This window comes from Pinus tabuliformis, chromosome 3_2 (assembly GCF_031772625.1).
Source record: "Pinus tabuliformis cultivar Carrire ecotype Pingquan chromosome 3_2, CPIR1, whole genome shotgun sequence".
Taxonomy (NCBI): Eukaryota; Viridiplantae; Streptophyta; class Pinopsida; order Pinales; family Pinaceae; genus Pinus; species Pinus tabuliformis.
Genome location: NC_142302.1, coordinates 184,469,509 through 185,046,224, shown reverse-complemented (window position 1 = coordinate 185,046,224; position 576,716 = coordinate 184,469,509). Strand labels below are relative to the sequence as shown.

The following is a 576,716-nucleotide window of genomic DNA, read 5'->3' as shown; positions in this document are numbered from 1 at the left end:
TGATTACCAGTCAATGATGTAAACTGTTAACAAGCGCGAGAGGAATCACCGATAATGATAATGACCCTCAAGGTACTGCAGTACAATTCACGTGGTGTGAATAAAGGACTTGGCGTCGAACACCACGCAAAATCTTTCGGTCGAAGGTCATTGATGTATACCTGTCGCCGGAAGTGAGAAACTTGCCATTGAGGCATGCAAGCTTCAAAGTATTGAAGGGGGTGTTCCTAGATCGACTTCTTGGATAATGAGCTGATCTCGACAAGAAGCGATCCGTCAAAGGAGGGCCTTAATGTATCCCACACCAGTGACACGGAACGGAGCAAATGATTTTGATGGAGGTGAAAAGGATCTGATGATATATGGTTCAGGGTGGTGGTCATGAAAGAATGAAGTATAATGTATGGTAGTGGATGGGACACGGTTGACTTCTCTGGATGACTTCTCTTGAACATATCGGCGACACTTATGTGATGGATTGGTAGCATTTACCCCAAAGGTGGATGGTATGGCAAGACCATGGTGATGTGACCGGTGAATGAAACAACCCAACCCGACTCAGGCACGGAGTGGAAGTGTCATGTTCAAGAGCGACTTGCTACCAATAAAGGTTCTTTGAGTTTCTTCCCAATTTTTCCCCAGTCATTGCTGACCAGTACCTCTTTATTTTTGTCAAGCTTGAGGAGGATAACATATGCTTGTTCTATAATTTGCCCTTTGGGCAAACCCATCGCTATGTTTTAATGAACCTAGTGATATTGAAACTCGTTCTCATCTAAAGACAAGTTTGTCGCTATTAATCCTTTTAACGAGTCTAACGACAAAGATAACTCGGTCCTTTTCATTTTTAGAGAGTCTGAAAAGGTACGTAAAGTTAACTCCGAAAGTCCTTTTTCGTCATCTAATCCCTTAAGTCCAAAAAAGTATAAAACAATACAGAAGGGATGAATTTTCGATAGTTTTAATGAGCCGAACAAAACAAGTGCTCGATCTTTTTGTGCAATAATCCCTCAGGTCCAAAAAGATTAAAATCTAGAGGAGGGATAGCTCTTCCGGTCACTTTAACAAGCTGGAAGGCCAAAACTCGGCAATCTTTTCATATTTTACGAGTCAGATGAAAAGAGCTTAAAGAAGACTCGTCTTTTGAGGAACGAGTGATAAAATGGGTAGCAGTTGATTCCAGGTAAGGGTTGGAATTTTCCAAGCACGGCAGTGTCACAAGGATGGCTAGTGAAATCACTCCTCGCAGCTGTTCCTCAAAATGGGTAAACAATCAAATGGAGGTGAATGATCGGCCAATGGAAAAGTGGAGGTGACAGTGCAAACACGACCAAGGCTTTAATGGCTGATAATGTTACATTCACGGTGGTTATTTACCGGAGGGTAGTTCATTTTTTAACGAGCTTAAACGCGGATTGAAACACTTGCTCGATCTTATGTTTATTTTTTAACGAGCATGAACTATATGCTAAAACTGCTCGATAATCCAGTCATATGATAAGAATGTCTCATGTAAGATGCCATTTTTTATGGAGCTTGCGCCTTACAAAGCTTTGCCCCGCATCCTTTCGTTATGCAAGTTAGGAAACGACTAATCCTACGAGCTTAAAGGGTTAGACCTACAGGTTTAAAGGGAGGACCCAAAAATTTAAAAAATAAATAGGCACCCCTTGCTTGCACTCCAAAAGGTTTGCATGCCCCCAGGTATAAAACAGAGTTTCAAGGTTACCTCTACTTCACTTCCGCCAAAACAATTGTTTTACCGAGAAGGCCTACCTCTTTCAAGTTACCCAAAGATTGTCCTGTTAATCTTTCAAACAAAACACTTCTTCGGCGATGTCTACCGAGATAAACAAAGGTGAGTGACGATGCCCGCCAACTCACATAACTTTGACAAAAGAATCTTATTCCAAAACAACCCCTCTTCCAATCACGGACGGGGTACGGACTAGTCATATTCTCCTGCGGAAACCTACCCTATACCCAAAGTTTTCCTGCCGAAGCAGACCAGGACGCATGCCCCCTGGGTTCCAGTCATATCCTTCCGAATTACTCGCGCTCATTGGGAGGACGGACCGTGTGTTGAGACATTTCTTGCGTGAAGAGACCATTTAGGGATGGTATATGACTATTTGCGATGCGTGATCCTGGAAATGAAAGCTGGTCCACGAGCTTGACCACTCTTCCTTCGTGCGGAAAACACATTACTCTAAAGAGTGAGGAGACGATGGCTTCCATGCAATATATATAGTCTCGTCCAAGGAGTAGGTTATAATCCAAGGGTCCTTGAACGACCATCACGTTCATTTGAACGGTCTTCCCTTTCAATGTTATGGGCACATTGGGGAGGATCCCTAAAGGTCGACTGGTTCCTTTATCAAAGCCTGTCAGATTTCTCATTTCAGGCAAAAGCGCTGGCGAACCAAGCGCTTTCCAAGCAATAGAGGAAAGGATACTCACAAATGCCCCCTCATCAATGATGGTGCCAGCCATGACCATTCTGTATATTTGGACGATAATTCTGAATGGTATGCTTGCTGGCAAACGGGGTCTGCCTAGTTGGTTCCAGTCGAAGGAGACAACTAGGTTGCTTGGTGGTGGGACCGAGTAGACGACCGGGTATCGCTCTGACGAACTTCCTTCCTGCGATAAAGGAATGGGGGAATTGCCCCCATGCTCGTCGGAGTCTGTGTTGATGAAGAGAATTTGGATGGTGTCATCTTTATCCTCTTCAGTGACTGTATCATTCGAAGATAAAACCTCTGAAGGCAAGACCGGGTCAACTGCCACCTCGACCTTTTGACTTTCGTCGGGTATGGATTCAGCTGGTTCATCTTCAATGACCGGCACTTCAGCTGACCACTTGAGCAGGCCAGCTGAATTTTCAACTAACGAAGGACTCGGCAAGAGTTTTTTATATCCAGGAGGAAGTCGTAACGGTGAAACCAGACGATCATCCAAAACTCTCTTCGCTTCGTCTAAGAAGGGACAACGGTGGATGGCGTGATTGCCTTCGCACAGTTTACAGGGAGATCTAGCTCTCCCTTTTCGTCCAAGGACTTCACTTTCGCTAGTTGACGGTGTGCTTTCAACATGGCTATCAGAGGTTGACGCCACCGGATTGTGCAAACGGGGAGACCGGTCCCTTAGTATCCGAGGGATGCAGGGACAATCTCTGTGAAAGTGGTCTCCCTTGCAAATGACACATGGCGATTTAGGCCTGGTCAGTGCAGTGTGTGGATTTTCGTTAGACGACACTCGTTTGCCCCCAGCCGCTTTTGGCTCCTTCTTCTTCTTCTCTTTCTTCTTCTTTTCCTTCTTCTCCTTAGGAACTTGGTTTTTAATTTTACCATTTCCGTCAAGCGAAGAGGAAGGGAGAGAGGAAGAATTAGAGGAAGTGGAAGGTTGGTGGGTAACTCTGGACTGGTCTAACTGCTGATTCGACTGTTCAGGAATAGTGGTGTTCTAAACGACATTGGTTGAGAAGAGCCAGACCGGCAAGCCAATTGTCAGTCCTGGAAGCGACAATGTGGCCATATGGGGCGTACCAACATCTCCCCAAGAGGAGAAAGGACTAGGATTTCCACCAAGGGGAATTCCTTGGTTGGTAGGCTCCATTTTCTCAACCTAAAGATCAACACAGGAAAAAGGGTATGAATATTCCGTTTAAAATAAATTTTAACGACGCTTGGACACAACTTGCTTTTTCAATTTTAAAGAGTCGAGAAAAAGCAAAAGATGACTCTAGTCGCCTTCGATGTTTTAACGAGCCCGAAGTGACAAATGCTCGGATGGACTTTTTCCGTTATAGAGTCTGAAAAAGGCCAAAAGGAACTGCTCTGGAGATCTAGGTAGAGGGTGTGCCAAACTTTTCGCAAAACCGCAGAATACTTTTTAAGGTACGGGCGGTCAATCTTCCCGAATGTTGTGTTCAGTGCATTGTGATCAGTAGGGCGGCCGACACGGCTTCCTATGGATAAAGGTTTTATGCCTATAGGGGTCTCCCAATATATACTCGACGGTACGTGGGAGCACAATCCGTACTGGTGCTTATCGTCTCTCAGGAGGAATCACCCAACCATCAGTGAGATCGACAGTCACCAGGTTTTACGACGCCGGAACACGTCTCTAGCCTAGACCTCTATGTTGTGCGTTAAGTTACAAAGCGTTGTTAAGTTCATTCAATTTATTTTAGGTTGATCTTTCTTAGAAGTTTGCCTTTTTGGATCACCACGAGATGTATATACAATTCCTAAATGCAGCCTAAAGATGATAAGCAAGCATTTATCTCTTTTCAACAATGAAAATCCTGGCTACAAGGGGAAAAGGAAAGACACAAACTTTTCTCAAAGAGCATAGAGCACACTGTAAATGCACTTTTCCTAAATCAAACCATACAAACTATCAATATGCAAATGCACAAATGCATGTATTTGTTTTCGCTTTCTTAATATTGATGCCTAAAAAGAAATCTGTTGTACAAAATTTGAATTCGATTTCAAGTGAAAACACAAACAAGTTTCTTTTTGAAACCAAAAAGACGATTACGACACTTTATGATTTTGAAGTAAACACTTGTTTCGACACTAGAAATTCATAAATTCAAACCAAAAGACAAAAGTAAAAGCGCAATCAACTGTCAATAGCCAACAAACTTACTCCTAAGATCAAAAGGACACTTACGCCAGGTCTAGATCTAAGGGCAACAGTATGACTAGTTTACTTTTGTAATGGGAAACTGCAAATGATGTAACAAATACACAAAAACAAATACAGTTTCTTTTATACAACTGAGGCGGAATTAAGGCAGAGAAAATGGGTTTTCAGATAGGTACACACACTGATAACAGGCTGCAAAAAACAGAGATAAAACTGAACACAAGGATGCAAAGAACCACAGCTGCACAGGGCAAAGGCTGATCAGCGCACCTGCAGAACAGAGAAACTGAATTGCAGCGCAGGTAGCCCTCTCGGGACCTGCGTTGAAATGCAGAGTCTCTTCATAGAGCCTGCACTGAAGCAGAAACGAGAATTGTCTCTAGGTTCTGGGTCACGGTTTGCAGTTTGATCTGGGGTTTTTGGCCGGATAAAAGCTATCAATAAGGTACAATTAGAAGGATGATTTAAAGGAGGACTAAGAGCTATCACAAAGGGCAGTTAGAGCATTTGTGGATCAGATTGTTCATATCATAAACAGGCCCAGTGAGTGGACTAGAGTGGCAGATCTCTACTTTGCATTTGTAAATGGAAAATGCAGTTCGATTCAGCACTCCTAAGTTTATGAGAAGAACAACAGTAGAAACACAAATAAACTAACTAAATACGATCCCCAGCGGAGTCGCCAATTTGTTGTTGGGAAAAGTATCTATTCAGAACGCCCCTATCCCACTCTAAGGTGTGATAGTGCCTTAGCAACAAACGAGAACAACTACTTGAGTATTCTTCTTTATGAAATGTAAATGAGGAGGAAGGATGTAACTAACCTGTGTCTTTCGCTAGTTTGTTGATCCAATCACTCCTCTCTTCAGTAGCTCCCAGCTCCCTGCTCCCTTACCGGCCCAGCTTCACCGAATTCCTGCAAGATCACAAGAGAGAGAAACTCCACGAAGATATGGATATACATTCATAAAAAGCTCAAGATCAGATTAAGCTAAACATGCAAATATAACAAAACATCATTGATACACAGCATGTAGGAGAAACTCAAATAGTTTATTGATAGAATAAGAAAGTCCAAGAGGAGATACAACCAAGTGAGTTCTGATCCATCATCTACCTCCCAGCAAAGGAATCCCTTCCTCTCCTCCAACAAAGCATAAATCACCCAATGTACTAATCTCAATCTCAAACCAACAGCAATTCTCTGCAAAGTACAAAATTCCAGCCACTGGATCTCTGGGATGAGGGATCTATAGATAGATGTAAGCAGAGAGGATGAGTCAGCTTATGTTTTGACTTGTGGCTTCTCTCTGTCAGTTCTTGCTTCCACTTGGAGACTGAGAGCCTCTTACTCATCACTTGGTCGAATTCAGTGAGGCAAGTGTCATTGGAGAAGATTCTGGAAGCTTCCATGGTCTTTCCACCTCGTTGAATGACTCTGCCACTTGTCCTTTCCCGCTCAACGCACCTGGGTAGTGCATTCAAGTGCGTTGCAATGCACCTAGACAGTGTACTGGGGTGATTTGCAACGCAGGCAGCTAGTGGAGCACTTGAATTGATCCTGAATTGACTGTTTCTGAGTGGTTTTTGGTGGAGAGCTTCTGGGAGATGTTGTCATTGGTTGACCTTGTTCCTTTAGGAGTTGTAACAACATCTTTAGGGACTTTGGATCCCTTGGATTATGGACATTTCATGCTTATAGCTGTAAGGCACAAAAATGTCTATAACACATAATTATTATTTAAAATCAGTTATCTTGGCAGGTATGGGTATGCCTCCCCTGCATCACTTGAGATTATGTACTTACCAATAAAAGGAGCCTTCTATCAGTGAAGTAGGTTTCACCCCCTCCATTCTCATTCCTTCCTTGACTTGCTTCTGCTCTCTCTCTCTCTCTCTCTCTCTCTCCCCTTCAATGTCTCGTGAAAGTGAAACCTACAATGTATTTTGGTCATACGATTTTCTCCTAATGCTCTTACATTGGGGGGCAATTTGGTACCACCCAAAAAATGTTCACCTAGCCATTTCTTACTAGGTGGATCGAAATACACCATGTAGGATTAATTTTACCATTGTAAAACCCATTTTCACCATAGGAAATAATTTAGTAAACCATTTTTCTAAATTATTTCTCATTAAAATCCAAAAAACCCCATGAAAATAATTAAATATATCATTATTTATTTAATATTCTCTAGAAATAATTATTTCTTATTTATTTTGACTTAATCCCCTTGGAATAATTACATAAACCATTATTTATTTATTATTCCTTATTTTCCTTATGCGATCATTACTAACCCATTATTTAGTAATTATTTCTTTCTTAATTCTCACAAAGTGATTAATAAATCATTTTTATTTGTTAATTACTTCAACCACTTTCTAAATAAAGATATCTGACCCTTTTGAATATCTTTTCCCTCTCAAAAAATATAATAAACTATTCACAATGGCTAGATTTTGATTTAGTCAATAATATTTTATTATTTTCTAATTCATAATTTAGTTCAATACTTTGTTATAAATAGAGGGTTTTCTATTCATTCTTCACCATGACCATTTTCATTATCCCCATTATCGTCTCAGAGCATTTGAGCTCCCACTTGAGTTTAATCACCTTTTTGTTTTCTTCATATCGCAAATTGAGAGAGAGAAGCACATGGTTGAAGCACAAGAACAAGAAAATACCCATCCCACGAAGGGGTAACTACAAACCCATGTTGTAATTTCTCCTCACCGGGTGTATTCATTAATAAAATTTATCATTTATTCAATTCCTTCATTGGGTTATTACACTTTTATTTTTTGTTGTTATATGTTTCTATTTGCATTATCGATTTTGTTACAGGGATTTTTCTCGTGTTTTATTGCAGATATAAAGCATAAAAGCAACCACATTTTTTTGTTAGGGTTATAAGTCACATATAACTTAAGGGATTTTCGCTCTCTTGTAGAAAAACTTTACACTAACACCCTACTAGGAAGGATCTTGATGGACAAGTAGGCTAAAAGATACAACATCTTTGCTAGTTTGGAGGATGTCAAAAGGACCCAGGGTAATCAAAATTATCACTTGGAAAGGATTGAGGAGAGGATAACACACATTGAGATCCATTTCTAGTGTGAACCTACTTCACATGTTCCTCCAGGATCAAGTGCTAGAGGCACAACTCCTATCACTTCTTCAAACACTTGAGTATGCAATATTATCCCAGGTTTTTGTTGTTATAGTACATTCATAGATAGTCTAGTCATGCTAGAAACACTAAAAAATCTTGAATCTTGGACTAATTACTATATTGGCAGGTGGTCAAAAATATCTAGTTTATCGTTGGGTAGATTGATACCACATACCGAGTGACATGTGCTAATGATGCTGGATAAATGTACATGATTTGTTTCATATTCTAAGATAATACAACTTAAACTTACAAACAAAATAAAAATAATTATAATTTATATTCATAACCATGATATTCATAAATTCATGTTTAAATTTAGTTAATTAACATATAAGAACTTAATGCTTACAATAAATTGTTTTTCAAACTCTTCACATTAACCATTATTAATTCACCCAATACATGGATTATAGACCCATTACACATCTTAAAAATTAGTCAAACTATAATTTGATCATCGCATGGGTTCCATGACTTCTCCTTTATTAATATCATGATTGCATTGTAGTTATCTAAATACCAGCACGATACTTATAGCATTGTGTAAGAAATTCCATGGCCCATTAATGTTAGGGATTACCTCGTTATTGATAAATATTCCTTGATCAATATATGTATATTCTTTTTTTCTTAACTAAGTGTTTTTCTTTTGTTACCCCTTAGTTTCATTTAATTATTTTAAATTATGGAAAAAATAGCATATCAAACTTCTCTGCATGAAATATTTCCACAATACTCCCCAACACTTCGAATTTTTTTATTGTAATATGTAGAGGATCACATTCACCAACCTCCACATGACTCTACCTTTGTGATACTATAATACTTAGTTGTTTTCATGAAATAATTATGAAATGTGAAACATAATATACCAAACTAATCCACCACATTGCATAAATTTTCACTTTTCTACATTTTCAAAACTCTCATATTGACCTTTGTATTCCTCAAATTGTACTCTCATAACTCTTCATACCAAGTCCCTTTTTTCACTTGTAAAAACAAATTTTTTAAGTTTAATTAAGATATGAATACATGTCTTGCATATCGCATGAAGCGTCATTTTCAAAATGAAATGAAGTTCCGCTGCCTACAAATCCTTCTCACATTTGAAAGATATCGTCATTAAATCAGACATAGTTTCTGTGAATTTCTCATCCATGCTTTAGATGAAGGTGGAAATTGTTATTAATAAATGATATCTCTTGAGTTTATTATATAACACACACCATTACAACAAATTGATGGATAATTTAGTGGCATTTAATACTGCTTATGTCCTAGTTAAACATGATATTATTGTACACCAATTTTTAGTTGTTGAGTCAAAACTTGTTAAAGAAACGATGGCGAGTAGAAGGAAAATTCATTTTGGGGAGACTATCAATGCTTTTAAACGGGAAAATCATGTTATTCAATGTTCTATGGTTTATAAATGGTATTCAAAAATTTTGTTGTACATTCCGGATAGTAAGAACTAGTTTCCTACTTGTATTTTCTTATTTCAAAGAGTTAGTTTTGTGATGTGCAACTAAGTTTGACGCAAAGCGAAGATTGATACAACATGAAGAAAGTGGGAACCCATGTTCTTTTAACTTTGAATGTCTTCAAAATAATGTGACAAAATCCTACTCTAGATAGGACTCACCGCTTTCTAATTAGATGGTTTCCTTAATTCCCAAAGTGGTTGAGCCAATCTCCTCGAGAATTTTCTTATTTAGCTGCCTAATAGTTCAATGAATCCTACCCAAATTGAACTTTGTCCATTGAAAAACCCATATAGGGAGTTCACATGGTTGCTTACATGAATTTATAGTGAAGACTCTAAAGCTTATATACGAAGATATATTTTTTATATCCTCCATCATTATGTACATTAACGAGACAAGTTCAACTATTCTCATGTTCTTTCGAATGAAATTTCCTACTAGTTAGGAAATTTTCACCAAAAAAAACATACGCTGTACATGACCTATTATTTGGTTTATGGCTTGAGACATTGTAACAAATTCAAGGATGTTCATGGATCAAAAAAATGTTGACTTTAATCAATACTCAGTCCAATTTTAGTATGCATCATTATGGAAGCACAAGGCCTTGTTTTATTACTCTCAAATTTAGAATGTCTTTGTCACAACATTTAGAAAGATTATTATTGGTTTCACAGAAAACAGATTCTCTCAAGCAGCTCAAAATTTCCTCCTCGAGAAGGAAATATTTGAATATGAGGAAGAAGTTTCTTACATTAGATTATTTGGATTTGAAGGAAAGCATTTCCTTCTTCCTTAATTTGTTTGTGATAAGTTTTTGGTAGTAGAACTCTAAAGACATTACAAATTTTATGTTAATACTTTGATAAAAGGAAGAAAATACAATCCATCTCAATGCCCTTCAAAATTGAAACATTATGGTAAAAATTATCTCACTTGAATGAAATTGCTTCATACTTTGATTCTTTTTAAATGGAGGAGGTTTAAGCTTACGGGTGTTTCGAGCCAGGAGGTATCTTTTTGGCCCACATGATCTCTACTAGTTGTGGTTTAGGTTTCAATAAATCATGAAAATTTTATGAAGGAAAAGGATACAATCAAAGTTTACAAGAAATTTTTGGAGTATCTCATGATGTTAAATTTCATAAACAAATCATTCAATATGATATTAACACTCATCAAAGTTCAAATGAACAACACAAGCAAAGAGATCAATATACAACTAGTAATGGTGTTGGTTCTCTAACAACCCTAGTGAAGATTCCATGTAATAAAACTTAAAAAAAAACAATAACCACGGTCGATGGGACACTTATTCCAAGCTGAATGTTGGGCAAGACATCCTAGGTAGTGTTCATTTGGTTGTTTGTGGCTAAGGAAATTGGAAAAGGTGATGGCTAAGGATTTGGAAAGGCAAAATGGAATTTTTGGCACAATTATTAATGAAAATAATGGAACTTAGGAGAAAAAGGAGGTGAAAGGTCATAGGTTGCATGAGAGGAGGAAAATGAAAGAAAATAATTGAAAATGAAGAAAACATAGGCCTCATTCATAAAAAGGCTTCTGAGGATCAGTTGGTAACCTTTTGTTAGTTGAGTTTTGGAGCTTTCTCATTATTCTCTCTCTCTCACTCTTGGACACTTAGAGTTTCTTGCAGTACTTTAGCATTGGAGAAACAAAGGAAAATAAGGCAAGAGGAAGCAAGATCAAGCAGGGAAAGGCAAGATCAAGTAGCTACAGCAGGCTTCATTGCAAGTATCGATTTGCACAGGGTTCCTCATCAAGCCCTAGATAAAAAAAACTCTCGAAGGAGTGTTTACAGGTGTGAAGCTCCATATTGGTCATCTAAGGATATTTGGTTGCGCCATATATTTTCATGTGCCAAAGGATGAAAGGAACAAGCTGGAAACCACCAGAAATAAATGTATGTTTTTTGGATATTGTGAATATTCTAAAGCCTTTGGAATATATATATTTGGTCAAAGGAAGATCGTTTTTAGTAGGTTTTAGTAGGGATGTAACCTTTGATGAAGATGTTGCCCTTGGAAAAGCAAGGGACCTTCCTCCACCTCTGCTTGTTAAGAAGAAGGATGATGATATGGACCTACTTGATGGACCTTCTCTGCCTGAGTCGAAGAAAGATGTTGATGATGATCCCATAGAGCCTACAGACTCCTTTGATCCCCCTCCATGTGATCTCCCTGCCATGAAGAGGCCCATTTGGCTTCTTGATACATTACATGATGCTAAAAGATGTGTTCCTACCAAAGGAACCTTTAGAGAAAGCATGAAGCCATGTGGTACAACGCATACATTATGGAAATGATATCCTTCATATAGTTTGAGCCTACCAATTCAGTGAATAAGAATTAAAAGAGCAGGTTTTGAAGGATGTCATGGCTGAAGAGTATGTCTATTATGAAGAATGATGTATGGGATAGTGTATTGAAGCCTAAAAGAAAGTTTGTTGTGACTTCGAAGTGGCTATCTATTATGAAGAATGATGTATGGGATAGTGTATCGAAGCCTAAAAGAAAGTTTGTTGGGACTTCGAAGTGGCTATATAGGATCAAACATGGAGCTAATGGAAGCATTCATATGTATAAAGTGAGGTTTGAAGCTAGAGGTTATCCCAAAAAGAGGGAGAAGATTATGATGATAGATTTGCACCACTTTCCGGACACACTACAATCCATTATATTGTTTCCCTTGCTACTAGTATAGGATGGACTCTTCACCAAATCAGTGTAAATACTACATTCCTTCATGGCATACTACAAGAAGAAGTGATCATTAAGTAGCCACATGATTTGAAGTGAAGGATAGGAAGACTTGTGTTTCCAGGCTAAAGAAAGTTCTATATAACCTAAAGCAAGCCCCCAGAGCCTAGCATGACCTCATTGATACTTACTTGGTGAAGCTTGGATTCACGAGAATCAATGCTAACCCAAACCTCTACTTCAAAGTGGTCCAAGGTATGCCTCTGATTTTGCTTTTATATGTTGACGATCTATTCTTACCGGGTAGTGAGCCTTTGATGCTTGAGTGTAAGAGGGACTTGGCCTATGAGTTTTAAATGGAAGATCTTGGTTTGATGCATTAATTCTTGGGATTAGAAGAGTGTGAAAGACCTTGTGAGATTTTCCTTTCTCAAGGAAAAGATGTTATGGAACTATTGGAAATATTGGGAATGGTATAACGCAAGTCTCTAGCCACTCCAATGGACATGAACTTCAAGAAGTTATGAAAATATGTTGTGGGAATTGACTTAGCGAACCCCTCTGAGTATCGATATTTGATTGGGCAGTTGATGTTCCTTGTGAACACCCATCCATACATGTGTTTTGCAGTCAACATTTTGAGTCAATTCATGACTAAGCCCCTTCATGCACATTGGGTTTCTACCAAGGACGTGTTGATATTTGCAAGGTACAATCAATATTGGTCTGAGATATACTATTGGAAATGTTATTGATAGGAAGAGCACATCAAGGTGTTGATTTATTTTGGGTTCTTCCATGATGTATTGGATGAGCAGGAAGTAGAAGTATGTAGCTTTAAGCATGGATGAGGCAAAGTAAATTGTTTCTAACATGGCTAGTTGCAAGGCAGTTTGGTTGAGGAAGCTCTTTGGAGAGTTTTTTGAGCAGGTCTTGGATACAAAAATGATATAGTGTGAAAACAAGAGTGGGATATGATTATCAAAGAATCCCATGTTCCACAACAACTCCAAGCATATTGAGATCAAGTATCACTGTATTCGATATATGGTGCAGAGAGGAGAAGTAAGAATTCATCACATTTCGACTAATGAGAAGATATCAGATATATCACCAAGGCTTTGTCGAAAGAGAAGTTATTAGTCTTCACAGAGTGTAGGTTTTAACCCCGTACAAAATTACCTGCATACGAATTCTAAAACATAGAAAAAAATAATGTGAGATCATAACACATATACACAGAGATTTCCCCTGGATCCCAAAACTGGGACTACCAGCTTGATTTTTCATTATGTTTCTTTCAATGTTATCCAATATCATGGACCGAAAAACCATCACGTCCAAAACCATGGACCAAAAATCATTGCATCCAAAACCATGTGTGAAAATCATGCACAAAACCATAGGTAGGTCCACCCAACCTAATATAGGGTCCAAATGACAAAATTGTCTAGGGCGTTGCCTCGGACCCCATAGAGGGGGACTACCTACACCCCTAAAACCCCCCTGTGACCCCCCCGCTACACAATCGGTGCAACGAAAGGGGGGCTCCGCCCCCCCACTAATCCCCCCATTAACTACGTGGGCTAGTCGTGGAAAGAATATAACACAACCCAACATTCTCCCACTTGTTTTTTTCTTTCCAAAGGGGGCCACAAGAGAACTTAGTCATTTATTCTGTGTTGAAATGCCCATTATTTCTCTATACCGAGAGAACTTCTCAGAGCTCACATATTTTATCAATGCATCTGCAGTATTCTTCAAAGTGTCCACCTTTACCAGCAACACAAGTTTGTCTTCTATTATATCCCTCACAAAGTGATACTGAATATCAAAGTGCTTTGTCTTTGAATGATATGCAGGGTTCTTTGCTAAGAAAATTACACTTTGGCTGTCACACTCTATCCTTATAGCTCCTTGTACTAACCCAATACTTGAACACAATCTCTGCAAACAAACTGCTTACTTTCTTGCATGAGTGGCTGCCATGCATTCTTCCTCTGTAGTTGATAGTGCCACTATAGATTATTTCTTACTCATTCAACTGACTGTACCTCCAAATAGGTTAAACACATACCCACTTCTAGATCTTCTCTTATCCATATCTACAGCCCAGCCTGCATCAACAAAGCCACGAATATCCAACACTTTGTCCAATCCTGGTCTTCCTTGGTAGCACAAACCATAATCACTAGTGCCACGCAAATACCTGAAACCCCGCTTCGCTACTGTCCAGTGCTCCTTCCCTGGTTTTGACATAAACCTGCTCAATACTCCCACTGCATCTGCAATGTCTGGTCTAGTATAGACCATTGCATACATCAAGCTACCACATGCACTTGCATATGGAACACGGGACATGTCCTCTTCCTCTTCTTGTGTCTTGGGACACTGTTCAGCAGTTAACTTTTCACCTACAAGAATAGGAACCTTCACCGGTTTAATATCCTGCATATTAAACCTCTGCAGTATTGTCTCGACATACTTTCTCTATTTTAACCAGAGCTTCCTCTTTTCTCGGTCTCTTTTAACTTCCATGCCCAAAATATAGTTTGCAACACCAAGATCTTTCATGTTGAATTTGGAGGAAAATTTGGTCTTCAAATCCTGGATAATTATTTGTCATTTCCAACCAGCAACATATCATCCACATACAAGACTAGATAAATAACACGGTCACCAATTAATTTAAAATACACATAGTGATCTGCTTTGCTTCTGGTGAAGCCAAGTCCCCATATAAATGTATCAAATTTCTGATACCACATCCTTGGTGATTGTTTTAACCCATACAGAGACTTGTTTAACTTGTTCACCAGTTCTTTCTTACCCTTCACTGCAAAGCCTTCAGGTTACTTCATGTAGATCTCCTCTTCCAGATCCCCGTGAAGAAACGTTGTCTTCACATCCATCTGTTCTACCTCAAAATCAAAAGTAGCAGCAACAGATAAAAGTAATCTAATAGAAGTCACCTTGGCAATAGGAGAAAAAATATCACCAAAATCAATTCCCGACACCTGGGACTAACCTTTTGCTACCAACCGAGCTTTGTATTTCTCCACCTTTCCTTCTGCATTTGTCTTCTTCTTGAACACCCATTTGTTGCCAATGGGTTTCCTTCCAACTAGAAACTCCACCAAATCCCAAGCCTCATTTTTGTGCAAAGATGTCATTTCATCAACCATAGCCTCTTTCCAGAGTTTGCTATCCTCTAAATCTATTGCTTCCTTCATAGTTCTAGGATCATCATTAGTAACAGATAAAACAAAATTTGAATAGAAAGCAAATGGACTATACCTTCCGGTTGCCTTCTTTCTCGAACTGATCTTCTCACACCCGGATTTTGTGGCTCTTCATCTTCTAATTCCTCCTCTGCTGTAGAGTCTAATTCTTCCTCCTTAAGCTCAAACTCTATCTTCTTAGGTTCCTTTGGTTGGACTTCATGTTTAATAACATCTTTCACCTCTCTGAACACCACATCTCGGTTGTACACAACCTTCCTTTTTACTGGGTTCCAAAGCTTATAACCCTTTAAACCATCCTTATACCCAATAAAGATGCACTTTTTGGATTTACTATCCAACTTGGTTCTTTTCTCCTTTGGAACATGTACATATGCATCACATCCAAATACCCTCAGATGTGAAAGAGAGGGTGTCTTACCAGTCCATACCTCTTATGGAGTCTTATCCTCCAACGTTAATGAAGGTGATCTGTTGACTAGGTAACATGTTGTCTACACCGCCTCTGCCCAAAATTCCTATCCTAACCCGGCACCATTGAGCATGCTTCTTGCCCTTTCCATCAATGTCTTGTTCATTCTTTCTGCAACTCCATTTTGCTCAGGTATGTATGGAGTAGTCTTCTGTCGTGCTATACCACACTTCTTACAAAATTATTCAAATTCCTTGCTGCAAAACTCTCCACCGTTATCTGTACTCAACACCTTTATCTTCTTCTTTGTCTGGTTTTCCACCAGAGCCTTAAATTCTTTAAACCTGTCAAAGACTTTAGATTTCTTCTTAAGGAAATATATCTATGTATTCCTTGAGAAGTCATCTATAAATGATACATAGTACACAAACTTACCCAGTGATGGAACCTTCACAGGTCCAAACACATCACTGTGCACAAGTTCTAATATATGTTTCGCCCTCTTACCACAAGAGGGGAAACTCACCTGATTCTGCTTACCATATACACAATTTTCACAGAAATCAAAATCCAGAGAGCTATTACTCATACCTTCTACCATACCTTTACCATGAAGTATTCGAAGGCCCTTCTCTCCAATATGTACAAGCCCTTGATGCCACGGCATGGTCTTCTCTCCAGAGACCACTAGATTTTCTGCTCCTCTTTCAGGAACCATATAACTATTGCACCCATCAAAAATAGTGCTACCTTGTAGCTTGTACAGAGCTCCAATCCAAACTCCCTGCATCAATACTAGTGCTCCCCGAACCATCTTGCAAGTATCATTCTCGAACACTGTTTTTACACCTACATCATCCAGCTTGCTTACGGAAATCAGATTCTAGCCAATGCAAGAATATGAAAACACCCGGAAATGTTCTAACCCTTCCACCTTGCAACTTCAACTTTACTTTTATGCGACCAACAATTCTAGCCTTCCTATCATCCCCCAAGAAGAAATCACCACCATCATATTTCTCATACTTGCAGAACCACTCTCTATGGGGAGTGAAGTGAAAGGATGCTCCTGATTCAATCAACAATGCCTCATGATCTACATGTATACTTGAAGAGTCCAAGTACACATCCCCACCTTCATCTGAGGTGGTTTTCACCTCTGCAGAAGGAGCATCATCAGATCCCTTTCCTTTGTCATGAGCTTTAGATTTACAGTCCCTTTTGTAGTGCCCTTCCTTTCCACATTTCCAGCAAACCACCTTTACAGGTTTTCCTGGAGATTTAGATCTCCCTCTAGATTTAGATATCCCACTCAATGACTTATTTTTGTTTATGTTCTGGGACCGTCCTCATATAGACAAGGCATCACCATTCTCGCTCTCCATATTTTTTTGTCTCATCTCCTCCATCAAAAAGGATGAGACTATTTCATCAAACTGCAAGGCATATGCATTTCTACCTATTGCAATAACCAGACTATCCCAACGAATCTGGTAGAGAACACAACAAACTGATGCACTTATCTTCATCTGAAATTTTAATATCAACAGATAATAATTGACTTACCATCGTGTTAAATGCATTCAAATGCTCTGTCACTGAGTCTCCATCTTTCATCCTCATGTTATACAGCTTTTTCCGTAGAAACAATTTATTCACCAGAGACTTAGATTGGTACAAAGTCCCTAACTTGTCCCACAAAGCCTTCACTATAGCATCCCATGATACATTCAGCAATAATGAATCTGAGGCACACAATCGTATTGTGCTCTTTGCCTTCCAATCCAACTTCTTCCATTCTTCATCGGACACTCCCATTGGTTTTGTTGTAACATGATTAGTTTTGATAATTTAAATTTTCTGATATAATAGGTTTTAGTAGTTTAGAAATAATAAATGGGTTTGCAAGAGTAAATGCGCCCTCAAAATGTAAACATGATTAGCTGGTTGATTTAGTTAATCATGCATTTAAACATGATTAAAATGATGTAATAAAGTAAATTCAAACATGGTTTACAAACCGCTAAGAACAAATTTTCAAAAACTGAAAGAGGTTTTTGTTGATAACATCCTCATGTACAAAAAACTATCTCAGTTTGGTAACAGCTATTATGGATTGGGAGATGCAAATGCATCTTTGAAGGAATGTTTTCCAGAAATTTCCTGTTTTAGTCACCTTTTTGAAGAGGATAGTGTGACTAAAAAAAGATGAATATTTGGAAAATGGAAGAGGTTTTGGTTCATAATATTCCAAAATACAAAAGCCTATCTCACTTTTCACACAGGTGTCAGGGGTTGGTATATACACTCTCATCATGTTTAGCCTATTTTTCCGACTGTGCAATGTCTTGTTTAAGCCACCTTTTTTTAGAAACTATTGTGGATAGAAAGAGATTATTCTTGAGAAACTAAAGGAGGTTTTTGTTCCTAAGATGCTAAGTACAATAACCTACTTCATATTTTACTCAGGGATTACATAATTAGAGATACAAGTACATCTTCACAGCCTATTTTTCGGACAGTGTAAATTCCTTTTTAGACATCTTTTTGCAGAAAGTATTGTGAACAACTAGAGCCGAATTTTGGGAAACTGAGAGAGGTTTATCTCAAGAACATATTCATATACAATAAACTCTCTCAATTGTTACATAACCATCTCGGATTGAGATATACAAAGGCATGAATGGACCCTATTTTGCAGGATTTCGAGAGGAAAATGCTCAAAGATAGTTGGGCCACCTCATCAACTAAGAGTTGCAATTCAATTCGAATTTCTCATTTTTGTAAATAGAAATGCATAATTATAGTGCCAAGTAGATACATTATTTTTTAATGTCCTATATTTCAGTTCTATTTGTGTAAAACAGTTTAAGATATTTGTAAACAAATCTTGATATTTTTTCAAGATATTTTAGTTTAGAATTTGTATAAATACTTCATCAATTGAAGTAATTGGTGTTGGCTTTTGATGCCAAGAATCTTCACTCTGTAATAAGGCTTTTGTTGTAGTTTTTCTAATGAAAGCCTTACGGCTCTAGTTTTGACAGAATTTTGTGCTTCGAGTATGTTTTTCCAGTTTTTCATATCTTATTTCTACACATGATAAAAGTGTTTATAGGAAGGTCTGCAAAATCATTATCTTTAGAAAGAGATTTGTTTATTGGACTGTTTGTTCATCATAACTCCTCTTTAACTGGTTTTGTTTTGTGCTTTCTGATAGCCATTAAAAGAGATTAGCTTATTGGACTATCTGTCCGAAATAGCTCCTCTTAGAATTGGTTTCAGTTTGGCCTTCTTGAATACTCTGAATATGTTTTGTTGGGTTGTAGAAATCTTCTACATGCATCCAAATTTCCCTAGTTGTTAAGTAATCAATCTGACTGCTCAATTATTAGGAACCCCCTTACATTCTTCTACCATAATTCTTGAAAAAGCAAAGTCATTCTGTCAGGCTGGAAGTTGAAACTTTCAGAAGGGACCTTGTGAGAGAGGCCTTTAATCATGATTAGGGATTGTCATTGATCGCCAACCACCCCCAATTAAAACCACAAATCTGGCCATTGTGCTTCAAAGGCTGTTGTTCAGTGATAGGTGAACAACGTTAAACAAAGCCTCGTAACAAATGAGGGAGCCCCCTCTGGTTCAAGGGCCAGCTTGAACCTAAAAGTTGGTTGAGTTGGTTTCATGGCGTAGTTTTTGCAGCCAAGGAATGCCTACGAGAAACATGTACAACAGGTTTATTACCCGAATCTACTGTGATCCACTAATCTTTATCCACCAATATATCCTCCATCTTGATTTTCCACAACTCAAAACTCTAACCATTAAATTTCTTGATCTCTATATTTCCACTGCTCGCCATCTTCTTTCACCACCAGAATCGATCTGAGTAGATCTCCCACTGAACAGGGTCAACCACAGGCCCGAGCGAAACCCCTCAGCAACAAAGGCGTCCCGTTGAAGCCAAAACTGCTCCGATACCAAATGTAGATTTTAACCTTGTACAGAAATTACCTGCATACGAATTCTAAAACACAGAAAATAAACAATGCGAGAGCATAACACATAAAACACAGAGATTTCCCCCAAGATCCCAAAACCGGGACTACCAGCTTGATTTTTCATTATGTTCCTTTCAATGTTATAATACATATTTATACATGCCAAAGCATCCAATACCATGGACCAAAAAACCATCGCGTCCAAACCATGGACCGAAAAACCATCACGTCCAAACCATGGACCGAAAATCATCGCGTCCAAAACCATGGACCGAAAACCATCGCGTCCAAAACCATGTGTGAAAATCATGCACAAAGCCATAGGTAGGTCCGCCTGCACCCCTCACCCAGACCCCATAGAGAGGGGCTACCTACACCCCTCAAACCCCCTGTGGCCTCCCCCCCCCAGCTACGCAATCGGTGCAATGAAGGGGGGGGGGGGGGGGGGCTCTGCCCCCTCTACGCCCCGGTTAACTATGTGGGTTAGTCATGGAAAGAATATAACACAACCCAACACAGAGTAGCTTACGCAAATGGATGTGGCCCTCCCAGGTAAGGGTCTCGGCTAATCAAGGACATTGAGCTATCATTCCTCCCCCTGTTTGAGCTCACAGAGAGAGGAATTGAGCCTAAGAGCTCCTGGGGTTGAGGGAAATATGGACAACCTGTGATCCTTACCCTCCATGGTAAGTCGTAAACTGCCTATTTTCAAACAATATGATAGTATGTGATCCTTACCTTCCACGTTAAGTCATATCTTGCCTATTGTCTCTTGTTGGTCTTAACAAAGTATACCCTAGTTGGTATCCTACCCACAAGATGGGCATGTTGTGATTGTGTCCCACCCATCTAGCCAATTGGTGTTGGATGCATGAGTCAAGTTTGATCCTTAACATTTATGTTAACTAGTATCTCGCTCAAGTTATGGGATGGAGGTGTTTTACCACTGACTCTTGAGGGTTAAGTTGGGAAGATAAGCAAACAATAGGATAGTACATGATCCTTAAATCAAGGTAAGTAATATTCTATCTATTATTTTTAGATAGATGGCAGTAGCTTGATCTCTCTATGATGTCAAACTCTTCTTCTTTTAGATTCAAGAGTGCTCAACAGATGAACAGAGATGAGCAGAGATGACATTTGAGATGGGACACATGATGCAATTGGAAATTTCTCCCTAGTTAAGAGAGTGTGTTAATTTGGAAATTTGGGGACAAATTCCCTCCTTTGGACAACCTTCCTCATCTAGATAAGACCCTCTTTTCCCTTGGAATAATTTAATTTGGTCAAGGAAAAATATATTTTTAAGGTGAAAACCCTCATTAAATTTGGAATTATACAGTGGATCTCGAATTTATAACTTCAACTAGATTGATTTTTTTTTAAATCGATAATTGGAAAATCGCTTAGTTCACCACTTTGAATGTAGACATTCACCATTTTTTGTGATAAAAATATTATGATTAAAAATAAATAAATAAATAATAATAATAATATTAAAATAGAATTTTAGTAGAGTCATTGTAATAATTTTTTTTCTAAATTTAATGAAATATGTGTTTAAAGAAAAATTGGTTCTCCAAAGTCACATATAAATACAAGTCAAGGCAACCTCATTTGGACATCACATCAACACATCTTCTTCTCTCCTATTGTGATTGGTTCGTACAAATCTGAAGTAGGGAAATCAAGCTCACATGTGCGAAGAGAGAGGAAATTCTAAAATTCTATGTTGACTTTTTGTTTGGGTGAACGTTAACCAAGTTTGACTTGGAGTTTTGACTTTCTTTGACTTGCATAATTCTGAATTTTGGAGGCCGAGTTTTTTTGTGGAGGAGCGAAATTTTTCTAAGAAATTTTAGTTGTATTGACTTTGACCTTTGAAATCTACATTTTGACTGCAAAAAAATCTCTCTTTTAAGAAAGTTTGACCAATTTGTTTTAGACTATTTTAATTGAGGTTTGACTAGCTTGGAAGGGCGAAAATTTTGAATGTTGACTGAGCTCTTTTGGAGGAGTTTGACTATTGACTGTTGAACTAGTTAGGGCATCATTGAGTGTTGTTGACTATGGCATAATTGTTGAGTTTGACTTGTTGACCATATTTGTCTTTGAGGCTCATCTTTTGGATATTGGATGGTAGATATCTTTGATAGTCAAAGAATTGAATTGAATCATTGTATCTCTCTGCTAAAAAAATTATGAAAATATAATAAGAAGAAGAATTTGAAAGTTCTTTCCCCCTTGTAGGCTTTTCCCCTGGTCTATGACCAAATTTGGTGTTTCTTGGTATTTCTCTTGATTGTCTTCTATTGTTGATTGCATTTATTGTTCTATCTGCAATTGTTATATGTTACTAGAAGATTAAATCAATTCGAAAGTGATTGTTAATTAAAGAAAATAATTGGGTTAAGGTGATTGTAACAACATACAACAGTGGAAAATTAACACTTTTTAGAAATTTGTGAGGCAAACACAATGTAACTCTTGATGTACTTGTTGCCTCTAGAGGTGGATTTTCAATATAATCTATATACCCATTCTTGTTTATACACACACACACACACAGATATATATATATATATATACATATGAAGTATAATCTATTTCTCCATGGAACCGATTTCATAATGTGGTAGTGGTGTTATTTAATAAAAGCATTAAGGCAAGATGCAATTACACCCAAGGTATTCAATCTAAATTTGTATCATTGTACAACTCTTTTGCATGTGAAAAAGTGATATAAAGTTGAATAGAGGAGAAACGATATACTTAATAGACATTAATGGGTCATGTCGCTAGATGTGAGGTGACCCACCAATGATGACAATGGGTTCATACTGCTTTCCATCAAGTACTAATATATGCGCTAAAATTGAACACATGTAGAATCCACTAAGAGGGTGTCATTAATTAATACCCATTGTCAAAGGTGATGGAAATTGCCACTAATAACTACAATCCCCAAACTACTATGGAGATCTATAATTGTTATTCCCATAGTGAAATGATTCAATGCTAATAGGAAGAGATCCACTGGAAGGTGGGCATTAAGGCATACCTCATCATCAACACAAGGCAAAGTCGGAACATTATTTGTATTGAAAAGGTCTTAGACCATTTTTTTTGGAGGAAATACCACAAATCATGACCTTTTCATGCGCCAAGTAAGAATAACATATGGAAAATTCCCTCTGTCTAGCAGCCAATAATGAAAATAACTAAAAAAGGGCAAACTAGTCATGAAATTTGACTCTAAGATACAACATGAATCCCAATATGTGAAAAGAGCTCTTGTTGTCGAATAGACGGGAAATTGCTTAATAAAAATCCAATGATGTGATCTCATCTGTTGAATGCAAGGTAACCTACCAATCATGAAAGTAACCCCACGATGTGATGCCATCTGATGAATGCAAGGGTGTTACTGACTCTAAGTCTATTTCCTAGGAGCAATGTGCCATAGTCAATAGGAGCTAAATTACTAATGAAAAATCAATAAGTAAGCATTATATATCAACATGAGATAAAGAACATTGGATATGATTATATATTAAAATAATTCAATACAAACATTTACATTGAAACTAGATGGACAAAAAGTATTTGAGAAATGGCCAACTTAGAATAAAAAATTCCTTAATTATAAACATGACATAATGAATGATTTGGGTAGCAATTAAGACAGAAATATACCAATGATTATATCTATTGATGTAGGAGGGAGTTATGGGATATCCATATTGATTGGAATAATAACCAACCAAATGAGGATAAACTTGGAATCATGAACAATTTCTAAGGCAATATTAAAGTCCAACTATTGGGAAATTGACTCAAACAAGTGCTTGTTCAAAATTGATGACATTGAATTGTTATCATAATAAAATTGGAAAATATCTTGATTGTTTTACCCATCCCCCCTACCTTCTATTTTGTAAAAACTTGAATTTTTGTTTCTTTTTCATATTATAAATTATGAAAAGAATAAAATAATTTTAGAAATGCAATGGAGGAGATGAGGGTTGCAAAGTGTGCAACTACATTCTAAGTGGGTGGAACATACCTATAAAAAAAGGTGATAAAAAGGTGATTTGTATGATGTGGACACTCATAAGTGTATCTCCTCTATGATATGGTTTTGAAGTGCAAAAAGCATAAATGCAATGTTGAGCGGCAAAGGAAAATACATTATCTATGAGCAAAGGATTACAAAACTACAATTAGGCATTGGGTTAAAAAGTGCAAGAAGTTATAAACAAATGTAAGTGCAACCTCAAAACATGAAAATGGGATCCCATAGGTAATGACTAGAAAAATATGAGATGGAATATTATGTGAATTCTTCTCATAGGCATGGAAAAACTAATGGGTTCCCAATCCTATGCACAGATGGAAAACAACATGGACATACTAACTATAAAAGAAGTAATTTATGCATTACTACAAAAAGTGTAACATACAATAGTAAAGAGGGGTTAATTATCACTATATGATGGGATCGACCCTGTAAAACGCCCAAGTTGATTTTTTGTGTAAATAAAATAAGACAAAGGTCATGGGACACACATACCAAGTAGAATGGAGGGGAAAACACTATAGTAGTCATCACTTGTGGTTAATTAATGGATATGGAAATTGGAAAATGAAAAGAGGCAAAAAATGATAATTTAATATGAGAAATAAAGGAAAATAGGAGAAAAGGAAGATGAAGAGACACAAATATGCATGCAAGAGAAATTAGAGAGAAAATAAAGGAAATGAAGAAAAAAGAGAAAAAGGAAAGGAAGAGACACGAGACATGAATGATAAAAAGGAATCTGAGAAACAATTGACAACTTTTCATCACTTTCAGAAGTAGAGCTCTAAGAGAAGAGAAAGGAAGCACTTGGGCATAAGTAAGCAAGTAAGTAAAGGAATATGTGGGCAACGAAGAAGGTTGGAAAAGTAGCTACCACAGGAAGACATTGCAGGTAATAGGTTGCATGTGTGGTTTCCTTGCTGAGATTTGAAAGCATGGTACATGCATTTGGTTATTTGGTTGCTTTGTTGTTATTGGCATGGGGATTTTCTGGAACGACAGTGGTTTTCAACCCTGCCTTGCCATTTGCTGGATATCCATGGTGTTGTGAGTTCCTTGTTTTGGTTTAAGCTTTGGATGGTCAGTAGACTTTGGATCTTGGTGAGGTGGCCTCAAGAAATTTCCCAAGGGTTAAGGGTGGAGATGGTATTTCTCCTAGAACTCTTGACGAATGGGTGGAGATAAGAAAATTCCTCTGGGTATGGTGAAGAAAGTTGGAGGCATCCAATCTTCCTTGGTTTTAGTGATTTTAGGACCAGTTTAGGTGAAATCACTGTGGTTAAGGGTTGAGGTTTTTTGGCCTCTAGAAGCCCTATTTGGTTCTATTTTGATTTATCCCATGAGATCCCACATTCTTGCTTGGAATATTGAATGGGGGTGATTGGATGAAAGAGAGAATTGGTTCAGCCCAATCTATGTCAAGTGATACATGGAAGTTCCTGAATTGGTTGGTATTTACATATGTTAATATGATTTATTTTCTTATTGTGATCAATGAGAACATGTACTGGTTATTACGTTGATTTTATGATTGGTTTTTCATCTACTCGTTCTATATATGTTGGTTATAGGCTTGGTTAAATTATGTGCTCTTGTTATGGATCCTATTCATGATTTTATAAGTTATTGAATGGTTATGTGAATGCATGGGACAACAAGTGTTGTTGCAGCTATTTTGAGAGGGAATTAAACCTTATTGATGATTTCTTGATGAAGTTAAGAAGACATTGAACATATATGCATTCATGACCTATAGTTACTATGTTTACCATGTGTTTTTCAATTTATGAGTAACATATAGCCTTATTACTTGGTATATATACTTGCCATCACCTTAGAATTGATTCTGGAAAGTTATGGGTTGTTATAGGCAGTGACCTGTAGGCTAGTCCTAAAAATGTGGTAGTGATTTCGCGACCACACGCATGAACTGGGAAATTTCAACTACAACCGCACGGAGGGAGGCATGTGCGAGCAGCTGGAGCTTTCCAACCACACCCATAACATGGTATGCATGTGGTTGGGTTGTGAGCACAGTTAAAAAAAAGTTCCAGCTCAGGACCTGATCACCAGTGGTTGCGCTCTGACACCTAGGTGATATGGTGTCCCTGAGAGGTTTCAGTAAGTTTTCGATTAGTAGACACCACTTCCACAACTAGAACTTCGATGTTGGGTCATTTCATAGTAACTCTCAGCTCATGTTTACCCATGAGAGCTTGTAAAATTGATTAAATGTGGGATGGGGTGGTTACAGGGTGGTATCAAAGTGAGGTTGTAACCTTGGACCTCAGGGTAAAGGTAGATTGTTATGCATGCATGTCAGTTATCAATATGTTTATCATGCATGCATGTTGGTTATTTATTGTTATGATTATGATATACATGTATTAGTCAGTATGCTTGTGAAGTTGTGTCGTGATAATATGGATTGGCCTATGCATATGCAATAACCTCCCTTGAGATACCTTAAGGTATGGTTTTGATTATGCTTTACAAAGCTAACAATGGCATATTGTAGGAAATAGAAGGCTAAGAGATGAGGAGAAGAATAGTTGAGTACAGTTCATATGACTCTCTGTACAAGCCTGAAGAGACATTGATAGGATGGGATAGATCAGTTGAACAGTAGGGAGAGGGACATTCTCCTGGTTTGGTAGACACATTTAGAAGTTTGAAGGCAGTAATTGTGAGTTACAAGGCAGACAATGAGTGGTTGATTGAGGCATAGGAAAGGCTCACCAGAGCTCAAGAAAAGCAAGCCAAGGTTAATGCAGTCATCCAACAAAGCCTTTCATATTTGTAGAAATAGGGATAGTTGGGGATTAGTCATGAATAGGAAGAAAAGACTAATGGTGCGAATGGAACCAACTCTTGGAAAGGGTATAATATGGATAGAGATTATACATTAAGAGGTGGAAGATCCTTTGATACACCTAAGAAGAGGGCTATCACTCATGGATTTTATTCTAGCTCTCGTTCTGAGAAACATCATTGTCATCACTGCAACCTTAGGAAAAGTGAGAGGGGGTACTTGCCAGAAGAGTTCAAGAAATCCAAGCCTCCTAATTTTGATGGAGAAATGAATAAATCAAAAGATGCAAGAGCATGGCTACTTGGGATGAAGAAATTCTTCAGATTGCATGACTACTCAAAGAACATGAAAGCCAAGATAGTTACCTTCAACCTCAAGGGAAAAGCATATATCTGGTGGGAAGATGTTTAGCATGTCAGAGGAATCAAAGAAGAGGAGTTGATTTGGGATGAGTTTGGAAGACTCTTAAGAATAAATTACCTATATGAGTGATATTATGATGGGAAGGCCAACGAGTTCTATGAGCTCAGGATGGATTCCATGATAGATGAAGTGTACATAACTAAATTTCTAGAATTGTTGAGATATGTACCTTATCTCAAGGATGAGAAAGCAAAGATCCAAAGGTTCATAAACGGCTTATAGTAGCATTCAAAGACAGGATTGAGTTTGATGAGTCTCGGTCATTGGAGGAATCCATCAGAAATTTGAAGCATTGTTATGAGTAGTCAAAGCGAAAGCCTGATTTTAAGTAGGACAAGAAAGGTAACGAGAAGACTAAAGGAAAAATGGCCTAAGAAGCGAGGAATATCTCAAGATGTGGGTGACAACGAGAATGTGGAATCTCTTAAGAAGTTCAATGCAGTTGAGAGAAGGCATGTGTCTAAGCCTTAAGAGAAACAGAATAAAGGCGATGGTGGGAAACCTTTGAGGTGTTCGACCTGTGGTATTTAACCTTGCAGGAGAGATTTCCCATCACATCATGGTGGTAAGCCTCATATTTATAGTGCTTAGGAAGCACCAAAAATTGGATATGTAGGGCAGAGTATTCCTCGGATTTATGCAGTAGTGGACAATAGGCAGGCATATCATCAAGCATCCATTATCGATATGGAAGGTAAGGTTTGCGATCATTTTGTTTCTATTTTGATAGATATTATATCGAATTATAACTATATTAGTTCTGAATTGGTGGATCAATGTCGGTTGAATAAATAAATGCATATAGAATCTTGGTTGGTGCAATTGACTATAGGGACCAAGAGAATATTTCATCATTGGGTGAGATCTTGTGCACTTGAGTCGAATGGTATTCCTACAATAACACATCTAAATGTACTTCCTTTGCGATGATGACGAAGAAAATATAATATTGCAGGGAAGGAAGAAACCTACACCAATGAGAATGGTTACAGCAATGCAAGCAAGCATTGTCGCAGGAAAGGATGTTTATTGTTTGCAGTGCATGTTTCCAGTGAAAAAGGGAAAGAGGACGAGGATGATGATGTCCTGAGGAAGTATCATGTTTTGCAATAGTTTCAAGGTGTTTTTCCTCAAGAGATTCTAGAGTTTTCGCCTCACAAGGAGGTGGATTTATCTATTGAGTTGATGCTACGAGCAACATCAACATCTAAGACACCTTACAGGATGAGCACACCTGAGTTGGTGGAGCTGAAGTTGCACCTTAACGAAATGGTCAAAAAGGGATACATAAGGCCAAGTGTATCTCCTTAGGGAGAACCAATGTTGTTTGTAAGAAAGAAGGACAATACTCTAGGATTGTGCATTGGTTACACGCAGTTGAACAAGGTAACTATCAAGAACAAGTACCCATTGTCTCATATTGATAATTTGTTTGATCAGCTGAAGGGAGATGTAGTATTTTTGAACATTGATTTGAGATCATGATATCATCTGGTGCGCATAAAAGAATAAGAAATCTACAAAACTTCTTTTTGTACAAGGTATGGTCACTATGATTTCGGGGTGGTTCGTTTTTTTATTACCAATGCTCCAACCACGTTCATGTGTTTGATGAACAGTGTGTTGTGCCCTTACCTGGATAAGTTTTTGATAGTCTTTTTTTATGATATAATGGTATATTCAAAGAATGAGGAGGAGCATTCAGAGAAACTAGCAGCAATGTTTAGATTGTTGAGAGAGCACAAGTTGTATGCCAAGGACAACAAGTACAACTTCTTTTACACTCAGATTCATTACTTGGGACATGTTGTTTCCAAGGAGGGGATAGCAGTGGATCCAGAAAATATTAAGGCTATCATGGAGTGGCCAGCTTTCATGGGACTAGTAGGATATTATAGGAATTTAATCAAGAAATTCTCTAAGATTGACTATCCTATCACATCCTTACAGAGGAAAGGGAAGAAGTTTGGATGGACTGTTGAGTGTGTAACTAGTTTTCATCAGTTCAAGCAGTTGCTTACAAATGCTCCGATTTCGAATATTATAGATCCTAATAAAGAGTTTTTGGCTTGTACAGATGCTTGCAAGGAAGGAATTAGTGGAGTTTTGATGCTGGAATGACATGTGGTTTGCTATGAATCACAGAAGCTGAATGAGAATGAGCATAATTATGCGACTCGTGATCTTGAGTTGGAAGTTATCATTCATGCATTGAATATGTGGAGACATTATCTCCTTGGTAGAAGGTTTTTTTTTATGAGTGATCATAGTGGATTGAGGTACTTGTTTGACCAACCTAATCTAAATTATAGGAAAGCTAGATGGTTGGATACTCTCAATGAGTTTTATTTTGAGATCAAGTACATCAAAGGCAAAGAGAACCAGGTTATGGATGCTCTCAGTAGGAGAGTTCAAGTGAATCATATTTCAGTTGTGAGCTCTTATGGGACATATTTACAAGTGCAAATATTACATATGTGTCAACATGATGAGAAGTACTAATAGCTGAAGTAGAGATTGCAGCAACGAGGTGAAGGTGATAGGGATGAGGAGTATCACCTCATGACAGATGGCTTGGTTAGATTTAGGAGTAGGATTTGTGTCTGATAGTGGTGAATTGAAGAATCTAATCTTGAGGGATTGTCATGTCAAGCCATATTCAAACCATCTAGGATACTATAATAATTTGACAATTATTAAGAAGTTCTATTATTTTCCGAATTTGAAGAAAGAAGTGGTTGATTTTGTTGCAACGCACTTGAAATGTCAGCAAGTAAAAGATGAATGCAAACATATAGTTGGTTTGTTGCATCCTATTATGATTCCAAAATGGAAATGGTAGGCCATATCCATGGATTTCATTACTGTTTTTCCTAAGATATCAATGAAGCATCACTACATCCTGATTGTGGTTAACAAGCTGAGCAAGGTAGCTCACTTCATTGTGGTGAAGTCTACTAATTCAACTGGTGAACTGGATCAGGTTTCATTAACAACATAGTGAGGTTTCATGGAGTTCCCAAGATAATTATATCATATAGAGATGCCAAGTTCACTTCCATGTTTTGGAAGGAGTTGTTTGAGGGCTTTGGGATAGAGTTAGCTATTGGGTGTGGTTTTTATACCTATTTCCTACACTTTCTTTCCCCAGTTTTGATCCCTTTTCCCTCCAAGCCAATAAAACTTCACATGTTAATCACCCTTTTTCTCATTAAATACAGCCTATTTCATGGTCATGTTATTTTTCAATGTTTTGTTGAATATAACAATGAAATATTCCTTTTTATGGCTAACTGGGCTAAGCATTAGAGAAGTCTTTTGGATACTCTTCTCTTTTTCAGGTGTTTCTTGTGAGAACAAGGTTATGGAGTGAACAAGCCGTGTTGATCGGTCTCGAAGCAGGGTAGAGCAGATTGTTACACTCTGTATGATGTTACAAATTTTTGTTACACACTGTATGTTGTTACAGGTGTCGGTGTTACACCACATGTTGTTAAAGGTGACCGTTGTTACACCTCAGATGATGTTACAAGGATGTTGTTACCCAGTGATTTTTGTTACCTCCCAAACCATAATTTGACTGCAGGATGTTGTTGCCCCATAGCTAGAAAAGTCATGGGTATTATTCCACGCAAAAATTGTCGAAAGTTATGAATCATTTATTTAGAAGTAACATATCCAAATAGTTGTGATCTTAACCAATGTATCTGGATAGCATTTGTATTTAGGAATAGGTTATAACGATTTCTATTTTATGATCAGCATGAGAATCGTGAGATTCTCATGACTGATCTATTCATGATTTTTGGCATGTAATAACTATAAAATAAACTCAATCTCTCATGTCCGAATGGAATAGAGAAAGCACCATTATTTTGATCTTGTAACTTTTAAGTATTTTTAATATTGAAGGCACTACGGTGATGCTGTTACTCTTTCTCATTTGGATCTTTAACTAATCTTGTGTTTATTCCTGCACCCCTACTAGGGAGGAAGGGCCCTCCTCTTTAGCAGGGGCTGCAGAGGTAGAAGTAGTTGTATATTATTGTTTCTTTTATTGTTTGTATGGTTTTATGTTGTTGCTATATAAATTGTAGAAGATATCCGCTTCATTTCCAAAATTATATTATGCTATTACACTAGTATGATTAAGCATAATGGTAGTTGACCAGCTAATGTAGTTATTAGTTCAGTGTGTGGCGTGCCCTTGCTCTGGTAATTGTGAAGTATGATTTCATTTATGTAGAGTATTTTAATTTATGCATGAATGATTTAATGTCTACGATTGATTCAGCGGCATTCTTTATTGTTTTTCTATTTTCATTCTTAGTTGTAGTGTTGTAGTGTATCGACACAAGCAGTGCAAACTCCATTGAAACATTAAGACCTACCCTGGGTTTCTAGTTAAATGGTTGTTGTCTTAGTCAATTAGGATTTATTAAAACATCACTACATTTTTGCGCCGTTTCCGGGGATGGAAGTTGATGATACATTCAGCGAAGTTGTTTGTTTGATGATGGAGTGTTCCTAGTCCACAATCGTTGGGTGGTAAGATGAGAGGTAAGAACCTGTGCATCGCTCTAAAATTCCTGGGCGGGCTCACAATTGTGATTACTAGGGAACTTAGGGTGTGGAATTTTCATGTTTCTTAAATCATTTCTTCATCTCTTCAGTTGTTGGGCAGTAAGACGAGAGGTAAGAACTTGCGCATCACTCTAACATACCTAGGTAGGCCCACCACTGTCGAAAACTGAGACACTTAGAGTGTGAATTAATACACATAGGGTCCATGTGTGCAACTATAGGAATTATAGAAATACCAAAAATATCCCCCACCATAATTAGTCATAGGAAAAACGGGTCGTAAAAAGGAAAGGAAGAGTGTAGATTTGGGAAGGAAAACATTTATCCAGAAATTGATCTCAAAGGCAGAAAAAGAACAGTCAAGTTCTTAAAGGGACGCAATGAAAACAGGGCCACAAAAAGATGTTACTCCCATAACAAGGACAAAAACCTCTGATTCTCTATCTCGGGGCCATGCCATTCTAAAGCTAGTGAAAATACTCCCAAGATTAAGCATCCAATTCAGGAACAATGGGGGGAAGATAGTAACCAGTACCTTGGGACTGAGGGATAAGGGGAAACTGAAGGGGGACATCAAACACCTGAAACGGGAGAGCACCTATTGATTTATCAATATCCAAATTCAGGCATTATAGTGAAACAACTAGCCCTGAAGTCGCCTGAGCCATTAATTTCACCTGCAAGACAAGCACAAGAACAATTTGAAGAATGTTTGTTACACCAAGGATTAGAAGAGTTAGCAATTGGGGACAACAGTAAAAACAACGCTAAAACATATGCTACTATCACCACCTTTGAGTTCCCAATTGGGGATATCAAAGGCGAGGATCCCATGAAAAATATTCCTTTATCATCCTTACCATCCTTTCAAGGAATGACTGTAGAAGAACCTGACACCTTCTTATTCAAATTTGATGTCTTATACAGGAGTTATGACTATGTTTTAGATGCTCATAAATTAAAATTATTTCTTGCTACTCTAAAAGGGGCAGCCCTTAGATGGTTCATGGGGTTAGACTCTGCTTCTATTCGAACATGGAGCGATATGAAGGAGACATTCTTATCAAATTATCAAGACCATTGCAGAACCAGGGACTTAAGAGAAGAAGTATTCGGGATGACACAGAAGGATAATGAGAGCCTGGAGGACTACATAGAGCGGTTTCACTATAATTTGCAGAGGTCTAAACACAGTGATTTAGATCACGAGATCTTGAAAACCATATTTATAAGAGGAATGAGGGACGACTGCCTTGATACCCTCAATATACTGGGAAAAGGGGACATATCTCAGGAACCATTCGTCAAAATTGTAAATATATCTTTAAGATGCTCTAGAGGATCGTCAAAGGGAAGAAGCACAATATGAGATGCTTCTGTCTGAATACAAAAATTTGCAAGTGGAGGAGTAACCAGAGCAGAAGTAATTTATTCGAAAAATTCAAAACTAACATCCTCAGTACTCTATTTGCCTAGATAACAACAGCACAGATCAAGAAGACACAATGAGAATTTGATACACCTCTGGATGTGTTCTATCAGAATTGTCGTAAGAAACATCCCTTGAGGGAGTGTGAAATGAATAGTATCAGCTTGTGCAATATTTGTGAGCTGGAACATTCGACAGGTTAATGTCCGGAGCTTCCCAGACTGAAAGCAGTACTTAGAGAATCGAGTGAAGAAATCCAGTCTTCTTATTTCATCGCACCTAGGAGACCATGGCAGCCATGACCTCCAGGTATGACCCAAGATTTTTTTTCTTTTAATTCGTGGAATAATGCATATAACACTCAACAATATCCATGGAAATACTCTGCTCCTTCCCTAGCACAGTTTCCTTTGCCCTGGAACCAGTGGTCCCCCTCTCCCTCTATTCAATAACCTTCATCTCAACCATACCCTTGGAATCAGAACTGGAGGGGGAATTCCTAGAGTACAACTCCACCTTGATTACCAATGCAGCAACAAGTACAATTTCCCCTTTCCAAATTCTTGTTCCTACACTGCCTGTGCGACCCCAACTACTTGTGTAACCTGACCCTAACCCGAATAATAAAGTAGCCTAGAGCATAGAGGCTTTGACTACCTTCCAGACTTACCTTATCACTCCCATTGGACTTAATTAAATTCAACTGGTTGGGTAAGGTAATTAAACCAAATCATTCCCCTATCATTACCGAGGAGTAATCTGAACCTTCCAGAGGAGGTATAGGAGACCGTGAGGTGGTTGTTACACCTTTAACAGCCGATGCAGAACAAATTGTTACGTCTGTAAAAACCAACCCGAGAAGAATTATTAGTCTTACAACAAGTAACTCGGATAAGGCTGATATACCTGTAGCAACTGACTCGACTGTTATGACTCAGAATCCTCCATATCCTCGAAGATTAACTGAGACTTGAATGACCTCACAACTCGAATCTGATTTCCTTAGGGAGTTGCAAAATCTGCACGTACGAATTCATCTGTTGTAAGCTCTTAAAGAAGTACATATTTATGTTAAAACAGTAAGAGATATGTGCATTAAGAAACGTAGAAGGAAGCCTACTGACCCTGCTACCATACACATGATAGGGAAATTGTCTGAATTAATGACTACTCAGCCTCTTCTAACCAAGTATAATGATCCAGGAAACCCTACGGCTATTGTTTGTATTAATGACCAGCCCATAAATAATACATTGATTGATCTTGGGGATGCCACTAATGTGATGAAAAAGGACCTCTTTACCACCCTAGGGCTACATGGGCTTCAACATACCCCTATTGTACTTGAATTAGCATATAGGTCCTGTGTTAAACCCAAGGGTGTATTAAAAGATATAGTAATCATAATAGATTCCTGGAGGTATCCGGCTGACTTTCTTATCTTACAGAACAAATCCAATCTGGGGGGACAACCTTTTATCCTAGGGAGACCTTGGTTGGCCACTGTAGATGCATTTATAGGATGAAGGTATGTATCTATGGTGATCTCAGGTGGCCAGGCTACAAAGAACCTTAATATTTACCCCCCAAAACCAAATATGGATTTGTATAATCCCTGGTGGGATGAATTTGAGCCCGAACCAGATCTTTCCCTACCGCCCTCACTTTGGGGAAAGCCCAGTATTTGAAGGATAAGACAGAAGATGATATCATTAATGGCTTTATTAGTAACTTGCTTTCTGTCGCTTCCATTGAAAATTCAAAGGAGGAAGAGGAGGTAGAAGAAATAAACTTTGAACAAATGAGAACCACTCCACATACTGACAATATTCCAATCGAAATAGAACCAGGAAAGTTTTTGAACATTAACCTCAACCTGACTACTAAGCAAAACCAACTGTTGTTACAAAAATACAAGGCATTTGCATGGTACTATATGAATATGAAAGGGATTCATCCAAACCTGTGCACTCACCACATTTATTTGAAAGATGGCTGCAAACCAATTAGACAACCGCAGCACCGCATGAACCCTGCGCTGAAGGAGGTAGTGAAGGAAGAATTACAAAAACTCTTGAGTTCTAACTTTATTTATCTTATATATGAAAATTAGTGGGTATCTCTGCTTGTCATTGTCCCTAAGAAGAATGGAAATTGGAGAGTCATAGTGGATTACAGAGAACTAAATAAGGCCACTCAAAAGGACCATTTTCATTTACCATTCATAGATCAAGTCCTTGACACCCTTTCTGGGAAAAAGTTTTTTTCATTTCTAGATGGGTTTAGTGGCTACAACCAGATACAAATTGCCCCATAGGATCAAGATAAAACAACCTTTCCTTGCACTTGGGGAACTTTCGCATACAAAGTACTCCCTTTTTGACTCTACAATGCGCCAACAACTTTTCAAAGGGCAATATTGGGAATTTTTTCTGATTCGTTGAATGACTGCCTTGAAATCTTCATGGATGATTTTACATCTTATGTTGATGCTTTTGAGATAGCATTATCTAGTTTAGAAAAAGTGTTGGAACCCTGTGTACAGACTAATGTTGCTTTGAGCACCAAAAAATGTCACATGATGATCACTGAAGGGATCGTGCTAGGACACTACATTTCTGCTGACAGGATCAAGATAGACCCTGCTAAAATAGAGGTAATTTTGAAAATTCCAACTCCCAAGATGCAAAAAGAGGTACATAGTTTCTTGGGACATGCAGGGTATTACAGAAGGTTTCAAAAATTACATCGCCATTGTTTTCTTTACTCATGAAAGATGTCAAATTCTTGTGGACAGGAAAGTGTGAGCAAGCCTTTCCGAAGCTAAAATGTTGTGTATCAACATCTCTGATTTTACATGGACCTAATTGGCAACTATCATTTCACATAGTTATAGATGCATCTAATATTGTTGTAGGTGTTTTTTTGGGCCAATTGGAGGATAGGAAACCTTATGTTATTTATTACATAAGCAAGAATTTGACTCCGACTGAGCTCAATTACACAGTGACCGAGAAGGAATTCTTAGCATTAGTGCACGCCATCAATAAATTTCGACATTATATCACTCGGTATCAAGTATTTGTACACACTGACCACTCTGCCATTGTTTTTCTAATGGATAAGCCAATTACCAATGGTAGAATTACACGCTGGTTATTGTTGTTACAGGAATTTGATATCACAATTGTCGATAAACCTAGAAAAGATAATATAGTAGTTGATTTCATTTATAGGTTAACTATTGATGACAATTTCATTCCTACTGAGGATTATTTCCCTGATGAGTATCTCTTTTCTATTAATACTTACTCACCATGGTATGTAGATATAGCCAATTATCTTGTTGCGGGGAAGTTTCCACAATATTTGTCCTCCAAGTAGAAGAGAAAGATCATACAGCAGAGTGCTACCTATTCCTGGATAGATGGGAATCTCTATCACACTAGACCATATTTCCATATTAGATGTTGTGTTAAGGAAGATGAGATCTTTGATATCCTTAAGGCTTGTCACGAGGAACCTTGTGGAGGGCACTTCGTAAACAAGTGGACATGATACAAAGTCTTTTTGACAAGATATTATTGGCCAACAATATTTCAGGATGCCAAGAAGTTCGTGAAAGGATGTGATAGTTGCCAAAGAATGGGCCAACCGTTGTAATCAGATGAGATGTTGTTACAGCCTCAAATCGTCTTAGAACCTTTTGAGAAATGGGCCTTGGATTTTGTGGGACCAATTAATCCTTCATCCAAACAGAAATCCTACATTTTGGTCTACACTGATTATGTTACAATATAGGTTGAGGCAAAAGCACTAACTAGAGTCATGGAGTAGGTTGTTTCAGACTTCATGTTTGAAGACATCTTCGTCCGTTTTGGTATACCAAGGGAGATAGTGACATATGGAGGGCCCTAGTTTACATCACATATGATCCAAAAGTTGGTTGAAAGATATAAAATCCATCATAGAATCACAATGGCTTATCATCCACAAGCGAATGGCCAAGTGGAAAGCACCAACAAAGTCATTGAGAGGATTCTTACCAAGATTATGGCTAGTCACCGAACGAATTAGGCCGATAAACTTCCAAAAGTGTTGTGGGCATACATAAATACGTGGAGGAATACCATGGTATTCTCACCACACGAACTTGTGTATGGTAAAAATCCCTTATTCCCTTTTGAATTCGAAATCAAGACATTAAAAATAACATTGCAGGATAATTTGGATCTAGCCACAACACAAAAGAAATGGTTGAACCAGCTCAATGAATTGGAGAAACGACTAGCTGTTATCCAACAAAAAAAATTATCCAGCAGTAGAGAGCTAAGTGACATGACAGGTTTATCAAGAAGAAGAAGTTTCAGAAAGGAGATTGGGCTCTCTTATGTTATTCAAGATTCAAGGACTTCAAGGGTAAGCTCTGCACCAGATTGCTAGGTTCATATGAGGTAGATGCAGTCTTTGACAATGGGACTATGAATCTGGTTACCATTGACAGTGTGAGGACACCATTGCTTGCAAATGGGCACCTTCTTTGGTTATATCATAAACCTACTTCAAAGGATTCATTTTTTAACATTACACGAATTCTGACCTTCATATTACAAGAGTAGGGGAAAACCCCCCTGTGCTACCAAAATTCTATTTTTCAATAACTGTAACAGCTGAAAACCAGCTTCTATTGCCAGTCGTTACACCTTCTCAAAAAAAAAAAAACTACTTCTGAAAACCTTTTCGAGCGCAAATAGATAATTTTTGTAGTAGTTGAAAACCACTCTGTGGCGGCTGTTACACACTCTGTAACATAATTTGTTATTTCAAGCATATCCTACAATAATGTTGTTACACAAATTTTTTTCTTTTCTTTCCGTTGCCATGTGGTGGGTTTGCGCTAGATGATTTTAGACATGCATGAAAAGAGGTAGAGATTATGAAATCTCTTAGATTAGCTACATCCCTGGAAAGGTAGTATGACCCAAATGGCATTGTTAAGGACTTCACTACTATGATGAAAGTGAAACCATTCACCCATGATGAAGACGCCTTTGATGACCTCTTCCTACAAAAAGAAACATTTTCAGATGTGACGCATATGGCATCACTACTTTTTGCCCCAGATGATGTTGAAGCTTTCCATGTGTACAGAAAGAGGAGATTATTGAAGGTCCCATTGGACCTACTACAAATTTAACCAATAAGGGATCCAAATCCCAGTGTAAGCTTGGAGGACGACTCCAAAGAAAATTCCAAATAAGATTTGAAGCAGAGACCTAGGAGAGATCTACTCATGAGTCAGAGCACTGAAAGAAGTAGTCTCAAAATAGGGGAGGCAATAAAAATAAAGAGTCTGAAAGGGACACAACCAGAACTATAGAAGAAACAGTCGAGAAAACCTCGGCAAAGAAATAGGTAGAAATTCACTCTACTTCCACTCAGTTAGCAAAACCCCCAGTTATTGATTTGGAAAAGGAATGGGAGCATTTCAACAAGAAGCTTCATACAAATGAACAAACATCTGAGATACAGACTCCACAACACAATTAAACTCAAGAAATAACAATGGAGAAAATTATAGGCACTCAGGATGTTAAGCTCATTCCTGCCACCCACACTTCAAAAATTATTTGAGAATTGAATAAATTCCTAATTAGATGTGTTTTATAGTGCTTCTCACAAAGTTGTTGTTAAGATACAAAGGAAGAAGAGGAAGCTAAATGTTGCAGCTATTATGACTCCCGGCAATGAACCAATGGAAATTGTATGGAAAGACTCGCCCATGGACCCATCTGAAAACCTCACAAGACTGTCGCAATTTGAAGGAACCTATGCTAAAGAAACTATTGACAAAGCGACAGAGGTCCAAATATTGCTTAGAGAAAAGGAAAAAAATATTTAGCTGTTGGAACAACAATTAGCTCAGGAGAAATCCAATCAACAAGCGGAATTACAAGTAGCCTAGCTCTAGCTGGAATTTCAACAGACGCAAATACAACATCAGGCCAGCCTAGAAAAAAGAGATGCGCGGATACAAGCCATGACAGATAAGTATAAAGACAATCCACAAATCGATGAGTTCAAAAAGGAAGCACTCAGGCTTAACTCCCAACTAATGCAACAAAAGGAAGTTCTATGCCAGAAAATCTCGCAAATAAGTCTTTATTGTGAGATTGGTGATAATCTAACAAGCCAAGTTGTCAACATGAGACCTGAGTATGACAAAATCCATAAAAAAGTTTCTGACTTTATCACCTGGCAAGATCAGAAGAAGGGAGAAAGGCCAATTTTCCAAAGCTGGAGGAATCGCATAAAGGCATCTTGTTCACAAATTGGGATTCACGGCTCAATCAAGCAAAAAGGGCAATGGTGGTCACAGCAGTAGAAGCAGACAACACCATACAAGCCATCAACAAAAATCCGCATGGCACCAACCTAGTTGTAGAATCTATATCAGGATTTCTTCCAAATACCAAACAGTTAGAGCAGTAGTTGAGGCGGGCGGAAAAAGAAAAGGAGGAGGTAATCAGACAAATGGGAAAACTAAATTGGGAAGCATACTGGCAGTTCTTAGTAAAACCATACAGCTAGTGGATGACCTTACGATGCTTAACTACCTCCACCCAAAATATGGTGCTAGCACTGACAGATGCTATATTTTCTGGGTAGTTGAAATCTGTGATCGACCAACCGACACAGCTCAAGCCTATGACAGATATTTGAGATCTCAAAGATCAAATGCAAAGGAGTTAGTCACTTAGTTTATTTTTATTTTAGTTTTATTTTGGCATAATCTGAGGCAAGTCTTTTAAACCTCCTCAACTATTTTTGTAATAATCTATTTTAGGGCTTGTTTAGTATTTAAACCCCTCTCATGCATTTAGAGAGGGGTCCATAAATTTTATCTGAAACATTCTATAAAACATGCACTTCTGTACCTTTGAGGAGGTTCTGATGGAATGGAACATGATCTATTTTCTCTTAAATATTTAGCATGCTCTACTGAAATGCATTTCTATACTCTTAGAATATGTTGGATTGATTGAAAGTTGGTCAATATTGCTAAAACACATGAGCATGACTAGTCATACATGGTACTTTTATCTTATGATCTTGTTTTATTTATGTATCAGGCAATAATTCTGCTTTCAATTGTTTTATGTGTGAAAGTTTGAATTACAATTAGAATTATTGCACTTTTGTATAATGTTGGCTTTGACTTTATTCTGAATACATGAACGATTTATATGTGATATATATTTCACAATCGTTTTTCATAAATATTTATCCAAAACGATTATTGTTAAACGATTTCACTTCTTATTGCAGTTGAATGATCTTTATTACCAATTACTATAGGACATTATTGTAGAGCACATACTTTATTTAATTCCCGGGTATATTCATGTTCAAATAGTGTTTAAACTAGGATATATGCATGTGTTTAATAGTTTAGATTAGATTACACTTAGCTTAATCATTCCCCTCATTACATCACATATCACCCTATCAACACTATCAAAATCTCTTTTAGGAAACTAGTTCCATTATCCCCAGTCAGAGCCACTACACCAAACGACAAAGGAGTTGCTAACCAAGGTCTGGCCCAGGTGGTTTTCCCCCATGTTGTAGCAACAATTTTCAAGGATTCAACATTTTGGCGCTAGAAGGACGGCCTAACTATGAATGACAATTAAATTCAAATCAACATGCCATTCTAAGAGTAAAACTCCCTCACCCTTACCTCCAACTTCTCGATCACAATCAAAATCTTTGAATCTTAAGAGAGAAGTTATAAAGAAACCCTTAGAATCCACTACTGTGATTTCAAATAAGTGAGATCAATCTTCTTCTATAGAGACTCCTAAATTCCAGTCATTGATCCATAAGATACAGGGAATTTCAATATCTCAAGAAGAATCTGAGTTATCCCAAGCTAGTGTTACTTCTCAGTTCCCCTCATCTCAAAGGTTGACTAGAGCACAGAGTGAAAAGTTTGGGATCCCCCCATGTTGACACCTAATCTTCATGATTGGGAATTTTATGTAAATAAATAAATTGGGAAGGTGAACAATCATCGGGAGATGAACTGAACAATCACTCCCTATTGTATATAACAATGGGTTACCTATGGAATAATACACCAATCAGTTTTTCTGCCTTTGGAGAGTTACTGCCTGGCCTGACATGGTATCAGAGCCAGTTCTAAAAATAGTTGTAACTCCCTTCATCTCTGCCACTGCCTCTGTCCTGAAATGCTCTGCCTCCATTGCATTGCATTCACCTGATTACTCTGTCCTGAGCACTGCTCTGTCCTGAGCGCTGCTCTGCCTCCAGCTATCAATTGAGAGCTACGTTGAGCGTCCACCGTGAGTGCTGGTTTTTGAAGCGTTGAAAGAACTGTGCGTAACTCCTACGTGTTGGTGCAAAATCATTTCTGATGGTCACAGTATGGTGCATCAGGTGTTGCATTCTACGTGAAGGTGTTTGACCAGTACGCATTGTGATGGGCGTATGTATGCCTTGAAGTGAAAACCGTGAATGATGTGCTTTGTTTGAGGATCAAGCAGATATCATGGAAATCCTTAGAAGTTGTTTCCTATATGAAGACAGAAGGAAGGTATTTTGTCATGCTCTGGAATCTTGAGTCTTCTGCGAAGCCGAAGCCGAAGCCGTTTTAAAGACTTTAGCCCACAGATTCTGGACCCAATACCGAGCAACTTGTTTTGAACCCGTGACCGAGTTGCGAATTCTCTCAGACATGGAGGTTCCACCGAGAATGAGTTCCAGAATGGAGATTTGGAATGGTGAATGCGCAGTGGTATCATCGTTCTGAATGCGTAGTGCATTAAAGCTGGTATCTGCTATTTTATTCAATTCTCTGAACTCCTTGAAAGATAAAAGGCTCCTTTGAAAAGTTGAAGTCATATTAACGCGTTGTTGAATTAAAGCTGAAGTCGCATTTATGTTTATGTTTTGAACGCGCTGTAACTGTGGCTTGAATGTTGTATATGCCTTGTTTATGTTTTGAACGCGCTGTAACTGTGGCTTGAATGTTGTATATGCCTTGTTTATGTTTTGAACGCGCTGTAACTGTGGCTTGAATGTTGTATATGCCTTGGACGTTGTTTGAATAATCCTGGCATTTGTCGGTTCAGCCATTGGATTTATAGTGTATACAACGGTGATTCTATCATGTGTTGGGTGTGGAGCCTGATTATCTTCTATAGTACCGGCATATTGGACCCCAGTTCAAAATGGGGCGGCAACGCCGCCCGTAAAATGATCACTGCCGTGGGTGGGGGGTTTCGGGGGCAGCGCCCCCGAAGCTAAAAACAACTGTAAAATTGCCTTGTAAAAGTATAGTAATTTCTAGTCAATCTGGGCCGTTCATTAGGCGGATGATCTGACGGTAGAACTTATGTTTAGTTTAGGGTTTTTTGCCCTAGAAGGCAACCCCTCTCTTTGTATGAGGGTATTGTATTTGAGGCTGTGAGATAGATATGTATTCTGTGAGCGAGAAACATAGAGGTGAGACTGTGAGAGAAAACAGAGGATATTACAACGGTTTTGCTGTAGGTTGTATCTCTTCATTTTGCTGAATAATAGAAAGGAAGGACTGGCTGTTCGGGTGGACGTAGCCCAAACTGGGTGAACCACGTATATATGTGTCTCTCTTGTTTTGTGCGTTTTCTATGTTTATATTTCTGCAATATTATATGTGTTCCATTGCTCCGTAATATATAATTTTCTAACATCATGGGCATTGACATTTTCCATAGGCAGTGAACAACTCTTTGGTTCTAGTTGGAAACGTCTGGCTGTTTATAATATAGCTGATAACATTGACCTTCTTGGTGGATCATGAATTTATCTGATGTAAGTAGCATTGAGGCTTTGATATGATCCCGTGGTGCCCTTTTTTTAGCTTTTGTTTATGATTGGGTTTTTACAACGTGGCACTGTTGATTCTAAAGGATTTAAACACATCATATTATATTGTAAGCAGAAAGGGAGGTTGTCTCATGAATGGATCATGACGGCATTAAAATAGCCTGTACATATGGAATATGGTGGATATATTATATGAGGATCCTTGGAGGGATTTGAAGAAACAGTACATAAAAGTATTTGAAATTTTTTTTGCCCTTTTGAGTACAATTTCACTGTATATCAGCAGAAGTATTTTTTTCTATCAGCAAAAGTTTTTTTTATAGAATGCATTCAATCATCTCTATGGTAGGAATAGTTCTCACTGGCAAGGAGAACTACCCTGAATGGTCCCGGATGATAAAACACACCCTCATCTTCAATGAGTTGTGGAAGGGAGTGTGTGTCGGAGAAGGAGACAATGACCCAGTGCAGCCTACATCAGACAAAGAGCTCGTCATTTGGGAAAACAAGAACAGGAAAGCCTATGCATTAATCACAGCATCTGTAAATGAAGAAGTAAGTCGCCATATTTCATCATATTCAACTGCCTTTGAAGCTTTACAAAAGCTGAAAGAACTCTATGACTCACATTCTGCACTTGAAGTTGTTTAGCTCATGATTAAACTCTTCACTCTTGAACTGAAAAATAATGATACTCTTACTCTTGCATCTGAAGTAAAATACATAATGCATGATATCAAATCCACTAAGGTTGAGCTGGATATCCCTCTTATTGCTTTTCTCAAGGCACTCTATCCTACTTACTCCAATTATCTTGAGTCTTTACAAGCAAATGGAAATCTTAAAGATATAACCTTTGACTCTCTTGTGAAAAAGTTTGCTGAAAGAGAGAAAGCCTTTGGAAAGAAGACAGTCCCTGAATCTTCTGAAGAGACTGTGTGCCTTGCTCATAAAGAAAAGCATCCTGCTCAAGACTCTACAAGAGGAAGAGGTGGACGAAGAGGAAGAGGAAGATATTTCAGAGGTATGGGGGGCAGACTTTCTCAAGGAGAAAAGGCAGATCTGCATTGCATTCGCTGCAAACGAAATGGATCACATGATGCTTCTACATGCAAGCTACCATGGGACAAAATTGAGCAGAAAAGAAACCAGCAGAAAGGTAAAACTGATGATACAGACAAAGGTAAAGCACCTGAATCCGCTCACTATATTGAGGCACAATGTAACATTGGAGTAAATGAAGATTTGTTTAATGCTTCACTTGCTTCTTCGAAAAATGGTTGGTTTCTTGATTCAGGAGCAACCTGTCATATGACTCATATGAAAGATTTTTTTTGAAGATTTCACTGACAATTTTGATGGAGCAGTATACTTTGCAGATCAGTCAAAAATCAAGCCATCAGGGCTTGGCACAATCAGGCTTAAACTACCTGGTCTTCCAGACTTTCTTCTGGATCATGTTCTATATCTCCCACAGCTCAAGAGAAACTTGCTATCCTTGGTTCACATCCGCCAGCAAGGTCACTCCATTCATATGTTTGATGGCAAGCTTGAGGTAAGAAAAGCATCTGACCACTCACTTGTCATGAGGGGAATAGAAGAAGAAAGACTTCTCAAACTGCAAGGAACCTCTGCTCATGCACAACGTTTCTCATATATTTCTCATCATGAAGAAGGTACACTTCCATCAAGTTTATTATGGCATGCTAGATTTGGACATTTAAACTATGACAGTCTCCGCTTATTGAAGAAAAATGGTGTTGCTGGTTTGCCTACAATTCCTAGGAAACATAAGCAATGTGATGCTTGCATTCTAGGAAAGCATAGCAAACAGTCTTTTCATGATTCACATTCAAGAGCACATAGGAAGCTTGAACTCATTCATTCAGATTTATGTGGTCCAATGCCTATTCCTTCTGCAAATGGAAATAAATATATCATAACATTTATTGATGATTACACCAGAATGTGTTGGGTTTATTTATTGAAGAACAAATCTAATGCCTTTCAAACATTCAAGAATTTTCATAAATGGATTGAAAATGATGCACAATCTCATATTAGGTCTATTCGCACTGATAATGGAAAAGAATATACATCAAATGAATTTGAAAACTATCTTCGCCAACATGGGATCAAACATCAAACAACTGTGCCTTATAATCCCCAACAAAATGGTGTAGCTGAAAGAATGAATAGAACAATCTTGAATATGGTACGATCCATGCTTTTCTTAAAAAATGTAAAGATAATGTTTTGGGCTGATGCTGTTCTATGTGCTGCATATATAAAGAATAGATGTCCATCTAATGCTATAAGAAACAAGACTCCTTATGAATTGTGGTATGGACATGTTCCTTCGGTAAAACATCTCAAGATCTTTGGTTCCACCTGTTATACTTTGATACCAAAGGTACATAGAAACAAACTTGGTGCTAGAAGTCGTAAGTGTATCTTCCTGGGGTATTCAAACACCTCCAAAGCATACCGTCTCTATGGTGAATTAAATAAAAAGTTTGTTGTATCTAGAGATGTAATTTTTCTTGAATCATCCAAATCTGACAATGTTGTTGAGCGACAACTTGATCGTTTGGATAGATTCGCAAAAACGAAATCATTTCAAGAATTTGATAATCAGATTCCACATCTTGAAGGGGGGATTCCTATACTAGATCAACATGTGGAATCTTCTTCTGAATAACAATCTCCCCTGCATGAAACTCCAACAACGGATGATGCTTTAAGTGATGTAATTGATAGAATTGGGAGACTCAATCTTGATTCAGTCCCAACTCAATCAACAGAGCAGCCTGGACCATCTCAGAAAGGTCCCCCAAAGTGGCTGACAAAGACACTTGAAAGTGTTCATCCTGATGAAATTGGAAAACATGAACCAGAAATTCAAACCGACAAAATGGAGGTGATGTAGATGACTCTAATTCACCTGTTGATATGGATGTTACTTATGATAGTGGATTGAACTTGTCTACAAATTTTGAACCAACTTCCTTCAAAGAAGGTGCTTCTCATGATGAATGGAAAGAAGCGATGCAAAAGGAGTATGATGCTCTCATAAAGAATGGCACTTGGAAGCTGGTTGATCCTCCATTTGGAACCAAACCAATTGGCTACAAGTGGGTCTACAAGAACAAGTACAAAGTTGATGGCTCACTTGACAAGCACAAAGCTAGGCTTGTGGCAAAAGGTTTTGCACAGAAGGAAGGGGTCGATTATGAGGAAAATTTTGCCCCCACAGCAAAATGGGCCACCATCCGGACACTCTTTGCACTAGCAGCTCAAAACAGTTGGAAAGTCCATCAAATGGATGTAAAAACTGCCTTCTTGAATGGAGATCTAAAAGAGAATGTTTTTATGTCCCAACCTGAAGGATTTGCTGTGAAAGGAAATGAACATAAAGTATGCAAACTTGTGAAATCCTTGTATGGCCTGAAACAAGCACCGCGAGCCTGGTATGAAAAACTAACTGAGCATCTTCTGAAACTCAACTTCAATCATTTTGATCTTGATGATGCAACTTTATTTGTCAAAAAAGTTGGCAAAACAGTTGTGTATCTTGTGGTATATGTAGATGATCTTTTAATGACAAGGAACAATGAAAGCTACCTTGCATCCATAAAGAAGGAATTGGGGAAAAGTTTTGAAATGACTGATTTGGGCTATGTTCATTACTATCTTGGCATTGAAGTAACCCAACATCCAAAATCCATATTTCTTTCTCAAAAGAAATACATTGGAGATTTGTTAAACAGATTTGGCATGGCAGAGTGCAATCCTCTTTCTACTCCAATGGAACAAAACTTAAAGCTCACATCTATTGAAGGAAAGGAATTTGAGGATGCAACAAAGTATAGACAGCTTGTAGGAAGTCTCATCTACCTCACTACTACCAGACCAGACATTTCATTTACTGTTGGAATCCTCTCCAGGTTCATGCAAAACCCTTGTGAGGGACATTGGTCTGCTGCAAAAAGAGTTCTAAGGTACTTGAAGGGAACTCAAGACCTTGGAATCAAGTATACACAAGTGGACGACTTCAGCTTGATTGGATACTCTGATTCAGACTTCGATGGAGACAAAGAAACTGGGGTATCTACCTCAGGATATGCTATGAGTCTTGGATCAGGAGCTGTCTCCTGGAGATCACGCAAACAATCAGTTCCAGCAGATTCCAGAACAGAAGCAGAATACATGGCATCAGCTGAAGCAACGAAAGAAATTGTGTGGCTCAGGAAAATTCTTGAAGATTTGCAGGTAAAACAAGTACAATCAACTCCACTCATGATTGATAACACCTCTGCAATAAAACTAGCCAAGAACCCAAAGTTCCATGATCGAACAAAGCATATCAATACTAAATATCATCTGATTCGACATCATGTTGAGGCCAAAACCGTCATTGTTCCACAAATGAGCAAATTGCAGACATCTTCACCAAAGCACTTGGAAAGGAAAAGCTTGAACGATTCAGAATGATGCTTGGACTCACCAACATCCCTTCAGATTAAGGGGGGAATGTTGACACCTAATCTTCATGATTGGGAATTTTATGTAAATAAATAAATTGGGAAGGTGAACAGTGATCGGGAGATGAACTGAACAATCACTCCCTATTGTATATAACAATGGGTTACCTATGGAATAATACACCAATCAGTTTTTCTGCCTTTGGAGAGTTACTGCCTGGCCTGACACCCCATTTGAATTCCCTCTACCAAACCGTAAGAGAGTTAAGAATACACAATCTGAATCCCATAGTGAGGTTCTCTCATCATCACCTCAAACATCTTCATTCATTCCATCCATTTCATCACAAAATCAACCATCTGCCTCACAACTCCAAATCGTGATTTACACAGGTACTGGAGCACAAGCCTTCTCTACACAATCACCTTCAACCACTGGAACATATTCCTCTATACAGATACCTACGATGGCTCAAAACCCGCAGAGGCCATGGAAAAATCTAAGAGCTGTACGGATGGTAGGACCCTTACATCAATTTCCAGCCCATCCAAAAAATGGTTACCAATGTTCAATCCTGATGATGGTTTACCAGCTGAAGAGCACATAAACATATTTATGTTGTCCATAAACCTAAAAAAAGTGGTGGAAGAAGATGCAGTTGTAAGATTATTCCTTTATACCTTACAAGGATCAGTAGGGTCATGGTATTTTCATTACCATTAGGTTCCATTAATAGTTGGGATGCCTTTCAAGAGTAGTTCCTAACCAAGTTTGGAGATGACAGATCAACGACTACTCTTATCAATGATCTTTCCAACTTGAAATCCGAACGTAGGGAATTTATTAAAGACTTCAATTTATTGTTTCAATAAGTTATTAAATAAAATCCCAACATCATCTAAGCCCAATGATGAAGTCCAAAATGAATGGTACATTTCTGCTCTCCCTTCAAACACAGCTATTTTTGTCGATCGAGCTGCCAAACCAAATTTGGTAGAAAACATGAAAGAAGCCATAGCTGTAGAAAAACGTATTCTAGCCTTAGATAAGAAAAATGCATTAGAATAACGAAAATAAAAGAAAGTGACTTTTAGGGACGAATCCAAGAAAAAGCCACCTAAAGATCCTTTTGATCTTGAAGGTTTACAAAAGGTCCTTAAAACCATGTCCAATGAAATGATTGATATCAAGAAACAAGCTGCAGAGACTTCCTCAAAGAAACCTTTCAGACCATACAAAAGAAATCCCCCCTCTGATACTAAGCCTCCAAGCACCATATCAAATGTTGAATCGGATGTGGAGGAAGATGAAGTCTCAACAGCTAAAGAGAAAACAGATGATGAAGAGGTAGTCGAGTTACAAGGAATGTGGGATTTTATCCTCCCCAATGAAGAAACATAAGAAGCATTACCTGTTGCAACCAAGAGTAGAAGCCCTGCTGATTTGCCACAAATAAATTCAAAGCAGAAGGTATCAACTCCAGCTCCCAAAGACAAAACGGTAGGTAATAAGTATTCATCTAAATCCACTCAAACCACTCCTCCTCAATCAAATGCTTCACCTCTAGCTAAAACCCAAATAGTCTATCATGAAATGGAGTATAACCTAGTGGATGATATGAAAAATACTAGGGCAAACATTACCTTTCATGAGCTTAGCAAGTTGAAACATCAACAAAAGATATTGCTCAAAGATCTAAAAGCAATCCCTACTTATCCTCTTCCTGATGCTGTAATCTAACAAGCTGCCCAAGAGATGGGAAGACCTCCTAATACCTCATTAGATAGAATCGGTCCTACTGATATTTCTCTAATTGGAGGAATATCTAAATCCCATACTCCTCCATTTCTTTTAACTTTTGAAGTGTTCAACAAGAACATACACAACTATTTAGTTGATTCTGGAGCTTTATGTAACATTCCACCACGGACGGTTTGTGCTAAATTGAATGTTGAAACCAAAAATTTTGTTGTGTGCATTGTGCAGTTAGACCGATCCCAAGTCAGAGTTATAGGAGAACTCAATCAAGTCACTATTAGACTATGATCAAACCCTAAAGTGTGTCAATTCATTGACATTCTTATGGATGATATCCCCGAGTTCTACAGTTTAATCCTTAGCAGAGACTGGTCAGAAAAGCTTCATAGTTATTTTCCAATTAACTAGTCCCACGTGTGGCTTCCCTATAATGGCAAGCCAAATCAAATAAGGGTTGACTACGAAAACATCAAAATTACATTATTACAAAACTAGAAGGAGAAAATGAGCCAGTCGCATATAGCAGCAACATCATCATAAACTACTTAGTTGAATCATTTCTATGAAATTCTAATGCCAATACTTCACCTTTCTTGGAAAATTTTGTTGTATCCCAAGTTGAAAATTTCTCTGAAACAGATACTTCTAAGTGTGTAAATTTTGTAGATAAACCTATAGTTAGCTCTTTATTTTGGAAATTATTTTTTGACGGATCCAAATCTAACGATGGAATCGAAGCAGGATGCATATTAGTTATCCCAGAAGGGGAAAAAATAATGTTAGCATGCAGACTTGAACTTGAATGCATAAACAACACTGTCGAATATGAAGCATTGGTTCAAGGCCTATATAAAGCCATCGGCCTTAATATCAAACATCTTCAAGTGTTTGGGGATTTGGAAATTGTGATAAAATAGGTAAGAAATATTATACACTATTTGTCTGCAAATTTGAAACATTATCAATCCTTAGTCCAAGACCCCACTTCTCACTTTACAACGTTTAATATTTCCCCTATCCTAGGACTCCAAAATACGAGTGTCGATCTGCAGGCTAATGTTGCATCCAATCTTATTCCACCAGAGGATTATAGTCCCGGTCGTTTTTCTATTGAATTGATTTTTAGGCCTTCCATTCCTACCAATATCACTAATTGGCGAGTCTTTAATAACGATCCGGATATCATAAGCTTCCTGACATCTAAAGGCTTGTATGATGACTAGATAATTGATGAAGATCAGCATGACAACCAACTTAAGCAAGAAGAAACTATAAATGCCATACCTAAGTCTGTGGTTAAGCTGGAAGACCTATATGATCTTAAGGACAGATTCAAGAAGCACTCCAACTCAAAACTTCAAAGTTCAACTTTGAAGTTTGAATTAGTTAATCTTGGAACTGACCTTAAACCTCAAAATATCAATCTAGGTCTAGGTCTTACACCGTATAAAAAAATCAACCTTCATTCATTTGTTGAAGAAATACAAGAATGTATTTGCTTGGAACTATGAATATATGAATACATATGACACTTCTATAATTCAACATACCATCCCCATGGTATCTGATGAAAAACCCGTGCAGTAGAAGCTAAGAAAGATTCACCCAAATCTAGAAAATCAAATCAAATCTGAATTGAATGAGCTGCTTAAAGCCAATATAATTTTCACTGTCAGGAATTCAAGGTGGGTCTCCAACCTTGTCCTAGTCAGAAAAAAGTGGCGATATTCGATTATGTATAGACTTTCACAATCTCAACAAAGCTTTTCAGAAGGACAACTTTCCATTACCTCCTGTGGAACAGATACTGCAATCAATTACAGGCTCATAACTAATGTCTCTTCTGGATGGATTTTCAAGTTATCATCAAATTCTCGTACATCTAGATGACCGGCTAAAGACTACATTCAGAACCAAATGGGGCAACTATGCCTATCAAAAGATGTCATTCGGGTCAATCAATGTTGGTGCCACATTTCAGAGAGACATGGACATAGCTTTCAAAGGCTTGGTTAATAAATCAATGGTAATCTATTTAGATGATATAACTGTGTACTCAAAAATGTGCGGTACTCATTTAAATGATTTAAAACAAATCTTTGAGCGTAGTCAAAGGTATGGAATTTCTCTCAATCCCAAGAAATATTTCTTTGCTTTATGTGAAGGAAAGCTCCTTGGATTTATTGTATCCAAAGAAGGGATTCACATTGACCCTGATAAGATAAGAGAAATTTCTGAAATTCCCTTACCTCATAAAAAAAAATCTACACAATCTTTCCTAGGTCAGATAAATTTTGTCAAAAGATTTGTCCCGGACTTTTCATGAATTGTTTTACCTCTTCAATCCATGATTAAGAAAAATTCTCTTTTTAAATGGGGACATACAGAGCATGAAGCCTTTGATCTAATTAAACAAGAAATCTTGAATGCTCCCTCACTAGCAACCCCGAATTTTTCTAATCATTTCATTTTATATACCTTTGCTTCCGATAAATCATATGCAACTATATTAACACAAGTCAATGATGATAAAGTCGAAGCACCGATTTCTTTCTTTAGCTCCAATTTGCAGGGGGCTAAGTTAAACTATTTAGATGTTGAAAAACAAGCTTTCACTGTTTTCAAATCAATAAAGCATTTCAGACCCTTTCTCCTCAAAACCCACACCAAGGTAATAGTCTCATTCTCAACAGTGAGAAATCTGTTAATACAAAGGGATGTAGGAGAGAAAAGGGAAAATTGGGTAACAACACTGCAAGAATATGACATAGAGATTAGACCAGCCAAAATTGTAAAAGGTCAAGGTTTTTGCAGAATGTTAGCAGGAGCATCCAACTTACCAGCACTATAAGATTCAAGTGATGATATACAAGTATACGAGTTAAGTCTCAATGACACTAAATCTAGATATGTTGATATCATATTTTATTTAAGAAATGGATATGCCCCTACGCAACTAAGTTACAAAAGAAAAAGGGCTTTGAGGCTAAAATCTAGACTGTATCAAATCATCAACGATGTGTTGTTTAGAATAAATTATGATTCTAATTTTCTTAGATGTCTTGAAAAATCAGAGGCAGAAAAGGTTTTGCAAGAACTCCATGATGGACCAGCTGGTGGACATTTTGAAGGGGACACAACCACACATAAAATCTTGCATGATGGCTATTATTGGCCAACCTTGTTTAAAGATGCACACGATTATGTAAGGAAAGTTTTTCAAACAACTACTTGGAGACAGAGGAAACCCACATTACCATTGCAACCATTCAACATTGAACAACCATTTGAACAATGGGGACTGGACATAATAGGTGATATTGTTCCTCACTCTTCAAAGAAGCATAAATGTATCCTTACAACAACAGATTACTTCACAAAGTGGGTGGAAACAATTCCACTTAAGGTAGCCAATTGTAAAAACATCATCGAATTTATTGATCAGTTTATTATTACTAGATTTGGTCTGCCATCTGCCCTCATGTTTGATAATGCATCTTATTTTTCAGGCAATGCTATGACAGAATTTGCTCTTAAAAGAGGTTTTAAACTTAAATACTCTACTAACTATTATCCTCAAGGAAATGGCTTGGCTGAATTTACAAACAAAAATCTCATAAGAATTATCAAACAAACCGTTGATCAAAGTGATAAAAACTAGCACAAATCTTTAATATTTTCTCTATGGGTAGATCGAATAACACAAAAGGCCTCAATAGGCACTTCTCCTTTTAATTTGGTCTATGGGAAAGAAGTTTTCCTCCCTACAAATGTAGGTATTCCCTCTCTAGCCCTAGTTCAATTTATTGAACAAACCCCTTTCTCTTCTATGCAAGTGAGACAATCACAAATCCTTAAGCTCGAAGAAGAAAGGGAAAAGGCCAAAGTCACACATGCACATCATCAACAATTAATCAAATCTTCTTTTGATGCAAATTTTATAAGTTAAAAATCCTTCCTACTCGGAGACTTGGTATTGAAATGGGATAAAGCACACGAGGAAAAGGGTAAGCATACCAAATTCCAAAGAATGTGGCTCGCACCATTTTAGATTGTGGAACAAATAGGCCCATCAACCTTTTTATTGCAAAATCTATCAGGCAAGAGAGATTCTCTACCTGTCAATGGGCAGATCCTCAAGAAATATTTTTCATAGAAGATAACCTCTTCTATTCATTGTATATTATTGTTTTTACTTTTTAGGAAAATAAAAGTTCAGTAGCATTTACTTTTGGCCTTTATAATAATAGTCTCTTTTATATTTTGACTTTTCGCTTGTATAAGTAGAGATTTTTAAGAAGATAATTTTTACATTCGAAACATAAGCTAAGTTCTATCTCTCTGAAATTGCTTTTCCTCTACCAAAATTAGTTATCCTTTGATGAAACTCAACTTTGTAAAAGAACCTTTGTTCTACCATCAGTTAAGAAAAGTATCTATAACAAAGCAAGGACTCTCTACAAAGAAGCATCTTTAACTCTATAATTGTCATCCAGAACATCTTAAGAAGTCAATGATTCTCCCCATCTAGCAAGCTTTCAGTTTTTAGAGTGTAATTTTAAAATATGCTTAAACTTAAAGGATAAGAGGTCTCATTAAGAGCTGACTTACCATGTTCATAGGGAAATAACTAGCTAACATTACCAATATTGCATATCAAAATAGGGTAATGGCTTGAGATTGTATCAGTCAAAAGACAAGGGGTCTCATCAAGAGCCAACTTGTTCAATAAATTTAAAACAAGTGAGTGGCGTTGTCAATTTTGGTCACCAAACCAAGACAATGGCCTTTAAGGAGAAAAATGAAAATTTTAAAGAAAAGAGAATTGTTTAGAAAAACAAAAAGAAAGTAAGTATATGAATCTGAACTTATCTTTAAAATTTTCACTCTTATCTAGATGGGATACTGAATCGTTGTTGGTTAAACGGTAACCCTATCGAGGCTATGGACGCCTGTTAGCAGCAGAGGCACTACATATGACAACCGAGTACATCTAAAAGCTGATTTAAGAGAGTCCCTTGTTTTTATCTTTAAAACCAAGTAATGACTGATGTAGACAAAGCAATTTTCATATTGAAGAGGATAATCAAAAGGATAATAGTTAGGTATATTTTGTTTTTATTATTTAGAGAAATGTTACTTATCTTATATTTCATGTATTTGATTTTCTGAACTACCTTTATTTTGGAAGTTTTTAGAAATTTCAAAAAACTATCAAAGATAACTGGTTCTTCCAGCAAATCCCCAACTGTTGTGCTATTCAACAACCCCCCCATTTGTTAATATATTAGTTGATATTCTATCAATAAATGGGGACCCTTAAAAATCCTTCAAAAAAAAAATAGCATTTATACACTTTTTAAAATTTTTGGAATAAACCAACTTTCTTGACACATAAAGTTGCATCATCAAGATCAAAATGTTTGAAATTGAGTTTCAGAAGATGCTCAGTTACTTTTTCATACCAGGCTTGCGGTGCTTGTTTGAGGCCATACGAGGACTTCACAAGTTTGCATACTTTATGTTCATGTCCTTTCACAACAAATCCTTTAGGATGGGACATAAAAACATTCTCTTTTACATCTCCATTCAAGAAAGCAGTTTTTAGATCCATTTTATGGACTTTCCAACCGTTCTGAGCTGCTAGTGCAAAGAGTGTCCAGATGGTAGCCCATTTTGGTGTGGGGGAAAGTCTCCTCATAATTGACCCCTTCCTTCTGTGCAAAACCTTTTGCCACAAGCCTAGCTTTGTGCTTGTCAAGTGAGCCATCAGCTTTATACTTGTTCTTGTAGTCCCACTTGCAGCTAATTGGTTTGGTTCCTAATGGAGGATCAACCAGCTTCCAAGTGTCGTTCTTTATGAGGGAATCATACTCCTTTTGCATTGCTTCTTTCCATTCATCATGAGAAGCACCTTCTTTAGAGGAAGTTTGTTCAAAATATGTAGACAAGTTCAATTCACAATCATAAGAAACATCCATATCAACAAGTGAATTAGAGTCATCTACATCACCTCCATTTTGCCAGTTTGAATTTCTGGTTCCTATATTTCCAACTTCATCAAGATGAACACTTTCAAGTGTCTTTGTCAGCCACTTTGGGGGAACTTTCTCAGATGGTCCAGGCTTCTCCGTTGATTGAGTTGGGATTGAATCAAGATTGAGTCTCCCAATTCTATCAATCACATCACTTAAAGCATCATCTGTTGTTGGAGTTTCATGTGGGGGAGAATGTTCCTCAGAAGAATATTCCACATGTTGATCTAGAATAGGAATCCCCCCTTCAAGATGTGGAATCTGATTATCAAATTCTTGAAATGAGTTTGCTTTTACGAATCTATCCAAGCGATCAAGTTGCCGCTCAACAACATTGTCAGTTTTGTGTTGGGTGTGGAGCCTGATTATCTTCTATATTCAAAGGTATCGCCACATTGGACCCCAGTTAGGCGGATGGTCTGACGGTAGAACTTATGTTTAGTTTAGGGTTTTTTGCCCTAGAAGGCAACCCCTGTCTTTGTATGAGGGCATTGTATTTGAGGCTGTCAAATAGATGTGTATTCTCTGAGCAAGAAACAGAGAGGTGAGACTGTGAGAGAAAACAGAGGATATTACAGCAGATCTGTTGTAGGTTGTGTCTCTTCATTTTGCTGGATAATAGAAAGGAAGGACTGGCTGTTCGGGGTGGACGTAGCCCAAAATGGGTGAACCACGTATATCTGTGTCTCTCTTGTTTTATGCGTTTTCTGTGTTTATATTTTTGCAATATTTTATGTGTTCCATTGCTCCGTAATATATAATTTTCTAACATTTTGGATGATTCAAGAAAAATTACATCTCTAGATACAACAAACTTCTTATTTACTTCATCATAGAGGCGATATGCTTTGGAGGTGTTTGAATTCCCCAGAAAGATACACTTACGACTTCTAGCACCAAGTTTGTTTCTATGTACCTTTGGTATCAAGGCATAACAGGTGGAACCAAAGACCCTAAGATGCTTTAATGAAGGAACATGTCCATACCACATTTCATATGGAGTCTTGTTTCTTATAACATTAGATGGACATCTATTCTTTATATATGCAACATATAGAACAACATCAGCCCAAAACATTATCTTTACATTTTTGAAGAAGAGCATGGATCGTACCATATTTAAGATTGTCCTATTCATTCTTTCAGCTACACCATTCTGTTGGGGATTATAAGGCACAATTGTTTGATGTTTGATCCCATGTTGGCGAAGATAGTTTTCAAATTCATTTGATGTGTATTCTTTTCCATTATCAGTGCGAATAGACCCAATATGAGATTGCGCATCATTTTCAATCCATTTATGAAAATTCTTGAATGTTTGAAAAGCATCAGATTTGTTCTTCAATAAATAAACTCAACACATTCTGGTGTAGTCATCAATAAATGTCATAATATATTTACTTCCATTTGCAGAAGGAATAGGCATTGGACCACATAAATCTGAATGAATGAGTTCAAGTTTTCTATGTGCTCTTGAATGTGAATCATGAAAAGATTGTTTGCTATGATTTCCTAGAATGCAAGCATCACATTGCTTATGTTTCCTAGGAATTGTAGGCAAACCAGCAACACCATTTTTCTTCAACAAGTGGAGACTATCATAGTTCAAATGTCCAAATCTAGCATGCCATAGTAAACTTGATGGAAGTGTATCTTCTTCATGATAAGAATTGTATGAGAAATGTTGTGCACGAGCAGAGGTTCCTTGCAGCTTGAGAAGCCTTTCTTCTTTTATTCCCCTCATGACAAGTGAGTGGTCAGATGCTTTTCTTACCTCAAGCTTGCCATCAAACATATGAATGGAGTGACCTTGTTGGTGGATGTGGACCAAGGACGGCAAGTTTCTCTTGAGTTGTGGGAGATATAGAACATGATGCAGAAGAAAGTCTGGAAGACCAGGCAGTTTAAGCCTGATTGTGCCAAGCCCTGATGGCTTGATTTTTGATTGGTCTGCAAAGTATACTGCTCCATCAACATTGTTAGTGAAATCTTCAAAAAAATCTTTTCTATGAGTCATGTGACAGGTTGCTCCTGAATCAAGCAACCAATAATTTTTCCAAGAAGCAAGTGAAGCATTAAACAAATCTTCATTTACTCCAATGTTACATTGTGCCACAACATAGTGAGAGGATTCAGGTGCTTTACCTTTGTCTGTATCATCAGTTTTACCTTTCTGTTGGTTTCTTTTCTGCTCAATTTTGTCCCATGGTAGCTTGCATGTAGAGGCATCGTGTGATCCATTTCTTTTGCAGCGAATGCAGTTCAAATCTGCCTTTTCTCCTTGTGAATGTCTTCCCCCCCGCCTCTGAAATATCTTCCTCTTCCTCTTGAAGAATCTTGAGCAGGACACTTTTCTTTATGAGCAAGGCACACGGCCTCTTCAGAATATTCAAGGGTTGTCTTCTTTCCAAAAGCTTTCTCTCTTTCAGCAAACTTTTTCACAAGAGAGTCAAAGGTTATATCTTTGAGATTTCCATTTGCTTGCAATGACTCAAGATAATTGGAGTAAGTAGGATAAAGTGCCTTGAGAAAATCAATAAGAGGAATATCCAATTCAACCTTAGTGGATTTGATATCATGCATTATAGACTTTACTTCAGATGCAAGAACAAGAGGATCATTATTTTGCAGTTCAAGAGTGAAGAGTTTAATCATGAGTTGAACAACTTCAAGTGCAGAATGTGAGTCATAGAGTTCTTTCAGCTTTTGTAAGGCTTCAAAGGCAGTTGAATATGACGAATTATGGCGGCTCACCTCTTCATTTATAGATGTTGCGATTAATGCATAAGCTTTGCTGTTCTTGTTTTCCCAAATGACGAGCTCTTTGTCTCAGGTAGGCTGTACTGGTTCATTGTCTCTGTCTCCGACACACACTCCTTTCCACAACTCATTGAAAATGAGGGTGTTTTTTATCATCCAGGACCATTCAGGATAGTTCTCCTTGCCAGTGAGAACTATTCCCACCATGGATATGATTGAATGCATACTATAGGAAAAAAAACTTTTGCTGCAAAACTTTTACTCTTAATGAAAAAAGATAGTTCTGATGTGACTGGACAGCAAACTCAAATTGAAAGCAAATGTCAATACCCCAGAGATATATATCGGCCGCACTATTCAAAATATAAATGTGTTTCTTCTTCCTTTTATTTTTTGGATGAACACTAGATTTCATTTTTTTTTACTTCAGGTATCAACAAGACATCCACAAGAAGAGCTACAAACATATGCAAACATTACAGTATTTCCCAGGTGTATGTCCTAGCAATATCGAAGTGTCTTGCAGGTGCAAATGTTTTAATTTAAGAGCCCTATGGCGAAATGCCACAACCCCAATTTTAATTTCAAAATGAAGAGCGAAACCCAATTATAACCCAACATTGAGATCTTCAAGAGGCCGCATGCAGGTCATTAAGAACAGATTCGATTTTAGAGAGAAATTCCATTTCTTCAAATATTGTCCGTCAAGCAAAGAGACTACAATCTCCACCAGTAATCGAGCCTCCATTGATGTGTCACTAGTTCTATAGACACCGCAGAGATAGTGAGCACCTGCAATCAGATTCGAAATGGATAATGGTATAATACGGGATGGAGATGGAGAGCTGCATAAATGCAAAGAAGTGGTGCATTGCGTTACGCTGTATGAGATCAATGTCATCAATAGCAGGACGCAAGGGTTTCTGGCCCTCTTTACAGGAGACAAGGAGAAATACGGGATGGAGATGGTGTCAGGTCACAACGGATATCGAATATAATACAAAAGCATTATTTCAACATATTAGACTGTGGACGGAGAGCTCCTCTGATACCCAACAACATTTGTTGCGCAATGTGAATACCAAGAAGGCCAACGAAACAGAGTACCTTAATGAATACATGTGACACCGTTTTGAAGCAGAATCGCAGGCCCTTCAAAAAAATTTAACGCACAGCGCTTCACCCAGCTTACTGCCACCGAGGTATTCACTAAAGGAATGTCAGGACAGCGCTTTTATTCCATGAAAGGATCATTTCAAGCACAGTCATTGTATGGACAGTCCTGCGTGGAGGCACCACAGTCATTAGATAGGGGAGGGGCAGTATGGACAGCGCCTTTTATGAAATGTTTATGGACAGTCCAGAGAGCGCAGGTAAAGCAGCGTTTAGACCTGGCAGCGACAGTGGAGGGGGCAGGTCTAAATATATGGAATATGGCAGACAGAGGGCGCAGGCAGTGTCAGGAGCAGCTAATTATATGGAGGAGCAGCGCAGCTATATGGAGAGCAGACAAGGGAGTTACAAGGGACATAAGAGCTAAAAAGGAGTTGGCTCTGATACCATGTCAGGCCAAGCAGTAACTCCATAAGGCAAAAAATGATTCGTGTGTTTCATTCCATCAGGTAGGTCTTCATTATATACATGAGGGAGATACTGTTCAGTTCATCTCCCAATGACTGTTCATATTTCTAATTATCTATTTACATAAATTCACCCAATCACAAGGATTAGGTGTCAACACATTCCAAACAGGTGACCTGGGGAAAATAGTCATAATTTTTGTTTTGAGCATCAAATTGAAATTCGTAAGAAGTTATAGAACGAGGATGGACTGTAGTTTCTTGTATACATTTTTCAGATCTAAAGGTCAAAACAGTGACACGTGGCACGTCATACAAGTTTGCTCTGCTGAACTAGTCTATAATCAGGTCACCATGGGATATTTGGCATAACTCTTCCTTGGAGAATCCAATTTGGATCAGACTGGTGGCATTGGAAAGAGGACACAGAGGGTTACTTCAGATCGCGATTTCAGAATTGGAAGATCCGAAATTACAGAGTTACAGTCATTTCAAGATTGAGCTCCTAAAATCAAGAAAAAGCGAGATGAGGAAGTTTGATGGCAAGGATCCGGTAAACTGGATACTATATATGGAGAAATATTTTGATCTACATGGTGTATCACCGTTACCAAAGGTATGTATTGCATCTTCATATTTAGAACCGGATCAATTTTTATGGTATAAAGGGTTGTGTTCTCGTAAAGAACTTGTCACTTGGTCAATTTTCACGGAATAAATGATAGCACATTATGAGTATACAAAGAGTAACACCTTCTTTAGCTAATTGATAAATCTCAAACAAAATTGTTCAATGGAATAGCACATTAAGGACTTTCAAAAATTGAATATAAGGGAAAATGATATTTGAGAGAAGCAGAGGATTGATGTCTCCATAGGGACTTTAAAGGATAACATTCAACATGAGGTTTGTCTTTGGGAACCTGATTCATTGGAGAAGGCATTCAGGTTGGCAAGAAAAGTGGAAAGCAAAATTATGGAAACAATGAATTCTACCCCTCACAACTATAAACATGCAAGTGTTGTTTCTCCTAGCCTTCCACAACCTTCAAGGGTGACACCACGACAATTGGAAGAAAAAAGAGAAAAAGGGCTTTGTTACAATTGTGATAGAAATGCACTAAAGGTCATAAGTGTGCTGAGAAGAAATTATTTTACATAGATTATGAAGAGGAGGAAGAAAAGGATCAAGAAACATCAAAAGAAGAGGATATACACCAGGAACCAACCCCATAGAAAGAATAAATGAATCCGACCATATCTTGTAAAGCATCGGCAAGAATTACCACTCCTCAAACTCTCAAGATAGAAGGACATATCAAGAAGAAAATGGTTCAAGAAGTGAAAGATCACATCGAGAAAGAAGAAATGAATCCAATCATATCTTGTAATGCATTGGCCGGAATTACCACTCCTCAAACTATCAAGATAGAAGGACATATCAAGAAGAAAAATTCTCCAGAAGTGAAAGATCACATCGAGCGTCAAGAAATGAATCTGACCATATCTTGTAAAGCATTTGAAGAAATTACCACTCTTCAAACTCTAAAGATAGAAGGACATATCAAGAAGAAAAAGATTCAAGCAGTGAAAGATCACATCGAGCATCAACAACAAGTTCTCCAACTTTTAAAGGATAACGCCACTTTGGTGCAGAATTGAATGAAACAATAGGTAGATCAACATCGCAATGAATTTTTTTTTGATGTTGGTGATTGGTTATTTTTACGGCGACATCTCAAGCAAGCTATTTATGAGAAGGAAATGTTGGCAATACTACATGCACTTAAGAAATGGCGACCTTACCCAATGGGAAGACACTTCAAGGTAAAAATGGATCATGATAGTCTTATAGACTTTTAGAACAAATATTATCTTTAAAAGAACAGAAAAAATGGGTCACAAATATGTTGGGTTATGAGTTTGACATCATCTATAGAAAAGGGAAGCAAAATTTTGTTGTAGATGCACTCTCAATAAAGGATGAGGATGTGAAAGCATTGTTTTGTGCTATTTCTATTATCCAACCAGATTGGATAAACGAAGTAAGGGATGAATGGAAGAAGGATGAAGAAGTGTGGTCACTCATTCAAAATTTGCAAAAGATCCCAATTCAAACAATATTGCCAGAACTTGAAGAGGAAGGAAAAATCATATTGGAACCTGGAGCAGTCACAGAAACAAGAACCCGATAGTTGTGAAATCGATCAATTTCAGAGTATCTCATCAAGTGGAAGAACTTACCTATTGAAGATTCCACATGGGAGGACAAGAATTTTATACAGAAGCATCAAGAACTACTCAAGCGTTGAGGACAACACTTTTTGAAGGAGAGGGGCATGTTAGGCCCCTATACTACTAGTGTAACCCCTTATTGTTATTAGTACAACCCCCTTATTATATTGTTGTACCCATGTAGTCCCCATATTGTTACTATTGTGCCCCATAGAATCCCACTATTGTTATTATTGTGCCCTTACATTATAATTGATATGTCGGCTCTGATTATATTATGACCCCTTAGACTCCTATATATAGAAAGGAGGTCTTCTCATTTGTATCATCCAAGAATTGTTCATTTTTGTAATGTAAAGAGTTTGCCCCCTCGAAGAGGATGAATTCTAAGGTGTTGATCTATCTTTTCTATCTTTTTGTGAGCTGGTTTCATAACAATCTGAATTACAGTTAGCATTATTGCACTTTTGTACGATGTTGGCTTTGACTGTATTCTGAATACATTAACGATTTATATGTGATATATCTTTCACAATTTTTTTGCCTAACTATTTATCCAAAATGATTATTGTTAAACGATTTCACTTCTTATTGCGGTTGAATGATCTTTATTATCAATTGTTATAGGACATTATTGTAGATCACATACTTTATTTAATTCTCGGGTATATTTATGTTCAAATATTTTTTAAACTATGATGTATTCATGTGTTTAATATTTTAGATTAGATTACACTTAGCTTAATCATTCCCCCCATTATATCGTATATCACCCCATCAACGCTATCAAAATCTGTTTTGGGAAACTAGTCCCATTATCCCCAGTCGGAGCCACTACACCAAACAGAAAAGGAGTTGCTAACCAAGGTCATGGACCAAGTGATTTTCCCCCATGTTGTAGCAACGATTTTCAAGGCTTCAAAAAGTTTTAATATTCCTATTAGTTGGGGCGATCCAGTGAACATGGTACTAATTGGACTAGATATGTTGCCTAATATGGAGCAGGAGATGCAGATTATTAAAAAGAATTTGAAGGCAACACAAGACAGGGAGAAGAGTTATGTAGATAAAAATAGAGCATCCAAGGAGTTTCACGTTAGGGAGCATGTGTACTTGTGCATTAATCCTAAGAGGAGCTCCTTGAGGATTGGGTCATGTGCCAAGTTGGCACCTCGGTATTGTAAGCATTTTGAGATCCTTGAGAAGATTGAACTAGTGGCGTAAAAACTTGCACTGGTGCCAACAATGAAAGTCCATGATGTTTTCCATGTTTCATTTCTTAAGAGATATGTACAGGATGTTGATCGTGTGATTGATTGGTTTGTATTATAGGTGGAACCAAAGGGAGAGTTCCAACCAGACCCACAATGCATATTGCAGCAGAAACAACTCATACTTTGGAATTGAGCAAAAGAGCAGGTTAAAGTGCAGTAGAAGCACTTTGGGCCTGATGAAGTTGTGTTATAAAGCTCCAATAAGCAGTATGTTTGCCATGTTTTTTTTTTTGGAAAACACTATAGTGGACACCACTTGTGGTTAATTAATGGTTATGGGAATTGGAAAAGGAAAAGAGGCAATAAATGACAATTTAATTAAGAAATAAAGGAAAATAGGAGAAAAGGAAGATGAAGAGACAAAAATATGCATGCAAGGAAATTAGAGAGAAAATAGGGAAAATGAAGAAAAAGAGAAAAAGGAAAGGAAGTGACACCAGACATGAATGATAAAAAGGCATCTAAGAAACAATTAACAACTTTTGATCACTTTCAGAAATAGAGCTCTGCTCGAAGAGAAGGGAGAGGAATCACTTGGATGCAAACAAGTAAGCAAGCAAAGGAATTTGTGGGCATGGAAGAAGAAATTTGGAAAAGTAGCTACAGTAAGAAGAAATTACAAGTAACATGTTGCATGTATGATTTCCTTGTTGATGCATGGTACATGAATTTGGTGATTTGGTTTCTTTTTTGTCATTGGCATCAGATTTCCTTGGATTGACAATGTTTTTTAGCCTTTCCTTATCATTTCCCGAATAACCATGGTGTTGTGGGTTCCTTGTTTTGGTTTAAGATTTGGATGTTTGATAGACTTTGGATCCCAGTGATGTGGTCCTAGGAAAATTCCCAAGGGTCAAGGGTGGAGATTGGATTTCTCATATAAATCTTAATAGATGGGTGGAGACAAGAAAATTCCTCTAGGTATGGTGAAGAATGTTGGAGGCATCCAAGCTTGTTTGGTGTTAATGATTTCTGGACCGGTTTAGATGAAATAATTTTGTTTGAGGGTTGAGGTGGTTTGGCCTATGGAAGTCGTAGTTGGTTGTGTTTTGATTTATCCCATGAGATCCCACATTCATGCTTGGAATACGACACAGGGGTGATTACTTGAAAGAGATATTTGGTTCAACCCAATCTATGGTTGGGTGGTATGTGGAATTCCCTGACTTCCTTGGCATTTTCATATGTTAATATGAATATTTTCTTATTATGATCAATGAGCACATGTACTGGTTATTATATTAATTTTATGATTGGTTTGTCATCGAATAATTCTGGTTATAGGTTGGTTATAGGCTTGGTAAGTGATGTGCTCTTGTTATGGATCATATTCTTGATTTGATAAGTTATTGAATGGTTATGTGAATGCATGGGCTAACAAGTGTTTTTGTAGTTAGTTTGAGTGGGAATTAATCCTCCTTGATGATTCCTTCATGAAGTTAAGGAGACATTGAATATATATGCATTCATGACTTACAGTTACTATGTTTACCATGTGTTTAACGAAATGTTTCTCATGTGTTTGGAAATTTTTTAGTAAGATATAACCTTAGTGCTTATCATATTTACTTGTCATCACCTTAGACTTAAATCTAGAAAGTTCTGGGTTATTCTGGGCAGTGGCCTATATTGTAGCCCTGAAAATGTGGCACTGATTTCGTAGTCGCATGCATGGAACTATGAAATTTCGACTACAATCACATGGAGGGAAGCTTGTGCGTGCACCTGGAGCATTCCAACTGCACTCACAGTGTGGTATGTGTGTGGCTAGTCCATGAGCTCAATTAAAAAGAAATTCCATCTCAAAGTTTGATCACTAGTGGTTTCTCTCTGACCCCTAGGTGATCTCGTTTCCCTGAGAGGTTTCATTAAGCTTTTGGTTAGTAGACCCCACTTCCATTACTAGAACTTCGATGTTGGGTCATGTTAGAGTGACTCCCAGCTCGTGTTTACCCGAAAAATCTTGTAAAAGTGGGTAAATATAGGATGGGGTGGTTATAGACCCTAAGGTCAAATTGTGAAAATTGGACATAAAGTTAAAAATTCAAGGTAGAGAATTTATTCCTAAATACTAGTTCATGACATTATGTCTAAGAAACTTCCAATAAGTGACATGTTAAGATCATATTCATTATATTATTGTAATGGCTTCGAGCCTTGTTGTTGCATAGCCTTGAGCCCTCTAAAATATCTTACTCTTTTTTATGGTCTAGAGGGTGCGGTGCTTTGTTACATGGAACAAAACATTAAAGAAAGCTCAAAAGGGGGTTAAAATGTGAATAAACAGGGTGAAAACCATTCTAAATTTTTGATTAGAAATTCTAGCAAATTCCACCATTCAAAAATGGCATTATCAACACCATGTAATTCAACAACCCTAGTTTGTTATTTTTATACATTTAATTTTGGTTTTTTTCAATTTTTAGGATCATCCCAATCTCTTTTTGGGACCTCACATACGTTATCACAAGTTCATGTTTGCACAAACATGGTCATAAGGCCCTAACCACCACTATATAAAAGGAAACTTACATTGGTCATGTTTAGTGGTCTAAGATAATGGTCTATATAGAGAATTATCCTTATTTTGGGGTAGAATTTACATAGGACCTTGAATTCTCACTACCATAAAATGGGCAATGGGACCAATTGAGTAAGTCCTCTTAAAATATTTTTCAATATCTTCTAATTTTTAGTATTTTCAATCATATGTAATTTTTAAGGTTTTTGAGGTATATAAGAAATTTTGGAAGGCAATACCCAAAAAAAACAATTAAAATGATGCAAATGTAAGAGAAATATGGCCAGTTAGAGTGCCCCAAAATCAACACTTCCCAATAGTGTTGAACAATGTATGTTTTCATTGATGTCAAAGCCAAGTAGAATATTGAATGTGTTTTCATTGATGTGAAGGGGAGTTTGTTGGAAGGAGATGGTTTGTGTGATCCGTAACATTACAACAACAACAAAAAACCAAATTTGTTGTCAAAGGAAAATATTGCCAAAAACCAAATTTTGCGCTCACCACCATTAGTTAACAGAGATCTGCAATTGACGAACCATCACATAGTTGAATATGGGCATGCACCAAGTTAACATTTCAATGAAGATACCATATTCCATCCAACTCTCCATCTCTCATCCTGACATCTTGGGATGCACAAAGGAAAGCACTATAAAAAAACCCAGATTTCAGACTTTTTGTCCTTGCCAATAAGTGGACCCCAAGTACAACATGGCAGTACTGGTGGCGCTCGCTGAAAAATAGCTGACATGGAAGCATGAGGAGCTGACATGTGGCACTCATTTTTGGCATTTTTGGGTTGCCAATTAGATAGGTGGAAAGTGACACATGGAAGGTGATTGAACACGCGACAGTAATAGGGAACACCATGTGGTAGTGGAATAATTTGGCAGGTGACATAAAAATGATGGGGTAGAGATGACTTGGCAAGAGGACCATGTGTCAAGTCCTAATTGGTCCACTAAGTAATAATGTGGTAGTCTCTAAAGTCTCGGGCTATGTGTCAGTGTAGTGTTTTTTTTGAAGGTTTCTAGTGTATTTCGATTTGCCCAAAAAGCGATGAACAAAGAATTTGCACCAAAAATAACAAACCAACCCCAATGGGCCCTTAAGAGGTTGTGTAGCCATCTAACTTAGCATATGGTTACCTGGATGAGAACAAAAGCATGGTCACTATTGACCTAGATCCAGATTCAAGTGAAGGGGGAGAATGGTAAAGGTTTAAGTGGGATGTGGTTTTTCTTGAAAAAACTAAAAATATAAAAGAAAAAGAAAAAGAAATAAAGAAAGTTATCTAGTCATCTGGTGGTGACCAAAGTTGTTTTTAATGTCTTACACCTAGACCCCATATACAATAGAGAAATCGCTTAAGGTCAGGATCCCAACCCTAATTCGCAAGGAGATAAGTGCTCAGAGCCAAAGTCTAAGGAAAAGTAAATCTAGGCATCCGAGATTCAATTATGTAGAAGTGCTCTCATTAGAAAATTAACCTAGATAATTGATTCATTGTGGCGATAAGATAAACCCCTAGTTATAGCGCTTGGTCATGAGGAAAGGTGTTGAAGGTGAATAAAGGCAAAACTTAGAAAAGGGGATAAATATTTGTTGTACCATGTGTAAATACAATTTCTTGGTAAGAGAAGTGCACAAAGTAGTTATTGGAGAATGATCAACAAGAGAAAATAGCAGTGATTAGAACATACATGAGACCCTAAGTTGCAGACATGTACTTTGGGAAATACAAAAGTTCATGAGTTATAGATGATTGGATAGAAGGGAGCTAAATTTTAAATACAAGTAGATTTGTGCCATGAGAAAACTAAAGCATAAGTGGGACTCATTTAAAGGACAATACCATGGGTAAATATTGAAACCAAGATCTCAAGAGACAATAAAAAGAAGAGTGAGCAGTGAGTATGAGTAAAGTGAAATCTGTCTGGACGTGTAAATGAAATAGTAAAGGTGGGAGACATAACAAATACATTTGCTGAATAAAATTATAATCTAATGTGAGTACAGAAGGGGCAGAGAAAGGGTATAATAGAGAGCAAATTAGATTGTCATAAACATGATTCAAATCAAAGATCAAAAGGAGATTGGTGTTCCCTGTAGGTGGGTGCTTGCAAAACTTTGGGGATTGGTGTCTCCAATAGGTTGGATCATGCAAATTTGAGAGGGGATACGTGTCTCTAGCAAAATGGGTGTTTGCAAGTCTTGTAATTATAGGTTGGTGCCTAGAATCATCATTTAAAGAAGAAACTATTTTGTAATTTTCTCCCATATAGGTTTCCACATTAAATTTATTGCAGTGTTATATGTGTTCATTTGATTTAGCATGGATTGTCATTTTTTGTTGATTTTACAATAGTGAAAGGGCATAAGTGTAGAAGTGAGAGTCTTAATAGAATGAATAATAATAAATATTGATTCATAACCCCTCAAAGCATTTCACAAATAAATAAGGAGAATGAGCAATATCAACCTATTGTGATCACTCCACATGGACTTACACTCTGAGATCTCTAATCGAAGATGGAGGGGGTTTACTAGAGGACTTGCCATTATGTGATTATTGGAGCTACCCCTGCACCTACAATGGCATGTTGTAGGATTTCTAAGACCATGGGATAACATTTTATGATGGTTGTCAGTAGCTACTGTGAGATGTAGGTATATTTAAAATTAGAGGATGAGCCCTCTTCACTATGATTTTTGTACTAGTAGAATATATATTGGCATTTATATCATCATAGGCTATTAAGATGATTTTTTTAGGCATTACCCATTTTTTCTCTTAATATACAAACTTTTATTTTATGACAGATATGAAAATGCTTATCTTGGTATCTGTCTCATGATCCAAGTTTGTGATACACTATTAAACACCTACATTTATATTGATGTGTTTAACTAATGTGACAAAGACTATTTGTTAATTAACAATTAAAATCATTAATTCTCCTTGGAACATGCATATAAGTAATTGATTCAAAACTGTGTTTTGAGAGACTTTCCCATTGATATTTCTGAAGAAGCAAAATATCATGCACACGATAAATGTTATTTAGTTGTGACACTGCCAGACGAGAATCCAAGTGGACTGTCATATGCCTTATAAGGACCATGATAGATTTTGAAAGAAGTTTAATCACTACCCTGTGCTGAACAACACTATTGAGGTAGGACCAAGATAAATTCCCTTTGGGTTCACTGACTGACCTGTAGGAGAATAAATCACCCAAGTAGCTAAAGCAATATTTTAGTTGTGATGACTAGTGTTGTTTATTAATCCTACATAAATGGTTGCACCCAATGAGATCATAAAATCAATCACAAAGAATGATAATCATACTAAAAGGATTCAAAACCAGGATTGTTGCCGAAACGTAATAACATTCAAGATAGAGCCTGTTGTGGGGCACATTTAGGATATTCCCCTCATAATATTCTAACTTGTAAATCCCTTTATTTATGACATGCCTTAGTGTGTAATAACCATGCCTCATGGGTTTAAGATTACCTGCCCCTAGAGCATCTTTATCCTAATGATACAAAAGCATTAGGTTTCCTTCAAAGAAAATTTTAGAGAAAACAACCTTGTCATACTAGGGTTTAACATAATTCTTTTGTGTTTCATTTGCAGTTACCACACCTCCATGATGTTTATTAAGGAATTCCATGTAAATGAGGCATTGCTCTTCATGAGTGATGTCATGTAGGAGTCCAACAACTAGGTTCATTGATGGAATTTCGCATTCAATCAATATGATTTCTCCCTCCATGCAAAAATTGAAATGGATTGAACCCTATGGAAATCATAATCAAAGTTTAGGAACCCGAAGAGCTTAAAATAGCACTAAATTCCAATTAGACATGTTTTTATTGTTCATCCTCTATATTATGGTTTTAATAACCATGTTAACAACTTCAACATTTCCATTCACCTAAGGATAATAACAAGATGAATGTTCCTTTCAAAACCCTAACTTGGCTACTAATTTCATCTTCACTTTCTTTTGAAAATGAGTATCATGATTTATGGTGATCTCTTTCAACGTACCAAACCCAGTGATGACAAGATTGAATATTAAGAAAGTTGTTGTGTTGTTGTCATTTGCAAAGGTAGGCATGACTTATGCCCACTTAGTAAATTCATCCACAACCACACCAATGTACTTTTGAGTTTTTGTTGAAGTTGGATGACATAATGTAAAATAAGCACCCAATTTGGAAAACAGGTCAATAGTGACAATTTGGTATAATGGAGCTCAATGAACATGTATATTTCTCATAAATATTTGACATGGGTGACATCTATTGGCCACCTAAATGCACAAAATTTTATAAGTTGTCGCCTACCCAATAATATGATAGTTATAGGCTCCATTTTGGCAATAACTAAGAACCTTCTTCACCTTTTTTAGATTCAAGCATCAACATAAAACGAGATCAACCCCTTGACAAAACAATGTGTCATCAGTGATGATGTAACTCTTCATGTGATGCTAAATACATTGACATTCATTGTGAAATAGGCGAGAGGATAATGGTTGAGTATGGGGATACATTAGGATGTCTCTTTACCATAAATTAGAAGAGGAAATTATGAATAAATGTTCAACAAGTAATGATTTAGCTTCAAATTTACCCTCACTAGCTTAAGGTAAGTTTGAAATTAGCTCTACAAAAGCTAGAGATGTATTCAGTTTAGTAGAGGCAAACACTAATTCAAATTCTTACAAGATCACCATGCACTTGGAGTACTTTCCTTCAATTATTTGTTAGGACAATATATGTTGCATTAGATTGGTTTCCACAATCACCAATATGTGTCAAATAAGGATATAATGTCGAAGTCATTAGATAGCATGAGTTGTTGTCAAGGCCAACTTCTCTACAACAGAATACTATAAATTATGTTTGAAAAGGAATTTACTTAGATAATACACCACAAACTCCTAGTGTAAATGATCCTCCTAAACCAAAACCATACCAGTGGGTGATTCAAGTGCTAAAATATATAATAGGAAGTATTTTCTTTAGTCAATCAGACTCGAGAAATAAGTAGGAATTAAGACTTTTTTTAGGTGTCAAATGATCCTTGTGCTTAATTGTCCCATACAAATGAGACTTCCTTTTAGAATAGGCACATAAATCCTTTTAAGATTTCAATATAATTGGTTATAACTTGTTGTAAAAAATTTGTCTTTGAATAGGGAACCAATCAAACTATTGTGTCAACTTTGAATAGGATAACCATAACCCATAATTTTACATGAAAAAAAGTGATTGGCTAAACATGACACAAAACACACATATTATGATTCAAATGGATTTTGTGGTGTTGAAAATTTTCAAATAATACGTAGACATGAGCTAGATGATCAACCCTCCTCTTTAACCAAGTGACCAAATCATCCAAACAAGCCTCAACAATATGTTTTATGTTATGGAAGGTATATGACATGGATTACTAGTATGTAGCTTAGAAATAAATAACATTTTCTTGCAGGAAAAATTCCCCAAGGATAGATCATTTATTTTGGTCTTCAAGGCAAATTTAAATTTGATTGTAGCTAGAAAATCCATCCATCCATGAATGAAAAATAATAATTGATTGGAGGCTTCCACAATTATTCATATTGTTGAAATATTTCTGGAAGTGAACTATGTAATGGTTTTGGTTTGTCCAACATTTCAGATGGTTACTCCATCCATCATTAGGGACCATTAGCTCTTTGGTCCCTAATGGTGGATTGAGTAACCATCTGAAACGTTGGACAAACCAAAACCATTACACAATTCGCTTCCATAAATCTCCAACAAAATAGTAATTTCCAACACATTCATTAATAACATAATATATGAAACATGTGGCATAATTATATCTGGGGCATACTTTAATAAAATCAGGAAGTCAATACATATGTGAATGATCCCTTGTTTCTTATCCATAGCAACTATGTTTGAGACACATTAAGTCAAGGAGAGTAGTGAGATAAAAACCTAATTTCAAGAGTTTTTCCATCTCTACCTTAATGGTGGTTGCACTTTTTTCAAACATATTTCACATAATAATATGTTTTAATGTCATTCTTGACAATTTAGGGGTCATTTCCTAGCATTTCCTCCTGTGACCAAACAAGAATGTCATGATACTCCTTACAGATAAAAATATATGTCTTAACTTTATTAGGTGAACAATTTGCTTCAATAGTGACATTTGCAATCATGTTGAGTTCACTAGAAAGTCAATTGGCATGGTTTATAAATGTTTTTCATTCCTTCTTTTCCATGAATATCACCTATTGGGATGAAACTCGCATACTAATGAAAGAATCTAGGCATGATGAGACACTTTTCTCCAACCTCCAACTTGTCCAACTCATGAAGAAAATACAATTTATGGTGTATATCTTCGTATAATCTCTTATAACATGCCATTGCTTCCAAAATAACCTCATTATAAGGCAATATCATGTCTAAGGAATCCTATGAATTGGCATACTTCAAGGCACATATGGGTGACATCAATATATCATACTCCTTTTGAGGTGGAATATTATACTCAAGGTCTTCAAAAGTTGTTTGAATAACTTGATAAGTGGTCTAAACTTTAGTCAATTGCATAGTCAAACCTACATATCCATTTCATATCGCACAAGAAGATGGATTTGGCACTATCCATGGGTCCTCTCTAAAGTAAGATAATTTGAACAAAATTGAGAGTCATTTCTTTGTGTTATAACGAAAATAATATGTTTGAGGACTAACCATGGTATAAATGGTGACTAACAAAATCATGTATATATGGTTAGAGTTAATGTAACAGATTGGCAGAGGGAGTGAAAATTTCCCATCAAAGGGAAGTCCTTGAATATACGAACACCAACACTTATGTACACACTCATGGGGTTGCCCAACATCAAAATACCTTAGTGGAAGTTGGATCAAGCATATAGTATGACAAATGATCAATCATGATGTTTTGTCCCTGATGCACAAGGTTGATGATTTAGAAAAACAAATACAAGACAACCATCATCAATTACATCCAAATATATTCCAATAAGAGAACATAGTCTAATGAAACATCTACAACTTCAACCTCAATTAAGACGATTTTACGTACCAGTTAAACTGGAAAGGATGGAAGGATCCCATGTGGCTCAAAGAAATGGCCATTAGATTCTTGCAACATCGCGATTGAAGCGTTATCTTGGGAGAACCCATGACTCTCCAACACAACAAGGACATAACACATGTGGAAGCCAATTCATGCACCATAATAATGAAAACGTTCATTCCACAAGAAGGTACCTATATTTGGAATGTGATGGGTAAGTTTGGGCTTAGAAGGATCCAAGTCAAATGTTATTAGACAAGTTTAAGAAGCGTCAACACCATTGGTAGCATTCAATGATGCCTTTGGTTACACAGGTATCTATGAAGGGCTTCCAACATGTACATGGTGTATGATGCTTAGGTTATGTCTTCAATAATGTTATAGTTTTAAGAAAATGTAACATTACGATAATGTGTTACATTCTTAAAATTCTCTTTGGGGGGTGAGGCATCATATCAACTACTATTTTTTTATCATTAGAGAACCAAGTTAGTATGATGTAGATGATTCCTTGTCTTTAGATCTGGACTTAAAAACATCATAATTATGAGCCCAAGTAAGGACATTGACATCCTTCTAACACATGGAAGTGTTAGCTCAGAGTATTACCTATTTGGGGAGGTACATCATGATTTCCCTCTTACAAAGTTGCATGGGTAGGGTTTCCAACAACCATCCATTGGCCTTGAGGTGGAAGTGATTAGTAAGGACAATGGGTTGTTGCTAGGAAGATCACCAAGTTAATACTCTTTTAAACCCCTCAAACATGGGGCATTTACGAGTTAAATTATCTTCCTTAAAGAGCTTGTAAAGAAATTTAACTTCTTTTTTTTTTAATTTCTTACCCTTGCCAACATTATTTGCATCGTTGTTTGTAGTAAGTCCTTACTTGGAATTGTTATTCTTCCATTTTTTCTTTTCTCTTTGTAGGTTTTAACCCTATATAGATAACACTTGCAAACAAATTATTAAAACTAACAAAAAATATACGATGGCAATCACATAAAATATACACAAAAATTTTTCTCCTAGAACCCAAAACTGGGAAAACCAAATTAACTTTTTCATTGTGTTCCTTTACAATATTATAATACACTGTATATACATGTCGTAGCATTCATTATCCCACAATGCACTAACCATGGATTGGAATATAATCATAGTTCCTCTGATCAGATCTAAAAAAACATGGGCAAAACCACCATGTGCTAAAAAACCACCGAAAATGGTTGCAAAAAACTGCCCAAAAAATTTGGGCATTGTCGTGAACCCTATGCAGGGGGGATATCTACCCCCCTATGCACAATGTGTGGAGATATTTTTGTAAATAATATATCACATACCTAGCATTCTTCCACTTATTGTTTTCTATGCACACAAGGGGCACAAGAGTACATAGTCACCAATCCAAGGAAATATACCCATTATTTCTCTACACCAATAGAACTTCTCAATGCTCACAGACTTTTCCATTGAATTAGTAACATTCTTCTAAGTGTCAACCTTTATTAGTAACACCCCTCTATCTTCAACCATATCTCTCACAAATTGATACTAGACATCAATATGCTTTATTTTTTAATGATAAGCAAGGTTCTTTTCCAAGAAAATTGCACACTGGATGTCGCAATCTATCTTTATGGCTTGTTGTACCAACCCCATAATTAAACCCAATATTTGTAACCAAATTACTTCCTTGCTTGCATGAGTGGCTACCATGTATTAATCTTATGTAGTGCCAATGCCACTAAAAACTCTCTCTTGCACATCCAACTGATCACTCCTCTAAATAGGTTAAACACATACCCACTTGTAGATATTTTGTGATCCATATCTCTAGCCCAGGCTCCATCAACAAAGCCATGCATACCTAACATGATGTTAAATCCTCATATTCCTTGGTAACACAAACCATAATCAATAGTGCCACACATATACCTGAAAACCCTCTTTACTATTATCCAATGCTCCTTCCTTGATTTTGACATAAACTGCTCAATAATCCCACGATGTGTCCAATGTCTAGTCTAGTACAGACCATTGCATACATCAAAATTTCAACTACACTCGCATATGGAAAACAAAACATGTCCTCTTCCTCTTTCTATGTCTTGGGACATTGTTATGTAGATAACTTTACACGTACATGAACGTGGACCTTCATTGGTTTACTTTCCTACATATTAAACCTTTGCAATATTGTCTCAGCATACTTCCTATAATTTAACTAGATTTTCCTCTTTGCCTAGTCTCTTTTAATTTCCATGGCCAAAATAAAATTTGCAACACCAAGATCCGTCATGTCAAAATTAGAGGAGAATTGGGTCTTTGCATCCTCGGCAGTTTCTTTATCATTTACGATATCATCCACATACAATACCAAATAAATAACACAATCACCAACTAATTTAAAATACACATTGTCATTTTCTTTTCTCCTTATGAAGCCATGCCCCTATATGTATGTATCAAATTTTTGATACCACATCCTTGGTGATTACTTTAATACCACATCCTTGGTGATTACTTAACCCATACAAAGAATTTTTTTAGATTGCATACCAGGTTTTTCTCACCCTTCACTACAAAACCTTTTGCTTGCTTCATGTATATCTCTAATTATAAAACCCTATGTAGGAATGGTTTTTTCACATCCATTTGTTCTACTTCAAAATCAAAAGCAACAACAAAAGATAAAAGAAATTCAGTAGAAGCTAACTTAGCAACAACAGAAAAATTATCTTCAAAATAAATTCCCTGCACCTGGGAATAACCTTTTGCTTCTAATTGAGCTTTGTATTTCTCCACTTTTCCTTCCATATTCAAATTCTTATTAAACACCCATTTATTGCCAACTAATTTTCTTCTGGTAGGGAACTCCACCAAATCTCAGGCCTCATTCTTATCCAAAGTTGATGTTTCTTTAACCATGTTCTTTGTCTAGCGTTTGTCATCCTCTGAATCCACCACCTCCTTAACAGTTCTACAATCATCATTAGCAATGAGTAAAGAAAAAATCAAATGGAAATCAGATGGAGTATACCTCTCTGGTTGCCTTCTTTCCTGAACTGATATCCTCAGAACTAGAGTGTATGGTTCTTCTTCTTTTGATTCATGTTCTTCTATGGATTTTGATTCTTCATCCTCTAGTTCAAACTCTATCTTCTCTGGTTCCTTTTCCATTGGTAGGACTTCCTACTTCTTGACATTCTCCACTTATCTAAATACCACATCTTGATTGTACACAACCTTCTTTATCTCTAGGTTCCAAAGCTTGTAACCTTTTAAACCATATTTATACCCAATAAAGATGCACCTTTCATATTTACTATCCAACTTGGTTCTTTTCTCCTTTGGAACATGTACATATGCATTGTAACCAAATACCCTGAGATGTAAGAGATAGGCTTTCTTATCAATCCATAGCTCAATAGAGTCTTATCCCGCAACACTGATGAAAGTGATCTATTAACCACGCAACACGCAATATCCATGGCTTTTGCCCAAAATTCCTGTCATAACCCAGACCACTAAGAGTTCTCCTTGATTTTTCCATTAATGTCCTATTCATCCTCACCGCAACTCCATTTTTATGAGGTGTGTATGGAGCAGTCTTCTGCCATGCTATACCACACTTCTTACAAGACTCTTCGAATTCGTTCTTGTAGAACTCTCCACCATTATCTGTCCTCAACACCTTAATCTTATTCTCCGTCTAATTTTCCGCCAGAGCATTAAATTATTTAAACTTGTCCAAGACTTCAGATTTCTTCTTGAGGAAATATATTCATGTATTCCTTGAGAAGTCATCTATAAATGAGACGTAGTACACATATTTACCCGATGATGGAACCGACATAGATCCAAACACATCACTGTGCACTTGTTGTAATATTCATTTTTCCCTATTAACAACAGAGGAGAACCTCACCTGATTTTGCGTCCCATATCCACAATGTTCATAGAAATTAAAATGCAAAGACCAATTAGACATACCTTCCACTATTACCATGTAGTATTCAAAGGCCCTTCTCCAATATGTCCCAACCTTTAATGCCACTACATAATATTTTCTCCAAAGACTACAGAAAATTTTGCTCCACTCTTAGGAACGACAGAATTGTTGCACCCATTAATAATTGTATTGCCCAACAACTTGTACAAAGTTCTTATCTTAACTTCCCTCATTAATACTAATGCTCCATGAACCATCTGTAGAAATTTTGAATAATTTAACACATATTCAACAGAGATTATCCTGATCATGTACTATTGCGGAATACATACACAATACATAAGCTCCTCTACGTTGATCATCAATATAGTAGCATCAATAACAATAAAACATCAAGAGCATTCACACATTAACACAATATGTAACCCGAGGAAAGCATCTCGCTAAAAACCCCACACTATCTGTATATTAATGATTGAGAGCATGTAACATTACAAAGTACAATTCTTATCACAAGCAATCCAGTACCATCTCCACCTGTTACACACAATACAGCTAAGATCTGATCTCCAAATCTATTCCACTACGTGCCTGCCTCCACTGCTCAATACCTACTCAAGAACTGATGAGAATGGTTTACCAAACTCGTATTTGACCTGCAAATAATCACTCACACTGTGTTGGACGTGAGCACAGGCTACAATTCTTGATATTGGCCAATTCATTGGCATACTCAATCCCTCTGATTGTGCAAATCATCATGCACAACTATAGTCACAACTGATAGCAATCTGATCCTCTAACACCTGTCCCTGTTGAACTGAACATGCACTGACATGCAACTGAGTTAACTGATGTATTCTATAGTTGCATTATGAGTTAATAACTTGTGAATTAATTAATAACTAATTCACCCAACTCATCTCTAGTCTATTTGCCAGTTAGACTAAATACAACCAGTTTAACAAAGCTAAACTGAACACAACTCCATCAACTGCACCTCCAATCCACTAAACTCAACTCACTTGAGTTCTAACTAAAGTCCTGCATTCAAATATTAGTCATCCCATAGGTAACCACGTATTTCCTTCTGGGATCTGCATGTACCACATCCGTAGCTCATCCTGAAGTGCTCCAAGAGAATAAGATCAAGTTTATAGTCCAAATATTATTATGAGACAATAATATTTGACTTTTCTATTTTTGACAGCCAGTCTAAAAATAGACTTTGATCACTCACACTATGATCACTCACACTGTGGTCACTCACACTGTGATCACTCATACTGTGGTCACCCACACTGTGATCATCCCTGTTGGGATCAAAAATAGAACTTGCGCCATAATTTGCCTGCGGGCCCACTTAGTGAAGGCGACTCTTTTCACTAAGCTCCATCATCTTGTTGCAATCTCAACACCATCTTGCAAGTATATTTCTTGAACGCTGTTTTTAAACCTACATCATCCATCTTTCTTATATAAAATATATTTTTGGCCAATCCTGGAATGTGCAGAACACCAAGGAGTGTTTTAATACTTCCACCTATCAGCTTTAACTTAACTTTTTCTCATCCATCAATTATGGTTTTCCTATTATCATCTAGGAAGACATCACCACCATCATATCTCTCATACTCACAAAACCACTCCCCTCATATGAAAGGACGCACCTGATTCAATCAGTCATGCTTCATGATCTACATGTATACTTTAAGAATCTAAGTACACATCCCCACATTAATTTGAAGTGGTTTTAGCCTCTGCAGAAGGAGCATCATCAGATCCCTTTCCTTTATTAGTAGTTTTGATGTACAATATTTTTTGTAGTTCCCTTCTTTTCTGCATTTCAAGCATACCTTTACAAATTTTCCTGGACATTGAGATCTCCCTCTATATTTGGATGTCCCACTTGAGGACTTATTTCTATTTCAATTATGGGAGAATCCTCTTACAAACAAGGCATCTTCTTTCTTGCTCTCCATGTTTTTCCATCTCGTCTCCTCTAAAAACAAGGATGAGATTACATCAAATTTCAAGGTAGTTGCATTACTACCTATGCAAACAACGAGACTATCCCATGAGTCTGGTAGAGAACATAATAAATTGATGCACTTATCTTCATATGAAATATTAATATCAATAGATAATAAATGACTTCCCATAGTATTGAAGGCATTGATATGATTTGTCATCGAGTGTTGTCTAGGCAATCCTCTCTGCGGACAGAGATGATTCCTCTAGCCCAATGAATGGGACTAGCAATCTACATGACAATCTACTAGACACTTTACTAAGTTATAACCGAAATAGGATAAGAGGAAGATGGCCTACCTTGTTCCGATGCTATAACATCATCCTTTGTTGAATACCTTGAATCACTTATGCCACGGACTCGGTCCCCTACTGCTCACAACGTTTGAATGCCTGCACAAGAGATCAAGACACAATAAATCATGCAAGTATAAATAGCATAATCGAAAGTAACCTACTTAACAGATCAAGGAGAGTTAAGATAAATGATGCATTAACATACACATTTATGGAAAATGAACAAGCAGTTGTATATATTAATAAAATAAAGGAGGAAGAATACAACCAATCCTTGATGTCAATAAGCTCTCCTTGAATGAATGTCCAAGTCCAAGCTCAAGCTCTCCAAGCACTCCTCCAAGCCAAATGAGTAGCATGTAAGCACAATCTCAGCATAAGGGTGAAAATAGCCAAATACCAACCATTTGGGAATGTGTGAGGATGAATATATAGGCAGGAAAAGGGAGTTAGGATCTCTCCAAAGATAGGAGAAGGCCCTCATCTCAAGGAATTAGCTTATAGGGATAAGACCAAAAGGCCAAGTTGAGAGAACTTGACCTCATCCACGCTGAATAACCTCCAACTCGTCATTCTGGAAGCCTCTAGATCACGAAGCTTCTTGTCCTCTTTGGGAAAATTTCGTTTTAGGGATCATCATTGGTATCCAAGCCAAAAGCGTGATGGCATCGTGGGGTCGGTATAGTGCAACTTGTGACCATTGCGGTTTCAGTGTCAGGGGGGTGATGATGCCAATATTATGGTTTTAGATCCATTTCCATCAATTTTTTTGAGGAGGATCTGAGATGCATATATGGATGAGTACACTGCATAATGGTCATGTTTCAAGCACTTCGGGGTATGTCACAGGGAAGTGCAAGAGGTGTGACAAAATATTGCGTAACATCAAGTCTCCATCCTTTATCCTCGGGTTATATAACTTCTTTCATAGGAACAATTTATTTACCAAGGACTTAGATGGATACAGAGCCCCTAACTTTTCTGACAAATCTTTTGTTATAGTTTCTCATGAAACATTCAATAATATTGAATCCGAGACACACAATCGTATTGTGCTCTTTTCCTTCCAATCCAACCTGGTCTAGTCTTATGTCAACATTGTTGTTGGTTTAGTACCTAGATCCACAACAATCCACTGATCTTTATCCACTAACAAATCATCCATCTTGAGCTTCCATAGCTCAAAACTTTCTTGGTTGAAATTCTTGATCTCTATCTTTCCATTATTTGTCATTCCTTTCACAACAAGAATTTATCCTATAGAGCTCCCACTGTAAAAGGGTCTACCATAGGCTCGAGAAAAAACCCTTAGCCATAAAGACATCTCCTTGAATCCAAAACTACTTTGATACAAAATGTATGTTTTAACCCAGTAAAGATAATCCCGACAAACAAATTCTTAAAACTAGCAAAAAATATACAATGGCAATCACATAAAATTTACATAGAGATTTTTCTCTTGGAACCTAAAACTAAGAAAACTATATTGATTTTTCATTATGTTCCTTTATAATGTTACAATACATTATATACATGTCATAGAATTCATAAACCCCTAATCCATTAACCCTGGATTAGAATATAACCATAACTTGTTTGACGTGATCTACAAAATCATGGACAAAACCACCATACGCCCAAAAACTGCTAACTGTGAAAACCACCGAATATGAACGCAAATGAAAAAAACCATTGAATACAAATGCAAAATATTCACATTGAGAGCTAGTTTCATATGCATGGTTGAGATATTTCCTTAGGTCAATTCCTTGAATGGTGCCTAAATCCTAATTTGTGGGTCTTGAGAGTTATTGTCTCCTTAATATCTTGAGGTGGTTCTCAAATGAAGAATTATTTAAAGCGTTTTACAGAGATAAGTTGTAGGCTTGGATTTGTTATCCCTTTGGATAGGAGAGGAAGAGATTTGTAGGATTTGTTATGGATGTTCATCCCTTCGGTGAAAGGAAAAGCCCTCTTTTGAAGGAGAATCAATAAAGTTGGTTTGTGGATTGAAGCAAACCTAGAGACACAGCCCATTTGGGTGAACTGTGTTATAAATTGGTTGAGTATTGTCTATGTTTCCAGTTGTTGCTTATAGTTATTTAATTCCTTCTTCATGCAATTGCTAGGAAGTGGGAACAAAATTGTATAAGTGAATATGAATTAGTAGTTTTAACATGAAATTTAAGTACTAGTTTTGGATCAAGTTGGTATTAGAGCTATAAGATAAGAGTTCAAATTTAAAAATATTGGATATAGATATTTGTCACTTAGACCACTATCTTGTAGCTATTAGTGTTGCTCATCAAGTTTGGTTGAAGAGAAATAAGCATGGCTTTCACTTACATTCATGGCTATACACTCTTTGATTTAACATATTATCTCTTAATTGAGACATTATAATGTGAAATTTGGTTGTTTGTTGATGATCCATATATGTATAACATGTAATTCACTATTTATCAATAATATTGTGACTTGTGTACTCAAAATTTCTTCTCAAACCCTTAGATTTTGACTTCTATTCTCATAACTTGACCTCTAACATCCAAAACATGGTCATATGACTTAATTTCAGTGTAGAAAATTCAATTCAACTTTCTATGAACTGTAAACTTTAGATATATGCCATGACCTCTACATGGTGTTTTAGAGGGTATATTATAGCTCATTTGAAGGGCTGAAATGGGTTTGTTTAGTAGTTTATCAGATATCCTTGATTAAAGTCTCATAGGTTTGCAAATAATGCCCTCATGCATACCTTGTGTTTGGGGAAGCATTTATTCACTCCTTGAGATACAAAAAACTATATATCTTATATGAATGGAAATATCTATTCAATACCTCAAATGGATCTTTAAGGAAATTTAGTTTCGTCCCCTATAACAAAATTTATGAAAAAATGCATCTAGAAGTAATTATGGTACATAATGATCTAATTCAATTTTACGAGTTCATTGCCAAGTATTCAACCTATTCAAAGTAATTGTTCAAAAGGTTTTTTAATTCCTTTTCTAATTTGTGCTAGTCTCTTCCATTTCTTCCATTTGTAGTTTGGAAGTACAAATTTGTTAGTTGCAAATGGAAAACCATGGGCAAATCTATAAAGAGATAAAGGATTTAGGAGTTTGGACACTATTGACAATGTTAGACCTGCCAATATTTAAGGGGTATCCCTGATATGTGGTCCCAATTAGACCTCACACCATTTTGGATAGGAGCCCCATCCGAAATATGGCATGGTTGCCAAATTCTTAAATATTTGCCTTGGTTATAACTACTAGCAAGAGAGAGGAGTGCGTTTGTGCCTTCAAAAATCAAGAAGGTGTGTCTGGTGAGTGTTCGGTTGTAGGTGTGTCAAATTTATTCTATTACGGAATGAAAGGGTAAAGTGAGCCTCTAAGAGAGAGGTAATAGTACCACCCTAGTAGAGACACAACCAAGAAGGACCCATCTAACATCCAACAAAATAATCCACAAGAGATGTGATGGTCATTACTACTAATAAATGAAAAAGATATGTCTAGTATCAATGAGAAATAGTCCATAAGGATGGGACAATGATAAAAACCATTATAGCACATTCTCAATAAGATAAGTATTAAAATAATCGAAATAGTTCAACGATTTTAACACAAATGAAAGCAAACGTGAACTAAAAACATCCACATAATAGTCTTACAAATATTCGTAATCCATACATGAAGAACGTGTTTTCCATGAAGGATTTTGTTATTAAGTAAAATTTGCAAGACACATGTATACAATGAAAACCAATAGCTCCAATAGTGGAGCATTGGAGCCACTCCTTGCTCCTCAAAAGAACTATCTTGTCTCTTTAATGCCTTGCGAGAGGAGCCAAGGTGAAAAGTCCTTTGCTCATATAATGAGGGTGTATATATAACCAATGAGGAGGTGATGATTTACCTTCCTTATGACTCTTCATCTACCCTCATGGCTGTTTGAATTCCTATGAATTTTCAACTTTACGTGACTCTTCATATTCTATACATGTCATTTGGGCTTCCAATTTACAATACATTTTTAAAACATAATTTACACCATCCACAATATGGTGTGGCATGTGACAACTCGTGACATGCCATGACATGACACTGTTGACAAGGATTTCTTAATGATGAGGCAATTCCAAGCCATTCTTGCTACTCCTTTGCTATGTGTATGCTTTAGAATGTTCTTCTATCCACCTTTGTATGGCTTGATAGTTAGGAGACTTCAATGATCTCAAGTCTTGAGTTGTGGTCGCAAACTGGTGTCCCTTTACTTTCTTTCATTTGATCAGCTTGCATACTTAGCTACAAATATGTCTTTCATCATGTTTCTTTTCTTCATCGTATTTCCATGACATGATAAGGTACCTGCATCTATAATTCACTCATGAAGAGACAACATCAATCCGACAAAACCCCTAGTCTAAGATAGTGCATGTTGATCCATTAGCTAAGCCAGAACTGGGTGACAAGTTGGGAGAGGGGCTCATTTCCTACACAATTACACAGTTCAAGAAGTCATGGGTGAACCTTGAGCCTCGAGAGTGCGAAGTGCGCAGTCCAGGCTAGGTTGAGGAAGAAAACTGCCAATTTGAAGGTTAGTGTGATAGGTTGAGAGGATGGGCACTAGATTAGCCCTGTTACATAGTAATTTGTCACTGTCTTCATCCCAGTCTTCCTACTGTGTCATGTGTCCAAGTCATACATGCTCATATTAGACAAATGCTCTCTGATGTTGCCAAATGACCCACTTTTCCAAAGGTTTCTGCATCATCGCGTCTGTTGGCTAAATAAACGCGCTGAAGGACGCTCCTAAACAGTCCAGAAGCAATGCCATCGCGGAAGTACACCTAATTCCCACGATGGTCCGATTTTATGTGCCAGCGCGAGGTCGCTTGTAATCTTTGGTGATGACCTGACTAACTACATTATCCAATAGCGATGTCAGCGCAGAAGATCAGTTATGTACCCGCGATGATCCAGATTGGGAAAATTTGTTCCAACATTCGGCCTTCTAGATGACTCCAGACCTGGTTGTTGGCATAGTTTATGTCGCCCTCCTTTATCTGGCGTGGCTGTTCCGTCATTTGTGCTACCTTCCTTGGAGATAAGCTCACCCTTCCACCTTTCATGGAGACTCCTTCTCCTATTTAAACTCTCACCATTGCTATGTGCTACTAGTTTTTGGAATGGTTGCTGATAGTTGGCTAGTGGAGCAGTGTTGTTAGTGTTTGTGAGTTTGCTAGATAGCTGGTGTGAGTGTGACAAGTGTGGGATTGTTGATAGCTTGTGGAAGGTTGTGAAGTGCCCTTAATCTTGTGTAAAACTTGTGAGTGAGAGAGACTTGTATGTTGGGAGATCCATCTTCAAAGAGTGAATGCTTGAGGAACATGCTGGCTGGACCCTTCTGAGAAGGCTTGTGACGTCAAGACTTTGGTTGTAAGCTTACTCTTATTTCATTATTAATGCAATCAATGATGTTTTCCTATGTCTTGTATGTAATGTACTTGATAGCTCATGATTTCTTGACTTTGTGAGTAAATAGATCATTGTTGTTTCGGTTACATGCTTTGTTGTATTTCCTTTGCATTATTTCAGGTTGATTACTCATTAGGAAGCGGAAGCTGGAGCAGCGCAACGGAACTCCATCGACCATCGGTTGAGGTAGGCCTCCAACTATGACTATTTAAGGAAATCTATTGTTGATCTGTCCTTGTTTGTGACTAGACCCACTCTAGGGCTAGAGGGGTTGCCTCTGTCTGCAGAGGGAACACTTTCTTGCATCACAAGCCCATTGCGCATTTCATGGAGACAGAGGAGATGGGAAATTACGCAACTTAGGAGATCATGGGTTGAGATTGAGGCTAGATATTGTGCAATGCGCAGTTGAGGCCAAGTTGGGGAGATAGATTGTGAAATTATGGAGGCCAAGGTTCGGACCTAAGCACTGGAACTGTGCAATGCAACATTTCTCGGAGGCAGGAACTGTGCATTGTGTAATGTCAAGAGGCAAGATCACAAATAGAGGATTGGGACTGCGCAATGCATAGTTCAGGAAGGTTGGATGAGGCTAAGTTGCTTGGTTGTAAAGTTTTCGGAAATTGACTAAGTATGAGATCAGTGAGGTTGATGTGAACATTGTTAAGACTTCGACTGTGATCACACACATATAATACTTGATGTCACAGCAACATAGATCATCCAGGACACGAGAAAAACAAATTTCACTTAGTGCAACAACTTTACAACAATTTACGACAAGTGCAACACTAAAGATACACTTTGCGATGACTGTGATGACACTTGTGTAACAATTCTTAAAACTTGAGAAATGAGTGCAACATATGTTTACATGGTTAGATCAACTCATTTATACAAAGGTGGCCCCTTTAAACCACAAAAACAGGTTTATACACATTGTGTGACAACTGACATGCTAAAAGATGACATTTTTCCTATCTTGCAAAAGGGACTAAAACACTTAAAGAAAACACATGGAATGAGTTTCAATGTTTACGATGGCAATGCACAAGACCAAGGAAGGCTCTGAAATTGAGCATAGGCTAAAATTTTGGAGGGTGTTGTAGAAATGACAACAAACACATAAACCAACATATTCAATAGGACAATTCTAAATTGAGAAGGAAATTACAATTATTTGAGCGTGTGAAGCAAGAACTACAAGATAAATTGTTTCTCCATGGACAATTTTCATGGGAATCATTCAAGAGTTGCAAATTGAGTTGCAAGTCAAGGAAGTGAATTTGGAATTTTTTTATAACGATGAAGGAGTCGATAAGAATGAAGAATCTACCATGCAAAGAAGATCATCCTCAGCTACAAATGCTCAAACCATGGTTGAGGTATGAACTATTATAAACCATGTTCTTCAATCGAGATGTAGATGCTTCTGTTTCTAAATTTGAGAAGCATACTCGAGGTATTAGCTCTAAGTTTCCAACCAAGATGAGATTTGATGGAAAAGGCCTTAACATCAATGGCCAAGGAATGCCTAATCCCATATAGGTTGAGGAAATACCTCGTTATGCAAGTTCATGACACAAAAAAGAAGAAGTTTGGGAATGTTCCAAGACAATTGAAGTAAGAGAAGCTTCAAGAGAAGAGCCCAAGTCATTGCAGAAACAAATTATGCAAGGAGAAGGCACATCGATCCATGATGGTGAGAGTGAATGCAATAGAGAATCAAGAAATATGCATCCTTTCAACCATGGGAAAAACATTAGGACAAATTCAAGGCATATCCAAAGAGAGGTGAACATCCTAGAGGAGAAGTTAACACATGTTCCCCTCATCATACTTGCATGAAGAACGAACTTAAAAGGTATGGAAAGTACTCCAATGTTTTCTTCGATTATGAGAATATTGGCCATGTAGCACAAAGTTTGTGGTATGCATATCCATGTACATTTTATGGATTAAATAACCATTGTGTGGATATATGTTGAAAGAGTAAGTCTTTAAAAATGAAGATTATGTTGACTAGGAAATAAGAAAGATGCAAAGACCACTCTCCAAATGAAGATGTGGAGGATGGTAAGAAAGTTTTGTTGTCCAAGAACACAAGAAAGAACTATTTCACTCATTGTAAGATGAGTAGTAATTGGGTTGAGAAGTGTTAGAAGCTTCATCCACAACTCTGTCCAAAGCATCGCAAGGGAGTTGTGCAAGCACTCGCTGAGAAAGAGGCAACGGATGAAAGATTTGGTAAATTACAAATAGTTCAAGAGGCAACCCACAAAGAAGGCCACCATTTCAAGGAAGATTCCATCAAGAGGGAACAACTCAAAGAGGATCATCCATTGGAATGGATTGGTAATAAATGAATATAATTTTTCATAGTAAATTTTTGTATGCTTGTGTAGCACCTCTAAATCATTTTTCTTGTTTCATTATATGAGGAAGTGTGAAGGTAGATCAATCATTAAGAGAGAAATATGGAGCAGCCATCTAAGATGAGATTAAAAAAAATCCAACCTTATGTCGTTGAAGTCATTAAGGTGTGGTCTACAATGTTGTAAAGTTTCCAATATTGGTAAACTGAGTATGTTGCATGTAAGACACAAAGAAAGAAAAATTGTACAAATGATGACCTATTATAACATCACTTAATATGAAACATTGTGTTTCTACCTTTGTTGGAAATGTTGAGTAGCAAAGGGAATACACAACTCAACCTCCAAGAGAGGTAGACAATATAGCCACCAATTATGATCATGAATCAAGACTTTTGGTAGACCAAAAGTTATTTTTAGGGAGGTGTGATCTAGGAGGATCATCACATTGAAAAATTCAAGTGAGCTCCAATTTGTGTTGAGGTTTTTTGCGTAAGAAACAACATAGAGATCTTTTAGACATAATTTGAACAAGGTCAAGAGGACTTTATATCCGAAATATATGGCCCATTGATGTTTAAGGAAAAAAGGAAAAATGATGAAATACAATGATTATTACTTATTTTGAGCTTAGGTGCTAATGTAGTATTGTTTATTTGTAATAGGAAACCCATACAAATGTGAGACTTATGTAGCATGGTTACAAAAGCTACATAGTATTATAATTTCCTAGTCTCAAGGGGAAGATCAAAGTTTCATGGAATGTTGGGATTTCATTATAACCTCCTCCTCACTTGATGCAACTAATAAAGTGGTATCCTTGGCAATAGAAGGCAATAAAAATTTCACAAATGAATCAATTACGAACTAGTAAAGTTCTCCTCCTCTGCCCATGAATATGACATAGGATTTGAGTGGATTTATTTTGTTTAAGTGACATTGAAAACTCTCTCATCATCTCATAAAAATTTAGAAATTATAAATTTGTATAAAGACCATTGTTGAGGATGAAAAATTGTTATGCAAGGCTTCTAGAAACTCAATATATAACTTCATGAAAGATCTTGTAAGAGTTTTCTAGAAAAATCTCAACCTAATGTTATCATCCATCAAGGAGTTTGAGGAATACCAAATAACGTGGCTTGATGGGTATTCTCTATAATTGCCTTCAATCTTCAGAGCGTTGAAAGGAAATTTAACATACATAGGAGGTCAATTAGGGTTGTGTTGCACTTTGATGTTATTCAACTTGGATAATTTTGATTAATTCAAATTTTCCAAGAACAACAATTTAGCAGTGGAAATGGACCATGTATTCCTAGATAGAGCTTGGAGTCATGTTACCACTTATGAAACTACACTGTAGTATGTTTCCACCACTAGAGGGGAAGGTTGATTCTATCAGATAACTATGGTGAGACATATAAAACCCACCATAAGGACTCTTGTGCTAGACACCATTGTACTGCCTAATGGATTTCCAAAAGAGTGGGTGATCTTGCTCCTAACTAAGGGTATTGACCTAGGGATGTCTCCACCCACAAGAGATAATGTTGAAAAGGGGCAATGGTATTCCTCATTTTTGTGCTAAAAGTTAGGAACTTCATGCTAAAAGGTGGAAAATGCATACCATAAGGGGGAAATTTTACTAGAAGGAAACACCCCAAAAGAGATATCATTGTTATTATGATGAATAGAGACAAGGGTACCACTCCCACTAGATGGAATTAATGTGGTGAAATGGATGTCCCTAATGGTCATTCTAGAGGTAGGAGCAATGTTTCTTGCACCCAATGAATAATCCATGTTATCTATAAAGGACAATTGATATAGAGGATTCTCATAAAAATGAAGGGAGCATCTTTAGGAGGGATATCATGAACCTGGGTGAGAGGATGATTCTGAGCATCAACCAAAGGTGTATTAAAAATGGTCATATATGGATCAAGAAGATATTCAACCTCATGATTATCATGGAAAGGAGTGGATTGTGCCGTTATTACTATATCAATATGTCCATATAATCCTTTGAAGAATCCTTCGATCCATAACTAATCGTAGCTAAGCTCCTCTTTTGAATGGTGTTCTCATTCTAGGCTATTTGAGGCTATGTCAGTCTCATATTTTAGCTTACTTAGTGGATGATTTCATCTAAGCAACCTCTTATTGGTTGCAAGTAGTTGTATAATTTAATGGGATATCATTGAGCCTCTAGTACTGTTGAGGTGGTTGATTAGTCATCTAGAACTCAAGGACTCAACAAAGAAACAATATTTAAGACTTGGGTTATCTATTGTCAATAATCACTAAGCACTCTACTAAATCTACTAAGGGTAATCGACAAGCAACAACACTCTCAAGAATTACACTAGGGTGGTTAGGTTGTGAATCCCATTAATGAAAATCAATTAAGTGGCCTCCCAAAAGTCAACCTAGGATGATTAGGGCCCAAGTCAAGCTAGTGGAGGAGTGGCAGATAGTTATAATAACTCTCACACAAAAATCTCCTAAGGTCCAAAGAACCTCAAAGAGATGGGAACCCTCTAAGGGAGATGAGGTAGATGTTATGTATTTTCGTCTGTTATCACAAGACTTCCCACTTGTGTTCACCTATGTGAAACCTAGGAAAAGCCACTAAAGTTACCACTTTGTAAATGACAAATGGGTAAAAAAATGTGGGTCAGGTGTTTAGATATAGGCATGAAACACAAGACTCAGTTCTAGAGCATAAAATTTTGAGAAATGATGCCATTAAGAGGACTTTCCAATTCTTCCATAGCCCTTGTACACATATATCCCATTAAAAAAGCGAGCAAGAATAATATTTATGTTTACTTAAATTGACCTTGTGCTTGACATGCAAGAATGATTGCCTTTGCTACTATTGTTTTTTGAGTACTTACTAGTGGATTTAGTTTATTTTTTAACTTCCTTGGAGGTTATACTCTCTAGCCTACACCAAAGACCTATGACTTAGACTTATATGTTTGTTATAAAGAAAATTGTCTAGTTCTTTTTAGTTATAATCATTCTTTCTAGAGGTTGTTGTTTACTCAAAAGGATACGAGAATGAAACTTGTCATATTTTGACGCATTACGAATGATTTAAATAAGCATCCAGAAGTATTTATATGTGATCTTTCAAAAGAAAATTAAGCACTATTCAAAACCTCAAAATGCAACTAATCAAGAGATCACCTATCAATTTCATGCAAAAAAAAAATGTTAATATGATAAAAGTATCATACCAATCAAAACACTTTAGAAATGCAACTATAAAAAGCTTACAAAAAATGAATAAACCAAAAGCAAGTGTTTTTAATTTATTTTTCCTTCTTTAGTGATTAATGAAAATAAACAACCTACTCACGATTATCGCTCTTAAAAATAAGAGCCTATAACCCCTAGAAGGTCACATAATTGAGAAAACAAAGAACATAAGGTTGAAATTTCTTTGTAGGCTACTAGGGGTTGGGATTGTAGGTAGGTCTATCAAGGGCAACTAGAGGTGTGACCTCAAGTTATATAAAACAACTAGTGGTCCGCCCACAACTAATATTGAATACAACCATGGTAAAAAAGCAAAAAAGATTAGTTTTTTAATGTTTAATGTTTACATTTATTTATTATTTTTCAGACCTAAACCTCAAGTCTCACTTAACTTTATTATTTTTTGGAGAGGGAGCCACACAACAAAGATGAAGTAGAGTCTTCCTTAAACTAATTGAGTCATTGCGAAACAATGTAATAAAGGAATAATTTGTAGAATTCTTCCCCAATGCAATCACTAGTTCTATTGAAAGAGTTTTTACACCTCTATGCAAGACCGAGATACCTAACAAAGGGGTTGTGACTTTACCAACATACCAAAAGGTAAATCAAAATAAAGAGACAATTTCGCTAACAATTGAATCAAACTCTCGAAATGAGAAGCAAATATGACATGAAAGAAAATCACAAAATTATATAACTTGACCTTCTTCCTTGAGTGCAAGTGTCGCCACAACAAATTCAAGTATAGTTAACTATGACATCTACATAGAAGAAAACAACTATACTTTTCTTCGAAAACTTTTGGCCATTTAATAATTCAATTCAAAGAAGTTAAGTTATATCAAGTGCATAAATATATAATTCAACTAAACAACAATTTCAATAAATGTAACAACAAGTTAGGGGAGGGAAAGAAGAGAGATGTTATTAATTTGATGAAAAGTACAACAATCAATGATATACCTTGGTGCGTGAGTGGGTGTTTCTTTTACCCGAGATGAAAGTTCTCCAATTCCAACCATGTACCAGATCACCCCTTGTCTCTTATAGCCAAAAATTCTCATGCAAAGGAGACAAGTTCAACAAGGAACTCCAATCTCTTGGAAAAAGTATCTATATACTTGGAAAATGATTTCTAATATTATAAGGATGGACAGATTGTAGCACTAGGGCACTTCCCCTCTCTCAACACTTGTGTTTCTATGTGTACCTCTTGTTGATGAATGATTCATGGCCATCAATTTAATGTTCTGGGTACAAGGTGTAATCCTTTTCCTAGTCAAATGATTCATTTTATATAGTGTAAAAGAAGTTAGAATCATTAGGGCCCTATAGGTGTTAAATATCCCTTAACCATGCTTGTGAGAGTGCATTATGCACACATTTTATATTTTTTGAGGTATTTTGTAGGTGATCACTAGTTGCTAAAAGACTACTAGAAGTTGAGAGTAAAATAATCTTAGGAAGCTTCTATGCAAATCAAGAAAGGCATAATGAAAGTTTGGAATCATCTCTGTAAACATAGGGTGATTAAATATGGTAATAGTCTTCTTCAAATTTTGGAATCAATGGTGTACTTTTCATAACTTACGTTTTTGTTGGTTCACTTTCCTTAACGTGTGGTCCCTTTGGTGGTTATTTGGTAAAATTTAATACCCATGTTGATATTTTCCTTATTCTTTTGATTGTTGCCAGAAGATCATTACCTTATAGGGGTTATGTCTCCCTATTATTGTCGCACACTCCAAATAATGGTTGTTGATGGGTTGGAATGGCCTCTATGAATTGGTGCACAACATTATGTTTATCCAAACCAGGTTGAGGATGCATATATGACCTACAATTTGTTATATGTGTATTATCCTTGGTCAAATATTCTAATTTGGGGTTCCATGTTGCAAAGTATCCCACATAAAGCACTTACCCACTATTAATATCTCATGATATTGGATCCTTATGATAGGTGGTCCTCTATTTATGTTGTTACTTTCTTAACCAACACAACATTAACATCTCAATATTATGAAAAATCACAAGTGAATTTGTGTTGGAAATAATACTGAGAGAGGGGGGGGGGGGGGGGGGGGGGGTTGAATCAGTATTAGCAAATCAAACACTTTTTTTTTCATTTTCATACTTAGATACATATACGCTACTTCATTTAAGTGAACCCGCATGTATACGCAACTGTGTCTAATGCAACTAGCGTATATCCAGAATACTTATGATTCAGTTAATCCATTAAATGTTGATCTTTAGTTAGTGCATCAGAACTTCATTAACCACATGAACAGTAAGCAGGTGCAGTAAAATAGAACAGATCATCACACACAAGAAGCACACATGAACACCATGATATAAGGTGGAAACCCAATGTGGGTGAAAACCACCTGCTGCAATTCGTCTCTATCTTCCTTTAATAAGAAACTTCTTTTTACAATGTACTGGTGCAGTCTTATACCAGTACGCAGGCTTCTACCTGCAGAAGGATGCAACCTTCTTGGCTCTTGTATTAGCCGATCCATTTACTAGTACGTAGGCACTGGCCTACTGAAGGCTCCAACCTTCACTCGTTTTCCAGCTGCTCCTGGAAGGGAGCTACAACCCCCTGGCTCTTGTACTGGCCGATATGTTTACCAGTACATAGGTGCCGACCTACTGAACTTTACGAACTTCCAGGGACCACGTTTCATACATTTTCATACTGGATCCATAAAACAATCACCATTGCAATACAACCATCAACTACACCTGCATCATCAATCTCTGAATCACCCAATACTGAAACCCTATCAACAACACAGTCACCAGAACACAGAACAGACAACAGAACTTTGCAACAACAACCAGATCCGATTGCAACTTCAAATATCATACTTCATACTGTATACACTACTCAGACGAACCCAACCTGCGTGTATACGTGCTTTTACCAATGACAACCTGCGTACAGATCTGCAAATTCTAACTTATAACTTTGCGGCTATTTCAGACATCAGAACATAACATTTACAGAATAAGCATGCGTCAATAATTCAGATCTATTCTATCCATAATCAAACCATATCATCATAAATATTCAAGCCTTAATATCCTGATCCATCATCCATCATCATCCGCATAGGTGCATCCTTGATTCAGATCAAGCTAAGCATCACAAACCCATAACCAGCATACTAGATCTCACACATCATCAGATATTCCTCACCTTCTACTTTTCCTCCTTGGCCTAATGATCTTCTCCTTATATAGGTTTAGGCTTCTCTCAATACCATGGCCCAAAACCATGTTGAACCAATACCTTGGACCCAATACGTGGGGTCAACACTTCGGACCAAATACCACGGACCAAAACTTAGTTTTCCAACATGTACGCGCCTTTACTTCTGTGAACCTGCGTGTGTACGTATACGCGCCTTTTGCTCTGCTCACCCGCGTGTATACGCACTTTCATCAAGTCTAACCTGCGTATACCTTTCTTTTGACCTACTGCACTAGATTTGTCATCTGATTAAGTTGCCATCACCTGTATCATACCTCTGAGTGAGTTGCCATCAAGGACAACACCTGTATCATAATGCCAACAATCTCCCCCTTTGGACTTGATGGCAACCACTACACCAAGTCACTCTCCCCCTTTGACATCAAGGGCAAAGGGCGGACCAAGATATTCTCTTCTTTGATATACATTCTGCTGTCCATACTCCCCCTGAGTACATGTTGAAGTTTCTGATTGAGCTCCCCCTTTGTATATGCCAAGATGTACTAATCCATCCATGCTCCCCCTGAGCAATGCAAGGTCTGCAAAAGCATAACATAACTCCATACATAATCAATCTCCCAATCAAGTGGGAATATACCATTTTTTACTCATCCACCCAACCAAGTGGGGATATACCAAATGTTTATACATGACTGATTACATCATCCATCCCATGCATAGTGGGGTAACAAAATACATCATATGACTCACAATGACCAAGGACCTAAATAAGACCATGATAATTATCAGCAGCTATCATACACTATATAATCCACATTATAAGCATCTAGCATCCAGACCTGTAACCTGCAATCCATTCTTTTGGTCAAGCAAGATATGTCAATAAGCATCAAAGACTTCTAACCATAATGCCAACAATGCATTATTTGAAGTATATGCTCCCCCTGAACCTGTGCCATGCCATCATCAAAACAGTGACTGAACCATATCAGACTTCTATACTACTGCTTTTCTTCATAACATCATATACGTGACTGTGCAGCATATAACTCGCGTATATACGCGACTTGTCTTCATGAAACTTGCATATGAGATTTCGAACACTGATGTTCCACACTTCCAGCTTCCTTTGAATCTGTCATGTCTGTGTACTCTGCTATGCCACATCTTTCTGGCTGTACTTCCTTTTTCTTCCATATCTTCAACTGTGATGATGTTTTCTTCTTTTGGTTTGGTGTCCACAATCTTCTCCTGCATTCTTTCGCTATATGTCCAGGCTTGTTGCATGCATAACATCTTACATGTTTCATATTCCGCCTAAACAGTCAATGGCTTTGTGACGAGACATATTGCAAGTAAAACAATATCCCTTAAAGTACCTGGAACGTGATGATCTTTCTGTTTGACGGTCTTGAACCATTCTACTTCTACATCTGGCTGCAGCATGTCCAAGATTATGACATACATAACATTCAACATTATTCATTGGAGGAAATAAGCGTCTAGCACTTCCAAAGTTAGGAGTAAAAGATTTTCTTTGAGGAATTCCTTTCCTTGGCTGTTGATGGGGTTGTCTTCTCATCTCCTTGTTGATCATTTTTTATTTCTCATTAGAGTTCCTTGCCTCACCTTGTGAGCTAGATTCACCTTTAGCAGATTCATAAAAACCAAGACCAATTTTGATAGCAGGCGACGTTTGACTACTAAAAATATCATCCAAAATCTTGGTGCTATCTTGAAATCGTAATAGTTTATCCTTTTCTTCTATTTTACCTTTCAAGATATTTACCTCAACTTGATGTTGTTCTTCCTTTTCAAGACATTTCTTCTTCAAAATTTCTTCAGACTTTCTTCCTTCTTCCACTTGTTGCCTTAGTTTGAGAATCTCCTTTTCTTTTTCTTCATTCAGCTCTTGTAGCATTTGACAAACTCTGAAGGAATATTCCAGCTGAGCTTTTAAGCTGATAACTTCTTCTTTGAGGGCACTTTCCCTTTTGCTAAGTAGATCTTGTTGATCTATGATTTTATCTGATACTTCATTTGCTTGTTCAGCTTCACTCTGAGGTGATTCAGAATTTGGATCCTTGCTTCCACTTACCGGCAGGATGTCATTGTTCCTTTGAGCTGTCTTCTTCTTTTGACGCGCTTTCTTTCCCATTGTTCTACGGATCTCCTTCAAGAAATCAGGCTTCTACCAAAGGACTTGCTCTGATACCAATTGTTGGAAATAATACTGAGAGGGGGGGGGGGGGGGGGGGGGGTGAATCAATATTAGCAAATCAAACACTTTTTTTTTTCATTTACATACTTAGATACATATACGCTACTTCATTTAAGTGAACCCACGTGTATACGCAACTATGTCTAATGCAACTAGCGTATATCCAGAATACTTATGATTCAGTTAATCCATTAAATGTTGATCTTTAGTTAGTGCATCAGAACTTCATTAACCACATGAACAGTAAGCAGGTGCAGTAAAACAGAATAGATCATCACACGCAAGAAGCACACATGAACACCATGATATAAGGTGGAAACCCAATGTGGGTGAAAACCACCTGCTGCAATTCATCTCTATCTTCCTTTAATATGAAACTTCTTTTTACAATGTATTGGTGCAGTCTTATACCAGTACGCAGGCTTCTACCTGCAGAAGGCTACAACCTTCTTAGCTCTTGTACTAGTCGATCCATTTACTAGTACGTAGGCGCTGGCCTACTGAAGGCTCCAACCTTCACTCGTTTTCCAGCTGCTCCTGGAAGGGAGCTACAACCCCCTGGCTCTTGTACTGGCTGATATGTTTACCAGTACGTAGGTGCCGGCCTACTAAACTTTACAAATTTCCAGGGACCACGTTTCATACATTTTCATATTGGATCCATAAAACAATCACCATTGCAATACAATCATCAACTACACCTGCATCATCAATCTCTGAATCACCCAATACTGAAACCCTATCAACAACATAGTCACCAGAACACAGAACAGACAACAAAACTCTGCAACAACAACCAAATCTGACTGCAACTTCAAATATCATACTTCATATTGTATACGCTACTCGGATGAACCCAACCTGCGTGTATACGCGCTTTTACCAATGACAACCCGCGTACATATCTGCAAATTCTAACTTATAAATTTGCGGCTATTTCAGACATCAGAACATAACATTTACAGAATAAACATGCGTCAATAATTCAGATCTAGTCTATCCATAATCAAACCATATCATCATAAACATTCAAGCCTTAATATCCTGATCCATCATTCATCATCATCCGCATAGTGCATCCTTGATTCAGATCAAGCTAAGCATCACAAACCCATAACCAGCATACTAGATCTCACACATCATCAGATATTCCTCACCTTCTACTTTTCCTCCTTGGCCTAATGATCTTCTCCTTATATAGGTTTAGGCTTCTCTCAATACCATGGCCCAAAACCATGTCGAACCAATACCTTGGACCCAATACCTGGGGTTAACACTTCGGACCAAATACCACGGACCAAAACTTAGTTTTCCAACATGTACGCGCCTTTACTTCTGTGAACCTCCGTGTGTACGTATACGCGTCTTTTGCTCTGCTCACCTGCGTGTATACGCACTTTCATCAAGTCTAACCTGCGTATACCTTTCTTTTGACCTACTGCACTAGATCTGTCATCTGATTAAGTTGCCATCACCTGTATCATACCTCTGAGTGAGTTGCCGTCAAGGACAACAACTGTATCATAATGCCAACAATTTGTATATTTTTTGTTAGCTTAATTAGTTATAAATCAAAGAACAATATCCCTATTTATTTTCATGGTAATTGCAACTTATTCTTATGAGACACTTAGTTTAGCTTGAATTGCTTTCATTTCATTGTAATAATTGCTTTATTGTTTTATTTATGCAATTTTGGTTGAAATCCTTGGCAACTTTGTCACTCTTTCAAGCTTGAGTTGGCATAATAGAGAAGTTTGCTCATAATTTCCTTGCTTTTCTTCATTGCAATAGGCATAATTCCAATCTCCCCCCCTACCCCTTTATACACATTCACATAATGTCAAACAAACTATTGCATTAAAGTATATATTCCAAATTGGTGTTCAACTTAATTTTTTTTTAGGTTCTAGGTTGCAAGGCATCCCTCATTAACCACTTGTCCACTACTACTATCTTGTGATGTTGACTCCTAATCATTGAAAGGTGCTCCTCCATCCTGTTTGTTGTTTGTTTAGTCAACGAAACGTCGATGGATCCATATTGTGAAAAAATACATGTGCATTTACATCTTCTTTGTTAGTGTAATTAGTCAGATACTAAAATGAATTGGCTGCTTGCTTATTTTCATGATGATTTCAAGCTATTGTTATGAGATGTTTAGTTTGATTGGTTTAATTTTGTTGTAATGGTTGGTTTATTTTTTTAATTATGCAATTTGGTTGAAGACCTTAGCAACTCTATTACTCTCTTAGATGCAAGGTAGCACAACAAGAAAGTTTGCTTATTATTGCATTACTTCTCTTGACTGTAATAGGCTTAAGTCCAATCTTATATGCACATACCTTGGCTTCCCTCCTCCTTCACATACAATCACACCATTAATCATATTATGTCAAACATATTATTTCCTAAAAGAAAATTTTCCAAACTGATGCTCTTCTTATCAAAGTGTTAAGAGTTCAATATCATCGAGGATACTCATGTGACCTAACATCAATTATACAAGTGTTATCCTTGGAAGAATCGTCTATTTTAGCATTCCATGTTGTAAAGTATCCCCACATAAAGCACTTATCCGTTGTTCATCTCTTATGATCTTAGCTCCTTATGATTGATAGGTCCTCCTCCAACTACGTCACTGCTTTCTTGACCAACACAACATTGAGGGCTCGATATTATGAAAAGCACACCTTCATTTACATCATTTTTATCCACTTGATTAGTGAGATATCAAAGTGAATTAAATGCTTATTTATTTTCACGATGATTGTAACACATTGTTATGGGATGTTTATTTTAGATTGGCTTGCTTCCATTTCATTGTAATAAATGAATTGATGTTTGCAAGTTTGGTTGAAGGCCTTGATGGTTATGTTGCTCCCTCGGGCCTAAGTTGACACCACAGGGAAGTCTACAATTTTTTGTTCTTGCTTGTCTTGATTAGGATACGCTTAAAAACAATTTTGTCTATACATACCTTGGCTTCCTTCCACCTTCACATGGACTTACACTCTCTTATATCACATAAAACAAACTATTAGCTTAAGATGTAGTTTAGCATCATGTTTAACTACCTCCCCCTTTTGACTACTCACCTTTTGAGTTTTCATCTTTGTGAGCCAAATATTAATGTTTATTCCCCTTTTGATGAAGCACATATTCCAAAGAAATCCTTTGAGCAATTTGCCTCGTTTTAGGATGGTACTCAAGGTAAATTGACTAGTTGCAATTTTCACAACCTAACCGTACGAGGACATTGAGTGAGGCCCAATAATATCCACATAGGCAACTTGGGAGCTTGACTCCACAACCTACTACTCATAATTCACAACACTCAATTGCTCAAGTTAAGCCACTGAACTAATCTAAATATTAGTTTTATAGTGATATAAAATTGTTTAATATTAAACATACAATTAATTTACAAATTATGGAAAATTATTTACAATCAGATGTAATTTATACACGAGAGGAGATATAAAAGTTTTAAAATTTAAAAAACTATCACTATACAAATAATTAATAATGAAATTTACATTATTCATGTAAACTTTGGTAAGGGAAGAAATAAAAAACTTAAAATTGTAAAGACTATTATAAAATATTAAGTACATTCTTACGCAGACCTAATCTAAGTGCCCCTTGTTACTCCAAGAGATACTATATAGCATGGAAAAGATGATGTTACTTTAAAAAATAATGCAAGTGGGCTCCTACATACATATATACACACTTTGAAATATGTGTGTGTTTTTTCCTAGAAAGTAATTGGTCAACTTTGTTTGAACCATGATTGTAGGACTTTGTTTAAACCATGTCACTGATTGTAGGACAAGAACAATAATAATTAGATGATATTCTATATGTGACTAAATAATTCCACTAATCTCCAATATTTATATCCAAAATAATTCTGTATATATTAAATGATATATCCAAAGTATATTGTATATATATTGAAGAGTCCATAGTTTATACGTAATTCTTCGTTAACTACATCACTAATTAGAGTTTTGAAAATAAGATAAAAACTAAAATACAAAAACAATATTATTTTATTTTTTATTTTTAAAATTTGGAAAATTTATTATAAAATAGCTTCAATTAATAAGAATTTTCAAAATTAGGAAAAAAACATTATGGAAATTTTATTATTAAACTAATTCTCTAAAAATTTTAGAGATTCATAATTATAAATAAGAAGAAAAATTCCTTCCAACACTCCCGTTAAGAAAGAAAGAAGGACAATTATTTTAATGTCCACGAGGCTAAAGATAGTATATGGGACATATTGCTTCTTCAGCTGCTTGATGTATTCGGCCCTTTTTCTGTGAAGTCTCACAATAAATGCTCCCAGCTTCTTGGAAAACCCCTCGCTAAATAGATTATCCCAAGAGCTAGCTACCATCATATCTGCGTAACTTTCTTTGTTGTCTTTGAAGGCCTCACATTCTAAAATGAAATGTTTTTCTGTTTCCACTTTTCTGGAAAAACAAAACATACATACTCTTTCCTCCCACACTTCTTTTGACCTTTTCCAGAGCCCTGTTTCACAACGGAGTTGATGAGAATTAGTCCTTAACTGAGCAATAAGAATTTTGGCTCTCCAAGAGATATTGGTCTCTATGTATGCTTTTGGTTGATGACTATGAGTGGGATTAAACACTTCATAATACTTTTTCTTTCTTCCTAGCTTCTTATCCCAAGTACACTTATGGAACTTATACATAATAAAAACTTTTATCTCTTTCTTGTTTATGGGACATGTGTTAAAGCAAATACCCCATTTACCAAACTATTTGTTATTTCGCTGCATCCAAGTCTTTTTTCTGTTGCACAAGATGTCATTAAAGACAACCTTGGGCCATCTACCATCTTCCATTTGCTCAATTTTTTTAAATACTTTATGACTTGCACCATAGCAATTGCTTCAATAGGAGCAGCCCATGTTTCACTTAACAAGATAGCATAAGGATTTGTACTTTTAATCTTGAATTTGTTTGTAATCAAACGCTTTTGAATTTTCTCAATTTGTTTCCGCTGCATGTCAGATGTACTGTTGGCCCATAGTTCACAACCATAGAGAATCATCGGAATCACTAGAAGCCCGACAAGAGTTTGAGTGGTTTTCGAGTCCCATAACTCTGCCTCTCTACACCTATTTTGAAAAGCATAAAATGCTTTCCAACCCACCAAAGTTCTTTTCTTTCTACAACCATCCCAGCTTAGATTTTTGTTGAAGTCAATTCCGCGGTATTTGTAATCCGCAACTTCTTCTAGAATGTTGCCTTCAAAGTAGAACTGATGCTAGTTATGTTTTATTTTTTAAGAGAAAACCACTACTTTCATTACGCTGATATTGACTTGCATCCCCACACTTCTACGAAAATGCTCAAAGGATAGTAAGTGCTCTTGTAAGCCAAGAGTCGATTTAGCAATCAGAATAAGGTCATCTGCATACAAAAGAAGCCTTATAACAAACTTGCCCAAATAAATACCATACCCCCTTGCAAATTTAACCACTCCTCAAGCTTGTCGATATATAAACCAAAAAAGGTAGGAGACAATGGGCAACCTTGCTTGACATCGACATCGCTTCTAAAACCTTAAGAAATCCCTATTGAAGTTCTAATTTTGACTTTCACCTCTTCATAAAGCCTATGCACAACTACTCTCAAATGTTTAGGAACCCCAAGTTCCTCCATTCTGTGCTTATCCCTAGGTACCTTGTCAAACGTTTTTGTGAAATCAACAAAGCAACAAAAGACTTCTTCCTTTTCTTCCAAACTTTTTCAATGATGTGCCTTAAAATTATACAATGATCAACTGTGGAATGTTTAGGTCTAAAACTTGCTTTCCCTTTAACACGCTTATCTTTTTCTTTTGCCCACTTGCTAATTTTATTTTCTAGCATGCTTCCAAATAACTTTGCAAACAAAGGGTTTATCATTATGGTCCAATAATTGGAGGGATTGTAGATGTCATTGCTCTTGAAGAGAGGTATTGTTAGATTAGTTGTCCAATCTGTGGGGAGCAAAGGTATTGTTAGACTAGTTGTCCAATCTGTGGGGAGCCCCTGTTGTATGATGTTGTTGAAATTTTTTGTAATGTGAGGTGCAAGAATCTTTGAACCCCACTTTAGATATTCTACTGGAGTTCAGCTAAGTCTTTTGCTTTTCCAACACTCAACTTCTTGATACCCATCTCTACCTCTTGCACCGTGAAGAGTTTAGCATTAGTGTTGACCAAGGGGGGAGGGTCAACCTTGGTATCATGTTCATAGAGTTGTCTTGCATAGTCAAACCATTTCAAAGTTGTAATACTATTTCTAGTTTGTATCTTTATTGGTTGGAGCTCCTTCCTAAATAATTTGGGATTATTTTTTCCAAGGAAGATTAGTTCTTCCCTCCTTGAAACCATGAAATCGACCTTTTTCTTGCTTAATAACTGCTTGTAAGCTTTGAGCTTTATGTTGTCCTTGTTTGACTCTTTCCACATTCTCCTTGTCTTTTTGCATTCCTCAACAAACCAAGCATTAACCGGAAAGAAATTTGTTTCAAACTTCTTAATTTTTTCTCTTTTGCACTCTGCAAATGCGCATTGAATTAAATGTGTTAATTCATGACTATGAAGGTTGTGAATTGTGATTTTCTCCTTCTTTAAGAACCTCTCTAGTGTCATTTTGAAAGTATTACAATTTTGTGGAGTCAAAAGAATTCTGCCCTTTGGGAGATTTTGTTGGACATGCCGAAATTTTGACTTTAATTGTTTATTTCCATTCCAAGATAAACTTAAATAAATTGGCTTGTGATCTGATTTTAAGTTCCAAAGCTGATCTCCAATCAAAACATCCTCCATTTTTTCACACAAACCATGCGAGCAAATTACATAATTTACTACACTTGCTCCATTGTAAGTATTGCAAGTGAAATTACTGGACTTTGCCCATCTAGTCAAGCCATTACAAATGACTAAACCAAAGGCCCCACATAGAGTAAGCAATTGTTCACTAAAGAGATTGCAACCCATGTCCTCTGGAATTCTTTCACACTGATGATTACTCTCTTCTGTAAGCCAAATAGGGTCACAGTCTTCTTTACAACAAAGAATGCTAGCTTTCTCACTTGCAGTCCTAGCATTGGAATCACCCACTACAAGGATTTCACTTAGTTGTTTATATGTTGCAATATCTACTTTTAAGGCTGCAAAGGGATCTTTGTGGTCAAGCCCTCTATATTTTTAGATTTTTGAAACTTGCGGCGCAAAATAACATGCGGCAATTCTGATGGTTTCTATTTTTTGTTATTTTAAACCAAATGAATTGTTTATTTGAGTATTTTTTTTCTCACTGAATGAGACGACCTTCTTTCTCCCTCACTAAAACCATGATACTCCTGTGCCCTTTGCAATTCCCTGCTGCCTTGTTCCACATGCCATCTTCCAGTATCCTTCAAACAAAGGTGTCTTGCACCCTTCATGCTCATGTGTTTCTAAGAGGCAAATTATGTCTCTATCTTCCGCAATAGGCCCTAACCCAGGTCCTCGTCTCCATGGGTAACCTCTGCAGTTCTAACAAACTAATCTTAAGGAAACTTGGGTATGACTTGATTGCTATTTATTTTAACATGCAAGACTCACATTTGAGTCTTTGTCCCTGCTTTCCCACACTGAGCTTGCTTTCCGATTTCCCGTTGAAGAGTTTGTTGCATCTTCTTTATTACCATCTTGCTGCTGTTCTTTAGAAGGAGGTCCAAATTGCATTATCATAGCTTTAACTTTATAAATCCATGCTCTCTGGTCTTCATCTCTTGTTGCCCTAACCTTTAACATTTCTTCCCTCCTTTCCTCATGTTGCCTTACAGTGAAATCTTCTTTTAGAAAAAAGCGAGAACCCCCAAGAGATACTTCTTGCTTAGAATGATATATTTATCATGTAAGCTAAGCATGATGACTTTTATGGGTCTGACTCTCTCACCATTAAACTTGTAGCTTCATGACCCGGATTATCCACAGTTTCTTGTTCATTCTGCCAACGTTTCAAACCCCAAAGGGGGTCCATCATCAGGACAAAACAGAAAGAATATGAATGAGAAATTATTAAACTTACCCACCCTCCATGCCTAACATATTTGTCTTTGCCATAACAACTTGTCTTTCAAAAAGTCTCTTGCAAGGTCAAGAGTATATTCATTTTTCCCATAATCTTTCACCCCTTTAATAATTATGTTTGCTGCTGTATTTTGTCCTTTCCTTAGATTCTCTATCTTACATGTTATCAACCAGAACGAGAATGTTAGTTTCTCCATCCTTATTAGCAGAAGTGTATACCATTTCCACGTCGCGTTGTTCTTTGCACTCATTAAAAGGTCTAAATGGATCTTCCCTCCCAAAAGTTGAATTCAAGTTTTGCTGGTTGGGTTTCCAGCCAAGTGTAAGGTAGTCCCCGATGGATATAAACTCATGGGCTGATTTGTCACAGGGCGTGTGCGTATGTTTCATTTGACTCGCCATTTATAACTTTGATTTGAATGGAGCTGAGTTACTCAATCACAGGGCAAATGGCAGGAACCGTGGCAGTCGAAACAGACTAGTTTCGTGAGGAGGAAGGGTAGCCATGAAAATAGTTACATATAATGTGAACGGGCTCAGGCCACGCGTATCGTCCCACGGCTCGCTCATCAAATTTCTTAATTCTCTAGAAGCCGATATCATATGCCTGCAGGTCACTTTCCCCCTCACTGTCATCATAGTCATCTGAATTTTATTATTGTTGCTTATTAACTCAAAGGCAAGGAATGTGATTCCCCTTTTCGTTTCACAAATTACTTACAGCGGAGCAGTTTAGTAAGGATGTTATTCGTAATTCTCAATTCAATTCAATGCAAATGGAATGAATGGGTTTGCTGTAGGAACTGGTTAGTAGTCTAAGGTCTTAGTGATGTCTATACCTAGAAATAATTAAAAAAAAGGGAAAATCTTGTGGATAATTCAAAAGATGCTTCTCTGGATAACATGATTCTCAACATCAGTGGAAGACATGATGATGATTTAAATCCATTAAAGTTAAAATAGTACCCCCTACACAGGATTCGAACACGAAATTAACCAAATATATGATGACAAAAAGTTAAACTGACCCATCTGGTAGAGAAGGCACATGTTATATCGTCAACCGTGGAGAATAAGCACGCACAGGTGTGAGAATGATGGACTAGAGGTGCAAAAAAATATGCTAATTACTACAAGGGAAACCCACGATTTCCTGCCAACCTCTATATCTGAGTCCAAACTGTGAATGGCTGATTCGTAGTGAAATTGGCACTGGAATCTGTGTTCCATGTTCAAACCAATTATTCCTGGCTGACAATAATCAGGATTCGTCTCCAATTATGGGAAATAGTTCCATGGAACTAAAATCGTGCAGTTGTTTTTATAGTAAGATTGCATTTCCCATCTGAGGAGAATCAACTCCTTTCATTGAGATAAAATTCGCTTAGAAGGAAAAATATTAAAAATTTAAACAGTAAGAAAAAGCCTTAATGGTAATCTAAAGACAAAAGTGCCCCTTTCATACCCTAAACACAAAATCACAGAATTTATTGGGCTTTTCTGCAGTTGGTTGAGTGTTTGCTCAAGATTTTTCTACTGAAGGGTGATTTTTGCTTGGAGGACAACTTTTTGCTGTAGGGATATAACTCTGGTGGAGATTTTTCTGTCGGGCTTTCCTTTTTTTTCTTCTTTAGGCAGTTGCAAATTTTTAGATTTTCAAGTTTCTAGATTTCAGATTTTCGGACTTCTAAATTTGTGTTCCATGTTCAAACCAATTATTCTTGGCTGACAATAATCAGGATTCGTGTCTAATTATGGGAAATGGTTCCATGAAAATAAAATTGTGCAGTTGTTTTTGATAGTTGGATTTCATTTCTCGTCTGACGAGAATCACCTCTTTCATTGAGGTAAAATTCGCTTAGAAAAGGAAAAATATTAAAATTTAAACAGTAAGAAAAAGTCTTAATGGTAAATTAAAGACAAAGTGCCCCTTTCATACCCTAACCACAAAATCACAAAATTTATTGGCCTTTTTTGCAGTTGGTTGAGTGTTTGCTTGAGATTTTTCTGCTGAAGGGTGATTTTTGGTTGGTGGGCGACTTTTTGCTGTAGGGAAAATATTCTGGTGGAGATTTTTCTGTCGGGGTTTCCTTTTTTCCTTCTTTGGGCAGTTGCAAATTTTTAGATTTTCATGTTTCTAGATTTCAGATTTTCAGACTTTTAAATTTCGAGGTTAGCCTGTTCTTCATTCGCTGTTTGCTTATATGGAGGAATAGGTTCTGGTAGCAGTAGAACTGGAGACAGTGTTAATCTAAGTTGTGGAGACAGTGTTAATCTAAGTTGTCGTTGATGTCAATAGTGATGATCGGGATGGCAAATATTCTTGAAGATGCTAGAGGATGACTACAACTCTTGTTCATCATAATGAAAGACTACCATATTCTTGAAGATGCCAGAGGATGACTACAACCCTTGTTGATCATAATGAAAGACTACCATATCACTGCACTTGATGATGACATGTCCTACCTTTATGACTTGATGGTGACACTACATTGAAGAAGGCAAGCATGACTGTGATCCTACATTGAAGAAGACAAGGACATGACAAGGACATGATTGTGAAAATACTTATCGAAGGAATTAAACCATGAAGAAGCCCTACACTCAAAGGCATTCTGCCTTGCCTCCATTTCTGCACTCATAAAGGACCAGTCACATTAAAAATTAATTTTCACCTTCTTAGAGGCAGAATCTCACCATGGGACCTTCACCATCTTAAAGAGCATAATTTTGCCTTTCCAACTAGCTATTACTTGGCCCGAAATTCCAAGTAGTTTGAGAGATCTAGATTTTTGAAGTTAATAATGATATTCTGGTTAGTAAGCCGACCTGTGTTAGGTCCTTCATGTCTCCTTAAAGGAGTTGTGTCCCATCGTTTTAAAGCCCAAAATACTATAAATACAACGTCAATTTCTAGACATCAGTTTCGGAGAAGAACTACAGAAGTTAAGTACAGGGGCACAGAAATAAGAGGTTGAATGGTTCACATCTCGTGAACAATTAAGATAATGGCATCTCGTGGAAAAAGGCTTCTACAACGGACAGAAAAGTGATGCGGACATCCCCTTAAAGCTCTCGGAGACATAAACACAGTAAACAGGCAGCTGAGGAGGGATATTTTTCTGGAGAAAACAACCAACAGCAAAAAGGACAGTCAAAACAGTCTCCTTCAGACTTGTAACTACTCGGTCAACCCAGTGTTGCAGACTTCGGTTGTAAGGACTGTTTTTGTAGGGTTTCAAAGGCTTCAAACCTGTGCTACAGACCTCAGACTTGAGGAGGGACAGTCTCTTTTTTCTTAAGCTCGGTTCAGTAAAAAGACAGCAAACAGTCACCTATATTTGACCTCGGATTGCAGCCTTGTGGAAGGTTATTTCTTAAGCTCAGATCTGTTAGTGAAGGTTCAAATTTGTGCCTCGGATCTGTAGTAAACACTCTCTGTGGTCACGTTGACTGAAGGAGCTTGAAGATGTGGTGTATCTGTTGGTTTTTGGGTCAGTGGACTTGTGAAAGGAACAATCACCAATTACAGACTTGTTGCCAGTCTCCTCGGACCTCAAGCTTGGACTAGAACCAATCAACAGTTTGGAGACCTGTGTGTGACAGTCACCAATAAGAGCAGTCATCTGTGGGAGCTCAGATTACAGTGTTCTCATTTGTAGCAGGATATCAAAATTCGGATCAGTAAATTGGTGCAGCATGGTGCCTGAATATTATTGCAGAAGTTTTGGTGCAGTAAGGACATTGGTGAAGCTCTGGTGCAGAAATCTTGGTGCAGTGTTGAAGTCTTAGTGCAGCAGTTGATTTGGTGTGTGGAGTAGGGAAAAGTTCTGGTGCAGCATGGTGCAAGAATATTGTTGCTGAATAGATGGTGCAAAATTTGTGAGTTGTGGTGAAGAAGTGTTGGTGAAGTACTGGTGACATGCGTTGCAAAAACATTGATGCAGAATTGATGAAGAAGTATGGTGCAAAATAGATGGTGCAGTATGGTGCAGAGTTGATGGTGTAGATTGGGTGATGAAGAACGAGACAGTGGTGTAGTGTGGTGTAAGGATTGCCATCGCTGAAGTCTTGGTGCAACATGGTGCATTGGGCATTGTGATATTTTTGCATTGTGGTCAGATGCAGTGAAGGATTATTGCTCATAGGAAGATTGAAGCTTGGGTCTGAAGTTTATTGACCTGAGAAAAGAACAGTCACCTGGAACCTGTGATGTGTGGATGAGTAATACTTGAAGAAGCCTTGTAAACATCCTTGGAGACATGATGCTGTACTGAAGTCCTCATGAAGTGAACTTGGAGGATTTGATTGGGTACCATGAAGAACAGTGGCGATACCTTCTAATTGACAAAGTTGTCATTGATGATGTAGCGTGGAGGCTACATTGAAGCTGAAGATTGACAGTCCTTGGTGAAGAAGACTTGGGTTGCCGTGAAGTACAACCAAACGTATCTTGACAAAACAAAGCTATAGGATTGGTGTCCTTGGAGTTGATGCTCCTAAACTCAAGGTTGGTGCCTTGGATAAGATAGGGTCGAAGCCCTAGAGGTCGGAGCCTCACTAAAGTCCAAGTAGGTGCTTGGCACATCCCAGGTTGGAGCCTGGGTGTCTTCATCAAGGGTTGGAGCCCTACCCATATTGTATATGATTCATTATAAAGATTATATTAATGAAAACAGTTAATTTTATTGTTCATTTTGTGTTCTAAATATAAATGATCTAATTGGTAAAAGTAACAATTGAAAAGAAATACTTATTCACCCCCTCTTAGTATTTCCAACAGTCTTAGTATTTCCAACAGCCAGAAGTGGAGGAGGCATGGAAATTCTGGATGTGGTGGGATTTTCCTATGGTTGTTACTATTGCTGGAAAGCATGTGGAAAGGGTTACAAAAAAAGAAAGGAAAGGAGGGTGCTACAAATTTAAACGTACATTTCCTTGGAAAGGACGAACCAATGAGGGGGAATTGGAGGAAAATTAGTGCCAGCTGAAATTACCTTGCTCGTAATTTCCTTGTTGAGTTTAAATTTAAAAACCCAATTTCCCATTTATCAAAAAATTCAGCTAGAAAGGGAATTAGTTGTTGGACACCTAATCCTCAATGGGTTAGTGTGGAAGCCGAATAGACAAAAGGAGTCCAAGAGACCTTGGGATGTTGAACCCAACGGTCTCATATTGATAAAAATTGTACTATCATGTTTTATCTTTCATATCGTTCTGGCTGCCCATGCGTGTTTAACATGGTATCAGAGCAGGCGTATTCCTGCCCTGCATAATTATTTTGAGCCACTTGTTTTATGGCCTTTATGCGCAGATCATTTCTGCCATCAATTCTGCATCTCATGAATATTTTATCAGCTAAATTTTAGCTGCGACCTGTCATTTCTCCAGCGCCATTTTTATGCACTGCTCCTGCTTTGCTCTGACATATAATAACGCTGCTAACCGTTTTTTATAATCACCTGCATGTAATGCTGCGCTGCCCCTGACGTTGTTTCATATAATCAGCTGTTCATTAATATTCCTGTATTGTCCTCTGCGCTGCTCATCTCTGCATAACCTTTGTCTGACACTGCCTGTGCCCTGTCTGCCATATTCACTTGAACGATGAAATGTTCGTCTGCCTGACACTGCCAACACTGTCCTAGATGTTTTGACATGGTTTCATAAACATTTCAGAAGCGCTGTGCATTCACCTGAACGTCAAGTCTCTGCACAGCCATGGTCTCATGGTCTATCGGAGCAAATCCTGTGAACGCTGTGTATTAGTGGATGGCCGAACCCTCACCGATTATAACATTCAGATGCATCTTAACGCGCGTCTGCATGGTGATCTTTGAGCTTATGGAACTGCATTTCACTTAGCATTAAAGCCTTCCCTGTAAAGTGTTCGCCATTTATCAGGTTTTGGCCTCGTACTCTGTTTTGTTAGAGATTCCATTACAGAGAGTCGTGTTGGAATGAGATTTGCGTGGTTTTAAAGAATATTTGAATGAAATAAAAGCTGTGTATCAACGCTGTGCGCATTTTAAACGCTGGGTTCATATTAAGACTGCGTATTAACACTGATATCATTGTTGAACTCTTGACACGCTGGTAAACAACGCTGCTCCTGCTCTTGTTTTGACGTGGCAAGCACTCCACGCTGGTAAACAACGTTGCTCCTGCTCTTGTTTTGACGCGGCAAGCACTCCGTCTGTGGGAATAACGAAGAAAAGAGGGCACCACTGATCTGGGACTGAGAGGGTGCCACGAATGCGTCCATTCATTTGACGCGGCAAGCACTCCACGCTAGTAAACAACGCTGCTCCTGCTCTTGTTTTGGAAAATACCGAGATTCTTCGAACAGTTCTCAACCCATTTCATTAATTGCAAGCACTGTTCATCGATCAAAATGCCGGGACACGCGATACGCTTGGTCAGTTAAATAAAGCACAAAATCCTGGTGAATGAACGAAGGGAAAGTGCAGCAAATAGAGGCGACATGGAGCGAGCTTCAAGTATGTTTGTAGTTAGTTGATATGATACAAATTGATGAGATTCACGGTTCATATAAAAACTGTTTTGGTAATCTAATCCTCTTCTGAAAGAGGAGGATTTCAGGATGCAGTTTTGAACTCCAAGGAAGATCCATTTTTATATATATTCTATTGGCTGCCATATATATTCTATAGCTTGATGAGTAACTGTGTATATACATTTACGCTGTGCAATAAAATGTTATTTAGCAACTCCTTCCTCGGCTGCAAGCAAGGGTGAATTGCTGTTAAAGAGCAGGGTATTCACTTGTATGACGGTGCGTTGTATGTCTTGAAACTCTGCTGGTGGCGCTGCCCAGGCGACTGATAAAGTAGATTTCTTTCCCTTTTAGTGGCTTATTGAAAGAACTAGCAATCGTTTCCCTCATTTAGGAGACAGTTTGAATACCCAGCGAAAGTTTCAAGCTAGTCTCATTGTGGGCCGAGTTACATTTTCTTCTTGGGTTGCGTATCACTCAAAGACTGGAGCATATGGTTTATAGGAGGTGAAGTATTGTTCTCAAGGGGACACATTTTGTTTCTGGGCATGCCTGCGTATTACCACAATTCAGAGTTGAAGTGGCTTGGGTGCTAAAACACGTGCTGTCATATAGTGTGGACTTGTGCTTCCATTTATGGGCAGCGTATTTCTCAAGCTAAGCATGGAGCTGTCATGAGCTATAACTGCTATATGTATCTATACTAATGGCTGTCATCAAATATTAGGTTCCATATTAAAAAAAAAATGTTATGAGTTGATTTAGTTCAACTCATATTTCTGTTTTTCATAAATCTTTCTTATAGGTGATGGCCATGGAAAAATTTGGAAGTCTTGTGTATAAAAAGAGGGACCATTAATGTTGCAGGCTTCAAATCCAAAGAAGAACAAGTTCCCTTCCTCACAGGCCAAGTTTTTCACTGTTGAGTTCGAACTGGGAGAAAGAAGTAACATGGTATGGTTTTCTGAGTTTGAACAAAATTATGCCATTCAAAGAATGAAGTCAGCATATAAAAGGATTTTCCAGTAGGAACACATACTGGTACTTTGGCAATTTTATTTGCAGCAGGTGTTGAGATATAAAAGTTTTCAATAAATTTGCATTGTCTAGTTTGTTGGTTCCTTGCAAATTTTGGGAAAGAAAGAATTATAGTGTTAAATACTTAAGCTGCTTCCTGGTATGCTTCAAGACATTGCAGAAGGCTCAAAGTTTGTATACTTGCTAGTATCCAATTAACATAATTTTGTTGCTCTTGTGTGTCATGCAAAATACAAGCAACCTGTAGATTTGGAGGTCGAAGAGATATAAACACAATCTATATATATAGTGCATTGATTACTTGATTCGATTGCTGCATAAAGAGTTTGGTGGGCTGATTATAATCTTTTATGGAGAAAAGTTTTGTCAGTTGTATTGTTAGAACATAATGCTGGTCATGAGTAAACTCTTATTTTTTATGTAATGGATTGTAATTGGTGCTTGCTGGTTGCACATTGATCATTTGCTGACATTTATAAAGGATATTGCTGAGTACTGTGAGTGGGTATTACTTTTCTGCACTGAGTAGTAGTTGTGATCAGTTTTTAAGGTGTAAATATGACATTGAAGAAAAAAAAAATGGCCAGAATCAGTGAAGTATTAGAGATCCTCAAAACTCTCATATTGTCTACTAATCATGATACATTAAAAGTCAACGAAGTTTCTCTCACAGACATTCAGGTCTGTCTACAATATGCACAAGAACAAATTGATTTTTTGCAGCTTGAATCTCAGCTACAACAAGAAGAATTAAAACAGAGGAGTCATTCAGAACATGTTTCTGTTCAGAACATTGAGACTGCGACCCATCAGAAGCAAGTCAATAATGTTACAGTTGGTTCAAATTTAGTACCCAATAAAGCAGCAGTTGTACATGCAAATGCAGAAACTCAGTGTGCACTTCCCAAGCCCATCATCAGACCTTGGGAACAACTTGTCCACAACAAGCACAAAACTGGTCTTGGATACGACAAGGACTTGTCCTTTCATATTCCAGACTACGCCAAGCCCATTCAGTTTCAGAGTGCTGGATTCATTCATGACAGTTCACCTGCTCGTCATGACAGTTCACCTCCAGCAACAACAACAACAACAACAGATTGTGAAATGCCAACACTGTGACCGAGTTGGCCATTTGAAAGATCACTGTTTTGATCTTCATCCATGTAAGCACTGTCATAAAACCAGCCATTCTTCACACAGATGCTTCATAAACAAACATCCTGCAAGAACAAAGATTCATCTTGGATGGATCGCTTCTTGGCAATGAGCATCAACAGCCAAGAAGATATTCCAAACACATGTCAGAACTTGTTCCAGAGTATTGAACAGTCTTGCAGTTGAGTTTTCTCCATCATCTCACCTTGTATCTGATAGGGGGAGAAATGATGGTCATCTACAAGCTTCAAAGTCACATCAAGCGAGCCTGAGCCACAACTTTCCACACCAGTTTCAAAGTTGTAGCCAGAAACAAAGATGCCCCTGAGCATGCCTTCAGTTGGCAATCTGGGACACTTCCTCTAGTAGAAGACTTCAGCTTCTTGCCAGTTTCGGAAGAATTCTAGGAACAAAATTGAGAACACTTCCTCTAGCAGAAGACTCCAGCTTCTTGCCAGTTTTGGAAGAGTTCTAGGAATTGCATTAAGCATTCTAGAGTTGTTGGTGATCCTTAAACCATCACAGGTTGAGACTTCCCTTTTCAGGTTGAAGTTCTCCCTTTTATGCGGGGTGAGACCTCCCTTTATTGGTTGAAGGTTTCCCTCTTCAAATCAATAGGAGCACTTCCTCTAGCAGAAGACTTCAACTTCTTGCCAGTTTTGGAAGAGTTCTGAGAACTGCACTAAGCGTTCCAGTGTTGGTGGTCATCCTTAAACCACCGCCCTTTATACCAACATTTCAAAGAGCACATTCAGCCTTGTGCTGCCATGCATTTTTTGCACATTTTGTATTACAGCGCTCTTCTTGGACTCATACATAATCCTTTAGATTAAAGGGGGGAATGTTGGACACCTAATCCTCAATGGGTTAGTGTGGAAGCCGAATGGACAAAAGGAGTCCAAGAGACCTTGGGATGTGGAACCCAACGGTCACATATTGTACTATAAATGTAAATCATTTGCTAATAAAAATTGTACTGTCATGTTTTATCTTTCATATTGTTTTGGCTACCCATGTGTGTTTAACATTAGTAATTAAACTACCAATTTCCCACAATTATTAGAATGGTTGGGATTTGTACAAAACTGTCCAAAAAGTATGGGCAACATACCCATCTATAGATTTCTTAATTGTCCCACGACTTTTTTATTTGGACACTCAAAGTCAAATGCAAGGTTTCTTAATTGTCCAATGACTTTTTTATTTGGACACTCAAAGTCTCATGCAAGAGAGCAGAGAAACGAGGAAATTTGCATGTAGAGAAGAGGGCATGTGTAGGAATGGGTGTGGAAAAGGTAACCGAGGGTTTAATACCCAGATCGATTTCTTCTGTTTGTTCCAGATTTACTTGGAGGAATTTTACTAGTGTTATTTTCTTTAGGAGAGACCGATATTTTTAGTCATGTAGCAAAGATTTCAAGAGGGTCGTGTTGCCTAGATCTAGTTGCACGGGTGGGGTGTTGAGGCCATGTTGAGGGTTGAAATTCTCTAGGAGGGTCGAGAGGGCAAGGCCGATTGTTTTTGAGGAGGTCGAGGCTTCCAGAGGCAAGGTCGTGAGACCAAATTGCTAGCCAAATGCCACATGTGGGGGTCGTAATATTTTCCAGGAGAGACGAAAATTCTCAAAGAAGATGAGATCACTTGTAGAGGGAGACCTTGAGGTTTTCCAGGTATTTTGTTAGCTAATTGAATAGATATTTATTTTTTATTTTCTCTCAAGGGCTTCAATAATAACTTCAGCAAGATTGAGGGACCAAGATAGGTTGGATGGCACATCTAACTTTGGTGTTTAGAAAGTCCGATGCCTTCTTATTTTGAAGAGCATGGGATGAAGGAGTTTGCTACGATACATATTGTTGTACCAATAGATCCTATCATTTTGCATGAGTACCAAAAAGATGATTCCAAGGCCAGGTATATTATTCTAGATGGGGTTAAGGACCACATTGTTCCACATTTGACAAAAGAAAATACGACCAAGAAGATGTGGGATGCCATCAACAAACTTTTCTAGGATAAAAATATGAATTGGAAAATGATCCTAAGAGAGAAGCTTAGAAGCACCAAACAAAATAAGGGAGAGAATGTTGTCAATTATCTCACCCACATCATAATAGTTAGAGATGAGCCAGCATCCATTGGAGAGAAGCAATGGGATGTTTTCGTGCAAGTGGTTAGTGGAAGATCTGATTTTCCTACTTGAAAATGCTTGTGGAACGACTTCACACAGGAGGAGCTTTGATTGAGCCCTGTGAAAGGCAATAGTGGTAATTGCAGTAGTTTCGAGCAGAAGAGAGTTGACAACAAGAATGTTGCTCTTGTGAGCAAGGGCCAAACGAAGAAGGGATCTAGTAAATGGTCCAACTCCAAGGAGGAAAAGGAGAAGGACATGTCGGGGATCAAGTGTTATGTCTGTCATGAGTTTGGCCATTACCACAACAATTGCCCGCATAAGAAGAAAGGTGACATGAAGGGCGAGAAGCAGACATTGATATCACATATGAGTTTTCGAGATGGATAGAGGATGAGTTTGCACTCATCTCTTGCAGTAGCAGTCCAGAAGAGCTGTGGCATAATGGAATGGGCCATGAGGTGACAACGGTTCTAGATGTGAGCATGAAGAACGATGGTGTACAACATAGAATGCCTTCCTCGCTAAGAGGGAGTGTTGGTTGATGTAGCTCGGACAGGTTTTCTAGCCTAAGTGGTGCTAGTGAGGCTAGGGACTGTTGACCACTACTGGTCAACTACCCATGCAGTATACCCCCCCTTTTCTTTGATAGAACGGGGCAGCACCTGATCGATGTGTCCGTGCCATCCAGCAGTCATCAACAGCTTGATCATTTCAATTGCAAACTCAGTCTGCATGTATGAATTGTAAATAATCTAAGCAGATCAGAGTCATGTATGTAAAATTGCCTAGGTGGACCTAACTTTCTATGATAATCTATGTCCCGGAAGGTTTTTCGTCTCACCGATCCATGGATCGGCAGAGTTTTCCTTCAAACCTGACCCCAAAGCCGGGATGGATTTTGTCATTAGAACTTTAGGAGAATCCTAGTGTGTTAATCTGCTAGATTATAGTTGTGTCGCAGAACTGGGTAATTGATGAGGGTCTGTGTTAAGCGGGCTTGTCCCCTTGAGATGTAAGTTGTAAAAGTCATGATGTAATGTGTCTTGAGGGTCGAAAAATGTTTTAAATCCCCTCGTGAGTCCTAAGTCCTAGGTCCTAGGTGATGTTTCCAAAGGTTTAGTTCGATGATCCATTTTAAAATGAATTAAAAAATTAAAAAATGAATAAAAATAATAAAATAATAAAATAATAAAAAAATTTAAAAATTTTAAAAATTTAAATAAAATAAAATAATAAATAATAAAAAATTAAAAAATTTTTTTTTTTTTTAAAAATAATAATAAAAAATTAAGTGAATAAATCGACGGATGAGATCAAGAGATGTCTTGATCCTCATCAACGGTCGCGATCATTTCTACATGGATCATTCGAACTAGCCGTTGGGATCATTTCCTTTATATAGGGTTTTAGGTGGTTATTTCAGATCATTGGATCTGTGAGTCAGATACTGAAGAAGCTCTCTTGTAAATCTGTTTCTGGTTAATAAAAGAAGACTTTGGGGTCCATATCTTGCTGGTGTTACTCTCTTGGAATGCTGTGAGATCATTTCATTTTCTGCATATGTTATTTTCAACCATTAATAATAGCTTTTCGTAGAGTATTGTGAGCACAGGTATCTTGTTCACTTGCTGGGGTTTGGGTGCTGTTAGGGTTTCTGAAGTAATGGCAGATATCTCCATTACTGTTTGAGATCTAGCAGCATTTTTGCCCTCTTTGTTGACGGTTGTTTTGAGCTGTGCAGAAAACATTTTCTGAAGGAAATTTGTGGGCGTTCGGGGAAGTTCTCGGCTGAACCAGCCAACTCCCGCAAGCATTTTTTTTTGCTGAGCCCAGTTGGACTTGATCCTGGGTCTATCATTCGGTTTATTTTTCTAAGTTTGCATGAGAGATTTTCTGAAGTTCTTCACAGTGACGATCTGAAATTTCTGTTCTTTAAAATGTTTTCCGTGCTTATTGTTGAATCTGGCTGTTAAGGGGCCAAATCTGTGAATTAATTAGCTGATCTAGGGTTTTCAGAATTCTGCTTTTCATAATTTTTTCATTAGGGTTTTCAAATTTTTGTTTTATTTAGTCTTCTTTAGGGTTTTCAGTGTTGGGTTGAAGCATATATCATTCCTTGGGTAATCTTGTCCATCTCGGATTGCAGGATTGTTAAAAATTTCTAAGCCCCTCACCCTATTTTTGCCAGCAAATATAGTTTTCTCACGCTTCAGGTTGCTGGAAAGATTCATGTAAAAAAAAATGGTTGCTGCAGCAAATGCCTGAAGCCATAAATCGAGCTAACATCCTTGCCAGTCCGTTCACCGTCGAAGTGCATCTGTGAATAAGAAAAGCGAGTTTTTCTGTTGCGTCCAGCGTGAAGGAGTTTTCAGTAAAGCGTGTGTGGGCATTTTGGCATGGGAGTAACAGCAAGAAACCAGCTTTAAACCGATTCTTTCCAGCCAGAAATCCATCTGTCGTCTTCACCATTGGACCAGCAACGCTTTAGTAAATTAAATAAATCGATTTTTTTTGGGGTTCGTGGTCTTGAAATGTATACAGAGGTTTATCACCGTGGATCCATCTGTAATCGATCCAAAATTGCTCAGATTTGATCTCCGATCCAAACACGCATCTTCTGTTCCAGGTTTTGTGTTGAACCCATCGTTGCACATGACTGCAAATCAAATCGATCCAAAGGCACAGCTGTCACCTACCCTCGCGACAAAATCCTGTTTGTTTACGCGTTCAGCATCTGCATATCATCGATTCAGCCTGTTGGATTGGAATTTCGCCGGCCTGTCAGCAAAAGACAAGAAAAAAATCAAAAAATCTGAGTGCATGAGTAAAAGAACAGTAACGTTTTTCCACACACGTTTCAAAACTGATTGAACCGGTGAAATGTCTGCGTGCGTGGTGAGAAAATCGAAGCTGTAAGGAGGAGATATCAGCTGGTAAATAAAGCCGTGACCCCTTTCTTGCCGTGGTAAGGCCCTGGAAATTTCCATTTGTTCGCCATCATTTGCAGAGAATCGAATCAATTTCTGGCCGCCGACAGGTAATGTTTGCAAAATCGTTCACTGCTCAGGGTTACGCATTTCCTTTGATTTTCTTCGATTGAATCATCTGTGGCTGGCTTCTTAAATCGATTAGAATTAGATGCGTTTTACGTATTTGCATTTAGCGTAGGTCCCTTTGGGGCTTTATAAAAATTAAAATCAAATTTTCATTTTTTTTTTTTAGGGTGTTATCGTTTTCCTTTATTAGTTTTGGGGTTTCTCATGTGTATAAATGGAAAGGGATAGCGTAGAGTTTGTTTATATTTGAATTAATTTAGGTTTAGTTTATTTTTTTTAGATTTTTGTTTAGTTAGATTTTATTTTGTTTATTTAGATTTGTTTTAATTAACTTTTAATGTGTTAGTTTTATAGTTAGAATTTAGAATGTTTTAAATTAGATTTGTACATATTTTAATATTAATTTTTTTAGGGTTAGATTTTTTTTTATTTTTCATTTTCATAAAATATATAAAAAATAAAAAAGGGTTTTAGTTTAGATTTAGAATTTTTGTTTTAGTATAAAATATATATATATTGTGGAAATTTTTTAGATTCAGTGGTTTTCGGGAATTGTCATATTTTCAATGCTGAGATCTAAATTTTCAAGCCGAGATGCGAAATTGATATTTGGTTAATGGTTGATGATTTTCGTGGTGATTTAACGCATTCATCTTTTCAAATTTTCAGCTGCTGGATATCGTTTTGGTCATTTTAAGAGCATTGTGTTTTCGCTGATGATAGATGATTGTTGTTCATGGTCCTTTCATTTAACAAGTAATCGTTTTTACCACAATCTCTTAAGGCACTGGTCTGCTAAATTAATCAAATCCTTCTAGTGCTTTTCTTATCGTGTCTCGTGTCTCCCAACCAACTGGTCGACAGTTGGTCTCATCACCTCACAGGGACTACCCCCCTTAGCCGCGGGAGACAGGCTTAAACGGAGGGATCGGGGATCAGAGTGACAGCCCCCGGTCTGAGCGTTGTCGTGTCAATCCGCGCGACAACAGGGACACAAGAACAAAATCTATCTCCAAGCCCAAGTTATTCTTTTGAATGTCTTAATTAAATTAATTAATCAATTTTAATTATTTTCCTAAGTTTTAATTTAGGGAAATAGATTAATTAATTATTAATAATTGAACATGGTTGATTTTCCTCTAGAGACTTCTATAAAAGTTCCTATGAGATCTTAGCCATTGATTAGATCATTTAAGATCTAGATCGTTGGGCACCCTTGGAGATCAATGATCATTGTGATTGGGATTTGACACTAGTGAGGGTCTCAACAACAATTGAAGCAATGAATATTTTTCAGGGTTTTCTTTCATCAATATTCTTCTAGTTTTCGAGATTTGGAGGAGGAATTCTCCTAGTGTTCTTTTGCAGATAGGGAGGTTGAGTTATTGAGGCTGTGAGGATTCCTGCAGGGCCATGTTTTCTCTGAGAGAGGTCGAGATTCCTTGTGGAGGCTGTATTTTCCAGGGGGGCTACATGAGTTGCCAGAAGGGCCGAGAGGCTGATTCCGTCCAAGCCGTGAGCATCAGCATGTCCATGTAGGGGTTAAATTTGACAGCTCCCCCTACCCATCAGGGAGTTTTTTATAACGATTTTATTTTTAAAATGCCCTTCACATGACTTTTAATATTTACTTTTACTGGTTTCATCTAACTTTTGCAAATTATATGCATGTAAAGTTTTGTAGATGTTCTATGCTAAGAGCAATTTCACTTTTCTCACAGCAATCATACAAGTAGTTAAGCAAAATGCAGATAGAACATATAAGCAGATCTTACAGAAGACAAATCAGAAACAAGAAAAATGTGTGTGTTCGTTTCGGCGGTCAACAGGATGCTTCAACCAGCAAAGTCTCCTTTGGTCAGCGAGCCCAGATGTGTCACAAGATCCCTCCAACTAGTAGATGAGTCAACCCAAGTCAATTCTACAAAAAGTCAACGCTGTCCTGAAAAGTCAACGCAGGGGCAGCAAGCTAAAAGTCAACGCAGCAGCAAAACGGTCAACCCTTTGACCTCGATTTTTGTGCCAGATAGTACGGCCTTCAAAAATCGAACTTTCCACCAATTTTTAGCTTGATTGGACCAAGCGTTGACCAAAGTCAACGCTGGTCAAACTTTCTGCGAAACCCTAGCAGCAGAAACCCTAGCAGCAGAAAATCCGTACGGTCTGTCCTCTTCGTCCTTCCCACGTGTGGCTGAAATTCGTCCTCCAGGTAGCCTCTCTAAGATGAGAGAGGAAGATGTGAGTTGAGTTGTGATAAAATTCTCTCCAACTTTTCCTGTATATATATCCATCAATGAGGGTGTGTGACACATCTGTTGGGCATGTGAGCCTACATTACAAAACTGGCTGACCTTGCACATATAATTTATTAAGAATAATAAATTCACAATATAAGTTCTGCTCATCGGATTAAGACTATTTTTATATGGATTTTACACCTCTCAGAAAGAGGAATCCAACAAAAATATTAGCCTCTTAATCTGAGCATCAGAACATGGAGTTTGGACCTAGTTGTCCAAATTTAACAATGCACAATTACTCTCACATGAAAATAGTGAATGTAGATATTGTTGCAACTAAATTAGACAATAAAATTTAACTTAACAGAAATTGAAATACACATACCATGTTTTCCATTTAAGTCACTTCAATGCCAATCCCATTAAAAGAACAATATTTGTGAAATAAGTTTCAAACAAAAAACATAATGTGCATGAACTATGTAAAAGTTCAAAAAGTATATTTAATATGTTCATGTAAACATACTAAATTTTGGATAGTTTCACCAAAAGAGGTAATTGTCAAAACACAACACCATTACAAACATAAACATAAATTATAAATAGAAAGTATTATGTACATGTGGCACCCTATACCATCACTTTCATTCATTGAGATTTATAAAAATAACTATTTTCATGGACTCGTCCTGGAACCTCTATACCACTCTCAGTACACATCTTCCTCCTTTATTGTTGGAATAATATGCCAGTCTCATTTCTATAGATATTCACTGATATTTGAATATTGGTAATCTACTCTTGCTAAGAGCACAACCTACTCAACTATGATATTACATGCCTACCATATACACGATGATCGAAATTGTTTTAAAAAACCATATAACGATCAAAATTGTTTTAACAAACCATATAAGCATTAATGTAGTAAATTAGGATTTGATAATGGTGAGTATTTACATGCATTGAATAGAGCCAACTAAGTATCTATTTTCAACATTCTTAGTAGCTTGATTCTCCATCTTAACAAGGTCCTAGTATAATCTAATTCAAGTAAGTTCTGCCTTGCATCTAAGTACAAGCAAATGCCCTTGTGTTCAACCCTTCTTGTATGCAATGACACAACAAAATCTTACACCTTTTTCATTCTACCCAATAAAACATCACATTTAACTCATAACACAAAAAAACCAAAAACAACTCAAAGTAATAGCAAAAATCTAAATCAATTACAACCCAACAAAACCAATTAAAAAAATAAAAAATAAACCTAAAAACAACCCAACTAAACATCTTACTGGAGTGCATTGCATTTATGTGCGTATATGCATTAATATAACCTATGAATGCACAAATAACATATCATTAGAAGGTAAAGCCAATGATGACTTGTAGGACTTCAGGAGCAGGAGACCTGAATGATCCTCTCGTTCACATTGTACTGCTTTCAAAAAATTCCTAGACTACTAACACCAGGATGGAATCAACGAGCTTGCGGGATTGGGTGTTAGTACCACAGTGAATAAATGGAAGGGCATTTTTATTTCAATCTTAAATTTAAGGAATGTTTTGAAATCTGTGAAATAAAAGAAGGTTAAATGAATTGATCTTGCTCCACTTTGAAGAAAAGGTGACCTAAGACATTCCTGGCATAATCAAAGTAGCTTGAATATAAAGATGGAGAAGCTTGACTTCGATAGCATACTAGGATCATGCATCAACGATTCTCTGGTTAAATTAATGAGATGGATATGCTACCTGTTGCTACTTGGATACTGTGCCACAAGTATAGAAGCATCTTGCTAATGAGAATAGGGGACATTGTCATTCTCATCGACACCTTAGCGATGATTAGGAGTATCAATGGATTTTTATTCCTGCTCATGAAGTCTCCCTCGTGGGACATCTCGGCTGCTGAGGAGTTCCTCTACTCTCCATAGGATCGAACCTCACCTGGTCATTGGCATTGCCCATGCAAGTGCAAAACCTTCCAAAAAGTGCAGGCTCATGCCAAGAAAACAACGAAGCAAAAGAAGAAATGCCACCAGTGGAAGCTCCTTTACCAATACGCAATAAATTACTGTAAGGTTCCCTAATTTACTCACACATGAAAAGCTCTAATTTATTCAACAAGAATGTATGGTTCTGATTTACTGATACATTTTTCTTTAACAAAATATGGCAAACTATTTTATGAACTTAAACAGAATTCGTAACATCAAATTTCGTTGATTCGCTATTGAGTACTTAGCTAGTTTACTGTGGTTGAAGATGTCTCATAATTTGCTCCTCTTCCCGTTTCTGCTTCCGTTACCAAAAGACCAAAACCACCCAGCCAAACTGGGTACAACCTAGGTACTCAGTCCCAAAGTGCGGCTAAATTGATGCAATCTGGTCCCTTGTGCCCAAAAAAATTAAGAACAGTTGAACTCTTCCTCTCAGTAAGTAAGATTCTTAGAAATTTCCCTTTCTCAGCCTCCTCCCCTTCCTCAAGATTTTCTTCTCCTTTTATTTCTCTGCCCACCTTCTTCCCATCTCCGTGTCATTATTTTTGTTACGTGTAACTTTTTATAAAAATCAAATCTCATTTGATTTTGTGGATTTTATTTTGAATACGTAGGATTGATTTAATTAAAGTTTATTATTATTTTAATAAATTAATTTGATTTATTTAGTTTATAATTTTAATTAATTTATATTATTATTTTATTCATTTTAAATATAATTTGTAAATTAAATTAACATTTTCTTTTAGTTTAAGGATTTATCCCACACCCACACACACACAGATATATATATATATAGGTATTTAAGGTGGTATACGTATTACCTACCTAATTTGATATATATGATATCCCGGTGAGGCAGGGATTTATTTCGATAATTAATTCATTACCTTAATTTATATCTCTCCCTGTAGTAACCAGCTTATATAGTGTGATACATGCGGGTTCATGCATACATAGCTATCGTATGGAGGTCTCATATGTATGCAAATATTCATATTTTATTTATAGTTGTAGGTAGGTCATTACAATTACAATGTCAAATCGAACATATGAATCATAGTAAAGGAGCAAGAATGTTTGATATTTGATCATGTTCATCTAATGGATTGGAAAACCTTGAGCAAACTAAAACCCAACATAGAAACATGGGATTTAGATAGAGGAATGACTTACAGACTCAACAAAATGCACAAAATGTCTGACAAAACACGATATACGTTATCACAGATAATCTGGTTTTGAAAAACTATCAAAGAAACCCATGGACCGGGATCAGTCATGGTATGGTTGAAATTCAGACTGGCAAAACTCAGTCTGCCTGGATGGCCCTCACGGTTTCAGTCAACCTAATAATGCCTTTAGCAACCATTAATTTCTCAATAGGCTTGTTTGATCAGGATAAAATTGGATGCTGTAATTGGTCTTACTTAGTGTTTCTTCTGATGGTATGGTATGGTGGTAAGTTTATTACTCATAACAGAGATTTTAATGTGTATGGGACTGTTGTGCTGATTTTCATGGACTTGTGACCGTTAAAGAACATCGTTCTCCATCATGGAAATTGATCCAAAAATATATATACTAGGAGGCTGTTGAAAAATTATTACTATTGAACTTAATGGCTCAGTGATTTCAAAAAGAACCTCTGCTAACGTTTCTTGGTTCACTATTTCAGAAAGAATTGAAACCACCAAAAAAACAATCATAAGGGATTGTCTTTATTGATTACGAGAACGAACCTCGCAAGTTTATGGTGATTGCATTCCTTGGAGAATAATTGCAGGTACCTCTCTCCGCGCCTGTGATGTTCTTGGCCACATTCTGGGCATATTATCTCCAAGTTCTGTGACTCCCAGGTTCTGTATGCCTGCTGCCTATACCCCTGCTCCCCCACTTGAATTCATAGGGAGTCCAATAGCTTGCAAGTTGCAGCCAAGCAAGAAGATAATTGGGTAGCTGGGAGGTTTATTTCTTCGCCGTCCTGTTGTCCTACAAAGGTTCATATTCATGCGATCGAGGTGGGGTGATGTGGAACTTGTGATGGATGGTGGGCCTCAAGCTGCCTAAGAATCTGTGATTCTGTGTGGAGATGGTGAGGAATCAAAATGGGGATTCATATATAAAATATATATAATTTTTTTTTTTGAAAATTGTCATTTTTTAATATCCCCGTCAATATGACATTTTGTAAAATTATTGGCATGTTAAGGATGTATGTCATGTCCCTTTCCAAACACATTTCTAACAGGGTGTTGCTACACAATTTTGCACAATTTTGGCTAAGGAAGAGAACCCATCATTTTCGACTTAGGGACTTAGGAGGAAATTCGACTTAATTTGGTTGCTAGTGGAATGTGGGGGCCACCCACATGGGAATTCAAATTGGCCCATTCGAATAGCTTGGAGGGAAAGTCGAATAGGTGGATGGAGGGGCCCACATGAGGCAAGGGAGGCCCAAGGAGTTATAAGGAGGGAGAAACTCTCATTTTTGGATTCATTCTTATACCTTTTTGCAATCAAAATTACTTGATTGTTCGCTCTGCTGTTTAATTGAGTCAACCGATTGTTTAGCCATGAATTTATCAAGTGGGAGATTCAACCTCTACTTCAGGGGACCATCCGTGCCCGCCCTAGAGAGGCAGTTCCATAAGTATTTCAAGAGTTCTAGGAGTGTGTTATAGCAATACCATTTAGCCACAACAGGAAGTGCGTATTTCTGGATAGCTAGAGAATACGCAGGGGGACTTTGGAGCTATCAATGATCAAGCATTTGCCGAGAGAGTTAGAGGATTGGGAGAGCAGCAAAGGGCCAACCTTCTTGTGAGTTTTAGAGCCAAGAGAGCCAACATCCCAGTGGTTCGAATTACTGGGCTTGGGGATAGCATAGAGGGCCAGTGCAGCAATTTCGTGGAGCTAAGGAGCAGGAGTCAGGGGATTGATACCAGAGGTCAGCCCAACACTTTGGGTCCATTTTTGGGAGGATTTACAGGTAGATTCCAGCAGGCCGAGTTTTGTAGTTGCAGCTGAAGTTGGGCTCCAAGGGGGTCGAATTTCCAAAGTCTAAACCAGCCAAATTCCTTTCTGGGTTTTTCTAGGTTTTGGGCAAGGATCATATTCCTAATTTTATAATTTTTTTTGGGTAGATCTATGTGGTCAATCAAGGGTCCCAACTGAGACAACAACTAGAGGAGCCAAGGGGAATTTAGGCCAAAATTCTGAGGTCAACATTTGGCCAATTCCTTCATGGGTATTTTTGGCATGTCCAGGAGTACTGGGATGATCGGTGGTATGTAGAGGTGTATGGTGCTGTCTTGGAGTGTTGCCTCCAGGGACACCCATGGACGGAGATACCGGGCATACCTTTGGGTGTAGTTCACCTAGGATCGATGGGGACATAGATGAGCAATACTTGATGGTATCCGCGGGGACTCACACTCCTGACCCTCTTCTACGTCACTTACAGGAACGAGCGATCTGGTTGTTGTCCTTTGACACTCTGGGCACGAGCAGCAGGGGATGGGGAGCTCACCCAAGATATTTGGATGACACTTGGTGTGATAGAGGGGAGACTTCTCAGCGGGGGCATTAAGTCGGTGCGCGAGTTGACAAACACAGGTCAAGGGATGAGCTGATCACCGACAGGGATGACATATCATTCATCACTGATCCTATGCCTGGGGAGCTGGTCACAGGGGAGACATATTTCACTCTTTCCACAGGGAATGTCTAGACCATGCATGAGTAGAGGATACCATGTACGACTGAGATAGTTGTCTAGTATGTATCCTGGTTCTCGACATTATATAACACATTCTCCAGGGGGCGGGCAGCCGAACCAGTGGCGATGGTTGGCAGGAGCAGGATGGATCCACATACACTGAGTTGATTGTGCGTATCAGATACCCATCAATTGGTTGCATTTAGGGGGTATCTCTTTGGCACACGTGGTTTCCAGTGGTCATCAGTACTACACAGTGGCAAACACTAGACAATTTAGCATGCCTCAGATTAGTTCATGATGTATGGAGCCTATATATGGGTGGCATGCAGGGACTAGAGATGAGGGCCAAAGGGATTCCATCGATTGTCAGGGCTATGCCGCAGTAGGTCTGCCTATGGGATGCAGGGATTCAATTGATCGATAGATCACTTGTGATGAGTGGAGTCGTGGCAGAGAGTGATATAGTTCGCTCTTGGGATGACACATGGGGGTTTACAGAGGGTTTCATCATATGGGGAGGCATACATTCTCTATTGTTGCTAAGGTTCAGAGTTAGATTTGGATGTGTAGGCCTTGGTGCCATGGAGATGCCCAGGCAGGATGTGTCTCGCCTCTTTGAGTATTCCACCATCAAGTTCCAGGAGAGGAGAATACTGCTTGCGCACGATGGGGAGTATGACATAGTCAGAGTAGCACAACATCAACATGGTGGCACCACTCTGGGACTAGTAGAGAACTGGGGCGTCACAGCTTTTCATAAGTCAATAACCTTTAGGGATGCGCCAACTACTGCAGGGGGAGATCATACAGATCTTCCATGGGGCTTTAGTGAGTCACTGATGGAGCAAGGGACTTTTGGTACTTGCACTGGGCAGGATAGTGAGTGGAGCGAGGGGAGCTTCATGTTGGACAAGATGGCTTGGGATCCTGGTATTGAAGGATTCTTTCATATCAGGAAAGCGCTGAGGTCAGGGACAATTTAGTGGCACATTTGGGACCCTGGCATATGTTACAGTGACAGTGGGGAACAACAGTTAGAGAGGATGCTCGTTCAGGCATTGCTTGAGGGAAAACGATTTTTGGAGTGTTGGAAGAACTTGCTGGAAGAGGATGCCACCTGGGAGGGTGAGCACATATTGGAGCACCCAACTTTGAGGTTGCTTGAGGGCAAACAACATTTGGGAGGGGAGGACTGTCATGTCCCTTCTAAAACATATTTGTAACAAGGTGCTGCTACACAATTTTGCACAATTTTGGCTAAGGAAGAGAACCCATAATTTTCGACTTAGTGACTTAGGAGGCAATTCGACTTAATTTGGTTGCTAGTGGAATGTGGGGGCTACCCACATAGGAATTCGAATTGGCCCATTCAAATAGCTTGGAGGGAAAGTTGAATAGGTGGATGGAGGGGCCCACATGAGGCAAAGGAGGCCCAAGAAGTTATAAGGAGGGAGCAACTCTCATTTTTGGATTCATTCTTACACCTTGCAATCAAAATTACTTGACTGTTTGCTCTGTTGTTTAGCCGAGTCTACCGGCTGTTTAGCCACGAATCTCTCAAGCGGGAGATTCAACCTCTACTTCGGGGGACCATCTGTGCCCGCCCTAGAGAGGCAGTTCCATAAGTAATTTAGGAGTTCCGGGAGTGTGTTACAACACTACCATTTAGCCACAACAGGGCTGGAGAATACGCAAGGGGAGTTTGGAGCTATCAGTGATCAAGCATTCGCCGGGAGAGTTAGAGGATTGGGAGAGCAGCAAAGGGCCAGCCTTTCTTGTGGGTTTCGGAGCTAACAAAGCCAACATCCCAACAGTTCGAATTACTGTGCTTGGGGACAACGCAAAGGGCCAGTCCAACAATTTCTTGGAGCTAAGGAGTAGGTGCCATAGGCCGAAATCCCATCCGGGAAGTCAGGGGATTGATAACAGAGGTCAACCCAACACTTTGGGTCCATTTTTGGGAGGATTTATAGGCAAATTCCAGTGGGCTGAGTTTTGTAGTTGCAGTTGAAGCTGGGCTCCAAGGTGGTTGAATTTCCGAAATTTAAACCGGCCAAATTCCTTTCTGGGTTTGGCTAAGGATCACTCTCCTAATTTTATATAATTTTTTGGGCAGATCTAAGGGGTCAAACATGGGTCCCAATTGAGCCAGCAGCTAGAGGAGCCAAGGGGAATTTGGGCCAAAATTCCGAGTTCAACATTTGGCCAATTCCCTCATGGGTTTTTCTGGGTTTAGGCCAAGGAGAAAGGAGCTGAAATCTCATAATTTTCTGAGCACGAGAAGCAGTGATTCCAACTCTTCGAAATCAATAGACAAAACAGTTTTCTGGGGCAGCGCAGTTCAATTTGGTGCAACAGTTGTAGCAGCCTCCAGTTCAACATTTTCTCACTTGGGTTTTGTCATGCTTGTCCATTGAGACAAGCCCAAGTGCACCATTCTATTTTACTATTGTATTTTCTCTTGAAGAAGTAATAAAATGGCTCAACAGTTCTCTATTTCCAGTGTTTCCATGGGTTCTTAATATATATTTCGTTTTTTCTGATTGATGGATTGTTTGCATGCTTTGTACATCACTTATATTCCTGTTTAGGAACATTACAATGTATATTTTGAAATAAGCAGTATTTGACATCTAAAAAAGCCGAAAGCATGTGAACGGGTGTCAATTTGAAAGCCTGCTTCCAATGGTCAGATCGATTTGTGAAGGTGAAGAAATATTTTGCTGGAGTTTAGTACGCAATATTGTAATATTTATCAATTGCAGAATTCGCTAAAGATAATAAGAAAACTCTCAGATTTGAAGAACTGTTTTTTGTAATATCCTGTTTCCGGGATATCCCTTGAACCCAAGCAAACTCCAACCAAACACATCCAAATGATATAGTGACCGGGAAACTCAAGTGATAAAAATAACAGTGGTACAACATATAATAATGTGAACATGAAATATAAGCAGATACTCAAGAAATGCAGAGAGAAATGCTAAGCCATTTTATTATACTGAGTCATGGAAAGAGTACAAGAGGTGATCAAACAGGTAGCACCTCGACATACACAAGGCAAGTGAAGAAATACACTCAGAATAGCAAAGGAATGGCCTCTCTCTGAACTGCGTCCAAGCTGCTGGAGAACTGCTGTGCTGCTGCCACTGTTGGAAATCAAATGAGGATTTGGGGCTGTTCCCCTCCTCAGAAAATGCTGAAACTCCACAATCAGACTCTACTCAAGAAACCCAGAAAAACCCAGAAAGCTTTTTTGAAATAGCCGACCCTCGAAAATCACTCCCTTGGGGATCTACGCTGTCCCTCAAGGCTTTGCGCTGCCACTACATAGAATCCTCCAAAACTCCACCTGAAACTCTGCCAAAATCCTCCAATATGCAAGGGCTGATCCCTTGCTCAATCTCCCTGCTCAAATCCTCTGCAAAACCCTCAATCCGGAACTCCCACCAAAAGAACTGCGTCCCTCTCTCAAGACTGCGCAATTATCCAAAATGCTCAGTTCCTCCTCCCTCCAAATATCAATCCTCCTGCAAAAGACTGCTGAAAACTACCTTGTCCAAGCAGGCACTCGAAGTCCCCCGGGGTTAAGGGTGAGATCTCTGAACGGAGACACTTGATGCACTAAACAGTGCTGCAGACCAGCTAAATAGCCAGCGTGCTCCAAGTCAAAGTGACTAGCTCAAATGCACATAACCAAATGACAAAATGAGGAGGCTCCCCTCTCCTTTATAGCGTTGGCCTCTCTCAATCCCAAGGCCCACCTCCTCCAACGCAGTGCCTTTCTTGCCACGTGTTCCTTTCCATCTGTGCAATCCTTCCAAGTGTTTGCGTGGGCCTCATCTCTGCGTGGTCCTTTGGCCCCCTTGGCTCCCCTTTAAATCACAACGTTGTGCTACTAGGAAATGACTTTATTCTAAAGGTGAGTTATGTCCCCTTTTTCCTTACCTTTTTATTTATAAATAACTATAGAATGCAAAATTGAGCAAAATCGAATATTCCAATTAGCCATGGCTAATTAGGAATATTACATTTTTCCAGGGACGTTTTGTCCAAAAATATTGGTGTCCATTTTGTGATTAGTTTCTTCCTAGAGTTTCTGCAGTTTATTTTTGTGAATATTGCAATCGTGTTTTTATTCAATATTTGCAGTAAAATTATTTTGCTCAGAATTAAATACATTGAATAATTACCATTGGTTGCAATAAGTGATATTTTTATCAAATTTTCACACTGAGGGGGGAGGGTGCCGAGGGACTCTTGGGGATAGTGACGGGCCACCCCTTTGTTGTGTAAGATAGCTTTGGTGACCCCTATGGCTTGAGTGTGCCCTTTTTGCTAAGTAGGTGGAAGGAACACCTTGCTGATTTCTGTTGATGAAAGAGAGTGGCCTTCACAGTTTCACCTCTTTTTGACTGAAGGAACTTTCCTTTGATGGCATCATAGTTTGGCTAGGGGGTGGCCCACTGCCAAAGAAGATAATACACAACTGTGCCTATGTTGGGTAAAAAAATGGCTCACCCATCATCAATTTCAGGTATCTTTTCAAATTAAAATCAGGTAAGTGTATTTATATTTCAAATCTACACTTTGATAGTTATTTGATGTCGTGAATGATGTTCATGAATTTGAAAACTAGATTTTATTGCTTGTTGATATGAAATTTGAACTCATATGTGTATGGTTGCAACTTGCATGCTTGCATCTAGAATGGGAATTAACAAAATTTAAGAGATACCTTTTGAATTAGTTAACCTGTAATGTGATGGCTGTAATAAGTTTTTTAAGGATATTATATAGCTGGAAGGGCATATGATTTCAGCCTCTCATCTTCACGAACAACCATGATCACTGGTTGGTAATGGAAGAACCCAGTGGGTCTCAAATTATGAAGGCTAGTTTTACACCAGCTAGGCAAAAGAAGTCTGGGACATGCTACTCAAGGGCAGGCTGTCTTATTGAAATCAATAAATCTGATACAAGAGTGAAAGCCAATGTTTTATGATAAATATTAAGTGAGGAAAGTCCTCAGTGTTGATTTGTGGTAGCATCGAATGTGCTCTAGCTATGAAAATTGGCGGAGAGGCTAAGGCACATAAGATCTCCAAGGCCCAGAAATGGTTTGGGGAAATTTCACCTGGTTGGAGTGATATTAAAATAATTAATATTTTTAATGGGGTTCCTAAGTCTAAACCTAAGAAAATTAATATATTAATGGGTATTAATATAAAGCTGGGTGAGAATGTTCTAAATGACATGGATTGAGCCAAATCTAATCTTAACCGTTGATTAGGGACTTAATCTCCGCTGTTGAAGACTCAACAGGAAAAGTATAAGATGAGACTTGAGGGTTAGTTGGAGATACACCAAAAATTGATCTGTCAGTTCGATTTTTTGGAGCGGGGTTTGGTGAAAGAATCGAACCAGTGATCTGTTGCAGCGAGGGGTAGTTCGACATGAGGCCGAGAATAGCAGAGATAGTGCCAGAGAGACAACGCAGACCCTGGAGAGGCTGACATAGAGTCAATTAGGAGCTACGCAGAGGTTGAAGAGGATAGCGTGGGTGACGCAGAGGTTCTGAGAGTTGACGCAAAGGCTTCAGTAGCTGCGCAGAGGCTAGCAGAGTTGATGCAGGGCCAAGAGGCAGCGTCAGAAGAATTTTCGTGAGGCAAACTGAGTGCTGGTGAGCCGGGAAGGGTGAGGCACTACTGCCGAGGATATTCTCTATTGGGTGAGGCATTTCTAGCACCCTAGATGTATTAAAAAACAACATAATAATAAAACCCTCATATCTGCTGCACTGGTTTTTCCGCATTGGGTTTTTCTGGGGACGATTGTCCAAAAATAACGATGTTCCTTGTGTGCTTGTCTCAGTTGTTTCAGTTGCTGATCTGTATATGAGTTAAGGCTGCATTTGTGTTTATTTCATTATTTATATTTATAAATAACTTGTTAATGTAATGAATAAGTAGGAGAAATTAAACCAGATAATGCAGTAGGGATTTCTAATGTGTTAGACTTAGAAATTTCAACATGGTATCAGAGGATTGTAGATCACAGGAGGACTTAAGGCACCAACAGTAATCTGAAGAATTTACAGCAGTAACAGTTGTCCCGAAAGACAACGTTGTTCCAGAGCAGAAGCAGCAGAGAAGAAGTGATGCAGAGGGCCTGCGTCATCATTTCGAGCCAGGAGGACGGTCAGCACAGAAGCAGAGGGGCAAATCAGAACTACGCAGTGCTTGATCATCTTTCTCAACTAGGAAGGATTGACGCTGTGGCCAAGAGGAGCAGATTCTGTCATTGCTGGGATTGCATAGAGCCTGAAAGGCTCAGTTTCTTCACTTGTCGGGGCTTGGGGAGCTGTGGGTAGATTGTGATTGAGAAGTTGGTGGGGTCTTGTTTTTGTTGGTGCAGAACAGTACCTAAGGGACAAAACCAAGGTAGAGGGAGTCACTACCTTGATGGATTTCTAGCTAAGAAATCCATATCCGAGTTGCAGTTGCAGGGAGGATTGGAGAGGAGCGGTTCGACATTTGGTGGGAGGATTTCCAGCAAGGAAATCATGACTTAGAGGGAGATTTCTAGGAGGGAAGTCGAAACTCAGAGGAAATTCAGAAGAGGAGCTAAAATGGTAGTGAACGGACTGAGGGATCAAGACAGGTTAGATGGGGCTTCCAACTTTGTCATCTCGAAGGCCAGGATTCTGGTAGTCCTGGATCGACATTGCATCAAGGACTTTGCCTTGAGATTTGTGGCTATCCCGGTCGACCGAGATGAAAATGAGAAGTATGAGGATGCAATGGCGAGGGCAAAGTGCATGATCCTTGATGGGGTCAAAGATCATGTCGTACCACATATTGCTGAAAGGAACACAACAAAGGAAATGTGGGATACTTTGACGACCTTGTATTAGGGCACTTCCGTGCAGCGGAAGATGCTATTGGAGAATTAGCTGCGGTTGTATCAAATGCAGAAGGGAGAGCAGATGGATCCATTCCTCCTTATATTGCAGGAGATTCATGACTAACTTGCTTCCATAGGGTCTACAATGGATCCAGAGTTCATGGTGGGAACTGCCCTGAATGCAGTCTCCGAGGAGTGGGAGACATTTGTCCAAGGCATTTTGGGTAGAGCTACTCTTCCGGGATGGGAGGAGATGTGGGCAACTCTTTGCCAAGAAGAGATCAGGAGGTTGACCAACGCTGGGAGTAGTGGCAAGGGAAGTCAAATCAAGAAAGAGGAGGAGGAGGATTCAACTTTAGCATCTGCGGGACATCAAGGGAAGAGGAAGAAGAAGGACATCTCCAAGGTGAAGTGCTTCCATTGTGGGGAGCTGGGACATTATGCATCCTAGTGTCCAAGGAAGACAAACAAGGGAGAGGCTTCCGACTCCAAGGAAACTCCAACTAAGGTGGAGAAAGAGGTTGAGACTGATGACGACTGTTCCATGAGTGCTCATGCACTTCTAGAGAAGAGGTGGGGAGACATGAAGTTGTAGTCAGGAGGAATACAAACTAGGGGCAGGATCCTTGAGGTGCCTAAACTCTTGGATCATATCCGGCTATGGGAGCCCTTAACGACAGTAGCAAAATGACAAGTGTCGGGTGGAGAAAAGAGTAGTGGAGCAGCAAGGCAGTGCTTGGGTGCAGAAATCTAAGGCAACGCAATAGAGGTTGCAGCAGTGTGAGAGACACAAAGGTGTTTGCAACAGCGTAGTGGCAGCAAAGGGAGCATAGTATAGCAGCAGAGGCAGCTTCAGTTTCACGTGGCTTCCATACTGACTGGGATGTTAGTATTTCTATGAGTTAGTTGCCTACTTCTTGGTAATTGAGTTGCAGTACAGATGTAGCAATGGTAGTGGTAGTGTCATAGGCAGCAGTAGTGCAAATGATTTGAGACAGCATGCTAAGCATCAACAGAAGTACCGGTGCGGAAAGATCAGTGTGATGTTTCAGTGGTGGAGCATTATTAGAGCACATTCCTCGCTAAGAGGGAGTGTTGATTTGTGGTAAGATCGGATGTGCTCTAGCCATGAAAATTGGTGGAGAGTCTAAGGCACATAATGTTGATTTGGGGTAGCATCGGATGTGTTCTATCCATGAAAACTGGTGAAGAGGCTAAAGCACATGAGATTTCTAAGACCTAGGAATGGTTTGGGCAAATTCTACCCGGTTAAGGAGATATTAAAATAATTAATATTTTTAGTGGAGTTCTTAAGTCTAAACTTAGGAAAAATAAAATATTAATGGGTATTAATATAAAACTGGGTTAGAAGGTTCTAAATGACACGAATCAAGCCAAATCTAATCTTAGCCGTTGATTATAGATGTAATCTCGGCCGTTGAAGGACCAACAGGAAAAGTATAAGAGGAGGCTTGAGGGTTAGTTGGAGAATACACCAGAGTGATCGATCATTCGATTTTCTAGAGTGGGGTTTTTTAAGAGAAGTCGAATTAGTGATCAATCTGCAGCGAGGGATAGTGAGTACGAGACAGAGAGGCAAAGATAGTGCCGGAAGAGCAGTGCAGAGGCAGAGAGGCAGAGATAGCGCCGAAAGACCAGCGCAGAGGCAGAGAGGCAAACACAAAAGTCAGAGGAAGCCACACAGAGGCTAGTAGAGACAACACAGAGGCCAAGAGGGCCTGCGTCATCCACGCAGAGGTTGCTGGAGTGACGCAGAGAGAGAGGCTGCGCAGAGCCTCAGAGAGCTGATGCAGGGGGTTTTCAGGCTAATGCAGAGGCTAGGAGGTTTGACGTAGTGCTTCAGTTGTGCTGGGGAGGGTTTCGTGGGGCAAATTTTCTGAATATCTGCTTCTGAATAGAGAGTCATTACTACCGCATTAATTTCTTTGTCGGGTGAGCCGATTTGGCGCCCAATTGTACTCAGATAGATTGCATAAGAAAATAACCCTCAGAATTGCTACATCTTTTTTCCCATGTTGGGTTTTTTTGGGGACGAGTTGTCCAAAAATAACAGTAACACTTGTGTGTTTGCTATTTCTTTCAGCTGTTGATCTGTAGATGGTTGACACTGTATTGTGTTTATTTCGATATTTATATGTTTAAATAACTTGTTTGTAATTAACAAGTAGGAGAAATAAACCAGAGAATACAAATAAAATTTCTAACGGGTAATACTTAGAAATTTCAACATGGTATCAGAGTGTGGTTGCAGATCACAGGAGAGCTGAAGGCACCAGCTGAAGCAGAGCATTTGCAGCAGAAACAACTGTCTCGAGTGACAAAAGCTGTTCCTAACAGAAAGCGACAGAGAAGGGTTGACACAGAGGGACTGCGTCATCAGTTCCGGCCAGAGAGAGGTCAGCGTAGAGGTTGAGGCGGGAAGAAAAAGGCTCACGAAGAGCCACGTAGAGACCAAGACGGTTGACGCAGTTGGCTTGGGGAGCATTTCAACCAATGTCGAGATTGTGCAGAGCCTAGAGGCTCAGTCCTTTGGTTGCTGGGGCTTAGGAAGATGTGGTCAGTTTGCGAGGAGTGAAGCTGGTGGGGTGTTGTTGTTGCTGAGACAAAACAGTGCCTAACGGGGCAAAACCAATGTAGAGGGAGTCGCTACCGAGGCGGATTTCTAGCCAAGGAATCTGGATCAGTGTTGCAGATGCATAAGAGATCGGAGAGGTGCGACTTGATGGTTGCAGGTGGATTTCCAGGAGGGAAATCGAGACTCAGAGGGAGTCTAGCAGAGAACTTCCAGACGGGATGTAGATACTAGAGACTCAGAGGGAGTCAAAGAGAGAACTTCCAGAGGGAGGTAGAGACTCGGAGGAGTAGAAAGGAAGAGCAGAGAGATGGCCATGAATGGATTGAGGGATCAGGACAGGTTGGACGGGGCATCCAACTTTGTGGTCTGGAAGGCTAAGATCCTGTCCATTCTAGATAGACATCGCCTTGAGAACAATGGCTATCCCAGTTGACCCAGTTGACAATGAAATGTACGAGGAGGCAATCGCCAAGGCGAAATGCATCATCTTTGATGGGGTCAAGGATCATGTGGTCCAACATATTGCTGAGAAGGAGACAACAAAGGAAATGTGGGACACCTTGAAGACATTATACCAGTATACTTCCGTGTAGAGGAAGATGTTACTTGAGAATCAACTGCAGTCATACCAGATGCAGAAGGGGGAGAAGATAGATCACTTCCTCGGCAGATTGAAGGAGATCCGTGACCAACTGACTTCCATAGGGGTCACGCTAGATTAGGAGTTGATAGTGAGGACCGCCCTAAACGCAGTTTCCGAGGAGTGGGAGACATTTGTCTAGAGCATTCTGGGCAGGGCGAATCTTCCATATTGGGAAGAATTGTGGGTAGCTCTTCGCCAAGAAGAGATCAAACGACTGTCTAAGATGGGAAGTAGCAGCAAAGGAGTCCGGATCAAGAAGGAAGAGGAAGAGGATGCAACTCTGGTATCTGCGAGGAAGTAGGAGAAGAGGAAGAAAATGACCTCTCCAAGATTAAATGCTTCAACTGTGGGGAATTGGGGCATTATGCGAACTAGTGTCCTAGGAAGAAGACTAAGGGAGAGGCGTTTGACTTCAAGGCAGCGCTAGCGAAGGCGGAAAAGGAGGTAGAGGAGGATGATGATTGTGCCATGAGTGCTCATGCACCTTTAGAGAAGAGGTGGGGAGACATCGAGCTGTAGTTAGGAAGACTACAGGTGATGAGGGGCAGGATCCTGAGGTACCCAAACTCTTGGATTATACCTTGCTACGGGAGCCCCGAAGAGAGAGTAGAAGGACGACGGATGTCGGTAGAAATATATGTGGATGAAGCGGCAGAGAGTGCTACAGTGCAGTAGTCTTGGGCAGCGCAGAGCTAGCAGGCTGCAACAGTGCGAGAAGCACAGAGGAGGTTGCAACACTACAAGATGGCACAGAGAGGTTTGTAGCAGTGTGAGAGGCAGGGAGTTGTTGCAGCAGCGCAAAGGCAATAGAGGGAGCACGAGATAACGACAAAGAGAGCTTCAACATCGGGAGTGTTTCTAGCTTGACAAGGATGTCAGTAGTTGGGTGGATCAGTTAGTTACTTCTCAGTAACTGAGTTGCAGTGCCGTAGCGATTAGTAGTAGCACGATGCAGCATGATGAGAGGGGTTTGCAGTGCAGATGCATTGTTGGGAGAAAGGACCAGCAACAACACAGATGCAGAGGGAGCTGTCGTATGGATGAAATAGTGGCAGTGGCAGAGTCATGGGCAGCACTATAGGATGCAACAGTGGCAGTGGCAAAGCCATGGGTAGTAGTACAGGATGCAACAATTCAGAGGATGTTGGGTGGGGAGGCCTAGCATCAGCGCATGTACCGGTGTCGTATAATCAGGGTGATGCTTAGTGTGGAGTATTACTAGAGCACAATCCTGCTAAGAGGGAGTGTTGATTTGGGGTAGCATCGGATGTGCTCTAGCCATGAAAATTGGTGGAGAGGCTAAAGCACATGAGATCTCCAAGACCCATAAATGGTTTGGGTAGATTCTACCAGGTTAAGGAGATATTAAAATAATTAATATTTTTAATGGAGTTCCTAAGTCTAAATTTGGGAAAAATAAAATATTAATGGGTATTAGTATAAAACTGGGTTAGAAGGTTCTAAATGACATGGATCAAGCCAAATCTAATCTTAGTCGTTGATTAGAGATGTAATCTCGACCATTGAAGGATCAACAGGGAAAGTATAAGAGGAGGCTTGAGGGTCAGTTGGAGAACACATCAGAGTGATTAGTCATTCGATTTTCTAGAGTAGGGTTTGCTAAGAGAAGTTGAATTAGTGATCAATTTGCAGCGAGGGGTAGTGAGTATGAGACAGAGAGGCAGAGATAATGCCGGAAGACTAGCATAGAGGCAGAGATAGCGCCGAAGACTAGCGTAGAGGCAGACGCAAAAGTCAGAAGAAGCCACACAGAGGCTAGCAGAGACAACGCAGAGGCCAGGAGGGCCTGCGTCATCCACGTAGAGGTTGTTGGAGTGACGCAGAGAGCCAGAGAGGCTGCGCAGAGCCTTAGAGAGTTGACGCAGGGGGTTTTTAGGCTGACGCAGAGGCCAGGAGGGTTGATGCAATGCTTCAGTTATGCTGGCGAGGGTTTCATGGGGCAAATTTTCTGAATATCTGCTTCTGAATAGAGAGGTATTACTGTTGGATTAATTTCTCTTTCGGGTGAGTTGACTTGGCACCCAATTGTACTAAAAAAACTGCATAATAAAATAAACCTCAGAATTGATGCACCGGTTTTCCCAAGTTGGGTATTTCCGAGGACGAGTTGTCCAAAATAATGGTGTCACTTGTGTGTTTACTATTTCTTTCAGCTGTTGATTTGTAGATGATTGAGACTATATTGTGTTTATTTCGATATTTATATGTTTAAATAACTTGTTCGTAATTAACAAGTAGGAGAAATAAACCAAAGAATACAGATAAAATTTAGAACGGGTAATACTTAGAAATTTCAACACATAAGATCTCTAAGACCCAGAAATGGTTTGGGAAAATTGAATTTCAACCGGTTGGAGAGATTTTAAAATAATTAATATTTTTAATGGGGTTCCTAAGTCTAAACTTAAGAAAATTAAAATATTAATGGGTATTAATATAAAATTGGGTGAGAAAGTTCTAAATGATATGGATCGAGCCAAATCTAATATTAGCCGTTGATTAGGGACTTAATCTCGGCTATTGAAGACTCAATAGGAAAAGTATAAGAGGAGGATTAAGGGTTAGTTGGAGATACACCAAAAATTGATCTGTCAGTTCGATTTTCTGGAGCGGGGTTTGCTGAGAGAATCGAACCAGTGATCTGTTGCAGTGAGGGGCAGTTCGACACGAGGCCGAGAATACATAGCAGAGAGGCAAAGATAATGCTAGAGAGATAGCGCAAAGCCTGGAGAGGCTGACGTAGAGGCAGTTGGGAGCTACGCAGAGGCTGAAGAGGCCAACATGGGTGATGCAGAGGGTTTGAGAGTTGACGCAGAGGTTAGCAGAGTTGACCCAGGGCCAAGAGGCAGTGCTGAAAGAATTTTCGTGAGGCAAACTGAGTGCTGGTGAGCTAGGAAGGGTGACGTAGAGCAACAAAGAAGCTTGGAGCAGCTTTCGCTTTCCAGCTAAGGAGCTGCCATTGTTGCTATGGGATCGTTCATCTTGTGTTTGATCAGCCGGAATATCTGTCCCCAAGGAGAGGTACTACTGCCGAGGACATTCTCTGTTGGGTGAGCCATTTTTGGCACCCTAGATGTATTCAAGAAGTTTCATAATAATAAAACCCTCATATTTGCTGCACTGATTTTCCTGCATTGGGTTTTTCCGGGGACGATTGTCCAAAAATAACGGTGTCTCTTGTGTTTGTCTCAATTATTTCAATTGCTGATTTGTATATGAGTTAAGGTTGCATTTGTGTTTATTTCATTATTTATATTTATAAATAACTTGTTAATGGAATGAACAAGTAGGAGAAATTAAACCAGATAATGCAGTAGGGATTTCTAACGTGTCAGACTTAGAAATTTCAACACTCAGAGAATATCTGAAATAAATTGATAAATTAAATATCTTATGTTGTTGAACTCTGCTTAGAGGTTTGAGTGGAAAGTTCTCAAAACTTTCCTTAATAACATTCATGGTTTAGCTCCCTTGCTCGGACAACTATATGGCCTAATATTGCTGGAACATATCATGAATTGGGATAGGGATAGGAAGACCTAGAGGTCTTCCTTTCATTTGTGCTCTTAGACTAGCTATGGAGAATTATCTTATTCTTGGAGCTACTATGAAGCATGGATCTAGGCTATTTGGGAAAACATGGGAGTATTTATGACTTGTTGTCATATTGGAAATGTATGTTGGTGTTCTCTTTTATTTTCAGATGATAAGAAATTTTGTTGGATTATGGTCTTCATGAAGAAGCCTTAGTTTTGGCCTTTTCATCTAAATTTATAATGGATTGTGTTAGTTGCTAAGTTGTACCAAGTAGGAATGAAGACCCCATGGCCCAATGTACAAGCCGCCTATCAAATTTTTAAAGTTCAGAAGTCCAGCAGGGCAAATTTTACCCCTTCTACTCTCTCTTCTTCTATCTTATCTCTCTATGTAAATTCCATACACCCTTGGGGGAATTGTATAAAATGACACTAACATGATGAACTTATGTAATAGACTTAGACCCTCAAAACCTAGTTAGTAAGAACATCACTCTAGAGTGTTTTTTTTTGCTTAATTAATTATTTTCACTTTTTAGTGGTAAATAATTAATTGAGTTTTTACACTCACATCCTCCAAAGGTAGAGTGCGATTACTAATTGGGCCTTGAGTGTGTTTTCTAAGTCTAGGGTCAATGTATATTACCATGCTAGGCATTGTCTCGAGTCTCACGAAATTGCAATAGGGTATAGTAGGATTTTTAAATAATTAAAATTTTCCCATAGGATGGGAATTTTTAACTAATTTTTATGTAACAAATAAAAAAGTGGTGCTAGGAAATGTTGTTGGGCATGTAAGTACTTGATTGTCATCCTTGACTCCATGCCCAAAGGACAAGGCACTAGTCCAAGTCCTTGATGATCATCTCAAAGTCTTCTCCATAAATTTCTCTTCTTAAAATCGGTCCTTTCAACGCTAGAGAGAAAAACTAGGGCTTGGACTGAAATTTTAGGGAGGAGGCTTTTTGGTGGTTTGAGAGCCTAAAAACCAGGAGGTAAGTCTTGGCTACATGACCTATCATTTTGGTGGGCATCCACTCGAATTTGATCCATAAAATCTTTTCCTTAATAGGAAACCCTAGATTCTACTCCTTCAACTTGAGGACTTTCTTGAGGGTTTCGTGAGCCTTGGAATAACTGATCATCTTTGTAAGAAACCCTTTCTCTTTGGTCTTGACCTTTTGAATACCTATTGCCATCGAAAACCTCAAAACCCTAGGTCTTGAGCCTCCTTTTCTAGGGCTTTTCTTTGAGAATGTTCTGCTTCTTGGAAGCCATGAATCATTATTGAGCTTCTCTTTTCAATGAACTCTAGCTTGATCACTTTGTCCCTTATACCTAGCATATCTATTCTAAGTGATCTCCTTCCTACTGGGACTCCTCCCATCGGTGAAAGTTCATAAAGAGCGCAGGGTTTTGGCTGAGGTGACATTGGGCCTCTACCCCATTGTTAACACTTGGTCGAGCATTTTTCTTGTAGGGTTTCCCTCTTCAAGGCCTGCTAGATTTTGTGGTACCAATGTTGTAACTATAAACTTATGTCACGGTGCATTTTAACTGTAAATATTTGTTATCTATTGTTAAACACACATGGGAAACATAAAATAGGAAAGATAAATCATGTGAGTACAATTTTTATTAACAAGAGATATACATTTATAGTACAATATCTGACCGTTGGGTTCCACATCCCAAGGTCTCTTGGACTACTTAGTCTATTCAGCTTCCACACTAACCCATTTAGGATTAGGTGTCCAACATTCCCCCCCTTAGTCCGAAGGGTTATGTATGAGTCCAAGAAGAGAGCTGTAATACAAAATGTGCAAATATGCATGGCAGCACTAGGCTGAATGTGCTCTATAAAATGTTGGTATAAAGGGCGGTGGTTTAAGGATGACCACCAACACTAGAATGCTTAGTGCAGTTCCCGGAACTCTTCCAAAACTGGCAAGAAACTGAAGTTTTCTGCTAGAGGAAGTGATCCTATTGTTTTAAAGAGGGAAACATTCAACCATAAAAGGGAGGTCTCACCCCACATAAAAGGTAAAAATTCAACCTGAAAAGGGAAGTCTCAACCTGTGATGGTTTAAGGATGACCAACAACTCTGGAATGCTTAATGAAATTCCTGGAACTCTTCCAAAACTGGCAAGAAGCTGGAGTCTTCTGCTAGAGGAAGTGTTCTCAATTGTGTTCCTGGAATTCTTCCGAAACTAGCAAGAAGCTGAAGTCTTCTGCTAGAGGAAGTGTCCCAGATTGCCAACTGAAGGCATGCTCAGGGGCATCTTTGTTTCTGGCTACAACTTTGAAACTGGTGTGGAAAGTTGTGGCTCAGGCTCGCTTGATGTGACTTTGAAGCTTGTAGATGACCATCATTTCTCCCCCTATCAGATACAAGGTGAGATGATGGAGAAAACTCAACTGCAAGACTGTTCAATACTCTGGAACAAGTTCTGACATGTGTTTGGAATATCTTCTTGGCTATTGATGCCCATTGCCAAGAAGCGATCCATCCAAGATGAATCTTTGTTCTTGCAGGATGTTTGTTTATGAAGCATCTGTGTGAAGAATGGCTGGTTTTATGACAGTGCTTACATGGATGAAGATCAAAACAGTGATCTTTCAAATGGCCAACTCGGTCACAGTGTTGGCATTTCACAATCTGTTGTTGTTGTTGTTGTTGCTGTGGAAGAGGAGCAGAGGCTGGAGGTGAACTGTCATGACGAGCAGGTGAACTGTCATGAATGAATCCAGCACTCTGAAACTGAATGGGCTTGGCGTAGTCTGGAATATGAAAGGACAAGTCCTTGTCGTATCCAAGACCAGTTTTGTGCTTGTTGTGGACAAGTTGTTCCCAAGGTCTGATGATGGGCTTGGGAAGTGCACACTGAGTTTCTGCATCTGCATGTACAACTGCTGCTTTATCTGAATGAACTGTAACATTATTGACTTGCTGTTTATGGGAGTCTGTTTCAATCTTCTGAACAGAAACAGGTTCAGAATGATGACTCCATTGCTGTAGTTCTTCTTGCTGTAGCTTTGTCTCAAGCTGCAAAAACTCAATATTTTCATGTGCATTTTGGAGACAAATTTTGATATTGGAAAGAGAGGTTTTGTTGATCTTAACCATCTCATCAACAGTGGAAAGTATTAAATTATTCAGTAGTTTCAATACATCATCTATTCTATCCATTTCAAACCAATATAATCAGAGAAGTGATGTTATCTTCAGCTACAAATTGGTCTATAAAATGATAAATAATTGCAACTATTAGATGAGTAGCAGGATGCCAATATCACCAAGTCACTGTAGCAGACAACACAGTACCAATTTCAATGTAGCAAATGACTCGCTGCTTTAATGTACTTCTCAAATTATTCAAACTACTCACACTGTTCGAATGCATAACCGAGAATTACTTCTCAAGAACTTTCATACGTTGATGCAGGCAACCTGCATTTCCCGGAATCACATTGCTTGATCATATCAAAATACCATTCAATCACTTGTTAAGAAAATCCCCTTCTGGCAAATTCAACTACTTTTGGAAACTTCTTTGTACAAAACAATAATGGTTATAAAACCGTGATTAGTACAAATTATCCCAAGTTTTCATCATGACTTCCATTTTTTTTACAAACTTTCACCCTGTGCTCCTACAGTTCAATCCAACAATTCGATTTCATTTCAATAGTGTCCAGGAATAGAGCAAGTAGCAAGACTTTTCAAACCTGCGTCCGGTTTCCACTTGCAACTTCATTCTGGTTTGCAACTCCTACATCGTATTTAACGTTTTCTTCAGCAAATCATCGTCCACAGGAATTGCATTAACATGCTTAACCTTACAAATACTCTGGCAAACTGCGTCTTCAACATTTCTGTCCACGCTGTCAATTCAGATTTAATTCATCAAACTTTTATCAATTCTGGATCGCACCTTCTGGCATGTCATTTCTGGATTATCAAAACGCTGTTTGCTCTCCAGCAGAACTCTGATGATCGATTGCAAATGAACCGATACATTCTTCAACATCCAGAAAAACCGTTACATTGCTTCTCCACTGCGCTTTTGACCTGTGATTCAATTCTCATCAGGCAATCAAACAACGGGTGAACGCATTGAACACAATCATTATTAATGGCAATGGCTTATCGAAGGCATCATTACAAATTCAACACCACTGCAGAAAATGCTTTAATCGATCTTGATATACATCGATTTTCCCACAATACCAATTTATCACGCATTCAACTGCATTCAATGTGTTATATTATTCAATCAACATCGCCATTCATGATTCAAGTGCTATTGAACCCAATTTCTTCAATTTCTGAACCTGCAGCTCAACACGATTTCAACATTTTTCATAACAGTTCAATTCAATGTTTATTAAACAATTGTGCCTTCTATAAAATCGACTCTCCAAGTCGATGTGCCAACGCCTTCCACAATGTTTAATATGTCAACAAACGGTGATCTATTTCAATCAACTATAATGCCATATAGTCTGCAAGTAATCGACCCTCCAAACAGAAACTTCAAGGCTGAACTTTAATCACCGCCTACTCTGCTGTAACACTACGGCATGATCTTAGCATTACCAATTAAATGCCAATGAAAACTTACCAGATTCGATTCAACGCAGTTGCTTCTCTCAGCGTTCCATCACAATAGCTGCACTTCCAATGTGTTATTCAACCATTCTTTTAAATATTGCTTATGGGACATCGATTTATTTGCGTTGTGGATATTATATCATTAGAGAGCCAAGTGTAAAATCAAGCATCGATTCACTGAACTTTATAAACCCAACTATACAACAGTTTGCCAGTCCAACATGCTTATATAAGAGCGTTCACCATAAACAGATGAACCATCGTCATTGTATATCATTCAACGCTTTTGATTTATAAACACAACCCATACAAGTGCGCATCACTAAAACCATTTCAGAAATCAACACCCAATTTATAAAAAACCACACTTATCATATTAAAACCACACATATCAGGCTTTACGCAACAACAGCACATCTCCACGCAGAATTGGCCAGTGAATGTATTTGCATATATTCAAAGCAAGGATTCATTCAATACGCATTCAATAAACCGTTGATACTACAAACACAGTGTTAAAAATGGGACAACGTTGCCAATCAATTCAAACGCATATACCAGAAGTCAGTTCAATACCATATACAAAATCGATGTATACCAAAAACTGCAGAGCCCATTCAACGTATTCAACGCATTCAACTTTGGACGTAACGCATTCAACAGGAGCGGATTCTAGGCGTTCATCAAAACGGCTCATCATTCAACATGTCAGCGTTTCAAGTACCATTTCAACGCAGATTCATCATACACCACTCAGCATTGTCAGTCATGAACCAGCGCTATTCATGAAGAAATTTAACGTACAGCGCTTCTGAGAATGGACAGATGCGTTATGAGGCAGTGCTGGAATAAGGCAGAGGCAGATTATTTCAGATCTGAGCACAGAATAATCAATGGAGGCGCAGGTGCAAAAAATGCCCTTTTTGAAACGTTTATGACAGTCGGAGATCTGAACAGTCAGACAGAGGGGCAACAAATTTTATGGACAACAGACACCAGCAGCAGTATAATCAGGTTGCAGCTAAAATTGAGCTGAAGAAATATTCATGAAATGATCTGCACATATAGATAAGGGCCATAAAACAAATGGCTCAAAAATAACTATGCAGCGCAGGAATACGCCTGCTCTGATACCATGTTAAACACACATGGGAAACATAAAATAGGAAAGATAAATCATGTGAGTACAATTTTTTTTAACAAGAGATATACATTTATAGTACAATATCTGACCGTTGGGTTCCACATCCCAAGGTCTCTTGGACTACTTAGTCTATTCAGCTTGAATGTCTTACATGATGAATGCTATTTATGTATCTATTCTGCATCTTGTGGAGTATTTTACTGTCTGCTGGTTCCTTGGCGTAAGAAGTCAATTCTCTGGTATCCTATATTGAGTCGTGAGCAAGTGGGTTTCTTAGATCTTGAATTTAGAAGGAAATGGGCTTGGAGCAATTAAGAAGGGAATCATGTGTAATCTGGATACTAGGTAATATAAGATAATTTATTACCTCAGAAACAGGTCAGTCGGATTGCTGAGTACAATAGTGCTGATGCAGAAGGGGAGCGCAGAAAATGGCTCTGGAATAAAGCAAGGTGAAGGAATTAAAAAAGTGTAAAGTGCTAAGCTAATACCTAAAAACTGAGCAGGAGAAATGGACAATCTGAAATACACCTACAAAAAGATGCAAAAATGTCAGGATCTACTAGTGCGTCACTCCCCTACCATCTGAGGCCAAATTGAGGAAGCTCCAGATAGTATACTGTCTGGAAGAGGAGTCGGAAGACAATGTGGACTGTGTATTTGCATGGACAAGGTCACTTGCCACTGAGGCCCGCGTGGTCTCGTGTGACTACTGGTATGGTATATGGAATGGCAATGTCGCTTGGGTGTCTTGGAGAGGATTTGGAAGTTGAATTCGAGAAGAGATCTTGAGAAAAGCTGTGCAGTTGGATGGGGAAGTTGTGTATTGTTGTGCGTATCATTGAGTGCCGGATCTTCTTCTTAAGCAACAAACCAATTGGTTGGTGTAGCTTCTTCTGAGACATAAACCTTCTGAGCTTTGAAAATTTCTCAAATTCGTGAGATGTTCAATCATAGTGATGAAAGTTAGTTTCTAAGTTGCTAGTGGGATCAGTTAGACTATGTATTATATTTGTAATTTGGACTCCGCACTTTACTTTCTTTATTTCCCCTATATCATTGTAAATAATTCATAGGTGACTTGGTCAAACTTGACCACTCACATAAATATGTAGATTTTATCTTAACCATAGGAGATTTGGTTGATGATCCCTCTCGAGTCTCCATCAATTTTGTACTTCTATAAATAGCTAACGCAATATAGTGCGTACATCTGTGTTCATTGTGGGGATCTCCTTTGTTACTTGCATACTTGCTCTCAGGTTTTCCTTCTTGTGTGTTAGTGATTTTTGCATTGCTGTTTTTGTGCTCATGTTACATGACTCTCTGAGGGTAGTTTATTGGTACATTTCTCCCAAATACTTCCCAAGATGCAGATGGTTCTGGATGTGGTAACCAATTCTACAGGAATGACAACATGTAGTTGGAAACAGGTCCCCGGCTACAGAATGAGAAAATACTTACTCACCATCATCTCTAATGTGTTAGGTAAGAGCCAAGGATGACCTTGCAAATGTGTTTAATGATAAAATTGCCTACCAGTGTACTTACAGTGATGTGTTACAGAAGTTGGAATGTGCGAATGGAAGAAGACATTAAAGTGATATCATTTAGCAAAAAATTTCCACACCAAATGAAAGATTAAGCGAATATTTTATCTCTAGGACCGTGAATAATATAATGTGTCTAGTTTGAGTTGATATGAAAATGGAAGTATATAACCTCTCTCTAAAGAATCTTTTTTATTGATGGTCCATCGATGGGATATCTAAGAAGGTTGGGTTCATGGTTTAGGAAATTTATTTCTTCAAATTTTGTGCAGGAAACGCGAATGTCTGCCATTGGCATAGCTAAATGGAACCAGACATTGATTTGTATGAATCTTTGTATTGGTTTGTGAGGAAGGAAGGGATCTGTAAATCATGTTCTTCTCTATGCATGGTATACCATTATTGCTTTAATGTTAGGGTTATGTTAGACAGTACGGCTATGCCATAATTTCAGGCAAACAAACATGATTTTCAGCCTTAGTTTTTTAGTTTGCAGTAGGTTGGTTTTAAAGCCATTATGCAAGCAAGATTAACGAGCTTTATGTGGTGAAGATTCATATTTTGTTGGTTGTCTCATATATAATGTACCGACTGAAAGAACTTACATGCCTGCACTGCCATTCTGGCAAAACTGATTGAAAAGAAGATTGTGTTATCAATAGGTTTTTGTGCTCCAGAAAACACCTTCACGTTTTCTGGCTTATTTGTAAAAACTTATTATATTCAAAGCCCCTCATGAGCACACAATGAGGCGACTCAAATCACGAGCTTTTGGTCTTCAAAGTTGAAACTTCTTATATTCATGATAGAGTGCAGGAAGCCTGGAAACACCTTGGTGATTGACCATTGGCAAAATATATCTAAGAGGTCATTGCAATTTTACATGAGATCAATGTGAAAACTTTCAACTGATAATTGCTGATACCATCTGTAAATTCCCTGGAGACAACTGCTATCATTTGGGATTGTTGGTTTTTCTTGTTTCCCTTATAGCATTACTTTAGTCGTCATGTTAAGTTCAAGTAAATTCTTTCATAACAAGTTTTCTCATTAGTTTCCCTTCTTGATAACATGAACCTTTCTGTTACCAATATGAGATTTGGAAGGAATACATTACTGCTGAACTTGGTGATTCTAATCTCTGGTCTATAAGTATGCTCAAGGAATCTGAGTATAGTCTAATTTCTAATATTTGCAGTTTTCACTTACTGGTTTCTACAAAGTGATGTTTCATCTGTACATGATTAATGTGTTACAGATTTGTAATTGTCTTCTACTTTTCCCTGAAGCTATGAATCGATGATCTACTGTACTTTCAGCTCGTAGAAAACAGCTTTTCAATCTACTGAATTGTTTGTCAGAAGGCAACATACTGATAAATTAATGCTGGTCTGCAGGAAACAAAGCTTTCAAGACAAGAACTGTCAGCAGACATGACTAGTGCAGAGGGATATGAAGCATTTTTTTCATGCACACACACATCATTTAAAAGGCGGAGTGGGTACTCTGGTAATTTTATCCACATCTATACTTTTTCTTTTCAACTTGTGCTTTTCTGTGAATTGTTGTTTGTTTCTGTGACCTCTTGAACCCTCAGTTTTAATGTAAAGTCCTAAAGCTCAAGTGACCTTGGAGAAATTAAGAGGGATGTCTGTGTCACCTTACAAATCCTCATCACACTTAGGCTGGTGCTCCCATGGCTTAAGGAGGGCAACTGTAGAATAGGATTACTAGAACTTATGCAACAAAATCCAAGGTAGGTGAACTTATGCAATAAAGTCCAATGTAATATCCCCAAGGAAAATTTACAGTAATAAACAAAGCATGCATAGTAAAAATACAAAGAAATATTGCCACACAAATCAGACCATGATATAGAGCCAAAACTGCGCTGTGCTAAGCCATTTTATTATGAAAACATGGGGTTACAATCTGATGTTTGGAAAGTGTGCACCTGGGCTTGCCTAAGGCAAGCTAGCAAAACCCAAGTGAAGAAGACAAGTGTAGTGTCCCAAACCAAGAAAATTTGGAGCAAACTTTTCAATATAAAATTTCTATTCATTTAACAGAAGATTGCCATGTAAAACCCAAACACCAAAAATTTCATTGAAACCATAAATTCACAAATTGCATAAAATCTCATTAAAAATCACAACACGAGGAACAATGAGAAATGCAGCAACCAAAATCCAGCTTTATTATATATGGAAATAAGCCAATACAATAGCTGGGAATGACTCTCCGGTCTCCAAACTGAAACAGAAAACAATCGCTACACCAAGGGGAGATGGGTGCTCATCCAATCTCTCTAAATCACCTGAGAGTTTTTGTCCTGGGGCTACCAATGGAGTAGAGAACCATATTCTCAACCTCTCATACAAGAAACAATACTCAATCCAAGATATCCTCCAATGGCCTCCTCCTCTTTTATAGATCTGATGGACCCCTCTAGAATCTTATATTTTATTACTATTTTAATCATGGAGCACTTTTCCCTCTTTTATTTTAATTAAAATATTCTTTTTAATGCGGGAAAAGGGTAAATTGGCCACCATGTCTTCTTAGGTCACTGAAACTCCCATCATGTTGATCTTCTCGTTCTGGTTCCAACGAGCAATTACACTGGGGTGTTCCATCAATTAAGCTCCCTAGAATGCCACCTCGAGCATAATTAATTAAGTTATGCCCAATAATAATGCTGATTTTTGAAAGTTGTCGGAATGCAATGGAATGAAAGGCAAATTGTGCTGATGATGGAATATGTCAAGCGAATGCTATCAAATCCCATAAAAACTCCTCAAAACTCCATCAGGACCCCTGATGACATAAACTTGCTCCACTGACCTGGCCATCCCCTGTCCTGGAAATCCACCCTAGCTGTACTATGGAGAAGAATAAAAATGGGGACATGACAGTCCACCCACCCCAAGATTGCTCGCCCTTAAGAAATCCAAATCTGTGGACCAATTTGGTGGCCCAACGCCACTGAGACCCAATGCTCGGATCCCATACGAACCATTGTTCCTCGTCATGTCTCCAAGCTATCGAAACATGACTGGATCCTCCAATACCTGGATCCCATGTCCATCGCTGACTCAACTTGCTGCCAGTAGATCCACCTGGATCCCAATGCCACCAAGAAGGAGCGTTAATGCTACATGGCTCCTGATGTGTTGTAGCTTCGAGTGTGAACGTTGCCCTACCAACTGTGTGCCAACTCATCGCCTCTCTTCAATCCAAACCTTGGCATACCCCAAGGTCAGTCTCACCATACTAACGCTGTGTTGAGATACTGATGAGTGGCCAACCCACATTTTGCATGCCGACTAGAGCGTGTAATATCCCCCACCTCTAAGGGCTCTTGCTATACACTTCTCCCGACTAAGAATGATACTCCGGCAATAGGATACCAACTCATGGTATCCCGCTAATCTAAGTCATGGACTCCAGTGTAAGGAACAAGTCTACTATATTGATGTTGGTCCATGCTCAACTCATGCTGCCCTATCTGGTTGGTCAACAATATCCATCGGGAAAGTCTAGCCTCTCTCCTTGTAATGGGTACAAGTAGCCAAACTGTGCTGCAACTTGCAAGCTCTGTCTGTGTACTCCTGGAGAGGGCTGCTGCTTGAAAATGTTGCAACTCAGCTAGCTTCCACTACACCTGTTTGTACCTCATCAATGCGTAGACCCAAAGATGGATGCACTGCCATCTCCCTCGCCTGATAGGAAACTCCACGCTCTTCCAATCCACCAATCTCCTGCCAAACTGTCTTGTCATACTCCTGAGGACAAGTGTCAGCGAACATCGTCACCCTACTAGCTGTCTGTACATCTGTCTGCTCCTCATCAACGACTAACCCCAAGGGTGGCTGCTCATCCTCCATCACCAAATGGCTCTTCGAAAAAGGCTCATCATGCATACTATGCACCTCATCCTCCTCAACTGACTCACGCTCCATCATATGTTGCTCATGCTGACTAGTCACTGGTGACACACTATCCTAAATGTCTCTCCTAGGAGCTCATCATATGAATCTGGGCTGATGTCAATGACTCGCCATGACTTATTCTCCTCTATGTGGTCTCTATGTTGAATCATCAACCGCTCATCTGCTCCCTGATTTCTTTCCCACATGGGAACTATCAACTGCTCCTTGTACTCCTCTACCACACATGGATGCATATCTGGGCTATTGTCATCAACTCCATATCACTGCTCGTGCTCCTCTAAGGTATCATCGTATGAACCCATGGACTCGTCCAACGGGAGTCCTCATCTTGACAGACATAAAGAATATCTTCCTGCTCTACCGCTGCCATCTCCTCAGTGTCACTTAAGCATGAGTGGTCAGGTCCCCAAGGTCCTTTGCAGATGAAGCAAAGTCCCTTCCTCATCTCATTCATGCTACATGAGCCCCCAAACCTGAGATGCTCCTCCTTGGTCAACTGTCTCCTGAATAGCCCAATGTTCTGCTCAACCACCCTCTCGGCTAGATCATAAGCAGCAGGTGAGACCAACTGCTCTCTCCTCCAAACAAACAACAATCGAGACTGCAACTCCCGACAAATGGCATCACGACCTCTCATACATGAGGACAAGATGGACTGCATGTGTGCTATGACTCTGTCAGGATGATGTTTCCTAATGCTGAAGAAGCATTGGAACATCTGTAGGATCAAATCGTCACACTCTAGATCAAACATGATCTCGTAAGTCCAAGTCATTGCCATGTCTCCTAGAATATTAAGCTTCTTCCCAAAGGTAGAGCCTGCACTGTTGTCCAAGTCCTAGAAAGTTTCCACTATCAACTTGAAAACTCTCCTCATAACACCATCAATGTAGGGCGCTATAGGGGCTGTTAGTCTCATGTTGTTGCTGAGACAAGATGCAACGGGAAGTCTAACCCCTTCACAAGGTTCCTCCAAAAACTTGGGTCGTATGGGAGCAAGCATAGTTGGTCTTAGAGCCCAAAGTAGTTTCTTCCCTTCTAACTGGCTCGCTTTAGAAAGGAGGGCGTCTAGTTCATCAAGTTTGAAGAGAGTTTTCCATGTGACCTTCATGTGCTTCAAATCTGTTCCAAGAGCAAAAATTTGGTGTCCTATTTCCTGCCTCTTCTGCATATCCTTTGGTTGTTCTCTCTGAAGAATGGCATAGACCCCTCTTGATAAAGCTCTGTTGTCTTGCTTGGGTTTCTGGTCTAATGATGCATGGTGGTTCAAAGAACTCATTTCTGTGATGTTCAGTCTTCTCAATTCATTCACGAGTGTTGTGAGCCTCTCCATGGTTTAGTTTAATGAGGAGAAGAACAAATGAGGTCACTGTTTTCTTAGTTTAATGCATTTTTCTGTGTGGTATTTGGTCAACCATCTCATTGTTAATTGCTGTAGGCGAAATATTTTTATTGAGGCTAATTGCAAGCATACAATGACACCTCAATGGAGTACCTAGATATCTTAATCTCCAATCTCGGGAAGTTAACACAGCCACTCATGAAACCTTACATCAGTGAGCAAGACATTGCGTTTTCCTTATCATATTAAGAAAGATGCACAACATAAAATATAAGATGGAACCTGGTGTTGAATAGCAGCCAAATGTGCTTTCGAAATTGTGATGAGATATATGAGCTGCTATCGGTCTGCGTGTAAATCTGGCAACACTGGACAAGCTGCTACAGGTATCATAAAATTTATACGAGCTGCTACAGGTGTGCAATTAAATTTGGCCTTACTAGGTAAGCTGCTACAGGTATCAAGAAATCATTTCCAGTTCTGGAATATGAATAGGTTGAGGCAGTTTGATTCCCGGCTTGGTATCATGATCTGCCACTAAGAGACAATAATTTGGCACCCTCGATCCATCAACGATGCATTGACATTTTGTCCCCAACTGTTAATGCCACTGCCCCTGTGACAACCTTCTTATCTTCGAGGCAGAGAATTTGTTGGAGAAATAGCAGAGATATAATAACTTATAAGTCTTGAAGTACAATGGATGCCAACAAAAAATCTTTTATATCCCAAGTATAATCTTCTTAGAGCAACATACCAATATTGGTTTGGGTCAAATACTGCCCAGATATCAGACTTTAAGCCAAACCCAAAACATTGTGATATGTCCAACCCATAATATAGTAACCAACTTATATGTATGCTGCCCAGAAGTGTTTGTGACTCCTTCAACTAACCCAGAATGGTTCGAACCAGTGTCAGGGACCACCTTGACTGCAGGGAAAAAAAAAGAGAAGTCCACGCAAATCTGATATCATAGCCACTCTCTGCTCAAATTCGTCCTTAGCTTTAATACGCCCTTCATTCAACAGACGCGATGCTTATGGCTTGTGTATGATAATTAGAAACCTCCAGCAACAATATACGCTCAACAAACATTGGAAATCTCTTGGCCCGGAGAAAATGTTGCGGCCTTCAAATAAATCGAAGGTTGGAATAATTCGACTCCCTTTGGAATTAATTCCGGTCTTTGAATTTCAACACGGCCTTGGAAATAAAACTCGCCCAACAAGTTGGCAAAATGACTTGGGCTTGAAATTTGTTACAACTCAAGAATTCGACCCTCACGGTCCGCTAAATCAATTGTTGTCCTCTTCTAAATGCAAACTCAACACTTCACATCTCATTCACAACTTGTCTCAGAAAAATGACGACTCATCCAAGGTAATTATCGGTTTCTGAAATGTTGTTGTTGATGCCCTCGCCCCTTTCAACAACAGTCAGTTCTTTCAATACTGAACTCGACTTAATAAAATTGTTGGGCTCCTGCAAAATAAAAATTCAATGCCCTTGCCCCTTACATGATTTTCGAATTCTTTGCCCACCAGGTAAATTAGTCTCGGGCTCGCAGTGATGTTTCTGGCTTCTTGGCGGCTCGAGGAATTCAACCTTTACAATTGTGAATCGACTCTTCTATATTTCGGGTGAATTCGACGGACGACTTCTATGCTCCACTTGAGATAGTTCTCCGCTCCTTGTCACGCATAAGGAATTATACCTTGAACCCTGCCAGACAGATGCATCTTGCAGTATGAATAGTCCACGGTCTTCAGTTTGCAACATGAGTCTCGACCTTCATAAAAATAATCGGCCTCTTTCACAAAAATAAAATCAACCTTTAAACCTTAACCAAATATGCCTCATGGAATTTTCATAATATTCCCTTGTAAAATATAGTCGGTCCATCAATAAAATCGTGTCGCAAAAAAAAGGTACACGAATTTTTGGCCCCTTTTTGACAATAGCCGACTCGACCCCCAAAGTTAAAATTTCGTTTTTGGCCCCTTGAAACACGCAATTAATATTCAACCCTTAATTTGCCTAGTCCTGTTGGCCTTGGAATAAATTTCACAACCCCCACTAAAAATAATGTGCCACGATTTTTTTATTAAAAATCACAAGGTACCTTTGGGGGGCTCATCTGTCAATTTGTCAAACTTCTTTAGTAAATTCTTATTTTGCTTCAGGAATTGGTTTTTCGGCTTCTCCAACAAATCTTCTAACAATAATTGTTGCAACTCAAAACCCGCAGGCTGAGTCAACACCAATGCTCTGATACCACTGCAGTGTCCCAAACCAAGAAAATTTGGAACAAACTTTTCAATATAAAATTTCTATTCATTTAACAGAAGATTGCCATGTAAAACCCAAACACTAGAAATTTCACTGAAACCATAAACTCACAAATTGCATAAAATCTCATTAAAAATCACAACACGAGGAACACTGAGAAATGCAACAACCAAAATACAACTTTATTATATATGGAAAGAAGCCAATACAATAGCTGGGAATGACTCTCCAGTCTTCAAACTAAAACATAAAACAATCACTACACCTGTGGATTCTGAACAAATCCACCAAGGGGAGATGGGTGCTCGCCCAATCTCTCTAAATCACCCGAGGGTTTTCGTCCTGGGGCTACCAATGGAGTAGAGAACCACATTCTCAACCTCTCATACAAGAAACAATATTCAATCCAAGATATCCTCCAATGGCTTCCTCCTCCTCTTTTATAGATTTGATGGACCCCTCTAGAATCTTCTATTTTATTATTATTTTAATCATGGAGCACTTTTCCCTCTTTTATTTTAATTAATTATTATTATTATATATATATATATATATATATATATATATATATATATATATTTTTTAATGCGAGAAAAGGGTAAATTGGCCACCATGTCTCCTTAGGTCACTGAAACTCCCATTCAAAAGTCCCATCATGTAGATCTTCTCGTTCCGGTTCCAACGAGCTATTACACTGAGGTGTTCCATCAATTAATCTCCCCGGAATGCCACCTCGAGCATAATTAATTAAGTTATGCCCAATAATAACGCTGATTTTTGAAAATTTTCGGAATGCAACAGAACAAAAGGCAAACTGTGCTGATGATGGAATATGCCAAGCGAATGTCATCAAATCCCATAAAAACTCCTCAAAACTCCATTGGGACCCCTGATGACATAAACTTGCTTCACTGACCTGGCCATCCCCTGTCCTGGAAAGCCACCCTGGTTGTACTATGGAGAAGAATAAAAATGGGGACATGACAACAAGCCCCCCCCCCCCAAACGCTGCTCGCTGATGTCTCTCTGGCTCTGCACTGAACTGCCTAGAAAATGTGTTGTTGACTGTAAATTAGCCCCGATGCTCACCTAATTCCGGGAAATTAACCTCGGGCTCTCCTCCAGTAACCCACAAAAACCCACAAAGGAATTGGCCAAATGTTGACCTTGGAATTTCGACCCAATTTCCCCTAGCCCCTCCTGTTGTTGGGTATTTCGACCCACTTGTAAATTTTGCTGCAAAGTGTCCCCAAAATGGCTGAAATCTTCAACAATTCTCCTTCTCGGACTCCCCCACAAATCTCAGCCCCAAACTCCCTTCTCTCCTCAAGTCCCACGTGTGGCACTAACAAGGATTGCGCAGTTCTTACGTTGTTGCCACTGGAACTCCTCCACACTCCCACTACATTTTGATTTCTGGTAGCATCGATGTGCTCTAAGTCTCAAATTTTGCAGGGAGGCTTGGACACATGCATTTTTCAATACCCATAATTTTTTTTGGGAAATTCCAACAGGAGACAGTGTTATTAAAATAATTAATTATTTTTAATGGGTCCCTAAGTCTAAACTTAGGAAATTAAAATAATTAATGGGTATTAATCTAAACTGTGGGTGAAACTTCTAGAAGAAGGTGGAGATCAAGTCAATATGATCCTAGCCATTGATTAAGATCTAATCTGGATCCTCTTATTGATCAACGAGAGGATTATAAAAGAGGCTTGATGGGTACTTGGAGAACACACCAGAGGCAGATACTCAGTTGCACGAGTAAGATCGATTTTCTCACTGGTCGAAGTTCGACAAGAGAAAATTGAATCAGAGGGAGAGTTGCAGGTGGAAAAGAGAGTGAGGGTAATCAACATCAGTCGGGAGTGCAAGGGAAGAAGACGCAGAGCAGAGGGAGGACAATGCAAAAGCTGTGACGTAGGGAGAGACAGCGCGGGAGCAGTTTGATGCTGGGACTGCGTTGGCAGTTTGACGATGGGACATCGTGGGAAAGTTGACGTTGGAACACAATGAGATGCAAAGGGAAGAGAAACACTTCTCCTGGATTAGAAACTTGTTAGGAAGCGTCTAAGCGCAAAACATCTGTTCATTCCTTCCAGCCATGCTTCAACATGTTCACCAGCACTTCGTCTTGGAAATTCTTGGAGTTTAATCTTTTGCAACTCCTTAGAAATATCTCCCTTTAGTTGTGTTTAGTCAAAACCCTTGGGCTCCTCTGGGTTTCTTTCCCCAAGGTGAGGTTGCTCCCAAAGATGGTGTCCAATGACCGCATTATAACAGTTAGCTCTGTTGTTGAAGCGGTTGGTGTTGATGATGGTCTTGGTGGTGGCGATGGTGATGACGACGGTGGTGGCGTTAGTGATGGCGATGCTACCCAATGATGTCGTTGTCGTGATATGTATTTACCATCACAACTTTTTTGCTGGAAATAATAAGATTATGAATATCTGAAGTGCAATTTAGATTTAATAAATATAATTTCGTAAATTCAAACTCACAAACGGGTATAGTTTTTCTGCTATTATTACCTACAGGCAGGTCTTACTGGTACTGAGGTCAAGGAGGGTGGTATCGCTACCTCCTTGTCCTAATGCATGGTGATTTATTCTAATGCAAAATAATGTTTACATAGATCCTCCTACTTCATAGTATTACTTTGTAAAACTACCTAGCATTTCTAACCCTATTATGCTCAAGGAAGGGTTATTAACTTTAGATATCTTCATTAATGAGATGATTAATTCTCTGAGTAGCCTAACAAATATATCTAGACCGAGAAGTACTGTGAATAAGATATAAATGATATAGATAGATACCTAAGATAAAAATGTATAGGATATTAAGACTTGATTTTATTAACATAATTTATGTAATCAACTTTATAAAGATTATTACAAATTCATCATTAAAACAAATTAAATTGTTCAAGAAATAATTTAATGAATATTTAGTTGGACCCCTTTACTAATTTTTTTTTATATAAAATTTTATTTTGAAATAAAAATAAAAGAAAATGTACACATAACCTCTAATTTTCAAATTGCATTTTTATATGACATTAACACATCACCTCTAATTTTCAAATTGCATTTTTTTCTTTCAATTTTCTGAAATCTAAAATAATATTAAATAATTAAATATAAATGATTTAGAATTATACTTTAACAATATATTTTTGTAAAATTCCATTAAATTAAGAATCCTTAATAATATCACAAAAAATTAAACTGATATCTATGATATCTATTGTGTGTTTTGGTGCGTGCCCCTCAACCAGAGAGTTGAAACACTTTACTCAGAATATATGTATTAATGAATGGGAGAGTTGAATTGCACTGCCAATGAAAACTTTAAGTCATTGATGCTACCTCACTCGACCTAACATCCACACAAACCAAAAATAGTCGGAACACGCCACACTTCTTAACTCATGTGCCATTTATCTTAACTCGTGTTAACCAAGCAATAGATTAGCAATTCCAAGTCCCAGTAACAACTGTAGAATGCTATAGGTATAGTTCGATATGTTATAGTTGTTGCTGTATCTTTTCAAGGGTTAACACGACTACCGTAGGTTGACTTCAAAACATTTAAGATATACATAATTAAATAAAGGTAGCAGAAAATGGCAAAGGGTATGGGGGAATACTAATTTTAGTGAAAGAAAAAGAAGGTCATCACATTCAGTTAATTAAATAAGATGCAAATAAACAATATTTATGATTTAAAATATCAGAGAATGAGAATCACATAAGAATTGTAGCATGCTATTTTGCCCCTCAAGTCTCAAAACTTACAAAAATAAGGGGCTTGATAGCAAGGATCCGTATGCAACTTTAAAACAAGATATTGCCGTGTACTCTTTAACAGGGAGAAGTTCTTTTAGTGGGAGATTTCAATGCTAAAACAACAAATAATCAAGCTAGAATTCTTTGTTGCAAAGAGGATAACAATCCTATTTGGCTCACTGAAGAGGAGAATCCCCAATGGGTTAGGTGTTCAGAAGACAAAGTTAGCAATCATTTTGGAGAGGAGTTGATTACATTGTGTGGGACTTTCAACTTAATTATTTGCAATGGTCTAGATAGATGGAAAAGGTCTGGGAACTTCACTTGCAACACGTACAATGGGGTAAGGGTCGTTGACTATGTGATGTGTTCACAAAGCTTAATAGAAAAGATAGACGAAGTTAGTATTGGAGAGCATATTTGGGACTTAAAATCAGACCATAACCCAATTTATATAAGGTTATCATGGTTAGAAGAAAGGCAACATAGGAGGAAAACCCAATGCTCTCGACAATCACTATCAAGGGGCAAAATTCTTCTAACACAAGAAAATTGTACTATCTTCAAGACAATGTTAGAGAGATTAATTCGGAAGGAGAAAACTGGTTTCAAAAGCTTCAATAGTCATGAGTTAACAAATATAATTCAAAGTGCACTTGAGAAGTGCAAAAGAGCAAAAAATAGGAAATCAGAATCAAATTGTTTTCTTGTAAATGCTTGGTTTGATGAGGAATGCAAAATGGCAAGGAGAACCTTGAAAAAGGCAGGAAAGGAGAAGATGAATGTAAAGTTATATAAGTAGATACTAAAAAGGAAAAAAGATGAGTTCATGCAAACAAGGAGAGAAGAGTTAATATATTTAAGCAAGAATAATCCAAAGCTTTTTTGGCAGGAACTGCAACCAAGGAAGAAACAAATTGAAAATAATATTACAACCAATCAATGGTTTGAATATGCAAGGCAACTCTATGAGAAAGAATCTGAGGCGGAGTTCCCCGTAGGATCAACACAAATTCAAAGCTCTTCACATTACAGGAGGTGGAGAATGGAATTAAAAGCTGAAAACTGGAAAGGCAAAGGACTTGGTTGAACTTCAAGCAGAGTATCTAAAATGGGGAATGAACGCTTTTGCACTGCACATCATGGAAATACTCAACATCATTCAACAGGATTCCCAAGGGACTGGACAACTAGCCTAGCAATACCCCTTTTTAAAAGTGGAGATATTAATAATCCATCCAACTATAGAACAATTATGATCAATCCTTTGTTTTCAAAGCTCTTCGGTAGCATGGTAGAAGACAGAATTAGTAAGTGGGCAGAAGTAAAAGAAAAGAGGGCAAGAGGACAAGCGGGTTTTAGGCCGAAACATTCTACAGTGGATCATGGCATCACGTTGAGACACATTGTTGAAAAGGTTTGGGAGGACAAAGAAGAAGTATTTTTCTTCTTTGTTGACTTCAAAAAAGCATTTGACACAGTCCCTAGGGATAAGTTGTGGCGTAGAATGGAAGAACTTGAAATTCCTGTGCATTATAGAGCTGCTGTCCATAGACTTTATGAAGAAGTGAAAGTCAAAATTAGAACCTCAACAGGTATTTCAGAAAGCTTTATAAGTGACAGTGGAGTCGAGCAAGGTTTCCCTCTATTCCCTACTCTTTTTGGTCTATATATTGATAAATTGGAAGAGTGGCCAAATCTGTAAGGTGGAGATGGTGTTCAGTTGGGGGAGTTTGTGATAAAGCTTCTTTTATATGCTGATGATATTGTATTGATTTCTAAATCAGCCCATGGATTGCAAATGCACTTATATGCCCTTGAGATTTTTTGTAGAGCAGTGGGGATGCAAGTCAATACTAGCAAGACCAAGATAATGATTTTTTCTAATAAAAGGAAGTAGAGCCAACATACTTTCTTCTTTGAAGACAATATTCTTGAAGGAGTAAATGAGTACAAGTACCTTGGGATTGATTTCAACTACAAACTCAATTGGGAGGACTACAGAAAGAAGAGAATTTTAGGAGGGTGGAAAGCATTATATGCTCTTTAAAACAGATGTAGAGAGGTAGAGTTATGGGATTGGAAAACGATTAAAGTGCTTTTTGGACTCCTAGTTTGTTCAGTGCTGCTATATGGGTGTGAATTGTGGGCTAGCAGCACTCTCGTCTTAAAATGGAAACAAATTGAGAAAATCCAAAAACGCTTGATCATGAGCAAGTTCAAAATAAAAAAGTTCAGTACCTTATGAGATAATGTTGAGTGAAACAGGAGCAAATCCCATTGAAGGAATTGCTATGGTGCGGCTCATAAGATATTTAAAAAGAATTGAGCAAATGAGAGTAGGTAAATGGCCTAATGTTATCTTCAATGAAGGCATGAGTGAAAGAAAGAAAACATGGATGAAACAAAACTACATATGGATGCAAAAATGGAATATCTACCTCAATGCCTGTCCCACAAATAGCAAGGAGCTAAAGGATTTTGTTATGGAGAAGTTTCGTAAAAAGGTATGGGGAAAAGAGTTGGGTAGAAAGAAGAAATATTACATCGAGAAATTCAACTCTATGTGTGATCTACAACAAAAAGAGTTCATTGGAGCTAGCATTTCATGGAGGGCAAAGGTTTTTATTGCTCAATTAAGGACCAACTCACTTCAACTTTGGTGTGAAACATGACAGTTTAAAAGGCCTAAAGAAGCTTGGGAAGAACGGGTGTGTACATTTTGCATGTTTAGGGCTGTGGAATCGGAAAAGCATTTCATTTTGGAATGTGATGCATTCAAAGACATCAGAGAAAGTTATGAGGACATGTTAGCATCAGTTTCTTGGCATTGTCTTTTTAGTGAGGGGATTGTTGGAAGGTTGGGCCAGCTCATCATCAGTTTGAATTGGAAAAGGATTGAATTGCAAAAAGCGAAAAACAAGGAACTAATGGTCTCATAGACAATTTTTAGTCTTGTGGACCTTAAAATGTCATTTCATATATCTTAAAATCAATGCAAATTTTCCATAAATGCTTAGCCCTAGTGAGGCACTGTGACTTGCATTTGACGGATGGAGAGTCGCTTTAGAAACGTGAATTTACTTATTGGTGTTGCGGACTGGACGGGTGGTCACTCATTCGCTTATACGAAGTAGAAGAGGGAGAGGGATTTGATTGGAATTATGCCATGGAGGGACTATCCCTCACCTTTGGTGGACGAGAGTGTGTCATTACACTCTTCTCATACTGCTTCTTGGCATAATAAAAAGGCGGAATGGAAACGCAGGGGTGTATAAGATAAAAAAAAATGGAAAAGAGAAGCTGAGGTAGGGTTTCATTGATGTTGTTGTCAGTCCTACCTACCAAGTCACCTGACAGCGTAAGATGGATTAGAAATAGAATTTCTGCGAGAGATTTTGGCATCATCCACGTTATGCCATCCAACGGACCAAACGCAACGATTCAGACTTGCCGTCCATCTTTAATTCACATATCATTCTATTTAATTCTTTTCATAGATACAAAAATAATGTTTAATAATTAATCGAAATATTATAACAACATAAAATTATTCGAGCCTATCCCATTCGATATCACCAGAAGATTCGGGAGGTCCTAGCAGGTATATTTGCCATTATTTGTGCAACGCAAGAGTGAGTTTTGAAGAAGAAAAAAATGACATATACGTAGCTATTCAATTATACTAACAAAACTATTTATTTACCTAACAAATTTGTAGAATATTAAGACAGTCAGGATGTTAACACCAACACAGAGACTACTAGAAATATGGATTCACCAGGTCGAAAAAAAATAATTCATTTCGACAGTCATTCAGAAATTAATTTTCATGAATACACAGTATTCAAACACAAAATGTAATGCAACAGTCAAACAAGAATTCACATAATGCATAGAGCCTATAAGGTCGAAAGGGTTTGAAATCAATGGCTCTGGTACCAATGTGTGAAGCCCTAAATTAAAAATTTTAACAGGGTATAACCATTCAGAATATAAGAATTTATCAATTTCTACCTGGGGTTTCTGTGGTTGAAGGTGCTTTTGATTTCCCGAGGCTCTCGCTCCCACTCTTGCTCTCGTTAACAAATGATCAAAACCTTTCTGCCAAACTGGGCACAATCTCAGTACCCAACTCCAAAGTACTTCAAATTCGAGGTACTCTAGTCCCTGTGCCCAAATTTCAGGAACAATGAAAGCTCAATTCGCTTTGTACTGACTTTGTTAAGAATTCCTCCTCTTTGTAAAAACTTTTTCCTCCCATGTTATGGCCTCCTCAACTCCCTTATATGCTCCATTTGATCGTCCCCACTCTCCACCGCCCCTGCACACTATCTTCTCGACTCCTCCTTACAACTTGCTACCTACAATGCCTTAGACTCTCTGTCTCCCTTGTGTTTAAAGCAAGGTTACTTGGGAGCGGGGGCAAAAACAGGGAGTGGGAGCAGGAGTGACATTTTCAGAAGCTCCCGGTTTGGGAGTGATTCCGGGAGCATTTTTTTATTATATATATATATATTTGATGCATATATGTCAACTAAAAGCATGTAGAATGATGAATTAGATATAAAAAACATAAAAAACGTAGATTGAACCATATAACAACAATCATCTAGAAGCTATAATCTTCATCAACCATGTCCACAAGTTAGTAACATAAAACATATTGAGTCTCATGATTCATCAATCTTAAAGTTTCAAGCTTTCAAATTTCAATATATAACATTTATCATAATTGATCACCAAAGTTGTACTTGTAAGCTAAGTGTAACCGTTACAACAAAGAATATCTAACATGAAACGAAACAAATTTCAGCTTTCGCGAAGTATCATATTCATAATTCATTAACAATGAGTTATAATTGCCAACTTCAAACTTAAATTGTCATGTATTGTTTACAAAAAATATCATAATAAATATGAAAGAGTCAACAATTATTGAAAGTTAAAACTACTAGAAACTAGAAAACTTAAGTAAATCTATCATCTACAACTTCCTCTTGCCACCACAAATAATGTCTAATTTCTGAGTAGTTTGTGGTGGTCTTCTAGGAGTCTCCTCCCGCACAATCCCATGACTAGAACCAGAAGGAAAATGCCCTCCACGTGTGGATGTATATGGAGGCGACGACCACAAAAGAACAAGACTTGGAACTCAAGCACTGCTACTGGATGGTGGGGGTGGCATGGTTGTTGTTGCTTCATCTTCATCTCTCATAAGTTATGCTTCCAGTTTTTCAACATGAATAGTGCCATCCTCCAAATTATCGTCCTCTAGGTGGTTGTCCTAAATTCTATATGTTGGATCCTCATAAGCCCAATCACAGTAATGACTCAACAACCTCAAGTTGTAGTGCACATAAACCAAACTTTCTGCCTAATTTTCATTGAGTCTGTTTCTTCTCACATTATGTATGAAGCTGTAGGTGCTTTAATGCCTCTTTGTAGAATAAGTATTTACAACCTGTGAGAGAACTTTTTTTGCCAATTTTGGCAAAAGTCCCATGCCGCCATATGCTTCCCACCATGTGAGAACATCAAATCTATCTCTATCTTCCATTGCATGCAAAGAGCCAAACAAACCAATGCAACTGAAGTATCTGCCTAATTCAAGACGCAGATTAGCACACTCCTCCTTGTCAGGTAGCAAATGCTTGCATATATCCTGTAGATACCTCTGGATCTGTATGAGGTTTGACCCTAACCCCACCCCCATGTGTAGGTTGGCCCAACCAAGATGGAGAGTAGTATTTTGGCATATACGCCAAGGTATGTAGTGGAACATTAAGTTTATTCCACCGTGTACACACGATTGTGAATCAATGTATACAAGTTGGGACATCTTTCTGAACAATATCTTTTATTTGCCCCAACATGGTATCCATCTACTCATACACCTCCCCAATCACTGGTTTTTCTGTATCTGCAAAACGAAGATGATCCACACTAATTGGTTCGAAACACGTCGACGAGACTCTTTCTATGTGAGTTCTTCTGAAAATGTTTTAAATATTCAAAACGAATCATGTGATAAATGGGCTTGGTGAATTCCAATACTTGCCTCACACGTGCCCAAAACTGACCATCAAGAGCGGTCTCCTCCACCTGTTCAAAACCTTGCTTCTCAGCTACATTTGTAGCCCTTTCCTTTAATACCTGCTAGTGTGGACTTGATACCATGCTAGCTGATGACTTTCTTACCTTCAAAAGGCACCTAAAGGTGAGATAATAGCTAGCAAATCTTCAACAACTCCAATCTTGAGCGATTGCAGAAAAGCCCATGGGTATTGCTATGATTTGTAATAAATTTTATAATTTGTTTGCCTCTCTTGTACAAATCACTAATCCATTTGTATTGTTGGTTTTTGTTCTTAATAATATCATGCATCAAAAGGTTCATTGTGTGAACCAAAGACCCAGACCAAAATATGTTGGGGTCTTTATCCTCAATAATTGCTCCCGCTACCTTACAATTAGCAGCATTATAAGTGATGACTTGGATGGCATTGTATGGCCCAATACCTTCAATTGTTTCAAGTTATGGTTCTGTAATGTTGATGTCGGTCTTGAATTTCTCTGAGTTATCATATGCTGAAAGAAAGATGGCACCACTAACAGACACAACAAGAACACTTATCACTGGCTTGCCTTTTACATTTGTCCATCCATCAGATACAATGGACACCCCATGCTCAGTCCAAGAATTTGTCACTCTACTCAAAGAATGTGATATTTTTGCTTTTTCATGATCAAGTCCAACGGTTCTAGCCTTATCATACCCAGGGCTCCTGTATCCTTTAGGGGCATCATTTATGGTAGAAACCATTTCATGCCAATAAGGTGAGCGAAGAACATTGAATGGTATCCCACATGCATAGGGAAACTGATAAACTTTTGAATCCACATCATTCCTACACCATTCATCAAGGAAATCTGATATGGTTCTACGCCTTAAAGAGATGTTTGGTGGCCCTTTGCCTCCATATCCACTGCCATTGGAGGATGTTGAAGTAGTTCTTTGTGCATGTTGATGTGATTGTGAGCTTGGTTCAAAGAAACTCTTTGACTTTTTAGATTTTGTATTGGGCTTCCTCCTCTTCCCTTATGTATTTGGCTCTATCTGTTGCTGACACACTTGCACAAGTTTTGATTCCTATTGCTTTATCTTCATCCCATGGCCTTTTCCACAAAGGTGCCTTCTGGCACGGGTGTTTGAACTTGTGTAAGTTTTGTTGCAATTGGGGCAGTCAAATTTAGTGGTTCCACCCCCTTTCCTTGCTTCACGCCTAGAAACATATTTCCACAATGGGGTTTGGTCTTGTTAGTTTTTTGGGCTGAATCATGTTCACTCTCTTCCTCCTCAACAAGGTACTCCTCTCCTGGGTTTTCATCAAATCCACTATAACCCATTTCTTCATCCTCTTGTTCATGATCAACCCTCATTTTACTCTCCAACACCATAATAACCAAAAAAGGAACCAAGAAGAAGAAAATGCCAAGCCATATAACCATGATGTTTGAAATTTGAAGTTTTGAATCTGCAAAAAAATGGAGGAATGGGAATGGGAAATAAATAAATTATTTATTAATTTTTTTAGCAATGAACCTAAAAAAAATGCTAGATTAGAGTGTAGATCCTACCTCTTTGGCCTTCAATCCCAAACTCCGATCTCCCCTTGCAAGCTCCTCAAGCTCCTCCAAGCTCCTCTCTCCAAGCTTCAAACTTTCTCTTACTCCTCTTGCTCTCAATGGATGAAGTGAATAATGGGAGGGGAGAGGGTCTATTTATTTTTTTCCTCCTCCCCTTTCCTCTCTCCTCTCCACCGCTAGCGTCGCCCTCCTCTCGGCCGCGTGACCTTTTTTTTGGCCAGATGGGAGCGTTTTTTCAGAGGGCGAGTAGTCGGGAGCGATCGCTCCATGACTGCTCCCCCTTTGAAAAAATGTTCTCGAAGCATACAGGAGCAGTCAAGGAGCAAACACTCCATACCGCTCTCTAAAACGCTCCAACAAAACTAGGGAGCGCTTTTTTTGCCGGGAGCGCGCTCCCGACTCGCTCCCGCCCGGAGCGCGAGTTGGGAGCGGGGGCATGAGGGGGGGGGGCCTCCCTCGCAACCCTGGTTTAAAGTGTATTTATACCTTACGTGATTCATGTCTTTTGTATTGCCACCTTTATTATTTTTCTTTTAATTTCATAAGTTCTATATTATGTTTTGATTAGTTAATATAATGTTTCATGAATATGTTCATTGTTTTATTTGTAGTTTTCAATAATTCACTTAATTAATATCTAAATAAGTTATTTTATTTACTTAATTAAATCAAATAAATTAAATTTATATTTTATTATTTCGTTTAATCATATATATAGATATATATGTATACGGGTGGTACGTATCAAAGGCTTTACTTGGTATATTTATTATATTATGCAAGTTAGGAATTTACTTCGATAATTTATTTATTAACATAATTTTAGATATTTTCCAATATTAGTCGGTATGTATACTAGTGCAGTGCATGCGATGCATGCATATGTAGCTATCATATGCATGCTAATATTCACATTCTGTTTGTAATTGTAGGAGGGTGGTTACATATGGGGCTTAAACAAAGTTTTTATGTTTTGTTTGCACAAATTTTTGGCTATATAATCTATGATTCCATGAATGTAGGGTAGAGAAGTTGTGGTTAAGGGAGGAGATGATGGGAGGGTTTTGAGTTTGGGATGAAGGGCTAAGTGAAAGGAGCTGTTAATTTCAGAGGAGTAACCATTTGATAACAACGCTTTGGTAAGGTGGGCCTGTTATTTTTCAAGGTGCTGGGGATTGATGATGCGAATGGATCGAGATATTAAGATTTTGAGGACAACATATTTTTGAGCAAGGTGGTGATAGGATTGAGCATGAAGGTTGTTGTCGCGCGAATTGGCACGACAACGCTCAGACCGGGGGCTGTCACTCTGATCCCCGATCCCTTCGTTTAAGCCTGTCTCCCGCGGCTAAGGGGGGTAGACCCTGTGAGATGATGAAGACCAACTGTCGACCAGTTGGTTGGGAGACACGAGGCACGATTCAGATAAACACTAAGATGATTTGATTAATCGAACAGACCAGTGCCTTAAGAGATTGTTATTACAATGATTACTTGTTAAATGATATAGAAACATAAACCGCGAACAGCAATCATTTGTCATCAGCGAAATCACGTGACCAAAACGATATCCGGCAACTGAAAGCTTTGAAGAGATAAATGCCTTAAACCACCATGAGCATCATGAATTATTAACCAGACATTGGATTTCGTGTTTCGACTTGAAAATTTCAGATCTCAGCATGAAAGATATATCGCGAAAGCAACTGAAACTGGCAAAATGATTTTCCACAAAATTTTAATATTTTTTCAAAATTTTTTAAATCTTTTTCAATTTTTTTTTTTTTTTTTAATCTTTTTTTCAATTTTTTATTTTTCAATATTATGGAAATTAAAAATCTAAAAAAATTAAAATTCTAAAACCTAATTAAATCTAAAAAAACAAAACTATACAAAAAGCTAAATCTAAAAAAAAAAACTATTTAAAATCTATGACTAAAACATAAACACTTTTTTTTTTGTATTTTCATATAATAAAAATCTAAAAAAGAAAATGATTAAATATTAAAATCTAAATATGACAAAAATTAAAATTTAAAATCTAAATTTAAATCATAAATAAAAGTCAACTGAGCAATACGAATCTAAAACATAAACTACATAAAATATATATTACAAAATTAAAACATAAACTAGGCAAATCTACGTTAAACAAAACGATTTTTCCTTTTTTAAATTTCATTAAATTAGAACCTAAAAAGAAAAAACGTAAAATGACAAACCACTACTGCAAAATACGCATTTGAACGAGCATCAAAACAAAATCGCAGAATGGAATGGGGCACGAAAATCATGTGGAAACCCTACGACGGAACCCAAATCCAAAGCCACGCTATCATAACGCATCAGAAAAAACTTAAAAGACGAAGCTGGGCATGAATATTTCGGGGAAATCCTGCATCGAAATTCTACTGCCGCATTACTACTCACACGATTTAGTCACTGCATAAAAACAAGACGCATTACCTGCTCCGTCTTTGAGAAATGGGCACGTTTCATAGCAACGGAATTTGACGGCGGGGGTTTTGAGAGGCCTGCGGGTCGATTTTGAAACACTGGTGCAATCGAAATCACAGCCACGCACTATCAGCAGAGAATAAAACTTAAAATCGTATTGAGAATTACCTGGTGTTTGGCAGATAAAGGAGTTTCGGTCAATGCTTTTAAATGCAGAGCTTTAGCTGGCCGTGGATGTTATTTTCGATTTTTTTTTTTAGAATTTAAAAGTTTGACAGGTCTGTATTCATCAATATAACCAGGCAGATGAAATATATTCCTGGAAGTCACACGAATCCTTCTTGATGCACAGTCTGTTGATGGCGCTGTTTGGAAGCATGCAGAAGAGAATCTGAGGCAGTTCCAAGATCATAATCTGCCGGCCTTTCTCGTATCCCTATCTGGTGAATTAGCTAACAATGAAAAGCGTGTTGAGAGCCGTAAACTTGCAGGCTTGATTTTGAAGAACACTTTAGATGCCACTCCCTGCACATAAACTTCTGAATGGAAAATGCGTTTCTTCACAGGCCGAGAAAACTGAAGAGTTTGCGTGTGAAATGATGAGCCTGGAGATTTCGAACATATGCAGCAGATCTATCACGCAAACGGCAAATGGCGCATCGTAACCCTTCACCCGGACATGTTGATAGCAGACGGTGGTCCTGCAATTGCAGAAAAGACAAAACCCTAATCAAAATTGCATAAAGCAAAAAAATTAAAAAAACCCTAGATCAGAAAGTTGAAACCCTAAGACAACTGATTAATTTACAGTTTTGGCCCCTTGACAGCCAGATTTAGCAGTGAACACAGAAAATTTTAAAAGATCAGAAATTTCAGATTGTCACTGTGAAAAAAAACTTCAGAAAATCTCTCATGCAACCCAAAAAATAAAACCGAATGATAGGCCCAGGATCAAATCCAGCTGGGCTCAACAAAAAACGCTTGCGGGAGTTGGCTGGTTCAGCCGAGAACTTCTCCGAACGCCCACAAAATTCCTTTAGAGAATGTTATTCTGCACAGCTCAAAACAATCGTCAATAAAGAGGGCAAAAATGCTGCTAGATCTCAAACAGTAATGGAGATACCTGCCATTACTCCAGAAACCCTAGCAGCACCCAAACCCTAGCAAGTGAGCAAGATACCTGTACCCACAATACTCTACAAAAGCTATTATTAACAGCTGAAAATAACATATGCAGAAAATGAAATGATCTCACAGCATTCCAAGAGAGTAACACCAGCAAGATATGGACCCCAAAGTCTTCTTTATTAACCAGAAACAGATTTACAAGAGAGCTTCTTCAGTCTTAGACTCACAGATCGAATGATCTCAAATGACTCCCTAAGACCCTATATAAAGGAAATGATCCTAACGGCTAGTTCGAGTGATCCATGTAGAAATGATCTCGACCGTTGATGAGGATCAAGACATCTCTTGATCTCATCCGTCGATTTATTAACTTAAAATATTATTATTTTATTAGTTAGGGTTTTTGCTTGATTTTTTTAATTTTTTTATTATTTTTCATTATTTTATTATTTTTATTCATTTTTTAATTTTTTAATTCATTTTAAAATGGATCACTGAACTAAACCTTCGGAAACATCACCTAGGACCTAGGACTTAGGACTCATGAGGGGATTTAAAACATTTCTCGACCCTCAGGACACATTACATCATGACTTTTACAAAATTACATCTTAAGGGACAAACCCATTTAATACAGACCCTCACAAAACACCCAGCTCTGCGATACAACGATAATCTAGGAGATCAACACACTAGGATTCTCCTAAAGTTCTAATGACAAAATCAATCCCGGCTTTGGGGTCAGGTTTGAAGGAAAACTCTGCCGATCCGTGGATCGGTGAGACAAAAAACCTTCCGGGACGTAGATTATCATAGAAAGTTAGGTCCACCTAGGCAGAAACAGACTCTGATCTGCTTAGATTATTTACAATTAATACATGCAGACTGGGTTTACAATCAAAAAGATCAAACTGCTGATGATGGCAGGATGGCACGGACATGCTGATCAGGTGCTGCTTCTCTCTGTCAAGAAAAAACGGGGTGCACTGCATGGGTAGTTGACCAGTAGGGGTCAACAAAGGTATCTATCAGTATGAGTCTTTTTCTAATAGACTTGATGAGATAGGGAATCTTCCAAGAGCTCAGAGATAAGAACGCTGAGGAATTGAATAGAATTGTTAATTTCCAATTCCATGGTGAATTGAATATGGGAGGAGATTTGATTAAGATGGTTTAGTAAAGAGTATAATGCAGGGAGGTCGTGGGGCCAGATTAAGAAATGAGAATTTCTAGAGAATCGGTAACTTTGGAAGATTGGTTGCCACTAGTACACTAGGTACAACTATTTCATAAATACCTGTAACAACCTATCTTGAATCACGAGCAGCATAGCAATATTAGCATGCATGTGAGGTATGCATATGATAGTTACATATGCATGCATCATATACATTGCACTATTATATATATCAACTATTCATGAGGAATGTTTAAATATAAGATAAATGAATTAATTATCAAAAGTGTTAATTAAATACCTGATTCTCGTAAATAGAATGAATACACATTTAGTAAGAAATATAGTGAAAATGTTGAGTTATTCATAGGTTTACCAGCTCGTATATAACCCAAAATGTATATTAAATAAACTAAATCCATAAACCTTATTATTAAACCTGATAAGTTATAAAAATAAAATAATATTTAAAATCATTATGGCTATATACTATTTTAGTAAATCAAAATATCAACCGTCATAGTTAAAAGTGATTCCACCCTATGTTGTAATGTCATCTGATTCAATTAAATGCAAGAAGCATGATGAGGCAACCACCGTTTAACAGAAAATAATATTCTTTTATAAAGACGGTGAACGAATGCGTAGAGGTAAAGGGACCTCTACTATTTAAGAGAGGAAGAAGGGTTTCGAAAGGGGAATAATCTTTTGGCTTTTGAGAAAAGCACAATTGAGAGGAGGAACAGATAGTAAGGACTGAGCCTTGTTTGTTCTGAAGTTTTTGGGCACGGGGGAACAGTTTGCATCAATTGAGAAGCATTCTGGACTGAGTACATAGGTTGTACCCAGTTTGGCTGGGAGGTTTTGGTCTTTTGGTAACGGGAGCAAGAGCGGAGCCATTCTGAACCATCTTTATCCTCAGGAACCCACGCAGGTACTCCACATCAAATTAATAAATTTTGATATATGAATTTTGGTTAAACTTTAAAGTAGGTTTCATGTAGATTTCATATTCTATTCAGAGTAAATAACTGTTTAAATTATTTAGAGCATTACATTATTGTAGTTTTCGTATTCTGTTCAGAGTAAATAGCTGTGTAAATTATTTAGAGCATTACAATACCACAAACGGGCCAGTTACAACATATCTCCAGAGACTTGAACCCATGTTGCTGGGAAAATGAATTGTTCACCAATACACTCGAGCTAAGATCCTTTTCCTTTTGCCTTTTCTTTTTTACCGCTTAAAGATGTAGCAATTTATCACTCATTAGGGTTGAGACCTGTCACATGGTTCAGGTTCGAGTTCGATTCGAATTCGACTTTTTCGATAAGGTTCAGCCATTAAATTCGACTATATATATATATATATATATATATATATAACATAAAATAATAAATATATGTATAATTTTTAAAATAAAATATACCATAAAGTAATAAGTTATGTATGCATATGTATTTATTTAACTATACAACTTAGTTTTTTTAAGTCTATAATTTAATAATTATAATATGTAAAATCTTTATAAATCATAAAAATAATGAATTTGAACCATATCTAATATAAAACCATACGATATACTATTATACTACAAGTTTTAAAATATATAAATTTATATTGTATCACGTGGGTTCGAAAAGTGCACCTTGCCCAAACCACATAATTTCATGGGTTCACCACAAAATCATATCTGCAATCAACCAAATTGTCATGCTGAGATGTATGAGCTATCAAACAGATCGAGTCCTCACGTCATACGCTCCCTATGTTCAAGAGCAAAAATCATTAGATTCAAGCTCAAGCACCGTGACCGAGCTTTATTGTTAGGTCTAGGATAGTAAGAGCATGAATTCCAGTTCGGACAAGCGTCTCACATTCCCATTCATTAATTGATGCAAAAGGACCTCAATAACTAATCGAATTGAAACAAATAGGTGTTCTTCTTGAACCGGTGGACAAAGCGCTCAAATAAGCCACAACGTGGATGTTTTTCTTTATTGACAGTGCTTGTGAAGAACCCTAAGGTGCCGATGGGATGTGATGACATCAACAAACCTTCCCCAACCAAATGGATGAATGTGAACCTAGGCTGAACTTGAGTTGGACTTGAATATTTTGTTGAGGTTCGCCAAACTTTGAACCTCAAGGTTTAGGTTCGGTGAACCTTGTGACATTGGTTGAGATTAGTGTTGAAAAAATCGGCATTGGCAAAAAGTCGGCAAGGGTCTAGAAAACATTTTCTCAAAAATATCGGTAAAAAAATCGACAAATCGCGACACACATTAAAAAATACATAATATATTCAATTTTTTTTTTTCAAAGGGATGGTTAGGAATTTTCAATTAAAAAGATAAGTTTGTTTTCAGGCCAAAACCCTTCCATACTTCATCCAGATTTATAAAAATTCTACCTTCAGAAGTCCAAAACAAATGGAGCCTGTTCTTGTGGCATTTTTTACCTACATTACTAAAGAGACGCCTATTGTATTCTCTACATAAGACTCCTTGAAACAAACAAAATTTACATAGCATCAGATAAAACTAAACAAAAGATTTAGCTAATCAATGACTAATCTGCTGTTCCATATTCTTTACTAAACATTCCATTGGTCAAAGGTGTTGCTCAGACCAGGAACCTACTTGCCTTTTTTCTGCGCGATGCTTTCGCTGGCTTTGGCCTCGACTGTCGACATGTGAACTCTTATCGTGTAAAATTCTTCTAATTCAACCATTTTGCAATTCATTATTGCAAGTTCAATTTGAATTTCATTTTGGAAGTGGTCCATTGTCATTTGCATCAGCTCCAACTTGGCGTTGATTAGTGCCTCAAAGGAATTTTGAGCCTTCACCTTTGCCTCGTTGCGCTAGTTGAAAGCACTCAAAAGGGCAACCATGACTTCAAGATTCTTGTCCAGAAAAGTATTCACATCCACTTGCATAGAGTCTTGGGAAGAAGAACCAATATTCTGCATGGAATGGCTGTACCTTGAAGAAACTCAACTCGCTCCAGTCAACCCACAATAGTTATCTCTAATTGCCAATTTAGCTTTGATACTACACCCTCACTGACTCGTTATCCTTGACATGGCTGAGAAATGCTTGATTTTCATTATATAAGCCTTAGGAAGCTTGGAGTAGGGCATGTCATTTCCTCCTTGGCCAGTGTACATTCTCCTTGTAGCTATTAATTGTGTAATTGAGATGCTTGATCCTAACTTGTTTCAAATATATTCATTTTTTCAAAATTAGTAAAAGATTGGGAAAAGTTGGGAAAAATAGGAAAAAATTGTTAAAGGAAAAAATCGCAATTTTTTCAAGCCGAAAAATTGGCTGGTTGAAAAATTCATGATTTTTTGGGACATCGCTGAAAAATCAATGATTTTATCAACACTTGTTAAGACATTATAAGTTCCTTCATTTGATGATGCAATATTGAATGCTTGAGGAACTAGGTGATGGCTAATGAGGGGGGTAGATATCATGCGGGGCTTTTGCACATGAGCTTATTAAGTCCTAGCCATCTTTTGCATTTTTCATTTTCTTTCTAGTGTGGCATTCTTTGCTTCTATCATTCTTTCAGCTACATCAACCTCCATGGCAAAGTTTTTGGGCCCTGACTCAAGTATGAGGACAAAGGATGCCAATCCCAATGAACCATGACAATCAACCCAAAGAATGGAGATGGATAAAAGGGAATGATGGAACGTGGCAAATATGGTTTACCTTGGATACGTTACCTCAATCAATGCCCTCTCATTAGTGCCCTTCCTAAAACCATAAGGTCTCAAAGGAGGTCCCATTGGACTAGGGTCAAAGGCTAACCTCCCAGGTGAAATAAGAGAATAGGGTTACAATCAAGAGCAGTCAATCATCCAGTTTACCCCCTGATCCATATTAGTATGCTATTAATATTAAATGAAAGCACATGTATGCAAAGATGGTTAAAGTACTTGTCGATAGATGAGCCACCATCCTTTAAAAAAATGCCAGATGGGAGAGGTCACTGACCAAAATAATAGGTGGAGATATTTGGCATCATGCTATTTGTGGAACATCATAGGGCCGCTAGCTGGCTTGTTGTCATCAGAGGAGAAAATTTTTCTCCTATGGGTTTACCCACGTTGGTGTGGAAATTTCTAAGTCTGACACATCATAAATCCCTATTGCATTATCTGCTTTATTATCTCCTACTTGTTCTTTCCATTAACATGTTATTTATCAATATAAATACCAAAATAAAAACAGATGCAATTTTTTGAATACAACTAGGGAGCCAGAAATGGCTCACCCTTCAGAGATTTTCGTTGGCAGAAGTACCTCTCTTCGGAGACAAATATTCCGGCTAATCAGCAACCAGATGATTGGCCCCACAGTGACTTTGATTGTTCCTCAATTGGACAGTGAAAGTTGCTCCAACCTTCCTTCCGGAACTGTGTCACCCTCCAGGGATTGCATCACCCTCTACGGCTCTGCGTCTGCCTCTCAGCTCTCAGTTTGCCCCATGAAAACACCACAACACAACTCTTTCTGCCCAACTTAAGCTTTGCTAGCCTCTGTGTCTACTTGCGTTAGCTATGCATCAGTTTCTCGGCTTCCTGTGTCCTCAACGCTAGCCCTCCAAACCTCTGCATTAGCTTTGGCTGCCTCTGCATCAGCCCAAGCTACCTCTGCGCTGTCTCTCTGGGACTCTCTATGCTTCTCTGATATGTATTCCCGACCTCTTGCTGAACTGCCCCTGGCTGCAACAGATCACTAACTCGATTTCTCAACAAACCCTGTCCCAGAAAATCGAATTCACTGATCAATATGGTGTGTCTCCTACTGACCCTCAAGCTTTCTCTTATACTTTTCCTGTTGACGATTCAACCGTCGAGATTAAGTCCCTAATCAACGGATAAGATTAGATCTGGCTGCATCCTCGTCATTTAGAACTTTCTAAGTTTCTCACCCATATTATATTAATACACTTTAATATTTTAATTTTCCTAAGTTTAGACTTACGGTCACATTAAAAATATTAATTATTTTAATATCTCTCCATCGGGTGGAATTTCCCCAAACGATTTTTGGGTCTTGGAAATCTCATGTGCCTTAGCCTCTCCACCAATTTTCATGGCTAGAGCACATCCGATGCTACCAAAAATCGACACTCCCTCTTAGCGAGGATTGTGCTCTAGTAATGCTTCACCATGAAAGCATCACACTGATCCTTCACATCAGTACCTGTGCTAATGCTTGGCTTGCTGCCTCACATCCCCTGCACTGCTGCTCCCTGTATTGCTGCCCATGACACTACCACTGCCACTGCTACATCTGTATTGCAACTTCCTCTCAATGTGCTGCATCATGTTGCCCATAGCACTGCCACTACTAACAGCTGCACTGAAACTCAGTTACCAAGAAGTAAGTAACTGGCTTCACCCAAGTACTGACATCCCGGTCAGTCTGGAAGCCTCGTGATGTTGAAGCTGCCTCTACTGCTATCTTGTGCTCCCTCTGCTGCCACTGCGCTGCTGCAAGCACCTTTGTGCCTCTTGCATGGCTGCAACCTCTGTTGCACTGCTACAAACTTCTGCACTCTAGCCCCGCCTTGCTGCTCCACCAGACTTTGCTCCACTCGACACCTGTCATCATGCTACTGTCGTTAAGGGCTCCCGTAGCCAGATGTGATCCAAGAGTTTGGGCACCTCAAGGATCCTGCCCCTAGCATGTAGTCCTCCTGACTACAACTCGATGTCACCCCACCTCTTCTCTAGAGGTGCATGAGCACTCATGGCACAATCATCATTAGTCTCGACCTCTTTCTCCTTAGCTGGAGCTGCCTTTGGTTTAGAAGCTTCTCCCTTGCCTTTCTTCCTGGGACACTAGGATGCATAATGACCCAGCTCCCCACAACTGAAGCACTTGACTTTGGAGATGTCCTTCTTCTTCCTCTTCTCTTGCTGTCCCATAGATGCTAGAGCCGCATCCTCCTCCTCCTCTTTCCCTACCACTACTCGCCTTGGTCATCCTCTTGATCTCTTCCTATCGAAGAGCGGCCCACATCTCCTCCCAACCGAGGAGAGTAGCCCTGCCCAAAATACTTTGGACAAATGTCTTCCACTCCTCAGAGACTGCACTCAGGGTAGTCCTGACCATGAACTCAAGATCTGGTGTAGACCCCACGGAAGTCAACTGGTCGCGAATCCCTTGCAACCTGAGAAGGAATGGATCTATCTGCTTTCTCTTCTGCATCTGATATGACCTCAGCTGATTCTCCAATAACATCTTTTGCTGCACGGAAGAGCCCTAGTATAAGGTGGTCAGGGTGTCCCACTTCTCCTTTGCTGTATTCTTCTTAGCAATATGTGGTATGACATGATCTTTGACCCCGTCTAGGATCATGCACTTCGCCCTCGCCAATGCCTCTTTGTACTTCTCATTCTTAACTAGGATAGCCACTACTTTCAAGGCAAAGTCCTTGATGCGATGTCGATCTAGGATTGCCAGGACCTTGGCCTTCCATATGACAAAGTTGGAAGCCCCGTCCAACCTGTCCTGATCCCTCAGTTCATTCACTGCCATTTCAGCTCCTCTTCTGGACTCCCTCTGAGTCTCGACTCCCCTCCTAGAAATCCTCTGGCCAGCTGTCGAATTGCTCCTCTTCAATACTCCTTGCAACTCCAACTCGGATCTGAATTCCTTGTCTAGAAATTCGTTGAGGTAGTGATTCCCTCTACCTTGGTTCTGTCTCCTTAGACACTGTTCTGTATCGACAGAAATAGCGTCCCACCAGCTCCTCAAATCACAATCTGCCCACAACTCCCCAAAGCCCCGACAACCGAAGAAATTGAGCTTTTCAGGGTATGCGTAATCCTGACAAAAGCTGAATCTGCTCCTCTGGCCAACTGCGTCAATCCTACTTGGTTGAGCAGGATAATGTGGCTCTTCGTGAGCCTTTTCTGCCTCTCTCTGCCTCTGCGCTGGCCCTTCCTTGGCTCGAAATGATGATGCAGGCTCTGTGTCACTTCTCTTGCTGCTTTTGCTCTAGAACAACACTGTCTCTTGGGACAACTGCTTCTGATGCAAATTTTCAGATTTCTACTGGTGTCTTCAGTCCTCCTGTGATCTGCAATCGCCCTGATACCATGTGGAAATTTCTAAGTATGACACATCAGAAATCCCTTCTACATTATCTGGTTTATTGTCTCCTACTTGTTCTTTCCATTAACAAATTATTTATTAATATAAATACCAAAATAAATACAAATGCAACCTTCACACATATACAGATCAACAACCGAACTAACTAAGACAACACAAGGGATAGTTATTTTTGGACAATCTTCCCCAAAAAAACCCAATGCGGGAAAACTAGTGTAGCAGATATGAGGGTTTTGTTTATGCAGTTTTTTGAATACAATTAGGGTGCCAGAAATGGCTCACCCTTCAGAGATTTTCATTGGTAGAAGTACCTCTCTTCGGAGGTAGATATTTCGGTTAATCAACAACTGGATGATTGGCCCCGTAGTGACTTCGACTGTTCCTCAAATTGATAGTGAAAGTTGCTTCAAGCTTCCTTCTGGAACTACGCCACCCTCCAGGGACTGCGTCGCCCACTACGGCTCTGCGTCTGCCTCTCAGCTCTCAATCCGCCCCACGAAAACACCACAACGCAGCTCTTTCTGCCCAGCGTCAGCTCTGCTAGCCTCTGCGTCTGCCTGCATCAGTTTCTCGGCCTCCCGTGTCCTCAGTGTTGGCCCTCCAAACCTTTGCGTCAGCTCTGGCTGCCTCTGCGTCAGCCCAGGCTGCCTCATCGCTGTCTCTCCGACACTCTCTCTGCCTCACTGATATGTATTCCCGGCTTCCTGCCGAATTTCCCTTCGCTGCAACAGATCACTAACTCGATTTCTCAGCAAATTCTGCCCCAAAAAATTGAGTTGACTGATTAATATGGTGTGTCTCCAACTGACCTTCAAGCCTCCTCTTATACTTTTCCTGTTGACTATTCAACGACTGAGATTAACTCCCTAATCAACGACTAAGATTAGATTTGACTTGATCCTCGTCATTTAGAAATTTCTCACCCATATTATATTAATACACATTAATATTTTAATTTTCCTAAGTTTAGACTTAGGGTCACATTAAAAATATTGATTAGTTTAATATCTCTCCATCCTGGTGGAATTTCCCCAAACGATTTCTGGGTCTTGGAGATCTCATGTGCCTTAGCCTCTCCATTTTCATGGCTAGAGCACATCCGATGCTACCAAAAATCAACATTTGGGTGGGTAACAACGACATTGACACAACCATGGGTCTTCAAGTCGAATTGACCACAGCATTATATGGTATGTGGGCCATCTTATGCAAATACCTTCTTATTTTTTGACCCTTTCTATTGTGGGAACTTGTCATATGGTGGTTGCTTTCTTTCTTCTCATTCATGGTGGATCGATTTACTATATTGCTGCAGTTTATTAACTCTTGGAGACTTGGTGATACATTGTTTGGAGCCTTTGTTACATTGTCACTTATGCATGGTCCACCTTAGAGGCTAATTACTCGTTGTTTGAGTAAGAGATCATGAAGATGGGTTGTCACATTGCTGGCTATTTTAGAAATTGCTTCTAGCTTATGGATTCGAGGTTTTTTCCATGTTTTAGCATATAGATTTCATGTTTTTGTGTTACTTATTGTACTTTATATAGGAGACATTTTCTTTCTCCTGCTTTGTATTGACATTATTATACTCAGCAGTCTCATTGACTTACTTTTGTGTTCATTTGTTGGCCATTAATATATTTATCTCATCTTATTTTAACAGTTACTTTTTAATTGTAAAAGGAGTTGAGCTCAAATCTATATAAGCTCACTTCTCATTTTGCATGGTTGGATTTGGAAGACTTCTCTCCCTTGGAGGTTAATGACAAATTTATTATATGTGCCTTGGAGGTTTTATAACTATCTTATGGGTAAGGGTGCTTGTGTTTCTTATGATTGCATTTCCTTTATTGCTGAAATAGATAGACAAAGACTGTAGGAGTTACAAGATTGGTGTCCTTCTTCCATCTTTATTTCATATTGTCATTGGAGTCTTGTTTATGAACACATTTCCTTCTCTACACATGGTTTGAAGTTTCTCATACATGATTCTTGATAGCTATGAGATAGCCTTTAGTATTGAGTGTTTTCTACACGTGTAACACTCTTAGTACAATTTTTACAATATAGGGCAGCAAGGAGAAGAGCATGTTTGGCTTGTATTTTCATCTATTGTATCTCTTTCCCATCTTTAGAAAAGCCTCCCATTTTAGCGTTGTTATGAGTCATGACCATTTGCCTATTGGACTAGGCACTAATCTCCAGTCCTCCCATCTACTTTTATTTCTGCAACTTTGACAAAATTGTTTTGCTGGAATGTACTCTGTAAATCACCTTTGCACTCCATTGCCTTAGAATACAAACATTCCTAATTCGGGAAGTCTCTCTTGAACTGGAGAAGAACTGTTGTAAAGAGCAAAGGAGAGTTGGCGACGTAACAATGTCCAGCCATCTAGTTTCACAAGTCTATCATCTAGGTCCTTGGGCTTCTACACTTTCATGATGACAGATTTTGTGGTAATAGGGCTGTATACTCCATGTCTGAGGACTGTTTTAGCTGAGGAAGAAGATTAAGTGTGGTACATTAAGGCTCTTTTGATCTTGTAATGAAATTAGATTTGAAGATGTGTTGTTTTGTTGGACCTTCTTACTATAAGAAGGTTGTCCTACCTTGTCTACATCATTTGTGGTTTCAATGTGGCTATCTCTTTAATTGTTCATTCTTTCATCTTATTACTTGGCTGTAATTTCATGGTTGTGATAGTGCATCTTGCATAGGGATCTCACCCTAGTTGCATGGGAATCACTTCTGACATCTCCAAGGAACAAAACTCGTTCTCGCCGTTTTGAGATTTTTGGGAGCTAATGTTCCCAGTTACCTGGAAAAGGTTCTCGAAACTTGGGATCATTGAAGTAAAGAAAATGGGAGCTTGTGAATGTTTTAACTGGAGTTTTTTTGTGTAAGGAGCTTATTGAAGCTCCCACAAGCTCCCAAGCTTGTTGGCCCCAAATTGATGCATCTTTGGCATTCTCACTGTTTTGGAGCCAAGCTAAAGATGCTCCCTGAAGAAACCATAAAATGATTTTAAAAATCTTATTTTCTACCTATGAAATAGCCACCCCATCATGTAGTATACTCTTTGTTTCGAATTGTTTGGCATCATTTGGCATTTGGCATTATGTTGCATTTTGAGTCATGTGAGTGAGTAGAGCTGTGAGCCTTGTGTGAGGGAGGGTCAAGGAGTTGTGTAGCCACGATTGAGTGAAGTCTGAGGCACATTAAAGAGTCATAGGTGAGAGAGATACAATGAGGAGCACTATATGAAACAATGTGAGGCATCTTGCGAGCATTTGGTCATCTCAGCACTGTGAGCAGCAGTATTAGAATTCATGAGCAGCTGCTAGCATTTGTCATTTTCTCAGACCAGCATTTTCCAGGCATGCTTGTCCGTTGAATTATGCTGTGTGATTCTTGTAGTGTTGTATGTTAAGCTGTGTGGTTGCTGTGCAGGTTTAATATTTTAATTGCCTACGAGATCTGTTAAAGCCTAATAGTAATAGCTTATGACATGACGTGTTTGAAGTGTTTTTCCAGGTTTCAGTTAGTGGCTGAGTTTTTTTACTGATAACTTGTTGAACAACTGCATATACTAAAATAGTAAAGTTTAATATACTATAATATATGCTATATAGCAATTCTAGCAGACAGTGGGAGGCGAAACTGTCCTAGATTTTCCTTAAATTTGATTGAAATAAAATTTAAATACAAAAATCTGAGGCATATCTAGGAGGCAAAATAGTTCAGGAATGGCCTACATTTTGTTTGAAATAAGTACTAGAGTCTAGCATTGCTAGGAGGCAGAGCATTCCAGTATTGGGATTGTATTGCAGTTCATAGTTCTGAGTTTACCCAAATATGCATGTGGTGTGTTCAAGTACCATGAATCGTGAGTGTAATATGAACATTCGCAAGTAGTACCTTTGAGCAGCTTATAAATTAAAATATAATATATAACAACACACCATCTGTTGTAGTCTTGTAGCTGTATGTGTCATTGTCTGGATATATTTAAGTCCAGAATAGAATACTTTTCATATTTTTTAATATATAATATTGCCGCTCCCAACCTGACATTTCTTGCAAATTTGGGTAAAACTTTTATCCGTTTTGGACACCTGTATCCACATTCCCAACATTCCTGTGATCCAGAAACTTTTGCAACAAAGGATCTCATTTATTCTTGCATAACTTGGACTTTTTGTTTTGGAATAATGTTGGCACATCAGCAAATGACTTTAGTATGTCTTTCCTGTAAAATTCAAACCTTATTGCTCTTTGATTTTGATTCCATCACCCAATTGGTAAACGCTGGTCTCGATATTCCATGATTGCTTTATTTCTAATTAACATCCTAAATATTCTTTTCTAGGGTTTTCTCCCCTTGTGCCAACCTAAGTTGATATGAAGAGTTGCTGTGGTGACAATGGGAAACCTTCCTAAGGGCCTCTAGAGTTACACTTTGTTTAGAGGCTTAAATAACTTTTAGTGCAGGTCTAGGAGGCAACAGGGAACATGTGGAACTCACTGATATCGACCCCCTGTCACTGGTCGGGGGATGCTTTCACAGCCCACCTTTTTGTGTTAAAACTATGTACAAACTGTTTATATGATTAGTCATAGTCAAAGGATGCTTTAATGGTCATCTTTTCTTATCTTATTTTGTATGCGTATCAAATCAATAACAATTTCAAGTATTCAAATATCTTTTTAGGGTCAAATCATATACTGCTTTTTTCCTTGGAAGTCAAAGCATATACTGATATCTAGGCAGTTAAGATGTGAAACACAGATTAATAATTCATCACATGTGAAGCTAAGTCACCTGACACGGGGATTCGGGACACGTAGGATTCGAGATTCGTGGTGTCGGATTCGGACACGCTGACCCCCCGGAACAGGACACGTTAGGATTCGTTCTATATTATTTTATTATATATATATATATATTTAAAAATTAAAATATATATATATATATATATATATATATATATATATATATATATATAGATTAAAAATTAGATATTTCTTACACAAATTTTAATTAATGATACAAATTTATTGATTTCAAACATAGATCTTCATCTATAGCTATTAGCATGCATAGTGATAGTACATACAAAATTCAAATAAATGTCAGTGGTACTGGTCACATAAATGATAAATCTATTAACAATTTAAATCATGATTCATAATTCATAACTGAAAGACAACTTACAACTACAAGATAGTAAGATAAACACACTGACAACTGTAGTTTTCTCATTAAGTCATCAAATCAAAATGTGTTACATAGGTAGTGTTGGTGCAATGCCAATGGCAACTAGAAATAGAAAATAGAAAACAACTACAGGTATACAAACCTCAAGGCATCAATCAGCATCAGAATCAGCATCACTGTCCCCATCATCATGGTCCCTGTTGACCACTACGTGTCAACTACCCATTGCAGTGCACCCCCTTTTTCTTCGCAAAAAGGGATAGCGCTTGATCGACATGTCCGTGCCATTCGACAGTCATCGTCGACTTGATCATATTATGTTGTAAACCCAGTCTGCATGTGTGAATTGTAAATAATCTTAGCAGATATGAGTCATGTATGTAAATTGCCTAGGTGGACCTAATTTCCTAGTGATAATCTACGTTTTGGAAGGTTTTTTGTCTCACCGATCTATGATCGGCAGAGTTTTCCTTCAGCCTAACCCCAAAGCCGGAATGGATTTTGTCATTAGAATCTTAGGAGAATCCTAGTGTGTTAATCTGCTAGATTATAGTTGTGTCGCAGAACTGGGTGGTTTATGAGGGTCTATGTCAAATGGGTTCTCCCCCTTGAGATGTAAAGTTGTAAAAGTCATGATGTAAAGTGTCTTGAGGGTTAGAAAATGTTTTAATCCCCTCATAAGTCCTAAGTCCTAGGTCCTAGGTGATTTTTCCAAAGGCTAAGTTCGAGGATCCATTTAAAAATAAATTAAAAATTAAAAAATTAAAAAAATAACTGAAAAATAAAAATTTTAAAAAATAAAAAATAATAAAATTTATAAAATAAATTAAAAAAATAAATAAAAATTTAGATAAAAATAAAAAATAATAAAATAAAGTAAAAACCTAAAAATAATAAAATAATAATATTTTTGAGTAAATAAATGCAGAATTTCAATTTTTTAATGCATAAAAAATTCGATGGATGAGATTAAGAGATATCTTGATCCTCATCGACGGTCGAGATCATTTTAACATGGATCACTCGAACTAGCTGTTGGGAATTTTTCCTTTAAATAGGGTGCTAGGGGTCATTTGAGATCAGATTGGATTTGAGAGTCTAGTGCTAAAGAAAGCTCTCTTGTAGTCATTTTTTGTGCAATAAAGAAAGACTTTGGGGTTAAAAATCTTGCTGGTGTTACTCTTCTGAAAGTGCTATAAGATGATTTATGTTTTTGTATAATTTTATTTTCAGCCATTGATTTTAGCTTGATGAAGATTGATCTAGGCACAAGTATCTTGTCTAATCTCTGGGGTTTGAATGATAGTGTAGATCCTGAAATATAGTGGTAGGTATCTCCATTTGATCTGGATTCCACTATTGTTTTCTCCCTCTATGTTAATGGTTGATTTTAAGCTGTGTAGGAAATCTTTTTTTTTTAGACTACCGGGTGTTAGGGGAAGTTCTCGGCTGAACCAGCCAACTCCCGGATTGTGTTTTCTGAAAGAGCCCAACCTGATCTCGGGCTTATCATTTGAATTTTTTTTATTAATGCATGCAGGGTTTCCTAGAAGCACCTCACATTAAGTTTGAAATTCTGAAACTATAACTGTGGATTATTGACAAATCTGGCTGCTAAAGAGCCTTAGATCTATAAATATTATAAATTCATAGCTGGTTTGTAGGGTTTTATTTTTAATCCTTGCATATATTTTCTGGGTTTCTTGTTTTCCATTTACAGGTTGCAGGTCTGATAAGAAATCTTTTGGGAAAATCAGTTTTTGCAGGGTCTCTGTTTTGGCTGTCCAAGGGTTTTAAGTTCTGTTACTTTCAGATCTGGAAATCTTTTGAGAGGGTTTCATCTACAAAACTGAAGATAAGTGGCCCAAGTAATTTCATCAGAGTCCCTGGAAAGTATTTTTGTGGGTTGCCTGGTGGGATTGCAAAGAAAACCCGCAGTCTTTTCTCAGCCTTCACGCAGCTGCACTCTTCCATCTCTCCCGCAGTCCATACCCTGTTGCTGTCTTGCCCATCTGTCCATCGTTTCTCTCACAACTCTCCATCAAACTTGCAATACTCTCTTTGTGCTGCGTTTTCTTCCTTACTCTGCCATCGCTCACCGACCAAGCCATCATTGCAGCTACCCACGTCCATCCTCACCGCAACAAATCATATCTCCCATCACAGTTCTTTCTCCACCTATCCTGGCTTGCATCTAATTTGCGTTTTGTCATCCTCACGCACACTTTTTTTTTTTTTCTTGAGCTACCAATCCTGCAAGCGTTCCCTTCTCCGCTTTTGAAAATCGTGACACGACCTCAGATTCGACGTGTTGGAAAAGGACACGACGTGTCATATGATTTGGACACGAATCCGGACCGAATTGTGTCGGATTCGCTGGATTCGTATGGGGTTTAGGGCGAATCCGGTTACTTAGATGTGAAGGTATTCCTTTTAGGACTTGAGAATACAACATTCCAGATTAAGAATAAGAGGGAGAAACATGGAAGAAGAAGCATATTGCAACAAAATTGACGTATGCTACTTTGATTACTGGTATAAGTGGTTTTTATATCTGCTTGGGCCCCAACTGTTGCTATTATTTGCAATTGTCATACTCTGGCAGAAATTCCTTTTAAGACTTAATAGTATACCAATCCAGCTCAAGTAGAGGAGGATGAAACATGCAAGAACACACATATTGCAACAAGATCAGCGTATGCTATGAAGTTCGAACACTGTTATTAGCAATGTTTTAAAACTCCGACTCCGACTCGGCCGAGGGTCGACTCCGACTCCGACTCGGCCGAGGGTCGACTTCAACTCAGTATCGACTCGGCTGGCTCGATTTCAATGACTCAGTGGTTGAAAAAATACATTAAATATTTATTTTTTATAAAAAACATAATTTTAAAGATTTTCATTCATGTTTCCAAACACACAACATTAGAATATAGAGAGAAGACAACATATGATCAAAGTAGGCTCATGAATATATCCATTATATCAAAATGGCACCCAGTGCATTGTCCAATACATATTACATACATGATGATGATATACAGATAAAAAAACACATAACCAAGGAGGCTAGACATGGTCTCTACAACAAAAGTAAACTGTGACCAGTACTATTGGCTACTGCTAGAGGAGCCAACATCATCTGGTTCAACCTCTGAATCAGAGTCAGACAGGGAAGCCCATGGCTCCTCCTCATCATCATCTCCAACTGCAATTGTAGAAGTGGTAGCACTAGTAGGCTGTGCAACTGGTGGTTGCTGAGATAGACGAGATATGCGCTTCCGTCGTGGCTGAGCAGAGGAAGTGCCTGCAACTGGAGGACTTGGGGCTGGCCCTAAGGCTGGTACAAGTGGATTTGCATTCAACTGAACATTATGTTCGAGTGATGCCTCCATCTGTAAATCCAAATCAAGATCCTCATCAGAATCAAGCTCTGCTGGATGACTCTCCACTACCCAATCTAATGTTGAATCATTGTCTTCCAACACAATGGGATTTGAATCAGGTCTTTTGTTCAACAATTGGTTGTGTCTGAGCTGGAGGTTGTATTGGACATAAACTAGATCATTTAACCGTTTTTGATCCAAACAGTTTCTCTTCTTCGTGTGAATCCTCTCAAAGACAGACCAATTGCGCTCACACCTGTTAGCATTTCAAGTTTGACTCGAAATACGAATTGCAAACTTCTGCAATTGAGGAAAATGGCTACCAAAAGCCTCCCACCATTCTGTTGCAAAAAAAATAGGAGTGTAATGAGTTAGCTCAACAAAATTACAAATTATATCCAACTTTCAAATTATAAATGATTTAACAAAATAAGTATTAAGAATTTGAAAATTGAAATTTTTGTTTACCTGGCTCATCTGCTTCCCTTGCAGTCTTTGCTAGGTTCTTCCCAAAGGTACCTGTGGCTTTGCTGAAGGTTGTGACCTGTCGGTGTATCTCCAGCTGATCAAGTCCAATGGGATCATGCAATCAATGCAGTCAATCGATCCATCTCTAACCTCCTCCTTCAAAGCTCTTGCCGCCAGAGCTTTATAATGATACCGTGGGTTCAAAAAATACCCAGTTGCATGTATAGGGCGATGGAGTTGTTTGTTCCATCTTTCATCAATGATTGCCCAAATGGGTCCATACTTAGCCACTTTATCCTTGTATGCCCTCTTTATTTTCTCCTTTGCTTGATCCATAGCCTCATAAATGAAGCCCATAGCCAATCTTTCCCCATCTACCAACCACAACACCTTAACCAGTGGCTCAGCAACCTTCACAATCTCTGTTGCCTTTCTCCAAAATATTTCTTCTTTAACTTTCATTTTCAATTCTCTGCTATCCGATTTGTGAGACCACTGGCTCTGATTCCGTTCATCACTGGAAAATATCTTTTGCAAGTTTCTATGTTTTGAAAGCATAGATTGCAATGTCAAAAATGAGTAGCAAATCTAGTTATGGTAGGCCTAATAATATCCCTGTCCCCTGTGTGTCTCCTCATAAGGTTCAAAATCAATGAATGATTGTAGATAAATTTTGTTATGCTTTTGGCATGATCTACAATGTTTTTGACCCAAGCATGAGGTCTATGCAATGTGCAACACATGGGGTCCAAATATGGTTTTGTGTTTTTCAAGCAATTTACCTGCAAGAACATAGTTAGAGGCATTATCTATGATGACTTGAACAACATTAGCCACCCCCGCCTCCTCAACAACTTCATCCAATAGTTGAAACGACAATTGTCCATCTTTCACCCTATCAAATGCATCAACTGATTTTAGAAACATGGTTCCCTGTGGGCAGAAGATAAGAAAGTTTATGATGGTACGGTTCCTTTGATCAGTCCATCCATCTGACACGATGGTACATCTTGTTCTTGCCCATGATTCCTTGAAATCTTTCAAATACTCATTAATAGAGGCAATTTCTTTCTGCAAACGATACCCCCCTTATCTCATGCATAGTAGGGCCTTTGAAGCCTTTTCCAGCAACATGTATGGCATCAAACATAGGCTCATAATATGGTGAACGAGAAACATTGAAGGGGATATCAACATCATACGACCATCTACATATGTAATCACAAGTAATCTCCCTCAATTCTTTCTTCCAATGGTCATCTAAAGTGGGTTGCAAAGTTCTACTAGCTTGAGGACCATATGCATCTGATGAAGAGGAGGGTGTGACAGTGAAATAACTTTTGATATTCATTTCACCCTTCTTTTTCATTTTACCATTACCCTTTTCTTGAATAGACTCCAAAGAGGGAGGAACATATCGGAAGGGGTTGGATGCATCAGTACAAGGGATAGAAGAAGAATCCTCAAAATCAAAATGGGGGTTGCTAGCCATCATTTGTTGTATACTCCTCTTCCTCCCAATTTCAGCGTCTAATTCTTTTTTCCTAGCCTTTTCTTCTTTAAACTTCTCAAAGTTGGCTAACAAATCCTTCTTAATCTCCCCAATTTCTGGTGATTCACATGGAGTAATTTGGCCTCTAATCCCTGCCAAGTGTTGTTTCAAGCTATTAATGCCCCCAGGACATTTCAACCATTTCAACATATGCCCAAGCAACATCTTTCACTCTAGGTGCCATTTTTTCACTTGGAAATCAAAGGAAAAAAATCTGAAAATGAAAACAAAAAAAATAGCATTGCTTCAATGTTCATTTCTTTCACAAAAAACACTCTTTTCAATTTCCAGATTTGCACAAAAAAATAAATAAGCAAAAACAGATTTTTACAAGTGAAAAAAATACCTCTAGGCACAAATTGCCTCCTCAAAGTTGCTCCAACAAACCAACTCCTCAATGCTGCTCCAATGGCTGCCCAAGAAGCTCCTCACTCCTGCTACAATGCTTGCCCAAGACTCCTCACTGCTGCTCCAAAAACAAACTCCACAACTCCTCACAAACTCTCACTCAAATGCAATGAGATGGCTGTGAGGAAATGAGAGGGGTTGGGTGGGTTTTATAGGGTTTAGGAGAGGGGAATGGACCCCAAAGAACCCAAAGGCAGATTACAGTGGGCTTTGGGGTCCCCAAAAAGCAAATTTAAATAAAAAACGCCTCTAAATTGACTTGACCGGCCGCTCTTACCGAGCTGGCCGAGTCGTTAGCCAACTCGGCCAGCTCGGTAACAAACCGGCTGGCCGATCCGGTTCAAAGGCCGTTTCAACCCGGTGGTGTTATGACTTGGATCAACTCGGCCGAGTTGGATTTGAAACGGCCAGTTTTTAAAACAGAGGTTATTAGTGGTTGTTATATCTGTTTGGGTATCACTGGTGCTGTTATTTGCAATCATCTTACTCTGTTACGTATTCCTTTTTCCAGGCTAAGTAGAAAAGGACAGAACGTACAAGAAAAATCAGTATTGCAACAATATTAGCATATACTACTTTCATTACTGATGCCAGTGTATCTATATCTACTGGGTCACTCACTCTTGCTATTATTTGCAATCATATTACTCTGTCGCATCAGACTAAATATTTTAGCATTATGCAAGTTTGTGGTTGCAGTTGTTCACTGGTTTGTTTGGGGACATCATGAAGTTATTGCTGCAAATGTTTTATGATTCCATGACAGCTAACTTCAACCTTCGTGAACTGGGGCTGAAATTCAATGCTTTTGCATCACAAATTATTATTTATATAGTTTTTAGAAGGTATGTTCATCATGCAGTGCTCTTGCTGTTTACTGCTTGCAGGCGTTGCAACATTTTGTAAGGTAAATGCTGCATTTTCAAGTACAGAAGTTGCACTGCCCCTTGCAGTAGAGGAAGGATTCACTGGTCTTTTGAAGTGCCCAAGAGTGGGGGAAACTAAAGCAACAGTTAGTAGTATCAGTGATTATGGGGAAGTTCAAACACTGGGGTGTCTTACAAGACAGGAACTTCTGAAGCTTGACAGTGAAGGTCGTTGTCTTATCACAGATCATGGACATTTTGGTAAGCAAGTATTTTCCACATACCTTTTAAATACTTAAATGCATCGCATGATATGCCCACAAGTATTTGTTAGTGAAGCCTTTTAGATTCCAATTTTTGATATTCCAAAGTTCAAGGCTGCCATGAAAAGGCCCTAGAAGGAATTCAACAAGGCTGATACAAAGCTGAGCATTTGTTAGGAAAATATTACATTTAACGTTATGGGTTCAAAATATATGAATCAATTGAGTGTTACATTTTCTGAGTTCTATGATTGCAGTTCTGTTCAATATTTATGGGCCATGTGTGCAGCCCGGCGATTCAGAGCGCTTTCAATTCAAGCTCAATTTCTTTAAGTTGTTACAGGTATTTTTATTTGGTTGTTAATGGGCATGGGCTCTAGTATTATAACTTTTATGGGGAGAAATTTCAAAAAGTTTAAGATTTCCTGTAAGCAGTTCATTGAGTTGAGTATTGTCTGAGGGAAATATTCAGGGAAACATGAATGTGGGAGCAGGTGAAGATTCTGATACCAGAATAGGAAGTTTCAAAAGTACAGAATTCAGCGACCTGTCAAGATATATAGACATGCAAATCCACTAGATCAAAATAAAATATAATTGATTATTATAAAATAAAAAATTGCAAACATAGATAAATAGATTGAACACGATATAGTAGCATTTTACTAGCATTATGAAGGATCCTTTTAGAGTAATGACCTAATTTTGAATTCACTATATTTTTTCTTCATTTTTATGTGTTTCCTTTGAGTTTTTAATATGGGATGCATTAGAAATCACATTTGAGTGGAGAAAGCCATCATGGGACTCATGTTGTATTTATCTTGCTGATCGGGTTCAATTAGGAATCAGATCCTCGGAGGATCTGATGAGACTTAGTCCTATTACACTAAGTCCAAACATGTATTATATTGGCAATTTTGTACATCATTGTAAAGCTGACTTGGATGACGAGATCCTTAGAAGATCTGATGAGACTTAGTCCTACTAGTATAAGTCCAAACATGTATTATTTTGGTGACGTTGTACATTATTTTAAAGGTGACTTGGTCAAAGAAGATCATTTACCTAACACTCTTCTCCATCTAATTCTTCGCTAACTCCACCTCCCACAATTTTCAATTTTTAATATTTATTCTTTATATCTACTTCCAATGGAATTTAGAGCATGCAACATGTATAGTTTGACAATCTCCTTTTGTCTTTGAATTCTTCTTTCTTGTGCATGAGTATTTTGCATTGCTGTCCAACTGTGTTGTACCAATTGTATTGTGTTGGAAAATATGGTAGCCATGGTTGGTATTTTCATCTTGAAAAAGAAATTGGAAAGCCTTCCAAAAGCCACCCATGAATCTACTGTCTCTGTCGCTCACTATGTTCTTGGGGAGCCCATGCAGCCTGAAAACCTCCCAAAAGAACAACTCGACAACCTGTGCAGCCGTGTACCTAGTGGGGATGGTGAAGAAGTGGGAAAATTTGGTCAACCTGTTGACCACTACGTATATGCAATCCTTCCCTTGTACTGTGGGGAGCCCAGTGATGAAATCCATCGAAATACTTTCCCATTTCCCCTCCGGAATGGGAAGTGGCTATAGTAGTCTTGCAGGGTGAGCCAACTCCCCCTTGTTCCGCTAGTAGGCCTCACACTCCCGTACGTGCTGTAGCATGTCCTCCTTGAGGCCCTTCCATGTGAACCTCTCCCAAACAACCATATAAGTCTTCTGGAACCCTGGTGTCTGGACAATGGTGAATCATGAGTTGCCTGGAGTATCCTCTCCCTCAACTGCGAGTTGGGCACTAAGTAAATGCGCCCCTTGTAATAGATGACCTCATCCATCACACGGTAACGCTCATCTGCATGTGTCCCCTCCAATACCTCACATGCCCTCCTGTCCTTGGAGTACTCCACCAACAACTGAGCCCTCCAATCTTGGCAGATGCTCATGAGAGATAATCCAGTTGGTCCCCTAGATAGAGCATTGGCTACCACATTGTGCTTCCATCGCACATACTCGATGTCAAAATCATAGGCCTGCACCTTGGTGATCCATCTTTGTTGCCTGTCGTTGAGGCCCTGCTGCCCCATGAAATGTTGAAGACTATTGTGATCAGTCTTCACTAGAAAGCAGTTGCCCACCAAGTACTAGCGGAACTTGGCCAATGCATGCATAATGGCCAGCATCTCCTTCTCATATATGGAATATGACGATTCATGCGGTGGGATCTTTCGACCCTCGAAAGCTATGGGATGCCCCTCCTGTGACAATACTGATCCAACCCCTACCCCACATGCATCACACTCCACTGTGAATGGCTGGGAAAGTCCGGGAGTGCCAAAATAGGGAAATTGCTCATCACCTCCTTGAGGCGATCAAAGGTAACTTGTGCTCCATCAGTCCATGCGAAGGCCCCCTTCTTGGTCAAGTCGGTCAAAGGTGTTGCCAACTACGAGAACCCTTTGACAAACTTCCTGTAATAGGTGCAAATACCCAAGAAGCCTCTTAGCGTAGTCACATATCTGGGTACTAGCCAATCCCGGATGGCCCGAATCTTCTCCTCGTGAACTTTCACCCCATCTGCTCCAATGATATGCCCTAGATAAAGCATCTCTGTCAATCCAAACTCGCACTTGGAGAGCTTGGCATAAAACTATTGCTCCTCCAGAATGCGCAATACCTCCTCCAAGTGTTGGAGGTGCTCCTCCCACGTCTGGCTATAGATCAAGATGTCATCGAAGAACACTAGCACGAACCTCCTCAGTTGTCCTCGAAAGATTTGGTTCATGCAAGACTAGAATGTCGCTGGAGCATTGGTCAGCCCAAATGGCATGACCAAAAACTCAAAGTGCCCATAGTGGCACCAAAAAGTTGTCTTCGGGATGTCCTGATCCCTCACTCTGATCTGGTGGTACCCTGAACGCAGATCAATCTTAGAGAAGTACTTGGCTCCTCTAAGCTCATCCATCAGCTCGTCAATGCGGGGAATAGGGTACTAGTTCTTAAGAGTCTTTCGGTTGAGGGCCCGGTAGTCAATACACATCCGGAGGGTTCCATCCTTCTTCTTCACCAGCACTACTGAAGAAGCGAAAGGACTGGAACTTGGCCTGATATGGCCCAATGCAAGAAACTCCTAGATGGCCTTCTCTATCTTATCCTTATAGGCTTTGGGGTGCTTGTAAGGAGTAGTGATCACTGCCTGTATACCCAGCTCCAGCTCAATGGTGTGCTCAAATCCTCTATCTGGTGGCTGCCCTGGTGGAATGTCCCCGAACACTACTGCATACCTATCCAGTAAAGCCTGTATGTCTGTTGGTGGTGGCTGTGCTTGTCTCCCAGCCTTAGAGATCCTCAACTCGACTACCCACAAAAGTTCCCATGTCGGAGATTTGCCTCCATCTTGTGGGACAAAAGTGTCTGAGGCGGATAAGACTACATGTCTCTAAAGACCACGAGTTTTCCATCAGGCCCAATTAACTCCATCTCTGGTTTCCTCCAATTGTCATGACTCACCCAAGGGAATACAGCCACTGGACACCCATCACCACGTTGGTGTCTAGCACATCGACCACAAAGAAGTGGTCCGTCATCGAGTAGTTCCCCATAACTACTGTCAAGGAGGGCACATATCTAGTGCACTGGATAGTACGGTCACCTGGCACTAGGACTGAGAAACCCTCAAACTCTGTTGTGGTGAGGCCCCTCCTCTGGACCAGTTGTGCATCTATGAAATTGTGGGTAGCCCCACTGTCCACCAGCACTGACACCCTCTGTCCCTGTACAATGCCTCTGATCCTCAGTGTCAAAAACTTAGGAATCCCGCATAAAGAAGCAAGGACTCCTCCTGCTGGGGCAAGAGATGCCCCTCCCTGTGGAGGTGGTGGTGGTGGCCCTCTGTCTGCCAGACTCTCTCCATCTGTCCCACCACAATCCTACTCCACCTCATCCTCCTGGTCACTGTCAGAAAATACCTCAATGTAATGTGCTCTACCTGCAGTGCACCTATGGCCAGGTGCCCAAGGCTCCTTGCATGTGAAGCACAACTTCCTCCTCCGTAGGTTCTTCCTTAACCCCTCATCTAACTGCCCCCTCCCTTGTGTGGTCCTCGGCGGTGGGTGTCTAGTCTCATGCCCCTTATGTGGGAAAGGGGCCTGTGCAGGAAATGGTGCTCTAGTCTTGGGGATGGCCCCCTGTATATCTCTGGCACACACGACCGGTTCCTGCAGCATGGAGGGTTTGCGTGAATTCACCAGTCCACGTAGGGGCTCAAGCAAGCCCTCAATGAAGGTGTACACCCTCCTTGCCTTGGATAGATTCGGGACCATCACTGACATATGCACAAAATCTGAGAAGTACTGCACTAGGTTGCCTGATTGACGTAGTTGTGTTAGCTCCATGAAAGAAGCCTCCGGATCCCCCTCATCAAATCGCTCCAGCACCCTTCGGCTGAAGTCCTCATAGGAAACTATCTGGGCATGCCCCAAAGTGGTCAGACCGTGAAACCACCAATCATGGGCTTCCCCCTCTAGGTGCAGTGCTGCCATCTTAATGGCTTCCTGCTCCGTCATCCGGTTGAGTTGAAAGTATGTGTCCATCTTTTCAACCCAAGCCCTGGCCATGCACTTGGCAGTGCCATCAAAGGTAGGGAAATACATCCTCCCTATAGTTCTCTGCAGCTCATAGTTTTGGGTCCCTTGTCCTCCGTACCCCTTGTTCTTCTCACTCTGCTTGAGCTTGCAGTAATCTCTGAAGGAGAGGGCTTCTTTGAAGTCTTCGTCCATAGTTTGCCACTCTCTGAAGTAATCCCCCATCTGAGGAGTGTCTTCCTCCCTTGCTAGCTCGATTTGTGCCACTGGCACGAAAGAAGGTATTGTAGCTTGAGTTGAAACACTAACTGAAGGGCGCTGCGCCGCTGGTGAGGGGTGATCAAAAGGCTGAGAGGCCTCGTAAGTTTCTCCACATAGAAACCCTCTAGGCATGGCCTGTCTTTGTTCTGTGATTTGATCTTCTCCAGCATGCCTTTTTGCCCCTTGCCCAAGTCTCTCAAGGCCCTCAGGAGGCTGTCGAAAGCCATCTCCTCCCTGCTCTTGGGCTTTGTCATTTCCTCCTCTCCGACCACTGCTTTCCCTCTTTCCTCCGCATTTGGCGTAATTTCTAACTCCCTTTCTCTGCTCCTGTACCTCTACCTACGGTAGGTGATGTTCTGCTGGTCCCCTTCTCTCATAGGAAACAAACCCCATAACAGAGCTAAGAACTAGGCTCTGAGAGCACTGTAATGTTCCTATGTAGGAATGTGAGTGATATTAAGCAAATAAATAGTGCAACAACATATAAAAATAAAAACACACATTATACATCCATGAAAACGCTGTCCATCAGGAACTGCTGAGCCATATTATTAAAAATTAGAGGGCTAGATACAATATGAAATGGAATGGTGCATCTGGGCTTGTCCCAATGAACAAGCAGGACGAACCCTAGGTGGGAAAATAGCTGAGCTGAAAGCTGCCCAGTTGCTGCACCACTCTGCACTGCGCTGCCCAGTTGCTGCACCACTCTGCACTGCATTGCCCTAGTAATCCATTGCCCTGTTGAACTTTGACCTGCTGGAAGAGGCTCAAAAGATGCCCAGAAAATTATATCCTTTCAACCTTGGACTCCTTGGAGAAAACCCAGAAAAACTCAGAAGGGAATTTCAGTGGTTTTGACTTTGGATTTTTGTCCTCCTTGGAGCCTCTCCCCAATGTCGACTGCCAAATTCGACTTACAGGAAACAACCTGCAAATCCCTCTGAAAACACCTCTGAAATGTTGTTTTTACCTGTGCTATCCAACTTCTTGCTCCCCAGATGGCTCTTGGCCAAGGTTGGCTGCTCTCCCAAGTCCCCATGAATTGCTGCTACATGCCTCTGCGCAATCCCTCTGCCCAGAAATTCGTATAACTGATGCACTGGTCTAGTTGGTTACAAAAGCTAGCGAAAATGTCCTCAACAAGCAACCTCCTTAGTGCCCGAAACTCCCAACAAGCAATGAATCTCTTTGCTGGCTTCCAACTCCTGCGTGTTTTTGGCTGCCCAGGAAATACGTAGTTCCCTCTCTGCGCTGTTGGCTGAAGTGTGTGACTGTGCTGAACTCCCTGAAATTCCTGTGGAACGGCCTCCCTAGGGTGGGCACGGATGGTCCCCCAAAGAAGAGGTTGAATCTCCCACGTGAGAGATTCATGGCTAAACAACCGGTAGACTCGCTAAGCAACAGAGCGTACAAAAGAGTGTTTGTTTGCAAATGTTCAAGATGGTCGAAAATGAGAGTTGATCCTCCTTTTATTACCTTGGGCCTCCTTAGCCTCATGTGGGCCCCTCCATCCACCCATTCGATTTCCCTCCAAGCTCATCGAATGGCCAAGTTCGAATTCCTCATGTGGGTGGCCCCCACATTCCACTAGCTGCAAAATTAAGTCGAATTTCCCCCATAGTTCCTAAGTCTAAGTGTGGGGTCCTCCTCCTAAGTCAAAATTGTGCCAAAAATGTGTAGCTGCACCTTGTGACTAATTTCCTTGATAAGGAACACGACAAATTCTAAAGAAGATAGTCTGTAATCCAAGGTCATTATTATGACAAGAAAGGATCTGAGCTTCCTGATTCAAATGTAAATTCTTGTTCAAATGAAAATTCTGATCAATAGAATTCCTCAGATCGTATTTGACGATGTATGTGCAACTTGAGTTCTAAAACACCTTTCATATGGTCTTGTTGACCACTATCGGTCAACCGCCCATCGCAGTACACCCCCCTTTTTTCTTTGCAAAAAGGGTAGCACTTGATTGACATGTCCGTGCCATCCTTCAGTCATCGACTGCTTGATCAATTTATTTGTAAACCCAGTCTGCATGTATAAATTTGTAAATAATCTTAGCAGATGTGAGTCATGTCTGTAAATTGCCTAGGTGGACCTAATTTTCTAAGTGATAATCTACGTCCCGGAAGGTTTTTCGTCTCACCGATCCATGATCGGCAAAAGTTTTCCTTCAGCCTAACCCCAAAGCCGGGATGGATTTTGTCACTAGAATCTTAGGAGAATCCTAGTGTTTTAATCTGCTAGATTATAGTTGTGTCGCAGAACTGGGTGGTTTATGAGGGTCTATGTTAAATGGGTTTTTTCCCCTTAAGATATAAAATTGTAACAGTCATGATGTAAAGTGTCTTGAGGGTTGGAAAATGTTTTAAATCCCCTCATAAGTCCTAAGTCCTAGGTCCTAGGTGATTTTTCCAAAGGCTAAGTTCGAGGATCCATTTAAAAATGAATTAAAAAATTAAAAAAAACTAAAAATAAATAAATAAATAACTGAAAAATAAAATAATAAAAAAATTATAAAATAAAGCAAAAACCCTAAAAAATAATAAAATAATAATATTTTGAGTAAATACATGCAAAATTTCATTTTTTAATGAATTAACAAATTCGACGGATGAGATTAAGAGATGTTTTGATCCTCATCGACGGTCGAGATCATTTCGACATGGATCACTCGAACTAGCCGTTGGGATCATTTCCTTTAAATAGGGTGCTAGGGGTCATTTGAGATAGGATCTGTGAGTCTTGTGCTGAAGAAGCTCTCTTGTAGTTCATTTTTCTTGTGCAATAAAGAAGACTTTGGGGTTAAAAATCTTGCTGGTGTTACTCTTCTGAAAATGCTGTAAGATTGTTCTATTTGTTCTGCATAATTTTATTTTCAGCCATTAATGATAGCTTAATGAAGATTGATCTAGGCACAGGTATCTTGTCTGATCTTTGGGGTTTGAATGATAGTTTAGATTCTGAAATATATTGGCAGGTATCTCCATTTGATCGGGGTTTCACTATTGTTTTCTCCTTCTACGTTGATGGTTGATTTTAAGCTGTGCAGGAAATCCTTTTTTCAGATTACCGGGCGTTAGGGGAAGTTCTCGGCTGAACCAGCCAATTCCCGGGTTGTGTTTTCTGAAAGAGCCCAGCCAGTTCTTGATCCCGGGCTTATCATTGGAAATATATTTTTTTTATGAATGCATGCAGGGTTTTCTGAAGCGTTTTATATTAAAATTAAATTCTGAAAATATTAAAGCTGTTGTTGCTAAATCTGGCTGTTCTAGAGGTGTAAATTTTGTAATTTTAGAGCAAATTTTAAGGGTTTTTTTTTCAATTAATTTTTTTGCATATACTTTGCGGATTTTATTTGAGTCTGAGACAGTTTTTGTTGAAATAATTAAATTTTGCAGGGTCATCATTTCGTTGTCCAGGGTTTTGCAGGTCTGGAAAAATTTTCACATCGATTCATTTGCTGCGAAATCTGCCATTCAAACCCTCTCTACAGTCATCTCAGCTCCATCTGGGTTCTATCCACCCTCACGCTGCCATTTCCTCCACGCACTTACGTATAAAAAACGTTGTCCCTCGCAGCCTCCATCGCCATTCAAAACCCACGCTATCTATCCCACGCTTATTCTTCAAACTCGCACGAAGCTGTTGAAGGAAAATCAGACGACAAGCATGAATCGAAAGTTCGTTTTGCGTATTAGCATATCATTTTTCTGAACGGTCTCTCAGGTTTAGCGCCAGTTGATCTCCATCACGTGAAACGGTTTCGATCTGCACAAAAAAGACCTGCCGTCACCTGCAAAAGCACTTTTCAGTCCACACTAGAACGTTGAAATTGTTGGCTGATCGAAAATCACATGACGGTTGCAGGGCGCAAAGAAAAATTCGTTTCACGATATCTGGATTAAGAAACATCTACAGACATATATCTGGATTGACAATCGAAAGCAAGGACGATGATATAAATTCCTTGCACAACGCAGAAAGGAAGCAAGCAACGATTAAACGGAGTGCGTTTCAGAAACAGTGTTTTTCTCACACGTCTACGCAGTCAGTTCTCTTTCCATTGAGCTAATTGAGCTTCTGCGGGCCTGCGTGGAGAAAGATTGGGTCTTTTACGCCGGTGAGATTTTCCATTTGAGCCTCAGTCGAATTCCTTGTGTAAATTTCAAGCTTAGATCTGAGTTTTTGGTATCGCAATTGGTTTTTCGTTTTAGGTTATACGATGTGCATAGTTTATATTTATTTATTTAGATTTTAATTAAATTTAGATTTTTAATAGTTTTTTTTAGTTTAGGAATAAATTTTCTAATTTAGCTTAGTTCAATAACTTGAATTTTATTTAGTTTTATTCTAAATAGATTTGAGCTTTTAGGATTTTAATTTTTTTTTTTTTTTTAGATTTTATTTAGTTTTAGCTTAAAAATCTTTTGCCATATTTGAAAAGCATAAAAAATATTGTGGAAAATTTTTGCCAGGGGAAATTATCATGCTGAGATTTGAATTTTCGATTTAGCTGCATAAACGTGATATCTGGTTAATGATTCATGATTTGCGTGATTTTTTAGCATTCATCTCTTCAAAATCTTTAATTACTGGATATCGTTTTTCGAGCTTTGGTCATTATAAGAACTTTGTGGTTTCAAAAGTTATCTTGCACTGTTATAGTTATTTGATGACAAATGATTGCTGTCCATGGTTTATATTTCTACATCATCTAGCAAGTAATCGTTTAAACATCAATCTCATAAGGCACTGGTCCGCTAAATTAATAAAATCATTTTGGTGCTTCGTGTCTCCCAACCCAACTGGTTCACAGTTGGTCACCCATTTTCCTATAGGGTCTACCCCCCTTAGCCGTGGGAGACAGGCTTAAACGGAGAGATCGGGGATCAGGTTGACAGCCCCCGGTCTGAGCATTGTTGTGTCAATCTGTGCGACAACAGGTCTTGTGCGAATTTTGAGGCATAATCTTCCCTTCTTATCTCTGATATAGGTGCAATATCAAATCTCCTTGTTGAAGTTCAAAACCTTGTAGTATAATGACAAGTTAAATAACAAGGTTGTCCAATGGAACAAAATTTTTGGATCTATCATTACTATAGAACCTTATTCTCCGAGTCTAAAATCCTAGTTAATGGTGACTTACCTCATGGTTTGAGAATCCAACTGTGGATAGCAGTAAGTCTTTCCTGTTCTTCTGGTGCGAATTTCCTTGCTGGCATCATAAATCAGTAGGTGGAGACTTGATGATATTGATGCTGATATGGAATTCTTGATGATATTGATGCTGATATGGACTTCTTGATGCTGATATGATCTCTTAATAGTGATCTGGACTTGTTGATGATGTTGAAGATAATAATGTGGACTCGTTGATAATGATGTGGCCTTGTTGATCATGTTGATGATGATAATGATGTGGGTTTGTTGATCATGTGGACTCGTTGATGATGATAATGATGCGGGCTTGTTGATCATGTGGACTCGTTGATAATGATGTGGGCTTGTTGATCACGTGGACTTATTAATGATGATAATGATGTGGGATTGTTGTTCATGTGGACTCTTGATGATGATAATGATGTGGACTCTTCGTTGATGTAGACTTTTTGATGATGATGATGTCAACTCATTGATGATGAACTCTTTGATGTTGTGGACTCCCTGATTTGAATTCTTTGATGATGGTATGAACAAAGTTAACTTCTTAATGATGTTGACAAGGTTGACTAGATTTGAGAAGGCTAAGATCAAGAGGGAGTTGATACACTCTCAAAAGGTACATAATAGTGACTGCCAAGGCGTGGAAATCGTTGGAAATGGATGGAGGAACAATATGCCAAGAAGACTCGTGATTGAATGAGCTTTGGATTGAGAGAGAGTAGACAAGATCTACTCGATTGAAGTACGCTTCTGATCTATGTGTCCTCTAAGATCAAGATGGATAGAAGTTTTGATGAGCAACGCAGATCTAATATGATGGAGTTCAACCCACGATTTTTCTGCTATGTATTGATGATATAGACTGAGGTCCTCTTCGTCTAGTGTAAGAGGGAGCTGATTGAAAAAATATAAGATTGAAGGTATGACGAACTCCTGCTAATATTGTGGCATGATGGCCTGGGAGTCCATGGACACTTGTTCAATGATAAATTTGAAAAAGCTATGAGACTTTGCTGATGATTCCCTTTGTTTGACTTGTTGAACCACCTGATGCATGGAATTATTGACTCTATCTGGATTGGATATATTCTAAAGAGATATATTGATTTGAATGACATGGATGACCCTGCAACATATATCATGATTGAAGCTAGAGATGTTGTTGATTTGCGAAGCTAGTTGCTGATCCATTTGATCTTTTGCTTCTGCTGATGAGCAGGTTGTTGATATTTGCTTCTGTGAGAAGCCATTTGTTATTTATTGCGTTCTGTTGACCATGCATATGTCAACAGTTCCACGAAGCGATGTACATAGTGGTGGATAAATTTTTTAAGTCATTCTCATCATCGTAATCCTAAGTTTTGCAATTTTATTGTAAAAATGATTCTAGTATGACTATGAATCCATGTAAAAACACCTAGGTTAGCCTTTGATTCTTAACAAAGGGTTTCACTCTAGGGAATTTTTTAACCTCCCTAATAATTTGCATTTCTAAATACGAATAATTAGTAGAGCTTCTCCCAAACATCTCCCAAATCTAGGGTGGAATCTTCTGCTAAGGTCTTAGGTGAGTCCTAGTGTTATCGAGTCTATGTATTTTTTTCATACTAAATCATGTGTCTTGTGTTGCAAAATTTGGTTGAGTCTAAGGGGTTGTGTCTATTGTAAAATTCCCCTTCTATGGGCTTTTATTGCAAAATATTGATGTAAAAATATTTTGGTGAATGGTTACTCATAGTTAGATGCCATTGCCAAAAATATTTTAGAGGGTGGAAAAACATGTGTAGTCCCCTCTTGATCTTTTATTTAATTTTCTGACAAAAATAAAAATAAATTAGTCGGAAATTGTCAAAAAAATTGCGAGGAAAAACTAATTTCTCTCAAAGTGGAAAAATTATCATAAAATTATTGAGGTTAATTTTCAAAGGGAAAAATTCAAGTCAAAATTGAAGAGCCTCATTTCCAATGTAGAATGTCCCAGTAAAAAGAATTCTTTCAACCAAGCAAGCTCCAAGCATATGACTTTGACATTAAGTATGTTGAAGGTAAGCATAATGTAGTGGCTGATGCATTGTCCAGGAGACCAACCACTCTTTCTTTGATGAGCATTGCCCTAGATTGGAGGGCGCAGTTACTAGTGGAGTATTCCAAGGACAGATTCGCGTGTGAGGACCTTGATGGGTTGGTGACAGATGACTGGTATCGGGGGATGAACGAGGTGATCTACTATTGAGACTGCATCTACTTGGTACCCAACTCCCCAATGAGAGAGAAGATTCTATAGGCTGCCCACGATTCACCATTAGCACCAAGGGTTCATGAAGACATATTGGGCCATTAGAGAGCGCTTTGCATGGAAGGGCCTCAAGGATGATGTTCTGAGGCACATCCGGGAGTGTGACACATGCCAGTGGAACAAGGGAGAGAAGACACACACCACGGGCCTATTGCAACTGCTTCCCATTCCAGAGGGGAAATTGGAGAGCATATCGATGGATTTCATGACCGGGCTGCCCACACTATAGGGCAAAGATTACATCTACGTAGTGGTGAACTCCTTGACGATGTATGCTCACTTCTTCGCCATCCCAGCTTGGTACTTGGCCTCACAGTTTGCCGAATTGTTCTTTAGGGAGGTGATTCAGCTACATTGTCTCCCAAAGACCGTCGTCAGTGACCGGGACAGCTGGTTCATGGGTGGATTTTGGTAGGAGCTATTCCGGATGGTGGGTATTGAGCTCATCTCGAGTACCAGTTAACACCCTCAGACAGATGGGCAGACAAAGATAGTTAACAAGTGGCTGGAGGGCTACTTGCGTAACTATGTGACATGTCAACAAAAGGCATGGATACGGTGGCTACACTTGGGTGAATACTACTACAACACTACGCACCACATGTCCATAGGTATGTCACCATTCCGAGCTTTGTATGGTTATGACGCATTGTTTTTCACTGACATTATGTTTGGAGAGCAGGGCCCCAAGGGCATAGGACTGGATACAGGGGAGCTAGGATATCTTGAGAGCTCTGAAAGACAACATGTAGATGGCCCAAAACCAGCGGAAGCTTTATGCAGATAGGGGCAAAGTTGAGAGGCAATTCGAAGTAGGGGACTTGGTGTTTTTTAGGCTCCAACTGTACCGACAGTCCACACTCAAGCAGAAGGGGCCGAGAAGCACAAACCCCACTTCTATGGGCCTTATCGTGTAACTCGGAGAGTGGGGGAGGTAGCATATGAGCTCGAGCTACCCCGGGGAGCTGGATGCACAACATTTTTCATGTGTCTTGCCTAAAAAAGAAACTTGGACACCAGGTTACAACAGTTACAGAGCTACCCCCTATGGACGATGAGGGGCATTTGGTGTTGGAACTGGAGGCCATTTTGGATACCAAGGAGAGGCATCTGCGTAACAGGTCTGAAGGGAGTCTTTGATCCGATGGAGGAATTTGCCGGATGAGGATGCCACTTGGGAGGGGGAGCAGATACTACAACATCCTTCATTGCAGTTGCTTGAGGACAATCACCACTTTGGCGGGAAGGACTGTGATATTCCAACTTAGTATTTTACTAAGTAAATCAATTTTGCTCAGTTTTGGCTTATTACATAGTTACACTTAGGAGAAGTGGGCTTAGGGGACCCACATTCGATTTTTGGCATAAGATGCACTCCAACATTAGAGTTAGATGAAAGATTGTGGCCTTGGTGGAGGGTGGGGGCCACCATAAGGGAATTTCGGCCCACATGGAGAGTACGCTCTCATTGGAGCGGAATTGGTGAGAGGAATTTGATGTGGGCCCACATGGCCAATCTTGGAGGCAATTTGACAAAAGGAAGGAGGGACTCTCATTTTGCTCATGCATATATCATTTCAGAATTTTTCTCTTGATATAGCACGCTTGTGCAATGAGGCAAGGCCGCATGTACTGTTCAGCACAAGGGTGTTTCCGAGTGGAGATCCCAGCCCTTGCTTCGGTGGACTTTGGGTGCCAGCCCATTGAAGGAGTTCTACTTAGTCCCAAATTGTACCAACAACAGTGAGGCTGCGTTACAGTAGCGGGGAAAGCGTCAGCAATGTAGGGATTGCGCAGTCTTGGGTATAGACACTCTAAGAGGTTGAGGAGTGAGTGGAGTTTGAGGTGGAAACTTGGAGGGAAGGCTTGGGGAGCCTTCTAACAGGGATTGCCAAGATTTTGGAGTATTTAGCAGCAGATTCTACAGGTGGGTCGATTTGCCCAATAGTAGATCCACCCAGGCCAAAGATGGTCGAATTTCCAAGGTCAAGCTTTGGCCAAACCCTTTGTGGGTTATTCTAGGTTTATTGAGGAGAGGCTGAGGTTAATTTCCCGGAATTTTCGAAGCAGTGGAGAGGGCCCTAATAGCAGATCCTTTCAGGCAGCAACACATTTCTAGGCATCTACAACGTTGTACTTGGGCAACATAACAACAGTTTGGAGGAGGGTGTCTCACTTGTCTTTTTGGGCTTTGCTAGCTTGCCTAGAGCAAGCCTAGGTGCACTCATTCCAACACCTATTTGTACACCTCTTTCCATTAATAAAAAGAGTACACAACGCAGTTTTTGGGTGTCAATTTGTGGACTGATTGCTTGTTATTGTTTCATGGTGTTTTTGTCTATTTTGCTTTGCATATTTACTGTTAATTTTCCTTAGGGATATTACAACACTAATGGCATTGTTACCCTGAAAAGAAGACAACTTTTCAATAGCCTTGTCAGGGATATCGTTAGGATAAGCATTTATGTTAGTAAAATTACAAAGAGCAAAAAAATCATTCATGATGCTTGGGTCTACTTGTTCTTGAAAAAACAAATGTATATCAGAAATAGCCTCCTGCCCAAGATCAGCAAGAAGTCTACAATGAGAGAGTCTATTTAACCCCTCTCTAAAATCCCTTTCAGGCTCAAGAGTGGGGCTAACTAGACCACTTGGATTTCTCCTAGTAGAAAATCTTGCAAAGTTTGATTCAAGTGGAGTCGCCGCTTGAGCAGGAATCTAACTTTAAAATCCAATATGCAAAAACCAAAAGTTAGTCGATTTCTAGGTACAAGAGGACTTGTCCCTGACAATGATATCAAGAAATGTTGTTGCCACCTTAGAAACACACCTAAGTTAGTGAGAAAAGGCCCTGAACCCCACAAGGTGTGGTTTGGTGGCAAAACCTAAGAGATGGGGTTGTCACCTATTCACAACTCTCTCTGTTAAAGCTCTCTCCTTGGTAAGCTAGAGCCTAGAGGGTGGTCCCTAATGAAAAGTTATATGATATGAGTTTCTAGAAGATTAAGTTATGTGGAGTGTTTGTCAAAAATAACTCGTTTCCAAGAATTAAGCAAGCACATGAATAAATGAGCAAATTTCAATGATATATTCAAAGTATAGATCAATGCCTTCAAGCAAATAACAATAGCTTGCCCAAAAAATGCAATCACGATACAATAATAGACAATCCTGCAAAATCAAATGTTAGACCAAGATGAACATATATAAACATCAATTGCAACTATAAAGGAGCTAGTACTTGAAAGTAAATGCTCAAATGACAAGATAATGACATGAATTACTCATGAGCACAATGATCATCAAAGCAACAAATATATGAAATAACTTGAAATAGTTTTGCACCAATGAAGGATATTCCAAGTACAAGAAACCTAATTGTTGCAAAAGTAAAAGATTCAAATACTTGCATTATAAAGCAAATGCTTCTTGAGAAAATGATGATATTTGCAAATATGACTCAAATAAATTCAAGATAGCATATATAGGAGAGTTGTATTGCAAGTAAAGTGAAATTGTGATGTAGAGATGCTCTTGGTTTATTTTATTAGTTGTATTCTAAAACAAAGTTTCAATTGAACTCCGGTCCCCAAACCTCATCCTTGCTCGGAAATCCAGATCTCACAATGAGGAGTCAATAGGGGTGGAGGGTCCCTAAAGTCTATACAACCAACTTAAGTTGGAGGTTAATTTTGGAAATGCCAATTAGTAATAAAATGTGACTAAGTGAGATGCTTGAGTAAATGTTGTTGCTTCCAAAATAAAGTATTGGTGCTTGAGTATAATGGACAATGCTCAAGTAAAAATACCAATATCTTCAAATGGAAATGAAGGTGAAACTTCACAAGTCCACAATTGCTTTGCAAGAAATAGAGTCAATGCCAAATTGCTTCAACACAAGAATGTTCAATAATAACCAAGATGCCACATAAATTAAATTGACAATGATAAAGCAAAGTGCTCAAGGGACTTGTGAAACCAAGATGGCTAAATTAAACCAATTTAAGCTTGCCAATTGTGTAAAATACTTGCTTGCTTTTTAAAAAAAAAATTGCATGTGTTGTAATAGAAGCTCAATGCAATTACTCAAGAAATTGAAATAAACAAATGTCAAACTTGTGCTAAAATGAAAATGGATGTGAGAACTATGTCAGAAACTAATCATGCATGAGTGAAATGAAATTAGCAAATGAGAACTAGAGTAACTAAACTAAGATGATTAGTTCACCCACAAGCAAAGATCCTCCCTCTAAATGGGGAGAAGGGATACCATGGGAAAAATCCCAAGCTCCCTCACAAGAAAATTTAGCGTTTTTATTAGTGAATAGTTACAATGAAAAGAGACCTCTCAAGAGACTTTGAAAAAAAAGGAAATCTTTACAAAATTTGTGCTTGTGATGCACTAGACTTCCTCCTTAGATGCCCAAAGTAATTGGCAAATGAATGGCATAAAGAAAAGGCCTCTAAAGTTTGCAAACTTGGAGAAATGTTTACATGTAAAAATCAGATTGTGAAACTCCCCAAATATTCCCAATGTGTGGACTGTTTTGGTATTCACAAATCAGCCACTTTACAATCACAATGCATGCAAGAGGAGAGAGGCTAAGCCTCCTCTAGCTCCCCTTGAGAAGAAAAATTAGCAGCCCTCACAACCATAGTTTTAAAAACTGGAACCGGTGACCAGACAGATCCACCTAATATACCGGGTTTCAAACTGAAACTGGTCAAACAGGGACTGGTTAGATCCACATGAACCAGTTTAAAAAAAACACAGGAAATAATTATTTTTTAATGAAAAAAACTATTTTTAAGATTTAAAACCATGGTTCGAAACCAATAGACACAAAATATGCCAATTTTTCTCATATATATACCATGTAAAGGTGAATATATCAAAATGGCACCAAGTGCAATACATATCAGCAACAAAATATATTTAATGAGGCTCTAAATGTCCTCTAGAGTTCAGAAACAAAGCCTACAAACTATGGGGCTACTGGCCTGCTACAAATCTACATATGTGATATTAGTGATCAACATTATCACCTGAAACTTCTCATCAGGATCAAACTTAGTTGGTTGAGTCTCGTCTCCCAAACTTTGCAACTGCTCCAGTCATAGACTTCTCTATTGGTTCAGTGACTTGAGTCTCAAAATTCTAAAGGTATTCTGCCCTAATATGCCCTATTACTTCATTTGGTGCTCCACATGGCTTTACATGGCCTCCTATCCCAGCCAAGTGTTGCTTGAACCTATTAATACCCAATCCTTCAATAGATTTTTGGCAATATTTGTAGATCATTTTGCCATCAATCATATCACAATGAGCCCATGCAATATCCTTGGGTTAAGGAGGCATGATGACTACTATTTAGCTCAAACTCTTTGTTGTTCCACTACTCTATTAAAAACTCAACACTCTCCAAGCTCCCATTCAAACTCACAAAAATTCCAAATGAGATGTGTGAGGAAAATGAGGTTGGTGAACTCCTTTTAAAGGCTTGAAGAGGGTGTTTTTTGAGGGAAACAACCCTTATATTCCTCCAAAACATGCTGGAACCTTCCTCAAGTATGTTGCTTGGGTCCTCCACGGTCTTAGTAGCTAACCGACTGATTTAGGACAAAACCGATCAGTTCTGTCCTAAACCGGCTGTTTAGGACCAATTTTTGTGGTTTCTGGGCAAAGTTGGGGGTCAAACCGGATTTTTCTTCCGCTTTGACCCGGTCAGCGAATGAACTTGCCGATTTCACCAGTTTCTGGTTCAAACTGAACAGTTTTTAAAACACTGCTCACAACAGCCCACAACCTCCTTTGAAAACTAGTCTTGAAGTGAGAGCCCAAGGTCCTGCACACAACTTGTTAAAAGTTTCAAACAATGAATCCCGCAAGCTGCCACAAGAACAAGTTAGAGAGGGTTGCAAAACAAACCAAGTGTTAGCTATGAAATTAATCAAGAAAATTACAAATGTATATGTACAATAGTCTACAAAGGCTAAGCTAAAGAGTATGAGTAAACTCTCCTCTTTTCTTAGCCATAATTTGGCTCTAAAATAACAAAATTATAGCAAATGAAGCACAATATTTTGAGAAATAAATATTAAATAGATTATGCTTGAGATATGAGCCCAAAGCCCAAAAGAAATCCCTGCAAGACAAATTCGAAAGATGAGGCTTTGGAAATTGACAAATGTGGGTTCTCCTTGAGTATTTCAAGAGTGGGTTGGTTCTTTCGAGAACTTCCCCTCATGCTTGAAGCTTGATCCAAAGAAATATTTTCTACACAACTTCACATAGACAAATTAGATCCATATGGGCTTAATCACATGTAGTGATAAGAAAATTTTAGAGATATATTGGACATCAACTAAAACATTCTCTATCTAGAGCAAGCAAATAATCCTTATGCTAATGTAAGATAGCTATATATCAACACAACTTGAAAATCATAATGGAAATAATAGCATAATGAAATAAGTAGAAAGATTTGAGCAAGAATATCAAGATATTATGATACACAAGGAGAAAAACACCTCAAATGTAACCTCAAAGTCTTTTATATTAATTTGCCAAAGAGTGTATAATCTAGCAGAGTATCCTCAAGCCTAATGTTGATTTGGGGTAGGATTAGATGTGCTTTAGCCACGGAAATTGGTGGATAGGCTATAGCACATGAGATCTCCAAGCCCCAGAAATGGTTTGGGCAGAATCTAACCAGTTTTGGAGATATTAAAATAATTAATATTTTTAATGGAGATCCTAAGTCTAAACTTAGGAAAAATAAAATATTAATGTGAATTAATATAAAATTGAGTTAGAATGGTCCAAAAGTCATGGATCAAGCCAAATCTAATCTTAGCCATTGATTAGAGATTTAATCTCTGCTGTTGATGGACCAATGAGAAAAGTATAAGAGGAGGCTTAAGGGTTAGTTGGAGAACACACCAAGAGAGATCAAGAACTCGATTTTCTGGGGCAGGGTTTGCTGAGGAAATTGAGTCAGTGATCAGAGTTGAAACTGAGGGACAGTGAATACATAGCAGAGAGGTAGAGTTAGTACCAGGAGCATCAACGCAGAAGCCAGGAGAGGGATGACGCAGAGCCAGCTAGAGGCCACGCAGAGGCAGCTAGGAGCTATGCAGAGCTTGAGGAGGGCCAGTGTGTGAGACGTAGAGGCTCCAGAGGTTGACACTGAGCCCCAAGAGGCTGACGCTGGGCCAGATATGCTGACACTGGGCCAGAGAGGTTGATGCAAACCCTAGAGGCAGCGCTGGGAGATTTCGTGGGATAGATTGGAGCTGGAGAGCTAGATAGGGTGATGCAGTCCCTCTCAGGGTGACACAGAGCAACAAAACGCTGTATTGTTGCTATGGGATCGTTCATCCAGTGATTTAGCTGGAATATCTGTCTCCAACTGAGAGGTACTACTGTCGAGGGCATTCTCTGTTGGGTGAGCCATTTCAGGCACCCTAGTTGTATTCTGAAATTGCATAATAATAAAACCCTTTGAATGGCTGCACCGATTTTCCCGCATTGGGTTTTTCCGGGGACATTAGTCCAAAAACAATGGTGTCACTTGTGTGCTTGTTTCTTTCAGTTGATGATCTGTATGTGTTGATACTGTACTTGTATTTGTTTTCAGTATTTACATGGTAAATAACTTGTGAATTAAATGAACAAGTAGGAAGAAATAAATCAGATAGTACAGGAAGAATTTCTTACGGATAGACATAGAAATTCCAACACCTAATAGCTCATATCCATCATTACATTGTGAGAGCCCATAGCTCTATTATATAGAAACTTGGGAGCCAATCCCAAGGAAAATGGTGACAATCCCAAGACAAATAGGTGACAATCGCAATGCTTCTTCATGCAAATTCCAATTTCCAATTGGCAACTCGATTTCTTCGTTTATAGGCCCACGCAATGCTTGACGAGGGAGCTTGAATTAGATGAGAGAACCTGTGGGAGAGTAAAGTGGAGTGGTAGGAGACCACTCTCCACCTCACTCAAGTAAACTCTAATTCAATCTCAAGTCAAATCATGATATCTCCTTGAAACTCGAGTTAACTTCCTCAAATCGTGGATCTTGTCATTGGAACTCATTGTCTTCTCAACAAAAAATTCGATTTGCTTGATTTGTGGCTTATGTGGAGTCCACATCACTTGGTAACTCAAGTTTGACATTTAGATGAATTTCCACTTCATTTTCACATCATTTGAGCATGTGTGGATATTTATTTTTCTCCATTTATCTAATTGTTGGGCTAATTTATAGCCACATTTTCACAACACTTAGGAAAAATGGGTTTGGAGGGTCTAGAATTTATTTTTTACCCCTCAAAGTGTGTCAAAGTAGAAATTTGAGGGAGAGAGGTGTAATTTACGAGTGATCTAGTATGATAATATACAATGACTCTAGACACTAGGACTCACCCAAGCCCTCACCATCAAGCCACACTTCGACTTTGGGGTTATGCTTGGAGGAAAAACTTAATTGATTATTAAGTCTTCGTAAGCACCTAATAATTAACCAAGTGGAAAAAACCTCTCAGAGTAAACTCACTGGATGACAAGGTCCCAAGTTACCTAGGCCTGTTATATGACTCAACTCATCATAATAACATCACTTTAGATCATCCCCATAGAGTTTGTGGAATCTGAGTACAACAAAAGAAGATGAGAAGAAGAAATAGAGTTGAAAAACTCTAATGATATAGTGAACTCTGATGGTACATGAAGACACTGATACATCCTCGGGCATGGAGTCTTCAAAAATTTTGGGTGCACTTCAATGTTCAACATTCGGCTTCGCATGGGGATGCATGCTAAATAGGAAGTGATAGTATGCAAGAACTTGGAATCTGCATCCACCAACAGAAGACATATCGGTATCGTCCATTTGAAATATCATATAAAATCATCAAATACATAAAATGAAGAAGTACATAAATGAAAATTTATTTTGAGAGCATAAATGGCAATTTATTCAAGAAATGAAACTACTTAACAAAAATGACAAAGAATAAAGTTAGAAATACAATATAAAGATCCCCCATGGCATCAAATGTCTTCGGTGAAATCCATCTTGAGAATCTGCCTACTCATTGGCAGATCCATAGGTTCCTTCTTTGATGTGCCATGTCCAATTCTAACTATCTTGGCACTTTGACTTGCCCCAATGTTAACATGTTTGTGGCCATCAGATATACAAATCCTCTTTCTTTTCCCTTTTCGACTATTGATTTGTTGAGGCTTGATCCAGTTAAAAAATGGCGATTCATTTTTTATGTCTTTTTTCTTTTTTCGCTTTTTTCTTTTCTATTTGGCTAGTTGCGATGGCGATGTTGATGCAATCACTGTCAATCCTTCGTCCTTGTCTTGAGAATCTTCTAATGGAAGATTTGAAGTACCCAAGCCTTTTGTGTTATGCCTAAATTCTTCTTTCTGAATTTGTTTTGTCAAGTGCGGTAGAAAATTTGTCGACACTGCATCATTTCCTGGCTTATATGACCCATAAATATTTTCATTGTTGGTTTTCTTTGGATCCTCTACATGATATTTTCTCTCTGACTCCCGATCAAGCTTGAAAAAGGTATTATCTGGCCCGGGGATGGCGGCATATGATAGCTCCATCTGAAGGCTACCACCTAATTTTGATGCCCATTTCCTTGATAGGAGCATTCCCCATGAATTGGGCACATCTATCACAACAATATCCATAGTCATTATTTTCTCAGGGGAAAACCTATAAATCTTTAATTATCCCACACACTTCAATTCTTTTGGAATCCATTGAACATAGTTTGTGATAGGGCCTAGATACCCTTAAGTTCAGTTACTCCATGACTTTCTTGGTCATGACATTTGAGGATCGAGGGTTTGGAGGAAGGAGCTCCACAAGTTGCCTTTTCGGCTTGAAACCCAAGCCTGGGTTTGCACCCAAAGTTCTTGGGCCAAAACCATGATGAGATTTTGACATGTGATGTACGAAGATGATAGAGGATGTCGAGACGAATCCAATGCTCGAGAATCATCGAATTCCTAGTGTTGAAGTGGAGTTATGAATTTTTGAAGTTTACATGTGGGTTTGTGCACCATAATACAAGTCGACCTTGTTGTTGGAGAGCCCAATAGTGGGTTAGACGTTGCACATGAAACATATATAAATAAGAGTCGTTGGGAGGTCATTTAGACACATCCAAGGAGCAATCTAATCATAGAATACCTCTGCGATTGGACAACAAGCCTAAGGGAGGATGAAAGGAGGCATGGAGCACTGTTCTGGGTCTGCTTAGGGTGCGAGTTCCCTAAGCTACAGGGCCGCAGGTCAGGAGCATCCAACAAGAGTTTTTGGATATGTTTTTGACTAGTATTACCAAAGGTGTAGATCCTAGCCACATTCCAGAGGTGAGTTAGGGTGTTTTTTGTGCTTGTGTTTTCTTCTGTTTTGGGCCGCAGGTGTGTTTTTGCTACAACATATGATCCAAAATGGATCTTGGATAGACTTCTAAGTCTAAGTGTTCCTCACAGAGGAAAATGAAAGTCTAAGGGTGCTCCTGGAAATAGTCCCATTGCGTAGTTCTTTTCATTCTGAATCTACTGCAATTTGAATGGGCTAAAATGGACTTCGGATGAAGAAGATATCGCAAAAAGAAGTTTGCCTTTGTCCTTTGAAAAGGAGGCAATTTGTTATAAATGTGACTTAAGGGAAAATGTGTTTTTAAACATAAAAACCCTTAGAATCCATCGCATCACATTATTTTATTGCATTGCAATAAACTAAGGCTGAAGGTCTTAAAACAGGCGCAAAGGCCTTCATCGGACCCGACGGATTTATAAATCAAACAAGCGAACCTTTTGAGTTCCGAAAGGAAGGGGCAGTAAGCGGTATTTCGGGCGGGCCTCGAGCAGTAAGCGGTATTGGACGATCTCCGCCCAAATCCATAGATTGACAGATGCGTCGCAAGGTGGAGGAGAGAGGAAACCATTTTTACGGGCGGTTAATCCCAGTGTAAGTTACGCACCCGAAATGGACTGTCAGCCGTCGGATTAGAGGTTGCGGATCAACGGTCAGGATTTGATTGGCGGATCGGTGATCAGCACGACCAAAGGGAAGACCCTCAGGCCCATTGCGATACCGATATGCGATATGTCGATGTTCAAACGGGACGATCGGTGATATCGACGATTGGCGAGCCCTCGATACCAGGGCCAATGCACATTGCGATTGCGACTTGTGATATGCCGATAAAAAGGCGGACCCGATAAGAATTATGGACGCGATTTCATAAGTTTTGAAATCCGGATTTTCGGATTTTCTGTGTATTATCCGAGTATTGGGTTTTTTGGCCATTACGCCATGCGATAGCGATAAGCAATATTTGGACGGACCCGATAGGTTTATAGGGCCGATTCCATAATATTTGAAGTCTGGGCTAAAGGCCCATGATGTGTTTTGCATGTGTTTTCCTGTGTATTTTGTTATTTGGCTATTTCGGCCAGAGGAAGGCAAAACGATCGGGTTTCCCACGCCGACGATTCCTTTCCATTGTAAACAGATTCTTGTGGTGAACAATCGGGTTTTCCATGATGGAGGACTGTAATCGACGTGTTACAAATGCACAGAGCGCACAATTGCAGAGGGGGAGCTGGAGGACTGAAAAAGGTCGCTAGAAGGTTGCCGAGAGTCGCTTGGAGGTCAAGCAAACTACAGAGGCACGCAGAGGCCGAGAGAAGCTCAGAGAGAGCCAGAGCCAGAGCCAGAGTTTGAGTCGAAGAGCCAGAGCCGAGAGCTTTAGAGCCAGAGCCAGAGCCAAAGTGAGAGCCAAAGAGCAAGAGACAGAGCCAGAGCTAGAGTCGAAGAGCTAGAGCCAGAGCTAAGAGCCAGAGCCAGAGTCAGAGCCAGAGCCGAAGAGCCAAAGCGAGAGCCAGAGCCAGAAAGCCAAGAGCTTCAGAGCCAAGGATAAGATGGTGTTCTAAGCCCATCGTGTTCTGTGTAAACCAATGGAGTTGAGCGTGGAGCTTGTAAAAGAACTGCTGCCATAATCCTAGAGAGCCTAGTCGAGTTGACTAGAGCTCAAGGAGACGTACCCCAAGAGTTTTGGGTGAACTCCAAATTAATATGGTTGTTATGTGTGTTTGTTATTTGCTGCACTGTTTTACTGTTACATGTATTTACATATCAGCATAAACAACAGAACTTAAAGCACTTAACAGTAAAAAAACAAACATAAGCATATACCTATTACAAGTACTTTTTAATTCCGCAATTGGTTAATCATTAGGACTTGGGAATATTTAAGCTTTGGAAGTGGGAGAGGTTCTTGTAAGCTCGACAAGAAGCCTTTAGTGCCCCATTTTCAGATTAGGTGGTATCAAAGTGGGTTGATTAACCCCACCTTCAAAGAAGTTTATATTAGAGCCTAATATTGGTTAACCCTGCCTTCAAGAAAGTGATATCAGAGGTGGTTATACCAGAGCAAGTGGTATCAGGTCAGAATGCTTGATTGACAGAGCAAAGATTGCTTGTCTGCAAGGTGTTTGGGCAGTCAAGGATTGATTGTATGCTTGTTTGCAGACTGACTATTTTCTAGGTTTGCAGAGGTGAAGGGAAAGCTATTGATAGCTCAGTCCAGGAAGGACAAGAAGGAAGAAGGGTTGAAGGCATTCTTCTATCCCAAAGGACCTCAAGGCAATCCTTGAAGCACAAGAGGTTTGTTGCAAAAGTTTGCTTGAATAAGCTCTTTATTAACCTTGTTTGAAGTTCTTTTGTTCATTTTGCATAATGACAACTTCTACAAGTGAGTCCTCAAATTCTTCCTTCATCACAAGATTCTTTGATGGAGACATGAAGCAAGACTTGTTCATCATGATGGACAAGGTGAGAGAAATGTATGAGGATGGAAGGAAGAGCAACATACTTAGAGAGGAGTTGAATTCCGTGGAGGAAGAGAAGCAATTGCTTTCTGACAAATTGCGGGAAATGGAGAGGCAACTTCATATTGCAAATATGAACCTGAAAAGGATGCATGAGTTGGAGACACAGCTCTTTGTTGCCAAAGAAGCCTTAGTCAAGTATCAGCTTGAAGAAGAGGTAAGCCATTCTAGTTTGTCTTGAAATTCTTCTAAGAATGCTTGTGTTGGTTCTTTTGAAAAACATACTAGAGGCATAGGTTCCAAGCTAATGTCCAAGATGGACTATGAAGGGAAAGGCTTGGGCAAACATGCACAAGGTATTGTTGAGCCAATAATGGTGGAGGAAAGGCCTAAGTATTTGGGTCTTGGCTATGGACAGTCTTATGGAGAAAGTTCCAAAGCTGCCATGAAGGCCATTGAAACAATTCCAAGAAGGAGTTTCATTGCATGTCCTCTACCTCAGAAGTGTGAAGATTGTATTAAGGAGGAATGCAATAGCTTGAAACATCATTTGTAGGATGCAGGTGTTCAGAAGCACACACTTGAACCAGAGAGTTGTGGAAACTCTAACAACCTTGAAGAGATTGATGGTGTTCCAAATGGAGCCACTTCTTCATTTGATACACCTCCTCATGAAGGCAATAAAGGTGAAAAGGAAAGGTATAAATCTGGTTCTAATCATCTTCCTTTTGATTTTGCAAAGCATGATAAATTTCCACATAGATATGGGAAAAGAATTGCATGTTCCTTTTGTAGTTTGGATAACCATCATGTTTCTAGATGTTGGAAGAGAATGGCCACATACAGGAAACTTTTGAAGGAAAAGAAACAAGAAGCGAAAGGTCCATTGGACAAGGCAAATCATGCTGTCAAGAGGATACACATGTGGTTCAATTACTGCCATAAGCAAGGGCATCTTGCTGAAAGGTGTTGGACTCTGAATCCAACAATGCTTCCACAAAAGCTGAAGAAGGTGGAAAGAGAAAATGGTAGAAATGGAAAGGAAGGTTCCATGAATGATGTGTTTCAGGATGATTCACATGTTGATGCTGATGTGCAGACAAAGGAAAGACCTTTGAATTGGATTGGTAAGAAATGGTTAGAGTTCTTATCCAATTGAAGATTGCATGTCTATTGATGCATCTGTTTGCATTTCTTTGTTAATGAGATGCAAGTTGTAGGATTTTACCAAGAAGGTGAATGGAAAAGTTGAGTAGGAGACTCACTTTATTGCTGCAACATTATATTCATTTCAACTTTGAAAGTACAATGTGCTTAAGTGAAAGTTGAAGGATGAAATGCATGCATGAGATGATGTGCATGAACACAGAGATTTTGATGATTTCCTTGTTTTTGAACATGTGTGTGTGATTGAATTGAAGGGTTGATTGCTTTGTTGTAAACATGCATGTAATGTTGACTTGGGAAAAGTTAACTTTGTCTCCAAGATGGAGATGATGATGAAGTGGTTCATCTTTTGAAAGAGTCCTAAAGGTCTTTTTCTACATGCTTGACTTGAAGGGTCATTTGTTTTAAAGACATGTTTTGTGGGCTTGTTATCTAGTGTATCATTTGTATGCAGGTGTAAGACATGGAGGTGTTCACAAGATGTGAAATCTGTTTCTTTTGTTGAAGTAGGAGTTTAGGCCATCCGGTTGTTGTCTGTATTTCTGTTGTTAACAGTTGTTGTTGACAGCTTGTCAAACAGGTACAAATGAAAATTTTGTGAAGCAGATGTACTTCACATTTGTTTGAGCCATCTTGGATCAATGATCAAGGCAGAAAAGTTCAAACTACCTTCTGTAATCTTCTCAGGAGGAGTTCTGCATGAAGTCAGGAGGAAGACAACTCTTTCCAGGAGGACTAGCACATCCAGGAAGGAAAATGGTCAAAGGCTTTGGTTTAGAGGCACTATGCAAGGCAAGTGTGTGGAGGCTGAAAGAAGAGGGTGCTGTTACTCTCATTTACTATTCAGATCAATATATTAGTCTTTTGGAGACCAAAAGTTCTTTTAGTGGGAAGGCGTGATCCAAAATGGATCTTGGATAGACTTCTATGTCTAAGTGTTCCTCACAGAGGAAAATGAAAGTCCAAGGATGCTCCTGGAAATAGTCCCATTGCATAGATTTTTTTATTTTGAATCTACTGCAATTGGAATGGGCTAAAGTAGATTTCGGATGAAGAAGTTATCGCAAAAAGAAGTTTGCCTTTGTCCTTTGAAAAGGAGGCAATTTCTTATAAATGGGACTTAAGGGAAAATGTGTTTTTAAACATAAAAACCATTAGAATCCATCGCATCGCAATAAACTAAGGTTGAAGGACTTAAAATAGGCGCAAAGGCCTTCAACGGACCCGGCGAATTTATAAATCAAACAAGTGAACCTTTTGAGTTCTGAAAGGAAGGGGCAGTAAGCGGTATTTTGGGCGGGCCTCGAGTAGTGAGCGGTATTGGACGGGCTCCGCCCGAATCCATACATTGACTGACGTGTGGCACGGCGGAGGAGAGAGGAAACCGCTTTTTCGAGCAGTTAATCCCCGTGTAAGTTACGCGCCCGAAATGGACAGTTAGCCATCGGATCAGAGGTCGCGGATCAATGGTCAGGATCTGATCTGCGGGTCAACGATCGACATGACCAAAGGGAAGACCCCTCGGGGCCGTTGCGATAACGATATGCCGATGTTTCGATGGGCCGATCGACGATCAACGAACCCCCGATACCAAGGCCAATGCACATTACGATTGCGACTTGCGATATGTTGATAAAAAGATGGACTCAATAAGAATTATGGACGCGATTTCATAATTTTGAAATCCGAGTTTTCGGATTTTCTGTGTATTATCCGAGTATTGGTTTTTTTTTTGGCCATTACGCCATGCAATAACGATAAGCAATATTTGGACGGACCCGATAGGTTTATAGGGCCGATTTGATAATATTTGAAGTCCGGGCTAAAGGCCCATGATGTGTTTCGCATGCGTTTTCCTGTGTATTCCGTTATTTGGCTATTTCAACCAGAGGAAAGCAAAACGATTGGGTCCCCATGCCGACGGCTCCTTTCCATTGTAAACGGATTCTTGTGGTGAACAGTCGGGTTTTCCATGATGGAGAATTGTAACCGACGTGTTACAAACATTGTTTTACGAAACGGCCGGGTTGACTCCGAAACGGCCGTTTCGATCCGGGTCAACCAAAAAAATTTCAAAACGGCCCTATGACCCGGCTCGGTGACCGGGTCAGCTATGACCCGGCCGAGTCAGCCAATGACTCGGCCGGGTCATAGCTGACCCGGTCAACCCGGCCGGGTCACGTCAAAAAACGGCCGTACCGATTGGAAACGGCTGGGCAGCGTTTTCACTTAAAAAAAATTAATTTTTTGCTGATTTGGAGCTGATTTGGTTAGGGTTTGTGGACATGAAAAGGTTTATGTGATTAGTTAAATGCATTTGGGGTCCATTTCCCCCTCCCAAACTCTATTTAAGACAGCCAAATGCTCTCATTTCACTCACAGCAGTCTTATGCATTTGAGTGAGAGTCTTCTTTGAGAGTTAGTGAGCAGTTCTTGAGCTTGTTTTGGAGCAGCAGTGAGGAGTCTTGGAGGAGCATTGTAGCTGGAGTGAGGAGCTTCTTGGGCAGCCATTTGGAGCAGCATTGAGGAGCTGATTTTTGGAGCAAGTTTGAGGAGGCAGTTTGTGCCTGGAGGTATTTTTTTCCACCTCTATAAATCTGTTTTTACTTATTAAATTTTAGGTGCATATAAAGATAGCTTAGAGAGTGTTTTTAGTCAAATAAATGAACATTGAATCAATTTTTTTTTTTTTTTTTCATTTTCAGATTGTTTTCCTAGTCAAAAAATGGCACCTAGAGCAAAAGATGCTGCTTGGGCATATGTTGAAATGGTTGATGATGAGATGTGTTGCAAGTTTTGCCATAGGAAAATTAAGTCAGGTCCTGGGGGGATTCATAGGCTGAAACAACACTTGGCAGGGATTAAAGGCAATATTACTGCATGTAAATCCCCCGAAATTGGGGAGATTAGAAAGACTTTGTTGGAAAGCTTTGAAAAATTTGAAGCAGATAAGACTAGGCAAAAAGAGATACAGGTTGAAATTGGGAGGAAGAGGGAGATACAAAGAATGATGGCTGCCAACCCCCACTATGAGTTTGAGGGTTCTTCCTCTATCCCTCAAACTGATGCATCAAACCCTTTCCGTTATGTTCCTCCCTCTTTTGCTTCTGTTCAAGATAAGGGAAAGGGTAGAATGAAGGGTGATGGGACTATCAAAAGTTTTTTCACTCACTCAGGCTCCTCTCCATCAGATGCACATGGTCCTGAAGTTAGTAAAGGTCTTTCTCAGCCCACTTTAGATGACCATTGGAAGAAAGAATTGAGGGAGACTGCTTGTGACTACATAGCTAGATGGTGGTATGATGCTGATATCCCCTTTAATGCTGCTCGTTCACCATATTATGAGCCTATGTTTGAGGCCATACATGCTGCTGGAAAAGGCTTCAAAGGCCCTACTATGCAAGAGCTAAGGGGGGTTCGTTTGCAGAAAGAAATTACATCAATTAATGAGTATTTGCAAGATTTCAAGGAATCATGGGCAAGAACAGGGTGTACCATCATGTCAGATGGATGGACTGATCAAAGAAACCGTACCATCATAAACTTTCTTGTCTTCTGCCCACAGGGAACCATGTTTTTAAAATCAGTTGATGCATCTGATAAGGTAAAAGATGGCCACTTGTTGTTTCAGCTATTGGATGAGGTTATTCAGGGTGTGGGGGTGGCTAATGTTGTTCAAATCATCACAGACAATGCCTCTAACTATGTTCTTGCTGGTAGACTGTTAGAGGAAAAACACAAGACCATCTTTTGGACCCCATGCGCTGCACATTGCATAGACCTCATGCTTGAGGATATTGGGAAATTAGATTGGGTCAGAAACACTGTAGATAATGCCAAAAGCATAACAAAATTTATCTACAATCATACACTGGTTTTGAGTATCATGAGGAAACACACTGGAGGCAAGGATATTATTAGGCCTGCCATCACTAGATTTGCTACACATTTTTTGACATTGCAATCTATGCTTTCCCAACATAGAAACTTGCAAAAGATGTTTTCCAGTGATGATTGGAATAATAGCAGTTGGTCTAACAAACCAGAAGGCAGAGAATTGAGAAGGAAAGTCCATGATGAAACTTTTTGGAGAAAGGCAACAGAGATTGTGAAGGTTGCTGAGCCACTAGTTAAGGTGTTGCGGTTGGTGGATGGGGAAAGGTTGGCTATGGGCTTCATTTATGAGGCTATGGATCAAGCAAAGGAGCAAATAAAGGCAGCATACAAGGATAGAGTGGCAAAGTATGGGCCCATTTGGGCAATCATTGATGAAAGATGGAACAATCAACTCCATCGCCCTATACATGCAGCTGGATATTTTTTGAACCCACGGTATCATTATAAAGCTAAGGAGTCAGGAGCTTTGAGGGGGGAGGTCAGAGATGGACTGGTTGATTGCATTGAGCGCATGGTCCCATCGGAGTCTGATCAGCTACTGATACATCAGCAGGTCACATCCTTCACCAATGCAACAGGTACCTTTGGGAAGAACCTAGCAAAGATTGCAAGAGAAGCAGATGAGCCAGGTAAACAAAAATTTCAATTTTCAATTTCTCAATTTCAAGTTAGATATAATTTGTAATTTTGTTGAGCTTCAGCCTTCATCTAACTCATAATTCATTACACTCCTATGTTTTTTGCAGCACAATGGTGGGAGGCCTTTGGTGGCCAGTGCCCTGAATTGCAAAGGTTTGCAATTCGTATTTTGAGTCAAACTTGCAGTGCATCTGGGTGTGAGCGCAATTGGTCTGTCTTTGAGAGGATTCACACAAAGAAGAGAAACCGTTTGGAGCAAAAACGGTTGAATGATCTAGTTTTTGTCCAATACAACCTTCGGCTCAGACGGAACCAATTGCTGAACAAAAGACCTGATTCAGATCCCATTGTGTTGGAAGACATTGATCCAACATCAGATTGGGTAGTGGAGAGTCGTCTACCAGAGTTTGATCCTGATGAGGATCTTGATGAACTTGATGTTGGAGATCCACTGCAGCGTGTTCAGTTGAATGCAGATCCCAATCCACCAGCCTCAGTCTCACAGCCAGCTAGTAGGACTCCAGTTGTAGGTGCTTCGCCTTCCTCTGCTCAGCCACGACAGAAGCGCAGCCGCATTTGTACTCTATCTCAGCTTGCATCTGCTTCACAGCCTAGTGGTACTGGTACTGGCACCACTTCTACAGTTGCAGTTGGAGACGATGATGATGAGGAGGAGCCATGGGGCCCCTTGTCTGGCTCTGCCTCTGATGATGATGATCCAGAGATTGGTCGAGATGATCTTGGCTCCTCTGGCAGTAGCCAGTAGCTACTAGCCTCCTTGGTTATTTGTATTTTGTTTTGACTCTTGAGTCTTTGATCATGTATGACAGACTACAGTTGACTATGTATTTACTATTGCCATTGGGTACACCGTACCATTTTGATATAATGGATTGGTTCATGAGCCTACTTTGATCATATGTTGTCTTCCATGTATATTATAATGTTGTGTGTTTGGAAACTTGAATGAAAATATTTAAAATTATGTTTAAACTATTTAAAATTATGTTTTTTTATAAAAAAAATAAATATTTAATGTATTTTTTACAACGACCGAGTCATTGAAATCGAGCCGGCCGAGTCATTGCCGTTTCCGTTTCCGTTTCCGAGTCGATCCTCGGCCGAGTCCGAATCCGAGTCCGTTTTGTAAAACATTGGTTACAAATGCATAGAGTGCACAATTGCAGAGGTTGAGCTGGAGAACTGAAAAAGGTCGCTGGAAGGTTGTCCAAACTCGCTTGGAGGTTAAGCGAACTATAGAGGCACGTAGAGGCCGAGAGAAGCTCAGAGAGAGCTAGAGCCAGAGCCAAGAGCCAAGAGCTAGAACCAGAGCCAGAGCCAGAGCCGAAGAGCCAGAGTGAGAGCCAGAGCGAGAAAGCCGAGAGCTTCAGAGCCAGGGATAAGATGGTGTTCTAAGCCCATCGTGTTCTGTGTAAATTGATGGAGTTGAGCGTGTAGCTTGTAAAAGAACCGCTGCCATAATCCCAGAGAGCCTAGTCGAGTTGACTAGAGCTCAAGGAGACGTAGCCCAAGAGTTTTGGGTGAACTCCAAATTAATATGGCTGTTATGTGTGTTTGTTATTCGCTGCACTGTTTTACTGTTACATGTATTTACATATCAGCATAAACAACAGAACTTAAAGCACTTAACAGTAAAAAAACAAACATAAGCATATACCTATTACAAGTACTTTTTAATTCCGCAATTGGTTAATCATTAGGACTTGGGAATATTTAAGCTTTGGAAGTGGGAGAGGTTCTTGTAAGCTCGACAAGAAGCCTTTAGTGCCCCATTTTCAGATTAGGTGGTATCAAAGTGGGTTGATTAACCCCACCTTCAAAGAAGTTTATATTAGAGCCTAATATTGGTTAACCCTGCCCTCAAGAAAGTGATATCAGAGGTGGTTATACCAGAGCAAGTGGTATCAGGTCAGAATGCTTGATTGACAGAGCAAAGATTGCTTGTCTGCAAGGTGTTTGGGCAGTCAAGGATTGATTGTATGCTTGTTTGCAGACTGACTATTTTCTAGGTTTGCAGAGGTGAAGGGAAAGTCAGTCCAGGAAGGACAAGAAGGAAGAAGGGTTGAAGGAATTCTTCTATCCCAAAGGACCTCAAGGCAATTCTTGAAGCACAAGAGGTTTGTTGCAAAAGGTTGCTTGAATAAGCTCTTTATCAACCTTGTTTGAAGTTCTTTTGTTCATTTTGCATAATGACAACTTCTACAAGTGAGTCCTCAAATTCCTCCTTCATCACAAGATTCTTTGATGGAGACATGAAGCAAGACTTGTTCATCATGATGGACAAGGTGAGAGAAATGTATGAGGATGGAAGGAAGAGCAACATACTTAGAGAGCAGTTGAATTCCGTGGAGGAAGAGAAGCAGTTGCTTTCTGACAAATTGTAGGAAATGGAGAGGCAACTTCATATTGCAAATATGAACCTGAAAAGGATGCATGAGTTGGAGACACAACTCTTTGTTGCCAAAGAAGCCTTAGTCAAGTATCAGCTTGAAGAAGAGGTAAGCCATTCTAGTTTGTCTTGAAATTCTTCTAAGAATGCTTGTGTTGGTTCTTTTGAAAAACATACTAGAGGCATAGGTTCCAAGCTAATGTCCAAGATGGGCTATGAAGGGAAAGGCTTGGGCAAACATGCACAAGGTATTGGGCTTGGGCAAACATGCACAAGGTATTGTTGAGCCAATAATGGTGGAGTAAAGGCCTAAGTATTTGAGTCTTCGCTATGGACAGTCTTATGGAGAAAGTTCCAAAGCTGCCATAAAGGCCATTGAAACAGTTCCAAGAAGGAGTTTCATTGCATGTCCTCTACCTCAGAAGTGTGAAGATTGTATTAAGGAGGAATGCAATAGCTTGAAACATCATTTGCAGGATGTAGGTATTCAGAAGCACACACTTGAACCAGAGAGTTGTGGAAACTCTAACAACCTTGAAGAGATTGATGGTGTTCCAAAGGGAGCCACTTCTTCATTTGATACACCTCCTCATGAAGGCAATAAAGGTGAAAAGGAAAGGTATAAATCTGGTTCTAATCATCTTCCTTTTGATTTTGCAAAGCATGATAAATTTCCACATAGATATGGGAAAAGAATTGCATGTTCCTCTTGTGGTTTGGATAACCATCATGTTTCTAGATGTTGGAAGAGAATGGTCACATTTAGGAAACTTTTGAAGGAAAAGAAGCAAGAAGCCAAAGGTCCATTGGACAAGGCAAATCATGCTGTCAAGAGGATGCACGTGTTGCACTTACTACCATAAGCAAGGGCATCTTGCTGAAAGGTGTTGGACTTTGAATCCAACAATGCTTCCACAAAAGCTGAAGAAGGTGGAAAGTGAAAATGGCAGAAATGGAAAGGAAGATTCCATGAATGATGTGTTTCAGGATGATTCACATGTTGATGTTGATGTGCAGACAAAGGAAAGACCTTTGAAATGGATTGGTAAGAAATGGTTAGAGTTCTTATCAAATTGAAGATTGCATGCCTATTGATGCATCTGTTTGCATTTATTTGTTAATGAGATGCAAGTTGCAGAATTTTACCAAGAAGGTGAATGGAAAAGTTGAGTAGGAGACTCACTTGATCGCTGCAACATTATATTCATTTCAACTTCGAAAGTATAGTGTGTTTAAGTGAAAGTTGAAGGTTGAAATGCATGCATGAGATGATGTGCATGAACACAGGGATGTTGATGATTTCCTTGTTTTTGAACATGTGTGTGTGATTGACTTGAAGGGTTGATTGCTTTGTTGTAAACATGCATGTAATGTTGACTTGGGAAAAGTTAACTTGGTCTCCAAGATGGAGATGATGATGAAGTGGTTCATCTTTTGAAAAAGAGTCCTAAAGGTCTTTTTCTACATGCTTGACTTGAAGGGTCATTTGTTTTAAAGGCATGTTTTGTGGGCTTGTTATCTAGTCCATCATTTGTACACAGATGTAAGACATGGAGGTGTTCATAAGATGTGAAATCTGTTTCTTTTGTTGAAGTAGGAGTTTAGTTCATCCAGTTGTTGTCTGTATTTCTGTTGTTGTTAACAGTTGTTGTTGACAACTTGTCAAATAGGTACAAATGAAAATTTTGTGAAGCAGATGTACTTCACATTTGTTTGAGTCTCCTTGGATCAATGATCAAGACAAAAAAGTTCAAACTATCTTCTATAACCTTCTTAGTAGGATTTCTGCATGAAGTCAGGAGGAAGACAGCTGTTCGCAGGAGGACTAGCACATCTAGGAAGGAAAATGGTCAAAGTCTTTGGTTCAGAGGCATTATGCAAGGCAAGTGTGTGGAGGTTGAAAGAAGAGGATGCTATTACTTTCATTTACTATTCAGATCAATATATTAGTCTTTTGGAGACTAAAAGTTCTTTTAGTGGGAAGAGGTGATCCAAAGTGGATCATGGATAGACTTCTAAGCCTAAGTGTTCCTCACAGAGGAAAATGAAAGTCCAAGGATGCTCCTGTAAATAGTCCCATTGCATAGATCTTTTCATTCTGAATCTACTACAATTTGAATGGGCTAAAATGGACTTCAGATGAAGAAGTTATCACAAAAGGAAGTTTGCATTTGTCTTTTGAAAATGAGGCAATTTCTTAAGGGAAAATGTGTTTTTAAACATAAAAACCCTTAGAATCCATCTCATCGCAATAAATTAAGGCTGAAGGACTTAAAACAGGCGCAAAGGCTTTCAGCGGACCTGACGGATTTATAAATCAAACAAGTGAACCTTTTGAGTTCTGAAAGGAAGGGGCAATAAGCGGTATTTTGGGCGGGCCTCGAATAGTAAGCGGTATTGGACAGGATCCCCTTGTAAGTTATGCGCCCGAAATGGACTGTCAGCCGTCGGATTAGAGGTCAGGGATCAACGGTCAGTATCTGATCGGCGTATCGACGATCGACATGACCAAAGGGAAGACCGCCAGAGCCGTTGCGACAGTGATATGCTATATGTCGATGTTCCGATGGGTCGATCGGTGATATCGACGATCGACGAACCCCCGATACCAGGGCCAATGCACATTGCGATTGCGACTTGTGATATGCCGATAAAAAGGTGGACCCGATAAGAATTATGGATGCGATTTCATAAGTTTTGAAATCCAGATTTTCGGATTTTCTGTTTATTATCCGAGTATTGGGTTTTTTTGGCCATTACGCCATGTGATAGCGATAAGCGATATTTGGACAGACCCAATAGGTTTATAGGGCCGATTCCATAATATTTGAAGTCCGGGCTAAAGGCCCATGATGTGTTTTGCATGCGTTTTCCTGTGTATTCCGTTATTTGGCTATTTCGGCTAGAGGAAGGCAAAACGATCGGGTTCCCACACAGACGGTTCCTTTCCATTATAAACGGATTCTTGTGGTGAACAGTCGGGTTTTCCATGATGGAGGACTATAACCAACGTGTTACAAATCCACAGAGCGTACAATTGCTGAGGGGGAGCTGGAGTAATAAAAAAGGTCGCTGGAAGGTTGTCGAGAGTCGCTTGGAGGTCAAGCGAACTACAGAAGCACGCAGAGGCCAAGAGAAGCTCAGAGAGAGCCAGTGCCAGAGCCAAGAGCTAGAGCTAGAGCCAGAATCGAAGAGCCAGAGCCGAGAGCTTCAGAGCAAGAGCGAGAGCGAGAGCCAAGAGCCAGAGCTACAGTCGAAGAGCTAGAGCCAGAGCCAGAGCCGAAGAGTCAGAGCCAAAGCCAGAGCCAGAGCCGAAGAGCCAGAGCCAGAGCCAGAGCTGAAGAGCCAAAGCGAGAGCCAGAGCCAGAGCCAGAGCCAGAGCTCAAGAGCCAAAGCGAGAGCCAGAGCCAGAAAGCCGAGAGCTTCAGAGCCAGGGATAAGATGGTGTTCTAAGCCCATCGTGTTCTGTGTAAACCGATGGAGTTGAGCGTGGAGCTTGTAAAAGAACTGCTGCCATAATCCCAGAGAGCCTAGTCGAGTTGACTAGAGCTCAAGGAGACGTAGCCCAAGAGTTTTGGGTGAACTCCAAATTAATATGGCTGTTATGTGTGTTTGTTATTTGCTGCACTGTTTTACTGTTACATGTATTTACATATCAGCATAAACAACATAACTTAAAGCACTTAACCAAAGCTCAGGTAACACAGATCCCAAGGACATGAGCAAACCAACAGTATGTTGGAGTTTGTACTCTCTTGTGTTGACGAGATTTTCTAGATGGATGAGTGACTTAGGAGAGGATATTGATTTTTGGTAGCATTAGATGTGTTCTAAGTTTCAAATTTTGCAGGGAAGCTTAGACATATGCATTCTCCAATACCCATAAATCGTTTTGGGAAATTCCACCCGGAGACAGTTTTATTAAAATAATTAATTATTTTTAATGGGTGCCTAAGTCTAAACTTAGGAAATTAAAATAATTAAAGGGTATTAATCTAACTATGGGTGTAAATTCTAGAAAAAGACGAGGATCAAGCCAAAATGATCTGAGCCATTGGTTAGAAGTTAATTTGGGCCGTTGGTTGTCCAACAGAAAGATATAAGAAGAGGCTTGGGGGGCACTTGGAGAACACATAGAGGGGAGATCAAAAGTTCGATTTTCTAAAGTAGAGTAGTTGCCGGAGAGATTTTTGATAGTGATCTTTTCTAGTGAGGGGCAGGAATAATATCCGAAGGGAAATCTTTCACGGTCGAAGAATACTCAACAGAGAAGGCAGAGAGAGATCCCACAGAGGCAGTGCAGAGCTAGAGAGGCTGACGGAGGGCCATGCAGAGGTATCGCAGAAGCCAAGAGGGAATCTGAAAATTTGTTGAAGGAATCGATTGTAGAAGTCAAAAGCTGGGGTGTGAGACTGGGAGGTGCAAATCGATTTGCTGAAGGGGTGACGCTGGGTTGACAAAGTGACTGCGCAGAGGCAACATAGAGGCAGCCAGGGGCAGTTCATATAGTGGTTGGATCAACTAGGATTTCTAGTGATAGTGTGAGGTAACCTGACTTATCTCTCTGTCAGTGATATTCTCTGTAATTGGATTGCCGAGAAGGCATCTAGAGATTGTATTTATAAATTACTAGTGCTTAATAATAAAACCCTTAGCTGCTGCACCAGTTTTCCCACACTGGGTTTTTTCGGGGACATTTGTCCAAAAATAACTGTGTAGATGTGTTGTGTATTTCTTTCTTGTTCAGTTTCTTGTTTCCACATTTTGTTTAAATGGTTAAGGCTGCAGTGTATTAGTTTCGGTGTTTACTGTAGGAAACAATAAATAATTTGGTTTAGTAATTAACAAATAGAAGAAACATAATTAGCTGCAGTAGATATCTGGGCATCCAAATTTTCATATGGTATCAGAGCTGTAGGTGAAACAAGAGAACAATGCTGGAAGGGCCCAGTGCTGAAGGAGGAAGGGAGTTCAAAATTTCTGCAGAGGTAGCAATTCAAATCCCTAGAGGGATTTGTCATGTCCCTTCTCAAATACATTTGTAACAGGGTGTTGCTACACAATTTTGCATAATTTTGGCTAAGGAAGAGAACTCAACATTTTCGACTCTGGAACTTAGGAGGAAATTCGACTTTATTTGGATGCTAGTGGAATGTGGGGGCCACTCAGATGTGAATTCGGACTGGGCCATTCGAATGGCTTGGAGGGATTTCGAATAGCTAGATGGAGGGGCTCACATGAGGCAAGAAAGGCCTAAGGAGTTAAAAGGAGGAAGAAGCTCTCATTTGGAATTCATTCTTAGACCTTGCAATCGAAATTACTTGACTGTTCGCTTTGTTGTTTAGCTGAGTCAACCGACTATTTAGCCATGAATCTCTCAAGTGGGAGATTCAACCTTTCCTTCGGGGGACCTTTCGTGCCCGCCCTAGGGAGGCAGTTCCATATTCATTTTAGGAGATCCGGGAGTGTGTTACAGCACTACCATTGAACCACAAACAGGGAGTGCGTATTTCTAGCTAGCTGGAGAATACACAGGAGTTGGAGCTATCATTGATCAACCATTTGTCGGGACAGTTAGAGGATTGGGAGAGAAACAATAGGCCAATATTCCTTGTGAGTTTTGGAGCCAGCAGAGCTAACATCCCAACAGTTCGAATTACTGGGCTTGGGGACAATGTACAGGGCTAGTCCAACATTTTCGTGGAGCTTAGGAACAGGTGACATAGGCCGATTGCCCATCCAGGAAGTTAGTGCATTGATTGTAGGGGTCAACCCAGCACTTTGGGACCATTTCTGGGAGGATTTAACGACAGATTCTTGCGGGCCAAGTTTTGCAGTTGCAGCTGACGCTGGGCTCCATGGGGGTCGAATTTCAGAAGTCTAAACTAGTCAAATTCTTCGTGGGTTTTTTTGAGTTTAGGTGAAGGAGTCCGGGGTTAAAAGCTTATAATTTTCTGGGCATAGGAAGTGGAATTTTCAACCATTTGAACCTGAGCAGAAAGGCAGTTTTCTTGGCAGTGAAGTGCAGTTTGGTGCAACGGTTGGAGCAGGCATCAAATCAACCATTTTCTCACCTTGGTTTGGTCATTCTTGTCCATTGAGAGAAGCCCGGGTGCAACATTTTATTATCCATTGTATTTTTCCCTCAAAGTAATAAAATGGCTCAACAGTTCCATATTTGTAGCATTTCCATGGGTGTTTAATGTGTATTTCGTTTTTATATTTCACTGTACAGATTATTTGTTTTATATCATTTGAATTCCTATTTAGGAACATTACAGGATTGCACAGTTCGGGCTAGGAGGGATAGATTTTCATGGTAAATCTCTCTCGAGTGAGTTGATGAAGAGGTGGGATTTCCAGATTTAAATCTGTCAGCGGTAAAGGGAGCAACGCAGCAGTTGCTTCAACGAAGAAGGGTTTTTGGTGTGATGCAGTTTTCTGCAGGCAATTGCCGGGCAGAAAGACGTTAGAGGGAAGAAGAGACACTTGAGGGAATTTCTTCCTCGGAGAATTCCTAGCCAAGGAATTCGAATTCTCATTCGCTGAGCAACAACAGGAGAGAGGAGGTCATTTGACTTTTTTGAGTGGCAGAGATGGCAGCCAGTGGATTTATAGATCAACATCGGTTGGATAGTGCATCCAACTATGTGATCTGGAAGGCAAGGATGTCGTGCCTTCTGGATGAGCATTTTCTCAAGATCTACGTTGACAGTGTGGTAGTTGAGCCTGCGGATCCAGATCCGCTCAAGAAGTACAAAGGAGAAATGGGGAAGACTAAGAGAATGATCCTTGATAGAGTGAAGGATCATATAGTTTGTCACATTGTTGGCAGAGACAATGCCAAGGAGATGTGGGATGCTTTGTTGATGCTATATCAGGGATCTTCCGAGCAACGAAAGATGTACTTGGAGCAGAAGATGAGATCTATGCAGATGCTGAAGGGGGAGCACATTGATCTGTTCGTCAATAAGCTTCAGGGGACCCAATATGAGCTGGCAGTTGTGGGGTTAACACCTCAAGTTTCCAAGATCGTAAGACTGGCCCTAAATTCAGTATCTGAGGAGTGGCAAGTTGTTGTCCAGAGCACCATGTGCAGTGCGACTTTACTAGACTGGGATGGAATGTGGGCAGCTCTTAAGCAAGGGGAGCTGAGGAGAGACTTGGTCAAGTGTAAACTTCACAGAAGTAGCAGCGTAGGTAGAAGCCCAAGGAGGAGGAAGAGAATGCAACCTTCGCATCCAAGGGGCAGCAGTAGCAATGGAAGAAGAAGAAAGATGTTTCGAAGATCAAATGCTTCAGGTGTGGTGAATTCGGTCACTACGCAACACAATGTCCTCTCAGGAAGATGGACAAAGATGAGAAGCATGATTCGAAGGTTATAGCTGCGAAGATCGAGGAGGAGGAGTTCGCCATGACAACCAAGCATCTCCAGGAGGGAGGTGGGGTGATCTAGAGCTGTAGTTCGAAAGTACTTCCGATGGGCAGGATCCTTGAGGAGCCCACCTCTCGGATCAATTCCTTGCTACGGGAGCCCAAATCAGAAGTAGCCGGATGGACCCGTGTCAGTTGATGCAGAGGAGTGCCGGAGTGATAGTTGTAGTGGCTAGGAGCACGAGAGGCTGAGAAGCGTAGAGCTAGAGTTGGCAACAGTGTAGTTGACACAGAGTAGAGTCAACAACAACGCAGAAGCTTCAGAGGGTTAGTGTAGAGACTAACAACAGTCAGAACTCTAGCAACGAGATGCATCATACTGAACACCGGTGCAATAATTTGGGATGATTTTCCATTGATGATGTAGTAGCAGCAACGGTTGGAGAAGGTTGCAATGCATATGCAATATTGGCAGTGGCAGTGCCAACAGCAGCAGAGATGCAAAATTAAGAGGGAGTTGCAATATGAATGTAGTGTTGACAGTGGTAGGGTCAACAATAGTACAAATGCAACATTTTGCGCAATAGTTGGTGGACAGGATGTCAGACATTAGCAGCACAGAAGGAGATATTACAGAACAAAGTGATGCTTTAGTAGGGTGCATTGTAAGAGCATATTCCTCGCCAAGAGGGAGTGTTGATATTTGGTAGCATCAGATGTGCACTAAGTCTCAAATTTTGTAGGGAGGCTTAGACACATGCATTCTCCAATACCCAGAAATTGTTTTGGGAAATTCCATTCAGAGACAATTTTATTAAAATAATTAATTATTTTTAATGGGTGCCTAAGTCTAAACTTAGGAAATTAAAATAATTAAAGGGTATTGTTGATTTGGGGTAGCATCGAATGTGCTTTAGCCATGAAAATTGGTGGAGAGGCTAAAGCACATAACATCTCCAAGACCCAGAAATGGTTTGGGCAGATTGTAACCGGTTTGGGAGATATTAAAATAATTAATATTTTTAATGGAGTTCCTAAGTCTAAACTTAGGGAAAATAAAATATTAATGGGTATTAATATAAAATTGGGTTAGAAGGTTTCAAAAGTCATGGATCAAGAGAAATCTAATCTTAGTTGTTGATTAGAGATTTAATTTCTGCTGTTTAAGGACCAACGAGAAAACTATAAGAGGAGGCTTGAGGGTCAGTTGGAGAATACACCAGAGTGATCAGTCATTCTATTTTCTAGAGCGGGGTTTGCTAAGACAGATAGAATCAATGATCAACAGTGCGGGGTAGTGAATACATAGTAGAGCGGCGGAGTTGGTACTAGAGAGACAACGTAGAGCCTGGAGAGGTTGACGCAAAGGCAGCTGGGTGCTACATAGAGGCAGCCAGGAGCTGTGCAGAGGCAGGAGAGGCCAATGTTTGAGACGCAGAGGGTCTAGGGGCTGACGCAGAAGCTCCAGAAGCTGACGCAAAGGTTAGCAGAGTTGACACAGGGCCAAGAGGCAATGCTGGAAGGATTTCGTGGGATAGACTGGGTGCTGGTGGGCCGGGTAGGGTGACGCATTCCCTATCAGAGTGACACAGAGCAGTGGGAGCTGTAATTGTTGCTGTGGGATTGTTCATCCGGTGATTATTCAATGGAATATCTGTCTCCGAGGAGAGGTACTACTGCCGAGGGCATTCTTTGTTGGGTGAGCCATTTCTGGCACCCTAGTTGTATTATGAAAACTGCATACTAATAAAACCCTCTGAATAGCTGTAACGATTTTCCCGCATTGGGTTTTTCCGGGTACATTGGTCCAAAAATAACGGTGTCACTTGTGTGCTTGTTTACTTTCAGTTGATGATCTGTAGATGTTGATACTGTACTTGTGTTTATTTTCAGTATTTACATGGTTAAGTAACATGTTAAGTAATTAAACAAGTAGGAAGAAATAAACTGGATAGTACAGGAAGAATTTCTAACGGGTAAAACTTAGAAATTCCAACAATTATTAATCTAACTGTGGGTGTAACTTCTAGAAAAAGACGAGGATCAAGACAAAATGATCTGAGCCATTGATTAGAAGTTAATTTGGGCCGTTGGTTGTCCAACAAAAAGATATAAGAAGAGGCTTGAGGGGCACTTGGAGAACGCACGAGGGGAGATCAGAAGTTCAATTTTTTGAAGCAGAGCAACTGGTCGGAGAATACTCAGCAGAGAAGGAAGAGAGAGATCCCACAGAGGTAGCACAAAGCCCAAAAGGCTGACGTAGGGCCATGTAGAGGCAATGCAGATGCTAAGAGGGAATCTGAAAATTCGCTGAAGGAAGCGATTGCAAAAGGCGGAAACCGGGATGTGAGACTGAGAGGTGCAAATCGAAGTTCTTGGGCAACAGATCGATCAGCTAAAGGGTTGATGCTGGGCTGACGCAATCACTGTGCAGAGGCAACATAGAGGCGACCAAAGTCAGTTCACTCAGTGGCTGGATCAGCCAGGATTTCCACTGATAGTGTGAGGTAACCTCACTTATCTCTTTGTCAGGGATATTCTCTGTAACTGGATTGTCAGGAAGGCATTCAAAGATTGTATTCAGAAATTACTACTGCTTAATAATAAAACCCTCAGCTGCTGCACCGATTTTCCCACACTGGGTTTTTCTGGGGACATTTGTCCAAAAATAACCGTGTAGATGTGTTGTGTATTTCTTTCTTGTTCAGTTTCTTGTTTCCACATTTTATTTAAATGGTGAAGTCTGCAGTGTATTAGTTTCGGTGTTTACTATAGGAAATAATAAATAATTTGGTTTAGTAATTAACAAATAAGAGGAACATAATTATTTGTTGCAGTAGAAATTTGGGCATCCAAATTTTCACATGGTATTAGAGCTGCAAGTGAAGTAAGAGAACAATGCTCGAAGAGCCCGATGCTGAAGGAGGAAGGGAGTTTGAAAATTCTGTAGAGGCAGCAATTCGAATCTCCAGAGGGATTGTGCAGTTCAGGGCAAGAGCGCTAGATTTTCGTGGTAAATCTCTCTTTGAGTGAGTTGACAAAAAGGTGGGATTTCCAGATCAAAATTTGTCAATGATAGAGGGAGCAACACAGCAATTGCTTCAGCAAAGAGGGGTTTCTGGTGTGATGCAGTTTTCTGCAGGCAGTTGTCGTATAGAAAGACGTTAGAGGGAAGAAGAGACACTTGAGTGAATTTCTTGCTCGAAGATTTCCTAGCCAGGGAATTCGAATTCTTATTTGCTGAGAAACAATAGGAGAGAGGAGGTCATTCGACTTTTTTGAGTGGCAGAGATGGCAGCTAGTGGATTGAGAGATCATGATCGTTTGGATGGTGCATCCAACTATGTGATTTGGAAGGTAAGGATGTCGTGCCTTTTTGATGAGCATTTTCTCAAGATCTAAGTCGATAGAGTGGTAGCTGAGCCTGCGGATCTAGATCTGCTCAAGAAGTACAAGGGAGAAATGGTGGAGACGAAGAGAATGATCCTCAATGGAATGAAGGATCATATTGTATGTCACATCGCTAGCAGAGACATTGCCAAGGAGATGTGGGATGCTTTGTCGATGCTATATCAAGGATCTTCCGTGTAGTGGAAGATGTACTTTGGAGCAGAAGATGAGATCTATGCAGATGCTGAGGGGGGAACACATTGATTTGTTTGTCACTAAGCTTCAGGAGACCTGAGATGAGTTGGCAGCTGTGGGGTCAACACCTCAAGGTTCCGAGATGGTAAGACTGGCCCTAAATTTAGTATCTGAGTGGCAAGCTTTTGTCCAGAGCATCCTGGGCAGGGCGACTTTACTAGACTGGGATGGAATGTGGGAAGCTCTTAAGTAGGAGGAGCTGAGGAGAGACTTGGTCAAGTGTAAACTTGACGGAAGCAATAGTAGTGGATAGAAGCGCAAGGAGTAGGAAGAGAATGCATCCCTCGCATCCAATGGGCAACAAGAGCAACGGGAGAAGAAGAAAGATGTTTCGAAGATCAAATGCTTCAGGTGTGGTGAATTCGGTCACTACACAACACAATGTCCTCTTAGGAAGATGGACAAAGATGAGAAGCATGATCCAAAGGTTGCAATCGCGAAGATCGAGGAGGAGTTCGCCATGACAGCCCAAGCATCTCTAAGATGGAGGTGGGGTGATCTAGAGCTGTAGTTCGAAAGGACTGCCAATGGGCAAGATCCTTGAGGAGCCCACCTCTTGAATCAATTCCTTGCTACGGGAGCGCAAATCAGAAGTAGCAGGATTGACCAGTGTCAGTTGGTGTAGAGGAGTGCCAGAGTGACATTTGTAGTGGCTAGGAGTGCCAAAGACTGAGCAACACAGTGCTAGAGTTGGCAGCAGTTTAGTTGGCACAAAGCAGAGTCAGTAGCAGCGCAGAGGCTTCAGAGGGTCAACGTAGAGACTAGCAGTAGTTAGAACTCCAGTAATGAGATGCATCATACTGAACACCAATTCAGTAATTTGGTATGCTTTTCCATTGCTGATGCAATAGCAACAACAATTGGAGAATGTTGTAGTTGAAATGCAGCATTGGCAGTGGAGGTGCCAGTAACAACATTGATGCAGAATTAAGAGGGAGTTGTAGTAGGGATGCAATGTTGACAGTGGCAGGGTCAGCAGTAGTACAGATGCAACATTTTGCGCAGTAGTTGGTGGACAGGATGTCAGACATCAACAATGCAGAAGGAGATGTTATGGAACAAAGTGATGCTTCAGTAGGATGCATTGCTAGAGCACATTCCTTGCTAAGAGGGAGTGTTGATTTCTGGTAGCATTGGATGTGCTCTAAGTCTCAAATTTTGCAGGGAGGATTAGACACATGCATTATCCAATACCCAGAAATCGTTTTGGGAAATTCCATCGGGAGACAGTTTTATTAAAATAATTAATTATTTTTAATGGGTGCCTAAGACTAAACTTAGGAAATTAAAATAATTAAAGGGTATTAATGTAACTGTGGGTGTAACTTATAGAAAAAGACGAGGATTAGAAGTTAATATGGGCTGTTGGTTGTGCAACAGAAAGATATAAGAAGAGGCTTGAGGGGCAGTTGGAGAACACAGAGAGGGGAGATCAAAAGTTCGATTTTTTGAAGCAGAGCAGCTGCCAGAGAGATTTTTAATAGCGATCTTTTATAGTGAGGGGCAGGGATAGTATCCGAAGGGAAATCTTTCCCAGTCATAGAATACTCAAAAGAGAAGGCAGAGAGAGATCCCACAGAGGCAGCGTAGAGCCAGAGAGGTTGATGCAGGGCCATGCAAAGGCAACACAAAAGCCAAGAGGAAATCTGAAAATTTGCTGAAGGAATCGATTCTGGAAGTCGGAAGCCAGGGTGTGAGACTGGGAGGTGCAAATCAAAGTTCCTGGGTAGCAAATCGATCAGCTGAAGGGGTGACGTTGGGTTGACGCAGTGACTACTTAGAGGCAGCATAGAGGCAGTTCATTCAGTGGCTGGATCAGCGAGGATTTCTAGAGACAGTTTGAGGTAACCTGACTTATCTCTCTGTTAGTGATATTCTCTTTAACTGGATTGCCGAGAAGGCATCCAGAGATTGTATTCAGAAATTACTACTGCTTAATAATAAAACCCTCAGTTGTTGCACTGATTTTCCTACACTAGGTTTTTCTGGTGACATTTGTCCAAAAATAACTTTGTAGATGTGTTGTGTACTTCTTTCTTGTTCATTTTCTTGTTTCCGCATTTTATTTAAATGGTGAAGGTTGTAATGTGTTAGTTTCAGTGTTTACTCTAAGAAACAATAAATAATTTGGTTCAGTAATTAACAAATAGGAGAAACATAATCAGTTGTTGCAGTAGAAGTTTGGGCATCCCAATTTCACAGAGGAAAATTTGGGGAGTCTGTTAGTAGTCAAGAGGAAGGGTTACCATAGTGGTTGGATGCCCTAACTAGGAGCAGATGCTACAACAAGGATTGGTTGCTCGTGGTCTGTTGGAGGGCAGCGTGATTATGGACCAAGTGTGGACAGTGGATTGAGCATTTATGGTCCGTTGGAGGGCAACGTGATAGTGCCCTAGTTAGGGCCCGATGTGCACCATCTTCATGGACTTAGGTGATTGCTAGAGTGGCAGTTGATGAGCTCAAGGGTCTGATCAGCGAGAAGCAGTTTTAGTAGCCCTCGACTTGCCATGTGGAGAAGTACATCTACAACAAAAGTTGGGCAATCCTCCTAGCCTGTGTTCATTGTGGTAGATGGAAATCTTGCAGTGATAGGTGGCAGTCCTCTGTTCTCTATGTTAGTCTTCATTGGAGCAACGCAGGAAGAGTATAGTGCGCTGAAAGTTGATCTACAATTAAAATTGTTGCAACAAAAATTGACTGAAGGAGGTGATGTTCTTGAATATATCTCAAGACTTAAGAATATTAGGCAGGAAATCATTAATGCTGGGTTTCCAGCAGTAGATGATAGTTTTATGGTCACAATTTTAATTGTTGGACTTCCTTCTTCCTACACACATTTTTTGGAAACTCTACAATTAACTGGAAAGTTAGAAAAACTAAAGTTTGATGAGCTTTGCTAAATGTTGACCCAACATGATAAAACTTCTGGGAAGAAAAAGAAAGTTGGTGAAGATGTCTTTTTCACAGAGGCTAGCACTAGTAAATCATCGAATGACAGTTATAGAAACAGAGGCAGAGGGAAGTTCAATCAGAATCAAGCAGCGCATAATGTACAAAGTCGAAGTTGAAGCCAAAGCAGAGGAAACAACTTTAATCGAGGCAACAGTTTAGGCACGAGTGATTTTCATGGTAGAGGAAACAATCAAGGAAGAGGCAATTTTCAAGGACAAGGAACTAATAATCAAGGTAGAGGACAACCTCAAAATAGAAGTCAAAGCAGAGGCAGAGGACAATCTTTAGGAAGAGGAAGAGACTTAAGTCAAAGTGTGTGTCGAAGATGTAATAAAGTTGGCCATTATGTTGAAGATTGTCGAACTTCTCTTAATAAAATTCCCAAGTTTCATCAGCACTCAGCTCAATTTGCAAATGATCAAGATGATGATAACTCAGAATATGTTTTTACTTCCTCGCTGGCATTACAACTTTCATCCTGTCTTAGAAGTGACTATGAAGATGCGTGGATCTTGGATTCAGGGGCAACTCAGCACATGACTTGTCGACGTGATTTTTTTTGGAATTTTCAAGATTGCCAACTTAATTCCATTTTTCTTGCAGATGATACAAAACATACTCCTTATGGAAAAGGAGCAGTTAAAGTTTTTCTCCCTGGCATTGGAGAAAAAATGATTTCAAATGTATGGTATGTACCAACCTTTAAGAAAATTTTCTGTCTTTAGTCATGATTCGACAAGCAGGAGATCAGGCAATTATGGAAGATGGCTTAGTTAAGATTAATTCAGTCAAACAGAGCTTGAAAACTGTGATGACAGGTTATGCAGATGGAAAACTGTTATGGATGAAAGGGACAATTATTCCAAGGCATTCTGATTTTGCAGGGGCAGTGACTATAGGTATTTCACCTATAAGACTATGGCATGTAAGATATGGACATTTAAATTTTTAGAGTCTTTCTCAATTGCAAAAACAAGGGATGGTTAAGGGACTGCCAACTTTCAAAAAGGAAAATGCAAAATGTGAAGCTTGCATTGATCGCAAACAAAGTCGAGAAATTTTTCCAACAAGTTCATGGCGTGCAAACAGGGGGCTAAAACTAGTTCACAGTGATGTTTGTGGACCACTACAAACTTCATTTGGTGGTTGCAAATATTTCTTTCTATTCATTGACGATTCAGAAGAATGACTTGGGTTTACTTCTTGAAGAACAAGTCAGAAGCATTTGAGAAGTTTAAAATTTTTCGCCAACTTGTTGAAAATGAAGTCAAAGAAAAGATAGGTACTCTCAAGACCGATAATGGGGGAGAATTCACTTCAAATGAATTCAAAACTTATTGTAGTGACAATGGCATAAGACGACATCTTACAAATGTTTACACTCCACAGCCAAATGGAGTAGTCGAAAGAATGAATCACACCTTGTTAGGAATGGCAAGATCCATTTTATTTTTCAAGAGGTTAAGTCCAACATATTGGGCAGAAGCAATTCATATAGCTGTCTACTTAAGAAATAGATCTCCAACTGCTTCTTTAGACGGAATCACACCTTATGAAGCTTGGTTTGGTTTCAAACCTCGAGTTAAACATCTTAGAGTTTTTGGATCAGTATGTTATGCCTTAGTTCCGAAAGAAAAACGAACTAAGCTTGACTCAAGAAGTTTGAAATGCACAATGATTGGCTATTTTGATGAGAAGAAAGGGTATCGTCTTTTGACCAATGGAAAATTTATTGTGAGCAGGGATGTCATTTTTGATGAAACAGAGAGTAAGAGTGCAGAAGAAATCGAAAGACTTCTTCAAAAGTTAGAAACTAAAGGGAGTCGAAGAAAAGGAAATACACAAAGTCAACCAAATTCACCAAATTGGTATGAACTTGATTTTCCTTCATCTGAAGATGATTCATCGAGTCCATCTACTTCAACAACACCATCTGGATCTTCTAGCAGTTCATCTGCATCTCCACGCAACAACAATTCTTTTGACAGTGATTCTCCACCTCCAGAACGAACATCAGTTTATATTAATCCTCTTTACAATGATGGAGACTTTTCAGAATCTCAAACAACTGAGCGTCAACTACCAAAATGGGTAGTTCAACTTTTGAAAGATGTAAAGCTTGGTGAGCAGAATAAAACAAGCACCAGAGAGTCACATAGAACTGAAGGTAATTTTGCCTTGATAGGAAATGATTTTACTGAACCTTCCACATACAAAGAAGCTGTGAAACATAAAGAATGGCAACAGGCTATGGTTGAAGAATATCAAGCAGTAATTGATAACAACACTTGGAAACTTGTTGATTGTCCACAAAACGTTAAACCCATATGCAAATGGGTTTACAGAATTAAGTATAATCAAAAGAGAGAACTTGAAAAGTATAAAGCATGACTTGTTGCAAAAGGTTTTGCGCAGCAGGAAGGCATTGATTATGAGGAAACTTTTGCTACTATAGCTAAATGAAACACCATCCAATTAACACTTGCATTGGCCGCTCAGAAAGGATGGAAAGTTCATCAAATGGATGTGAAAAGTGCTTTTCTCAATGGGGATTTATAGGAAGAAGTGTATATGACACAATCACCAGGTTTTGAAATTGAAGGGCAAGAACATAAAGTCTGCAAATTGATCAAGGCTTTATATGGATTAAAACAAGCTCCCCGAGCTTGGTATGCAAAGATGGATGAATATCTTAAGAAAGTTGGTTTTCAACGAAGTGAATATGATGATACTTTGTATGTGCGACAACAGGGAAAATATCTGGTAATTCTTGTTATGTATGTAGATGATTTGATCATTACTGGCAACCATGATGATCATATTGCACAGGTGAAAAAGGAGTTACATGCAGGTTTTAAGATGACAGATTTGGGATTACTTCACCACTATCTTGGAGTTGAAGTCTTCCAACGTCCACATCATATTTTCATTTCTCAAAGTAAGTATGCAGCAGAGGTTCTTCAACGATTTGGCATGCAAGATTGCAAGCCCGTTCTTATCCCCATGGAGCAAAACTTGAAACTTTCAAAATTTGAAGGGGGGGGAAGGTGGACAATACTACTTACAAACAATTGATTGGCAACTTGATTTATTTGACAAATACTCGCCCTGATCTATCTTATGCAGTCAGTATTCTTTCACGTTTTATGCAGGAACCACGAGACAACCATAGGAATGCAGCCAAAAGAGTTCTTCGATATATCCAAGGAACAAAAGATTTTGGTCTTCTTTACACAAAGACTAAAAACTTTGTACTTGGTGGATATTCAGATGCCGACTTTGCTGGAAGTATTGATGATTGAGCATCAACATTAGGTTATTTAATGAATATGGGGTCAACAGCAGTATCTTGGAGTTGTAAGAAGCAAGCTACAGTGGCCACTTCTTTAGCAGAAGCAGAATATATTTTAGCATGGGAAGCAGCATGTGAAATTGTTTGGTTGCGTAGAATTTTGCAGGACTTGGGCATTTCTCAGGCAGAAGCTACATCATTATTCATTGACAGCCAGTCAGCCATCAAACTTGCCAAGAACCCAGTTTTTCATTCAAAGACAAAGCATGTGGACACCAAGTATCATCATATCAGATCTCTCATTGCCAAAGATGTCCTCAAGCCAGTGTATTGTCCTTCAGAAGATCAGATCTCCGACATTTTCATGAAACCTCTTGGCAGAATAAAATTTACTAAGTTCAGGGATGAACTTGGTATCTGTTGTAATGTATCTTTGGATCATAGGGGGGAATGTTAGATGATCCAAAAATAAAATATTATCATAGGTTATAAAGTTGGAATAAAATAATTATTAATTTAAGATATTAAATTAATAATTATTATTCTATAATATTTAATTATTTAATGGAGACATTTAGAATTAGTATATTGTTGTAACAAGATATGACTCTCCCAATGTGTCGTATCTTAGGCTCTATTTTAGGAGATTTGTTAGCTAGTTGTTTTGAATAGCATTTATTGTAAGTGGACACTTGTTATTTAATAAGTGATCCATAATTAGAGGTAGTTAGGACATTGAGCTTATAAATAGCTCATTGAAAGAGTGTTTTGTTGTTCGGGTGTAAACTCTTGCAAAATCAAATATGTCATTGTTTTTTTTCTGATTAATAAAATTACGTGTCTGAGGACACTTCTGCCATTACTTTACACTTTATTGCTGAGTTATTATTGAGTCCAAGACTCAAGTCCTGTGACTTGAATCTAAAATCGCATTATGAATAATAGGATGTATATTGTATAAATGTCATTGATAATTTTGCTGAAGAATTACATCGCCATTTGGGGGTAATGAAACTGCTACGTCTGGCATATTTCAACAATCAACCATCTTATGAAACTTTAAAAGTACCCTTATAGTGAAGACACATGCTTTAGAATATTATTTTGGTTTTGTAAGTTTTCAATATTAGTTGAATGAATCTTGAACAACATGCATTGGAACAAAGGTCTTCTTTTGATTTTAATCTTTTCAATTGAGACTGTTCAAACATATTTTGGCCACCTGTGAATAGTGGCCACCTGTGAATAGTGGAGTACTCTTTTCTATAAATGCTGTTACTATACAGATCACTCATGGAAGTGCAAGTATTGCTGATGTGGGGCCTGTTCGACGATGAGTGGATTCTAATTTTTCCCTTGTCACTAGCAGAGAAGGTGGGAGGCTCTTCTAGGTCAAGGAAGAAGGGTGTTTATTGTTGGGGATCTCAATATTGCACCTTTTATGATTGACTCATGTCATCTGGGGCCAGATTTTGAAGATAATTTGTAAGTAGCTTATGCATTATCTGCCATTGTCCAGCCTTGGCATTTCATTTGGTTCAAGCTTCTGTAAATCTGCATAGATGATAAATTTTAGAAAGTGACTCTGCAAAATGCTGAGTACACTTTTCAAATTTCCTTCAGGTTTGAAAATCTATATGAAACTAGGGATATGGTGAGATTCTTTTGATATTTAATTCAAATTTCAAATCATGGTAAAACAAAATGCTATTATGGCAGGTGTAGGAAGTGGTTAAGGACATTATTAAAGAATGGAGGAGGACCTTTTATTGACGCTTTTAGAGCTTTTAATCCACACAGGTATATGTTTGTCTATTACAGTGAGCTTTTAATAGTAGCCAAATCTTGCTCAATTCAATGATTCTGTACTAGAGATTGATAAAAAAACATCTGATTTGTAAGAATATGCTTTTGAATCTTTCACTTAGTAAACTACAGATTTTGTTTCATAATTGATCTCAGAGATAAAATCGATGACAGCTTATTCTTCTCATTGTTTAAAGATTATTTTAGTAATGGTTTCGAAGTCATATGTGCATTGCAGGTATTTAATGTGTGGAAAAAGATGTGGATTAGTTGATTGGATTTAATACCATAGGGTATTCATGTTATACATCAGAAGTAGAACCAATAATGGGGATCTTTATAATACAGAAAAAATGAAGGAAAGTGAAAAAATATATTCATCTGTGTTGCAAACATCATTGGTTTTTTGCCTATGTGGCTATTTTTTGTGATGTTTAAGCTGCCCTGATAAATAGCCGCCATCAAAATTGCAGTTTTTTAAGAAAACATTTCGATTTTTTCTAAAGAATCCCCCAGCAAGAGCGATTTTTTTGCTCATTTTTATCTGCAGGAGTTGAGGATTGAGAGAAAAGGCAATTCTCATCGTATTACATTGATTGAAGGGGGCATGGGAATAAGCATTTTTGTTGCACCACTTTTACAATATTTAGTAAAAAAATTATGGTTGAAAAGCCACCACTTTTATGGAAATTCGTCATTTCACTTCTCAGCCAAACTTTTAGTGTTTTGGGGTGCAAGTGCAATTGGAGTGTATTTGAAAAAATATTCATAAAGAAGTGCAATGAGTTAATATTTTTTTATTTTTTTATTTATGACCATAGGATGTTTGATAATTACTTTGGATTTCACATGACCCTTTAACATTTGTTATGTCCCTGTTATAGGGTAGAAATTCAATGCCTTAATGATATGTTGGGCGGCTAGCTGCTTCAGTGACTCTTCCAACTGTTGAAATTGTAGCTATGGTTACTCTTCATAAAAATGATGTATTGTCATTGGAAAAACAATTTATTATTGTTCTACTATGTTCATCATGCTTTGGTAATGGTACAAATGTATTTTTTATTTGTAATTACAACTAGCTCCACATGTGCTAAGTCGACTTGCATAGAAACTCACTTAGATCAGCCTTTCTAGATGGTTAAGATGGTTTGTCTAGGAACTCACCAATTCGGATCAGCTAATGGCTATATAAAGAACTCAATTCGCTCTCCTGCATTGCAATTCGATCACACACTTCTGTCTAATATTCTCCTATGCGAAGGGCTACAAAGAAGAGTTTGAGGTCAGATCTGATCTAGTCCGAATTTGGCTATTGTTGACGATCCAAAGTCTGAGATCTGTGCCCTCCGATCTGATCTTTGTCTGAGATTTCTATAATCCGAGATCTGCTACTATGCCGATACCGAGTAGGCTACACCGAGCCTCTTGTTGTGATCTGTTTGGGTTTGAATTTGTTGACAGCTGATCTGTTCTGGTTCGAATTTGTTAACAGCTGAAGGGTCCATCTAGATAGAGATTCGGAGATATCTGTGGTACACACACACACACACATATATAGTTTCAATTTCTGAGATTTGTGTCATATACATTGATTTCAGATCTGATCTATTTCTTCTGGGTTCGAGTTCTGATCTACTTAGATCAATGGCATATATATATGCGAGTTCTGATCTATTTAAGCCCTGTGATTAGACCAAGATCTGAGGTTATTTCATGTTGATTTGGGGTAGCATCATATGTGCTCTAGGCCTCAAATTTTGCAGGGAGGCTTGGGCGCATGTATTCCAAAGAACCCATAAAACGTTTTGGGAAATTCCACCCAAAAACAATTTTATTAAAATAATTAATATTTTTTATGGGCCCCTAATTCTAAACTTAGGAAACTAAAAATATTAATGAGTATTAATCTAATTGTGGGTGTAACTTCTAGAAGAAGACGAGGATCAAGCTAAAATGATCTTAGCCATTGATTAGCTTTTAATCTGGGCCGTTGAATGTCAATGGGAAGATTATTTAAGGAAGCTTGAGGGTCATTTGGAAGACACACTGAGAGATCAAGAGATTGAATTTTTGAAGTGAGAAGTTTTCAGGAGGAAATTATGATCGAGTAGATTTCTTGCAATTGAGGGGTAGAGATAACATCTGGAGAGAGAGAGATTTTCTCAGCTGAAGAATCATCAACAGAGAGAGGCAGAGTGATCTAGCAGCTCTCACGCAGAGGTTGACACAGGGCCACACAGGGCCACGCAGAGGTAATGCATAGGGTGAGAGAGAGTTCAAAATTTTCTGACAGAGTCAGTTTCAGAAGCCAGGAGCCGGGATGTCAGACTGGGAGGCTGAGAGCAGTGACTCCGGGCAACAAATTGATTGGCTGGCTGGGTGACGCAGTGCCTAGAGGGGTTGATGCAGGGACTGCGTGAGGACTGCGCAGAGGCAATGCAGGGCCTGCCAGAGGCACTTCATCCAGTGACTGGATCCTAAGTCACCAGGTTCGAGTTCGAGTTTGAGTTCGAGGACCATGAAATTCGAATAAAGTTCGGCAACACAAATTTTGTCGATAAAATTCGACATATAGAAATTCGAAAAAAAAAATGTATATTAAAGATAGATATATCATATGCATATAGATATAGATAGATATATCTATCTTGGTGGTTGCTAGGGTGCTAAGGAAACAATTCATTTCATAAAATACATCATACCCATGTTTATACAGATGGATCTCACACTAACAAATATAGTCAGTCATCAATCAAAATTTAATACAGCAGATAAAGCATTTAAGATCAATAACAGATCGAAGCCCAAGCCCAATTTAGATCCCAAAAGTAAATATCCTGCATAAGTTTGCTCCATTGTAGGCAAAGGATAATCAATTGTATATTCACACTTTTTCCTATCCATTCAGAGACTTATCTATTACACAGATGAAACCTTTTTGGCAGTATGAAATTGTCAATAGAGAACCAGGCAAATGGTGTTGTTTAGCACACATACCAATTTCCATCATATAAGAAAAGTGGAAAGGTTTCAACATAAAATCTGGATCAGTATACTTAACATTTTTGAGTGAAACTGGGGACAAATCTAGTAGACACCCCATGACAGGGATTGACGAACATTCGAGTTATATAATCTATGAAGCTTAAATTCCCTACGAATGCTGTCTTAGCAGCCTCTCCAAAGGTCATCATATGCATGCATGTTAATACAGATGGGTCTCAAACTAACAAATACACGTGGATAACCTTATACTTATCAAGTTATCATATAATATAATCTAAAATCTGTAACCAGAAAAACCACCATGCCAACTACCAAATAATGATTTATTAAAAAATATCATATCACAGGCATAAATAACTAATTTACTACATAAAAAAAGTGACGTTGACACATGAAATGCAAAAGTGCCAAACCAAGCAAAGAAAAATCACCATCTCGGTTGCTAGGGTGCAGAGGAGACAATTTATTTCATAAAACTTGTCACATTCATGCAGGCTTTATACAGGTGGGGATGGCAAACCAAAAAGGATATAGTCATCAATGATCACGATTCACATCAAGGTATTACACAGTAATAAGTATAGGTATTACACATGCCTGTAGGCTGTAGCGGCAGTGGGCACGCGCGTGGTAAACCGTAAATCGAATCAAGTCTACTAGACTCACGCGCCAGTGGGCACGCCTGCGGCTGCAGTTTTCTCGGCCTGGTAAACAGTGAACCACTGAACAGAAGCCCTTACAAAGTTACAAAGACTGGAGACTGGAGTATGTCTGCTGAGTGACGAGTCTGGACCGCCGGCGCCAATGAAACAACGAAACAAAGAAACCCAGGCCGTCCCAAACAGGAACAATAAAACCCGCGGGCGCGCGAAAAAAAAAACGAATTTAATGAAATGTAGCCGAATTTAAACGATTTCAAACGAATTTCATTCGATTTTATTCGCCAGACAATCAAATTCGGGTTGAAATTCGAGTTCGCCGAATTTAATGGCGAACTCGAACGAATATGTTCGTTTTCCCTTGAAAAACGCCGAATTTCGAATTTAATGCTTCAAATTCGGCGTATCTGGTGACTTAGACTGGATCAGCCAGGGTTTTTCTCAGTGATTGTGTGTTAAATTTAGGTATGTCCTATGCTTAGCGCAATTTACTTTGATTTTTCATATTAGCCCAATGACAATATTCAGATTAGTAATCACATCAGCATGATAGTAAAGTGCAGATAGAACATAAACATAAACAACAGAAGACAAGCCAAGACAAGAGGACACAAGATGTGGCACCAGCTAGGGACAAACCCCAATGTGGGGAAACCCTTCATCAATTCTTCTTATATTCTTGAATAGTTCAGCAGAGAGAGAGATAGTACAAATATACAAATCTGAGATTTTGTGACAACAATAGTAAAGCCTTGACTAGAGAGGTCAAACAAGACTGAATCTTTTATCTAAGTGGCATCAACAAGATGCTCATCAAACTGAGCCAAACATAGTCAAATCTTGACCCAAAACATCTCCCAGAATTTTGATGTCTTCTTGCTGCACTAGCTGTCACTGCTTCATGAGATAGGGCTTCAACATTCAATCCTCTTCCTTCATACAGTCAACAATGCAGGTCTTCGAGGTGAGGCTCCACCACTTGTGCAATCCTTAGAACAAGCGTTTGTTGCTGGCTATGGCCTACGGCCTAGCCCAACAACAAGTTAGGCCTATGATCTTCAACAATCAATAATATCAACGCAACAGTCTTGACCCAATCTGAATATACTGATCTGATCTTGGACTAGGACAAATTTCTTCAATGTAATGACTGAGGTTTTCCCATCTTATAAACTGTCCTCATGAACAGCCTAAACACTGCATTGTCACCACACTTTTAGGACATAGTCAATAAGAGATTTGATGCTGTCATTATGATGACTGGTTAGGGCACTTCTAGGTTGTAGCGACCTTCCTTTATTCTGGTTTATAGTTCCTCTAGCCAACGGATTAGAGCCCTCCTTAACTTCTTGTTAGAACCTCCTTTGACAGTGAATGGGAGACTTCCCTTTGCACTGCGGCTAGGGCTAGTTAGACTGTAGCTAGGGTAGCAGATAGGATTTCTTTGACTGCGGATTAGGGCTACGTATGAAGCTCCTTTGGACATCGAATAGGTCCTCCTCATAAGACAGTTGCAAGGGCTTCCTTCAACTGCGGCTAGGCCTGATGACTGCGGCTAAGCTGTGGCTAAGTTTCCTTGCTAGAACAACAGCGAAATCATCTCCTCTAGGACTGTGTATAGATCATCTTTCTGACTATGGATTAAGCCTCTTGTGACAGCGTATAAGAGTCTTCTTTTCTGCTACTTAAACCCTTCTCTATACAGATGCTAGGGTCTCCATTCAACTGTGTCTAGGGCACACCTGAACAACAACTAGGACACTTGTTTGGACTGCGGCTAGGACTTGTTAAGATCTCAGTAGACCTCCTCTATACAACATATAAGGATACTCCTTCAACTGCGTTTACAGTGAAACATTAGTCCTTTTCTCTGCAGCTAGGGCATGGCTTGACCCTCCTTTCTCTGCGTCTAGATGTCTCCTCCATGACTGTAATTTGATCTCTTTAGGGCAGCGTATAAGACTTCTCCATGATGGTGGCTAGGACACTCCCTCTAGATCTCTCTTTCACCAAAACCCAAATAAATGAAGAGAGAGATCACAAGAGATGAGTGTGTACAAAATGACTTGAAGTCCTCTTCTATTTATAATAAAACGTTGAGGATAGGTTGGGGTAATTTGGTTGCTGGCCGTCCTTGACGAAGTGTCACATAACACAAATAAATTCATATCTCCATGAATACATGTTGGAATTGGATGATCTTTAGATCAATCCTTTGTTGGCATTATGGCACAGGTTTGGCACTATGGCACAGGTGTTGTCCTTGATGGCAACTCACTCAAAGGGCAGATCACAGTTCAGGCTCTCAGAATGAAAGAAAATGAGGTATACGCAGGTTCCTCTTAACAAAATCGCGTATACACGTGGGATTACTGACCAAAAGAAGCATATATGTATGCACGCACTTTCATGCAAAGAAAAGCGCGTACATGTGGGAAATCTTATGTTTGGTCCATGGTATTTAGTCCGACATATTTGAACCTATGGTTTTGGTCCTTGGTATTGCATCCAAAGTGTTGAACCTAGGTATTGGGTCCCTAGTATTGGTTCTCAATGGTTTTGGACCATGGTTTGAGTAAGGCCTAAGACTATAAAAAGGGAAGGAGATCATTTGGCAAGGGTATTGACTTAAGCATTGAATATCTTATGAAGAGCAAGATCTAGAATACTGGTCATTGGGTTATGGTGCATAACTAGATCTAAATCAAGGAGGAACCTGAGTGCAAGAAGAAGGATAAGTTCTATTGATGGGTCAAGATCTTAAGGCGGCTTGAAGAGAAGTATCTTTGTGTAATTTTGATCTGTTATATTTGGCGCATGACTTGATCTATAAATATGATAATCTGGGTATAACTGATGTCTGAATAAGTGAAAAGGGTAAATTATCTTTTATAGATTGTACGCAGGTTCAGTGCAATAGAGGCGCGTATACACGCTGGTTCACTAACTAAAAAAAGCGTATACGTCGGTTTGCCTTGATACAGAAGCGTATGCATGCAGGTTCCACATATTGAAGTAGCGTATATCTCATGAAATATGTTTTAGCTGCTTCTGTTTATTGCTGCAATGTTCTGGGTTCAGAATTGGTGTTTGGTTACTAGTACTGTTTTCTGGTTACAACATTCTGAGAAGTTATTGGTTGATTCAGTATTTGTTTGAACAAAGGAGTTTGGTTAATGCAGATATACTTGATGTTTGATTGATATTCATGGATCCAGTCTGAAAATTTATGAAACGTGGTCCTTGGAAGAAAAGAGAAGGTTGTAGCCTTCTGTAGGTCAGCACCTACATACTAGTACCTCAGTTAGTACAAGAGCTAAAGGGGTTGTAGCTCCCTTCCAGGAGAAGCTGGAGAACGAGAGAAGGTTGTAGCCTTCCGCAGGTAGCAGCCTGCGTACTGGTATAAGACTGCACCAGTACAGAATCGTTGTAAAAGGAAGTTTCTAATTTAAAAGAAGATAGAGACAAATTGCAGTAGGTGGTTTTCACCCACATTGGGTTTCCACCTTACATCTTGGTGTTCATGTGTGTTGATTATGTGATGATTTGCTCTGCTTTACTGCTCCTATTTACTGATCATATGGTTAAATAATGTTCTGATGCACTCATTAAGAAACAACTAACTGATTTATAAGTTCACTGCATATATGCTGGTTTCATTATACACAGTTGCGTATACACGCTGTTTTACTTAACTGAAGTAGCATATATGAATCTGAATATGGAAATGAAAAAGTTTTATTGATTAGATAATACTGATTCACCCCCCCTCTCAGTATTATTTCCAACAATTGGGATCAGAGCAGGTCCTTCAGAAGAAGCTTGATCGCTTGAAGGAAGATCCATCATCATGAGCAATTACGAGAAAGAAACATCAATCAGGCCACCAATTTTTGATGGGAGCAACTTCGTCTATTGGAAGGTAAGAATCACAACATATCTTCAATCTCTTGGTACAGAAGTCTAGTATATCGTGGGAACATGATACACATTTCCATCAGCAACTCCTACAGATACGGCTGGTTAGAAGCAGTATGAAACAAATGCAAAGGCTGTCAATACTCTATTAGGGAGTCTATCTCAATCAGAATTCGTCAAGGTTATGCAGCTCAAAACCTCGAAAGAAATATGGGACAAGATCGTTCTGAGCTATGAAGGAGATGATCAAGTAAAACGAGCAAAACTACAAACTCTGAGAATTCAATATGAAAATCTCAAAATGTACAATGATGAAAGTGTGGCTAACTATTTCCTAAGTATAGATGAGATTGTTAATTGTATGAAAAATTTGGGTGAAGAAATAAAAGAAGTTTTGGTTGAAAAGGTTCTAAGATCTTTGTCTTCTAAGTTTGAATCAAAAGTTTCTGCCCTTGAAGAAAAACAAAATCTACAGAGCTTTACCATGTCACAGCTATAAGGAATCCTAACCGCGTATGAAATGAGAAAAGGGGGACTATCAGACAAGAGAGAAGCCACATTCAAAGCCTCAGGAAAAGGAGATTACAATGACTCAGGACATATGTCGGAAGAAGAGGAAGAATCAAATTTTGTCAAGAACCTTCAACAGGGTTTTGGAAGATTCAGAGGTAAGCTACCTTTCAAATGTTTTGCTTGTGGAAGAGTTGGTCACTATGCTGCCAAGTGTCCTCATAAAGATAAGCTCGACAAAGGTAAGGGACCAGTTAGATGGAACAGAAAACAGAATGTAAGTAAGAAGAGCTATTACACACATGAAGACAGTGATGGACTTTCAAATAGTGATGAAGATGAACAAGGTAATGATTATAGACTTTTGATGGCTTTTGAAGATGATGATTTCTTGGATGCTATAGATGAAGGTGGTCTTTATGAAGAAATTTCTAAACTCAAAATTTGCTTAGAAGAAAAGAATATGATTATAGATACTCTGACATTCCAACTTGCTGAAATGAAGAAACACAATGAAAAGTTAGAATGTGAAATTGTGGGACTTAGAAAGGACATTAAGAAAACAAAATCTCTTAATCTTAGATTTGCTAAAGGATCCGAAACTTTAGATGAGATTATCAAAGTGCAACGTTCTCCTCTAATCAAGACAGGTCTTGGGTATACTGAAGAAAGATCTCAAGCACAGAAGCCATCTACCTCCAAAAGTTATATTGAAGTTGCAAGGAGAAGTGAATAGGTTGACAATCGACAACAAAGGCACAATGAAGATCACCAGGTAAATCAGGGACAATTTACTTCAAGAATGAACAGAAATCACCAAGTAAATCGAGGGCAATCTACTTCAAGGATGAACAGAAGCTACAACCAACCACAGGTAAATCATTCTCAATTTGCCTCAAGAACGAATGGCTATTACAATCATCTAGATGGAAGGTTTGATGATTGTAGGAATTTCTTCAATGGCCAATGTTTCTCTTGTCATAACTTTGGACGTAAAGCAGCTCAATGTGTCGCCTACAAGACCATCATGACCAGAGAAGCACGAAATCAAAGGAGTGTGATTGGAATCATGAAAAGAACCTACAATAACTTTTCTTCTCTTGAAAATGAAATAGAATGTTCTATCTGTAACAACTTTGGTCATGAATATTCTGAATGCAGGAGTAGGTTTCGGCAAACAACTCAAAAGGAGCAAGCTTCATTGATCCCAAAAACATGGAGGAAGAAAGGACTGCAACCAGAAAGATGTGGCATAGTGTTATATGCGGAAGGGCAGGAAAATCAGTGGTACATCGACAGTGGATGCTCAAAACATATGAGAGGTGATAAAGAAAAACTTCAATCATATAGTCCCTTAGAAAAGGAAAAGAAGGTCTCATTTGGAAATGACACCCCTGCATTCATAAAAGGTAAAGGTTCTGTTCTTTTGAAAGAAAAGGTCAAAGCTGGAAATGTTATGTATGTTGATGGTTTAAAGCATAATCTATTAAGTATCAGTCAAATGTGTGATCAAGGAAATGAGGTAATATTTCGATCAAATGGATGTATTGTTCGTGAGCTTGATATAGGAGAAACAATTATCAAAGGCATAAGAACACCAAATAATTTATACATACTCAAGGGAGGACAACAACAATGCTATCTAAGCAAGAATGATGAACATTGGCTATGGCACAAAAGATTGGGGCATCTAAGCTTCTCTCAGATAAGGAAAGCATGCAATTATCAGGCAGTTTGTGATCTCCCTGACATCAAATTTCCAGACAATGCGATATGCAAATCATGTTAGTTTGGGAAGCAAACCAGAACTAATTTCCCTGAGAAGGAAGGATCAGCTAGTAGGCCACTTGAACTTGTCCATACTGATTTGTGTGGTCCATCTAGGAAAAGGTCACCTCGAGGAGAAGAATACTTTATATTGTTCATTGACGACTTTTCCAGGATGTGTTGGATAGGACTTATGAAGCATAAAGACGAAGCTTTCGAAAAGTTCAAAGCATTCAAAGCCTTGGTGGAAAATGAATCAGATTGCAGAATCAAATGCCTCAGGTCTGATAGAGGTGGGGAATTTACCTCGAATGAATTTTTTGATTTTTGTGAAGAACATGGAATAAGAAGAGAATTCTCTACTGCTAGGACTCCTCAACAAAATGGAGTAGTAGAAAGGATGAACAGAACAGTTCAACAAATGGCTCGAGCAATGCTTGATGAGTCTGGGACTCCTGCAACCTTCTGGGGTGAAGCTGCATTTGCTGCCATCACTATTCTCAACAAGACAAATGTCCGGGTGAACAACACTCAAACTCCTCATGAACTTTGGTATGGTAAGACTCCCACAGTAAAATACTTCAAAATTTTTGGAAGCAAATGTTACATCAAAAAGACTGATGAAAACCTTGGTAAGTTTGAACCTAGAGCAGATGAAGGCATTCTTCTTGGTTACTCTCCCCACAACAAAGCATATAAGTGTTACAATAAAAGACTTGGAAAAATTGTTGAAAGTATTGATGTAGTGGTTGATGAAGAAGGAAACATTCCAAGGCAAGTAAAATCTGAATATTTCGAAGATTATGAGGACTATCCTTCAACAACAAATCAGACTCATAATGAAGAAGAAACCCATGAGGCACCAGAAGAACAGATAAGGATAGAAGAAAAGACTCCATCCAGGTACGTTCAGAAGAATCATCCAGAAACTCAAATTTTGGGGCAGAAAGAGGCAGGTGTACAAACAAGAAGAACCATTTCAGAAGCTTCAAGTTATCTAGCATTACTCTCCTCGACTGAACCACAAAATGTAAGAGAGGCATGCAAAGATGAATGCTGGGTAAAGGCCATGGAGGAAGAACTTGAGCAGATTGAAAAGAATAACACTTGGGAGTTGGTTCTTAGACCAAAAGATAAGAATGTCATAGGAACAAAATGGATATTCAAAAATAAGCTAAATGAAAATGGAGATGTGATTAGAAACAAGGCCAAACTTGTTTGTAAAGGGTATGTTCAACAAGAAGGTATAGACTTTGAAGAAACTTTTGCACCAGTTGCTAGACTTGAGGCCATAAGAATGTTCCTTTGTCTTTCTAGCTTTCAGAAGTTCAAAGTATTTCAAATGGACATGAAGTCTGCCTTCCTGAATGGAGACTTGGATGAAGAAGTATATATTGAGCAACCAGATGGGTTATTCTTGGAAATGATCCAAACCTTGTATGTAGACTCAAAAAGGCTCTCTATGGCCTTAAACAGGCTGCAAGGGCTTGGTATTATCAGTTGGATAAGTACCTCCATCAACAAGGTTTTACAAAAGGATCAACAGATATATATATATATATATATATATATAAATTGACAATGATAAGTTGCTAATACTTGTTGTGTATGTTGATGATATCATCTTTGGTAGCAATGAAGAAGACATGAGTCAAAAATTTGCCTTGGTGATGCAAAAAGAGTTTGAAATGTCCATGCTTGGTGAGCTCACATATTTTCTTGGTTTACAAGTCCAACAAAACAAAAACGGTATTTTTCTATCACAAACCAAGTATCTCAAGCAGATCTTGAAGAAATATGGGATGGAGGATTCAAAACCAGTATGTACCCCTATGGTAACATGATGCAGCCTCAGCGCAAATGATGAATCATCAGCAGTGCATCAACCAACCTATAGATCCATGATTGGTAGTCTGCTCTATCTAACAGGTACCCGACCAAACATTATGCATGCAGTGGGAATAGTTGGAAGGTTTCAGGCAAATCCAAAAGAAACTCATCTTCAGGCAGTTAAGAGAATTTTCAAGTATCTTTAAGGAACTCAAAACTATGGCTTATGGTATCCTAGAAGTACAGATATCACACTTCATGCATATACAGATGCAGATTGGGCAGGAAGCGTGGATGACAGAAAAAGCACTAGTGGTGGTGCATTCTTCATGGGTCCTAGATTAGTATCTTGGTTCAACAAGAAATAGAGTTCAATTGCATTATCTACAGCTGAAGCAGAATATGTAGCTGCTGCATCTTGCTGCACACAACTCCTTTGGATGATGCAAACATTGCAAGACCTACAAATCACTTGTACTCCACCTATCTCCATTTTTTGTGATAATACAAGTGCAATCAGTGTTTCAAAGAATCTTGTCATGCATTCAAAGACCAAGGACATACCTATCAAGTATCATTTTCTCCGGGAACAAGTGCTTGAACAAAAGGTTAAATTGGAGTATGTTCCCTCTAAGGAACAAGTTGCTAACATACTCACCAAACCACTATCCAGGGAGACATTTGAATACCTCAGACAGAAGTTGGGGGTAGTTGATGCATCATCTTGCTGCTAAATCTTGTCTATTTCAGAGAAAAGTGGTTGTACGCGAGTTTCATGAGGAGGATCCACGTACATACGCCGATTTATGAAGATACAGTCGCGTATATGTTGGTTTAAAGAAAAACAGTGGGCCAGCTTCAGGATGAAAAGAGTCTGATATAGGTCTGGTGGAGACCATCTGGCACAGGTTCATATACTCTTCTAATAATGCATTGTTGGCATTATCTTAGAAGATCTTGGTTTACATTCACAATTGTTTTAATTTCAGGTGGAACAGGTGCATGAGGAAGAGCATGGTTGCTGGTCTGAATGATGATTGAGGGTTATGATGATTGATGATTGACAGATGCTAGTCTTGCTGTAGATATTTCGTCTCTATGTCATGTATTTCTTTTCTTATCAAGGCCATGTAACGGCCTATCTTGGTTTCCCCACTATGCCTGGGATGGATGAAGTAATGTTCTTGTTGTTATCATGTGTAAATTCTTGGTGTATCCCCACTTGGTTGGGTAGATGAGTCAGTCCCCACTTGGTTGGGAGATGGATGTATGTATGAGTCTTTGGTGATAGGAAGGTCATTTATAATGTATAAAGTCATGTTTCTTTTGTAGAACATCTTCTTGCAGACCTTGCCTATAGTCAGGGGGAGCTTGGACAACACAATAGAGCAGAGAATTCAGCATGTATTCAGGGGGAGCATAACCCTTTGCCCTTGATGTCAAAGGGGGAGAATGTTTTTGAGTGACTTGGGGTTGCCATCAAGTCCAAAGGGGGAGATTGTTGGCATTATGGCATAGGTTTGGCACTATGGCACAGGTGTTGTCCTTGATGGCAACTCACTCAAAGGGTAGATCACAGTTCAGGCTCTCAGAATGAAAGAAAATGAGGTATACGTAGGTTCCTCTTAACAAAATCGTGTATACACGCGGGATTACCGACCAAAAGAAGCGTATATGTATGCACACACTTTCATGCAAAGAAAAGCGCGTACATGTGGGAAATCTTATGTTTGGTCCATGGTATTTAGTCCGACATATTTGAACCTATGGTTTTGGTCCTTATTATTGCATCCAAAGTGTTGAACCTAGGTATTGGGTCCCTAGTATTGGTTTTCAATGGTTTTGGACCATGGTTTGAGTAAGGCCTAAGACAATAAAAAGGGAAGGAGATTATTTGGCAAGGGTATTGACTTAAGCATTGAATATCTTATGAAGAGCAAGATCTAGAATACTGGTCATTGGGTTATGGTGCATAACTAGATCTAAATCAAGGAGGAACCTGAGTGCAAGAAGAAGGATAAGTTCTATTGATGGGTCAAGATCTTAAGGCGACTTGAAGAGAAGTATCTTTGTGTAATTTTGATCTGTTATATTTGGCGCATGACTTGATCTATAAATTATCTTTTATAGAGCTGTACGCAGGTTCAGCCCAGCAGAGGCGCGTATACACGCTGGTTCACTAACTTAAAAAAGCGTATATGCCGGTTGGCCTTGATACAGAAGCGTATGCACGCAGGTTCCACATATTGAAGTAGCGTATATCTCATGAAATATGTTTTAGCTGCTTTTGTTTATTGCTACTGTGTTGTGGGTTCAGAATTGGTGTTTGGTTACTGGTACTGTTTTCTAGTTACAATGTTCTGAGAATTTTTTGGTTGATTCAGTATTTGTTTGTACAAAGGAGTTTGGTTAATGTAGATATACTTGATGTTTGATTGATATTCATGGATCCAGTCTGAAAATTTATGAAACGTGGTCCCTGGAAGAAAAGAGAAGGTTGTAGCCTTTTGTAGGTCAGCATCTACGTACTAGTACCTCAGCTAGTACAAGAGCTAAGGGGGTTGTAGCTCCCTTCCAGGAGAAGCTGGAGAACGAGAGAAGGTTGTAGCCTTCTGCAGGTAGCAGCCTGCGTACTGGTATAAGACTGCACCAGTACAGAATCATTGTAAAAGGAAGTTTCTAATTTAAAAGAAGATAGAGACAAATTGCAGTAGGTGGTTTTCACCCACATTGGGTTTCCACCTTACATCTTGGTGTTCATGTGTGTTGATTATGTGTGATGATTTGCTCTGCTTTACTGCTCTTGTTTACTGATCATATGGTTAAATAATGTTCTGATGCACTCATTAAGAAGAAACTAACTGATTTATAAGTTTACTGCATATACGCTGGTTTCATTATACACAGTTGCGTATACACGCTGTTTTACTTAACTGAAGTAGCGTATATGAATCTGAATATGGAAATGAAAAAGTTTTATTGATTAGATAATATTGATTCACCCCTCCCCTCTCAGTATTATTTCCAACATCCTTCACCTCTCGACAAGAGGAATCGAAGAAAAATATCAGTTGCCATAAATAAGAAGACCCACATGGAGTTTGGCCCTAGTTATCAATTTTAACACTCCCTCTCAACTAGGGAGAATTGCATCTGCTAATCCATCTGCCAGACTGTACTATCTCTGCCATCAATGCAATGCCCTGCACTGCTCTGCTGAACTATGAAGAAGAAGAAGAAGTGATCGAGAATGTATCATACCATTCTCTATTGAACCGAAGTTAGTCCCATATAAAGAGAGTGTCTCATACCACTCTTACTGATCCGAAATTAGTTCCAAAGAAGGAGAGTGTCTCATACCACTCTTACTGATCCGAAATTAGTTCCAAAGACAGAGAGTGTCTCATACCACTCTTACTGATCAGAAATCAGTTAAAAATAACGAGAGTGTCTCATACCTCTCTTATTGATCCGAAATCAATTCCAAATAAAGAGCGTCTCATACTACTCTTACTGATCCGAAAACAGTTCCAAATAAAGAGAGTGTCTCATACCACTCTTATTGATTCGAAATTAGTTCCAAATAAAGAGTGTCTCATACCACTCTTACTGATCCGAAATCAGTGCCAAATAAAGAGAGTGTCTCATACTGTAATTTGATCTCTTTAGGGCAGCGTATAAGACTCCTCCATGACTGTGGCTAGGGCACTCCCTCTAGATCTCTCTTTCACCAAAACCCAAAAAAATGAAGAGAGAGATCACAAGAGATGAGTGTGTACAAAATGATTTGAAGTCCTCTTCTATTTATAATAAAATGTTGAGGATAGGTTGGGGTAATTTGGTTGCTGGCCGACCTTGACGAATTGTCACATAACACAAATAAATTCATATCTCCATGAATACATGTCAGAATCAGATGATCTTTAGATCAATCCTTCACCTCTCGACGAGAGGAATCCAAGAAAAATATCAGTTGCCATAAATAAGAAGACCCACATGGAGTTTGGCCCTAGTTGTCAATTTTAACTCTCCCTCTCAACTAGGGAGAATTGCATATGCTAATCCATTTTCTAGGCTGTACTATCTCTGCCATTAACGCAATACCCCACACTGCTCTGCTCTGCTTTGCTGAACTATGAAGAAGAAGAAGTGATCGAGAATGTATCATACCATTCTCTATTGACCCGAATTCAGTCCCATATAAAGAGAGTGTCTCATACCACTCTTACTGATCCAAAATCAGTTCCAAAGAAAGAGAGTGTCTTATACCACTCTTATTGATTCGAAATCAGTTCCAAAGAAAGAGTGTCTCATACCACTCTTACTGATAAGAAATTTGTTCCAAATAAAGATAGTGTCTCATAGTATACCACTCTTACTGATCTGAAATCAATTCCAAATAAAGAGTATCTTATACCACTCTTACTGATTCGAAATCAGTTCCAAATAAAGAGAGCATCTTGTACCACTCTTACTAACCCGAAGTCAGTTCCAATGGATCTCAGATCAATATCATCCTAGCATAGGGAGTACGGTAGTACACGATACGTCCATCGGTAGTGTTGACCACTACGTGTCAACTACCCATAGCAGTACACCCCTTTTTTTGCAAAAGGGTAGCGATTTATCGTCGTGTCTGTGCCATTCGACTCCCATCATCAGCCTGATCGTGTTATGTTGTAAACCCAGTCTGCATGTGTAAATTGTAAATAATCTTAGCAGATCTGAGTCATGATTGTAAATTGCCTAGGCAAATCTAATTTTCTAGTGATAATCTACGTTCCGGAAGGTTTTTTGTCTCACCGATCCATGATCGGCAGAGTTTTTCTTCAACCTAACCCCAAAGCCGGAATGTATTTTGTCATTAGAATCTTAGGGGAATCCTAGTGTGCTGGGTCGAGTTTATGTAAAAGTAATTTGGAGATAATTCTAACTATTTGGTTAGGTTATTGCAAATTGCTTGATCTGCTAGATTATGTTTGTGTCGCAGAACTGGGTAGTCTATGAGGGTCTATGTCAAATGGGTTTTCCCCCTTGAGATGTAAAATTGTAAAGGTCATGATGTAAAGTGTCTTGAGGGTTAGAAAATAACTAATAGCCTCATAGGTCCTAGGTCCTAGGTAAAATTCCCAAAGGCTAAGTTCGAGGGTCCAATAAAAATAATAAAAAAATATAAAAAATAATAAAATTAAAAAAATAATAATAATAAAATAAAATAAAATAAAAATTTAAAAAATAAAATAAAATAATAAAATAATAATAAGTGAAATTTTTGAGGAAATAAATGCAAAAATTTAATTTTTAATATATTAAAATGCATTTAAGACTTCGACGGATGAGATTAAAAGAGATTTTGATCCTCATTGATGGTTGAGATCACTTTGACATGGATCACTCGAACTAGCCGTTGGGAAATTTTCCTTTAAATAGGGTGTCAGGGGTCATTTGAGATCACTCGATCTATGAGTCTTGTGCTAAAGAAAGCTCTCTTGTAGTCATTTTTCATATGCAATAAAGAAAAGCTTTAGGGTTGAAATCTTGCTGGTGTTACTCTTCTGGAATTGCTATAAGATGTTTCACTTCTGTGCATGATTTTAATTTCAGCCATTGATAATAGTTTTATCAAGAGTGATTTTAAACATAGGTATCTTGTTTAGTCGCTAGGGTTTGAATGGTAGATAAATTTCTGAACATGATGGCAGGTATCTCCATTAGATTTGTATTTTAGTATCGTTTTCTCCCTCTTTGTTAATGGTTGAAGTAAGCTGTGTAGGAAAATCTAGATTTCAAAGATCAACGGGTGTTTGGGGAAGTTCTCGGCTGAACCAGCCAACTCCCGAGAAGCACTTTCTGAAGAGCCTAGCTAGTTTTGATCCTAGGCTTATCATTTGAATTTTTCTTGTGAATGCATGAGTGGTTTTCTGAAGCATCTCATAGTAAATTTAAAATTCTGAAAATATTTCAGTGGCATACTGACAAATCTGGCTATTTAGAGCCTTTAAGCTGTAAATATTGTAATTGTTTAACTGGTTTTAGGGTTTTAGTTTTGTTTCTTGTGCATTTTATTTCTGGGTTTTCAGTTTTTGTTATTGCAGGTTGCAGATCGGAAGAAAACATTTTGTCCGAAGCTAGATCTAGGCCCTGGAGGGTAAGATCTGGCCTCAGGTTCAGTTCTGGAAGGAATATTTACTTCATATCTGGAAAATTTTGCAGGGTTTTCATCAATCAATCTGAAGCAGAAAGATTTAAGATTTTAATTAAGTTTTCTGAAAATCATTTGTTCAAAGGTTTCTGAGCCACTGGTTTCAGTTTATTTGCTGCCCAAGCTACTATACCTGCGTTTTTTGAAGCCCCTCCAGGCGTCCCTCAAGCTGCAGCACTGGCCATCAAATCCTTCACGCTGCCCATTTACACCCAGTCAACTATCAGTCTCCCTTTCCATTCACGCAGTCTCAACTCCAGCGTTCCAACCTGCAAGGAAAATCGAATTTTTCTTTTGCGCTGCTCCATTTCTGCAATCTCTCCCTCTGCTACCCTCGCCATTGCTGTCAACGTTGCCATCAAAACTCACACTTCGAAATCTGTGACTACACTCCATCCCAGCTCTTCGTTGCCTCCATCTCCTCACCGCTGCTCCTTTCTTTCATTGCTGCTCCTCATCAACCTATAATTCCTCACACTGCTGCCCGCATATCCATATCCGTTGCTCATCATCAGTCGGATTGCAGTCTTCATCACTCCTCTAGCACCCTCCACGCAATTTCCTCCTACGATCCCTTTAAAACCCGCAGCTCATCATCCTTTAACGTTGCTAGAATTTGAATAAAAACCGCAGTCCCTTCACCCTCCATGCTGCCTTTCACGCAAACCTGCTTCGCGTGCCACCCACAGCCAATCCACCTGCAAACCCACGCCGTCCTACTCTTCCCTCCTCTATGACTTCTCTGAAACCCTCACAGACCTGCGTCTAGCCTCATCCCTCCGCAGACCTCCATTTCCTCTTTCACAGACAGCGTATACTTGTAGTCACTTTCCCTCTCCCGATTTTGTTTTTTTATTTCTTTAGGATTTAGGGTTAGTAGCATTGGCATTTGATTTTTTAAGTTAGCGTATTTTTATTTTTATTTTTGTTTTTGTTATATGTTTAATATAATTAAGAGTTAGATTTAATTTTAGTAAGGATTTAGACTTTTATCTATATATATATATGTTAGGTGTTATTCCTCATTTTGATTTCTTTTTAGCCTTTTGACTTTATATTAAATAAGAAAATAAAAAAATAAAAAAAATAAAAATAATTTAGATTTTAGATTTAAATTTTTTATTTAGATTTTAGATTTTATTTAAATTTAGTTTTATTTTTGATTGCAAAAATAATATAAAAATATAAAAAGGACACCAAAAAGTTCCTTTTAGGTTTTTTTTTTTTTTGATGAGGCTTTAGTTTAGATTAGATCTTAATTTTAGTTTTAAATTTAGACCTTTATATCATATATATATATATATATCTAATTTTGTGCAAGCATCTTTGTTACATTTAGTCTTGGCATATTCACTTAAGGATTTATCACATTTACAATATTGGTGTATTTCGCTAAGGTTAAAAGATTTTAAATGTGGGATTAATGTTTGTCATTTTTATATAGTTGAATACGTTTAAATTTTATCTAAAGACTAACTATATGAAAGTGGTGAATCATTAAGCATTTAAATTTCGTGATTGCTTCAAATATTTAATCTTTTGAAATTTATTTGCTGAAATATTGTGCATCTTGCATTTGGTGAAAGTTATCAGTGCTTGGATTATCTGATGATAAATGATTGTTAGTCGTGGGATTACAAATTTCATATTTCTGCAAGTAGTTGATAAACGATTATTTGGTCATTAACTAAGGCACCAGTCTTAAAGCATTTAAAGATTTAATCTAATTTCAATCAAGTGCTTGTTTTCCCCGCTGTGTCTCCCAAGCCGGCTAATTTTCAGTTGGTTTTCCTTTATCCTATAGGGTCTACCCCCCTTAGCCAAGGGAGATAGCTTAAACAGAGAGATCGGGGATCAAGGTGATAGCCCCCGGTCTGAGCGTTGGCACGCCACCTAGACAATCTGTGCGACAACATTTTTTGGCGCTGCTGTCGGGGATAGAGTTTTTTCTGTCCTTGGTTCCTTCGACATTCGTCTCGTTTCTTTCCTCTCGTCCTTTCCTGTCCTTGCCTCCTTCCGTTCGAGCTTCTCCGTGTTTTACTTTCTATCCGAGTGGCGACTCCACTTCATATATCCTCTGCAAGAGTGTATACTAGAAGACGTCCAAGTAGTTTGGTTAATCCTGCTCCTGATCCTGAAAGGGCTCTTAGAGTACGATTACACAAACTCTCTTCTCGTACACTTCTTGTTAATCTCGGACAAGAAGCCCTATCTGATATCCATTTCCTTTTTACTAGCCTGGTCAATCACGACATCATGGATATATATGCCCCTTGCGATTTTTCTAACATTCAAGGTTATCCCCATGATATTCCAACACATGGGATGGATAAATTGCCTATATTTCTGGGAAATAACGCAATTAGTGCTAATTCACATCTAAAAGCTTTTAGTTTATGGATGGCTAAATATGCAATGTCTGCTGATTTTAATCATGAAGATGTTAGAATGACTCTTTTTGTTCTGACCTTGGAGGGCGATGCTAATGACTGGTTTTCAAAAAAACCTCAGAATTCATTTGATTCCTTGCAATCGATCGTTAATGCCTTTAAGGAAAGGTATGGAGATAATAGAGAAGGAAGACACCTCGTGAAAGCTATTAGCATAATCAAAAAGAGAGAGAATGAAACCGCTGAAGAATTTAACAAAAGGTTTAATGATATTATTAAGGAATTACCTCAAGATTATAAACCTACCGACAAATCTCTTCGAGATTTTTATATTGATGCCTTTAGCCCTGAGCCCTCTTATGAGTTGAGACGTGCTAAACTTCCTGATTATAGGGATTGCCAAGCCTTAGCAGTGGAACTTGAAAAGGACAAGGTGGCATTTGGGAAGTCTGAGATCCCAGGTTTCGATAGGGCTGCTACGAAACTAAAAGAACCTAAAGGAAAAGCGGTTCAAGAACCTGATAGCGAGCTTGTTCAGAAATTGCTCCAAAAGATCGAAAGCATGGAAATTAATCATACTAAGGAGATAGCTACTTTGCAAGATAGGCTGGTCCAAATGGAAAGAGCACAAACGCAAAATTTCCAACCCAAAAATAATAATAATAGAAATAACAATTGGCAAAAGAAGGGCCAATCTAGTGAGCAGAGACCTCCTAATCCGCTTACTAATTTGGTCGATAATGCTCCACCTTACTGTCGGGTTTGTGATGCTCTTCATGAGGAGGCTACTTGTCCCATAGTTAGAAGAATTTTAGATAATGGAATGTTTGGGGCGGGTGATCAAATAAATGTAGTGGGTAACGAGTTTCCTTTGTCTATGGACGATTGGATGGAGGTTAAGGAAAATAGTCGAGATGTTATGTATCCCTCGTCAGCTTTTGGTATAAATAATCTTGAAAATGAAAATGATATTTTGGCTATGTAATATGGCGAAAAACCCTCTCCAGAGCAAATCATGGAAATTGCTAGAGACAAAGGTTTGACCTATCAAAGAAGAGATAAAGATCAGAGCGGGAATCCCATTCCCCCTCAAACCTTTAATCCAAGTTTAAACTTTGGATTAGATGTTGATTTGGGAAGTTGGTTCAACAATGCGAAAATCTGGGTTCCTGTCTCCGAGATTGCGAAGATCCCTTCCCAAAGAGATAAGTTACTAAAATCTATTCAAGGTCCTCAAGTAAGTATCTCTCAGCAGAAGACCCCGGAAGTTGATTATCACAATGCTCCCATATATTTGCAAAGTTTAGATTCGGAAGCAAAGATCACCATCCTTTTCTTTATCACCTTGTTCGTTAATGGATATAAATTGAATAATTGAATGTTAGATTCTGGTGCATCAGCTTGTGTCATGACTAAAAGGGTCATGGAACAACTTAATTTAAGAGTTTCTAGACCCTACTACAATATATGTGCCATGGATTCTAAGAAGATTGAAGTTCATGGTTTGATCAAAGATTTACAGGTTCATTTATCAGTTTACCCGGACAACACGATTGTTATGGACATTGTTGTTTTTGATGTGCCTGATGCTTGGGGTATGCTTTTATCCAGAAAGTGGGCTTCTGATCTAGGAGGGAGTATTCAAATGAATTGGTCATATGCTATGATTCCTTCTCCTAGAGCTGATGGTTTTGTGAGACTTAATAGAGAGCTCGAGAGAAAATTCCATGTTGAAGATCCTAAGAGACCTCACAACGAGATAATTAAGGAACAATCTGACATTGGGAATTACGCTATCATGTCTAGTTTATTAGTTCCTCTTGATGATAACGTTGATAAAAAGATTAGGGATCTCAATGATAAAGTTTGGTACATGTATTTTGATGGTGCATCGTCTGGGCATGGTAAAGGAGCAGGAATAGTAATAAAGTCTCCCCTTGGTCATATTTTCAAGTTTGCCTATCGATTGGAATTCGAAGCAACCAACAATGTCGCTGAATATGAGGCTTTGTTATTGGTTCTTGAATTGGCAAAATCTTTAAGAATTAAGTTGCTTAGCATTAAGGGGGATTCTGACTTAATTATCATGCAACATGAAAACAAATTTACATGCAGAAATCAAAGATTAAGGAATTATCGAAATGCTGTATGGGATACTATGGAATACTTTGACGCCTTTGACCTTGAAGCTATCCCAAGAGAGCATAATAGATTGGTAGATGAACTTGCCGTCGCTGCTTCTACTTTGCAATTGTCTGATGGGCTAATTGAGGATAAGATTAAAATGGAAATTATATTTAGGCCTTCTGTTCCAGGTAACTCAGAGCATTGGCAGATATTTAATGATGAAAAGCAAGTAATTCGTTTTCTTGATAATTTGGATGAGTTTGAAAACTTTCGGGTAAATTCTGAGGAGGATGGATCTGGTAATCATGAGCATATCATAAATGCTACTCCTAGGAATGTGGTTTCTTTAGAACAACACTTTGATCGGCATGATGCCACAAATTTGAAAGAGGAAAATAAAATGGACCTAGGTGAATACCTCGAGATAAACATTGGTACTCTTGTGAACCCAAAGATTGTTAAAATTGGTAAAGGTACTAGTGTTGAAGAAAGAAAAAAGTTAATCAATTTACTTCATGAATATCGAGATGTTTAAGCATTTTCTTATGATGAATAGAAAGGCTAGAGGGAAGATGTCATGGAACATACTATCCCCTTAAAAGATGAAAATGCTAAACCCTTTTGCCCGAAACATGGGCGGATTAATCCTAAGTTAGCCCCTTTGGTTCAAAAAGAGCTTTAAAAGATGCTTTCAGCAGGAATTATCTTTCAAACGAGGCATTCAACATGGTGTTCCAACGTGGTGATTGTTAGGAAAAAGAACAGTACGATAAGGCTTTGTGTCAATTTTCAAAATCTTAATCTAGTGTGTAAGAAAGATAATTACCCTCTGCCAAATATGGAGACTCTGTTGCAAAGAGTAACCGGTTCTGGAATGCTGTCATTGCTAGATGGTTTTTTTGGGTATAATCAGGTATGGGTTAAAAAAGAAGATCGTCACAAAACCACATTCACCACACCATGGGGTACTTTCGAATAGGTTAGAATGCTGTTTGGACTAACCAACGCTGGGGCTACATTTCAAAGGGCTATGGATTATGCCTTCAAGGGTTTAATTGGGAAATTTAGCGAAATTTACCAAGATGATCTTACTGTTTTTTCCAAGGATTGTATTAGTCATGTAAGTCATCTTCGACAAGTTTTTGATAGATGTAGACAGTACGGGATTTCTTTGAATCCAGCTAAGTCTGTTTTTGGAGTAACCGAAGGGAAATTACTTGTCCATATCATTTCTAAAGATGGCATCAAGATTGATCCTGAAAGAGTTGAGGCAATCCAAAAGATTCCTCTTCCCCATAATCTTAAGTCCATTCAGTGTTTTCTTGGGAAAGCAAACTTTATTAGAAGATTTATTCCAAATTATGTAGAAATAGCTAAGCCTATTCAAAGTCTTCTAAAGAAGGATGTAAGATTCATTTGGCAAGAAGATGGCAAAAAGGCTTTCTATGAAATCAAAGGCACTATTGCAAGAGCCCCTGTCTTAGTTAGTCCCGACTACTCTAAGGATTTCATGATTTTCTCTTTCGCTTCTAAAGATAGCATTGCTGGTGTCCTGTTACAGAAAAATAAAGATGGTCACGAGCAACCTATTGCTTTCATGAGTAGAATGCTTCAAAATTCTGAATTAAAGTACAGTACCATGGAAAAGCAAGCCTATGCCTTAGTCAAGTCTCCTAAGCATTTTAAGGCTTATGTGGGTTATTCTAAAATCTTTGCTTTTGTCCCACGTTCTGCTGTTAAAGATATATTAACTCAAACTGATTGCTTAGGGACTCGTGCTAGGTGGGTTACTAAAATACAAGAATATGATTTAGAGATCAGACCCACCAAGCTAGTCAAAGGTCAAGGCTTGGCTCAAATGTTGACCGAAGGTAATGAAAAGGCTCTTGGTTTGTTTTGTCTTAAGTTTTAACGATCTATCTTCGCCTGAGTTACAAAGATTAGGAGAACATGAGTGGTACAAGGACATTGTTTATTGATAAATCTTACATGTCCTGACCATTTAGTTGCTTGTAAGAGAAGGGCTCTTAGATTAAAAGCCACTATGTATTACCTCATGAAGGAAGGCCTTGGATGGAGAAATCCTGAGGGCATAGTGCTTAGGTGTGTTGATGAAATTGAGTCCAAAAAATTAGTTTCTGAGTTCATTTAGGATTTTGTGGTGGTCATTATGCTGCTAGAACTACTGCCCACAAAATTCTGAGAGCTGGTTATTATTGGCCTTAAATTTTTTTTGATATGCATAAGTTTGTTAGAAGTTGTCAAGCTTGTCAACTGTTCACTGCGAAACAGAAGCTTGCTGCCCTGCCCCTACAACATATCATTGTGGAGGCACCTTTTCAGCATTGGGGTCTGGACTTCATCGAGAAGTTCCATGAAAATTCTAGCAATGGCTACTCATGGATTTTGACTGCTACTGATTATTTCACTAAATGGGCTGAAGCCATTCCTGCTAAGAATGCCACTAAAAAGGTTATTATGGATTTCATTGAAAATAATATCATTACTAGATTTGGTGTCCCTGCTAAGATCACTACTAATAATGCCAACGCTTTTCGTTCCTCAGAGTTTTCGTCTTTCTGTTTCATGTATGGCATTGTTTTATCTCATTCATGAAATTACTATTCTCAGGGTAATGGTCTGGCTGAATCAAGTAACAAGAATCTCATAAACATTATCAAGAAGATAGTAGGAGATAATAAGAGATCATGGGATAGCAAAATCAAGTATGCTTTATGGGCAGATAGGATCACTAAAAAGAAAGCTACTGGTAAATCTCCCTTTGAATTGGTTTATGGCTTGGATGTAACCTTACCTGTGCACGTGAAATTGCCAGCATATCAGCTCCTTCAGCATTTTTCTACTAATAAAGATGTCGTTTAAAATATAGATCAAATTGTGGAGTTAGATGAAGCTCGTAGGACAACTTTTGATACTATATGTAAAAATCAATTTAACATTAAGAAAAGCTTTGATAAATCCTCTCGATCTAGATCTTTGTAGGTTGGAGATACGGTACTTCTTTGGGATCACAAGAATGAAAAACCAGGAAAACATAAGAAGTTCGACAGTTTGTCGCTGGGACCGTACATCATCCGAGACATTGTTGGACCAAACTCATTCCACTTGAGCAGATTGGATGGCGAACCACTTGATTTACCTACAAATGGCCAAATGCTCAACCTGTTTTTCAAAGATGATATCTGATGCCATGGGGCATCCTCTGTATTGTATTTCTAACCTTACTCATCATTTCAACATTTTATTTCTGTTTTAGGATTAAATTTACTTTTCATGTTACTAGATAGTTAATAAATGAAGAGCTTATATCTTTCATGTGCTTGTGTCAACTACCCATAGTAGTACACTCCCTTTTTTTCGCAAAAGGGTAGCGCTTTATTGTCATGTCCGTGCCATTCGACTCCCATCATCAGCCTAATCGTGTTATGTTGTAAACCCAGTCTGCATGTGTAAATTGTAAATAATCTTAGCAGATTTGAGTCATGTATGTAAATTGCCTAGGCAAACCTAATTTTCTAATGATAATCTACGTTCTGGAAGGTTTTTTGTCTCACCGATCCATGATCGGCAGAGTTTTCCTTCAGCCTAACCCAAAGCCGGAATGGATTTTCTCGTTAGAATCTTAGGGGAATCCTAGTGTGTTGGGTCGAGTTTATGTAAAAGTAATTTGGAGGTAATGCTAACTAATGGTTAGGTTGTTGCAAATTGCTTGATCTGCTAGATTATGTTTGTGTCGCAGAACTGGGTAGTCTATGAGGGTCTATGTCAAATGGGTTTTCCCCCTTGAGATGTAAAATTGTAAATGTCATGATGTAAAGTGTCTTGAGGGTTAGAAAATAATTAATCCCCTCATAGGTCCTAGGTCCTAGGTAAAATTCCCAAAGGCTAAGTTCGAGGGTCCAATAAAATAATAAAAAAATATAAAAAATAATAAAATTAAAATAATAATAATAATAATAATAATAATAAAATAAAGTAAAATAAAAATAAAAATTTTAAAAATAAAATAAAATAATAAAATAATAATAAGTCAAAGCTTTGAGGAAATAAATGTAAAAGCTTAATTTTTTAATATATTAAAATGCATTTAAAATTTCGACGGATGAGATTAAAAGAGATTTTGATCCTCATCGACGGTCGAGATCACTTTGACATGGATCACTCGAACTAGCCGTTGGGAAATTTTCTTTTAAATAGGGTGTCAGGGGTCATTTGAGATCATTCGATCTGTGAGTCTTGTGCTAAAGAAAGCTCCCTTGTAGTCATTTTTCATATGCAATAAAGAAAGACTTTGGGAAGAAAACTTGCCGGTGTTACTCTTCTGGAATTGCTGTAAGATGTTTCATTTCTGTGCAAGATTTTAATTTCAGCCATTGATAATAGCTTTATCAAGAGTGATTTTAAACACAGGTATCTTGTTTAGTCACTAGGGCTTGAATGGTAGTTAAATTTCTGAACATGATGGTAGGTATCTCCATTAGATTTGGATATAGTATCGTTTTCTCTCTCTTTGTTAATGGTTGAAGTAAGCTGTGGTTGAAGTAAGCTGTGCAGGAAAATCTAGATTTCAAAGATCAACGGGCGTTTAGGGAAGTTCTCGGCTGAACCAACTAATTCTCGAGAAGCACTTTTTGAAGAGCCTAGCTAGTTTTGATCTTGGGCTTATCATTTGGATTTTTTGTGAATGCATGAGTGGTTTTCTAAAGCATCTCATAGTAAATTTAAAATTCTGAAAATATTTCTGTGACATATTGACAAATCTGGCTATTTAGAGCCTTTAAGTTGTAAATATTGTAATTGTTTAACTGGTTTCAGGGTCTTAGTTTTGTTTCTTGTGCATTTTATTTTTGGGTTTTCAGTTTTTGTTATTGCAGGTTGCAGATTAGAAGAAAACATTTTGTTCGAAGCCAGATCTAGGCCCTGGAGGGTAAGATCTGGCCTCAGGTTCAGTTCTGGCAGGAATATTTACTTCATATCTGGAAAATTTTGCAGGGTTTTCATCAAGCAATCCGAAGTAGAAAGATTTAAGATTTTAATTAAGTTTTCTGAAAATCATTTGAATTTTGATCAAAGGTTTCTGAGCCACCGGTTTCAGTTTATTGCTGCTGCTCTACTTGCGTTTTTCGAAGCCCCTCCAGGCGTCCCTCAAGCTACAACACTTGCCATCAAATCCTTCACGCTGCTCATTTACGCCCAGTCAGCGATCAGTCTCCCTTTCCATTCACGCAGTCTCAACTCTAGTGTTCCAACCTGGAAGGAAAATCGAATTTTTCTTTCACGCTGCTCCATTTCTGCAATCTCTCCCTCTGCTGCCCTTGCCATTGCTATCAACGTTGCCATCGAAACTCGCACTTCGAAATCTGTGACTACACTCTTTCCCAGCTCTTCCCTGCTTCCATCTCCTCACCGCTGCTCCTTTCTTTCATTGCTGCTCCTCATCAAGTTGCAGTTCCTCACACTGCTGCCCGCATATCCATATCCATTGCCCATCATCAGTCGGATTGTAGTCTTCATCACTCCTCTAGCACCCTCCATGCAATTTCCTCCTGCGATCCCTTCCAAACCTGCAGCTCATCATCCTTTAACGTTGCTAGAATCTGAATAAAAACCGCAGTCCCTTCACCCTCCACGCTACCTTTCACGCAAACCTGCTCTGCGTGCCACCCGCAGCCAATTCACCTGCAAACCGACGCCATCCTACTCTTCCCTGCTCCACGACCTCTCTGAAACCCTCACAGACTTGCGTCTAGCCTCATCCCTTCACAGACCTCCATTTCTTCTTTCATAGACAACGTATACTTGCAGTCACTTTCCTTCTGGTTTTGTTTTTTTTATTTCTTTAGGATTTAGGGTTAGTAGCATTGGCATTTGATTTTTTAAGTTAGCGTATTTTTATTTTTATTTTTGTTATATGTTTGATATAATTAAGAGAGATTTTAATTTTAGTCAGGATTTAGACTTTTATTTTTATTTTTATATATATTAGGTGTTAGTTCTCATTTTGATTTATTTTTAGCCTTTAGTTTTAGTTTAGTTTAATTTTGACTTTATATTAAATAAGAAAATAAGAAAATAATAAAAATAAAAATAATAAAAATAATAAAAAATTTAGATTTTAGATTTAAATTTTTTATTTAGATTTTAGATTTTATTTAAATTTAGTTTTATTTTTGACTTCAAAAATAATATAAAATATAAAAAACATAAAAAGGACACCAAAAGCTCCTTTTAGGTTTTATTTTTATTTATTTTTTGTTAGGCTTTAGTTTAGGTTAGATCATAATTTTAGTTTTAAATTTAGAACTTTATATCATATATATATATATATATATAATATTGTGCAAGCATTTTTGTTACATTTAGTCTTGGCATATTCACTAAAGGATTTATCACATTTACAATTTTGGTGTATTTCGCTAAGGCTAAAAGATTTTAAATGTGGGATTAATGTTTGTCATTTTTATATAGTTGAATACGTTTAAATTTTATCTGAAGACTAGCTATATGAAAGTGGTGAATCATTAAGCATTTAAATTTCGTGATTGCTTCAAATACTTAATATTTTGAAATTTATTTGCTAAAATATTGTGCATCTTGCATTTGGTGAAAGTTATCGGTACTTGGATTATTTGATGATAAATTATTGTTAGTCGTGGAATTACAAATTTCATATTTCTGCAAGCAGTTGATAAACGATTATTTGGTCATTAACTAAGGCACTGGTCTTAAAGCATTTAAAGATTTAATCTAATTTCAATCAAGTGCTTGTTCCCCCCGCTGTGTCTCCCAAGCCAGCTAATTCTCAGTTGGTTTTCCCTTATCCCATAGGGTCTACCCCCCTTAGCCAAGGGGGACAACTTAAACGGAGAGATCGGGGATTAGGGTGACAACCCCTAGTCTGAGCGTTGTCGCGCTGCCTAGACAATCTGTGCGACAACATTTTTTGGCATCGCTACCGGGGATAGAGTTTTTTTTGTCCTTGGTTCCTTTGACATTTGTCTCGTTTCTTTCCTCTCGTCCTTAGCTCCTTTCTTTCGAGCTTCTTCGTGTTTTACTTTCTGTCCGGGTGGTGACTCCACTTCATATATCCTCTGCAAGAGTTTATACTAGAAGACATCCAAGCAATTTGGTTAATCCTGCTCCTGATCTTGAAAGGGCTCTCAGAGTACGATTACACAAACTCTCTTCTCATACACTTCTTGTTAATCTTGGACAAGAAGCCCTATCTGATATCCATTTCCTTTTTACTAGCTTGGTCAATCACGACATCATGGATATATATGCCCGTTGCGATTTTTCTAACATTCAAGGTTATCCCCATGATATTCCAACACAAGGGATGGATAAATTGCCTATCTTTCTGGGAAATAACGCAATTAGTGCTAATTCACATCTGAAAGCTTTTAGTTTATGGATGGCTAAGTATGCAATGTCTGCTGATTTTAATCATGAAAATGTTAGAATGACTCTTTTTGTTCTGACCTTGGAGGGCGATGCTAATGACTGGTTTTCAGAAAAGCCTCAGAATTCATTTGATTCCTTGCAATTGATCGTTAATGCCTTTAAGGAAAGGTATGGAGATAATAGAGAAGGAAGACACCTCGTGAAAGCTATTAGCATAATCAAAAAGAGAGAGAATGAAACCGCTGAAGAATTTAACAAAAGGTTTAATGATATTATTAAGGAATTACCTCAAGATTATAGACCTACCGACAAATCTCTTCGAGATTTTTATATTGATGCCTTTAGCCCTGAGCCCTCTTATGAGTTGAGACGTGCTAAACTTCCTGATTATAGGGATTGCCAAGCCTTAGCAGTAGAACTTGAAAAGGACAAGGTGGCATTTGGGAAGTCTGAGATCCCAGGTTTCGATAGGGATGCTACGAAACTAAAAGAACCTAAAGGAAAAGCAGTTCAAGAACCTGATAGCGAGCTTGTTCAGAAATTGCTCCAAAAGATCGAAAGCATGGAAATTAATCATACTAAGGAGATAGCTACTTTGCAGAATAGGTTGGTCCAAATGGAAAGAGCGCAAACGCAAAATTTCCAACCCAGAAATAATAATAATAGAAATGACAATTGGCAAAAGAAGGGCCAATCTAGTGAGCAGAGACCTCCTAATCCACTTACTAATTGGGTTGATAATGCTCCGCCTTACTGTCGAGTTTGTGATGCTCTTCATGAGGAGGCTACTTGTCCCATCGTTAGAAGAATTTTAGATAATGGAATGTTTGGGGCGGGTGATCAAATAAATGTAGTGGGTAACGAGTTTCCTTTGTCTATGGACGATTGGATGGAGGTTAAGGAAAATAGTCGAGATGTTATGCATCCCTCGTTAGCTTTTGGTATAAATAATCTTGAAAATGAAAATAATATTTTGGCTATGTTATATGGCGAAAAACCCTCTCCAGAGCAAAGCATGGAAATTGCTAGAGACAAAGGTTTGATCTATCAAAGAAGAGATAAAGATCAGAGCGGGAATCCCATTCCCTCTCAAACCTTTAATCCAAGTTTAAACTTTGGATTAGATGTTGATTTGGGAAGTTGTTTCAACAATGCGAAAATCAGGGTTCCTGTCTCCGAGATTGCGAAGATTCCTTCCCAAAGAGATAAGTTACTAAAAGCTATTCAAGGTCGTCAAGTAAGTATCTCTCAGCAAAAGACCCTGGAAGTTGATTATCACGATGCTCCCTTATATTTGCAAAGTTTAGATTCGGATAACAAAGATCACCAGCCTTTCTTTATCACCTTGTTGGTTAATGGATAGAAATTGAATAATTGCATGTTAGATTCTGGTGCATCAGCTTGTGTCATGACTAAAAGGGTGATGGAACAACTTAATTTAAGAGTTTCTAGACCCTACTACAATATATGTGCCATGGATTCTAAGAAGATTGAAGTTCATGGTTTGATCAAAGATATACAGGTTCATTTATTAGTTTAGTCAGACATCATGATTATTATGGACATTGTTGTTGTTGATGTGCCTGATGCCTAGGGTATGCTTTTATCCAAAAAGTGGGCTTCTGATCTAGGAGGGAGTATTCAAATGAATTGGTCATATGCTATGATTCCTTCGCCTAGAGGTGATGGAAATGTGAGACTTAAGAGAGAGCTCGAGAGAAAATTCCATGTTGAAGATCCTAAGAGACCTCACAACGAGATAATTAAGGAACAATCTGACATTGGGAATTACGCTATCATGTCTAATTTCATAGTTCCTCCTAATGATAACGTTGATAAAAAGATTAGGGATCTCAATGATAAAGTTTGGTACATGTATTTTGATGGTGCATCGTCTAGGCATGGTAAAAGAGCAGAAATAGTATTAGAGTCTCCCCTTGGTCATATTTTCAAGTTTGCCTATCGATTGGAGTTCGAAGCAACCAACAATGTCACTGAATATGAGGCTTTGTTGTTGGGTCTTGAATTGGCAAAATCTTTAAGAATTAAGTTGCTTAGCATTAAGGGGGATTCTGACTTAATTATCATGCAACTTAAAAACAAATTTACATGTAGAAATTAGAGATTAAGGAATTATCGAAACGCTGTATGGGATACTATGGAATACTTTGACGCCTTTGACCTTGAAGCTATCCCAAGAGAGCATAATAGATTGGCAGATGAACTTGCCGTCGCTGCTTCTACTTTGCAATTGTCTGATGGGCTAATTGAGGATAAGATTAAAATGGAAATTATATTTAGGCCTTTTTCCAAGTAACTCAGAGCATTGGCAGATCTTTAATGATGAAAAGCAAGTAATTCATTTTCTTGATAATTTGGATGAGTTTGAAAACTTTCGGGTAAATTCTGAGGAGGATGGATCTGGTAATCATGAGCATATCATAAATGCTACTCCTAGGAATGTGGTTGCTTTAGAACGACACTTTGATCGACATGATGCCACAAAGTTGAAAGAGGAAAATAAAATGGACCCAGGCGAATACCTCGAGATAAACATTGGTACTCCTGCGAACCCAAAGATTGTTAAAATTGGTAAAGGTACTAGTGTTGAAGAAAGAGAAAAGTTAATCAATTTACTTCACAAATATCAAGATGCTTTAGCATTTTCTTATGATGAATTGAAAGGCTATAGGGAAGATGTCATGGAACATACTATCCCCTTAAAAGATGAAAATGCTAAACCCTTTCGCCTGAAACTTAGGCAGATTACTCCTAAGTTAACCCCTTTGGTTCAAAAAGAGCTTTCAAAGATGCTTGCAACAGGAATTATCGCTCAAACGAGGCATTCAACATGGTGTTCCAATGTGGTGATTGTTAGGACAAAGAACGGTACGATAAGGCTTTGTGTCAATTTTTGAAATCTTAATCTAGCGTGTAAGTAAGATAATTACCCTCTACCAAACATGGAGACTCTGTTGCAAAGAGTAACCAGTTCTGGAATGATGTCATTGCTAGATGGTTTTTTTGGGTATAATCAGGTATGGGTGAAAAAAGATGATCGTTATAAAACCTCATTCACCGCACCATGGGGTACTTTCGAATGCATTAGAATGCTGTTTGGACTAACCAACGCTGGGGCTACATTTCAAAGGGCTATGGATTATGCCTTCAAGGGTTTAATTTGGAAATTTATCGAAATTTACCAAGATGATCTTACTATTTTTTCTAAGGATGGTATTAGTCATGTAAGTCATCTTCGACAAGTTTTTGATAGATGTAGACAGTACGTGATTTCTTTGAATCCAACTAAGTCTGTTTTTGGAGTAACCGAAGGGAAATTACTTGGCCATATCATTTCTAAAGATGGCATCAAGATTCATCCTGAAAGAGTTGAGGCAATCCAAAAGATTCCTCTTCCCCATAATCTTAAGTCCCTTAAGTCTTTTCTTGGGAAAACAAACTTTTTTAGAAGATTTATTCCAAATTACGCAGAAATAGCTAAGCCTATTTAGAGTCTTCTGAAGAAGGATGTAAGATTCATTTGGCAAGAAGATGGCAAAAAAGGCTTTCTAGGAAATCAAAGGCACTATTGCAAGAGCCCCTGTCTTAGTTAGTCCCGACTACTCTAAGGATTTCATGATTTTCTCTTTCGCTTCTGAAGATAACATTGTTGGTGTCCTGTTACAGATAAATAAAGATGGTCATGATCAAAATTCTGAATTAAAGTACAATACCATAGAAAAGCAAGCCTATGCCTTAGTCAAGTCCCTTAAGCATTTTAAGACTTATGTGGGTTATTCTAAAATCATTGCTTTTGTCCCACATTCTGCTGTTAAAGATATATTAACTCAAACTGATTGCTTAGGGACTCGCGCTAGGTGGGTTACTAAAATACAAGAATATGATTTAGAGATCAGACTCACCAAGCTAGTCAAAGGCCAAGGCTTGGCTCAAATGTTGACCGAAGGTAATGAAAAGGCTCTTGGTTTGTTTTATCTTAACGATCTATTTTCATCTGAGTTGCAAAGATTAGGAGAACATGAGTGGTACAAGGACATTGTTTATTACTTGATAAATATTACATGTCCTATCCATTTAGTTGCTCATAAGAGAAGGGATCTTAGATTAAAAGCCACTAAGTATTGCCTCATGAATGATGGCCTTGGATGGAGAAATCCTTAGGGCATAGTGCTTAGGTGTGTTGATGAAATTGAGTCCAAAAAATTAGTGTCTGAGTTCCATTCAGGATTTTGTGGTGGTCATTATGCTGCTAGAGCTACTGCCCACAAAATTCTGAGAGCTGGTTATTATTGGCCTTCAGTTTTTTCTGATATGCATAAGTTTGTTAGAAGTTGTCAAGCTTGTCAATTGTTCACTGGGAAACAAAAGCTTGCTGCCTTGCCCCTTTCAGCACCTTTTCAGCATTGGGGTCTGGACTTCATCAAGAAGTTCCATGAAAATTCTAGCAATGGCTACTCATGGATTTTGACTGCTATTGTTTATTTCACTAAATGGGTTGAAGCCATTCTCGTTAAGAATGCCATTGAAAAGGTTATTATGGATTTCATTGAAAATAATATCATTACTAGATTTGGTGTCCTTGCTAAGATCACTACTGATAATGCCAAGGCTTTTAGTTCCTCAGAGTTTTCGTCTTTCTGTTTCAAGTATGGCATTGTCTTATCTCATTCATCAAATTACTATCCGCAAGGTAATGGTCTGGCTGAATCAAGTAACAAGAATCTCATAACCATTATCAAGAAGATAGTAGGAGATAATAAGAGATCATGGGATAGCAAAATCAAGTATGCTTTATGGGCAGATAGGATCACTAAGAAGAAAGCTACTGGTAAATCTCCCTTTGAATTGGTTTATGGCTTGGATGTAACCTTACCTGTGCACCTGAAATTGCTAGCATATCAGCTCCTTCAGCATTTTTCTACTAATAAAGATGTCGTTCAAAATAGAATAGATCAGATTGTGGAGTTAGATGAAGCTCGTAGGACAACTTTTGATACTATATGTAAAAATCAATCTAACATTAAGAAAAGCTTTGATAAATCCTCTCGATCTAGATCTTTGTAGGTTGGAGATATGGTACTTCTTTGGGATCACAAGAATGAAAAACCAGGAAAGCATAAGTAGTTCGACAGTTTGTCGCTGGGACCGTACATCATCCGAGACATTGTTGGACCAAACTCATTCCGCTTGAGTAGATTGGATGGCGAACCACTTGATTTACCTCCAAATGGCCAAATGCTCAACCTGTTTTTCAAAGATGATATCTGATGCCATGGGGCATCCTCTGTATTGTATTTCTAACCTTACTCCTTGTCATTTCTACATTTTATTTCTGTTTTAGGATTAAATTTACTTTTCATGTTACTAGATAGTTAATAAAAGAAGAGCTTATATCTTTCATGTGTTTAATGTTATATGATGATTTTTGGATGGACGCTACTTATTTCTTGTTGTGTGTTGCGTGGATGTAGATTCTGGATTCTCACATTCCTACAGTGCAGCAACGTGTCCCCAAGTAGAGCCAGATGTTGACCACTACGTGTCGACTACCCATAGTAGTACACTCCCTTTTTTTCACAAAAGGGTAGCGCTTGATTGTCGTGTTCGTGCCATTCGACTCCCATCATCATTGTGATCGTGTTATGTTGTAAACCCAGTCTGCATGTGTAAATTGTAAATAATCTTAGCAGATCTGAGTCATGTATGTAAATTGCTTAGGCAAAGCTAATTTTTTAGTGATACTTTACGTTCCGGAAGGTTTTTTGTCTCACCGATCCATGATCGGCAGAGTTTTCCTTCAGCTTAACCCCAAAGCGAATGGATTTTGTCATTAGAATCTTAAGGGAATCCTAGTGTGCTGGGTCGTGTTTATGTAAAAGTAATTTGGAGATAATTCTAACGATTTGGTTAGGTTATTGCAAATTGCTTGATCTGCTAGATTATGTTTGTGTCGCAGAACTAGGTAGTCTATGAGGGTTTATGTCAAATGGGTTTTCCCCCTTGAGATGTAAAATTGTAAAGGTCATGATGTAAAGTGTCTTGAGGGTTAGAAAATAATTAATCCCCTCATAGGTCCTAGGTCCTAGGTAAAATTCCCAAAGGTTAAGTTCGAGGGTCCAATAAAAATAATAAAAAAATATAAAAAATAATAAAATTAAAAAGAAAAGAAAAATAATAAAATAATAATAAGTCAAAGCTTTGAGGAAATAAATGCAAAAATTTAATTTTTTAATATATTAAAATGCATTTAAAATTTCGACGGATGAGATTAAAAGAGATTTTGATCCTGATCAACAGTTGAGATCACTTTGACATGGATCACTCGAACTAGCCGTTGGGAAATTTTCCTTTAAATAGGGTGTCAGGGGTGATTTGAGATCATTCGATCTGTGAGTCTTGTGCTAAAGAAAGCTCTCTTGTAGTCATTTTTTATATGCAATAAAGAAAGACTTTTGGGGTTGAAATCTTGCTGGTGTTACTCTTCTGGAATTGTTGTAAGATGTTTCATTTCTGTGCAAGATTTTAATTTCAGCCATTGATAAGTGATTTTAAACACAGGTATCTTGTTTAGTCACTAGGGTTTGAATGGTAGTTAAATTTCTGAACATGATGGCAGGTATCTCTATTAGATTTGGATTTTAGCATCGTTTTCTCCCTCTTTGTTAATGGTTGAAGTAAGTTGTGCAGGAAAATCTAGATTTCAAAGATCAATGGGCATTTGGGTAAGTTCTCGGCTGAACCAGCCAACTCCCAAGAAGCACTTTTTGAAGAGCCTAGCTAGTTTTGATCCTGAGCTTATCATTTGAATTTTTTGTGAATGCATGAGTGATTTTTCGAAGCATCTCATAGTAAATTTAAAATTTTGAAAATATTTCTGTGGCATACTGACAAATCTGGCTATTTAGAGCCTTTAAGCTGTAAATATTGTAATTGTTTAACTGGTTTTAGGGTCTTAGTTTTGTTTTTTGTGCATTTTATTTCTGGGTTTTCAATTTTTGTTATTGTAGGTTGCAGATCGGAAGAAAACATTTTGTCCGAAGCCAGATCTAGGCCTTGGAGGGTAGGATCTGGCCTTCGGTTCAGTTATGGTAGGAATGTTTGCTCCATATCTGGAAAATTCTGGAGGGTTTTCATCAAGCAATTCGAAGCAGAAAGATTTAAGATTTTAATTAAGTTTTCCGAAAATCATTTATTCAAAGGTTTTTGAGCCACCGGTTTCAGTTTATTTGCTGCCTAAGCTACTGTACCTGCGTTTTTCTAAGCCCCTCCAGGTGTCCCTCAAGCTGCAGCACTGGCCATCAAATCCTTCACGCTGCCCATTTACGCCCAGTCAGCGATTAGTCTTCCTTTCCATTCATGGAGTCTCAACTCCAGCGTTCCAACCTGCAAGGAAAATCGAATTTTTCTTTCACGCTGCTCCATTTCTGCAATCTCTCCCTCTGTTTCCCTTGCCATTGCTGTCGACGTTGCCATCAAAACTCGCACTTCGAAATTTGTGACTACACTCCGTCCCAGCGCTTCGCTGCCTCCATCTCCTCACCGCCGCTCCTTTCTTTCATTGTTGCTCCTCATCAACCTGCAGTTCCTCACACTGCTGCTCTCATATCCATATCTGTTGCCCATCATCAGTCGGATTACAATCTTCATCACTCCTCTAGCACCCTCCACGCAATTTCCTTCTGCGATCCCTTCCAAACCCGCAACTCATCATCCTTTAACGTTGCTAGAATCTGAGTAAAAACCGCAGTCCCTTCACCCTCCACGCTGCCTTTTACGCAAACTTGCTCCGTGTGCTACCCATAGCCAATCGACCTGCAAACCCACACGGTCCTACTCTTCCCTCCTCCACGACCTCTTTGAAACCCTCACAGACCTGTGTCTTGCCTCATCCCTCCGCAAACCTCCATTTCCTCTTCCGTAGACAGCGTATACCTGCAGTCATTTTTCCTTTCCTAGTTTTGTTTTTTTTTATTTCTTTAGGATTTAGGTTAGTAGCATTGGCATTTGATATTTTAAGTTAGCGTATTTTAATTTTAATTTTTGTTATATGTTTGATATAATTAAGAGTTAGATTTTAATTCTAGTCAGGATTTAGACCTTTTTTTTTTGGATATTAGGTCTTAGTCCTAATTTTATTTCTTTTTAGCCTTTAGTTTCAGTTTAGTTTAATTTTGACTTTATATTAAATAAAAAAATTAAAAATTTAAAAAATTAAAAAATTAAAAATAAATAAAAATAATTTAGATTTTAGATTTAAATTTTTATTTAGATTTTAGTTTTTATTTAAATTTAGTTTTATTTTGTTTAATTTTTGACTTCAAAAATAATATAAAAATATAAAAATATAAAAAATATAAAAAGGACACCAAAAATTTCCTTTTAGGCTTTTTTTTTTTTTTTCATTAGTCTTTAGTTTAGATTAGATCTTAATTTTAGTTTTTTTATATTCTAGTTTTAAATTTAGAACTCTATATCATATTAAAAAAAAAAAGAAAAAAAAGGGTTATATATATATATATATATATATATATATATATATCTACAAAATTTTGTATATATATATACAAAATTTTGTGCAAGCATTTTTGTTACATTTAGTCTTGGCATATTCACGTTATCACATTTACAATTTTGGTGTATTTCGCTAAGGCTAAAAGATTTTAACTGTGGGATTAATGTTTGTCATTTTTATATAGTTGAATATGTTTAAATTTTATCTGAAGACTAGCTATATGAAAGTGGTGAATCATTAAGCATTTAAATTTCGTGATTGCTTCAAATATTTAATCTTTTGACATTTATTTGCTAAAATATTATGCATCTTGCATTTGGTGAAAGTTATCAGTTCTTGGATTATTTGATGATAAATGATTGTTAGTCGTGGAATTACAAATTTGATATTTCTACAAGCAGTTAATAAACAATTATTTGGTCATTAACTAAGGAACTGGTCTTAAAGCATTTAAAGATTTAATCTAATTTCAATCAAGTGCTTGTTTTCCCCCGTTGTGTCTCCCAAGCCAGCTAATTCTCAGTTGGTTTTCCTTTATCCAATAGGGTCTACCGCCCTTAGCCAAGGGAGACGGCTTAAACGAAGAGATCGGTGATCAGGCTGACAGCCCCCATTCTGAACGTTGTTGCGCTGCCTGGACAATCTGTGCGACAATAGATAGTACTATGGTCCCTATCCTCGTTTCCCTGCTCATTGGCCAGATGAGAGGTACCTCCCATGAGTCCCAAACTGCATGGGTAGGACGGCTCAACAAGAGAAGGATGAACCACTCATCCTGCCTACATGTTGCCATGGGGTATCCCAGGGGAAGGCTGAACCACTCACCTTGTACACAACAAATCACTAGGGGAAGGCTGAGCCACTCACCCTATGACTGTGTCTCAGCAGGAGAAGGATGAACCACTCATCTTGCCTACATAGCAAACCACTAGGGGAAGGCTAAACCACTCACCATATGGTTGCTCATCGCTCTGAGAATTACCCCCAAGCCCCCCGGAGCTCCCAGAGCTCAATGTCCATATCATACAGGACTCTTAGGAGACAGTCTCTCCACGACTCCGAGCCGTTCTTGGAAAGTCAAGAATTTGACCTTTCTCAGGGGCTTCATCTAAATATCGACAATCTGCACATCAATCCCAATGTGATGGAGCCCTATTGCTCCTCGTTGTACCATATCTTAGATAAAGTGGTACCTGATGTCTATATGCTTGGAGTGATTATAGAACACGAGATTCCTCAACAATCGAATTCCCCTCTGGTTGTCACAGAAGATCATGATGGTATCCAACACGTGTCCAAACAGCTCATAGAAGAGCTTCCATAACCAGATAGCTTCACAGGAGGCTATATTCTCAGCTATGTATTCGGCCTCAGTAGTGCTCACAGCAACCGACTTCTGCTTTCTGCTCATCCAAGATATCGAAGCAGAACCCAAAGAGAAATAACACTCAGAAGTGCTTTTATGATTAATCACACTGCCTGCGTAATCAGTATTGGAATAATAACCATGTAGCCTCACATTTCCAGCAGTGTATCTCAGTCCATGAGTGGTTGTGCCCCGAAGATATCTCAGAAGATTCTTGGTGTTGATTTGGGGTAGCATCGGATGTGCTTTAGCCACAAAATTTGGTGGAGAGGTTAGGGCACATGAGATCTGCAATATCTAGAAAGGGTTTGGGCAGATTCTAAACAGTCCAGGAGATATCAAAATAATTAATATTTTTAGGCAAATAAAATATTAATGTGTATTAATATGAAACTGTATTAGAATGGTCCAAAAGACATGGATCAAGCCAGATCTAATCTCAGCCGTTGATGAGAGACTTAATCTCGGCTGTTGATATGTCATGAGAAAAGTATAAGAGTAGGCTTGAGGGTCACTTGAAGAGTACACCAGAGTGATCAGTAATTTTATTCTCTTAAGCGGGGTTTGCTAAGAGATAGAATTAGTGATGAGAGTTGCAGCTGAGGGGCATTGAGTACAGAGAGAGAGAGGAAGAGATAGTGCCGGGAAAAGCAGTGCAAAAGCCAGAGAGATTGACGTAGTAGCAGCTAGGGTTCACGTAGAGGTAGCCGGGCGCTACGCAGTGCTTCAGAGAGGCCAATGTTGCTGACATAGAGGGCAATAAGGCTGACGCAGGGCCAACGCTGGGTAGAGAGAGGCTGACACAGTCCAGAATGTGCAGACGCTGGGGTTTTTGGGGTAGATTGGAGCTGAGGAGCTGCCAGAAGGATTATCCGAGGTTTCAGCTAGGAGATTTGTCTCAAATTGAGAGACGTTACTGCCAAGGAAATTCTCTGTTGGGTAGGCCAGTTTCGGCACCCAGATTGTACTCTAATATTGCTTAATAAGAAAACCCTCAGATAGCTGCACCGGTTTTCCCACATTGGGTTTTTCCGGGGACATTGGTCCAAAAATAATGGTGTCATATGGTGTGATTGTTTCTGTTTCTTTCAGTTGTTGATCTGTAATATGTTGAGCATGCACTAGTGTTTATTTTCAGTATTTACATTGTAAATAACTTGTTAAGTAATAGAACAAGTAGGTAGGAATAAATCAGATAAAGTGCATGGAGGGTTTCTAACTAAGTAGACTTAGAAACTTCAACATGGTATCAGAGCGTGATTGCAGATCACAAGAGGATTGAGGACATCCGCTGAGCGCTGAGCGGAGCAATAGCAGCAGAAAATAGCTGTCCCGAGGTGAAAGAAGTTGTTTCTTGCAGAGCAACAACAAGGGAAGTGTGACATAGTGCCTGCGTCATCAAGGGTGAGCTGGGAAGAGACAGTGCAGAGGCTAAGGAAGGCAAAGGGAGCCTCACACAGAAGCTGGGAGGGCTGACACAGTTGGCTGAGGAGGCCAGGTTGTTGGTGCCGGGATTGCGCAGAACCTAGGAGCTCTCACCTTCAGGCTGTCGGGGTTTAGAAGGCTATGGGAATATTGCAGAGTGGAGTTGGTGAGGTATTATAATTGGAACATTACCTAATAGAGCAAGGCCAAGAGGAAGGAGTTGCTACCGAGGGCTTATAACTGAGGAACCCAGATCAGTGGTGCAGTTGCACAAGATGATCATGTAGGGTGCATCTCGACAGAGGCAGAAGGATTTCTAGGAGGGAAATCAGGACTCAGAGGGAGTCCAGAAGAGAACTTCCAGACGGGAAGTAGAGACTCGGAGGAGTCGAACAGAGAGCTTCCAGGAGGGAAGTAGAAGAGCATCATGGCACTACACGGAGTAAGAAACCAGGATAGACTGGACGGAGTGTCGAACTTCGCAGTTTGGAAGGCCAAAATCTTATCCGTACTTGACAGAAATCGTGTCAAGAACTTCGCCTTAAAGGTTATAGCTATCCCAGTCGACCCCAATGATAATGACATGTACAAGGAGGCAATGGCGAGGGCCAAGAGCATCATCCTTGACGGGGTCAAGGACCATGTAGTACCACACATTGCCAAGAAGGAAATGGCATATGAGATGTGGGAGGCCCTCAAGAAATTGTACCAGCATACTTCTGTGCAGAGAAGAATGTTACTAGAGAATCAGTTGAGGTTGTATCAGATGAAGAAGGGAGAACCGATTGACACCTTCCTCAGAAGGCTCAATGAGATCCGAGATCAGTTGACTTCTATAGAAGCCACGCCGGGTCAGGAATTGACGGTGAGGATGGCCTTGAATGCAGTTTCAGAAGACTGGGAGGTATTTGTCTAGAGTATACTAGGCAGAGGGACACTTTCCCCTTGGGATGAGATGTGGGTTGCTCTTAGCCAAGAAGAGATAAGACGGTAGTTGAAGACGGGTAGCAGCAGCAAGGGTATCAAAGTCAAGCAGGAGGAGGAAGATGTTTCCCTAGCATATGAGGGAATGCAGGAAAAGCGGAAGAAGAAGGATCTCTCCAAGATCAAGTGCTTCCATTATGGGGAGTTGGGTCATTATGCGACCCAGTGTCCATGGAAGAAGAGTAAGGGAGAGTCTTCCGAGACTAAGGCAGCGCCAACACAGGCAGAGAAGGAAGTTTTGACAGACGATGACTGTGCCATGAGTGCACATGCACCGCTTGAGCGGAAGTGGGGAGAGATCGAGCTGTAGTCATGTGGACTATAGGCGATGAGGGGTAGGATCTTCGAGGTGCCCAGCCTCTTGGATTAGACCTTGCTACGGGAGCCTCAAAGAGGAGTAGCAGGACTAGCTAAGTCGGGTAGAGACGGGTGCGGATGGAGCGGTAGAGAGAGCTACAGTGCAGGAGTCTCGAGACATCGCAAGGCTAGCAAGCTGCAGTAGTGCGAGAGGCACGAGAGTGTTGCAGTAGTGCGGGATGGCACAGAGAGGTGTGCAATGATACGAGATGCAGGGAGTTGTTGCTGTAGCGCAAAGGTCAGAGAGGGAGCACTTGTCAGCGACAGAGCGAGCTTCAGCATTAGGAGGGTCTCTAGCTAATAGAGAGGTCAGAGTTGGGAGATCAGTTACTTACTTCTCAGTAATTGAGTTGCAGTGCAGCAGTGGGCAGCACGATGCAACATAATGAGAAGACCAACAATAACACGGGTGCGAGGGAGTTGTCGTACAGATGCAACAGTGGCAGTGGCAGAACCATGGGCAGCAGTACAAGATACAACAATGTAGAGGATGGTGGGCAGCAAGCCTAGCGTCAACACAGGGACCGATGGTGGATGATCAGAGTAATACTCAGTGAGGAGTATTGCTAGAGCATAGTCCTCGCTAAGAGGAGTGTTGATTTGGGGTAGCATCGGATGTGCTCTAGCCACAAAATTTGATGGAGAGGTTGGGGCACATGAGATTTCCAATACCTAGAAAGGGTTTGGGCAGATTCCAAACAATTTAGGAGATATCAAAATAATTAATATTTTTAATGGACGCCCTAAGTCTAAACTTAGGGAAAATAAAATATTAATGTGTATTAATATGAAATTGTGTTAGAATGGTCTAAAAGACATGGATCAAGCCAGATCTAATCTCAGCCGTTGATGAGGGACTTAATCTCGGTTGTTGATATGTCAATGAGAAAAGTATAAGAGGAGACTTGAGGGTTACTTAGAGAGTACACCAAAATGATCAGTCATTGTATTCTCTAGAGTGGGGTTTGCTAAGAGAGATAGAATCAGTGATCGGAGTTGCAGTTGAGGGGCATTGAGTACAGAGAGACAGAAAGGCAGATAGTGTCGGGAAAAGCAGCACAGGAGCCAGAGAGAGTGACGTAGTAGCAGCCAGGGTTCACGCAGAGGCAGCCGGGCGCTGTGCAGTGCTTGAGAGAGGCTAGCGTTGCTGACGCAGAGGGCCAGAAGAATGATGCAGGGCTTCTTGAGGCTGATGCAAGCCCATTTAGGGTGATGCAGGGCCAACGTTGCACAGAGAGAGGTTGACGTGGTCCAGAAAGAGTAGATGCTGGGGTTTCTGGGGCAGATTGGAGCTGAGGAGCTGCCGGAAGGATTATCCGGGGTTTCAACCCGGAGATTTGTCTCAAATTGAGAGGTATTGTTGATTTGGGGTAGCATCGGATGTGCTCTAGCCACGAAATTTGGTGGAGAGGTTGGGGCACATGAGATCTCCAATACCCAGAAACGGTTTGGGCAGATTCTAAACAGATCAGGAGATATTAAAATAATTAATATTTTTAATGGAGTCCCTAAGTTTAAATTTAGGGAAAATAAAATATTAATGAGTATTAATATGAATTTGTGTTAGAATGGTCCAAAAGACATGGATCAAGCCAGATCTAATTTCAGCCGTTGATTAGGGACCTAATCTCTGCCATTGAGATGTCAACAGGAAAAGTATAAGAGGAGGCTTGAGGGTCACTTGGAGAGTACACCAGATGATCAGTCATTCTATTTTCTAGAGCGGGGTTTGCTAAGAGAGATAGAATCAGTGATTGGGAGAGTAGTTGAGGGGCATTGAGTACAAAGGACCAAAGAAGGTAGAGATTGTGCTGGGAGAGTAGCGTAGCATCCAAGGAGGGTGTTGCAGAGCCAGCAGGGGCTCACACCGGGCCACGTAGAGGTAGCCAAGTGTTGCGTAGAGCACTAGAGGGGCCAATGTAGCTGTCATAGAGGCTCCCAGAGCTGATGCAGGGCCTCTTGGGGTTGACACAGGCTAGGAAAGGCTGACGCAGGGCCAGCGTGAGATAGAGAGGGGCTGATGCAGTCGAGATTGGGCAAACCCTGGGGTTGCAGGAGCAGTTTTTGTGCTGAGGAGCTGCCGGAAGGGTTTTCCGGGGTTTCAGCTAGGAGATTTCTCTCAAACTATGAGGTATAGCTGCTAAGGAAATTCTCTGTTGGATAGGTTAGTTACGACACCCAGATTGTACTCTGATATTGCTTAATAAGAAAACCCTCAGATAGATGCACCGGTTTTCCCGCATTGGGTTTTTCTGGGGACATTGGTCCAAAGATAGTGGTGTCATGTGGTGTGTTTGTTCTTGTTTCTTTTAGTTGTTGATCTGTAATATGTTGAGCATGCACTGGTGTTTATTTTCAGTATTTACTTGTAAATAACTTTTTAAAGAAAAATTAACAAGTAGGTAGGAATAAATCAGGAAAAGTGCATGAAGGGTTTTTAAATTAAGTAAACTTAGAAACTTCAACATGGTATCAGAGCATGATTGTAGATCACAGGAGGACTAAGAGACATCAGCTGAGCAGAGCAATAGCAACAAAAAACAACTGTCTCGAGGTGATAGAAGTTGTTTCTAGCAGGGCAGAAGCCAAGGAAGTGTGACGTAGAGCCAGCCAGAGCCACGCAGAAGAAGCCGGGAACTGCGCAGAGCCTCAGAGAGGCTAGCGTTGCTGATGAAGAGGGCCAGAGGGCTGACGCAGACCCATCCAGGGTGACGCAGAGCTAACGTGAGGCAGAGAAGGGCTGACGCAATTCATAGAGAGGCAGTTGTTGGGGTCTAGAAGGCTGCAAGAATATTGCAGAGTGGCGCTGGTGAGGTACTGTAGTTAGAACAGTACCTGACAGAGCAGGGCCAGAGGGGTTGTTATCGAGAGTTTCTAGCCAAGGAACCTGGATCAGCAGTGCAATTGCACAAGATGATCAGAGTAGGGGGCATCTCGACAAGTGGTAGAAGGATTTCCAAGAGGGAAATTAGGACTCAGAGGGAGTCCAGAAGAGAACTTCTAGACGGGAAGTAGAGACTCAGAGGAGTCGAACAGAGAACTTCCAGGAGGGAAGTAGAGGAGCGTCATGGCACTACAAGGGGTAAGAGACCAGGATAGACTGAACGGGGCATCGAACTTCACAGTCTGGAAGGCCAGAATCTGAAGGTTATAGCTATCCCAGTCGACCCCAATGATAACGACAAGTACGAAGAGGTGATGGCGAGGGCCAAGTGCATTATCCTTGACGGGGCCAAGGATCATGTGGTACCATATATAGGTGAAAAGGAAATGACAGTTGAGATGTGGGAGGCTCTCAAGAACCTGTACTAGCATACTTCTGTGCAGAGAAGAATGCTTCTCGAGAACCAGATGAGGTCATATCAGATGAAGAAGGGTGAAATGATTGACTCCTTCCTCGGAGGACTGAATGAGATCTGAGATCAGTTGACTGCTATAGGAGCGACATCGGATTAGGAGCTTATGGTGAGGACAACCCTGAATGTTGTCTCAAAAGAGTGAGAAGTGTTTGTCCAGAGCATCCTGGGCAGAGGGACTCTCCTACTTTGGGACAAGATGTGGGCATCTCTTCACCGGGAAGAGATCGGACGATAGTCAAAGACAGGTAGGAATAGCAAAGGGATCAAGGTCAAGCAGGAGGAGGAGGATTTGTCAGTTGAATGTATTCAATAGAGGATGAAGTCATTGCCGCCTTTCATAATGGAACCATCCATAAGCATTGGCCTCACAAAAACCGAGTATGCAAGCACCTATTTTACAATCTCCATCACCACTTCATCTCATCCACCATTTCCATTGCCACTTATCATCTCATTTATCATTTCCTCCTACCACATCTATTGTTTATCCTCAATTTGTATTGCTGTCAAAATAAAATATATGGTAGTCAAATAAGAATGGTGTTGCTCCACAAGAACCAACACCCTCAAATCTTCACGCAATGTTGCTCCACAAGAACCAATGTTGTAGTAATCTTATCGGGATAATATCGGCGAGGGAAAAAATCGGAAAAAATTGTAAAAATCGGGAAAAAATCGGAAAATACAAAAATATTCCTTTTTTTTTTCAATTTTTTTAATATCTAAAGCATGTACAACATAAAATTAATACATTGGCACATAAATATGATAAAAGAACTAATATATAAGATGTGTAATATCATTTTTAGTGCTACATCACACATAACAGTGAATCATGTCCTGAATAGTCAGTCCTGACTCCTGAGTCCCAACTCAACCTCAAAATATCAACAAAAAATATAATAATGTATTTCATATCATGAGTCATAATGTCATATACAATGAAATGAACGAAATAACTAATACCACTGATTTCCTCTGCCCCTCTTGCGAGAAAATGCAATAGCTTTCCCTCTAGATATAGATGTTGGTGGAGTTGGCAGTGGACTTTGCTGTGTTCTAGAAGCTGAAGAATTAGGAGCTACAAGAGGTAGACCACGTCCTCTACTGGTGACAGGGGTAGTCTGGGTAGGTTGTGTCACCTCTTCCTCCTCAAAAAAATTGGCACAAAAAAAAATGAAGATTTATTCCCAAAAAATTGCGATTTTTTTCGTAAAATTTGCGATTATTTCATGTTATTGCGATTTTTTGCAAAAAAAAATTAACGTAAAAATCGGGCAATAATATCGCCAAACTCAAAATATTGCGATTTTCCGATATTATCGCGATAATATCGCAATTTTCGCAACTCTGACAAGAACCAACCTTGCCCAAAGCCATGATGCCATAAAATCTGTAAATGAGCAAAGTACTTGTTTGCATGAGGACATGCAAATCCTCAGTGATAGGGGGGATGTTGGGCCTCAAATATGCCCATGTTTTCATCATTCAATACCAGCATTCATAACCTATATTCATATATTATTACTCTCATTTCACACCAGAATTCCATCACTTGTCGCCAATTCACGTCTTACACCTCATGGTTGATTATCATTAGTTTTCTTATATTTTCAATGATTAAAGATGATTTTGTCATTATTTACTAATGACGGTTTTGCTAAGTTCATTTGTCACAGGGTTCCATTGCCAAAATTTTTCACAAGTTAGTTGAACTAGTTGGTAAAAGTACAGTACGGAATATCCAATTTGGGGTTTCGACATTTCGGCACGCTTCTAGGGTAAACTGAGGGAGGTTATTGTCCAAAATAATGTTTTAATACATTTACATGTGTTGGATTTCAACCAGGTCGCACATGTGGGTCCCTAGGAGCTAATTAACAAATCTGCTCAAAATGTGCACAGTTTCCAAACTGCTAAGTTTGACCTCGATTTCCGTGCAGATGGAGGTGAATCTGGAAAATCTGAGCAAATGGGTTTGTTAACCATATAACCAATTATCTATATCCAAAACTATTTCTCCAGATTTGAATTTTTCTAAAAGTTATAAATGGGTCTTGGAGGCAGTTTTATAAAAAATGACTGTTTTTCCAAAGTTTTAGAATCTTGCAAAAAGAGCTAGATAACCAACTTTGGGCACGATTTCCGAGGATCTGGATTTGAATGAGACAAATACAAGAGAGGTTTGTGTTGACAATATAACAAGTTCCCTCCGAACATTTTTCCAAAATTCGCCATGGTTAGGAAAATATGCCAATATCTTTGGGGTCAGTTTGTTAAAATTGTTCAATTTTCCATAATGGAAGAAAATGACTAATTTGCCTTGTAAATCTTATAAATGGCTCAACCATGGTTTGTATGGGAAGATTTTGAAGTTTGTAAAGGGAAGAGAAGCAGGGAAGGAATAAAGGATGGATTGAAGCTCTTTTGTAATAATAATTACATCTTAATTGAATTTTGCTTCATCTCTAAATCCTTTGCAAGTATTATGACTGTGTTTTGAATTTTATTTCCATTGAGTTAATCTAACTTGCTCCAGGAGTGGAAAGGGCCCACCACCACCTGGAAGCAAGTTCTGTAGTTCATTCCAATCATAGGGATTAGATTTGCAGAGTGATTTTCATTAACGAATGTTTTCATGAGTTCAATCCGAATCTTATAGTTCAACATTTCGATTTCGATTAGAGTAATTTTGTTTTCCATTAGATGCAATCTGAATCTTATAGTTCAGTATTTTGATTTTGATTTGAATGATTTTGTTTTCCATTAGATGCAATCTGAATCTTGTAGTTAAAGTATTTCGATTTCAATTAGGAGTAGTCTAGGTTTGAATTGGCATTGTAATTGAAGTAATTTAGTCTTGAAATGGTCATTGCAGTAATTTAGCCTTTTGATGATTAAGTAACGTAGTAGATCTTTGTGTGATCTTGGGAATTAGATTAGTCACAATATTGTTTGGATTGTTTATTTCCTTACCTTAAATCGTTTGTATTGTAATTAGTTTTGTTTGAATTGAAATTAGCATAATCTTGATGCCTTTTTGAGTTAGTCTCGATTGATTTAAGACTCTTGCATTTAGATTAAATAGATCTTAGTGTTTGATTTAAGATTTCCATTACTTAGATTAAGATTGAAATCGTTCAAATGATAATTTGTATTGCTTGGTTTATGATTAATTAGAGTTAGTTTCGTTTGCACATTAATTAGAATTTCTTATTTGTATTGTTTGAGCGCGTTTTCCTTAATTGATTAGTTTCAATTAAAAATATCAAATATGTACTTAAACAGTAAATTGATTTCATTTCTAGTTTAGATTAGACGCTTTGATCCCGCGTTACCTGCGCTTGTGCCTTGAAGCTTATGAGTCCCAGATTGATAATTTAATGTTGGAATTATAACACATATAATTTCCCCAACAGTGATATTCCTAATGGAAATTTACAATGAATATGCAAAGCCAAATAGACAAAAACACCATGAAACATTAACAAGCAATCAATCCGCAAATTGACACCCAAAAACTGCGTTGTGTACTCTTTTATTAATGGAAAGAGGTGTACAAATAGGTGCTGGAATGAGCACACCTGGGCTTGCTCTAGGCAAGCTAGAAAAGCCCAAAAAGGCAAGTGAGACACCCTCCTCCAAACTTCTTCTATGCTGCCCAAGTACAACACTGTAGATCCCAGAAATGTGTAGCTGCTTGAAAGGATCTGCTGCTATGGCCCTCTCCACAGTTTAGAAAATTTCGGGGAATTAACCCCGACCTATGCTCAACAAACCTAGAATAACCTACGAAGGGTTTCGCCAAAGTTTGATCCCGGAAATTCGACCCTCTTTGGCTTGAGTGGCTTTGGTGCTGGGCAAATTGACGCACTTGTAGAATCTACTGCTAAATGCTCCAAAAATGCCGGCAATCTGTAAGAGCTGAAAACAGATGTACAGAAAACAGTAAGGAATTTAAAGCATGAACCTGTAACATTTTTGACAGAAACCTGACAAAATCAATTAACGGGTCCGTTGAGGTACCTACCTATACTCCTACAGTTGAAGATGCCTCCGGCTATGCTGCTACAGTTATCGAGAGACCGAATCCTCCCGCCAGACTGAGCAGAGCCTCGCTGCTCAATCCAGTAAGCTTCTTAACAGAAGTTGACTGTTCCCTGTGCCCAGAACCTCAAAACTCTCAAGCTCTTCCAATGGTTGATTCCCCTTCTCCTTCCGAATTCTTCCCTCTGGTTTTTCATCCCCTCCTCAATCCCTGTCCTGCGGTCTTTATCCTCTGGTTTGGCGGTGGCCGCCCTTCCATCTGGAGCCACCGCTCACCCTGCTGATGACAGACCCATGCCCATGTATCCCCTCCTGGTCTTCCCTCAGGTCGAGAATGAATCCCTTTATGTTTTAAACCATATAGTATTTATTTAATTATTCTTTTAATATGACCATCACATTTGTATATATACGTACCATTAGAACATTATAACGTTATATATATTTTTAACATAACACATTGTTTGATTTATATTTGTTTTAATATAACATTTATAAACTTTATACTTGGATCTTTTTTTAATTAATTAATTATATTAATATTTATCCTTTTTTTTATTAATTTATTAATATAATTCTATCAATATTCCGGAGCATATATATATATATATATATATAGTCCTCTTTGATCTAACCATACATTACGTAATATTGATGAATGAGTGGAACTTCTATTCCAAGAAGTGTGATGGTATTTAGCACTTATAATCAATTTAGTATAAAATACTAGTGCGGTGTATGCGACACATGCATATGTAGCTATCATATGCATGTACTGTATACCTGCTATTATGCTTGCGTTCTTTGTATTTATAGATGGGTCGTTACATACACTCCCCCTTCAGAAAACTTCATCCCGAAGTTAGAGTTTTTATTTTATCTGATTACTTATGATAGTAATTAGTACACCTTTCTTAGGTTTGTAAACCGAGGTTAAATTTTTTTATTTTAATATAAAGAGACTATAAAATTAGTGTTTTAGGTTTATGATTTTAATGGTCATGCCTTGCCCTATCCAGGTTCCCAAGCTATTCTAAAATCATCCTATCCTTCCTAATCTCTTCCGCTCCCATCCTATCCGTCCTCTACTGGAGTATGCCATGGCGTCAGTTTTACTGACCTAACCATTCATAAAATCTAAGGTGACAGCGTCGGTTATACCAACTTGATTCCCAATAGGCATCCGACAGTCATCATCGCATGTCTAGGGGAGTGTGATTCGCACAGTCCTCCCATGACTCCAGGGTTCGGAGGATAAATGGTGGGCAACACCTCCACCCCTCCCAGTAGAATTAGGGCTGATACCTTATCATAGAATCACTTTGAGCTTTAATTGTTCCAAGGTTTTGTCATCACGTGGTCATCTCGGTAACTGTTTATTATCTGCAATCATACACTTATCCATGCATTCGTAATATTGCATCAACATATTCAAAATAACTCATGTATTATTCACATATGTCACTATAGTATAACATATTTTGCCATATTCTATGCATGTCGTTTGACTTTCATTTAAATTGTAATTATTCCCTGGTTTCTATTCCATTGATCATATTGACATGTATAAATAAAATAGATTTATAATATCTTAATTCCTATCATAAGTAAAATCATTTAACTGTCTTAAACTTTACTTTGACAACTATAATTTAGTAAGATCAACAACATATATCGTTTTGGTATCCATGTACCAGCAGAAGTTAAACATATATTTATGTCACAAAATTTCACGTTTATATATAATCATTCAAAATGGTTCTGAGTCTTTGATTGCAGTGAAGTAAATATATACTAAACATAGTTTAAAGTTCTTCAAAATTGACATCGATTAGGGTATCTTTGACATTTGCCCTCTGTATTTTCCCAAGTAGCTGATCCAGGACTATATTTGTCCCATTGGACCTTAACTTGGTTCACCAGGCGATTCCTGAGCTGTCGAACCCTACATTCCAGTACTCGTTGTCTTAAGTCTACTTTAATGGGTATGAGAGAAAATATCTGAGGTCTTCTGCTTAAAGCATCTGCTACTACATTTTCTTTTCCCTGAATGTATGATATTACGAAGTCATATTCACTTAGGAATTCACTCCATCGCCTTTGTCTGGCATTTAAGTCTCTTTGGGTGAACAAATATTGTAGACCTTGATGGTCGCTTTTAAGTGTAAAACTTCGTCCCACTAGATAATGTCTCCAAATCTTTAAAGCTAGCACTACAACGGCTAATTCTAAATCGTGAGTAGCATAGAGTTCTTCATGAGGTTGACAAACAGGCCCATCTTATACCTGTTTTGGCAACAGTTGTCAAGTAAATTCATATCACAAAAGAATGGAATCTTTTTGTATCAGATTGAGAGGTGCTATGATGTTAGTGGTTTGCAAAGAGTACTCAACTCGTTGATAAATCTGGCATTTTGAATGGTCTTGTATGCTAAGCCTTTGTTTTCATATGCAAATAACTGAATTCTATTTGATAGATCTTAGAAGGCTCCCCAGGCCTTCCCTCCAACTTTCCACCTCAAACTCCACTCACTCCTCAACCTCCCAGAGTGTCTCTACCCAAGACTGCGCAGTCCCTGCGTCGCTATAGCTTTCCCCGCTGTTGTAACACGACCTCACTGCTGCTGGTATGTTTTGGGACTAAGTAGAACTCCCTCCTTGGGCTGGCACTCGAAGTCCACCAAAGCAAGGACTGGGATCTCTGCTTGGAAACACCCTTGTGCTGAACAACACATGCAAAATTGGCTCACTGCTCAAGCGTGCTATGTCAAGAGACAAATTCTGAAATGATGGATGAATGAATGACCAAAATGAGTGCTTCTTGCTCTATTTATCAAAGAGCCTCCAAGATGCCCATGTGGGTCGAACTCGACTTTCCCCACCAACTTCGCTCCAATGAGAGTCTTCTACATGTAGGCCGTAATTGTCCATGGGGTGCTCCCCATGCTCTACTAGAGCCACAATATTTCCCTTCCTAATGTTTGGGCCCCCACTTAATCGCAAAATTCACGTGGGACCTCTAAACCCACACCTCTTAAGTGCAAATAGGAAATAAGACAATTGGGCAAGATTGATATTTCCCTTAGCAATATTGCTATATGGGAATATCACAATATATATCACAATGCTTCCGATTTCTTCCAGAGATTGTTGTAAGTCCGAATTACACATGAATAAGTGTGTCTAGATGGCCTTTCGGAACTTTGGATGTAAATCTCATAGAACTTCATATTGTATGATTGCTATAGATAACAAGTCTTCTATATTTGCCCAGGAACAAGAGTTACAGTTCTTCGTATGGGTGCTTTCCTTAGAGCTTCAAATACCCTCTTGAATTAGTCATTACAGAGGTTATCACAGAGTACCTTTTATTTAACAGATTTTTGTATTAGTAGTCTTCTTGACAATCCGACAGGGTGTATTCTTTTAACCTTTAATACTTTGATCTTCTTGATGGAGGACTTCAAACTTCTACAATATGTGATCTAAACTCGGACTCCATAGGAATTTCAAAGAAGACTTCAAACATAGCTGCCAACAGAAAGTGATCTACAATTCTCCTTTTACTGACCTTAGCTCTGATACCATGTTGGAAAATCAAGGTATTTGTAGATTTATGTTGATTCTCCTTTACTTGATAATTACTTGTGATATTTGTGGGAATTTTATTATTTCGTTTTGGCTTATTCATGAAGCAATTATCGAAAAGATGAAGATCAGAAACACACAAAGGACACAAAATATTGGTTCCATGCTAGGGCAAAACCCACAACTAGGGAAAACTAGAACAATCCACTTATTATAGAATCAGATCAAAGTGAGACCTCCAAGACCCAAAGACCAAGACAACTTCCTCCATAAGATCCTCAAGTCAACCCTCCATTCACTGTCATGTTTTATCATTGGTCATACAGTAATCTGCCCTTTAGATGCCTTGTCTTCACAAGAAATTTGTCCACCCTAAAAATTGTAGTTCACGGACTTAATACTGCTTCCATAGCTTGCGTAACATGGTTATAACAATCCTGCAGTTCATTTTTCATCACAAGAACGGGTTGTATACTTCTCCAGGAATCCACACTCTTTTCTGGTCTGTTATCACAGATAGCTTGCATTCTTTAGCCTCCTTTTATCACATCTAAGCTTGAAAGAAGCTCGCTTATCCTACCATAGAAACTCGCATATCCTTGCCACTGCAACTCACATATCACTTCAGAAAACATAAACAAACTTTTAGCCTTTTGGTGGTTGATTCATGCCTATATATAGTTGTTTGTCACTATGAAAGGTCACATCTGTTGAGCAGGCCAACATGACCATCTGCAAGGCTGACTTGGTCTTATGGAGGTCAATTTGATACTTTGATCTTCTTGGTGGAGGACTTCAAACTTCTAGCAGTATGTGATCTGAACTTGGACTCCACAAGGATTTCAAATAAGACTTCAAATATAGCTACTAACAGAAAGTGATCTACAATTCTCCTTTTATTGACCTTAGCTCTGATACCATGTTGGAAAATCAAGGTATTTGTAGACTTATGTTGATTCTCCTTTACTTGATAATTACTTGTGATATTTGTGGGCATTTTATTATTTCGTTTTTACTTATTCATGAAGCAATTATCGAAAAGATGAAGATCACAAAAACACAAAGGACACAAAATATTGGCTCCATGCCAGGGCAAAACCCACAACTGGGGAAAACCAAAACAATCCACTTCTTATAGAATCAGATCAAAATGAGACCTCCAAGACCCAAAGACCAAGACAACTTCCTCCATAAGATCCTCAAGTTAGCCCTCCATCCACTGTCATGTTTTACCCGTGATCAGTAAGTAAACTGCCCTTTAGATGCCTTGTCTTCACAAGAAATTTGTCCTCCCTAAAGATTGTAGTTCACAAACTTCATTCTGCTTCCATAGCTTGCATAACATGGTTATAGAAGTATTGCAATTCATTTGTCATCACAAGAACGGGTTGTATATTTCTTTAGGAATCCACACTCTTTTCTAGTCTCTTATCACAGATAGTTTGCATTCTTTAGCCTCCTTTTATGTAATGTTCCAAACTTAAATAAATAGTGATATGCAAAGCAAAAACAATTTACAACACATAAATTTTAAACAATCAACAAATGCTCGTAAAAACTCCAAAGTAATAATCAATTGAGCCATTTTATTAATTAATGGAGCAAGTACAATAGTATGGAGGAATGAACCTGGGCTTGCCTCAATGGCAAGCGTGACAGAACCCAGGTGATAATACAATGATCTCAAATGTTGGAAATGACTGCTCTAATGCTTTGTGCTGCCCAGAAAACTACACTGCTAGCTGAAAAGGGACTGCAAAAAACTCTACCTCTGATGCTCAGTAAATGGTGGAAATTTAACCTTAAGCTCCTTGACCAAAACCCACAAAAACCCAAAAAGGGTTTAGCCTATCTCCTAGCCAAAGTCGAACCCACAAAATGGTGCGAATTCCCCTGCTAACTAGCAATTCGCCCTATTATAAGAATTAGGATTTCAGACCCGAATAGCATCTGGAAAATTCTGAAACTTTAATCGCAGACTCCTTTCAGAATACCCAGAAAAACCCACGAAGGAATTTCACGGGTTTTATTCTTCTGAAATTCGAATCCCTTGGATCCTAGCTTCAAATGCAACCGCAATACTCGGCCTGTTGGAATCTGCCTGTAAATCCTCCTGGAAATGGACCCAAAGTGTTGGGTTGACCTCTGCTATCAATCCCCTGACTTCCCGGATGGGCTTCCGGCCTATGGCACCTGCTCCTTAGCTCCATGAAATTGCCAGACTGATCCTCTGCATTGTCCCCAAGCCTAGTAATTCAAGCTACTGGGATATTGGCTCTGCTGGCTTCAAAATTCACAAGAAAGGCTAGCCCTTTGCTACTCTCCCAATCCTCTAACTCTCCTGGCAAATGCTTGATCATTGATAGCTCCAAACTCCCCCTGCGTATTCTCCAGCTAGCCAGAAATATGCACTCCCTGTTGTGGCTGAATGGTAGTGCTGTAACACACTCCCAGAACTCCTAAAATACTTACGGAACTGCCTCTCTAGGGCGGGCACGAATGGTACCCCGAAGTAGAGGTTGAATCTCTCACTTGAGAGATTCGTTGCTAAACAACCAGTTGAATCAGCTAAACAACAGAGCGAACAGTCAAGTAATTTTGATTGCAAGGTGTAAGAATGAATCCAAATGAGAGCTCCCTTTTCCTTTTATCTTTGTGGGTCTTCCTTCCCTCATGTGGGCCCCCCATACAACACTTCAAATTCCCTCCAAGCCATTCGAATGGCCTAGTTCGAATTGCCACGTGGGTGACCTCCACCTTCTACCAACGACCAAATTAAGTCGAATTTCCTCGTAAGTTCCTAAGTCGAAAATGCTCGGTTCTTTACCTTAGCCAAAATTATGCAAAAATGTGTGGAAAAACCCTATCAGAAATGTGTTTGAGAAGGGACATGACAGTCCTCCCCTCCCAAATGTTGCTTGCCCTCAAGCAACTTCAAAGCTAGGTGCTCCAAAATGTGCTCCCCCTCCCAGGTGGCACTCTCATCCGGCAAGCTCCTCCAATGCACCAAAAACCCCTTGCCCTCAAGCAATTCTCGAGCAAGCATCATCTCTAACTGTTCCCCACTGTCACTGCAAAATGTGCCAGGGTCCCAGATGTGCCATTGGATCGTGCTCGACCTCTGCACTGTCTTGATATGATAGAATCCTTTAATACCAGGATCCTAGGCAATCCTGTCCAACATGAAGCTCCCCTCACTCCACTCACTATCCTTCCCGGTGAAAGTACCAGAATTCCCTTGCTCCATCAGTGACTCGCTAAAGCCCAATGGAAGATCTATATGATCTCCCCCTACAGTAGCCGACACATCCCTAAAGGTTATTGAGCTGTGATGCCCAAGTTCCCTCCTAGTCCTAGAGTGGTGCCACCATGCTGACATTGCGCTACTCTGACTATGTCATACTCCCCATTGTGCGTAGTTAGTATCCTCCTCTCCCAGAACTTGATGGGGAATACTGAAAGAGGTGAGACACATCTTGCTTGGGCATCTCCATGGCACCAAGACCTACCCATCCAAATCTAACTTTGAACCTGTGCAGCAACAGAGAATGTTTGCCTCCCCATATGATGAAACCCTCTATGAACCCCCATGTGTCATCCCAAGAGCGAACTATATCAGTCTCTGCCATGACTCCGCTCATCACGAATGATCTATCGATCAACTGAATCCCTGCATCCCATCCCCAGACTTTTTGTGGCATAGCCCTGTCAACTGATGGAATCCCCGTGGCCCTCGTCTCTAGTCCCTGCATGTGATCACTATATAGGCTCCATATATCGTGGGCTAATATGATGCATGCTAATTTTCCCTGTGCATACCACTGTGTAGTACCGATGATCGCTGGAAGCCACGTGTCCAAAAGAGCTACCCCCTGAATGCAACCAAAAGAGGGTTATCTGATACTCGTAATTGACTTAGGGTATGTGGATCCCACCTGTCTCGGCCAATCATCTCCGCTGGGTCTTCCATCCGCCCTCTTGATAATGTGCCGATATAAGGTCTGGAGCTCGGACACATACTGGGAAACTACCTCAGTCATACTCGCTATCCTCTGCTCATGCTTGGTCCCAACATTCCCTGAGAAAAGGGTGATACATGTCCACCCCGAGACTAGCTCCCTAGATGTAGGCTTGGTGATGAATGATATGCCACCCCTGTAGATGATCACCTCATTCCCCAACTTGTGGCTATCAACTGACGCACCAATCCAATGCCACTGCTGAAAAGTCTCCCCCTAGTTTGCTGAGTGTCATCCAAATATCTTGAGTGAGCTCCTCGTCCCCCGATGCTCATGCCCAAAGTGCAGAAAGTCAATAGCAAAATTGACTGCGCCCGGGAGGGATGTAGAAGAGGTTCAAGCATGTGAGTCCCTGTGGATACCATCAAGTATCACTCATCTATGTTCCCGTTGATCCTGGGTGAACTACGCCCAAAGGTATGCCCGATGTTTCTGTCCTAGGGTCTCCCTAGAGGCAACACTCCAAGACCTTGCTGTGAAGTACCATACACCCCTGCATACCATCGATCATCCCAGTACTCCTGGAAATGCCATAGTACACAACGGCCTACCAAGGTACACCACTGGATACCCTCGGCTACGGCTATGCCATCCTGTACCATCCTGTGTCTCGCCTGTGTCACTGTACCTGTCACCCCCTGCATGTACTCATGTGATGTGAGGCGCTCCCACTCCACAGCGCAATCCAACATACTACGACACACCCCCATGCGTCTCCATGCCCATTTGCAGACCACTTCTCCAAGCTAAATGCTCCTACCCATCCTTGAATGAGATGGCCTAAAGTTGTGTCCATATGCATCGGCCTGAATCCAACAGGGATCATCACCTCCACTGTCACATCATCATGCTCTCCGATTAGGGGATCTCCCGTCCAAGTCCTCCCTAAGGGACCCAAGAAGTGAATCTCCTTAGGTGTCAACAATGCCACCACTGCTCTGCTCCTCTGTGTCTCACACAAATGTGAAGAATCCCCAGTTCCATAAAAGGCACTGTCTGGTGGCCTGCTAATGCCACCTCCGACGACAATCTCTTGCTAGAGTATGCTGATCATGTAAAAATTTCTCATTTCCCACCCCGGTTTTCTGTTTCACTTTATTTCTCCAGAATAGTTAAATACCCTTTCCCATATCTATATATTCAACAACTGAAAAATAAATTTTGCTGAAAACACAAATTCTGGAAATTTTGCAGAATGTTGGAAAATGCAGAAATAAAAAATCAGCAGGTACAAACAACCATTTAACACATTTAAACACAGAAAAACCCCCTACAACTCTTGGGGAAAACCAGTTCGAGAGCTCCTTATTTCTGAAAAATGCTTTTTACAGTGAGAAATATTCAGCGAAATTGAGCAAGTAAACTTTTACAACTTATCTCGTTTTCCGTGCCTCACAGCCAACTGGAAAAACTTTGCAAACAACAAAATCTGAACAGCAATAAATGCTGTATGTCCTCGATTTCTGTGCCAATTTTTAGCTTTAAATTCTGCTGTACGGCCTGCCTAGAAAATCGTGCAAGCTGCCAGAAATTCTATTGTACGATTTCCTCGATTTCTGTGCCGAAAACTATTGTACGGCCTCCTTGAAAATCTGCTGTACGACCTCCTTGAAAATCGTGCCAGCAAACTCAGATTTCTGCTCCTTGATTTCTGTGCAAACTGCTGTATGGCCTCCTTGAAAATCGTGCCCAAAAATCTGCCTTTCACTGTATTCTAACTCAGCTGTACGGACTTGCTAGAATGTTGCCTTGGAATGTGTGCCAAGTTGCTGCCTCCTTCTCCTCCCTGTCCAGAAATCTCCCTTGCTCTCTTGCTCTCCTTCTCCCAATCTGCTCATGAAAGAATGAATGACCTTTTCCTCCTTTAATCTAACCCTAAGTGACTTTTGGGTGATCCTTAAATCCAATGGCTGAAATAGATTGAGATCTAGGGCTGAGATTAAATGCTCATTTAAATCTCACTTTCTATTTTTTAATTCACCCCACTTTAATAAAGACCCACCTAGTCATTTATTTCCAAAGTCACTTTTCCTTTTTAATTTACATTGACTTTATTAAAGTCACTTTAAAATTAGACTTTAACAACTTTATCACTTAAAGTCGCTTTTAAATTAGATTTGACTTTATAAAAATTAAAAGTCACTTTAGGAGAAAAGTTAAATTCTTTTGGACACTTTTCCCTAGGCCAAAGATGAAAGCCTTAGGGAACCACCTGTCCTCCGGTACCAAATTTAAACAGTCCCTCTTACCGAGGAAGGTGTTCCTCACCACACCCATCTTGTCTCTGAAGTAGTCATGCTTGCCCTGTGGTAAGGCTTTGGTAAGAATATCTGCAACTTGCTCATCAGTGGGAATATACTCAAGCTTCACAGCGCCCTTCTGAACACAGTCTCCGATGAAATGGTATTTGATCCCGATATGCTTTGACTTGTCATGAAATACTGGATTCTCTGTGAGTTTAATGCAACTTTGATTATCACAGTAAATCATTGAAGGTCTTAATCGCTGACCAAATAAGGCAAACAACATCTTGCGAAGCCAGATGGCCTCACAACTAGCTAGACTGGTTGCCATATACTCTGCTTCCGCTGAACTTAATGCTACTGACTGCTGCTTCCAGCTGAACCATGACACTACTGCTGAACCCAACCCAAAACAGCACCCTGAAGTGCTCTTCCTATGAGAAGCACAGCCTGCCCAATCAGAATCAGTATAACCTGCCAATCTCACTCCACCCCCCTGCCTGTAGTCCAGACCATAATCCACTGTCCCCTGCAAGTACCGAAAAATGTGTTTTGCAGCCACCCAGTGAACCTTCCTAGGCTCACACATAAACTGACTCATCGTGTTGACTTTAAAACAAATATCTAGTCTAGTGTTGACCAAATACATCAAGGAACCAATCAGCTGCCTGTACAATGTGGGATCCACCAACTCGGAATCCGAAGCATGAAGCTTCTTCCAGTTGGTGATCATCGGTGTCGACATGGGTTTACAATCCTCCATGTGGAATCTGCCAAGGATGTCCACAATATGCTTCCCCTGCCCCAGGAAGAAATGCCCCTCCTCCTGCCACACCTCCAAACCCAAAAAGTAATGCATCAAGCCGATGTCCTTCATCTCAAACTCCACTGCAAGTTCTCTGTTGCAGTGCTCTATGAGTCTCTCTGCACCTGTAATGACCAAGTCATCCACATACAACACCAGAATGAGAGGCTCCTCACCAATCACAATAAAGTAAAGGTTTGAATCTGCTTCACTCTTTGTGAAACCCAGCCCTTGCAAGTATGTATCTATCCTGGAGTACCAAGCTCTGGGAGCTTGCTTCAGGCCATAAAGGGCCTTCTTCAGTTTGCACACATGGGACTCCTTCCCATGCACCTCAAAGCCCTGTGGCTGCTCAATGTACACCTCCTCCTGTATGAAGCCACTGAGAAATGCAGTTTTCACATCCATTGAGAAATGCAGTCTTCACATCCATCTGGTGTATCTTCCAACCCATCTCTGCTGCTATCGATATAATGGAGCGTATCGAAGTATATCGAGCCACGGGAGCGAAGGTATCCTCATAATCAACTCCCTCTACCTGGGAGAACCCTCTAGCCACAAACCTCGCTTTGAATTTCTCAATGCTGCCATCTGTAGCATGCTTTACCTTGTAAAGCCATCTAGAAGTAACCACTGATTCGCCCTCAGGCCTGGGCACCACCTCCCAAACATCATTCTTCATGATAGAAGAATACTCCTTCTGCATGGCCTCTCTCCAGACCTGCTGGCTAGCTGCCTCCTCATAGCTAGAAAGCTCAGAGTCAAGGATGCTGGTAGCCATTGCCATATAGCTACAAAACCTCTTAGGTGGTCTACTCTCTTTGACCGGCCTCTTAGGCTCAGCGACAGATGTGGCATCTCTCAAGGTATCCTGAAGCCACTTGGGCTTCCTCTTCCCTGAGTGCACTTCTCCCATAGGAGAATGAAACTCCTCCCCATCATCATCAGGAGCCTGAACTCCTGACTGTCTGTCTGCTGTCCTCCTGCCTGCACCTGAACCTGTAGAAGCTGAGGTACCGTGTGAACTGTCCATCAGTGGAATCCCTAGTGAACTGCTCTGTGAATTGCTGTACATGCTGCCCGAGCACCACCCCTCTGGCTCGGCGAGCCACTGCTCACCGACGGACCTGACATCCTCATAGATGTACCTCCTGATCCTCCTGATCCTTGCCCACTGGATCCCTGCGACTGACTCAACTATTGCTGAGGGTCTGACTGATCCAGATACTCTAGCTCCGTGACCTCCTAAAGGCCCTGTCCTCCTCGAACTTCACATCCCGCCTGACAACAACTTTCCTTTGTGCAGGAATGTAAATCCGAAAGGCCTTTGTGGTCTCACTATAGCCCACAAAGATACCCTTCTCTGCGGTGGGCTCTAGTTTGGTCCTCTTCTCTTTGGGTATGTAGGAGTATGTAATGCATCCAAAGATACGAAGATGACCAATATCAGACTTCTTCCCAGAAAAAGCCTCCTCCGGAGTCATGTGCCCCAAGGCACGATGCGGACTCTTGTGCTGCAAATAAACAACTGTGTTGCAGGCCTTTGCCCACAAGAACAATGGCAACCCCTGATCATGTAACATGGCTTTGGCAGCCCCTACGATGGATCTGTTTTTCCTCTCCGCAACCCCGTTCTGCTGGGGGTTGTAAGGAACAGTGAACTCCCTCCTAATCCCTGCCTCCACACAATAGTCAACAAACTCTCCAAGGGTGTACTGTCCCCCATTGTCCGACCTTAGGGACTTGATCTTTCGCCTGTCTGTGTCTCCACAAGAGCTCTAAACTCCTGAAACCGCTTGAAGACCTCACTCTTGGTCTTCAAGAAATAAATCCAGGTCCTCCTGGAGTGATCATTAGTGAATAAAACATAGTACTCATATCCACTCAAGGAAACATGAGACATCTGACCGCTCACATTAGAATGAATCAAATCAAGTATCCCAGTCGCTCTGCTGTCACTGCTGGGAAAAGGGGATTTGTCAAACTTGCCCATCGCACATCCTCTGCAAGTATCAAAGTGATCAGTACTGAAATCTGGCACACCTGTAGTGATCTCCCGCAAGGTCCTCAAGGCTCCATGATACATATGTCCCATCCTGTGGTGCCAAATCTCACACAGCTCAGAACTGCTAGCTCTACTGTCGGTACTATTGCTCAATGCCAAAAGGGACTGGAATGCAAACTTTTACACCTTTGCATGGCGTACACCTATCACTCTAGCTGAATCAGCCGGAGTGCCCTTGGGATACATCAACACCTGTCCTCCTCTGAACAATACCTCATATCCTCTGTCCTCCAAAGCTGAGACGGATATGAGGTGCTTCCTCATCCCTGGCACATAAAGAACATCTGACACCTTCAAGGGAGGTTTGGACTCCCTCTGAAATGTCAGTGTCCCCACCCCGACTGCTCTAACAACTCTGTCATCACCGAGTACTACCTCTATATCAGTGCCACTCTCTGAAAGCTCTGAGAAGTACTCACAGACTCCTGTCATGTGACGTGAAGCCCCACTATCCACATACCAGATACCTGAAGATGCTCCGCTAATCGAGGGAAAAGCATGCTCCCTCTGAACCTGTGTGGCAGGTGATCCTACACTAGAGGACTCATACGCAGTGAACCCAAACTCTCGGTCAAAACGAACTGCAAAGTCCTCAGCCTCTGTTGAAGCTGTCACGCTCTGGTTCTTCCCCTTCTTCTTCTTCTTCTTCTCTGGACACATAACTGCATAGTGTCCCATCTTTTGACAATTCCAACACTTCACCTTGGAATAGTCCTTCTGTGTGTTACCCTGTTTACATTTACCTTTGCCTTTGACCCCACCATTGCTTGTGGAACCCTGCTTCTTCCCTTTGCCTTTCTTTCCTCCTGCCGACAGTGCTTCATCCTCATCCTGCTCAACTGGCTTGGTTGCCCCAAGCTGACCTTTCCTGATCTCTGTCTGAATGCAATCATCCCAAAACCTCTCCCATGTGGGAAGGGTCTCATGTGCACAAACCCCATCAGCAAAGTTCATCCATGAACGAGGGAGGCCATTCACTGCAATCCGCACCAACTCAATGGGTGGAATGTCCTCTCCAACTGCTGCCAATTCATCTCTCACATTAGTAATCTTTGTGAGATATCCAGCTGCACTATCATTACCCATCTTAATAGTCTTCAGCTTCTCCTTAAAGACCATTTTCCAGTTCTCATTGGTACTCTGGTAGAGATTGGACAATGTTGTCCACATCTCATGGGCATTTCTGTTTTCTCTCACATGAGGAATGCAATGGTCTTTGACTCCGTCTAGAATCAGTCTCTTACCCTTGTTGTTCTTTTTATTATACTCAGCCAACTGAGTGGCATCAGGAGGCACAACAACAGGGTTCTGTGTGGTATGCACCATGATGTCCCAGACTTCTGCCTCCTCAAAGATACTCTGCATTCTTTCCTTCCAAACGCTGTAATTGCTATGCCCATCCAACCTGTTAGCGCTTGAAATTTCACCTCAGGCTGAGAAAGGTAAACCTCAAGGCTACATCAAACCATTCAGCCTCGTAGCTAGCCCTACGGGGCAGGAGAAGGCTCTCTCCGGTCAATCTCGGTAGATCTTCAATGGGATAAGATGACCAACAAGGTAACACTGATATTAGGCTAGTAAACTGATTAAAAGGGTTGATTTGGGGTTTTTGGTGGCAAATTGAGGAATTGCAATTTTGGGTGCGGGGATTGGACACAGTTTCTACAGGGGGTTCCTTGGGGCAAGGTAGGAAACAGTATTGATGCCTTAAAGTGAGATGGATGATCAGGAATGAAAGATGAGGAGCTAAAGAGAGCAAACAATGACTTTGAATTCCCTTTAGACAGTAGAAAACATTGAAATTAAACAAATTTAAAAGCAGAGCATGGCTAGCATGAATTCATACTTTAACACTTCATTTGTTTAATGTGTAGCAGTAAAGAAAGAAATGAATTACATAACAAAGCTTACAAGAACATTGAGAAACACACCATCAACACATGAGTCCACAAGAATCCCAAAGATGACTGCAAAACCCTGGTCTTCCTTAGCCAAAAATTGCAGAGATACAGTGAAAATATACAATGATAGCTTCTCCCTCAAGAGTCCAACCTTCCAACCTCTGAAAATGATTAAGAAAATACATAATATAGGCAAGCCAACCTCTTCCCTTGCCTCTAGGGGTCGAGCTCATCCTTCCAGGAGCTGTTTCAACTAATTCTAAACTGAGCACTAAAATCGAGGTAGTCAAAACAACTTGCCTCTATAAGCTAGGAAACCAATCCATTCATTAAATATTTACCCTTGATATGAATGAATCTTCTAGAAGTGTTAAACAAGAGTAAAAGTGTCTTAGAGTTACAAAAATTACATCAAAGATAATCATCTTCAACCCCAAAAAGTCAAACCAAGTCAAACTGTGCTTTTTCGAGCTGTACAGTGAAATCTGGCAAAGTCTGCTCAACGGGTCGCGCTGCTCAACGGGTCGCGCACTTTGGAGCTCTGTTTGGGGCACTTCCAGGTGTCAGAATTGGGTGCAGGATAGCTCGTTGGAAAGGTCTGCGAGTCTACTTTCCAACCCAATTGGAATTTTTGAATTTGGAGTTCATTTGCCCAGTCAAAACTCAATTCTCCCAAGACTGCTTCTGCAACTCAAAAAAGGGGCAGAAAGTCAATTTTTTCATGTATTTTGACTTTCTGGAGGCCCAAAACTCCATAAAAACTCAAGTCCATCCATGGGCATATGTAACTTTGCATAACAAATCAGGAAATGCTGAGTTTTTATGAAAAGGAGTTGCCATGACAAAGGGTCTCACCGGGGGTGAGACCCGTTGAGGAGCCAAAACCTGTAAATTACCAAAAAATGCCAAAATTACCCAAAATTCTCAAAATTTTTTGGGATTTGAGCTGTGGCTGGGCTAATTAGTGCCTTGATCCTTCAGTGAGGCCTCAGCCAAGATATGGAGGGGATTGGGCCTCTTTCTCCTTTTTTGTGCCTTGGCCAACCGCCTTGGATCTGGCGATTGTAATTTTGACATTTCTCTAAAACCATGACACCTGTGCAAAAAGTGAAGGAGGTTTTTCTTCTTTGGCATGTTGTGGACAAAAACCTCTCTCAGTTTTCCAAAATTCATCTTTGATTGCTCTGAAACATCTTTTGAGTGAAACTTGTCCCGATGTGTGGAACAAGGGATTTTGCCGAAATGAAGCGAAATGAAGGGGATAGGGGGCTTCTAAATTCTTGGGGAAATTTTTGGGAGTGGGGAGGGATGTTAGGAAGCAGGGGAAAGTGGAATCTCAGAGATTGAGCGAGGGGAAGGGGTCCAAAAGGGCAAAACACAGGCCAAACCTAGAAAATTGCCAGGTTGTAGCTAGAAACTAGGGTTTGTGCAAAAATGAGGAATTTGGCGGATCTAAGGGATGGGAAGTGTTTGACAAGGTACTTTAAGGATAGGGGAAGGTGTATGAACATCAGGAAACAAGTTTTGCCAATGATTTGACCGTCCAAGAGAAATTGGCTTTCAAAACCCTAGGAGAGGGAAATGACCTTGTCAAGGCACAACTGAAGCATGAACAAGATGTAAAATGACTCATTAGACACTGACATGACAATGAAAACCCTATGAATGATGATAGACTCAGCTGAATGGTGACATGGACCAACATTTTGACAACTTTAGAAGGAGTTAAGGCAAACCCTAGACCTAATGCCTAGTGACCAAATTTTGCTTGAAAACTCTTTGAAATGACAAAATTTGACTTGGAAACTCTGAGACCACTTTGTAAGAGCATATTTGATCACTGGAGGAAGGCTGGGAAGACTGACACTAACACAACCTATCCTCTACCCTCAATCCCAATGACATCCTGTTGTCCTAAAACTGAAAAATAGCACTGCTGTAGTAAAGATAAAACTGCTGTTTGTGAAAAATCAGCTTGCTGGAATTTTCCGAGTGAAAAATCAGCAGGCTGTAATTTTCCTCCTTGCTCTCCCAAACTGCACTTCAACACTCAAGCTCTTATACCATGTAAACAATTTTCATTTTCCACCCCGGTTTTCAGTTTCACCTTATTTCTCCAAAATAGTTAAATGCCCTTTCCCATATCCATACATTCAACAACTGAAAAATAAATTTCGCTGAAAACACAAATTCTGGAAATTTTACAAAATGCTGGAAAATGCAGAAATAAAAAATCAGCAAGTACAAACAGCCATTTAAGACATTTAAACACAGTAATTTTTGGTTAAGGTGACCCTGGAAAAACCCCCTACAACTCTTGGGGAAAACCAGTTCGAGAGCTCCTTCTTATTTCTGAAAAATGCTTTTTACAGTGAGAAATATTCATAAAAAATCAGCAAGTAAACTTTTACAACTTATCTCGTTTTCCGTGCCTCACAGCCAACTGGAAGAACTTTGCAAACAGCAAAATCTGAACAACAATAAATGTTGTACGTCCTCCTCGATTTATGTGCCAATTTTCAGCATTAAATTTTGCTGTACGGCCTGCCTAGAAAATCGTGCAAGCTGCTAGAAATTCTGTTGTACGATTTCCTCTATTTCTGTGCCGAAAACTGCTGTACGACCTCCTTGAAAATCTGTTGTAGCCTCCTTGAAAATCGTGCCAGCAAACTTAGATTTCTGCTCCTTGATTTTTGTGCAAACTGCTGTACGACCTCCTTGAAAATCGTGCCCAAAAATCTGTCTTTCACTGTATGCTAACTCAGCTGTACCGACTTGCTGGAATGCTGCCTTGGAATGTGTGCCAAGTTGCTGCCTCCTTCTCCTCCCTGTCCAGAAATCTCCCTTGCTCTCTTGCTCTCCTTCTCCAAATCTTCTCATGAAAGAATGAATGACCTTTTCCTCCTTTAATTTAACCCTAAGTGACTTTTGTGTGATCTCTAAATCCAATGGCTGAAATAGATTGAGATCTAGAGCTGAGATTAAATGCTCATTTAAATCTCACTTTCTATTTTTTAATTCACCCCACTTTAATAAAGACCCACTTAGTCGTTTATTTCCAAAGTCACTTTTCCTTTCTAACTTTACATTGACTTTATTAAAGTCATTTTAAAATTAGACTTTAGTAACTTTATCACTTAAAGTCACTTTTAAATTAGATTTGACTTTATAAAAATTATAAAGTCACTTTAGGAGAAAAGTTAAATTTTTTTGGACACTTTTCCCTAGGCCAAAGATCAAAGCCTTAGGGAACCACCTGTCCTCCGGTACCAAATTTCAACAGATCATCCTAAGACCTCGTGTACAATTGTCATACCAAGACAACCCAAGGAGTTTGCCCAAGAACTGGTTGGCAACTAGTGTTGACCAAAACTCTCCTAGCGGAGGTGCACGCTCGACTGCTAGATCAACTATACCCTCTAGGTCGTAGTCAACTGGTATACTTGGGAAATCATAGGCGGTCCCTCCCGGATCCCCATGTCAGTTAGAGCTTCCAGCATCCCCAGTGCCTGGAAACTCTTGCTGAGCTCCAGCTGGGTTCGCTACCATCTCCATACCCCACTCCACCGGGTACCAACTCAGAATCTCTTGCCACCTAACCCCAAGAGAGGGATCGAATGCACGCACTCCTGCACATAGAACAACCCCAGCATGCGGGTGTTACACCCTGTGCAACTTAGGTTGTCTCATCTTGCTATCCTGGTCAATACATAAAATCTGACTAGGTAGCTCTGTCTCGCTCTGTCCAATGGGCCAAGGTAACCTAACAGTGTTTCCAGCCCCGTCCATGTATGCCCGAAGAGGGATGCTCTCACGCTCCAACATGCACTCTAGCTACACCAGTAGGGAATCCAACAGCTCCCCAACGTGAGTCAATTTGGCCGTGGATTCAACATAAATCGCTCTCATGCCCTCCATCCCCTCGTTCCGTTGCAGAATAGCCTCACACACTAATGTGACCTTCATTTTTAATGCTAGAAGGTCGACGTGACACTGGTGGAACTGCTGTGGCAGCTATCACCTTGTAAACTCGGTCACAACTCTAGATACCTCAGCAACTGTTGGCATCTCGTCCATGGGTGGCTCCTCTTCAACAAATGGCTCTATGTGTGTAGGCCCTATCTTCTCAACCAAGGTGTCAACTGGGTCTATCAAAGAGGTCTCTAATAAAGGTGACTCATGTGCCACGCTGGGTATATTGTTGTGCTCACCATCCTGTGGGCTCTTAGCATCATGCTCCACCTACTCCTCTTGCTCACGATATTTGAAGCTAGGTCTCCACCAACAAAAGTGCCCCCTGGTATCACCCTCTAACTGTCTTTGCCTTGCCAACTCCCTTTTAGAAGATCTGGTGCCCTGACCTTGTCGACTTTCCCGACATGATGTAGATGGTTGCACCCCCACGGCCTGCACACCTGTCACATCTCTGTTGTAAGGGTGAAGATGGGTTTGGTTTGTCACCCTCCTCAACTGGGCCAACCTCTCATCGTTCCAATGAATCCTACCCCAAAATTTCTGCACACTGGGTTTCCCTTGAGCCATGGGTTTGTCTCCGGTTTCCCCCCGTCACTGTGCACCCAAACCCAAAGCTTCCATGATCTTCTGGCTAGTTTCCCACAACTAGGCCAGGGTCATGCTCTAATACCACTGTAATGTTCCAAACTTAAATAAATAGTGATATGCAAAGCAAAAATGATTTAAAGCACATAAATTTTAAACAATCAACAAATGCTCATAAAAATTCCAGAAGTAATAACCAACTGAGCCATTTTATTAATCAATGGAGCAAGTACAATAGTATGGAAGAATGAACCTAGGCTTGCCTCAATGGCAAGTGTGGCAGAGCCCAGGTGATAATACAATGATCTCAAATGCTTGGGAATGACTGTTCCTTTAATGCTTTGCGCTGCCCAGAAAACTACGTTGCTAGCTGAAAAGGGACTGCAAGAAACTTGTTAAAATTGGACAACTAGGTCCAAACTCCATGTTCTGATGCTCAGATTAAGAGGCTAATATTTTTGTTGGATTCCTCTTTCTGAGAGGTGTAAAATCCATATAAAAATAGTCTTAATCCGATGAGCAGAACTTATATTTTGAATTTATTATTCTTAATAAATTATATGTGCAAGGTCAGCCAGTTTTGTAATGTAGGCTCACATGCCCAACAGATGTGTCACACACCCTCATTGATGGATATATATACAGGAAAAGTTGGAGAGAATTTGAATACAACTCAACTCACATCTTCCTCTCTCATCCTAAAAGTACGAGCTACCAGGAGGGTTGTTGTGACACATGCTGCGCTGGCTGACCAAAGGAGACTTTGCTGGTTGAAGCATCCTGTTGACCGCCGAAACGAACACATTCATTTTTCTTGTTTCTGATTTGTCTTCTGTAAGATCTGCTTATATGTTCTATCTGCATTTTGCTTATCTACTTGTATGATTGCTGTGAGAAAAGTGAAATCGCTCTTAGCATAGAACATCTACAAAACTTTACATGGTATCGGAGCTGAGGTGAAGACAAACTCTATCTATAGCAATCATCATCGAAGAACAGGTATTCTTGAGGTGATCTCCTCTCCACGTCTGGGTTTTTGGAAGGAGAGAACCAACAGATACGCTGGCCCAAGGGTGATGCCCTAACCGCAGGAAGCCGCAGTCATATAAGGAAAAACCGCAGTAAGGTTAAAGGTTAACGTGTGTTCATATAAGGGACAACCGCAGTAAGGCTAACGTAGCTGCAGTCAAGCCGCAATCATGTCTTACAAGGAGGTCTGGACGCAGTGCAAAAGGAGACCTGTAGCTGTCAAGAGGAGTACTAATACGCAGTTGAAGAAATAATGAAGCCGCATATAAGTAAACACAGGACATAAAGAACAGTTATGATACGTTGTTCATATACCCAATATTGTTTATGTTGTATACGCAATATGGAACCACTATATACGCTGGAATAATGAAGCCGCAGTCCATACAATATATACGCTGGAATAATGAAGCCGCAGTCCATACATATATACGCTGGAATAATGAAGCCGCAGTCTATATATATATACGCACAATTAATGAAGCCGCAGTCCATACAATATATACGCTGGAATAATGAAGCCGCAGTCCATACATATATACGCTGGAATAATGAAGCCGCAGTCTATATATATATACGCACAATTAATGAAGCCGCAATCTTTGGAATGAAGACGCAGTCCATACATATATACGCACAGTTAATGAAGCCACAGTGAAAACCTATGTGCAGTCACGGAGACAGTCATATGAACCCCGATACTTCTGATATTTTGAAGAACAGTTACATGATAAATGTCGGAACTCTGTCCACTATAATAATCATACTATTAAGGGAATGAAGCAGTAGTGGAGCCGCAGTCTAGAACGCAGAAATCACACATGCTAGATCTCGCATGGAGAAGCTGGATTTGACTGCACCTCGGTTAGGGTATGAGGTGCATTCATGACCGGAACTCGAAGGTATGATGAGGACACAGAATTGATCCATGAACTGGGCTAAATATTCTCTCGGCATACCTATGAATTAAAGGCACAAAACTCTGATGGATAAGGAAATGAAGATCTCGGATAAGGACACTGCAATGAGGTCTGAGCTATATAGATTCTCAACAGAGACCTAATCCTTATAATGAAAGTCTCTGCATTACATGAATAGATTGATATGACAATCTCAGCATAAAGATATCTCCGCTCTTTCAGAGATATTCCTGTATCAGTCTCGGCATATAATCTCGTTGAAGAGAATTTCAATAATGACTGTGTCTACTGCAATCTGAGCAGTGACAATCAAATCAAGAGCTGCAGTCTCGAAGGGAGCAGTGATGGATCTACTCTCTCGGATCAACGAAGGTCATTTTGAATATTATCTCTATTTCATATATATTACTGTCTCAGCATAACCAGATTAATGAAGTATGTTTCGGTGATGACATTGATTCTTGGCATCCCTGAAAAAGGAGATATACCATATCAATAGTCTCCATTGTATTCGGATCTAGTGATCTCGACATGAATATGATCTCAGAAGCAGTCACAATGACAAGGATCACAAGAAGTAATAACATGATTATTACAATTTAAGTATAATGAAAGAAGCAGTACAGCGAAGTGTTGTCGTAGTCTTTATGGTGCAGAGATCCTAAGGGCAACCATAGCGTAACAATGATACACTAAAAGATATTGCGACAACAATGAAGTTCTTGGTGATGCAATGATGTTAGAGGAGCAGCAAGATGGTGATCTCAGCAGTGCTCAAGAAAGAGACTCATAATCCGCAGCTTCAGAAGGCCTGAATCCGCAGTCTGTTGACCCTATACGCATTCACAGTATAAGGAGGTCTGGAAGGACAGTGTTTCGGTTGCTATAAATAAAAGAAGCATGGTGACAGCACATTGATAAGGGCTGTTCCTTAGGACTGTTTCAAGGTTGATAAGTCACTGTCATCAGATCAACATATGTTATTAGTTGCTGACTGTTTGAGGATCATAGGCCTATCTTGCTGCTGGGCTAGGCCGCAGGCCATAGCGAGCAGCATAGGTTGTTCTATCAGTCTTGGACTGCGTGGCCTATTGCAGACTTGAAGGCCTTCATTATTGATGAAAAGGATAACTGCTGAAGCAGAGTCAGTTAGTACAGCAAGAAGATCACAGTGTTCTGGAAATTATATTGAGTCAAGGTTTGACTATGTTCGACACAGTTTGATGAGCTTCCTATTGATGCCACCTGGATGGACATCAAATGAGTTCAAAGACTTTTGCAGAGAAGCTGGCATTAAGAGGGAGACTACCACTGCATATACTCCTGAGCAGAATGGTGTTGCTGAACGCAAAAATAGGACTATTGTGGAAGCTGCCCGTGCCATGCTATGTGACCAGGGTCTTCCAAAGTTTCTGTGGGGAGAAGCTGCAAATACTGCTGTGTACATTCAAAACCGATGCCCTCATTCCGCTTTGGACTCCAAAACTCCCGAAGAGTTTTTCTTTGGTAAGAAACCTGATGTCTCACATTTTAGAATTTTTGGATGTCTGTCTATTTTCATGTGCCGAAAGAAAAGATAAGTAAGCTGGATGCTACTGGGAAGAAAGGAATGTTTGTGGGCTACAGTGAGACTTCTAAGGCATATAGAGTCTATGTACCTGGTCAAAGGGAAGTAGAGATAAGCCATGATGTCACTTTTGACGAAGATGCTTCCCTGAAGAAAGTAGTAGATCTTCCTAGATCTGAAGAAAACCATGAAGAAAGACCTGGAAATCTGGAAGAACCCCAGGCTGAGACTATGCCTGATGTTGAAGGGCCAATGGACCCTATTGATCCTTCCCCTTCTCTAGGAAAGAGGCCATCATGGCTCAGGGACACCCTCGAAGATGCTGAGGGTCATGCTGCCCCAAGGGGAACATTCCGAGAAAGCAAGAAGCCGTGTAGATACCAAGGGTATCTAGCTGCCATGAGTACTATTATACAATCTGAACCTGGATCTTTTGAGGAAGCCATCAAGCATCAAGTCTGGAAGGATGCTATGAGGCTATTATGAAGAATGATGTCTGGGATGTGGTCCCGAGACCGAAGGACAAATCTGTTGTCACCGCTAAATGGCTCTACAAGATTAAACATGGATCTGATGGGAGTGCTGAAGAGTTTAAGGCAAGATTTGTTGCCCGTGGCTTCTCTCAAAAGGAAGGAATTGACTATGACAATATATTTGCACCTGTGGCTCGATATACCACCATCCGATCCATCATAGCCCTTGCTGCTACGCAAGGATGGAGTCTTCATCAACTGGATGTCAAGACCGCTTTTCTGCATGGTGCAATAAAGGAAGAGGTGTATGTAGAACAACCTCTGGGATTTGAAGTTCAAGATCAAGACACTTATGTCTGCAGGTTGAAGAAAGCCCGCTATGGGTTAAAGCAAGCACCCAGAGCTTGGTATGAGAGGATGGATAGTTACTTGATGAAGCTGGGCTTCACTCGAAGCAATGCTGATCCAAACCTTTACTTTAAGGTTGAGGAAGGAAAGCCTCTCATTCTAGTGCTGTATGTGGACGACCTCTTCCTGACAGATGATGACCCTCTCATTCATCAATGTAAGAGGGAGCTTGCTGTTGAGTTCGAGATGAAAGACCTAGGACTGATGCACTATTTCCTAGGCCTGGAGGTCTGGCAGAGACCTGGAGAGATTCTCCTTTCTCAAGGAAAGTATATTGTGAAGCTTCTGGAAAGATTTGGGATGGTGGACTGTAAGTCCATGTCGACACCAATGGAACTCAACTTTAAGAAGTTGAGTGGCAGCGCTGCAGGGCCTATCTTGGCCAATCCTACTGAGTATCGTCAACTCATAGGAGCTTTGATGTTCTTAGTGAACACCCGTCCGGACATATGTTTTGCAGTGAATACTTTGAGTCAACAGATGGTTGAGCCTCATCATTTTCACTGGGTTGGTGCCAAGAATCTTTTGAGATATCTTCGGGGCACGATAAACCATGGGCTGAGATACACTGCCGGGAGTGTGATACTCCGGGGATATACTGATGCCGATTGGGCTGGCAGTGTGGTGGATCGTAAGAGCACATCTGGATGCTGTTTCAATCTTGGTTCTGCTTCGATCTCATGGATGAGCAGGAAGCAGAAGTCGGTGGCTTTGAGCACCGCGGAGGTCGAATACATTGCTGCTAGTATGGCCTGTTGTGAAGCAGTTTGGTTGAGGAAGCTCTTTAGTGAGCTGTTCCAACATGTGCTAGATACCACTGTAATACTCTGTGATAATCAGAGTGGGATTCGTATGACTGAGAATCCTGTGTTCCACGACCGATCCAAGCATATTGATATCAGGTACCACTTTATCCGGGATATGGTACAGCGAGGCGCCGTAAGGCTCGATCATATAGGAACTGATGAGCAGGTCGCGGATACTCTCACTAAGCCCCTGGGGAAGGTCAAGTTCCTAACCTTCCGTGAGAGTCTTGGTGTCGTGGAAAGACCCTATGATATGGGTCCTGTTGGACGATGAGCTCTGGGAGCTCTGGGGGGCTTTGGGGATAGCTTCTCGGAGCTATAAGCACTCATAATGCTTCTGCCCCACCCTTGTGATTATTGAGCTGGTTCGCCACTCATTTAATCTGTGCCCCGTATGCATCCTACCCATTGAGTTCAGGGCTCATGGGAAGTACCTCTCATTTGGCCAATGAGGTGTGGAAAAGCTAGAGACTATTAGCAAAGACTGATGGACGCATCAGAGATTGCCGTACTCTCTATCTAGGATGGCTTGGTCCAACTACTTGATCTGGGATCAAGATTTGTGAGGTCTGGGACCTCTGGACTGATTATGTCAGTCGGGGAATGATGTCTTTGTGACTGACCCACTTCTGTTCTGAAATAAAGAAGCCAGCAAAGCAAGTTTCGGCGCGATGACTCACGATGTTAATTGCACTAATAGATGGAGTTCTCCCTAGTTGAGAGGGAGTGTTAAAATTGGACAACTAGGTCCAAACTCCATGTTCTGATGCTCAGATTAAGAGGCTAATATTTTTGTTGGATTCCTCTTTCTGAGAGGTGTAAAATCCATATAAAAATAGTCTTAATCCGATGAGCAGAACTTATATTTTGAATTTATTATTCTTAATAAATTATATGTGCAAGGTCAGCCAGTTTTGTAATGTAGGCTCACATGCCCAACAGATGTGTCACACACCCTCATTGATGGATATATATACAGGAAAAGTTGGAGAGAATTTGAATACAACTCAACTCACATCTTCCTCTCTCATCCTAAAAGTACGAGCTACCAGGAGGGTTGTTGTGACACATGCTGGGCTGGCTGACCAAAGGAGACTTTGCTGGTTGAAGCATCCTGTTGACCGCCGAAACGAACACATTCATTTTTCTTGTTTCTGATTTGTCTTTTGTAAGATCTGCTTATATGTTCTATCTGCATTTTGCTTATCTACTTGTATGATTGCTGTGAGAAAAATGAAATCGCTCTTAGCATAGAACATCTACAAAACTTTACAAAACTCCACCTCCGATGCTTTGAAAATGCTTCAAAATTTAACCTCAAGCTCCTTGACCAAAACCCACAAAAACCCAAAAAGGGTTTGGCCTATCTCGAGCCAAAGTCGAATCGACAAAATGGTGTGAATTCCCCAGCTAACTAACAATTCGCCCTATTATTGTTGAAAATAGCAACAAGAAATGCTAAAAATAGAAGTGCTAAAAATAGCATTGCTATAAATAGCATTTCAGGATACATTCCAATTTTAGTTAGTCCCTGAACTAAAATTGAGAATTAAAATTCGAATTTGATCTTAGCTGCTGTTTGTAAAATAATTAATTAGTTCATTTTGAGTTAATTAGTTGTAGGAAATCAAACATGAAGTCTATGTGAAGACATGTAACAGTTTCTCCATTGATTGAGGAAGTTATCCCTTGATTAAGGAGATCAAGATGAGTTGTACTTTGAGTTGTAACTAGTTAGCTCAGTTATCTGAGTTAAGTCTAGTTAGATTAGTTCGAACAGTTTGTGGAACTGATTGTGAGTTCAGTTAGTTAATGCATGCATGCATGTAAATGCTACACTTCAGATAACTTAATATTCTCTCATAAATAACTCATGCATGTTAGTTCAGTCAAAGACCCAGTTGAGATCAGGTGATAGGACAATGTACTATCAGTTGCAGGAATATTCCATTGAGGATATTTCTTGCATGCAGAAGGAATTCATTCCTTGGAGATTGGGCAGTTACTTTTGAGTTTGTTGGTTGTGTGACGAGGCCAATTCACACAGGTGGCAGCATTGGACCCCAAGAGAAGCTGCACAAGGAAATAGGAGGCTTGGAGGGTTGGAGGAAGGCATATGCTGTGTCTATTCAGTCTGTAAGCTATATTGTTTGATTGTACTAAGAGCTGGATGGCTTGTGAGCTGAAGCTTTGTGTAATCTGAACATATTTCCACTTGTATGATATTACAGAGATCGGGGTTTTAGGCTGAGGCTTTCCCTAGAGTATTCTTCCGTGTTTATGTGTGATTGCTTTCTCATTCTCAGTTATATGTGTTCTATTTGATCTTGCTCATATTCGATTAAGCTTCTGCAAGTTTGTTGTCGAAGTAGATCTTGTATTTTGCTTTAGTATATTGCATAATCTGATCTACAGTGGGAAATTCTACATGGTATCGGAGCAAAGGTGATCAAAGCGAAGAACAAGATACAAGAAGGGAGAAGTTTGAAGTTTGAAGTTCCTGAATATAGAAATCGAGTTCTTATCACATCTCAATTTCACCAATGGCATTCAACTGTTTAAGACTCGAGTATGCCCTTGATGGCAGCTCAAATTATATAGCTTGGAAGGATCGTATGGAAGCAGTATTAGAGGACAACGGTCTAAAGGACTTCATTGATCAAGAAGTCCCCAAGCCAACAACGGCTAATGCTACAAAATTGGCGGAATGAAAGAAATGTGTGGCTAGAGCAAGGAGAATCATTCTGGAGGGAGTTCGAGACCACATAGTCTCGATTCTCCATGGGAAGGAGACACCGTTTTCAATGTGGAAAACATTGAAAGATCTATATCAGAACAACAACGATCAGAGGAAGCTGGCACTGAAAGACAAGCTTCAGAAAATCAAGTGTGAAAAGGGCTATGTGATCTCTACATATCTGAACAAGCTCACCACCTGCAGGGATGAGCTTGGAAGTGTAGGGATCATGACAGCCAATGATGACATGGTGAGTCTAGCTCTCCTCGATCTTCCTAAGAGCTGGCATAGCTACCAAGATAAGGTAAATGGAAGAGAAAAACTGCCAGATTGGGAACGACTTTGGTCGGATCTGATGTAGGAGGAGATGAGAAGAAGCACCAGAGATGGATCCTCATCAAAGCAAGATGATGAGGAAAATCTAGCCTTAGCAAGTAAGGCGAGGAAAATTAAAGGGAAGGTGTCCCATTCCAAATCCAGTTCTTCCCATGGTGGGAAGAAGTTTGACAAATCGAAAGTGTGATGCTTTCATTGTCATTAGGTGGGCCGTTATGCTACGAATTGTCCACAGAAAAATCCAAGAAGGGATCCTCGAAGGGATCAGATGGTCAGGCATTGACCTCACATTTTGAGTTGGATTTCTCTCTCATCGCATGCATGGTTTCATCCATAGTGGGATGTGTTTGGTACCTGGACAGTGGAGCTTCATTCCACATGTCCGGTGACAAGAATCTTTTTAGTACCTTGGAAGAGAAGGATCTCCAGATGCGGATCGAGATGGGCGATGATGGAAAGTACTGTGTTTCAGGTGAAGGTACGGTTGTGTTTCAGAGGGAGCATGGAGCTCCTCTCACCCTAACCGATGTAAAGCATGTACTAGGTCTGAAAAAGAATCTTGTGTACGTTGCTATGGTAGAAGATGTTGAGATTGCAACAAGATGATGGAGCTTAGTGAAAAGAGTCGCCTTCACTAAGTGGGCCCGCAGGCAAATTATGGCGCAAGTTCTATTTTTGGATCACAGTAGGGATGATCACAGCAGGAGTGACCACAGTAGGGATGATCACAGCAGGAGTGATCACAGTAGGAGTGATCAAAGTCTATTTTTAGACTGGCTGTCCAAAATAGAAAAGTCAAATATTATTGTCTCATAATAATATCTGGACTATAAACTTGATCTTATTCTCTTGGAGCACTTCAGTTTGAGCTACAGATGTGGCACATACAGCTGTCAGAAGGAAGTACGCTTTCTTTTTGGGTCAGTTGAGTTGTTGCATGCATGACTTCAGTTAGAACTCAATCAGTTGAGTTTGGTGGAGTTGATGGAGTTGTGTTCAGTTTGACTTGGTTAAACTAGTTGTAATTAGTCTAACTGCAAATAGACTAATGATGAGTTGTTAAACTAATTATTAACTCATAATGCAACTATAGAATACATCAGTTAACTCAGTTGCATGTCAGTGCATGTTCAGTTTAGCAGGGACAGGTGTTAGAGGATCAGATTGCTATCAGTTGTGACTATAGTTGTGCATGAGGATTTGCACAATCAAGGGATTGAGTATGCCAATGAGTATTGCCCAGTATATGCCCAGTATTATAGCCTTTGCTCACGTCTTTCCCAGTGTGAGTGATTCTTTGGAGGTAAATACGAGTTTGGTTAATCCATTCTCATTCATTCTTGAGCAGGTATTGAGCAGTGGAGGCAGGCAAGCAGTGGAATAGATTTGGAGATCAGATCTGAGCTGTATTGTGTGTAACAGGTGGAGCTGGTACTGGATTGCTTGTGATAAGCATTGTACTTTGTAATGTTACATGTTCTCAATCATTAATATACAGATAGTGTGGGGTTTTCAAGTGTAAGCTTTCCCCGGGTTACATCCTGTGTTAATGTGTGAATGCTCTTGATGTTTTATTGTTATTGATGCTGCTAAATTGATGATCAACATAGAGGAGCTTATGTATTGTTTATGTATTCCGCAATAGTACATGATCAGGATAATCTCCATTGAATATGTGTTAAATTATTCAAAATTTGTACAGAAGATAAAGGCTATGATGTAGTATTTAGTAAAGGTATTCCTGAGGCATATTGGCACTGGATAGACCAATAGGATTGGGATTCGAGTAAAGAATCTCTACAAACTAGAGGTAGATGACTGTGATGCATTGAGTTCCAAAGCTGAGTTGGTGCAGAGCCAAGATGTTGGTGAGCTATGGCATAGAAGATTGGGCCACTTGCACCATGGAGCCCTGAAGATCATGCAACAGATTTCTACTTGACTTCCCAAGGGAAAACTGGAGCAGACGGATACATGCAAAGGTTGTACCTTGGGTAAGTATGCGAAATCTTCCTTTCAGGATCGAGACAGTAGAGCTGGAGCAATCCTGGAGTGAGTTCACACAGATGTTTGTGGACCATTCTCTATAGCCTCCACCGCTAAACAAAGGTACTATGTTATTTTTATTGATGATTTTTCTCGTAGATGTTGGATCTACTTTATGCAAAAGAAGAGTCAGACCTTCTTGCGGTGTTGTGAGTTTAAAGCCTTGGCAGAGAAAGAATCTGGAAAGGAAATAAGGGCCTTGCGTAGTGACAATGGTGGAGAGTATGTCTCCCAACAGTTTAAGGACTTCTGCGCTGCAGAAGGAATTAAACGGGAGTTTACGACACCCCATAACCCACAACAGAATGAGGTGGCCGAAAGGAAGAACAGATCGATTGTGGGAGCAACTCGAGCGATGTTGCATGACCAAAGCCTACCACTCCATTTGTGGGTTGAGGCATGCAATACAGCAATATACTTGTAGAATAGAAGCCCACACCGTATACTGGGAATGAGGACACCTATGGATGCCTTTTTTGGGAAGCGACCAGATGTGAGTCACTTCAGGATCTTTGGATCTTCGGTTTATTGTCATGTGACCAAAGATGCCTGGAAGAAGCTAGATCCAACAGTTGAGTTGGGAATACTTGTGGGGTAAACTGATACACCCCACAACTATTGGGTGTTCTTGCCCACCAGTCAGAGGACAGTGGCACGCATAGATCTGAAGTTCGACGAGCAGAAAGCCATGCGAATATCACTTGAGAGGGAGCTCAAGTTGCATGCAGAGGAGGAACTTTTAGTTCCTAAGGAGGAGGAGCCTTAGAGTGATGCGGAGTAGCCACATGCAGAGGATCTGGGAGTGGAGAGATCCACTCATGCTGAGTCTTCCAGAGATGGGTGGAAAGCTCAAGGGAAGCTAACAGATTGATGCTAGATGTGCGAGAGAATGTGGGACAACCATCTTCTCAGCGCAGACAGAGGAGGTCGCCCAAGCGGTACACTAGTTACACAACCTTGGTTGGGGAGTGTGTAGAGTTTGAGCCTTCTTCATTCGAGGAGGCAGTGCAACAACCAGTCTGGGTTGATGCAATGGTGGAGGAGTACGACTCCATCGTTCGGAACTATTTGGGATGTTGTCTCAAGACCTCAAGACGAGTTAGTGGTGAGTTCTAGATGGCTTTACAAGGTAAAGCAGGCAGCTGATGGCAGTGTTGAGAAACATAAGGCAAGGTTTGTTGCCCGTGGTTTCTCACAGGTCGAGGGGATCGAATACGATGAGACTTTTGCTCCTGTAGCAAGGTACTCATCTATCAGATCGATGTTGGCACTATCAGCTCAGATGGGTTGGAAGATCCATCAGATGCACGTGAATACAACGTTCCTCAATGGGAAGATTGAGGAAGAGGTGCACATTGAGCAGCCAGAAGGTTTCGAGACCTTCGATCGTGAGTCGCATGTGTGTCGATTCAAGAGGGCTTTGTATGGGCTGAAGCAAGCATCCCGTGCTTGGTACACCAGGATCGACAACTATTTCACTGGGTTGGGCTTCATCAAGAGTGAAGCAGATGCGAACCTTTACCACATCATGGTAGAAGGTAAGCCATTGATCATTGTTCTTTATGTCAATGATTTGATTTTGACAGGTGATGATCAGTTGATCAAGTCTTGCAAGGAGGACCTTGCAAGAGAGTTCGAGATGAAAGACATGGGTCTTATGCACTACTTTCTAGGCATGGAAGTGTGGCAGAAGGATGGGGAAGTCTTTGTGTTTCAAGGCAAGTATGCCAATGAGATACTCAGGCGATTCCACATGGAGAAGTGCAAGCCCATGCAAACTCCTCTAGCTGGTAATTGGAGGAAGGAGGATGCTACTTCAAGTGAGGTAGTAGCTGCTACTATTTACCGGCAACTTGTGGGTTCATTGATGTATCTAGTGAACACACGACCAGACTTATGCTTTGTGGTGAACCAACTGAGTCAAGCTATGGTTCATCCTAGCAAGCTATTTTGGAAGGCAGCAAAGCATGTGCTGAGATACCTCAGAGGCACATCTTGGTATGGATTGTGGTACAAACAGACAGAGGGAGTGAAGCTTCAGGGCTTCACATATGCGGATTGGGCAGGGATTCCATTAGACCGGAAGAACACTTCTGGAGGAATCTTCAACCTTGGTTCAGCTGCAGTTTCCTGGTACAACATGAAATGGAGGTTAGTTGCACTTACTCAGCAGAGGCTGAATACATGGCTGCCAGCCAGGTAGCATGCGAGGCCATTTGGACGCGGAAGATTCTAGTGGGATTGTTTGGTCAGAGGATGGATCCAACTGTAATCTACTGCGATAATCAGAGTTGTATCAAACTCTCTGAGAATCCAGTTTTTCATAATAGGTCCAAGCACATTGATATTCGGTACCATCATCTTCGGGACTGTGTGGTGAAGAGGATCATGTTGTTGCTGTATGTTTGAGGAACATGATGCAAATATTTTGACTAAGGCATTGTCAAAAATGCAAGTTTGAGTTCCACAGAGACATGATTGGGGTTACTGATAATCCCTTTCTTGTTGAGAGGGAGTGTTGAAAATAGCAACAAGAAATGCTAAAAATAGAAGTGCTAAAAATAGCAACGCTATAAATAGCATTTCGGGATACATTCCAATTTTAGTTAGTCCTTGAACTAAAATTGAGAATTAAAATTCGAATTTGATCTTAGCAACTGTTTGTAAAATAATAATTAATTCATCTTGAGTTAATTAGTTGTAGGAAATCAAACATGAAGTCTATGTGAAGACATGCAACAGTTTCTCCATTGATTGAGGAAGTTATCCCTTGATTAAGGAGATCAGGATGAGTAGTACTTTGAGTTGTAATTAGTTAGGTCAGTTATCTGAGTTAAGTCTAGTTAGATTAGTTCCAACAGTTTGTGGAACTGATTGTGAATTTAGTTAGTTAATGCATGCATGCATGTAACTACTGGACTTCAGATAACTGAATATTCTCTCATAAATAACTCATGCATGTCAGTTTAGTGAGAGACCCAATTGAGATCAGGTGATGGGACAATGTATTATCAGTTGCAGGAATATTCCATTGAGGATATTTCTTGCATGCAAAAGGAATTCATTCCTTGGAGATTGGGCAGTTACTTTTGAGTTTGATGGTTGTGTGATGAGGCCAATTCACACAGGTGGCAACATTGGACCCCAAGAGAAATTGCGCAAGGAAATAGGAGGCTTGCAGGGGTGGAGGAAGGCATATGTTGTGTCTGTTCAGTCTGTGAGCTGTATTGTTCAATTGTACTGAGAGCTAGATGGCTTGTGAGCTAAAGCTTTGTGTAATCTGAACATATTTCCACTTGTATGATATTACAAAGATTGGGGTTTTAGGCTGAGGCTTTCCCCAAAGTATTCTTTTGTGTTCATGTGTGATTGCTTTCTCATTCTTAGTTATATGTGTTCTATTTGATCTTGCTCATATTTGATTAAGCTTCCGCAAGTTTGTTGTAGAAGTAGATCTTGTATTTTGCTTTAGTATATTGCATAATCTGTTGATCTACAGTGGGAAATTCTATAATTATAAGAATTAGGATTTCAAGCCCAAATAACATCCGGAAAATTCTGAAACTTTAAGCATGGACTCCTCTCAGAAAACCCAAAAAAACCCGTGAAGGAATTTGACTAGTTTAGACTTCTGAAATTTGACCCCCTTGGAGCCCAACTTCAGTTGCAACTGCAAAACTCGGCCTGTTGGAATTTGCTTGTAAATCCTCTCAGAAATGGACCCAGAGTGCTGGGTTGACCTCTGCTATCAATCCCCTAACTGCCCAGATGGGTTTCCGGGCTATGGCACCTGCTCCTTAGCTCCACGAAATTGTTGGACTGGCCCTCTGCGTTGTGCCCAAGCCTAGTAATTCGAACTGCTGGGATGTTGGCTTTGCTGGATTTGAAACTCACAAGAAAGGCTGGCCCTTTCCTGCTCTCCCAATCCTCTAACTCTCTCGACAAATGCTTGATCACCGATAGCTCCAATTTCCCACTGCATATTCTCCAGCTAGCTAGAAATACACACTCCCTGTTGTGGCTGAATGGTAGTGTTGTAACACATTCATGGAACTCCTAAAATACTTATGGAACTGCCTCTCTAGGGCCGCCACAGATGGTCCCCCGAAGTAGGGTTGAATCTCCCGCTTGATAGATTCGTGGCTAAACAACCGGTTGACTCAGCTAAACAACAGAGCAAACAGTCAAGTAATTTTGATTGCAAAATGTAAGAATGAATCCAAATGAGAGCTCCCTCCTCCTTTTATCTTTGTGGGTCTTCCTTGCCTCATGTGGGCTCCCCCATCCAACACTTCGAATTCCCTCCAAGCCATTCAAGTGGCCTAGTTTGAATTCCCACGTGGGTGGCCCCCACCTTCCAATAGCAAGCAAATTAAGTCGAATTTCCTCCCAAGTCCCTAGGTCGAAAATGCTGGGTTCTTTCCCTTAGCCAAAATTGTGCAAGAATGTGTGGAAAATCTCTATTACAAATGTGTTTGAGAAGGGACATGACATTTTGTCACATCTATGCTTTAAAGAAACTCGCTTATCCTTCCACAGAAACTCGCATATCCTTGCTACTGCAACTCGCATATCACTTCAGAAAACATAAACAAACTTTTAGCCTTTTGGTTGAGGATTCATGCCTATATATAGTTGTTTGTCATTATGAAAGGTCACATCCGTTGAGCAGGCTGACTTGGTCTTATGGAGGTCAATTTGACTCTATTTTCCTTGACAAAATTTCATTTTGGTTTTTCTTACAAAGTGTCCGAATAGACGTTGACTCAAATTTAATTCTTTTACTCGTTGGACCCTAGGAGCATGGAGAACATGCTTGATCTAGACTTGAGCATGAAACCCATGCTTAAATAATTTTTTTTTCTTTTTTTACATGAAATACAAATTGATACAGATGCAAAGATAAATATAAAGACCAAACCTAGTTCCTTTTCCAACAAATAGAAGTCTCTAGAGCAAAATCAAATTACCTTAATTAAGTTAGACTTAGGAAATAATTAAATTATTAGCTAATTAATTTAATTAAGGCGTTTTTGACTCTTATCTTGTGAAACCTTTTCTGGGTTTTGGAGATCTTCTGTTCCTTAGCCTCTTAGACATCATAGAGACTAGAACACGTGTCCACTGCTACCATAAACTAACATTGACAACACAATCAAAATAAAATTTGAAAGTGGCTTTTTGAAAACTTCTACCAGTTTTGGAAACCATAGTCATTTCCCAGTTTTATGTAAGTCGGTCTTTGTCTGTTATTTGGCAGTTTTGGCACCTTTTATTAGCTTATAAGAAGTTTATTTAATATTAACATCTGATGGTAAATTTCATTTTATCTCTCTGAAGAATAATTGTTTCTAACAACTACTTTTAGCTTCTAGCAACTATTTTTAACATATGGGCTTTGCATTATTCTTGGTTCATATCATGTGCCCTAGGCCTCCTCCCTTTGTGCTGTTCTTGACTATGAGCTCAGTATCTTAAATTTATCCTCTTTGATGGTTATGGATATTTTTTCCCCTTGTGGGCCTTTTTGGTAGAAAATTGTTAGAACTGGCACACAGATTATTCTTCGTATGCAATTGTGAGAAACCTAGGTCTAGTTAGCTCCTTAGACTCTGATGTATTCTGCACCATTGTTTGATGTTTGTGAACTTCAAAACTGACTTATGAATATGGTGGACTGTGATGTCTTCTGCACCTTTGCTCGATATTTGTGAACTTCAAACCAACTTATGAATTATGGCACCTTATTATTCATAGTGATTACTTTGATAGGTGGGGATTATAAGAGCATGGGCGGTGGCATATCAAGAGACCAATGAATTTCCTCGACCAATCAAACTTCCAACAAAAGGGGATCCGTGTTTAATGTGAAGGAAAAATAATCCTTGAATTAGAAACCTTTTCTGCATTTGAATGCTATGTTTTATATAATAGAATATTACTATACATCTTTACTTATTCTTCTAATAATGGAATTTTCCTGGTAGGAAGGAGGCATACACATGCTGGTCACAGTCTTCTGGTGCTGAAGAATTTAATTTCGGTACTAGAATTGATCTCATCCTTGTATCTGGATCATGCTTGCATCAAGATGTTGAATCAGAGAAAGATCATTCTATTATTTGTCATATAGAAGAGTGTGATATATTGACCCAGTTTAAGCGCTGCAATCCAGACAATGCACCTAGGTGAGTGTCTGTATCTGTCAGCATACGGATTATGCAGGCTTGATGTCTTTTGCTTCAGGCATTTAAGGGGTGTTGACATGTTAAAAACTGGATGATGTTTCTCTTTACTAACAGGTGGCATGGAGGAAGAAGTATTAAACTGGAAGGTTCTGACCACGCTCCTGTTTATATGAAATTGAGAGAAATTCCAGATATTGCAGTTCACCATGTTCCATCTTTGGCAGTCAGATATATGCCTGGGGTTTCTGGGCGGCAACAAAGTATTGGTCAGTAATTTTGGCTTTTTAACATCACTGTAAGTGATTAGTATGAGAAAATACCTAAAACATTAAATTTGGTGGGTCAATTTTTCAATGTGTTCTCAGTGAACTATAGGATCAAATAACAGGATGAACTTCCTTCATAATTCCAGAAAATATGGAGCTTTATATGCCAATATGGATTTCAGATCAATGTCAGGAGCATCATCAGTTGATGCTATTGAGATGATCATCATTATATCCTACACTTCTCCACCTTTTGAGCAAACTAACATGTCTGTGAGCCAGATATATAACAAACATATAATTCAAAATCATTCTGATGCACAATGGAAAAATGTAAACTTCTTGTCTCATTAATTTTAAGTAACTATTGCAGTAGCTCCAACATACAAACAAATAATAGAGTAAGGCAGGCTAATAATTCTTGTTTTCCAGGTATGCATTAGTTGAGTGGGATAAGGTCAGAAGACAGGTTGATTGTAATATGACTGCTCATGTATATTAGTGCCCATTCTTAAATTGTTGATGCTAGCGAAGATGACTTTGCAAGGTTCAAAATACTTATTAACTCCCTCACAACTGGCCAAAACAATTCTTAAGCAGAACAATCTATTAGCACCTAACAATGTATTTAGAACTATCAATCAGTATCTCTTTTCCATATCATTAGGTACGATACAAAATCTAAGACGAGTGTATAACCATGATCAGTGATCACTCTAAGCCATCTTAGCATGCATTTTGCAAATTAGGGATGAAATGTAGATGAACATTCTTCCTATGGCTGGGTCTTCAGAATTGCTAGGTCTCTTGCCTACTTGAATAAGTGAGGTTTCCAGAGGGAATTTTAAAAATGGTCTTGGACCATTTTAATTTGGTTGCATGTTAGCACTTGCATTGAAAATGGCTGATATACTCTACCAACTTGATGGTAAACAGACTGGAATGTAGATTAAAACTAATAAGTTTATTTTTAAACCTTTGTAGTGATGGTAGACAGATCTGTAAACATTTGTATTTCATTTGTAGTTGAATTTCATTTCTATAATGAAAAGTGTTAGAGTTGATTTCTTCGATTCTCTCGACCAGGGCTTTGATGGGACTCAGTCTAGCATCATCCTATTTCTTGTTTGATGTATTTGATCCCTTTCTCTATTTTTTTTGAAAATGCAGCATATATTACATTATGGAACATAGAATTACATACAAAGAGAGTTACAGCAATCTAACAACGGGATGACAGGGAGATTCCTTCTCTGAGTAAGCCAAAAATGGTAGCATATGAGCCTATGCTACAATAGAGGAAAGGTTTTGACATCTTTCCAGAAAAACTGAGTTTGGCTTAGCATGGAAAACAAATTTCTGCTTAAAATGCCTCAATTCCCTAAGCTAAGGGGGGGGGGGTTCCATATGAAAAGTGGCCTTATGCCTTTATTTCCACAGAAAAGCAATAGCGGACAGTTGGCATGTGTGGCAGAAGTCTTTGCAGCTGTCCTTGACCATCCAAGTGTCCCGAAAGAGGGGATTTCCAAGGAAGTGGAGCTGTGAAAAGAAAGTGAACTTCTGTCTGAAAGCATGCCAAAATGACTTGGTGGATGTGCATCTTGAAATGACATGTTGAACCTTTTCATCCCTCAAGATGTGAATGGGTCCATGGCATCTGTATCCTGTTTGTCTGATGTGGATTCACTCACATCACCTATGGACTGAGGCGGATCACCACATCCCAACGCTCCAAGAGGCGCTGCCAACTATATGTCATTTCTAGCAGATTGAGAGGAACAATTTCTCTTCAAGTGTCTCAAATACTATGAGATTCAAGAGAGGTTTCATTGCCTGTTTTGAGATTTGGGTGTTTCATTGTGACCTTTTTCTACCTAGATTGAACTCTAGAGATGCCTAGCATTACATGTTTAAGAGGCGGTTATCCATGGATGAGAGATGTTGTGCGGCCTTTGCAAGTCAAGTTCAATTAGGCTCACTACTTCCTTACAACATATCTCTATTGATGGAGGCACAAAGCACCATGTTGATTTTTACACCTGTGAGTCAGATTGTGGTGACATTATGAAAATATGGACTTCCACTTGCTTGATTTGTAGACACAATCTCTTCGAGACCTCAGAGTTTGAACAACTCTTAGTGGAGTAGAGCCTCCCGAGTTAGCTTGAGTAGCCATACCTCCATCATGAGCTTCTTTAGGTCGGCCTCTAATGTTAGGACAGATAGGTCTTCTTGCTCCATTGTTCCTCCTAGGATTGTACGACCAGCCCCACTTAGCCTTGGCCACTCTCTAGGAGACATCATTGAGCTTTGCATTGACTACTTCACCATCATAGATGAATTTAGCGATGCCTCTTATCCCTCCTCTTCTTCTACTTTTATTTCGACTTATGATGTTGTTGTTGTGGTAGGGCCTTGAGTCTAATAGGATTTGCCTACCTCTTGCTCTTTTTCTTCTTTTGTTATCATTCATATATTTTGGACTTTTAGAACATTTTGGCTCTGAGTGTTCTATACACTTGCTATGTAGTCGACTTTGATTATACCCTCTAGGCCCATTGACCTATTGATCATTTGTGGATATTAATAAAATTATCTTATCCTATCTACCACAAAGCATGTATGGAATGTTGAAGAATCTAGGGAAGTTAGCATTAATAAGATTCTTCTAGTCATGATAACTATTTGTGAGGTGTTTTTTCCTTCTTATTCCAATCTTCACTTATTATTATTAGAATGTGTCTTCTTTAGTTCATCAAATAGCTAACAAAACAAAGAGGCAAGAACACAAGATGTTGGCATTCTGCCAGGGCCAAAACCTCTCCCTTTTGGAGACGAAAAATCGCACAAAATTCTTCTTATAGAGATTCCAATTGACGAATACCAAGACCATGACCCTTGACCAATTAGGCCACTCCAAGACCAAGACACCAATCCTCTTCCTTTGTTCACTACTAGGATCATCATAGCTGCACCATGACAGCTTCTTCACTGAGATCTTCACCATACCAACGAGGTTTCCGTATATATGATTGAGGTATGTCCCTAACTCCACCGAGATCATGACTGTCTCATAACTGCACCTGTAGCTGATATTATAGCCTTGTGACTGTGTCTTCATTGAGATCATATCTATGCTAAGATCATGACTGCACCTTTGAGACAGAGTGTCTTCTCATCATGATTATGCCGAGACTGTGTGTGCCACTGTGGGATCCTGAAATCATCTCCTTCACTGAGACTGTGACTGTGTTTTCTTTTATGACTGTGTTTCAGTATTGAGACTGTGGTTATAAGGAGGCTGAGACACACTTATCACTTGCACCGAGACACTGTTCTTCATTGCCGAGACACTGTCCTTCATCACCGAGATCCTGTACTTCATCACTGAGATTTGTACCTTCCTGTACCCATCCGAGATTTCAGACTTGTCTGAGATTCTTGTTTTCTGTGGTGACCTTAGCAGGGTATTTATAGTTGTTTCCTCTCCATAATTAGCCGACATGACAGTGTGAAACATTGTGTCTCTATTTGCAAGCCAACATGACTTCTTTAGCTTATTTATTTAAATTATTTGCAGGCCGACGTGACTGTGTTTTGCATCGTTTTGATTGCAGACTTCTTCTTGTGCTTGTCTTGGAGGGCTGTTTAGAGTCTAGACTTTTCTATACATGACATTGACTCTTTGACATCTTAAGGCTCTCAATGGGAGCCAATAAATAAATAAACCTCTTGTTCATGAAACCCATACAGCAAGGAATAATAAATTCATTTTACAAAAATCATAATTACAATGTTATGAAGACCGAACCTAGTTACACTCTCTTCAACACTCCCTCTTAACTAGGTAGGTATTCATGATAGTACTTGGTCATTCTCAATCTGAAGAATTTGTCATAAGAAGAATCAGATTGGTAACCCATCTGTATAGCATCATAGTAATCAACAATGTTTCCACAACAAGGCCTTGACTGACAACTCTATCTCTCATTAGATCAAAGAAAAATGTTGGCGAGACCAATGACTATAGACATCTTCATCGTTGTCTCTCAAGGTACATACCCACCCGGGTGTTCATTGAGTATGAACTTCTAGGACTGTTCTTATCTTGGGTTCCCAACCCTCAAAGAATGTCAGTCCTCTTGCCTACACTTGTATTGGATGCCCTACACATCCTCAAAGAGCATTGGATGCTAGATGATTACCCAATCCTCCATTCTTTCTTCCAAAGTGAGGATATCATGTGTTTACATTTATCCCTCTCAACTAGGGAGGATATCATGTGTTTACATTTCTCTTCATGGCCTTCACCTAGACTTACAGCTGTTAGTCCTGGTCTAGTGCATGACACATGAAATAGAAAAACACAATTGTCAGTCCTTTTTAATCAGGGGTGATCCAGTGCAAGCTCCCTCTTGATTAGGGATCTGTTATGCTCTTAACCTGCAAGACAATACTAGAATACCGAATATGCGAAGAAATATACCCAGAACATACAATAGTGAGAAACAATAGCAAGTATTTTATTATTCAGAAAGCAATGTTCACTTGCCTCTTCGAGGGGGCAACCTCCAATAGAGCAGAGCTCGACTATCAAATAAGACACGATGCTCCTCGCAGGGAGTCTCTATCCTTTATATATGACTCATACATGCAATACCATGGTTCTTATTAATACCATCTATCTAATACCATGGCCCATTTGCAACTAACTGTGGTCCCGTCATTAAATGCGGGTTAACCACTTACACTTATTAATATGGGGTTTATTGACTCTTTACTTAACTATAACTATGACTCGATCCTACTACATAAATAAGGGGGTTAGGGTGGGACCCTAACATGCCCTCCCCCTTAAGAATAGCCTTGCCCTCAAGGCTGAAGCTGCGGAAACTGCTGAAGAATAGTGGCTGGTTCCCAGGTTGCATCTTCCGGAGAGGTGTCTTTCCATTTGACGAGGACTTCCTTGATCATGCGGCCACGCAGGTGCTGTTCTCGTGTGTCTAGGACCTATTCAGGTTGGAGCTAGATTGACCCTTCATCATCCAATTCAGATAGATTGGTTTGAATTCTGCAATTGTTCCCAATCACTTTCTTGAGGCATAAGACATGGAAAACTGGATGGATTTTTTCAGTGGGTGGCAAAGCTAGCTTGTAGGCGACTTCTCCAATGCGCTGAAGTACTTGATACAGTCCGTAGAATTTTGGAGATAGTTTCTGACAACCCTTGTCTTTGAGTGATGTTTTCTTATACGGTTGTAGCCTCAAAAATCCCTGATCCCCTTCTTGAAATTGGTGCTCTGAGTGATGCTGATCTACCTGTTGCTTCATGCGGTTTTGAGCTTGATGAAGATTCTCTCTAAGATGGGCAAGCATGGTTGTGCGGTTTTGTAGGAGTTGATCCACTGCTTGTACCTTTGAGCACCCCTTGATATAAGAAGTAGGGGAAGGAAGGAGTTGACCATAAACTGCTTCATAGGGAGTCACTTTTGTGGTGGCATGATAGTTGGTGTTATACCACCATTCTGCTAGAGGTAACCACTGTACCCAAAGATGTTGCTTTTCTGAAGTGAAACACCTAAGGTAGGTTTCCAGACATTTGTTGAGTGCTTCAGTTTGACCATTCGTTTGTGGATGATAGGAAGTACTGAGTTCTAGTTGGGTACCTTGTAGCCTGAAGAGTTCCTGCCAAAAATTACTGGTGAAGATCGGGTCACGATCAGACACAATAGAAGTGGGCATGCCATGCAATTTGAAGATCTGATCCGAAAGATTGAGCGACCAAAGTCGTGTAAAAGGGTGGGGTAGGGCGCAAAAATGAGCATACTTAGAAAGTCGGTCCACAACCACCATGATGACTGACTTGTTTCCTGACTCTGAAAGACCTGTAATGAAATCCATAGAAACCTCTATCCATATTGATGCCGGGATAGGCAATGGTTGTAATGTGCCTGGTGCTTTGACTGTCTCCCCTTTGTGGTGCTGACAGACATCGCATTCCGCTACAAACGTAAGGATGTCCTTTTTCATGTCTGTCCAAAAAAATGATCTTCTAGTGCGAGCATACGTCTTCTGAAAGCTTGAATGTCCTGCAATGGGGGATGAGTGCAACTCCGCCAAAATGCGGCTTTTGAGGGTGGATGTTGGTGACATTACGAATCTGTCCTTGTAGCGAAGAATCTCATCCTGCCACGAGTAGCCCTTAGTGGAATTTGGATCCGCTTGCAATTGAGTAATGAGTTGGGGGAGCCAGGGATGTGAAAACCATTCCCTGCGAGCCTCTTCAATCCATTTTGGAATGGGAAAGGAAATTGCAAGTAGGGTACTTTCCTCCTCAAATTGGCGAGATAATGCATTCGCTACAATATTTTCGCGCCCTTTCTTGTAAATGATCTCATAATCATATCCCAACATTTTGGCAAGCCATTTATTTTGTTGTTGGGAGGATAGGTGTTGCTCCAAAAAATATTTAAGACTGTGATGGTCTGTGCGGATTTGGAAACGTCGCCCCAATAAGTAAGGTCGCCAGGTATCTACTGCATGTAAGATGGCCATCATTTCTTTCTCATAGGTAGATTGTCCCAGATTCTTCCCACTTAGTTGTTGGCTTGTGAAGGCCAAGGGTCGACCTCCCTGCATTAAGACCGCCCCAATACCCGTACCTGAAGCATCACATTCAATGACAAAAGATTTGGTGAAGTCGGGTAGTGCTAAGACTGGAGTGGAACGCATGGCATTTTTGAGAGTTGTAAAGGCCTGTCGTGCTTCATCATTCTAGAAGAATGAATTTTTCTTGAGGAGTTGAGTGACGGGCTGCGCAATGCGACCATAATTGTGAACAAATTTGCGATAGCAGCCTGTGAGACCCAAAAATCCTCTCAGGCTCTTCAAGGTCTTAGGTTGAGGCCAATCCTGCATTGCCTGGATCTTTTTGGGGTCCACCTTGACACCTTCACGCCCCACAATGTGGCCCAAATACTCAACTTCTTCCATGCCAAAAGAACACTTGGACATCTTAACAAATAATTTATGCTTGTGGAGCAGTTGCAAGAGCAGATCTACATGCTGAAGATGTGCAACCCAAGTGCAATTGTAGATGAGGATGTCATCGAAGAAAACAAGGACAAATTTTTTGAGATATGGTTTGAGGGGGTGGTTCATAAGGCTCTGAAAAGTAGATGGGGCATTACAAAGACCGAATGGCATGACTAGGAACTCATAATGGCCTTCATGAGTTCTGAAAGTAGTCTTTGGAATGTCGACTTCTTTCATGCGAATTTGGTGGTAGCCTGAGCGAAGATCCAGCTTAGTGAAGAATTGAGCCCCATTGAGTTCATCCAACAAATCATCAACAACCGGGATGGGAAATTTATCTTTGACTGTCAACTTATTGAGGGCCCTGAAGTCTGGACACATACGCCATTCCCCATCTTTCTTGAGCACCATGACCACCGGTGATGAATAAGGACTAATGCTGGGACGAATGATGCCTGCTTCCAAAAGTTCCTTGATTATTTTTTCTATTTCATTCTTTTGGGTGAACGGATATCTGTATGGGCAAACATTTGGTGGTTGGGCCCCTGGGACCAAGGTGATGCTATAATCATGTTCCCCTCTCGAGACTGGAAGCTCATGAGGCTTGTCAAAGACTGGCAGATGGTTATTTAAAATCTGTTGCATGTCAGGATTGTTGGCATTATGATTCTGGTATGGCTCTATGTTACAGGTGTTGTACTTGATGGCAACTCTCTTAAGTGGCAATGCTCTGTTCAGGCTCTCAAAATATGTTGGAAAATAAGAGGTACGCAGGTACACCGTACAAAAGCTGTGGACCCGCAGGAATATCATAGATAAAGTGCGTACATACTCGCAGGTTACCCGTTCATGAGGTGCGGACCCCCAGTTCACTCACTTCAAGGCAGAGAAGTGCGCTCACGTGGGGTTTCTTATGTTTGACCCGTGGTATTTAGCCCGCCGTTCTTGATTCTATGGTTTTGGCTCGTGGTATAGGATCAAATTTAGCCCCGGTTTGGATCCCTTGTATTGGTTATTGATGGTTTTGTCCCATGGTGTGAATAAGGGCTTGACTATAAATAGGGAAGGAGATCACTTGGCTAATGCATCTTTTGCAAATTGAATATCTTAAGATCTGAAATATTGGGTTATCGGTTTAAAAGCTTGATCTATATAAAAGTGAAGTTGAAAGTGAATCTGTGAAGTGTGATCTCTCGGGCGCATGATCAGATCTGGGCATCTGACTATTTGTGGCACACTGGTGGACTGCCAATTTGGCCCTAATCAGAGGTTCGCAGGTGATTAACGGTGCAAGTGCGTGGGTACGCAGAGCAGAAGAAGGCGCAGTGCGTGGGTACGCAGCGCGACAGAAGTCCAGGTGCGGTGGTTCGCAGTAAAGAGAAAGCAGAAGCGCGGAGGTACGCTGTGCGACAGAAGCCGCAGGTGCGTGGACACAGTGAAAGTACGCGGCGCGATAGAAGCAGTGACTGCGGAGGCACAGTGAAAGTACGCGGCGCGATAGAAGCAGTGGGTGCGAGGGCACAGTATTGGTACGCGGCACATTTAAAGGTACAGTGCGTGGATACGCAGTGCAGTTCAAGGCTCTCTGCGGGGATACGTAGAGGCACAGAAGGTGAAGTGCGAAGCCCCGCAGCCCAGATAAAGAAAAACTGCGGATCTGTCTTAAAAACATTTGTTGATTATCTTTTATCTATTGCTGCAGAGTTCTGGGTTTATATTTCTGGTACTGTCTTTCTGTTTACAGCATTCTGAGAAGTTGGGTGACTCTTGGTTGATTGTATAAGGAGTTTGGGTAATTTGTATGTACTTGATGATTATTTGATATTCTTGGATCCAGTTTGAAAATTTATGAATAGTGGTCCTTGAAAGAAAAGAAGTAGGGGGTTGTAGCTCCCTTCCAGAAGAGATTGGAAAAAGAGAGAGAGTTGTAGCTCTCTGCAGGTTGCAGCCTGTGTACTGGTAAAGCACTGCACCATTACAAAATCATTGTAAAAGGAGTTTCTAATTTGAAAGAAGATAGAGACATATTGCAGCAGGTGGTTTTCACCCACATTGGGTTTCCACCTTATATCTGGTGTTCTTTGGTGTGTCTATCTGTTTTTCTTGTTCATGCTCATTATTTTATGGTACTGACATGCAAAAATAATCCAAAGTATAAATAAGGAAGATTTATTAAAAGAACTTGATAATACTGATTCACCCCCCCTCTCAGTACTATTTCCAACAATGAATCGGCAAAGAATTGGGTTCGACGGCCTGGATGGCATTAAATTGAGCTATAACTCCATGATGGCCCTTTTTTAACAATTTTTCCATCCTATGTGAGTTGATGATAGAGGGAGCTCCCGCCTGGAGTCCGTGGAGGGTATGTGTGGAGTTATTCTGCTTAAAGCTCATATATAACTCCTGGAATCCATTGTGATTGGCCCAAGTGTGCGAAGCCATTCAACACCGAGGACAATGTCTCACCCACCCATGTGTATGGCAAACATGTGGGTCTTCAACTGATAATCCCCCATTTGAAGTTTGACATTTTCACAGCAGCCTTCACATTTCATTATTCCCCCATCCGCAATTTGGACTTGGAATTTAGAAATTGCTCGTACAAAACAATTCACTGCTTCCGCGACTCTTTGATGGATAAAATTGTGTACTTTCACTATCAATCAAGACTACTATTGGGCGATGCTTAATAAAACCTCTGATTTTGAGAGTTTGAGGTGAAGAAATCCCTGCCAAAGCATGCAGCGAAATAACTAGTTCGTCAGGGACATTGTCCTTCTAGTTGTCCTCTTCTTCCTCCTCAGGTTCCTCAAGTGGGGGGGCTTCCTCTAATGAGCTGTAATCAGTGGCATCAATTTGAAAGAATTTGGGCTCCTTGCATTTATGACATGGGGAGTATTTTTCATCATAGTAGTAACATAATCCCTGCTTTCTTCTTTCTGCAGGTGACAGCTTTTGAACCTTAAGTGTTTGAGTCGTGCTGTGAGCCTGTGGGGGGCGACCCTTGGTGGTGAAATTTGGGCGAGTGGACTGGGCCGCTAACGCACGTTCCACGTTACGAGCTACCTTGCAAGCCTCCGACCATGTGGGAGGGTGGTGCAGTCGGACGTGGGTGCCTCCTTAAGACCGCTGATAAAACATTCCGTGTAGAATGCATCTTGGAGACCCGTAGTGCGGAAAGCTAAGGCTTCAATGGCTGTAATATATTCATTCACTGTGCCAGTCTGTCGTAGCTTAGCGAGACGACCCAAAAAAGCAGAGTCATGGTCAAAGCGCTCTATAAGAGCTTTTTTGAAGGCGTCCCAAGTCAAAAACCTTCCATTGCAACGTTGATGCCATTGCCACCATTGCCATCTTTCATTGTCCAAGTACATGCTCCCCACCATAAGCTGAGTCTCATTATCTAAGATGTAATTCAGATTGAAATACTGCTCCATTTGTGCTACCCATGCTGCCGGGTGAGAACCCTCAAATTTATGTATATCCAGCTTGGGAGGTCGAGGACGAGATTGTTGGTGGGTGCCCCAAAGGTGAAGAGAGTGGTTAGACTCACCCTCATTGTGTTCATTGCCAATATACACCTCTTCGCGGGCTTCCGCCTTACCCTTAGAGAGTGCGTTAGTTAGTGACGTCAACTGATCTTGGAGGTCTTTCAAGGATTGTTCAAGTTTGTCGATCTTCTCATTGGCCATAGCTTGAGCTCTAGTTTCTACCATGCACTGATCCGATGTACTTGAAATTTGGGACTGCCCAAATTTTTTGGCACTAACAATTGAATGGTACCACCTTGCTCAACTCGTCGTCCTGATTCTTGTGGGCTAGATCACTAATAAGCGCCCCGGGGGGTCTTAGACTTTTTCTTTTATTTATTTAGTTATTTTTTTATTTTCTAAAAACTCCTAACGGAGTTTTACTCCTTGCTTAGGAATACTGCAGTAGCCGAATCCCCAAAATGTCAATGTTGCTAAAAGTCCTGCGAAAATCTCGCGCCGGTATAGGAACCCCACACAACTACTCAGATCTGGATGGCTGATCTGGTGGATCTGAGAGATTTGAATGGCTGATTAGATAGCTGTGAGCAGCGGAACAGATTGCTGCTGCGGATCTGATGGATCTAATAGATCTGAATGGTTGTTCTGTTAAATCTGAATTGCGAGATTGATTTCTGCTGCTGCTGCAAACCCCACTTGCGAGATCTAATTTGGCAGAGATTATGCCTGATCGAGAGATAGAAAAGGGAACTATGGTCTCGAGGAGTGTTAGGTGCTACATATCGCAATATACATAAGGGTCTGACAGTAGTACTCGGCCCAATGTTTCAGGGCTCTAACTAAGGAGGATCAATTGTACCCTTAGCCGTACAACCCGACTACCCTATCGTACGGGCGAATAATCTCTCCGAGTGCTGTTCTCGGTGTACTGTAGCAGCAAGACGGCTGACGGTTTATCTATGGCAAGGTTTCAAAGGAGCTAGGGGGCTTCCGATATACCCAGAGGGTACTTGGAAGACAGTTCGTGCGCGATTCTGTCTAATGCACTACTACTCGAAGGGGTACCCACAGGGGTTACAAGGGAGTCCAACAAGCGTGACCACCTCTTGTATTTCCTGCGTGCATGCCTCCCCAAATCCACAGGTTTATGCGCTCAACGACAGATCCCATGGTTTAAAGACGCCGGAATGCGTCTCTAGCCAAATTTTTTTTCCTAAGAAACGGAGATCCCACCGGCCCTGGAAAGTGATTTGATACCACTTGTTATGCTCTTAACTTGTAAGACAATACCAGAATACCGAATATGCGAAGAAATATACCCAGAACATAGAATAGTGAGAAACAACAGCAAGTATTTTATTATTCAGAAAGCAATGTTCACTTGCCTCTTCGAGGGGGCAACCTCCAATAGAGCAGAGCTCGACTACCAAATAAGACACTATGATCCTCGCAGGGAGTCTCTATCCTTCATATATGACTCATACATGCAATACCATGGTTCTTATTAATACCATCTATCTAATATCATGGCCCATTTGCAACTAACTGTGGTCCTGTCATTAAATGCGGGTTAACCACTTACACTTATTAATGTGGGCTTTATTGACTCTTTACTTAACTATAACTACGACTCGATCCTACTACATAAATAAGGGGGTTAGGGTGGGACCCTAACATGATCTGTCAGAGCTACCTCTTAGCTAGGGACTCTTCTATACATCAACAAATTCTTCTTCGTGGGTCCTTCAGCTGCTTGATCAACTTCTCTCCTTGATGTCATGAAAATCAATTGAGCTTCTTCCTTGTAGGGCAACAACCATCGATCACTTTCCTCCTTAGTTCATCATGTCATTCCTTTCTTCATGGAAAGTGGCCTTCTTCATATCTGGAACCTTCGTTATATGACTACTTCTTTCTCATCATGCTTCTTCCATTGACCACATGAATGCTAGTTGTACTTTTATTTACAACTCTTGTTCGAGTAGCCCTGCATTATCCAGATATTATTCAAGAAATCAAAACATCATATTGAATCAAATCATACCTTATGAGATGGTTCTTCATCTTGACATCTTCTTGTAGGTATCAACATTCTACACACATATTGACACATCTCCCAAACATATCCATTGTCAAGGGTCTTCATCTATTTCAGACTTTCATTAGAGTCTTCATATCTTTCCAGGAGATTTCCTAGTCAAATCTTCTTGGTCTTTTGGATGTTGATTGCCTTCATCATGGTTGCATATCTCACGATCTCTTCCTTCCTCACACATGTTGATTTGTGGTAGCATCAAATGTTCTCTAGGCCTCAAATTTGCAGGGAGGCTTGGGCACATGTATTCCAAAGAACCTAGAAAATGTTCTGGGAAATTCCATCCAGAGACAATTTTACTAAAATAATTAATATTTTCCAATGGGACCCTAAGTCTAAACTTAAGAAATTAAAAATTTCAATGGGTATTAATCTAATTGTGGGTGTAACTTCTAGAAGAAGACGAGGATCAAGCTAAAATGATCTTAGCCATTGATTAGCTTTTAATCTGGGCTATTGAATGTCAATGAGAAGATTATTTAAGGGAGCTTGAGGGTCATTTGGAAAACACACCGAGAGATCAAGAGATCGAATTTCTGAAGTAAGAAGTTCTTAGAAGGAAATTCTGATCGAGTAGATCTTGTGCAGTGAGGGGCAGGGATAGTTGGGTTGGAGTATCTTCTCTAGGACCTCGGATCAGCAGGAGAGAGGCAGAGAGACATCAGAAGAAGGAAGCGCAAACCCATAAGGGGTTGACGCTGGGCCAGAAGGGTTCACGTAGAGTTGACACAGAGCCAGAAGGGCTCACGTAGAAGCAACACATTCTTCCAGTGCAAAATTCCGAAATCTGCCGGGAAGCTAAGATTTATGAGCTGGGAGGGCTGGAAAGTGGTCCAAAGGGAAGATGTTTCCCAATTGGGTTGACGCAGATCCTGTTGAGGCTCACGCAGGGCCTAGTTCAACTACTAGAACAACCGGGACTTGTCGGTTAGTGTGAGGTAATCTCACTAAGTTTTTCTGACAGTTTATTTTCTCTGTAACTGGATTGCCGGAAGGGCATCCAGAGTTGTATTCAAAAACTACTACAGAATAATAAAAACCCTCAGAGTTGTTGCATCGGTTTTCCCGCATTGGGTTTTTTCTGGGGACTTTTGTCCAAAAAATACTGTCACTTGTGCATCTTTCTGTATTTGTTCTGTTCTCGTTTTGGGCAAATTAATTAATTAAGTTAACGCTGCAATGTGTTAGCTTCGATATTGTTGTAGGAAACAATAAATAATTTGTTTAAGTATTTAACAGATAGGAAAAGTTTAATCAGTTGCTACATTAGGTGATTTGGGTGGGATTCTCGAATTTTCACAACACATTCCATTCAGAGGAGTTTTCAATCAAAGTTTCTTAATTGTTGTCAACCACCTCATACTTCATATGAGGATATATTGTGTTGATTTCATTTAGTGTGACTTATGCCTTCTTGCATCCTTTTAGAGGAGGATATTTTTTTCTCTTAATCGTGCTTCTCAAGATAGAAGCAATGATCCATGATACCTGCAACCATATGACATGACATTATAATAATAAACATAAGCATACATACCTTATTTTACCTTCAGGTCATCGAGGCTTCTTCCAACAACTTCCTTGATTAAAAAAATCTTCAGTCCTTTGATGTACTTCATGTCATCACATCATCATCTCATGGATTCCATAAGTTAGATTTCTTGTTGAAACACTTGCTTCCTTTGTAGATTAGTGAACCCTACGATGAGGATTCCATTAGAGAATTTTGAGGATCTTGTATATCCCCAAATGGCAGATGTTTCCTTTTTGACTTGATGTATGATGAGCCTTGTCCTAGATGACTTCTTCCTTTCCTTCAATGTACGATGAGGTTCCCAAGAGCTATATCCTTCGTGTTTTGTTTGTCATGGATTTTGTCCTTCATGATTCCCATGGTGATGTCACGAGCTCTTGTTTCTAATGCTTCCATGATGCCACGATGCATCTTATCATCATTGTCATATCTTATAGTAGAAGCTTATGATAGGACCCTTTTGTGAGGGATACCATCTTACTCATAGGAGAGATTTGTTACTCCCTCTTTCCTTGGTCCCTTTCTTCAACTTCCTCGATCTTTCTAATGATATGATATTCTTTTTATAATCTTTCCATAGCATTGAATCTTAGCTATACTTATTCTGTCTTGCTTGAGGACCAAACTTGCCTTTCCTTTTTGCACATGTTTTAGTCCTTTAACCTTCAATACTCCTGCCATCAACTTATCTTTCTCTATTTAGCATAGAGACCATAAGTTGTCGAATGAGGTAACTTTCTTATCCCATGGATATTTGTTACCTTGATGATTTGTTAGTGCATTATAGATCAATGATGGTTATCTTCCTTCCTAGATCTTGTAGATGAGACCTTATGAAGATATCCTACATCCTTTGATCCCTTTACTTTCATGTAGATCAGACTTCATGTGACCTTCTTCATTGCACATTCAGAGAATGAGTTTATCTCTTTACTTTCATGTAGATCGAACTTCATGTGACCTTCTTCATTGCACATTCAAAGAATGAGTTTATCTTATACATTTTCTTTGATGTCTCCAATATTGCTATATGAGGGGATCTTATAAGTATCCCTTTCCATAAATTCAGAGGAGACCTTTTAATGACTTAAGCTTCTTAGAGGACTATGACTATCCTCCTTCTTCATACAAGGAATTTTTATGACCCATTCAACCTATAGATGTCCTTTCAATCATGAAATCATTTAACCAAACTTGATTATAGAATGGAAAGATACTTACTTGTCATGTGAAGATGAAATCTTCACCTAGATCATGTTGATGAAGAAGATGTATGAGGGCTTCTTCTTGGATGATCTTCTTTTGGGGCAAGGAGATGATCCTTGCTTGATTTCATAACCTTGGAGATGGCAATGGCTTCTTGCCTTCAATATGCTTTTCCTTCTTTTGTAGTGAAGATCAGGACTGCTTTCATGGTGTCAACCTGTTCCAAGATGATATGATCTTTATTCTGAGGTCTTGCTTTGTAGATAACTTTTATGAGGGTTTTGGTGGCCTTTTGATGATGACTTGTGAACATAAAAGCTGTTGTTGTTGTAGTCTGTCTTCTAGATTGTATAGACAAAAATCCTTGCTGAAGTAGACTGCTGTTGTAGGCCGATCCTTTAATTTTGTTAAGGCCTTTCAACTTGCTTTGATGCCCTTCTTGAAAACTGATCCTTGTATGTCTCTTTTTGCTGCCCTTCCTTTAGCTTCAGCACGTTAGCTCCGTTACCATGTTGAAGAATCTAGGGCAGTTAGCATTATTAAGATTCTTCTAGTCATGATAACTATTTGTGAGGTGTTTTTCAATTTTCTTCTTATTCCAATCTTCACTTGTTATTATTAGAACGTGTCTTCTTTATTTCGTCAAATAGTTATCAAAACAAAGAGACAAGAACACAAGATTATGGCATTCTGCTAGGGCCAAAACTTCTCCCTTTTGGAGAGGAAAACCTGAACAAAATTCTTCTTATAGAGATTCCAATTGACGAATACCAAGACCATGTACCTTGACCAATTAGGCCACTCCAAGACCAAGACACCAATCCTCTTCCTTTGTTCACTGCTGAGATCATCATAGCTGCACCATGATTACTTCTTCACCGAGATCTTCACCATACCAATGAGGTTTCCATATATATGATTGAGGTTTGTCCCTAACTCCATCGAGATCATGACTGTCTCATAGCTGCACCTTTAGCTGAGATTATAGCCTTGTGACTGTGTCTTCATTGAGATCATATCTATGCTAAGATCATGACTGCACCTTTGAGACTGAGTGTCTTCTCATCATGATTATGTCGAGACTGTGCGTGCCACTGCGGGATCCTGAAATCATCTCCTTCATCAAGACTGTGACTGTGTTTTCTTTTATGACTGCGTTTCAGTATTAAGACTGTGGTTATAAGGAGGTTGAGACGCACTTATCACTTGCACCGAGACACTGTTCTTCATTGCCGAGACATTGCCCCTTATCATTGAGATCTTGTACATCATCACCGAGATGTGTACCTTCCTGTACCCATTCGAGATTTCAGGCTTGTTCGAGATTCTCATTTTCTGTGGTGACCTCAGTGGGGTATTTATAGTTGTTTCCTCTCCATAATTAGCCGACATGACAGTGTGAAACATTGTGTCTCTATTTGCAAGTCGACATGACTTCTTTAGCTTATTTGATTTATTTGTAGACAGACATGACTGTGTTTTTCATTGTTTTGATTGCAGACTTCTTCTTGTGATTGTCTTGGAAGATTGTGCTTGTCTTGGAGGGCTGTTTAGACTTTTCTATAAATGATATCGACTCTTTGACATCTTAAGGCTCTCAATGGGATCCACTAAATAAATAAACCTCCTGCTCATGAAGCCTGTTGGGCATTGGATAATCCAGCACTCCCCGTGTGTTTGGTGACATGGACTAACCGCCTCTCGAGGATCCGTTAACTCTGGCGATGCGTCCGTTTACTAACACCTGCGGGTTTTGGTGTAACGGCAATCGCGATCCCAATAAGTGGTATTAGAGCCAAAGGTCTCGAGTTCGAATCACACCCGGTTTGCGCTGGGGGGGAGATTGTTGGGCATTGGATAATCCAACACTCCCCGTGTGTTTTGTGACATGGACTAACTGCCTCTCGAGGATCCGTTAACTCTAGCGATGCGTCCGTTTACTAACACCTGCGGGTTTTGGTGTAACGACAATCGTGATCCCAACAAAACCCACACAACAAGGAATAATAAATTCATTTTACAAAAATCATAATTACAATGTCATGAAGACCGAACCTAGTTACACTTTCTTCAACATGGAAAACCCTAGTTTTCACTTCCTAACCCTAGCTATCTTTTTATTAGGGGAGAAATTAACTACAAAAATGTTGTAATGTCCCAACTGAAGAAAGTTTGGAACAAACCCTTCGCATAAAATTTCTATTCATAAACAAAAGGTTGCCATGTAAAATATAACAAATAAAATGCATGCAATTCCATAACACTATAAGTAGAAAAAATCTCAGCTTTATTATAATATATATAAACTAGGGTTTTACATGCTGGAACAACAAAATAGCTGAGATAGTTGAGATAAAACTAGCCACAAATAGGTCTACAATAATGGCGCAATGGGCCTCCCAAAATAAGTGAAAAAAACAATACACTGCAACCTGTGAACCCTGAATGGATCCACCAAAGGAAGAGATGGGTGCTCGCCCATTCTCACTGAATCACCCGAGGGTTTTTGTCATGGGGCTACTGTTGAAGTAGAGAACCATGTTCTCAAACCTCTCCACAAGAAGAAATCTCAAATCTAAGATGTTCTCCAATGGCCTCCTCCTCCTCTTTTATAGATTTGATGGACCCCTCTAGAACCTTCTATTTTTTATTATTTTAATCATGGATCACTTTTCCCTCTTTTATTTTAATTAAAATATTCTTTTTAATGCGGAAAAGGGTAAATTGGCCACCATGTCTCCTTAGGTCATTGAAACTCACATCCAAAAGTCCCATCATGTAGATCTTCTCGTTCCGGTTCCAACAAGCTATTACACTGATGTGTTTCGTCAATTAATCTCCCTAGAATGTCACCTTGAGCATAATTAATTAGGCTATGCCCAATAATAATCCCGATTTTTGAAAGTTGTCGGAACGCAATGGAACGGAAGGAAAACTATGCTGATGATGGAATATGCCTAGCGAATGCCATCGAATCCCATAGAAACTCCTCAAAACTCCATCGGTTTTTGTCATGGGGCTACTGTTGAAGTAGAGAACCATGTTCTCAAACCTCTCCACAAGAAGAAATCTCAAATCTAAGATGTTCTCCAATGGCCTCCTCCTCCTCTTTTATAGATTTGATGGACCCCTCTAGAGCCTTCTATTTTTTATTATTTTAATCATGGATCACTTTTCCCTCTTTTATTTTAATTAAAATATTCTTTTTAATGCGGAAAAGGGTAAATTGGCCACCATGTCTCCTTAGGTCATTGAAACTCACATCCAAAAGTCCCATCATGTAGATCTTCTCGTTCCGGTTCCAACAAGCTATTACACTGATGTGTTTCGTCAATTAATCTCCCTAGAATGTCACCTTGAGCATAATTAATTAGGCTATGCCCAATAATAATCCCGATTTTTGAAAGTTGTCGGAACGCAATGGAACGGAAGGAAAACTATGCTGATGATGGAATATGCCTAGCGAATGCCATCGAATCCCATAGAAACTCCTCAAAACTCCATCGAGACCCTTGATGACATAAACTTGCTCCGCTGACCTGGCCATACCTTGGCTTGGAAATCCACCCTGGCTGTACTATGAAGAAGAATAAAAATGGGGACATGACAGTCCTCCCGCCCCAAGTTTGCTTGCCCTCAAGCAATCCAAATCTGTGGACCAATCTAGTGGCCCAACGCCACTTAGACCCAATGGCCTGATCCCATAAGAAACATTAGTCCATGTCACATCCCAAGCTATTGAAACATGTATGGATCCTCCAATACCTGGTTCCCATGTCCATCTCTGACTCAACCCGCTACGAGTAGATCTACCTGGATCCCAATGCCACCAAGAAGGAGCGTTAATGCTCCATGGCTCCTGCTGTGCTGTAGCTCTGACTGTGAATGCTTTCCTACCAATTGTGTACTAGCTCATCACCTCTCTCCAATCCAATCCTTGGCATACCAAAGGTTAGTCTCACCATACTGATGTTGTGTTGAGATATTGATGAGTGGTCAACCCACATTCTGTTGTCGACTGCAGCATGTAATATCCCCCACCTCTAAGGGCTCCTGCAGTGCACTGCTCCCAACTAAGAATGATACTTCTGTTGATTTGGGGTAACATCGGATGTGCTCTAGCCATGTAAATTGGTGGAGAGGCTAAAGCACATGAGATCTTGAAGACCCAGAAATGGTTTGGGCAGATTCTACCTGGTTTGGGAGATATTAAAATAATTAATATTTTTAATGGAGTTCCTAAGTCTAAACTTAGGAAAAATAAAATATTAATGGGTATTAATATAAAACTGGGTTAGAAGGTTCTAAAAGACATGGATCAAGCCAAATCTAATCTTAGCCGTCGATTAGAGATGTAATCTCGGCCGTTGAAGGTCCTACAGGAAAAGAATAAGAGGAGGCTTGAGGGTCAGTTGGAGAATACACCAGTGTGATCAGTAATTTGATTTCAGTTTGCAGCGAGGGGCAATGAGTACTGGACAGAGAGGCAGAGATAGTGCCGAGAGACGGGCGCAGAGGCAGAGATAGTGCCGAGAGACCGGCGCAGAGGAAGAGAGGCAGAAGCAGAAGCCAGAGCAGGCCACGCAGAGCCCATCAGAGATAACGCAGAGCCATAAGGGCCCGCATCATCCACGTAGAGGGCAGCAGGAGTGACGCAGAAGGCCGTAGAGACTGTGCAGTGCCTCAGTGGGCTGACGCAAAGGGGTTTGAGGCTGACGCAGAGGCCAGGAGGGCACACACAATGCTTTAGCTATGTTGGAGAGGGTTTCGTGGGGCAAATTTTCTGAATATTTGCTTCTGAATAGAAAGGTATTACTGTCGGATTATTTTCTCTGTCGAGTGAGCTAGTTTGGCACCCAGTTGTACTCAAGGATAGACTGCATAATAAATAATCCTCAGAATTGCTGCACCGGTTTTCCCAAGTTGGGTTTTTCTGGGGATGAGTTGTCCAAAAATAACGGTGTCACTTGTGTGTTTGCTATTCCTTTCAGCTGTTGATCTGTAGATGGTTGAGACTGTATTGTGTTTATTTCGATGTTTATATGTTTAAATAACTTGTTTGTAATTAACAAGTAGGAGAAATAAACCAGAAGAATACAGATAAAATTTCTAACGGATAGACTTAGAAATTTCAACATCTCCATCAATAGGATACCAAGTCATGATCTCTCGTCAATCTAAGTCATGGACTCCTGTGTAAGGAACAAGTCGACTATGTTGATGTTGGTCAATGCTCGACTCATGCTGCCTTATCTGGTTGATCAACAATATCCATCGAGAAAGTCCTGCCTCTCTCCTTGTAATGGGTACAAGTGGCCAAACTGTGTTGCAAGCCCTATCTATGTACCTCGGAAGAGGGTTGCTCCCTGAATGCCCTGCGGCTTTGCCAGCTGCCTGTGCATCTGCCCACACCTCATCAATAGGTCGGCCTAGAGATGGATGCACAACCATCTCCAACAACTCCTGCCATCTACTATCCTCCTACCAAACTATCAGGTCAATCTCCAACGTCTCCTGAGGACAAGTGTCTAGAAACACTGCCTCCCTGGAGGCTGCCTGTACATCTGTCTGCTTCACCCCAGTGGATGGCCCCAAGGGTGTCTGCTCATCCTCCATCATGGGCTCAACATGAGCCACTAGCTGACTCTCCAAAAGCGGTTCATCCCGCACACTAGGTGTGTCATCTGTCTCCTGCTCCCAATGCTGAATCACTAGTCACTCATCTGCTCCCGAGTCTCCTTCCCTTCTTGGAACAATCAATTGCTTGTCATACTGTACCACACATGGATGTACATCTGGGTTACTGACATCAACTCCACATGACTGCTCGTGCTTCTCAAAGCTATCATCGTGTGAATCCATGGACTCGTCCAAAGAAGAGTCCTCACCCTAAAAGTTAGATGGAATCTCATCCTGCTCTACCTCTATCATCTCCCCAACATCACTCAATCATGAGTGGTTAGGTCCCCAAGGTCCCTTGCAGATAAGGCAAAGTCCCTTCCTCCTCATCTCATTCTTGCTACATGATCCCCAAATCTTGAGCTGCTCCTCCCTGGTCAACTATCTCCTGAAAAACCCAATGTTCTGCTCAACCAACCTCTTGGCAAGTTCATAAGTAATAGGTGAGACCAATCGTTCTCTCCTCCAAACGGACAACAATTGAGACTTCAACTCTCGACAAATGGCATCACGACCTCTCATACATGATGACAAGATGGGCTGCATGTGTGCTATGACTGTGACAAGATGATGTTTCCTAATGCTGAAGAAGCATTGGAACATCTGCAGGATCAAACCGTCACACTCTAGGTTAAACATGATTTCATATGTCCTAGTCATGGCCATAATTTTTAGAACCTGAAGCTTCTTCCCAAATGTAGGACCTGCACTGTTGTCCAAGTCCTGAAAAGTCTTTACTAGCAGCTTCAAAACTCTCCTCATAACTTCATCATTGAAAGGAAGTGTAGGTGCAGTCAGTCTCATGATGTGACTGAGACAAGATGCAACTGGAAGGCTAAGCGCTGCACACGGTTCCTCCAAGAACTTGGGTTGTATGAGGGCAAGCATAGTTGGTGTTAGAGCCCAAATTAGTTTCTTCCCTTCTAACTGGCTTACTTTGGAAAGGAGGGCATCTAGTTCATCAAGTTTGAAGAGGACTTTCACTGTGATCTTCATGTGTTTCAATTTTGTCCCAAGTGAAAAGATTTTGTGTGCCATTTCTTGTCCCTTCTGCACATTTTTTGGCTGACCCTCCTTAAGGATGGCGTGGACCCCTTTTGATAGAGGTTTGTTGTTTGGTTTGGGTTTTTGGGCCAGATTGCAGTCTACTAATGTATTGTTGTGTTGATTTAAGAGATGTTTTAAAAACTCCATTTTTCAGCAACATATATGGAAATAATGGTACTGGTAGCTCAGCTAAAAACATGACAATACAACGCTGCTACAACACCTCAACTTAGCTCAACTATGGCTCGACATTTATATTAGTCCTTATGTATAGTAAGGAGGACAACATTCTTTTTACTATACAATGCAATATCACACTGTTATGACCACTCTAGCAACACACTCGACCATCAATAAAATCAGGACTTAGACTCTAGTATTAAACTCAGTCTAACCTCTCCATAGAATTTCCCAATATTCTAGTCTTGTTTCAATGGCAAGACATTAGCGATGGCTTAATGCAAGGTTACAACAATTTGATTCCTTTTTATGGAACAAAATGAGGACAAATTTCACAACATTTTAAATGCAAAATAAATGTTACCAATTTAATAAATTATGCACCTGAGCATGTTTTCCCCTTGGATTCCTACTGATGCGATGAAGACGGCTAATAATGTACTCTAGCTGATAATCTGCACTGAGAATGGATTGTCCCTTATTCACGTCGCCACACATTCATGTGCTCTTCCATTTGACGCAACAACCACTTTGTTCAACGCACTGGTCAAAAGAGCATTACGCACAATCTTAAAATCAACTGCTTTGATGAATACCATTCATCCTATGACTATCAGTAAATCGTTGCTTTGACCTTTTAGAGATTGCAATATGTTCTGCTAGTGAAAAAATCTTAGTTTTTCAAGATACGGTGCCCACGTCCCGTTATGAAAAGATTCTTGGTTGAAGAAGCTATTGATTTCCCTTCCGTGGGCACATTGCCCTTCCAAACCACTGCTAATTGATCACTCTGCTTTTGATAAGTGTTGTAAGCTCCTCGCTTTTGACTTCTTTTTGAACGGTTGCTGGAATTACATCGACGAGCAGGTTGTGTTGCTGTTCACGACAGATGGGTTGGTCACTATGATGCGAGAAGTCAGTCGGCCCTGAAAAATCGGGTGCCACAACTGATCGAGTCTCCAACTTGGATTTTCATTGACTGGTTCCAATTTTAAATTGTGATCCTCACTAAGCGGTACGACCCACACAAGAATGTCAATTCCCTGTTCTGGCCCTCCACAATTAATCTACTTCGAGTTCCTTTATATACTTAGACGTCGACATTGCGCTGTAATTTTGTTGACTTGCTAACGACGGTCGACGACTTCCCGATTGATGTTGAAATTTTTAAGTCTGACACGTTAGAAACCCTTCATGTACTTTACTGATTTATTCCTACCTACTTGTTCTGTTAATTAAAAAGTTATTTACCATGTAAATACTGGAAACAAATACAAGTACATGCTCAACACATTACAGATCATCAATTGAAGGAAATAGAAACAAGCACACAAGTGACACCATTGTTTTTGGACTAATGTCTGCGGAAAAACCCAATGCGGGAAAATCGGTGCAACTATTCGAGGGTTTGATTTATTAAGTAGTTTCAGAATACAGTCTGGGTGCCAAATCGGGCTTACCCAATAGAGAAAAATATCGGCAGGAGCACCTCCCTACTCGGAAGCAGATATTTCGGCTGAAACCTCAGATAAACACTCCCGCAGCTCCTTAGCTCCAATCTGCCCCACGAAACCCCAACGTCAGCCTCTAGGGATTGTGTGAGCCTCTCTCGGCAGTTCCCGACTGCTCCAGGCAGTTCCCAGCTATTTCGGCTTCTACCCTTTGCATTAGCTTTCCTTGCTGTTCCGACAATTCTAGCTGTTCCCAGCAGTTCCCACTATTTCGACTGTTACAACAGTTCCTGGGCAGTTCCGGCTGTTCCTGGTAGTTCCCGGGTAGTTTCGGTTGTTCTTGGCAGTTTTGTCTTCTGCCCTCTATGTCAGCTTTCCCCGCAGTTCTAGCGGTTCCTGGCAGTTCTGGTTGTTCCATGCAGTTCTGGCTTCTGTCCTCTGTGTCAGCTTTCTCGGCAGTTTCGACAGTTCCCGGTAGTTCCGGCTATTCCCGACAATTTCAGCTTCTGCCCTCTGCGTTAGCTTTCCCGGCCGTTCCGACAGTTCTCGACAATTTCCGTTGTTCCGGTAGTTCTCGGCAGTTCTGGTTGTTCCCACAGTTCCCTAAAGTTCCGGCTATTCCCGATAGTTCCGACCTCTGCCCTCAACATTAGCTTTCCCAGCTGTTTCGGCAGTTCTTGACAGTTCCGGTTGTTCTGGCAGTTCCCGGCAGTTCCTGCTATTTCGGAATAAGACTGGCTAACCTCGGCTATATCTGCGTTCCTCTCCAACTATTGCGCTGATCCTCCCGGTGCTATCTCTGCCTCTCTGCTTCTGTATTCACTACCCCTCAACTGCAACTCTGATCACTCTCTCAACTTTCTCAGCAAACCTAGCCCCAGAAAGTCGAAATCTTGATCTCTTGGTATGTTCTCCAAGTGACCCTCAAGCATCCTCTTATACTTTTCTCGTTGACAAATCAACGGACGAGATTAAGTCCCTAATCAACGACTAAGATTAGATCTAGGTTGATCCATGACTTTTGGACCATTCTAACACAATTTTATATCAATTCACATTAATATTAGGGACTCCATTAAAAATATTAATTATTTTAATATCTCCCAAATTGTTTAGAATCTGCCCAAACCTTTTCTGGGTATTGGAGCTCTCATGTGCCTTATTCTCTCCACCAATTTTCGTGGCTAGAGCACATCCGATGCTACTCCAAATCAACAATTGATGCCTCCCAATAGCAATACATTTAAGTGTCTAGATTCAATTCGTGTGGATCCAGTGCCCACGATCCACGAGACTGCCGACTATTTTCATTTGGAAATCAATATTCTCCCCCAAATTGCTCCAACGCTGCAACTGTTGATGTTTCTAAGTTTACTTAGTTAGAAACCCTCCATGCACTTTATTTGATTTATTCCTAGCTACTTGTTATTTTTCCTTAACAAGTTATTTACAATGTAAATACTAAAAATGAACACTAGTGCATGGTCAACATATTACAAATCAACAACTAAAAGAAACAAGAACAAACATACCATATGACACATTATTTTTGGACTAATGTCCCCGGAAAAACCTGATGCGGGAAAACCGATGCAGCTATCTGAGGGTTTTCTTATTAAGCAATATCAGAGTACAATCTGGGTGCTGAAACTAGCCTACCCAACGGAGAATTTCCTTAGCAGTAATATCTCTCATTTTTTGACAAATCTACTGGCTGAAACCCTGGATAATCCTTCCGATAGCTACTCAGCACCAATCTACCTTGGAAACCCCGACGTCTGCCCAATCTGGATTGTGTCAGCCTCTCCTAGCCCAGTGCTGGCACTGCGTCATCCCCAGGAGGCCCTGCGCCAACTCCTTGAGCTTCTGCGTTAGCTACGCTGGCCCCTCTTGTGCTCTACACAACACTTCGCTGCCTCTGCGTGGCCCTGTGTGAGCACTGGCTGCTCCTGCGTCTCTCTCTCTGGCTGCTCTGCTATTATCCCGACACTATTTTTGCCTCTTTCTCTTTGTACTCAATGACCCTCAGCTGCTCTCCCGATCACTGATTCTATCTCTCTTAGCAAACCTCGCTCTAAAAAATAGAATGAATGATCACTCTGGTGTATTCTCCAAGTGAGCTTCAAGCCTTCTCTTATACTTTTCCTATTAACATCTCAACGGCCGAGATTAAATCCCTAATCAACAACTAAGATTAGATCTAGCTTGATCCATGTCTTTTTGGACCACTCTAACACAGATTCATATTAATACACATTAATACTTTATTTTCCCTAAGTTTAGACTTAGGGACTCCATTAAAAATATTGATTATTTTAATATCACCTGATCTGTTTAGAATCTGCCCAAACCCTTTCTAGGTATTGGGGATCTCATGTGCCCCAACCTCTCCACCAAATTTTGTGGCTAGAGCACATCCGATGCTACGCCAAATCAACACTCCCTTTTAGCGAGGACTGTGCTCTAGCAATATTCCTCACTAAGCATTACTCTGATCATCCGACAACAACACCTATGCTGATGCTAGGCCTTCCTGCCCAACATCCTCTAAAATGCTGCATCTTGTACTGCTGCCCATGGTTCTGCCACTTCCATTGCTGCATCTATGCGACAACTCCCTCTACATCCATACTGCTGCTGGTCCTTCCTCCTAGCACTGCATCTGCACTGCACCTCCTCTCATCATGTTGCATCGTGCTGCCCACCGCTGCATTGCAGCTCAGTTACTAAGTAAGTAACTGATCTCCCAACTGACCTCCCTGTTGGGCTAGAAATACCCACTGATGCTGAAGCTCCCTCTGCCGCTCCCAAGTGCTCCCTCTCTCTGATCTCTGCGCTGTTGCAACAACTCCCTGCATCTTGCACCATTGCACACCTTGCTGTGCCTTCCTGCAATGGTACAACACTCTTGTGCATCTCACACTGCTGCACCTTGCTAGCCTCGCGCTGTCTTGGGACTCTTGCACTATAGCTCTCTCTGCCACTCCATCCTCATCCGTCTCTACACACCCAACCAGTCCTACTACACGTCATTTGGGGTCCCGTAGAAAGGTCTAATCCAAGAGGCTGACTACCTCAAGGATCCTGTCCCTCATTGCATGTAGTCCTCGTGACTACAGCTCGATATCTCCCCACATCTTCTCAAGTGGCGCATGTGCACTCATGGCACAGTCATCGTTTGTGAAAACTTCCTTCTTCGCCCGTGTTGGCACTCCCTTAGTCTTGGAAGACTCTCCCTTACTCTTCTTCCATGGACACTAGGTCGCATAATGACCCAGCTTCGCATAGTGGAAGCACTTGATCTTGGAGAGATCTTTCTTCTTCTGCTTTTCTTGCTTCCTCTCAGATGCTAGGTCCACATCTTCCTCCTCTTGCTTCACTTTGAACCCGTTGATGCTGCCACCTGTCTTCGACTGCCGTCTGATCTCTTCCTGGCGAAGAGCTTCCTACATCTCGTCCCACGATGGAAGTGTCCCTCTACCTAGTATACTCTGAACAAACACTTCCCAGTCTTCTGAGACAGCATTCAGGGCTGTCCTCACCATCAACTCCTAATCTGGTGTCGCTCCTGTAGCAGTTAGCTAGTCTCGGATCTCATTCAGTCCTCCGAGGAAGGTGTCAATTGATTACGCCTTCTTCATTTGATACGACTTCATTTGATTCTCGAGCAACATTCTTCTTTGTACAAAAGTATGCTGATATAGCTTCTTGAGAGCCTCCCACATCTCAAATGCCGTTTCCTTCTCGGCTATATGTGGTACCACATGATCCTTGACCTCGTCAAGGATAATGCACTTGGCCCTCGCCATCGCCTCTTCGTACTTGTCATTATCATTGGGGTTGACTAGGACAACTATTACCTTCAAGGTGAAGTTCTTGTCACGATTCCTGTTAAGCACTGATAAGATTTTGGCCTTCCAGACTGCGAAGTTCGATGCTCCGTCCAGTCTATCCTAGTCTCTTACCTTGTGTAGTGCCATGATGCTCCTCTACTTCCCTCCTGGAAGTTCTCTGTTTGACTCCTCTGAGTCTCCCTCTGAGTCTTGATTTTCCTCCTGGAAATCCTTCTGCTGCTTGTCGAGATGTCCCGTACTCTGATGGACTTGTGTAGCTACACTTCTGATCCGGGTTCCTCAGCTAGAAACCCTCGGTAACAACTCCTCTAGCCATGCTCTGTCAGGTATTGTTCTGACTACCGTACCTCACTAGCTCCAATCTGCAATTTTCTTGCAGCCTTCTAGAACCCATCAACTGCCTCTCTGTGAACTGCGTCAGCCCCTCTGCCTCACGCTGGCTCTACGTCACCCCAGATGGGTTTGCGTTAGCCCTGGGATGCCCTGCGTCATCCCTCTGGCCCTCTGCGTTAGCAACGTTGGCTTTTCTAGGGTATTGCGTAGCTCCCGACTTCCTCTGCATAGCCCTGGCTGGCTCTACGTCACACTCCTTGGCTTCTGCATTGCTAGAAACAACTTCTGTCACCTTGGGACAACTGTTTTCTGCTGCTATTGCTCCGCTTAGCTAATGCTTTTTAGTCCTCCTGTGATCTGCAATCACGCTCTGATACCATGTTGAAGTTTTTAAGTTTACTTAGTTAGAAACCCTCCATGCACTTTATCTGATTTATTCCAACCTACTTGTTATTTTTCCTTAACAAGTTATTTACAATGTAAATGCTGAAAATAAACACTCGTGCATGCTCAACATATTACAGATCGACAACTAAAAGAAATAAGAACAAACACACCATATGACACCATTATTTTTGGACTAATGTCCCCGGAAAACCCAATGCGGGAAAACCGGTGCAACTATCTGAGGGTTTTCTTATTAAGCAATATCAGAGTACAATTTGGGTGTTGAAACTGGCCTACCCAATAGAGAATTTTCTTAGCAGTAATACCTCTCGGTTTTTGAGAAATCTACTGGTTGAAACCCCAGATAATCCTTCCGGCAGCTACTCAGCACCAATTTGCCCGAGAAACCCCAACGTCTGCCTAATCTGGACTGCGTCAGCCTCTCCTACCCCAGCGTTGGCATTGCGTCAACCTATCTTGGCCTGCGTCAGCCCTGGTCAACTCTCTGAGCCTCTGCGTCAGCTACGCTGGCCCCTCTTATGCTCTACGCAGCACCTAGTTGCCTCTGTGTGGCCCTGCATGAGCACTGGCTGCTCCCGCGTCTCTCTCTCTCTCTCTGCTTTGCTGCTATCCCGCCACTATCTTTGCCTCTTTGTCTCTCTGTACTCAATGCCCCTCAACTACTCTCCCGATCACTGATTCTATCTTTCTTAGCAAACCCTGCTCTAGAGAATGGAATGACTTATCACTCTGATGTATTCTCCAAGTGACCCTGAAGCCTCCTCTTATACTTTTCTCGTTGACATCTCAACGACCGAGATTAAATCTCTAATCAATGGCTAAGATTAGATCTGGATTGATCCATGTCTCTTTGGACCACTCTAACACAGATTCATATTAATAGACATTAATATTTTATTTTCCCTAAGTTGAGATTTAGGGACTCCATTAAAAATATTAATTATTTTAATATCTCTTGATTTGTTTAGAATTTGCCCAAACCCTTTCTGGGTATTGGAGATCTCATGTGCCCCAACCTCTCCACCAAATTTCATGGCTAGAGCACATTCGATGCTACCCCAAATCAACAACAACTACGACCAAATCTGCGCTGTCTCTCTTGTAACTAGATCCGCCAATGATCTGGTCTTTGATGCTTGCTCTGCCTTCACGAATTAATCTACCAGATCCACGTCGAGACATTGTTATGTAATTTCGTTGATGACAATGTTTATCCACATGGGCATACGATTTGTTTCGCCACAAACTTAGCTAACTGAGGAAGTTGACAACTCTATCTGACTCCGACCTTTACTGTGACTCAACGGTCTCAACTCTTTCCACGCACATCCAGACCGCAACTGAACTGCACCACGCATAAACGTGCATAATATCTCAGCGGCCACAACAGTGACGCGTGATCCAGCCCACATATTATGTGATATGCACATAGAGCATCTATCTCGCATTCTACCCTGATTCATGGGCTTAGCAGGCAATCACACACACTAGGCATAAAGATTGATTAACAATTCACTCATAAGCGACCTATTCGCACCTTTGATTTACCTACTTGCACAACATCAAATCGCATCCCAACTTGCACTATTTCCTTCGTCTCATGATGGCACACAACAAATTAAATTAATGCTAGCAACAAAAATCACAACAAATTAAATTAACATTGTCAATAGGGATCTGAGTTGGTACCTCAGGTTGGGAATGATAAACTCTGGAAGATGATCAGCAACTCAGGTTGAAATCGATCCAATTCTCAACAAAATTCAACACACGTGTGTATTTGATCAAACTACTTGCAGATCATATACTCCCACAAATTGCAATCCATCAGAATTATCAGTTCGGCCTTTTGCAATAATAATCGACCTCTTAAAATTAAACTTTTCGGCCTCTAGCTTCTTGGCTTCTAGAGATTAGCCAACAACTCGACCATTGGATAATGGTTTCTGCCTCTCTGAGATCTAGAGCAAACTCAGTCTCCTTGGGGAATAAATCAAAACCTCGACGCCTGCAACAAATACATTTCTTTCTAGCACTATGAGGAATCACTGCAAATAATCTTGAAACCCTAGAACCTTAATAGTTGCAACTGAAAAACCCGCAGGCTGAGCCAAAATCAAGGCTCTAATAACACTGTAACGTCCCAACTGAAGAAAAATTGGAACAAAGCCTTCGCATAAAATTTATACTCATAAACAGAAGATTGCCATGTAAAATATAACAGATAAAATGCATGCAATTCCATAAAACTATAAGCAGAAACAATCTCAGCTTTATTATAATATATATAAACTGGGGTTTTACATGCTGGAACAACAAAATAGCTGAGATAACTGAGATAAAACTAGCCACAAATAGATCTACAATAATGGCGCAATGGGCCTCTCAAAGTAAACTGAAAAAAACAATACACTGCAATTGGTGAAGCCTGAATGGATCCACCAAGGGAAGAGATGGGTGCTCGCCCACTCTCACTGAATCATGCGAGGGTTTCTGTCCTAGGGCTACTGCTGAAGTAGAGAATCACGTTCTCAAATGTCTCCACAAGAAGAAATCTCAAATCCAAGATGTCCTCCAATGGCCTCCTCCTCTTTTATACATCTGATGGACCTCTCTAGAACCTTCTATTTTATTATTATTTTAATCATGGAGCACTTTTCCCTCTTTTATTTTAATTTAAATATTCTTTTTAATGCGAAAAAGGATAAATTGGCCACCATGTCTCCTTAGGTCACTGAACCTCACATCCAAAAGTCCCATCATGTAGATCTTCTCGTTCTGGTTCCAATGAGCTATTACACTGAGGTGCTCCATCATCTAATCTCCCTGGAATGCCACCTCGAGCATAATTAATTAAGTAATGCCCAATAATAATGCTGATTTTTGAAAGTTGTCGGAATGCAATGGAACGAAAGGCAAACTGTGCTGATGATGGAATATGCCAACCGAATGCCATCAAATCCCATGAAAACTCCTCAAAACTCCATCGGGACCCTTGATAACATAAACCTGCTCCACTGACCTTGCCTGGAAATCCACCCTGGTTGTACTATGAAGAAGAACAAAAATGTGGACATGACAAATGCTCACTAGGATGTTTTCTAGGGAGTTCAAGGAAAATAGATTAAGCATGCAACAATTTACCAAGCATTTCCAATAAAATTATACATTTAGAGAAGAAACGCGTAGAAGGTCAAACTGGGCCTTGCTTTCAGCTATTAATACATGCAATAAAATTTGGTAACTACAATCAACTCTCCACATGTGCGGCTGCAGTCAAGACTGGTCAAACAACTGCTGTACGGATCACACATGTTGGTGGTGAAAGCTCGGTCAATCTACAATGAAGTCAGCTGGTCAAATTGGTCAACCTCTTCACACGTGCGACCTCCAAAAGAGAGAGAGAATGATGAAGAAAAGATAAGGATGATCTCCAACGAAATATTTCTCCTTGGCTAAATTTATCCTTTGCTAGAAAAGATTCAAAGAGCTTGCCATGTTGATGATTTGTCTCCTCACATGCTTGTCTATTTATATAGAGCTCTAATGTTGTTGTTGATATGGGGTAGCATCGGATGTGCTCTAGCCACGAAAATTGGTGGAGAGGCTAAAGCACATGAAATCTCCAATACTTAGAAGTGGTTTGGGTAGATTTTGAACAGTTTGAGAGATATTAAAATAATTAATATTTTTAATGGAGGCCCTAAGTTTAAACTTAGGGAAAATAAAATATTAATGTGTATTAATATAAAACTGTGTTAGAATGGTCCAAAAGTCATGGATCAAGCCAGAATTAATCTTAGCTGTTGATTAGGGACTTAATCTCGGCAGTTGAATTGTCAACAAGAAAAGTATATAAGGAGGCTTGAGGGTCACTTGGAGAACACACCCAGTTGATCAAGATTTCGATTTTCTGGGGCAAGGTTTGCTGAGGAAGTCGAGAGAGTGATCAGAGTTGCAGCTGAGAGGCAGTGAATACAAAAGCAGAGAGATAGAGATAGTACCGAGATGATCAATGCAGAAGCTAAGAGAGAGGGATGCAGAGCCAGCTAGAGGTTCACGCAGAGCCAGCTAGGGCTCATGCAGAGGCAGCCAGGAGCTGTGCAGTGCCTCAGAGAGCCAGCGTGGGTGATGCAGAGGCTCTAAGGGCTGACGCAGGGCGAGCTAGGGTGACGATGGGTAGATGTTGGGCCAGATGACGCAGTCCCTAGAGGCTGACGCTGAGCCAGAAAGGGCCGACACAGTCCCTAGAGGCTGACGCTGAGCCAGAAAGGGCCGACACAGTCCCTAGAGGCTGACGATGGGGTTCTAGTGGGGCAGACTAGAGCTGGGAGCTGTTAGAGTGTTTATCCGGAGTTTCAGCCGGAATGTTTGCTTTCGAGTAGAGAGGTACTACTGCCGATATTATTCTCTGTTGGGTGAGCCGGTTTTGGCACCCAGATTTTATTCAAAAACTGCATAATAATAAAACCTTCAGATCGCTGCACTGGTTTTCCTGCATTGGGTTTTTTCTAGGGACATTGTTCCAAAAACAACGGTGTCAGTTGTGTGCTTGTTTTGTTTCCTTCAGTTGATGATGTGTGTTGTCGCACAGATTGTCACGACAAAGCTCAGACCGGGGGCTGTCACCCTGATCCCCGATCTCTCCATTTAAACCTCTCCCTCGGCTAAGGGGGGTAGACCCTATGGGAAAATGGATGAGCAACTGAGGACCAGTTGGGTTGGGAGACACGAGGGGGAACAAGCGCTTAATTGATTTTACTAAGTTAATAGACCAGTGCCTTATAGAGTTAATGACTGAATGATTATTTACCAAATGCTTGTAGAAATATGAGCTCATTAACAATCAGATAACTCAAACAAAAGCTAACCTTTTTCCAAATGCGAGATAATCGATAAATGCTCAATGGCTCAACAATACTCTAGGAAATAAAATTCGAAAATTAAGTGCTTTAAATAACCACGTAATTTTAAATGCTAACCAGAGATCACATTCATATAGCTAATCTTTAAATGATCATTTAAGCATATTTAACCACATGAAAATGATAAACATTAATCCCACATCAAAATTTTAGCCTCAGCAGAAAAGATAAAACATAAGAAATTCTTGAGCCAAGACAAAAATTGGCAAAAAAGTCTCCCAAAATATTTTTATGTTTTTCAAATAAAACAAAATTTAAAACAAAATGAAACTCTAAATCTAAAATATAATTAAAAGAAATTTACTTTAAACAAGATTAAATCCAAACTAAATCTAATCAAAATCTAAACTACAAGAAGAGAAACTCTTTATGCTTTTTAAAATTTTATATTTTTTATGATTTTTCTATGAAATTAAATCTAAAATCTATCTAATATATATGAAACGAAATCTGAATATTAAATATAATGAACACTAAATAAAACAAAAGAAAAATTCCAAATCTTTTTTTTTTTTTAAATTGATTTTTTGATTTTACTTAAAAAAAAAAAAAAACTAAACTAAACAAAAACAACTGTTTATCAAAACTAAAATCTAACTAAAGGAAAAATGAATCAAAACCTAAACCTAGGCTAATAATATAGACATGCATCGACGCTGTAAGTTAAATAACAAATAAATAAAAAAAATCTACTTCTAACCCTGAATCCTAAGCATACGACGCTCAAATAAAATCTAAAGTCGCAACCTTAATTCATAACGTAAGCCAACAACCATTCATAAAAAAAATCGAAAGCGTATGATTATTTGCTTTTTGCAGGTGGCTCGTCGATCCAAAGAAGCTGGAGGAGGGGCTGCGTGTGGATAAGTTGCAGGTCGAATGAAAGCTATTGAAGGAAGTGCGCAGGCCTGGCAGCGACAAGGGTAGAAGAGGAGAGGCTACGGGATGGAGAAGGGCCGAAGCAGGAGCCACGCGGATCTGGCAGAGATGGCGGGCAGAGGACAGCGGAATGGTAGCTCGACAGACGAAGGGCAACGGATACAATGGCAGAGCTTGATTGAACAGCAAAAACACCACGCAGGAGGAATATGGCAGCCGCTGTGGAATGGCAACTCGGTGCTGCGAGTTGAGCGTGGAAAAATGAATGCATGAGGATGACTGAAAGACTGCGCGCGGATGGAAGCTTGCTGAGGAATAATGCAGGTTAGAACGTGAAAGGGAGAGGTTGATAATGGCTGAGAGATCCGCTGCTTTAATAAGAATGCGTGAGCAGGGATGTGTGGGCAGGAGTATGGTTGCGTGGAAGAGTGCAGGCAGGAGAGACGGAGTTGCAGCGTGAAGGAATTGAGGGTTGCCGGGATGGAGTTTGAGGCAACAACGTACAGGAGGTTTTGCTTGCAGGTAAACAGAAATAGAAGAGCAGTGATGGGAGTGCTGGGCAGCACGAATGGTAGCAGCAACTTAGCGATGATGAGGCTGAGATCTATGGAGAGCGGGATAATTTGCGATCCTGGCAGTAAGCAGAAAATTGAACGGAACCCCCAAAAAACTTTAAAGATTTCTTAGAAATTCCTATTTAAGAGGCTATACTTCTGGCTCAGATTATTTAGTGAAAACCCTGCAGAGTCTTCTTTAGATAAAATTTGCAAAACCTGAATTGCAGAAATAATGCCCCTGCAAGAGATTGTTCTGATGAAATAGCAAGGAGTTGATCAAACCCTTGGACAGCAAAGCAGTTTAGATAAACCTCAAAAATCTTCAGAAACCCTACAACCTGTAATGGAAATACAAACACCCAATAATATGTGCAGAAAACGAAACTAGAACCCTAAATCAGCTAAACAATTACAACATTTATGACTTTTCGACTCTTAAACAGCCAGATTTATCATTAATCAATAGTAATATTTTCAAAATTTCAGATTTACTATGAGATACTTAGGAAAAACTCTCATGCATTCATAAAATAAACTCAAATGATGAACCCAGGATCGAAACTGGCTGGGCTCTGCAAGAAAATGCTTTGTGGGAGTTGGCTGGTTCAACCGAGAACTTCCCCAAATGCCCACTGATTTTCTCAATAAGCGTTTCCTGCACAGCTCACTTCAACCATCAATAAAGAGAGAAAAACAGTACTAGATCCCAGATGCAATGGAGATACCTGCCATTATTTTAGAAATTCTAATGCCATTCAAACCCTAGTAAGTGAACAAGATACCTGTGTTCAGCAATACTCTACATTAAGCTATTACCAATGGCTGAAAATAAATTTATGCAGAAAATGAATGAAACAATCTTACAACATTTCAAGGGAGTAACACCAACAAGATTTCAACCCCAAAGTCTTTCTTTATTGCACAAGAAAAAGTTTACAAGAGAGCTTTCTTCAGCACAAGACTCACAGATCGAATGATCTCAAATGACCCCTAGCACCCTATTTAAAGGAAAAGTTCCCAACGGCTAGTTCGAGTGATCCATGTCAAAATGATCTCGACCGTCGATGAGGATCAAGATATCTCTTAATCTCATCCGTCGAATTAAAAAATTGAAATTCTGCATTTATTTACTCAAAAATATTATTATTTTATTATTTTTAAGTTTTTATTTTATTTTATTATTTATTTTATTTTATTATTTATTTATTTATTTTTTTACTTATATCTTTTATATATATTCTTTTTATTGTTTTTTATCTTTTCAATTTTTTAATTATATATATATATATATATATATATATATTTTTTATATTTTTAAATGGAGCCTCGAACTTAGCCTTTGGAAAAATCACCTAGGACCTAGGACTTAGGACTTGTGAGGGGATTAAAACATTTTCTAACCCTCAAGACACTTTACATCATGACTTTTACAATTTTACATCTCAAGGGGGCAAACCCATTTGACATAGACCCTCATAAACCACCCAATTCTGGGACACAACTATAATCTAGCAGATTAACGCACTAGGATTCCTCTAAGATTCTAATGACAATTCATTCGGGCTTTGGGGTTAGGCTGAAGGAAAACTCTGCCGATCATGGATCGGTGAGACAAAAAATCTTCTGGAACGTAGATTATTACTAGAAAATTAGGTCCACCTAGGCAATTTACATACATGACTCATATCTGCTAAGATTATTTACAATTCACACATGTAGACTGGGTTTACAACATAATATGATCAAGTCGACGATGACTGTCGAATGGCACAGACATGTCAATCAAGCGCTATCCCTTTTGTGAAGAAAGGGGGTGTACTGCTATGGGAAGTTGGCATGCAGTGGTCAACAATGTGTATTGTATTGAGCATGTACTTGTATTTATTTTTAGTATTTACATGGTAAATAACTTGTTAATTAATTAGAACAAGTAGGCAGAAATAAATCAGACAGTACATGAAGGGATTCTAACGGGTTAGACTTAGAAATTCCAGTGTGGTATCAGAGCGTGGTTGCAGATCACTGGAGAACTGAGGACATCAACTGAGTAGAGCAGCAACAACATAAAATAATTGTCTCGAGAGGCAAAAGCTGTTCCTAGCAAAGAAGTAGCAAGGAAGGGGTGACGCAATGCCTGCATCATCAAGTTTGAGCTAGGAAGAGGATCAGCGCAGTGGCAGAGGGGAGCATGTTCGACTTACGCAGTGCCCGATCATCTTTCTCAGTAAGGAAGGATTGACGCCTGTGGCCAGGAGGTACGGATTTTGCTAGTGCTGGGATTGCGTAGAGCCTCCTTTAGTTTGCTAGGGCTTAGGAGGCTGTGGGTAAGTTGCAGAGTGAAGCTGGTGGGGTACTATAGTCAGAACAATACCTAACAGGGCAAGACTAAGGAGGAGGGAGTTGCTATCGAGGATTTCTAGCCAAGAAATCCAGATTAGTGGTGCAGTTGCAGTAAGGATCGGAGTGGGGGCATCTCGACATTGGCAGAGGGGTTTCCAGGATGGAAATTGAGGCTCAGAGGGGGTCACACCGAGAAATTCCAGAAGGGAAGTAGAGGAGCAACGAGATGGCAGTGAACGGGGTAAGAGACCAGGACAAACATGATGGAGCCTCAAACTTCGTAGTCTGGCAGGCCAGAATCTTAACTGTTCTAGACAGGAACCGTCTCAAGAAATTCGCCTTAAGGACAATAGCGGTCCCAGTTGACCTGGTTGATAACGATAAGTACGAGAATGCAATGGCGAGGGCCAAGAGCATTGTCCTTGACGGGGTCAAGGACCATGTAGTACCACACATTGTCGAGAAGAATACGACAAATGAGATGTGGGAGGCCCTAAAGAAGTTGTATCAGCATACTTTCGTGCAGAGGAAGATGCTACTAGAAAATCAGTTGCGGTCATACCAGATGCAGAAGGGAGAACAGATCGACCCCTTCCTCGGTCGATTGAAGGAGATCTAGGATCAGTCGACGTCCATAGGAGCCACGCTGTATCAAGAATTGATGGTGAGAACAACCTTGAACGCAGTCTCAGAAGACTGGGAGGTGTTTGTTCAGAGCATACTGGGCAGGGCGACCCTTCCAGATTGGGAGGAAATGTGGGCGGCTCTTCGCCAAGAAGAGATCAAAAGGCTAAGTAACGCGGGAAGCAGCGACAAGGGGGTCAGAATCAAGGAGGAGGAGGAGGAGGATGCTGCCCTAGCATTTGAGGGAAAGCAGGAGAAACGGAAGAAGGACCTCTCTAAGGTCAAATGCTTCAACTATGGGGAATTGGGTCACTATGCGAGCTAGTGTCCGCGGAAGAAGAGAAAGGGAGGGGCTTCTGAGACCAAGGCTGCACCAACAAGGGCAGAGAAGGAATTGGAGAGAGATGATGACTGTGCCATGAGTGTTCACACACCACTTGAGCGGAAGTGGGGAGACATCGAGCTGTAGTCAGACGGACTAAGGCGATGAGGGGCAAGATCCTCGAGGTACCCAACCTCTTGGATTATACCTTGCTACGGAAGCCCCGAAGAGGAGTAGCAGTATTGGCAAATGTCGGTAGAGAAGGATGCGGTTGAAGCGGCAGAGAGTGCTACAGTGCAGGAGTCCTGGGACAACGCAGAGCCTAGCAGGATGCAACAGTGCGAGAAGCACGAGAGTATTGTGCCAGTGCAGGATGGCACGAAGAGGTGTGCAACAGTGCGAGATGCATGGAGTTATTGCAGCAGTGTAGAGGTCAGTAGAGGGAACACTTGTTAGCGGCAAAGGGAGCTTCAACATCGAGAGAGTCTCTAGCCTGACAGGGATGTCAGAGTTGGGTGGATCAGTTACTTCCTTCTCAGTAACTGGGTTGCAGTGCAGCAGTTAGCAGTGGAAGTGCTATGGGCAGCACAATGCAGCGTGAGGAGAAGGGGATGCATTGCAAATGCAGCAGTGTCAGTGGCAGGGCCATGCGCAACAACACGGATGCAGAGGGAGCTGCCGTACAGATGCAACAGTGGCAGTGGCAGGGCCATGGGCAGCAGTGCAGAGGATGTTGGGCAGGGAGGCCTAGCATCAGCACAAGGACTAGTGTCGGATAAGCAGAGTGATGCTTAGTGAGGAGTATTACTAGAGCACAATCCTCACTAAGAGGGAGTGTTGATTTGGGGTAGCATTGGATGTGCTCTAGCCACAAAAGTTGGTGGAGAGGCTAAAGCGCATGAGATCTCCCATACCCAAAAATGGTTTGGGCAGATTCTAAACGGTTTGGGAGATATTAAAATAATTACTATTTTTAATGGAGTCCCTAAGTCTAAACTTAGGGAAAATAAAATATTAATGTGTATTAATATAAAACTGTGTTAGAATGGTCCATAAGTCATGGATCAATCCAGAATTAATTTTAGCCATTGATTACGGACTTAATCTCGGCTGTTGAATTGTCAACGAGAAAAGTATATAAGGAGGCTTAAGGGTCACTTGGAGAACACATCGAGTTGATCAAGATTTCGATTTTTTAGGGTAGGATTTACTGAGGAAGTTGAAAGAGTGATTGGAGTTGCAGCTGAGGGGCAGTTGCCAGTGAATACAAAAGCAGAGAGGCAGAGATAGTTCCAGGAGGATCAATGCAGAAGCCGGGAGAGAGGGACACAGAGCCAGCCAGAGGTCCACGCAGAGCCAACCAGGGCTCATGCAGAGGCAGCCAGGTGCTGCGCAGTGCCTTAGAGAACCAGCGTGGGTGACTTAGAGGCTCTAAGGGCTGATGTAGTGCCTCCAAAGGCTGACGCAGGGTGAGCTAGGTTGATGCTGGGCTAGAAAGGGCTGACGCTAGGGTTTTAGTGGAGAAGATTCGAGCTTGGAGTTGTCAGAGTGTTTATTCGGGGTTTTAGCCGGAATATATGCTTCCGAGTAGAGAGGTACTACTGCCAAGATTATTCTCTGTTGGGTGAGCCGATTTTGGCACCTAGATTGTATTCAAAAACTGAATAATAATAAAACCCTCAGATAGCTGCACTGGTTTTTCTGCATTGGGTTTTTCCGGGGACATTGGTCCAAAAGCAATGGTGTCACTTGTGTGCTTGTTTTGTTTCCTTCAGTTGATGATTTGTAATGTGTTGAGCATGTACTTGTATTTATTTTCAGTATTTACATGGTAAATAACTTGTTAATTAATCAGAACAAGTAGGCAGAAATAAATCAGAGAGTACATGAAGAGTTTCTAACGTGTTAGACTTAGAAATTCCAACAATTGTGTGGAGACCCATCAAGGGTCTGTTGAATTTTTATAGTTATGGTTGGTCTTCATATTGATTGAGTGATGTATTTGTTCATGTAAAGCATGCTCTTCTTGCTCATAAGAAAATCAAATTCTGTATTTATTAGAAGACGACAAATTTAAATTTAAATATTGGTTTTGGCTCCGAAGTGTTCAAGTTGGCCCTCCATCTCCTTAGTGAGTTAGCCAACGTTGACACCTATTTGACCTCATGAAGTGACTATAAATATGACCTCTTCATCCTCCTCAAAGGTACAACTTGCACAAGCACAATAACATACATAGTTCTGGGCATATGAATCAAGCGGAAGCAGATTGAAGAAGTCTCTTGGAATACAAATGATCTGAAAATGGGGCTCTTAGGCTTCTTATCTAGCTTACAAGAAGCTCTCCCACTTCCAAAGCTTGAATATTCCCAAGTCTTTAATGATTAACCAATGCGGAGTTAAGAAATGCTTGAAAGTATAAGTATATGCTTGTATTTATTGTTGGTTGTTTATGTGCGCTTTAAAATCTGCTGTGTATGCTGATATTTAATTGTGCTTGAACATATACTAAATGCATATAACAATGAATAATGCAGCAGTAAAACAATACACATAAGACAACAATTTAATGAGGAGTTCACCCAAAACTCTTGTGGGCTACGTCTCTGTGAGCTCTTGTCAATTTGACTTGGCTCTTTGGGATTATGGCTTCAATTCTTTTACAAGTGCTACACTTAACTCCATTAGTTTACAACTGAACCAATGGGCTTAGAATGCCATCTTACCCCGCTGGCTGTCCATGCTCTGCTAACAGATCTAGGCTTCTCTGGACTAATTCCTTCAGTCAGTGCTCTGAGCTTCTTGAGCTTCTGGCCTCTCTGACTCCCTCAGATCTCTATACTGTCTCTGGAAAATGCCTTCTTCTGTGTTTACACACCTCAGACACCAGCAACAGCTAGACCATTTGATCTCCTGCTGTTATGCAATTTCATTGGAGCTTCATCGCCCCCAACCTCGGGTGGCTTCGCTTTTTGCTCATCTCGCTCGGCCTTTCTAACCTCTGGTGGCTTTCTGAGCTTTCGAGCCTCTCCAAGCTCCTCTTACTCTACACCGAGCATCCTTACTCTGCAGACTGTCTTCTCTGAGCTTACGCTCAGCATTCGAGCACCTCTGTGCTTCTGGAGCTCCCTCTGCGCATCTGTTGAGCCTCCGAGAGTTCGCTGGGCCTTCCCACGGATTCTGCAACCTCTCTACTCTGCCTACATATTCACCGAAGCATCTCTGGGCTTCCTGAGCTTCTCTGAGCTCTCCCTGAGCATTCCTCTGCTTGCGCCTCTGAGAATCCTCCTCCTTTGTGCTTTCTATGTCTCTTTCTGCCTCCCTTTGTTAACTGTGTTTTTTGTTGTTTTATTAACCATTTGGTTACCTTCCCAAGGCATGGAAGACCGATCGTTTTACCAAAGAATCCGTTTTCCAATTGGACTGAACCGGCGGGCATGGGAAACTCAATCGTTTCGCCTTCCTCTGGCATAAATCCTCAAATAGACATTATAACGGAAAACACAGGCGAAACTCATGAAAACACATCATGACCCTTTAGCCTGGACTTCAAATTTTATGCAATCATGTGGATGATTCCCATTGGGTCCGGGTCTGATTGCATATCGCAATCGCAATGTATATTGACCCTGGCATCGGGGGTTCGCTGATCGGTGATATCGGCATATCACTATCGACCCTTTTCATCGGCGCTATCGCTGATTGCATATCGGCGTATCGCAGAGCTACGGCCTGGGGGTCTTCCCTTATGACACACACCAGTCAGATACATATGCGGATGCGATATTGCATTGAACCATGTTGCAATCGGACCATCGGGTTCGCGATATACATCATAGTTGGGGGTTTTGGGGTGATGGCCTATAATCGAACCTGTCGATTACATTGTCGCCGATATATATGTGTCAATATATATAAAAGCTTTCCAGCTCCGATAGTGTATTCCACTATACCTGTGTTTTTGACCGCCGATAGTGTTGAATGCATATATGTATGGGTTTTGGCCCCCGATAGTGTTAAACGCATCATTTGCTCCTTTGATAGCTCCCGATAGTGTTAATATGGGTTTATGTCGCCGATAGTGTATATGACCCATATATATATATATATATATATATGTTTATGCCGCCGATAATGTAAACACACACACACACACAGATATATATATATATATATATATATATATATATATATATATATATATAAGTCTGTGCCTCCGATAGGCTATATATATATATATATAGCCTATCGGAGGCACAGACTTATATATCTATATCGGAGGCACAGACTTATATATATAAGTCTGTGCCTCCGATATAGATATATAAGTCTGTGCCTCCGATAGGATATATATATATATATATATATATATATATATATATATATATATAATATATATATATATATATATATATATATATAAGTCTATGCCTCATGGTTTTCTTCATGTTTTTGGGTCCCATTATTAGTTGATTTTGCTCCTTTTTACAAGGGATATAAGCAATTTCATTTTATAATAACTTCTGCATCCTAAGTCAATTTTGGCCCATTCAAATTCCAGTAGATTCAGAATGAGACGATCTCTGCAATGGGGCTAGTTCCAGGAACTTCCTTGGACTTTCATTTTTCCTCAGCGAGGAATACTTAGACTTAGGAGTCTATCCAACAGTAAACGAGAGTGACTCACCCTCTTCTTTCAGCCTCCCTACACTTGCCTTTGCATAGTGCCTCTGAACCAAAGTTTTTGACCACTTCCCTTCTTGGATGCGCTGCTCTTCCCGGGAAGAACTGTCTTCCTCATTTCCTTCCTGCAGAACTTCTGCTGAAACAGTCATAGAAGGTAGTTTTGAGCTTCTTTGCCTTGATCATTGACCCAAGGTGGCTCAAACAAATGTGAAGTACATCTGCTCCACAAAAATTTCATTTGTACCTGTTTGACACGCTGCCAACAACAACTGTTAACAACAACAGGCATACAGACAACAACTAGATGGACTAAACTCCTGCTCCAACAAAGGAACATATTTCACATCTTGCGAACACCTCTATGTCTTTCATTTGCATACAAATGATGGACTAGACAACAAGCCCGCAAAACATGCCTTTAAAAACAAATGACCCTTCAAGTCAAGCATGTAGAAAAAGACCATTTGGACTCGTTTTTTTTTTAAAGATGAAACACTTCATTATTATCTCCATTTTGGAGACCAAGTTAACTTCTCTCAAGTCAACATCACATGCATGTCAAAGCAATCAACCCTGCAAGTTAATCACACATACATGTCCAAATACAAGGAAAGCCTCAAAATCCCTGTGTTCATGCATCTCATGCTCATACATGCATTTCATCCTTCAACTTTCGCTTAAGTACACTGTAGTTTCGAAGCTGAAATGAACGTAATGTTGCAACAACAAAGTGAGCCTACTACTCAACCTTTTGCATTCACCATTTTGGTATAAACCTGCAACTTGCATTCCATCAACAAAGAAATGCAAACAGACGCATCAATAGACATGCAATCTTTAATTGGATAAGAACTCTAACCATTTCTTACCAATCTATTTCAAAAGTCCTTCCTTTGTCTGCACATCAGCATCAATATGTGAATCATTCTGAGACCGATCAGTCATGGAATCTTCCTTGCCATTTTTGCCATCTTTTCTTTCCACCTTCTCCTTCAGCTTTAGTGGAAGCATTGTTGGATTCAAAGTCCAACACCTTTCAGCAAGATGCGCTTGCTTATGGCATTAAGTGCCACACATATGCATCCTCTTGACAACATGATTTGCCTTGTCCAATGGACCTTTGGCTGCTTGCTTCTTTTCCTTCAAAAGTTTCCTGTATGTGGCCATTCTCTTCCAACATCTAGAAACATGATGGTTATCCAAACCACAAAAGGAACAAGCAACTCTTTTTCCATATCTATGTGGAAATTTATCATGTTTTGCAAAATCAAAAGGACTATGGTTAGCACCAGATTTATACCTGCCTCTTTCACCTTTATTGCCTTCATGAGGAGGTGAAGCAAATGAAGAAGTGGCTCCCTTTGGAATTCCATCAATCTCTTCAAGGCTGTCAGAGTTTCCACAACTCTCTAGTTCAAGGGTGTGCTTCTGAACACCTACACCTTGCAAATGATGTTTCAAGCCATTACATTCCTCCTGAACACAATCTTCACACTCTTGAGATAGAGGACTTGCAATGAAACTCCTTCTTGGATTGGTTTCAATGGTTTTCATAGCAACTTTGGAACTCTCTCCATAAGACTGTCCATAGCCAAATGTGGATGCTTTCCCAAGCCCTTGCCTTCATAGCCCATCTTGGACATTAGCTTGGAACCTATGCCTTTAGTATGCTTTTCAAAAGAACCAATATGAGCATTCTTAGAAGAATTTGAAGACAAGCCAGAATGGCTTACCTCTTCTTCAAGCTGATACTTGACTAAGGCTTCTTTGGCAACAAAGAGATGTGACTGCAACTCATGCATCCTTTTCAGGTTCATATTTGCAATATGAAGTTGCCTCTCCATTTCTTGCAGTTTGTCAGCAAGCAATTGCTTCTCTTCCTTCATGGAATTTAGCTGCTTTCTAAGTATGTTGCTCTTCCTTCCATCTTCATACATTTCTCTCACCATATCCATCATGGTGGATAATTCTTGCTTCATGTCTTCATCAAAGAGTCTTGTGAAGAGAGCAGAATTTGAGGACCCACTTGTAGAAGTTGTCATTATGTCAATAAACAAAAAAACTTCAACAAGATAAATAAAGAGCTTATTTAAGCAACCTCTTGCAACAAACCTCTTGTGCTTTGGATTGCTTTGAGGTCCTTTGGGATAGAAGAATGCCTTCAACCTTTCTCCTTCTTGTCCTTCTTGGATTGAGCTATCAATAGCTTCCCCTTTACCTCTGCAAACTCAGAAAATAGTTAGTTTGCAAAACAAGCATACAATCAACCTTTTACTGTTCAAGCACCTTTTAGGCAAGCAGTCTTTGCTTTGTTAATCAAGCATTCTATTATAACCTTCTTAAAGGTGTGGTTAATCAATCCTAAGCTCCGATACCCCTGATCTGAAAATGGGGCTCTTAGGCTTTTTGTCTAGCTTACAAGAACCTCTCCCACTTCCAAAGCTTGAATATTCCCAAGTTTTTAATGATTAACCAATGTGGAATTAAGAAATTCTTGAAAGTATAGGTATATGCTTGTATTTATTGTTGGCTATTTATGTGCTTTAAAATCTGCTGTGTATGCTGATATTTAAATGTTCTTGAACATATACTAAATGCATATAACAGTGAATAATGCAGCAGTAAAACAATACACATAAGACAACAATTTAATGAGTTGTTCATCCAAAACCCTTGTGGGCTACGTCTCCGTGAGCTCTTGTTAGTTTGACTTGGCTCTTTGGGATTATGGCTTCAATTCTTTTACAAGTGCTACACTTAAATCCATTAGTTTACAACTGCACCAATGGGCTTAGAATGCCATCTTACCCCGCTGGCTGTCCATGCTCTGTTGACAGATATAGGATTCTCTGGAATAATTCCTTCAGTCAGTGCTCTAAGCTTCTTGAGCTGCTGGCCTCTCTGGCTCTCTCAGATCTCTATACTGTCTCTGGAAAATGCCTTATTTTGTGTTTACGCACCTCAAACACCAGCAACAGCTAGACCATTTGATCTCCTATTGTTCTGCAATTTCACTGCAGCTTCATCGCTCCCAACCTTGGGTGGCTTCGCTCTTTGCTCCTCTCGCTCGGCCTTCCTAACTTCTGGTGGCTTTCTGAGCTTTCGAGCCTCTCCGAGCTCCTCTTACTCTACACCAAGCATCCTTACTTTGCAGACTGTCTTCTCTGAGCTTACGCTCAACATTCAAGCACCTCTGTGCTTCTGGAGTGATCTGAAATCACCCGTAAATGATCTCAGAGAATTAATGAAGGTATTATAGACTCAAGTGATGGGGTGTGCCTATGTTATTTTATGCAACGGATTGATAAGATTGCGAAATACACAGACACTGAAGCAGTAAGAGAAACACATAAACACAACAAGTTTAATAAGGAGTTCACCCAATCCTCTTGGGCTACGTCTCCTGGTCCAGCCTTTAGTGGTGGCCTTTCTATTGTGTTTTAAAAAGCAGAGTTTTTACAATAATGAGCTCAATTTGAGTCTCACTTAACAGATGATGATCAGTAGGATTGTACTTGGATCCCCCAAGTCTCTAGAGTACACAGACTCCCCTTACTGAATCTCGACCTCAACTGGTCTCAGTGGTATGAGTCCAATCTGGTACTCAATACCTGATAGGTATACACAGAAGAGTTTGCTTGAACCTCTCAAGCCTTCTTTGGAGTTCACAGACTCTCGGACTCTCTCTGTCTCTGTCTGGCTCGATGCTGCCTTTGCTCTGTAGGTCAGCTCGACTTCTTTGTTCTCTGCAATTCACTTCTCTCTTGCCTCTCGACTTTTTGCTTCTCTCTCTCTCTGCCTGCTCTTACTCTCTGTCTGTTCGTGACTTAAAGCCAATCCGCTTCCTGACTGTTCGTTTCCGCTTCCTGGCTCTCTGGATCTCCTGCCTCTGTCCGCTTGAATTCCCCTACTCTGCGTCATCATCACTGTGTAACGCTTCATAGAGAGGTGGCCACCTGTTTCCTCACAAACTGAGCGTCAATTCTCTTCGAACGGTCGTTATTTCCGTTGCTCCAAGATTGCTCGCGAAATTGATTCCTTTGCAACTCATCGATCATGTCGGACCTCAAATCTTATGTGACTCAGCCTGTTTCACCGTCGAATCCGGTCATCCGTCGGATCATTTCTCCGCCATTGATCTGGGGCCTCCAGATCCTACAGTCTCCGTCCATATCGGGCGGGTAAGTAGCATGACTTTTACCTGTCCGATGTGAGCGGTTTTCTCTCTCATTTGTCGGATGCGTGTCACCCAGTGTATGGCATCGAGCGGAACTCAGTCGAACCCACTTACCGCTTGAATCTCTTCCGATATCCTGCCGGTTTTAGTGTGGGACCCGCCTTCTGACAGAATCGGTGATTTCCATACAGTTTTATGCTTTTCTCGAGATTGAGCGCTTAGGGGCTTTCCTTCACTGAGGGAGACGCGTTGCGATACGTGATTAGCGCTTTAGAAACTACCCTTGTTTCTGGATTTGACCTCCCGTTTATCAATTTGTGCCAACGTGTGGTTACCATGGGCCAACGGTCTGCGCACTTTGACCGAGGGTCCTCATTGCTCCGTGCTAATCACTAATTGCCATTGTTTGGAGGTTATTTCTGATAAGCTCGACATCCATAAGGCTTTCAAACTTTGGCATGAGTTTTTACAGAGTTCAGGAAATTTTAAGAGTGTTTAAGGATCCGATTTAGATCACTGTCTTCCCACTGAAAAAGCTTTTGGACCACCAAAAGTTGGTTTTCAAGCATCGACTAAGTGAGGGTATAACTGTCTCACTTGTCTAATCTCTATCCATTTTGCTTGGCTTTGAACCCTTGAGTCCAATCCTGAGGTACTCAACATCTCCTCTGCACGTAGTTCTTACCTTTCTATCCAGAACTGTATCTTCCTGCAATTCATTAAGATATTCAGGTAACAGATCATCAATAGAAGGCAATTGACTCTGCTCTTCGGGATCTTCAATTAGTGAAAGTTCAAATAGTCTCAAGTTGTCTGCATTAACGGCTGAGTAGATGTTCATGTAAGCTGGTAAATCAAGGCGAAAAACGTTCTCACCAATCTTCTCAAGTATCTTGAAAGGTCCATACCCTATTGGCTTTAGCTTTTTACCTTCACTTTGCATTCTGTCTTTGCTGATATACAGCCAGACTTGATCACCAACTTGGAAACTATGCTCCATCCGATGCTTGTCATGCCTTGCCTTGTATTTGGTTTGGCTCTTTTCTAGTTGTTCCTGTACTGCCTGGTGAATCTCTTGGATTTGTTCAATGAACTTGGTTGCCTTGTCCACATCACTGTGTCCATCAACTATTATGTCTTTACCAAAGACAAAATCCAAGGGAGACCTTGGTGTGAAACCAAAATAGGTCTCAAAAGGAGATCTCTGTGTGGAAGAATGTTTTGCTCGGTTGTAAGCATGCTACACATAACACAAATGTTCATCCCAAAGTTTGGGATGCTTGCTGCAATAGCCTCTAAGCAACTGGATCACTGTCCTATTGACCACTTCTGTCTGGCCATCTATTTGTGGATGAAAGGCTGTGCTTTTCTTTAGTTTGGTGTCCATCAATTCCCACAGATTCGACCAAAACTTCCCAACAAATCGGGAATCTCGATCAGATACAATTGAAGTGGGTAATCCAAAATGAACCGATACATGCTGAAAGAACAACTTTGCAGTTTGTTCAGCGGTAATCTGTTTATTACAAGGTATCAAAATACACATTTTGCTGAACCTATGCACAACAACATATAAATAGTCATGACCTTTCCTAGATTTAGGCAGTCCTCCAACAAAGTCCATGCAAACACTTTCCCAATGATGAGAAGGAATTGGTAGTGGAGTGTACAAGCCTAGTTTTCTATTGCTAGGTTTGCTTTTAGCACACATGGTGCACCCTTTTACATATCTAGAAACTGTCTCATTCATTTTCGGCCAATAACAAAATCTTTGCATCTGTGTAACCGTTTTACTTACACCAAAGTGACCTGATATTAGAGAAGTGTACTTTTCGAATTATCTTTACTCTTTCAGTTTGTGGAATGCATAGCTTCCCACAATGATACAAGAGTTGGCCCTTAATATGATAATTCAATTCTTCTACTCGTTTACCTTGACTTAAAGTTGCATATACATCTTTAAAATCTATATCTTGAGCATATTGTTCAATGTGGCTCTCATGCAATGTTGAATTATGCTTAAGTATAGTAGATGCATTTATAATTGGTCTAGATAACATATCTGCAACTTTATTGTGTATGCCTTTTTTTATATCTGATGACTAAATGAAACTGTTGTAGAAAACCCATCCATCTATAGTGTGCTGCAACTTAGTTTAGGAGTGTATATATTGAAGTGGTTGATGATCAGTATGTATAACTGTCTCTTTGTCCATTAAGTAATGTTTCCATTTTTTCACACTCTGTACTAATGCATACAATTCTTTATCATATGTGGGATAGTTAACTACTGCAGAATTAAATGTCTCAGAATGATAACATATGGGTTTACTGTGCTGTATCAACACTGTTCCCATGGCATAGTCACTGGCATCCGTTTGAATCTCAAATGGTCTTTGAAGATCGGGCAATGCTAGTACTGGTGTTGTACTAATCTTTTCTTTCAAGGTGTCGAAGGCTTTCTTCTGTTTGCTTCCCCACTGAAACACCTTGTTCAATCCTGTTAAAGCATGTAAGGGAGTTGCAATTAAGGAAAAGTTAGAAATGAACTTTTTCCAATATTGTGCTGCTCCTAAGAAGCTTCTAACCTCTGTAGCAGATTTAGGTTTAGGCCAGTTTACAATGACTGCAACTTTAGAGGGATCTATCTTCAATTCACCACCTCCTATTATATGTCCCAAATAATTCAAAGATGTTTTGCCAAATTCACATTTTGAGAGTTTAACATAAAGATTTTCTCTTTTCAAAACATCTAGGGTCTGCTTAACATGCTTTAAATGTTCTTCCCACGTTTTGCTGAATATAAGAATGTCATCCAAATATACGATAACAAAATCATCAAGAAAAGGTCTGAGTACATCATTCATTACTCTCATGAAAGTAGAAGGAGCATTATTTAAGCCAAAAAGCATAACCAGCCACTCATACAATCCCTGCTTTGTCTTGAAAGCAGTCTTCCATGCATCTTGTTCTGCAACTCTGACCTGATGATATCCACTATGCAAGTCTAACTTGGAAAAATAAACAAATTCTTTTAATTGATCTAATAGATCATCTATGCGAGGAAGGGGATAACGATTTTTGATCGTTATCTTATTCAGTTCTCGGTAATCAATGCACATTCTCCACGAGCCATCTTTCTTTTTTCACCAAAACGATTGGAGACCCACATGGTGATGTGCTAGGTCTGATGAACCCCTTCTCGAGCAACTCCTGTACCTGCCTCTTGATTTCTGCATTCTCTAAAGTGGACAACCTGTACATTTCGATGTTAGGCAATGGAGCATCTTGCTGCAAATTAATATCATGCACTGTTTCCTTTTTGGGTGGTAGACCTTTAGGTTCTTGAAACAATACATTATATTCTAAAACAACTTTTTCTAAATCAGCTTGCTGTTTAGCATCACAACCCAAAAATACATTGGTTTTATCAGGTTTCTTTTCCTTTACAACCATCAGTGAAAATTGTTTGCATGAATTTGCAATTCGTTTCATCTGCCCTGAGTTTGTGAGAGTATAATTATTTTTGAGCTTATGAGCTCTTACAATATATTCGATTCCATCTTTAACGAGTAGATACTTGTTCTTAGCTCTATAGAAAATAGCTTTTCTATCATACAAGTAAGGACTTCCTCAAACAATTCCACATATATCAAGAGGAACTATATCTAACTCAACTTCATCTACAAATGCTGACCCAAAAGAAAACTTAATTTTACATTGTCTAGTCACTTGTAGTTGTGCTTTATCACATAACCAACCTAATGGATATGGCTTCTTGTGAGGTGTAGTTAGTAATCCCAACTTCTTTACAGTTGCTTCAGAAATTAAATTTACTTGTGAGCCACTATAAAACAAAGTATCAATCTTTTGATGATTGGAAATAACTCGAATATGAAAAAGCTCATGTCTTTTCCTCTCATTTTCTTCATTATTAGTAGATTGTGCAGAATTACTAGTAGATGCTTCAAAATTTTTACCTTTTATACTGGTGGCTGCAATGGTTGTTTCATCTCTTGAGTCTGACCCCAAATCTTTTTGAATAGTTGCAACAATCTTCTTTTTCTTGCCCTCGAACTTCTTAGGTCTCAACTCCGGATGTAGATTCCAACAGTGCTCACCATCATGCCCATCCTTCTTACAGTGAGTGCATGAAGACTTGCTTTTCTGTACAGTGTTTGTCTTCCTCTCTTTCCATTTTTGTTTTCTTTTCTCCTTATTTTTGCTTGCAGTGGGTTGGGATGATCCCCCAACTTTTGGGTTCCCATTCTTACCTCTAGCTTCTAGATGCATAGCCTGAACGGATACCTCATCTATACTAGTGGGATTAAACATGAGGATAGTGTGCTTCATGTAGCTGTGTAGACCACCTATGTACTTCAACAGAGTCTCAGGTGAGTCTAATGAAATTCCTAGAATCAAAGCTCTTTTCCTAAATTCTTGGGTGTAACCTTGTACACTTTGCCCTTTCAATTGGCGAAGAGTTTGCCAGCTCATCAGGCTTGATGCATGTAAGCTTGTGGATAGAACTGCTTTTTGATTGCAGAAACAAATTCACTCCAGACAGAAAAAATCTTACCATGTTTTTTCATGTTAGCTTGTCCCTTGCCTTCCCACCATCCCAAGCCAGTGCCTCTGAGGCGTAGGTTGGCCAGCTGAATGTTACTCTTGTCTGAGTCGATACTCTGCACTCTGCAATAAACATCGATCTGTTTGTTCCAATTATCCAGCTTCTCTGCATTCAACTCTCCATCATATATTGCTAAATCAAATTTAACATCTAATTTAATCAAAGATGTATTCTTTTTATGTTCAGGGCTATTAGGAGGTGTGAGAAAGTTTTCTTCTTTCCCTTTGCCTTTAGAGTGGTCATGGAGGAGAGATTCTTCTTCTCCTTTATCTTTGGAGTGTGATGAATCTGCATCTCTACCTTTCTTAAACTCCCTATACATTTCCTCTACCATGGATCTCATGGCCAGGAAACTATCTATGAACTGGGGGTCTGATCCCAAGGGATTTTCTTCTGACATTTTCCTCTTAGAATAGACTCTTCCAATTTCCGAGTTAGTTTCAACCAACTCTCCTTCTCCTAATTTAAGCTTTGATCTAGTTAGCACTCAACAACAAAAATCCAACACAAGCTTGTCTAACCTTAACAACCTAGTTGCTCTGATACCACTTGATCTGAAATCACCCGTAAATGATCTCAGAGAATTAATGAAGGTATTACAGATTCAAGTGCTCAGGTGTGCCTATGTCATGTTATGCAATGGATCGATAAGATTGCGAAATACACAGACACTGAAGCAGTAAGAGAAACACATAAACACAACAAGTTTAATAAGGAGTTCACCCAATCCTCCTGGGCTACATCTCCTGGTCCAGCCTTTAGTGGTGGCCTTTCTTTTGTGTTTTAAAAAGCAGAGTTTTTACAATAATGAGCTTAATTTGAATCTCACTTTACAGATGATGATCAGTATGATTGTTCTTGGATCCCCCAAGTCTCTAGAGTACACAAACTCCCCTTACTGAATCTCGACCTCAACTGGTCTCAGTGGTATGAGTCCAATCTAGTACTCAATACTTGACAGGTATACACAGAAGAGTTTGCTTGAACCTCTCAAGCCTTCTCTGGAGTTCACAGACTCTCAGACTCTCTCTGTCTCTGTCTGACTCGATGTGCCTTTGCTCTGCAGGTCAGCTCGGCTTCTCCGTTTTCTACAATTCACTTCTCTCTTGCCTCTCGGCTTTCTGCTTTTCTCTCTCTGCCTGCTCTTACTCTCTGTCCATTCGTGACTTAAAGCCAATCCGCTTCCTGGCTCTTTGGATCTCCTGCCTTTGTCCGCTTGAATTCCCCTGCTCTGCGTCATCATCATTGTGTAACGCTTCACAGAGAGGTGGCCACTTGTTTCCTCACGAACTGAGCGTCAGTTCTCTTCGAACGATTGTTATTTCCGTTGCTCCAAGATTGCCCATGAAACTGATTCCTCTGCCAACTCATCGGTCATGCCAGACCTCAAATCTTATGTGACTCAGCCTATTTCCCTGTCGAATCCGGTCATCTGTCGGATCATTTCTCCGCTGTTGATCTGGGGCTTCCAGATCCTACGGTCTCCATCTATATTGGGTGGGTAAGTAGCATGACTTTTACTCATGCAATGTGAGTGGTTTTCTCTCTCATCTGCCGGACGCGTGTCACCTAGTGTATGGCATCGGGGGGGACTCGGTCGAACCCGCTTACCGCTTGAAGTCGTTCCAATATCTTGCCGGTTTTAGTGTGGGACCTGCCTTCTGATGGAATCAACAATTTCCGTACGGTTTTATGCTTTTCTCGGGACCGAGCGCTTAGGGGCTTTCCTTCACTGAGGGGACGCCCTGCGATACGCGATTAGCGCTAATCGCGTATCAGAAACTACCCCTGTTTCTGGATTTGACCTCTCGTTTATCAATTTGTGCCAACGCGCGGTTACCATGGGCCAACAGTCTGCGCGCTTTGACCGAGGGTCCTCGTTGCTCCGTGCTGATCACAAATTGCCATTGTTTAGAGGTTATTTCTGATAAGCTCGACATCCATAAGGCTTTGAAACTTCGGCATGAGTTTTTACAGAGTTCAGGAAATTTTAAGAGTGTAAGGATTCGATTCGGATCATGGAGCTCCCTCTGCGCATTTGTTGAGCCTCCGAGAGTTTGTTGGGCCTTCCCATGGATTCCGCAGCCTCTCTACTCTGCCTATGCATTCACCGAAGCATCTCTGGGCTTCTCGAGCTTCTCTGAGCTCTCCCTGAGCATTCCTCTGCCTGCGCCTCTGAGAATCCTCCTTCTCTGTGCTTTCTGTGTCTCTCTCGGCCTCCCTTTGTTAACTGTGTTTTCTGTTGTTTTATTAACCATTTGGTTACCTTCCCAAGGCGTGGAAGACCGATCGTTTTACCAAAGAATCCGTTTTCCAATTGGACTGAACCGACGGGCATGGGAAACTCGGTCATTTCGCCTTCCTCTGGCATAAATCCCCAAATAGACATTATAACGGAAAACACAGGCGAAACTCATGAAAGCACGTCATGAGCCTTTATCCCAGACTTAAAATTTTATGCAATTGCGCGGATGATCCCCATCGGGTCTGGGTTTGATTGCATATCGAAATCGCAATGTATATTGGCCCTAGCATCGGGGGTTCACTGATCGCTGATCAGCGATATCGGCGTATCGATATCGGCCCCTTTTCATCAGTGCTATCGCTGATCGCATATCGACGTATTGTAGAGCTATGGCTCGGGGGTCTTCCCTTGTGACACACGCCGATCCGATACATATGCGGATGCGATATTGCATTGAACCATGTTGCAATCGGACCATCGGGTCCGCGACATACATCGCAGTCGGGGGTTTTTCTGTCCTTGGCGTTTCAACGACATTGATATTCTCATTTCTCATCATTCTTTCTCATCTCGCGTTTGAGCTGGCAGATTCAACATTTTTTGGCATCATTTGGATCTCTTTCATCACCTTATCTTTCGTCATATCAGCAACTTCTCTTCGATTTGTTTCTTGTTTGGGTGGCGATTCCATTTTGTTATTTTTCCTGGACAAGAAGCCTCCCTCATATCTACTTGTTGGTTGCTTTTTGGATCTTAGAATTAGATTCATTGTTCAAGTGGCGACTCCACTTCTTTCATCTCTTAATTTTCTTGAGCAGAAATCTCTTTCTATCATCCATTTGATCCCTTATTATTCATCATGGATTATTCATTTAAACCATGTCATTTTACTGATAATCTCCATGATTTTCCGAAAGAGGCCATTTCTAAATTATTTAAGTTCTCAGGTGGTGATTCGGTCGCTGTTAGACAGCATTTAAACAGGTTTACTTGTGTTATAATCATGAAGATGTCAAGATGCGTCTATTTCTCCATTCTTTAAAGGGTGATGCTTTGAACTGGTTTAATAGTTGTCCTGAAGATTCCTTCATTTCTTTGCAAGACATTGTCGATGCTTTTAAAGATAGATATGGTGATCCAGATAGCTCGCCTTGTGCCCTTAAAATTGTGCAACAAAATGAAAGTAATCTTGTAAAAGGTCCAGCTGTCCAAGACAATTCTTCATATCAGAATGTGCCATCCACTTGTACCATTGCAGATCATAATAGTGTTGACAATGAAAAGGAAGATCATAAGCAAATTATACAAGATCTATTGCTACTGGTAAGAAATATGGAGATAAATCAAACTAATTACGCCAATGATGTGAGAACTTTATGCACTCACCTGGAAAAGCGTAATAGGGAGATGGAGATCATGCAAAATCAACATAGTAAGGAAATTGAAGCCATGAAGATTAATCATGACATAGAAATTAGTTTTATGCAAAGCAAGATGTCAGGCTTAGAGGAAAATATGACGACCATGCAAGAAAATCATAAGAAAGAGATAAACTCTATGCAGCATTGCTTGATGACCATGGAAGAAGACCATGCCAGGGAAATCAGTGCTATAAGGGTTGAACACTCTAGTCAAATAGACGCCATTAAAATACAGTTTCAGAAATTTCAACAGCAGTCGAAAGATGAAGGAAACCAGGAAGAATCAATAGATCAAGGGCCTTCTCATCCGCTGCAACAAGCTCCTTCTTACTATGAGGAGGTCATCGGTTCGATTGAAAGGTGGTTAATTGAAGGTGATCCAGATAGAATTAAAAATGATAAAGATCAGATGCAGGATACAGAAAGACATGTCACGCATATCTTACATACTTCATCTGATAACTTTGAAGCAGAAAGTTCCATGTCATCAGTGATGCAGCCTGCCACAAAGAAAAAACGCAAAAGCAAGAAAATGAGAAGAAGATTTGATGCATCAAATGATCGCGAGAAGCTTGATTTTCGGATAGGAAAAAGTCCTACCATATGCAGAATTGGACATGGCACATCCAACAAGCAGCCGACAGATTTGCGTGAAAGCAGGCAAATGCTCAGTATACACTACATTGAACACATCTGATGCCATGGGGCATCCTTTATTCTGGATTCTCACATTCCTACAGTGCAGCAATGTGTCCCCAAGTGGAGCCAGATGTTGACCACTACGTGTCAACTTCCCAGCAGTACACCCCATTTTCTTCGCAAAAAAGGGATAACGCTTGTTCGACATGTCCGTGCTATTTGACAGTCACCGACAGCTTGATCAATTTATGTTGTAAACCCAGTCTGCATATTGAATTGTAAATAATCCTAGCAGAGTTGAGTCATGTATGTAAATTGCCTAGGTGGACCTAATTTTATAGTGATAATCTACGTTCCGGAAGGTTTTTTGTCTCACCGATCTATGATCGGCAGAGTTTTCCTTCAGCCTAACCCTAAAGCCGGAATGGATTTTGTCATTAGAATCTTAGGAGAATCCTAGTGTGTTAATATGCTAGATTATAGTTGTGTCGCAAAACTGGGTGGTTTATGAGGGTCTATGTCAAATGGGTTTTCCCCCCTTGGGATGTAAAGTTGTAAAAGTCATGATGTAAAGTGTCTTGAGGGTTAATAAATGTTTTAATCCCCTCATAAGTCCTAAGTCCTAGGTCCTAGTTAATTTTCCCAAAAGCTAAGTTCAAGGATCCATTTAAAAATAAATTAAAAAAATAAAAAATATAAAAAATAATAAAAAATAATAAAATAATATAATAAAGTAAAAAAAACCTAAAAATAATAAAATAATAATATTTTGAGTAAATAAATGCAGAATTTCAAATTTTTAATACATTAAAAATTCGACGGATGAGATCAAGAGATATCTTGATCCTCATCGACGGTTGAGATCATTTTGACATGGATCACTTGAACTAGCTGTTGGGATCTTTTCCTTTAAATAGGGTGCTAGGGGTCATTTGATCAGATTGGATCTGAGAGTCTGGTGCTAAAGAAAGCTCTCTTGTAGTCATTTTTTGTGCAATAAAGAAGACTTTGGGGTTAAAAATCTTGCTGGTGTTACTCTTCTGAAAATGCTGTAAGATTGTTCTATTTTTTCTGCATAATTTTATTTTCAGCCATTAATGATAGCTTAATGAAGATTGATCTAGGCACAGGTATCTTGTCTGATCTTTGGGGTTTGAATGATAGTTTAGATTCTGAAATATAGTGGCAGGTATCTCCATTTGATCGGGGTTTCACTATTGTTTTCTCCTTCTATGTTGATGGTTGATTTTAAGCTGTGCAGGAAATCCTTTTTTTTCAGATTACCGGGCGTTAAGGGAAGTTCTCGGCTGAACCAGCCAACTCCCGGGTTGTGTTTTCTGAAAGAGCCCAACCAGTTCTTGATCCCGGGCTTATCATTTGAAATATTTTTTATGAATGCATGCAGGGTTTTTTGAAGCGTTTTAGATTAAGTTTAAAATTCCAAAAATATTTCTATGGCATAACGATAAATCTGGCTACCTAGAGCCTTTAGTTTGTAAATACTGTAATTATTTAGCTGTTCTTAAGGTTTTTAGGGTTTCATTTATTTTTTGGCATTTTCAGTTTTTGGTTGTTTGTTTACAGGGTTGCAGATTTGAAGTTGAAATCTGATTCTGAAAGCCAGATCTGGGCCCTGGTGGGTAAGATCTGGCCTCAGAACCATTTCTTGCAGAGGCATTACTCCCGCGATCCAAATTTTTTTTTTTGGATTTGGGAACTGTTATTCGAAGATTTTCGTTCAGAAGTCTGAAGCAGAGCAGTTTAAATTTTTTTTGAGATTTCTGGAAAATATTTTTCTGGTAAAATTTGTTTGGATTGATTGGCTGCTTGGTAGGGTTTCATGTTGCATCAAAATTTTAAAAAAAAAAAAAAATTTCAGGACCCTCAAGCCTCTATCATTGCTGCTGGTGCCTTCAAAATCTTTCTGCAGCTCCCTTGGCTCCTGCACAGTCTTCATTTCATTGATTCTTCTCAGATCTCCATTGCTGCTTCAACTATTCTCTCCACGCAGCAAGCTTCAGGTTTCGATCCTCTATGCACATCATCCCTGCGTCCTCATTGAAAATCTCCATCGAGTTGCACGTACTGTCTCCCTGCAAGCGAAATTGTCAAATATTTCCAGCTCCACGCTGCTATTTCAAGCCTCAAGCCAAAACTTTTCCATGCCGTCCTTTTGTCCTGCGTTCTCCACGCTACTTGCTGTCCATTCCATTCCAGCTCGTGCGTTCTTCCTTCTCACGCTGCTCCCATTCCACAGCTCTATCATTTGCCTCACATTGACCTGCAGATCCAGTTTTCAACAATCGTTGCCCTCATCCACGTGATTTTTTTCAGGCCGCCGTCAAATTCCCGCTCTTCCTTTGCCCGTTGCACCTGCAAGCAATAAACGCAGACATAAAACTCAATGCACTTATGGTAAGTCGTAGGTAAATTTGGACGCATAGGTTTGATTTCATTTTATTAGACTTCACTTTAATTAGAGCACGATTCTTTTGGTTCTATTTAAAATTTTATTCAAGCTTTAGTTTTGAGTTTATTTGTTGATTTTAATTAGGGTAGTGTATATATATATATATATATATATATATATATATTATTTTGGATTAATTTTCAATTTAGGACTTCATAAAAAAGGGAAAGACTTTAGACTTAAGTTAGGCTAGATTTTAGTTTTATTAGACTTTTAATTTTGTTTTAATTTTACTTTTTTAAATATAAAAAAATAAAAAGTCTCAAAAAGCAAAAAAGGTCCCTTTAATTTAGTTTAGACTTTGATTTTGTTTTATTTCAATCTTTTAAATTAAAAAAAATATAAAAAATAAATAAAAAAAGTCATAAAAAATAAAAATTAAAGAAGGGCATGAAAAGGTTTTGTTTTAGTCTTTCTTTTAGGATTAAATTTTAGATCTAGTTTAGATCTTTATTTGATTTATATTTAGGTTTGAGTTTTAATTTTAGAATTTAGATTTAGTTTTTCATTTTTTTTGTTATATTTTAGTTTAGTTTAGTTTTGGTTTATTCTTAGAAAATAAAAATAAAAATATTTAAAAAAAATATATAAAAAAATATTTTTTGGAAGCTTTTTGCCAATTTCAGTCTTGGCTAGGGAATTTCTTACGTTTCATCTTTTATGCTAAGGCTAAAATTTTGACATGGGAATTAATGTTTATCATGCTTAAATGTTCATTCGAAGATTAACTGCATAAATGTGATCTCTGGTTAGCATTTTTGGTGGTTGTTTAAAGCATTTACCTTATAAAATTTTTAATTGCTGGAGTTTCATTAAGCTATTGAGCCTTTATTGATTATCTTGTATCTTGTAAAAGTTAAGCTTTGATGATAAATGATTGGTCTACATGGTTTATATTTCTGCAGTGTCTGATAATTAATCGATTAAACATTAAATCCACAAGGCACTGGTCTTTTAACTTAACAAAATCAATCTAGTGCTTGTTTCTTCGTGTCTCCCAACCCAACTGGTCGACAGTCGGTCTTCATCACCTCATAGGGTCTACCCCCCTTAGCGGCGGGAGACAGGCTTAAATGGAGAGATCGGGGATGAGTGTGACAGCCCCCGATCTGAGCGTTGTCATGACAATCTGTGTGACAACAGGGGTGATGGCCTATAACTGAACCCGCCAATTACATTGTCGCCGATATATATGTGTCAATATATATAAAAGCTTTCCCGCTCCGATAGTGTATTCCACTATACCTATGATTTTGACCGCCGATAGTGTTGAATGCATATATGTATGGGTTTTGGCCCCCGATAGTGTTAAACGCATCCTTTGCTCCTTTGATAGCTCCCGATAGTGTTAAATGCATCCTTTGCTCTTTTGATAGCTCCCGATAGTGTTAAACACATCCTTTGCTCCTTTGATAGCTCCCGATAGTGTTAATATGGGTTTATGCCGCCGATAGTGTATATGACCCATATATATGTGTGTGTGTGTGTTTATGCTGCCGATAATGTAAACACACACACACACACACATACACACACATATATATAAGTCTGTGCCTCCGATAGGCTCGATTTCATGGTTTTCTTCATGTTTTTGGGTCCCATTATTAGTGGATTTTGCTCCTTTTTACAAGGGATATAAGCAACTTCATTTTATAATAACTTCTGCATCCTAAGTCAGTTTTGGCCCATTCAAATTGCAGTAGATTCAGAATGAGACAATCTCTGCAATGGGGCTAGTTCCAAGAACTTCCTTGGACTTTCATTTTTCCTCAGTGAGGAATACTTAGACTTAGGAGTCTATCCAAAATCCATTTTGGATCAACAAAGTACCTCTATGGTCTTTATATCTGTTCTAGAAGGTCGAAGCCAGTATCTTGTCTCTTGTGCATAAGTCGAACTCTGTGTAAAATAATTATGTGGTTCGATTCCTTTAAGGGAGGTTTGAATTTTGTGTTAGAAGGTGTTGGAAAATGTAACTAGGTTCGGTCTTCATTAATAAACTTATCAAAAGAATAAAGAAAAGAATTTTTATTATTATTGTTATCACTTATTAATGCATGGGTTTCATACTTGGGTCATCATGTTTTAGGTCAAAATCTCCGTTGAAGACTTCTAGGATTTATTCTGAGTCAATAGAGTCATTGTACTTTTAAAGAGACCCTTCTTGAGCTTTTGAATCATGTAAAAAGGTTAAGTATTGAGTCAAATATGAATTATGTTGTCTCCACACCAAGTCGGCCTCAAAGATGGCTATTTGACCTCACTAAAGGACTATAAATGAAGCAATTCGAATTCCATTTAAAGTACTCTCACAACAAGCAAGTTCGATATCTCTTGAAGTTGGGAAAAAGTGCGAAATAGAAGAAATAAGGCGAAAGGAGTGCGATTTTGGTCTAGGAGAACAGAGGAAGAAAAATCAAAATTTTCTTGTATCTATCTCTTTCTCTCGTGCCTTAGTTTGGAAGATCGAAGTTCTCTTGTTGATGTCGTAGCCAGTTGCTGCATGTTTGTTGCTGCCAGATCAAAGTATAGCTCGAAGTTGCTGTTACTGGGTGCTGATGCCTTTAGAAGTTCTATTGGGCCAAGATCGAAGTTTCTAAGCGAAGATCAGAGTATTCCAGTGAAGATCGAAGTCTCCAGAGCAAGGTTGAAGTTGCTGGGTCGAAGAAAGTGCTGTTACTGCCAGGACAAGTAAGATCATCTACAAGAGAAGAGGAAGCCTGACTTGGTGTGGAGGAAAGTTTGTGTCAAGGTCAAGAGTCTTGGGATATATTCGGAAAACTATTGAAGGAAGAATTACTCACTGGAATTTCCTCTAGAGAGGGGTTTTTCCTTGGCTGTGTGCCTATCTGGTGTCCATTGTTTATGTGCTATTGCTTTGGTAATTGCTTGCTGAACTAAAAGAAAGAATATATGAAGAAACCTAATAAGAAATCAAGAACATCACAAGTAATTATCAAGTATAAGAAAATCTTTTTGCCTTTCTGATTTTCTAACATGGTATTGAAGATTTGGTGAAGAAAGAAGAAAAAGGCAGTCTCAGGCACTTCATCAAGGAATCATTCAAACGGATTATTCTAGGGAAGAAGTCTACTACCTTCAAAGACAATGTCTAAGACAATCAAGGGAGAGAAAAAACTTGAAGGAGCCTCAAACTATAGGTCTCGGAAGAAGAAGATTGACCTCATCTTTGAAAAGAACAAGGTTCTAGACTTGGTCGAAGGAAAATTAAAGAAGCCTACAAATGACTCCAGTGATGTTGATAAGGTGAAGTTTAGAGAATTAGAATTAGTGGCCATGACACTAATGGTAGAAGGAATAAAGGACGACGTTGTCTCGTTTATAGCCAACATTAATCATGCTCAAGAAATGTATGAGGCTTTGTCAAAGTTATGCACAATTAAAAACATTGGTCAAGTAGCAAGTTTGAAGAATTAACTAAGGACCACAAAGATGATTAAAGAAGACACAATGGTCTCCTTCTTTGTGAAGATAGCAAGAATCAGGGATGATCTTTTGGCCATTGATGAAATTGTTCCAGACAAAGAACTCGTGATCACTGCTCTATTAGGACTACCACCTACTTGGGGTGCATTTGCTGTAGGACTTAACAGTTGGAAGGAAGCTCCCACTTTTGAAGAACTATGGACTGTCTGCAGTCAAGAAGAATTAAGGATCTCACTAGTTGCCAATCTTGAAGGAGTTTCAAATGCCTACACTGCTCAACATGAAGGAAAGTAATCAAAAGGACCAAGAAAGAAAGTAGACATGTCCAAGGTAGAATGGTATCAATGTCATAAGAAGGGTCACTACAGGAGTGACTGTCCCGACAATCCAAAGAATAAGAAGAGAGATAGAGATCATGCTAACATTGCTGAAGAAGAAAATCCAAAGAAAGCCAAACCCGAAGTATTTGACATAATGGACTTACACTATTAATTCCTTTTCTTTTAGTGTTTACACATCCTATTTTGTATTTTTGATGTTTTAGAATTCATAGGTTTTTAACATGTTTTGCTGGAATCACTGCTGGAACAAAACCCAGGTGAGCAAAAGATGATTTGAGGGCTGCCCAACTGCTGCTCTAGAACTGATCTGCACTGCCCAGAAACTATGTTGTCTGCTAGAACAAAAAGGCTGGAATCACTACTTCTCGTGCTCAGAAAATTATAAAACTTTAGCTCCCAGATCCTCAGCAAAAACCCACCAAAACCCAAGAGGGGTTTGGCCTAGTTCAAACTTCTGAAACTCAATCCCCAAGGAGGCCGTCCTTTGTTGAAGCCGACAAACTCGGCTTGTCTGAATGAAGATGGGAAAGCTCTCCAGAACTACCCCAAATCACCAGAATGAGACCTATTATGAATTTCCTTCCTTCCCAAATGTGATTCCGGTGCTGTTGCTCTCTCCCTCAAGACCCATGTGATGCCCAGTCTGGCCCTCTGCGCTATCCTCCAAGGTTGAGTTTCGAACAACCCAATTGCTGCACCCACCTGCTCCAATACTCCTCCCAAGTGTTGGCCTCCGAATATCGTTCAACTCTTCAAGTTCCTTCGGCAAGTGTTGGCCCAACGAAGCTCTGTCCCCAAATGCGTGTTCCCTTCTCTGCTGGCCTAGAAATATGCACTACTGGTTGGTGGCTGAATGTGCTGGCTGTGAATCCTCCCTGGTGTTTTGAAAATGCCTTCCTAGGATGGCACTCGTATTCCCTTGAAGGTAAGGTTGAATCTCTCGCTTGAGAGATTTGTGGCTAAGAAGCGAGTTGACTTGGTTTAGTAGCTCGAGCAAACAGTCAAGCGATTTTGATATGCAAGAGTGAATGAATGCCCAAGTGAGGAGCTCTTCCTCCTTATGACTTCGTGGACTTCCGTTTTCCTCACGTGGGCCCCTCCAACAGCCATACGATTTCCCTCCAAGGCAATTCGAATTGCTCAATTCATTTTCCCACGTTGGTGGCCCCTACCTTCCACTAGAAAATTAATCTAGCCTTCATTTCTCCTAAGTTCCTAAGTCGAAATTGCTTGGGTCCTTTTCTTAAAAAATTTGTACAAAGTTGTGGAGAGACAAAATTTGTTACAAATTCATTTGGGAAGGAACATGACAGTCCTCCCCTCCCAGATGTTGCTTGCCCTCAAAAGGCTTCAGTGTTGGGTGCTCCAGAATATGTTCACCCTCCTAGGTGGTATCCTCATCCTGCAGGGTCTTCCAGTGCACCAAGAACTCCTTGATGGTCTCGCTCCTCAACTTCCTTTCCCGTCTCTCGAAAATGGCCTCAGGGTCCAAAACCAGATGGCCCTCATCATCTAGTTGGGGTAACTCCATTGTTGCTGTCACTTGTTGTCTAAACACCTTTTTAAGACATGAGACATGGAATATGTTGTGAATCCTGCTCCCCGGAGGCAGCTCGCGCTCATAGGCCACCTCCCCAACTCGCCTGACTACCCTGTATGGTGCATAAAAACCTCGCTGTAGCTTCTCGGCCGCCTTCTGCTTCAATGTGGACTCCCTGTACGACTGTAACTGGAGGTACTCCAAATCCCCCTCCTCGAAATGTCTCTTGGTTCAGTGATTATCTACATACATTTTCTACTGGTTCTGCGCTGTGACTAAGTTATCCTTGAGAGCCTTGAGAATATCTTGTCTCTCTTGGATCCAATCTTTGGCCTTTGGGGCTTCGCTATCTCCAAAAACAATGTCAGCAAAGAATTCATCATAACCACACAAGGCACGGAAAGGAGTCATACCGATGCACATGTGATGGGTGGTGTTGTAGCAATACTAGCCCAAATGCAACCACCGAAGATAAGCTCTCTGTTGCCTAGTCACGTAGTTCCTCAGGTACCCCCTCTAACCACTAATTAACTCGCTCGGTCTGGCCATCTGTCTGGGGGTGGTAACTCGTGGTAGGGTTAAGCTCGGTACCAACCAACCTAAAGAGCTTCTGCTAGAAGTCTCCCATGAACTTGCTATCCTTGTCACTCACTATATTCTTAGGAAGCCCGTGTAACCAGAAGATCTCCCTAAAGAACAGCTTAGCAACCTGTGAAGCTGAATATCTGGTAGGGATGGCAAAAAAGTGGGCATACATGGTCAACCGGTCAAACACTACATAAATGAAATCCTTGCCCGATATTGTGGGGAGCCTCGTGATGAAGTCCATGGAGATACTCTCCCATTTCCCGTCGAGGATGGGGAGCGGTTGTAATAATCCTGTAGGATGAATCAACTCCCCTTTGTTCTTATAACATGCCTCACACTCCTGTACATGCCTCAACACGTCCCCCTTAAGGCCCTTCCATGTGAAGCGCTTCCTCACTGCCATGTATGTTTTCTTGAACCCCTGGTACCCTGACAATGGTGAGTCATGTGCTGCCTGGAGCACACTCTCCCTTAACTGCAAGTTGGGAACCAGAAATATGCGCCCCTTGTAGTAGATGACCTCGTTCATCACCCGGTAACGCTCATCTGCTTGGTTACCCTGTAGAATCTCGCATGCCCTCTTGTCCTTAGAATACTCAACCAATAATTGGGCCTTCCAATCATGGTAGATGCTCATGAGTGATAGGCCTGCGGGTCTCAGGGATAGGGCATCAACCACCAGGTTGTGTTTCTCCCGCACATACTCTATGTCGAAATCATAGGCTTGCACCTTGCTGACCCATGTCTGCTGAATTCCGTTGAGGCCCTTCTGCCCCATGAAGTTACGAAGACTGTTGTGATCAGTCTTCACTCGGAGCCTGTTACCCACCAAATACTGTTGGAACTTGGCCAAGGCATGCATAATGGCCAACGTCTCCTTGTCATATATAGAATATGACCTCTCATGGGGTAAGAGATTTCGACTCTCGAAAGCAATGGGGTGCCCATCTTGAGATAGCACTGCTCCAACTCCCTGCCCGAATGCATCACACTCCACGGTGAAGGGCTGGGATAAGTCCGGAAGTGCCAAAACTAGACAACTACTCATCACCTCCTTGAGGCAGTCAAACGATGTCCGTGCCCTATTTGTCCATGCGAAAGCCCCTCTATTTGTCAAATTCGTGAGGGGAGCTGCCAATTGCAAAAGTCCCTTGACGAACTTCTGGGTGTAGATGCCCAAGAAGCCCTTCAATGCTGTCACATGTCTGGGTACTGGCCAATCATGGATAGCTCGTATCTTCTCCTCATGGACCTTCACCCCATCTGCGCTAATGATATGCCCCAAGTAGAGCATCTTGGTCACAGGCCAAACTCACACTTGGACAGCTTGGCATAGAACTGATGTTCGTCCAAAATATGAAACACCTCCTCCAAGTGCTGGAGATGCTCCTCCTAAGTCTTGTTGTATATCTAGATGTTGTCGAAGAAAATGAATACAAATCTCCTCAACTGCCTCCGAAACACATGGTTCATACACGACTAAAAGGTAGGCGGGGCGTTGGTCAACCCAAATGGCATGACCAGGAGCTCGAAGTGCCCATAGTAGCATCGAAAAGTTGTCTTGGGGATGTCCTAATCCCTTACTCTGATCTGGTGGTACCCCGAACGTAGATCTATCTTAGAGAAGTACTTGGCTCCTCTAAGCTCATCTAGTAGTTCATTGATGCAGAGAATGGGGTACCGGTTCTTCAGTGTCTTCATGTTGAGGGCCTGGTAGTCAATGCACATGCGCAAGGTTCAGTCCTTCTTCTTCACTAGCACCACTAAGGAAGGAAAGGGACTGGAACTTGGCCTGATGTGGCCCAATGCCAACAGTTCCTCGATGGCCCGCTCAATCTCGTCCTTATATGCCTTAAGATGCCTATAAGGGGTGGTGATCACTCCCTGTACACCTGACTCCAGCTCGATGGTGTACTCGAAACGCCTATCTGGTGGCTTCCCTGGTGGGATATCTCCAAATACCACTGAGTACCTGTCCAAAAAATCCTGTATGTCTCGAGGTGGTGGCTGGGCCTGCCCTCCAACCTCTGAAATCCTCAGCTCCACTACCCATGCTATGTCTCCATGTCGCAGATCTGCCTCCATCCTATGCGCTGAGATTGTCTGTGGTGGGTATGAATGCATGCCTCTAAGGACCACCAATTTTCTATCCGCGCTGGTGAACGCCATCTCTAGTTTCTTCCCATTAGTGGTAACTCGCCCAAGGGAGTACAACCACTAGACACCCATCACAACGTTGGTGTTGGCACATCGACCACCAAGAAATGGTTCGTCATATAGTACTTCCCCATAACCACTGTCAAAGCAGGCACATATTGAGTGCACTGCATGGTATGGTCACCCGGTGCCAAGACTGAAGAGCCCTCAAACTCGGTTGTGGTGAGGCGCCTCCTCTAAACTATCTGGGCATCTATGAAGTTGTGGGTAGCCCCATTGTCAACTAAGACCAATACCTGCTGCCCCTATATCGTGGCTCTTATCCTCAGTGTCAGAAATTTGGGGACCTTGCATAAAGAAGCAAGGACTCCCTCAGATGGGGAAAAGGATGCCCCCCTGTGGAGGTGGTGGTGGTGGTCCCCTCTCTGCTAGACTCTCACCATCTCCCATACCACACTCCTGCTCCACCTCATCCTCCTGGTCACTATCTGAAAATACGTCAATATAATGAGCTTTGCCAATAGTGCATCGATGGCCTGGTTTGCCCTGCTCTCGACAAGTAAAGCAAAACTTCCTCCTCCTGAGGTCCTTCCCTGTCTCATCATCCAACTGCCCCCGTCCTTGGATGGTTTTCTGAGGTGGGGGTCTAGTGTCATTCCCCTTTTGGGAAAAGGGGTACGTGCAGGAAAGGGTGCTCGTGTCTTGGGGATGCCCCCCTGTAAATCTCTGGTACACATAACTGCTTCCTGCAGCGTGGAGGGTCTGCGTGACTTCACCAATCCACGCAGGGGCTGGAATAAGCCCTCTATGAAGGTGTATACCCTCCTAGCATCTAATAGGTCCTACAACATCACTGAAACCCTTAGGAACTCTGATATGTATTGTTCTGGGTTGCTTGTTTGGCGGAGCTGGGTTAGCTCCCTGAAATGAGCCTCCAGATCCCTCTGGTCAAAGTGCTCCACCACCCTCCTGGTGAAATCCTCATACGAGGTCACATTGGCATGCCCCAGGGTGGCCAAGCCATGAAACCACTAGTTGTGGGCTCCCCCCTCCATGTGCAGCGTGGCCATCTTGATGGCTTCCAGCTTTGTCTTCCGGTTAAGCTGGAAATACATGTCCATGTTCTCAACCCGCGCCTGAGCAATGGACTGGGCACTGCCATTGAATGTAGGGAAGTACATCCTCCCTATCGTCCTTTGCAACTCATAGCTCTGCGTGCCCTGTCCTCCATAACCCTTGCTCTTCTCATTTTGCTTGAGCTTGCAGAAGTCTCTGAAAGAGAGTGCTTCCTTGCAGTTTGCACCCATGGACTGCCATTCTCTGAAGTGTTCTCCCATCTTTGAAGGGTCTTCGGCCCTTGCTAGTTCAACTTGTGCCAAAAGCACAAAAGAGGGCAGTGTGGCTCGATTTGGCCCACTTGTTGAGGTGGTCGAATTGTTGAGAGGCCCTTGAAGTTTCCCCAAATAGGAATCCCATAGAGGTGGTTCTCTCCCGGTTCTACATTTTAATCTCCTCTAGCATTTCCTTCTGCCCCTTTGCTAGATCATTCAAAGCCTTCAAGAGGCTATCAAAAGCCATCTCCTCCCTGCTCTTTGGCTCTCCCATGTCTTCCTCTGCTACTACTGCCTTTCACTTATCCACAATGTCTGGAGTGATCTCCAACTCTCTTTCTCTGCTTCTGTACCTCTGCCTCCTGTATGTAGTATTATGCTAATCCCCTTCTCTCATAGGAGAAACTCCCTATGGCTGAGCCAAGACTTAGGCTCTGATACCACTGTAATGTTCCTAACTAGGAAATGATAAACAAAGCAAGCAAACAATCCAGTAATCAGAAATGAGAAATAAACATCATACACCCATGAAAATGCTAGAAAGTAGGGAACTGTTGAGCCATTTTATTAAACCATCAAGGGCAAATACAACAATGAATGGAATGGTGCACCTGGGCTTGTCTCCAAGGACAAGCGTGACAAAACCCAAGTGAGCAAAAGATGATCTGAGGGCTGCCCTACTATTGCTCTAGAAATAATCTGCGCTGCCTAGAATCTAAGCTATCTGCTGGAACAAAAAGGCTGGATTCACTACTTCCCATGCTCAGAAAATTATAAAACTTTTTCTCCCGGATCTTGAACAAAAACCCACCAAAACCTAGGAGGGGTTTGGCCTAGTTCAAACTTCTGAAACTCGATCCCCAAGGAGGCCGTCCTCTGCTGAAGTCGATAAACTCGGGTTGTCTGAATGAAGATTGGAAAGCTCTCCAGAACTGCCCCAAATCACCACAGTGAGACCCCTTATGAATTTCCTTCCTTCCCAAATGTGATTCCGGTGTTGTGGCTCTCTCCCTCAAGACCCACGTGATGCCCAGTCTAGCCCTCTGTGCTATCCTCCAAGGTTGAGTTTCGAACTGCCCAATTGCTGCAGCCACCTGCTCCAAAACTCCTCTTAAGTGCTGGCCTCCTAATATCCTTCAACTCTTTAGGTTCCTCTGGCAAGTGCTGGCCCAACGAAGCTCTGTCCCCAACTGCATGTTCCCTTCTCTGCTGGCCCAAAAATACACACTGCTGGTTGGTGGCTGAATGTGCTCGCTAAGAATCCTCCCTGGTGCTCCTCTAGGTGCTCTGAAAATGCCTTCCTAGGGTGGCACTCATAGCCCCCTGAAGGTAAGGTTGAATCTCCCGCTTGAGAGATTCATGGCTAGGCAACCATTTGACTCAGCTAAGCAACTCGAGCAAACAGTCAAGTGATTTCGATATGCAAGAGTGAATGAATACCCAGGTGAGGAGCTCTTCCTCCTTATGACTTCGTGGGTTTCCCTTTTCCTCATGTGGATCCCTCCAACAGCCATACGATTTCCCCCCAAGGTAATTCGAATTGCCTAGGCGTTTTCCAACGTGTGTGACCCCCACCTTCCATTAGCAAATTAATCTGGTCTTCATTTCTTCTAGGTTCCTAATTCAAAATTTCTTGGGTCTTTTTGTTAACAAAATTGTGCAGAGACAAAATTTGTTACAAATTCATTTAGGAAGGGCCATGACATAAGGGGATCTCTTTTACAAAAAGAAGTTTCCTCCATTGATGAATATTTGAAAGATTTCAAAACCTCATGGGCAAAAATTGGATGTGCCGTCATGTCAGATGAATGGCCTGATGAAAGGAACCATACCATGATAAACTTTCTTATCTATTGCCCACAGGGAATGATGTTTGTAAAATCAGTTGATGCTTCTGATGTTGGAATTTCTAAGTCTAACTATTAGAAATCCTTCATGTACTTTTTGATTCATTTCTTCGTACTTGTTCTGTTAATTAACAAGTTATTTGCCATGTAAATATTAATAATAAATACAAGTACATTCTCAACACATACAAATCATCAACTGAAGGAAAAACAAGCACACAAGTGACATTGTTATTTTTGGACTAATGTCCCCGGAAAAACCCAATGTGGGAAAACCGGTGCAACTATCTGAGGGATTTATTATTAAGTAGTTTCAGAATATAATATGGGCGCCAAAAATGGCTCACCCAACAGAGAATGCCCTCGGCAGTAGTACCTCTCAGTCGGAGATAGATATTAGCCCCAATCTGCCCCACGAAATCTCCCAGCATCAACCTCTAGGGTCTGCGTTGGCCTCTCTGGCCCAGCGTCAACCTCTCGGGGCTTTGCGTTAGCCTCTGGAGCCTTTGCTTCTCCCACGCTGGCCCTCCTCAGGGTCTGTGCAGCTCCTGGTTGGCTACCTCTGCGTGGCCTCTAGCTGGCTCTGCGTCAACACTCTCCCGGCTTCTGCGCTGATGCTCCCTGTAGTATCTACCTCTCTGCTACTACATTCACTGCCCCTCAGCTGCAACTTTGATCACTCCTTCGATTTCCTCAACAAACCTTGCCCTAGAAAATTGAATTCTTGATCAACTCGGTTTGTTCTCTAAGTGACCTTCAAGCCTCCTCTTATACTTTTCTCGTTGACAATTCAACGACCGAGATTAAGTCCCTAATCAACGTCTAAGATTAGATCTAGCTTGATCGATGACTTTTGGACCATTCTAACTCAGTTTTATATTAATTCAAATTAATATTTTATTTTCCCTAAGTTTAGACTTAGGGACTCCTAAAAAATATTAATTATTTTAATATCTCTCAAACTAGTTAGATTATGCCCAAACCATTTTTGGGTATTGGAGATCTCATGTGCTTTAGCCTCTCCACCATTTTTTGTGGCTAGAGCACATCCGATGCTACCCCAAGTCAACACTCCCTCTTAGCGAGCATTGTGCTCTAGTAATACTCCTCATTGAGCATCGCCTTGATCTTCCGACATCAGTCCTTGCGTTGATGCTAGGCTTGCTCCCCAACATCCTTTGCACTGCTGCATCATGTACTACTACCCATGGCCCTACCACTGCCACTGCTACATCTGTACAACAGCTCCCTCTGCATCCATGTTGCTGCCCATGGCCCTGCCACTGCCACTGCTGCATTTGCACTGTATTCCCTCTCATCATGCTGCATCGTGCTGCCCATAACACTGCCACTGCTAATTGTTGCACTGCAACTCAGTTACTGAGAAGTAAGTAACTAATCTCCCAACTCTGACATCTCCATCATTTCTACTACACTTCGGGGCTCCTGTAGCAACGTATAATCCAAGAGGTTGGGTACCTCGAGGATCCTGCCCCTCATCGCCTGTAGTCCGTCTGACTACAATTAGATGTCTCCCCACTTCCTCTCACGAGGTGCATGAGCACTCATGGCACAATCATCATCTGTCTCCACTTCTTTCTCCGCCCTTGCTGGTGCAACCTTGGTCTTAGAAGCCTCTCCCTTGCTCTTCTTCTTTGGACACTGGCTCGCATAATGACCTAGTTCCCCATAGTGGAAGCCTTTGACCTTGGAGAGGTCCTTCTTCTTTCGTTTCTCCTACTTTCCCTTAGATGCTAGGGTAGCATCCTCCTCTTCCTCCTTCTTGATTCTGACCCCCTTGCCGCTGCTTCCTACCTTGGTCAGCCTTCTGATCTCTTCCTGACGAAGAGCCGCCCACAGTTTCTCCGAATCTGGAAGGATCAATCTGCCCAATATGCTCTGGACAAATACCTCCCAATCCTCTGAGACTGCGTTCAATGCGTTCCTCACCATTAATTCCTGATCCGGCGTGGCCCCTATGGAAGTCAGCTGATCTTGAATCTCCTTCAATCGATCGAGGAAGATGTCGATCTGTTCTCCTTTCTGCATCTGATATGACTACAACGGATTTTCTAGTAGCATCTTCCTCTACACGGAAGTATGCTGATACAATTTCGTCAAGGCCTCCCACATCGCATTTGCCGTGTCCTTTTCGGCAATATGTGGTACTACGTGGTCCTTGACCCCGTCAAGGATGATGCTCTTGGCCCTCGCCATTGCCTCCTCATACTTATCATTCTCAACCGGGTCAACTGTGATCGCTATCGTTTTCAAGGCGAAGTCCTTGAGACAATTCCTATCTAGAACAGACAAGATCCTGGCCTTCCAGACTACGGAGTTTGAGGCTCCATCTAGTCTATCCTGATCTCTTACCTCATTTACTGCCATCTCGTTGCTCCTCTTTCGACTCTTTCGAGTCTCTCTACTTCCCTCCTGGAAGTTCTCGGTGTGACTCACTTTGAGCCTCGATTTCCCTCCTGGAAACCCCTCTGGCAATGTCGAGATGCCCCCACTTTGATAGTTAGTGCAGCTTCACCACTGATCCGAATTTCTTGGCTAGAAATCCTCGGTAGCAACTCCCTCCTCCTTGGTCTTGCCCTGCTAGGTACTGTTTTGACCACAGTACCCGACCAACTTCACTCCGCAACTTCTCCACAACCTCCTATGCCTCAACAACCTGAAGGTTAGAGCCTCTAGACTCTGCACAATCCCGACACCAGCAAAATCCGCACCTCCTGGCCATGGGCATCAATCCTTCTTGACTGAGAAAGATGATCGGGCACTGCGTAGGTCAGGTCTGCTCCTTTCTGCCACTGCGCTGATCCTTCTCTCGACTTAAACTTGATGACTTAGGCACTACGTCACCCCTTCCTTGCTGCTTTTTCGCTAGGAACAACTTTTGTCACCTGGGACCACTGTTTTTGCTGTTGCTACTTTGCTCGGCTGATGCCTTGAGTTCTTTTGTGATCTGCAACCACGCTCTGATAACATGTTGGAATTTTGAAGTCTAACTGTTTGAAATCCTTCATGTACTTTCTGATTCATTTCTTCTTGCTTGTTCTGTTAATGAAAAAGTTATTTACCATGTAAATACTGAAAATAAATACAAGTTCATGCTCAACACATATAGATCATCAATTGAAGGAAAAACAAGCACACAAGTGACACCGTTATTTTTGGACTAATGACCCCGGAAAAACCCAATGCGGTAAAACCGGTGCAGTTATCTGAGGGTTTTATTATTAAGCAGTTTTAGAATACAATGTGGGTGCCAAAAATGGCTTACCCAACAGAGAATGCCCTTGACAGTGGTACCTCTCAGTCAAAGACAGATATTAGCCCCAATCTGCCCCACGAAATCTCTGAGTGTCAACCTCTAGGGTCTGCGTCAGCCTCTCTGGCCCAAAGTCAGCCTTCCTGGCCTAGTGTCAGCCTCTCGGGGCTCTGCGTTAGCTTATGGAGACTCTGCGTCTCCCACGCTGGCTCTCCTCATGCTATGTGCAGCTCTTGGCTGCCTCTGCGTGACATCTGGCTGGCTCTGCATGGCCTCTGGCTGGCTCTTCATGGCCTCTGGTTGGCTTTGGCTTCTGTGCTGATTCTCCCGATACTATCTTTGCCTTTCTGCTATTGCATTCATTGCCCCTCAGCTGCAACTCTGATCACTCCTTCAATTTCCTCAACAAGCCCTACCCCAGAAAATCGAATTCTTGATCAACTCTGTGTGTCTCTAAGTGACCCTCAAGCCTCCTCTTATGCTTTTTTCGTTGACAATTCAACGGCCGAGATTAAGTCCTTAATCAACGACTAAGATTAGATCTGGTTTGATCCATCACTTTTGTACCATTCTTACTTAGTTTTATATTAATTCACATTAATATTTTTTCGCTAAGTTTAGACTTAGGGACTCCATTAAAAATATTAATTATTTTAATATCTCCCAAACTGGTTAGATTCTGCCCAAACAATTTCTGGGTATTGGAGATCTCATGTGCTTTAGCCTCTCCACCAATTTTCGTGGCTAGAGCTCATCCAATGCTACTCCAAATATACATCTGATAGGGTGAAAGATGCACACTTGTTGTCTTAGCTTTTGGATGATGTTGTTTAAAAGGTGGAGGCGGCTATTGTTATTCAAATCATCACAGATAATGCCTCTAACTATGTTCTTGCTGGTAAAATGTTAGAGGAAACACACAAAACCATCTTTTGGACCCCATGTGTTGTACATTGCATAGACCTCATGCTTGAGGATATTGGCAAAATAGATTGGGTCAAAAACACTGTAGAGCATGCCAGAGGCATAACAAAATATATCTATGATCACTCATGGATTTTGAGCCTGATGAAGAAACACACAGGGGGCAGGGATATTGTTAGGCATGGCATCACTAGATTTGCAACTCATTTTTTTACATTGCAATCTATGCTTTCCCAACATAGAAACTTGCAAAAGGTGTTTTCCAGTGATGAATGGAATGAATGTCCATGGTCTCTCACAAAGAGGATGGCAAATATGAGAAAAATAAAGTTAATGAAGAAATATTTTGGAAAAGGGAAATAGAGATTGTGAAGGTTGCTGAGGCACTGGTTAAGGTGTTGCGGTTGGTGGACGGGGAAAGATTAGCTATGGGCTTCATTTATGAGCCTATGGCTCAAGAAAATGTGCAAATAAAGGTAGTATACATGGATAGGGTGGTTAAGTATGGGCCCATTTGGGAAACCATTGATCAAATATGGAACAATCAGCTCCATCACCCTATACATGCAGCCGGGTTTTTTCTAAACCCGAGGTATCATTATAAAGCTCTGGAGGTAGGAGCTTTGACTAGGGAGGTTAGAGATGGATTGATTGACTGCATTGACGCATGGTCGCTAAGGAGAGTTATTAGTTGGAGATACACAGATAAATGTAATGTTCCTAGACAGGAATGTAAGTGATATACAAAGCATGCAAACAATTGAGCAATCAAAAAAACGAAATATACATTAAGCGGCCATGGAAACATTGGAAATAAAGAATTGCTGAGCCATTTTATTACTTCTTCAGAAGCAAATACAATAGTAAAATAGAATGGTACACCCGGGCGTGTTTCAATGGACAAGCATGACAAAACCCAGGTGAGAAAACGCTGAACTGAAGGATGCTACAATTGCTACACCAAACTAGACTACGCTATCTTAGAAAACTGCTCTGTCTGCTGACTTCTAAGGGTTGGAATCACTTTTTCCCGTGCTCAGAAAATTATGAGATTTTAGCTCCTTGCTCCTTGGCCTAAACCCAGAATAACCAACGAAGGAATTGGCCAAATGTTGACCTCGGAATTTTGGCCCAAATTCCACTTAGCTCCTCTAGCTGCTGGCTGAGTTGGGACCCATGTTTGACCCCTTAGATCTCCCCAAAATATTCTATAAATTTAGGAGTGTGATCCTTGCCCAAAACCCGGCGAAACTCAAAAACGGTTTCCCTTGGTTCCAACCTTCAAAAATTGACCCTTCACAACTTGGCCCTCCTCCAATTTCGAATTTTGTTGCTGTGATTGATCCTATCAATCTCTGCTCTCCCAACTCCAACAATCCTCCTGAAATGGCCCTCCAAATGATCTCCTACATCTCTCGGCCAGCTCCAGCTCTACAATTCCTTCGTCCAACTCCCACGTGAGCCTAGTGATGGCTCTTTGTGCAGGCTAGGTAACTATAATTACTAATTCAGACTGCTGGGATACTGGCTCTGCTGGCTCCAAACTGGCAAGAAAGGCTGGCCCTTTGCTACTCTCCCAATTCTCTAACTCTCCCTTCAAATGCTTGAGCACTGATAGCTCCAAACTCCACTTGCGTATTCTCCAGCTAGCCAGAAATACACACTCGTTGTGGATGAATGGTAGTGCTGTAACACACGCCCGGAACTCCTGAAATACTTATGGAACTGCCTCTTTAGGGCGGGCACGAATGGTCCCCCGAAGTAGAGGTTGAATCTCTTGCTTGAGAGATTCGTGGCTAAACAACTGGTTGACTTAGCTAAACAACAAAGTGAACAGTCAAGTAATTTTGATTGCAAGGTGTAAGAATGAATCCAAAATGAGAGATGCTCCCTCCTTATAACACCTTGGGCTTCCCTAGCCTCATGTGGGCCCCTCCATCCACCTATTCGACTTTCCCTCCAAGGTATTCGAATGGGCCAATTCAAACTCCCATGTGGGTGGCCCCCACATTCCCACTAGCAACCAAATCAAATTGAATTGCCTTTTAAGTCCGTAAGTCGAAAATGATGGGTTCTCTTAGCCAAAATTGTGCAAAATTGTGTAGCAACACCCCGTTACAAATAAGTTTGAGAAGTAACATGGCAGTGCTCCCCTCCCAAATGTTGCTTGTCCTTAAGCAACCTCACAGCTGGGTGCTCCAAAATGTGCTCACCCTCCCAGGTGGCATCCTCATCCAACAAGTTCTTCCAATGCACCAAAAATCGCTTGTCCTCAAGCAATGCTTGAGCAAGCAACCTATCTAACTGTTGCTCCCCACTATCACTGCAAAATGTGCCAGGGTCCCAGATGTGCCACTGGATCGTGTTTGACCTTTGCAATGTCCTGATATGGAAGAATCCTTCAATACCAGGACCTTAGGAAATCCTGTCCAACATGAAGCTCCCCTCGCTTCACTCACTATCCTGCCCGGTGAAAATACCAGAAGTCCCCTGCTCTATCAGTGACTTGCTAAAGCCCAATGGAAAATCTGTATGATCTCCCCCTGCAGTAGTCGGCGCATCCCTAAAGGTTATTGAGCTATGAAGAGTTATGATGACCTAGTTCCCTGCTCGTCCTAGAGTGGTGCCACCATGCTGATGCTGCGCTACTATGACTATGTCATACTCTCCATTGAGCGTAGTCAGTATCCTCCTCTTTTGGAACTCGATGGTGGAATACTGAAAGAGGCGAGACGCATCCTGCCTAGGCATCTCCATGGCACCCAGGCCTAACCATCCAAATCTAACTTCGAACCTGTGCAACAACAGAGAATGTCTGCCTCCCCATATGATGAAACCCTCTGTGAACCCCCATGTGTCATCCCAAGAGCGAACTATATCACTCTTTGCCACGACTCCGCTCATCACGAGTGATCTATCGATCAACTGAATCCCTACATCCCATAGCCAGGCCTACTGTGGCATAGACCTGCCAACCGATGGAATCTCTCTAGCCCTCGTCTCTAATCCCTGCATGTGATCTCTATATAGGCTCCATATATTGTGGGCTAATCTGATGCATGCTATTCTGTCCTGTGCCTGCCACTGTGTAGTACCGATGATCGTTGGAAGTCACGTGCGCCAAAGAGCTGCCCCTTGAATGCAACCAAAAGATGGGTATCCGATACTCGTAATCGACTCAGGGTATGTGGATCCCTCCTGTCCCTGCCAACCATCTCCCCTAGGTCTACCATACGCCCTCTCGATAATGTGCCAATATAAGGCCTGGAGCCCGACCACATATTGGGAAACTACCCTAGTCGTAACCGCTATCCTCTGCTCATGCTCGGTCCTGACATGCCCTGATAAAAGAGTGACACATCCCTCGGGATTAGATTCCTAGATGTAGACTCGGTGATGAACGATATGCCACCCCTGTAGATGATCACCTCATCCCCTAACCTGTGGCTGTTAATTGACGCACCAACCTAATGCCACTACTGAATAGTCTCCCCCCTAGTGTGCTGAGTCTCACCCAAATATTTCAGGTGAGCTCCTCGTCCCCTGTGGCTCATGCCCAAAGTGGATAAAGTCAACATCAAAATCGACTGTGCCTGCTTGGTATGTAGAAAAGGGTCAGGCATGTGAGTCCCAACGGATACCATCAAGTATTGCTAATCTGTGATCCCATTGATCTTGGTTGAACTACGCACAAATATATGCCAGTGTTTCTGTCCAAGGGTCTCCCTGGAGGCAACACTCCATGACCTCATTGTGAAACACTATACACCCATGCATGCCACCGATCATCCCAGTACTCATGTACCATGGCCTACCCCTGTACACTGCTGGATACCCTAGGCTATGGCTATGTCATCTTGTACTGGCCTAGGTCTCGCATGTGTCATTGTACCTGTCACTCCCCGCATATACTCAATGTGATGTGAGGCACTCCTACTCCACAACGTAGTGCAACATACTATGACATACCATCCTGCATCTCGATGCTCCTCTGCAAGCCTCTGCTCCTCGCTCCATAGCCCCGCACACCATTGGATGCTGTGGCCTAATGTTGGGTCTGTATGCATCAGACTGCATCCCTCTACATAACACTGGACACTATGACATAATTCTGTGTAGTCCTGTGTACCACTGCCCACTGTCGTACCACCGTGTAACATATAGTATCCTGCATGGGCCAAAATATCGACCTCTCTGCTAGTATGCCCTCCATGATGTGCGCTACATCTCCCCATCTGCTCTGAATGACCTGAGTGGATCGACTCCCCACATGCTAACGAAAATGACAGTATTGTGCCTATCCTCAATAGTCCTTGCGTCCCATATGGTAGTAAGAGAGCACTCTCTCTGTACAAAGCCTTGTCTGATAGCTTGTCGATGCCACCTCCTCCTACCAGCTCTTGCAAGAGTAAGCTAGTCACCTTGTGACTCCACGCACCGTCAATATGCCAAGACAACTCATGAAATCTGTCTGCTTGCCTGTCAAACCATCTTGTCACTAGTGTTGACTGGGGCTCTAATGGAGATCCGAAAATATGGGTGCACTCAAGCGTCAAATCCATCCGGTAGCTTCTACCATCACTGACCAGCTCTATGATGTGATGGAAAATACCACCCGGATTCCAAAAATAGTCCAACCCTCGAGTCCCTCTGGTAATCCATGGCCTCTGCTGACAGGTGGCCATGGATGTATCCAACTGCCTAACCTGCTCCATTGAGTACCAACTCAATACCTCTCGCCATCCAATCCCAAAGGAGAGATCGAATGTGTAATCCTATATGGAAGGAACAAGCCCTCCAAGCTGATGTGGTATCATGCTTAGCTCAGTCTTGCTAACCTGTCCACCCCCTCGGGTACGTCTAGACAACTCGACCTCCCTCAATCCAACGCATAAGGGTGGGTTGATAACGCTATAGACCCGCCAGTGGGCCTCTGAAGTGAATTGTGTTAAAAACCCAACGCGTGATCTCTATCCTACCCCTCATCAATGGCTAGCCCAAGGGATCGCTGCACATCCTCCTCCATCACGAGCTCGACATGAGCCTTCGACTTCTCCTCCATAGACAACCCAGTATGCACGATATGCTCACCTATAGGCAACTGTCGTCTGGCAACTCCGTCATAGATTTGGAGGCCTTTGTACCTATCGGCTCCTTAACATCAGGGGAGCAGTCTTCCGGCACCTCACCAACCTGTGGTGCATTGTTATCATCTGAGAATTTGGTCACAAGCCTAAATACCTCATCAATGGATGACACCTCATCAATGGGTGTATGCTCAACTATCTCTTTGCCAACCATGGCCCCTTCAACTACTCTTTCATCTTTTTTCTTAATACCTCTCACTATCCTTGCAAAATCCCACTGAATCTCCATTGGTTTGTGCATACCCCTTAGTTCACATAATTCCCAAAAAGAGAGGGACACCTGAATGCCATGACCGTATGATTGATATGCCCTCCAGTTTTCCCCCAATAACTCCACATTAGTTGCACTCATGTCTGGATTCCCAACTGAGGAAAGAGTCAATTTCTTTCCCACATCAATCATCATTTGTTGTATCCTAACTCCCTCATTCCAGGTGACCACTGTGTTGTTTGATTCTAATCTTTCCCACAGGTTGAGCCAAGATTATGGCTTTGATACCAGTATAATGTTCCTAGATAGGAATGTAAGTGATATACAAAGCATACAAACAATCCAACAATAAAAAAAAAGAAATATACATTAAGTAGCCATGAAAACACTGGAAATAGAGAATTGCTGAGCCATTTTATTACTTCTTCAGGAGCAAATACAATAGTAAGATAGAATGGTGCACTTGGGCTTGTTTCAATGGACAAGCATGACAAAACCTAGGTGAGAAAATGTTGAACTAAACGCTGCTCCAACTGCTGCGCCAAAATGAACTGCGGTGCGCCAGAAAACTGCTCTATCTGTTGACTTCGAAGGGCTGGAATTACTGCTTCCCGTGCTTAGAAAATTACGAGATTTCAACTCCTTGCTCCTTGGCCTAAACCTAGAAAATCCCATGAAGGAATTGGCCAAATGTTTACATCGGAATTTTGGCCCAAATTCCCCTTAGCTCCTCTAGCTGCTGGTTGAGTTGGGAGTCAGGACCCCAATTTGACCCCTTAGATCTGCCCAGAAAATTCTATAAATTTATGAGTGTGATCCTTGCCCAAATCCCAGAAAAAGCCAGAAAGTGTTTCCCTTGGTTCCAACCTTCAAAAATTGACTCTTCACAACTTGGCCCTCCTCCAATTTCAAATTCCGTTGCTGTGATTGATCCTATCAATCTCTGCTCTCCCAACTATAGCAATCCTCCTCAAATGTCCCTCCAAATGATCTCCTACTTCTCCCGACTAGCTCCAGCTCTACAATTCCTTCCTCCAACTCCCACATGAGCCTAGTGATGGCTCTCTATGTAGGCCCAGGTAATTGTAATTTAGAGTGCTGGGACGCTGGCTCTACTAGCTCCCAACTCGCAAGAAAGTTTGGCCCTTTGCTTCTCTCCCAATCCTTTAACTCTCCCGACAAATGCTTGATCATTGATAGCTCCAAACTCCCCTTGCATATTCTCCAGCTAGCTAGAAATACGCACTCCCAGTTGTGGTTGAATGGTAGTGCTGTAACACACTCTTGTAACTCCTGAAATACTTATGGAACTGCCTCTCTAGGGTGGGCATAGATGGTCCCTCGAAGTAGAGGTTGAATCTCCCGCTTGAGAGATTCGTGGCTAAATAACCGTTTGACTCAGCTAAACAACAAAGTGAACAGTCAAGTAATTTTGATTGCAAGGTTTAAGAATGAATCCAAAATGAGAGATGCTCCCTCCTTATAACTCCTTGGTCCTCCCTAGCCTCATGTGGGCCCCCCCATCCACCTATTCGACTTTCCCTTCAAGCTATTTGAATGGGCCAATTCGAACTCCCATGTGGGTGGCCCCCACATTCTAGTATCAACCAAATAAAGTCGAATTGCCTCCTAAGTCCTGATGTCGAAAATGATGGGTTCTCTTCCTTAGCCAAAATTGTGCAAAATTGTGTAGTAGCACCCTCTTACAAATGTGTTTGAGAAGGGACACGACAGTCCTCCCCTCCCAAATATTGCTTGCCCTCAAGCAACCTCATAGCTGGGTGCTCCAAAATGTGCTCACCTTCCTAGGTGGCATCCTCATCCACCAAGTTCTTCCAATGCACCAAAAATCACTTGTCCTCAAGCTATGCCTGAGCAAGCAACCTCTCTAACTGTTGCTCCCCACTGTCATTGCAAAATGTGCTAGGATCCTAGATGTGCCACTAGATCGTGCCTAACCTCTGCACTGTCCTGATATGGAAGAATCCTTAAATACTAGGATCCCAGGCAATCCTGTCCAACATGAAGCTCCCCTCGTTCTACCCACTATCCTGCCCGATGAAAGTACCTGAAGTCCCTTGCTCCATCAGTGACTCGCTAAAGCCCAATGGAAGATCTACATGATCTCCCCCTGCAGTAGTCGGCACATCCCTAAAGGTTATTGAGCTATGAAGAGTTGTGATGCCTCAGTTCCCTGCTAGTCCGACAGTAGTGCCACCATGCTGACGTTGCGCTATTCTGACTATGTTATACTCCCCATCGTGCATAGTCAATATCCTCCTCTTTTGGAGCTTGATGGTGGAATACTGAAAGAGGTGAGACACATCCTACCTAGGTATCTGCATGGCACCCAAGCCTACCCATCCAAATCTAACTTCGAACCTGTGCAACAACAGAGAATGTCTGCCGCCCCATATGATGAAACCCTCTGTGAACCCCCATGTGTCATCCCAAGAGCGAACTGTATCACTCTTTGCCACGACTTCGCTCATCACGAGTGATTTATCGATCAACTGAATCCCTGCATCCCATAGCTAGACCTGCTGCGGCATAGCCTTGTCAACCGATGGAATCCCTTTGGCCCGCGTCTCTAGTCCCTGCATGTGATCACTATATAAGCTCCATATATCGTGGGCTAATTTGATGCATGTTAATCTGCCCTATGCCTACCACTGTGTAGTACCGATGATCGCTGGAAGCCACGTGTGCCAAGGAGCTACCCCTTGAATGCAACCAAAAGATGGGTATCCGATACTTGTAATCGACTGAGGGTATGTGGATTCCTCCTGTCCCTGCCAACCATCTCCCTTGGGTTTGCCATGCGTCCTCTCGATAATGTGCCAATATAAGGTTTGGAGCCCGGACACATATTGGGAAACTACCTCAGTCGTAACCGCTATCCTCTGCTCATGCTCGGTCCTGACATGCCCTGAGAAAAGAGTGGCACATGTCTCCCTCGAGACTAGATTCCTAGACGTAGGCTCGGTGATGAACGATATGCCACCCCCACGATTGATCATCTCATCCCACAACCTGTGGCTATCGACTAACGCACCAACCCAATGCCACTACTGAAAAGTCTCCCCCCTAGTGCGTTGAGTCTCACCCAAATATCTCAGGTGAGCTCCTCGTCCCCCGTGGTCCATGCCCAAAGTGCAGAAAGTCAATAACAAAATCGATTGCACCTGTGAGGGATGTAGAAGAGGGTCAGGCGTGTGAGTCCCCGTGGATACCATCAAGTATTGCTCATCTGTGTCCCCGTCGATCTTGGGTGAACTACGCCCAAAGGTATGCCTGGTGTTTCTATTCAAGGATCTCCCTGGAGGCAACACTCCATGACCTCGTTGTGCAACACTATACACCCTTGCATGCCACCGATCATCCTAGCACTCCTGTACATGCCACTGTACACCATGGCCTACCCCTGTACGCTGCTGGATACCCTAGGCTATGACTATGTCATCCTGTACTGGCCTAGGTCTCGCACGTGTCACTGTACCTGTCACTCCTTGCATGTACTCAATGCGATGTGAGGCACTCCTACTCCACAGCGCAGTCCAACATACTATGAAAGACCACCTTGTATCTCCATGCTCCTCTGCAGGCACTTGCTCCTCGCTCCATAGCCCGGCGCACTAGTGGATGCTATGGCCTAACGTTGGGTATGTATGCATCAGACTGCATCCCTCTACATAACACTAGACGTTATGACATAACTCTGTGTAGTCTTGTGTACCACTGCCCACTGTCGTACCACTCTGTAACATATAGTATTGCATGGGCCAAAATATCAACCTCTCTGCTAGTACGCCCTCCATGATGTGGGCTACATCCCCCCCATCTGCTCTGAAAGACTTGAGTGGCTCGATTCCCCACATGCTAACAGAAATAACACTACTACGCTTGTCCTCAATAGTCCTTGTGTCTCGTATGCTAGTAAGAGAGCACTCTCTCCATTCAATGCCCTATCTTATAACCTGTCGATGCCAACTCTTGCCAGAGTAAGCTAGTCACCCTGTGTCTCCATGCACCGTCAATATGCACATTCGATGCTACGACAAATCAACACTCCCTCTTTGTGAGGAATGTGCTTTAGCAATATACTGCTACTACATACTTCTCTGACTTCGTCGTTTGCGCTGTTGATGACTAACATACTATCCACCAATCACTGTGTTGTTGTTGTCACTGTACTGACACACTGGCGACACTGCATTTGTACTACGACTCCCTCTCGATGTTTGCATTTGTGTTACTGTTGGCACTGCCACTGCCGACTGTCCCTACGAACTTTTGTTGCTACTGAAACCAATTTTTGACCATACCCATATTCTCTCTGAACTGAGTGAACTTAGCTCTTCTGAGAGCCTTTGTGAGTATATCGACCACCTGCTCTCCTGTGGGGACATACTGTAGCTGTACTATCCCACTCTGAACTGGAAATAGAGAATTACTGAGCCATTTTATTACTTCTTCAGGAGCAAATACAATAGTAAGATAGAATGGTGCACTTGGGCTTGTCTCAATGGACAAGCATGACAAAACCTAGGTGAGAAAATGCTGAACTGGAGGCTGCTCCCACTGCTGCGCCAAACTGAACTGCGGTGCGCCAGAACACTGCTCTGTTTGCTGACTTCGAAGGGCTGAAATCACTGCATGTAATGAAAAAAGTTCGCATATTTGAACAGTACAGACTACTATGAATGAAAAGGAAGACTGATCTTATTTTCTTAAAAAGATGCAGAGATTCATCGATTATTCCGACTTTTGCTAAAATTAATCATTCCCTCGGAAGCTAGTACAATAATCGGATATTTGTTAAAGCCAGCATTGCTCTTATTCACAGTGAAATTAAGAAAACCAGGTATGAACTTAGCACTTTATCTCAAAAAGGTCTTGATCTGCACACATTTTTGGCTAATTTGATCTAGCCACAGTTATGGGTAAAAATTGATTCGGCTTCAGCATTAAAAGCTTTTATTAAATAGTAAAACTTTAATTTAATAATTAAATTAATACTCCTTAATATTAATGTCGGCTTTGTATCTCAAATATCTATTTATTGATATGAATGATAGACCAAGTCTTCCATAAATCTTTCTCATCCTGATGATGAACCACCGTTGCTGGTTTGAAACGTCGATCATAACTACAAACCTAATGCGATATGAATCCGGAAGATGATTTACACAAATGTGTCTTACTGCTGCACAATGCACCCTTTTTGGTTCCACCATGAACTGACTAAGGGTGTTGACAACAAAACAAATATTTGGCCTAGTGTTAACCAAATACATAAGCGGCCCAATGAGTTGCCTGTACAAGTTGGAATCTACTTCCTTGTCTTCTAATGCATCTATTTTCTTCCAGTTGGTGATCACGGGAGTAACCATGGGTCGGCAATCCTGCATTCTGAATCTCTTCAGAATTTCTGTGGCCTACCTTCCTTGTCCAAGGAAGATCTCCCCATTCTGCTACCAAACTTCCAACCCCAGAAAATAATGCATCAATCCCACCTCCTTCATGTCAAATTCAGCTTCAAGATTTTTGTTGCAATCTTGGATGACCCCAGATGACCCAGTTAGGAACAGGTCATCTACATACAATACTAGAATAAGTGGTTCATTCTCTAGCAACAAATAGTAGAGATTGGGATCAACATCACTCTTGACAAATCCCAACTGCTGCAAGTAACTATAAATCCGACCATACCATGCTTTGGTTGCTTGCTTGAGCCCGTACAGGGCTTTCTTTAACCTGCAAACATGAGTTTTCTTTTCATGAGTTTTGAAGCCTTCGGGATGTTCTATATACATCTTCTCTTCTATCACTCCATTCAAGAATGTTGTCTTGACATCCATGTGGTGAATCTCCCATCCCATTTGCGCTGCGGGGGATATAACAGATTTCATAGAGGTGTATCGAGTAATCGCGACGAATGTCTCTTCATAGTCTATTCATTCTTTCTGAGCATACCCCTTTGCCACGAACCTTGCCTTGTACTTCTCTATACTTCTGTCTGTAGCATACTTAATCTTGTATATCCATCGTGATCCTACAATTGATCTATCTTCTGGTCTAGGTAGTACTGCCTAGACATCATTCGTCATGATGGAGTTGTATTCTTCCACCATGGAATCCATCCGTACTTGGTGTGGAACAACTTCCTGAAAACTGAGGGTTCTTCAACCTGAGCTACCAATGTGTTGTATCTATTTGGTTGTCTACGCTGCCTCTTCTTGGCTCTAGGAGCTCCAACAAACTCCTATGCATCCCTCAGTGTCTGTCGTACTTCTCTGCTAGTTCTACCACTGGTGGTGGGAGGCTCAACAAACTCTTCCTCCTAATCCTATCGTTCCGTCTGTGGAGAACCATCTGCATTTCCTCTGAGGAGATACTGGTATTGGTCATTGTACTCGATCCAGGTGTATGTCCTCCTGCCTGTCCTCCTTGTGCCCCTGTTGCTCTTGGACTAACGGAACATCTCCTGACTGATCTTCTATAAGCATCTCACAAAATTTCCTGAAAGCTCTGTCCTCCATGAACTTTCCATCCCGTCTTACTACAGTCTTCATGCTGCAAGGAATGTAAATTCTATATGCCTTTGAGGTCTCGCTATATCCTACGTGATACCCCTTTTCTGCAGTCTAATCTAGTTTACTGTGCTTCTCGTCTGGAATGTGACAATAAGCCACGCTTTTGAATATCTTGAGATGACTGATTTCTGGCTTCTTCCCGGTGAAAACTCCTTCGGGCATTCTCTTCCCCAATGCTCTATGAGGAGTTCTATTCTGGATATATACTGTTGTGTTGCAAGCTTCTACCCATAGATACCTAGGTAGATCTTGATCATACAACATAGCTTTGGCCGCCCCAACAATAGTTCTGTTTTTCCATTCTGCGACTCTATTCTGCTCCAGATTATATGGAGTTGTCCACTCTCTTTTGATGCCCTCCTTTGCACATAAATCTGTGAAGTCTTTGTTTGTATATTCTCCACCATTATTTGAACGCAATACCTTTATCTTTTTCCCTGTCATATTTTCAACAAGAGCTTTAAACTCTCGGAAACGACCAAAGACCTCATCCTTGGTTTTTAAGAAATAGATCCAGGTTTTTCTGGATTGATCATCAATAAAGGTGACGAAATATTCGCCACCACTAAGAGCTCTAGTGGACATAGGACTGCAGATATCTGAGTTTATTAATCTTAATACACATTTTGCTCTATTGTTACTTCTGGAAAACGCTGCTTTAGCGTACTTCCCTAGCACACATCCTCTGCATAAGTCATCATGATCACTACTAAGGCCTCGTACCCTTGTAACGATCTCTTTGAGCATTCTGAGTGCTCCATGGTGTAAATGCCCCATTCACCTATGCCATAATTCATTTCGCTCCTTCTCACCATTATAGTTGCTGCCTATGAGTGCCATTGGTTATTCAAGCTGCAACCTGTACAGCTTGTTGCTTCAAATCCCAATTTTCCTTTTCTTCTTCCAGCTTGGTTGCTTGACGTCTACTTTCTTTTCCATGAAGTATACATCATATCCCTTGTCCTGTAACTGGGACATTGAAATCAAGTTCATTCCTAATCCTGGCACATGCAGAACATTGGTGGCCCAGATGTTGGTCCCTGCTTCCATCTCAAATGCTATGGTGCCTCCCCCTATTGGAGTACATTTTGTTCTATTTCCCATAGTCATTTGTAAGTCCATTTGTTCCTCTTGATAGCTTGAGAAATGTTCTCGTACTCTGTTAGGATATTCCGACACATTGGAAATAGTTAAGTATAACTTGAAATAGTGTAGAGTTAGGGAAAGTGTGTTTCTTTACTATGTCCATTTGTAACTTACAATCTGACGGTCACGATATGTTCTAGACTTGAAGTGATCCGCCAGTTCATTCTCTCCTCGGTATTACCAACACTTGATTCATGGTTTAACACCCGATTGGTCCATGATGTCTATTTAAAGAGCATGGAGGGTCATTTGTAGGGTGACCATTCATGAGAGAAGCTTATGTAAATTTTATTTTTTTAATTAATAAATTGCCTAAAATGGTCGCGTTGGCTCGGGCCGTGCACTATTTTCCTCTTTGAGGGTTTTAAATATGTCAAGAATACTAGTGTATTGATCTGTGATCTGTTTGTGAACGATGTCCTTTGGTGTTCTATCTGAGGAACTTACCCTGTAAATCCCTACATGGTATCAAAGCTATTTGAGGGCCGCAACCATTGGTGATCCAAATCCGAAGTCGGTGCAAGTGCATGCGACTGTTGTTTCCTAGATCTACTGTTTCTGACTACTTTCGGGCCGAGAGAACTGCTCTATTGTGTTTGCAGCATCTGTTCCAGTGAGGAACCCCTTTTGTTTCACGTGAAAAGGTTTCCGGTAGCCCCAGGTATGTCATTTTTAAGATCTGGAGGTATACAATGTTTATTTGCAGTTTTAGTTATTCATCTCTCTGTTTATTTCGGTTTATTTAGCTCTCTGCTTTTTTTATCATTGGATCTATACCTTTCATTTTTGCATATGCTCTTTGCCCTGTGACTTTGTGCGATCTGGGCAAATCAGAAACAAAAAGGAGGATTTTTCTCATGCGTATGCTCTTTTCCATTGTGCCTTAGTGTGATCTTGGAAAATCAGAAACATTGAGGAAAATATTTAGTTTCTGGCGAAAGTTGACTTCAAGCCATAAGGTTTGATTTTTCTTGTATGTTCGTGTTGGGTTGTGTGGTTTTTTGTTTTGTAGGCAAAAAGAGTTTTTTCAAGTAAACACCCACCCCAAAGCTTCAGTGACTAAAAAAAAACTGCTTCCTCTTTTCCAAAAATTATTAACTTTTTAAACTAGCCCACTTGGTCCGAAGTTACTTTATGAGCATAGAGGTCTTGAGTTCAAGTTTTCCTTTTTGTTGAGTTACTTTTTCAAAAAGCACATGTACCTTATGTTTTAAAGTTACTTTATGTAAAAGTGTTCTTACCTATTATAAAAATTGAGTCACTTATATGTCTAAAGTCTTGTTATCTTTTATTTAAGTTACAATTTAGTGGGTAGCTCATAAAGTACCATTGTAAAAGTGACTTTTACTTATTTATAAAAGTGGGTCACATAAAATGTTTTTTTAAAGTGAGCTAATTAGATTAAGTTTGGAAGGGGGGGATTTTTTTTTAAATATAACATTATCATTCACTTCCGCACATTCACGCACTTCGTCGACATCGTCAACAACTTTTCTTAAAAAAACTATAACTTTTTCATTCGGAAGTCGTTTTCAGAGCCCTTTTTTTTAAGCGGCCAAGTTTTTCGATATCTTTCCATTGGAACACTTAGTTTCAGCATCTACAACTTTAGTTTCTGTTGAAATGGAAAGTCTATGCCAAGTTATTCTTGACAGCACCAACTACTTCCAATGGTGGTCCTACATTGTGGATTTATTTAGAAGTAAATGTCTTTACAAAATAGTCTCAAGCCAAGAAACTAAACCTAAAGATGAAGATAAGGCAGCCAAATGGGAAAATAAGTAAGATCAAGCCTATGGGTTGATAGGGATGTCTATTTCTCTAGACTTTAGATTCCATATCGCAGAACTTGATACCCCTAATGAAGCAATAAAACAACTCAATAAAGTTTTTAGAATTAAAAATGAAATTAGAGCCTATCAATTCGAAAATGAGTTGCTTACGTTGGACCCAAATAATTTTTCTTCCATTGAAGATTTTTTGTCCAAGTTCAAGACCCGTAGACTTCTCTTGGAAGGTGTTAAGGTTAAGAAAGAAGATGGTAGCCTTATCTATTCCATTCTTACTAAGTTGGGACCAGCCTACTCTGTGTTTTTTTCCACCTTCCATTCTACTAGAGAAGTCTTCATTTCTTAAGGACAAGACTACAAGTGCCCCTCTTTTGATGCCTTTTGCGATTCTTTAATAAGAGAACAAGAAAAACTTACATCTTGGTCTTCTTAATCTTGGAAACTCTTGTAAGAAAGCGTTAGCCGCTCAACATCAACCAAATTCAAAGAATTCTAAGAAACAGTATCCTAAAAAGAATGGTCCTAAACCAAACACTGGTCCTAAGCAATTTCAGTTTCAAAATGAAAAATCAATTCAACAAAATTATAAGGCAAATAAAAACAAAGGAAGAACACTGATAGACATTGCAATTTTTGTAATCAAGATGGCCACTTAGAATCCAAATGCTTTAAGAAGATGGAAGCCTTGGAAACAGCAATGAAGAAGCATAACATCCATTTGGAGCACTCTTCAAGTTCAATTTCAACTTCATCCTCAGGAATATCACTTTTTGCATGTGGTTGTCAAGCATCTTGGTCTGGTTATGCACTAAATGTATCTTCTTTTTCTCATTCTCATGAGTGGTTCATTGATTTTGGACCTTCTTATGACATGGCCAAAAACAAAGCCATGTTTTCTTCTTTAAATGATTGTTACAACAAAAATATATATGTTGGTGATGATAGATCTCTTAGTGTTGTAGGGATTGGAACTGTTCATCTATACAATTGTCAATTTAATGATGTATTATGTGTTCCAACCTTATCCTGCAACCTTCTCTTTGTATATCAGATAACTCATTCAAGTGAAGACAAAACTGTTGAATTTTCACCTCACGATGTTGTAATTAAGGACCTAAGAGATCCTAGACAGATTTTAGCTACTGGCATCGCTGATGATTCTACAAGGTTGTATAAGTTTTAACAACTTTGAGTTATCAACTCTTCCCTCGGTATTTGTTGCTCATAATGATGAAGTGAGCAAACTTTGGCATGAGCGATTTGGTCACTTAAACTATCACTCCCTTCAAAATCTATGTAAAGAAAATATGGTGACAGGTGTTCCTATGGTATCTTGTAGAGATGGTGTTTGTTCTAGATGTGTACTTGGAAAACATCGTCGGGATAGTTTTGAAAAATGTGCCTCTTGGCACACCTCAGTCCCTTTACAACTTGTGCATGGTGATTTATGTGGTCCACTTCCAATTGTTTCATTCTTTGGCTACAAGTATTTCTTAACTTTTGATGATGATTTCTCTAGACACACTTGGGTATACTTCTTAAAAGTCAAGAGTGAAGTATTTAACATTTTCTTGGCCTTGTTGAGAAACAATCTGGACATCAAATTCTTAAGCTAAAATCTGATAATGGCGACGAATATGTTAACAACAAATTCACAAAGTTTTGCACTAAGCATGGAATTCAAATGCAACATTCTGTTGCATATACTCCACAACAAAATGGTGTAGCTGAAAGGAAGAATCACACCTTAAAGGAAATGGCTACTTGTATGCTTCAATCTAAAGGACTTAGTCTTAATTTTTGGGCAGAATCAATTAATTGTGCAAATTACATAGTAAATCACAGTCCTACTAAGGTTTTAAAGAATATCACTCCAGAAGAAGCATGGAGCTCAATTAAACCGGATCTAAGTCACTTTCATATTTTTGGAAGTGAAGCATGGGCCCATATTTCAGATGAGAAACATAAAGCTTTAGAACCTAAGAGTGAAAAATGTATTTTTGTTAGATATTTTGAAGATGTCAAAGGATATAGACTTATTACACTTAAGTCCAAAAATGTTATCATTAGAAAAGATGTAAAGTTTGCTGAAAATATATCGTCTTACGAGCTTAGTTCGGCGAATGTGCCACCTCTCTCTATCCCTTTTACTTTTGAAACTATTTCTTCTTCATATGATGACAGCAAGGATGACAATCCTCCCCCACCTTCTTAGGATCCTCCTTCAGCTCCTCAGCTTCCAAATGGGTCCGTGCTACTCGGGATGCAGCAAGTGCTCTTGCAGGTGATCCTACAGATCAGTGACGTACACGTTCTCAGTTCGATAGAGCCTCTTCTTTACTGGCTCAAGCTTCAACGAGTTATGATCCTGACACCTTTGTAGAAGCTTTAGGCCATTCAGATTGGGACACAACTATGAATGAAGAATATCATTCATTGTTGGCAAATGATACATGGGATCTTGTTCCTCTTCCAAAGGGACGAAAACTTGTTAGATGCAAATGAGTTTACAAAACCAAGTTTGGACCAGATGGAAAAGTTGATAAACATAAAGCTCGTCTTGTTGCTTAGGGTTTTCCACGAGTTGAAGGCATTGACTATACTGAAACCTTCTCCCCTGTTGCCAAAATGAACTCTATCTGCCTTGTTCTTTCCCTTGCTGCCTCTTTCAAATGGGAAGTCCATCAGATGGATGTTAAATCTGTCTTCTTGCATGGGGACTTGCATGAAAAAATCTATATGGAACAACCTCTTGGCTGTATACAAATAGAATCCAACCTTGTATGTTGGCTTAAGAAATCCCTTTATGGTCTCAACCAAGCCCCTCGGGCTTGGTATGCCAAAATGGATAGATTTCTTTTAGATACTGTCTTCTTTAGGTGTGATTTTGACAATACTGTTTACACCAAGAAAGTGGGTAAGTCTCTTATCATTCTTGTTCTTTATGTTGATGATCTTATCCTTATTGGTAGTGATCCCAACCTTATAAACCATGTGAAGTCCAGCCTTTAAAAGCAGTTTGAAATGATAGACTTAGAACACTTGCATTATTTTCTTGGTCTTCAAGTCTTGCAATCCAAGGAAGGTATTTCCATTTCCCAGTCCAAGTATGCTTGTGATCTTCTACGCCACTTTCACATGGAAGACTATAAGCGAACCCTTTCTCCCTTTCAGTCTCTTGTACTTCCCCTGAAGTTGATGCTACCTTATACCGTCATCTTGTAGGAAAACTTTTGTATCTGACCCATACTCGTCTTGACCTTTCCTTTGTTGTTGGCCTTTTTGCTCGGTTTATGCAAAACTCACGTGAAAGTCATTGGAAAGCAACTAAAAGAATACTTCGTTATGTTTGAGGTACAATTCAGTTTGGGATTCATTATAATGGAGAAGCATCTCCTCTATTGGTTGGTTTGACTGATTCCGATTGGGCTGGTGCCCTTGATGATCGGAAATCTACTGCAAGTTATGTCTTCACTCTTGGTTCTGGACCTATTACATGGGCTTGCAAGAAACAAAGTGTCATTTCTTTTTCTTCAGCAGAAGTAGAGTATCGTGGCGCCATAGAAGCTAGTAAGGAAGCCCTGTGGCTTTGTCAGATTCTATCAGAGTTTGGCTTTTAGTAGCAGCATCCGACTACACTTTGATGTGGTAATCAAAGTGCCATTCAACTATGCAAAGATATAGTCCAACATCAGCGCAACAAACACATTGAACTACACATGCACTTCACCAGAAAGCTTATTCATGACCATGTTCTTGAAGTGCAATATTGTTCAACCGATGATCGAGTTGCAAACATCTTTACAAAGTCACTCACATAGGCGAAGTTTACTAAACTTCGATTTATGGTTGGAGTTCAGGAAGTTGTCACTAAGGGGGGATAGGTTCTAATGCCTCCTTCCTTCTCCTATTGTGTTATATTTGTACATCCTTCAATCCTATCCCAAGTTGTTCTTAAGGGAGGATGTTAGAATATTCCAACAGATAGGAAATAGTTAAGTATAACTTGGTCTATTGTAGAGTTAAGTAGTGTTTTTCATTACAATTTACATTTGTAACTTACAATCTGATGGTCATGATATGTTATAGAGATGAATTGATCCGATGGTTCATTCTCTTCTCGGTATTACTGACACTTGATCCGTGCCTTAACACCCGATTGGTCCATGATCTCTATTTAAAGAGCGTGGAGGGTCATTTGTAAGGTGACCGTTCATAAGAAAAGATTATGTAAATTTTCTTTCTTTTATTGATAAATTGCCTGAAGTGGCTGCGTTGGCTAGGCCGTGGACTGTTTCCCTCTTTGAGTGTTTTAACTACATCAAGAATACTGGTGTATTGATCTGTGATCTGTTTGTGAGCGGTGTCCTTTGGTGTTCTAACTGAGGAACTTACCTTGTAAATTCCTACATACTCTAGTCATATGAGCTAAAGCTCCGCTAACAATGTACCAAACATTTGCTGACGCTGAATTTGCTAGGCATGCAAATTCTTCATCTAATTTGGTAGATAAAACTACGACACTTTGAGTATCCATATTGTGCCAATTTTTGACACTAACCTGTCCCAACAACTGCTGCAAGAAAAATTGTGTCCCACCTAAGACAACCATCCTTGCTGAATCTTCTGCTGTGTTGTTCCTTCTACCACTGACAAATTTTGATTGGAAAAGACTTGCCTCTCTTCGACTCACTCAGAGAGAGTTTTCCCATGAAATCCAATCTTCTTGGCTTGAACTACGCAACCCTCTGGGAGATTCAAATTACTGCCCCTGCAATAATTTCAAATTCCCTTCTCCTTTCAATGCTGGGTCCTCTGGCTTCTTCCTTCTACTTCCCTTTAGCTCTGATACCATGTGAAAATTTCTAAATAGAAATCCTACTGCAGTGATTAATATTATTTCTTCTACTTATTATCTCAGAAATAAGTTATAGTATTCATACGACAAATATCAAAATATATTCTACTGCAATATTCACAATTAAAACATTGCATAAAGTAAATGTAAGGGAAAATATTGGCACAAATACAATCAGAATGACACAATTATTTTTGGACAACCGTCCTCGGAAAAACCCAATGTGGGAAAACCAGTGCAACAGATGAGGGTTTTATTATTATCCAACAAATTCTCATGTACAAATTAGAACCAACAAAATAGGAATGAGAAATTTTACAGACACTTCTTGACCAATTCTACCCCAGGTGAAGCACATCTTCTTCCTTGGCATCCTTCTAATCCTCTCTCCATCAAATTGCTCTTCGTGGCTCAGCGTCAAGTTGCCCATGCAGGCTCTGCGCTGGCTCTTTCTGCGTCACCTTGATCCTGCTCTGCGTCTTGTTGCCTTGCACTCTCTGAATATGCCGATGCCCTCTCTCCCTTTCTCACTTGTAACTTTCCCTTTGATTCGATTTTCTCTTGTTGAAGTTCAACCATTGACAAAATCGATCTTACTCGAGTAACTGAGTATCTGCCTCTGGTGTGTTCTCCAAGTGCCCATCAAGTCTCCTCTTATAATCCTCACGTTGATCAATCAACGAACCATATTAGATTCTAATCAATGGTTAGGATCATTTGACTTGATCTTTGTCTTTTTCTAGAAGTTCCACCCACAGTTTAGATTAATACCCATTAATTATTTTAATTTCCTAAATTTAGATTTAGGGTCCCCTTAAAAATAAATAATTATTTTAATAAAACTGTTTTGGGGTGGAATTTCCCAAAACGATTTTTGGGTATTGGAGAATGAATGTGTCTAAGCCTTCCTGCAAATTTTCAGGCCTAGAGCACATCGGATGCTACCCCTAATCAACACCTTTGGAAAGAACCTAGCGAGGACTGGAAGGGAAGCAGATGAGCCAGGTAAACAAACAATTTCAATTTTCAAATTCTTATTTTGTTAAATTGTTTATAATTTGAAAGTTGGATATAATTTTTTGAGCTAACTCATTACACAACTATAGTTTTTGCAGCACAATGGTGGGAGGCCTTTGGTAGCGATTGTCCTTAGTTGCTGTCAGGCTAGGAGCTAACTCCTTAAATGAACTGTGTTTATTCATTTATATTGTTCATAGTTATATACATGAAGGAGTGACTTTTGGGTTTCACCTTCCGATGACTCTTCTTTTTCCATTATTTATTATTTACATTATTTACAACTGTTCACCCAATCCCCATGATTAGGTGTCAACATTCCTCCCCTTAATCTGAAGGGATGTTGTTGAGTCCAAGCATCGTTCTGAATCTTTCAAGCTTTTCTCTTCCAAGCACTTTGGTGAAGATGTCTGCAATCTGTTCATTAGTGGAACAATGGCATAGATGGATTGTTTTGGCCTCAACATGATGTCGAATTAGATGGTATTTTGTATTGTTGTGCTTTGTTCGATCATGGAACTTTGGGTTCTTGGCCAACTTTATTGCAGAGGTGTTGTCAATCATGAGTGGAGTTGAATGTACTTGTTTTACCTGCAAACCTTCCAAAATTTTCCTGAGCCACACAATTTCTTTTGTTGCCTTAGCTACTGCCACATATTCTACCTTTGTTGTGGAATCTGTTGGAACTGATTGTTTGCGTGATCTCCAAGAGACAACTCCTGATCTAAAACTCATAGCATAACAAAAAGTAGATACCCCAGTTTTTTTGCCTCCATTAAAGTCTGAATTAGAGTATCCAATCAATCTGAAGTTGCCCACCTGTGTATACTTGAGTCCAAAGTCTTGAAGTTCCCTTCAAGTACTTTAGAACTCTTTTTGCAGTAGACCAATGTCCCTCACAAGGCTTTTGCATAAACTTGGGGAGGATTCCAACAACAAATGAAATGTCTGGTATGGTAGTAGTCAGGTAGTTGAGACTTCCTACAAGCTGTCTATACTTTGTTGCATCCTCAAATTCTTTTCCTTCAACGGATGTGAGCTTTAAGTTTTGTTCCATTGGAGTAGTTAAAGGATTGCACTCAACCATGCCAAACCTTTTCAATAGATCTCCAATGTATTTCTTTTGAGAAAGGAATATAGACTTCGGATGTTGAGTTACTTCAATATCAAGATAGTAATGAACACAACCCAAATTAGTCATTTCAAAACCTTTCCTTAATTCCTTCTTTATGGATGCAATGTAGCTCTCATTGTTCCTTGTCATCAAAAGATCATCTACATATACCACAGGATATATAACTATTTTGCCAACTATCTTGACAAATAAAGTTGCATCATCAAGATCATAATATTTGAAATTGAGTTTCAGAAGATGCTCAGTTAGCTTTTCAAAGCAGGCTCGCGGTGCTTGCTTGAGGCCATACAAGGATTTCACAAGTTTGCACACTTTATGTTCATGACCTTTCACAACAAATCCTTCAGGTTGGGACATAAAAAAAATCTCTTTTAGATCTCCATTTAAGAAAGCAGTTTTTACATCCATTTGATGGACTTTCCAGCCGTTCTGAGCTGCCAGGGCGAATAGTGTCCAGATGGTAGCCCATTTTGCTGTGGGGCCAAAAGTCTCTTCATAATTGACCCCTTCTTTCTGTGCAAAACCTTTTGCCACAAGCCTGGCTTTGTGCTTGTCAAGTGAGCCATCAACTTTATACTTGTTTTTGTAGACCCACTTGCAGCCAATTGGTTTGGTTCCGAATGGAGCATCAATCAGTTTCCAAGTGCCATTCTTTATCAAGACATCATACTCCTTTTACATCGCTTCTTTCCATTCACATGAGAAGCAACTTCTTTGAAGGAAGTTGGTTCAAAATCTATAGACAAATTGAATTCACAATCATAAGAAACATCCATATCAACAGGTGAATCAGAATCATCTACATCACTTCCATTTTTCTTGGTTGAATTTCTTGATCTTGTCTTTCCAACCTCATCAGGATGAACACTTTCAAGTGGCTTTGTCAGCCACTTTGAGGGACCTTTTTGAGATGGTCTAGGTTGCTCAGTTGATTGAGTTGGCACTGAATCAAGATTGAGTCTCCCAATTCTGTCGATCACATCACTCAAAGTATCATCAGTGGTTGGAGTTTCATGCAGGGGAGAGAGTGCTTCAGAAGAATATTCCATAGGTTGATCTAGTATAGGAATCCTCCCTTCAATCTGTCGAATCTGATTATCAAATTCTTGAAATGATTTTGCATTTGCAAGTCTATCCAAGCGATCAAGTTGTCGCTCAACAACATTGTCGGCTTTGGAAGATTCAAGAAAGATTACATCTCTAGATACAACAAAATTTTTATTAACTTCATCATAGAGACGGTATGCTTTGGAGGTGTTTGAATACCCCAAGAAAATACACTTACGACTCCTTGTGCCAAGTTTGTTTTTATGTTCCTTTGGTATCAAGGCATAATAGGTGGAACCAAAGACCCTCAGATGCTTTACCGAAGGAATGTAGCCATACCACATTTCATAAGGAGTCTTGTTTCTAATAGCATTAGATGGACATCTATTCTTTACATATACAACACATAGAATTGCATCAGCCCAAAACATCATTTTTACATTCTTGAAAAAACATCATGGAGCGCACCATATCTAAGATTGTCCTTTTCATTCTTTCAACTACTCCGTTTTGTTGAGGATTATAAGGCACAGTTGTTTGATGTTTGACCCCATGTTGGCGAAGATAGTTTTCAAATTCATTTGAAGTGTATTCTTTTCCATTATCAGTGCGAATAGAGTCAATATGAGACTGTGCATCATTTTCAATCCATGTACGAAAGTTCTTGAATGTATGAAAAGTATCAGATTTGTTCTTCAATAAATAAACCCAACATATTCTGGTTTAATCATCAATAAATGTCATCATATATTTATTTCCATTCGCAGAAGAAACAAGCATTGGACCACATAAATCTGAATGAATGAGTTCAAGTTTTTTATGTACTTTGAAATGTGAATGATGAAAACATTGTTTGCTATGCTTTCCTAGAACGCAAGCATCACATTGCTTAAGTTTCCTAGGAATTGTAGGCAAACCAGTAACACCATTTTTTTTCAACAAGCGAACGCTGTCATAGTTCAATTGTCCAAATCTAGCATGCCATAATAGATTTGATGGGAATGTACCTTCATCAAAATGAGAATTGTATGAGAAATTTTGTGCACAAGCAGAGGTACCTTGCAGCTTGAGAAGCCTTTCTTCTTCTATTCCCGTCATGACAAGTGAGTGATTTGATGCTTTTCTCACCTCAACCTTGCCATCAAACATATGCATGGAGTGTCGTTGGTGGTGGATGTGGACCAAGGAGAACAAGCTTCTCCTCAACTGTGGGAGATATAAAACATCATGCAGAAGAAAGTCTGGAAGACCAGAGAATTTGAGCCTGATTGTGCCAAGCCTTGATGGCTTGAGTTTTGATTTGTCTACAAAGTATACTGCTCCATCAACATTGTCATTAAATTCTTCAAAAAGATCTCTTCTAAAAGTCATGTGGCAAGTTGCTCCTGAATCAAGCAACCAATCATTTTTCCAAGAAGCAAGTGAAGCATTAAACAAGTCTTCATTTACTCCAATATTACAATGTGCCACAACATAGTGAGCGATTCAGGTGCTTTACCTTTCTCTTTGTCATTAGTTTTACCTTTGGGTTGATTTCTTTCCTGCTCAATTATGTCCCAAGGCAACTTGCATGTGGATGCATCATGTGATCCATCTCTATTGCAACGTATCCAATGCAAATTTGACTTTTCTCCTTGATAGTGTCTGCCCCCCTTGCCTTTGAAATTTCTTCTTCCTCTTCCTCTTCGGCCACCTCTTCCTTTGGAAGAATCTTGAGCAAGATTCATTTCTCTATGTGCAAGACACATAGCCTCTTCAGAAGACTGAGGAGCTGTCTTCTTCCCAAAAGCTTTCTCTCTCTCAACAAATTTATTCACAAGGGAATCAAAGGTAATTTCTTTGAGGTTTCAATTTGCTTGCAATGACTCAAGATAATTTGAATAAGTGGGATAAAGTGCCTTGACAAAAGCTATCAGAGGATTGCTAAGTTCAACATTAGTGACTTTGATATCATGCATAATAGATTTTACTTCTGATGCAAGAGCAAGAGGATCATTATTTAATCATGGGTTGAACAACTTCAAGAATAGAGTGTGAGTCATAGAGTTCAACTTCAATTTTTGAAAATGGCGAAATATGGTGACTCACCTCTTCATTTACAAATGTTGCAATCAAGGCATAAGCCTTGCTGTTGTTATTTTCCCAAATGGTGAATTCCTTGTCTGAGGTAGTCTTTTTTGGTTCTTTGTCTCCTTTTCCAACACAAATTCCTTTCCATAGCTCATTAAAAATGAGAGTGTGTTTGATCTTCCACGACCATTTTGGGTGGTTCTCCTTCCTGGTGAGAACCACTCCCACAATAGATATCAATGAATGCATTGTAAAATCTATGTACTGTAAAAAAAAATATACTTTTGTTGCCAAAATATTGTAAGAAATAGCACTTCCAATGGTAGTTTTGTAAAAAAAATAATTACGAATCTAATATAAATATAGCAGAGGTATTATATAAGGGAGAGAGTTATTACTTGGGGGAGGTGGTATTAGGGGAGGTTATTATATGAGGGAGGCGGTGGGAGCCACACAGTAATATATAAAACACAATATTAAAAAGCGGTGGGAGCGAGTATGGAATAAACTCAAGTATGGTGGTATGGGGAGGTATGGTTATATGAACCAAGGGTCAATGTATTGACCTGGACTGTGCGGAGTTGTTGACCAAGGGAGTGGGGTTTATATGTTATGGGTTTGGGCCCCACGGTGGGCACCACGACAACAAAGGGTGGTGCAACGGGGAGCCACGGAGGGTGATGAAACGGGAGCCTGAAGCAAAGGAGCCACAAAGAGTGGTGCAACGAGAGTCTGAAGTAGAGGAGCCACGAAGAATGGTGCAACGACGACGACAGAGTTACAGTGGGGAGGCACAGCAAGCAGTGGGAACCAAATTGCTCGCAGTGATGATACCAAACTTCTTGCAGTGCTGATACCAAACTGATCGCAGTGCTGACTAAATAGTGCGCAAGAAATTATGGAGGGGTGGCCGTTGCAAAACTCTCTCACGCGGGCCTTCAAATTGCAACTATAATATACATTCAACCACAGAATGACTGGATTTAATATTCCCCGTCATAAATTTTAGCTGGTGATTTGCATGCCCACCGTACTGGAGTTTCTTAGGAAGCACAAGGGATGAAGCTTGAAATGATCCGACCTTTCAAATACAAAACCTCTCAACACATCCCGTCAAACCCCACAGTGATGCCTCTGATGTGTTTATAATATGAACAGGTATTTTGTATACAGTGGGGCTCGCAGTGCACTCAACGTAATGGAGAGAGGTCCAACATCGACATATGCAGGAAGCCAACACAGTCCGACCTTCACTTCATTACATTGCACACACACACCAAACTATTCGATGCAAAAAGAAGAGAGTAATGGCAGGAAAATAGTAGTAAGGCAGAGGCCTCAAGAGTATGACAGAGGTGTCAGTTCTGCAAAATAAGAAGAACATAGGTAGAATAGGCAGAAGGGAGTTACAAAGTTAGAGAAGCCAAAAATGGAGTTGGCTCTGATACCATGTCAGGTCAAGAGGTAACTCCTCATATGAACTATGTTTATTCATTTAGATTGCTCATAGTTATATACATGAGGAAGTGACTCTTGGGTTTCAGCTCCCGATGACTCTTCCTTTTCCATTATTTACAACTGTTCACACAATCCCCATGATTAGGTGTCAACAGTGGCAGAAGTTTGCAATCTGTATTTTGAGTCAAACTTGCAGTGCTATTGGGTGTGAGCGCAATTGGTTTGTCTTTGAGAGGATTCACACGAAGAAGAGAAACCGTTTGGAACAAAAACGATTAAATGATCGAATCTATGTTCAATACAACCTCTGGCTAAGATGATACCAATTGTTGAACAAAAGACCTGATAAAAATCTCATTTTGTTGGAAGATATTGATCCAACATCAGATTGGGTAGTGGAGAGTTATCCAACAGAGTTTGATTTTGACGAGGATATTGGTATTGATTTGGGTTTACAGACAGAGGCATTAGTTGAACATAATGTTCAGTTGTATGAAGATCCACTTGTACCAGGCCCAACCCCAAGTACTCAAGTTGCAGGCACTTCCTCTACTCAGCCATGACAGAAGCGCATATCTCGTCTATCTCAGCGTTCAGTTGTTGCGCCTGCTAGTGATACTACTTCTACAGTTGCAGTTGGAGATGGTGATGAGGAGGAGCCATGGTTTTCCTTGTTTGACTATGATTTAGAGTCTGACCCAGATGATGTTGGCTTCTCTAGTAGTGGCTAGTAGTACTGGTGACTAGTGATGTTTTACAGTTTACTTTTGTTGTAGAGGCCATTTAGAGCCTCCTTCATTATGTGTTTTTGTTTTGATCTCTATACCATGTATGTATTGGATAGTGCACTGGGTGCCATTTTGTTATAATGGATATATTCATGAGCCTACTTTGATCATATGTTGTCTTCTCTCTATATTCTAATGCTTTGTGTTTGGAAACATGAATGAAAATCTTTAAAATTATGTTTTTTCATAAAAAATAAATATTTAATGTATATTGTACAACGACTAAGTCATTGAAATCAAATCGACCGAGTCAATACCGAGTTGGAGTCGGAGTCGGAGCTGACCCTTGGCCGGTTCCGAACCCGAGTTGGAGTTTTAAAACATTGGTTAAAAGATGTCATTGAGAAATCAACTTCATGATGCAAAAATGTCAATAAATGAACTTGTGGCCTCGTACTTCATACAAATTACTCATATAAGAGATCAATTGCAAAGTATGGGTGAAGTCATTTTTGAATCTAAATTAATCACTACTGCTCTCAATGGCCTACCAAATTTATGGGATTCATTTGCAGTTGGAATTTGTGCTAGAAAGGATACTCCAAGCTTTGAAGAATTATGGACCAATTGCACTCAAGAGGAATCTAGACTTATTGCTAAAGGGAAGATCCAAAGACATGATGAAGGAGAATCTCAAGCCTTTGTTGCAAAATCTAGAAGGAATAATGGTAAGAAGAAGTTTGGTTTTCAAAATAAGAATGCAGGTAGAAGATCCAAGCCACAAGGAAAAAGAGACCTGTCCAAAGTCCAATGTTATGGATGTCACAAGTTTGGACATTATAGAAGTAGCTATCCTGAAACATCAAAGGATAAGAAGAGAAAGGGAAAATCCCAAGAAAATCAAGGATGAAAGTCACAAGGATTTCTATTACTTTTCTGCTCTTATAGGTTCTGTTGAAGATGATGATATATGGGTAATTGACTGTGGTGCATCAAGGCACATAACAATATCTTGTCGCTGCCACTGCCACTGCCACAAGGGTAACTTACCACTACCACTGCCACTGCCACAAGGGTAACTTACCACTACCACTGCCACTGCTACAACTGTACTACAACTCCCTCTCAAAATCTTGCATCATCTTGCCCATAGCACTGCCACTGCTAACTGCTGCACTGCAACTCAGTTATCGAGAAGTAAGTAACTAATCTACCTAAATATTGACATCTCGGTCAATTTGGAAGCCTCATGATGCTGAAGTTGCTCCTGTTGCTACCCTGTGCTCCCTTTACTGCCACTGCGTTGCTGCATACACCTTTGTGCCTCTCGCAATGCTGCAACCTCCACTGCGTTGCCTCAGATTTCTACACCCAAGCACTGCCTTGTTGCTCCACTACAATTTTCTCCACCTGACCTCTATCATCCTGCTACTGTCATTAAGGGTTCTTGTAGTCGGATATGATCCAAGAGTTTGGGCACCTCAAGGATCCTACCCCTAGTATGTGGTCCTCCTGACTACAACTCGATGTCTCCCCACCTCTTCTCTAGAGGTGCATGAGCACTCATGGCACAGTTGTCATTAGTATCGACTTCTTTCTCCGCTTTAGTTGAAGCTGCCTTGGAATCATAAACCTCTCCCTTGTTTTTCTTCCTGGGACACTAGGATGCATAATGTCCTAGCTCCCCACAATGGAAGCACTTCACCTTGGAGATATCCTCCTTCTTCCTCTTCCCCTACTGTCCTGCAGATGCTAAAGCGACATCCTCCTCCTCCTCTTTCTTGATTTGCCCTCCCGTGCCACTACTCCCTACCTTGGTCATCCGCCTGATCTCTTCTTGGCGAAGAGCCGCCCACATTTCCTCCCATCCTGGAAGGGTATCCCTGCCCAAAATACTTTGGACAAATGTCTCCCACTCCTCAAAGACTGCATTCGGGGCAGTCCTCACCATGAACTCGAGATCTGGTGTAGACCCCATAGAAGTAAGCTGGTCACGAATCTCCTGCAATCTAAGGAGAACGATCGATCTGCTCTCCCTTCTGCATCTGATACGACCGCACCGGATTTTCTAATAGCATCTTTCTCTGCACGGAAGTGCCCTGATACAAGGTCTTCAAAGTGTGCCACGTCTCCTTTGTTGTGTTCTTTTCAGCAATATGTGGTACGACATGATCTTTGACCTCGTCAAAGATCATGCACTTCGCCTTCGCCATTGCATTCTCATACTTCTCATTTTCAGCTGGGTCAACTGGGATAGCCATGGTTCTCAAGGCAAAGTCCTTGATGCGATGTCGATCCAGGACTACCACAATCGTGGCCTTCCAAATGACAAAGTTGGAAGCCCCGTCCAACCTGTCCTAATCCCTCAGTTCGTTTACAACCATTTCAGCTCCTCTTTTGGACTCTCTTTGAGTTTCGACTCCCCTCCTGGAAATCTCTCTCTAAGTCTTGATTTCCCTGTTGGAAATCCTCCTGCCAAGTGTCGAACTGCTCCTCTCCAATCCTCCTTGCAATTGCAACTCGGATTTGGATTTCTTGGCTAGAAATCTGTCAAGGTAGCGACTCCCTCTACCATGGTTTTGTCCCCTTAGGTACTGTTTTGCATTGACAGAAACAACACCCCACCAGTTTCTCAATCACAATCTGCCCACAACTCCCCAAGCCCTGGAAACTGAAGAAATTGAGCCTGTCAGGCTCTGCGCAATCTTGACAACGGCAAAATCTGCTCCTCCTGGCAACAACGTTGATCCTTCCTAGCTAAGAAAGATGATCAGGCACTGCGTAGGTTTGATCTGCCCCTCTCTGCGTCTGCGCTGACCCTACTTCTGGCTCGAAATGATGACGCAGGCCCTCTGCGTCACTTCTTCTCTGTTGCTTCTAATCTGGAACAATGCTGTCTCTCGAGACAGCTACTACTGCTGCAAATTCTTTAGATTACTTCTGATGCCTTCAGTTTTCTTGTGATATGCAATCCTTTGATACCATGTTGAAATTTCTAAGTCTGACACATCAGAAATCCCTACTACGTTATTTGTTTTATTTTCTCCTACTTGTTATTTTCATTAACAAGTTATTTATAAATATAAATATTGAAAATAAACACAAATGCAACCTTAACACATATAGATCAACAATTGAAATAAGTGAGACAAACGCACAAGGGACACCGTTTTTTTCGATAATCGTCCCCGAAAAAACCTAATGCGGGAAAACCCGGTGCAACAAATATGTGGGTTTTATTATTATGCAGTTTCTTAATACATCTAGGGTGCCAGAAATGGCACATCCAACAGAGAATGCCCTCGGCAGTAGTACCTCTCCTTGGAGACAGATATTTTGGTTGGTCAATCACCGGATGAACGATCCCACAACAACAATGGCAGCTCCTTAGCTAGACAACGAAGGCTGCTCCGAGCTTCTTTGCTACTCTGCATCACTCTGTAGGGACTATGTGACCCTTCCCAACTCACCAACACTCAGTCTGCTCCACGAAAATACTCCCGATGCTGCCTCTTGGCCCTGCGTAAGCTTTGCTAGCCTATGCGCAGCTACTTAAGCCTATGCGTCAACCCTCAGAACCTCTATGTCATCCACGTTGGCCTCTTCAGCGTCTGCGTAGCTCCCACCTGCCTCTACGTAGCTCCCAGCTGCCTCTGCGTGAGCCTTCCTAGGCTCTGCGTTGTCTCTCTGGCACTATCTCTGCCTCTCTGATATGTATTCTCGGCCTTGTACCGAACTGCCCCTTGCTGCAACAGATCACTGGTTCGATTCTCTCAACAAAGCCCGCTCCAGAAAATCGAACTAATTAATTAATATGGTGTGTCTGCAACTGACCCGCAAGCCTCCTCTTATACTTTTCCTGTTGAGTCTTCAACGATCGAGATTAAGTCCCTAATCAACAACTAAGATTATATTTGGCTTCATACATGTCATTTAGAATATTCTCACCCAGTTTTATATTAATACCCACTAATATTTTAATTTTCCTAAGTTTAGACTTAGGAACTCTATTAAAAATATTAATTATTTTAATATCTCTCCAACTGGGTGCAATTTCCCCAAACCTTTTCTGGGTCTTGGAAATCTTATGTGGCTTAGCCTCTCCACCAATTTTCATGGCTAGAGCACATACGATGCTACCACAAATGAACAATGTGTAATGACCCTTCTAAACTAATTAACTAATATAAGGTTTTAAACTTTATATTAAAATTGATTTGATAAGCTTCATATTAAAAAATAAATATGAGTTAAACTTTAAAAATAAATATGAATTAAACTTTATAATAAATATAAAATTTAAACTTTATAAATATATATAATATTAAACTTCATAAAATTAAAGGTTATAATAAAAAAAGGATATAAAATTTGAAACCTTATGTAAAAGGTAACGCATCGACCAAACCTGAAATATAAGCAAAGTACATAAGATCAGAGGGATAAATATCTGAGAGTGAAATGCATGCGGAGGCGTGTCGGGAGGAGGAAGAGCGGTGGCCGTAGGCGGGAGGGCGGCCACCGCCAAGCCTGCAATTATAAAACCACTGGTCTGAGCCGATCACGGGGAGGAAGGCAGAGGAGAAAGGAGGAGAAAAATCAGAAGAGAAGGGAGGACAAACTAGAGTAAGACAATTGACCAAGGGAAGAGCTTTAGGTATCTGAGAAGGGAGGACAAACTAGAGTAAGACAATTGACCAAGGGAAGAGCTTTAGGTATCTGAGGTTCTGGGCACGGGGGACAGTGAGCTTCTGCGAGAAGCTTACTAGATTGAGCAGCCAGGCTCTGCTCAGTCTGGCTGGGTGGAATTGGTTTCTCGGTAATTGGTATCAGAAGCAACCACAACGCCATCAACTACACCAGAGCAACACCAGAGCAGGCAACAGTTCAGGTAGGTGTCCAAAATCCCTTACGGTTATTGCATTTTAGTTTTGGTTCTTACTGCATTTCAGTTCAGTTTTGGTTCTTACTGTATTTTAGTTCTGGTTATTACCGTATTTCAGTTCTTGGTCTTTACACAATGTGACCATTTGTCAAGTCTACCAAGAGGAAGTTCACGTCACAAGGTACCTTGTCGAAGGCACTAGATCTACATCTATCTAGTTGGGGACAGGAGAAAACATAAATCTCAACAGTATACTCTATGTGCTAGGTTTGAGAAAGAATTTGGTTTCTATATCATGTATAGAAGATAAAGGTGATAGAGTAGCTTTTGTTGATTGAAAAGTAGTTGTGTGGCCTAAAGGCTCTAGTATAAAAAATGCTAGAACTATTGGTGTTCATGAAGCTAAGACTCCTTAGTCAATCTCTTCAAGCCTTGACACACATTGATATCAATCCATGTGAACTATGGCATAGAAGGTATGCCCATCTTCATTACAAAGCTTTGCCTTCATTGAGTCAAATGGTTTCAGGCATGCCCAAAGTGCAGGTAGATCATGGAGTATGTAGAGGGTGTGCTCTTGGAAAGAATGTCAATAAATCAGTTCCTAGTAGTGATTGTAGATCCAGAGAAATTTTGAATCTAATCCATTTTGATGTGTGTGGTCCCATTTTTGTGAAATCTTGTTATGGCTCTCTATATTATGTGACCTTTATTAATGACTACTCACGAAGGACATGGATCTAATTCATGAAGTCTAAAGATGAAGTATTTAACAAGTTCCAAGAATTCAAGGCTGAGGTCGAGAATCTGTCAGAGAAAAGGATCAAAATTCTGAGATCTGATAATGGAGGGGAATATACTTCAAGGGAGCTTGTTGCATTCTATAAAGGAGCTGAGATTAAGAGGGAGCTAATTGTTCCCTATAATCCACAACAAAATGGCGTAGCAGAAAGGAAGAACAGGTCTATTGAAGAACTTGTCAGAGCTATGCTATATGATCAAGACCTTCCCAAGTTCCTATGGGAAGAAGCCTCCAAGACAACTATATATATTCAAAATAGAAGTCCTCACAAAATTCTAGAAGACATGACTCCTGAAGAAGCATTCACAAGTCACAAGCCAAGGGTTGATCATCTAAGAACCTTTGGTTTCCCTGTCTACATTCACATTCCTAATGACAAAACGAAGAAGCTTGGCGCTTTAGTAACGAAGTGAATCTTTGTTGGATATAGTCAATCATCAAAAGCCTTTAGAATCTACATTCAAGGACAACGTCAAATTGAAGTAAGCCGAGATGTCACTTTTGATGAGAATGTTGCCTTCAAGAAATCAAAAGAAGTCCTCGTGGACTTTGATGACAATGAAGAACTTGAGTTTCCTAAGGAAGAAAGTCCAAGGCATTCCTATCCTTCAGAGTGACCTGTTAATCATCAAGAAGAACTTGAAGGAGCAAGTGAACCTATGGATCCCATTATTATTATTATTGAAAATACCAACATGGCTTAGAACTACTCTTCAAGAAGCAAAAGGACATGCAACTTCCCAGGGCACATTTAGAGAAAACATGAAGCCAAAGAGGTATTCCAGGTATGTAGCACTAATGACCAAGCTTATCAATTCTGAACCTTCTACTTATGAAGAAGCAAAAAGACAACAAGTTTGGAAGGACACAATGATGGAAGAGTGTCAATCAATTATGAAGAATTATATATGGGAAATTGTACCAAGGCCTGAAGGAAAGTTAGTTATAAGTTATAACCTTCAAATGGATTTATAAGATTAAGCATGTAGTAGATGGAACCATTGACAAGTACAAGGCTAGATTTGTGTTTAGAGGATTTTCCCAGAATGAGGGAGAAGATGATGATGAAATATTTGCTCCGATTGTCAGGTACACAACTATTAGATCTCTTGTTTCTATTGCAACTTCTATGGGATGGAATATACATCAAATGGACGTGAAGACAACTTTCCTGAATCGTGTAATTGATGAAGAAGTATACATAGAGCATTATCAAGGGTTCGAGGTTCATGGGAAAGACTCTCATGTTAAATTTTATAGGGCTAGATTGTTCTTTGTCGTAGATAATTGCATTTAAACTTTTTGATCATTTACATATCACATTCACCCCATAATATCACAACATCATTAACAATTATGTAGAAAGAACAATGATATCAACATTGCAACGAAACATAAAGAAACAACATATTAAAAGCATACACAATAGAGACACCAAGAGTTAGGTCAGAGACCAAAGCAAATCCCCACAAGGGGGAAAACCCAACTTGATTCTTCTTCTATTAGATATTCATCAATTGTTCAGTTGAGATACAAAGTATAATGAGTCACATCAATCATATTAGGCCACCTAGGGCCAACCAGAGATCATACATGATCCTCATATATATATATATATGCATTGCCATAGGTGTTTTTCCATCCTTGTTATATCATCAAACCATAGATCAAAGTGTCACTGACCATATACCAAAGATCACTGTCATGTCAAGGGACACTGCCATACATAAAGGATAACTGTCATATCATAAAAGTACTGTGGTATAGCACAATCATAGAGTAGCCATCATAACTATCATATCAAGGTTATTTGATATGCAAGGTTACAGTCATATTAAGATTTAGATCACAACCATATTGATCATTATTTTCAACAATGACATTCTCTCTTAATCATTGCCTTAATATGATTACTGCTACTCTATGTTATCGGATCCGTTGACCTTGGGGGAAGGATTTGTGGATCTACGGATCAGATGCAGAACCGGATTCAGATTCAACTGGATCTGCTCGTAATCCATTTGATAGATGATTCATGCGTTGACGGAAACAAACTTGTCGACTATAAAATGAATCCTGAGATTCACATTTGCATCTTGTCCATTTTGGTTTTTCAAATACAAAAACCAAGAAGTTTTCCTTGTAGTTTTGTATTACCCAAATTTCAGTCCCTGTTCTCATTCACAACTCGATTGTGAATCATGTGTGCGTCTTGTTGACTACTCATGTGTCAACTACCCTATATGCAGAGTACATTTTCTTTTATGATCAGAGTAGTCAGAAATCCAAATGATCATCATCATCTTTCAACAAACTGTCAAAGTATGTAATCCAAATTTTGCAGCCTTGTGGGCCATTATGTAAAAATGATTCTAGTATGTCTATAAAGCCATGTAACACACCTAGTTAAACTTATGAATTTTTACCAAAGAGTTTCACTCTAGGGAATTTTTTTTCCTCCTCTAATTATTTGTGTTTTCAACTACAAATAATTAGTAGAGTTTTTCTCCCAAATATACCCCAAAGCTAGAGTGGAGCTTGATGGTAAGGTCTTAGGTGAGTCCTAGTGTATCGAGTCTATGTAAATTATCATACTAGATCATGTCTAAAGTGTTGCAGAATTTGGTTGTGTCTAGAGTCATTATTTTTATTTTCTGGCAAAACATGGCAAAATAATTAGCCAGAAATTAGTCAAAACATTAAAAGGAAAGGACATAAAATTCTTTCCAAGTGGAAAAATAATTAAAAAGGGAATGTGCACTTTCCAAAAAAGGGATCAAATTGAAAGTTTATAGAAGTTTCATTTCCAAGGCAGAAAAGTCCCACAAAAAATTTGTTGGGCCAGAAAGAAAATAATTTCTCAGGGGAAATCGATTTTTTTTATCCAACTGGTTATTTTGAATGAAGAAATTTCGAGAAAAAATATTTTGAAGATATTCGAGTGGTCCAATAACACTCTAGAGTCAACAAATGGTCCATATAGCTCATCAATCAAGGAAATCAAATTTATCTATGGATTTGTGCAGCAACATCAAGGGTTTGATTCTTTTCTGGAGAGATCAAGTCAACTCGCCGTTTTTCTACTTGGAGGGGTCTCACACTCTCATGTTTTCTATATAAGGAAGCTCTAAGCTCCTTATTTGTATCATGAAAAATCTTGAGCTCTTGCTAAGTGAAGCTCTGATACTTTTGTAATATTTTCTGAGCAATAAAATAAAGTCTTTGGGGGCAACACTATGGTGTTATTCTTTTAGTTATATCGTAATATTTTTCTGACCTATTGTGCTTCATGTTCTACTAATGTTTTAACATTGTTATTTCCATTAGCTCTTGAAGATTCATTAGCATGGAGCTATCTTACATCGTTGTTTAGATTTGGAGAAACACTTTATGTAGAGTAGATCTATTGGCTTTCGGTTAAACCCTTAGACTCCTCTATCACTATGCTATCCAAATATTTGTGGATTTAACAAAAATCTTTTCGAGGGTATAGAAACTAATTGTCTTGATCAGATCTTGAATACTTGGGGAAATTTTCGGTTGAATTAACCAAGTCTCGAGGCATAGAAGTTGAGGAACCCATAGTGGGATCATCTGAAGACTTATCATTCAAAAATAATAAGGGGGTTTTCTTGCCATTTGCTCTGGATCAAAAAATTTATTTACTTTAGACCTCTCTCAACATTTCTTTTTAAAAGAGCTATTATTGAATAATATGCTATTTAAAGAGCTCATTAGCGTATCAAAGCGTGCAGGTGTCCTCATACCCTTTAGATTAGCCTTGTAAATTTTATTTTGTAAATAATTTGTAAATATTTTGTAAGTAGTATTTTAAAAATATTTTCTACCTTTTCTATATAGATCCATTTTTCTTGGCTCTATTTGCTCTACTTCTCTTGATCTACACAGATATGGCCAAAGAAGGAGGATTTTCGCTTGGATTATCATCATAAAATTTCTTTTAGGTGTATCATCCTGAAAATCTGAAGGAAATCGATTTTTTTGTGTGATATTCCTACTTAGTGATTCACTAAGTAAATATCGACTTTTGCTCAATTTTAGCGTATTACATGATTACACTTAGGAGAAGTGGGCTTAGGGGACCCACATTTGATTTTTGGCATGAGAGGCACCCTAACATTAGAGTTCGATGGAAAGATTGCAGCTTTGGTGGAGTGTGGGGGCCACCACATGAGAGGAATTTGATGTGGGTCCACATGGGCAATCTTGGAGGCAAATCGACAAAAGGAAGGAGGGGCTCCCATTTTGCTCATCATTTATTATTTTCAGATTTTGTCTTTTGACACAGCACGCTTGAGCAATGAGCCAAGTCTGCATGTGTTGTTCAGCACACTGGGTGTTTCCGAGTGGAGATCCTAGCCCTTGCTTCGGTGGACTTCGAGTGCCAGCCCAAGGAGGGAGTTTCACCTAGTTCCAAATCGTACCAGCAACAGTGAGGCCGTACCGCAACAAGGAGCACGCTACAACAACCTAGGGCCTAGAATTAATTAAATTTTTTGGCTTAGGATTTTAATTAATTTTTGGCCAGAAAATGTAATTAATTAACCTATGAGGGGATAAATTATTTTTCCAACCCTCAAGACACTTTATATCATGATTTTCATATTTTTACATCATAAGGGGAAAAACTCATTTGTAATAGACCCTCACAGAGTATTCATTTATGTGACACAAATATAATCTAGCAGACCGAGTAATCTTTAATAAAATAATCTAACCAAATAGTTAGGATTATTCCCAAATTACTTTTACATAGACTTGATCTAAAACATTAGGACTCGCCTAAGATCTTAGCGACAAAATCCATTCCAGCTTTGGGGTAAGATTGGAGGGAAGAACTCTGCCGACCATCTGAGAATGGATCAGTGAGACAAAAAACCTCCCAGAATGGAGATCGTCACTAGAAAGGTAGGTTTACCTGGGGTGTTACATACATGACATTGTTCTGCTGAGATTATTTACATCATATACATGCAGAATGGGTTTACATTATAACTTGATGATCAGACTTATGATGATAACTGGCCAGCATGGACACATCGATAAGGCGATATTCCTTTTGCAAAAAAGGGGGCTGTACTGCTATGGGGTTGTTGACACGAAGTGGTCAACATCTGACTCTACTTGGGGACACGTTGCTGTATTGGAGAAATGTGAGAATCCAAAATCTGCATCCATGCAACACACAAGATAACATAAGTAGTGTCCATCCAAAAATCTTCATATAACATTAAGCACAGGAAAGATATAAGCTCTTCATTTATTAACTATCCTAATAACATTTAAAACATAAATCTACCTATAAAATAAAATACTGAAATAAAAGGGTGTAGGGTTATGAATACAATACAAAGGATGCCCCATGGCATTAGATGCGTTCAATATAGTGCATACTGAGCATTTGCCTGCTTTTTGGCAAATCTATGGGTTGCTTTTCGAATGTTCCATGCCCGATCCTGCATATTGTAGGACTTTGTCTTATCTGAAAATTGAGCTATCTTTGACCATCAGATGTATCAAACCTCTGCCTTCTTCTCTTTCGCTTTGTACACTTTCTTTCGTTAGGATTTGATGTCGATGATGATTTGGTTGGCGCACAACTTCCTTCTTGATCTGAAAAACACTCATATGGAAAATTTGGAACGTTCAAGACCTCTGTGACTTGCGCTTCTTTATTTTCATGAACCTGATTTGTTATCACTGGTGGATCAATCATGCAAGCATCAACCTGATCAATTTCTATTTTATCCGGGTCACCTTCAATTAGCCACTTTGCAATGGAACAAATGACCTCCTCATAATAAGATGGAGCTTGCTACAGTAGACAAGCAGGCTTATGATTTGTTGACATTTCCTTGTTTCTTTCATCCTCTGACCCATGCTGAAATTCTTGTACCTGTATCTTATTCTGAAGAGTGATTTTTTCAAATTTATGGCATCCATCTGGTTAGAGTGTTCAACCTTTATAGCATTGACTTCCTTGGCATGGTTTTCTTCCATAGTCAATAACTTATTCTGAAGACATATCTGAACAACCTCCATATCTTTTATTACTTTGTCATTTTCTACTTTTATGGTCATCAAGCAATTTTGCATAGAGCTCATTTCTCTGTCATGATTAGCTTTCATGGTTTCCATCTCCTTAGCATGGTTTTCTCTCATGACAAGTAAATAGTTTTGCATGGAAGTCCTTTTAGCCTCGACATTCTGAGCACACTTTTCTACTACGGTGGCTATGTGATCAGAGTCTTTAATTTTCATGATTTCCATCTCCTCATCACGTTTTTCCAGTTGGGTGTACAAAGTTCTCATATCCTTGGCGTAATCAGCTATCAATTTTTCTTGATTAGGCTCCATATTTTTTACCAGCTGTGTTTGAATGAACTTCATGTCTTTAACCAACTACTTTAGTTCTATAAGATGCTTATCGTTTTCCCTTTCATTGTCGACACTGATTTGACAACTTGTTCCTGCTTTTCCAATATCATGGATTCGTCTTACAAAGGTACAAGTGGATTAATCATGAGAAAATTGACAATGCCTACAATATGGCACATTTTGATATGGAGAATTGTCTTGAAATCTTTCATTGACAGTTGGATCCTTTACAAGATCACTTTCATCCTTTTGCATAGTACTAGGGGCACAAGGCGAGCCACCTTGATCTCCATATCTATCTTTAAAAGCATTGATGATGTCTTGTAAAGAAGCGAAAGAATCTTCAGGACAATTATGAAACCAGTTCAAAGCATCACCCTCTAAAGAAAAGCCAAATAGACACATCTTGACATCTTCATGTTTATATTGTGAAGAAAGACAATATCTAATTATTATATGCGTAACCCTGGAGAGATGCTTTCTAGCAGTGACTGAATCATGACTCGAGAACAAAGGCAATTTATGAATGGCCTTTTCCAGCATTTCATGGAGAAAGTTAGTAAAATGACACGAGGCAAACAAGTCATCGATGATGACTTGCCTAAAGGGATAAGGAGGGACCAAATGGATGCTAGAGGGAGACCACTGCTCAAGAAAATCAAGATATCCACAAGAAGTGAGCTTCTAGTAGAACTTCTTGTAAGAAATGAAAGATGTGGAGTCACCACTTGAACATGAATAGAAAAAACCGAAAGGTTAGTCGGGGAGAAACAACTAGATATAAGGGAGGGCTTCTTGTCTGAGAAATAATGGATGAATAAGTGGAATTGCCACCCAAACAAGAAACTAACCGAAATTTCCAGGTGCTAAAGGTGAAGATAGAGAAGATGAAAGGATTAGTGAGAGGAAAAAGGTAAAGTGATGAAAAGATGAAGAAATATAATGGCGCCAAAAAATGTGGCGTTGATGGGATAAGAAATGATGAATGATTGAGAAGATAAAGATGATGAAGACGAATGTCGCAAAGCCAAGGTCCAATAAATTGGTCCCTGGCAACGGCGCCAAAAAAATGTTGTCGCCCAAATTGTGCACTTAAGGTGCAACGCTCAGAGTAGGGGTTGTCACTTTGATCCCTACTTACTCCATTTAGACTCTCTCTTAGCTAAGTCAAGGGGGGTAGTCCCTAAGGGTAGATGGAAATGGGAAACTTGTTGGAACAACAAGTTCTAGGAGATTTGAGGCAAGGCAATTACCTCACTAGGTAGATTGAATTAATACTAGTGGGAAAATTATTAAATTGAGAAATGCGAGACAGATAACTTCATTTTAAATAATATGACACTTAAGATGAAATCATAAGAGACCAGTGCCTAGATACAATGCTCAAATAAATTAGAGAACTTGTTCCATGATGCAGTGTACTTCAAGCCATAAGATAAGTAATGCTGCAAGGAAATGTTAGCACCAAAGACAATGAAGAAATGAGCAGTGGATTATTAGAGAACAATGACAATATCAACAAGCACAACAGTGCAAATATAAATCATTCACAATCCTAATTGTCAATGTTCAAGTTGCAAAATCTAATGGGAAATGCAATATAAGTTTGGAATGATGATGACCAAGTTGGATTGCTTAAATGTAAGAGATATCAAATCAAAATTATTGCAAGGCCACTACGTTCGAATGCCTTGAGTTATGTCAACCAATTACAATGCCAAATCGAATTAGATCCTAGTGTAATTGTGAGAAAACAAGAGTTTCCAATATCCAATAGCTTCTTGAATTGCCAATCTAATCAACAATGTTTAGCTTTCGAGATGGATAATTACTTTTATGATTGAGATAATTGCAAGATTGCAGAAATGACTTATTACCAAAATGAAACCATAATAACACTTGCTCCTTTTAACTTATGATCATGAAAGCAATATGATTACTTGCGACTTCTTTATAGCCAACCTTTTTTTTGACAGTTAATAGAGATATGCAACTTCTACAATTTTGATTTGCAAGTTAAGAAACAATATGCAAATGGCAATATTATTGTTTAGACAATGTGTAACTTCAGTCACCAAAACAGAGTTATAATTAGATGCAATCAGTGCTACGTCTAAGCAAGATAGAAACCCCTTAGAACATGAGTTAACACCACTCACCAATCAAATCCACCATTTACTTTTATACCACTGTTATATAAGATCAGCCTTCCGAAAAAGTATGACAATCATAAATATTGAATGCCTTATTAATGCAATGAACTGTTAAAAATCCTAGACGACTTGCGAATTATTCTAGGTCACTATCATAAGATTTTCACCACTGCGCTGTAGATACATTATCAGACTTTGAAATCAGCGTATCATATTTTTCAGATTTACAAGAAACTAGAAGGTCAAGGCATCAGGATGACTTATCACTTAATGTTTATTGTGCAACAATTACAAGTTTATGTGAGTAAATTTGTATGAGCCTTAGACCATGGACGTACCACTGTAAAGTATATACTTGAAACCTGTAATGAAACAGATGAGAAGGAGACACAGTTGAACATCAAACCACTTTAGCCCAAGGCCCTCTTTGATGATCTTACCTGCATGCACTGCTACATGGAAGGTGAAAACAAATGCTGCAAACAAGCCGTCAGTACATGGAAACTACAATATGACAGAGATGGAGACTTGAGGTGACAGCTGGTGGTTTAGGGAAGAATAATGAAAAGTTAAACAAAAGGGACAATGAAGGCTATGCTGGCAAAGGGAATGCTTGACTGGGCCAGCGAAAAGGAAGAAGGTATACTGAAAAGGATAAGGGTAGGCATGGGGGTGCAACAAAGAAATTAAGGCCAACAGGTTTGCGTGAGGCCTTGAAAGGCTGTTACAGGCAACAAGACACAGCAAATACAGGCTGTTACAGGCAAGGAAAGTAGGGAAGCTGTTAAAATTGGCAACTAGGGCCAAACTCCATGTGGGTCATCTTATTTATGGCAGCTGATATTTTTCTTGGATCCCTCTCATTGAGAGCTGTAGGATTGATCTAAAGATCATCTGATTCTGATAAGTATTCATGGAGTTGTGAATTTATTTGCATTATAAGACAATTTGTCAAGGTCGGCTAGCGACCAAATAAACCCCACATGTGTTCAACGTTTAAGTATAATTAGAGGTGGCCTTCAAGTCATTTCAACACACTTGGGATCTCTTCCTCTCTCTACTTGTCTTTGGGTTTTAGTAGGAGGAGAGATCCTAAGGAATAACATTGCCTTGATCCAGAGGGTAGAAAGCCGGAACTGTCGGAAAAGCAGGAAAAGCTAGAAAAGCCAGAACTGCTGGAAAAGCAGGAAAAGCTGGAAAAGCTGGAACTGCCAGAACTACTGGAAAAGCCAGAAAAGTCGGAATTGCCAGAAAAGCCAGAACTGCCGGAAAAGATGGAACTGCTGGAAAAGCTAGAAAAAGCTGGAACTGTCGGAAAAGCCGAAAATGCCGGAAAAGCCGGAACTGCCGGAATTGCCGGAAAAACCGGAACTACTGGAAAATTCGGAACTGTTGGGACTGTCGAAACTGCCGGGAACAACCGGAATTGCCGGAACTGCCGAGAACAGCGGGAATTGCCGAAACAGCCGGAGCATCTGTCTCCGAAGGAGAGCAGCATGCAAGGGACATCTAACTAACATTGGGACAATTGTATGGTACTTAGCAGCAAATACACCAAGCATGCAATGTTACAGCTAGCATGCAAGGACAACTAGCATGTAACAACAAACATGCTAAGGACAACAAGTATGCTAGGGACAACAAGCAAGCAAGGTGCAACGAACACATAGGTCAGGATGGCAACATGGTGTAGCAATGGCACATAATGCAGTACAATGATGGGTACAATCATGATTAATGAAGCGTGATGAGATGCAACATAATGATGATGGGTGTAGCATGGTGCAGTGCAGTGAGGTGCAACATGATGACGAAATGCAGCACAACGACAGGTGAAGGAGTCACCTTGGAGAATTAGTTGAAGCACCGTGTCTTCAATTGATCTCATGTATCATCTTCTTAGAGATGATCTATGCTCTTATCTAGATAAGTCAAAATGTTGACTTCTGTTGTAAACGTACTATCTCTCTCTCTCTCTCTCTTTCTGCTGAACTATTGAAGAACATATAAGAAGAATTGATCAAGGGTTTCTTCACATTGGGGTTTGTCCCTGGCTAGCGCCACATCTTGTGTCCTCTTGTCTTGGCTTGTCTTTTGCGATTTATGTTTATGTTCTATCCGCAATTTACTTTAATGTTGATGTGATTGCTAATCTGGAAAAGATATTGAGCTAACTTGGAAAATTGAAATAAATTGCTCTAAGCATAGAACATACCTAAAATTAACATGGTATCAGAGCTGAGGTGAAGGCAATGCCCAAGTAAGAGTGAAAGAGCAATCACCGAAGACAGTTGGGAAAAAAAAGGATCAATGGATTCCTCATCCCTCTTCAAATTCACCAAGGGTGAAGTTAAAGCAGATAATATTATTAGAATGGCGCAGCGGAATTTGGCCTACCTAAAGATCACTTCATTGGAAGATTAGATCTCAAGGTGGAAGGAAAGGCAGATAACTAGTTCGGCCATTATGCGAAGGAGTGTCCGAATGGCAGGGACACATCACTTGATGATGATAATAATCATTCCAGGGACATCTTCAATGATCAAAGGAATGACAGGTAATGCAGGTCATCAAGAAAATGGCCTACTCTTCAAAGAAAGCGAGGAACCCCAGGTATGAAGAATCAAATGTTGTTTCTGATAAGATAAAGAAGCGTTATCTTATATTGGCCCTCTCTTTCATATTCTTTGGGAATCTGGCTTATTGATTATAGTGGTTCAAGGCACTTCATTGGATAGATGGGTGCATTCTCTAATTTGGTAGAGATGGAAACAATTGTGGGATTATACTTGGAGCCGATGCCACCTATCCCGGAAAGGGTGTAGGGAATGTTAGCCCTCAATTGAATGAGGGTAACTCGATTCATTTACAGAATCTCTTTTATATATCTGATTGCAAGAAGAACCCGGTGTCCATCTCGGAAATGGAAGTCAAAGGTTTCAAGGTGGCATTCGTTGATGGAAATGATGGTCCATTAGGGATCATGTCAATTGACATATCACATCTATAACACTGTAGGTCTACCTATGGGGCCCTACCCGATGTGAGTCAGATAGTGATAGGGATGTCTGAATTCAAGTAGAGCATGAAGGTACATGTCTGAGATGTATCGAAGGAAAATCTTATAAGGGGATTATTCCCCCTCATGCAGCAGGTCCACAAGTTTGGAACAACCCGAGGACTTTGATATTCATGATCGGGGATCTCATGTATACAGGTGGAAGAAATCCCTCTATGGCTTGAAACAAAACACCCCGAGTGTAGTATGAGAGGATTGATAGCTGTCTGATGAAGCTGATATTCACTAGGAGTGAAACCGTACCCGAAGGTTGTGGATGATAGGCCTCTCTTACCGACACCTTACGAGGACGACCTATTTCTGACAGGTGCAGACTCTCTCATTTGCAGAAGTAAGAGGGAGTTGGATTTCGGATGTGGAATGATAAACTGCAAGCCTGTGACTACCTCGAGGATCTTAACTTTCAGAAGTTATATGGTAGTGATGTCGGACCAGATTTGGGAAATGCCTCTGAGTTTCATAAACTCATTCGCGTTGATGTTCTTGGTGAATTTCCGTCCGGACATATTTTTTGCAGTTAGCATGGTGAGCTCATATTTGGTTGAGCCTCACTAGATTGGTGCCAAGAATCTTCTGAGATATCTCCGGGGCACAATCTCTCATGGATTGAGATACATTGCTGGAAATATGAAACTGCATGATTATTCGAACGTTGACTGGGCAGGTAGTGTGGAGGATCACTAGAGCACTTCTCAGTGTTGGTTCTCTTTGGATTCTGCTTTGATATCATGGATGAGAAGGAAGTAGCAGTCGGTTGCTATAAGCATTGCCGAGACTGAATACATAGCTACGAGTATGATCTCGTGAGAAGCTGCATGGTTGCAGAAGCTCTTAAGTGAGCTGTTTCTACACATGATGAATACCAGTATGATTCTCTGTGATAACTAGAGGGGGGATTCAATTATTGAGGAATCCCGTATTCGATGATTGCTCCAACAGATAGACATCAGATACTGCCTTATCTGCGATATGGTAAGTCGATGAGCGAGGAGGCTCCATCGCATTGAGACTGATGTACAGGTCACAAACATTTTGTCAAAGCCCCGGGGAAAGGTCAAATCTATGACTTTCCCGAATGACTTGGAGTCTTTGAGAGGCCTTCTTATAAGGGTCTTACATGTTGCATGCATTGAGCTCTGGGAGCTCTGGGGGGTTTGGGGTACTTACTAGAGCGACATACGACCACAGGGTGACTCACCCTCCCCTGGTGTGTGCTATGAATCGGATGATTAGTTCTTCTGTGGGCCGGGATGATTAGTTCTCCCGTGGCAACTGTGGAACAGGATGATTAGTTCTCCTGTGGGCCAGGATGATTTGTTCTCTGTGGCGACTATGGAACAGGATGATTAGTTCTCCTGTGGGCCAGGATGATTTGTTCTCTGTGGCGACTGTGGAACAGGATGATTAGTTCTCCTGTGGGCCAAGATGATTAGTTCTCCGTGGCATCCATTGACAGGATGATTCGTTCTCCTGTGGACAAGATGATTAGTTCTCTTGTCGAGGCATCCTACCCATGCAGTCTAGGACTCATGGGAAGTACCTCTCATTTGATCAATGAGTAGAGAAATGAGGATAGGGACCATAGTAGTACTATCGATGGACGCATTGTTGTATCTGCCGTACTCCCTATGCTAGGATGACCTCCATTGATCTGGGATCAGTATAAGTGGGTTGAGATACTCTCTTTTGACATTGATCTGGGATCAGTATGAGTGGTTTGAGACACTCTCATGACATTGATCTAGGATCAATGAAACTAATCTAGGATTAGTATGAGTGGTTTGAGACACTCTCTTGTGACATTGATCTGGGATCAGTATGAGTGGTTTGAGACACTCTCTTGTGACATTGATTTGGGATCAATGAAACTGATCTGGGATCAATATGAGTGGTTTCAGACACTCTCTTGTGATATTGATCTGGGATCAATAAAACCTGACTTCGGGTCAGTAGAGAATGGTATGAGACATTCTTGATCAATTCTTCTTCTTCATGGTTTAGCAGAGCAGAGCAAATTAGAGCAGAGCAGAGCAGAGCTCAGCAGATCAGAGCAGAGCAGAGCTCAGCAGATCAGAGCAGAGCAGAGCAGTGTAGGGCACTGATGGTAGAGATAGTACAGTTGGACATATGGATCAATGGATGGAGTTCTCCCTAGTTGAGAGGGAGTGTTAAAATTGCCAACTAGGGCCAAACTCCACGTGTGTCATCTTATTTATGGTAGTTGATATTTTTTTTGGATCCCTCTCATCGAGAGGTGTAGGATTGATCTAAAGATCATCCGATTCCGATAAGTATTCATGGAGATATCAATTTATTTGCGTTATAAGACAATTCGTCAAGGTCGGCCAGCAACCAAATAAACCCCACATGTGCTCAACGTTTTAGTATAAATAGAGGTGGCCTTCAAGTCATTTCAACACACTTGGGATCTCTTCCTCTCTCTATTTGTCTTTGGGTTTTAGTAGGAGGAGAGATCCTAAGGAATAACATTGCCTTGATCCAGTGGGTAGAAATCTGGAACTACCGGAAAAGCCGGAACTGCCAAAAAAGCCGGAATTGCCGAAAAAGCCGGAATTGCCGGAAAAGTCGGAAAAGCCGGAACTGTCGGAATTGTTAGAAAAGCCGGAACTGCCGAAAAATCCGGAACTGCCGGAAAATCTGGAACTGCCGGAAAAGCCGGAACTGTCGGGACTGCTGAAATTGCTGGGAACAACCGGAACTGTTGGGAATAGCCGGAACTGCCAAAACTGCCTAGAACTGTCAAAACAACTGGAGCATCTGTCTCCGAAGGAGAGTAGCATGCAAGGGACAACTAACTAACATTGGGACAATTGCATGGTACTTAGTAGCAAATACACCAAGCATGCAATGTTACAGCTAGCATGCAACAACAAACATGCTAAGGACAACAAGCATGCTAGGGACAACAAGCAAGCAAGGTGCAACCAACACATAGGTCAGGATGGCAACACGGTGTAGCAATGGCACATAATGCAGTACAGTGATGGGTACAATCATGATTAATGAAGCGTGATGAGATGCAACGTAATGATGATGGTTGCAGCATGGTGCAGCGCGGTGAGGTGCAACATGATGATGAAATGCAGCACAACGATAGGTGAAGGAGTCACTTTGGAGAATTAGTTGAAGCAACATGTCTTCAACTGATCTCATGTATCATCTTCTTAGTGATGATCTATGCTCTTATCTAGATAAGTTAAAGTGGTGATTTCTGTTGTAAATGGACTCTCTCTCTCTTTGCTGAACTGTTGAAGAACATATAAGAAGAATTGATCAAGAGTTTCCCCACATTGGTGTTTGTCTCTGGCTAGCGCCACATCTTGTGTCCTCTTGTCTTGGCTTGTCTTCTGTGATTTATGTTTATGTTCTATCTGCAGTTTACTTTAATGCTGATGTGATTGCTAATCTGGAAAAGATTTTGAGCTAATTGTGAAAATTGAAATAAATTGCTCTAAGCATAGAACATACCTAAAATTAACAGAAGCAGATAAGGAAAAGGGTGGCAAGAAAGATAGGGAAGGTAACGGAAGAGGTTTAGAGGCTTAGGAGTGGAGTTGCGGAGGAGGAGCTGTGGCAGGGTTAAGGGATGTAAGGTAAGGCTTTGGAGGGGATGCCACAAGGGAAAAGGGAGCAGCGTGAGGTTTTGGAGCTGCTGGAATGCCACAACAGGGATGCTGTTGATTTGGGGTAGCATCGGAGGTGCTCTAGCCATGATAATTGATGGAGAGGCTAAAGCACATGAGATCTCCAAGACCCAGAAATTGTTTGGTTAAATACTAACCGGTGAAGGAGATATTAAAATAATTAATATTTTTAATGGGTTCCTAAGCCTAAACCTAGGAAAATAAAAATATTAATGGGTATTAATATAAAACTGGATTAGAAGGTTCTAAATAACATGGATCAAGCCAAATCTAATCTTTGTCATTGATTAGAGATTTAATCTTGGCCGTTGAAGACTCAACAGAAAAAATTAGAAGAGGAGGCTTGAGGGTTAGTTAGAGATACACTAGAGTGATTAGTCTTCCGATTTTCTAGAGTGGGGTTTGCTTAGAGAAATTGAATCAGTGATTAGAGTTGCAGTGAGTGGTAGTGAGTACGAGGTAGAGATAGCGCCGGAAGACCAACGCATAAGCAGAGAGGCAAACGCGGAGCTAGAGGGAGCCACGCAAAGCCAACAATGACTGCGGAGAGGCTAGAATGGTTTGTGTTATCCGCGCAGAGGCTGCAGGAGTGACGCAAAGAGCCAGAGAGGCTGCAGAGAGCCTCAAAGGGCTGACACAAAGGGTTTCTGGCTAACGTAGAGGCCAGGAGGGCTGACGCCGTGATTCAGATTGTGCTTGAGAAGGTTTTCGTGGGGCAAATTTTCAGAATGTCTGCTTTTGAAGAGAGGTATTATTGCCAGATTTTTTATCTTTGTCGGGAGAGCCAGTTTGGCACCTAGTGTACTCAGAAAAACTGCTTAATAATAAAAACCCTCAAAACTATTGCACTAGTTTTCCCTAGTTGGGTTTTTCCAGGGACGATTGTCCAAAAATAACAGTGTCACTTGCGTGTTTGTCTATTTCTTTCAGCTGTTGATCTGTAGATGGTTGAGATTGTATGGTGTTTTTTTCAATATTTATATGGTTAAATAACTTGTTAGTAATTAAACAAGTAGGCGAAATAACCAGAGAATATAGATAAAATTTCTAACGGGTAATACTTAGAAATTTCAACAGATGCCACATGGGTAAATAAGGCCATGGAAAGGGCTTTGAAAAATAGTGTTAGGCCCCAAAGGCTCAAAAATTTGCTCAATGTTAGAAAAAAATGGCTAACTTTAGATCTTTCTCTTTCACTGAATAATCGCGAATTTTTGGCCCTACAAACAATATTTGGGACAAGATCTTGCCCTCCATGGCCTAGATCTGTCTCAAAACCCCTAGATCTCCTTGAAAAAATCTCAGATCTGAAGATTTCCTTGGTTGATTTCTCAAATCTATTCCTGCAAACAATCTTTGAGCCTAGATCTTGCCCTCCAGGGTCTAGATCTGGCTCAGATTTGAAGATTTCCTTGGCTGTTTTTCAAATCTATGCCTACACAGGCAAAAATTGAAGTGCACAAGACCCAATATATGCAAAAATAGAGAAAATACCGAAAACCAAAATGTTAGAATTTAAAATTATTTACAAATCTCACATCCACGCAAATAAATTACAGATCTATGCAAATAATTTACAGATCTATACAAATAATCTATAGATGTATCAGATCTGAGGAGTATGAGTCCAACTCTGCTCCCAGATCTAATAATATAAGGCTCTTAATAGCCAGATATATCAATTTTTCCACAAAATATTTAAAAGGTTTGGAAATTTTAGAGAGGTACTAGCCCAAAAACATCTTGCAATTTTTTTTTATCGTTAGATAAATCCTAGAGCTTATGTGAAGTAGGCTCTTCAGAAAATATATGTCGAGAGTTAGCTGGTCCAACCGAGGACTATTCCCAAACACTCAATGAAAACCTTAGAGATATTCTGCAAACACTAGAACAACCATTAAACCAAGTAGAGAAATAGAATAACAATAACATTATGAAGAAATAGAGATACCTGTTAATTCAATCAAAATTAAAAGTGTTACCCTAGATCCAACAAATTGAATAAGGTCCTGTATTCAGATTATTCTAAAAGAGCTATTAATTGATAGTTTTCACATAATATTAAGCAAAAATTAAAACAATGTTACCATATATTCATGAAGAGGAACACCATAGCACGTTGAAACCCCAAAGACTTTTGAATTAATTCAAAAAGGTATACAAGAGAGGTTGAGAGCTTAGTACACAATTCAGAAATTAGATGGATCAACTGACAAATGACTTCCTATTTAAAGATAAATCCTCCAATGGTGTCATGTCCCCATTTTTATTCTTCTTCATAGTACAGTTAGGGTGGATTCCCAGGACAGGGGATGGCCAGGTTAGTGGAGAAGGTCCCGATGGATTTTTGAGGAGTTTTTATGGGATTTGATGGCATTCGCTTGGCCTATTCCATCATCAACATAGTTTTCCTTTCATTTCATTGCATTCCGACAACTTCCAAAAAATCAACATTATTATTGGGCATAACTTAATTAATTATGCTCGAGGTGGCATTTTGGGGAGATTAATTGATGGAACACCTTAGTGTAATAGCTCGTTGGAACCGGAACGAGAAGATATACACTATGAGACTTTTGGATGGGAGTTTCAGTGACTTGAGGATACATGATGGACAATTTACTCTTTTTTTGCATTAAAAAGAATATTTTAATTAAAATAAAAAAGGGAAAAGTGCTCCATGATTAAACAATAATAAAATAGAAGATTCTAGAGGGGTCCATCAGATCTATAAAAAAGGAGGAGGAGTCCATCAGAGGTCATCTTGGATTGAGTATTTTTTCTTGTATGAGAGGTTGAGAACCTGGTTCTCTAATCCAGTAGTAGCCCCAGGGCGTAAACCCTTGGGTGATTTAGTGAGAGTGGGTGAGCACCCATATTTTCCCTTGGTGAATCCATTCCGGGTTCACAAGTTGCAGTGCCTTGTTTTTCAGTTTGTTTTGGAGGCCCATTGTGGCATGATTGCAGATCTGTTGAGGCCAGTTATCTCAACTATTTTTCCAGCATGTAAAACCCCAGTTCTTATATTATAATAAAGTTGAGATTGTTTCTGCTTATCGTATTATCAAATTGCGTGCATTTTATATGTCATATTTTACATGGCAATCTTCTGTTTATGAGTAGAAATTTTATGTGAAGGGAATGTTCCAAATTTATTTCAATTGGGACATTACAAACAACTAGTTCGAGTGATCTTTGTCAAAGCAATCTTGACCATTGATGAAGATCAAAATTTCTTTTAATCTCATCCATCGAAATATTTTATTTTTGAGGAAAATCAAAATTTTCATTTAAATGCATTTTAATTAACTCAAAAATTTAATTTTTGAGTTAATTTTCTCAAAATTTTGACTTTGACTTAACCCCCAGGGATCAAAGGTTTAAAATTTATCAAAATAATTAATTTACCTTAATCTCAGGACCTTTTAAAATTTAATTTCTTAGGACTGACAATTTTTGCCTTTGGAGAATTTAAATTTACTGAGAGCCTAGAATTAACAAAATTTCTGGCCTAGGATTTAATTAATTTTTGGCCAGAAAATTCAATTAATTAACATATGAGGGGATAAATTATTTTTCCAACCCTCAAGACACTTTATATCATGATTTTCATATTTTTAGATCATAAGGGGGAAAACTAATTTGTAATAGACCCTCACAGATTACCCACTTTTGTGACACAAATATAATCCAGCAGACCAAGTAATCTGTAATAAAATATCTAACCAAATAGTTAGGATTATTCCCAAATTACTTTTACATAGACTCGATCTAAAACACTGGAACTCACCTAAGATCCTAGCGACAAAATCCATTTTAGCTTTCGGGTAAAACTAGAGGGGAAAACTTTGTCGACCATCTGAGAATGGATCAAAGAGACGAAAAACCTCCCAGAATGGAGATTGTCACTAGAAAGGTAGGTTTACCTAGGTTGTTACATACATGACATGGTTCTGCTGAGATTATTTACATCATATACATGCATAATGGGTTTACATTATAACATGATGATCAGGTTGATGATTGATAATTGAAAGGCATGGACACATCGATCAGGCAATATGCCTTTTGTAAAAAAAGGGGGTGTACTACTATGGGGCCGTTGACACAGAGTGGTCAACAGGGCTAATAAAGAAATTGAGTAAAATTGCTCTAAGCATAGAACATACCATTTTCCTAAAATTAACATGGTGTCAAAGCTGAGGTGAAGACAAAGCCCAAGCAAGAGTGAGAAGAGCAATCACTAAGAGGAGCAATCACTGATCAAGGACAAAATTCAATGGCCTCCACATCGTACTTCAAGTCTGATGAGAAGCTTCATGATAAGTCTGATTATCATGCATGGAAGATGTCTCTTGATTTGACATTAGAAGAGTAAGATGTTATGGATTATGTGAAGAGAAAGATTTTAGAACCTCCTTCGAATGCACTGGCTGTTGTTAAGACAAAGTAAAAGAAGGGTGAAGTCAAATCCAAGAAGATCATCAGGGATTCTATTCATAAGCATTTAGTTGCTTACATCTCTGATTTGAACACATCAAAGGAGATATATGACAGGTTGGTTGGCATGTTCAAATCTAGTAATGCAAACCAAATTCTTTTCCTCAAGAACAAGTTGAAGGATATAAAGAGGGGAAGAAATGAAGATATTCAATCCTACTTCCTGAGGATTACTGAGATAAAAAATGATCTTCTTTCGATTGGAGAAGCTATTAGTGATAGGGAGCTTACTCTCATTGCCCTTCGAGGATGTTGATTTGGGGTAACATTGGATGTGCTCTAGCCATGAAAATTGGTGGAGAGGCTAAAGCACATGAGATCTCCAAGACCCATAAATGGTTTGGGCAGATTCTACCTAGTTAAGGAGATATTAAAATAATTAATATTTCTAATGGAGTTCCTATGTCTAAACTTAGGAAAAATAAAATATTAATGGGTATTAATATAAACTGGGTTAGAAGGTTCCAAAAGACATGGATCAAGGAAAATCTAATCTTAGTTGTTGATTAGAGATGTAATCTTGGCCGTTGAAGGACCAACAAGAAAAGTATAAGAGGAGGCTTGAGGTTCAGTTGGAGGACACACCAGAGTGATCAGTCATTCAATTTACTAGAGTGGGGTTTGCTAGGTAAAGTCGAATCTGTGATCAATAGCGCGGGGCAGTGAGTACTGGACAGAGAGGTAGAGATAGTGCCGAGAGACCAGCGCAACCGCAAAGAGACACACACAGAAGCCAGAGCAGGCCACGCAGAGCCCAACATAGACAATGAAGAGGCAGAAGGGCCTACGTCATCCACGCAGAGGGCAGTAGGTGTGACGTAGAAGGCTATAGAGGCTGCACAGTTCCTAAGAGGGCTGACACAAAGGGGTTTGAGGTTGATGCAGAGGCCAGGAGTGTTGACGCAATTCTTCAATGGTGCTGGAGAGGGTTTCGTGGGGTAGATTTTCTGAATATCTATTTCCGAATAGAGAGGTATTACTGCCAATGATTTTTCTCTGTCGGGTGAGCCAGTTTGGCATCCAGTTGTACTCAAGGATATATTGCATAATAAAATAAACCCTCAGAATTGTTGTACCAGTTTTCCCAAGTTGGGTTTTCCCGAGGACGAGTTGTCCAATAATAACGGTGTCACTTGTGTGTTTGCTAATTCTTTCAGCTATTGATCTGTAGATGGTTGAGACTGTATTGTGTTTATTTCGATGTTTATATGTTTAAATAACTTGTTTTGTAATTAACAAGTAGGAGAAATAAACCAAAAGAATACAGATAAATTTTCTAACGGTTAGACTCAGAATTTCAACAGAGAACTCCCTCGTGAATGGCATGTGTTCAACCAACTATTCTTAACAACGACAAGATTCTAGGTTTTGATGAATCTCTAACTAGATGTTTTCAAGAAGAAACAACGATGATGGAACTAGATATGATTTCAAATAGGAATGATCTTATTGCATTCTCAGCTCATGCTAAAAAGAAACAATGCAGGTTCAAACAAGCAATGTCAAGGAAGGTTGGGTTTCAAAAATGGAAGGAAGGGAAGATGCTTCATTTGCAACAAGTTTGGCCACCATGCTAGCGAGTGTCCTAATAGAAGTGATACACCTCATGATGATGACAACCATAAGAACAACATTTTCAGGGGAAACAACAATCAAAGGAATGGCAGATTCAACAACCGAGGAAAAAGGAATGCTCCCGCTCCTCATCAAGGAAATGGTCCCCCTCCCAAGAGATCAAGAACCACCAGGTATGATGAATCTAATGTTGTTGATAACAAGCAAAAAGAATTTTATCTTATATCTACCCTCTCCACTGCATCTCCTCCGGATGCTTTGGGAAATTGGTTGATTGATAGTGGTTCCTCAAGGCACTTCACTGGGTATATGGAAGCTCTTTCAAATCTGATTGAAAAGGATACAAATTTGGAAATTATCCTTGGAGACAATGCCACCTACCCCGTAAAGGGAGTTGGGAATGTTAGTCTTCAATTGAATCAAGGTAACACCATTTATCTACAAGAAGTACTATATGTACCCGATCTAAAGAAGAATCTGGTATCTATCTCAACGATGGACGACAAAGTATTCAAGGTAGTAGTCATCGATGGAAAGGTACATGTGTGGAATAAAAAACTTCAAAGATGCATTTACACTTGGCTTCAGGGTTGATAGCCTATATCAAGTTGGAGGAAGCACATTGGGAGCTATGTCTTGTGACACATCACTTCAATCCGAATTATGGCACCAGAGGTTTGCTCATCGATATTATAAGGCTCTACTCGATGTGAGGAAGATGGTGACAACAATGCCCAAATTTAAAGTAGAACATGAAGGTGTTTGTCAGGGGTGTGCCGAAGGAAAACATACAAGGGGACGATTCCCCTCAAGTGATAGCAAGACTACTAACATGTTGCAATTGGTTCATTCTGATCTATCTCGTGCAATGCCCATGAATTCATTAGGAGGATATCTATATTATGCTATCTTTGTGGATGATTTCTCTCGCAAGACTTGGATATATTTCTTGAAGAAGAAAGACGAAGTATTCTCATGGTTCTGTTCTTTCAAAGCTTTTGTCGAAAATCAAACCGGGAAGAAGATCAAGATATTAAGGACCGATAATGGAACTGAATATGAATCAAACGAGTCCAAAAATTATTGTGGAGAAGCTAACGTTAAGAGGGAGATTACTACTGGATATACTCCTGAGCAAAATGGTGTTACTGAAAGGAAGAACCTTTCTATCGTAGAAGCCACTCGTGCCATGCTTCATGATCAAAGCCTTTTGAAGTTCTTATGGGCCGAAGCTGCAAACATCGTCGTGTACGTTCAAAATAGATGCCCTTGTCAAGCATTGGACTCCAAAACTCCCGAAGAAGTTTTCTCCGATAAGAAACCTGATGTTTCTCACTTTAGAATTTTTGGTAGTCCCATATATTTTCATGTGCCGAAAGAAAAGAAAAGCAAATTGGATGCTTCTGGGAAGAAAGGAACATTTGTGGGCTACAATAAAACTTCTAAGGCATATAGAATCTATGTGCCTGGTCAAAGAGAAGTGGAGATAAGTCATGATGTCACCTTCGATGAGGATGCTACCCTTGGGAAGATTAGTAACCTTCCTCTTCCAAGGAAGGAAAAAGAAGAAGATTAAGGAAAGTAGGGAGAACCGTAGGATGAACGAATGTCCAATGCTGAAGGACCAATGGATCCCATTGATCCACCCCCTCATGAGACCTCCTCCTCAAAAAGGAGACCCTCATGGCTTAGGGAGACTCTCGAAAGATGCCGAGAGACATGTTGCACCTAGGGGGACATTTCGTGAAGCAAGAAGCCGAATATGTACCAAGGGTTTAACTGCAATGAGCACCATTGTTCAATCTGAGCCTTGCACATTCCAAGAAGTTGTAAAGCACCAAGTTTGAAAGGATGCAATGAACGAAGAGTATGAGTCGATTATGAAGAACGATGTCTGGGATCCAGTCGTCAGTTGATCCTGTTGAAGCCTCGAAAATCGCTGCGACAACATGGAGGAAAACCACCCGGTCCGGACCTTGAAAGCAACTCCTTTTCCATTTGGTATAGTGGCTCCGACTAGGGATAATGGGACTAGTTTTGTAGAGGGATTTGATAATGTTGGTGGTATGATATAAGATGTAACGTGGAATGACTAAGCTAAACGTAATATAATCTAACTACTAAACACATGCATATCTCTTTAATCTAACATTATCTAACTATAATATACCCGGGAATAATAATACGATATGATCTACAATGATGTCTTACAACAATTGGTAATGAAGATCATTCAACTGCCAAAAGAAATTAAATCGTTTAACAATAATCGTTTTGGATAAAAAGTTAGACAAAACGATTTAGAAAGATATATCGCATATAAAAATCGTTCATGTATTCAAAATGGAATCAGAGTAACATCATACAAAAGTGCAATAATGCGAAACTATAATTGACTTTGATATACAAAACAATTGAAAAAAGAATTATTGCTTGATACATCAGTAAAACATAATCATATGTAATATCCCTTATCAGGGGTATCCCTCAAACACAAGCAAACTCCAACTAGAGATGGACTCGTAAAATGCTGAAACTCTGGAATCAACCTCTGCTCAATAAACCCATAAAAGCCCAGAAAGCTTTTCTAAAATAGCTGACCCCTCAAAATCTCCCCCTTGAGGATCTACGTTATCCCTCAAGGCTCTGCGTTGCCCCTGAAGAGAATCCTCCAAAACTCTACCCGAGACTCTGCCAAAATCCCCCAATATGCAAGGGCTGATCTCTTGCTCAATCTCCAAGCTCAAATCCTCCACATAAACCCAATTTGGAGCTCCTACCAAAAGAGACTGCGTCCTCCCCTCTCAAGACTGCGTAGTCATCAAAATGCTTAGTTCCTGCTCAAGTCTAAAGATCGCTCCTCCTGCAAAATTACTGATGAAACTACCTTGCCCGAGCAAGCACTCGAAGTCCCCCAGGGCTAAGGGTGAGATCTCCAAACGGAGACACTCGATGCACTAAACAGTGTTGCAGACAGGCTAACTAACCAACGTGCTCTAAGTCGAAGTGACTAGCTCAAGTGCAACATAATCCAATGCCTAAATGATGAGGCTACTCTCTCCTTTATAGTGTTGGCCTCTCTCAAAACCCTAAGGCCCACCTCCTCCAACGTAGCCTCTCTCTTGCCACGTGCTCCTTCTCCATTTGCGCAGTCCCTTCAAGTGTCTACGTGGGCCCCCTTCTCTACGTGGTCCTTTGGCCCCCTTGGCTCCCCTTTTAAGTTACAACGTTGTGCTACTAGGGAGTGACTTTATTCAAAAAGTGAGTTATGTCCCCCTTTCCTCACCTTTTTATTTATAAATCACTATAGAAGGCAAAATTGAGCAAAATCGAATATTCCAATTAGCCATGGATAATTAGGAATATTATAGTCTCCCCCAGCAAAATGTTGCTTGTCCTCAAGCAACTGAAGTGATGGATGCTGCAGAATTTTCTTACTCTCCCAAGTGGCATCCTCATCTGGTAAATTCTTCCACCTCACCAAGAATTCCCGGACCGTCCTGCTCCGTAGCTGCCTTTCCCTGGTATCAATAATAGCCTCTGGCTGCAACACCAAATGCCCCTCATCATCCGTGGGTGGTAGCTCATCTGTCACTGTCACCTGCTGCCCCAATGCCTTCTTTAGGCATGATACATGAAAAACGTTATGAATCTTGTTCCCTTGGGACAGCTCCAATTCATACGCAACCTGTCCAATCCTACGTATCACCCTGTATGGCCCATAAAAGCGGGGCTTAAGCTTCTCAGCTCCCTTCTACTTCAGTGATGACTATCGGTATGGCTGTAATTGTAGGTAGACCAAGTCCCCTACCTCAAAATGTCTCTCCACCCGACCCCTGTCAGCATATAGCTTCTGCTGGTTTTGCGTTGTAGCCATCTTATCCTTGAGAGCTTGGAGGATATCCTAACTCTCTTGGTTCCAAATCTTGGCTCTCGGAGCCTTGCTAGCACCAAACACACGTCAGCAAAAGATAAAGGATGATATCCATACAAAGCATAGAATGGTGACATACCAATGGACATGTGATGTGTAGTGTTGTGCAGTACTCCCCCAGATGCAGCCACTTCAGCCATGCTCACTGCTGCCCACTGACATAGTTACGCAAGTAGCCCTCCAACCACTTGTTAACTATCTCTGTATGCACGTCTGTCTGTGAGTGATAACTGGTACTCGGTGTCATCTCCGTCCCCACCAATCAGAAAAGCTCCTGCTAAAACCCACCCATGAAATGGCTGTCCTTATCACTAATGATGGTCTTAGGAAGAACATGTAGCTTGAAGACCTCTCTGAAGAACAGCTCGGCCACCTGCGCTGCTGTGTAGTGTGCGGATATGGCGAAAAAGTGTGCGTACTTTGTCAGTCGATCAACGACGACAAAGATACAATCCTTGCCCTGCACCATGGGCAACCTTATGATGAAGTCCATTGAAATACACTCCCATTTCCCCTCCGGAATGGGAAGAGGTTGCAATAATCCTGCGGGATGGCTCATCTCCCCCTTGTTCCTCTGGCAAATATCACACTCCCGGATATGTTGGAGTACGTCCTCCTTGAGGCCCTTCCATGAGAACCTCTCTCTAATGGCCCTGTAGGTTTTGGTAAACCCATAATGGCCGGCCAATGGTGAATCATGTGATGCCTGAAGTATCTTCTTCTTGAGCTGAGATCCCTTAGTCAAGAAGATCCAGTCCCTGTAGTAGATGATCTCATCGACTATCCTGTACCTATCATCCGCCACCTTCCCATCCAAAACCTCACATGCAAATCTGTCCTTGGAGTACTCTACTAAGAGTCGATCCCTCCAGTCTCTGTCCAAGCTCATAAGAGACAACGTGGCTGGTCTACGTGAGAGGGCATCTGCTACCATGTTGTTCTTACCCTTGACATACTCAATGTCAAAGTCATACTTTTGGATCTTACTAATCCACTTATGCTGCCTCTCTTGTAGCTGTTTCTGCTCCAAAAAGAACTTGAGGCTATTGTGATCAGTCCTCACCCTGAACCTGTTACCCACTAAATACTGCTGGAATTTGGCCAATGCATGCATAATGGCCAGCATCTCCTTGTCGTATATAGAATACAACCTCTCATGCGGAAGGAGCTTCCGGCTCTCAATGGCTATAGGGTGACCTCCCTGCATCAACACTGCATCGATCCCCTCTCCCGACGCATCACACTCCAAAACAAATGGTTGTGAAAAATCTAGTAATGCAAGCACTGTGCAGCTACTCATAACCTCCTTGAGCCTGTCAAAGGCTCGCTGCGCTATATCTGACCAACTGAATGCCCCCTTCCTCGTTAGAGCTGTTAGGGGTGCAGCAAGCTGTGAGAAACTCTTGACGAACTTCTAGTAGTAAGTACAAATGCCAATGAATCCCCGAAGTTCTGTCACGTTCCTCGGCTCCGACCAATCTCTGATGGCCCTGATCTTCTCCTTGTGGACTCTCACTCCGTCCACCCCTATGATGCGTCCTAAGTACAACATCTCCGTCAACCCAAACTCACACTTGGAGAGCTTGGCATAGAACTGCTGCTCCTCCAATATGCGTAACACTATCTCAATGTGCTGGCGATGCTCCTCCCAAGTCTTGCTGTAAATGAGAATGTCATCAAAGAACACCAACACAAACTTCCTTAAGTGACTGCAGAAGATGTGATTCATGTAGGACTGGAATGTAGCTGGGGCGTTGGTCAGCCCGAAGGGCATCACCAAAAACTCAAAGTGCCCATAGTGACACCTGAAGGCAGTCTTGGGAATTTCCTGCTTCCTCACGCGAATCTGATGGTGCCCAGATCTCAAATCAATCTTTGAGAAGAACTGTGCTCCTCTCAACTCATCCATCAACTCATCAATCCTGGGTATGGGGTACCTGTTCTTCAGGGTCTTCTTGTTCAGGGCCCTGTAGTCAATGCACATCCTCAATGTGCTATCCTTCTTCTTCACCAACAGCACGGAAGAAGCAAAAGGGCTCGTGCTCGGCCGAATGTGCCCAAAAGCCAACAACTCTTGAATGGCCTGCTCAATCTCATTCCGATAGGCCTTGGGATGCCTATAGGGGGTAGTAATCATTTCCTGTATGCCCTGCTCAAGCTCGATGGTGTGCTCAAACCCTCGGTCGGGTGGCTGTCTTGGTGGAATCTCCCAAACACTGTGGCATACTGGTCAAGGATGGATTGTATCTCTGGGTGCACCGTCTACCCTGTAGTCCTTGCCTCTGATGCATGCAGCTCCACTGCCCACTCTACGTCTCCCTTCCAGAAGACTGCCTCCATCCGATGAGCTGAAACAGTCTGAGGCAGATATGTGTGCTGTCCCCGTATCTTCTCATGCCTCCCTGTCTTCTCATCATCCCACTCCATCTCTAGGGCCTTCCAATCTGTCGTGACCTTCCTTAGAGTAATAAGCCACTGAACACCCAGTATCATGTTGGTGTTCGAAATATTGACCATGAAAAAGTGGTCAGTTAGTGTGTAGGTGTCCATCGTCACTGATAATTCTGGTACATAATGAGCACACACCATGGTTTGATCTCTTGGGACCAAAACTGAAAAGCCATCGAAGCTCTCTGTCTATATACCTCTCCGCTCAACCATCTGTGCATTGATGAAGTTGTGGGTTGCCCCACTATCAACCAAAATTAATTCTCGCTGGCCACGTACTGTCCCCTGTACGCGCAGCGTCAAATACTTAGGAACTCCTCGCAATGCTGCAAGGGCCCCTCCGGTACGTGCAAAAGCTGCACCACCTGCTGCTGGTGGTGGAGGTGGCAAAGGATCCTGCGCGGCATGACTATCTCCTGCCTCCACATCATCCTCCTCATCCTCTTCCCCACTACTCTTGGAGAAAACCTCAATAAAATGTGCTTTGCCAGCAGCACATCTATGTCCTGGTGCCCATGGCTCCAAGTAAAGCACAACCACTTCTTGTTCAGCTCCCTCCTGGCATCATCGTCAATCCGTGCTTGTCTTGGATTCCCCTTTGGAGGCGGAATCCTCACATCATTCCCCTTGCTGGAAAGCCTGTCTCTGGGGGTGAGATGTCCGGGTCCTGGGTAAGGCATCTTGTAAGTCTCGGGTCCTGCTAATAGCATTTTGGAGTGTGGCTGGTTTAGTGGATCTGACTAGACCCCGAAGTGGCTCTGCTAACCCCTCAACAAACATGTAGATCCTCCGTGCCGCGGATAGATCTGGCACCATCACTGAAACCCTCAAGAAATCTGTAATATAGGTCTCTAGGTTCCCGGTCTGTTTGAGCCTCGTCAGCTCAATAAAGTGCTGTTCCGGATCCCTCCGGTCAAACCTCTCTACCAAACTCCTGGTGAACTCGGCATATGTCGTCACTGTGGAGTGTCCGAGTGTAACCATCCCATGGAACCACCAGTCCTGGGCCTCACCATCCAAATGTAATGTCGCCACCTTGATGGCGTCTGTCTCCGACATTTGGTTAAGCTGGAAATAGATGTCCAGCTTCTCTACCCAAGACTTTGTCGAACTGTTTGATGAGCCATCAAACGTAGGCAAGTGGAATCTACTAGTTGTGCGGTGGGTGTCTCCATCATGGTAATGCCGGTATCCTCTATGATGGTCGCCGGGTCTACTATCCTGCTGGAGCTGAACAAAGTCTCTAAATGAGAGAGCATCCCTGAACTCCTGCCCATAGGCCTGGTACTCTGCAAAATAATCGCCCATATGACTGGGCTTTGCCTCTTGCTGGGCTCCGGCCCCTGTGTCTGCTCCTAGGAAAGTGGGCATGGTAGAGCGTGAAGGGGCATGTGAGGCCATCTGCTGAGTAGTATCACACTGGGTGGCACCCTGCTCTGGCAAATGGTGGGATGTACTCGATCCCTCACCAACCTGGAAAACCCGTGGGTTCTCACGTTGTCTAGCCTCCACCGCCGTGAATCTCTGCCCCATCACCTCGATCTGCCTCCACAGATCCTGCACTGATTTGAGGAGCATGTCCGCAAATCTCTTCCCGTCCTCATCTGCCATCAGATCCTCCTGCTCTGTGTCCACCACAGGCTCCTCCTGTTCTGTGTTCACCACAGGCTCCTCCTGTTCTGTGTCTACCACCCGAAAACAGTCTCCCTCTCCATAGGTATTCTCCAACCTACGCTCAATATCTCTGTATTTCCTACCTCTGTAACAGATATAGGGCTTCTCCCTCGGTGTCATAGACTGCTATCTCCACAGGCTGAGCCAGATCTATGCTCTGATACCACTGTAATATCCCTTATCAGGGGTATCCTCAAACACAAGAAAACTCCAACTAGAGATGGACTGGGAGGGCGTTTACCAGATATGTCACCTCTGAAAAGAGGACGAGATTAGTAGGCTACCTGGCCCTTTCCAGACTCTGTCTAAGAGTATAGGAGAAAACACACAAGTGTAATAGTAGCCGGGGAGCTCAAAGAGATAAAAAAATAAAAGTAGTGCAACATACAATAATGTATACATGGAATATAAGCAGATACTCGCGAACCGCAGAGAGAAATGCTAAGCCATTTTATTATACTGAGTAATGGAAAGAGTTACGAGTACAAGAGGTGATCAGAAAGATAGCACCTCAACTTGCACAAGGCAAGTGAAGAAATACACTCAGAATGGTAAGGAAATGGCCTCTCTCTAAATTGCGTCCAAGCTGCCAGAGAACTACTGTGCTGCTGCTACTGCTGGAATCAAGTGAGGATTTGGGGTTGTTCCCCCCCTCAGATAATGCTGAAACTTTGGAATCAACCTCTGCTCAATAAACCCAGAAAAGCCCAGAAAGCTTTTCTAAAATAGCTGACCCCCGGAAATCACCCCCTTGAGGATCTACGCTATCCCTCAAGGCTCTGCGCTGACCTTGAAGAGAATCCTCCAAAACTCTACCCGAGACTCTGCCAAAATCCTCCAATATGCAAGGGCTGATCCCTTGCTTAATCTCAAAGCTCAAATCTTCCACATAAACCCAATCCAGAGCTCCTACCAAAAGAGACTACGTCCTCCCCTCTCAAGACTGCGCAGTCATCAAAATGCTCAGTTCCTCCTCAACTCCAGAGATCGCTCCTCCTACAAAATACTGATGAAACTACCTTGCCCGAGCAGGCACTCGAAGTCCCTCGGGGCTAAGGGTGAGATCTCCAAACGGAGACACTCGATGCACTAAACAGTGCTGCAGACAGGCTAAACAACCAGCGTGCTCTAAGTCGAAGTGACTAGCTCAAATGCAACATAATCCAATGCCCAAATGAGGAGGCTCCTCTCCTCTTTATAGCGTTGGCCTCTCTCAAAACCCTAAGGCCCACCTCCTCCAACGTAGCCTCTCTCTTGCCACGTGCTTCTTGTCCATTTGCACAGTCCCTCCAAGTGTCTACGTGGGCCCCCTTCTCTATGTGGTCCTTTGGCCCCCTTGGTTTCCCTTTTAAGTTATAACGTTGTGCTACTAGGGAGTGACTTTATTCAAAAAGTGAGTTATGTGCCCCTTTCCTCACCTTTTTATCTATAACTAACTATAGAAGGCAAAATTGAGCAAAATCGAATATTCCAATTAGCCATGGCTAATTATGAATATTACATCATATGATAAAAGTACCATATATGACAAGTCTTGCTCATGTGCTTTAGCAATATTGACCCAATCTCATTCAATCCAACACATTCTATGAGTACATAAGTGCATTTCAGTAGAGCATGCTAGATATGTAAAAAAATAGATCATGTTCCATACATTTCATCATAACCTCCTCAAAAGTACAAAAGTGTAACGTCTTGAAAAGTGTTTTCGATAAAAAATTTGAACCTCTCTCTAAATGCATGAGAGGGGTTTAAATACTTAACTATATGTCTTAAAAATAGATTATTAAAAAAATAGCTGAGGAGGTTTCAAACAACCCTCCTCAAAATATGAAAAAATAAAATTAAAGAAAAATAAATTAATGACTAACTCCTTTGAACTTGATCTCTAAGGTTGCAAATATCAGTTATTGGCTTGAGCTGAGGCAGTTGGCCGATTACAGATTTTAACAACCCAACAAATATGGCATCTGTCAGTGCTGGCTCTGTCTTTTGTGTAGAGGTTGTTAAACATCTTAGAGTCATCCACTCGCTATGTGGTTTACTAGAAACTGCGAGTATGCTTCCCAATTTAGCTCATTTAACTATTTGATTGCTTCCTCCTTTTCTTGCGCTGTCTGTTTCCACTGTTGCTCTAGCTATTTAACATTCAGAAGAAACCCTGGTACACACTCCTTAACAAGATTGGCGCCATGAAGATTTTCGTTAATGGCCTCTATTATGCTGTTTGTTGCTATCGCTGTTGCCCTTTCTTCCTGTTTCAACCGAGAATCCCAATCTGTGAACAAAATATCTTTATGCGACTCTTCCAGCTTTGTTAGGTCAGCCTTTCTCCCATCCTCTGATTCTTTCCAGGTGATAAATTCAGAAACGCTTTTGTCGATTTCGTCATGCTCAAACCTCATATCGATAACTTACTTTGTTAATTTATTACTTGTCTCGCAATAAGGATTTATTTGCGAGATTTTCTGGCAAAATACTTCCTTTTGCTGCATTAGTAAGGAATTGAGGCTGAGTGCTTCTTTGATGAATTCGTTGATTTGCAGATTGTCTTTAAGTTTATCTATCATGGCTTGTATCTATGAATCCTTTTTTGCTAAGCTGGCTTGGTGTTGTATTCTCATCTGTTCGAATTCTCTTTGGAGCTGGGCTACTTGTAATTCTGCTTGCTGATTGGATTTTTCTTGGGCTAATTGTTGTTCTAGCAGTAGAATTTTTTGTTCCTTTTCCTTCAACAGCATTTGGACCTCTGTTGTCTTTTCGATGGTCGCTGTGGCATAGGCTCTTGCGAATTGCGACAACTTTGTGAGATTCTCACATGGGTCGATAGGCGAGTCCTTCCATACAATATCCATTGGTTCATTTTCTGGAGTTGTAACAGCCATGGTGTCCAGTTTCCTTTTCTTCCTTTGTCTTTTGACTACAGCCTTGTTGGTAACACTGTAGAATACATCTAACAGAGGTATTTCCTCAATTCTTAAGATAATTTCTGAAGTAGGAATAACATAAATGATCTCAATGTCTTGAGTGCCTGTAGCTCCTTCCCCTGTTGTTTCTGGATTTTCCTTATGCTGGGTTTGCTTGGGAGTCTGCATTTCAGATGTTTGCTTAGGGTTTGTTTCTGTGTGGAGCTTTTTATTGAACTGCTCCCATTCTTGTTCTAGGTCAATGATTGGAGCTTTACCTGACTGAGTTGAAGTAGAAGCAACCTCTACTTGTTTCTTTGCTTTGGCCTGCTCGGCCGTCTCCTCTGTACTTTGAGCTGTGTCTTTTTTAGACTCTTTATTTGTGTTTCCTCCCCCATTTTGAGATTGCTGTCCTAAGTGCTCTGACTCACGAATCGACCTCTCTTGGGTTTCTTCTTTAGAGTTTTCTTTGGAGCTTCCCTCCAAGCTTACGCTGGGAGTTGGCTCCCTTATTGGTTCAATCTGCAGTAGGTCCAATGGGACCTTTAATAATCTCTTTTTCTTGTACACATGGAAAGCCTTAACATCTTCTGGGGTCAAAAGTAGTGATGCCATATGAAAAACTTGTGAAAATGTTTCTGCCTATAGGAAGAGGTCATCAAAGGCGTCCTCTTCGTGGGTGAACTGTTTTACTTTTACCATAGTAGTAAATTCCTTAACAGTGCCATTTGGGTCGTATTGCCTTCCCAGAACTGTAGCTAATTTCAGAGACATAATAATCTTTGCTTCTTTTAATGCATGTCCATAATCGTGTAGTGCAAAAGCACCACATTGTAATGGGAATGTAGGCCAAATGACTTTCTTCTGCTCTTTCAGTGCTCTACTTAATTCGCCTTCCCTTGTTGTTTGGTAGGCTATTTCTCTGGCCATTAGTTTGTTGGGGACATAATATGGGAGGACATGCGGTGAAGCAATGCTCCCAAAAACTTTGATGTAGGTGAATGTTTCTTCCCTAAACCATCTGGCTACTGGCAAGATATCTACTTCGGCCTCTTTAGAAAACCTAGGGGCGGTTCTATCATACATTTCTTTATGAATGGGTAGCATAACCCCTTGATAGATTTTATAAAAATGGGGGTGGAATTGAGTTTCCAATTTTTTTTTATGGTATATATGGATGGGAAGCGGGTTCTGTACAGTCCACTTCCATCCCATATTGGGACATTGAGAGCAAAAACATATTGCATCCATAACAAAGCACTCATGAAGAAAGGGGGAAAAATCCTTAAAGAAGAACTTATTTTCCTTCTATATTCTATAATGGCCTTTGCCAAATTGTGTGATAAAATTTGAGTCCAGTTCATAATTGTTGCATTCACTCTTGCATCTATTAATGGGAGCCATTCCATGGAAAACTTGGCGTTATCGGGTCTACCAAATAACCTACATATCATTTCTGCTGCGAAACTATGAGGGAGAGAAATGGATGCGGTTGAGTACATACTAGGTTTATCCCGTTTGAGCTTGCCTTTGCTTGATTTCCAGGTCTGCGTGACGTTTGATGGGTCCTCATTTTCTTTAGCGAATTGCTCAAGGAACTGTTTGTTGTAGAGCTTTTGCAGCTCTGGTAACTGGTACATTAGTCATACGCTGTCTGTCGAGAAATACCCCATGACCTCTTGCCTGTGATTCTTGAAGGTTCTATCTGTGATGTCTACCTCGTCAATTACCCATTTGACCATATTTGTGTATGGTATTATTTTTGGTCTCGCAGCTATTCGGTGCAGGAATGAACATTCTATTTTGAAATAGGAGGCGTCAGATGACTCCTGAGCATCTGTTGTGGCCTTTGTTACCAGTGGCCTAGGCTTCTCTTCTTTTAACAAGTTGTACATGGCTTCCCATGTCAAAGTTACTCCGTCCTTGCTACATGTGGTATCAGAGAAAAGCGGCACCATTTCTAATTTCTCAGATGTAGTTTCCTTTCCCTTCTTCACCATTGTTTTTAACAATGTTCTTTGCAGAGTTTTCCTGAAATGGAGCAAAACGGAAGTTATCGGATAAACAGAAGCGAGAATGACAGTGAGAATAAATGATACAGTTAACCTCAAAAAGGTGACAAGATAGGAGTTTTTATTCAAAATGCAGATGAAAAGATATCGTATCACGTCGAGCCACTCTTTAACATAAATGCCATTAAACTTATTAAATAGCCACTAAGGCTTCTTATCATTGCCTTTATTACTCATTAAACTACTGCATCGCAAACGGGAAGGAAAAACTTTAAGGTGGCGAGTTTGAACTGTGAGAACGCCGATTTTGCAATTGCAATAAGATTATCGCAATATCGCAATTTTGGTTGTGCCCTTTGTTAGAGTTTTTTAATATTCTGCGGGATGCGAGATGCGAGATAAGTGGCATATTCTTTATTGTTTAGAGCGTAGTTTTCCCAAATGAGTAATTATTTCATAAAGTGATTTTCACTACGTGCCGGACTTAACTTACAATTTATAACATTTGCTTCTATTGGGTCTAGGTTTAATCACCCTTCGCAAGCTCACGCAGTTCAGAAGATTGGACTTTTAAGTAAATTGATGTGATGTGATAAGGTTGACTTGTTCTATTGCAATATCGCATCTCACATGTTATGACATGCTTTGCGAGTTGTGTCCTTCGTGAATGCCGATATGCGATTGTGATAAACGCTTCATTTTATAGGAAATGCCTTAAGTCTTAGTTTTGAATGAAAAGTCTAATGATGTCTAATTTAAATCCGCAATTCACGGATTTTGTTTGTTAATTAACCTTTCAATGCACTTGGTCCATTGGTATGCAAAAAGGCGAGAATTGCTAGTCTTAGAGGGTTTTGACTTGATATCTTGATTTATTTCTAAAAGTTTAAAAGAAAGTGCCTAAGTGCTAAAGGGTGCCCATTTAATAATAGAACATTAGCTATTAAATCAATAAATGGGGGGTTGTTGAATAGCACAACAATTGGCGATTCGCTGAAAGAACTAGTTACCTCTGATAGTTTTTTGAAATTTCTAAAACTTCCAAAATAAAGATAGTTCAGAAAATAGGAAATACATTAAATCTAAGATAAGTAACATTTCTCTGAATAAGCAAACAAAATCCACCTAATTATCATCCATTTGATTATTCTTTCAAAATGAAAATTCCTTTGTCTACATCAATGTTTACTTGGTTTTAAAGATAAAGTAGGGGCCTCTCGCAAATTAGCTTTTGGATGTACTCATTTGCCATAGGTAGAGCTTTTGCTGCCAGCAGGTGTCCGTAGCCTCAATAGGGTTACCTTTTAACCAGCAATGATTTAGTATCCCATCCAGATAAGAGTGCAACTTTTAGAGATAAATTCAGACTCATATACTTCCTTTTTCTTCTTTTTTTTTTTTTTATTTTTATTTTTTATTTTTTACTTAAAGGTCATTGTCTTGGTTTGGTGGCCAAGATTGACAATGCTATTCACTGGTTGTAACTTAACTGAACAAGCTGGCTCGGGATGAGACCTCTTGTCTCTTGATCATAATATTCTCAAGCCATTACCTTATTTTGATATGCAGTATTGGTAATGTTAGTTTATTACTTCCCTTTGATCATGGTAAGCCAACTTTTGATAGAACCTCTTATCCTTTAAGTTTAAGTATATTTGAGAATTACACTCTAAAAAGAGGAAAGTTTACTAGATGGGGAGAATCATTGACTCCTTGAGAGTTTCTGGATGACAATTATAGAGTTAAAGATGCTTTTCTGCAGACACTCTTTGCTTTGTTATAGATACTTTTCTTGACTGATGGTAGAACAAAGGTTTCTTTATAAAGTTGAGGTTTTGTAAAGGACAAGTAATTTTGGTGGAAAACAAGCAGGTTTCAGAGTAATAGATCGTAGCTTATGTTTCAAATGTGAAAATTATCTTCTCAACAATCTCTACTTATACAAGGGAAAAGTCAAAATATAAAAGAGGTTATTATTGTAAAGGCCAAAAGTAATTGCTATTTAACTTTTATTTTCCTAGAAAAAGTAAAGGCAATAGTGTACAAGGGATAGAAGAGGTTATCTTCTATGAAAATGAAAAATGTTTCTTCAAAATCTGCCCATTAACAGTTAGAGAGTCTCTCTTGCATGATAAATCTTGCAGTAAGAAGGCGGATGGGCTGATTTGCTCCGCAATCTGAAAGGGGCCAAGCCACATTCTTTGGAATTTGGTATGCTTACCTTTTTCCTCGTGTGCTTTAACCCACTTTAGTACAAGGTCTCTGAGCTGAAAGGATTTAGGACTTACAGAATTTGCATCAAATGAAGATTTAACTAATTGTTGATGATGTGTATGTGTGATTTTGGCTTTGTCTCTTTATTCTTTGAGCTTGAGGATTTTCGATTGCCTTAATTTCATAGAAGAGGGAGTTTCTTCAATAAATTGAACCAGGGCTAGAGAGGGAATAGCTACATTTGTAGGGAGAACGACCTCTTTCCGATAGACCAAATTAAAAGTAGTGCCTATTGAGGCCTTCTATGTTATTCGATCTGCCCATAGAGAAAATGTTAAAGATTTGTGCCAGTTTTTCGGACCTTGATTGACGGTTCGTTTGATGATTCTTATGAGATTTTTGTTTGTAGATTTGACTAAGCATTTCCCTGAGGATAATAGTTAGCAGAATATTTAAGTTTAAAACCTCTTTTAAGAGAAAGTTTTGTCATAGCATTGCCTGTGAAATAAGATGCATTGCCAAACATGAGGGCAATTGGTAGGCCAAATCTGGTAATAATAAATTGGTCAATAAATTCAATTATGTTTTTAGAATTGGCTACCTTAAGTGGAATCGCTTCCACCCATTTTGTGAAGTAATCGGTTGTTGTAAGGATATATCTATGTTGCTTTGAAAAGTGAGGAACGATTTCATCTATTATGTCCAGTCTCCGTTGTTCAAATGTTTGTTCAATGTTGACCGACTGCAATGGTAATACGGGCTTCCTCTGTCTTCCAGCAGCTATTTGACAAATTTTACATTTCTTTACATATTCGTGTGCATCTTTGAATAAGGCTGGCCAATAATAGCCAGCATGCAGGATTTTATGTGCTATTGTGTCTCCTCCAAAATGTCCACCAACTAGTCCATCATGGAGTTCTTGCAAGACCTTTTCTGCCTCAAACTTTTCAAGGCATCTAAGAAAAACAGAATCATAAATTTTGCTAAACAACACATCATTGATGATTTCATAATGTTTAGCTTTTATTCTCAAAGCTCTTTTTCTTTTGTAACTTAGTTGTGTAGGGGCATATCCATTTTCTAAGTAAAAGATGATATCAACATATTTAGATTCAGTATCGTTGAGGCTTACCTCATAATTTTGTATATCACCACCTGAAACTTGTAGTGGTGGTAAGTTGGATGCTCCTGCTAACATTCTGCAAAAACCTTGATCTTTAACAATTTTAGCTGGTCTGATCTCAATGTCATATTCTTGCAGTGTTGTTACCCAATTTTCTCTTTTCTCGCCTACTTCTCTTTGCATTAGTAAATTTTTCATTACTGAGAATGGGACTACTACCTTAGTGTGAGTCTTGAGAAGAAAGGGTTTGAAATGCTTTATTGATTGGAAAACAACGAAAGTTTGTTTTTCAACGTCCGAATAGTTTAATTCATCCCCCTGCAAATTGGAGCTAAAAAAAGAAATTGGTGCTTCGATTTTGTCATCATTGACCTGTGTCAATATAGCTGCATATGATGTCTCGGAAGCAAAGGTATATAACTTGAAATGATTAGAAAAATTCGGAGTTGCTAAAGAGGGAGCATTTATGATTTCTTGTTTAATTAGATTAAAAGCTTCATGCTCAGTATGTCCCCCATTTAAAAACACAATTTTCCTTAATCATAGATTGGAGAGGTAAAACAATTCGTGAAAAGTCACAGACAAATTTTTTAACAAAATTTATCTGACCTAGGAAAGATTGCATGGATTTTTTATTATAAGGTAAAGAGATTTCATAAATTTCTCTTATCCTATTGGGATCAATAAGAATTCCTTCTTTGGATACGATAAATCCAAGGAGCTTTCCTTCACTCAAAGAAAAGAAAGATTTCTTGGGATTGAGAGAAATTCCATACCTCTGACAATGCTCAAAGATTTGTTTTAAATCTTTTAAATGATTACTGCGCTTTTTTTAATACACAGTTATGTCATCTAAATAAATTACCACTGATTTATTCACCAAACCTTTGAAAGCTATGTCCATGGCTCTCTGAAATGTTGCACCAACATTGATTAACCCAAATGGCATCTTTTGATAGGCATAGGTGCCCCATTTGGTTCGAAACATGGTCTTTAGCCAGTCATCTGGATGTACGAGAATCTGATTATAACCTGAAAATCCATCTAGAAAAGACATTAGTTCTGAGCTTGCAACTGATTGCAGTATTTGTTCCATAGGAGGTAATGGAAAGTTGTCCTTTTGACAAGCTTTGTTGAGATTGCGAAAGTCTATACATATTCGAATATCACCATTCTTTTTCCTGACTAGAACAAGGTTAGAAACCCACCTTGAATGCCTAACAAGAAAAATTATTTTGGCTTTGAGAAGCTTATTCAATTCAAATTTGATCTGATTTTCTAAATTCGGATGAATCTTTCTCAACTTCTGTTGTACAAGCTTTTCATCGGATATCATGGGAATGGTATGTTGAATGATGGAAGTATCATATGTCTTAAGATCTTCATAGTTCCAAGCAAAGACATTTTTGTATTTCTTTAACAAATGAACAAAGGCTAATCTTTCATCTGGTGTAAGACCAAGTCCTAGATTGATATTTTGAGGTTTAAGGTCAGTTCCAAGATTAACTAATTCAAACCTCAAAGTTGAACTTTGAAGTTTTGAGTTAGTGGGTTTCTTGAACCTGTCCTTAAGATCATATAAGTCTTCCAGCTTAACCACATATTTAGGTATGGAATTTGCAGTTATTTCTTGCTTAAGTTGGCTGTCATGTTGATCTTCATCTATTATTTGGTCATCATAAGAGCCTTCAAATGTTAGAAAATTTATGATATCCGGATCATTATTAAAGACTCGCCAATTGGTGATATTGTCAGGAATAGAAGGCCTAAAAATTAATTCAATAGAAAAGCGATCGGGGCTATAATCTCCTGGTGGAATGAGCTTGGATGCAACATTAGCCAAAAGATCGGCACTTGCATTTTGGAGTCTTGGGATAGGGGAAATGTTAAACGTTGTAAAATGAGAGGTGAGGTCCTGGACTAATGATTGATAATGTTTCAAATGTCCAGAGAGATAGTGTATAGTATTCCTTACCTGTTTAATTACAATTTCCGAATCTCCAAACACTTGAAGATATTTAATATCAAGGCTAATGGCTTTATACAACCCTTGAACTAATGCTTCATATTTAGTAGTGTTATTTGTTCATTCGAATTCGAGTCTGCATGCTAACATAGTTCTTTCGCGTTCTGGGCTAACTAATATGCATCTTGCCCCAACTCCATCGTTAGATTTAGATCCATCAAAATATAATTTCCAAAATAAAGACTCAACTACAGGTTTATCTACAAAATTTATGCACTTAGAAGAATCTGTTTGAGAATAATTTTCGACTTGTGATATAACAAAATTTTCCAAGAAGGGTGATGTATTTGCATTAAAATTGCCTAGAAATGATTCAACTGAATAATTTCCAATGATATTGCTGCTGTATGTGACGGGCTCATTTTCTCCCTCCAACTCTATGACGATATACTTTTGATGTTTCTCTCAATCAACCCTTATTTGATTCGGCTTACCGTTATAGGGAAGCCACATGTGGGACCAGTCAATTGCAAAATAGCCATGAAGCTTTTCTGACCAGTCTCTGCTAAGGATTAAGCCATAGAATTCTAGGATATCAGCCACAAGAATGTCAATGACTTGACATACTTTTAGGTTTGATGAGAGTCGAATAGTGACTTGATTGAGTTCCCCTATAACTTCGACTTGAGATCGATTTAACTGCATGATGCGAACAACAGATTTTTGGGGCTCCACATTCAATTTCGCACAAATTGTTCTTGGTAGAATGTTGGATGAAGCTCCAGAATCAACTAAACAATTGTGTATATTTTTATTGAAAACTTCAAAAGTCAAAAGAAATGGAGGTGTATGGGATTTGGATCTTCCTCCTATTAGAGCGATATCAGTTGAACCGATTTTGTCTAATGAGGTAGTAAGAGGCCTTCCCATTTCTTGAGCAACCTGTGAGATTACAGCAGTGGGAAGAGGAGAAGTAGGGACTGCTTTTAGTTCTTTGAGAAATAGCTTTTGTTGATGTTTTAACTTGCTAAGCTCATGGAATGTAATATTCGCCCTAGTCTTTTTCATATCTTCAACAATGTTGTATTCCATTTCATCAGAGACTAGCAGGGTTTTAGCTGAAGGTGAAGAATTTGATTGAGGAGGAGTGGTTTGAGTGGATTTGGGGGAAGATTTCTTACTTGTTGCTTTATCTTTGGGAGTTGGAGTTGATGCTTTTTGTTTTGGATTTGTTTGTCGAAAATCTACAGTGCTTCGACTCCTGGTTGTGACAACATCTTGATATCAGGTATCACTTTATTTGGGATATGGTACAATGGGGAGAAATAAGGCTCCAACACATTGGGACTGATGATCAGGTTGTCGATATTCTTATGAAGCCCCTAGGGAAGGTCAAATTCTTAATCTTCTGTGAACGACTTGGAGTCGTGGAGAGACCTTCTTATGAGGGTCTCGTATGAAATGGATGTTGAACTCTGGGAGCTCCGGGGAGCTTGGGGTACTTCTTGGAGCGATGAGCAACCATAGGGTGAGTGGTTCACCTTCCCTGGTGATACCCCATGGTGACATATGCATAGGTTGGGTGGTTCACCTTCTCCTATGGCATATGAGAAGGATGAGTGGTTCACCTTCTCCTGCCGGCACATCCTACTCATGCAATTTGGGACTCATGGGAAGTACCTCTCATCTGGCCAATGAGTAGGGAAATGAGGATAGGGACTGTAGTACTATCGATGGATGCATCATGTACTACCGTACTCCCAATGCTAGGATGCTGATATTGATCTGGGATCAATGGAAACTGACTTCGAGTCAGTTATGAGTGGTATGATTCACTCTCTATTATTGGAGACTGACTTCAGGTCAGTGGAGAATGTTATGATACATTCTCGATCATTTCTTCTTTCTTCATGGTTCAGCAGAGTAGAGATAGTGATGCTACAGATTGTCAGACAATTTGGCAGGTGAAGTTCTCCCTAGTTGAGAGGGAGTGTTAATGTTGGCAACTACGGCCAAACTTCACCTTGGACAACTCATATTTTTATTGGATTCCTCTCTCTGAGAGGTGTAGGATTGATCTAAAGATCATCCCATTCTGACATGTACAAATGCAATTATGAATTTATTTTGATTATGGACAAATTGTCAAGGTCGGCCAACAATTTAATGTAGACTCAGAAGCCCAAGAGTCGCGTCTATTCATCCTCAACATTTGCATATAAATACAAGGTGCCTCCTCCTCATTTGGACACTCCATTCACTCGCACATCTTTCTCTTCTTGATTGGGTATGGATTTTTGAGGCTTCTCTCTCTCCACACGTGCAAAGAAGGGACTGTTCTTTTGTTGTTCCTACGTTGACCAAAGTTGACTGAAAATTGCAAAAGGTTTTTTTTACCAACGTTGACCATCTTTGACTGCGGTTTTGTTTGGGGTATTTTTATTTGGGAAGGCTGCAGTTCTAGGCACTAAATCTAAGGATGTTTGACCTCTGTTTGACTAGCATTGACTGTGCTAGGGTTTGCTGCAGCGTTGACTTTTGTTAGCCAGATTTGACTAGACTTTTTCGCATTGTTTTTGGGCTAATTTGACTTGCTGTTGGAGGCTGAGTTGACTGAGTTTGACTGAGTTGTTTTAGAGGTCAAAATTTTCCCTTTTAACTAGCGTTGACTTTCTAGTTAGGGCTTTTTGGTTTTTCTGTTTGACTGATCAGATTTTCATTGTAATTGGGCAAGTGAATATTGTATATTGTAGTCTCTTTGCTAAAATTTTGAAGAATTATAAGAAGAATTGATCAAGGGTTTCCCACATTGGGGTTTGTTCTTTGCTAGTGCCATATCTTGTGTCCTCTTGTCTTGGATTGTCTTCTACTGTTATTGTTTATGCTCTATCTGCATTTTACTATCATGATGATGTGATTGTTAAACTTGATTTTGATATTGGGCTAATAATGAAATTGAAGTAAAATTGCTCTAAGCATAGAACATACCATTGTTATCCTAAAATTAACATTTACCATCCACCATCCCTTAGGCTCTCGTGACACCTCAAACTGTCTCGCCCGAAGTGCATCATGCAGTTCCCTCGCAATCGACTCCCCCTGTGTGAGCCCAGGAGTGGAACCTATGCTACCTTGGCAATAAACCAAGCCGTCCCTAAGCCTACATCCGTCAACCTGTGCCTCCACCAAACGTCTCAACTGGAGAGTCATGGGTGGGGAGGTCCCCAAGGGTAGGATCAAGAATCCACTGGGGTATTGAAGAATAACCCTATGGGTGCCCCCCTCTCTATCTTGAATCTGCTGATAAACTAGGCAAAGAACTCTCTTTGTACACCACAAGATATCCTTGTCTACAGCGATACCACCCTGTATCATCCCATGCCCTATCTATGTCAAGGCACCAGTCACTCCCCGTGTGTACTCATTGTGATGTAAGACACTCCTACTCCACAACGCAATCCAACACATTACGGTACACCACCATGCACCTCCATGTCCATTGGTTGTCCATTGCTCAATTCTAGATGCTCCCACACATCCGTGGATGTGATGCCCTAGAGTTGTGTCTCTACGTGTCGGGCCACACCTGTTCGTTATCATCACCTCCACCATCGCATCAGTATACTCGTCGATGAATTCATCTTCTCTCCAAATATCCCTTAAGGGATCCGAGAAGTGAATCTCCCTATGTGTTAGTAGTGATGCCACCACTGCTCTGCTCCTCTATGTCCTATGTGCCCACACAAAAGTGAAGCGTCCCCAGCTCCATAAAAGACACCGTCTAGTGGCTTGCCAATGCGACTTCCTCCGGTAAACTCCTGCCAGAGAATGTTCATCACCCAGTGATCCTGTGTATAGATGTCATACCAAGACAACCAAAGGAGTCTGTCCATAAACTGGTTGGCCACTGGTGGTGACCGAGGCTGTTATGGCTTTGATATCAATTGTTATAGATCTGATATGAAAATATATGAGAATAGTGATTGCCACCACATAGGTGCGTCATTTCTCAAATAAGACCCTATTTTGTCCTTCCAACACCCTGGACGGTCCAACTTATGATATGCTATAAAATTTTCAATAGAAGTCCAATCATATAGTCCTTTAAAAAACTCACTGTTATAAGCCATGAAGAGGGTTTGTAAACCAAATCGCTTTCTTGGCGAAAATTTGAAATGGCAACAATTCCGTCAATATTGCTCAGAATCCCTATTATGATTTGTTTTCGGAAATGGAGCAACCATTCTGCATCTTCCCATGTGGTAGAAATCCCGATCTAGGCACTGGAATTTCAGATCTGTGCTGCAACCGTCCCGTTGTCACAAAAAAAATTATGAAAAAAGAGCTGATTTTAAATCAATGATATCTCCCTCATTCGGACTGCGATTCGACTGATTTTTTTTTTGAACTTGGGTATTCTTTCACAAACAATCCAGATCCGCAATTAGATTCTGTAGATTTTGCACCAGAACGTACAGATTTGCTTCGCAAACTCGCCCCCTGAAAAGATGTCTGCAACCCAACTGATTTTTAAATCAGCAATATCTCCCTCATCCGGACTCCGATTTAGCTGATTTTTTTTTCAAATTGAGTTTTTTTTCGCCAACAACTCAGATCTGCAATTAGATTCTGCAAATTTTGTACCAGAACGTGCAGATCTGATCTGCAAACTCGCCGCCCAAAAAATTTCTGCAAAAAATTAAAAACAAATACTCTGTTTTGCCCAAAAGAGTGCTCTGATACCACTTGTTATAGATTTAATATGAAAATATAAGACAATGCAAATAAACCCAAGAAATAACAAAATCTAAATATAGATAGAAATGCTTCACTTTATTAATCAAGCCCTTAAGGTAGAGCAACACCATACATTTACTCCTTAAGGAAGAAGAACACTCCACAAGCCATATGCTTGTTCATATAATATTCCTTGACATCTCTCAATGGGGAGTCTCTAGCCTCTATATAGGCCTCATACATACAATACCATGGGCCATTATCATGGTTCCCTCAATACCATCTATCTAATACCATGGGCTTATTACATTATTGCTAACTACTTGTGGTCCCTTACATGATACGGGATAACCACCTTACTTATTACTATGGTCCATCCCATTATTATATTATTCCCTTGGGTACCTCCCTCTTTACCCCATATTATCCCCACTAGGTATACTATATTCCACCCCCCTTAACATGTTTCGTCCCCAAAACATACGAAGAACACAAATAATAAAATCTACTCAAAAGAGTCGTCCACTAGTACCATGCATGTGCATCCATCCATCCAAGAGAAAGGTGAACCCTCGATCTAGCTGGTGCCTCGCTCGCTTGAGATGGAAGTTGACCCTGACGGCTCTTCTGTGTTGATGTGTAGTAGGTGGATCGTCGCTCCTCTCTATCTGTCATGCGGGGGTTGTTGTCCTTGTGGCTAATTCGTTGCCATCTTGTTGGTTGTTTTCTTGCGGGGTGATGTGGGTGGTGATATGCTGAAGTGTTAACCAACGGTGTATCTTTCTTTAATTCACCACCTAATGGAGCCTGATTGGTGTCTGGTACATGTTGTGGTGCTTGCTGTTGTTTCTTATCTTCCAATATTACTTCAACCACTGAGTCCTCATCTGATGTATCAGTACCTGTAACCTTTTCTGCTTCAGCCTCCTTGGACACTACCTGTTTTTCTGGTACCTGGTTTGATGTTTGTGTTTGATTGTCGACCATCAAAGGCTCATCATCTGATGTGTAAGTGTCATTAGAGCTTTGTGCTTCTGCCTCCATAGTCTCTACGTGGGTCTTAATAGAAATATCCTGCAATGTTATTTTCTTCTTTTTATACCAGAGTTTCATGAATTTTTTCTGCACATTAATATTGACGATACCCACAGATTCCATTCAAGGATATTCCAAAACAACATCCATGTTATCCATATCTGAAATATAAAAATCACAATGCAACACGTACTTATCCATAGAAAGCTTCAAATCCTTATAAACTTGAACATCCTCATCATCAACCTGTGTGTTTTCAATGTGTTTTGCTGGAACTTGCAATTTTTTTGCCAAATTAACATTGATAAAATTATGCTTGCAACTAGGATTTATAGACACAATGATCTTCTCTTTGTGAATACATCCCTGAACTTGCAATAAAGAGATACCAACATAAAATAACCCTTTACGTTTCTTGGTTTCCTTCTTTCCTCTAAAATCTTTGCTAGGTTGTGTGCTTGTTTGTTTGAGCTTAGTAAGAGGACCCAAAAAATTAGATTTAGGGTCAAAGCAGTCATAAATGGATTTTGCAAACATCTGCCAAGTAATTGTCCTTGGATAGTGTTGTCACACAGATCGTCACGACAACGCTCAGATTAGGGGCTGTCACCCTGATCCCCGATCTCTCCGTTTAAGCCTGTCTCCGCGGCTAAGGGGGGTAGACCCTATAGGAAAATGGATGACCAACTGTGAATCAGTTGGTTTGGGAGACACGAAAAGAAACCAGCACAAAATAGATTTATTAAATTAATAGACCATTGCCTTATGGAGTTAATGTTTAAATGATTACTTACTAAATGTTGTAGAAATGTAAACCATATAGAGCAATCATTTAAATTTAAATAACCCGAGCGAAGATTAACTTTTATCAAATGCGAGAAAATGCTTAACGGCTTAATGATACTCCAGCAATTTAAAATTTCGAAAGATAAAGTTTGATACACAACCATGTAATTTTAAATGCTATCCAGACATCACATTCATGTAGCTAATCTTCAAAAATGATCATTCAAGCATGCTAACTCACATAAAAATAATAAACATTAATTCCACATCAAAATTTTAGTCTCAGCAGAAAAGATAAAATGTGATAAATCCCTGAGCCAAGACTGAATCTGGCAAAATATTTCCAAAATATTTTTATGTTTTCGAATAAAACAAGACTAGGCCAAATAGATGAAACTTTAAATCTAAAACCTAAACTATAGAACAAAAATAAACAAAAAGGGCCTAAAAATTATTTTTTAAGTCTTTTATGATTTTATAATTTTTATATTTTTTATGATTAATAAAAATAAAACTTAAACTAAACTATAAAATTAAAATCTATAATTTTTTATGATTTTTTTAAAAGCTTTATAATTTTTATGATTATAAAAAAACTTGAAATCAAAATTCAAACTAAAACTAAAGTCTTAAATCTAAAAAATCAACAAAAAACTAAAACCCTAACTAAAGACTGAAGAATATTTTTTTTTTTTTTTTTAATGAAACAAACATAAATAGTATCTAATTTAAAACTATCCTAAGATTAAAAATTCTAAACAAAAACTAACATCTAACATGTAAGAAAACAATGCATATTATAATTACAACATATACAAAGCTTTAAAATCGAAATCTGAAGCTTACACTCTAAAGCTATACGACAATTTAAAAATCCTAAATTTACATGACAAAATTAAAATTAAAAGTATCTAAAACTAAACTTCGAATTTGAAACTAGAACCTAACCATAAAAAAAAGGAATAAACCTATTCAAGCCTAAATCAAAACAAAACCAAAAAAAATCGAAAATCATGCAGTGTGTGACCTTAACATCTTACCCACGCATACAGTCCACGGTTTTTGTGTGTGCAGGTGAACGCAGTGAGGAACCACACGAGGGCAGACACGGGCAGAGAAAACTGCTAGGATTTCTTTTGCAGGTGAATTCTTCAGCAACGGATGGATAACAAAACTGGAGCAACGTGAGTGAGAGTGTAGGAATGAAGCACGCATGGCTGGGCAACGGAAGACCACGGTAGGCGCTGCGTTGAGAAGGGAGAGAGAAACGACTGCAGCTGAAACAGCGTGGGACGGCAAGCAATAAGCAAAAAACTGCGTTTTGAGACGCTGAGAATGTGCGCGGCACAAGGAGGACGCAGTTGCAGTGTGAAGGAGTCGATGGTTGAAGGTTTGGAGTTGGAGGCAACAACGTACAGGTGATGAGGACGCACAACGAAGAGGGTTCAACGCAGGTGTGCCAGGAACAACAGAGATGGATCTGCAGAACGTAGTTTTGCATGTTGGGATATGATAGCAGCGCACTGGAAGGAGATACGCAGGAGAGATAGAAGAATGAGGCAACTGAAGTGAGAAATGAAACACACAGCCGCAAAACTCTTAATAAATTTTGAGAATAATTCTGCCGGACAAACCCCAGGCAGAAACAAAAATGGAAAATAGCTGCCAAATAAAACCTTGAAACTTCAAGATTAAAATGTTATATTCTGCTTCAAGATTTATTAATAAACCCAAAAAAATTTCTCCAGATTTGGACAAGATCTGAAACCCTGGATTGCAAAACAATTTGGATAAATCCTCGGAAATCTCCAGAAAACCCTGCAACCTGTAATGGAAAAACACCCAAAAATAATATGTGCACAAATGAAACTAAGACCCTAAATCAGCCAAACAGTTACAACATTACAATTTTTCAACTCTTAAACAGCCAGATTTATCAATAATCAACACGGATATTATCAAAATTCCAGATTTACTATAAAAAACTTCAGAAATCTCTCATGCAATTCAGAAAAAACAAACTCAAATGATAAACCCAGGATCGAAATTGGTTGGGCTCTGCAAGAAAATGCTTGTGGGAGTTGGCTGGTTCAGTCGAGAACTTCCCTAAACACCCACTGATCTTCTCGATAAGGGTTTCCTGCACAACTCACTGCAACCATCAATAAAGAGGGCAAAAACAATACTAGATTCTAGATACAATGGAGATACCTACCACTATTTCAGAAATTCTAATACCATTCAAACCCTAGCAAGTGAACAAGATACCTGTGTTCAACAATACTCTACATCAAGCTGTTACTAATGGCTGAAGATAAAAATATGCAAAAAATAAAATAGCTCACAACACTTCAAGAGAGTAACACCAGCAAGATTTCAACCCCAAAGTCTTTCTTTATTAGCACCAGAAAGTTTACAAGAGAGCTTGTTCAGCACAAGGCTCACAGATCCAATGATCTCAAATGACCCCTAGCACCCTATTTAAAGGAAAAATTCCCAACAGCTAGTTCGAGTGATCCACGTCAAAATGATCTCGATCGTCGATGAGAATCAAGACATCTCTTAATCTCATCCGTCGAATTTTTTAATGCATTAAAAATTGAAATTCTGCATTTATTTACTCAAAAATGTTATTTTATTTTTATTTATTTATTATTATTATTATTATTATTTTTATATTTTATTTTATTTTATTTATATCTTTAATTTTTTTATTGTTTTTTTTTTTATTTTTTTCAATTTTTTAATTTTTAAGTTTTAATTTATTTTTAAATGGATCCTCGAACTTAGCCTTTGGAAAAATCACCTAGGACCTAAGACTTAGGACTTATGAGGGGATTAAAACATTTCCTAACCCTCAAGACGCTTTACATCATGACTTTTACAACTTTACATCTCAAGGGGGAAAACCCATTTGACATAGACCCTCATAAACCACCCAGTTCTGCGACACAACTATAATCTAACAGATTAACACACTAGGATTCCTCTAAGATTCTAATGACAAAACTCATTCCAGCTTTGGGGTTAGGCTGAAGGAAAACTCTGCCGATCATGGATCGGTGAGACAAAAAACCTTCCAGAATGTAGATTATCACTAGAAAATTAAGTCCACCTTAGCAATTTACATACATGACTCATATCTGCTAAGATTATTTACAATTCACACATGCAGACTGGGTTTACAACATAGTATGATCAAGTCGACGATGACTGTCGAATGGCACGGACATGTCAATCAAGCGCTATCCCTTTTGCGAAGAAAAGGGGGTGTACTTGCTATGGGGATTTGACACGTAGTGGTCAACAGATAGTATTTTTGATGACACTGCCACAATTGCCATCTTTCTTGGTCCAAGTAAATGGCTGTCCCACTTAGTTTAGTTTCATCATCTACGATGTGTTCCAGAGTGAAATATTGTTCCATTTGTGCTAACCATATTTCCAGATTAGAACCATCAAATTTGTAGATCTTCATCGAATTCTGATCTAGGCACTGGAATTTCAGATTCAGACTGCTGCTGTCATGCCTTAACAAAAATTTCTGAAAAAGAAAGAGATGATTTTAAATCCGCGATATCTCCCTCATCTGGACTCCGATTCGACTGATTTTTTTTTTTGATTTGGAATTTTTTTGCAAAGAACCTAGCTTTGCAATTATATTCTACAAATGTTGCCCCAAAACGTACAGATATGATTTGCAAACTCGTCACCCCGAAAAATGTCTGCAACGCAGCTGATTTTTAAATTAGCGATATCTCCTTCATCAGACTTCGATTTGGCCAATTTTTTTTTTCAAATTGAGTATTTTTTCATCAACAACCTAGATCTGCAATTATATTCTGCAGATTTTGCACCAGAACATACAGATCTGCTATGTAAACTCGCTGCACAGCTGATTTTTAAATCAGCGATATCTCTCTTATCCGGACTCCGATTCGGCTATTTTTTGTCTCAAATCGGGTATTTTTTTGCCAACAACTTAGATCTGCAATTAGATTCTGTAGATTTTGCACCAAAACGTATAGATCTGATCTGCAAAGTCGCCGCTCCAAAAAGTTCCTGCAAAAAAAAATAAAAAAATAAAAAACTTCTCTGCTTTGACCAAGAAAGTGCTCTGATACCACTTGTTATAGATCTAATATGAAAATATAGGACAATGCAAATAAACCCAAGAAATAACAAGATCTGAATATAGATAGAAATGTTTCACTTTATTAATCAAATCCTTAAGGTAGGGCAATACCATACATTCACTCCGTAAGGAAGGAGAACACTCCACAAGAGATATGCCTGTTCATACAATATTCCTTGACATCTCTCAATGGGGAGTTTCTAGCCTTTATATAGGCCTCATACATACAATACCATGGGTCATTACCATGGTTCCCTCAATACCATCTATCTAATACCATGGGCTTATTACATTATTGCTAACTACTTGTGGTCCTTTACATGATATGGGTTAACCATCTTATTTATTACTATGGTCCATCCCATTATTACATTATTCCCTTGGGTACCTCCCTCTGTACCCCATATTATCCCCCTTAGGCATACTACAGAGACTCCCCTAGCAAATGTGCACGCTCAACTGCTAGGTCAACTGTACCATCAAGGTTGTAGTCCACCGGCATACCTGAGAAATGTTAGGTTGTCCCATCTGAATCACAATGTCAATCTAGACTTTCGGTATCCCTAGTGCCTGGAAGTTCTTGCTGAGCTACACCCGAATCCACCACCATCTCCATAGCCCACCCATAGGGTACCAACTCAGAATCTCTCGCCATCCAACCCCAAGAGAGGGATCGAATGCACGAAATCTTGCACATAGAACAACCCCAACATGTGGATGTTGCACCTTGTGCAACTTTGATCGTCTCATCCCAACATCCAAGTCAACACATGAGAGTTGATTAGGTAGCTCTGTCTCCATCTCTCCAATGGGCAAAGGTGACCCAATAGTGTTGCTAACCTGATCATCCCGTCTGGTATGTCTAGACAACTCGACCTCTCTCAATCCAATGCGTAGGGGTGGGCTGATAATGCTGTAGATCTTGTCAGTGCGCCTCTGAAGCGAATTGTGTTAGAATCCCAACGTGTGGTCTCTATGCTGCCCCTCATCAATGGCTAGCCCAAAGGATGGTTGCACATCCTCCTCCATCATGGGCTTGACATGAGCCTCCAACTGCTCCTCCATAGACAACCCAACATGCAAGACATGCTCATCAGTCAGCTGTAGGTGGTTGTTGTTCTGAAGCTCTGTCATAGACTGGGATGCCTCATTAATGGATACCTCATCAATGGATGTGTGCTCAACTTCCTCCTCCAATTTTTCTACTGGGGCTACCAAAGGAAACTCCAACAGAGGTGACTCCTGTGTCACACTAGGTGTATCCTCGTGCTCCTCTTGCGTGCCATTAGCCTCATGCTCAATCGGCTAGAACGTATCTAGGTGAACTCCCTCCTCCATGGGTATGTTCTCTCTCATCTTGTCACTACCTTCGCCTCCCATCTTCGTCTCTACAGTATTGCTACTAGCGTTTCATTGAACAATCATGCTCTTATTTCCTTCGTCTGCGGGTCAGCAACTACGGTTTCTTCTTGCTTCCTTTGCTGACAACCACTCTTTGAGAAGCCTCGCTAATCGCTCGATGCTCCTAGTAACATTTTCAAATTCCTCTTGCTGAGACATTTTAGGGCATAAGCTCAATCCAGAGAATAATATGGGACTAGTGTTTTAGCCTCTGGAATTCTAGTCCACAATAACATTTGAGCATTTATGTGATTTAGACCCATAGCTGGCCAAAATCATGCTCCAATGACACTGTTATATTCCTAATGGAAATTTATAATGATACACAAAGCAAACTTTGAAAAAATACACCAGAAATTACTCAAACCATCAAAACACTATTTTAAAGCCAAAAGTTGCGTTGCTGAGCCATTTTATTAATAAATCATGAAGTACAATACGTGCCTGGAAAGTATGCACCCGGGCTTGCCCTAGGCAAGCTAGCTAATCCCAAGTGATGAATATGAGATCTCCTCCAAGGGTGCTAGCTAGTTCTCCTTGGCTGTGCACTGAAATACTTAGAAAGTGTGCTGTTAGTTGTGTAGAGTTATTGCTAGGGCCTCCTCTGGTGCTTTGAAAATTCTAGGAATTTTACCTCGGGCTCTCCACCAATAAACCACAAAAACCCATAAAGGAATTGGTCAAATGTTGACCTCAGAATTTCAACCCAAATTTCCCTTAGCTCCTCTTGTTGCTAGCTGAATTGGGACCCTTGTTCGAACTCTCAAATCTGCCCAGAAAATTCTGCCAAATTATTTGTTAGGTCCTTTTCAAAAAACCAGAAATACCCAAAAAGGGTTTGTCCTAGTTTTGACACTCCAAAATTGACCCCAGATGCTTGGCCCCTCCACAAGCAGATGTAACCTGCAACAGATCCTGTGTTTGTTGCTCCTGCAAAGCGCTGGAAAATTCCCCAAAATAGTTGCAAACTCCAAGCAAGGGCTCTCCCGGACTACTCCTCAAACCTCATGCCCAAACTCCCTTCACTCCGCAACTCCCAAGTGTGCCTCCTTTAAGCACTGCATAGTCCCTGCACTGCTGCTAGTGTCTCCTTCGCACAAACTCGCATTCCCACTGCTCGAACAATCAAAACCAGTTGAAACTCCCTCCTTGGGTTGGTAGCCGAAGTCCACCGAAGCAAGGGTTGAGATCTCTGCTCGAAGATACTCGTGTGTTACACAACACTTGCAGATTTGGCTTCAACTCAAGCGTGCTATGTCAAAGACAAGATTTCTAAATAGATGAATAAATGACCAAAATGAGTGCCTCTAGCTCTATTTATCAAGGAACCTCCAAGATGCCTATGTGGGCCCAGCTTGACATTCCCCTATCAACTTCGCTCCAATGAGAGGGTGCTCCACATGTGGACCATAACTCTCCATAGGGTGTGCCCCAGGCTCCACTAAAGCTACAATATTTCCCATCCTAATGTTTGGGCCTATTGGAAATACTGGGGGGGGGTTTGAATCTGTATTCCTTTTCAATTGTTATTTTTACCAATTAAATCATTTATATTTAGAGCACAAAATGAACAATAGGAATAAATGATTTTATTAATATAATCTTTACAATAAATCAGGTACAATATATATAAGGCTCCAATCTGTTGTCAAGCACCAACTTGGTCTTTTGTGAGGCTCCAACCTCTAGGGCACCAACCCTATCTTCTCAAGTCACCAACCTTGTGTTAGGAGCACCAACTCCAAGGACACCAATCCTTCCAATTCTGAGGCACCAACCCCAAGGGCTCCAACCCTATCTTGTCAAGGCACCAACCTTGTTTGTTTAAGGCTCCAACCTTCAGGGCACCAACCCTCTGGGCTCCAACCCACTGCTATATTTTGTCTAGATATGTTTGATAGTAATTCTCTGCTCCCAAAATCTTCTTCATTGAATTCTGTCAATCTACAACTTCACTATAGTCTTCATGCTACATCATCAATGACAACCTGTCTTCATATGAAGGAGTCTTCACAACTCTTCATATTGCCCACATAGAGTCTGCAAAGTTACCTCATGCTGATTTCAAATAGCCATCACGATCTACAATAGTCTTCACACAACTTCAATGTGTCTACAATGAACTGCACTAAGCTTTACAAGGAACAAACTCACAAATACTTCAATGCTGGTGTTGTTTACCGCTCCCTTCAACCGATGACTGATGAAATCTTACTTGTCTGGTTCGAGGTCAAACAGATCTTCGTCTTTCGCTGGCCCTTTCGGCTTCCTTCTTCCTGTTGTGACCTTCGGCTTCCTTCTGTCCTACTGGACCTTCAACTTCCTTCTGTCTTGCTGGACCTTTGGCTTCCTTCTGTCCTGCTGGACCTACGACTTCCTTCTGTCCTGCTGGACCTTCGACTTCCTTCTGTCTTGCTGGACCTACAACTAGCTTCTTTGTCGCTCGATCTTCGGCTTCTTTTGTACCTTTATTGTCTGCTAGACCTTTGGCTTCTCGATCTTTTGTTCGCTCAACCTTTGGCTTCCTTTTTCGCTCGCTTGACCTTCGGCTTCCCGATCTTTGGCTTCCTCTATCTCTTCGAGTTCACCAATACTCAAAAGATACGTTCATTTGGAAGAGAGGCCAAATTACAATAGATGTTTGGCAGTCCCCACATGCCACATCATTGCTTTAGTCTCGCAATCGCAATTTCATAAAAATTGAAGTTATTCCTAAGACTCCTCCTCTTGCATGCATCCATCGTTGATCTCATCATTAATCTGACAGTTGTTGATCCACCCGATCAACAAACCCAATCACCGATCCTCCACCGTTTGATCAAGGCACGCTGGATTTAATGGTTCACAACGTTATCGACTGGGGAACTTGCGCGACGCTTAACCGCCCTTATGGAGCCAATAAAGATTATAAATCCTTGATCTATAAAAGTTAGCGTCCTTTTTGAGATTAACGTTCGATCACTTTATGACTCGGTATCCATTGGATATACGAGGTCATCAAATCTAAGGCCTGCGGGTCTTCAACTAGCACACAGGTTAAAAACAGGCCTAACCCCCGCCGTTGACTGTGACGTAAGCGTTTGAAAATGAGATCGACGGCTAGGATTTAACGTGGGCCTTCAGCCATGATCAAAACATCTGTACACTTCTAACCTCCGCTCTTTCGATAGTTGTTGCACCTGTGACTTCTCTTCAGTCTTCCACTCTTCTGATAGTTGTTGCTTCTATGGCTTATCTTCCTGTGACCTCCGATAACTCTATTTATGCTCCTCTGCTCTTTTCTTCCTAACGGTTCTTTTTGGGCATATATTACATGCGATACTTCCGATATGGCCCCTCCGATGTTTTCTTCCTTTCTCCTCTGATATCGTTGTTGCTCTTTGTTCTTTGGATAACACTAACCCTTGGGCATATGCAATAACCTACTTCTCTTGCTCCAATGACTTGCTTCTTTGATGGCTTTCGATAAACTCTTCATCTTCCTCTTTGGCTTCTTGCTCCTGTTGCTTTACTGGATCTACTGTGTCATTTGCTGTTCAATTTTTGTTCAGTTGTTGTTCAGTTGTTGTTCAATTGCTGTTCAATTGACCTCCTGCGTCATTTGTTGTTCAATTGACCTCCTGCATCATTTGCTGTCCAACTGACTTGGGTCCTCCATCTCATCATATCATCATATATCAAACTTTCATCACTATGAGCATTATGATCAATGGCCATCAATGGGCAATCATGTATCAAAGAATTTTCCATCACAAACACTGCTATATTGACATCAATGACAACCTAGATTAACAGGGCCTCCACTTAATCCCAAAATTCATGTGGGACTTCTAAACCCACATCTCGTAAGTGCAAATATGAGATAAGACAAAATTGGGCAAGATTGGTACTCCCCTTAGCAATATTGCTAAGCAGGAAGATCACAGATAGACAAGTTGATGTCATGATTGATGATGATTGAAGAGGCTTCCCATTCAGAGGGAGATACCCTTGATGAGATCCCAACACCTATTATTATTTGCAGCCAATGAATAAAAGACTCTTGATTGGAGATTGAAACAATTCTTCTGGACTTGGTCTGATGATCATCTGACGTTGTCTTTGCTAACTAATTTTATGAGCTAACAATTCTTTTCTTACAAGATTGGTTTACCTCATGCAATATCAAGATCCACTTGTCTTGTAGAAATGTTTTTATGGCATGATGATTGCATTGATGGATTATTGTTGCTAGAATTGGTGGATCCCGTAATATTAGATGGTTCCTTGTATTGCATGCCCCCTGAACTAGATAAAGTCCAGACATACATAGATGAGACAGAGACATTCTCATGAATTGAGATTATGTTGTTGTATGAGACAAACTTAAGACTTGCAGTTGTTGTCTCCCTATGTGAGAGGGACAAAGGATGAATATGGTATACTCTTGTTTATGATATGTGTATGCTCTAACATAATATTTGATTTGAGGTCCTGCATAAACAAGAAAACAAAGGACTGCTGCTCAAAAGTACTACATGAGGTAGTTTGATTGAAATCTTCAGTGAGTTGTTTGAGCCGCTGTAAGATATGAGCACTTTGTATACATTGATGACTAGCTGCTCTTTGAACATATATAGGCCACGACTATGATATACTATGACTTACTGGGAGATCCGACATGAAGAGAATCATGTGCTCCATGACAGATCATATATGTGAGTTATGGGACTCCATCACCTACTTGGTTGATGAGCAGGAAAACATTTCGATTCTTGAGTTGCAACATGTATGATTACGATTGACCCAATGATATCTCAGTGTCATGCACTATGGCTAAGACTTACAGTGGTAAGCCTAGTAAAGGCACTGATGAGAGGAAGGGGTCCTTGCTGATCGAAAACATTGAGCATAGCTCTTTCCCCCCATTGAGATCCCAAGGTGTGGAATGGAGCATTGAGCGCTCCTAGGGTTGAGGTATCTTTGGACAATAGGTGTGTGTGATCCCTACTCTTGTAATAGGTTGGGTATCTCCCCTATTGTCACTGTAGGGTGTGCGTGCCTTGTCTTTCATGACAAGTTGGGTATCTTCCCCTACTAGGATTAGCAGAGTATACCCCAGTTGGCATCATACCCACAAGTCGGGCTTGCCCCTCCCCATCTGGCCAATGGGTTGAGGAGGCTTGGGGCTTGTGATCCGTATCATTGGTAAGTTGGGTATCTCACCCAAGATCGGATTATGATGCAGTTGTTCTACCACATGACTCTCAAGGGTCATTGTTGGGAAGATCAGTAGGCAGTAGGATGGATGTGATCCTTACCTCTCATAGCAAGTGGTATCTTACCCATTGATTGGACAATGGGATGGTTTTGATCCTTGTTCAATAAGTTGTATCTCACCTATTGCTTGATATAGGGTGGTAGCCAAAGCTCCCCTATGATGAGATGACTTGGGGTGAGAGTGTTCCATAAGACCTTCCCCATTGTCAAAGAGATGGGGTGAGAGTGTCTCATAGGACCTTCCTCATTGTCATTGGGTAGAGGTTGGTAGCGTTAGATCACTGATGTGGTTTCGGGTTGAGCAGGGTTCCCTAACGTTGTTCCAAATTGAGCTAAGCTCTTCGATTTTATTGTGGGTTGAGCTGGGCTCCCTTATGATGTCAGATTCTTATTCTTTTTTAGATTTGAGATTGTTCAAGAGATGGAGATGAGCATATATGACTTGATGACAATGATGATTCTTCTTCTTGTTCATCTAATGATCGATTTATGTTGTGATATGATGAGACATCCATTGATTTAGCTATGGAATATGTCTTCAAGATTAGTAGGGTTTGGAGGGCTAATCTCACCTACCATTGGTTATGCATTCCTCTTCATTCATAAGATGATACGAGATGGGTCTTGTTGATAATACATCTGTCTATCTTCCTTATGATTGAGATATAATCATTCGAGATTCATTATGATGCAGCTTTGATGAGACATCCTATATGAAGTGGAAATTCCTCCCTAGCTGAGAGGGATTGTTAATTTTGGGCGACGTTGGGACGAATTTCCCTAAGTCCCCTAGTGCAAACTTTTAAGCCCCAAAAGAAGATTTTGAAATGGTCAAAAAAATTATTTGGGCAATTAATTATAAGGGGTTTGGAAAATATATTTTTATAATGCTAAATTTGAATTTGAGTTCCCTCCAAAAGCGTTTTCAAGGTTAGCTCTCTTAGAACAGGAACCCCCTCTTATGTCTATGACTCTATATGACTCGACACCCTTGGACTCATTGAATAACAAAAGTTTGCACTAGATGTTATTTACAAAAACAACTCATTCGATCTGAAGCTTTTGTATGACTCACACATGTACGGAGACTCTCTGATTTGAGGCTCTTGGATTTGCATGGCTCGCACAAAACTTACATTGGGGATATTGTGTAGAATTTTTTCGTTGGAATATCACACTGGTCTCTGGTACAGAGTTTCGTATGCATGGATCACCAAGTTTTCAATATAGTATATCTATGGTCTCAACATTGTTGCATATGGTCTGTGGCGTGATTGAGGTGTATGCATGCTTGGATGTTATTGCTCACGCTATCGATGGATAACCAAGTATTTGTTGGGCAGAGTCTTAATGCCATGATCTCGCTATCTAGGAATCTATAGCTCCAGTTTATATGTATGCACAGTCCTCTGCGATATGGTTGATATGATTGTATTGGTATCTTTGTTCTTCGCATGGCATTAGATTGGCATCTTTGTTCTTCGCATGGCACTATATTGGCATCTCTGTTCTTCGCATGGCACTATATTGGTGTCTTTGTTCTTGGCTTGGAACATCTCTGTTCTTTGCATGGCACAATGTATTGATGGCTCTATGTTTATCTCTACTCTTGGCTTAATTATTGACATCTCTACATTGCATCATGGTATCTCTTTGTTTGGCATGGTTGGTTTATTGTTGGCGTCTCAATTAGGAATATGGTCTCACATTGTTGTTGTTTTTCCATAATACGGGTGTCTAGGATATCATCTCATATCACTGAAGCTACCAAACCGAGTATCAAAACAAGTTTACTTTGGACAGCGGAATATAAACATCAACGAATCTACTAGTGCACAAAACATACACAACTTTTTACAATTTTATACAAACCCAACTTTGTTATATTTATCAAACTGATAATAGAACAGTTGAGGGCTCTTGTACCAGGGATAATGGCCCTCATACATCCATTGATACAAGACTATACAACAGCTAGGGCTTGGTGTTTGTCGTGGTGACCACCAATCTACCCTGATCAAGATACTTTGACCATCTGGTTGTGGCACACTCTCTTAGCTCCTCTCGGTCATTACTTGAACACATTTGCCTGGTCCTTCGGCTCCCGATTTGCAACAAATGCCTTTATCAATGCACCAAGTCCATTTGGCCACTAAATCTTGGCTCCAATGTGCTCTCTAGTCGACCGTTCGTCCTTCAACAGATCAACATCTCAAGACTCCTGTCGAGTTGTTCACAACTCTGTTTGTGAACAATTCTCAACTGTCCACTGCTGCTCCTTAGCTACTCAAGGACTTCAATCCACTATAGTCTTCTTGCGCTTCTCCAATGAAGCTAACATGGGGCATGAAGGGTTGCCACCTAATGCTGCAAGATGTCCTTATCCCACAATGAACATGGCTTAGGAGGACTGCCCTTCTTCTGCATTAGATGTCCTTCTCCACAAGGCAAGTCTAGGGCTACTCAAGCTTCTCCTGGCTGATCATACCTATGAGCTCTTCCTCTGCCACATCTAATAAACCCTTAGTCCTTCAAGGGACTTGTTTCTTTGGACTTGAAGCGAGCCTCTACAATCCTCCCAATTTGTTCTTTAGGCAGCTCCAACTCCAGCTCTCGTAGGCCTACACTTGGTCCACTCTCACGCTACCATCCAATAGACCACGAGCATCCAATACATGTTGTAGCATCTGCTCACTGGTTAGGGCATCCAACCAATAGGATCACCTTTCCTATTAGCTACTAACAAACTTCTACCAACTGTCCACCTGGACCCTCATTCATCTAGCAGACAAACCAACTTAATTCATCATCAAACATACCTCTAGGTTGATGTGTCACTGTTATAGGGTTCTGCTACTAGTTAAGGCGTTCTAATAGTCCATGTCATCCCTTCCACCAAGCTCCAAGATCCTCCTTACAATTTGGCTTACCTTCTTTAGAGTTCTGCTCCCATATGCTGCCATCCTTGGAGGAGATTACCCTTAGTTTAGGCCTTACTGCCATCTCAACCTGCTCGACCTTTCTCCAAGGAAAGCTACAGGTTTGTGGCTCCTTTTATGAGGCTGTCCAGACATTGATCACATCAATCTGCCTAGAAATACTTCGGTCTGCACATGGAGTAACTCGACTTGTCAAAACATGAATTCTGTAATGAAATCCATGAACAAACAATCTTCAACTTGTCCCTCCAGTCTGAGTCTGGTTAGGGAAACCTGTGGCACTGCAACAACCCTCTAACTAGCCTCGAATTAGCTTGCAGTTCCTTCCTAACAGGCCATATAGCCCTGCTTGAAGTTTGGTACCTTGTCTGGATATGTGGCAGCTTGAATAGGGTTGCAAACTAGCCCTTGGCCTCACAAAACATGCCACTTCAGACCTCGGCCCCTACCAACAATCAAACAAGACTTCGGCTCTTTGTTTATGAAGGAATTCCACACCAAGCAAGCCAAAACTCTACCTCAAACAACTCGGCCATTACTACAGATCCTCTTGGCTGCAAAATAGTCATGAAGATGCTCAACTGGCCCTCTTCTCCTTTGCTGGAATCTACCTTCTAATTTACAGCCCAACAAAGATCTCCTTCTCCTAATGCAAGCTTCTTTTGTGCTCAAGGATTGTGCCCAATAGCCTCATGCAAGTTGTCTATTTATATCTTCTTCTAGGGTAACTTCTAGCCCAACAAGGGGTCACCTCATGTCAAGGCTGACTTGACATCTTTAAACAATTTTCCCACACTTAACTTTAAAAATTAATATGTTGACTTCTAGACCTCAGATTTGGATGATTTTTGTTGCCTCCAGCCTCGGGGTTTCCTCTATCATCACAAATCATCACATGTCAAAATCTCTCCATGGTGTTGGCCCCACAACTTTGGGTACAAAGCCCCAAGCTTGGGTTCCAAGCCCACAAAAGACTTGTGTGCTAAATCCTCCACAACCCTCTAGATTGGGGTTTAGAGTACCTCCTAAGCTACAAATGATCCAAACTTATGCAGGAATGAAACAAACTACATACATAAACATAAACACAAAGATGCAACAAAAATAAATCTTCATTTCATTAATATCAAAGAATTGAAAGATGCTTAATACAGAATGGACATAAACTAGCTTAGGCGATGGTAGCTTATCTCTAAGAAGAGATGTGGTGGCTACATGCCTCTGAATTGTATTACAATGAGGCTCAAGGGCCTTTTTATTATTGAACGACAAGGGGAGACTCTAAACAACCAAAACCCTAACCTTAAGAGATGAAATGCCAAGAGTTTGTGGGCCTTGTTGGGGTTAGTTGGATGACCAACTTCCTGGGGTCGTAACTTGGTCACATGATCTTCGTTTGGTGCGTACGATACCTTGTTAGAAAGGTCTCTCCGAGTACTACAATATTTGTTGCAGGCCCATACCCGTAGGTAGCTATGGGGCGGCTATGGGCCTATTGCGGACCTCAAAAAAACATCGTTTAGGGGGTCAAAACAACTTCGGTAGTTCAGGACTCGAAAAAATGCTAAAAACATTAAATTGTGCTATAATCAAGGAAATTGATGAAACTAGTTAGAGGTCCAAGTGGAATAGGTTGGTGGCCACCGTTATCCACCTGGATCAGTCCTCCCCCCTTAGGGAGCAATGGTCCCCATTGTGTGGAGAGCCTCCATGAGGTGAGGAAATTAATGTTGAACCTGGTCCCTGGTGAGCCACTTGCCTTGGTGAAGGAGTTGGCCTGCTTTGACAACTCGATATAGCTGGATCCTCTACTGGCGAGTGTTCTTGATCTGTGTGTCCATGATCTTATTAGTCGTGCCCTGTTTGATACAACTTGGGTTGAGCTCTGTTGGTGTCGGCTGCTCAACAATGTCTAATGTGTCTAGTAATGGGGGAAAGTCTGGCTGCAGCCGGTCCACATTGAACATTGGGTGCAGGACAATCAATGGTGGAATGTTGAGCTTGAAAGCAGTGTCTCCTAGAACCTTAGTGATGGTGTAAGGACCATATCAAAGCGGGTGAATCTTGCAGTGGGCCCCAACGAGGCGCTTCTTTGGCAAATGTAACCAAACTTTGTCGCTCCCCTGGAACTGGTGTAGCACCTGATGCTGATCATGATGCTGTTTGTACTTAGCATTTGCTTTGTCCAATATGTCATGGACCTGCAGGTAGATGTGTTGAATGCATTCAATGAAGCAAGTAGCTTTGTCAGCTTCAGACTGGACATGAGCCGAATTTGCTAAGTAGCTGCAAGTGGTATGACAACATCAATGGAACATAGTGGCTAGAATCCCAACTCCACTTGAAAGGGGTTGTGGCCAGTTGAGTTGTGGGGAGATCTGTTGTAGCTGTGTTGGGCATAGGGGAAGCTTTCATCGTGTGCATGGATGCTTCGAGTTGTACATGCGCAAGATGATCATCTTGTTGATGACCTTTGTTGGCCATCAATTTGGGAGTGGAAGGCCGTGGACTTGGTAAGCTTGGTGTCCAACAACAACCAGAGGCTTGACCAAAATGTACATAGGAATTTGTTGTCCCGATCTGAGATAATGGACTGTGAGATCCCAAATTTTACCCACACTCGTTCAAAGAAGAGTTTGGCAGTGGCTTCTACTGTGATACTCTTCTTGCAGGCTGTTAGAATGGCCATCTTAGAGAGTTTGTCGATGAGCATGAAAACACAGTTGTTGCCATGCTTCGTAGAAGGAATGCTCGACATGTAATCCATGGACATGGATTCCCAGGGCCGGCTAGGAGTAGGCAGAGGAGTATACAAGCCTTGATTCTTGATTGTAGGTTTGGCATTGGTGCAAACAGTGCAAGATCTGATGTACTTCCCAACATCCTATAGAAGGTTCGACCAATAAAAATACTTCTGCAACACTGCCACTGTTTTTCTAACCCAAAATGTCCAGCGACCCAACTATAGTGTACCTCCCAAATCATCTTGGCACGCTCACTTGAAGGAACACAGAGGTGTCCCAGGTGGCATAACAGTGTGTCCAGGAGGTGAAAGTTTGGACTTGCCTTCCAGGAGCATCTGGTATGTGGTGCCGAATTTTAGATCACTCTTGTAAAGGTGTGGCCATCTCGAAGTCTCGTGTCCACAAGAGTCGAGCACAGTGGTCAGTGCCATTACCGGCGATCAGCTGAGGTGGTCTGCAACATTATTGGTGTTGGCCTTCTTGTACTTAATGTTTGTTAGAAAATGTAACTATGTTCAGTCTTCAATAATGTACTTGAGTCCCCCGGATCCGGGTGTCTAAGGCTGCTTTCATTGTGATGGGATTGGAGTGGGTTGAGCAGAGCCGCCACTTGCCAACCCTGTACAGCGGAGCCGGATCCATGTGGAGGGAGGATCACAAGCAGGTGGGTTTAACTTGGTTTAAGGGAATGTTTGCTGGTGACATTAATACTCCGTTCATCTCCGCACGCGTTGTCTTGTTTCGGCTCTCGGCTCCCATGAATGCCACAGTTATGGCGGGAGGGTCTCGAGGCAGGGGAAGGTGCATATTAACCAGACTCCGCCATGGGTTTATTCTGCTGTTCCTTGTGTTGTGTTGGTTGGGCTCTGGCTCAGCTAGCTCGAAGCCTCCGTCTACTTCTCCGACTCCCGCTGCTGCTTTGGGCTCCCGTCCGATAGCCTGTGTGTTTGGTCTGAGACATATCTCTCCGGTGGTCTGTTCTGTAATCCATAAAGGCGTTGTCTCTGTTGTCATGCCTCGGCTCCGCCAAAGAATGCTTAGCCGCAGAGGCACCTCTCGGGGCGCTCCTTCTCGCCCTTCTTCCGGTGAGGCTACTTCGAGTCAGCACCCTCGCTCTCGCAGCGGAAGAGGGAGCATTTTGAGGCCCAGCCAATTTCTTGAACCCAGCTCCCCAGGTTCCTCGTCTTCGCCCTCCTTTGGCTCAGCAATCTTCACATTCAACTGCTCCCTGAACCGTCCTCGGATCATTGCCCATGTATCTGTGCTCTTTCTCGAGGAAGCCCAAGAAGAGGGCGAATCTAGTGTTCTTTGGGAGGACCAGGGAACAGGTTCGATGCCAATTGCGGGTTCCTCGCGAGACATGGAAACGCCGGCCAACAACGTTAACGACACAATGATGGAGCATGTGCCCCCGGTTTCGACTGCGAATGAGGAGGCCCAAGCCCAGGACCTGGCTGACGGTGGATGGTGCAGGATCGTGGAGGAGACTCCTGAAGTTTAAACCAAGCTTTGCAGCTTCTTTTCAGGTTATGCGGCCCAGTAGCGAGGGCTTTTTGTCAATACTGTCAATCTTTTGTATCTGCTGTTGTGTCGAGGTCAATCATGTTTGTTTTTTTGTAAATCTGGTAAGCTCAGGAAGGCTAAATTGTGTTCCTCTGGATCCCCTGCGCGGGACTGCAAAACATGGTCTTGTCCAACATCTATGCTCTGGACACTTTCTGTTTCATGCTGCCTTCCCTTCTAGACAGCTGGTTCTTTTTGCTCGTCATGTTGTAATTTTACGCTTTTAATGTGAATAATAGAATAGTCTTATTTAGAAAAAAAAATAATGTACTTGAGTCATTATGAATGTACTTGTCAAAAGAAAAAAGTTGTTTTTTATTATTGTAACAATGACTTATTAAAGCATGGGTTTCATGCTTGGGTCATCGTTATATCAGTTAAATTTCCCATTGTGGACTCCTAGGATTAATATTGAGTTTTTAGAGTCATTGTAAATTCGAAGAGAGCCTTCTTGGGCTTTCAGATCATGTAAAAAGGTTTTTTATCAAGTGAAATATGAATTATGAACCCTCCACATCATGTCGGCCTAAGAGAGATCAAGTTGGCCTAAGGACCCTCATTAGACACACAAGCAACCTATACATACAAGGAGGTCAAAGTCATTTGGAGCATTCACTCTCAAGCAAGTTCGATATCTCAAGAAGAGCTGGAGAAGTGTGAAGTCTATTGCCGAGAGGTGGAACGAAGTGCGAGTTTGGGGAAGTCTTTAGAGAAGAAGAAAATTGAACTTTTGGTGCCTCTCTCTCTGTTTCGTGGTCTGGGTTGGGAGATCAAAGTCTCCTAAGATTTCGCTATTATCGGACATTGCATGTTGTCGGAAGCTGCTGCCTAATCAAAATTGTTGGAAGGGGTCGAACATCTGGGAGGTTGACATGGTGTGGAGAGAAAGTCTGCTCTTGGTCTAGGGTAAAGAGTCTCAAAGAATACTATTGATTCTTGAAAGGAGGAATTATCTTGACTGGGTTTTCCCCTCGAGGGGGCTTTTGCCCTAACATGTGCCTATATCTTGTGTCTCTTGTTTTGTGATCTTCATACACATATAATATGGTAATTGCTTGATGAAAGATAAGGTAATAAAGAAGTAAAGAAGCCAACAAACTCATAAGTAATTACCAACAAAGGAGAATCAAACCCTAATATAATATATTTGATTTTCTGACATGGTATTAGAGCTATGGTCAAGAGAAGTCGAAGATCACTTTGTTGGCATGGATTCTCCCTCTATGCTGAATTACATAAGATTGGGTTACAACATTGCTGGAAGATGGATCAAGAAGGTCATCTACTAGTTATTCAATAAGGTCAAGAGTCAAGGATTCTTGGCTGCCCTTATAGGTTCTTTTATTGATGACAATTCATGGATCATTGGTAGTGGAGCATCGAGACACATGACAGGTGAAAGCAAGCAACTTCACACACTATCAAAGGAGCCATTTTCTCATGCAGTGGAGTTGGGTGACAAGAAAAGTTATGCTGTTAGAGGCTTGGGATCAACATCATTGAAGTTGGATAATGGATTGAAGCTACATCTCAACAACATTCTCTATGTTTTAGATCTGAAAAAGAATTTATTTTATATTTCTTGTTTAGAAGATAAAGGGGAAAGAATTGCTTTTGTTGATGGAAAAGTATTGGTTTGGGGAAAAGACTCTAGCATTGATAAAGCTAGGGTTATTGGAGTTCGTGAAGGAATCCTTTGCCGGGTTATCACACCATCTCCTCAAGCTTTGGTTCATATGGAAATAACTCCCATTGAACTATGGCATCGAAGGTCTGGTCATCTTCGTTATAGGGTCATCCCTACTCTTAGTCAATTGGTTCATGGTATGCTTGATATGAAGTTAGATCATAAAGGTGTGTGCAACAGATGCTCTTTGTGGAATCATACTAGAAAGCCATTTCATAATAGTGAAACTAGGTCTAAAGAAATATTAGACCTCATCCATTCCGATGTGTGCGGGCCCATGTTTAACAAATCACTTGGAGGTCATCTTTACTATGTAACATTCATTGATGATCATTCAAGGAAGACATGGATCTACCTACTCAAAACTAAAGATGAAGTATTTGATAAGTTCAAGGAGTTCAGGGCTGAAGTGGAAACCCTAACCGAAAGAAAGATAAAGACTTTGAGGTCTGACAATGGTGGGGAATACACTTCTAAAGAGTTGATTGCATATTGTAAGGATGCAGGTATTAAGAGGGAGCTCATTGTTCCCTACTATCCCGAACAAAATGGATTGGCCGAAAGGAAGAATAGGTCAATTGAAGAAGGCATTCGAACTATGCTCCTTGATCAAGATCTACCGAAGTTCTTATGGGGTGAAGCAGCGATGGCTATTGTGTACGTTCAAAATAGAAGTCCTCATAGGAGTCTTGAAAATACCACACCGAAGAAGTATTCACAAGGAAGAAGTCGAGTGTGGATCATCTCCAAATCTTTGGAAGTCTAACATATATCCATGTTCCGAAAGACAAGCGAAAGAAGTTGGACTCGACAAGTATCAAGGGAATATTCGTTGGTTATAGTCTTTCCTCAAAAGCATATAGAATTTACATAAAGGAAGGAAGACACATTGAAGTAAGAAGGGATGTCATATTCGATGAAAATCAAGCTTACAAGAAATCAAAGGATATTCCTATTGATTCTGATGACGAAGAAGTTCCCGTATTTGAAGAAGAAGAAGTTCATCATGAGAACTCTACTACAAATGTTGAAGAAGGACCAAGTGAGCCTATTCAATCGGTGGCTGTCCCAACCACAAGGAAGAGGCCAAGTTGGTTGAAAGCTTGAAATGTCCCCATTTTTATTTTTCTCCATAATACAGCAAGCATGGATTTCCAAGGTAGGGGATGGCCAGGTCAGTGGAGCAGGTTCATGTCATCAGGGGTTCCGATGGAGTTTTGAGGAGTTTTCACGGGGTTTGATGGCATTCGCTTGGCATATTCATCATCATGAGCAATTCCACACATCTTGTTTTTGGTTCCATGACTTTCTGATAATTCTCGTAAAATGGGGTTATTATTGGCATAACTTAATTAATTATGCTCGAGGTGGCATTCTAAGGAGATTAATTGATGGAACACCTCAATGTAATAACTTATTAGAACCGGAACGAGAAGATCTACAAGATGGGATGCTAAGTGACTCCCAGTGGTCAAAGAGAGTATGGTGGGCGATTTACCATTTTCCTTAGTTAAAAATGACTTTAATTAGTCATTTAATTAAGGAAAAATAATTAATTAGAGGAAATGGGCCAAAAGTGACTTAAGTAAAATAAAATAAAATAGAATAAAAGGGGTCACTTAATATAAATTCAATGGAGGAGCTTCTAGAATAATAATAAAATAATAAAATAAGATGCTTCTAGAGGCTTGGAGATCTATCCATCAGATCTATAAAAAGAGGAGGAGAAGATCATTTGGGACATCTTGGATTTGAGTATTATTTTTTAGGAGTTTGAGAACGTGGTTCTCTACTTCAGCAGCAGCCCCAGCACAAAAACCCTCGGGTGATTCAGTGAGAGTGGGCGAGCACCCATCTCTTCCCTTGGTGGATCCATTCAGGATTCACAAGTTGCTATGTATTGTCTTTCAGTTGTTTTTGGAGGCTGATTGCGGCATTATTGTAGATTTTTTTGAGGCCATTTTATCTCAGGTATATGGGTTATATGTGCATATAAACCCCAGTTCTTTTAATATAATAAAGCTGAGTATTTTCATGATCATTGTGTTATGGGATTGCATGCTCTATTTGATTAATTTTTACATAACAATCTTTTGTCTGTGCATGAAATTTTTATCTGGAGTTTTTATGAGCTAAAAAATTGAGTTGTTCCAAATTTATTTCATTTGGGACATTACAGTGGTATTAGATCATTGATCTCAGCTCAGCCTGCGGGTTTTCAGTTTTCAGTTGCAGCTATTATGTTTTGAGGGTTTTTCATTGAGCCATCAAATTTATTAGACGCGAAATATTTTATTATTTGTGCAAATTATTAAAAGGGACATTGCAATGTGCAGAGTTGGGCGAAGTAGGAAACTTGCACTAAATTGGGGCTTTCTGTATCTTCTAGATTCTACCAAAAAAAAATTGGGTTTTTTTGGGTTTTATGAGAAGAGCTTGTGGTTAAAATTTTAGAATTTTCCAGGTAGTATGCGGGTTGTAAATCAATATTCCTTCAACAATTCATTTTATCAGTGAACTGGGTAATTCACACCACTTGGTGAGCTTGATCTTGGCTTGGATTTAAGCCAAACCATTTCTGGGTTTTTATGGGTTTGGTGTGAGGAGCCTTAGGTTAAATTTTCAGAATTTTGGGAGTAGTATTAAGGTCAAAAACATCAGTTCATATTTAGCAGTAACAACATAATTTCCGAGCAGTGCGAATTAATTATTTGGATTATTTTGTTGGGCCTTTGCAACAACAGTAAGGGGAGCTTGAAATTTTAAAATTTATTGGTGTTGGAAACTCTGAGAGGGGGGTGAATCAATATTTCTTTTTCAACAATTATTTTACCAGTGAAAACACTTATATTCAGAACACAATATCAACAACAAGTATCAATGCTTTTATTAATATAATCTTTGCAATAAAATAGATACAATATATAAATGGTTGCAATCAGTTGCCAAGCACCAACTTGGACTTTTGTGAGGCTCCAACCTCTAGAGCTCCAACTCTGTTTCACCAAGGCAACAATCTTGGACTTAGGAGCACCAACTCCCAAGGACTTCAATCCTTCCAGTTCCTGAGACACTAGTCCCAAGGACACCAATCCTTCCTACTTCTGAGGCACCAATCCCAAGGACTCCAATCCTTCTTACTTTTGAGACATCAACCCCAAGGACTCCAATCCTTCTTACTTCTGAGGCACCAACCCCAAGGATTTCGACCCAATCTTGTCAAGGCATGTTTGATAGTAATGTTCTGCTCTTAGAACTCTTCTTCACTGAGTTTTGTCTATTTACAGCTGCATTGTAGTCTCCATGCTACAACATCAACGACAACCAATCTTCTTATGAAGGAGTCTTTACAACTCTTCATACTCTCCGCACAGAGTCTCCAATAGCCTTCATGACCCTGATAATGTCTCCACACAACTTTAGTGAGACTACTATTAGCTGCACTAAGCTCTAATTAATTCTTTCACAGGGTAACACGATTAGCAGAGAAGCTCACCCTTCGAATGCCTCTTGTCCTGTTGGTCCTTCGGCCCTTTTCTATTTTGCTGTACCCTACCGCTGCCTCTGTTTCCTCCAACTTTTTCAACAACTCTTACACTTTCCTTGTTCTCTAATTTTGTATCTTCCTGATGCCTCTGACTGTCGGTTTCCTCTTTCCGCTGGTTCTTTGGCTTCTTCCTCGGTTGCTATAGTTTCCTCTGCGCTTGCTTGCCTCTTTGGCTTCCTGAGTCTTCATATCGCTTTGGCTTCCTCTGCGTTGGCTTGTCCTTCGGATTCCTGGCTTTCGGCTTCCTCTGTCTCTTCGAGTTCACCAACACTCCAAGGACACGTAAATTCATAAGAGAGGACCGAAATACACAGGAAATGATGTTGCATATTAAAAACTGTAACAGAGCCCCTTTTTCAATAATTATAGGCATACACAGGATGTTATTGTTTTACGAAGAGACTGTACTAATTAGGAGGGCCCCACATGCCATGTCACCATCGCAATCGCAACCGGAATTGTTCAACTCTACTGAACTATCGGAACCGTTATTATAGGCTTCTGGCGTAAAAAACCCTGCGTAATGCAATTGTTTGAAATACACAGGAATATATGGAAAAACTGACTGAAATGCTCAAGGGCGGACTTCAAAAGTATTACACCCACATCTATCACTGCATCGGGTCCGCTGTGTAATCGCAACCGGCAGTCGCAACTTTCGGAAGTCCCATATAGGATGAGCTCATGACATCTCCGATGGCCGATGGTCGATTCCCTGCTGGATGCGATATGATATTAAGCAGCAATTGATAAATCCATCGAGTTCGTGGTAAGGCCTTAAACACTTGTGATATGGCAGATGTGATATGATATTAAGCCAACCGTAATGTTGCATCGAGTCCACAACATATATCGCAATTGGCGCTTGCAGGAGTTTCGATGGGCGGATGCGATATAATATTAAACCATTGCATAATGTCGCAGCAGGTCCACAATATATCATAATTCGCATGTTTTAATGGGGCAAGGCTTAGAGCCCAAATATAACGATACATATGAAATACACTTAAAAACCATGCTTCGAAGTGCTTAGCCGACTTCACCTGTTTATACACCTGGGCAAATACAACATTGGGTCCGTACATTTATATCGTTGTCAGGGGTTTTGGGTAGTGGCTCATAGCAAAACCCGTTGATTATAATATCACCGATATATATATATACTCCGCCTCTATACTCCGATACATATATCTATATATTTTTCGCCTCCGATAGTGTATTCTGATATATACACTATTTTCCGCCTCCGATAGTGTATTTGCATATATGTATTATATGCGACTCTGCTTCTGCATTTAGCCTTTATGTCTTCCGCTCTTCCTCTATGCTCTTTGGCATATATTACTCTCGATATGGCTCCGGTAGCTCCTATAGCTCCAATAGCTCTGTTTTGCTCCTCCGATAGCTCTGCTTTGCTCCTCCGATATGCTAACTCCTCTCGGTTCTTCTTGGGCATGTATTACATGCGATGCTCCTCCGATATGGCTCCTCTTGCTCCAATGTCTTCCTTTGGCTTTGCAATGTCTTTCAATGACCTCCTCTGGTACCTTCATACCTTGATGGCTTCTGCCTTTTCTGATATGCCTCTCTTGCTCTGATATTCTGCAATACTCTTAAGCATAAGCGATAGCTTTGATATGCCTCCTTTGTTAACTCCTCTATTAACAGACTCTTGCTTATGGCTTGGCTATCCTGATGGCCTTGCTCCTGTCTCTTCATGGATCTGCTCTGCTTCCCCTTGGCTTCACATCACCATCTAGTATCTAGAATATTTCCATATTGACATCAATGACAACCTAGGTCAACAATTGGCTCATGGATGAGTCACTGAGGCAGCTCACAACCATTAGTGCTGACCCTATCGCCAGGAGAAATTTATGAGAATATTTCTGGGAGGGTTCAGGTTTGGGAAGGATGAGGATGAGGAGCCAAAGAAAAAATAGTCTCAAGGACTCCCAAAGAAGAGCAGAAATCAAATGAGAAGAGAGCGGATCTGTTTTACATGTCAGGGAGCGTGGACACTAGATCACAAGTGTAAGGGTAAGGGAGAAATGATAGAGGTAGAGTTGGAGGAGAATCATTTTGTCCATTTAGATGAGGATTCTTTTGAAGAGCATCAACATGAATGTGGGAATGATAGCAGCAGTAGTGGTATTCATAGCTATCTGGTGGATCGGTTTAATGAGCAACAAATTATTCCCATGTAGAGAGGAGGCCGGGAAGGTGAGCTATTAGTGGCGATCCAACATGGTTAGCGCATAGGGGAGCTTTAGCAGACTAGTAGAGATGCTGGTGACAACTCAGATTTATATTCGGGTGTGTATGATGAGCCACTAGCGGACCTTATGGGAGACATTCAGGATGATGAGTCACCAGTGATGATTCAGCATGAGCTGCATATGGTGGAGCATGAGTCAACTTAGGAGGATGATATGCACAATATGCATGATGAGCTTTTTGGGGAGAGCTAGTTGGAGGTTCATGTTGAGCCTGTGATGGTGGAGGATGAGCAACCATCCTTGGAGTCGGCCATTAATGACGAGCAGACAAATGTATAGATAGCCAGCAAGGTGACAGTATTCAGTGACATTTGTCCTCAGGAGATGCTGGAGAATAACAAGACAGTTTGGTAGGAGATTGGTGGATTGGAAGAGCGTGGAGTTTCCTATCAGGTGAGGGAGATGGCAGTGCATCCATCTTTGGGTCTACCCATTGATGAGGTGCAACAGGTGTAGTGGTAGCTAGCCAAGCTGCAACATTTTTAGGCAGCAACCCTCTCCAAGAGTACATAGAAAGGGCTTGCAACACAGTTTGGCTACTTGTACCTGTTCCAGGGAGAGAGGCAGGACTTTCTCGATGGATATTGTTGACCAACCAGATAGGGAAACATGAGTCGAGCATGGACCAACATCAACATAGTAGACTTGTTCCTTACACAGGAGTCCATCCATTAGATTGGCGAGAGATCATGAGTTGGTATCCTTTTGATGAAGTATCATTTTTAGTCAGGAGCATTGTATTGCAGGAGCCCTCGGAGGTGAGGGATATCACATGCTTTAGTTGGCAGCAGGATGTAGGCTGGCCACTCATCAGTATATCAACACGACATTAGCATAATGAGATTGACCTTGGTCTATACCAAGGGTTGGATTGGAGAGAGGTGATGAGTTGGTATGCGGTGGATGGAGCAACATCTACAGCCAGAGTTATAGCACAAGAGGAGCCGTGGAGCATTGATGCTCCTTCTTGGTGGCAATGGGATCCAAGAGAATTTGTTGATGACAAGTTCAATCAGAGATTGGTCTGGGATCCGGGCATTGAGGGGTCTATTCATGGTGGGTTGACACAGGGGCAGAGCATCACCCAATGGTTCGTATGGGATGTGGGTATTGGGTCTCAGTTGTGTTGGGCCACCAGATTGGTCCACAGATTTGGATTGCTTGAGGGCAAGCAATATTGGGGCGAGAGGACCGTAATGTCCCCATTTTTATATTTCTCCATAGTACAACCAGTGTGGATTTCCAGGGCAGGGGATGGCCAGGTTAGTGGAGTAGGTTCATGTCATCAGGTGTTCTGATGGAGTTTTGAGGAGTTTTCATGGGGTCCGATGGCATTTGCTTGCCACATTCATCATCATGAGCAATTTCGCACATCTTGTTTTTGGTTCCATGACTTTCTGATAATTCATTCCTGTAAAACGAGGTTATTATTGGCATAACTTAATAAATTATGCTCGAGGTGGCATTCTGGGGGGATTAATTGATGGAACACCTCAGTGTAATAGCTCATTAGAATCGGAACGAGCATATCTAGAAGATGAGATGCTGAGAAGTGACTGCCAGTGGATGAAGAGAGTATGGTGGGCGATTTACCATTTTCCTTAGGTAAGTTGACTTTAATTAGTCATTTAATTAAGGAAAAATAATTAATTAGAGGAAATGGGCCAAAAGTGACTTAAGTAAAATAAAAGGGGTCACTTAAGATAAAGTCAATGGCGGAGCTTCTAGACTAATAATAAAATAATAAAATAAGATGCTTCTTGTAGGAATTTACAGGGTAAGTTCCTCAGACAGAACACCAAAGGACATCACTCACAAACAGATCATAGATCAATACACCAGTATTTTGACGTGGTTAAAACCCTCAAAGAGGGAAACAGTCCACGGCCTGAGCCAACGCGGCCACTTCAGGCAATTTATTAATAAAAGAATGAAAATTTACATATGCTTCTCTCATAGACGGATTACCCTACAAATGACCCTCCATACTCTTTAAATAGAGATCATGGGTGTTAAGCCACGGATCAAGTCTCGGTAATACCGAGGAGAGAATGAACCGTCGGATCACTACATATCGTGACCGTCGGATTGTAAGTTACAAAATGTACATAGTAAAGAAACACACTTTACCTAACTCTATACTAGACCAAGTTGTACTTAACTATTTCCTATGTGTCGGAATATCCTAACACCTCTAGAGGCTTGGAGATCTATCCATTAGATCTATAAAAAAAGGAGGAGAAGATCATTTGGGACATCTTGGATCTGAGTATTGCTTTTGAGGAGGGGTTTGAGAACGTGGTTCTCTACTTCAACAGCAGCCCCAGGACAGAAACCCTCGAGTGATTCAGTGAGAGTGGGCGAGCACCCATCTCTTCCTTGGTGGATCCATTCAGGATTCATAGGAGGTTGTGTATTGCCTTTCAGTTGTTTTTGGAGGCCGATTGCGGCATTATTGTAGATTTGTTTGAGGCCATTTTATCTCGGCTATATGGGTTATATGTGCATATAAACCCCAGTTCTTTTAATATAATAAAGCTGAGTATTTTCATGATCATTGTGTTATGGGATTGCATGCTCTATTTGCTTAATTTTTACATAGCAATCTTCTCTCTGTCAATGAAATTTTTATCTGGAGTTTTTATGAGCTAAAAATTTGAGTTCCAAATTTATTTCATTTTGGGACATTACAAAGCGACATTAGAAGATGTTGAAGGACATGAAACTTCGAAAGGGTCCTCCAGGGAAAGTAAGAAACCGAAGAGATATTTTGGCTATGTTGCATACATGACAAAGTTAATTGAAGCCGAACCATCGACATTCAAGGAAGTTGAGCATGAAGAGGTTTGGAAGAAAGCTATGCAGAAGAATATTAATCTCTTAAGAAGAATGGGGTTTAGGGGATCGTTCCTAGACCTAGTGACAAATCGGTTGTCACATCAAAGTGGATGTATAAGATCAAACATGTTGTTGATGGAAGTATAGACAAGTACAAAGCAAGGTTCGTCATGGTACCACGATCTTCTCATTGTCATATCCTTGAGATCTCATCACTATCATGACACCGAGTTGCATTGTGACCCTCTTTCTGTTGTAGCACAGAGATAATCTCCTATCTGAGCTTCTTCTTGTGGTGGTATTGAAGTAGAGATAGCACCAAAACTGTCTTTACTTAACTGTAATGACACCAAAATAGAGAGACCTCCTTTCTATGATTATACCGAACCTTGTCCTCTGAAATAGCACTGAACCATATGGTGACATGTGACCGAAACTGTGTCTAACATCTCTACTGCAATCCACACTGTGATTTGTGCAATTAGACTGAGATTCTTTGCCCCAATTAGACTGAGATTCTTTGCCCCCTTATCCGAGCTTCTTTCCTTAAATGACATCTGAACTTGTCTCTGTAATTTCCCATTGAATTTCAGAGGTGAACAAACTTCTTGACTTTGGAATAGGTCAAGTTGCCTATTTATAGTAGTTTGTCCATGCATATTAGCCGACATGACCATATGAAGAGTTGTGTCTCCAATTTAGGTGAGCCAACATGAGTTCTATATTTCATCTTGAAGCCAACTTGGAGAAGGATAACTTGTGTTTGTCTTGGAGGGCTACTTGACAATCCTATAGACTTATATATAATTGTAACATGCCCAAGAAGGGTTCTTCATACATGACATTGACTCTTTTTGACTTTTATGACTAGATGACAAATCCTAAAGGCTCACAATGGGAACCATCTAAAAATAAAATTCCTTACTCATGAAACCCATGAGGCAAGCTTTACAATAATAATTTTATTTTTCTATTTTACATCATTTACATAAAAATCACAATTACATGACATTATGAAGACCGAACCTAGTTACGCTTTTCAACAGTAGTTGGGTTTCTCATGGGAAATTCACCCCATAGCTGCCCCCAAATTTCAACATGGCTCTTTGTTGTGTTGACACATTTGCATAGGTTTTGATTCCTATTTGCTTATTTCCATGCCATGCCATTTTCCCACATAGATGTTTTTTTGCACAAGTATATGAACCTGTGTAAGTAGATTTGCAATGGGGGCATACAGATTTAGTGGTTCCACCCACCTTACCTCCTCCAAGCTTGTAACATACTTCCACAAGGGTGTTTGGTCTACCCTGGTTTTCTTTCCATCATCTTCACTTCCATTATCCTCTTCCTCATCTTCCTCTTGGTACTCCTCTTCTCCAGGCCATCCTCCACCACTAACCACTTCTTCATCATCTTCATTGCTTCTTCTTTTGCTTGCCAACAGCATCATCATAGCAAAAAAATATGTTGAAGTTTCTAAGATTACTTAGTTTAGAAACCCTTCATGCACTTTTTCTGATTTATTCCTACCTACTTGTTATTTTTCTTTAACAAGTTATTTACAAAGTAAATACTGAAAATAAACATCAGTGCATGCTCAACATATTACAGATCAACAACTAAAAGAAACAAGAACAAACACACCACATGACACCATTATTTTTGGACCAATGTCTTCAGAAAAAACCAATGCGGGAAAACCGATGCAGTTATCTGAGGGTTTTCTTATTAACCAATATCATAGTACAATCTGGGTGTCATAACTGGCCTACCTAACAGAGAATTTCCTTAGCAGCTATACCTCACAGTTTGAGAGAAATCTCCTGGTTGAAACCCTAGAAAACCCTTCCGGCAGCTCCTCAGCACAAAACTGCTCCTGCAACCCCAGCGTCTACCCAATCTAGACTGCGTCAACCCCTCTCTGTCTCATGTTGGCCCTGCGTTAGCCATTCTTGGCCCGCATCAGCCCCAGGAGGCCCTGCGTCAACTCTGGGAGCCTCTACGTCAGCTACACTGGCCCCTCTAGTGCTTTGCTCAGCATTTGGCTGCCTCTACGTGGTCCTGCGTGAGCCTCTGCTGGCTCTGTGTCACACTTCGTAGCTGTTGTGCTGCTCTCTCGGCACAATCTCTGCCTTCTCTGTTCCTCTGTACTCAATGCCCCTCAGCTGCTCTCCTGATCACTGATTCTATCTCTCTTAGCAAACCCCGCTTTAGAGAATAGAATGACTGATCATCTGGTGTACTCTTCAAGTGACCCTCAAGCCTCCTCTTATACTTTTCCTGTTGACATCTCAACGGCCGAGATTAAGTCCCTAATCAACGTCTAAGATTAGATCTGGCTTGATCTATGTCTTTTGGACCACTCTAACACAGATTCATATTAATACACATTAATATTTTATTTTCCCTAAGTTTAGACTTAGGGACTCCATTAAAAATATTAATTATTTTAATATCTCTTGATCTGTTTAGAATCTGCCCAAACCTTTTCTGGGTATTGGAGATCTCATGTGCCCCAACTTCTCCACCAAATTTTGTTGCTAGAGCACATCCGATGCTACTCCAAATCAACACTCCCTCTTAGCGAGGACTATGCTCTAGCAATACTCCTTACTGAGTATTACTCTGGTCATCCGGCATTGGTACTTGTAGTGATGCTAGGCCTTCCTGCCCAACATCCTCTGTATTGCTGCATCCTGTACTGTTGACCATGGTTCTGCCACTGCCACTGTTGCATCTATACTATAGCTCCCTCTGCATCTGTGTTGCTGCTAGTCCTTTATCCCAACACTGCATCCACACTGCACCTCCTCTCATCATGCTGCATCGTGCTGCCCACTGCTGCACTGCAACTCAGTTACTGAGATGTAAGTAACTTATCTCCCAACTGACCTCCCTGTTGGGCTAGAGACACCCATTGATGTTGAAGCTCCCTCTGCCGCTGACAAGTGCTCCCGTTCTCTGACCTCTGCGTTGCTGCAACCAATGTTTTACAAACCGGCCGTTTCGAGTCGAACCGAGTCGATTGTTGGAGGAGTGACCCAGCCAAATAACCGGTCCGGTTGACCGAGTCACACATGACTCGGCCAAGTCATTGAATGACTCGGCCGAGTCATGTGTGACTCGGTCAACCCGGCCGGATCCGATTTGACTCGGCCGAGTCACAAGGGGGCGGCTGGGCAGGTCAGCGAAGTCCATTCTCAAGCTAATAAGGATTGTTCTTGCAGACTTGCACAACTGTATGAGGCTTAAAACTCTGAATCATTTAGCTCTGTGATTGGCTTAGTCAATGAGATCCGTTTCGCATTTATTACCTACTTATTGCACTGAAGTATTGATCCTTTATATACATCATCATCTACAAAGTTCAAACTTCAAACGTGGTCTTCTATTCACAATTGAATTTCCAAGGTGACTTGACAAGCAGATTGAGTAGGACTACATCATCAATCATTACTTCAGCAGTGCCAGTGCCTCCAATAGTAGCAGTTAGAAATTAATGGTAGGCACCTTCTGACAGTGTAAGGTTCAGTGGCTTATATTGCAGCAGTGAGAGGTTCATGTTTCATTGGTTTGCAGTAAGGGTATTCACATTGTAGTTGTGAGTCTTGATGATTCTAAGTGAAAAGACAGAGGCACTGTATGTAGTAGCATTCCTCTTATTGACTGAAGCTGAAGATTTGTAGAAGAATATGTCTTTGTCTATAGTAAGGTTATCATCATCGGAATTGGTCTCATGATCAGGAGTTCATTTACATATTCTGGCTTACTTCATCAACAGTCCTTCATTCTAAGATAGGGGGTAGTAAAGGTTTATGTTTCATCATTGTTGTAGCACTCTGGAAGGTGCTTCATTGCTATATCTGAGCAGCTATAAGACGCATGCCAGTAAGCCTCCTTGGGCAAAGGTTGAGATATTTTCAAGGTCATAGAGCTGACCTAAGACATCTAGCTCTGAGCCTCACTGCTCGCAGCATATTTGTTGATACATCCTTTCGGCACCAGTGCAGCAATGTAAGATTGAAAGCAGCTTGGCATAGTTGATTTAGCAACTGTGTCATGAGCTCCCTATTGCATATTCATTCGTGAGCATTGCAGTGTTTGTGTCGAGGGAAACAGTGGTTGTTGTATAGTGACAATGTCAAGATTGACAGTCAAGGTTTAATGTACAAATTGAACAGAAGCAAAGAGCCTACTTTGATCATATGTTGTCTTCCATCTATATTATAATGCTGTGTGTTTGGAAACATGAATGAAAATCTTTAAAATTATGTTTAAAATATTTAAAATTATGTTTTTTAATAAAAAAAATAAATATTTAATGTATTTTTTACAACGACCGAGTCATTGAAATCGAGTTGGCCGAGTCATTACCGTTTCGGAGTCGGAGTCGGAGTCGATCCTCGGCCGAGTCGGAGTCGGAGTTGGAGTCGGAGTCTTAAAACATTGGCTGCAACAACTCCCTGCATCTCACACCGTTGCACACCTCTCTGTACCTTCCTGCACTAGTGCAACACTCCTGTGCCTCTCGCACTGTTGTAGCCTGCTAGCTCTGCGTTGTCTCGAGACTCCTACATTGTAACTCTCTTTGCCGCTCCATCCGTATCCATCTCTACCCACTCAGCCAGTCCTGCTACTCTTCGTCGGGGCTCCCGTAGCAAGGTCTAATCCAAGAGGCTGGGTACCTCAAGGATCTTGCCCCTCATCGCTTGTAGTCCACCTGACTACAGCTCAATGTCTCCCCACTTCCGCTCAAGTGGCGTGTGTGTACTCATGGCACAATCATCGTCTGTCAAAACTTCCTTCTCTGCCCGTGTTGGCGTTGCCTTAGTCTCGGAAGACTCTCCCTTATTCTTCTTCCTTGGGCACTGGGTTGCATAATGACCCATCTCCCCACAGTGGAAGCACTTGATCTTGGAGAGATATTTCTTCTTCCGCTTCTCCTACTTTCCCTCAGATGCTAGGGCCACATCCTCCTCCTCCTGCTTGACCTTGATCCCTTTGTTGCTGCTACTTGTCTTTGACTACTGTCTGATCTCTTCCTGGCGAAGAGCTGCCCACATCTCATCCCAAGGTAGGAGAGTCCCTCTGCCCAGGACGCTCTGGACAAACACTTAACACTCTTCTGACACAACATTTAGGGCTGGCCTCACCATAAGCTCCTGATCTGGTGTCGCTCCTATAGCAGTCAACTGACCTCGGATCTCATTCAGTCCTCCGAGGAAGGAGTCAATCGTTTGACCCTTCTTCATCTGATATGACCTCATCTGGTTCTCGAGCAGCGTTCTTCTCTGCACAAAAGTATGTTGGTACAGGTTCTTGAGAGTCTCCAACATCTCAACTGTCATTTCCTTCTCGACTATATGTGGTACCACATGGTCCTTGACCCCATCAAGGATAATGCACTTGGCCCTCGCCATCACCTCTTCGTACTTGTCATTATCGTTTGGGTCGACTGGAATAGCTATTGTCTTCAAGGCTAAGTTCTTGACACAATTCCTGTCAAGCACTGATAAGATTCTGGCCTTCCAGACTGCGAAGTTCGATGCTCCGTCTCTTCTATCTTGGTCTCTTACCTCGTGAAGTGCCATGACGCTCCTCTACTTCCCACCTAGAAGTTCTCTGTTCGACTCCTCTGAGTCTCTACTTCCCATCTGGAAGTTCTCTTCTAGACTCCCTCCTGGAAATCCTTCTATCGCTTGTCGAGATGCCCCCTACTCTGATCGTCTTGTGCAACTGCACTGTTGATCCAGATTCCTCGGCTAGAAACCCTCGGTAACAACTCCTCTGGCCCTGCTCTGTCAAGTACTACTCTGATTACAATACCTCACCATCTCTACTCTGCAATATTCCTATAGCCTTCTAGACCCCAGCAACAACCTCTCTGTGAACTGCGTTAGCCCCTCTCTGCCTCACGTTGTCTCTTCATCACCCCAGATGGGTTTGTGTTAGCCGTGGGATGTCATGCATCAGCCCTTTGGCCTTCTGTGTCAGCAACGTTGGCCTCTCTGAGGCTCTGCGTAGTTCTCGACTTCTTTTGCGTGGCTCTTGTTGGCTCTGCGTCACACTTCCTTGGCTTCTGTGCTGCTAGAAACAACTTTTGCCAACTTGGGACAGATGTTTTTTGTTGCTATTGCTTCGCTCGACTGATGTCTCTTAGTCCTCCTGTGATCTACAATCACGCTCTGATACCATGTTGAAGTTTCTAAGTTTACTTAGTTTAGAAACCCTTCATGCACTTTTTCTGATTTATTCCTTCCTACTTGTTATTTTTCTTTAACAAGTTATTTACAAAGTAAATACTGAAAATAAACACTAGTGCATGCTTAACATATTACAGATCAACAACTAAAAGAAACAAGAACAATCACACCACATGACACCATTATTTTTGGACCAATGTACCCGGAAAAACCCAATGCGGGAAAACTGGTGCAACTATCTGAGGGTTTTCTTATTAAGCAATATCAAAGTACAATCTGGGTGTCGTAACTAGCCTACCCAATAGAGAATTTTTCTTAGCAGCTATATCTCACAGTTTGAGAGAAATCCCCTTGTTGAAAGCCCGGAAAACCCTTCCAGCAGCTCCTCAACACAAAACTACTCTTGCAACCCCAGCATTTGCTCAATCTGGACTACACCTGCCCGTCTCTGTCTCCCGTTGGCCCTGTGTCAGTTCTGGGAGCCTCTGCGTTAGCTACGCTGGCCCCTCTAGTGCTTTGCACAGCACTTGGCTACCTCTGTGTGGCCCTGCGTGAACCATTGTTGGCTCTGTGTCACACTTCTTAGCTACTGCGCTGCTCTCCCGACACAAATCTCTGCCTTCTTTGTTCCTCTGTACTCAAAGCCCCTCAGCTGCTCTCCTGATGACTGATTCTATCTCTCAGCAAACCCCGCTCTAAAGAATAGAATGACTGATCATTTGGTGTACTCTCCAAGTGACCTTCAAGCCTCCTCTTATACTTTCCCTGTTGATATCTCAACGACCGAGATTAAGTCCTTAATCAACGGCTAAGATTAGATCTAGCTTGATCCATGTCTTTTGGACCACTCTAACACAGATTCATATTAATACACATTAATATTTTATTTTCCCTAAGTTTAGACTTAGGGATTCCACTAAAAATATTAATTATTTTAATAACTCCTGATCTGTTTAGAATCTGCCCAAACCCTTTCTGGGTATTGGAGATCTCATGTGCCCCAACCTCTCCACCAAATTTCGTGGCTAGAGCACATCTGATGCTATCCCAAATCAACAAAATGGAATCAATAAGATAAGGCTAAGCCATATACCCATCATGTTTGTTGAAGCTTCAGATTGTTGCCTACAATAAAATGAGGGGGGAATGGAAAGAGTAGGAGAAGAGAAGAAGAGTAAGTTAAAAATCAGATGTTGTATGTTGTTACAATTACTTAAGTTCAGAACTTCTCTATGCTACAATATAAGTTAAGTAATTGTAGATAGAACACAACCAGATTCTTCTTCTATTAGAAATCAATTGTTCAACAAAGATAGAAGTACAATGAGAGAATGAAAAAGTTCACCCAAATCTGAAGAAGATCTCTGATAGCAGTAGCTGACGCAAATATTGAATCACTTTGGCTCTCCAAGGTCTTCTCTTGCTCTTCAAGACTCTCTTTCTCAATCTTCCTCTAGACTCTCCAACTCTCTCTCTCTCTCTCAAGTTCGAATTCTCCTTTCACAAGCATAAGTAAGTGTGTCAAGTGAGGATGAGAGGCAAAAATATATAGAAAGAGCAAGGAGGTCTAATTCATGACGGAGTAGCTCCTATGCCTTGAGGAGAAGTTACACATGCCAAAATAGGAGTGTAACTTATGCCATAAAGGAGAAGAGTGTAACTTATGCATTTAGGAGGGAAGTGTAAGTTATGCCATTAAGGAGAGAAGTGTAACTAATGCATTAAAGAGGTGAAGAGGAATCTTTTTATGATGAGTCATTAAAGTGTGTAAGAGTGTAAGAGGTGCATAAGAGAATTAAAGAGAGAGGAATGAATCCATTAAGAGAGAGAGAGTAACATATGCATTAATTGAGGGGACTTCCATATGACATGATTGAGTCCCATGATTGAGAGATTTGAATTTCTTTTTAATAATAATATAATAAAATCATAAAGAGGATAATAGTAATAATAATATTGATGATTAAGTTAAAAACTAAACAATTGAGATTGATTAAGGACAAGTTAAGTGATTTTCCATCATATATATATGATTACGAATTCATGGAACGTGATTATGTCATGGTTGCAAAGATATACATGATTTTCTATTTTTCGAAAGTCATTCTAGAAAGGTCAGAATTGAAATTTTATTCAAGGAAATTCATCCCATAGCCGCACTTTTCAACAATTTCAACATGGCTCTTTGTTGTGTTGACACATTTGCATAGGTTTTGATTCTTATTCGCTTATTTCCATCCCATGCCATTTTCCCACATAGATGTTTTTTGGCACGAGTATATGAACCTTTGTAAGTATATTTGCAATGGGGGCATACAAATTTAGTGGTTCCACCCCCTTCCCTGCTTCAAGCCTTGTAACATATTTCCACAGGGGTGTTTGGTCTACTCTGGTTTTCTTTCCATCATCTTCACTTTCATTATCCTCATTCTCTTCCTCTTGGTACTCCTCCTCTTCTCCAAGGCATCCTCCACCACTACCCACTTCTTCATCATTTCTTCTTCTGCTTCTGCTTCCCAACACCATCATCATTGCAAAACATGGAACCAACAAGATAACGCTAAGCCATATATGGTTGAAGCTTGAGATTATTTCCTACAATAAAATGAGGGAGGAATGGGAAAGAATTGGAGAAGAGAAGAAGAACAACTTGATTCTAGATTCATTCAACATATAAAAAACACACGTGACATGGACAAAAAAAAGAATGGGATTAATCATTAGACCCTACCTCTTCTTTGGCTCTCCAACAATCTCCTTTAATCTCCCTTCAATCTCCCACGAGCTCAAACCCTCTCAGTCTCTCTCTCACACATGAAAATAATGTTAGGAGGGAGGGGAGGATGCATTTTATTCTTTTTGGCCCCTCTCATTTCCCTAAAAAAAAACCCCTTCTTTCCTTGGCCGCGTGTGAGCTTCTTGAGCGCGAGAAACCGATCACTCCCCACCATTAAAAATCGCTCCTAGAGCAATGGGGAGTGATACGGGAGCAATTGCTCCCGAAAAACCATGGAGATTTTTTTTTTACAGGGAGCATGCTCCCAAAAATTGCTCCCAAACAGGGGTGAATTGCAAGTGCGCTCTTAGTGTTTCTCCCTTAGCGTTTCTAATCGGAGTGCACTTTGGGAGCATATTCTAGGGTGGGCCGCTCCCCTGCAACCCTAAGTACAACCTTCGACTAAGGTACAACCAGTTGATGAACAAGAGACCTAATCTAAATCCCATTGTGTTGGAGGATATTGATCCAACATCATAATGGGTGGAGGAGACTCAACAAGCTAAGCTTGATCTTGATTTTGATATTGTTGCCATGGAGTTAAGGGGGGGTTGATCCGGTGCAGATCCGTGTCTTGTCCCTTCTCAAACACATTAGTAACAGGGTGTTGCTACACAATTTTGCACATTTTTTACTAAGGAAGAGGGCCCCACACTTTCGACTTAGGGACTTAGGGGCCAAATCGACTTTATTTAGCTGCTAGTGGAATGTGGGGGCCACCTACATAGGAGTTTGAATTAGCCATTCAATATTCTTGGAGGGACAATTGAATGGGTGGATAGAGGGGCCCACATGAGGCTAAGGGGGCCCAAGGAGTTCTAAAGAGAGATCAGCTCTCATTTTGTTTTCATCTAGGACATTTGCAAACAAACACACATTTGTTCACTCTGTTGTTTAGTGAGTCTGTCGGTTGTTTAGCCACTAGTCTCTCACGCGGGAGATTCAACCTCTACTTCGGGGGACCATCTGTGCCCACCCTAGGGAGGTTGTTCTATAGGATTTTTTAGGAGTTTTGGGGCAGTTACACACATCAGCAACAACACAGAGGAAGGGAGTGCGTATTTCTGGGCATAGCCAAGAATCACGCAGAGGGAGTTTGAGACCAGCAGGGATCACACAGCTTGTCGAGAGGTAAGGGAGTTGAGGTAACAATGTTGGACATGCATTTTCGCTAGAGCTTTCAGCCAGCTGAGCTAGCATTCCAACAATTCGCATTTCTGGGCTGAGAGATAGCGTAGAGGCCACATAACAGGATTTCGTGGTGCTTGGAGAGCAGTTCGGTCGGGCCAAGGATTCATTCGAGGAGTTAGGAGTTGGATAGCAAGGGTAAACCCAACATTTTGGAGGAGTTTGCAGGTGGATTTGCAGCCAGTTTCCAGTAGGTCAAATTTGGCAGCCATAGCTAGGGTGAGGCTCCAAGGGGGTCAAAAAACCAAAGTCAAAACTAGCTAAAATCCCTTTTGGGTTTTCTGGGTTTTGACCAAGGAGTCTGGAGTTAAAAGGATATAATTTTCTGGGCGGTTTTAGTACTCATTCCAGCCATTCAAACTTCAATAGAGAAGCAGTTTTCTGAGTAACACAGTGTAGAGTGGTGCAGCAGCTAGGCAACCTTCAGCTCCACGCTTTTCCTACCTTGTTTTGGTCCTTCTTGTCCATTGAGACAAGCCTAGGTGCACCATTCCATCATCTATTGTATTTGGCTTGCAGAAAATTAATAAAATGGCTCAGAAGATCTCCATTTACAGTTTTTATATGGGTGTCTGCTGAACATTTCGTTTTTTATTTTGCTGCGTAGAATATTTTCTGTTATCACTTGTATTTCCTATTTAGGATCATTACAATCCGGTAGTGCCAGTGGAACCAAAACCAATAGGTGAATCAAGCAAAGGCAAACAACCAATGGGAAGCACTAGTTGTGTAGCTCGACCAACTCGTGCTTCTTTTAGGTTTAGTTTTGTTGCTACTACTACTGCTAAGGTTGCAAAGGAGTCTAAGGAGTCCTCAGTCTCTAAGCTAGATGATGTTTATGTAGCTCTTGATCATGATCCCATGTCTAGTAATGGTGATGAGTTTGTTGAGTGATCATGTTGATCATTGATATGTAGACTTGTAGTAGGCTAGTGGGCCAATAACTTGTGGCATTGTTTTTGGACTCTAGAGGCCATTTAGAACCTCATTGATTATGTATTTTCTTGCTGATATGTATTACACTCGGTGTCATTTTGATATATTCACCCTTACATGGCATATAGAAGAACAGATTTTGCATGTTTTGTCTCTAATGGTTTGGAATCATAGTTTTAAGTATTAAAAATAATTATTTTCATTAAAAATAATTATTTCATGTACTTTTTAAAGACTAGTTCATTGAGATCTAATTAGTCCAGTTTTGTCAATTCCTATTCAATAATCGGTTTGATAGGTGGACCAGGTCGGTTCCCGGTTCTGATTTTTAAAACTATGGTTCCAACCTCATTGGATTTCATATGGAGAAAGTGGAATTTTAGATCCCATTCAAAATTCAATAGAATTAATAGTTTTCAATGATTCTACTGTATTCTTGACGTATGAGGGTATGGAACTGACATTTAATCAAGAGCACCAAGCTCTCTATGTTCCTCAATGTTGGTGACATTGAGTATTGAACTCCAACCTCAATCACGACCAAAGTAAAAGTGCACACTTCACTCAAGCAAAAACATTCATTAGGCATGTTAATATTTTTCTATCTTATTTTGATGCTTATAGGGTGATCTTGATGAGGACGATTCCAATATAGGTAATGATTTTGATGTTATTTAGCTATTTGTTGTAGCATGATTTTTTTTGGATTCTAGAGGCCATTTAGTGCCTCTCTATTGAACTATTTTATTCAAAGATAGATTGCACTTGGTGCTATTTTTGTTATATGCACCCTTGCTATATAGATGAGATGCTTTGCATATTTGTGTATAATGATTTGAGTTCATATGGATGCACATGAATTATATGTTTTGTTCAAAATTTGAATATTTTATGTATTTTTTGGTTGATCAATCTTTTGGTCTAAATTTGATAACATTCCTGAGGAAACAAGGGAAATTCAGTGTTTTCATTGCCGTGATTCATCTTCTGAGGTACATTTACTTTTGTTTTGATATGAATTTGTATCGTTCTGGCAGATCTTATGACTGAAGACAAATATCATATTTAAGTTTCAATATATGATGTACCACTTGACAGCTTATGCATCTTATATATCAATTTATTTTCATATTTATGTAGCAACGTGTTTGTTTGATGTTGATATTGCTTCAGAAGTTAGAAAATTAAAAAAAAAAATTGGTTATTTTTGTATTTTTTGAAGTTTCCCAATAATTTCCAATATTTTCCCCAATATTGACAATAATTTAAATTTTGGACCCTCGGTGATAAATTGTTGATAATGATAAATGTAACATTGCTTCTAACTGACAAGCTTCCTAACAAACAGAGAGTGTTTTTCTTTCCTTCTTGTGGGAGAGTTAGTTATTGTTATTTATAAAATTAATTTAATTTAATGTTTAAATTAAGGGGCGCAATCAAACATCATGCTCCCTCATGTAAAGGCACCTAGGCTGTATTTAAGCTAGGGCCTCCTGCCATTGTAATCCATCATTCAATTCTTAATAAATTTAGATACTTGTATTTGTCAATTATAGAGTTGATTATTTGCTCCATTTGTTATTATAGCCTCTCGGTCCTCTGGGAACCGCTGCACATTGTGTGAATTTTGTCATAGCTCGTAAATTTCGTTGCCACTCATTTTTTGTACACCGCTGCTTACTCTGTGCCTCATCCACCATATCGACTATCCCTCATTCCCTCAATCGACTACATCCACATTGCTCGCTACCTCATCGACCACCATCCTGCTTCACAAAAAGATCTTTTAGAGTGTGGTATCATCACAAAAAGTAGAAGCCCTTATGCTACTCCAGTGGTTTTAGTCCGAAAGAAGGATGGATCATTTAGACTATGCTCATGTATCCGCACCCCTAACAAACCTTTTGAAAAAAAACTCATTTCAATGGGATGATAAGGCAGAAAAGTGTTTTTGAAGACTCCAAGGAAATTATGTCCAATGCACCTATATTAGCAACTCTAGACTTTTCAAATCCTTTTGTAATTGAATGTGATGCTTCAGGTTTTGGAATAAGAGCAGTATTAATGTAGGATGGTCATCCAATTGCGTTTGAAAACAGGAAGCTCACCAAGCGAGAATGTCTCAAGTTTACATACAACAAGGAAATGCTCGCCATTATGCATGCATTAGCCAAGTGGAGGCAATATCTTTTGGGAAGTAAGTTCATAATACAAACAGACCATATTAGTCTTCAACACCTCTTCCAGTTGTAAAAACTTTCTACAAAACAACAAAAATGGATCGAAAAAATTGTCGCCTTCCACATGGATATATTACATAAGAAAGGGAAAGACAACGTAGTAGCAAATGCTTTGTCTAGAAAAGATGAAGAATCGTCATTACTTGCAATTTCGGTTGTAGTTCCAAAATGGCTTAATGAAATTCGAAGTGAATATGCAAAAGATCTGAAAATATGTGCTATAATCAATAATCTACCTCAAAATTCAAAATTCGAATGGAAGATTGATAGCCTGTGGTATAAAGGAAGAATTTACCTAAGCCCAAATTCCAAATATAAGTGCAAAGCAATGTTGCACGAAGTGGGGACGAAGCGGGGACGTTTTTTGGAAGCGGGGACGCAAAAGCGTCATTTTCCAAAAATCTAGGAAGCGAAGCGTCTGCTATATATAAATATATATATATATTTTATATTTTTTTGCATTTATACTCAAAACAAGCATCCCAAATACCAAATTAGTTGTAGAAGACATGAAAACATGCATATTTTTGCATAAATCAAGATAGATATAACATCCATTGTCCATTAATGATTAATTATTCGAGCATCAACCATTTAGATGCATCAACCATCTAGATGCATCAACCATCTAGAATCTAGATTCTTCTCCTCTTGTCTAGCCTTTGCCTCTACCTCAATTGTCTAGGGATATTAGTCAACATTGCCCAATTTTGATCAAACTACCTAATTCAAGACTTAAAATATGGTAGAAAAAGCTTAACATGCTTGATCGATGATTTTGACTTGATTGAAAGGTAATTTTTTGCTAAGGGCATGCCGCGTGACAGAGGAGTTCAACAATTAACACCACCAACACTAGGGTACATATAGGGCTTGGTGCTCTTGATTAAATGTTAATCACATACCTTCATACTTGATATAATCTAATGAAATGCCACAATCCCATTGATCCTGAATTCCTGAAAACTGTTAAATCTGCTGAATTTTGAATAGAATATGAAATTCTATTTTCTCCATATGAAGTCCAATGAGGCTGGAACCACTCTCAAACATCCTGAGTCATTTCATGGTAATGTTAAAAATTTACGTAAAAGGATGAAAATGAAAAATAAAGGAGAATGTCACTTTTACTTTAAGAATTTAACATTACCATGAGGGAGCATCTGCTATATTTATATATTTTTTTGCCTTCATTTGTCACCCTAACCCAAGGTGGACCCACCCCCAACAAGCAAACTCACTTGAAATTAAAAAAAAAATTGAAAAAAAAAACGATTTCTAAACGCTTTTTCGGAAGCGTATGCTTCCTCCTCTGAAGCGCCACGCTTCCGACGCCCGAAGCGCGCTTCGGCGCTACGGAAGCGGCGTTTCGGCGCTATGGAAGCGGCGTTTCCGTACCACGCTTCCGAAAAGCGGCGCGCTTGCCGCTTCCGGCCAAGTTTCCTAGGCGCTTTCATACGGGATGTGCTTCGGGGCTTGGAACCGGGGGGGGGGGGCGCTTCATGCAACATTGGTCCAAAGTTCTCAAGGAGTCCCATGATTCACTGTCAACAGGACGTGTAGGTTTCTTTAAAACCTACTATAATGCACGCCAATCATTTTTCTGGAAAGGAATGAATAGTGACATTAAAAAATATGTAGCAGAGTGTGATCAATGCCAAAGAAATAAAAATGAAAACATTATGACCCCTGGACTACTCCATCCCTTAAAAATTTGAAACCAAAAATGAGAAGAGATATCAATGGACTATTGAAGGGTTACCCATGTCAGATGGAAAAGAAAAAATCCTCGTAATAGTCAACAGACTCACCAAGCATGCACACTTCATATGAATGAAGAAATCGGACTCAGCAAAACAAATCACTGAGATATTTTGCAAGAATTTCTACAAACTACATGGGTTTCTCAAAGTCATTGTTAGCGATAGAGGCGCCAAATTTGAAGGCAATTTCTGGAAGGAATTTTTCAAACATATAGGAACATACCTCAACATGAGTTCAACATACCATCCTCAAACAAACGGTCAAACAAAAGTTGTCAATAAATGTTTAGAAGCCTACCTTCGTTGTTATGCAACAGACAAACAAAATAAGTGGGCTCACTAGTTACACCTCGCCGAATTGTGGTACAATTCCACTTACCACACTTCGGCAAAAATGACCCCATTTTAAGCTTTTTATGGTTATGAGCCTCCTAAATGGAAGGACCTTGCCATTATCAAGACAAAACTTCCAGTAGTTAAAGATCAGTTAGAAGAAACCAAAAGAGTCTTCCAAACACTAAAGGAAAATCTAAATATTGCAAGAAATCATATGAAACAACAGGATGACTGAAACAAAACAAAGAGAGAATTTGAGATTGGAGAATGGGTATTTGTTAAACATCAACCCTAAAAGCAATTCTCCTTAAAACAGAAGGGAACAAACAAATGGGCACCAAAGTTCTATGAACCGTACCAGATTAATAAAAAAATCAGCCAAGTAGCATACAACTTAAGCCTTCATGATAAAAGTCGTGTTTACAACATCTTTCATGTATCTTGCTTGAAAAAAGTACTTGGCAAACATCAAGCAGCACAGACAACACTTCCGACATTACATGACAAAGGGAATATCATTTTAGAACCAGAAAGAATCATCACCGTCAAGGAAAAGATGTTGTAATCACGAGTAATCAAAGAATACCTAATTAAGTGGAAGGACCTACCAGAAGAAGAAGCCCCTTGGGAGACCGACGCATTCCATCAACAACACCCTTCGTTACGTATGCTCTGAGGACAACACATTTTTTCGAGAGGAAGACAATGTTATGTATAAAATTAATTTAATTTAATGTTTAAATTAAGGGGCACAATCAAAAATCATGCCCCCTCGTGTAATGGGACCTGGCACCTAGGCTGTATTTAAGTCAAGGCCTCCCGTCATTGTAATTCATCATTCAATTTTTTATATATATATATATATATATATATATATATTTGTATCTGTCAATTACACAGCTGATTATTTGCTCCAGTTATTCCTCACTCTAACATAAATTTGGTAATATCTTCCAATTTTGCCTCATTACTTTAGTATCTATTATGCTGCCTCAACGATTTTTTATTCAAAGGTGACAAAACCTATTATAACTCAGTTGTCAATAGTAAACGAGGAAAGTCATCATTGGCTGCTATTTACAAATGGGTTGACTCATCACCATTATTCAAGGAAAACCAGATCACTTGAAATAACTCACTGGTGTTCTGTAAGGGGGCAGACTTTTGCTCCTTACAGATGTTTTGCCTAAGTAAGAATTTTCTGACTTGCTTGATTTATCCCACACATTTCAATTTCCTATCATAAAGCAAATTTGTTTGCTGAAAGTTGAGATCTAAATTTGGTTTGAATGATTAGGCTTTTACATATTTTACTATGAGGTTTCATAATAGGGAAGAAATTTATTATGCATGTTCTTTTGGGAAACTTTTTTGTACCAGGAATTGAATTTTCTTTGCTGTCTTAGCCTCTTATTTGTTTTTCAGTTTTTTCCATTGCAACTTGACAAGTTTCTTATTTTCTGAGCAGTAATACTGATTTGTTGCAAATCCATGTTTCTTATTTTCTGAGCAGCAATACTGATATGTTGTAAATCCCTGTGTGCATCAGTGTCACTTCTTCAGAAGAGACATGCTACAGAAACTGAGTTCTCTATCATATCAGACCTGTCTTCTGAAAAGGACTCTGTAGCAATGAATTCTGGAACACAAGCAAATCCATTTGGAAATGTAGTAGTTAGTCCCCCTGCAATAAATTCGTCTGAATCTTCTTTATCTTCACTCTCTGGCGGTCCCACAAAATTCTATGAAGGCAGGCAAGGGTGTCAAGTCTTAAAGAAGCATTTCGTGTCTATGTCAGAGGAAACATCCCTAAAAAGTACATGGTATGAATGCAATAAAGTAATGGAAAAGCAGATTCCTTTGACTCAAAAAAGCCAAACAGTACAGACCACAAGAAATAAAGGAAAAAAGTCTGTTCAATGCAGCTTGATGTCTTTCTTTACAGTTAATTCACTAAAGTCATCAAAATATTTACCTGATACAGCTGTAATGAAAAATAATAGTCACAAGATATATGAACCGTGGAGTAAATCAGATGCTTCTCATGATATTTGGGAAGAGAGCTGTACCAAAATAAAAGGAGATGGGTTGAAGGAATGCAATCCTCCAGCAGATCAGAGTTGCATTGAACACTCCAAATTTAATACTACCTGTTATCAAGAGAATTGGAAGGATGACAACGGTTTCACAAATAGTACACAAGGAGAAGTAAAGTCCTTTGAGAATCTGGAACCAGTTATCTCTGATGAAAAGGAAAAGGTTAAAATTGCAGCTCTAGAATGGCGGAAAATTCAAGACACGATGAATAGGAGTGTACCAGTTTGCAGAGGTCATGGTGAACCTTGTGTTGCTCGAGTAGTGAAGAAAGCAGGACCAAACATTGGTCGTGGATTTTATGTGTGTGCTCGTGCTAAGGTTTGAAATGTGTTCTCCTTCATTTGCCTTGCTACTTTCTGAATTGTAATGTGGCTTTCTTTTGTAAAATTGTTGTCTTCAAATTTTATGTATTAATGTAAACAAGGTGAATTTGAAAATACATGTCTTCTGTTTGTAAAGATTCTACTATTTACCAAATACCCTTATGAGCAACTCAATTTCTTCTCCCTTTGGTAAAGAATCGAGCGACTTCACATCTCAATCTCTGTATGGTCAATCAAGCAAGCAAAGTTCCTTTGGTTGAGTAACCAAATGCACATCTAGAATAAAATCACTTTGTTCCTCGATCTCCCTATGGTTGATCAAGCAAGTAAACTTTCCTCATCTCCCTTTGGTCAATCATGCATCTTCATCCATGTCCTATTGGTCAAGTGTGTTTCTAAATACCGTAGTTAGTGTACACTTCATTACACGAAGTCATGGGAAGGCTTTCCCACCTATTTGCAAAGGGATATTTCAAACTTGGCCTAGCATTCATATAATAGAAGCCATTTAGTGACTTTCCTTCCTTGGGGAAGATTTTTTCATGCTGTACACTTTCTTATATGAACATGCGAAGGCACTCTCTCCCATTTAGGAAAGCCTATTTTCTTCCCTGACATTTGATATAGTGGAGTTACTTAAAAGTAACTTCTGTAGTGGGGAACCTTGGCTTCTAAAGGTCACTCTCTCCATTCATGAATCTTCTATTTATATGCTTAGGAGGTTGTTCAAGTAGCTACGGGTTGAGATTTGGGCTATACTAGTGTACATGTACTCCACTTCCTCCACTCAAAGCCTGCACTTTTTGTCATTTTATATATTTGTTAGGCCATTTTGAGGTGCTTTCATATTTCTATCTAGAAGCTCACGAGTGCCTGCATCTTGCTTAAGGCAAGGTGTGAGCACAACGATACTCAAGATTATACTAGGAAGATTCCAAAATGCTCTCATGGGAAACAGTATTGGCTCAGACTTGTTCAAGATGACAAGGATGACCAAAAACATATATAAGGTAGATCCATACGTGTGCAAGGTTTTCAATTGGGTCTAAAAGACTATGATCATCAACGCATATGGATCTTTATGATGCAAAAATGGATTGAGGTCAAACATGGAGAAACCATCCAATTAGAGACCAATAATGAAAATCATACCTATGAGTTTACCCATTGAGGATGATAATGGATACCAAGGTACTGAAACCTCTAAAAAAGACCCCTAGAGTAAATGAGCTGGTGTAGATAGGGGAAAATTTGTCGAAAACAGGGTTCTTTATTTTGCATTTATGTTACCTGGAGATCTTGTCCACTCTTTCAAAACTGCAGGGGAAATTGCTTGCTAATCAGATAATTTTCAACTTTCTTACCTGTTTCCCCCTCGTATCTGTTTTTATTCCCCCTTCATCAAAATTGTAATATTGTTTTGCTTCAATCTTTTGTAATAGCATATAAAGAACAGGTCACTTGAGCTAGTACATTTACCGATATAGTGAACCTATGGAATATGACCCATTTGGTGAATGATTTTGTCAATAGCAACACCAGTAGGCCAATACTTGTGGAAGCTGGGTAATGTCAGCTCATCTCAGCAAAAGAATGAGTGCAAAGTTTACATAAACTCACCAGTTAATGTTAAACTTCGTCAAGTCTTGACTGACTGGGTGAGTCAGACAAGTACTTGCCAGATCTCAGGAAACTTGGCAAGCCTGTCAGACAGAAGTTGGCTGGATCATAAATTTCAAAAATTTGACTTGCAGACCTAAAAATAATCATTCCTTCTATCAAAAATTTCTGCTGTTTGAGCAAAGCTTGTTCGAGACTCCTGATACTATAGGGACTGTTTAAATCATAAAATGTAATTTCCCCATTTGTATTTTCCTCCATGGTACAACCAAAGTGGATTTCCAAGGCAAGTGATGGCCAGGTCAATGGAACAGGTTTATGTCATCAGGGGTCCTGTTGGAGTTTTGAGGAGTTTTTATGGGGTCCGATGGGATTCACTTGGCATATTCATCATCATGAGCAGTTCCGCACATCTTGTTTTTGGTTGCATGACTTTCTGATAATTCCCGTAAAACGGGGTTATTATTGGCATAACTTAATTAATTATGCTCGAAGTGGCATTCCGGGTAGAGTAATTGATGGAACACCTCAGTGTAATAGCTCTTTGGAATTGGGATGAAAAGATCTACAAGGTGGGATGTTGAGAAGTGACTTCCGATGGCCGAAGAGAGTATGGTTGGCGATTTACCATTTTCCTTAGTTAAAAATGACTTTAATTAGTCATTTAATTAAGGAAAAATAATTAATTAGAGGAAATGGGCCAAAAGTGACTTACGTGAAATAAAATAAAATTAAAAGGTCACTTAAAATAAAGTCAATGGAGGACCTTCTAGAATAATAATAAAGTAAGATGCTTTTAGAGGCTTGGAGATCTATCTATTAGATCCATAAAAGAGGAGGAGGAGGTCATTTGGAGACATCTTGACTTTGATATTGTTTCTTGTGTAGAGGTTTGAGAACTTGGTTCTCTACTTCAGCAGTAGCCCCAGGACAGAAACCCTCGGGTGATTCAGTGAGAGTGGGCAAGCACCCATCTCTTCCCTTGGTGGATCCATTCAGGGTTCACAGGGTGTAGTTATTTGATTTTCAGTTTGTCTTGGGAGGCCCATTGTGGCATTATTGTAGATCTGTTGAGGCCAGTTATCTCAGTTACATGGGTTGGATGTGTTGAAATTCTATGACCTTGGGTCTAGGTTAGAGTCTTAAATCACTGACGCTACCAAAACCAAGAGTCTCAACCATGAACTACTTTACACAGCGGAATATAAATAACAGTAAATCACAAATGCACAGAATATAGACAACTTTTTAATTTTTCAACCCAACTTCATTATATTAACAACATATAATACAATAGTCTAGGGCTCCTGTACCAGGGATAACAGCCTCATACATCCACTAGTACAAGAGAAGATACTCTGACCATCTGGCTGTAGCATCTAACAGCTCCTCTTGATCGTACCTTGTACCTGCCCCGTCCTTCAGCTCCCGATTTGCAGCTCCCGCCTTTATCAATGCTCCAAGTCCATCTAGCCACTGAATCTCCACTATCCAATCTGCTTTCTAGTTGTCCCTTCGCCCATCAAGGGCACAACTCATCGAGACTCCTGTTGAGTTGTTCACAGCTCCAATTGTGAACAACTCTCAAGTTGCTCACTACTACTCTTCAACTACTCAAGGACTTCAACGCACTATGGTCTTCCTACGCTGCACCGATGACAACCAACATACGGCATGGAGAACTACCACCTATCACTACGGGATGTCCATCGCCCACAATGAACATGGGCTAGGAGGACTGTCCATCATCTGCTGCAGAAGTCCTTCTTGACATGCAAGTCTTGGACTACTCAACCCTGCTCCTGGTTGATCAGACCCTTGAGCTCATCAACGATTGCCAGGCTAGCAGTCACCTTTGTCCATCAAGGTGCTGCACTTTTGGCTCGAACATGGACACTAACACACTGTCCTCCAGCAGACCATAAGTGTCCAATCTCGTCCACACTTGGTCTTGTCTCATGCTGCCTTCCAACAGTCCATGAGAAACCAAGTCCATGTTGTAGCATCTGCTTCTAGTTAGCGCATCCCCACACTTGGGAGACCCTTACACACAGCTGCTCACAGACTTCATCAATCTGCCATATGTCCTCACCTAGGACACCATCAATCCATCGTACATGGGTCGATCTGCAACAACACTTGCTGCTGTCCTCTTGCCTCTTGATCTAATGTAGCTGCAGTCACCTTGGCTGCTTGGTAGGCCTCCCAATAATCCATGTGGGATCCACCAAACAACTCCTAAGGCCTCCTACAAGTAGCCCACAAACTGATCCAAGCAATGATCAGTCCTTTGACCCAATGCACCTCTCAGCACGCTGCTGCACAAACACTCCTGTGGGATCTGTCACTAGGGCATCTAATCACCAGATCTGCCCTCTATCTTGACTCCCACAAGCTGCCTTTACCCCAATCCAAATTCTGGTCATTGCTTGACCCAACACATCTCCTCAAAACACTGTTGTTCTGCTGTTTGCACTTGCTGTCACTGTACTTCTGGTTAGGGCACGTACTGCAGCCCTACACCTCCTTGACAGTCCTTAAACAATCTCTTTAAGAGCTGTGGCATACCCTCAAGGGTGTCCTCCTCACCAACGTTGCTTGTTTAGGGCACTAATCAACCCTTGACAGCCCACAAACAAGCTCAGCTGCATGCTATGGCCTGTGGCCTAGCACAGCAGCCCTAAAACGTGAAACAGACCCCTTCATAAGCTACGGCCCTGCAAGAGTAAGCCTTTCCACACCTACGCTGCCCCTTTTTCTGCTTGTTAACCCTAAACGCAGCCCTTAAGGTGTCCCAGCTGCTGGCTATGGCCTGCGGCCTAGCACAACAGCTGTTGTAGCCTTCGGCCTCCTCCAAAACCTCACCCTACAGCCCTTAAACAACAGATACATACTCCTCTAGACTGCGGCCTCTTCTACCCAGCATACCGCACCCAAAACAACCCTAAGACATGCCTCAAACCAGCCCAAAGTCACCTCACTGTCACCTACAGCAGCCAGACTTCTCCCACGCTGTACCTTGGCCTTTTCTTGTTGTTTTGTTGCTCCTTGCTGCGACTTTGGCTTCCATCCTTCCCACACTAGAACACACTTGTGACAACCCTCATCCAAGCCTCAAACAACCCTTTAATTCTCCACGCTGTCACCTACAGTAACCAGAAACCCTCACGCTGTCTTTGGCTCCTCTCCATGCTGTCCCAAGTCTTCTCTAGCTGGGTTAGGCCTCCACAAAATTTCAGAGCTTCTTTTGAGATGTATTGCCCACAAAATGGATACTCCAAATGACTCCCATCCATCCTCTATTTATACTAAAAGAGGCCTCCACGAAGCCAATCATGAACCAACACGTCTTTATGATATTTTTCAAGCCGACCTACCTGGAACTCATGTCGGCTTGCTTAAAAAATCCATAATTATTATGTCGACTTCAAAATTCAATATCTCCCAAACGACAACTCGGATTCAGACGATTTTCAATGTGTTGGAATCGTCTATCCGAGCACTATCATCCCCATCCATCACATGCCGTGAGATCATCATGGTTCTGCCCCAAAAACACGATTGGTGCAAAAACCCCTTCCTTGGGTTCCAAGCCCACAAGCTGCCCTTGTTGTGCTTTGTCCTCCAACCCCTTAACGCCTAAGGCTTGGTGTGAGAATTTCTGAATAAACACATCAGAAATCCTACTACAATCATGGGTTTATCATATTCTACTTGTTCTTTACATTTAACAAGTTATTTAATTACTTAAACAACGATGAAAACACTATTGCAGCCTACACATACATACAAATCATGAACTGAGACAATCACACAAGGGACACCGTTATTTTGGACAATCATCCCCGGAAAAACCCAATTCGGGAAAACCGGTACAACATATAGAGGGTTTATATTATTAAGCAAATTTTTGAATACAACTAGGGTGCCAAATCCGGCTCACCCAACAGAGAATAAACCTGGCAGAAGTACCTCTATTCGGAGACAGATATTTTGACAATTCTAACAATTGGATGATCAAACCCCACAGATGACAACTGTTGTTCCCAGTGTTGGGCAGCGATGGTTGCTCCAAGCTCTGCACTAGAACTGCATCACCCCCTCTAAGAGCTGCATAACCCTCCCAGTGAGCCTCCCTTGCTTAAAAGTCGATATGCTAAACTACTTCTCTCTCTGCCCCACAGAAAACCCCAACGCCGCCTCTAAGCGACCGCGTCAGCCCCTCTAGCTTCTGCATCACCCTCTATGGAGCTGCATTGTCTCTCCTGCTGCTGCTCTACCTCTCTACTATGTATTCTCGACCTTGAACTGAAGTCCCTCTACCGAACAACCCCTCTCTCATTGCAACTCAAATCACTTAGCTTGACTTTCTCAGCAAACCACGTCCCAGAAAAATCAAACTCTTTGATCTCTTTGTGTCTATTCAACTGACCCTCAATCCTCCTCTTATACTTTTCTTGTTGATGAATCAATGACCGTGATCTAATCTCTAATCAACGGCTAAGATTAAAACAGACTCTATCCTCATCACTTAGGAGTTTCTCACCCATATTCTTATTAATACACATTATTATTTTTATTTTCCTAAGTTTAGACTTAGGAACTCATTAAAAATATTAATTATTTTAATAACTCCTCATCCGGGTGGAATTTCTTCAAACAATTTCTGGGTTTTGGAGATCTCATGTGTTCTAGCCCCTATTTCAAATTTCGAAGCTAGAGCACATCTGATGCTACCCAAAATCAACACTTGGAGTACCTCCCATGCTACATAAAAATCAACAGTATGTGCATGTAAACCCTAGTTCATCTAATATAATAAAGTTGAGTATTTTCTTGTTCAGTGTGTTATGGGATTGCATTCTCTATTTGTTTAAATTTTTACATGGCAATTTTTCGTTAATAAATAGAATCTTTATATTGAGTTTTTTTGATTTAAAAATTCGAGTTGTTCCAAATTTATTTCAATTGGGACATTACATAAAAATTGTATGCACATTGTCATGTCCCTTCTCAAATACATTTGTAACAGGGTGTTGCTACACAATTTTGCACAATTTTGGCTAAGAAAGAGAACCCATCATTTTCGACTTAGTGACTTAGGAGGCAATTCAACTTTATTTGGTTGCTAGTGGAATGTGGGGGCCACCCACATGGGAGTTCGAATTGGCCCATTCGAATAGCTTGGAGGGAAAGTCGAATAGCTGGATGGAGGGGCCCACATGAGGCTAAGGAGGCCCAAGGAGTTATAAGAAGGGAGAAACTCTCATTTTGGATTCATTCTTACATCTTGCAAGCAAAATCACTTGACTCTTCGCTCTGCTATTTAGTTGAGTCAACCCACTGTTTAGCCACAAATCTCTCAAACAAGGGATTCAACCTCTACTTCGGGGGACCATCCGTACCCACTCTAGAGAGGCAGTTCCACAAGGATTTCAGGTGTTCCGAGGAAGTGAGATAGCACCACCATCCAACGCAGAGCAGGGAGTGCGTATTTCTAGGCAGCTAGAGAATACGCAGAGGGAGACATAAGCCATCAGAGATTAGATGTTTGCCGGGAGAGTTAAAGAGCTGAGAAAGCAACAATAGGCCAACATTCTTGCTGATTTTTACAGCCAATAGAGCCAACATTCCAGTAGTTCGAATTGTTGGGCTAGGGGACAGTGTAGAGGCCACTCCAAAAGTTTTTGTGGAGCTTAGGAGCAGGTGTCTTAGGCCAAGAGCTCATCTGGGAAGTCAGGGATTTGATAGCAAGGGTCATCCCAACACTTCAGGGGCATTTCTGGGAGGATTTACAGGTGGTTTATGTAATGTTCCTAAGTAGGAATATAATGGATATTCTAAACAAATAAACAATGCAACAACATAAAATTAAAAACATGCATTATACGCCCATAAAACATTGTAAATCTGGAACTGTTGAGCCATGTATTATAAAATTTGAAAGCATAGGTACAATACAAATGAGATGGTGCACATGGGCTTGTCTCAAGGACAAGCTGGACCAAACCTAGGTGATGGAATAGTTGAGCTGAAGGCCGCCCAGTTGCTGCACCACTCTGCGCTGGGTTGTCCCAGTAAAACTATTGTCTTGCTGAACTTCGACCTGCTGGAATGTGCTCAGTAGTTCCATATTCGCAGCTTTTTTGTGATTGTTTAATGAGTATTTAATTTTTATAAATTGTTGCACAGATTATTTGCTTTATATCAACTGTATTTCCTATTTAGGATCATTACAGTGGTATCAAAGCCTAGTTCTTGGCTCAGCTGTGGGGATTGGCTCATATGAGAGAAGGGGACCAGCAGAACATCAACTACCAAAGGCAAAGGTACTGCAACAGAGAAAGGCAGCTGGAGATTACTCCAGACATGAGGACAGAGGGAAAGCAGTTGTAGAAGAGGAGGAAATGGTGGAACCGAAGAGCAGGGAAGAGATGGCTTTCGATAGCCTCCTGAGGGCCCTGAATGACTTAGCCAAGGGTCAGAAAGACATGCTGGAAGAGATCAAGTCGCAGAACAGAGAGAGGACCACTCCTAGAGGGTTTTTGTTTGGGGAAACTTCTGGGGCCTCTCAGCCATTCGATCATCCCTCACCAGCAGCACAGTGCCCATCAGCCTGTGTGCAAACTCGTGCTACATTGCCTTCTTTCATGCCAGTGGCACAAATCAAGCCTGCAAGGGAGGAAGACCCCCCTCAGATGGGAGACTACTTCAAAGAGTGGCAGTCTATGGATGAAGACTTTAAGGAAGCCCTCTCCTTCAGAGATTACTGCAAGCTCAAGCAGAGTGAGAAGAACAAGGGTTATGGAGGACAGGGGACCCAGAACTACGAGCTGCAGAGGACCATAGGGAGGATGTATTTCCCTACTTTCGATGGCACTGCCAAGTGCACAGCCAGGGCTTGGGTTGAGAAGATGGACACCTACTTCCAACTCAACCAGATGACAAAGCAGGAAGCCATCAAGATGGCCACGCTGCACATGGAGGGGGAAGCCCATGATTGGTGGTTTCATGGCTTGACCACCCTAGGGCATGCCCACGTGGCTTCTTATGAGGACTTCACTAGGAAGGTGGTGGAGCACTTTGACCAAAGAGTTCCAGAGGCCCATTTCAGAGAGCTGACCCAATTGCGCCAAACAGGGAACCCAGAGCAGTACATCTCTGAGTTTCTGCAGGTATCAGTGATGGTTCCGGATCTATCAGAGGCTAGGAGGGTGTACACCTTCATTGAGGGCTTACTTGAGCCCCTGCGTGGACTAGTGAAGTCACGCAGACCCTCCACGTTGCAAGAAGCAGTCTTGTGCACCAGAGATCTACAGGGGGCCATCCCCAAGACTAGAGCACCTTTTCCTGCACGGACCCCCTTTCCACAAAAGGGGCATGAGACTAGACCTCCACCTCAGAGGACCACACAGGGGAGGGGGCAGTTAGATGATGAGATACGAAAGGACCTCAGGAGGAGGAAGTTGTGCTTCACATGCAGGGAGCCCTAGGCACCAGGCCATCGGTGCACTGCTGGTAGAGCACACTATATTGAGGTTTTTTTTTACAGTGACCAGGAGGACGAGGTGGAGCAAGATTGTGGTGTGGCAGAGGGTGAGAGTCCAGCTGATAGAGGGCCACCACCACCACCTCTACAGGGTGGGGTATCCCTTGCCCCAGCTGGGGGAGTCCTTGCTTCCTTATGCGAGATTCCCAAATTTTTGACACTGAGGATCAAAGGCACTGTACAGGGGCAAAGGGTGTCAGTGCTAGTTGACAGTGGGGCTACCCACAATTTCATAGATGCTCAGTTGATTCAGAGGAGGGGCCTCACCACGGCTAAGTTCGAGGGCTTTTCAGTCCTAGTACCAAGTGATTGTACCATACATTGCAATAGATATGTGCCTTCCTTGATAGTAGTTATGTGGAACTACTTGATGACAGACCGTTTGTTTGTGGTCGATGTGCCAGATACCAACGTGGTGATGGGTGTCCAATGGTTGTATTCCCTTGGGCAAGTCATGACAAATTGGAGGAAGCCAGAGATGGAGTTCATTGGGCCAGATGGCAAACTGGTAGTTTTGAGGGGCATGCAGCCTTATCCACCTCAGGCGGTTTCAGCCCACAGGATGGAGGCAGACCTGCGACATGGGGACATTGCATGGGCAGTTGAGCTAAGGATCTCAGAGGCTAGGGGACAGGCTCAGCCACCACCACCAGACATACAGGTCATGCTGGACAGGTACACAGTGGTGTTTAGGGACATTCCACTAGGGCAGCCACCAGATAGGGGATTTGAGCACACTATTGAGTTAGAGTCATGTGTGCAGGCAGTGATCACCACCCCTTATAGGCATCCCAAGGCCTATAAGGATGAGATAGAGAAGGCCATCCAAGAGATGGTAGCGTTGGGCCATGTCAATCCAATTTCTAGTCCCTTCGCTTCTTCAGTCGTACTGGTGAAGAAGAAGGATGGAACCCTTCGGATGTGCATTGACTACCGAGCCCTCAACCAAAAAGCACTGAATAACCAATACCCCAATCCCCACATAGATGAGCTGATGGACGAGCTTAGTGGAGCCAAGTACTTCTCTAAGATCGATTGGCGTTCAGGGTACCATCAGATCAGGGTGAGGGATCAAGATATCCCTAAGACAACTTTTTGGTGCCACTATGGGCACTTCAAGTTCCTGGTCATGCCATTTGGGCTGACTAACGCTCCGACCACCTTCCAGTCTTGCATGAAGCATGTCTTTCGAGGACAGTTGAGGAGGTTCATGCTAGTTTTCTTCGATGACATTCTGATTTACATCTTGACATGGGAGGAGCACCTCCAACACTTGGAGGAGGTGCTGAACATTCTGGAGGAGCAACAGTTCTATGCCAAGCTCTCCAAGTGTGAGTTTGGGTTGACAGAGATGCTCTACCTAGGGCATATCATTGGTGTTGATGGGGTGAAGGTCCATGAGGAGGAGATGTGGGCCATCCGGGATTGGCTAGTACCCCGAGATGTGACTATGCTGAGGGGCTTCTTAGAAGTTTGTCAAGGGGTTCTCACAGCTGGTAGCACCCTTGATCGACTTGACCAAGAGAGGGGCTTTCGCATGGACTGATGGAGCATAGGTTGCCTTCGATCACCTCAAGGAGGTGATGAGCAGTTGCCTATTCTTGGCACTTTCGGATTTTTCCCAACCATTTACTATGGAGTGTGATGCATTCGGGGTAGGAGTTGGAGGAGTATTGTGTTGATTTGGGGTAGCATTGGATTTTCTCTAGCCACAAAATTTGGTGGAGAGGTTGGGGCACATGAGATCTCTAATACCGGTAATTAAAATAATTAATATTTTTAATGGAGTCCCTAAGTCTAAACTTAGGGAAATTAAAATATTAATGTGGATTAATATGAAACTGTGTTAGAATGGTCCAAAAGACATGGATCAAGCCAAATCTAGTCGTAGTCGTTGATTAGGGACTTAATCTCGACCATTGATATGTCAACAAGAAAAATATAAGAGGAGGCTTGAGGGTCACTTGGAGAGTACACCAAAGTGATCAGTCATTCTATTCTCTAGAGCGGGCTTTGCTAAGAGAGAGAATTAATGATCGGGAGTTGCAGCTGAGGGACATTGAGTACAGAGAAACAGAGAGGCAGAGATAGTGCCGGAAGAGCAGCGCAGTAGCCAGAGAGAGGGACGCAGAGCCATCCAAGGCTCATGCAGGACCACGTAGAGGCAGCTGGGAGCTGCACAGAGCCTCAGAGAGTCCAGCGTTGCTGATGCAGAGGGCCAGAAGGTTAACGCAGGGCCTCCTAAGGTTGACGCAGACCCATTCAGGGTGACGCAGGGCCAGCGCTGGGCAAAGAGGGGATGACGCTAGGGTTTCTGGGGCAAATTGGAGCTGAGGAGCTGCCGCAAGGATTATTCGGGGTTTCAGCCAGGAAATTTGTCTCAAACTGAGAGGTATTACTGCCAAGGAAATTCTCTATTGGGTAGGCCGGATTTGGCACCTAGATTGTACTCTGATATTGCTTAATAAGAAAACCCTCAGATAGCTGCACCGGTTTTCCCACATTGGGTTTTTTCCAAGGACATTGGTCCAAAAATAACGATGTCATTCGGTGTGATTGTTTCTATTTCTTTCAGTTGTTGATCTGTAATATGTTGACAATGCACTAGTGTTTATTTTCAGTATTTACATTGTAAATAACTTGTTAAGTAACGGAACAAGTAGGTAGGAATAAATCAGATAAAGTGCATGGAGGGTTTCTAACTGGTAGACTTAGAAACTTCAACATGGTATCAGAGCGTGATTGTGGATCACAGGAGGACTGAGGACATCAGCGAAGCGGAGCAATAGCAGCAGAAAACAACTGTCCCAAGGTGACAGAAGTTGTTTCTAGTAGAGCAACAACAAGGGAAGGGTGACGCAGTGCCTACGTCATCAAGAGTGATCTAGGAAGAGGCAGCGCAGAGGCTAAGGAAGGCAGAGCCATGCAAAAACTAGGAGGGCTGACGCAGTTGGCTTAGGAGGCCGGGTTGCTGGTGCCAGGATTGCGCTGAGCCTAGGAGCTCTCGAGTCTCACCTTCAAGTTGCTGGGGTTTAGAAGGCTGTGGGAATATTGCAGAGTGGAGCTGGTGAGGTAATGTAGTCAAAACAGTACCTGCCAGGTCAAGGCCAAGATGAGGGAGTTGCTATCGGGGTTTCTAGCTGAGAAACCCAGATCAGTGGTGCGGTTGCACAAACGATCAGAGTAGGGGGCATCTCGACATCAGCAGAAGGATTTCAATGAGGGAAATCGGGACTCAGAGGGAGCCCAGAAGAGAACTTCTAAACGGGAAGTAGAGACTCAGAGGAGTCGAACAGAGAACTTCCAGGAGGGAAGTAGAAGAGCATCATGGCATTACACGGAGTAAGAGACCAGGACAGGCTGGACGGAGCGTCGAACTTCGCAGTCTGGAATGCCAGAATCTTATCTGTACTTATAGAAATCATGTCAAGAACTTCGCCTTGAAGTTTATAGCTATCCCAATCGACCCCAATGATAACAACAGGTACAAGGAGGCAATGGCGAGGGCCAAGAACATCATCCTTGATGGGGTCAAGGACCATGTAGTACCACACATTGTCGAGAAGGAAACGACATATGAGATGTGGGAGGCCCTCAAGAAATTGTACCATCATACTTCTATGCAGAGAAGAATGTTACTAGAGAATCAATTGAGGTCGTATCAGATGAAGAAGGGAGAACTTATTGACACCTTCCTCGGAGGACTGAACGAGATCCGAGATCAGTTGACTACTATAGAAGCCATGCCGGATCAGGAATTGATGGTGAGAACGACTCTGAATGCAGTCTCAAAAGAATGGGAGGTATTTGTCCAGAGTATACTAGGCAGAGGGGCACTTCCACCTTGGGATGAGATGTGGATTGCTCTTCGCCAAAAAGAGATCAGACGACAGTCGAAGATGGGTAGCAACAGCAAGGGGATCAAAGTCAAGCAGGAGGAGGAAGATGTTGCCCTAGCATCTGAGGGAAAGCAGGAAAAGCAGAAGAAGGATCTCTCCAAGATCAAGTGCTTCCACTATGGGGAGTTGGGTCATTATGCGACCCAGTGTCAAAGGAAGAAGAGTAAGGGAGAGTCTTCCGAGACTAAGGCAGTGCCAGCGAGGGCAGAGAAAGAAGTTTTGACAAACGATGATTGTGCCATGAGTGCACACGCACCACTTGAGCGGAAGTGGGGAGACATTGAGCTGTAGTCAAGCGGATTACAGGCGATGAGGAGTAGGATCCTCGAGGTACCCAGCCTCTTGGATTAGACCTTGCTACAGGAGTCCCGAAGAGGAGTAGCAGGACTGGCTGAGTCAGGTAGAGATGAATGCGGATGAAGTCATAGTGAGAGCTACAGTGCGGGAGTCCTAAGACAACGCGAGGCTAGCAGGCTGTAGCAATGCGAGAGGCACAGGAGTGTTGCACCAGTGCAGGATGACATAGAGAGGTGTGCAATGGTGCGAGATGCACGGAGTTGTTGCAGTAGCGAGGTGGTCAGAGAGGGAGCACTTGTCAACGGCAGAGGGAGCTTCAACAACAGTGGGTGTCTATAGCCCAATAGAGAGGTCAAAGTTGGGAGATTAGTTACTTACTTCTCAGTAACTGAGTTGCAGTGTAGCAGTGGGCAGCACGATGCAACATGATGAGAGGAGGTGTAGTGCGGATGTAGTGCTGGGAGGAAGGACCAGCAATAGCACGGATGCAGAGGGAGTTGTCATACAGATGTAGCAGTGGCAGTGGCAGAACCATGGGCAACAATATAGGGTACATCAGTGCGGAGGATGGTGGGCAGCAGGCCTAGCATCAGCACAGGGACCGATGTTGGATGATCAGAGTAATACTCAGTGAGGAGTATTGTTAGAACACAGTCCTCGCTAAGAGGGAGTGTTGATTTGGGGTAGCATCGGATTTGCTATAGCCACGAAATTTGGTGGAGAGCTTGGGGCACATGAGATCTCCAATACCCAAAAAGGGTTTGGGCAGATTCTAAACAGTTCAAGAGATATTAAAATAATTAATATTTTTAATGGAGTCCCTAAGTCTAAACTTAGAGAAATTAAAATATTAATGTGGATTAATATGAAACTATATTAGAATGGTCCAAAAGACATGGATCGAGACAAATCAAATCTTAACCGTTGATTAGGGACTTAATCTCGGTCATTGATATGTCAACAGGAAAAGTATAAGAGGAGGCTTGAGGGTCACTTGGAGAGTACACCAAAGTGATCAATCATTCTACTCTCTAGAGCAGGGTTTGCTAAGAGAGATAGAATTAGTGATCGAGAGTTGCAGCTGAGGGGCATTGAGCACAGAGAAATAGAAAGGCAGAGATAGTGCCAGAAGAGAAGCGCAGTAGCAAGAGAGAGGGATGCAGAGCCCGCCAAGGCTCACGCAGGACCACACAGAGGCAGCCGGGAGCTGTGCAGAGCCTCAGAGAGGCCAGCGTTGCTGACGAAGACCCATTCAGGGTGTCACAGTGCCAATGTTGGGTAGAGAGGGGTTGATGTCGTACAGAAAGGGCAGACGCTGGTGTTTTTGGGGCAGATTGGAGCTGAGGAGCTGCCAGAAGGATTATCTGGGGTTTCTGCTAGGAAATTTGTCTCAAACTGAGAGGTATTACTACCAAGGAAATTCTCTGTTGGGTAGCTCGGATTTGGCACCCAGATTGTACTCTGATATTGCTTAATAAGAAAACCCTCAGATAGTTACACCAGTTTTCCCACATTGGGTATTTTCCGGGGACATTGGTCCAAAAATAATAGTGTCATTTGGTGTGATTGTTTTTGTTTCTTTCAGTTGTTGATCTGTAATATGTTGAGCATGCACTAGTTTTATTTTCAGTATTTACATTGTAAATAACTTGTTAAGTAACGGAACAAGTAGGTAGGAATAAATCAAATAAAGTGCATGGAGGATTTCTAGCTGGTAGACTTAGAAATTTCAACATATTGTCACAGGAGGGGCATCCCATTTCTTTCGAGTTTTGGAAGCTCCTACCACAAGAACTGTCATATTCCATATACGACGAAGAGATGTTGGCCATCATGCACGCGTTGGCCAAATTCCGTTACTACTTGGTGGGCAACAGGTTTCGAGTGAAGACTGATCACAACAGTTTTCGACACTTCATGGGGCAGCAGAGCCTCAATGACAACAATAGAGATGGGTCAGCAAGGTGCAAGCCTATGACTTCGATATATAGTATGTGCGGGGAAAACACAATGTGATGGTCGATGCTCTATCTCGAAGACTAGTTGGGTTATCCCTCATGAGCATTTGCCATGATTGGAAGGCTCAGTGGTTGGTGGAGTACTCCAAAAACAGGAGGGCATGCGAGGTATTGGAGGGTATCCATGCAGATGAGCGTTACCGAGTGATGGATGAGGTCATCTATTACAAGGGGTGCATTTTCTTAGTGCCTATCTCTTAGTTGAGGGAGAGGGTGCTCCAGGCAGCACATGATTCACCATTATCTGGGTTAGGGAGAGATTCACGTGGAAGGACCTCAAGGGGGACGTGTTGCAACATGTACGGAGGTGTGAGGCATGTCAAAGGAACAAGGGTGAATTGATCCACCCTGCAGGATTGCTACAACCACTTCCCATCCCTGAGGGGAAATGGGAAAGTATTTCTATGGATTTCATCACAGGGCTCCCCACAGTGCAGGGGAAGGACAACATCTACGTAGTCGTCGACAGGTTGACCAAATTTGCCTACTTTTTCACCACCCCCACCAGATACACGACTGCACAGGTTGCAGAACTGTTTTTCCAGGAGATTTTCAGGTTGCACAAGCTCCCCGAGAACATAGTGAGCGATAGGGATAGGGAAGGGATTGAGCTCACTCCTAGCACCAGCAACCATCCTTAGACAGATAGCCAGACTGAGAGAATTAATCAGTGGCTGGAGGGGTACCTAAGGAACTAAGTGACCAATCAGCAGAGGGCTTGGATTTGGTGGTTGCATCTGGGTGAGTACTGCTACAACACCATGCACCACATGTCCATCAATATGGCTCCTTTCCGTGCTCTATATGGATATGATGCATTATCTTTTGTTGACATTGTTTTTGGAGACGCTGGGCCCCAAAGGCCAAAGACTGGGTCCAAGAGAGTCAAGACATCCTCAAGGCGCTCAAGGGTAATTTACTGACTACCCAGAATCAGCAGAAAGTATACGCAGACTGGCACAGGACGAAGAGGTACTTCGAGGAGGGGGACTTAGTATACCTTCGGTTGCAGCCTTATAGGGAGTCAACGCTGAAGCAAAAGGGGGCCGAGAAGCTACAGCCACACTTCTATGGGCCCTACCGGGTGATTAGATGAGTTGGAGAAGTGGCCTATGAGCTAGAGCTTCCTCAGGAGAGTAGGATCCATAATGTCTTTCATGTCTCATGCCTTAAAAGGGTACTGGGACGACAGGTGACAACAGCAACTGATCTACCCCCACTGGATGATGAGGGCCTCTTGGTTTTGGAACTGGAGGCCATCTTGGAGAGCAGGGAAAGAAAATTAAGGAGCAGGACCATCAGGGAGTTCTTGGTGCATTGGAAGAACTTGTCGGATGAGGATGCCACTTGGGAGGGTGAGCACATATTGGAGCACTCAACTTTGAGGTTGCTTGAGGGCAAGCAACATTTGGGAGGGGAGGATTGTCATGTCCCTTATCAAATACGTTTGTAACAGGGTGTTGCCACACAATTTTGGCTAAGGAAGAGAACCCATCATTTTCGACTTAGGGACTTGGAGGCAATTCAACTTTATTTGGTTGCTAGTGGAATGTGGGGGCCACCCACATGGGAGTTCAAATTGGCCGATTCGAATAGCTTGGAGGAAAAGTCAAATAGGTGGATGGAGGGGCCCGCATGAGGCTAGGGAGGCCCAAGGAGTTATAAGAAGGGAGCAACTCTCATTTTGGATTCATTCTTACATCTTGCAAACAAAATCACTTAACCATTCACTCTGCTATTTAGCTGAGTCAACGTGTTGTTTAACCACGAATCTCTCAAGCAAGAGATTCAACCTCTACTTCGGGGGACCATCCGTGCCCACCCTAGAGAGGCAGTTCCACAAGGATTTCAGGAGTTCTGAGGCAGTGAGATAGCACCACCATCCGGTGCAGAGCAGGGAGTGCGTATTTCTAGGCAGCTAGAGAATACCCAGAGCGAGATAGAAGCCATCAGAGATCAGATGTTTGTCAGGAGAGTTAGAGTGCTGAGAAATCAGCAATAGTTCAACATTCTTGTTGATTTTTACATCCAGCAGAGCTAGCATTCCAGCAGTTTGGATTGCTGGGCTAGGGGACAGTGCAAAGGCCACTCCAACAGTTTTCGTGGAGCTTAGGAGCTGGTGTCTTAGGCCAAGACCTCATCCAAGAAGTTAGGGATTTGATAGCAAGGGTCAGCCCAGCACTTTGGGGGCATTTCCAGGAGGAGTTACAAGAAATTTCCAGCAGGCCGAGTTTTGCAGTTGCAACTGAAGTTGGGCTCCAAGGGGGTCGAATTTCAGAAGTCTAAACCAGCCAAAATCTTTTGTGGGTTTTTCTGAGTTTACACCAAGGAGTCCGAGGTAATAGCACATAATTTTCTGGGCAGTAACTGTGCACCTTCCAGCCATTCGAACTTCAGTAGAAAGGCAGTTTTCTGGGGCAGCGCAGTGCAGATTGGTGCGGCAGCTGGACAGCCTTCATTTCAGCCATTTTCTCACCTGGGTTTGGTCATACTTGTCCATTGAGACAAGCCCAGGTGCACTATCTTGTCATCCATTGTATTTGGCCTTCAGAAAATTAATAAAGTGGCTCAGCAGTTCCATATTCCCAGCTTTTTCTGTGATTGTTTAATGAGTATTTCATTTTTATAAATTGCTGCACAGATTATTTGCTTTATATCACTTGTATTTCCTATTTAGGACCATTACACACATCAAATCGATACTATGTTTTGATGTTCACTGTTTGTCTATTTCAAATTTTGTTGTACATTTTCATTTGATTTTACAGTTTTAACATTGGTTTCTGTCTATACTATAATCTGTACAATCTACTTTTATGTGTAAACTCTGAATGGTTGATTTTTCATAGAAATGAGAATCCTTGTTTTTTCCTTGTGAAATTATAATTATTTTTATTTTTAAAAATTCTGATTCATTGCTGAATTGCCTGGTTGACTACCCATTTTGTGCTTGCCTGGGACTTGTTACTCCCAGAGACCCTTTTAAAATATTCATATTGGGTTTAAAAGAGCATCAAGGCTTGTGATTCCTCTTTTGAGGGTTCACATATTAAACATCCATCTTCGCCCTTTGATTTTATTTTTATTTTGACAGAACCTCTTGAGGCCACTGTATAACTATAACCTATAACTGCATGTTTCATTGGCAGAGAAAATCATAACAGATTTCGAATCCAGTGTCTTCTTATTTGTGTTTAGAAAAGGGTGGAAAGAATGGGTAATGATACTGAATGGAGATAAGATTAAAATGAGAGATGATATTTTACCATGCTTCTTGATTCAGAAGTATTGTTTGTTCTATATTTTGGTTACATTTGAGCTTTGGTGTTAAAACTAATATAATTATCCTATTTTCGGAGAGCAGGGACCTGCATCAAATCCAGAAGCAAATTGCAACTACTTTGAGTGGTCTTCCTCAAAGGAAAAGGGTAGTGGAAAATGAGCTTATACAACAATGCAGCCATGGTGAATTTCATGAGAATGGTATCGCTTCTAGATGGATCACTGGATGTATTTTTCCGCAAAGGGTGTATCGTGTGATCAATTGTAATGTGTGTCGAATACTAACATAACGCTTCATTCATGCAAGTTTTTACATGAAGATACTGTTGATGATAGTAAAATACTCTTGACAAAGAAATCTTCGCCGTTGGATATTTCTTTTCTTATTCAGCAGAGCGAAAAAATTGTTTATATTGGAAAAAGTGCTGATTTCCCTTTTGTCATGTCAGATTTTGATAACATCCTTAGTTAATTACACTAAATGGATTTCTAGTTCCTTTGTAGTGTCGTTCTCCTTTCCAGTCTAGATGAGGTTATTTGTAGCAATCATGAGATTGAACACCAATTTCAAGTTTCAACATTTAGGTTTTCCCCATGATCACTCGGTTGACAAATCTAAACTGTTGCTGAACTGTAGTTATTCCATGGTGGTGGGTCAAACTTGTGAAACACAACTGTGAACATTTCTTGAAAGAAAAATCAATATATTTAATGCCGTTTTTATTCGTATGTTGAAAGAGTGTTGGCATCAGCATATATTAATGAAACAAATAAAGTCAAATACATGTGTATGCATTCATACAGAGTGTATGGAACTTTACAGTTTAGGTGTTCTTAGCTCTTTTACATTCTGTGCTAGTTATTGTGAAGTGGAATGCCTGGTAATATAGGCTAAACCAGATCAAACAAGCTACATGCAAGTTATGTAACATGTTGGCAATGGATTCAGACCCAGGGTTCCGAACTCAAGCCAACAATAAACCCCATAAACATCGTCATATTCAATATTCATAAATGAATAAGGTCTTAACCAAGATGCTCATGAGAATTACAAAAACAGAACTCAAGAAAAAGAAAAGAATGTTGTACACAGAAATTTAAGAGAGAGGGTTGGAACTTGGAACCAACACACGATCCTTCTTATTCATTCCATGAAATATGTTTATACAATGCTCTTGGGCTTAAACTTGATTTCCTCTTATTTTCTCTTACAGATACATTCGCTGGATCTTGATAGAACTTCTATCGAACCCTTCTTCCCTTACTAGATTGCGTTAAATACATAATATGCCAGTTATGAATCAGTTATAACTTTAATTGTTCCCTACTCAATCTTCTATTTTGAAAACAGGCCAGTGCACTAACTTTACATGACACAATTCCAGTGCACATGTCAAAAGGTGGCGGGCAGCACAAAACATTGTCCGTGGACTAAATACACTGTGTATTGACTAAACTAAATATTGCTCTATAAAACTACAAAAGAGGGCATCAATGGATGCCCAACATTGTGATTGTCTTTGCCTTGAGACAATGTAGCCTATCTCTGCAAAATAGAATATCTGTATACTCAGTGAATTCCTTGTCCAGATTGTTTTATGATATCAAAAGTATGTCTAGTTGCAATTGAAATTTACTGATAGCATCCAAAGTTGCCGTGTCTTTTGTTGGCTTGACTTTGTCTCAAAGCTGGATGGCCTCCACTGTCTTTGTCGGAATTTCTGCAAAAGCTGAATACTTCATCTCGGCATGTTCTTGAAACTAAGTTAATTTGCTTGTCAATTGTTGCTGCTCCAACCATGCCTAAGCAATCTACTTGGTGAGAACAGATACCTTAGTCATAGGGTATAGCATCCTAGCATGCAGTAACTGACAACTCTATGATAGATTTCTGCTTATTTGCAATCTACACCTCCCACTTTCAAATTTGATCATCTTTCACATGCATCTCGGGAAAATTCTGTAAATGTATCCAGAGCAAACTGGAATTGACAAGGCCCAAAAGCCCCTTTGCCCCAGCATTCACCTGCTGTAGCATCTCATTTGCAACTGTTAACTATTTGTCCAGCTCAATCTCTGCTGGAGTGGGCATTATCCTCGATCTCTCCTGAAGTTCCGTGTTCTGTGCATGTAATGCTTGGACAACATCATGGAATTTTGTAAGTTTCTCTAACATAGAATTTGGTGGAAGTACTTTTGCAGAGACTGTGGGAATCATTGCATATACTTATCCATGTGTGGATCAGCCTGCGACATAATAATATAATTAGAACCGTGATTTTTTTTTTAATGTTAAAAAACAGGTATCAACATAAACATTTAATTGATGAACATATAAACACATACAAACATGAGGAATATGTTGATTTTTGTAGCATCAGATGTGCTCTAGCCTTGAAACTTCGCAGAGAGGCTAAGACATGCATTTTCCAAAACCCAGAAATTGTTTTTGGAAATTCCACCTAGAGATGATTTAATTAAAATAAAATTTTTTAATTGGTTCCCTAAGTCTAAACTTAGGAAATCTGGTTAATTAAAAGGTATTAATTAAATCAGGTGTGAATCTTCTAGAAGAAGACAAGGATCAACTCCAAGTTAATCTTAGCCATCGATTATGTTTTAATCCTAGCCGTTGGAGCTCCAACGAGATATTGTAAGGAGTTCGATTTTTCTAGAGAACAATTTCTTGAGTAGCAACTGTGAGTTGCCAAAAGTGATTCAGTAAAGTCAAAGTAGTGAGAGAGGGGCGGGGATAGAAGACTGGAGGAAGTTTTCTAGGTCCGAGGAGTGCAAGGCAGAGAAGGCAGAGAGCAGTTCAATGAGGCAGCGTAGAGCTTTAGAGGGAGTTCAAATTCCAGTTGGGAGAGATGAGATTCAATGCCAAAAGTCGGGGTGTGAGACCGGAGGGCCAAGAAGTCGAATTTCCAGACAGCAAGAGGTCATCAAAGGGATTGATGCAGAGCCCAACCAGTGTGACGCAAATCTGTGTAGGGTTGACGCAAAAGCTGCGCAGACGCAGCATGGGGCCAATCAGCAAGCTCCTGATCAGAGTCAGATCTCCCGGATTAGTGTGAGATTCTTCTCACTAACTTTTTACTAGTATTTCTCTATATCAGATAGCCAGTTTGGGAATCCAACGATTTGTACTCATATTTACTATTGCATAATAATTAAAACACTCAACTACTGCACCGGTTTTCCCAAGTTGGGCTTTTCCGAGGACAGTGTCTAAAAACCACTGTGTTGATGTGTGTGTTTATTTCTCTCCAGTGCATTGTTTATTTTCTGAATTATTTTATTTTGTGTAGGATGTAGAGTATGTATTTCAGTATTTGCCGTAGAAAACTGCAAGTAACTTGTTCAAGTAATTTAACAAGTAGGTGAAATATTATTAGTTTGTTGCAGTAGGAATCGGGTAACCTATTTTTCACATGGTATCAGAGCACAGATCGTGAGCAGGAGAGATCAGAGTAGAAAGGAAGAGGGAGTTCGAATTTACTGCAGAGGCAACAATTTGAAACCCCAAAAGGCAACACAGTCCTTGGGTCAAAGAGGTCGAAGTTTTGAGTGAGATCGATTTCTTTGAGTGAGTCGACAAAGAAATTTGATTCTCTAGATCGAAGCTTTCCAGAGGCAGAAGGGAGCAATGTTGTTTCCTTGCAAAGCAGATCTTCAGGTGGGAAGCAAATATTTTGCCGCAATTGCTGGCAGAATAGCGTCAAAGGGAGAGAATAGCACATACTGAGGGAATTTATTCCTCAGACGACTTCTAGCCAAAAAGTTTGAATTTTTCTAGTAGAGCAGCAATAGCTGTGTGCGAGATTTCTCACTCCAAAAGGGAGTGCGAATAGTTGGGCAGTAGTTGTGCAAAGAAGAAGAGGGAGTCGTTCGACTTTTTTTGGAGAGATGGCATCAGCTGGGTTGAGAGATCAAGATCGATTGGACGGAGCCTCCAACTATGTGACTTGGAAGGCTAGGATCTCTTGCCTTCTAGATCAACATGATCTCAAAGCTTATGTCAATAGTGTAGTAGTTATGCCCGCCGATGTAGATCCGCTCAAGAAGTATAAGGTTGAGATGGCGAAGACTAAGAAGGTCATTCTTGACAAGGTTCAAGATCATGTAGTATCCCATATAGCCGGCAAGGATACTGCCTGACATATGTGGGAAGCCTTAGCCACGCTATACGAAGGATCTTCCAAGCAGCAGAAGATGTACTTAGAAGAGAAGTTGAGATGCACGAGGATGCAGAAAGGGGAGTGAATAGACCCCTTCCTTAAGAGGCTTCAGGAAGTCTGGGATCAACTGCCTTCAGTAGGGTCAGGGCCCCAACCTACAGAGTTTGTTCGATTAGCGCTGAATAGCGTTTCTAAAGATTGGCAAGTGTTTGTCCAGAGCATCCTAGGCAGAGAACACCTGCCAGATTGGGAAAGTGTATGGGTTGATCTGCATTAGGAGGAGATGAGGCGTGATCTGGTGAAGGCCACAATCAGTGGCAGTAGCAGCAGTGGGACGAAGGCCATGAAGGAAGAGGAGGATGTGGCCCTTGCATCAAAGGGGAAACAAGAGCAGCACAGGAGGAAAAAGGACGTTTCAAAGATCAAGTGCTTCAGGTGTCATGAGATGGACCACTACAACACTCAGTGTCCTCTTAGAAAGAGGGACAAGGAGGAGAAGCAGGATCAGCAAGCTGCATCCCGCTGATATTGACAAGCTTTCCTCTAGGCTGGAGGAATAATTTGCCATGATTGCCGAGATGCCTCCAAGGGTGAGGTGTGTGAGAATTTCTAACTAGAAATGCAACTACAATGACTGATATTATTTATTCTTCTTATTAATTCATAAATAAGTTATTCACAGTGTTTCTACAACAAATATTAAAATAAATTCTACTGTAGCCTTCACAGTTCAAATACGCGGAAAGTAAATGTAAGGAAAAATACTAGCACAAGTATAATCACAATAACACAGTTATTTTTGGACAATTGTCCCCGAAAAACCCAATGTGGGAAACCGGTGCAGCAGATGAGGGTTTCTTTATTAATCTTCAGCAAAATGCCATGTACAAGATACAACCAACATAATGGAAAAGGAATTTTTGTGAGAAATTTTATAGACAATTTTCTCACGCTTCACAGTGAAATTTTGACTCTGGAGAGGACCTACTTCCCTCATTGTGTCCCCTGTGCAATCCCAACATCGTTGCCTCTGCATTGTGTCACTGCCTCTGCTCTGTGTCTTCTCTACTTCCTGCACTCCCAACTATTGTTGATACCCTCTCTCTCCAACCTACAACTCTCCCTCTAATTCAATTTTCTCTTGTAAAACCTCAGCCAGTGAGGAAATCGATTTACTTGGGCAACTGAGTATTTTCCTAGTTCGATTTCCAAATGCCCATCGAAGTCCTTCTTATAATCCTCTCTTTGATCAATCAACGACCCATATTAGATTCTAATCAATGGCTCAAATCATTTGGACTCGATATTCGTCTTCTTCTAGAAGTTTCACCCTCAGTTTGATTAATACCCTTTAATTATTTTAATTTCCAAATTTTATACTTAGGCATCCATTAAAAATAATTAATTTTTTTAATAAAATTTCCTTTGGGTGGAATTTCCCAAAACGATTTTGGGTATTCTGGAATAAATGTGTCGAAGCCTTCCTGCAAATTTTGAGGCTTAGAGCACATCCGATGCTACCAGAAATCAACACTCCCTCTTAGCGAGGAATGTGACCTAATAAAGCAACTCGTTGAAGCATCACTCTGTGTTGTTGATGTATGACATCACTACCCACCAGCTACTACTCAATTGTTGCATCTGCACTGTAACCCTTTCATGTGTTGTTGCTGCAATTGAGAAACCATTTGTTTCTGCTATTGAAATGGGTTCTTTACCATATACATTTGCTCCCTAAACTGGATGAACTTAGCTCTTCCTAGAGCTTTTTTGAGTATGTTTGATACTTGATTTCCGGTGGAGGCATACTGTAGTTGTACTGCCCCATGCTTAACAGTCTCTGATAAAGTGACATCTGATATCAATGTGTTTCGACTGATCATGAAATACTAGATTCTTAGAGAGTTTAATACAACTTTGATTATCGCAGAAAATATTGGTCGCTCCATCCTCTTCCTGAAGAAACTCACAAGCAGTTTTCTAAGCCATGTAGTTTCGCACATAGTTGTGTTGGCCGCCATATATTTTGCTTCTGCTGAGATCAGAGCTACCAACTTATGCTTCCTGTTGCACCGAGAGATCATTCCTGATCCAATGCTGAAGCGATAACCGGAGGTACTTTTCCAGTCTACTGAACTACCTGCCCAATCTGCATTTGTGAATCCATTCAATCTAATATCATCTCCTCGGGTGTATTTCAACCCATATCCAACTGTTCCACACACATATCTAAGAATGTGCTTAGTTGCTACCCAATGCACCCTTTTCGGTTCCACCTTGAACTGACTAAGGGTGTTGACAACGAAGCAAATGTCTGGCCTAGTGTTGACCGATACATGAGCGACCCAATGAGTTGTCTGTACAAGGTGGGGTCCACTTCCTTGTCTTCTAATGCATCTATTTTCTTCTAGTTAGTGATCATAGGCATAGCCATGGGTCAGCAATCCTGCATTATGAATCTCTTTAGGATCTCTATAGCATATCTTCCTTACCCCAGGAAGATATCCCCATTCTTCTGCCAAACTTCCAACCCTAGAAAATAATGCATCAACCCCATATCCTTCATGTCGAATTCAACTTCAAGATTCTTCTTATAATCCTTTATGAGCCTAGATGACCCTGTTAGAAACAAGTCATCCACATATAATACCAGAATAAGTGGATCATTCTCCACCATTAGATAGTAGAGATTGAGATCAACATCACTCTTGACGAATCCCAACTGCTGCAAGTAACTATCAATCCGACCATACCATGCTCTGGGTGCCTGCTTGAGCCCATACAGGGCTTTCTTTAACCTGCATACACGAGTTCTCTTTTCATGAGTTTCGAAGCCTTCGGGTTGTTCTATATATACCTCTTCTTCTATCACCTCGTTCAAGAATGGTGACTTGACATCCATTTGGTGAATCTCCCATCCCATTTGAGTTGTTAGGGATATAACGGATTTGATAGAGGTATATCTAGCTACTAGGGCGAAGGTCTCCTCATAGTCTATTCCCTCCTTTTGTGAGTACCCCTTTGCCATGAACCTAGCCTTGTACATCTCTATACTGCCATCTGTAGCATACTTGATCTTGTAGATCCACCTTGATCCTACAACTGATATATCCTCTGGTCTAGGTACCTCTTCCCAGACATCATTCGTTATGATAGAACTATACCATTCTACCATGGTACCCACCCAAACTTGGTGTTGTACTGTTTCCTGAAAGTTGGAGGTTTCTTCAACCTGTGCTACCAAAGCTTGGTACCTGTCAGGCTGTCTGCGATGCCTCTTCTCGGTTTTAGGAGTCCTGACAAACTCCTTTGCATCCCTCAGCATCTGTTGTACTTTCCCGTTGGTTCTACCACTGGTGGTGGGAGGCTCAATCAAATCTCCCTCTTGTTCCTGCTGAGAAATGCCTGGATTTCCTACTGGTGTTGGTCACTGTGCTCGATCCTGGTGTCTACCCTCCTTGTTACCCCTGTTATTGTTGGACTAATGGGACATCTACTGACTGATCTTTTGCTGGCATCTCTCGAGATTTCCTGAAAGCTCTATCCTCCATGAACTTTTCATCCCGTATTACTACAATCTTTCTGCTGCTAGGAATGTAGATTTTGTATGCCTTTGAGGTCTCACTATATCGTATGTTGTACCCATTTTTTGCAATCTGATCTAGTTTATTATGTTTCTCATCTAGAATAGACAATATGCCACACTTCTGAATATCCTGAGATGACTCACTTTTCTTCCCTGTGAAGACTCCTTCAGGTGTTTTCTTCCCCAATGCTCTATGAGGAGTTCTATTCTAGATATACACTGCTTTGTTGCATGCCTCTGCCCATAAGAATCTAGGAAAGTCTTGGTCATACAACATAGCCTTTGCCGCCCCAACAATAGCTCTATTCTTTCGCTCTGCTATTCCATTTTGCTCTGGATTATATGGAGTTGTCCATTCTCTTTGATGCCCCCCTTTGCGCAGAAGTCTGTGAAGTCTTTGTCTGTATACTCTCCACCATTATCTGAATGCAATACCTCTATCTTTTTCCCTTTCATGTTCTCTACGAGAGCTTTAAACTCTCTGAATCGATCAAAGACCTCATCCTTGGTCTTTAAGAAATAGATCCAAGTTTTTCTAGAGTGATCACCAATAAAGGTGACGAAGTATTCGCCACCACTAAGAGCTCTTGTGGACATTGGGCCACAAATATTTGAGTGTATCAATCCCAATATGCCACTTTGTTCTTACTTGTGGAAAAAGTTGCCTTAGCGTACTTCCCTAGTACACATCCTCTACACGGTGCATACATCATCATGCTCAGTACTGAGGACTGGTACTCCTGTAACAATCTCTCTGAGCATCCTCAGTGCTCCATGGTGTAAGTGTTCCATTTGCTTGTACCACAGTTCATTCAGTTCCTTTTCGCCATTATGGTTGCTGCCTATCAGTGCCATTGGAGACTCGAGCTGCAATCTATACATTTTGTTGCTTCGAGCTCCAATTTGTCTCATCTTCTTCCAGCTTGGATGTTTGACATATATTTTCCTTCTAATGAAGTATACATCGTATCTGTTGTCTTGTAACTAGGATAATGAAATCAGATTCATTCATAACCCAGACACATGCAGAACATTAGTGGCTTAGATGTTGATTCCTGCTTCCGTCTGAAATGCTATGGTGCCTCTCCCTACTAGAGTACACTTCATTTTTGTTCCCATAGTGATGGAAATCCATTTGCTCTTCTTGATAGCTCAAGAAGTATTCTCGTACTTGAGTCATGTGAGTTGAAGCCCTACTATCAATATACCAAACATCTAATGACGCTGAACTTAACAAGCATGCGAATTCTTCTTCCAATCTGGAAGATGATTCAAAGACATCTTGATTTTCCATCCTTATTTGTGCCATTTTTCCTATAGATTTTTTACGCTTTTCTTCCCAGCAAAAACTGTGTCCCACCTAAAGACTGCTTTGTGCTAAGACTGTTGCGCTACACCCTCTGTCACTAGCAAACATCGATATGGAAATCTTTCTCTCTATCGACTCACTCAGAGAGAGATTTTCCCACAAAAAATTTGCCTCCTGGACTACGCAATCCCCCTGGGGATTCGATCTGCTACCTACGCAACTCCCACTTCTGTTCAGCGCAGGCTCTTCTATTTCCGTTCTCTTGCTTCAACTTGCCTTTGATACCATGTGAGAATTGCTAACTAGAAATCCAACTGCAGTGACTGATATTATTTCTTCTACTTATTAATTTATAAATAAGTTATTCACAATGTTTCTACAACAAATATCGAAATAAATTCTACTGCAATCTTCACAATTCAAATATGCGGAAAGTAAATGTAAGGAAAAATACTAGCACAAGTACAATCACAATTACACAATTATTTTAGGACAATTGTCCCCTGAAAAACCCAATGTGGGAAACCGGTGCAGTAGATCAGGGTTTCTTTATTAATCTTTAGCAAAATCTCATGTATGTTGAAATGTGGTAACAAGAATATTCCAATTTAATTTGTCCTTGAATTAAATTGTGAATTAAAATCAAATTTAGTCTTAACAACTACTTGAAAATAATTAATTAATTCATTTTGAATTAATTAGTTGGAGAAATTCAAGTTAGAAGTCTTTCTGAAGTCATGCAAGAGTTATCCCTTAAATTAAGGAGATAAGATTGAGTTATATTTGAGTTGTAATTAGTTAACTCAGTTTACTGAGTTAAGTCCAGTTAAATTAGTTCCAAACTGTTTGAGGAACTAATGGTGAGATAACAGTCAGTTGATGCATGCATGCACTCAATTAGTGTGCTCCAGTTAACTGAATATTCCCTCATTAGAAACTCATGCATGTCTATTCTGAGAAAGACCCAATTGAGATTAAAGTCATGGACAGTGTACTATCAGTTGCATGTGTTTTCTTATAAAGAAAACTCATGCATGCAGTCAAGGCGTCATTCCTTGAGGATTGCACAGTTCTGACAGTGTGTGAGAGAGGTCATCCACTTAGTGAGGTGAAGATCATCCACTAGGAACAGTGCAAGGAAATAGGAGCTTGGAGGGCAGAGAGGAAGGCTGGAGAGCAGCCAAGATTTCCTACGAGCATCTGTGAGGATTGTACTAAGAGATGCCTAGTTGTGAGAGTTAAGGCTTTGTATAATTCCTATGTATTTCCACCTTGTATGATAATATAGATAGTGGGGTTTTTAGCTAAGGCTTTCCCCAAAGTATTTTCGTGTGTATTGATTCTTCTTCTTCTAGTTATATGTGTTCAAGTCGATCTTTAAACTTCCGCAAATTGATAGTAGAAGTAGGTTATAATATTCTGCTTTGATTTATATTGCATTATCGGGTTAACCCACAAGAAGATTTTCTACATGGTCTTAGAGCGAGATTTGTAGAGAATTTCTACAATGTATAAGATACAACTAGTAGAATGGAAGAGGAATTTTTGTGAGAAATTTTATAGACAATTTTCTCACGCTTCACAGTGAAATTCTAACTTGGAGAGAACTTGCTACTCTCACTGTCTCATTGCATCACCTTCTGCATAGTCCCTACGTCACTGCCTCTGTGTTGTCCCTCCTTTGCTCTGTGTCTTCTATCTGCTTCCTACACTCCTGGCTATTACTGATACCCTCTCTCTCCAACTTGCAACTCTCCCTCTGATTCGATTTTCTCTTACCAAACTTCAGCGAGTAAGAAAATAGATCTACTTGAGCAACTAAGTATCTGCTCGGTTCAATTTCCAAATGCCCATCGGAACCTTCTTATAATCCTCTCATTGATCAATCAACGGCCCAGATTAGATTCCAATCAATGGCTCAGATCATTTGGACTCGATCTTTGTCTTCTCCTAGAAGTTTCACCCTCAGTTTGATTAATACCCTTTAATTATTTTAATTTCCTAAGTTTATACTTAGCATACATTAAAAATAATTAATTATTTTAATAAAATTGTCTCCAAGAGGAATTGCCCAAAACAATTTTTGGGTATTCTGGAATACATGTGTCCAAGCCTTCCTGCAAATTTTGAGGCTTAGAGCACATCCGATGCTACCAGAAATAAACAAGGTCAAGTGATCTAGAGTTGTAGCCTCTGAGAGCTATAGGATGGGCAGGATCCTTGAGGAGTCCACCTCAAGACCTTGCTACGGGAGCCCATAGTCAGCAATAACAGGATGGACCAATGTCAGGTGGTGCAGTTAGGTGCTAGAGTGACAGATGCAGTGGCTAGTAGTGGTTTGATACTGAGAAGCGCAGAGCAAAGTTGGTAGCAGTGCAGTTGGCATAGAGCAAAGTCAGCAGCAATGCAGAGGCTTCAATGACAGCACAAAGTCTAGCAGCAGTCAGAACTTGGACGACAGATCTATCGTACTAAACATAGCTAGTTCAGTATTTTGGATGATTTTCTGTTGCAGATGTTGCAGTTGCAGCAGCAGCAGATGGAGAGAGGGTTGTATTGCAGATGCAGTAGTTGATAGTAGTTCAACAAGGTCAGCAGCAGCACAGATGCAACTCATATCAGAGTTGCACAGTAGTTGGTGGGCAGTAGAGCCAGACATCAGTAGCGCAATAGGAGGTGTTGCAGAGTCAGAGTGATGCTCTAGTGGGTTTGTAGCACTAGAGCACATTCCTCGCTAAGTGGGAGTGTTGATTTGTGTAGCATCGGATGTGCTTGATCTAGGTTTGGGTGTGAAAAAGGACCTTTCCAAGACCTTTTACTTTCGTGATGTGTTAAATTGCATTTTTAAAATAATATTAATGAATACATCTGCATGATGTAAAGAGGAGGAACATGAAAATCATCAGCACATGAAAACATAAGACGTTGATAACAGAGTTCGTCTAGGAGGGACTACATCTCCGGGCCCCTCTGTCAAGATGGTGTAGGCCGCTGCATTAAGTGTTGTCAATAGTGATGATGTACATAAGAGATGATGTCACTATCATACAAGGAAAATGCCCTCACGCAGGAGTGGCTCCAAGAGATGTTTTGCTATAGGAACTCTCAGTAAAAAAGGACTCCTATCAGTATGACATAAAACTCATGCATGATGATAATGAACATCTCGCCAACATGGCATAAAAGGGATTTCAATGCAAACATACATGAAAACAACATGAATATCCCATCAACATGACGACAAAGGGATCTCAAACAAAACATGACGAATCATGACAAAAATTACATCACTCAAATGATTTCGCATCACATCAAGCAGGAATCATGAAAACGAGTAAGAAACAAGATCCTACATCAAACATAAAATAGGGGTCTGTGCAGCACAATGCATAGCAAAAGTACATGAACACACTGCATATACCTCACATCCAGGGGCCATTTGAAGAAAAGGATGTCAATATGGTGAAGCTGGTTGTACCATCAATCTCGCGGTGTCAAATCTAATGGAATGACTGCTTGCATGCTGAATGCGGACACCTGCACTCCACTTAGAAAAGTGGCCGAAAAATAGAATGAGAAAATGAAAAATCTGAACGCACCATCAGATTTGTGGCGTCGAATAGTGCAAAATCGATTGTCAAATTTCTGAATTCTAAGAAAGTGAGAATCTGGGGCTCAAGGAATCTTTTAGATTCCTCAAAGATTCCCTCCTCCAGGTCCTCTGCAAATCTGTTGCTTAGATCAGGAAATTGACTGCACCATCGAGTTCGTATCGCCAAGAGGTGTACGATCGACATAAAGTTTATCCAATTTGGACATTGCAAAAATTTCACCCCCTAGAAATTTCGCTCAGTCATGGTTCCAGCTGCAATAAATTAATTAAAAAAATATCGCCTCGTTTTCCGTGCCCGCTACTGGTTCTTCCATGCTGCCTGGGCACACTAATGAACCGAGTTTAAGTAAAACTAATGCTGACAGACTTTACAAGAACTCCGTTAGAGGAGTTGGTTTACGATCCAAGTATTGTGGAGGAGGTCGGGCAGTCAAATCCCGCCTCCTCCTTTTTTTTACATAATAAAACATTTAAATGGGAAGGGAGGTCGCGCTGGACCCACCTTGGGCAACCCACCCACCTCACCTGTCCCCTCATTTATGTGGGCGGTTGATTTACAATGGGATCGTGGTTGGAGGTTGGGTCCGCGCCCCAAGGGTGAGCCCACTTTTATTGGCAAAGACCCCTGACTACAATATATGGTGTACGATGGTTATCTGGGGAGGGGCCGGGGGTAGTGGCCCACTCCTCCATACATTACTTATGATACAGGTTGGGGTGGCAGGGTTGGTGGCCTGCCACCCCCTTTTTTTAAACAAATTTTTGTTATTAAAACAATATACCCTTTTTGAAAATTCGGATTTTTGATCGAAGGAGTCATTTTAACGAGGCGACAATTTCTCCCGGAATTTGGCCGGAGTTGGCCGGATTTCGTCTGCCGGAAAAAGTCCAAATTGTGTCTCCATTAATCTTGCCTAGTCAGCAAAAGTCAACCAAAACTTTGACTACCTCTATCTTCCTCATCCAGACTCAAATTGACAAACCATTCGCACTACTGCGATTAGGACGACGAGATCTATGCTCTGGTCCTAGTTCGAAAGCATTATGATCACTTTAATTTTCGAGCTTTCATAAGCCCTCTATCCTATGTGTGTCTCTGGAGCCACCTGGATCAATCATCCCCACTGAGGAGCTTTTGGTCCTCCAAAAGCATGAAAAATAATCTGCAACTTCTTTGTACCTTGTCTGCATCACAAGCATCCTGAAAGGTCTCACTTCCATCTCCTTCACCTTTGTTCTTCGGAGCCTTAAGCGATGAGCCAACACCTGCAACCTCTGCAACTTGTAGTACATTGTTTTGCAAATTACATGCTGAATTTGCATGACCAACTAATGATCCAAGCATCCCACATTTGCCACGAGTTTATAACACATACTCGGTGGTCAAGTTTACATCGAAATGGAAACGATACCCCAACTACGATAACAAGGGCGAAATATCATTGTTGCTTCAACAATTGATGCAAAACACTTCATCATTGCTACACATGATTTACAAATATAAGGCCAAACACTATTTTTTCTTTGACAAGTGATGGAAACACGACATTACTTTCATAGTTTATCATGCAGCTCAAAATAAGACGAGACCTCATTGTTGCTGAAAATGTGATGGAAAACACATCATCACTTTTACATTTTAAAATGCAACAAATGATTTACAAAAGCACGACCATGAAACGCTAACATATCTAGAAATCATTTTTCACTTGTCAATGTGAATGGGTCATCTCCTTATGGTGATTTTTCTTATCAAACAATTGTTTCACCTGATTCATGGACTGACGCTTTGTCTTTAAGGCACTGCTCTGGATGGAGCCTCCAACATGTGGCTCTTTGATGGCCACTTCTATCGCAATGACTGTAATAGGTTTTCTTCCTCCAGATCTACTTTACCTGATGTTGAGAGGGTCTTACACGCCTCATCCTTTTGTGTGCTACTATTCTTTTCTAACACTTAGAAAATGTATGGTTACGTAATCCACAAAAGGTACATGTTCTTTGATTCCATGATTTACGTTCATCTTTAACAACATGATTGTAATAAAAATGAACATTCGAAGATCGAAACTAGTTACACCTTTCCTTGTCGTCTCTGGTGTAAGTATGGCGATGAGAGCTTGCCTCAGCTCTCTCCCTGCAATGGATACTGCCATGGGATGATGGGGATGTATTCCCATCATTCTCTTCCTTCGACAATTTTGACGATGTATTGGAAGCATATGATACCTTCGAGCATTCTCCTTTGGTGTAACTCACACCTGCAAATCGATGTTTATGCACAGCCTCCAAAGGTTGAGTTATGCCTTGGTTATTAACATCAAGTTCTTTTTCCTCCTTGTGCCTCATCCTTGTAAGGAGCCTCATGTTTGTCCTTGTAATTGGGATCTCCACATCTCCAACAGAAGTCATACTATGTGAAGACGAAACCGAAAGGAAATCAACATCTTTTACCTCCTATGTCGATTTGGACAGCACTGATGAGGGCTTCTCATCATCTGTTGCTGGTGATTTTGTTGCTGTCACAGCGCATTCCCCAACTTCCTTTCTGACATACGCAAGTCCTGTTCGACACGGCCATTCTTCTACTTTGATGGGGTTGATAATGCATTGGCCATTAATGCCCAAGCCTTTTCCTTCATACCCCATTCTCTTCAACAGTTTGGAGCCAATTCCTATGGTATGATTTTCAAAAACTGCGAAATCATCATCAGGAAACATACATGAATTTAGAGAACTACTTTTTACCTCACATGGGTCATGCTGCAGCTTTTCCAAGGCCTCATCCTTTGCTTGCAGCTGTCATAGCAAATTATGTTTTTCCTCTTTCTCATCATGTAGACGCTCCAATTCGACATTCTCTATTTGAAGATTTTGTTTGTTGTGCTTCAGTTCTTCCAAGGCCTCTTCTATGGCTCGCAATTAAAGCTGCAATTGCTCCTTTTCCTTTGTCTCTTTTTGTAGAGTTTCATACATTATCTCTACCCTTTGCGAAATTTTGAGCATGGTTTCGTACATCCCTTTTTCATCTTCTATCGATGCACGTTCCATTGTTCATGCTTGCAATCCACATCCACGCAAAGACCGTTTTGATACCACTTGATCCAGGTCCGGGTGTGACAAAGGACCCTTCCAAGACCTTTTACTTTCGTGATGTGTTAAATTGCATTTTTAAAAGAACATTAATGAATACATCTGCACGTTGTAAAGAAGAGGAACATGAAGTTCATCAGTGCATGAAAACATAAGATGTTGATAACGGAGTTCATCCAAGAGGGACTACGTCTCCGAGCCCCTGTGTCAAGATGGTGTAGGCCGCTGCATTAAGTGTTGTCAATAGTAATGATGTACATAAGAGATGATGTCGCTATCATACAAGAAAAATGCCCTCATGCAAGAGTGGCTCTAAGAGATGTTCCGCTACAAGAACTCTCAGTAAAAAAGGACTCCTATTAGTATGATGTAAAACTCATGCATGATGATAATGAACATCCCGCCAACATGGCTTAAAAGGGATTTCAATGCAAACATACATGGCAATAACATGAGTATCCCATCAACATGACGACAAAGGGATCTTAAACAAAACATGATGATTCATGACAAAAACTACATCACTCAAATGATTCTACATCACATCAAGAAAGAATCATGAAAACGAGTAAAAAACAAGATCCCACATCAAACATAAAACAAGGATTTGTGCAGCACAATGCATAGCAAAACAAGTACATGAACACGCTGCATATACCTCACATCCAAGGGCCATCTAAAGAAAAGGATGTCAAGATGGTGAAGTTGGTTGTACCATCAATCTCACGGCGTTGAATCTCATGGAATGACTGCTCGCATGCTGAATACTGACACCTGCACTCCACTTAGAAAAGTGGCTGAAAATAGAATGAGAAAATGAAAAATCTGAGTGCACCAATAGATTTGTGGCGTCGAATAGTGAAAAATCGACTATCAAATTTCTGAATTCTGAGAAAGTGAGAATCTGGGGCTCAAAGAATCTTTTAGATTTTCCGTAGATTCCTCAAAGATTCCCTCCTTCGGGTCCACTGCAAATCTGCTGCTCAGATCAGGAAATTGACTCGCCATCAAGTTCGTGTCATCAAGAGGTGTAAGATCGACATAAGTTTTTCCAATCTGGACACTACAAAAATTTCACCCCCTGGAAATTTCGCTCAGTCATGGTTCCACTTGCAATAAATTAATAAAAAAAAATATTGCCTCATTTTCCGTGCCCGCTTCTGGTTCCTCCATGCTGCCTAGGCGCACTGATGAACCGAGTTTAAATAAAAATAATGCTGACGGACTTCACAAGAACTTCGTTGGTGGAGTTGGTTTAAGATCCAAGTATTGTGGAGGAGATCGGGCGGTCAAACCCCACCTCCTCCCTTTTTTACATACTAAAACACTTAAATGGGAAGGGAGGTCAGGCTGGACCCACCTTGGGCGGCCCTCCCACCTCACTTGTCCCCTCATTTCTGCGAGCGATTGATTTAAAATGGGGTCATGGTTGGAGGTTAGGTCCGCGCCCTAAGGGCCAGCCCACCTTTATTGGCAATAGTCCCCGACTACAATGCATGGTGTACGATGGTTACGTGGGGAGGGGCTGGGGGTAGTGGCCCGCCCCTCCATACATTACTTATGATACAAGTTGGGGTGGCGGGGTTGGTGGCCCGCCACCCCCTTTTTTAAAACAAATTTTTGTTATTAAAACAATATACCCTTTTTGAAAATTCAGATTTTTGACTGAAGGAGTCATTTTAATGAGGCGACAATTTCTCCTGGAATCTAGCCGGAGTTGGCCGGATTCTGTCCGCTGGAAAATGTCCATATTGTGTCTCCATTGACCCTGCATAGTCTACAAATGTCAACCAAAACTTTCGTTGCCTCTATCTTCCTCATGCAAACTCGGATTGACGAACCGTTCACACCGTTGCGATCAGGTTGACAAGATCTACGCTCTGGTCCTAGTTCGAAAGCATTCTGATCACTTTGATTTTCAAGCTTTCATAAGCCCTCTTTGTCCTGTGTGTCCCTGGAGCCACCCAGATCAGTGCTTTGGCCTTGAAACTTTGCAGAGAGACTAAGATGTGCGTTGTAGAGGTAAATCCTCTCTGCGGACAGAGACGATCCCTACTAGCCCAGACCGGGTCTAGCAACAATCACACAATGCTATCACGCAAGTTCCTAATTGCAAATACAAAGTGGATGGTGAGAACCTACTTGGATTCCAACGCTAATGTTCGTTGAAGAGATGTCGCCTTCGTTCCTTTGCCTTGGCCAGTAACAATCCGCACAATCTCCGTGATAGGATACTTGCACACGCAAAGAACAACACGAAAACAAGCGTAAAATCTAGTAGATGCAATTATATATCAGTCAGAAAAGATATAACTCAACATCAAACATGAGACAATGAGAGTGGAACCATAATGATAGTCATCTATTATTGATAAATAACAAAGAAGAATACAACCATTGTTCTGACGTCAAATCCTCCTTTGGCTGGGTGATCAGCTACACGAGTCTTGCAAAGCTTGTTGGGATGGGAAACAAGCCTCTCTCTCCTTGGGTGACAAGAATCTCCTTACTTAGATTTGGCCTTATGGGTGCAAAGAAGGCTCTTGCAGCTTCAAACTCTTAAACTCCTGGAACTATTGTAATTCTAACTATTATTCCAACTAGCTTGCTCAAGGCATAGAGGCAAGCTTTTATAGATAGAGAGGGAAAGAGATAGGATCAACCACATTATCCATGGGATTGGCTTTATCACTTGGAAACTTCCATGAAAGGTGGCAAACCACTTTCCCTTCTATGGAGATTCGAAGCCAAACCATCCTAGCTCAACATAGATTCAGTTGGTGAATGGGTTGAAGAGAACCTTCGGGAGTTTGGTCGTTGAAAACTTTACTCAATTCGGTTGGCGCGAGTGCGACTCTGGGACAGAGCGCCAATGGTGCGCCCTTTATAGAGTATTTCCCTCATTGGCGCGGGCAGTGAACTGTGAACCCGCGCCAATGTAGAAAGAGTTGTTTTCATGAGGATTTTGCAGGAGATGTCTTCAGGGCAAATGAAGCTCATACTAAGAGGAATATGATGCAAGTGGTTTCAGGTCATGTCACTTCTCACAGGTCTCGGAATGAGTCCTCTAGTATGCGGGTGAGGGATAACAGGGACAGTGACAAATGGTGACAAATTGTTGTGTAACAGATGCCCCCTAAAGCATGAGGCCCAAGAGAGAGAGGGGTGAAATGCTTTACAAGAACATGCGTGACTGAAAACACGGCCGCCGGAGAACCTGCGTAAAGAAGTACAACTGATATCTCAAGTACATGATATATGTGTGGTATGGGCGCAGCCATCCGTAACAGAGTACATAATAATCTAGATCCAAGGTATGGACACAGCCATCCGGAGAGGATCAATAAATAGATTCAGGCATGGTCGCAGCCATCCAGTAAATGAGTCATGTAATCATAATAATCCACAAATCGCAACCTGGATCTCAATAGACAAAATCCAGGGTCTTGCGCTCCATCTCGACCCGAACAAAGTACAAGTTCAAACATGCGAATGTATGAGTTGAATTCGAACATGCATGAACATCGTCTGATTACCAGCCAATGATGAAAACTGTTAACAGATGCGAGAGGTACCACCAATAATGACAATGGTCCTCAAGGTACTATAGGTACAATCTACGGCGTGTGAATGAATGAGTTGGCGTCGAACACCCGTAGAATCATTCGATCGGAGGCCAATGATGAAAACCTCTCGTCGAACACGAAGAACCTGCCATTGAGGCATGCAGGCACCAAAGGGAGTCTCTAGACCAACTTCCTGGATAATGAGCTGAAGTCGACAGGAAGTGACCTTGATCAAAGGTGGGCCATAATGTTTCCCACATCATTGACACGAGACATAGGAAGAATGTTGTGGTCAATCAAAGTTATGTGAGGTATCAGAGGGAGGTTGTAATTCTAGCAGAGGTCAACTTCTCTTGAACATATCGGCGGCACGACAGCGGACTTGGCAGTATTTGACATCAAATGAGCAGAGGTCATGGTGACAAGGCAATGAGCAGATGAGAGGTCGAACAGGATAACCCAAACCCATGGAGGCTAGTGTAAAAAACAAGATGAGATGTCCCCACCCAGACACGAATGCAGATAAGTGCCATGTTCAAGAGCGACATACTGCCGACACGACAATAATTATGGATCCATTTTCCCCACCATTGCTGGCGAGTACCCCAGTTATTTTTAACAAGCTTCACGGGGATAGCATATGCTTGTGAGCATCATTGCGACGGAATCCGATGTCATTAGGTTTTAACGAGCCTGACAAAGGAAAAACTCGGCGCCTTTTCGTGTTTAGAGAGTCTGAAAAGACAGCAGAAAAGAAAACTCCAGGGGATCCTTTTTCGTAAAGTTGTGTCTCCCGAGCCCGAAAAAGTATAAAACAATGCTCGAAAGAACCGCCCGATCATTACGATCAAGGAGTACTTTTCATATGTAGTGACATCGATCTGAAAAAGTAAAAAAGCGATCAACGTCACGTCGTTTCGTAACCATTAACGAACCTGAAACGACAAGGGTTCGACGATCTTTTCGTTTTTACGCGGTCGGAAAAGAGTTTAAAGACGACCGCCTCTTATTTACATTTTAACGAGTCAAGAGGGATAACTCGGTGATCTTTTCATATTTTACGATTCAGAAAAGAGCTTAAAGGTGACTCATCCTAGAGGAACGAGTGGTATAAAGGGTAGCAACTAGTTCCGGCAATGGTGGAACTGCTCAAAACATGTAATGGTCGAGAGGCTGGCTAATAAAACCACTCATCGCTGCGGTTCCTCAGGAAAGGATAAACAACCAAGTGAAAGCATATGATCGGCCAAAGAGATGGCGGCGATGGAATGAAAACAACCAAGGCTCATCTAGCAGAATTCAGCAGATAAAAATGGCAATCACGAGATGTAAATCGGGTATGGGTTCATTTTTACACAAGATTGAACCATGGAGAACTTTGCTTGGATTCGGTTTCATGTTTACACAAGCTTGAAACGAAAAACTATGCTTGTTATAAGCTCGCATGCCCCCAGCATAATGACGCAAATCGAGGTACATGCCCCCCAAGCTTCATTGCATTCAACAAAGTGGATGGAATGAAGGTTCAACCCCGAGATTTATGAAAGACTCGACTTATATTTTACGAGATCTTAATCAAAAGACTCGATCGGGAAAGGGAGTTGTTTCATTTTTTAATGAGGTTGACACAGTAAAAGAACTATCATCATAACCCTTGTTTCATTTTTTAACGAGCTTGACACAAGATCAAGAACTATGCTTCGACCAAGCCTAGTTTCATTTTTGAAGGAGCTTGACACCGGAAAGGAACTATGCTCCACCCGAACTTCATTAGAATGAATAAAAAGTTAGGGCTTCCAATATTGCCACTCCCGGTGGAAGGGAAACATCTTGGAATTTAGGGCCCAATGCCTCCAGGACACTATGCACGACGGCGGCATCACTAGATCCAGGCACGGGATAGGTGGCCACGTAGTTGATCTGTGATGGGGCAGATGCAACTGGTGGATGAAAACCAGGAGGGGATGACAACTGCGCAGGAGGCACCCGGGGACGGACGAATGATAATTGATCTATCGTCACTATTCTTCCATCGTGTGGAAAGCAAACCACACGGAAAAGCGAAGAAACGAGGGCCCCCATGGCGTAAACATAGTCGCGACCAAGGAGAAGACTAAAGTCTAAAACACCTTGGGTAACCAAGACGTCTATATAGACGGTTTTGCCTCCCAAAGTAATAGGGAACTTCGGGAGAACTCCTAGAGATGGACAGGCTCCTCCGTCGAAGGCCAACAGATTCTGAGTGACTGGCCCAAGCTGCGGGGAACCTAAAGCTTGCCAAGTAGTGTACGGCATAAGACTGACAGACGCCCCTTCATCCAAAACAGTGCCAGGTACTGCCTTAGCACAGGCATGTACTGTGATCTGGAAAGGCATATGGGATGGAAGACGACAGGCGATCAGGCGATTCCAATCAAAGGAAGCGACCAACTACTTGGTGGGGGAATCGTATGATTGCCCCCATGTGCTAAAGGAACCGAAGGAGAACCTTCGGGAGCAGCTGGGTTAGGAGAGTCATTTCGAGACTCAGGAGAATTTGAGGAGACGAGAAGAACATGGTCGTGATTCTCTTCCGAAATAGAGTGAGCGAGCAGCGGACTCGAGTCGACACTCTTTCCGACCAATGGTTGGTCTGGAACAGGCTGGGGACAGCCGGGTTCGGGAAAAGGGGCCTGGACAAGAGAAGAATTTGAAGCAATCTCTTTGTCAGCAGGGGGACGATCTGCGGCTGCAGAGAGACGTTGATAGCCAACGGGAAGTTGGGGTGAAGGAGCTGTGAGACTTTCCAAGACAACGAAGGCTTTATCCATGAGTGGACAAAGGTGAAGGGGATGATTGCCTTCATAAAGTCTACAGGGGATTCGAATCTTCCCTTTTCCCTTACCATTGTGAGTCGATAGGGGAACATCGCCGTGAGCCTCAGTGGACGATGAGGGGCGGGTCGGATCACGAGACCATACTTCTAAGACCCTGGGGATGCCAGGACAATCACGAAGAAGATGGTCCCCCTTGCATAATCTACAAGGAAATTTGACCTTCCGCGGAGGAGCAGAAGGTGGCCCGACTTCAGGTGTAGCCGAGGGGGTAGCTGCACTTGTAACCTCTCCCTTATGAGCCTTCTTCTTCTTCGTCTTCTTCTTCTTCTTCTTAGCCACCGGGTTACTCGAATCGAGACTTTCACCAGTCGAAGTGGAAGATGAGGATGTAGAAGTGGGCGTAGAAGGGGAGAGATCCACCTTAGAATCAACATGATGTTGTTCAGGTGGAGGGACGGATTGACTAGACGGTGAGACGACAGGGACCAAAGAGGTTGAGAACAACCAAACTGGCAACCCAACAGTTAACCCTGGGAGGGACAACATTGCCATATAAGGAGCACCAACATTTCCAAAAGGAGCGAAATGACCAGGGTTCCCGTCAGAGGGGATCCTTGGGTTGGTGAACCCCGGAAAAGTTGCCATCGAGAATGAAAAGAAGCCTACTCAAGCTAACGCAAACAAGATCTAACCGGGTAATGTTAATCGCGGCCAAATAAATTTTAAGACGCAAAGACACAATTTGACCTTTTCATGTTTTAAGAGTCGAGAAAAGGACAAAAAGGTGACTCTAGTCGCCTTCGAATGTTTTGTGAGCCCGAAGTGACAAACTGCTCAAGTGAGCCTTTTCGTTTAAGGAGTCTGAAAAGGATCAAAAGTGACTACTCTAGAGAGACTAGGCAAAGGGTTCACCAAACAAATCCGTAAAACTGCATATACACCTTGGCAGTCATATGAAAACCAAGGACTTCCGGTACGGCAGTCAATCTTCCCGAATGCTGTGTTCGATGCGTTATGGCTTGTAAGGCGGCAGACACGGCTTCCTGTGGATAAAGGATGATAACCTAGTGGGGTCTCCCCTATATACGCGACGGTACGTGGGAGCTCAAGTCCGTGCTAGACCACTATCGAGTCACAAAAGGAGGAATCACCCAACCGTAGTGTGAAACAACAGTGACTATGTTTAACGATGCCGGAGCACGTCTCTAGCCTAGACCTCTAATCAGTGAGCATTATGTTCCAATGCGTTTTTAAGTTCATTCAGTTCATTTTGTGGTTGATCTTTAATTAAGTTTCAGTTTCAGGTCCTACCGTATGTAATCTCTCACAATTTCCTGAATGCAAACTATATGCCAAAGAATATCATTTCGTTCGATGAATGCTAACTACAAGAGAGTTAAGGATCTTTTCAAACAAAATGACCACAAACAAGCACGAATCACTTTGATGCAGCTAATGACAAATAAACGAAACTTTTTCTTTTGTTTTAAATCACTAAATCAATGAAAAGCTTCTACTTTCAATTAACTAATGTAACGCAACAAAGATTATTCGTTTTCTTTTTCAATGACAACGTGCACTAAACAAATTTTGAGAGATAGTAACACCGAGCAAAAGATCAATTTCACTCAATGAGAACACAATCGAATCCCCAAAACACCAAAACAGTCCTTCAAACCAAAAAGAAAATACAGAGACCTCTTACGAGCTATGTGATCCAAGCTCAAATGAAGCCAATTGAAACCCAAGCGATAAAGAAACAAATCACTTGAAAAAAGCTTTAACAACTACCGAGCAAACGCAAAAGTGATCGCAAAGTAGACTGGATGATCAAAGAACCCAAGACTCCTACGGAAGGCTCGATGCATCAAGCCACTAGATGCCCTAGGGCTGAAAAGTGTAATCGATAGAAAAAGGCAAACACCCGAAGGATGAAGGTCTAAAACCAGTCAAACCAGGATCAAATACACTCCAGTAATTGAAAAAGACACAGAAAGACACAAAATCCAAGCTCAGAGGGCTTAAGGACAAGCAAACTGAAAAGTTGACAGGCCTGGCGCGACTGTCAGGCTGCAACTCGCGCTTTTATAGGATTGGCGCGGGTTGTCTTTGAGCAACTTGCGCCAATTGGCACAACTGTAAGGCTAAAAAGCGCGCTAATCGAGTTGGCTTAGTCAAAAACAAAAGCAAGCGACTCAGGGCTTGAAGACAGTATCTAGGCAAACCAAGAAGCAAGAAACAGCAAGAAATCCAACCCAGAAAGCTATCTAAGCAATCAAAGCAAGAAAAACCAAAGAGACAAGACAAACTCCAAGTTGTTTAGTCCGTAAACCAAACCGGAGATTGACTGAAGCGGCGTTGATCTACTTCGCTAATGCAAAGCAATAGCGTTTCAAAGGCTACCTGGTCGTGCTTCAGGCTCCGTCTAAAGTTCACAAATCAAACAACAAGATCTCCCCAGCGGAGTCGCCAAATTGTTGTGGAGGTAAATCCTCTCTACGGACAGAGACGATCCCTACTAGCCCAGACCGGGTCTAGCAACAATCACACAATGCTATCACGCAAGTTCCTAATTGCAAATACAAAGTGGATGGTGAGAACCTACTTGGATTCCAACGCTAATGTTCGTCGAAGAGATGTCGCCTTCGTTCCCTTGCCTTGGCCAGTCACAATCCGCACAATCTCCGTGATAGGATACCTGCACACGCAAAGAACAACACGAAAACAAGCGTAAAATCTAGTAGATGCAATTATATATCAGTCAGAAAAGATATAACTCAACATCAAACATGAGACAATGAGAGTGGAACCATAATGATAGTCATCTATTATTGATAAATAAAAAGAAGAATACAACCATTGCTCTGACGTCAAATCCTCCTTTGGCTGGGTGATCAGCTACACGAGTCTTGCAAAGCTTTTTGGGATGGGAAACAAGCCTCTCTCTCCTTGGGTGACAAGAATCTCCTTACTTAGATTTGGCCTTATGGGTGCAAAGAAGGCTCTTGCAGCTTCAAACTCTTAAACTCCTGGAACTAGTGTAATTTTAACTATTATTCCAACTAGCTTGCTCAAGGCATAGAGGCAAGCTTTTATAGATAGAGAGGGAAAGAGATAGGATCAACCACATTATCCATGGGATTGGCTTTATCACTTGGAAACTTCCATGAAAGGTGGCAAACCACTTTCCCTTCTATGGAGATTCGAAGCCAAACCATCCTAGCTCAACATAGATTCAGTTGGTGAATGGGTTGAAGAGAACCTTCAGGAGTTTGGTCGTTGAAAACTTTACTCAATTCGGTTGGCGCGAGTGCGACTCTGGGACAGAGCGCCAATGGCGCTCCCTTTATAGAGTATTTCCCTCATTGGCGCGGGCAGTGAACTGTGAACCCGCGCCAATGTAGAAAGCTCTGTTTTGGTGAGGATTTTGCAGGAGATGTCTTCAGGGCAAATGAAGCTCATACTAAGAGGAATATGATGCAAGTGGTTTCAGGTCATGTCACTTCTCACAGGTCCCGGAATGAGTCCTCTAGTATGCGGGTGAGGGATAACAGGGACGGTGACAAATTGTTGTGTAACAACATGCATTCTCCAAAACCTAGAAATCATTTTTGGAAATTCCACCTAGAGATGATTTAATTAAAATAATTAAATTTTTTTAAATGGTTCCCTAAGTCTAAACTTAGGAAATCTGATTAATTAAAGGGTATTAATTAAATGAGGTGTGAATCTTCTAGAAGAAGACAAGGATCAACTCCAAGTTAATCTTAGCCATTGATTATGTTTTAATTCTGGTCGTTGGAGCTCCAACAAGATATTATAAGGAGTTCGACGTGGTTGGAGAAATACACTTGAGCAGTTCAATTTTGCTAGAAAATTGATCTCCTGAGTAACAGATGTGAGTTGCCAGAAGTGATTCAGTAAAGTCAAAGAAGTGAGAGAGGGGTAGGGATAGTAGACCAGAGGAAGTTTTCCAGATCCATGGAGTGCAAGGCAGAGAAGGCAGAGAGCAGTTCAGTGAGGCAGCACAGTGCCACGCAGAGGCCATGTAAAGCTTTAGAGGGAGTTCAAATTCCAACTAGGAGAGACAAGATTCAGTGCCAGAAGCTGGGGTGTGAGACCGGAGGGCCAGGAGGTCTAATTTCCAAACATCAGGAGGTCAGCAAAGGGATTGACGCAAAGCCCAACCAGTGTGATGTAGAAGTTGCACAAAAGCTATGTGGGGCTAGTCAGCAAGCTCCTAATTAGAGTCGGATCTCCCGGATCAGTGTGAGATTCTTCTCACTAACTTTTTGTCCGTATTTCTCTGTATCGGATAGATATTTTGGGCATCCAATGATTTGTACTCAGATTTACTACTGCATAATAATTAAAACCCTCAATTGTTGCACCGGTTTTCCCAAGTTGTGTTTTTCTGGGGACATTGTCCAAAAACAACTGTGTTGACATGTGTGTTTATTTCTCTCTAGTGCAATATTTATTTTTCGCGTTATTTTATTTTGTGTAGGCTGCAGTGTATGTATTCCAATATTTGTCATATAAAATTGCAAGTAACTTGTTCAAGTAATTTAACAAGTAGGTGAAATATTATCAGTTTGTTGCAGTAGGAATCAGGTAACCGATTTTTCACAGAATAAAAGACTAGTTCTATAGCATGCATGTCAGTAATTATGGCATTTTCAACCCAACTCTTTATGGCATAGGACCTACAAAATTACATGGATAAACTTGTTTTGACTTCAAACACGAAAAGAATATTGCTCAAAGCTAAACTAGGAAGAAGGTGACATGGTGGAGGGGCTAGATAAAGGATACCCTACATTCCCTTCAACTTCCTAACTTCACCTTTGATCACTCTTAATGACATGGCCATGTATTTCAGCTTAGTTGTGGGACCTAGGTCAATTTTGAAGGAATTGCTCATTCCAACATTTGTGTTCATTTTTAAGGACCATACTTGATCGAAGCATTGCGCTCAACAAGAGGGTTGTGGTTAGTAGAAGGGTAATGGTCAATGTGAGGATGAGAATCATAGTAAACTACACATATTTATGATCAAATTTTCATTTTTTAATACAATTATATATACAAAATTACACGTTCTTGATTTTTGAATGATAAACATAGCATATAAGAATCATTAATGAAAGGTTACGTACTGCCCCCATAGTAAACTACACATATTTATGATCAAATTTTCATTTTTTAATGCAATCATATATACAAAATTACATGTTCCTGATTTTTGAATGATAAACATAACATATAAGAATCATTAATGAAAGGTTACGTACCGCCCCCATAGTGGCAATGTCTACATTTATTCAATTCAAGTTGTAATTGATCAACAACTCTTCTTCCGTAGCTATTGATATTATTGCGCATACAAATGCATGGTTTCTTTCATGTCCCTCAAATATGCAATAGGGTTGCTTATTTGTTGTCCTAGATTGTGTACTATTTATAAACCCTACAATATTGCCCAATGCTTTTGGCCCTCTGTCAATATAGATAGATGCTCCTTTGTTTTTATCATTGTCTCTTAGTTGTATATAATTTGTAGTTAATCTGTATCTCCACATACCTCGCATATATTGGACCAACTACCACCAATCTTTGTAATTGTAACACGGCCTGACATACTCCATCAATTCAGTTAATCCACCTTAAGGAACGTTTATGTTGTCCATGGAAAATAGACCCAAACCTTGTAGCGATGATGGAGCAATTTGATACATTCTCTTGTTGAAACAAAAATTTGTGTTTACTTGAGGAAGGTCCTTGGGTACCCATCTTTCCACTAGATATTGGCACCTCAAGGGCACATCGACGTCGTCTATGCTCTCAACATCGCCCCCTTAAAGAAATAAAAAATTCCATGCATCTATGGAATTTTCTTCTCATCTTCTCACCCCTAGTTGATCTCATGGTATGTTAGACATACTATATCTTTGTCCTTCATCCATTCTACCTGAACTTCCCTTGCTTGACGAAGACAAATCAGACAAGTACATGTTTTGGTTGTACCTACAACCCATCCAATATGTCCCTATTTAATATTGAGATGATGTGAATAAACCAAGAAGAAACGCCACTAAGGGAAAAGAAAGGATGACAGCTAAAGAAAACACTAGATATGGAAAATATTTGCAATAAAAGAAACTATTGTGGCCTTGAACCATTTCTCTTGGATTTCCATCATACAAATTTGTTGGCCATGTAGAGCCCTTCTATGCACAATCGTGTGGGCCATATGGCTCTCTAGAAACAATATGTTATTTCAGAGTAAGGAGCTCTTGCTTATCCAAGCTTTTATTAGGATTAGTTATGTGTACAAAGCTTGTCTTATAATTAGTTACCATCAAACTTATCAAATGCCACCAACAGTCAATAGGGATCAAATCTCTTTTCATTCTAAAAGAGGCTTGCACTTCAAGAGACTTGATCCCTCTCGGCCCTTGGTAGATCATGAATTAATATGGGTCTAGGATGGTTAAATATCTTACATCATTTTTTTAATTAAAAATTTTAATATATAAAATAATGAAATAAATTGATTTAATTGAAAAATAGACATTCAATTGTAATTCCTATCAAATATATATTGAAAAATCTCTTTAATGTCATGTGGATTGGAATCCAATTTTTTGCCAATCCCTAAAATTGTTTTGTTCACAATAATACCATTAGTTACATCTTACAAATAGTAAATAAATTCATGTTTCCAATTATATTAGGTCCTTGTCTATAGAGAATATCCCAAAGTTTGTCCTACGGGCTAGAGAGGGCGAATAATAAATTTGTATTTGGTACTAGGAGCACACCTACCAAGTTTGAGGGGTTTTATCTAATTTTTTTATTTCGAAAAGGATGATGATGAAGATTTTGTAAGTGCAAAGATTGATAATACAACAATTTGTGGGCCCATTTGGTGTTTTTTATCATAATGGTGATGGCTTCATTAGTGCGGTGGAGTTGAGTAATGTTATCATATCTACTCAATTATCCAGTCATCAGTGGATCTTTGAATAATTACCATGGACATCCCATAATTACCATTTGGGCAGCAAACCTAATTGACTGTAATGTCTGAAACACTGCACACGAATTATAGCTTTACTCACTTCTCATGCTGGAAAAAATACTAATTTATTTCCCACTAGCTTCATTTGTTTTTGTTTAATTATAAGGATGTATTAGCATAAACCTAGACCTTGACATTGGTATACGTTGTTTCTGCAACAGAGGGTTATCCTGCATATAAAGGAACGAAAAAATCTTAAACCTCCATGTCAAATTGCAGAACTGTATTAGCATATGGATTACTTTGTTGTGAAGCAGCAGGTACCTTATTTATATTCATGCTTGTAACTTGTAGGTCTTGGTTAGAGCCAACATACTTCTATTAGATTACATGAGGCCTACACATCTCCCTTATAGAGTTGACATTTAAAAAAATGTTTACTTATAACTTGTTTACATCTAACCTCTAATTCCTATGCATCTCCCTATACTGGTTTGTAGAGCCCCTCTGGGTTCATAATTATTTGTAACTATCAAATGTCACTATCACTATCACTAACTGCTCATAAATATATCAAAGCTTTATTATCCATAATAAAATAAAATAAAATAAATTGAACCATATCCATCTTAGCTAATCATGATTACTACCCTATCTTTAATTCATACCATGTTATTTCAATCAACACCAACGAAAAGGATTTTAGGCCAGATGTAATAACATTTTTTTCTCTAATTGATAGCTTAGTCAAGCAATATGAGGTTGATGAAACAAACAAGCTATTTTAAAGGGCGTACAAGCATAAAAAACTTGGTGCGAGGTAAGCAAGTGCTTGCCAACCCTGCTAAGCATGGACTTTGAGAGAAATAAGCTTATCAACATGTACTCTGCAAATGAGAGTTGGAATTAGAAGCATGCAGTCCAAGTGTTTGACAAAATGCACAAACCAAATATGTGTGTGTGTAGAACATTATAACTAGCAAACCCAAAATGGTAATTGTGATGAATCTCTAAAAATTTATCCACAAGGGGAACACGCCGAAGTGAGATCTAATCCAATCATCATTTCCAACATTCTCCCATCATGTCTTGTGTGGTAGACTTGGATCATCTTTCCATCCAACTCAGTATGGTGATGTTGTTTTATACACATCAAAGAAAATAATAATGGCACCTACAAAGCTATATTAAAAAAGAGGTTAATATTGAAGGGTTTAATGACCTGCTAGGTTTTATGTAAAACTAAAAATATTGCACTAAGGGGAATTGTAGGAATCCATTCTTCCAAGCGCGTTCATGCACTAATCGTTGGAAATACTGGGGGCGGGGGGGGGGGTGAATCAGTATTTCTTAACAATTAGCACTTTTTAAATCTTTCAGAGAACTAGTTAATCTTCAATTATTATTAATGTTTATGCAGTAAAAACAGTAAACAATAGAACACAGTAGGCACAAGAATTTTAAGTGGAAAACCCCTTCTAGGTCAAAAACCACCAAACGCTTTTCTAATAATTTCTTTAATTTCCAACCCCAACTGAAATGAAAGTTACAACTTCCTAGAATTCTAGAAAAGCATTCTTCTCCAGCTCCCACTGGAACGACGCCCCAACGACCTGGTTTATTCAGTAGTCAACTAAATGGATGCCCCAACATCCTAAACCAACCTACCACCCTAAAGTGTTCACAGGATCCAACCTGTAGGCGACTTCATGCACCAGCCTAACACCTCCCTGCCACCCTATAATGACTAGAAATGAGACAAGAGTGTGGACTCCCATATCAGGGACAATGATCCACGATACAATATGATTTACAATGATTTTCTTGTACTTGACTGAACACCAATCACACTATGACTTGCAACCCAACCATGACATGATCCCAACAATGACTCCTATAGCTCCCAAAAATGCCTCTTCGA

General features: G+C 40.3%; 2 protein-coding genes across 4 annotated transcripts; both read left to right on the top strand.

Annotated features, from left to right (window-relative positions):
• The first annotated feature begins 103,861 nt into the window (after nt 1-103,861).
• Nucleotides 103,862-546,156, top strand: LOC149180400 (endonuclease/exonuclease/phosphatase family protein). Of its 3 annotated transcripts, none has more exons than XM_089416114.1 (10): nt 103,863-104,298; nt 147,971-148,082; nt 189,436-189,675; nt 189,935-190,020; nt 241,611-241,726; nt 241,961-242,041; nt 327,446-327,646; nt 327,761-327,912; nt 526,075-526,940; nt 545,693-546,156. In XM_089416114.1, the coding sequence occupies exons 1-10, from the start codon at nt 104,191-104,193 to the stop codon at nt 545,768-545,770; spliced, it is 2,040 nt and encodes a 679-aa protein (XP_089272240.1). In that variant the 5' UTR covers nt 103,863-104,190; the 3' UTR covers nt 545,771-546,156. The 3 variants fall into 3 exon arrangements, with proteins under 3 accessions (XP_089272242.1, XP_089272240.1, XP_089272241.1); XM_089416115.1 differs by lacking the exon at nt 103,863-104,298 and adding an exon at nt 146,841-146,964; XM_089416116.1 differs by lacking the exon at nt 526,075-526,940 and having other exon boundaries at nt 103,862-104,298.
• Nucleotides 218,292-221,705, top strand: LOC149180401 (uncharacterized). The gene is made up of 2 exons (XM_089416113.1): nt 218,292-220,558; nt 220,676-221,705. Exons 1-2 carry the CDS (start codon nt 218,758-218,760, stop codon nt 221,332-221,334), a joined length of 2,460 nt encoding a protein of 819 aa, XP_089272239.1. The 5' UTR covers nt 218,292-218,757; the 3' UTR covers nt 221,335-221,705.
• Nucleotides 546,157-576,716: the final 30,560 nt, after the last annotated feature.

Bases quoted from the DNA above. Each gene is read 5' to 3' on its own strand.
- LOC149180401 (XM_089416113.1), top strand. From the start codon at position 218,758: ATGGCACCTAGAGCAAAAGATGCTGCTTGGGCATATGTTGAAATGGTT. The intron at 220,559-220,675 runs GTAAACAAAAAT...TGTTTTTTGCAG, and splicing joins AAGAGAAGCAGATGAGCCAG to CACAATGGTGGGAGGCCTTT.
- LOC149180400 (XM_089416114.1), top strand. From the start codon at position 104,191: ATGAAAATAGTTACATATAATGTGAACGGGCTCAGGCCACGCGTATCG. The intron at 189,676-189,934 runs GTAAGCAAGTAT...CTATGATTGCAG, and splicing joins CACAGATCATGGACATTTTG to TTCTGTTCAATATTTATGGG. The intron at 241,727-241,960 runs GTAAGTAGCTTA...CTATTATGGCAG, and splicing joins CCAGATTTTGAAGATAATTT to GTGTAGGAAGTGGTTAAGGA.